This window comes from Symphalangus syndactylus, chromosome 10 (assembly GCF_028878055.3).
Source record: "Symphalangus syndactylus isolate Jambi chromosome 10, NHGRI_mSymSyn1-v2.1_pri, whole genome shotgun sequence".
Classification (NCBI taxonomy): Eukaryota; Metazoa; Chordata; class Mammalia; order Primates; family Hylobatidae; genus Symphalangus; species Symphalangus syndactylus.
In genome coordinates, this window is record NC_072432.2 from 115,213,996 (window position 1) to 115,701,582 (window position 487,587).

At 47.0% G+C, this 487,587-nt stretch overlaps 12 protein-coding genes, 3 long non-coding RNA genes, 1 other non-coding gene and 1 pseudogene across 60 annotated transcripts in view; 11 read left to right on the forward strand and 6 right to left on the reverse strand.

Annotated features, from left to right (window-relative positions):
- The window catches only part of BMP1 (bone morphogenetic protein 1), a 47,985-nt gene extending 38,734 nt beyond the window's left edge, over window positions 1-9,251 (forward strand). For 3 of the 5 annotated variants that reach the window (XM_055295615.2, XM_063611429.1, XM_055295616.2), the window contains 4 exons: window positions 3,790-3,917; window positions 4,238-4,451; window positions 6,378-6,628; window positions 8,518-9,251. In XM_055295615.2, the coding sequence (XP_055151590.2) occupies window positions 3,790-3,917; window positions 4,238-4,451; window positions 6,378-6,628; window positions 8,518-8,652 (728 nt within the window). In that variant the 3' untranslated portion in view covers window positions 8,653-9,251. Of the gene's footprint in view, window positions 1-3,789; window positions 3,918-4,237; window positions 4,452-6,377; window positions 6,629-8,517 lie in introns of those variants that run through there. The other 2 variants (XM_063611430.1, XM_055295617.2) reach the window with 2 other exon arrangements.
- A 7,485-nt stretch (window positions 9,252-16,736) lies between these two features.
- Window positions 16,737-30,905, reverse strand: PHYHIP (phytanoyl-CoA 2-hydroxylase interacting protein). 3 transcript variants are annotated; one of them, XM_055295619.2, is made up of 5 exons: window positions 28,871-30,905; window positions 25,276-25,469; window positions 23,945-24,119; window positions 21,264-21,381; window positions 16,737-18,914 (listed from the first exon to the last, which is right to left on the reverse strand). In XM_055295619.2, exons 2-5 carry the CDS (start codon window positions 25,438-25,440, stop codon window positions 18,380-18,382), a joined length of 993 nt encoding a protein of 330 aa, XP_055151594.1. In that variant the 5' UTR covers window positions 25,441-25,469; window positions 28,871-30,905; the 3' UTR covers window positions 16,737-18,379. The 3 variants fall into 3 exon arrangements, with proteins under 3 accessions (XP_055151594.1, XP_055151596.1, XP_055151595.1); XM_055295621.2 differs by having other exon boundaries at window positions 25,276-25,460; window positions 28,871-29,341; XM_055295620.2 differs by lacking the exon at window positions 28,871-30,905 and adding an exon at window positions 25,871-25,993.
- Window positions 30,906-42,761: 11,856 nt separating this feature from the next.
- On the forward strand, window positions 42,762-48,838 carry POLR3D (RNA polymerase III subunit D). Of its 2 annotated transcripts, XM_055295623.2 has the most exons (9): window positions 42,762-42,902; window positions 43,129-43,298; window positions 44,898-44,941; window positions 45,529-45,680; window positions 45,825-45,949; window positions 46,154-46,322; window positions 46,717-46,982; window positions 47,746-47,898; window positions 48,067-48,838. In XM_055295623.2, exons 2-9 carry the CDS (start codon window positions 43,134-43,136, stop codon window positions 48,187-48,189), a joined length of 1,197 nt encoding a protein of 398 aa, XP_055151598.1. In that variant the 5' UTR covers window positions 42,762-42,902; window positions 43,129-43,133; the 3' UTR covers window positions 48,190-48,838. The 2 variants fall into 2 exon arrangements, with proteins under 2 accessions (XP_055151598.1, XP_063467516.1); XM_063611446.1 differs by lacking the exon at window positions 42,762-42,902 and having other exon boundaries at window positions 42,920-43,298.
- A 9,145-nt stretch (window positions 48,839-57,983) lies between these two features.
- PIWIL2 (piwi like RNA-mediated gene silencing 2) lies at window positions 57,984-158,253 on the forward strand. Of its 6 annotated transcripts, none has more exons than XM_055295625.2 (24): window positions 57,984-59,770; window positions 73,606-73,750; window positions 77,657-77,902; window positions 79,432-79,519; window positions 79,691-79,829; window positions 81,346-81,552; window positions 82,466-82,576; window positions 85,867-85,984; window positions 86,876-87,000; window positions 88,162-88,242; window positions 88,548-88,661; window positions 102,558-102,746; window positions 103,331-103,415; window positions 104,478-104,567; window positions 106,474-106,614; window positions 108,805-108,918; window positions 109,962-110,150; window positions 113,170-113,271; window positions 113,892-114,008; window positions 115,103-115,191; window positions 117,048-117,153; window positions 153,667-153,920; window positions 154,976-155,083; window positions 156,031-158,253. In XM_055295625.2, exons 3-24 carry the CDS (start codon window positions 77,705-77,707, stop codon window positions 156,185-156,187), a joined length of 2,922 nt encoding a protein of 973 aa, XP_055151600.2. In that variant the 5' UTR covers window positions 57,984-59,770; window positions 73,606-73,750; window positions 77,657-77,704; the 3' UTR covers window positions 156,188-158,253. The 6 variants fall into 6 exon arrangements, with proteins under 6 accessions (XP_055151600.2, XP_055151604.2, XP_055151599.2 ...); XM_055295624.2 differs by lacking the exon at window positions 57,984-59,770 and adding an exon at window positions 68,772-69,906 and having other exon boundaries at window positions 73,504-73,750; XM_055295629.2 differs by lacking the exons at window positions 57,984-59,770; window positions 154,976-155,083 and adding an exon at window positions 68,770-69,906 and having other exon boundaries at window positions 73,504-73,750.
- Window positions 158,254-167,981: 9,728 nt separating this feature from the next.
- On the forward strand, window positions 167,982-224,175 carry SLC39A14 (solute carrier family 39 member 14). Of its 4 annotated transcripts, none has more exons than XM_063611444.1 (9): window positions 167,982-168,036; window positions 206,085-206,363; window positions 209,692-209,878; window positions 213,410-213,579; window positions 216,160-216,282; window positions 217,259-217,447; window positions 217,566-217,773; window positions 219,167-219,351; window positions 221,063-224,175. In XM_063611444.1, the coding sequence occupies exons 2-9, from the start codon at window positions 206,100-206,102 to the stop codon at window positions 221,207-221,209; spliced, it is 1,473 nt and encodes a 490-aa protein (XP_063467514.1). In that variant the 5' UTR covers window positions 167,982-168,036; window positions 206,085-206,099; the 3' UTR covers window positions 221,210-224,175. The 4 variants fall into 4 exon arrangements, with proteins under 4 accessions (XP_063467514.1, XP_055151620.2, XP_055151622.2 ...); XM_055295645.2 differs by lacking the exon at window positions 167,982-168,036 and adding an exon at window positions 168,151-168,340; XM_055295647.2 differs by lacking the exons at window positions 167,982-168,036; window positions 213,410-213,579 and adding exons at window positions 168,188-168,340; window positions 211,319-211,488.
- Window positions 224,176-237,087: 12,912 nt separating this feature from the next.
- On the forward strand, window positions 237,088-237,194 carry LOC129492345 (U6 spliceosomal RNA). The gene has a single exon (XR_008660807.1). It is a non-coding gene; the product is annotated as a U6 spliceosomal RNA (small nuclear RNA).
- A 5,863-nt stretch (window positions 237,195-243,057) lies between these two features.
- Window positions 243,058-351,537, forward strand: PPP3CC (protein phosphatase 3 catalytic subunit gamma). Of its 4 annotated transcripts, XM_055295640.2 has the most exons (15): window positions 243,058-243,874; window positions 279,838-280,035; window positions 280,385-280,509; window positions 305,798-305,909; window positions 318,804-318,949; window positions 322,908-323,047; window positions 332,163-332,240; window positions 332,327-332,421; window positions 337,178-337,303; window positions 338,283-338,354; window positions 341,383-341,409; window positions 342,305-342,386; window positions 343,008-343,105; window positions 349,883-349,912; window positions 351,028-351,537. In XM_055295640.2, the coding sequence occupies exons 1-15, from the start codon at window positions 243,826-243,828 to the stop codon at window positions 351,210-351,212; spliced, it is 1,563 nt and encodes a 520-aa protein (XP_055151615.1). In that variant the 5' UTR covers window positions 243,058-243,825; the 3' UTR covers window positions 351,213-351,537. The 4 variants fall into 4 exon arrangements, with proteins under 4 accessions (XP_055151615.1, XP_055151614.1, XP_055151616.1 ...); XM_055295639.2 differs by lacking the exon at window positions 341,383-341,409; XM_055295641.2 differs by lacking the exons at window positions 341,383-341,409; window positions 349,883-349,912.
- On the forward strand, window positions 301,121-301,898 carry LOC129491387 (transcription factor BTF3-like; annotated as a pseudogene).
- On the reverse strand, window positions 308,797-331,290 carry LOC134731663 (uncharacterized). The gene is made up of 2 exons (XR_010114129.1): window positions 331,223-331,290; window positions 308,797-309,157 (listed from the first exon to the last, which is right to left on the reverse strand). It is a non-coding gene; the product is annotated as an uncharacterized lncRNA (long non-coding RNA).
- A 1,156-nt stretch (window positions 351,538-352,693) lies between the features above and the next one.
- Window positions 352,694-385,903, forward strand: SORBS3 (sorbin and SH3 domain containing 3). Of its 8 annotated transcripts, none has more exons than XM_063611433.1 (23): window positions 360,286-360,427; window positions 360,916-360,998; window positions 362,301-362,383; window positions 364,856-365,012; window positions 365,312-365,384; window positions 367,114-367,252; window positions 368,533-368,596; window positions 371,729-371,767; window positions 372,190-372,326; window positions 374,385-374,475; window positions 374,681-374,767; window positions 374,866-374,919; window positions 375,668-375,754; window positions 376,226-376,272; window positions 376,744-376,883; window positions 377,071-377,123; window positions 377,232-377,278; window positions 377,471-377,585; window positions 379,555-379,680; window positions 381,318-381,629; window positions 382,125-382,228; window positions 382,747-382,853; window positions 385,075-385,903. In XM_063611433.1, exons 1-23 carry the CDS (start codon window positions 360,394-360,396, stop codon window positions 385,134-385,136), a joined length of 2,241 nt encoding a protein of 746 aa, XP_063467503.1. In that variant the 5' UTR covers window positions 360,286-360,393; the 3' UTR covers window positions 385,137-385,903. The 8 variants fall into 8 exon arrangements, with proteins under 8 accessions (XP_063467504.1, XP_063467503.1, XP_055151606.1 ...); XM_055295631.2 differs by having other exon boundaries at window positions 360,287-360,427; window positions 365,267-365,384; window positions 367,114-367,307; window positions 372,260-372,326; XM_063611432.1 differs by having other exon boundaries at window positions 360,287-360,427; window positions 365,267-365,384.
- Window positions 385,904-389,118: 3,215 nt separating this feature from the next.
- On the forward strand, window positions 389,119-404,668 carry PDLIM2 (PDZ and LIM domain 2). Of its 7 annotated transcripts, none has more exons than XM_055295652.2 (10): window positions 389,119-389,906; window positions 390,991-391,085; window positions 391,766-391,917; window positions 395,218-395,287; window positions 395,414-395,559; window positions 395,720-395,798; window positions 399,695-399,771; window positions 399,997-400,142; window positions 401,938-402,055; window positions 404,102-404,668. In XM_055295652.2, the coding sequence occupies exons 1-10, from the start codon at window positions 389,159-389,161 to the stop codon at window positions 404,277-404,279; spliced, it is 1,809 nt and encodes a 602-aa protein (XP_055151627.1). In that variant the 5' UTR covers window positions 389,119-389,158; the 3' UTR covers window positions 404,280-404,668. The 7 variants fall into 7 exon arrangements, with proteins under 7 accessions (XP_055151627.1, XP_063467509.1, XP_063467510.1 ...); XM_063611439.1 differs by having other exon boundaries at window positions 389,144-389,603; XM_063611440.1 differs by having other exon boundaries at window positions 389,144-389,588.
- A 973-nt stretch (window positions 404,669-405,641) lies between these two features.
- On the reverse strand, window positions 405,642-411,175 carry LOC134731662 (uncharacterized). The gene is made up of 2 exons (XR_010114128.1): window positions 411,091-411,175; window positions 405,642-406,819 (listed from the first exon to the last, which is right to left on the reverse strand). It is a non-coding gene; the product is annotated as an uncharacterized lncRNA (long non-coding RNA).
- On the forward strand, window positions 410,108-414,828 carry C10H8orf58 (chromosome 10 C8orf58 homolog). Of its 7 annotated transcripts, none has more exons than XM_055295661.2 (7): window positions 410,113-410,441; window positions 411,558-412,036; window positions 412,391-412,531; window positions 412,651-412,759; window positions 412,879-412,991; window positions 413,215-413,321; window positions 413,873-414,828. In XM_055295661.2, the coding sequence occupies exons 1-7, from the start codon at window positions 410,402-410,404 to the stop codon at window positions 413,982-413,984; spliced, it is 1,101 nt and encodes a 366-aa protein (XP_055151636.2). In that variant the 5' UTR covers window positions 410,113-410,401; the 3' UTR covers window positions 413,985-414,828. The 7 variants fall into 7 exon arrangements, with proteins under 7 accessions (XP_063467515.1, XP_055151635.2, XP_055151634.2 ...); XM_055295662.2 differs by having other exon boundaries at window positions 410,114-410,441; window positions 413,239-413,321; XM_055295658.2 differs by having other exon boundaries at window positions 410,111-412,036; window positions 413,239-413,321.
- Window positions 414,829-414,869: 41 nt separating this feature from the next.
- On the reverse strand, window positions 414,870-416,005 carry LOC129491663 (uncharacterized). Its single transcript, XM_055296172.2, has 2 exons — window positions 415,760-416,005; window positions 414,870-415,680 (listed from the first exon to the last, which is right to left on the reverse strand). The coding sequence occupies exons 1-2, from the start codon at window positions 416,003-416,005 to the stop codon at window positions 415,093-415,095; spliced, it is 834 nt and encodes a 277-aa protein (XP_055152147.2). The 3' UTR covers window positions 414,870-415,092.
- Window positions 415,382-431,132, forward strand: CCAR2 (cell cycle and apoptosis regulator 2). Of its 6 annotated transcripts, none has more exons than XM_063611427.1 (21): window positions 415,382-415,519; window positions 416,413-416,508; window positions 416,764-416,855; window positions 417,286-417,377; window positions 417,589-417,703; window positions 417,873-418,002; window positions 418,644-418,740; window positions 423,285-423,404; window positions 424,708-424,930; window positions 425,036-425,149; window positions 425,492-425,655; window positions 426,098-426,269; window positions 426,355-426,585; window positions 426,684-426,920; window positions 428,073-428,217; window positions 428,349-428,431; window positions 429,003-429,149; window positions 429,281-429,392; window positions 429,491-429,679; window positions 429,814-430,019; window positions 430,156-431,132. In XM_063611427.1, exons 2-21 carry the CDS (start codon window positions 416,451-416,453, stop codon window positions 430,525-430,527), a joined length of 3,099 nt encoding a protein of 1,032 aa, XP_063467497.1. In that variant the 5' UTR covers window positions 415,382-415,519; window positions 416,413-416,450; the 3' UTR covers window positions 430,528-431,132. The 6 variants fall into 6 exon arrangements, with proteins under 6 accessions (XP_063467497.1, XP_055151623.1, XP_055151625.1 ...); XM_055295648.2 differs by having other exon boundaries at window positions 430,293-431,132; XM_055295650.2 differs by having other exon boundaries at window positions 428,352-428,431; window positions 430,293-431,132.
- LOC134731661 (uncharacterized) lies at window positions 420,991-424,708 on the reverse strand. Its single transcript, XR_010114127.1, has 2 exons — window positions 424,396-424,708; window positions 420,991-424,330 (listed from the first exon to the last, which is right to left on the reverse strand). It is a non-coding gene; the product is annotated as an uncharacterized lncRNA (long non-coding RNA).
- A 241-nt stretch (window positions 431,133-431,373) lies between the features above and the next one.
- On the reverse strand, window positions 431,374-479,727 carry BIN3 (bridging integrator 3). Of its 3 annotated transcripts, XM_055295665.2 has the most exons (10): window positions 479,618-479,682; window positions 455,405-455,453; window positions 448,855-448,924; window positions 447,516-447,556; window positions 447,103-447,164; window positions 441,078-441,214; window positions 440,598-440,638; window positions 434,894-435,035; window positions 434,581-434,715; window positions 431,374-432,246 (listed from the first exon to the last, which is right to left on the reverse strand). In XM_055295665.2, the coding sequence occupies exons 3-10, from the start codon at window positions 448,876-448,878 to the stop codon at window positions 432,100-432,102; spliced, it is 729 nt and encodes a 242-aa protein (XP_055151640.1). In that variant the 5' UTR covers window positions 448,879-448,924; window positions 455,405-455,453; window positions 479,618-479,682; the 3' UTR covers window positions 431,374-432,099. The 3 variants fall into 3 exon arrangements, with proteins under 3 accessions (XP_055151640.1, XP_055151639.1, XP_063467517.1); XM_055295664.2 differs by lacking the exon at window positions 448,855-448,924 and having other exon boundaries at window positions 479,618-479,727; XM_063611447.1 differs by lacking the exons at window positions 448,855-448,924; window positions 479,618-479,682 and adding an exon at window positions 455,859-456,010.
- Between the last annotated feature and the right edge of the window lie 7,860 nt (window positions 479,728-487,587).

Here is a 487,587-nt window from a genome sequence, read left to right on the forward strand (position 1 = left end):
ATAAAAACAGCTCTCATGGCATCACCAGTATCCCCTAATACCTCCTGGGACTTGATACCTCACAGGCCCGCTCGAAGTCAGGGATTCCACTGTGGCCCTTGCCTGCTGGGTGTGTCCAATCCCAGCAGCACAACACAGACTTGCCTCTAGCATTGAACATCTGTGTGACTTTGGGTGAGTCACTCAACTTCTCTGTGTTTCAGTTTCCTCATCCATGAAATGATAAAAAATGATAGACCAGGTGCAGTGGCTCACGCCTGTAATCCCAGTACTTTGGGAGGCCAAGGCAATCAGATCACTTGAGGTCAGGAATTCAAGACCAGCTTGGCCAACATTATGAAACCCCATCTCTACTAAAAATACAGAAATTTAGCCAGGCGTGGTAGCACGCACCTGTAATCCCAGATACTCAGGAGGCTGAGGCAGGAGAATTGCTTGAACCTGGAAAGCAGAGGTTGCAGTGAGCTGAGATCATGCCATTGCGCTCCAGCCTGGGCAACAGTGCAAGACTCCGTTTCAAAAAATAAAAAATAGTAAAAATGATACCTACCTTGCAAGGTACTAAGCTTTATAGACATGGCTCTGAGCCCTTAGCACCATGCTTGGCAAGTGACTCTTCCCACCCTGGTTAGGTTGACAACCCAGGTATAAACAGATGAGCTGCTCAAAAGTAGAAACAGAACTGAAGCCCTCAACAGTGAACCAGTGGACAGTCGAGGGCTTCCAACCCCATGACCTCAGGCTTCCCAAATACACAGTTCCCGAGTCATGGAACTAGCTAGAGGGGACCTTATACTGATATTGTCTAAACTGCATTCTGTCTCTGTACTCCCCTGTGTGAAAAGATGGTTTGATAAAGAACAGAATCCACAAGATAGCCAGGACTGGGGTGAAGCTCCTGGAGAAGATGGCCTGTTTACCTTTCCATCTGCTGATTCACCTTAGAAGCATGTGTGGTTTCTTACTCAGGTGATAGGTTAATTACAGATCTGTAAGCATTTCCTGATTCCTACGGAGGACCCAGCACTATGCAAAGATCTGTAGGGAATTCAAGACAGGAACCCCTCTGTTCCCATGGAGATTGCAGCCTAGCTGGGGAGAGACATGGGCGTGCAAGGAACACAGGGGGCATGGAAGGCCAGAGCGCAAAGAGGGAGGGCAGGGAGCTGTGTGAACCCACCGATGGGTAATGGTGACAGCTCACGGTTCAAGTGTGGGTAGACGGGAGCTTCACCTGCCTCCACCAGGGACTTGAGAGGCCCTGTTTTCCGGGCCCTCGTGCTGTATCTTGCCCATCCTTTTCCCCACCAGTCATAGTGCCTGGCTGCCTGTTTCCCCCAGTGAAACCTGTCCAATAACGTGATCATGAATCATCATCAGCTTTTAAATTTGAGTTGGGGCCAGGCGTGGTGGCTCATGCCCATAATCCCAGCACTTTGGGAAGCTGATGGGGGCAGACTGCCTGAGCTCAGGAGCTCGAGACCAGCCTGGGCAACGTGGCAAAACCCGTCTCCACTAAAAATACAAAAAATTAGCCAGGCGTGGTGGCGCAAGCCTATAGTCCCAGCTGCTTGGGAGGCTGAGGCACAAGAATCGCTTGAACCTGGGAGGCGGAGGTTGCAGTGAGCCAGGATCATGCCACTTCACTCCAGCCTGGGTGACAGAGCAAGACCTTGTCCCCCCACCCCCCCAAAAAAAATTGAGTCGGGGAAGCCATGCTTTTCAGAGGCAGAAGTCAGATTGCCGTGGATTGAGAACACCTGCAGTGAGAGTGTGGCCATAGCGAGTGTTCTCGAAGGCGAGCTGGAAAGAAAAGGAGAGAGATGGGCTGTAGCTAGAGGGGCCTGGGAGAGCTCTTTCAGGATGTGTGAAGGTTCCGAGGCTGCAGAGCTGAGGGAGAGCGTGAGGCTGGATCATTTGTGGTGTGAGGGTTCCCAGGCGTGGGCAGCAATGAGCTGCACCTCCCAGAAGGGCAGTCCATCCTGATGGCGAGGAGGGACACTTGCTCTGAGGCTGCAGGGCAGCAGGGCAGGTGGGTTTGCAGGTCGGAGTCTAGAGGTTGAAGCCATTCATAGCAGAAGGCCCTGGCTTTCTCAGGAGATAAGAGAGAGGTGGTCTGCCACTGGGAGCTGACACAGTGGCTTGAGGAGCGGGCTGGATGTTTGCAGCAGTTACTAAGGAGGTGAGAGATGGAGCTGGTAAAGGCCAAATCCAAAGAGTATCAAGTGGTCTGGGGGCCCAGGTGAGGCTGGAGCCACAGGTGGGGTTTTCTAAGATGGTGCTGTGCAGAGCCAGGGATGCAGGGCCACGCAGTGTCAGAGGAGCAGGCTGGGTGGTCAGCCCTGCAGTCAGTTAAGTCAATCGAGGAGGAAATACTGGGAGAGAATAGAAAGATCAAGACCCTGGAAGTCTCTCTAAAATTAGGAGGCCAGCCAGGCACAGTGGCTTATGCCTGTGACCCTAGCAATTTGGGAAGCTGAGGCAGGAGGATCGCTTGAAACCAGGAGTTTGAGATCAGCCTGGGCAACATAGTGAGACCCCATCTCTACAAAAAGTAAAAACGAAAAAAATTACCCAGGTGGCATGCCTGTAGTCCCAGCCACTTGGGAGGCTGAGGCAGGAGGATCACTTGAGCCTGGGAGCGCAGGCTATAGTGAGCTATGATCACACTACTGTACTCCAGCCTGGGTAGCAAAGTGAGAACCCGTTTTTGTTTTTGTTTTTTAATTTTAATAAAGCCGAATGGCCATGGTCAGGAAGGTGAGGTCCTGAGCACCCTGAAGGAACAGGAGGTAGCCACAGAGGGGTGATGTGTTGTGATGTGGAGAAACAGTGGATGATGACAAAGCCCTCAGGGAACTGAGAGGCTGTCTTGGGTGGACCATTTTATGTCTGTTGACTTCACCTGGGAGTGTAGCAGGAGTGGGGGTGTGGAGAACTGAGTCAGGTGTCAAAGTCCCCTGTGACTGTCCAGGCTGCTGGAGATCAGTGGATGACAGCTTCAAGAAGGGGCACAGGTCAGCCGGGTGGGGTGGCTCATGCCTGTAATCCCAGCACTTTGGAAGGCCTAGGCAGGCAGATCACTTGGGGCCAGGAGTTCGAGACCAGCCTGGCCAACATGGTGAAACCCTGTCTCTACTAAAAACACAAAAATTAGCTGGGCATAGTGGCTCACGCCTGTAATCCCAGCACTTTGGGAGGCCAAGGTAGGCAGATTACCTGAGGTCGGGAGTTTGAGACCAGCCTTGCCAACATGGCAAAACCCTGTCTCAACTAAAAATACAAAAATTAGCCAGACATGGTGGCGCATGCCTGTAATCCAAGATACTGAGGAGGCTAAGGCAGGAGAATCACTTAAACATGGAGGTGGAGGTTGCAGTGAGCCGAGATCACACCACTGCACTCCAGCCTAGGCAGCAGAGCGAGACTCCATCTCAAAAAAAAAAAAAGAAAAGAAAAGAAAAGAAAAATGGAGAGGCACAGGTGATGTGACCCCTGTGGCCCAACACCTACAAAGGTCAGGGGGTTGTCCAGGGGAGCCTGCGATGGCTGCTTCATAAGTGCTGCCATGTGAGGCGTCACTCAAGGCTTTTGTAGGAATCGGGCAGCTAGATTTTCCCCAGACACAGTAACCTCATGAAAAAGAAATGATGCCTGCCTGTCATCCAGTTCGTAAGTGGGACAAGAGATGGAAGAAAGGAGGGGGGCAGGAGGGAAGGGCCTTCCCCACAGGAGGCATCGGAGCTTGGGGTCCCTCTCTATCCCCTTCCGTCACTTGCTTCCCTGCAGCCGGCTGTGACCACAAGGTGACATCCACCAGTGGTACCATCACCAGCCCCAACTGGCCTGACAAGTATCCCAGCAAGAAGGAGTGCACGTGGGCCATCTCCAGCACCCCCGGGCACCGGGTCAAGCTGGTAAGGGGTCCCCTCCCCACTCCTCATGCGGTGTGGCCGCCCCCAGTCAGAGGCACTGCCCAGAGCCACACAGGCTGCAGGCTGAGCCCAGAGGCCTGCCACCCTCAGGAGACCCCAAGTCTGGCCTGGACAGAGGCCCCTTTCCCAGTATAAATTAGGGGCGTCCCTGCCTTCGCCCTATTCCTGGGCCCTCCTTCACTGTCATCCCCAGCTGTGGCCGCTCCCATGGGTGTCTGTGAGGCCTAGGTTTGGGGCCCCCATCCTCACCCCACCTGCCCTCCAGCCAAATTTTTAATCTGTGCTCCTTCCTCATCCCCCAGACCTTCATGGAGATGGACATCGAGTCCCAGCCTGAGTGTGCCTACGACCACCTGGAGGTGTTCGATGGGCGAGACGCCAAGGCCTCCGTCCTCGGCCGCTTCTGTGGGAGCAAGAAGCCCGAGCCCGTCCTGGCCACAGGCAGCCGCATGTTCCTGCGCTTCTACTCAGATAACTCGGTCCAGCGAAAGGGCTTCCAGGCCTCCCACGCCACAGGTACTGTCACTGGTTGTGGGAGTGTTCACTGAGCCTGGTCTCCAAGACTGGGGTAGAGTCGGGGGGTTCAAAGCGGATATGAAGGTATAGAGGGACTGAACCCTGTGACCCAGGGCCAGGCTTGTGGGTGATGCAAACATTGTGTCCTGAGAACCAGGCCTGGGGGGCAGGGATAGGAGGGTGTGGTTAGGGGTTAGGATGGCAGTGATGATGATGGGCAGGAGAGGTTAGGGAACTCAGGGACAGAGAGGAAAGCCCCCAGAGGTCCTCCTGAGTGCACACTGGCCACCGCAGCAGCCCAGCCACCCACCAACCCTGAAATATATTCTATTCATTCTCTGATATTGATTTATTTATTTTTATTTTTATTTATTTTTTATTTTTTGAGATGGAGTCTTGCTCTGTCGCCCAGGCGGGAGTGCAGTGGTTCGATCTCGGTTCACTGCAACCTCTGCTTCCTGGGTTCAAGTGATTCTCCTGCCTCAGCCTCCCATGTAGCTGGGATTACAGGAGCCTGCCACCACGCCCAGCTGATTTTTGTATTTTTAATAGGGACAGGGTTTCACCATGCTGGCCAGGCCAGTCTCAAACTCCTGACCTCAGGTGATCCGCCCGCCTTGGCCTCCCAAAGTGCTGAGATTACAGGCATGAGCCACCGTGCCCAGCCCATTCTCCTGATACTTATTGACATGTAGCATGGATGAGGCTGCATCCTAAATGCAGGTCCCAGAAACAGACCAAGCAAAGATCCCAGCCCTCGAGGGGCTTGCTCGGCTTTCACTTGCTTGTTTATTTAGCAGCCATGAACTGAGCTCCGCTCTGCGAGAGGACTAACGGGCACGTGGCCTGAATCAGGCATGAGCCCTTCACCCCTGCCCCCCACCCCATACTAGGAACTCACAGTCCAGGAGAGAGACAAGGCAGGCACCACCTGTGACAGCATGAGCCCAAGCGGGAGCCAGGCAGGAAGAAAGGCACCCCGGCCTAACTGGGCATGAGTTGGTAGAGGCATTCGAGGCAGGGGGAGGTGCCCAGGCAGAGACACAACCCCAGCCCAGCCCAGAGTGTGCCCAGGTGACAGCAGGTCCTTTAGTTTGGCCGAAGCAACGGGTGTGTGAGGACAGCAGGTTGTGGGAATGATGTGGCTGCAGAGAAAGGCTGGAGTCCAGGGGGATGCCTTGAGTGCTAGACCAAGGATGCCACGAGGGAGCTTTGCAGTCTCCTCCTGGGTCCTGAGCCACCTGTCAGGGCATCCCCAGAGCTGATGGTCCACAGCCTCTCCTCTTCCCCTTCAACTCAGTCCCTGACCCAGCCCCACCCGGCCCTCTCCCCACCTCCTCTAGGGAGACCTGAGTACCAGGTGCACAAAGGCCAGAGGGCCTGGGGAGGAGGGTGGCCCCATGCACTGTCCTCTGCCCCTCCCAGCACAGGGTCACAAACCGGAGGCCTGGAACTCCATCTGGCCCTCAGACCTGCTATGTTTGGCCCACGCCATGTTTTTTTTTAAAATGTGAGCCAACACTTAAAAGTTAGGAGTTTTCACATAAAACCCAGCTGTACAGCTTCTCTCTTGAAAATGGAAGCTGTGGCGACACTGGGCCCACATTCTTCCATGACAGCCATCAGCTGGAGAAAATGAGCAATGCCCTCTTTAGACAAAGTGTGTGGTGCCTCGTGCCACCGCTCCACGCTGCCTTCCTCTCAGTGAGCCTCACCCCCTGTCCCCCTCAACCTAGGGCCAAGTTCCTTTATTTAGAGATGGGGCAGCACAGCAATGTTCTGGGCCAGGCCCGCACCCACCCATCACTGGCCACGTGGCCTTCGTCCAGGCCTCCATCCTGCCATGAGGGTGCACCATGGCATGGTGCACCATGGGGCCTGGCACCTGTAGTACTCAGGGCTGGTGGCCAATCTTGTCCCCTACAGAGTGCGGGGGCCAGGTAAGGGCAGACGTGAAGACAAAGGACCTTTACTCCCACGCCCAGTTTGGCGACAACAACTACCCTGGGGGTGTGGACTGTGAGTGGGTCATTGTGGCCGAGGAAGGCTACGGCGTGGAGCTCGTGTTCCAGACCTTTGAGGTGGAGGAGGAGACCGACTGCGGCTACGACTACATGGAGCTCTTCGACGGCTACGACAGCACAGCCCCCAGGCTGGGGCGCTACTGTGGCTCAGGGGTGAGGCCCCCACCCCTCGCCCTCCTGGCCCCATGCCCCACACTGTCCTCCACCCTTCTCATCGCAGTCTCCAAGACCTAGCACCCACACAGGCCCCGGAAGTTGAGTGCAGCATGCATGTGGCCCTCTGTGGGAGCCCAGAGGCCCAGCCTGGTTGGGGCTACTCAGAGACACTGCCCCATCCCCGACCTAGGAAACCGAGTCCTTTCTGGGCAACCTAGGAGTTCCTATGGCCTCTGACCCAGGCCTGCCTCAGAACCAGTTGGCCAGGGCCTGCAGGGGATGGAGCTTCCCCTGTCCCTCCTTTCCTTACCCCTCCTCCAAGGCAGCCCACCAGGGCCTGGAATAGGGGGCAGAGATTGGCACCAGAGCCGGGGACAGCGGGCCTGAGCGGGACAGGGGGCCTGAGCAGAGTGGCCCTCACCAGTCCTTTTGCCAGAGCCATAAACACCCTTGTCATTTCCTCTGCCAGTTTCTCCTCCTGATGAAAGGCCAGCTTGTCCCAAAGCTCTTGCTGCTGCTGTCCCAGTGGCCCCTGGGCACTGCTTCTTGGTCCATAAAATGGCACATTCAGAGGCAATGAGCAAAAGTCAGCTTGATGGGCTTTTCCCTAAGGACATAGGCTAGCTTTATGGGGAGGATTTATTTTCCTCCCTGTAAGAGCTTGCAGCTTCTTCTTTTTTTTTTTTTTTTTTTTTTTGTCCTTTCCTGAGGACTTCAAAGAGACAGACTTCTCTTCCTACCCATCTCTCTCTCTCCCTCTCACACACACACACACACACACTGGCACACCCACTTGCATGCACTTTCAAACACACTGTCCCTCCTGTCACCTCGCTGGTCCCCTGCCTATCTCATGGCTGTGTCCCAGCCAGCCTGGGTGCCCCAGGAAGGGTTAAAGCTCCTGGAAGCTGCAGCAGCTGCTGGACCCAGCATTGGCTGAACCTCCCCCAGGAGCAGAGCTTCAGCCCTTGTGTGGCTGGCAGGGCTGGGACAAGGTAGAGCCTGAAGCAGCTTGGCTGCCCTGGTGTCCCCTGGCTGCCAGGCTAGTGTCCCCTCCCCTCTTTGCTCTTTCTTCGGAATCACACACCAAATTGGATGTCCCCAGGTGTCTTCTTCCAGAGACCTCCCCCAGACTGAGTTGACTGGAAGGGACTTGGGGAAGGATCAGGGCCTCCTGACACAACTACTGGGAATGTCCTCAACGTTCTCAGAAATGATTTCTTCTGTGCCTGGAAGGCCAGGGCGTTGACGTCTGATGCTCTGCAGGCTGACCTCACTCAGTAGGCTTGCAGGACGCACCTAAGAAGGGCCCGGGAGCAGACCTTGGCCAGGTGCCAGAGGAGAGGCGGGGCAAGGGGTAGGGATGGCATAGTCCAGGTCTGGGGGACACTGTGCTTCTCTCCAAAACTTCCTCCACACTCCAGCAGAGAAGTGGCCGTGCCGTCTTCCCTAAGAGTCCACTGGGACAGCAGGAAGTCATGCCATTCAAAGAACTCCCTCCCTTTGCAAAATACTTTGATATCAGTGCAGTCCTTTGTTTTTCCCCAGCACCCCTCCTAGGCATGGAGAGCAGAGACCTTTTGCTCCTGTTTGTGGCTGAGGGAAGTAAGGCCCAGAGATGGGAGGTGGCTTGCCTGAGACTACACAACTCAGTTAGTAGTTATAGCAGAGCTGGGTTTACTGGAACTTAGTTCTCTTGGGCCCATGCCTCCTCCCCTCCCCAGGTTCCTCATTAAACTAGCAAGAAGCCCCATGCTTCAAGCAGCGGGGAGAATCTGGTGGCTGCCTGGGAGCCTCCTGCCCCTCAAAGCTGGGGATCTTGGGGAGGCAGGAGAGCAGCCCCAGCCCCTCTTCCTCCACCTTACCCTATCTCTTTTCTCTGCCAGCCTCCTGAGGAGGTGTACTCGGCGGGAGATTCTGTCCTGGTGAAGTTCCACTCGGATGACACCATCACCAAAAAAGGTTTCCACCTGCGATACACCAGCACCAAGTTCCAGGACACACTCCACAGCAGGAAGTGACCACTGCCTGAGCAGGGGCCGGGACCGGAGCCTGCTGCCCTTGGTTGCCTAGACTGCACAGTGGGGGTAAGCGGAAGGCGACGCACCATCCCTCTCCCCCAGGCCCCAGGACCTGCAGGGCCAATGGCCCGGTGAGACTGTCCATAGGAGGTGGGGGAACTGGACTCCGGCATAAGCCACTTCCCCACAACCCCCCCACCAGCATGGGGCTGGGGCCAGGGAGCAGAGCTTCCACAAGACATTTCGAAGTCACCATTCCTCTCTTGGGGGGCCCTGCCTGGTGGCAAGAGGGAATGTCAGCAGGACCCCATCGCCATCCCTGTGTCTCTACACGCTGTATTGTGTATCGCCAGGGGCATTATTTTCATTGTAATGTTCATTTCCCACCCCTGCTCCAGCCTCGATTTGGTTTTATTTTGAGTCCCCACTCCACCACCCCAGTTTCCTGGGGCACAAGTGTCTGTGCGTGTCCCCCAGGAGCAGCTGTGGGGAGCCGATGGGGAGGGGATGGAGAAACAAGACAGGGCTTCTCTCAGGCCCAGTGGCCGGTCAGCCACACCAGGGCACCGCAGCCAATAAACCGAAAGTGTTACAGCCAATATCCTGTGCCAGATGTTGTCTGGGCCATGGGGGCAGAACCGTCATGTTCCAGATGTACGGGCTTGCTGTGGAGGCCGGCACGCAGCCAGGGCACCTGGCATCACGGGCTGCCCTTCCCTCCCCTGATCCCAGGCTGCCGAGGGTGTAATTTCACACTCAGGCACACATACTCACAGGCACCCATCGCAGCACGCACACACACCACACGCACTGCTTGCGGTCCTCCCACATGAGGGGAGGGGTGGAACATTCCATAAAGTGGCTGTTTGGTGGGGAGGGAAGAAGGATGTGAAAGGGGTCAGGGGTGTCTGTCCGTCTGGGTTTTCTGTCTCTGCATCTGGGGAAGGAGCAGGTGGGCTTGTGCAAGGGTGTCCACCTAGGTGAGCACACGGGGGCCAGAAAACCCACATCGGCTAGGACAGGTCCACTTGGCCCCTGGTGCCTGCCTTCCTGCTGGTCAGATGCTGAGTGCTGGTCCCCATGGATCCTCCTGTCTTCGTGGAGACAAGAGCCAGAGCTCAGTGGCCACTGAGCAAACATCCCAGCTCTGGCCCCTCTTCCCAGGCGACCCAAATCTATGTCTTATCTGGCCTCCTCCTTCCTGCCATTGCCCACCCCGCTTCCCCATCCCAGACCTGTACCTCCCAGAGGCCAGGAGGAGAAACCACATGTCAGTTCCCTCTCTCCCCTCTCTCTACACGGATCTCAAAAGGAAAGAAAGCCCAGAGCAGCCCCGGCTCTTATGCCCGGGGTTGGCAGCTCCCAGGGTCCGGAGAGAGCTGGGCGGCCTGCTGCAAGCCCCAGGGTTTCCTAGAGCCTTCAGTGGACTGGGCAGGCTTTTCCCGGCTCCTTCCTGAGGCCGTGCCAGACGCTGTCTGGACCTGCAGGGGCCCCCACCCCCAGGAAGCAGCCTGGCATGGGGGACTCCATCTTGGCCTTCTAAGCAGAAGGTATCAGTGGAAACCAGGCACACTGCGAGTGTTGGATGTGTATGCAGGGCCCTCTTCTTCCAGGAAGCCCGCCTGCTCTACTGCTCAGGCTGCAGTTGTCTCCTCGAGGCCTGACCACCAGTGTGACCCCGGGGCCCTGAGAGAGAGCTAGAGGTGCCCAGAGATGTTACTGCTTGTTGCGCCAGTAGAGTCACAGGCTGTGATGTCACAGCCACTCCTCCCTGCTGCTGCTTCCTCTGAAAGGGAGGCTCAGGACAGCCTGGAGGGCCATGGCAGAATGGAAAAACCCCTACACTGGTGGAGCTGCCTGGGCATCTCACCCAGACACTGCCCACCCACTTGGCATGAGCTCTACCACGGAGTTGGTGGTCAGTGGCCATAGCTCTCCTTACCAGCCCTCTGGGTCCTTCGGAAGCTCAAAGGACCACAGTCCCAGCTCATAGGCCAGGGTCATAACCCTGTCCAGGCAGGGGGTCCAGCCCACGAAGATACATTGGGTCCCCCACCCCAAATAGGGTCCTTATGGACAGCAACCCCCAGCTAGAGGCAGGCTCAGGATAACCCATGCAGCCACCTGGGCACATGTCTCAACACTCCATCACCCACAAACACGGGTTCCTCCAGCAACTCAAGAACCCACGCCAGCGAGCCCTCCAGACGTTCCGTAGGCCCCTCTTCAGAGGTAGGCAAGGGGCTGTAGTGCCCTAGGTCCAGGGTAGGCCCAGCCAGGGGAACTTCAGCACAGAGTATCTTGGAGAGCACCCACACCCAAACTGAAGCAGTGCAGGAGCCCCAGCCACAGTGGGCGCTCCCAACCCACCCCATGGAGTGAAAAAAGATCTTGGCCGAGGAGGTCCACATGGCAGTTCCGGATCTTCTGCCCTAGTCAGCCAAGAAGCAGGGGTACAGGCCTTTCTGGATGCCCAGATGTCCACCCCCAAGTGCTTGCAATCGAGCAGGAGGCAGCCCAAAGCATGGATAAGGGCGTCCATTTGATAGAGAGGGAGGAGAGGGGAGGACGAAGAGGAAGAGGACAGGGAGGAAGAGGAGGAACACTCAGAGGGTGGAGGCTAAAGAGTGCTGAGGAAAACAAGATGGTGGCTGGAGAGGAGGAGGAGGGGAGGAAGGAAGGAGAGGAGGGAGAGGAAGGGGAGGAAGGGGAGGAGGAGCAAGGATCTGCCTCCTCAGGTGATGGAAGCCCCTCAGGAGCTGGCTGCAGGCCACGATGTGTATTTCAGAATTTGATAAATTGATGCATTCTGCAGGCCCAGCCTACCCTTACCTTCTAGCTGCCCAGGGTTCTAGGTGAGCCCCCCACCCCCACCCAGTGCAGCTGTCCCTCTGCGCAAGTGATTCCATGGTAGAGGAAGGTACACTTGCTCCTCCTCCTGTGTCCCAGCACCTGAGGTCCCCTGGGGGCTTAGCTGAGGTCCCCTGGGGTCCTGAGCTCATGATAAGCATTCTCATGGGAAAAGCTGGGATGCAGCTGCCCCGACCCTACGCTCCAAGCCCCAGTAGCCAGGTCAAGGTGAGCACATCCCTGGGAGCTTCGAACTTTCTGGAGCCCTCGGCCAAGAGGGCAGCATGAGCCTGGCAGTCAGGAGACCTGGCCCTGCTATGCTTAGCTCTGTGACACTGGCCCACTGCCCCCTCCTTGGTCCTCTGCTCCCCAAACCTATCACCTGTCCCCAGCACTCCTCCTGCCACGTCCTGAGAGACAGATTTGAAAATCCAACGTCTTGTCTCCGAAGCAGTCAGAGAGCAGGGCACCAGGCAATTGAAGTGACTGGGACCCTCAGCAGAGATGTGGCAGCTTCCAGGGACAAGTGTTGGCTCAGTGGTAAAATAAGGAAAGTTGAATGCCTGGCTCTGTCCCTCACTCCCTTTTTCTCTTTTTCCCTGCCCCTCCCTCTAACCCCACAGGATCCCCAGTAGTAAAAAGGTGACAAGCTTGAGAGCAAACAAAACCCATTTTGAACACCAGCTCCACCATTTGGTGGCTGTGTGACCCTGGAAGAGTCACTTCTTTGAACTTCAGGTTCTTCATGGATAAGCGTGGGATGATATGGTTGTGAAGGAATGAGGCCAGGCACGGTGGCTCATGCCTGTAATCCCAGTGCTTTGGGAGTCTGAGGTGAGAGGATCACTTGAGCCCAGGAGTTTGAGACTAGCCTGAGCAACATAGTGAGACACTGTCTCTACAAAAAATGTTTAAAAAGTTAGCCGGGAGTGGTGGTGCATGCCTGTAGTCCTAGCTATGTGGGAGGCTGACGTGGGAGGACTGCTTGAGCTGGGAGGTTGAGGCTGCAGTGGGCCAAGATCACACCACTGCACTCCAGTCTGAGTGACAGGAAAAAAAGACGGAATGAGTTAACCTTTGAAGAGAGCTGGTCACAGTGCCTGGCAAAGAGGGGGCTCTTAATAAATGGGCCTGCTTTTCCTTTCCTCTGCTAGCTCCCAGACAACTATACTCCTGTGTTAGAAGGAAACTTTCAGGTACAAAAGTAGTTACCAGGCAGGCACTAGGAGCTTAGTGTAGAACTTCCCCTGCGGAGGGGCAACGCTGAGCCCACAGCAAGGAGGGGGCTGCAGGGCAGCAAGGGACATATTTCTGGTGAGCTGGTGGCCTCCCAAGTCACACCCTGTACTCGCCTGTCCCTACGCACAAGGCTGATTCTAGAATCTGAAAAGATTTGTTGCTCCAGTTTGCAAAAATAGTAATGCCTGACTTGGAGAGTGGGGGACAGGGCAGCCAGATGTCTTCCCCAGAGAACCCTGAGCCCCCAGCGCAGCCTCCCGCCAACCAGAGCTGCTGCCTCTGCTGCCCCAGCCCCCTCCATCCCACACCCTCCCTTCCCCCATCCCTTGAACATCTGGTTCCAATCTCCTCCAGATGTTGTGGCCAAGCTGTTTTATGGCCAATCACCTCAGCTCCGCTTCCTGAAGGCCTCCCTCTACTTTGGGGAATGGACCCTCCTCGTCCCTTTCCTTGGGACCCCAGCCACCTCTTTCCTAACATGGAGAAGAGACACATACCAAAGCCGAATGAAACTGCTAGCATCCTCAGAGTGGGCGCCTCCCCTCCCTCCACTTTGTGGGATGCCCAGCTTAAAAGGAAAGATGCTGGTCCAGGGGCAGAGGAACGGCAGGGAAGTGTGGGTGCGTGCCCAAGCAGAGGAGTTTCAGTTGTGAGTTGTGTGTGTGTCAGGGACCAAGTGTGTGCCACCACGTGTTTGTGTCAGGTATGTCTGTGGGTTTGTGCCTGCACAGCAGAACCCCTCACCTGGAATCTGAAGCTTCCCCTTGTGGCCGCCACCTCGTTTTCCCTGGCTGTCTGCACTGCCAGAAAGAGCTAACTCGGGGCCCCTCAGCTGGACAGTGGCAGCTGTGGGTTCAGGGTTGTCCCTCACCTTGCAGCTGTCTGTGGCCTTCTAGGCTCCTCTAAATCCAGCCTAGGATGGGGGGTGTGTGTGTAGGCGTGTGTGTGTGCATATGTGTGTGCACTCCCACGTGGACCTCTCTCCTTCCACCAACTCAGAATAGGCCAGAAAGGACCCCAGGGCAGACTCCAGTGGACGCTCTGACCCAGCTCTGTCTGACTGGTGCTTCGAGCGAGTATGGCAGGGCTGGCTGTGCGCCGGGACTCACCATCCGGACAGAGGAAGGAGAAGCAGAAGGCTCTCCAAAGGAACCTGCCTGGGGCTTCCCACAATCCTACCTCCATTCTGCCTTCGTGCTCCACTATGAGGGCTCTGGGAGCCAATCTCTCCTCTCCTCCCAAGAAACCCAAAAGGGTTCATAACAGGAAGACTGGAGCCTGACCCTCTGGAGGACTGAAACCCTCTCAGCTGGGAGCAGAGAATCGTGTGCAGGCCCGCCCAGAGGCAGAAGGGTTGATCCCGAATCACTCCATTCTCAGAATGCTGGATTTGAGGTACTGCCCACTACTCCCTTTGTTTTTCAAAAGTTGGGATCTCACTCTGTGACCCAAGCTGGACTGCAGTGGCACGCTCATAGCTTACTGTAGCCTTGAACTCCTGGGCTCAAGTGATCCTCCCACGTCAGCTTCCCAAGTAGCTAGGACTACAGGCTCGTGACACCATGTCCGGCTCTGCTCCACTATGCCTTTAAAATGAGCTTCCATGCCCTCTGTGACTCCATAGCCTCCCCCTGCGCACCCCAGTGATATTCTGGGACTAGGCGCAGACGTGCTTAACTGGCGTTGCGGAGGAGACTCCTGGGGGTGTCACTGCGTCTGAAACAGGACTGTCCCAGGTAGCCCCTGACATACAGTAGAGGAGACAGGCATAGGGCAGAAAATGGGAAGATTCTGGTATCTCAATCAATGCCTGGGCACTGTCACTTACAGGCTATAAGACATGGGCAAGGCTTTGTGCCTCAGTTTCTACTTCTGTTAAGTGGGAATAATACTCCCCAGGACCATCGTGAAGACTAAAGAAGCTGATGTGTGTGACAGCTCCCAGGTGCTTGGTGCATAGTGGGCCCTCAGGAGCTATCATCTGCCCTTCCGCTTTCCTTTCTACCCCAAAAAGGCTGTGCCCTGAGCTCTGGATGACACACATGAACATGGCCTTGAGTCAGACAGTGTTGGTGAGGACTTTGACTTCTCTAGAGCTTTTCTACTCCAGCAGAGGACCGTATCAATAAGTCCATAATAATAGATGCAGGCCAGGTGCAGTAGTGACTCAAGCCTGTAATCCCAGCACTTTGGGAGGCAGGAGGATCACTTAAGCCCAGGAGTTTGAGACCAGCCTGGGCAACACAGGGAAACTCCATCTCTACAAAATAAAAAATGTTAAAAAACCTAGCTGGGCATGGTGGTGTACACCTGTGGTCCCAGCTACTCTGGAGGCTGAGGTGGGAGGATCACTTGGGCCCCAGAGGTTGAGGCTGCAGTGAACCATGATCGTGCCACTGCAATCCAGTCTGGACAACAGAGGAAGACCCTGTCTCAAGAAATAAAAATAATGGCAAGGCACAGTGGCTCGCTCATGCCTATAATCCCAGCACTTTGGGAGGCTGAGGTGGGTGGATTGCTTGAGGTCAGGAGTTTGAGACCAGCCTGGCCAACATGGTGAAAGCTCACCTCTATTAAAAATACAAAAATTATCCAGGCGTGGTGGCATGTACCTGTAGTCCCAGCTTCTTGGGAGGCTGAGGCTGGAGAATTGCTTGAACCTGGGAGGCAGAGGTTACACTGAGCCAAGATCGTGCCACTGCACTCCAGCCTGGGTGACAGAGCGAGGCTCCATCTCAAAAATAATAATGATAATGATAATGATAATGATAAAATGATCGATGCAGAGGTGACTCGGATCTGTAAACGGGAGCTCTGTCGGGGAGCGGGCACACTCAGGCACTTGGGACAGGGACATTTGGTGGCATCTGGGTCTGGAGCAATGGCAAGCTGCTGTAGTAGGAAGGCTTCAAAAGCTCCAAACGGGGCCTCCAGATGCTGTGGGTCCTCTCCTAGGAGGCCCCATGTGGGAGGCCCCATATGGGAAACACCGGGTGGCACCAAAAGACTCCAAAGTCCCTTCCAAGCTGGAGACTCAGCTCTACATCCTGAGCCCCGCCTCCCACAATGGACCGGGTGCTCCCTTGGAGCTGATTTCAGGTGGCCTGTCCTGGGGGCATTCCCACCTGAGCTCCTCTGTGGTTTGCAGAACTCACCCACACCATCACCGGCCCAAAGAGATGGGGTGCTATGGTCTGAATGTTTGTGTCCCCCCTAAATCCTAGGTTGACTTTTTTTTTTTTTGAGATGGAGTCTCACTCTGTCAACCAGGCTGGAGTGCAATGGCGCAATCTCAGCTCACTGCAACCTCCACCTCCTGGGTTCAAGCAATTCTCCTGCCTCAGGCTCCTGAGTAGCTGGGATTACAGGCATGCACCACCACGCCCAGCTAATTTTGTATTTTTAGTAGAGACAGGGTTTCACCATATTGGCCAGGCTGGTCTTGAATCCCTGACCTCCAGTGATCCACCTGCCTCAGCCTCCCAAAATGCTGGGATTGCAGGCGTGAGCCACCTTGCCCAGCTCTAGGTGGAAATTCTAACCCCAAGGTGATGGTTTTAGGAAGCGGGGCCTTGGAAGGCAATGAGGTCATGAGGGTGGGGCCACATGAATGGGATTAGTGCCTTTCTGAAAGGGGCCCAAGATGGCCCGGAGCAGTGGCTCATGCCTGTAATCCCAAGCACTTTGGGAGGCCTAGGTGGGACGATCAGTTGAGGCCAGGAGTTTGAGGCCAGCCTGGGCAACAAGGTGAAACCCTCTATGTCTACAAAAAAAAAAAAAAAAAAAAAAAAAAGGAGGGGCAAGAGATCTTGCTAGTCCCTTTCACCCTGTGAGGACACAGTGAAAAGAGCCATCTGTGAAGCAGGCCCTCACCAGACACCACTTCTGCCACCACCTTGATCTCGACCTCCTGAGTCTCCAGAACTATGAGAAATGAATCTGCGGTTTCTGAGCCACCCGATGTGTGGTATTTTGTTACAGCAGCTCAAATGGACTGAGACGAGCAGGGCCCTCAGGCCATGGTGGTTTATTGATGCACGTCGCAAGCACAGCACAGGCAGGCGGACCCCAGCCCCGGGGGGACATGAGGGCCAGGGGAGGGCAGTGGGCCACCCCCACAGCAATGCTGTCAGCACAGGGGGAAGGAAAGGGCCTGGGCCATGTTCTCTCCTTCTCCACACCTCTCCCCAAGCCTCCAGGCCTCCTGACTCATCCCAGAGAGACAGCTGGCCACACAACTGCCCCTGGCTACAGAGAGGTGACCATTGTCCACCTGCCCCTCACCGAGGTATGGCCTTGCCAGCCCGCTGCTGCTTCCGTCCTTCACAGAAATCCAGCCGCTCATCCATCATCTCTGTCACCTCTGAGAAAGTCACTGTGAGGCTGCACTCTCCTCCGCCTGATGTCACCTCCATCATCCCCCAAACAGCCGGCTGCTGCTGTCAGCCCCTCCCACAGGCTCTCTGTTTGCTTTGTTGATCGTAGGGAGTCCACCCTCGTGACCTGTGCGACAGTAGGAATGAGGCAAAAACACAAGGAGGCCCGGGAAGGACTTCACCAAGAACTCCCCGGGGAGGGGCTCCCGGCCAGCAGGGTGGCAGGAGAGCAGACAGAGCCAGTGGGCAGGGGAGAGGTGGAGCAGCAGAGGGTCCACAGTCCAGGTCACGCACGGGCACAGTACAGCCATGGCACCGTGGCAGAGCGAGTGAGCAAAGTGCACAGCTGGGCGGGGTGCTGGGGCCCCGCGGGACAGCTTACAGGTCTCACGTTCCATGCCAGGCCCCAGCAGAGCATGACGTGGCCCACTCCCAGCTAAGGAAGGGGCACCTCTGGGTCTCAGGGGTCTCCTCCCCCTCCTCAACCCCAGTGGCTGCTGTCTCAGACCCCTGCACTCTAAGCAAGGAGAAGGTATGCTGGGGTATGGAAGGAAGGAACATCTGACAGCCTGACGCCTCCATTGCCAAGAGAAGAAAGAGAGTTCCTTTCTAGAGAGCAGGGGGAGTGTCCCGGTGGGCAGGTGGAGAAGGAGGGACAGCTCTCCCATGCAGGAAGAGGGTTCTTTGGGGCAAGGAGCAGCCAGGGAGTCACGGTGGTGCAGGAGACTATTTATAGAAGGAAGGGATCCGGGCCTGGAGTGGGAAGCCCCAGAGACCCAGCTCAGCAGGGAGGGGGCATTCTGTGGTTGGCCCTGAGTGGGGTGAGTGGGACTAAGAAAGATCGCCCCACAGCTCTCTGCATCTCTTCTGGAGGCAGCCAAGCTACACGTGGGCTTTGGCCCAGAGGGGCTTCCCTGGGAGATCCCAGGAGGTGGGCAGGTCTTTGGGAGATAGAGACCTGGATGAGGCAAAGAACAGTAGGGCAAGAAAACCAGAGGAAAGGGGAAGTTCTCCAGAAGTCCAGCCCAGCTGCCAACTACAGAGGCTGAGAAGCCTTTCCACGTCCACCAGGCCGGGGGTGGGCCACACTTACCAAGAGGACCACCATCTGTTGCCTCCAATGGCAAGGGGCGAGGGGAGGGCAGCTGGGCAGAGTGGAGGGAGCAGGGGGGCAGGAGAGAGAAAACCAGCTCCCTGAACCTGGGCTACCCACCTCCACCTTCCGCTCATCTCTCCCTCGCCCCCCAGCTCCCCAGGAGTCCCTAGCGGCCCACGCTGATGTTGCAGGTCTTGCAGCTGGGGTCCTTCTTGGCGTCGGCAGTAGACAGGCTCATGAGCTGGTGCCCACTGATCTCCCCGAGGGTGCCCAGGGACAGGTCGACGGGCTCGGTGTAGATGATCTCCAGGATGAGGTCCTGGGCATGGCGGAAGACCAGCTCCCCGTCCTCCACGCTGCAGGTCAGGAACTTGTTGCAAGCAATGTCCAGGAGGGGCAGGCGGTCGCGGCAGAAGCGGTCCCCCAGGGAGCCTTTGGGCGCCAGCACCAGGATAGCGTAGTGGTAGGCCGTGTACATGCAGTAGAAGTCCGCAAAGTAGAGGTTGGTGCTGGGATTGAAGAGGCGCTGAGCTGGGATCTGGAAGCGCCAGCGGCCGTAGGGGGAGTCCTGCGGGGGCTGGCCCGTGTTGAACTCCGTGTTGCAGCTGAAGAAGACCCCGTGGAGCATACCGCTGGTGGGGGAGCCGTGGCTGCCGCTGTTATCCTTCAGGTAAGGCTGCAGCATATTCCCGCAGTGGGTCCTGCCCACCCCAGGGAGACACGCCAAAAGGAAGAGAAGGTGCGGCTGGTGAGCCGGGCTGAGGCTTGGCTGCTGCGTGTGGTCAAGGAGGGAGGGAGCCAGCCCAGCTCCCAGCCCTCCCCCAGCCGCCTCCACTAGTCGCAAATAGAACATTCCAGAATGCAAGAGCAGGGAGGGCCCTGGAGAGGGATTCAACCAGCCCACTCTTTCTCAGAGAAGAGATATGAAGCTGTCACTCCCCAGCTTGAAACCCTTTGATGAGGTGTGTGTGAAAAGCACGGCGGCTCATGATCTGATCTCTGTGGTCTCCTTGCCACTCCCCATCTCCTGCCACCCCACCCACTTACCCAGCCCCTGGACACGCAGTCTCCTGCCTCTGTGACCCCTATGCAGGACTCTTCCCTCTGCTGCACTGACCGTCCTCTCCACCTTCCTCCGTCTGGCTTGGCAAACTTCTAATCAGCCTTCAAGCTTCAGTCAAGTGTCTGCCCCCCTCTAAAACCTCCCAGTAACAGCAGACACCTGCACTTGACAAATTTTTGGCTGCCTACTATGTGCAGGACACCCGATCTTCTCACTATGTTGCCTAGGCTGGACTTGAACTCCTGGCCTCAAGTGATCCTCCTGCTTTGGCGTCCCAAAGTGCTAGGATTGCAGGTGTGAGCCACTTCACCTGGCCAGGGCACTGAACTGTGCTCAACAATTACACGTACTTTTTACATGAAATCTTTCCATACTGTCTCTCTGACTGGATTCTGAGGTTCTCAAAACGGTGAACTGTGCCTTTATCTTTACATCCTGGCACCAAGTAAGGTGCCTGGCACCCATGAGTGCTCCCTATCTCTCCCATTCTCGCTGATAAAGGAGCCCAAACTGGGCCACTGACTTGCTTTCCAGGCTGGAGTGCAGTGATGCAATCCCAGCTCACTGCAAGCTTGAACTCCTGGGCTCAAGCGATCCATACCCGGCTAATTCTTTAAATTTTTTGTAGAGACCGGGGTCTCACTATGTTGCTCAGGCTAGTCTTGAACTCTTGGGCTCAAGAGATCCCATCTCAGCCTCCCAAAGTGGTGGGATTACAGGCTTGAGCCACCAAGCAGGCCTTGCTTCTTTAATACAAACCCCAAAGACTCCCAAGGTCCTCACTGCCCTGAGGTTAAAACTGCCCTGACTGTAAGGATAAAGACAGACAGAGGCCGGGCATGGTGGCTCATGCCTGTAATCCCAGCACCTTGGGAGGCCGAGGTGGGCCGATCACGTGAGGTCAGGAGTTTGAGACCAGCCTGGCCAACATGGTGAAACCCCACTTCATTAAAAATACAAAAATTAGCCGGGCATGGTGGCGCACACTCGTGGTCCCAGCTACTCAAGAGGCTGAGGCAGGAGAATCATTTTAACCCAGAAGGCAGAGGTTGCAATGAGTGGAGACTGCACCCCTGCACTCCAGCCTGAGTGACAGAGAAAGACTCTGTCTCAAAAAAAAAAAAAAAAAAAAAAAAAAAAAAGAGCAGCTGCTTGCCCTGGCTGAGCCTCAGAAGGATGTGGCCTTGGAGCACTTTCCAGCAGGGCCCGGGGAGGGTGGGTACTCCTGGTCCTGCCTCACTCTTGCCTGGTCCTGCCTGTCCTCAGTGACAAGTGACTCCCTGGCTCGAATGAACAAGCCGCCTCCCTCTGGGCCTCAGGCTCCTCTTCTGTAGGCCAAGGGTGTTGGATCAGATCACCATTTTTCAAACACTTTTGGACTGCAGCAACTCTCTCTTTTTTTCCCCAAAAGAAATTATAGGTGGAAGGGTCACAGGCAAATAAAACTGAGGCTCCTTTGGCTGGACATCAGGTGTGGGGCCCACCAAGCCTCATCCTCTGTTCCCCCCAACCGCATGGCAGCATTCTAAGGGGTTCACTGTCACGTCTCCCTGGAGGGAGCACCCAGTTTGAAAACCGATGAGCTGGGTGCTTCCTCGAACCCTTTGTGATCAGAACACTCATTTTGTGCACTCCCTGCCACCTTCCCTTTGGCCCCAGGGCCTGAATCAGAGAGACCTGTGGTGGTAGACCCCCGTGAAAGGAACTGTCCCAGAGCGGGAGCAAACCCAGACCTCATTCTCCCAGGCTCATTAGTACAACACTCTTGCAGAAGGCCCTGTCCCCAGAGCCCTTGATATTCCCTGAGCCCAATCCCCAAAGTAGCAGTCTCTTCAGAGCCAGCCTGGTGATGTCAGGACATGTCAACCCTAGAGGAGGGACTGGCAGCCACGAGGGTGGGGGTGACCTCAGACAGCCAGGACAGGAGCAGGAAGGGCTGGGAGGGAGGAGAGGCCTGGTGGGTCCAGCTGGGATCCCACGCTCATACCTGGCATGCTGGAAGTACTCCTTGTGATGGTTGCGGTAGAAGACGGAGAAGCGGAGCATGCGGCCTGCGATCTGCTCCGCTTTCTCCTGCAGCTGAGCCAGGTGCTCCTTGGCATAATCTGCAAGATCCCAGATGCGGTGGGTGAGCCGAGGGCCAGCTGAGGAGCACAAACACCTCCTGTCCCCACCCCACCCCATACTGTGCGTGCCAGCCAACCTCTGTCTGCCAGAGCAGCAGGGGCGACTAGACAGTCGCAGAACCTTAAACTCAGATAGGAACAGGCCAGCTGGCCTCTGCTGGAAACACAGAGCGCTGCATGCTGTCTGTCCTCATCACCTCTGCAACCACATTGCCAGAGGCTCGGGGCTTTCCGGGTCAGAAAAAGGCAGAGGGCTGCCCAGTTATCCTGCCAGGGTCCCCAGGGACTGTGATCCCAGGCCATCCTCATGTGAAAAGAGGACCCATGGGAAAAAGGAAGACTTGAGAGGGGAGGGCTTGAGGTCCTTTCGGGAAAGCCTCTCAAATCCAGTAGATAGGAGGCTGCCCACACCACCCCCATGGAAGCCAGCTGTAATTACAGGTGAGGGCTCGTGAGGGTCTAGGGAGAACTGAGCCCAGGCAATGTTTAGGCAGTCCTGGATCTGGAGCAATGGCTCTCAGCTTGAGCATCTCAGGAGAAACAGGGAAGGCTGGAAACAAGATAGCAACATTGAACCCTGGGGCCCCAGCAAGGCTGCTGCTGGCACATACGGCTCCTTGGTACAAATTAGAAGAAGCTGGCCTTCCCTCCTTGTGGCTGCATCCCTGGCCAGAGTGCTTGATTTGGAGAGAGGAGTGTGGATGGGATTGCAGCCAGATCTCCAATTTGAATTAAATGCCCACTGCACATGGAGGTCTCAGGGGTAAACCAAGAAGCTTTCCCCACCAGGAGCAAGAGGCCTCCAGGGAGTGGGGTTCTGCATCAGAACTAAGAAAAAACACCACTCAACCAGCAGCAGTGGCTCACGCCTGTGATCCCAGCACTTTGGGAGGCCGAAAAGATCACTTGGGAGGCAGAAGATCACTTGAGCCCAGGAGTTTGAGACTAGCCTGACCAACATGGAAAAACCCCATCTCTACAAAAAATATCAAAAATTAGCCAGGAGTGGTGGCATGTGCCTGTAGTTCCAGCTACTCAGGAGGCCAGGAAGCTGAGGAGGGAGGATGGCTTGGGCTCATGGGGAGGAGGCTGTTGAGGCTGCAGTGAGCCATGATCATGCCACTGCACTCCAACCTGGGCAACAGAGCAAGACCCTGTCTCAAAAAATACAAATAAAAAAGGCCAGGCATGGTGGCTCACGCCTGTAATCACAGCACTTTGGGAGGCCAAGGCAGACAGATCACTTGAGGTCAGGAGTTCAAGACCAGCCTGGCCAACATGGTGAAACCCCGTCTCTAATAAAATACAAAAAAAAAAAAATATATATATATATATATATATATATATAGCCAGGTGTGGTGGTGGGCATCTGCAATCCCAGCTACTCAGGAGGCTGAGGCAGGAGAATCACTTGAACCCAGGAGGCGGAGATTGCAGTGAGCTGAGATCACGCCACTGCACTCCAGCCAGGAGGTGACAAGAGCAAGACTCTATCTCAAAAAAAAAAAAAAAAAGGCAGAAGGAGAAAAAAAAGAAAAAGCACCACTCAAAAGACAACAGCAGCTCAAGGAGACTTGGGGCATAAATCTTGGCAAAGGATGGAGCCAGCAGCCTCAGAGGCCTGGGGCTGAGAATGTTCCGTGTCCCTTCCGTGTGACAGAGAGATCTGGAGCAGCTCTCACCGTGAACACCAAAAGATGCAATCTTGTGGGGGCAGACCCTGAGTCATGAGTGACCAAGCACACATAAGCCCACTGTTTGTTTGTGCTGGAGTCTACAAGTTAAGTTCTGCTAAGAGAGTTTGCAGGGCCATTGACCAGGGGCCATTTTCCCAGGCTACGTGAAGGCTCAGAACAAGTGAAATGTGATTGCCTCACCAAGTGCACATTGACGAATAATTCATTAAGCAAAATGCGATCTAGCCATACAATGAAATACTATCCAGTTTTAAAAAGGAAGGAAATTCTGGTATATTCCAGTCACAAAAAGACAAATCCTGTACAATTGTACTGATGTGAGATACCTAGAGGAGTCATATTCATAGAAACAGAAAGTAGAATGGTGGCTAGCAGAGGGAAATGGGGAGTGGTTATTTAATGGGTATAGAGTTTTGGTTTCCCAAGAAAAAATGTTCTGGAGATTGGCTGCACAACAATGTGAATATACTTAATACCATTGAACTGTACACTTCAAAATGGTCAAGATGGCAAATTTTACATCATGCACCTTTGACCACAATGTTTAAAAAGATGCCTGTGATCTGGTACCGAGCCAGAAAAGTAACTCCCTTTCTTAATGGAAGTGGTCTTGCCAACATGATTAGTGGGGTTCGCATTTGCCTCCAGTGAGAGAAGAGAAAGGGCGGGCTCCTGGAGGCAGGGAGGGTGTCATGCCCGTGCATCTCCCCTGTGGCCCAAGCATGCTGCCTGGTGGACAGAAGGTGTTCATCAGTGTTTGCTGGACTACGAGGAAGCCCCGCCTTGACCACAGCTAAGCCTGAGGTGCCAAGCAGCAGGACAGGGGTGTGACAGCAGGGCCTCACCCCCAGTGCAGAACTCCACCGTCTCACTCCAGCCGGACACCAGGTACTCCCCGTCGCTCTGCTTCACTGCCGTCTGCACGGCCACGCTGTACTCCGTGCGGGGGCTCAGGAACCAGTGGCCTCTCACCGTCATGGGCAGCGGCACTGCCTTGGCCACGAGCTTGGTGGGGACGTCCTGAGAAACAGGGTACAAACAGAGAGCCGGGCGTCAAACAGGGGTTCATGCCCGATCTGGGCATCACCCCAGAATCCCCACTCCCCAGATAGCCCTGTTTCTCCTGAGCAGGACCAATCTTGAGGATCCAATGGCTCCATACCCTGGCCACCATTTTCCTGGGAAGGCCACACAGACACTCCACAGCCTTGGCCCCTCCTCGAACCCCCCTGACACCCCGTTCTCTTGGGAACAGAGGGGAAAAGCCACAAAGTTGAGGGCGGCAAGGCCTTCATTTTTTAAGGAGACTTTGAGAGCTCTGCACACTGCAGTGCCGTCTCCACGGCAACGGCAAATGCTGAGAAGCCAGGGAGGAAGGGAAAATATGCCTTATTCTTTGGGGGGGAGGGTTAAGGGGGTGGTGTTGAACATTCACGTCACCGTGGCAACTGGCCTGCCAAAAGACACCCAGATCAGGAGAGCCGGTTCCAGAGAAAGAGAGCCGGTGAGTAACCCACGCCGGTGCCGTCGGCCTGGGAGCCAGCTGGCCGCCTCACTCCCCCTGCCTCTGCCAGCTTGAGAGGATGGGGGGCTTCCTCCCACCCACCCCCGCACTGGCTTTTAACCCCAGGAAAGGACACGCCCACAGAGGACTCTCTCCCATTCCTTTTCTAAGCCAAGCAAATGGCAGGCCAGCAGGTGAGGGGCCTGAGAGGGAGAACTGAGGCCACAGCAAAAGGGCCCCACCCCGACCGAGGCCCATGTGGCCCACCCAGCCAACAGTGAGGCTGTGCCCTGAGCCGGGGCTTGAGACGTCATCCCCATAGGCAATGCCTGCGGCCCCACCCCACCCGGGCTCTCTGCCCCTGCCTGAAGTCTCAGTTGTGGTGCTGATAACAACGCTCCCTCTGTGCTAGGCGCCGGGCCAAGCACCACGCAAACATGACTCACTGCATCCTCTCCACGACCCTGTGAGGCTTGGCATTGTTATTCCCTCTTCACCAGGGAAGGAGCTCAGGCCCAGAGAGGTCAAGTAACTTTCCCAAAATGACATAGGAAGAAAAGTGTGGATTTTAACCAGCCTCTGACTCCAAGCCATCACTTCCAGGTGTTCCCTTATCCGGCCTCTTTCAGGAACAGGAGCTGGGGAGGGGCTCCCGGGACACCTTCTACTCACCCGGTGCTTGAACTTATTGGAATTCTTATTCTCCTTCTTGTTAAGGTCAATGAAGTAATGAGTGACCCTCTCCAGGTCACTGTCCTCCATGGCCCAGGAGATGCGGAAGGAGTCGCAGGTGATGTTGTTGATCTCAATGCTGTGGGGCGTGGACAGCAGCTCCATGCTCCTGTCAGGGTTGCCTCCTGTGGGGACTGAGGAGGAGGGAAAGGGTCAGTACCTCCCTTGCCCCCAGCGAGCTTTCTGGAATGTCCTCCTCCCAATATCCCTTTCGAGGCGGAACCTCAAGGACCCCTGGAATCCACATGCCTCATGAACCAGATGGAAAAGATTACACAGGGGAGGCTGGAGAAGGATGATGGAGGGTGGAATGGGGTGCCTGCCCGGGGGGCTCTTTGCTCTCCTCGGCGGGGTCTGCAGAGCAGACGGCACCTGACAGGTGGCAGAGGCAGTGGGAACGCTGCAAAGCCGGGCGGGGACAGATTTGCAGCAGATGGAGCCGAGGAGGGAGGGGGCCCTCAGCCAGCAGGCGTGAAAAGAGAAAGGGGTGGGGGTGGAGAGGACGGGTGAGAGGCGGAGGAAACGCAGGAAGCACCTGCTGTGGAGCGGAGGTGCGAGGCTTGGGGCAGGTGACAGCCAAGAGCTCACAGGTGCCAGGGCCCTCGGATTCAGGCCTCTCTCCTCACTGGGGTCAGCAAGGGTTGCCGCGGTACATGGCTGGAAGGACAAGTGCCACGTTGGTGCATGTGGACACATTCGTGGTGGGAGGGGTACGCGGCACAGCCAGCTTCAAGCTCTTTTTCCACCCATAACTTTTTTTGACGATCCCTCTTTCTGTTTCGGCCAATCTTCTCTTGACTCCTTTCAATCATGACTTTTAACATTAACATCTATTAGGGGCCAGCCATGTGCTCATAATTTCACAGACATTTCATGCAATCTTGGAAGTAGGCACACACTGTCATTATCTCCATTTTACAGATGAGGCAACTGAGGTTGGGGAAGTACTAACATGCCCAAGGCCACACAGAGAGCAAATGATTTGAACTCCAGCACCCAAGCTCTCGATCACTAAGCTAAGATAGTGTCCCCTCATGTGTGGGGGTGGAGGGGCACACGTGTGGTGTGTGTGCATGCATGGGTGCCCATGGTGTTTCCACCCTGTATTTTTCCTCCTTCCATCATTTCCTTTCAAGCAACTGCATTTTCTCTCCCCTCCCTGTCTTACTCCTTTGGTTCTCCCCTGATGTCTGCTGCTCGCCCAGGTATGAGAGGACCTCATCACGGTCACTCTCATGTGTGCTTTAGCTGGGAAGAGCTGACTCTGGCCATGACTCTGGCCTGGCTGGCCTAGCTCCGGGATGGGGAAGAACGAAGGGAAGGGGAGTGACAGTGTCTGGGAGGGGACCACAGATGTGGGTGGGGCATTCTCCAGGGGCATTTGGTCTCCTGCTTTCCAATCCCTTCCTCCATCCCAGCTCCTGGCACCCCTCATTTTTCTAAATGTCACCTCCTTCTCTTCTTTCTCCCCTCTTTTTCTCCTCCCCTTGCCCAGGAGCTAGTGGTGAGGGCATCTTGTGTCTGCAAAAGCAGGTACTTTTATTTATAGCTTCTAGAGGATCCAGCCCACACCTTCCTGTCAATTAAGCTTGCTCCAGAGCCTGGCACCTCTGTATTAACCTGTGAGTTGCCTGGATGGCAAGTACAGAGTGAAGGCTAAAGGTGATGGTCCTTACCTGCCCCAGGTGTCACTCGAGTCCTGTTTCATCTTAGCCTCCCACCCCAGAGCCAAATGCCGGTGGCTTTGTGCATGGGGAATCCTATGGTAAATAAGCATGGGGGTGCTACCAGGCCCACCCCAAAATCAGGCAGATGGGATTGGGTGTCTGGAAACAACCCTACCATAATAAACCAGTTTGTAATTCATGGGGACAGGTGTGGAGCAGTGGGGAGTTACCAGCTCTTGGGATCCTGGTGAGAAGCTCCCAGGGAGACACACATGTGCCCCACACACACACACACACCCACGCACACGAACACAGACACAATCCTACCCAAGAGGCCCTGAGCGGCACCCACCCACATGCTCGGAGGCAGCCCACACTCGTCCCATGAGCAGGCACTATCCCTGCCTCTCCTTGGAGTCCTCCTAGAAATAGGGGCAGCTGTGTTCGGTGGTAGGGGTCTCCAGGACCTGGGTGTCTGCTTGTCCCTCCCTCCCTACGGTTCTGGGAAAGCTGAGATGACATCCCCACCCTAGCTTGGGAGGGCGGCAGTGAGTGAGCTGGGGTGGACAGAAGGGTGGGTGTGAACCCAAGTTCTCTACACCCAGAAGACTGGGGAAGGGCAGGGTGTGAGGGACAGGTTGAGGCAACAACCAAGAAACACCCACACTCCTGTGTGGATCCACCCCAAGACAGGCATGTACACACCCACACACAGGCAGGCAAGCACGCGCATACACACATGCGCCAAGAGTGCCCACTCACCCACGTCCCACACCTCCGCAGACGTCCTCACTCCCACACGCCCATCTCCACATTCAGGTGCCTCCTGCCACCTTCCACATTCTAAGAATGCCCCACAGTTTTCCCTCTTCAAGCTGTCACCTCCATGCACACCCAGACATGTTCATGTCCACAGGCTCACGCACACACACATCCACGCACACTTCCTCACAAGCCATATTTGGGGAAAAGAGGACGCCACAGGCACCAACATGCGTGCGTGCCACCTCCACAAGAAGGCACGCAACCCACACGCCTGCCTGCACACACATGTGTGTTCATACACACAGCAGCCCCCGCCCGAAGTCTGGTATTCTCTCTCGAATCATCTCCAGGCTCAAAGACAGACTTTGAAAATGTGTTTGCCTCTGGCCACACTCTGCCAGCCCCAAACCTTCATGCCAACAGGTTTGTGCACCTACATGGCTCTGCCCACAGACAATGGTTTCTGCCCCCTCTTCTCTTTACCCACCCCATCCTGCTCTGGGTCTCACCTCCCCATATAGAAAGCCCCTGTCTGCATACACTCCCACACGCATGAAAAGGGACATGGTTACCCCTAAATATACTGCCTCATAGTGTCCCCACCCACGCACACCCACAGGCTACTCAAATAAGTCCCCTACACACATGTACCTCACGTGTGCCAGAAAGATATGTTTCTAGACATGCCTCACACCATTAAAAACCCAGACATGAGCATGACTGCGGGCAGATGGACCTATCTGCGCCAGCAAGCTTCCAGCCAACTCGCAAGCACGCACACACACACGCCACGCACACCGGTGCCCCTTCCCCATGCCCACTCAGAACAGCCACCCTGCCACAGGGAATGCTTCCCCCACCCTGCTGTCCCTGTTGGCATCGCTGACTGCAGCAGAATGGTCACGGGGTGACTAACTGTGGTGCCCCAGAGACTGGATTCAGCCATTAACCACTTTGCCAAAGGCCTGGGGGAGAGGGGACAAGGTCGTCAGGCCTGGCAGTCCAGGTGGGCAGGACCCTGGGTGGTGGCAGGACCCTAGCGCCCCCAGCTCCCGGCTACTCAGGATCAACAGCAGCAGGTTCCAGGAAGGAAGGGTACTCACCTGGCTCCACTAGGCTCTGCAGAGGAAAAACTGGCAGGGAGGACAGGGAGAGACCTCTGTGTGGATGAGCTCCCAGGCAGGGGACAGCAGCCGGACGCCTGGGTCACAGGCAGTGGTGTGCGCTCGCTCCTCTCCCGGCTGCCAAGGAGGCTGCTTCCATGCCCCGCAGCCAGCTCCTGTCTGGCTGTGCAGCGCGTCGCTGCTGCCCCTGGTGAGACGATGTTCCCAGCTGAGCAGCGCAAGAAGAGAGGCAAGAGCGAAATCAAAGCAGCGTGGAGGAGAGAGAGGCAGAGAAGGGAGAAAGAACGAGAGAGCCAGACTGAATCTGGCTCCACCAATGGGATCAGTGGCTGCGCAGCGTCAGGTGATAATAAGCAGGCTTGGTCCCTGCTCGCCGGGCTGGTGGGAGGGGGAAAGGGCAGAGGGTCTCCCAGGGAGCTACACAGATGTCCTCAGGGACAGCAACACATGCCGCCTTTCCCCCATTCTTCCAGGACAAGCTGCCCTCAGAAGTCCCTCCAACACACCCCCTACTTGGAAATCTCTGACTTGAATGCAGCCCCCAAACTTTAGGATGCTGGGAGAGGGGTGGAGCTTAGCCAAGGGCTTGGGCCCCAAAGCAAAGACTCTGACTAGGGGAAGGGGAGGGAGGCTGTAGAGAGGAAAGGTCCAGATGGGGGGTGTGAACCTGGGGTCGCTGTCTTCAGTCCGGAGCCTCTCCTTGGGGCCTTTTGGTGAACTGTGGTTCCATTTTCTTACCAACTCTAGCGAGAGATGGCAGACCTGCAGCTCAGGGATCCCTGTGGGTCTGGCGAGAACCCTCTGGCAGCTTGGATGTCCGCAGGAAAAGGGGCTAGGAGAGAGGCTGTGGCACAGTGCTGGGTGCACAGGGGCAAGAAAGTAGAGGTGGGAGAACACACCAAGCTTTGAGTGTCCTCAGCCCACCCCACTCTCTGAGCACAAAGGAAGCTGGCCCTGGGCATCTTGGGGAGAGAATGTAGTATCTGCTCTCATGGCAGCAGGAGGCTGTTCTGCCATCAAGAAGCAGACTCAGTGGAGGCTATCGGGAAGAACATCCAAGGAAATGTGAGTCCAGCAACAAGCAGGGACAAAGGGTTGCGCAGTGGTGAAAAGCACAGGCTTATAGTCAGAGGGATGTGATGAGAATCCCTGCTCTACTGCTGCCCAGCTGGGTGACCTTGGACAAGCCACTCAACCCCTCTTCATCTGTCAAATGGGATCACACAGGTTTATTGTCATCATGGAATGAAATAATTAGGTAAATCATCCAACCCTGGGCCTGGCACATCAGAAGTGCCAGTCACCTGTAAGAACTGTTCTCGTTCCCATCATATCAACAGCATCTGCCTGCAAGGAGCCCACAGTCTTCTAGGGGAGAGAAGACGGCCATTTAGAGGTTGCCATTAGAGAATGAGGAGCATACAACTAAATCGTAGGGCACAGATACTGATTCAGAGAAAGAACAGTGGGCGGCTCCAGGGCACATGCAGGGTGCAGGCCAGAGGAGGCTGTGGAAGCAGGAGTGCAGCTGGGGTGGGGAGGATTGGCACGGGGGCAGCAGACACCAGGCAGGCCCAGGGTGAGGTCTTGGTGAGCAGGAGAAGGTGTGAGCTGAGCCTAAGAGACACTCACTAAGAGGGAGTTGAGGCAGCAGGCCTCAGTGAAAAATTTAGAGGAGGTAACAGCAGCAGAAAGTGAGAGTTCACAGAATGCAAAGACAAGCGGAAGCCAACCCTGCCTTAAACAGCTGTGAGAACCTCAGTGAGCCTGGCCAGGTCCTGAACGGCAGAATGTGGGGTGGTGCGTGGCACTGAGGCAGGACTAAGCACCCCCTTGGCCAAGCATGACTACGTTCTGCTCCGACATACCCACGCCAAGCTGGTGAGCTCAGAAGAGATGCAAAACATAACCTCCTGGTGATGGTCAGCACATGACATCTGGACTACAATTCTGTCCCAGGCCAGGTGCAGTGGCTCACGAGAATCCCAACACTTTGGGAGACTGAGGCAGGAAGATCACCTGAGATCAGGAGTTCGAGACCAGCCTAGCTAACATGGCGAAACCCCATCTCTACTAAAAATATAAAAATTAGCTGGGTGTGATGGTGGGCGCCTGTAATCCCAGCTACTTGGGAGGCTGAGGCACAAGAATCGCTTGAACCCGGGAGGTGGAGGTTGCAGTGAGCCGAGATTGCACACCACTGCGCTCCAGCCTGAGTGACAGAGTGAGACTGTGCCTCAAAAAATAAATAAATAAATAATAAAATCCTGTCCCTAGGACCACACCAAGGGGCAGTGCAAGGAAAAAGGCAGGTTCTCTGTGACTTGGTTTCCCCTTCTGCCAAAGGAAAACTAGTCCCAGCACCATCCCTGCCTCCCACCTTCTTGGGATGTCATGAGGAGACTGCACCAGGTCCTGTGGCCCAAGCATGAGCAATAGCCATCTGAGCGCCCCTTTGTGGAGCTGTGTGCTGGCGACAGGTGAAGGCACAGCCCTTTAGGAGCTTCTGCCTCTTCTTGCCTCAGAGGACTTCTCTACAGATCACGAGAGGAAACACGTGGTAAGAGCAAAGCATAGTGTGCCAAGTATAACTCACTCCCTGTGAAACCAAACAACCGCCAAGATGCACTTCTGCTGCATTTTTATTTTTAATAACTTTTTATGACACAAGTAGCACATGATCATTGTAGAGAGACGAGCACATTTCATTTTAAAATTTAAGAGGGAATTAAAATCTCTCATTTTCCCACCATGCAGAAATACACATTAAATACATATATAGAATTTTTTTAATTAATGTTTTTCGAGACAAGGTCTTGCTCTGTCACCCTGGCTGGAGTGCAGTGGCACAAACTCGGCTCACTGCAACCTCTGCCTCCCTGGCTTAAGTAATCCTCCTACCTCAGCCCCCTGAATAGCTGAGAGTATAGGCACACACCACCACACCTGGCTATTTTTTTTATTTTTTGTAGAGATGGGGTCTCACTGTGTTGCCCAGGCTGGTCCCAAACTCCTAAACACAAGCAATGCATCCACCGTGGCCTTCCAAAGTAGTTGAGATCACACAGGTGTGAGCCACCACACCCAGCCAATACGTGTATAGAATTTACTAACAAAAATAGAATGAAATAATGCTGTTTTGTAACCTGCTTTTTTCACTTACCAATATCTTTTCTGTTCATCACATAGCCTTTTTTTCTTTTTTTTTTTGAGACAGGGTCTCGCTCTGTTGTTCTGTCTCCCAGAACCTGGGAGGTGGAGGTTGCAATGAGCCAAGATCATGCCACTGTACTCCAGCCTGGGTGACAGGGTGAGACTCCATCTCAACAACAAATTTTTTTTTTTTTTGTAGACACTATGTTGGTCAGGCTGATCTCCAACTCCTGGCCTGAAGTGATCCTCCTGCCTCGGCCTCTCAAAGTGCTAGGATTACAGCTGTGAGCCACCATGCCCAGCTGATCAACTCCATTTTTAAAAGGTGGAGGGTGGGAAAGAGGACTCAGGCTGTAAGTAGTAAAACTAGTTAGTATTCAAATTCAGGTCTGTCTGAGCACCAAGGCCAGATTCCTCGTGGTAGAAAGATGCATAGCAAATATAGAGTCTGATGTAATAGAGAATGAGACTATAAGCAAAACATATTTACAGTCTTAATATTGCTTATGCACTTTATAGGTTTCAAATGTTTATGTGTATTTCCCTATGGCTGAACTCAGTGTGGGGATCCGGTGAGCCAATGAATGCACATACATCCAGGTAGTCCATGGAAACCACTTTTGTCATTTACATGTGTTTACAATGACAAGAGTGGGTCATGAGTATTTATAAGAACTACATGGATTTCTCAGTGCTTATTTCCTTTTCTTTTTGATATTATGATATATGTTTGATATTATGTTTAGATGACCTACAACCTTCACTGGTCATCTATTTTAATGAAGAGCATTAACCTAATTCTAAAAACATTTACTAAACTAAAGAATAAGTATTTTATGGCTGGGTGCGGTGCCTCATACCGGTAATCTCAGCTCTTTAGGAGTCTGAAGTGGGCAGATCACTTGAATCCAGGAGTTCGAGACCAGTCTGGGCAACATGGTGAAACCCCGTCTTCACAAAAAGTACAAAAATTAGCTGGGCATGGTGGCATGGACCTATAGTCCCAACTACTCTGGAGGCTGAGGCAGCAGGATTGCTTGAGCCCAGGATTTGGAGGCTGCAGTGAAGCATGATCACATCACTGCACTCCAGTCTGGGTGACAAAGTGAGAACCTGTCTCAAAGATATATATATTTTAGATTTTGTAGAAAACTTAAATATTTAACCACTTTAAGACGTGGGAAAATGCTGAATTATATTAAAGGACTCAGACAAACTACAGAAGAGACACTGAGAGAATGTTGGAGGGATAAAAGGAACTTCAAGATAAAAAGATCAAGAACCATGATGAAAGAGAATCGTAAGTAGAAGGACTCATATAGAACCGCAGTACTGGAATAGTCAGTAAGTTATACCCAAAGTGGAAGAACATGATGTAGGAAATACGGAACACCACTGCGCACTGCTTGGCAAGGTACCAGGACAAGGCCAAGCGCGGTGGCTCATGCCCGTAATCTCAGGACTTAGGGAGGCTGAGGCAGCCGAATCTTCTGAGATAGGAGTTCGAGACTAGCCTAGCCAACATGGCAAAACCCTGTCTCTACTAAAAATACAAAAAATAGCCAGGCATGGTGGCGCACGCCTGTAGTCACAGCTACTCAGGAGGCTGAGGCAGGAGAATCACTTGAGCCCGGGAGGTGGAGGTTGCAGTGAGCCAAGATCGTGCCACTGCACTCTAGCCTGAGCGACAGAGCAAGACTGCCAAAAGAAAAAAAAAGAAATATCAGAAGAGTATTGAATACAAGCGATTACCATGATGAAGGGCCTTCCCTCCATGCACCCCAAATTTGCCACACTTACTCTATTAAGAGTCACTTACAGAAGAACCTATAGAGAAGACATGAAAATACAACTCACAGATGGCTTTGACATCAATGGTGCCAAAATTCAATTACCTTCTGGAAACAAGCTACTCATTTTTCTAATGCACATCCAGATTTTCTAGTTGATCTCATCACAAATTGGAATTCAATCACCCGTTTAAAAAAATTCACTGAGTGCTTGTCTATGTGTCAGGCACTGTTTCAGGCAATGAGGATCCTGCAGTTGTAGGCAGGGAAAGGAGAACCAAAAAAAAAAAAAAAAAAAAAAATCCCTGCTCTCATGGTGGGGGAAGACAGATACATTCTGGTGGGGGAAGACAGATAATTAAATAGGTAAGTGAATAAATAAACAAACTTTATAGTCTGTTGAGTGGTGATAAATGCTCTAGAGAAAAATAAGTCGGTAAGTAGAGATAGGAAACGTCACGGAGAAGTCAGGAGTTATGATTTTAAATAGGGCCATCAGAGGAGGACTCTTTGAAAAGGTGACTTTGGTACAAAACAAAACAAAACAAAAAAAACAAAGCAAAGCAAAGCAAAACAAAACAAAAAACACCCGATTAAAGGATGGACGGGAACCATGCGGAATTTTGTGGAGGAAGGGCATTCCAGGTAACAGGTGCAGGGGCCCTGAAGCAGGATGTTGCCTGATATAGTCCAGAAACAGCAGGGGGAGCCAGTGTGCAAGGAGTTGAGACTGGAGAAATGGTGCACGGAGAGATTATGCAGGGCTGTGGCGCAGGCCATTCTGAGGCCTCTGATTTTAACTCTGTAATGGGAAGCCATTGGGAAGTTTAGAGCAGAGATGTGACCTAATGTGAAACATGTCAGTTGCACTATGTGGAGACTAGACTTAGAGGATTCAGGTGGAAGGAGGCCAGTTAGGAGTCAATTATAATAATCAGCAATAAATGATGGTGGCCTGGACCAAGAGGGTGAGAAGTGGGAAGATCCCGGATGTACCTCGAAAAGCTGATATATTAGACGTAGTGCATGGGAGAGAGGAGTCAAGAGTCGCAAGGCTGGGTGCAGTGGCTCAAGCCTGTAATCCCAGCACTTTGGGAGGCTGAGGTGGGCAGATCACTTGAGACTCAGGAGCTCAAGACCAGCCTGGGCAACATAGTGAAACTCCAACTCTACAAAAAATAAAAAAAAATTAGCCCGGCATGGTGCGGCGTGCCTATAGTCCCAGCTACCTGAGAGGCTGAGGTGGGAGGATCACTTGAGCCCGGGAGGTTGAAGCTGCAGTGAGCCGAGATCATACCACTGCACTCCAGCCTGGGTGACAGAATAAGAAAGATCCTGTCTCATAAAAAAAAAAAAAAAAAACTGCAAGATTTTTAATCTGAACAACTAGCAGGATGCAGTTACCATTTACTGAGATGGGGACCACTTTGGAGAAGTAGTTTGAGGAGAAAGATCAAAAAAGCGTGGATATGGCCAGGGGCAGTGGCTCACACCAGTAATCCCAAAACTTTGGGAGGTCGAGGCAGGTGGATCACTTGAGGTCAGGAGTTTGAGACCAGCCTGGCCAACATGGTGAAACCCAGTCTCTACTAAAAATACAAAAATTAGCTGGGTGTGGTGGCAGGTGCCTCTAATCCCAGCTACTCAGGAGGCAGAGGCAGGAGAATTGCTTGAACCTGAGAGGTGGAGGTTGCAGTGAGTGGAAATCACGTCACTGCACTCCAGGCTGGGCGACAGGCTGTCTCAAAAAAAAAAAAAAGTTTGGATGTACACATAGGTTTTGAGATGCCCAGCAGACATCCAGCTGGAGGTGTGGAATAGGCAGAGACACATCAGGAGTTCAGGGAGCACTGGACTGGAGGTGAGCCCTTAGGAGTGATCAGCATACAGTATACTTGAAGCTGAGAAACTGAACCATTATCATGGGAGTTAGTATAGAGAAAATAGGAAAGAATTCCAAGGACAGAATTCTTTTTTTTTTTTTTTGAGATGGAGTCTCGCTCTTGTTGCCCAGGCTGGAGTGCAACGGCAAAATCTTGGCTCACTGCAACCTCTGCCTCCCAGGTTCAAGCGATTTCCCTGCCTCAGCCTCCCAAGTAGCTGGGACTGTAAGTGCGCACCACCACACACGGCTAATTTTTTGTATTTTACTAGAGACGGGGTTTCACCATGTTGGCCAGGATGGTCTTGAGCTCCTGACCTCGTGATCCGCCCACCTCAGCCTCCCAAAGTGCTGGAATTACAGGCCTGAGCCACCGTGCCTGGCCCCAAGGACAGAATTCTGCAGCTCTCTAACATGTAAGGGTCAAGGCGATAAGGAGGAACCAGCAAATGAATGGCCTGCAAAATGATGCAAATAAACAAGGACAAATAACACAGAGAACATGTAATAGCTTGAACTTGGATAGCGTTCTCATACCTCACATTCCTTTTACTCTACCAATACATATGCAAAACAGTTTCTTATTCATTTTCAATGCCCATGAAGAATTCACAGGAGGCAGGGCGCCATGGCTCATGCCTGTAGTTCCAGCACTTTGGGATGCCTGCAGGGGGCAGATCGCTTGAACCCAGGAGTTTGAGACCAGCTTGAGCAACATAGTGAGATTCCATCTCTACAAAATAATTAAAAATTAGTTGGGTATGGTGGTGCACACCTGTAGTCCCAGCTACACGGGAGGCTGAGGCAGGAGGATCCCTTTAGCCCAGGAGTTGCAGGCTGCAGTGAGCTATGATTGTAGCTGTGAATAGCCACTGTACTCCAGCCTGGACAACAGGGCAAGGCCCTGTTTCAGAAAAAAAAAAAAAAGGCCGGACATGGTGGCTCATGCCTGTAATCCCAGCACTTTGGGAGGCTGAGGCGGGTGGATTGCCTGTGGTTGAGAGTTCAAGACCAGCCTGGCCAACATGGTGAAACCCCATCTCTACTAAAAATACAAAGATTAGCCAGGTGTAGTGGCACGCACCTGTAATCCCAGCTACTCAGGAGGCTGAGGCAGGAGAATCTCTTGAACCTGGGAGGCAGAGGTTGCAGTGTGTCGAGATCGTGCCATTGCACTACAGCCTGGGCAACAGAGCAAGACTCTGTCTCAAAAAAAAAAAAAAATTCACAAGAACAGATTTTTGACAATCTGTTACACCTTCTAAAACCTGCATTTTGACCCAGAAAACTGTATTTGTTCTCAAGAGTTTGATTATTAAATTACAATGAGATTATTGTCTTTATTATGATATTTGTGAAAATAAAATGTTATTAATAACAAACTAAGCTCAGCTGGGCACAGTGGCTCACGCCTGTAATCCCAGCACTTTGGGAGTTTGAGGTGGGCAGATCAATTGAGCCCAGGAGTTCAAGACCAGCCTGGGCAACATGGCAAAACCCCAACTCTACCAAAAATAGAAAAATTAGCCAGTCTCAAAACCCGGTCTCAAAATAAATGGATAGATAAAAATATTAAAAGAAACCTGTGTAAAATATCCTAATTTTAAAAAATCTAGATGCATAGAAAAATGACTTCAAGAATGTAAAACATTTGATGGGATAATAATGGATAGCTTTTTCTTCTCAGTGCTTTTTAAATTTTTCCAAATTTTCTAAAATGAATGAGTGTATTTTTAAAAATACAAAATAAGCCAGGCGTGGTGGCTCATGCCCGTAATCCCAGCACTTTGGGAGGCCAAGGCGGGCGGATCACAAGGTCAGGAGATCGAGACCACCCTGGCTAACACGGTGAAACCCCGTCTCTACTAAAAATACAAAAAATTAGCCGGGCATGGTGGCTCACGCCTGTAGTCCCAGCTACTCAGGAAGCTGAGGCGGGAGAATGGCGTGAACCCGGGAGGCGGAGCTTGCAGTGAGCCGAGATTACGCCACTGCACTCCAGCCTGGGTGACAGAGCGAGAGTCCGTCTCAAAAAAAAAAAAAAAAAAAAGCCACCACCTGGTGAACTTCAAAGCCCAACAGAATGAAATCAAAGCTATTTCATCCAGTGCTCTAATTAGAAGCTAAGGGCTGCTGCGTGTAGCTCTGTAGGGAACAGGAAAAGGGTATTGGTTTGGTTTGATTATTGTAAAATCAACATGAAGAAAGAAGTTGAAAAGGATCTGTTTAGAAAACAACGTAACAATATTAATATATTAGTAAATTGGCAAACAAAGTTTTAAATTTTAAAAGCCAATACTCAAAAGGATGTGGCCAAAAAATTATATATTCTCTTTTTTGTTTTTTTGAGACAAGGTCTCCTCTGTCTCCCAAGCTGGAGTGCAGTAGCACAATCAAGGCTCACTGCAGCCTTGAACTCCTGGGCTCAATCAATCCTCTCACCTCAGCCTCCCAAGTAGCTGGGACTACAGGTGGGTGCCACCAAGCTCTAAAATTATAGATTCTTATATACTACCTCTCTCTCTCTCTCTCTCTCTCTCTGTCTCTGTGTGTGTGTGTGTGCGTGTGTGTGTGTACACACACATTAATTTCGGAGTCAATAAAAGTTTTTTTTTTGTTTTTTGTTTTTTTTGAGACGGAATCTTGCTCTGTCTCCCAGGCTGGAATGTAGTGGCGTGATCTCAGCTCACTGCAACCTCCACCTCCCGGATTCAAGCTATTCTCCTGCCTCAGCCTCCCAAGTAGCTGGGACTACAGGCGCATGCCACCACGCCTGGCTAATTTTTGTATTTTTAGTAGAGACGGGTTTTCACCATGTTGGTCAGGCTAGTCCTGAACTCCTGACCTCGGGTTCCGCCCACCTTGGCCTCCCAAAGTGCCGGGATTACAGGCGTGAGCCACTGTGCCGGGCCTTTTTTTTTTTTTTTTTTTTTTTTTTTTTTGAGACGGAGTTTTGCTCTTGTTGCCCAGGCTGGAGTGCAATAGCACGATCTTGGCTCACTGCAACCTCCTTCTCCCAGGTTCAAGCAATTCTCCTGCCTCAACCTCCCGAGTAGCTGGGATACAGATGCCCGCCACCAGGCCTGGCTAATTTTTGTACTTTTAGTAGAGACAGGGTTTCACGTTGGCCAGGCTGGTCTTGAACTCCTGACCTCAGGTGATCCACCCACCTCGGCCTCCCAAAGTGCTGGGATTACAGGCGTGAGCTACCACACCTGGCCAATAAAAGTTACTTAAATTCCAACAGTAGAGCAAACTTGGTATTCAGATTCCTTCCAGGCTTTGACCAAAAGAGCACACGAGGGTCACTGCTGTGAGCCCAGGATGGGTGTGACTGGGCACCGGTTGATCCACCGTGGCTGTTCCAAGGCTGCCCACACAGCCTCACCCAGGAGTCCTTCAAAAGCCCACAATGTGTGTGTGTGTGTATATAGTGTGTGTGTGTATATATGTTTCATTATTGTATATACACACATTCTTAGTGTTGATGCATTTCAGCACAATCTTTTTTGTTTTTTTGTGGGGTTTGTTTGTTTTTGTTGTTCTGAGACAGAGTCTCCCTCTGTCGCCCAGGTTGGAGTGCAACGGCACGATCTCGGCTCACTGCAACATCTGCCTCCCGGATTCAAGCTATTCTCCTGCCTCAGCCTCCCAAGTAGCTGGGACTACAGGTGCATGCCACCACGCCCGGCTAATTTTTGTATTTTTAGTAGAGACGGGTTTTCACCATGTTGGTCAGGCTAGTCTTGAACTCCTGACTTCGTGTTCCACCCACCTTGGCCTCCCAAAGTGCTGGGATTACAGGCGTAAGCCACTGTGCCTGACCTTTTATTTATTTATTTATTTATTTTGAGACGGAGTTTTGCTCGTTGCCCAGGCTGGAGTGCAATGGCACGATCTAGGCTCACTGCAACCTCCTTCTCCCAGGTTCAAGCGATTCTCCTGCCTCAACCTCCCGAGTAGCTGGGATTACAGATGCCTGCCACCAGGCCTGGCTAATTTTTGTACTTTTAGTAGAGACAGGGTTTCACCATGTTGGCCAGGCTGGTCTTGAACTCCTGACTTCAGGTGATCCACCCACCTTGGACTCCCAAAGTGCTGGGATTACAGGTGTGAGCTACCACACCTGGCCAATAAAAGTTACTTAAATTCCAACAGTAGAGCAAACTTGGTATTCAGATTCCTTCCAGGCTTTGACCAAAAGTGCACATGAGGGTCACTGCTGTGAGCCCAGGACGGGTGTGACTGGGCACCGGTTGATCCACTGTGGCTGTTCCAAGGCTGCCCACACAGCCTCACCCAGGAGTCCTTCAAAAGCCCACAATGTGTGTGTGTATATAGTGTGCGTGTGTATATATGTTTCATTATTGTATATACACACATTCTTAGTGTTGATGCATTTCAGCACAATCTTTTTTGTTTTTTTGTGGGGTTTTTTTGTTTGTTTTTGTTGTTTTGAGACAGAATCTCCCTCTGTCGCCCAGGTTGGAGTGCAATGGCGCGATCTCAGCTCACTGCAACCTCTGCCTCCGTGGTTCAAGGGATTCTTGTGCCCCAGCCTCCCGAGTAGCTGGGATTATGGGCATGCGCCATCACGCCCAGCTAATTTTTGTATTTTTAGTAGAGACAGTGTTTCACCATGTTGGCAAGGCTGGTCTGGAACTCCTGACCTCAAGTGATCTGCCCACCTTGGCCTTCCAAAGTGCTGGCATTACCGGCGTGAGCCACCACGCCCGGCCACACAATCCTTTTTGAAAGCAATTTAGCAATATGAATGAAGTACCATAAAATGTGCATGTACAAAATGATACAGCCACTGTGGAAAGCAGCTTGGCAGTTTCTTATAAAACTAAGATACAACTACCATATGACCCAATGATTGCACTCATGGGCAATTATCCCAGAGAAATAAAAACTTACGTTCACACAAAATCTCATATATATTTTTCACAGCAGCTTTATCCATAATAACCCCAAACGGAAAACCACCCAGATGTCTTTCAAAGGGTGAATGGTTAAACAAACCATGAATACTCTGCAATAAAACGGAACAAACTATTGATACACACAACTTGGATGATCTCCGGGGAACAATGCCGAGTGAAAAAAGCAATCCCAAGAAGTCACATACTGTATGATTCCATTTATATAACACTTTTGAAATAACAAAATGGCAGAAATGGAGAACAGATTAGTGGTGGGAGGAGGTGGGGGGGGGAGGTGTGGCTATAAAAGGGCAACAAGAGGGATCCTTGTGGTGATGGGAACTTTTTGTATCTTGACTGTACCAATGTCAATATTCTGGTGGCAAGATGTTACTACTGGGGGAAAACGAGTAAACAGTACTTGGGATCTCTCTACGTTGTTTCTTACCACTCTACATGAACCTACAATGTTCTCAAAATAAAAAGTTTAATTTAAAAAATGTTTTTAGAGATAGGGTCTTGCTGTGTCACCCAGGCTGGAGTGCAAGGGCTGGATCATAGCTCACTGCAATCTTGAACTGCTGAGACTTTCAAGCGATCCTCCCACCTCCGCCTCCCAAAGCACCGGGATTACAAGCGTAAGCCACCATGCCCATCCCAAATATTTACTTAAAAAAAAAAAAAAATCTTCTTTTGGCCAGTTATCCCAGGACGGGAAATCTATCCCGGGAATATAACCCAAAAGAAAACAAAAACAAAAACATAATAAAAAAAAAGCAAGTCGAATGTACCAGAGATTCACTACAGCATTATTTAAAACAGGGAAAAAAGAAACAATCAGGGAAATACTTAAATCATGATACAGCCACTGGAGAACTACGCAGTCTTTGATGCCGCAACAGATAAATGTTATTTGAAAAAGGAGGATAAAGGCCAGGCGTGGTGGCTGATGCCTGTAATCCCAGCACATTGGGAGGCCGAGGCGGGTGGGATCACTTGACCTCAGGAGTTCAAGACCAGCCTGCGCAACATAGTGAAACCCCGTCTCTACCAAAAATACAAAAAAAAAAAAAGAAAGAAAGAAAAAATTAGCCGGGCGTGGTGGCATGCACTTGTAGTCCCAGCTACTAGGGAGGCTGAGGTGGAAGCATGGCTTGAGCCTGGGAGGCAGATGTTGCGGTGTGTTGATCGCACCACTGCACTCCTGTCTGGGCAACAGAGAGAAACCTCGTCTCAAAAAAAAAAAAAAAAAAAGAAAGAAAGAAAGAAAAGAAAAGAAAAAGGACACGAAATTGTGATACGACAACTCTGTGAAGACTACTAGATACATCACAAAATTTTTAATAGTAATACTGTACGTGGCATTCTGGTAGAAATGATTTCCATTCCTCAAACTCCCCGTAATATTGTTACATGGTTTTTATACGGTCTGGGGAATGGGGGATAACAATAAATGACACTTTTTATGTTAAATCACAAACGCTGGAGTCAATAAAAGTTCTTTAAATTCCTCCAGCAGTAGAGCAAACTTGGTATTCCAATTCCCTCCAGGCTTTGACCAAGAGCGCACACGAGGGCCACCGCCTTCGTGACCCCAAGCGGGTGTGACTGGGCACCGGTTGGTCCATTGCGGCTGTTCCAAGCTGCCCCCACAGCCTCACCCCAGGACTCCACCAGGAGCACAGGGAAGGGGTCCCCGAAAGTGGGCGAGGTCGCTGCCCGGAGGTAGTGACCACTCCAAGGTCACCATGGAGAACCCGCAGACAGGGCTCGGCGTGGCCCAGGACTTCCCGACTCTAAGTCCAGGTCTCACTCTCTGCGCCGCGCCCCTCGCCCCATCCCGAGCAGCTACCCCCAAGCTCCCAGGGGCTCCGCCGAGGCGAATCCTCACATTGCGGCGTGGTGGCCGACAAGACCCGAGACCCTGATCTCGGCGCCTCCAAGCCACCGCCCGGAGACCAAGACCCCCGAGCGCCGCACCAGAGCGTAGCCCAGACCAGTCACCTCATCCTTTTTCGCCCTCTCAACCCAGCTTTTCCCGACTCCGGGAAGAACCGGGAAGAGAAGGCGGAGGGGAGCGAAGCGCCGCCTGATAAATACTGTGGCCCAGTCCCGCCCCCGGAACGTCACTTCCGCCCCGCGCCAAGATGGCGGCGCGCAGGCCGTGCCACGCAGACTTCCGCCCGGCGCGGAGACCGAAGGCTGGCGGCGGTTCGCGTCGCAGGTGAAGTCGTGACGCGCAGTGTGGAGCCGCGGCCCGGGTGCGTCCCTGCCTGGTTCCTGGGCGGGGTTCCTGGAGAGAGGGCGTGTTGCGAGCCAAAGGCTCTCACCTGGGTGGTCCCGGGAGTCTCGCCACGTGGGAGGGGAGGAGCTGAGAGGCCACTGGAGGGACGCACCGACTGGGGGACCGGAAAGCAAGGGGGTGGGGTTCCGCCAGGGTCCGCGTGTCAGTCCCCTCTGGTGATCTCGTCGCCCCTTCTCTCCCAGGCAACATGTCGGAAGGAAACGCCGCCGGCGAGCCCAGCACTCCGGGAGGGCCCCGACCTCTCCTGACTGGGGCCCGGGGGCTCATCGGGCGGCGGCCGGCGCCCCCCCTCACCCCCGGCCGCCTTCCCTCCATCCGTTCCAGGGACCTCACCCTCGGGGGAGTCAAGAAGGTACCCAACGGCGCGTTTCTAAAGAAACTCAACTACCTTGAATTCCAAGCCCCGGGATTCAACTAATGTTTGTGTAGGGCCTACTGTGTGTCAGGACTGTCGTTGGGCCTCAAGCTTACCCCTCTTTAAATTCTAGGGAGCCTGTCCTACCTTCAGATCTAGGTACTGAGTACAAGATGTTGAAATGACTCCCAGAGGTGGTTGAAGGACAGAGAATCCTAATAAGTTAAAGTCGTTCAAAAGCAATTTGAACAGTGTTTATTTACTTTTATTGTGTGTTTGGACATCTTTAAGAAACCCATGAAAGCCAGACAGGCATAAACTTCGCAGTCTTAGAGGGTTCAGAATTCACCATCTCAGTGTGCAAACTTGTTATCTAGAGTATGATGAAGTCTAGGCATGGCATTCGAGGCTCTGTGGCCTCTCCCATGTGTATATGACTGTGGATGTCAAGAGTAGCCCAGAAAGGGGTGGGGTCAGGATGACAGAATAATAAAGCAGGTTTTTGTTTTTGTTTTTGTTTTTTTTGGGAGGAAGTCTCGCCCTTGTCCCCCAGGCTGGTGTGCAATGGCACGATCTCAGCTCACTGCAACCTCTGCCTCCCAGGTTTGAGCGATTCTCCTGCCTCAGCCTCCTGAGTAGCTGGGATTACAGGCGCCCGCCACCATGCCCAGCTGATTTTTGTATTTTTAGTAGACACAGGGTTTTGCCATGTTGGCCAGGCTGTTCTTGAACCCCTGACCTCGTGATCTGCCTGCCTGCCTTGGCCTCCCAAAGTGCTGGGATTACAGGTGTGAGCCACCGCTCCCGGCCGAATAAAGCAGTTTTTTTTTTCTTTTGTTTTTAACGGAATCTCTTTCTGTCGCCTAGGCTGGAGTGCAGAGGCACCATCTCAGCTCACTGCAACCTCCGCCTCCCGGGTTCAAGCGATTCTCCTGCCTCAGCCTCCCGAGTAGCTGGGATTACACGGGCCTGCTACCGCACCCAGCTAATTTTTGTAGTTTTTAGTAGAGACGGGGTTTCACCATCTTGGCCAGGCTGATCTTGAACTCCTGACCTCGTAATCCACCCGCCTTGGCCTCCCAAAGTGCTGGGATTACAGGCATGAGCCACAACGCTCAGCCATAAAGCAGTTTTTAAAAACCTAACTTTGCCTTGGAAAATTGTGGTGACAGTCCATAATCACCTGATTGAGAGTGTTGGCAGATCTATGGCCTCCCCTACTTAGGCCTTGCTGCTAGAGCTGTTCCCCCATGATACTGACTGGTCTCTATAGCAGTTTGAAGATAAGAGGTGAGACCAGAGAAATTCCTTTGCTTTTAGAAGTCCCAGAGGATCTTCTTTCAGAGGCAGAACCTAAGGCTGCTGGTTAAAAGTGGGTTTTGGTGCCCCTTCTATGTGTAACTCCACTGCCACCACACTATGATATTCCTCCTTTTCAGGCACGTGTATCTATAAAACTGACAGCACTGTGGAATGTGCCAAAGAGAGCCATGGTGGCCTTGGTCTGTAGAAGATGCCCTTTGGGAATTTTTATTTTCCTCTGTACTTTGGGGTCAGAACCTAACCACATCAGTGACTCCTGTATTTTGCTTTCAGAAAACCTTCACCCCAAATATCATCAGTCGGAAGATCAAGGAAGAGTAAGTATCTAGGCCTTCTGAATACTTGCCCCTTATTTACTTGCTCTGAATTTGGGGCTTTGGGGGAAATAACTAGGTTTGTAGCTCTGAAATTTAAATTTATATCTTTAGTTCTTTTCACTAGTGATTTTCAGCCCTGGTTCGTAGGTGATTCTGAAGCTTTAAAAAGTAAATAAATAAATAAATACTGGTGTCTAGGGTTCCATCTTTAGAAATTGTGATTTAACTTGCTGGCAGTAGAATGGAGTGATTCTCTTTGATGCCCGAGTTGAGAGCCAATAGTTTAAACAAAGATGTATCACACTTTCCCTGAAGTTCCTTTGCATTTCTGCCTTCCTGCTTTCAGTCCCAATGCAAACAAAAATCTACATTTTTGGACAAGAAGGTAAAGTAAAGCAAACTGAAAAAATCCTGCCTCATCAAGGAAGTGAGAAAAGTGCTAGAATTAGGATTGGATTCTGCTTCTCGTGGTGTAATTATTGGCTCAAACTCTCCACTGTCTTGGAGTGAAGTGGTATGGGAGAGTAAGGCCAGTTTTTGGAGACACCGTGAGTGAGTGGTTTCCCTTAATCCACTTTTTTTTCCAGGCCCAAGGAAGAAGTAACTGTCAAGAAGGAGAAGCGTGAAAGGGACAGAGACCGACAACGAGAGGGGCATGGACGAGGACGAGGCCGCCCAGAAGTGATCCAGTCTCACTCCATCTTTGAGCAGGGCCCAGCTGAAATGATGAAGAAAAAAGGTATAAGGAAGGAATCAGTGAATTTCAGTTCAGACTGCCCAAGAGAAGGGCGAGAGCAGTGGAATTTCCCCACTCCCATTGCAGTTTTCCTTGCTGTTGGCATCTTCCTTATCGATCCCTAGTGACCTGGGTGATTTCCCACAGGGAACTGGGATAAGACAGTGGATGTGTCAGACATGGGACCTTCTCATATCATCAACATCAAAAAAGAGAAGAGAGAGACAGACGAAGAAACTAAACAGATCTTGCGTATGCTGGAGAAGGACGATGTGGGTACCAGGAGGCTGGGGGGAAGGGGTTTCCTTGTGGCTGTAGAACAGGGCTTCTGGGAAGCCAGGTGAGGGGTAGAAGAGCTCACTGATGTCCTGGAATCCTGGGGAGCAGCAGGAATCTTTGGTTAGAAAGGGACTAAAGCAGACCTTGATCCAGGTGCATGTGCTAGCAGGCTGGATGACCCAGACTCTTTTTGGCAGTTCCTCGATGACCCTGGCCTGAGGAACGACACTCGAAATATGCCTGTGCAGCTGCCGCTGGCTCACTCAGGATGGCTTTTTAAGGAAGAAAATGACGAACCAAATGTTAAACCTTGGCTGGCTGGCCCCAAGGAAGAGGACATGGAGGTGGACATACCTGCTGTGAAAGGTACTCTGTCGGTTAACTTCTCATCTCCAATTCCATGGCTGCTCCCCAGGAATCCCTCGCATGAGGCATCCCTTGCATGTGCCCCTGACTGCTGCTCATGAGCAGGTCCTCCCATTCTGGCTGTAAGATACGTGAGCTGAACAAAGATGCTCCATTCTCCCTCGCAGAGGGTTCCTGTGTTGACAGGGAGCGGTGGGCCCAGCCTCAGATGTCCCTTTCTAGATAAGTCACGCGAGACTTGAACATGTAGTCTCTTGCTGCTCTCTATAACCGGTGCCTCCTTCCCACTCCCTGGCTGAGTGACAGTGGAGCAGACAGGGGCAAAGGGCTGCTAACAGTGAGCTGGTATGGAGGGTGGTCACGTCATAGCATTCCATGTCTATCACCCGGGCAGTGAAAGAGGAGCCACGAGATGAGGAGGAAGAGGCCAAGATGAAGGCTCCTCCCAAAGCAGCCAGGAAGACCCCAGGCCTCCCAAAGGATGTATCTGTGGCAGAGCTGCTGAGGGAGCTGAGCCTCACCAAGGAGGAGGAACTACTGTTTCTGCAGCTGCCAGACACCCTCCCTGGCCAGCCACCCACCCAGGAGATCAAGCCTATCAAGACAGAGGTGCAGGGCGAGGACGGACAGATGGTGCTCATCAAGCAGGAGAAAGACCGAGTATGCTCAGACAGAGGCCTGCAGGAATCGAGTCGGGGACTGGGAGGGGAAGTGGTGACCTGTAGTGGGAAGCAAAGCCGTGCCACCCTGGCTGAAATGGGACAATAATGGGCGGTTATTCTTGATGCCTGCAAGAGCCATGGGGCTTTGTACCTCCAACCCCAATTGTGTGTGTGTTGTGGGTGTGTGTTTTCACTTCTTAAAAGGGAATATTTCAAACACAAATGAGAGAACATATGACCAGCTGCGGTGGCTCATGCCTCTAATCCCAGCACTTTGGGATGCTGAGACGGGAGGATCAGTTGAGCCCAGGAGTTCGAGACTAGCCTGGACAACTGGTGACACCATGGCTAATACAAAAATTAGCCAGGCATGGTGGCGTGTGCCTATAGTCCCCGCTACTTGGGAGGCTGAGGTGGGGGAATGGCTTGAGCCCAGGAGGCAGAGGTTGCAGTAAGCCTAGAGCACGCCACTACACCCCAACCTTGGCGACAGAGTCAGACCTTGTCTTAAAAAAATAAGAGAATGTAAACCACCATGTACCAGAAGTCAGCTTCAGCAGTTACTGATGTTTTGTCATTTATGTATTTGTTTGCCGTAGGTTTTGTATTTTAACCATAGCAGACAGCCCTAGGAGAAGGCACTCTTCGGGGAGCTCATTTTGACCTTTGCTGTGCCTTTCTCTTGGGGAATAGAAGGGGGTTCATGAAAGATGGAGGAAAGAGCTCCTAGCCCAGTGTCCATCCTCTGGTTTTCTCCGCAGGAAGCAAAGCTGGCAGAGAATGCTTGTACCCTGGCTGACCTGACAGAGGGTCAGGTTGGCAAGCTACTCATCCGCAAGTCTGGAAGGGTGCAACTCCTCCTGGGCAAGGTGACTCTGGACGTGACCATGGGAACTGCCTGCTCCTTCCTGCAGGTTAGAGCCTCCTTAGGGCCAGGGAGGGACCCTTTCAGAAGTGAAGGAGGATTGAAGAGCCACTGCTAAATAAGGGAGGGGCTTTCTGGGAGTATCATGTCCCCATTCACAGCTATACACACTGGGCATGTGGTGGTGGTTCTCATCACTGTCTCTGTCAATTGGCAGGAGCTGGTGTCCGTGAGCCTTGGAGACAGTAGGACAGGGGAGATGACAGTCCTGGGACACGTGAAGCACAAACTTGTATGTTCCCCCGATTTTGAATCCCTCTTGGATCACAAACACCGGTAAAATGAGCAGATGGAGGAGGACGGCGCCTGTGCCCACGGCTGCTGCCTGCTCCAGACATTTTGTTCTTGAATCTGTGAGACCCAGAAGGGGCCCACTGGGCCCACTCACTCCAGCCTTTGGCAGCCATTGTTCCAGGTCCCCCAGGGCTTCCTCCCACAGCAGCTGTGAATGGTACAGTGACCTTCCTGCAGTGTGGAGATGGCACATCCTTGCTGCTGGGGACTTGGCCCTGCTATTTATTTTTGTATTTATGTCCTAATCTCTTCCACTGACGCATCCTCCAAGGGTAGATGGGGAGGGTCTGTGTGAAGGGGCTGGCTTCTCTTGGTGCCTGCTGGGTCACAGGGGCAGGAAGCGTGAGGACTGCAGCTTCTGCTGGTGCTCCCTCCTTCCTCCCGGAGGAAGCATAGGAGAGAGAGCAAGGATTGAGTCTGAGACTTAAGCACTCGGTCCCAGCTTGCCAGTTCCTGGTTCTGTGTCCTTGGACAAACTACCTAACCTTTCTGAGCCTCCTGTTCCTCATCTGACACAAATGGGGATGATACCTACCTCCAGGGTTGGCGTGAGGATTCATGGGCTATTATAGATAAAAACTGCACAAGGCCAGAACCAGCAGGCACTCAATAAACGTTCACGTCCTTTTTCTCTACCTGAGTCTATTTTCAAACAAAATAGAGATTCTAAGTCTCCCAGAAGCAGCGACTAGAGCTGCTCCCGTCCCCACTCTTGCCCCTTCCTGCTTTATATCCCGTCCTCACCCTGGGCCTGATGCCCTAAATTTATGGTGTCGGGCTGTTCTACGCCTTTTTCTCCTGGCTCCTCTTAGCCAGGTGCCTCCTGTGTGAGTTACTGTAATAGCTGCAGGTAATAGAAAGGAAGAAGTCAGAGACCCCTCCCAGCACCCTGCAAAAGTCTTTGGGGGACATGTTGGGCCCAGGACATGTTCCCTGCACTCTTTCCTTTGCAGTTATTACTCATGTATGAGCCGAAGTCATATATTGCTAACAAAAAACTAAATCCTTCGTAAGAGAAGTTAGGGATGTATTGAATAATGGCCTCTTTGACACTTGGCCAATGATGCCCACTTCAAAAACTTTGGGTTTCAGAGGCCTGCCTCTTCTCCTGTCCTAGCACTGCCAGAGCCACCTACTCAGTGTTACTTTTTTGGGTCTGTGATCCTGTTCCCTTTACCAGGTCATTGTACTGTGTTGTCCCTGGAGGAACAGCTTCTCCTCTTGTCTTGACAGTAGGGCTGGGGTTTTCCCTGGTTCAGGTGGGGAGACGTTTGCAGGTTAGAAAAAGGCCTCATGCGGCGGCGTGTGTGGCTGTTAGACACGGATGGCACAACTTCCCTTTGCTGGCATCGTGGCACATGACCTCTGGGACAGTATGAACCACAGGGGCTCAGGAAGAACCGCTTCTCCTCCACCCCCATCCCTGATTCCTAGTGGCCCCTTAGATTTTGGGTACATCTTCCTTCAGGCTCACCTTCCTTCTTTTCAAAGTTCCTCAAGCCTGTTACTCATTTGTCAAGGCTGGGCTTTTCCTACAAAGCCCTCAACCTGCCCAGCCAGTAGCTGTGAGGCTGACTGAATATTTGGTGACCATATCACCCTTTCTGGTGCTGAAGCTCATGTCAGCTCCATTGGATAATGTTGTTCTGGGCTCTTCTCACTGTAGAGGACTGGAGCAGAAAGGGTTCCTTGGAAACCTGTGCTGGGAAGCCCTGTTTGGTCTAAAGCTAAACTTTGGTTAACTCTGGGCTCCAGCCCTTTCTTCCTTTAAATAGCTGATGCACGGCCAGCAGGTCTCCATTCTCATCCTCTCTTTCTGTTCTGTTTCTTTGGTTCAGAAATACTCTTCTGCTTTTTTTTGGACGAACTCAATGGCCCGATGTTAGATATTGGGTATTTTTTAATCTTCAGTTTTCTGACCCTTCCAAGAAAGTTTGAGGAAGAGCATGTACTACTGCTTTCATGTTCATTTCGCCCATTCAGATATCTTGGCTTGAACCTTATGACTCTGTATCAAAGTCCGCACAACCTGTCTCTAGATCCCTGATGCACAAATTAGGTCTTATTAATAAGTGTGGGAAAAGAGAGGAGAGTCCACCTTCTTGGTCGGGCCCCTGAGGCATGCGTTTCTACCAAGGAATATAGACAAATGACAGAGAAGAGCCCAAAGCCAAATTTATACATGAGTGCAAGTGGATGCAAATTTGTTGCTCCCTGCATCTGTGTATATGCCTTCTGTTAAATACAGAAAGAAGGAACAATAGGCTTGCACACTTTTCTAACTACATGTTTAAGCGGCAGAGTCCGGGCTGTCGAGTCACGGTTGGGTTTGAATCTGACTCCACCAGTAACTTTGGTTGGAAAAAATCACTTACCCTCTTTAAGCTTGATTTTATTTAGTTTATTTTATCTGAGAGTGAGACAGTAGTAGCTTAATAGGGTTGCTTTTAAATTAGAGTGAACATGAGGCATTTACTCAGTGCCAGACAGATAATTGCCTATAACAGGACGTGATCCACACAAGTAACAGAAAGTTAGCCTGACGGTGGCTTAAGCACTGGGAATGTTTATCTCACATAGCAAAAAGTCTGTAAATAGATGGTTCTAGAGTTGGGTGGAAGCCAGAATGTCATCAGGATTTCCTTGGAACCGTTTGCTTTGCCATCCTCAGTATTGCAGAATGGCTGCTCCTGCGCCAAGCATCATTCTGCAAATGATGGTGTCCACAGCCAGAGTGGACATTAGTACAGGAGTGTTCTCATTCTGCCCTTATCCGGGAAGAACCATCAGCAGCTCCAGCAGCCTCGCCCGTCTCTTTATAGAGTGGGGCCGCGTGCCCACTCTTGGACCGGGCCCTGGCAAAGGGGGATGGGTCGATTAGTGTATCCCCTGGTACTGAGCACACTTGCCCTTGAGTTGGGATTTTGTTAGTAGGGAGGAAGCTGGACTGGCAGTTGGATAGACAATTCATAGTAGCTGCTGCCATGTTCAAAAAATGCTACGATGTAAAATCATTAAGAATTCATCTAGGCATAACTTTTTAAAATGTTCAGTCACCTTTTATTCTACTAAAATCAATTTTAACATTTTAGTGTATATTATTTTATTTTAGATTCAGCAGGTACATGGGCATGTTTTGTTTTGTTTTGTTTTGTTCTGTTTTGTTTTTTGAGATGGAGTCTCACTCTGTCACCCAGTGGTGTGATCTTGGCTCACTGCAACTCTGTCTCCCAGGTTCAAGTGATCCTCCCGCCTCAGCCCCCCAAATAGCTGGGATTACAGGCACGCGCCACCACACCCGGCTAATTTTTGTATTTTTAGTAGAGACGGCGGTTTCACCATGTTGGCCAGGCTGGTCTCAAACTCCTCACCTCAAGTGATCTACCTGCCTCAGCCTCCCAAGTGCTGGGATTACAGGCGTGAGCTACCACGCCCAGCCACATGTGCATGTTTGTGTATATTGCGTACTGGTGGGGATTGGGCTTCTGTCATACCTATCACCCAAATAGTGAACATTGTACTCAGGTAACTTTTCAACCCTTGCCCCCCCTCCCACTGCCCTTTTGGAGTGCCCAGTGTTTACTGTTTCCATCTTTATGTCCATAGGTACCCATTATTTAGCTCCCACTTATACATGAAAACATGTGCTATTTGATTTTCTGTTTCCGAGTACACTTAGGATAATAACCTCAAGCTCCATCCATGTTGCTCCAAAGCACATGATTTCATTATATTTTATGACTGCTCATGTATATTATTTCAGCCTCCAAAATTTTGTATGTTATTTGTAATGATATAAATTATGTGGTTTTATCGTGTACTCTATCTCACTCAGAAATACATACAATTCTTCATTCCCAGCTACTCTGGAGCTGAGGTGGGAGGATCACTTGAGCCCAGGAGTTCAAGACCAGCCTGGGCAACATGGTGAGACCTTGTCTCTGAAAAATAAATAATACACACCCACATGCACACACATCCAATTCTTCCATGTTAATGAGTATCTTGTGTTTCACATACTTCTGAATTAGCTGAAGGAATTAAAGGTAGCATCTTTTAATCCTCAGACTGCCCTGCGTGGTCTGATTGAATTGGGCACTCAGGCTCTTCAAAGGGAAACAGGCTTCTTTCTTAGGACGGTGCACAGTGAAAGAGTGGCACCCACGCTGTTCATCCAGTGCTCCAACCCCCAGTCCTGGTGTCAAGATCCTTCCACATTTGGGGCATTTCCCCTCGAGATGGCTGTGGCTAGCGACAAATGATGTGAACACCTCTCTTGGATTGTGGTTCGGCTGCACAAGGCCCCACCAGAGTTCTACAGGTGGAGTGTGGGGCCCAGAAGAGGCTCAGGTCTTAGGGATGTCATCTGAAAAAACAGAGATGGTGATGGGACGTCAGCTGTAGGAGCCCTCTGCATGGCCACTTTGTGCCTCAGCTCTTCTAAAGCATTTCTTCTGTTCCCTTCCATTGGGGTAACCACTGATCTGTCTCCCCAAAAACTGAGTCAGAAGTTGGACTTTGTTATTTGGCTCATCTACATTTAAGATATAGTGAGAAAAAAATGCAGTCTTTACATCTTAAGAAAGCTTACATGGGCCGGGCACGGTGGCTCACGCCTGTAATCCCAGCACTTTGGGAGGCCCAGGTGGGCGGATCACCTGAGGTCAGGAGTTCGAGACCAGCCTCAACATGGAGAAACCCCGTCTCTAGTACAAATACCCAATTAGCTGGGCGTGGTGGTGCATGCCTGTAATCCCAGCTACTTGGGAGGCTGAGGCAGGAGAATTGCTTGAACCTGGGAGGCGGAGGTTGCGGTGAGCCGAGATCACGCCATTGCACTCCAGCCTGGGCAACAAGAGTGAAACTCCATCTCAAAAAAAAAAAAAAAAAAAAGAAAGCTTACATGAAAGAAAAAGAAAAATGCAGTCTTGATCACTGTTGGCCTGGAGACTTTATCTTGTGTGTTTTCCAGGGCATGCATCAGGTTTCACTGGACAAGTAGAAACCATTCTAGGTATTCAGAAAGAGTTAATACAAGAAGAGAAGTTTATAGACTCATTGGAAGGCTGGAGGAGTGAGCTATAGGTTGAGCATCCAGGAATCAGAACCCCATAGAACAGATGGTGAGGGAGCTACACCCTCTGCCACAATCAGGAGGGTGGAGACTCAAGCTGGACTGAGTTCCGGAACACAACACACTGCCACAGCTGCCAGCCTGGGATGAGGGAATCCCACAGCCCCAGCTGCCTCTGGGGAACCATACAGCTGTAGCTGGACCCTGGCACACCTGAAGAAAGTGCCTGCTGTGTGCTAGGCACCCTGCAGGAGTTAGGAAAGCAGTGGTTAGGGGCTGTTTCCTGCTGGAGGATCCTGCCTAGTGAGGGAGACAGGATAAGCTTAAGGAAGGAGGTTAAAAGGTGACAAGAGTTTGGGAACTTGCAGGGAGCCGGGGATTCTGGGTGGTGGCAGGCATGTTGCATCAAGTAGGGTAGGCCTCCTTGAGAAGGTATCGTTTGAGGAAGTGAGCCAGCGGGATCACATGCAGGTGGGGAGAGTGCTCTGGGCTGATGAGAGTAAGACAGAGACTGGCTGGAGCTGAGGGAGTGAGGGGGTGGGACCTGGCACTGGAGGGCCTTTAGGCCACGGTAGGGACCTTGGCTTTATTCTTTTTTTTTTTTTTTTTTTTTTGAGACGGAGTCTCGGTATGTTGCCCAGGCTGGAGTGCAATGGCGTGATCTTGGCTGGTCTCAAATGCCTGACCTCAGGTGATCCACCTGCCTCGGCCTCCCAAAGTGTTGGGGTTATAGGCGTGAGCCACCACGCCCGGCCCGGCTTTATTCTTAAAGTGACCTGGTGAGCCGGCTGGTGTGGAGATGAGGCAGGAAGCAGGGCTGATGGAGTCCCTGGGCAGTGGATGGCAGTGGCTTGGCCAGGCCGCTAACAGCAGGGGCACTGGGAAATGATTGGATTCTAGATACTGATTTCAAGGGTAGCACACACATGATCTGCTGATAGATTCCATGTCAGGTATGAGAGAGAAGAGAGTCAAGCTCATCCCACAGCCCTGGCAGTGGAAAACGGCCAAAGTGAAGAAGGTGGCCTCAAGTTTACCTCCACCTTTCAAACCTCAACTGGTAAAACCTCATGCATGCCCATAACGCTAGGACAAGAGATTTAGGGAAATGTGGGTATTTCGCTTTCTGGCCCTGCAGTTCAGGTTCCACCTTATAAACTGGGAGTGGAGTGGGTGGTGGGCACCACCAGCCATATTCACGGGAGTTGGCATAAGGGTTCACAGTTTGAGTGAAGCTTCCTGAGACTGTGCCATGCTGCCAACAGAGTTCTGATTCATTCCCTCAAAACAGTATATTCCCAATGAAAGCACGACCAGAACTAGCCGTGTTCAGTGTGGCTCTCAGACCTTTCCCCAGGGCAAAATGATCACAAGAATTCCTTTAGGAACGTCTCTTACATTGTACAACTAAAGTTTAATGGTTATATTAGAATCCGTCTTCTTACTGTAAAAATTCACCCAAGTGATCTCCCATTTCTGGGATACTTAGTTTTTTTCTAGTTTTTCATCGTTTAAAAAATGATGCAGCCTGGGGTGGTGGCTCATGTCTGTAATCCTAGCAGTTTGGGAGGCCAAGGCTGGTGGATCACTTGAGCTCAGGAGTTTGAGACCAGCTTGGGCAACATGGTGAAACCCCATCTGTACCAAAAATATAAAACTTAGCCAGGCGTGGTGGCTTGCTTCTGTACTCCCAGCTACTTGGGGGGCTGAAGTGGGAGGATTGCATGAGCCCAGGACGGGGAGGCTGCAGTGAGCTGAGACGAGATCGCACCACTGCACTCCAGCCCGGGCGACAGAGCGAGACTCTGTCTCAAAAAAAAAAAAAAAAAAAGATAAACAATCCGTTAAATTGCCAGTATCTTCAATTATTTCCTTAGGAGTCTCTATTTAAAATGGTTTTCCCGACCAGACTGGGCAATGTAGCAAGACCTGGTCTCCAGAAAAAAAATTTTTTTTTAATTAACTGGGTGTGGTGGCATGAGCCTATAGTGCCAGCTACTCTGAAGGCTGACGTGCGAGGATCATTTGAGCCCAGGAGTTTGTTAAGTCCAATCCTATGAAATTTTTAAGGATTTTGATAGATTTTTCCCTCCAGAATGTTCGCATCTATTCACATGTGCATCAGCAGTGCATTTGTAGTTAAATGTGTAATCAACGTTCTGTTTTTAAAACTATACAAATGTTGGGCCCAGGCACCATGGTTCCTGCCTATAATCCCAGCACTTTGGGAGGCTGAGGTGGGTGGATCACTTGAGGCCAAGAGTTTGAGACCAGCCTGGCCAACATGGCGAAACCCTATCACTACAAAAAATAAAAAATTAGCTGGGCCCGTGGTGGCATGCGCCTGTAATCCCAGCTACTCAGGTAACTGAGGCCCGAGAATTGCCTGAACCAAGGAATTGCTTGAAGCCAGGAGGCGGAGGTTGCAGTGAGGTGAGATCACGCCACTACACTCCAGCCTGGGGGACTGAAACTCTGTCTCAAAAAAAAAAATTATACACACACACACACACACACACAGACACACACACAGTGTGTGTGTGCGTATGTGCAAATGTTGGGCCAGGCATGTGGTTCCTGCCTGTAATCCCAGCACTTTGGGAGGCCAAGGTGGGCGGATCACCTGAGGTCAGGAGTTCGAGACAAGCCTAACCAACATGGAGAAACCCCATCTCTACTAAAAATACAAAGTTAGCCGGGTGTGGTGGTGCATGCCTGTAATCCCAGCTACTGGGAGGCTGAGGCAGAAGAATTGCTTGAACCTGGGAGGTGGAGGTTGCAGTGAGCCGAGATCACACCATTGCATTCCAGCCTGGGCAACAAGAGTGAAACTTTGTCTCAAAAAAAAAAAAAAAGAAAATACGGTAAATGCATAATTTTTATTAAATATATAAACTGATAACAATGTGAGTGCTGAAGAAAAGGTTCTTATTTCTATGGAAACTAAAGTAAAGGCTTTGGCAAGATTAAAGATGAGGCTGAGCGCAGTGGCTCATGCCTGTAATCTCAGCACTTTGGGAGGCCGAGGCAGGTGGATCCCTTGAGGTCAGGAGTTCGAGACCAGCCTGACCAACATGGTGAAACCCTGTCTCTACTAAAAATAGAAAAATTAGCTAGGCATGGTGGCACAAGCCTGTAATCCCAGCTACTTGGAAGGCTGAGGCAGGAGAATCACATGAACCCAGGAAGTGGAGGGTGCAGTGAGCCGAGATCATTCCATTGCACTCCAGCCTGGGCGACAGAGGGAGACTCTCAAAAAAAAAAAAAAGTGATAGAGGCATAGAGGCTGTTGGTTGTTCCTCAATATCCAAATATCCACTCTTCTTCCATGATAATGAGCCTTAACTTTTAGGAGGGCACGTACTCATTCAATACAAAGACCACATTCTCAGCCTCTTTAGAGAGCAGAGGGGACTCTATCATTACTCTCTCTCTGGACAATGGTATGTAATCATAAACATGGGGCAGTGCTAAGGTTTGGATGTTTGTCACCTTCCAAAATTCATGTTGAAATTTAGTCCCCAATATAACAGTACTAAGAGGCGGGACCATTAGGAGGTGATCTGACCGTGAGTGCTCCCACCTCGTGGATGGGATTAGTGCCCTCAAAAGAGCTTGAGGGAATGTTTGTCCCTTTTCCACCTTCCACCATGTGAGGACACAGCAACAAGGCATCATGCTTGAAGCAGAGAGGGCAAGCCCTCAACAGCCACCAAATCTGCTGGCATCTTGATCTTGGACTTCCCAGCCTCCAGAACTGTGAGAAATAAATCTCTGTTTACAAATTACCCAGTCTGTGGTATTTGTAACAGCAGCCAGATGGACTAAGACAGGGAGCTCCCAGGAGCTTTCCTTAAAGGAGACATGATACATGCCTCTGTTACTGGCAGGGGTGGGGGAATTATGAATCTTTATTTAAAGATTTATTTTTAAAAGTAAAGTAAATAAAACATAAACTACCATTCTCCTTGTCTGTTTACTCTCCCATTCCCCTTTTCCTAAGTCCTCAAGCCTCCAACGCCTCTCCCCAGTTCTCACTCTCAGCTGAAGACACTGCTTCTTAATGCATTAAGAAAATAGAAGCAATCGGCCAGGCGCAGTGGCTCACACCTGTAATCCCAGCACTTTGGGAGGCCGAGGCAGGCGGATGACCTGAGGTCAGGAGTTCCAGAGCAGCCTGGCCAACATGGTGAAACCCCCGTCTCCACTAAAAATATAAAAATGAGCCAAGCATGGTGGCGGGTGCCTGTAATCTCAGCTACTCAAGAGGCTGAGGCACGAGAATCGCTTGAACCGGGGAGGCGGAGGTTGCAGTGAACCAAGATTGCGCCACTGCACTCCAGCCTGGGTGACAGAGCAAGGCTGTGTCAAAAAAAGAAAAAGAAAATAGAAGCAGCTGGAGAGGGTGTGGTTCCCACTACCACATCTTGAGTCTGTGTCTAGGTGCCTGTTCTTGCCTCCTATTCCTATGGATGAACTGTCTGGCCGGGCGCAGTGGCTCACGCCTGTAATCCCAGCACTTTGGGAGGCCGAGGCAGGCAGATCACCTGAGGTCGGGAGTTTGAGACCAGCCTGACCAACATGGAGAGACCCTGTCTTTATTAAAAATTCAAAATTAGCTGGGCGTGGTGGCACAAGTCTGTAATCCCAGCTACTTGGGAGGCTGAGGCAGGAGAATTGCTTGAACCTGGGAAGCGGAGGTTGCAGTGAGCCAAGATCGTGTCATTGCACTCCAGCCTGGGCAACTAGAGCGAAACTCCATCTAAAAAAAAAAAAGAAAAGAAACCTATGGATGAACTGTCTGCTCCTCCCTGAGACCAGCCCCTTCAGTGGGCCTTAGATCCCATTCCCTCTTGTCCACTCAAAGGATACGGCTCCAGCAAACACCTCCCTCACCCACTCACCCACACATTGATGCCCTTCACTCACATATAGACCAGTCCCATATTCACCCACTCCCCACACATATAGACCAGCCCCACAGGATACAAAGCAGTAGTCCCCTCCTATCTGCAGGGGACAAGTTCCAAGACCCCCAGTGGATATTTGAAATTGGAAAGCACTGAGCCCTAGATATACTATGTTTTTTCCTATTCATACATACCTATGATAAAGTTTAATTTATAATTTAGCACGTTAGGAGATTAACAGCAGTAAGAAAGAACAATTATAACAATATACTGTAATAAAAGTTATGTAAATGTGGTTCTCAACGTCTTATTGTACCCATCCTTGTGATGATGTGAGATGGTACAATGCCTTTGTGATGAGATGAAGTGAGGTGAGTGGCATGGGCATTGGGGCACAGTGTTAGGCTACTACAGACTTTTGAAGATACATCAGTAGGAGGATCATCTGCTTCAGGTGATCATGGACCACTGAGCCATGACAATGTAGATGGTTTATGTCAGGGGCTATGTGTGTGCCTCGCCTCCTTTCCTGGTACTTCCTCATCTCTCCAGCTCTAAACATGGAATGCCCAGGGCTCAGGCCTTTGAAGGTTTCTCTTGTCCGTCTACCCTCCTTCCCTCAGCAATCTCATCCAGAATCATGGCTTTAAACTTTCTTTTTTTCTTTTTTTTTTTTTTTTTTTGAGACAGAGTCTCGCTCTATTGCCCGGGCTGGAGTGCAGTAGTGCGATCTCGGCTCACTGCAAACTCCGCCTCCTGGGTTCACGCCATTCTCCCGCCTCAGCCTCGTAGCTGGGACTACAGGCGCCTGCCACCACACCCAGCCAATTTTTTTGTATTTTTAGTAGAGACGGGGTTTCACTACGTTGGCCAGGCTGGTCTTGAACTCCTGACCTCGTGATCTGCCCGCCTTGGCCTCCCAAAGTGCTGGGATTATAGGCATGAGCCACCGCGCTCGGCTGGCTTTAAACTTCCTATGTCTAGTGAGCTGTGATTGCACCACTGCACTCCAGCCTGGGTGACAAAGCAAGATCCTATCTCAAATAAAAGGAGAAAGAGAACGGGGAGGTGGACAGCTCACTGCAGCCTCGACCTCCCAGACTCAACAATCCTCCCATGTCAGCCCCCCGAGTAGCTGGGATTATGGCTAATTAAAAAAAAAAAAATTAGAGGCAAGGTCTCACTTTGTTCCCCAGACTGGCCTTGAACTCTTGGGATCAAGAGGTCCTCCCACCTCAGCCTCCCAAAGTGCTGAGATTATAGACATGAGCCACCACACCATGCATCTCTTTCTCCCTTTAAGAGGTCCAGTTACCTCTTTGAAAATTAGAATGGAACTCAGCTCTTTCCCCTACTGTTAGTAGTTACTAAATAAAATCTGTCTTCACTGCTTTAACTGGTGTCTGGCTTTTTAATTTTTAATTTTTTTTTTTTTTTAGAGATGGAGTCTAACTCTATCACCCTGTCTGCAATGCAGTGGTGTGGTTATTGCTCACTGCAACCTCGACCTCCCAAGTTCAAGTGATCCTCTTGCCTCAGCTTCCCGAGTAGCTGGGACTACAGGCACACACCACCATGTCCGGGTAATTTTTAAAATTTTCTGGTAGAGAGAGGGGCCTCACTATGTTGCCCAGGCTGATCTCAAACTCCAGGCCTCAAGTGGTTCTCCTCCCTCAGCCTCCCAAAGCACGGGGATTACGGGCATGAAAAACTGCCTGGCCTGGCTTTGTTTATCTTTGACAGTTCTAACAAACTTTAAAAAAAAAAAAAATCCTGAGGCCGGGCGCGGTGGCTCAAGCCTGTAATCCTAGCACTTTGGGAGGCCGAGGTGGGCGGATCACGAGGTCAGGAGTTCGAGACCATACTGGCCAACATAGTGAAACCCTGTCTCTACTAAAAATACAAAAAAAAATTAGCAGGGCGTGGTGGCGGGCGCCTGTAGTCCCAGCTACTCAGAGAGGCTGAGGCAGGAGAATGGCGTGAACCCGGGAGACGGAGATTGCAGTGAGCCAAGATGGTGCCACTGCACTCCAGCCTGGGGGACAGAGCCAGACTCTGTCTCAAAAAAAAAAAAAAATCCTGAGACAATTAGGGGCATTTGTATATTGGCTAGATATTTGATAATATTAAATGATTGTTGTTCATTCTTTTGAGCTGTGATAATGGTGTTGTGGTTATATTTTTCAAAATAATCCAAAGAAATTTATCCAGACTATTAGCATCTCTCCTCACTTCCAGCACTACCACTCTCAGCCAAACATCCTTTTATCAGATATCAGATTTTTACATTTGCCTCTTTTTTTCTTTAGACAGGCACACATCACCATGCCGATCTAATTTCTATATGTTTTGTAGAGATAGGGTTCAGCATGTTGCCCAGGCTGATATCAAAATCCTGGGCTCAATCAATCCTCCCGCCTTGGCCTCCCAAAGTGCTGGGATTACAGGGATGAGTTACTATGCCCGGCCCCATTTGCCTCTTCAATGATACATTACCCCCTCCTACCCACCGCCAGTCTGTTCAGTCTGTTACAGAAGTTAGCATGGGACCCTCCTGGGGCCCCTGAGGCCTCATGTCCCACTCTCCTCCCAGGCCATCCCACTCCAGTTGCACAGGCCTTGCTACTTTTGTCACACAGCAGGCCAGTTCCAGGTGCAGGGCTTTCCCATTACTTTCCCCCCTGCCTAAAACTTGCTTTCCCCAGATAGCTGCATGTCTTGTTTCCTCCATTTCTTCGGGTCTCTGAGACTTTCCTGACCACCCTACATAAATTAGTAAACTCCCATCCCTGACACTCTTTTTTTTTTTTTTTTTTAGATTTTTAAGTTGTTATTTTTGTGAGACAGAGTCTCACTCTATCACCCAGGCTGGAGTACAGTGGCACTATCTCCAGTGGCTCACTGCAACCTCCACCTCCTGGGTTCAAGCAATTCTCACGTCGCAGTCTCCCGAGTAGCTGGGACTACAGGCATGCGCCACCACCCGGCTAATTTTTGCTATTTTTTTTTTTTAGTAGAGACGGGGTTTCATCATGTTGGCCAGGCTGGTCTTGAACTCCTGGCCTCAAGTGATCCACCTCAGCCTCCCAAAGTGCTGAGATTACAGGAGTGAGCCGCGCCTGGCCTCTGACAGTCTTTACACCCCTTTTCTTGTTTTCTTTTTCTTTTGCTTTGTTTTCTTTTTCTCCATAGCACTGACATACCATGTATTTCCTTTTTCTGTCTGATATTCCCCCTAGAACACAAGCTATAGAGTAGAGATGGTTTTGTTCATGCCTGTATCCCCAGAACTTCTAATTTCTTGCCCATAATAGGCACCAAATAAGTGCTGGTTGAAAGAATAGAGGCATGACTATTATTGTGTGAATGCTGCAAGTATGCACTAAAGAATCCATAACCACATTTCTGAGCATATAGAGAAAGAAAACTGATAATGGCTGGAAAAGTCTCCTAGCTTCCTCCCAGTGGAAGAATGTCCCTCACTTTTCCAGGACACTGACCTTGTAGGGTAAGGCTTTGAGTCTATTCAACATACAGTCCTTGTGGCTCCCCAAGCTGCATGTACAACGGGCACTGGTGTTTTACATCAATGTCCTATGAATGCTCATAAAGGCTGAAGGGCATTCTACCCACCAGCGAATACTGCACATAGAGCAGTGCTAGGGTCTTTGGGACCCCACAACGCTAATGACCCCTTTGACCTAAAAGTCCTGCTGATTGATGATTTTGCTGATTGGGGCATGTGCCAAAGGGAGGCAACCATCACCTGGAGGTGCCTCTTGGGGGGTTTTGGATTTGTTGTCTTTCTGACATAAGAGATACACCCCTTTTGAAAAGCAGCTCTTAATGTGCTATTGGTTCTCGTCAAAACCGAGCACTCATGCCTGTAATCCCAGCCCTTTGGGAGGCCAAGGCAGGAGGATCACTTGAGGCCAGGATTTTGAGACCAGCCTGGACAACATAGCAAGACCCTCATCTCTACAAAAAAAAAAAAAAATTAACAATTATCCAGGAGTGGTGGCACTCACCTGTAGTCCCAGCTACTCGGGAGGCTGAGGCGAGAGGATTGCTTGAGCCCAGAAGTTCGAGGCTGCAGTGAGCCAGGATCACACCGCTGCACTCCAGCCTGGATGACAGAGCAAGACGCTGTCTCTTAAAAAAACCTTGAGCACGTGACAAAGTGTGCATAGCACATCCTCATAAAGGCCTTGTGACTGATGGTCCCATTTTGGGGTGGCATGATTCCAACTCAAAGCTAACAATGTGGGAAGGGCCTGACAAGCCTCTCTTGTCCGATGGAAATGGTGCATTCAGCATGCAGCTGGCCTGGCCCTAGTGGCATTTTGGCTTTACATGAAGAAAAAAAAAAAACACACACACACACACACAAAACGGCAGCTATCCTTTTAGGGGAAATTTTATCCTCCACCCCACAGCCTAAGCAAAGCCACTAGCTCAACGAGGCTCACAATCCACAGAGGTTCCCCTAAATGCCTATGCCTGGTTCACTGATGGCTTGGCTAAGCTGAAGCCAGTGCTGTCCACTGGGCTGCTATGTGGAATGGAAAACAGATATGGTCACTCCACTTGGTACGCAGAATTCAAAGCTGTCCTCATAGCCCAGGTCAGTACTCCTTGATGAACCTCTTTCTGTTATATTTTTACTGACTCAGGCTGCTGACAATGACCTAGCTCCTTAGTTGGGCCACTTAGAAAACTACAGACTGGCAGATTAAATATTTCTCTAGCCTGGCATGGTGGTGCATACCTGCAGTCCCAGCTACTTGGGAGGCTGAGGTGGGGGAATCGCTTGAGCGCAGGAGTTAGAGGCTGCAGTGAGCTATGACTGCACCTGCAAATAGTCACTGCACTCTAGCCTGGGCAATATAGTGAGACACATCTCTAAAAGTAATAATACTTTTTAAAAAAGATTTTTGTCAGCTTGGTACAGTGGCTCACGCCTGTCATCCCAGCACTTTGGGAGGCCAAGTCAGGCAGATCACCTGAGGTCAGGAGTTCGAGACCAGCCTGGCCAACATGGTGAAATCCCATCTCTACTAAAAATACAAAAATTAGCAGGGCGTGGTGGCAGGTGCCTGTAATCCTAGCCACTTCAGAGGCTGAGGCAGGAGAATCGCTTGAACCTGGGAGGCAGAGGTTGCAGTGAGCCAAGATCGCACCATTGCACTGCAGCCTGGACCATAAAGCAAGACTCTCTCAAATTAAAAAAAAAAAAGATTTTTGTTTTTATCTTGTTTTGTTTTGTCTTTGGCCATGAACTGTGGAAACAAATTGTAGCTGCTGATTGAACTGTCTTGGTCGATCTAGGTGCCCATGGTAAGGGTGTCTCTGATGAGACCAACTGGAATCAAGGTACAGATTGAGTCTGCACTGCCCAGACTAACACCTTTGCTTTCTGGATCGATCGTTGTACCAGACATGGCAGCATACCCACCACAGACTGGGCACCCAGTAGAGAACTCTGCTTCAGATGCACAAGCTATCACTGCATGCCAGACTTGCGACTCCTAATAAAAGGAATAACAGGTGAGCCGTTTGTCTCCAGGGAGGAGACCGCATTGCACAGGGTGTGGCAGTTGAGTCCATCCAACCTTTGAACCCCTTTTGGGGCTCCTGGCTTACTGCTGTTGACACTTTTTCAGGTTACAGTGCTGTTATCCTGGTCTAATCAACTGATTCTGGCACATGAAACTAGAACTCCTTGAATCTTGTCATTAAGTGAGCCTCTTTTTCTCTAATACTACTTTTTTGCTGTAAGGTTGTCTGTCTGATATTGACATGGCGACTCCAGCTTGCTTGCTTTTTTGGGGGGTTAGTGCTTGCTTGATTTTATTTATTTATTCTTATTTTTTATAGAGATGGGATCCCACTCTGTCACCCAGGCTGGAGTGCAATGGCAGGATCCTAGCTCACTGTAACTTCAAATTCTTCTGCTCAAGCAATCCTCTCACCTCAGCCTTCCAAGTAGCTAGGACTACAGGCGTGCACCACCACACCCAGCTAAATTTTTTTTTTTTTTTGGAAATGGAGTCTCACCAGGTTGCCCAGGCTAGTCTCAAACACCTGGCCTTAAGTCATCTCCCACCTCCCAAAGCACTGGGCCTATGTTTTCACCATCTGAATTTCAACCTTTCTCTATCATTGTATTTTATGTTTACTTATGTCTATCTCTATCTACTAAACACTATATAGCTGGATTTTGTTTTTAAAATCCAATCTGATAATCTCTGCTTTTTTTTTTTTTTTTGAGACAGAGGCTTGCTCTGTTGCTCACGCTGAAGTCAGTCGCATGATCTCAGCTCACTGTGACCTCCGTCTCCTGGGTTCAAGCGATTCTCCTGCCTCAGCCTTCTGAGTAGCTGGGACTGCAGGCACATGCCACCATGCCCAGCTAATTTTTTTTTTTTTTTTTTTTTTTTTTAGTAGAGACAAGGTTTCACCATGTTGGCCAGGCTGGTCTCAAACTCCTGAGCTCAAGCGATCCACCCGCCTCAGCCTCCCAAAGTACTGGAATTACAGAGTGAGCCACTGCGCCCGACCAATCTCTGCCTTTTGCCTGGAAAGTTCTACATATTTATATTGTAATTACTAACACAGTAGAATTTATTTCTGTCACTTATTTTATGTTTCCTTTTTGTCCAGATTTTTCTGTGATAAATTTTTATTCTTCTTTGCCTTTTTGTTTAATTTTATCTCATTTATTTTTCCTCCATTGATTGGAGATATATAGATTTTATTTCTTAAAAAAAAAAATTGAGACAGGGTCTTGATCTGTTGCGCAGGCAGTAGCATGATCACAGCTCACTGCAGCCTCAAACTCCCAGGCTCAAGGGATCTTCCCACTTCAGCCTCCCTAGTAGCTGGGGCTACAGGCGTGTGCCACCATGCCCAGCTAATTTTTTTTTTCTTTATGTTTTGCAGAGACAGGGTTTCGCCATGTTGCGTAGGCTCACTTTATTTCTTTAAAAAATTTTAATGTGCATACTTAGTGAGTGTAAAGTTAATTCTTTTTTTTTTTTTTTCTTTTGAGACGGAGTCTCGCTCTGTCGCCCAGGCTGGAGTGCAGTGGCGCAATCTCAGCTCACTGCAAGCTCCGCCTCCCAGGTTCACGCCATTCTCCTGCCTCAGCCTCTCCGAGTAGCTGGGACTACAGGCGCCCGCCACCACGCCCGGCTAATTTTTTGTGTTTTTAGTAGAGACGGGGTTTCACCGTGGTCTCGATCTCCTGACCTCATGATCCGCCCGCCTCGGCCTCCCAAAGTGCTGGGATTACAAGCGTGAGCCACCGCGCCCGGCCTAAGTTAATTTTTATTACCCTCCTCCAGAACCTTATAATGCTTTTATTATAATTATCTCTCTCCTGACTTATATGCCTATTTTTCTTTTTTTTTTTGAGACGGAGTCTTGCTCTGTCCCCCAGGCTGGAGTGCAGTGGCATGATCTCGGCTCACTGCAAGCTCCGCCTCCCGGGTTCACGCCATTCTCTTGCCTCAGCCTCTCCGAGTAGCTGGGACTACAGGCACCCGCCAACACGCCCGGCTAATTTTTTGTATTTTTAGTAGAGACGGGGTTTCACCGTGTTAGCCAGGATGGTCTCGATCTCCTGACCTCGTGATCCGCCCGCCTTGGCCTCCCAAAGTGCTGGGATTACAGGCTTGAGCCACTGCGCCCGGCCCGCTTATTTTTCTTAACTTCTTGGCTCTATCATTTTTTTTTTGGCTTTTTAAAAACTTCATTGTATTGGACATCTCTATGACCCTTTGCACATCTTCTCAGTCTTACCTCTCTCTTTATTTAGCCAGCACTGTGTTGACCAGTTCTCTGTGGGTACCCACTAGGTCTACACAGATTCAACCTGATAGTACTTAACCTCAGGCTTGCTCTGTGCATCTTCTTCCTTCTTCCCTGAGACTTTTGTGTTGATGACAAGGCATGGAACAGGATGGGAACACCATGGTGCAACTACAAAATACCGGGGTTTAACACTCCTTGAGGCGTGTCTTTGACCAAGGGAAAGGAGAGGGTCAATGGTACAAGCATCCTCCTCGCTCCTGTAGGATAGGTGGTCTTGACATGGACTTTATATGGCTTCTCAAATGGTCCTGACGGATAGAGCAACCAGATCATTGTAGCAGTGGCCAACTTCCTAATGCATCTTTGAGTAAGCTCTCCCTCCCTCCCTGCATCATTCCCTTGTCCCTCACTCCTAGTCCCTGGGATCACACTCTGCAGTAAAATACTTGCACTAAATCTTTGTCTTAGGCCCTGCCTTCTGAGGATCTAGGCTAAGTCATCCATCTATTGGACACTATTATTACCCCTTTATTCAGTCACTTACTACACTCATGATTCCCTTTTTCTTCCCAGACTTTCCTTCTGGGGGGCATTTTTTCTTTTTTTTTTTTTTTTTTTTTTTAACAGAGTCTTGTTCTATTGCCCAGGCTGGAACACAAAGGCATGATCTTGACTCACTGCAAACTCCACCTCCCGAGTTCAAGCGATTCTCATGCCTCAGCCTCCCAAGTAGCTGGGATTACAAGCATGCTCCACCATGCCTGGCTAATTTTTGTATTTTTAGTAGAGACGGGGGTTCATCATGTTGCCCAGGCTGGTCTCGTACTCCTGGCATCAACTGATCTGCCTTCCTGGGCCTCCCAAAGTGCTGGGATTACAGGGTGAGCCACCTCACCTGGCCCATTTTTGCTTTATCTTCATGTTTAGAAATTTCTTTAGAGAGGGTTTGTTGAAGGTAAATCTGTCAGTTTCTGTTTCTCTGAAAATGCTTTATTTTACCCTTGTTTTGGAAAGAAAATTTCACTGGCTATACGATTTCTAGGTTGACAGGTTTTTTTTCCCTTAACCTCTCAGGCCTGTGGATATATTATACCACTGTCTTCCAGGATTTTTCTATTAATATTACTGTTACTGAGTCCACTTTTCACTCATTTATAGATAATGTGTTTTTTTCTTTATGACTGCTTTTTTAGATCTTCTCTTTGCCTTTGGTATTCTCCATTACAATGATGATATGCTGAGTGTAGATTTCTTTTTACTTCTCTGTTTCAGAGTCACTGGTCTTCTTGAAGCTAAAGATTTGTATCTTTCATCAAATCTAAAAAGTTCATACCCATTAAATCGTTGAATATTGCCTTTCCTTTTTTTTCTGTGTTATCTCCATCTCAAACTTTATTGGGCCTTTTAACTCTGTTCTCTGTGTCTCTTAGCCTCTCATGTTTCCATCTCTTTGTCTCTGTGCTACATTCTAGGTAAATATTTCAGCTGAACTTCTAATTCATGATGTCTCTCTTTACTGTGTATATTCTCTTGTGTAATTTTCCTTTAAGTGTTTAATTTCTATTACTTTATTCATTTTTAGAAGTTGTATTTTGGTTCTTTTCCAAACTTGCCTCATCAATTTTGGTTACCTTTGCTTTTTTTTTTTTTTTTTTTTTTTTGAGACAGGATCTCATTCTGTTGCCCAGGCTAGAGTGCAGTGGTGCAATCAGAGCTCACTGCAGCCTCGACCTCCCAGGCTCAACTGATCCTCCTACCTCAGCCACCCAAGTAACTGGAAATACAGGCATGCACCACCATTCCTCGCCAATTTTTTTTTTATTACTATCTTTTGTAGAGACAGGGTTTTGCCATGTTGCCCAGGCTTGTCTCAAACTCCTGAGCTAAAGCGATCTGCCCACCTCAGCCTCCCAAAGTGCTGGGGTTACAGGTGTGAACCACTGCACCTGGCCTGCCTTTGCTCTTTACTCATTGTTGCAATTGCCACCTTTATTTCTTGAAACATATTGTTTCATATTTATGAAATGTGCTATTTATTTATATTCCGTGTTCAGTGACACTATTTTTTGAAATATTTCTGGATCTGGTTCTGTTCACTGTAGTTTCTGTATGTTATTTTGTGGTGTTGCTTTTCGTTTGTTGGTTTGGTTTTTTTGAGACAGAGTCTCATTCTGTCATGCAGGCTGGAGTACAGTGGCATGATGTCAGCTCACTACAACCTCTGCCTCCCAGGTTCAAGCGATTCTCTTGCCTCAGCCTCCCGAGTAGCTGGGATTACAGGCGTGTGCCACCGTGCCTGGCTAATTTTTGTATTTTTAGTAGAGATGGGGGTTTCACCATGTTGGCCAGGCTGGTCTCGAACTCCTGACCTCAAGAGATCTACCCACTGTGGCCTCCCAAAGTGCTCTGCTTGTTTTTTAATGTGCGTTTTTAAAAAAATGCCTCTATTAAGATATATTTTAGGATGGGCGTGGTGGCTCACGCTTTAATCCCAGCACTTTGGGAGGCCGAGGCGGGTGGATCATGAGGTCAGGAGTTCGAGACCAGCCTGGCCAACACAGTGAAACCCCGTCTCTACTAAAAATACAAAAATTAGCTGGGCGTCGTGGTGGGAGCCTGTAATCCCAGGTACTCAGGAGGTTGAGGCAGGAGAATTGCTTGAACCCAGGAGGCAGAGGTTGCAGTGAGCCAAGATCACACCATTGTACTCCAGCCTGGGTGATGGAACTAGACTCCGTCTCAAAAAAAAAAAAAAGATATATTTTACGTATCATATAATTTATCCTATTCAATAATTTTTGGTAAATTTAATGAGTGGTGCAAACATTGCCATAAATCAGTTTTTGAACATTTTTGTCACCCTAATAAAAGCCCTCATGCACATTTACAGTTCATCCTAATTCCCACCCCCTGCCCCAGGCAACCATTAGTTTACATTCTGTCTCTATAGATTTATCTTTTCTAGACATTTCACATAAATGGAATCATACAATATGTGGTGTCTTATGTCTGGTTTCTTTCATTTAACGTATTTTTTTGGGTTCATCCATGCCATAGCAGTTTGTTCCTTCTTATTGATGAATCCATCCATTGTGTGAATATATACCACATCTTTATTCCTTTTTTTTTTTTTTTTGAGACAGAGTTTTGCTCTTGTTGTCCAGGCTGGAGTGCAGTGGCGCAATCTTGGCTCACTGCAACCTCTGCCCCCCGGGTTCAAGCGATTCTCCTACCTCAGCCTCCTGAGTAGCTGGGATTACAGGCGCCTGCCACCACACCCAGCTAATTTTTTGTATTTTTAGTAGAGATGGGGTTTCATCATGTTGGCCAGGCTGGTTTCAAACTCCTGACCTCAGGTGATCCACCTGCCTGGGCCTCCCAAAGTGCAGGGATTACAGGCATGAGCCACCGCACCTGGCCGGGATTACAGGTATGAGCCACCGCGCCCGGCCTCCTTTTTTTTTTTTAACGCATCCGCATTGTTAAGCATACAAATTTCTGTTTATTCATTTACCAGTTGATGGACATTTAGGTGAAGTTTTTGGCAATTATCAATAATGCTGCTATGAACATTTGCATGAAAGTTTTGTGTGGACATGTTTTCATTTTTCTTAGGTAGCTACCAAGAAGTGAAATTTTGGTTCCTACAGTAATTTTTTTGCTTAACTTTTTGAGAAACTGCCAAATGTTTCCCAAAGAGGCTGCATCATTTTACATTCCCACTGGCAATGTATGAGGGTTCCTGTTCCACCACATCCTTGCTGACATCTGTTATTCTACTAGTTAGACAGGCCTGCCATAACAAATTACCACAGACTGGGTGGCCTCAGCAACACACATTTGTTTTCTCACAGCTCTGGAGGCTACGATTCTATGATCAAGGTGCTGGCAAATTTGATTTCTGGTGAGTACCGTCTCCCTAGCTTATAGATGGCCACCATCTTGCTGTGTCCTCACATGGCCTTGTCTCTGTGCTTCCATGAAGAGAGAGGGATAGAGATAGAGATCTCATGTCTCTTTCTCTTCTGATAAGGACACAAATCCTATCAGATTAGAGCTCCTCCTTACCTCATTTATGTTAATTATCTCCCTACATACTCTATCTCCAAATACAGGGGATTAGGGCTTCAACATAGGTTTTGCAAGGAGGACAAAATTCACTCCCTAACATTCCTCCCTCTGTCCCCCCCAAATTCATGTTCTTCAGACATGCAACACATTCGCCCCATCCTAACAGCCCCCAAAGTCTTATACCATTTCAGTATCAATTGCAAGTCTAAGGTCTCATCTAAATACAATAGGCCCTCCCTATCCACGGGTTCTGCATCCATGGATTAAACCAACCACAGATCAAAAATATTTGGAAAAAACAAAAAGGACGGTTGCATCAGTACTGAACAGGTGCAGACTTTTTTCTTGTAATTATTCCCTAAACAATACAGTGTAACAACTATTTATGTAGCATTTACACTGTATTTGGTATTATAATTCATCTAGAGATGATTTAAAGTATACAGGGAAATGTGCATAGGTTATATGGAAATATAAAATACACCATTTTATATAAGAGACTTGAGCATCTGTGAATTTTGGTATCCATGGAGGGAGGTCCTAAAAACCAATACTCAGCAGATACTGAAGGACAAATTCCATTAAATTTTATGGCTCCAGTCAGGGGTGGTGGCTCACACCCATAAGCCACTGAGTTCAAGACCAACCTGGGCAATATGGTGAAACCCTGTCTCTACTAAAGGACTTATTAGTTCCAACAAGAGCTGGTTGTTAAAAAGAACCTAGCGCCTCCCTCCCCTCTCTTTCTTGCTTCCTCTCTCTCCATGTAATCTCTGCACAGGCCGGGTCTCTTTGCCTTCTGCCATGAGTGGAAGCACCCTGAGGTCCTCACCAGGTGTCCAGTCTTGAACCTTCCAGCCATCATAACCATGAGCTCAATAAACCTCTTTTCTTTATAAATTAGCCAGCCTCAGGTATTCCTTTATAGTAACACTAAAGGGACTAATGGATTGACACAGGTCCACTCACGTATTTTGCTCCCCCTCCCTCGCCATTTTTTTTTTTTTTTTTTGAGACAGAGTTTTGCACTCGTTGCCCAGGCTGGAGTGCAGTGGTGTGATCTCGGCTCACTGCAACCTCTGCCCCCCGGGTTCAAGCGATTCTCCTGCCTCAGCCTCCCAAGTAGCTGGGATTACAGGCATGCACCAGCATGCCTGGCTAATTTTTGTGTTTTTAGTAGAGACAGGGTTTCACCACGTTGGCCAGGCTGGTCTCGAACTCCTGACCTCAGGCCATCTGCCCACCTCATTCTCCTAAAGTACTGGGATTACAGGTGTGAGCCACCATGCCTTTTGCCCATTTTTTAAATTAGATTGTGTGTCCTCCTGTTATTCAGCCTGATGTGTTTTGTGAGCTCATATTTATTGATACCTTTTACACGGGAGTTTTGGGAGCCTGGTGTATTTCTCCTGAAAGGATTTCTAGTTATCTCTGCCAGGAACCCAGACATACTACATAGGTCTACTTTAAATGAAATCCTTCCTATAGGTTTTAGGCCCCACTAGTAATGTAATTTTCTGCCCTTAATCTTGCTGTGACTCTGGTGATCTTACTTTCTGAACAGCAGCAAAAACAACGACAACAACAACAACAACAAACCAGAATACATGGTTGGAACAGAAATATTTATGGGCACCAAGTGCCCAGGGTATTTGGAGTCATGACTGCCTAGGAAAATTCAGATTATGTATAGTTATGGGGCCATTTTCACTCTGAATTTGAGAGACTGGCAGGGCCAGGTGGACAGAATTTGGTGTTATGACTTTTTTCAGTTAAAAAAAAAATCTGTGATTTATCTCAAAATACTATCTCTTAGAGTGATATATGTGCTCTTTTTGCCCCTTTCATTTTTAATTAACAAATAGCAATTACATATGGTTATGTGGTATGGTATGATATTCTGATATTTATTTACATTGTGGAATGATTAAACCAAATTAACAGATCCATCACCTCACATACTCATCTTTTTGTGATGAGATTATGTGTGTCCTTTTTTATCAATACCCTAGGGATGGCTAATTAACAATTACAGTACTCTGTTAGGGAATAGAAACTCCAAGAGAGGTTGATTAGCTTTTGAAATATCCTAAATAGATGTCCACGTTTCAGAAAGCTTCAACCATTTTTATGTCCAATCAACAGCAAGACTATATGGATTTTCCTTTGGTTAAATAAGTAGTGTTAATGATGTCTGGATTAGCTAGAAATACTGTACAAAGGCCACCTACCCTTGCATGGATGGACAGGATATAGAAATCTAGGAAACTCAATGTGCATACCCTTTGTAATAGTGCTTTTGGTTTAGGTTCCCAAATAGAAGACGTGTTCAAGAAATTATCTGAGGATTATTATTCCCTTACTTCAACTAGAAGATTTGCTGAATCCTGCCCCCAAAATAGTTTCATGTATATAGAATAAGTGTGTCATGCAAAGTTTGGTCGGAGTTCCTAAAAGAACAGGGAGTTGGATCTTCACATGAAGGTTACAAAACAGTTTGTATAACTGTTTTTGACTGCACTTGCTACCATTAAGTATTTGCACAGGCAGGAGAATTGCTTACAACATAACATTGCAACAGCTGCAAGTTAAGAAGGTTGTGTGGTAAAGGAAGTGAAAATGTTAGATCATGGTAAGCAAATACTATCTAGGAACAGTGAAGGGGCATCGTGCCAACTGGATTCCTGAGTTGAAAATCATCCTGCTCCAATAATTTTCAGACTATCCTCATTCGGGAAGGATAGAGAGGGCCCTTGTATGTGTGGATTAAAATAAGTCATGGGATATCTGAGGCCTGGAAAAGATAAGGTTAACCCTTCTCTAGGCGTATTCCATGCAGAGCCTTTGGATGTCTCTATAGCATCCGCCAAAGCCTTCAGAAGCTTGACCTCAACCACCCTGTAAAACCTGGGTGTGGGAGATGGATGCAGTTATTTGACAAAATGGTTGGGAGAGGGGCAGAAATCTTTCTTTGGGTAAAATCATTCTGTAGTTGCTGAAGTAACCACTAATAATTTAATCTGCTTCCTAGAAATCTCTTCTTGGCTCACAGATTTAGGCATCAATAAAAATAGGCAACATTTATCGAGGGTCGTCTTCTCCTTGTGCTAAGTATTTTACATACGTTATGTCATTATGTGTGTACATTTCCATTCAACCCTATGAATGGATGTTTTTAGTTTTTATCTCTGTTTTACGTATAAGGAAAGTGATGTGCAGAAATCATATGAAGTAGGTGTTTGCGCACTCGAGCTTACCGTTTATTTTTCACCACCTGTATCGCTAATCCTCTTAAATGGCAGGAATGGGGCAAGTCAATTTCAACACTCGAGTCTTACGCTAAATCTGTTTATAGGAGTTGCCCCCAGAAAGGGAGTCAGGATCTCCAAACCGTAACACATTTTAACGCTGAGGTTCGCATAACTTCCAGCGCTCCTTCCGCACGAACCTCCCGTGCACAGCGAACCTGCTGGAAAGGACGAGCCTCTCTTGCAGATGGGCCAATGAGATAGCTTGCTCTTGTGAACGACAGGTCAAGTGGCCAATGGGCTCATCCCCGGAGGCCTCGAAGAGCGGAAATTGGCCCTGGAGCATGTGGGTCCTGGGGCGTGGATTGAGCCCCGTCTTCTCCGGCGGCCCCGTGGAGCTGGGCCAGTGGGGCGAGGACTCGCGCCCAGGTGAGGACTGGCACCGGTTGCGGCAGGCCAAGGTCGCTCGGGGGCGGGCAGGGTGGGCTTTTGCTCAAGCATGTGGGGTGAGCCGCCCTCCGGGGCCTCTCCCCTCCCCCTTCGGGGAGGTGCTGAGGGTTGCGGGTCGGGCGGGGGCGGGAAGTCGTTATTCGAGGCCCGGCGCCACGGCCCCAGAGAAGGTGCTCAGGTGGGGGCGGCAGGGGAGGCCCGCGGGAGGCCCAAGTGGACCTCTTATTTGGCCTGAGAGAGGAGATAGAACCCCTGGCAGGGCTGTGGCTTTGGGGAAAGGTGCTTTTCTCGGGGTGGAAAGGGGTTGGGACTCGCCTTCGGGGGCCTTGCTTCTGGTTAGGCCCGAGTCGCGAGGCCTCAGCGCGGAGCACGCACTCAGGGATGCGAGGGAGGCAGGCCCAGACTGTCCTGGGTTCCCTCCCCATTGAACCTTTCGGTCAGCCAAGTATCTGCTACCCTATCCCAGGGGAAAACCCACACTGGGAGAGGGCCCTGTGGGGAGCTACCTGAATCTGTAGAAGTGATGCCGGAGGTTGAGGGAAGCGTGGACAAAGAGGAAGATTCCAGATGTCCCTTAAGGGAGGTTGTCCAGCGCTTCTGAGTATGTAGCTGTTAGCATACTGATTGCTTGGGATTCTTTGGGTGGGGTTGGGGAGGTGTGAGCAGAGTCCTGGCTCACCGAAAAGGGGTGTTAGCAGTTAAATATAGCCTTCAAGAAAGGGAGTCATATCCTGCATTTTAGAGTGTGAAAAAGGATAGTTTAGTTCAATAAATTTTGCAAGTTCTTGAACTGTGTGCACTTATGCTGTGGACTTATGAATTGTGTGTTAATCTTTTCTTGAAATGTATGATTTCTCTGTAGCTAATACTTAAGACAGCTTTTTTATTTTTGTTTGTTTTGAGACGGAATCTCGCTCTGTTGCCCAGGCTGGAGTGCAGTGGCGTGATCTCTGCCCACTGCAACCTCCGCCTCCCAGGTTCAAGCGGTTCTCCTGCCTCTGCTTCCCGAGTAGCTGGGATTACAGGTGCACGCCACCATGCCTGGCTAATTTTTGTATTTCTAGTAGAGATGGGGTTTCACCATTTTGGTCAGGCTGGTCTCAAACCCCTGACCTTGTGATGTACCCACCTCGGCCTCCCAAAGTGCTGGGATTACAGGCATGAGCCACCATGCCCAGTCAAGACAGCTTTTTGAAAGTTAAGAATAGGCTTCTCCCAGCATTTGGGGAGGCTGAGGTGGGAGGATCACTTGAGGTCAGCAGTTTGAGACCAGCCTGGGCAACATGGCAAGATCCCGTCTCTACAAATTTTTTTTTAAAATTAGCTGGGTATGGTGGCAGGTGCCTGAAGTCCTAGCTACTTGGGAGGCTGAGACAAGAGGACTGCTTGAGCACAGGAGGTTGAGACTGCAGTGAGCTAAGATGCCACCGCTTCCCTGTAGCCTGGATGACAGAACAAGACCCTGTCTCTTAAAAAAAAAATTCTTTTCCTTTAAGAAATATTTTTCAGGAATCAGGGGCAAGTCAGGACAATGAGAGGAGCCCCTTAAAGAGGGAGTCTTGAAATCTCTAGGTTATAAAGTGATTTTTTAATTTTTTTGAGACAGAATCTTGCTCTGTCACCCAGGCTGGAGTGCCACGATCTTGACTTACGGCAACCTCTACCTCCTGGGTTCAAGCCATTCTTGTGCCTCAGACTCCCGAGAAGGGGGGATTACAGGCATGCACCACCACGCCTGACTAATTTTTGTATTTTTAGTAAAGACAGGGTTTCACCATGTTGGCCACACTTGTCTTGAGCTCCTGACCTCAAGTGATGCATCCGCCTCGGCCCCCTAAAGTGCTGTGATTACAGGCATGGGCCAGCACGCCCAACCTACAGGTTATGAAGTGATTTTGAAGAGACCTGATGGGCTTTAGATTTGGTAGGGAAGCCAGGGAGAGCCTCACCCCTGGTAACCTGGGAGAGAGAAGGGTGTTAAATGCAACCTGTGAGACTGAGCAAGTATTGTAGGCTCAAAGCAGAAAGACTGTGTACTCTGGAGACTTCTGATGGAGTTTGAAAGAAGAGTTTTTTAGAATTTTTTTTTTTTCTATTTTTTAATTCTTTGTAGAGACAGGGTCTCGTTGTGTTCCTAAGGCTGGCCTCAAACTCCTGGCCTCAAGCGGTCCTCCCACCTAGGCCTCCCAGAGTGCTAGGATTACAGGCATGAACCACTGTGTGTGTGTGTGCTCAGCCTGAAGGAAGAATTTTGTAAAAAAGAATTGGATAGAGATTCGGAGAAGCAACTAAACAGATAAAGGAAGAGAGTTTAGTGCAATCATAGACTGGAAAAATGTTAGGACTCTCATGTAGGAAAGAGAGGCCAAAAACAAAGCAAAAACCCATAAATATTTATTGACAATAATTTTATGATATGGCTATGTTAACTATGAAATTGTTTATAGGCCAGGCGCATAATCCCAGCACTTTGGGAGGCCCAGGTGGGCTGATCGCCTGAGGTCGGGAGTTTGAGACCAGCCTGACCAACATAGAGAAACCCGGTCTCTACTAAAAATACAAAATTAGCCGAGCATAGTGCTGCATGCCTGTAATCCCAGCTACTCAGGAGGCTGAGGCAGGAGAATCACTTGAACCCAGGAGGCACAGGTTGCGGTGAGCCAAGATTACGCCATTGCACTCCAGCCTGGGTAACAAGAGTGAAACTCCGTCTCAAAAAAAAAAAAAGGAAAAGAAAGAAATTGTTTATAAACCAAAGTCATCCTCATACATAAAAACTGCCTTAGCCAGGTGCAGTGGCTCACGCCTGTTATCCCAGCATTTTGGGATGCTGAGACAGCAGATCACTTGAGCCCAGGTGTTTGAGACCAGCCTTGGCAACATGGCAAGACCCCATCTCTACAAAAATATACAAATTAGCTGGGTGTTGTGGTGCATGCCTGTAGTCCCAGCTACTCAGGAAACTGAGATGTGAGGGTCACTTGAGCCCAGGAGGTCGAGGCTGCAGTGGGCAATGATCATACCACTGCACTCCAGCCTGGGCGACAGAGGGAGACCCTCCTAAAAAACTGCTTCCTTATACAACAGCTAGTTAACTTACAGGACTGAATTTTGTGAGAGGCTATTTGGGTAGAAAATATAAGTAAGTTCAAGGAGGACATGGGCCTCTAAGGGAGGGGTTCCCAACCTCCAGGCCACAGACTGGTTGGGGGGCCTGTTAAGAACTGGGCTGCACAGCAGGAGGTGAGAGGTTGGCGAATGAGCAAAGCTTCATCTGTATTGACAGCTGCTCCCCATGGCTTGTAGTATCACCTGAGCTCTGCCTCATGTCGGATCACTGGTGCCATTAGATGCTCATTGTGCAAACCCTCTTGTGAACTTCGCATTCGAGGGATCTAGGTTGCATGCTCCTTATGAGAATCTAATGCCTGATGATCTGTCACTGTCTCCCATGACCCACAGATGAGAACATCTAGTTGCAGGAAAACAAGATCAAGGCTCCCACTGATTCTACATTATGGTGAATTGTATAATTATTATATTTTATTATCTATTATAATGTAATAATAGAAATAAAGTGCACAATAAATGTAGTGCATTTGAGTCACTCTGAAACCATCCCCCCACCCCTGGGTCCATGGAAAAATTATCTTCCAGGAAACCAGTCTCTGGTGCCAAAAAGCTGGGGGACCACTGCTCTAAGGGATTGTTAATGAAGGGTGTTTAGGATATTACAGATCAAATAGAAGCCTTTGAAGTGAATATGTTGTAGAAGGCTAGGTGTGTTACTGCACTGGGTCAAAATACTATTTTAATGCTTTGTGAGTGTGTCTTGAAGGAAAAGGAAAACAATTGGGAACCTTAATCTTTTGAAAATGCTGGCAGGTAATTAACCAGAACAGGATCGACACACGTGTTCTCTACAGCCTTTCCATGGATACTTTCCGACCATCGTTCAGGGGCCAGTCTCCTGTCCACCCATCCCAATGCCAGGCTGTACGGATGCCAGGCTGTTGGCCACAAGCTTCTAAACCTTTGGACCCAGCTCTGGGCAGGGGAGCACCTGCAGGCAGAGGCCATGTATTTGGAAAGCCAGAGGAACCAAGCACACAGAGGGGGCCAGCACAAAGGGTAAGACCACTTCTGGATGCATAGGAGTGGCATACAGCTTACCTGTGTGCCATCAGAGGAAGTAATGGATTTCAAAGTGCTTGCAGGGCTGGGCATGGTGGCTCATGCCTGTAATCCCAGCACTTTGGGAGGCCGAGGCAGGTGGATCATCTGAGGTCAGGAGTTCAAGACCAGCCTGGCCAAGATGGTGAAACCCCGTCTCTACTGAAAATACAAAAATTAGCCAGGCATGGTGGTGGGCGCCTATAATCCCAGCTACTCGGGAAGCTAAAGCAGGATAATTGCTTGAACCGTGGAGGCAGAGGTTGCAGTGAGCTGAGATCTCGCCACTGCACTCCAACCTGGGCGACACAGCGAGACTCCATCTCAAACAACAACAAAGTGCTTGCAAAACTGGGAAGCCCTAAACAGAAACAAGGTTGTCTTTTTTTTTCTTTAACAAGTAGATACATCTGGGCAAATATTTCAAATCTAGAGTTTCTAGAGGTATGAAAAAGTACCTCATAATGAACGCTAGATGGACTTGGTAAGTACCATAGGTCCTCTAGCTTGCAATCATCCCTCCATCCCTCAATCTGTAATTGTTAGGTCTAAAGGTACAACCTCTTGTTTTCTAAATATTTAGATTTTCACCCTGGTTTTGGCTGTATGATACTAGCAGCAATTTCTGCCTCTGAGGTAATAATACTTTTGTTCATTTTGGAAGGCTCATTGCCCAAATCTTAAAGGATCTTCAATTATTGCTGCTGCTGTGTGAACACTTAACGTGTATGTTCTTAAACTTTTAATTATAAAGTAATTTTAAGAATAATGTTTGTCTATAATTAATATGTCAAAGAGAGTCAGCAAATATAGGAAGAACCTAATAATGAAGTTATGATTATTTTAAGTAGAGTTTACATTTGTCAAATGTATTATTTTTGTAGGGAGAAAAGTTTATGAAAGTAATCTTAACGTGTTGACTCAAATGAATTGCTTGAGTCTATATGTAGCTTTTATTCATGTCAGATCCAACTGGTATAACAGTAGTAGACATTCAAGACTGCCACAGGAAAACAGTAGCAGGTTACCCAAACCTCTGATACTCATAAATGATCCAGCTTTTTTGAAATTTATTAACCAGTACACTTGTTCTCTCTTGCCTTTAATATGCAGAAAATAGAAAAATGGAAAAGTTAATTCTGTTCTGTTGCATTTTGTTATACTGTTTATCAAATCAAAATGGAAAAATTAACTGTTCTGTTGCATTTTTTATACTGTTTATCAAATCAAAATGGAAAAGTCAATTCTATTCTGTTGCATTTTGTTACACTGTACACATCAAATCATGGGCCATAACTGTAACTGTGCTTTAAAACCTAATATCATGTAGTTACAAGTATTTTTTAAAGTTTATAAAATGTTTCCCTTTATTCTTATAACATGTATAGAATTTGAAGATGATTTTTATTATATACCAAGACTAAGAAAGCCCTTGTTTCTGGGGTTTTAAACTACCTCTTAGAACTTTATTCTCTGACTTTCCACAGGAGTCTGTGGGTTTGGTCTCCATGTTCCGAGGCCTGGGCATTGAAACAGTTTCTAAGACCCCTCTGAAACGGGAAATGCTTCCATCAGGTATGTGGAAAACTAACTCGAGAAATTCAGTGGTATGTAGGATTGGTTTCTTCTAAAATCCAAATGGTTTATTTTCAGAAACATAACTGTGCTTTTTTTTAAAAAAAAAAAACTATACTTTAAAACACGTTTAACTCATAGTCGTTGCTGGGGTTTGGTTCTTTCTTTCAGGTAGAGGCATTTTAGGTCGAGGCTTGTCTGCTAATCTGGTACGCAAGGACAGGGAGGAACTCTCTCCCACTTTTTGGGATCCAAAAGTGTTGGCAGCTGGGGACAGCAAGATGGCAGACGCCTCCGTTGGTTGGAGTAGGTGGGTAAAGTTACTCTCTCAGGTAACTATCAAATTCAGATGGAATATCTCTATAAGTTCAGAGAGCAACTCTAAGAAGGGTTATGTCATCTCATAATCAATGTCTGGTTTTATATTAAAGAATGCGCATTTCCCAAGAGTAGTCAGCAGCTGTTAACACAGCTAGGCATTGGAAAAGGGTAAGAAGTAGTTCTCCACTGGGCTGTTCAGAAATTCATTTGTGCTCTTAAAAAATTACCCTGATCGTGGTGATTTTTTTTTTTTTTTTGAGATGGAGTTTTGCTCTGTCGTCTGAGCTGGAGTGCAGTGCCTTGATCTTGGCTCACTGCAACCTCTGCCTCCCAGGTTCAAGCAATTCTCCTGCCTCAGCCTCCCAAGTATCTGGGACTACAGGCATGTGCCACCATACCCAGCTAATTTTTTGTATTTTTAGTACAGACAAGGTTTCACCATGTTAGCCAAGCTGGTCTCGAACTCCTGACCTCAGGCAGTCCACCCACCTCGGCCTCCCAAAGTGCTGAGATTACAGGCATGAGCCACTGTGCCTGGACATTTTTTTTTTTTTTTTTTTTTTTTTTGAGATGGAGTCTCACTGTGTTGCCTGGGCTGGAATGCAGTGGGGCAATCTTGGCTCACTGCAACCTCCACCTCCCAGGTTCAAGTGATTCTCCTGCCTCAGCGTGCCAAGTAGCTGGGACTACAGGTGTGCGCCACCACACCCAGCTATTTTTTTTTTTTTTTTTTTTGATACAGTCTCGCTCTGTCGCCAGGCTGGGGTGCAGTGGTGCAATCTTGGCTCACTGCAACCTCCGCCTCATACCCAGCTAATTTTTGTATTTTTAGTAGAGACGGGGTTTCACTATATTAGCCAGGTTGGTCTCAAACTCCTGACGTCAGGCAGTCCTCCTGCCTTGGCTTCCCAAAGTGCTGGGATTACAGGCATGAGCCCCTGCACACAGCCATGGTGATTCTTTAATAATGTTGAGTCAAACTTTCTCCTCTATTCTGCTATGGAAGATGGCTTTGACAGTCAATATTAATAGCAGTTGGTGAATGAGTCATGGTGGCATATGTTGTATTTTTTTTTTTTTGAAATTGGTTCTGTCTCTGTTGCCCAGGCTTTAGTGCAGTGGTGTGATCTCAGCTCACTGCAGCCTCGACCTCCCACGCTGAAGTGATCCTCCCACCTCAGCCACCCGAGTAGCTGGGACTACAGTTATGAGCCACCATACCTGGCTAATTTTTGTATTTTTTATAGTTCGGGGTCTCACTGTATTGTTTAGGCTGGTCTTAAACTCTTGGGCTCAAGCAGTCTGCCCACCTCGGCTTCCCAAAGTGCTAGGATTACAGGCGTGAGCCACTGTGCCTGGCCTTGGCATATGTAGCTTGAGAGAATTTGAAACTTGGATCCCTTTTGCTGACTCCTCCAGGAAGAGATTGTGAAGTTGGGGGAATAATCTGGATAGGACATAGCTATTACAAAAAGCCCTAATTTGCCTCTCTCTCCGCATTTCAGGATGCTTGGAAGAGGGATTTCGGATGCTTCTTTATTACCAGTGGGAAGAGCAGCAGGTGGTATCGGCAGAGGAGTGGACAAGCCTCCCTGTGCCTTCAGCACACCTTCCCGGGGTCCCCCGCAGCTGTCATCACCACCGGCTCTGCCCCAGTCTCCCCTGCACTCTCCAGATCGCCCTTTGGTTCTGACTGTGGAACACAAGGAAAAGTAAGTCAGGAGCACTGCCTTATCTACTAATGATCGTGAAAATTCTCCATTTTGGCTCGTGCGTAGTATTGTAAAATCTATTTTTGTTGGGTCCTCCCTGTGCAATAATACTGCGGGGTGTTTTGTTTTTTGCCAGTGGGAGATTGACAAAGAGATGGGACAATTTTTTTTTTATTTTTGAGACGGAGTCTCATTCTGTCACCCAGGCTGCAGTGCAGTGGTGCATTCTCGGCTCATTGTGACCTCCACCTTGTGGGTCAAGCAATTCCCTGCCTCAACCTCCCAAGTAGTTGGGATTATAGGTGCCCGCCATCACCCCCACCTAATTTTTTTGTATTTTTAGTGGAGATGGGGTCTCACCATCTTGGCCAGGCTGGTCTTGAACTCCTGACCTCGTGATCCACCCGCCTCGGCCTCCCAAGGTGCTGGGATTACAGGTGTGAGCCACCGTGTCCGGCCAAGGTGGGACAATTTCTGAAGTTAAATGTGGTTGACAGTGGACATATAGCATGCAACAAAAGAGTGGACTCACGGCCTTTTGTTTCCTTCCCAATTGAGACAATTCTTTGTTATGTTGAAGATAAGGAAATAATTTAGGAAGAATATCGTGACACTTAATCTTTCTCCATAGAACTCATTCTTGTGTTTTTAGTTAATGGGCCTAGTTTATTTGGTAATGTTACTAGGAAAGGTAGGGTGACCTTGCTTATCTAATTAGGGCTTGCTAATGATTTGCCTTCTAGCCTTCAGAGCTTGCTTTTGTAAGTGTTGCCTCTTGATTTGTGTACCTCTAGCAAAATGTGAGAAAATGTTACCTCCCGCAATCTTTTTGTTGTTGGTTGTGTGGGTTGGTTAGTTATTTTGTTTTTTTTGTTTTTGATATATACAGTTGCTTTTTGTTTTTATTTTCTAGAGAGTTTATTGTGAAGCAAGGATCAAAAGGAACACCTCAGTCTTTGGGACTGAACCTTGTCAAAATACAATGTCATAATGAAGCAGTTTATCAATATCATGTGACTTTCAGGTATTCACAGCTTTCATTTGTATTGTTCACTTCTTAAAGGTCAGTAAAAAAATAGTTCCCCTGGAATAACTGAATATTGTCCTGGACAGTTCCTGGTGGACATCTTAGTGTGATAATGCATTTACTCACATCCTTACAGGAAGTTTAAGGTTAATCTTAAACTTTGTGTATGATTTGGCTATATTACCAATCTCGATTTTAACTTCATAGGGTGTAGATTTATACATGAGGCTAGAAGTTAATGTGAAATTAATGAAGCTTAAGTTCAGGGCCTTTTAAAACTTGTATTAGGTGTCTTCCATGATCTTTTAACTTAATTTTGTATGTGTAATTTTGTATTCTTTTTCTTAAAGAACCCTCCCCCCTCCCCCATCAGTGGTGTGAAATCCATGCCCTATGAAACCTGGATCCTTCCCTGCGTGAGCCATTATACCAACATCTGACATCTCTCTAGTGACAGTCTAGGGTTAAATTTAGGGGTGAGAAAAATGAAAGAAGATAACTTCAGTTTTATATCAATAATTTTAGGATTACTATTTAAAAATAGTTTATATTAGTTTGTGTTCTCTTTTAATATCTTAGAGGAGTCATTAGCTGGAAGTTCTTAGCTGGAATTGTGAAAATGAGTGTTTTGAAATACCTGTGAAGAAAATGAGACGATGAAGTCTCAGGTTTTTTTAATTGAAAAATAATTGTGTATATGTATAAGTACAAGATGATGTTTTGGTATATGTATACATTGTAGAAAGATTAAGTCAGGCTAATTGACATATGTGTCACCTCACCTACTTACTGTTTTTTTTGTGGTGAAAACATTTAGAATCTCTTTTAGGAATTTTGAAATACACGCTATTGTTAACTATGGTTACCATAGATCACTAAAACTTACTCTACCTGTCTATCTGAAACTTTGTACCTTTTAACCAACATCTGCCATTTCTCCATACCCCTCAACCCTCAGCCTCTGGTAGCCACCTTCCTACTCTCTGTTCACAATGAGTTCTACCTTTTTAGATTCCATATATGAGTGAGATCAGATGGTATTTGTCTTTCTGTGCGTATCTTATTTCACTTAGCATAATACTCTCCAGATCCTTTCATACTGTCACAAATGACAGGATGTACTTCTTTTTAAAGGCTATATAGTATTCCATTGTGTATGTATACCACTTTATCCATTCAGTGGACACTTAGATTGATTCCACGTCTTGCTTGTTGTGAATAGTGCTGCAGTGAACATGGGAGTGCACATATGTCTCTTTGACACACTGATTTCAATTCCTTTGGATAAAATACCAAGAAGTGGGATTGTTAGATCATATTAGTACTATTTTTAGTTTTTTTAGGAAACTTCCATACTATTTCTTGTCTTTTTTTTTTTTTTTTTTTTTTTTTTTTTTTTTTTTTTTGAGACAGGGTCTCAATCTGTCACCCATGCTGGAGTGCAGTGATGCAATCTCAGCTCACTGCAACCTCTGCCTCCTAGGTTCAAGCAATTCTCTTGCCTCAGCCTCCCTAGTTGCTGGGATTATAGGCAAGCGCCCCATGCCTGGCTAATTTTTGTATTTTTTTTAGTAGAGTCAGGGTTTTGCCATGTCGACCAGGCTGGTCTCAAACTCCTGACCTCAAGTAATCCACCTGCCTTGGCCTCCCAAAGTGCTGAGATTACCGGCATGAGCCACCATGCCTGGCCAGAAACTTCCATACTATTTCTAAAGGTGGCTATACTAGGAAGGCTGAATTTGTGAAGGGCAGCTGCTAGTTGATGACACAAGAGGAAGAAGTGGAGTGAAAGAGAGAAGAAAGGAACAGTTAAGGAGAAAATATTCTGAAGGTATGTTATAAAGACCAAAGGAAGGACTCATTTGAATGAAGGTAATGAGAAGGTGGTTGACTTGGCCACAGGAAAAAAAGCAACTGAATTTGCTTGTTGAGGGTGTTGTGATCTTCTACTAGTTTTGTTACAGTTGTAGGGAAAAAAAAAAGGAAAGATGAAAAGCACAAAGGAGGGCATAGGCCATAAGTAGCCAGTGACTTGGCCACTCATTTAAAAAGTTTGTAAGAGGAATGAGAAATGGAATAATTATAGAAGGCAACAGGATTGCTGTTAATAGTTTCTATGAGGTAAGAAAGCAGAGCTTAGCACATACAACAGGTAGAGGGAAGTAGCCAGAAAAGGGGGGGAAATTGGATCCCAGGAAGCAGGCTTGTTGTGAAACATACAGCAAAGAGGTGAGCATTAAAGAGAGGGGAGAGGGCTGCATGCAGTGGCTCTCGTCTGTAATCTCAGCACTTAGGGAGGCCGAGGAGGGAGAGTTATTTGAGGCTAGGAGTTCAAGACTATCTTAGGTAACAACAACAAAAAATTTTATTTATTTATTTTTTGAGACAGAGTCTCACTCTGTTGCCCAGGCTGGAGTGCAGTGGCACAGTCTCGCCTCAGTGCTACCTCCATCTCCCAGGCTGAAATGATTCTCATGCCTCAGCCTCCCGAGTAGCTGGATTACAACCACATGCCACCACACACCACTAATTTTTTTTGGATTTTTTGTAGAACAGGGTTTCACCATGATGTCCAGAGTGATCTTGAACTCCTGGCCTCAAGTGATCACCCACCTCGGCGTCCCAAAGTGCTGGGATTACAGGCATAAACCACCGAGCCAGAGCAAAAAAAAATTTTTTTTTAATTAGCCAGGTGTGGTGGTACCCTTATAGTCCCAGTTACTTGGGGGACCGAGGCAGAAGGATCACTTGAGCCCAGGAGTTTGAGACGGCAGTGAGCTATGATCATGCCACTGTACTTCAGCCTGGGTGACAGAGCAAGACCCTATCTCAAAAAAAAAAAAAAAAAAAAAAAAGGGAGGTGGGGAGAACCCTTCCTCTTAAAATGGATTGAAAAATGTTAAAGAAACAAAGGGAGAGTGACTTGAACCTGGGAGGTTGGAGATTGCAGTGAGCCGAGATTGCGCCACTGCACTCCAGCCTGGGCGGCAGAGTGAGACTCTGTCTCAAAAACAAATACGTATATATGAAAGAATATACACTGACATGCTAAGGCAGGTGTCCTTTGGTGGTAGAATTTGGTGGTTTTTATTTTTTTTTTAACCTATGGTTTCTGATGTTTCAGCTGTGAGCAGGTCTTCTTGAGTCAGTTCTAGTCAGATAGATAATTTTTAATATGGCCGCTAGATGGAGCAGTAGTTGCTGGGTAACTAGCACCTGTTGCGCAGCTGTGATAAAGATTGCTGTTTGAGTCAAGTTGAAGGAAAATCCTCTTCATTATTTTCCAGCCCCAGTGTGGAGTGCAAAAGCATGAGGTTCAGCATGTTGAAGGACCATCAAGCTGTCACCGGCAACGTCACTGCGTTTGATGGATCTATTCTCTATCTCCCTGTTAAGCTTCAACAAGTGAGACCAAACAGGAAATGGACTTTCAGATGAACCCTAAGAGTGCTCTGGTGTTTTTTGTTTGGTTTTGCTTTTAAGAGATTGGGTCTTGCTATGTTGCCCAGACTGGTCTCGAATTTCCAAAGCCCTGGGACTACAGGCGTGAGCCACTTCACCTGGCCCAGGACTGGTGTTTTGAGGGGTAGGAAACCATAGAATTCCTGTACGTTTGAGTTGTACTTTTCTGTTCATAGAGGGGAAGACAGATTTCTGCAGGACATAACAGCACATTTCAGGTTTGAATTCCTCAAGAAGCACCTTCTCACATGAAAGGAATGGTTGGAAGTCTGTGACCTCAGTGATAAAGAGTAACTTAAAATTGCAAATGTAGGCCGGGTGTGGTGGCTCATGCCTGTAATCCTAGTACTTTGGGAGGCCGAGTCAGGTGGATCACGAGGTCAGGAGATCAAGACCATCCTGGCTAACACGGTGAAACCCCGTCTCAACTAAAAATAAAAAAAATTAGCCGGGCATGGTGGCAGGCGCCTGTAGTCCCAGCTACTCAGGAGGCTGAGGCAGGAGAATGGCGTCAACCCGGGAGGCGGAGCTTGCAGTGAGCTGAGATCACACCACTGCACTCCAGCCTGGGTGACAGAGCGAGACTCTGTCTCAAAAAAAAAAAAAAAAAATTGCAAATGTAAACTTGTTTGGAAATCTCTTACCAAATCATTTTTCTGAATCGTAGTCGTCACACTGTGCTTTTGCCAGTGTGGGCAACAAAGTGAGGGGAAAAGTAGAAAAATGTTTTAAGATACTTTAGTGTTCTTAAGATCACAGTTGAATTAGATTAGAACTTGGTCATTAGTTCTTAGTTTTGTCATTTTGTTTTACCTGTGTGTATTTATTTGTTAGGTTCTTGAGTTAAAAAGTCAAAGGAAAACAGACAGTGCTGAAATCAGCATTAAGATTCAGATGACAAAAATCTTGGAGCCCTGCTCTGACCTGTGCATTCCCTTCTACAATGTTGTTTTCCGTCGGTAAGAAAACAGCTGAAGTTCTATTGTCCTTTAACTTCAGTCTTGTATTTACAGTAATGTTCTTCAAGATACTTGGATGGAAATACGTGACAGTATATTCTAGATGGGTTTGGAAGCATTTAATGAATAAATGGATGGTATCGAGGCTAACTTACTCAAAAATTATCTCACAAGCGGTAGACCGGATTTGAATATATGAAATTAGGTTTGGAGGTAGCTGGATAGGGGAATGGGTTCCTCCAGGTGTGTTCAGGAACTTTGAAAGCGGCTGTTTATAGTGTATATTTGATGGTGATGGTAACAAGGGGGCTACTTAAAGAGGTTGTGTGTAAAAATATTTGCTGGAAGGATTTTTTTTCAGGGTCTTGAGTTTTTGGATTACAGACAGCTCATAATTGTTTAACTTCTTTTGAAACGTCCTAATTTTCATACAGCCGCTATTCTCTTATTTAATGAAACACAGAACCTAATTTCTTTTCTTTTTTTTTTTTGAGACAGTCTCGCTCTATCGCCAGGCTGTAGTGCAGTGGCGCAATCTCAGCTCACTGCAACCTCAGACTCCCTGGTTCAAGCAATTTTCCTGCCTCAGTCTCCTGAGTAGCTGAGATTACAGGCATGTGCCGCCACGCCTGGCTAATTTTTGTATTTTTAATAGAGATGATGTTTCATCTTGTTGGCCAGGATGGTCTCAATCTCCTGACCTTGTGATCTGCCTACCTCAGCCTCCCAAAGTGCTGGGATTAGAGGCGTAAGCCACCGCGCCCGGCCCATAGAACCTAATTTCTACGTAGTAAGTCGAACTGCCAGGAATAAACGTAACTCCCTTTGCCACGCTGTTATTCACACACTTAGCAATGGGCTCTCGCATTCTTCGTAGTTAATGGTGAAAAGTAATGTAATCAAACCTGGGAAATCAACTCAGTGTTTGGTCAGCTAGTAGTGGAAAAGACTACTGTCGTTTTGCTTTGCTTTTTCAGTCAAATGCTTTGGCAGTTTTTGGTTTTCTTTTAACAAGATTGTTCTCAATATAAAAGCTGTCTTCTGCAAAGAGCACAAACATTTCTAACCGTTCAGACTTCCAAAGGCAAATGTAGCTAAGAATAATGGAACATAATTTTTTTACTCTTCTATTAGAAAACTCATACTTGCTTTTTATTTCAGGGTAATGAAACTTTTAGATATGAAGCTTGTGGGGAGAAACTTTTATGACCCTACAAGTGCTATGGTACTACAGCAACACAGGTTGGTACTTTTTTCCCTTTCCTCACTTTTGAATGTTCTGGAAAGAAATTTTCCATTACAACCGTTGTATTTAGTAGTATAATCTCAGCAGTAGTTTATGGTAGTGAATACAGTTTATCAATTAAATCTCTTCCTTAGTTTGGTTTTTCAGTAAGTTTGCAATAATGTCAATTAACTTAGTTTCCTGAGGCTTTCTCATTACTATTGGGGAAGGGCAGTATCACCTCAAAGTATTGTTCACGTGAGGGCATGGAAGTATATGTGTTCTTTGAAAATCCTACAATTAAGACCACCTCTCTCTCCAGATTGCAGATCTGGCCGGGCTATGCAGCTAGCATCCGAAGGACAGATGGAGGGCTCTTCCTGCTAGCTGATGTCTCCCATAAGGTCATTCGGAATGACTCTGTGCTGGATGTCATGTGAGTGAATGGTGGGGTCTATCTTCAACATGCTGATGATTTTCTGAAAAGTTCAGTAACACCTGGTAGTAATACACATTAGACATTGTTCTGTTTGTTTGTTTTTTCCCCCAGAGACAGGGTCTTGTTTTGTCACCCTGGCTGGAGTACAGTGGTTTGATCATAGCTCACCGTAACCCTGAACTCCTGGGTTCAAGTGATACTACCACCTCAGCCTTCTGAGTAACCAGGGCTACGGGTGTGCTACCATGCCCAGCTAATTTTTAATTTTTTTTTTTTTTTTTGTAGAGACAGGGTCTTGCTATGTTTCCCAGGCTGCTGTGTTTCCTGGCTTCAAGGGATCCTCCTACCTCAGCCTCTCAAAGTGGCACCCAGCCCTGTTTAGATTTTTAGTTGTAGAATAACTGAACTGAATATATGTGCCCTTGTCCCTGGTCCTCCTGAGATAAGCATCTGAATAGACATCTGCTGTGCTTTGAGAAGGAGTTTTATTTAAATTTGTGGTTAGGAGAACTTGGTTTGATATATGCACATGCTGAGTTTGCATATAATAATATACAATGTATGTGTTACTGTAGTAAATACAGATGTGTATATATATATATATATATATATATTTTTTTTTTTTTTTTTTTAATTGACACAGAGTCTCACTCTATCACCCAGGCTGGAGTGCAGTGGTGCAATCTTGGCTCACTGTACCTTCCACCTCTTGGGTTCAAGTGATTCTCCTGCCTCAGCCTCCCGAGTAGCTGGAGTTATAGGCGCCTGCCACCATGCCCGACTGATTTTTTTTCTTTTCTTTTCTTTTCTTTTTTTTTTTTTTTTTGGAGACAGAGTCTCTGTCTGTTGCTTAGGCTGAAGTGCAGTAGTGCGATCTCAACTCACTGCAACCTCTGCCTCCTGTGTTGAAACAATTCTCTTGCTTCAGCCTCCCAAGTAGCTAGGACTACAGTTGCATGCTGCCATGTCTGGCTAATTTTTTGTATTTTAGTAGAGACAGGGTTTCACCATGTTTCCCAGGCTTGTCTTAAACTCCCGAGCTCAGGAGATCTGCCCGCCTCAGCCTCCCAAACTGCTGGGATTACAGGCATAAGCCATCGTGCCCAGCCAGATGTGTATAATTTTTAGTGGTTGCATGAAATCTCATCTTACACATAAGTCTCTGTACATCTGATTTTTTTAGGCTGTGTACTCAGAAGTAGAATTACTTAATGGAAGGGCTGAACATTCTAAAGCCTTTTAATATATATCTATAATAATACAATAGTTAACTATGTCTTGACAAATTACCCTGTAGAAGATTTATTCAGTTTCTTTTCCCACCAGCTATGTACAACCACTGGGTGTTATCGGGCTTGTAAATCTTTGCTTCTCTGACCATTTCATTCTTGCTTCAGTGTATACTTACTGAGCTCCAGTTATGAACCAGAGTCTTAGGACCTATCAGATAGCAAAACAAAGATCCCTCCCCTCACGGAGCCTCTGTTGTTGGCAGGGGAGATGAACAGTAAATAATAAATATAATAAATTGTATAGTGCATTAAAAGTGAAAAGAGCCATGGAAAAAAGGAAAAAGAGCACACGGTCAGGGCGATCAGAAGTAGTGGGGCAGGGGGTGGAGAATTGCAGTTTTAAGTGCAGTGGTCAAGCTCATTTGAGCAAATGCTTGAAAGAGGTAAGAGGTTAGCCAGGTGAAGGGAGAAGAAGCTTTTGGCATGTGGACAGCTCAGGCACAGACCTTAAGACAGAAACAGGCCTGGTGCAGGCGCATGCGGGGTGGCTAGAGCCGAGTGAGCAAGCAGGATGGTGGAGGGGCAGAGCAAATGGAGGAGCTGATTACATAGGGCTTTGTAGGGCTTTTGTGAGGGTTTTAACTTTCACTCTGAGTGAAATGCAGGACTTTGAGCAGTGCACTGGCAAGATCCAACTTGGATTGTGAAAGGATCCCTGTTGTTGTTGTGTGGAGAATAGACTTGGTTGACTGAGGATGGAAGTGGGAACACCAGTCAAGAGGCTGTGGTAATCCAGTGGAGCCATGAGGATGGTAGCGATGGAGGTGGTAAGGAGTCAGATTCTGGACATCTGTATTTTGAAAGTAGCACTTAAGTGGATTTCCTGAGTGCATGTGGGATAAGAGAAAGAGAAGCTGAAGATGTCTTGAACTTTTTTATAATTATTCTTTATCTCCTAGACTGTCAGCTCCTCTGTCAGAGGCCGTGTCTTTTTTGCTCACCCTGTACACTTAGACCTAATATAGGGCTTAGCACTGTCAAAAGTTGCAATTACTGGCTTTTATTTGAAGTTCATGAATTGGGTAACACCTTGAGGGTTCTGATGAGCTGAGCAGCGGAGGTTGGCTTTATAGACAGAAAAGGGCCAGAGAATCAGAAACAGAACAAAAAGGAGATTGGTCGTTTGTTACTTTCCTTGTAAAGGTTAAAGCAGAGGGGACATCTTTATCATACTAAAACTGGCCTGTTTGGGGATTTGGCTATTATCTCTCTCTCCTGATTTCTCAGAAAGTCAGATAAAGATCTTAGTTTCTATTTGGTGGCATGGAACTTCAGAATGAGTAACTCCATTTTGGTTTGCTCTGTTGGGCCTAGTGCAGGAGCCCAGTCCAAGCCAATAGCCTCCTGTAAGTTTGATTTAATTGTACACAGTAAATGTTCAAGAATATTTATTAAATAAAAGTATATGTCTTCAAATCAGCTATTTCTTTTTTTGCAGTTTCTGCCTTTGCTTTTATGTATTTATTTTTCTTGCATGTACTTTCAGTGAATGCCTTTGCTTTTCTGCTTAGAAAGGTCTACTTGGCCAGGGATGGTCTGGTTCATGCCTATAATCCCAGCACTTTGGGAGGCCAAGGTGGGAAGATTGCTTGAGGCCAGGGGTTCAAGGCTGCAATGTGCTATGATAGTGCTACTGTACTCCAGCCTAGGCAAGTGAGACTCTGTCTTCCAAAAAACAGAACTAGCTTTTATTTTCCATTTTTTTTTCTTTTTTGAGATGGAGTTTCACTCCTGTTGCCCAGGCTGGAGTGCAATGGCATGATGTTGGCTCACTGCAACCTCCACCTCCCGGGTTCAAGCGATTCTTCTGCCTCAGGCCTTCTGAGTAGTTGCCACCACACCTGGCTAATTTTTGTATTTTTAGTAGAGACAGAGTTTCGCCATGTTGGCCAGGGTGGTCTTGAACTCCTGACCTCAGGTAATCCACCTGCCTCAGCTTCCCAAAGTGCTGGGATTACAGGCATGAACCACCACGCCAGGCCTATTTTCAGTGTTTCAAACCCTATGGATTTACCTTGATATGAAGTTGGGATTATCATGGTTGTCTCTGTACTATTATACAATTTATTGAAAAACATTCTTTTTTTCCACAGATTCAAATCACTGCCTTATATGCTAAAATACCTGGATTTATTTCTGAACTTTCAATTTGAGCTATTGGTCCAAACTAATGTGATTCTGTCTAAAATACTGTACTTTTTTGGTTTTTTATATTTGTCAGAATTTTATTTTCAGAATTTTCATGGTGATTGTCACCCACATACTCTTTGATTTGATCCTTTGAACAATTTAGTGAAAATAAGAAAAAAGTTGTTTAGCATTTTGATGGGCATTGACTAGGGAGAATGTTCACTTAGTCTTCCTATTGAAAAATATGGCATGTCTTTCCATTTATTGAAATTTGTTTTGGCCAGACGTGGTGGCTCACCTCTGTAATCCTGACATTTTGGGAGGCTGAGGCAGGCGGATCAGTTGAGGTCAGCAGTTCAAGACCAGCCTGGCCAACATGGTGAAACCGTGTCTCTGCTAAAAATACAAAAATTAGCCAGGCGAGGTGGCACACGCCTGTAATTCCAGCTACTTGGGAGGCTGAGGCACGAGAATCGCTTGAACCCAGGAACCTGGGAGGCAGAGGTTGCAGTGAGCCAAGATCATGCCATTGCACTCCAGCCTGGGTGACGGAGTGAGACTGTCTTAAAAAAAAAAATCCAGGCGCGGTGGCTCACGCCTGTAATCCCAGCACTTTGGGAGGCCGAGGCGGGCAGATCACGAAGTCAGGTGATCGAGACCATCCTGGCCAATACGGTGAAACCCTGTCTCTACTAAAAATACAAAAAATTAGCCGGGCATGGTGGCGGGCGCCTGTAGTCCCAGCTACTCAGGCGGATGAGGCAGGAGATTGGCTTGAACCTGGGAGGCGGAGCTTGCAGTGAGCCGAGATTGTGCCAGTGCACTCCAGCCTGGGCAACAGAGCGAGCAAGACTCTGTCTCAAAAAAAAAAAAGAAAAAGAAAAATGTCAGTTGGCATTTTGATGGTCATTGACTAGGGAGACTGTTCACTGAGTCCTATTGAAAAATATGCATGTCTTTCCATATTTATTGAAATTTATTTTGTTTTGGCCAGGCACAGTGGCTCATGCCTGTCATCCCAGGACTTTGGGAGGCCGAGGCAGATGGATCACTTGAGGTCGGGAGGTTGAGACCAGTCTAGCCAACATGGTGAAATCCCATCTCTACTAAAAAAAAAAAAAAAAAAATTAGCGGGGCGTGGTGGTGCAGGGCTGTAGTCCCAGCTACTCCGGAGGCTGAGGCAGGAGAATCGCTTGAACCTGGGAGGTGGAGGTTGCAGTGAGCCGAGATTGTGCCAGTGCACTCTAGCCTGGGCAACAGAGCAAGACTTCATCTGGGGAAAAAAAAATTATTTTTATTTTCTCCACAGTTATTTATCTTGGATTTTTTTTGCTAAAAAAATTCATTCCTTTCTTTCCTTCCTTTCCTTCTTTCCTCCTTTCTTCGAGACAAGGTCTCATTTCATGGCCCAGACTGAAGTGCAGTGGCTATTCACAGGCATGATCATAGCTCACTGCAGCCTTGAATTTTTGGGCTCAAGTGATCTTTCTGCCTCAGCTTCCTGAGTAACTGGGGCTACAGGCTTGTGCCACTATGCTCAGCTTTTTTTTTCTAAGTACATAATTTTATATGTACTTACCACTAATTTAAGCTCAAATTCACACCCAGTTGTGTAATCCCTTTACTATACATTGAAACACTAGGTATTTTGTCAGTTTCATTCCCCTCCTGTCCAAATACCACATTTTTGGGGTGATCTAGACCACTTTAGATCTAGCTTTGAGAACCTCTTCTCCAAGATAGTGAGAAGGCCTGTGTCAGGCATTACCCCGTTATGTCACACATGGACCCTCTCAGTGTAGCTGCTCAGCCCCGAGAGCATGTCCATGTCTGTCAGGGAGCTCTGCAGGCTGTCCTCCCTTGTCCCCTGCAGCTGTTACTGGCTTGGTGTTCTACCACCTTCGTTCCCGGTTCTTATGGATCACTGGAAACCACAGAAGAGCATTTATTTTCCTGGAGGTGAGAAGAGCTCGGTGTTTAAAAATGTAGCAGCTTTTCTTCTCATCACCCAGGAATGGTTTGCATACTTCTAAAAGGTAGTAAGTCAACTAAGGTTTACAAAATAAGGTTACTTTCTTATGTCACTGGTAAGTTCTCAATTCATTTAATGACCCATTCCTACTGAATTCAATACCATCTTAGAAATGTCTGTTAGAACCTGATCGGCTTCAGTTCAGCCGGTTGCTCTCCAGGCTGGCTGAACCATCACTGTCTTGGGGTTCCTCTTCCCTTCTTTTTTTTTTTTTTTTTTTTTTTGTTGAGATGGAGTCTTGCTCTGTTGCCCAGGCTGGAGTGCAGTGGTGCGATCTCGGCTCACTGCAACTTCCGCCTCCCAGGTTCAAGTGATTCTCCTGCCTCAGTCTCCTGAGTAGCTGGGACTACAGGCGCGCACCACCACACCCAGCTAATTTTTGTATTTTTAGTAGAGACGGGGTCTCACCATGTTGATCAGGATGGTCTCGATCTCTTCACCTTGTGATCCACGTACCTCAGTCTCCCAAAGTGCTGGGATTACAGGCGTGGGCCACTGCGCCTGGCCCCCTCTTCCCTTCTTATGGGGAATCTCCTGTATGTCAGATTTCATAACTGCTGCTTTCTTGATTTATTTCCTTGTTTTGGTGTAGCATATATACTCCAGTATTATCCAGAAGAAGTGTGCATTGGAGGAAATTATTTTGAGACCTTACATGTTTGAAAAATATCTTTAGCTTACAAAGTAGTTGTCTAGTTTGATTGGGTATATAACTCTAGGTTATAAATCTAGTTTGGAGATACTTTACTCTGAGAATTTTGAAGGCACTACTCCATCGTCCTTGCTTTTAGATTTATTGTTGAAAGATCTAAAGCCGTTTTAATTTCTGATTCCAGAATCTTTGTATGTCTCTCCTCAGCCTGTCCTGCCCATTTGGGAGCTTTGGGAGTTTTTCTTTACTGTTGTCTTCTGAAATTTTATTTGTTCTTTATTCCTTCCTGCATCTCTCAGGATTCTATATGGGATTACTTTCCCTTTGCCTGAAGAACTGCTTGTAATATGTCCTTTAGTGTGGACTCTGCTGGTGACAAATTCTTTTAATTTTTATCTAAAAATGTTTTCCATCTTGCCTTTAACTTAAAATTCTGGGTTTGGCAGTTGCTTTCTTTTCGCCCTTTGAGAAATATTATCTGGCTTACATTCTTCGCTTTTTTTTTTTGATGGAATCTCACTTGGTTACCCCAGTTGGAGTACAGTAGCACGATCACACCTCACTGCAGCCTCAAACTCCTGGGCTCAAGCAATCCTCCCACCTCAGTCTCCGAAGTAGCTGGGGCTGCAGGGATGCACCATCACACCTGGCTAATGTTTTCATTTTTTCATAGAGGCAGGGTCTCACTGTGTTGCCAAGGCTGGTCTCGAACTCTTGGGCTCAAGTGATTCTCCTACCTCAGCGTCCCAAAGTGCTGGTGTGAGGCACTGTGCCCAGCCTATTTTATTTTTATTTTTGTAGAGATGCAGTTTGACTGTGTTGCCAAGGCTGACCTCGAAATCCTGGCCTCAAGTTATCCTCCCTTCTACCGCGGCCCCCTAAAGTGCTAGGATTACAGGTGTAAGCTATTGCACCTGGCCCGTGGTTTGTCAACATTGTTCCTGTTGACAAATCAATCACCAATAATACTGTTATCTTTTTAATTTTTTTTTTATTTTTGTCTTTGGCTTTCAAAGTTTTACTGTAATGCATCTAGTTGTGATTTCTGTTAAAAGAAAAAAATATTCGTGGCACTTGTTAAAGAATGATAAGGCAGACTTTATTCAGAACCAGTGCAATGGGCACAAGGACCCCTGCAATGGGGATTTACAGTATGGGAGAGAGATTGGGCTCAACTCAGAATACAGCAAGGAAAAGTGGGAATTTATAGTCTAGGAGAAGGATCGGGATCAGTGGATGAAAAATTGCTGATAGGAACCATTTGGAGTCGGGGTTTCACCAAATTTTTACAGTTGGGTTGCTGGTCTAATGGGCTTCCAACCATAAGCTCTCAGGAATGGCCTGAATTGGTATGAAGCCTCATCTAGCTTCTTCTAAAGAGTACTCTTCTTTATGTTGAGCAGAAAAGACAGTCCAGAACAAATAAAAATGCCTTATATGTATAGACAATAGTAAAAGCAAAGCAAGCAAATGAAAAACAGAACTGACTGGGTGCAGTGACTCATGCCAGTAATCCCAGCATTTTGGAGGGCTGAGGAGGGTGGATTGGTTGAGCCCAAGAGTTCGAAACCAGCCTGGGCAACATGGCAAAATCCTGTCTCTACAAAAAATACAAAAATTAGCTGGGCATGGCGGCACGCATCTGTCATCCCAGCTACTCGGAAGGCTGAGATGGGAGAATCACCTGAGCTGGAATGTCCAGGCTGCAGTGAGTGTGAGCCATAATCGCACCACAGCACCCCAACCTGGCCAATGGAGTGAGACCCTATTTAAAAAAAAAAAGCTAATGGCAAAAATATTTTCAAATGATATACTTTCAAAACAAAAAGGCTAATGACCTCACACAAAGATCTAGGTCTGATTATATGCTGGAGGCTGTACTTCTAAACCAAAAGGTCTATTTATGTAAGGAAGTAAGGCTAATTGGCTTACATAAAGACCTAAGGCTAATGACAAAGGCCTGTTTGGTTATAAATATTGGGATTCAGCAACTAGAGCTTAATGAAACTAGTCACACCTCAGATGGTTGTTGGGATTGACTCACTTGACAGCAGATCTGAAGAACAAAGAGTTAAACACAAGGGCCCAGTGAGTGGATTGTTGGTCTGAGAATCTCTGGAATGTTGCCTGGGAAGTTTTCAAAATTATCTTGGTTGGACCTCCAGAATTGTCAGAGGATGGTGAGACCTCTGTTCTATCGGAAATAAAAAGAAAGCTGAATTTCTTGCTTACTGCAGTTAGAGACTATTGGTCTTCTATAGAATATTGGAGAAGAGTATAGTTCAGGCAGGCGAGACTCTTGTGGATTGATTTGCCCTCACAGGTATGCGTATTGGATTAAGTCATCCGTGATTGGCTGGCTTATAGAAACAAGGGGATTACATTGATTAGTTGGCTTGCAAAAGTGTGTTTGCTGAAGTAAATTGATGTAGATTGATTCAACAGGCTTAAAACCCATTCTTGCCGGGCGCGGTGGCTCACGCCTGTAATCCCAGTACTTTGGGAGGCCGAGGCAGGCGGATCACGAGGTCAGGAGATCGAGACCATCCTGGCTAACACGGTGAAACCCCATCTCTACTAAAAATACAAAAAATTAGCCGGGCGAGGTGGCAGGCGCCTGTAGTCCCAGCTACTCGGGAGGCTGAGGCAGGAGAATGGCGTGAACCCTGGGGGGCGGAGCCTGCAGTGAGCCGAGATCGCGCCACTGCACTCCAGCCTGGGCGACAGCGAGACTCTGTCTCAAAAACAAAACAAAAAAAAAAAAACCCATTCTTATGGCTACTTGTTACTATGATGACAGAGTAATCCATCTTTTCCAGTTTGTGGGAATTTTATTTTATTCTCAGGAGTATATGAATATTTGTTTTCATTTAGTTTTATTGTTTAGTTTCTTAGATATTAATCTTAACTTCATAAAGAATTTTCTAAAGTTGGCTAGCAAGCTAACTTGTTTTTTTTAATGATCTTTTTTCTTTTTTTTTTTTGAGATGGAATTTCGCTCTTGTTGCCCAGGCTAGAGTGCAATGGCGTGATCTCGGCTCACTGCAACCTCCGCCTCCTGGGTTCAAGGGATTCTCCTGCCTCAGCCTCCCGAGTAGCTGGGATTACAGGCATGTGCCACCACACCCAGCTAACTTTGTATTTTCAGTAGAGACAGGGTTTCTCCATGTTGGTCAGACTGGTCTTGAACTCCTGACCTCAGGTGATCCACCTGCCTCGGCTTCCCAAAGTGCTGGGATTGCAGGCGTGAGCCACCGCACCCGGTCAATGATCTTTTTTCTTACAAATTTGAAATACCACTTTATTCTACACTCAGTATTAATCTGTTTGAGTCTATTTCCGTATCTTTTATTCTGTTCCGTTAATTTCTTTTTTCAGATGTGTAAAGGTACAATTGACATCCATAAAAAACCCACACACGTTTAAAGTATACAGTTTGATGAGTTTTCATATATGTATATATATTTGATATATTTCACCTGTGAAATGTTACAGTGAAGAAAATAGACATGGCCATTGCCCCAAAATGTACTCAGGTCTCTCTGAAGCCTCTTCCCACTTCTGTTCCTCCTCTGCACGCCATGGGCAGCAAATGCTGGTCAGCTTTCTGTCACTAGAGATTATTCTGCATTTTCTAGAATTTTATATAAATGGAATCACTATGTTCTTGTTCTTTTTTATTGTATTTATTTTATTTTATTTTTTATTTTATTTTTTTTTTTTTTGAGACAGAATCTCTCCCTGTCACCCAGGCTGGAGTGCAATGGTGCGATCTCAGCTCACTGCAACCTCCACCTCCTGGGTTCAGGCGATTCTCCCGTGTAGCTGGGATTATAGGTGCCTGCCAAAACGCCCAGCTATATAAAAACATTTTTTTAATAGAGGTGGGGCCTCACTATGTTGCCCAAGCCGGTCTCGAACTCCTGGGCCCAAGCAGTTCTCCTACCTAGCCTCAGCCTCCCAAAGTGCTGGGATTATAGGCATAAGTGGGGCGAGGAAGAAGACCCACCCAACAGCCCACCCACCCACCTGCCTGCCTTCTGTTGTTTTTCGGTTGGCTTCTTTCACTCAGCGTTATTTTGAAATCATTCACATTGTTGTATGTTGCAAATGTTCATTCCTTTTAATTGCTGGGTAGTGTTCTATCTTGTGGCTCTACCACAATTTATTCACCCACTGTTTCCAGATTCTTTCCAGCTTTTGGCTGTTACAAATAAGTTGCTATAAATATTAGTGTACAAGTCTTTGTGTGGACATATACTTTCATTTCTTTGGGTTAGTAGATACCTGGGAGTGGAATGGCAAGTCATATGGTAGGTGTGTGTTTAATTTTGTAGGAAAGTCTTTCCCAAAGTGTCTGTACTGTTTTACATTCCCACTAGCAGTGCCTGAGAATTCAGGTTGTTCCACATTCTCACCAATACTTGGTTTAGTCAGTCTTAATTTTAGAAATTTTAACCAGCATACAGTGGTATCCAATTGTGGTTTTGATTTACACTTTCCTAGTGAATAATGATGTAGAGCATCTTTTCCTGTGTGTACTTCCCATTCATTTGTCTGCTTTGGTGAAGTATCCGTTCATATCTTTTGCCTATTTTTAAATATTTGGGTTGTTGTTTTTACTGAGTTGTGCAGTAATTCATTACATATAAGAAGTACAAATCCTTTATCAGGTGAATGATATGCACGTATCACATGATTTACGCATATTTTCTTCCATTTTGTAGCTTGTCTTTGCATTTTTCTTAAAGATGACTTTTTTTTGAGACAGAGTCTTGCTCTGTTGGCTGGAGTGCAGTGGTGCAATCACAGCTCACTGCAGCCTTGGCCTCTAGGGCTCAAGCAATCCTCCCACCTCACCCTCCTGAGTAGCTGTGACTACAGGCATGCACCACCATGCCCAGCTAATTAAAAAAAAATTTTTTTGTAGAGATAGAGTTTCACCACATTGCCCAGGCTGTTCTTGAACACTTGGGCTCAAGTGATCCTCCTAAAGTGCTGGGATTACAGGTGTGAGCCATCACACCCGGCCAGTGGTCCCTTTTGTTTGTTTTTTATTCTTTTTTATTTATTTTATTTTTTTGAGACAGGGTATTGCTCTTTCACCCAGGAGGGAGTGCAGTGGCACCATCTCAGCTCACTGCAGCCTCTGCCCTCCGGGCCGATTCTCATGCCTTGGCCTCCTGAGTAGCTGGGACTACAGGCATGCGCCACCACACCTGGCTGCTTTGTACTTTTAGTAGAGATGGGGTTTCATCATGTTGCCTAGGCTTGTCTCGAAATCCTGAGTTCAAGTGATCCACCCACCTCAGCCTCCCAAAGTGCTGGGATTACAGGCATGAGCCACCATGCCCGGCCCAGTGGTCCCTTTTAAGGAGTAGATATTTTTAATTCTGATGAAGTCGAATTTATACTTTTTCTTTCGTAGGTTTTGGTATTGGTGTCATATCCAAGAAATCATTGCCTAACTCGAGGTTACAAAGATTTTCTGTTTTTTTTTAGGTTTATGGTTTTAACTCATATTTAGATCTGCGATCCATTTTGAGTTAACTTTTACAGGTGATGTCAGGTAACGGTCTGAGTTCCTTTTGTTACATGTTTAATTATCACAGCACTATTTCTTGAAAAGATTGTCCTTCTCTGCTGATTTACCTTGACACCTTTGTCAGTTATTATTTGATCATAAATGTGTAGGTTCTGTGTTTCATTCTCATGTAATTTAAGGCACAAATGTCCCTCTGAGCACTGCATTAGCTACAGCCCCTGATTTTTTTATTGTCTGATTTTTCATTTTCCTTCAGTTCAAGATATTTTCTCATTTCTCTTGTGCTTTCTTCTTTGATCTATGGGTTATTTAGAGTGTATTATAATTTTCAAATATTTGGAGATTTCTTATTTTTCTTTCTGTTTAATATATTTTGGCAAGTCTGGATCGTTTATTTTTCTGATTTTTTTTTTTTTTTTTTGAGACGGGGTCTTGCTCTGTCGCCAGGCTAGAGTGCAGTGGCATGATCTTGGCTCACGGCAATCACTGCCTCCCGGGTTCAAGTGATTCTCCTGTCTCAGCCTTCTGAGTAGCTGGGACTACAGGCGTGCACCCCCACGCCCAGCTAATTTTTGTATTTTTAGTAGAGACGGGTTTCATCATGTTGTCCAGGATGGTCTCGATCTCTTGACATTCTGATCCGCCCACCTCGGCCTCTCAAAGTGCTGGGATTACAGGTGTGAGCCACTGCACCCAGCCTATTTTTCTGATTTCTTTTTTTAAATTAACCTATCCATATTGAGACTAAAGACTCTGTTATTTCTGTGGCGTTCAGCTGCTGATGTCTTTGCTCAGTTTTTCCTTATTATCATATTTTAACCTGGCTTCCTAGTGATCACCCCCTTGTCTGTAGAGCGTAGTCATTCGGGTAATGATTTGGAGAGCAGTTATACTCAAACCCCGTGACCCCATAAGGCTTCCATCTCTACTAATGGATTTGTGTGTAGATTGAATAATGCATTCAAAATTACAGGTAGTTCTCCCATGTTTTTTGGCTTTTAACTTTCAGCTGAGATTTCTTGGCTCTCTTCTAAGCATAGATGGTTTCCCAGTCAGCCAAGGATGTGTGGCCTTCTGTGGCTTTCTGATTGCCAGTATTTAGCCCTTAAATTTCTGGTTGATGCACTGCTCACCCCAACTTAGACGACAAATCTAGGCTAACAGAACTTTGCTTTTCTCCTTTGCCACTTGTAGTTGGCTTGCCGTGGGTTCCTATCCCTACCCCTAGATTAAGTTTTCTCTATCTCAAAAGATTGTACACTTTTTGGTTCTATTTCTATAGCAGTCTCAAAATGACAAAGCTAGAGAATAGACTGGTAGTTACCAGATCTAGGGAAGGAGGGGGAGTGTGAATATAAAGGGCAGCAGGAAATAGTCCCTTGGTGGTGACATGCAACAGTTTGGTATCTGATTGTGGTAACCTATAAATGAGAGAAAACTGTATACACATACAAACACACCAGTGTATGTAAATAACAATGAAAATGGAGTAAGATCTGTAGTCTAGTTAATGATACTATAGCAATGGCAGTTTTGTACATGAGACTCTATGTCCAGATTTTGCAACTTTCTGTGATTTGATGAGTATTTCAAAGTACGAAATTTTAAACAATTAATTTTAATTAATTTAGGGACAGGGCCTTACTTTGTCACCCAGGATGGAGTGCAGTGATGCTGTCATAGCTCACTGTAGCCTCAAACTCCTGGGTTCAAGCCATCTTCCCATCTCACTCAGTCTCTGGAGTATCTGGGACTACAAGGTATGCCACTACACCTGGCTAATTTTTTAAATATTTTTAGAGATGGGGTCTTGCCATGTTGCCCAGGCTGATCTCAATATCCTGGGCTCAAGCAATCCTCCCACCTTAGCCTCTCAAATAGCTGGGACTACAACTGTGAGCCATCATCCCTGGTAGGCCTATATTCTCTATTTCCTGCAGTTCAGGCCCTCTTAAGCTTTTTCCTTTTTTTCCCCCCCACCAAGGAAATAAGGTATCACTGTGTTGCCCAGGCTGGTCTCCCAACTTCTGGGTTCAAGCAGTCCTCCTGCCTCTGCCTCCTAAAATGCCGGGATTACAAGCGTGAGCCACTGCATCTGGCCAAGAGTCCCATCTTTTAACAGAACTGGAGCCTTCTGGTGCTATATAGCTGTGATTAGATTCCCAATTACTTGATCCCCTATCCCTTTCATACTGTTCTGGATATACACTGTGATCCAAAAGTCTTTTGTCTCTTTCCAAAGGCATGCCATTTATCAGCAGAATAAAGAACACTTCCAGGATGAGTGTACTAAGCTTCTGGTTGGCAATATTGTTATCACCCGATATAACAATCGTACCTATCGTATTGATGATGTGGATTGGAATAAGACTCCAAAGGATAGCTTCACGATGTCTGATGGGAAAGAGATCACATTCTTGGAATACTACAGGTAGCGAGAAGAGACTGGGTTTGGGCCTCAGGGTGGGGGTTGGATGTAGTCCACGTTCTCCAGCAGATATTGAGTTCTGCAATAGCATACCACTTGACACTCTCAAAATAATTGAATTGGTAATGTGTCTAAGACTGAATGAGCTTGTTTGTGGGATTTGACCTGAGTATGCTACCATTATGGCTTCAATTATTTTAGTAATTTGGAAGTTACTATATAAATTAATCTCAGGGCTTTGAATTGTATTTCTTTTTCTGATTTTATTAGAAGTCTGGAGAGATTAAATTCAAGTCATTAATCATTTGACTGTCATTTCATGTTTCTATTGCCTGAGCCCTTTAACCTCATGTTTTGAACAAAGTCTTTCTTGAACTTTTAGCCTTATTTCTCCTATATTTAATTGCAACATAATTTGAGCCTGCTTTTTCTGGTTATAAATATATTATGATCGGTTTCCAGTGGCTCCTTGACAAGAGTATTATGCAAATTATGTACCTCAGTCCTGGTTAAGAGACTCAGACTGTGGTGCTCTAAGAGTATTGATGCCGCTTCTGAAATTTTTTCCTGCCTGTACTCTGTTCTAGCAAAAATTACGGGATCACAATTAAGGAAGAGGACCAGCCACTGCTGATTCACAGGCCCAGTGAGAGACAGAATAATCATGGGATGGTGAGTAGGGCTGTCAGGCTTACAATTCCAGCTTAAGTTCTTCATCTTGTCAGCTGCTTTTAGCCGTCCTCATGGCTTTGTGGGAGCTATGGAGTAGCGATCCTAGTGTGGTTGCAGAAAGCTGTGCAAGTGTTTGTCTGTCTCATCCAGCCAGAGGCACCACTCATACTGGTAAGATCTGCTTTGGAAGTCCCCACGAGGCGGAGCTAAATATCCACATAAGCTATTAGGTTAAAGAGTTAAGGAGAATTTCCAGTGAAGGAAGATTAAAACTCTGAATCCATGAGGAAAGGTGTAGACATTGATTGATTGATTGATTGATTGATTTAGTTAATTAGTTAGTTAGTTAGTTGACGGAGTCTGGCTCTGTCACCCAGGCTGGAGTGCAGCGGCACAATCTCGGCTCACTGCAAGCTCCGCCTCCCGGGTCACGTCATTCTCCTGCCTCAGCCTCCTGAGTAGCTGGGACTACAGGAGCCTGCCACCACGCCCAGCTAATTTTTTGTATTTTTAATAGAGATGGGGTTTCACCATGTTAGCCAGGATGGTCTCGATCTCCTGACCTTGTGATTTGCCCACTTCGGCCTCCTAAAGTGCTGGGATTACAGGCGTGAGCCACTGCGCCTGGCCTAGATATTTATTTTAACAGGGCCAGAGGCTTAAGGAAGGTGCCTTGTTACCTGACTCCTCTGTCTTAAATGTGAAGACTGAAGACCAGTAGGTTACGGTGAGACTGAGGCACACTGCTTAGTGATGGGATGCGTTGTCTTACCATTGTCTTGAGGCCCAAGAGGGACAGATTTTTTTTTCTAATTTTTACTCTCCTTTGACAGTTTCAATATTTTTCCTTTGACCTAATACAACAGGCTGTATGTATAGTGACTGAGGGAGAAAGGATAAAATACTTCTAGCATTTCACTGCTCTCTCCTCCAGGATTTTGTACTCCTTAGTGTGCAAGGTATATCACTGCGGGAGCAGCCCTGGCCATGGCATGTCCTGTATGGTCAGGAACATGAGCCTCTTGTACTGCCTTATTTTCCCTCTTCGTTCTCTCTTCAAAGCTGCTAAAAGGGGAAATCCTGCTGCTGCCCGAGCTTTCTTTTATGACCGGAATCCCAGAGAAGATGAAGAAGGACTTCAGAGCCATGAAGGTTGGAGTCCTGTGTTTTCAGCCAGAAATGCCCACTTTGTGAGGCAGGCTTTTGGTTAACAGTTTGAGTTAGAACCGAGTCACGTTCCAACTCTGATGTTGGCTTGCATTGTAACCTGGGCCTGTCCATTCTTCCAGGCTCCAGTTTTCTCCTCTGTAAAACATGATCCTTGTCCCTTCCCACACACGCTGTGAAAAAGCATATCAGAACTTCCTTTTGAAGGTCATTAGAACAGTAGAGGGACTGGATTATAAAATAAGAAGCAAACAACTCTGTCTTCATCCTCACCATTCAGGTGGATAATTGTAAACTGGTCATATGACCATGGGTGAGGTTCTTTGAGAGCACTGAGTTATTGTAACATTTCTAAAGCCTTCAGTTTATTTGAAGGCATGGAGAAGATAATGAGGCAAAAAGCAAATAAGTCGGGAGATGAGGATAGAAGTTTATCTTGTGGGGCCCTGAGTGTCCTGGGGATGTTGGGCTCAGCTCCTGTGGGCAGGGCTGAGTAGCAGAGATGGGTACAGCACCTAGCACCTAGGTGACATGAGTCCAGACCCCGAGAGCCGGCCTGCCACACTCTGTCTGGGGCTGTCCGTGCTTGAACTCCTCTCTGCTGCCTCACTTTCCGGTCCTTGTCTGTCTTAGACCCATATGCCACATACAGTTTTTATGTGGCATCATAAAGAGCTTGAAGTGAAGCTCCAAATTCCTGTGAGAGATTTCTTTTATGTTTACCTTCCAGTTCTTCTACTTTCACCTACCTTGTAGGTCAGGGCCTTTTCCTTACAACTCCCGGTTACCTGATGACTTTATGATCACCGAGCTGTATCTATATACCCCTGTAGACTTACTGACCCTAATGACTACCTCAGAGGGAATAACAGCTGTGCAATTCATTCATCTCAGAAGAATAAAGATCACTTATGTGATTCAGAATCTTCCTGCCTACCTGTTAGATTTTACTTAACAGTATTTAGCAAGCACCTATAAATGAGTCAAACACCATGACAAGTTCTGGGCAAAAAAGTGACTTATGGTAACGTCAAATGCCTAGTATACTATGGCATATAGTGTTAGACTGAATATGGTTTTCTATTTTGTTTGGCTGGATGCCTCGCACGTGGCATTTTTTCCACATTTTTTCCCAAATTTTATTTCTTTTTTAATATTTGTTTTATTATACAGATGGGGTCTAGCTATGTTGCCCAGGCTGGTCTCAAATTCCTGGGCTCAAGTGATCTGCCTGTCTTGGCCTCCCAGAGTGCTGGGATTACAGACATGAGCCACTGTGCCAGGCCCCACATTTTAAGTAGGTGTAATCAAGCCCCTTTGTTCCTGTTTCATAGGCTCTTATAGGAATTTTAAAGTCAAAACATGCTTTGAGAAAGAAATAAGATCCATACATCATGAAAGAGAAAGAGTCAATGACATTTAAAATTCTTTTATTATTCAATTTTTTTTTTTTTTTTTTGGAGACAATATCTTGCTCTGTTGCCCAGGCTGGAGCGCAGTGGCACAATCATGGCTCACTGCAGCCTCAATCCCTTGGGCTCAAGTGATCCTCTGCCTCAGCCTCCTGAGTAGCTAGGAGTACAGGGCACGCACCACCTTACCTGGCTAATTTTTTAAAGTTTTTTATAGAGACAGAGTCTTGACCATGTTGCCCATGTTGGTCTCAAACACCTGGGCTCAAGCAATCCACCCACCTCATCCTCCCAATCAATTGTTAACCTTATATCACATTCACATTCCTAAGAGATATATTTAATAAGTCCTTGAAGGTATTTGAAAATTTCTGCTGATTTCAATGGGAAAGAGAAACATTTTAGACCTACTGGGGTTTATTTAACTTCATACTGGTGAAGTTATCTTTATAAGTTATCTTTATGTTAATTCTGTTTAGGATTTGGCCCAGCAAATCAATCTGAGCCCCAAGCAACACCATAGTGCTTTGGAATGCTTGCTGCAGAGAATTGCAAAGAACGAGGCAGCCACCAATGAACTGATGCGTTGGGGGCTTCGTCTGCAAAAGGATGTACATAAGGTAAACCAGAAAATGTGATGGTGTATGCACATGTACAGACACACGTGTGCAATAGTTATGTGACTTTCCTTTTGTTGTCAGTATATTTTGAATGTCCATGTCATTTAATATTTTTCTAAGTTTTTTTTTTTTTTTTGAGACAGAGTCTTACTGGGATTACAGGTGTGAACCTTTGTGCCTGGTCATATTTTTCTAAGTATTTCTAATGGCTGTCTGATACTTTTTATTAACGGTTTTCTATCCTTTTACATTCAAATTGAATTTAGTATTTTTCTATTATAAACAGTGATGCAGGGCAGGCGTGGTGGCTCACGCCTATAATCCCAGCACTTTGGGAGGCTGAGGCAGGTGGATCATCTTAGGTCAGGAGTTTGAGAAGAGCCTGGCCAACATGGTAAAACCCCATCTCTACTAAAAATACAAAAATTAGCTGGGTGTGGAGGCACGAGCCTGTAATACCAGCTACTTGGGAGGCTGAGGTAGGAGAATCACTTGAACCCGGGAGGTGGAGGTTGCAGTGAGCCAAGATGGGGCCACTGCACTCTAGCCTGGGAGACAGAGGGAGAATCCATCTCAAAAAAAATTAACTAATTTAAAAAAATAACGACGCAGTGTACATCCTTATAACTGAATCTTCGTATGTGTTATTTTTTTTTTGAAACGGATTCCAAGTGATTCTCCTGTCTCAGCCTCCCGAGTAGCTGGATTTACAGGCGCACACCACCATGCCTGGCTAATTTTTGTATTTTTAGTAGAGACGGAGTTTCACCATGTTACCATGGCTCGTCTCTCGAGCTCCTGACCTCAAGTGATCTGCCTACCTCAGCCTCCCAAAGTGTTAGGATTACAGGTGTGAGCCACCATGCTAGCCCTTGTTTATTTTCTTTTTTCTGTTTTTTTAAGACAGAGTTTCATTCTTGTTGGCCAGGCTGGAGTGTAATGGCGCAGTCTTGGCTCACTGCAACCTCCACCTCCCAGGTTCAAGTGATTCTCCTGCCTCAGCTTCCCAAGTAGCTGGGATTACAAGCACATGCCACCATGTCCGGCTAATTTTTGTATTTTTAGTAGAGACGGGGTTTCACCATCTTGGCCAGGCTGGTCTTGAACTCCTGACCTCGTGATCCACCTGCCTCGGCCTCCCAAAGTGCTGTGATTACAGGCATTGGCCACCGCACCCGGCCCCCTTGTTTATTTTCTTTTTTTTTTTTGAGACGGAGTCTTGCTCTGTTACCCAGGCTGGAGTGCAGTGGCACAATCTTGGCTCACTGCAAGTTCCGCCTCCCGGGTTCACGCCATTCTCCTGCCTCAGCCTCCCGAGTAGCTGGGACTACAGGCACCTGCCACCACGCCCGGCTAATTTTTTATATTTTTAGTAGAGGCGGGGTTTCACCATATTAGCCAGGATGGTCTCGATCTGCTGAGCTTGTGATCCACCCGCCTTGGACTCCCAAAGTGCTGGGATTACAGGCGTGAGCCACCGCACCCGGCCTCCCCTTGTTTATTTTCTTAAGTCCAATTTGTGAAGGTAAAATAATTTAGGGACATTTATGTTTTTAATACTTTTATTTATTTATTTAAAAAATTTTTTTTGAGACAGTGTTGCCCTGTCACCCAGGCTGGAGTGCAGTGGCGTGATCTCAACTCACTGCAACCTCCTCCCGGATTCAAGTAAATCTCCTGCCTCAGCCTCCCAAGTAGCTGGGGACTACAGGCATGTGCCACCACACCCAGCTAATTTTTGTATTTTTAGTAGAGACAGGGTTTCACCATGTTGGCCAGGCTGATGTCAAACTCCTGACCTCAAGTAATCTGCCCTCCTCGGCCTCCCTAAGTGCTGGGATTACACGCGTGAGCCATGATGCCCGGCCCCTTTAAAATATTTTTTAAAGATTGTTTTCCTTTATTCAGTGGTTCTAAATAGACAGTGTTTTCAAATCCCTTTCTTAGGATACCATGTGGAAGCTTCAATAATGAAAGACTAGTACCTATAATAATTTTACCCATATAAATGTAGGTTTTTATTGACAGGGACTTTAACTGCTAGAAGCTTTATTATTCTGCTAGTCTCAAAAGTTCTAACAGGGACAAGTGTCTATGGTGGGGCTGAGCAGGCCTCATAGAGCAGTAGCAATGTTTTTCTAAATAGTGTTTGAAAAGACTCATGTCATAGATGGTTTATTTTCTGTTTAGATTGAAGGACGTGTTCTACCAATGGAAAGAATTAACTTAAAAAATACTTCGTTTATCACATCTCAGGAACTAAACTGGGTTAAGGAAGTAACCAGAGACCCGTCCATCTTGACTGTAAGTGATTTTTGAAGTGATAGAGGACCAGTATTCCCCAAAGTGTGGAAATTAGGAAGCAGGAATGATCTAGAGTCCTCTTTTTTGAGGGAAAGTACCAATTGAATCCCCATTCTGAATTACCTACTAACCAGGGATCCTTCAAACAGAGCAGTTGATGAGTTGTTAGTGGTAAGCCCTTTGCCTGACCATAGACTTAGGAAAAGGAAATAAATTGCTATGGTAATTCACATAGTGCCAACCTGTTACCCACTCTCCCTTCTTTCTTTCTCTTTTCCCCCTCTTTTTCCCTGGGAGTATCTAGAGGGTATTTGTATTCGTGAAAGAAGTTAAATTAGATTAAAACAGTACCTCACCTAGGGAACTAATAATACACTAGCTATTTGTATCAAAGTACAAAATGGTGTATAATTTCTTCTCAGTGTTTTTGACCAACATGGACTTCATGGCCAGATATATAAAAACAGATATATAAAATGCATGTTTTTAAATGTTTTATTGAAATATAAATGAAAAGCACACTTACAAAGGTATAACTTGTTGAGTTTTCTTTTTTAATTAAATAGACCTGTGTAATCCACACCAAGGGTTAAGACGCAGAACTTTACCAGCACTCCAGAAGCCCCCTCCATTCTCCCAGTTACTGCCTATCCCTTACCCCTCACACACCCAGTATAACCACTGTCCTGACTTCTCACAGCACAGATTGGTTTTACCAGTTTCTGTACTTTATGTATACATGGAATCATAGATTATATATTCTTCTGTGTCTGGCTTCTTTTCTTAAATTTGTGTTGGTGAGTTTCATCCTGTTGTTAGGTGTGGTTGTTGCTCTTCCATTCTCATTACTGTATAACATTCCATTTTGAGACTATACCACAGTTTTCTTATCATGTACATTCATGTTAATACAGGAGTCAGATAAGACAGGATTCAAGCAATGAGAGTGAAAAGTAATTTATTCTCTAGAATGAAATCTTAAGTATGAATTTGGGATATTTAAATTGTGAGAAATACTAAAAGTAGCTTGTGGTTGTTCCTAGATCCCCATGCATTTCTGGGCACTTTTTTACCCAAAGAGAGCAATGGATCAGGCACGAGAACTGGTCAACATGTTGGAGAAGATATCTGGCCCTATTGGCATGCGTATGAGCCCACCGGCCTGGGTTGAACTAAAGGATGACCGAATAGAGACCTATGTCAGAACCATTCAATCCACGTTAGGAGCTGAGGTAAAAATGTAATTCAGATAAATTTATAGGATATCCATTTTAAATTACTTAAATAATTTTTCATGGTTATCAGTCTGCTGTTGATGATGCCCCAGAACTTGTCTTACCCATGTGCGCATGAAATACTGATTGAAAAGTGTTCTTTATGCCCTTTGGTTAATTTTGCTTCTCTCACTCTGTGTTGGCACCCTCACTTACTCTAGTCTTCTTTTTCTCATGTAGCTGGCTGAGAGAATAGCTGACTTTACTGTGGTTCATTATCTATAGAATATGTTGTGCTCAGAAAGCAGCAGCTTGGGTTAGGTGCCGTCTTGCACGATTCATTACTGAGCTGCCTCAGTCCGGCCTGGTTCAAGATTAAAATTACTCTGGTGATGAACTTGGCAGATGGCCCATTGATTGGGTCCTGATGGACTGATCAGGAACACTAGAGCTGGCCAGGTCATAGCACTCACAACTTAGTTATTCAGGCTTTTCAGTTCTTATCTGTTTGTAAATAAAATAGAACAAGAGGAACAGGGAGAGAAAAAAGCAAGGGGAAGGCTTTTGGAAGTAATTAGCCCTTGAATTGAAGATTCTGGTAAATTGTTCTGGTGAGTTCAGTCCTAGAATTCAATCATCTTGGTATCATAGAGTTCTTTTTTTAAATTTTTTTTTAAGAAATTAGGTCAGCTGGGCACACAGTGGCTCATGCCTGGAATTCCAGCATGTTGGGATGCTGAGGTGGGCGGGTTGCTTAAGCCTAGGAGTTTGAGACCAGCCTGGGCAACATGGTGAAACCCTGTCTCTACAAAAAATCTAAAAATTAGCTGGGTGTGGTGGCATGCATCTATAGTAGCAGCTACTCAGGAGGCTGAGGTGGGAGAATCACCTGAGTCTGGGGAGGTTGAGGCTGCAGTGAGGTATGATCATGCCACTTTACTCCAACTTGGGCAACAGAGTGAGACCTTTTCTCCAAAAAAAAAAAAAAATTAGAGAGATAGGATTTTACTCTGTCACCCATGCTGGAGTACACTGGTGCAATCTTAGCTCATTGTTGCCTCAAACTCCTGGGCTCAAGCAATCCTCCCGCCTCAGCCTTCCAAGAGGCGTGGGCCATCACACCTGGCTAATTAAAAAAAAAAAAAAAATTACAGAGACAGGGTTTCACTATGTTGCCCAGGCTGGTCTCGAACTTCTGGCCCCAGATGATTCTGCTGCCTCAACCTCCCAAAGCAGTGAGATTACAAACGTGAGTCACCATGCCCAGCAGCATTCTGTTTTTGATCCGGCACTCTTGGTGTATCATTCACAACAGCACACTGGTGTTCTTTCTTTGGTGTGTTTCTCTCTCTCTTTTTTTAGACACAAGGTCTTGGCTCTGTTGCTCAGGCTAAAGTACAGCGGCATGATCATAGCTGACTGTAACCTCAAACTTGAGGGCTCAAGGGATCCTCCTGCCTCAGCCTTCTGAGTAGCTGCAGCTGTACACGTGCGTCACCACTCCTGGCTAATTTTTAAATTTTTTGTAGAGATGGGGTCTCCTTCTGTTGCCCAGGCTGATCTCAAACTCCCAACCTCAATCAGTCCTCCCACCTCCACCTCCCAAAGTGCTGGGATTACAGGTGTGAGCCACTGCACCCAGCCTGTGCATTCTCTTTGTAATTCCATCCTGATCTACCATGCCTGTCATACTCTACCATGGCCTCCCTCAGACCTGATTGTAGATAAGTTCTGCTCTGCTTTCAAAAGAATAACCCAGCCCAGTACATCAGCTCCCCCATTTCACAACTTCTTGTGTTCCCTTTTTGAGAGGGTACAACTGACAGTTTTCATGTGGCATGGATGTGAATTTCATTCATATCGCTAACCAACTTATAGCAGCCTTGCTCTCTCTCTGTTCGTCTTTAAGGCATTCCATTATCATCTCTATGAGGAATCACAAACTCATATGTCTCCAGGAGCCTGATAAGGAGTATAAATGAGTGAAGTGGGCCAGGAGGGGAGTGAAATGAACTAAAGAGGGTAACTCCTGTGACTGGAGATACAAACCCAGGATTGCCAAAATGATTCTTAATGTGCTTGTTTGTTGATAAAGGCCAAAAACCTGGAATTGCAAATGTGTGTATCTTCCTATGTTTAAATGTTAATTTAAACAAACAAAAACTTTTAAGTCATTGTAGGGCCTGAGAAAAATGCACCTGTTTGCCATGTCCAGTCCATAGGCTTCCAGTGCACAGCTCTGTTCTCATGCCCTTGGAAATGCTTTGGTGTCATTGCTGAATGTGTGCTCTGAACAGTCTTAACATTACACCAATCTTAATTTGGAGCAGGGTACCACTGATTTACCATTTGTAGCAGTTTCTGGTGTAAAGCGTTGGCAACCTTCATTCACTTGAATGCTGCTTTTCTTTATTCAGCCTTTGAAAGGTCCTCTTTTTTCAATATTGGATCCCTTCAGCAGTGAGGAATAGATGATACCGACATGTGCTGTGCTGCGGGCAATATCATTCTGTCTCTTCACCAGAGAGTTAGGAGTGGCTGCTTATGGATTTGGCAGTAGCTTCATTCCAGTTTGCATTTAGTTCTGAATGCTTTCTTGTAGTATTGCATTCCCCGTTTCCTTGGTTAAAGTTCTGTGGTATGAGTGTAATAAGTTGTTTAGTAAACCAAAGAGAGTAGTAAAAAACGTTATACTGAATTGGAAGCAGCAAGTAATGTAAACCTTGCCTGCATTCAAACCTGGTCGTTTTCCAGCCATCTGAGTCTCCTAATAGATAAATCTTTTGGTAATCAGGGCCAGCTCTGGGTAATTAATAGTAACATATTACCTATCTATACAGAACAGCCCTGAGCCAAAGAATGCTAATTCAGCTCCAAGGACCTTGTTCTGGTTGGAATGTCCACCCTCTTTATTTCAGTTCCCTGTCTTCCTTAAAGGTCCTATGGCTTTGCATACTCAGAATACTGCAAACTAGAGTCCTGTAAAAGTCCCCAGAGAGTTCCACAGCCTGACTTATATATACCTTATCTCCTCAAGGGGAAGATACAGATGGTTGTTTGCATCATCATGGGCACACGTGATGATCTCTATGGGGCCATCAAGAAGCTGTGCTGTGTGCAGTCCCCAGTGCCCTCCCAGGTGAGTGGGTGTTGGGGCAGGAGGCACAGATGGCACCTCTCGCCTCCCCTGAGGCTTGAAAAGAGGGATATGTGTGTTCACAAAGACTAAAGTAGATGTTAGAAGCCAGTATGTGCAGAGCCTTCTGGTGAAAGGTTCTCCTGATTAGAGCAACCTGGCAAAGAGTAGATTGCTCTTCATAAGCTGCCCTCGTGCTTCCAAATGAACAATTTCGCTTGTTCCGAGGTTGAGTCACCAGGTGGTTTCATATGACTGAGTTCTGAGAGTGAATATAGGCTTCATTCTGAAAGGGGAAAGCTGTTTTTCCCATGGGAGTTAAAAAAGCATTCCACTCTGTGTGAGATCCTTTTGAAAGTTTTCATTTGTTGGTTTTATTTTGTTTTGGGTTTGTGTTTTGTGTGTGGGTGTGGGTGTGGGTGCGCGCACGCATGCACGCACGTTGTATTTTGCCCATGTGCATGCATGCCTAGAAACCCTAGAATTAGAATTATTAATGCGAAATGTGTTATCTTCTAACTTGAGTTTCTTAAACAAATGTAGTGTTTACTTCAGAGTTCAGATTTTCTGAGAGGTTGATAGTGACCTGCTTCTCCTGACACCTTTTGGTCTCTTCATTATAGGTTATCAATGTTCGAACCATTGGTCAGCCCACCAGGCTTCGGAGTGTGGCCCAGAAGATTTTACTTCAGATTAACTGTAAATTGGGTGGTGAGCTCTGGGGAGTGGATATTCCTCTGGTGAGTGATGCCAAGATGGTTCAGTTTGCCTCTCCAGAGAATCCTCCAAGCCGTTTTCCTGTTTTTCCTTATTCGTTATACTTCTTCTCAACACTTACTCAATAGTCTAAATGGCTCCCTGCCTCTTCAGCCCATTATCTAAGAATGGGTTTTATGTTTGTTTTTTGTGTTTTGTGTTTTTGAGAAGGATTCTTGTTCTTGTCGCCCAGGCTGGAGTGCAATGGCACGATCTCGGCTCACTGCAACCTCCGCCTCCCAGGTTCAAGCAATTCTCCTGCCTCAGCCTCCTGAGTAGCTGGGATTACAGGCGCCCGCCACCATACCCAGCTAATTTTTGTATTTTTAGTACAGATGGGATTTCACCATGTGGCCAGGCTGGTCTCAAACTCCTGACCTGGTGATCTGCCCACCTCAGCCTTCCAAAATGCTGGGATTACAGGTGTGAGCCACCATGACCAGCCTGGTTTTTATGTTTTTAAATGGCGAAAAAAATAAAACTAAGATGATTATTCCATGACACATGAAAATTATATGAAGTGAGTTTTCAGTGTCTTTAAATAAAATTTCACTGGAATACAGCCATACTCCTTTTCATACTGTCCATGACTACTTTTGTGTTAAGCAGACAGAATTAAATAAAGGTCAAGTATGCTTTTTCTGAAATACTTGGGACCAGAAGCATTTTGTATTTTAGATTTCTGGGGGTTTGGGGACATTTGCTTGCATCCCAAATTCAAAAATCTACAATCTGAAACACTCCAAAATCTGAAACTCTTTGAGTGTCATGTCGGTGCTCAAAAGCTTTTCAGATTTGGGAATGCTCAACCTGTGGTTTCTTACAGAAATCATAAGTCTCACAAAGTCTAAGTTATTTACCCTTTAGTCCTTTGCTGATCCCTGATCTAGATCTTAACTGTGCTTATTGTGTTTAAAAAATGTCAAGTTGGTTGCTATCTTTTTTTTTCTTTCCCAGAACTTACTTTCACATATAAACAGTAAGGGGAGGTTGCTTTGGGATTCATACAGTAATTAAAAATGGAGCAATGCATTGCTCAGGTCTGGGGTTTGGTTTTTGTTTTTATTTTCTAAACTAGAAACAGTTAATGGTGATCGGGATGGATGTTTACCATGACCCCAGTAGAGGCATGCGCTCCGTGGTTGGCTTCGTGGCAAGCATCAATCTGTAAGTACTGCTCACAGTCCCATCTTGTTTGATTATTTCATTTTAGTGCCTAATCTTGTTATAAATCCAGCAAATCTTTTTAGCATTATGTATTACAGTATAAAGATTTCTAAACATTTTCTTCCTCTATCTTCATGTGAAAATTTTTTTTTTTTTTGGAAATGGAGTCTCCCTCTGTCACCCACGCTGGAGTGCAGTGGTGCTATCTCAGCTCACTGCAACCTCCATCTTCTGGGTTCCAGTAATTCTCCTGCCTCAGCCTCCCCAGTAGCTGGGATTACAGGTGCGCATCACCATGCCAGGCTAATTTTTGTATTTTTTTTTTTTTTTTTTTTTTTTGAGGCGGAGTCTCGCTCTGCCGCCCAGGCTGGAGTGCAGTGGCGCAATCTCAGCTCACTGCAAGCTCCGCCTCCCGGGTTCACGCCATTCTCCTGCCTCAGCCTCTCCGAGTAGCTGGGACTACAGGCACCCGCCACCACGCCCGGCTGATTTTTTTATATTTTTAGTAGAGACAGGGTTTCACCGTGGTCTCGATCTCCTGACCTCGTGATCCGCCCGCCTCGGCCTCCCAAAGTGCTGGGATTACAAGCGTGAGCCACCGCGCCCAGCCTTGTATTTTTAGTAGAGACAGCGTTTCACCATATTGGCCAGGCTGGTCTTGAACTCCTAACCTCAAGTGATCCACCTGCCTCAGTCTCCCAAAGTGCTGGGATTACAGGCATGAGCGCTGCACCTGGCTTTGCAGCTTATTTAACAAACTTGGCACGGATGTGAATGTGCTTCCCAGCTGAAGAGTGGCCTCCTCCAAGGCTGGGGCTGTGCTGCCTTGTTGTTGGCATTTTTCCCCCAGAAATGAGGTTTTTTTGATTGTTTGTTCCAACTGTAAAAATAAGGCATGCTCATCCCAAATATCTGCAGAAATTTAGAAAGTGAGAATTCCTTAGGGTCCCGCTTTTATTCATATTAACAGCTGCCAAAGGTTTGATGTATATATACTTTCAGATTCTCTTCTATGCGTATATTAACACATACATCTGATATATATCTCTGAAACACACACACACACATATATATATATATATATATCTGTACAAATGGGATATTGCTAGGCATACTATTCCTTAGCTTAATATGCACTTAAACTGTACATTTTCCTGTATCATTACAAATAAATCTCGACCAACTCAACTGCTGCACAGAATTTATTCTGTGTATCATTATTTAACCAATCCTCTCTTGGTGGGTATCTTAAGTTGTTAAATTTTTTCTATTGGAGCAGTTTTTGTAGGAAATATCCACAATTACACTTTATTTATTTATTTATTTATTTATTTTTTTATTTTTTTTATTTTTTTTTTTTGAGACAGAGTCTCACTCTGTCTCCCAGGCTAGAATGCAATGGCACAATCTCAGCTCGCTGCAAGCTCTGCCTCCCGGGTTCACACCATTCTCCTGCCTCAGCCTCCCGAGTAGCTGGGACTACAGGTGCCTGCCACCATGCCTGGCTAATTTTTTTGTATTTTTAGTAGAGACGGGGTTTTACCATGTTAGCCAGGATGGTCTCGATCTCCTGACCTTGTGATCTGTCCGCCTTGGCCTCCGAAAGTGGTGAGATTACAGGCATGAGCCACCACGCTCAGCCACAATTACACATTTTTATGTTCTGCATATGACTTAAATATATCTTTTCCCCATGTCAGTACTTGTTCTTACATATAACATAGATGCATTTTCTAGGTATTTGTTTTTGGATTGATTCATAGAGAAACCTGTGTTACTGACACAAGCCATAGGCTGTCCCCTTCAAGCATTTGTTCATCTTCCTTTCTCTGTCTCTGTGCTCACCCTGACCCTAGCACCCTCACAAAATGGTATTCCCGGGTGGTGTTCCAGATGCCGCATCAGGAGATTGTGGACAGCCTGAAGCTATGCCTCGTGGGCTCCTTAAAAAAGTTTTATGAGGTGAGGAGAACAGAAATTCTCAGGCTTCTGGGGATTTTTGTTGTTTTATTTTTATTTTTTGAGACAGAGTCTCACTCTTGTCGCCCAGGCTGGAGTGCAGTGGTGCGATCTCTGTTCACTGCAACCTCTGCCTCCTGGGTTCAAGCGGTTCTCCTGCCTCAGCCTCCCAAGTACCTGGGATTACAGGCACACACCAGCACGCCCAGCTAATTTCTGTATTTTTAGTAGAGTTGGGGTTTCAGCATGTTGGCCAGGCTGGTTTCGAACTTCTGACCTCAGGTGATCTGCCTGCCTGGGCCTCCCAAAGTGTTGGGATTACAGCTGTGAGTCACCACTCCTGGCTAAGTTTCTGGGTTTTTAAGGATTACCTATGTGAACACTTTACAGGAAGTCTGATGTGGTGAGAGGGATCTCAAATCAAAGGTGAGTCTCCTAAACAGCTGCTGCTGAGCAGGCAGCTCAGAGCTCCTCCTTTCAGGCTTCAGCTTGTACAGATCAGCTTAAAGAGCTAAATGCTTTCATTTGGTTTAGTAAGTAATAATTATTTCTCAGGTTGTCAGCCTGATGTCACTAGACATAATCTTCATGCCTTTATTGGGGAAGTTGGGGATAAGTTTCAGCAATTAAAGCAGCTTATGAGTGTACTCAGCTTTTTATAACTTATTAGGCGCTGGCTCTTTTCATTTTGGTTCAAGACAAATGTCTCCTTATAAATCATCCCTCGAACTCTAAAGAATGCTAACCATGGAGGATTGCTATAATTAAGCTGATACTGGATCTAGAACAGTGAGCAAGCAAGGTACTGATTTCTGCCTTGGCCAGTACATCAAAGGAAGCACTGATAAGTGCCTTTCATTTCTTAGGGTCAGGGTTAGACCTTAACCTTTGCATAGAGGCTAAGTAGCAAGAAATGTAATAATTTCATATGATTGAACTCAGTCTAAGGCTCCACCTTGTCTCTTTATAGAATAATGTTTCCTACAGCATCCTGCAAATACTTTAATACTGTTCAGTTATGAGAGGTTATTTTTTTTAAAGTCTGTCTCCAGCAAGATCCATATGTTATGCTACTGAGTCACCAAGTTCTACCAGACTTTCCTTTTTGTTGTTGTTGTAATTGTTTTCCTTTGAAGTTTGATCTGTCTTCTAAGACCTATCTGTGAAGCCTTTTCCCTTCTTCCCTCACTGCTCCATCCCTAAGCTGCCTTATATTTGTTATTTATCCATCCCACTGGGTTGTATCCTTATTTTTCCATCCCACTGGGTTGTAAATTATGTGAACACAGGTTATGGATGGCTATGTAACAAATTACCCTGAAACTTAGTGGCATGAAATGAGCAAGTTTGATGTTCACAATCAGGAACTGGACAAGGCACAGCAGCGGGCTCCAGTTCTCCATGTGGGCCTTGTTGTATGGTCTTTTCACATGGGCTCTTTGGGCCTCCTCCTTGCATGCTGGCTGGATTCAAAGCCTGAACGTTCCATAAGACAGAGTGCCGGTGGAAGTCATGCTGCATTTTATGCCTTAACTGTGGAAGTAATGCAGTATAACTTCTGCTGCATTCTAATTGTCCGAGGAGTCACAAAGTCCCACCCAGCTTTGCGGGGAGGGCAGCTGATTCCACCTTCTAATCCAAGGGTGGCAAGGGTCTGAAAGAACATGTGGCACCAGAGATATTGCTGTGGCTATTTTCTTTTTTTGAGACAGGGTCTCACTCTGGTTGCCCAGGCTGGAGTGCAGTGGCATGATCTTGGCTAACTGCAACCTCTGCCTCCCAGGCTCAAGCGATCCTCCTGCCTCAGCCTTCTGAATAGCTGGGATTATAGGCATGTGACACCACACCTGGCTAATTTTTGTGTTTTTAGTAGAGACAGGGTTTCAGCATCTTGGCCAGGCTGTTCTTGAACTCCTGACCTCATGATCTACCCTTCTCAGCCTCCCAAAGTGCTAGGATTACAGGTGTGAGCCGCTGTGCCCGGCTTTTTTTTTTTTTTTTTTTTTTTGAGACAGAGTCTCACTCTGTAACCCAGGCTGGAGTACAGTGGCGCGATCTCAGCTCACCACAACCTCTATCTGCTTCCTGGATTCAAGCCAATTCACCTGCCTCAGCCTCCCGAGTAGCTGGGATTACCTGCATGTGCCACAAGATCCAGCTAATTTTTTTTTTGCATTTTTAGTAGAGACGGGGTTTTGTCATGTTGGCCAGGCTGGGCTGGTCTCGAACTCTTAATCTCAAGTGATCCGCCCGCCTCAGCCTCTCACAGTGCTGAGATTATAGGCGTGAGCCACTGTGCCTGGCCTGCTGTGGCTATTTTCTTTTCTTCTTTTTTTGAGATGGAATTTCACTCTTGTTGCCCAGGCTGGAGTGCAATGGCACAATCTGGGCTCACTGCAGCCTCCGCCTCCCAGGTTCAAGCAATTCTCCTGCCTCAGCCTCCCAAGTAGCTGGGATTACAGGTGCCCGCCACCACACCTGGCTAATTTTTTTGTATTTTTAGTAGAGATGGGGTTTTGCCACGTTGGCCAGGCTGGTCTCAAACTCCTGACCTCAGGTGATCCACGCCCCCTCAGCCTCTCAGAGTGCTGGGATTACTGGTGTGAGCCACCGTGCCTGGCCACTGTGGCTATTTTGTAAAAGTGCAGTCTGCTACAAGCACAGGGGCTGTCTTGATTCCTTTTCCATCTCTTACACTACTAAGCTGACACTCCTCCTGGTGATTTACATTGAATTTCTAGTATCAGAACCCTATTCTAAGTCAAATAACAGTTTGTTTTGGTCTCTGTTTCTTTATCTGAACTATGAACTTAAGTAGTATTTATTAAATTCCATAGAACCAGGTCAAATTAAAAATAAATCTGTTTTTAAATCTAGAATAAAACTGGCTTATCTAAATATAAATGTTTTCTGAATCAAAATAATTTTTTTTTTTTTTTGAGACATGTTCTTGCTCTGCCTCAGCCTCCAGAGTAGCAGGGACTACAGGCATGTGCCACTACGCCTGGCTAATTGTTAAAAATTTTTAGTAGAAATGAGGTCTTACTATTTTGCCCAGGCTGGTCTTGAACTCCTGGGCTCAAGCGATCCTCCCACCTCAGCCTCCCAAAGTGCTGGGATTACGGGCATGAGCCACTGTGCCTGGCCAAAAGATTTCATTTGATTCAGGTCCTCATTATTGGCTTAGTCCTATGCCAGCTTTTGCCATTTCCCCAATTGTTCTGCACCTAGTGGAAGGAATCTTTGTATTGGAACTGTTTTGCAAAATGAAGACCTCATCTCTACAAAAAAATTGAAAAAATAAGCCAGGCTTGGTGGCATGCACCTGTAGTCCCAGTTCTTCAGGAGGCTGAGGTGGGAGGATCCCTTAAGCCTAGGAGTCCAGTGCTCCAGTGAGCTATGATCATGCCAGCCCGGTTGACAGAGCCTGTCTCTAAAACAAATAAAATAAAAAAAAAAAACGATTTTGATCATGCCTCTCCCAGAGCTTATCCTGACTCAGCAGCCTCAACAAATTTGCTTCGGGGTTCTAAGATTCTGACTACCTCTGGACTCCCCAGTTTTATTAATATCTTCCCCTAGGAATGGCAGTAACCACCGGAAGTTCCAACACCTCCAAACAGTTGCAACCTTACACATTTTCAGCCCCATTTTGCATCAGGGCTTGCTAATCCAAAGCCCATTTTCTCTATTCTAAATCTCTCACTTGTCCTCTGGACTCACATGCAATAATAAAATGCTTCCAAATATTGTTTTTTTTTTGTAAATAAACTTTTTATTTTGGAATAAAAGTTGGAAAATAGGATAGAGGATAGAGTTCCCATACATCCTTCATCCAGTTTTCCCTCATTGTTAACATCTTGCCTTGCTAGCTGTGTTACATAAATGTTTCCAAATATTCTTATCCTTTTCCTTGAATAGTTGATTTTGCTCTTCTCCTTTTTCTGTAAGCAGGCTTTTCCTTGATGAATACACGCCCCCCTCCCTTTTTTTTTTTTTGAGACAGGGTTGCTCTGTTGCCTGGGCTGGAGTGTAGAGTCACAATCTCGGCTCACTGCAGCCTCAACCTCCTGGGCTCAAGGGATCCTCCCACCTCAGCCTCCCAAGTAGCTGGGACTACAGGCACATACCACCACACCCAGCTAATTTTTGTATTTTTTGTAGAGACAGAGGGTCACCATATTGCTCAGACTGGTCTCAACTCAGGCTGATCTCAAACTCCTGGCCTCAAGCTATCCGCCTACCTCAGCCTCCCAGAGTGCTGGGATTATAGCTGTGAGTCACTGCGCCCAGCTGAATACCCCATCCTGTCCTGTCCTGTCCCGTCCCATCCCATCCCATCTTGTCCTGTCCTGTCCTTTCCTTTCCTTTCCTTTACTTGTCCTGTCCTTTTTTGTCCTGTCCTGTACAGGCACATGCCACCACACCCAGCTCAGTTTTGTATTTTTAGTAGAGGCGGGATTTCACCATGTTGGCCAGGCTTGTCTCGAACTCCTGACCTTAAGTGATCCACCTGCCTTGGCCTCCCAAAGTGCTGGGATTACAGACGTGAGCCACCATGCCCAGCTGAATACCGTTTTCTTAGAATTATCTCAGATTGTGATTACTGTCATATCTCAAGAGCCAGACACCTTCCCCAGGCCAGTTTTTTGTTGTTGTTGTTTTTTGAGGCGGAGTCTTGCAGTGTTGCCAGGCTGGAGTGCAGTGGCATGATCTCGGCTCACTGCAACTTCCGCCTCCCGCGTTCAGGCAGTTCTCCTGCCTCAGCCTTCCCAGTAGCTGGGACCACAGGCACACACCACCACGCCCAGCTAATTTTTGTATATTCAGTAGAGACAGGGTTTCGCTATGTGGGCCAGGATAGTCTTGATCTCTTGACCTCGTGATCCACCCGCTTCAGCCTCCCAAAGTGCTGGGATTATAGGCATGAGCCACAGCGCCCAGCCCAGTCATTTTTTTTTAAATCAGTATTACATCTTGGAATGTCTTTAACCTAATTTCCCAATACAATTGATTATTGATATCAGCATCATAAGACTTGTTTACAATGAGTTAGTTGAATCTTCCCAACAATGTTAGTGTTATTTCATCTCATAGTACAATAGTAGATATAACCTGAAATGTAAGAGTCAAAGATACTGACACATTACTAGAGTCCTACTCAGTTATAAATAATTAGTCCAGATTATCATCATACTGCATGATTAAAGTATCTCCCAGATATGTGCCACTTAGGTTTGCAGGCTTCCATTTGACATTGTCAGGTTTCAAAAGCAGGAGTCCTCTCAGTAACATGGCTTTACCCCTTTAGGCATCCCGTTTAGTTGAGCTAACAAACAATATCACATCTTGCTCTAAGCCTCTCCCAAGGCACCAGTAGAATATTGGATTTTGGGCTGGGCTTGGTGGCTCATGCCTATAATCCCAGCACTTTGGGAGTCTGAGGGGGGTGGATGGCTTGAGGTTAGGAGTTCAAGACCAGCCTGACCAACATGATGAAACCCCGTCTTTACTAAAAATACAAAAATTAGCTGGGCGTGGTGGCAGGCACCTGTAATCTCAGCTACTTGGGAGGCTGAGGCGGGAGAATCACTTGAACCTGGGAGGTGAAGGTTGTAGTGTGCTGAGATCACGCCACTGCGCTCCAGTCTGGGTGACAAAACGAGACTTCGTCTCAGAAAAAAGGAATATTGGATTTTGCTCACTATATAACCATTTGTTCTTTCCCTAATCCTCAGATACCATTCTTCTCTCCATTTATACCCCCACCTTTCCACTTTTGAAAGGGACATTAAGTTTGGCCACTGTGCTGATCTAGACTGCCGGCAGCAACGCTAGCCTAGCAAACGTCTCCCACTCAGTCCACTCCCATTCATATAGGGCAGTGTTACACAGGTACAGAGCTAGTGGGTTTTCTCTACTACTAGGCAACATAACTGCATTCCTGTGAACCCCCGTTTTGCCAGATGGAATGAAGGTACAGTTCACCCTCATCAGGTCTTTAGGAACTCTAACATGAAGGTTTAAAAGTATAGTTTTCTTGCTTAGAGCTTGTTATGAGTTTGTGCTCCCAAGAAGATGAAGTCCCAATCCCCAGTACCTGTGAATGTAACCTTATTTGGAAATAAAGTCTTTGCATATGATTAAATTAAAATGAGGTCATTAGAATGGGCCCTGCTTCAGTATGACTATGTTTTTATGAAGAGAGGAAATTTAGACACGAGGCAGACACACATAGATGGAAGATAATCTGAAGACACAGGGAGAACAGCTGTCTGTAAGCCAGCAGACACTCGAGAATCCCAGAAGCTAGGAGAGGGGCATGAACAGATCCTTTTCTTTACAACCCTCAGAAGGGCTGTAAACACCTTGATTTTGAACTTCCAGCCTCCAGAACTGTGAGACAATAAGTTTCTGTTGTTTAAGCCAGCTTGTTTTGTATGATAGCCCTAGCAGACTAATACAGAAGTCATCCCAGCTTCTGTCACAGTGTAGGAGTACTACGTCAGGTAGGAAAAAAAGACTGTTGAGGTCATGTGGGAAAGAAAGAAAAAAGTATAGTTGTATCACATCCTGGCCCCAGGGAAGAATTATAAAGTCACAACAGCATCCTGCCCACTCTGCTTCCTTCAATTCAGCAGAAAAAGGGGAGAAATCTACCTAGTGGAGGTGTTTCCTAGGCCCTGGCCCTGTTGAGTGTGAGCACACACTCATGAAAGTGTGTAAGCCAGCCCTTCAGGTTTTTCTTTCTTCCACTTTAGACAACAGATGTTTCAGTTGCCCATTCTAATTCTCTACCAAACCATTACTGTGAGGATGAAAATGTGTTCTTTGGTTTGAAGAAATGTGACTTCATGGTCCAAATTGATGCATTATCTTTTGATTTTTTTTTTTTTTTTTTTTTTTTTTGAGACAGTCTCATTCTGTCACCCAGGCTGGAGTGCAGAGATGTGATCTCCATTCACTGCAACCTCCACCTCCCAGGTTCAAGTGATTCTCCTGTCTCAGCCTGCCAAGTAGCTGGGATTACAAGTGTGCGCCACCACACCCAGCTAATTTTTGTATTTTTAGTAGAGATGGGATTTCACCATGTTGACCAGGCTGGTCTCAAACTCCTGACCTCAAGTGATCTCCCCGCCTCAGCCTCCCAAAGTGCTGGGATTATAGGTGTGATCCACCGCACCCAGCCTTGTTTTAGTCCTTTCATAGTATTTTGGGTGTTTGCATCTACCAGCAGGTATGCAAAATCCAGTGTATAGTAAGTGTCTGCTCATGTCAGGCACTGTCACAGCCTCTTGGGACTACCAGAGTAAGTCCAACTTGCCAACCAAGTGCAAAGCCTTAACTGCTGGGGAATCTGCCCCATAGCCATCTGCACTCTCTTGTTCAGAAAGAACAGTTGTTGTTGACAGTGCTTTTCAGGGTTCAAGAGGAACATGTAGAATAGATTCAGCCTATCTCTGCACTGCTGTATTTCTCCAGTGTCTACTCATTTCATGGAGCCAGATGGACTGCCTCAAGCAAGGACACTGGGATATCCACTCCCAGAGTTCCACTCACCTTCCTAGCCTGGAAGGTTTTACTGTTGGCCATCAACATGTCTTGCTTGCTTGCTTTAAAAAAATAAAAAATTGAGGTGAAATAGGTGAGGTGCAGTGGCTCGTGCCTGTAATCGCAGCTCTTCGGGAGGCTAAGGCAAGTGGATTGCTTGAGCCCAGGAATATGAGACCAGCCTGGGCAACATGGTGAAACCCCCATCTCTGTAAAAAACAGAAAAATTAGCTGGGCGTGGTGGTACATGCCTGTAGTCCCAGGTACTTGGGGGGCTGAGGTAAGAGGATCTCTAGTTTAAAAACATTTTCATCACCCCATAAAAACACCCCATGCCCATTAAGTAATTATTCCTTATTCACACCTTCTCTTAATTTCTGGTAATATCTAATTTGCTTTTTGTCTCTACTGATTTGTCTATTTTACCTATATTGTAGAGTAATTTTAAAATGTGTGACCTTTTGTGTTTAGCTTACTTCACTGAACATGTTTTCAAGGTTTATCTATATTGTAGCATATATTAATACTTTTTTCCTTTTTGTGGCTTTATAATATTCCGTTGTATTTATTCCATGATTTGTTGATCCTTTCACCTGTTGGTAAACATTTGGGCTGTTCTCACATTTTGACTATTGTGAATAATGCTGCTGTAAATATTCTTGAACAAGTATTTGTTTAAGTTCCCATTTTCAGTTCTTTTTGGATGTATACCTAGGAGTGAAATTGCTGGGTCATATAGTAGTTCTGTTTAACTTTTAGAGGAACCACCAAGCTGTTTTGCACAGTGGCCAAGCATCATTTTACATTCCTACCAGTAATGTAGAAGTTTTCAGTTTCTCCAAACCATTGCCAACAATCGCTATTTTCTGTTTTTTTACTTTTTTTTTTTTTTTTTTTTGAGATGGAGTCTTGCTCTGTCACCCAGGCTGGCGTGCAGTGGCACGATCTTCGCTCACTGCAACCTCCACCTCCTAAGTTCAAGAGATTCTCCTGTCTCAGCGTCCTGAGTAGCTGGGGATTCCAGGTGCACGCCACCATGCCTAGCTAATTTTTGTTGTTTTGGTTTTTTTTTTAGTAGAGATGGGGTTTCACCATGTTGGCCAGGCTGGTATCGAACTCCTGACCTCAGGTGATCCGCCCAGCTCAGCCACCCAGAGTGCTGGCCGCCCAAAGTGAGGCACCACACGCCTGGCCTTTTCTGTTTTTTTAAATCATCACTGTTTTTTGTGGGGGTTTTTTTGTTTTGTTTTGTTTTTTTGTTTTTTGAGACGGAGTTTTGCTCTTGTTGCCCAGGCTGGAGTGCAATGGCGTGATCTTGACTCACCACAACCTTCACCTCCCGGGTTGAAGCGATTCTCCTGCGTCAGCCTCCTGAGTAGCTGGGATTACAGGCATGCACCACCACGCCCAGCTAATTTTGTATTTTTAGTAGAGACAGGGTTTCTCCATGTTGGTCAGGCTGGTCTCAAACTCCTGACCTCAGGTGATCCGCCTGCCTTGGCCTCCCAAAGTGCTAGGATTACAGGCATGCATCACCATACCCTGCTTGAATCATCACTGTTGTGAAGTATCTCATTGTGGTTTTGACTTGCGTTTCTTAATGACCAGTGATGTTGAACATCCTTCATGTGCTTGTTGCTCGTTTGTGTCATTCAAATCCTTTGCCCATTTAAATTGGGCTATTTGTCTTTTTGTTGTTGAGTTGTAGGGAGTTTTAAAAATATTCTGGAAACTATATTCTTATCTGATGTGTGATTTACAAATATCTCCCCCCATTCTGTAGATTTTCACTTGCTTGATAATGGTCTCTGCTGTATGAAAATTTTAAATTTTGGGCCGGGCGTGGTGCCTCAGGCTTGTAATCCCAGCACTTTGGGAGGCCGAGGCGGGCGGATCACAAGGTCAGGAGATCAAGGCCACGGTGAAACCCTGTCTCTACTAAAAATACAAAAAAATTAGCCAGGCGTAGTGGCGGGCGCCTGTAGTCCCAGCTACTCGGAGACGCTGAGGCAGGAGAATGGCGTGAACCCGGGAGGCAGAGCTTGCAGTGAGCCGAGATTGTGCCACTGCACTCCAGCCTGGGCGACAGAGCGAGACTCCGTCTCAAAAAAAAAAAAAAGAAAATTTTGATAACATGCAATTTATCTATTGTATCTTTTGTTCCTTATGGTTTTGGTGCTCAATCTAAGAATTCATTGCCAAATCCAAGGTCATAAAGGCTTGTCCCCTGTATTTTTTTCTAACAATTTTACACTTTTTAACTCTTACATGTAAGTCACTGATTTGAGTTACACAAAGTGAGATAAGGGTCCAGTTTTATTCTTTCGCATCTGGATATCTACCTGTCATAGCACCATTCGTTGAGAGAATTCCTCATTAAGAAATCTTCGGCCGGGCGCGGTGGCTCACGCTTGTAATCCCAGCACTTTGGGAGGCCGAGGCGGGCGGATCACGAGGTCAGGAGATCGAGACCACGGTGAAACCCCGTCTCTACTAAAAATACAAAAAATTAGCCGGGCGCGGTGGCGGGCGCCTGTAGTCCCAGCTACTCGGAGAGGCTGAGGCAGGAGAATGGCGTGAACCCGGGAGGCGGAGCTTGCAGTGAGCCAAGATCGCGCCACTGCACTCTAGCCTGGGCGACAGAGCGAGACTCCGTCTCAAAAAAAAAAAAAAAAAAAAAAGAAATCTTCGCACCCTACTCAAAAATCAGTTGTCATAGATGTTTGGGTTTATTTCTGGACTCTTAATTCTATTTCATTGGTCTGTGCATCTCATTTTATGCCAGTAACACACTGTTTTGATTATTGTTGCTTTGTAATAAGTTTTGAAATTGGAGAGTGTGAGTCTTCCAACTTTATTTTTCTTTTTTAGTATTGTTTTTGCTATTCAGTGCCCTCTTGGAATTGTATATGAACTTGAGAGAAGGCTTTTTTGTTTCTGCAAAAAAAGGCCATTGAAACTTTCATAGGGATTGTATTGAATATCTAGATTACTTTGAAGAATATTATCATCTTAATAATACTGTCTTCCAGCATATGGACACAGGATGTCTTTCTATTTATTTAGATCTTTTTAAATTTCTTTCAGCAGTGTTTTGTAGTTTCCATGTATAAGTCTTTTACCTGTTTGGTTGAAGTTTATTCCTAGCTATTTTATTCTTTTGGATGCTATTGTAAATGGAATAGTTTTAATTTCATTTTTGGATTGTTCATTGCTGGCATATAGAAACACAACTGTTTTTATGTGTTGATCATGTACCCTGTAACTTTGCTGAATGTGGTTATGAGCTCTAGTAGTTTGTTTTTTTTTTTAATTCTTTGGGATTTTCTAGATACAGAATAATGTCATTTGCTTATGGGAATGGAGTCTTCTTTCTTTTCAGTTTGAATTCTTTTTATTTCCTTTTCTTTCTTAATTTGCTTAGTTTATTTCCTTTTCTTCCTTAATTGTTATGGCTAGGATTTCTATTATGGTATTGAATAGCAGTGCTAAAATCAGGCATCTTTGTCTTTTTCCTGATAGTAGAGGCAAAGATTTCAGTTTTTCACCATTGTATATGATGTTAGCTGTGAGTTTTTAATAAATTTCCTTTATCATGTTAAGAAAGTTTCTTTCTGCTCCTAATTTGCCGAGTATTTTTATAATGATAGTATGTTGGATTTTATCAGATGATTTTTCTGCATATTAACTTTTAACAGTCTTGTTCAGATTAATACCAAATTAATTTTAATAGTTGTGTCAGGCCATTCTTGCATTGCTGTAACAAGATGCCTGAGACTGGGTAATTTATAAAGAAAAGAGGTTTAATTGGCTCATGGTTCTGCAGGCTTTACACGAAGCATAATGCTGGCATCCACTCAGCTGCTAGGGAGGCCTCAGGAAGCTTACAGTCATGGTGGAAGGTGAAGCAGAAGCAGGCACTTCACATGGTGAAAGCAGGAATAAATGAGAGAGAGAGAGTGAGAGAGAAGAAGAGGTGGTACACATTTTAAATGACCAAATCTTGTGTAAACTCAGAGCAAGAGCTCATTTATCACCAGGGGATGGCCCAAGCCATTCCTGAGGGATCTGCTCCTATAATCCAAACACCTCCCACCATGCCCCACCTCCGATATTGGGAATTACATGTCAACAGGAGATTTGGCAGGGACACACATTCAGACTGTAGCAATAGTATATAGAAACTTTGTTTCTGTATAGTTCTGTTCTCTCCCACTTTCTTGGTGCTAATTCTGTATTAGCATTCCCCAGAGAAACTGGACTGATAGGGTGTGAGCATGTGTATAGATTTATTTTAACAAATAAGGCTCACACAGTTATGGAGGCTGGCAAGTTCAAAATCTTCAGGATGAACCAATAGGCTGGAGACCCAGGGGATAGCTGAAGTTGCAGGTCACCTTTGAGTTTATGCTGCTTGGTGTCCCTTAGGCTTTGGGGATGTGTCCGTTAATGTTTTTCCTCAAATTTGGGAAATTTTTGTGTTAGTTATTTACTCAGATATTCTTTTTGCCCCCTCCTCTTGTTCTTCTCCTTTTGAGACAGCAAATATTTATATGATGGTGTCTTTGATGGTGTCTCCCAGGTTTCAGAGGCTGTCTTCATTTTTCATTCTTATTTCTTTTTCTTATACTGGATATAATCTCAACTGACATGGCTTCTGGTTTGCTGATTATTTCTTCTGCTTGCTCAAATCTGCTGTTAAGCACCTCTAGTAAATTTTTCATTGCAATCACCATAGTTTCTCACTCCTGAATTTCTATTTGGTTCTTTCTTGTAATTTCTGTGCCTTTATTGATAGTCTTTATTTGGTGAAACACATTCTCATACTTTCCTTAAGGTCTTAAGACATGGTTTCCTTTAGTTCTTTGAACAATATTTAAAATAGTTGATACAGCCGGGCGTGGTGGCTCACGCCTGTAATCCCAGCACTTTGGGAGGCTGAGGTGGGTGGATTACGAGGTCAGGGGTTCGAGACCAGCCTGACCAACATGGAGAAACCTCATCTCTACTAAAAATGCAAAAATTAGCTGGGTGTGGTGGCGGACATCTGTAATCCCAGCTACTCAGGAGGCTGAAGCAGGAGAATTGCTTGAACCTGGGAGGCGGAGGTTGCAGTGAGCCGAGATCACGCCACTGCCTTCCAGCCTGGGCAACAGAGCGAGACTCTGTCTCAAAATAAATAAATATGAAATAGTTGATATAAAGACTGTCTATAGGACCAACGTCTGGGCTTCCTCCAGGACAGTTTCTGTTGACTTTTTTTTCCCATGCATACGTGTCCTACTTTTCTATTTCTTGGCAAGCATCGTAATTCTTTGTTGAAAACTGGAAATTTAAGCTGGGCACAAGGTGGCTCATGCCTGTAATCCCAGCACTTTGGGAGGCTGAGGCGGGTGGATCACCTGAGGTCAGGAGTTTGAGGCCAGCCTGGCCAACATGGTGAAACCCCATCTCTACCAAAAATAGAAAAAATTAGCCTGGTGTGGTGGCGGACTCCTGTAATCCCAGCTACTAAGGAGGCTGAGGGAGGAGAATCGCTTGAACCCAGGAGGCAGAGGTTGCAGTGAGCCAAGATTGTGCCAGTGCAATCCAGCCTAAGCTACAGAGTGAGACTCTGTCTCAAAAAAATAAAAATAAAAAATAAAAAATTCTGACCTACAGAGGATTCAGGTAATTGATCAGACATATTTAAAAGTATCTTTTAGCTAAGGTAGAAGGATAGCTTGAGTCCAGGAGTCTGCAACCAGCCTGCTCAACATAGTGAGATCTCGTTTCTACAAAAAAGAAATTAAAATTTTTAATTTTAATTTCTTTTTTTTATTTTCTAATTTATTTTCTTTAATTTCTAAAGCCCAAGGAGTTCAAGGTTGCAGTGAGCCGTGATTGCATTACTGCACTCCCTCTTTCAACAGAGCGAGACCCTGTTGCAAATAAAAATAAAAACGACTTTTACTTAAATTCTTCAAAGAGATGAAATACAACATTAAGAATTTTAACAAAGAATTAGAAAGCATGAAAAAAATAATTGGAATTTTTAGAAATGAAAACTACAGTAACTGAAATTAAACTCAGTAGATGGGTGTATTAGTTTGCTACAAATGACATAACAAAGTACCACCAACTGGCTTACACAACAGAAATTTATTTCCTCACAGTTTCGGAGGTCAGAAATCCAAGCTCAAAGACTTGGCGGTATCGGTTTCTTTTGGGGGCCTTGGTCTTCCTTGTGTCTGTGTCCTCATCTCCTCTTCTTATGAGGACATCAGTCACATTGGATTAGGGCCCACCCCTATGACCTCATTTAAACTTAAGTACCTCTTTTAAGATCTTATGTTTAAAAAACAGTCATATTCTGAGGTACTGGGGGTTAGGACTTCAACATATGAATGTTGTGGAGGGCATAATTCATCCCCTAACAATGGGTAACAGTAGCTTAGATACAGCTGAGGCTGGAAAGAGTCAACCGAAAGATAGGTGAGCAGAAAATAATCAAACTAGCCTATAATCCCAGCATTTTGGGAGGCTAAGGCAGGTGGATCACATGAAGTCAGGTGTTCAAGACTGGCCAACATGGTGAAACCCCATCTCTACTAAAAATACAAAAATTAGCCAGGTGTGGTGCTGTGCCCCTGTAATCCCAGCTTCTCGGGAGGCTGAGTCACGAGAATGGCTTGAACCTGGGAGGCAGGCAGAGATTATAGTGAGCTGAGATTGTGCCACTGCACTCCAGCCTGGGCTTACAGAGTGAGACTCTGTCTCTCAAAAACAAAAATAAAAATAATCAAACTGTAACAGGCCAATAGATAGGGGGTTAAAATATAATATGTACATAAGAAGTGGCTCAGGAGGTTAAAGAAGGCAGAAACAACATCTGAAAAGACGATGGTAAGGAATGTTCCAAAACTGTTAGAATTCTGACCCCAAGCCATAGATTCAGAAAGCCCAACACATCTCAAGCAGGATTTGTAAAAAGAAAAGCACATCTAGGCACATTATAACACTGTTGAGGGTAAAGATAAATATATATATAGTAAGAACAGTCAAGGAAAAATTAAAAAGAGATTCCTTCAAAGGATCAATATGGACTAATAGCTAACTTATCAAAATAAACAGTGTAAGCCACAAGATAATAATATAGTAGCTGCAAAGCACTAAAAGAAAGTAACTGCCAGCATAGCTTCAATCTCATAGCCACTGAAAATAACTTTCACTAGAAGTGAAGGTGAAAAAAGACATTGCATGGCAAATAAAAAATAGACTGTCACCAGCTGACTTACACTGAAGGAAAATATAAAAAGCATTATTCAGCTAGAAGGAACATGACCCCAGATAGAAGTTTAGAAATGGTTAAAGGAATAAGTAACAATGTAAGTGACCGTTACGAAGGTAAATTTAAATCTATTCCATCTAAAACAAGAAAAAAATGTCATGTGGCTATATATTTGTCTGTGCATATAATTTGAAATTTATGACAACAGCGCATATATCAGGAAGAAGTAAATGATGTCCTGATATTCATAGGTCTTTAGATTGCTGAGGAAAAGGTAAAAGTACTCATTTACATTACACTTTGATATGCTATAGGTGTTGTACTCTCTAGGTAGCTACTAAAGGAAAAATATAAGAGTTATAACTATCAAGATATGAGAGGAAAAAGCAAAATAAATTTAATGTAAGAAGAATACAGGTAAATAAACAGGATCAACAGCAAGCAATACCTAAGTCTTGAAAACATGCTGTGTGAATGAAGCCAGTCACAAAAGATCACATAGAAAAAATGTTTCTGGGCCGGGCGCAGTGGCTCACGCCTGTAATTCCAGCACTTTGTGGTGCCGAGGCAGGCGGATCACCTGAGGTTGAGAGTTCAAGACCAGCCTGACCAACATGGAGAAACCCCGTCTCTACTAAAAGTAACAAAATTAGCCGGGCATGGTGGCACATGCCTGTAATCCTAGCTAGTCGGGAGGCTGAGGCAGGAGAATCGCTTGAACCCGGGAGGCAGAGGTTGCGGTGAGCCAATATCACGCCATTCAACTCCAGCCTGGGCAACAAGAGCGAGACTCTGTCTCAAAAAACAAACAAAAAAAATGTTTCTGAATGTCTATAAGAAATGTTCAGAACACGAACATCTATAGAAACCAGAAGGTTAGTGGTTGCCTGGGGCTGGGGTCGAGGAGGGAACTGGAGTATGGATAGGGTGATGATTACTCAAAAGTATGAGGTTTCTTTGTGAGGTGATGAAAATGTTATAAAATTGACTATGGTGGTGGTTACACATGTGGGAATATAATAAACTTTAATTCAGTGAATTGTAGCATATGAATTATAGCTCAGATTCATAGAGGCAGATGATTAGTGGTTTCCAGGGAATAAGGAGGAAGGGCAAGAATGAGGAGGAACTACTAATGGGTACAGAGTTTTTTTTGTTGTTTTTTTTTTTTTTTTGGAGACAGTTTTCACTCGTTGCCCAGGCTGGATGGAGTGCAGTGGTAGGATCTCAGCTCACCGCAACCTCCGCCTTGTGGGTTCAAGCAATTCTCGTGCCTCAGCCTCCTGAGTAGCTTGGATTACAGGCACCCACCACCATGCCTGGGTAATTTTTTGTATTTTTAGTATAGATGGGGTTTCATCATGTTGGCCAGGCTGGTCTCGAACTCCTGACCTTAGGTGATCCACCTTCCTTGGACTCCCAAAGTGCTGGAATTACAGGCGTGAGCCACCGCGCCTGGCCCTGGGTACAAGGTTCTTTTTGGCGTGATGAAATACAAAATTTGGGGCTGGGTGCGGTGGCTCACACCTGTAGTGAAATCCCATCTCTACTAAAAATACAAAAATTAGCTGGGCGTCGTGGCGGGCGCCTATAGCCCCAGCTACTCGGGAGGCTGAGGCAGGAGAATCGCTTGAACATAGGAGGCAGAGGTTGCAGTGAGCCAAGATCGTGCCACTGCACTCCAGCCTGGATGATAGAGTGAGATTCCGTCTCAAAAAAAAAAAAAAGAAAAGAAAATACAAAATTTGGTAATTATCATAGGTACATGACTTTGTGAATACACTGAAAACTACTGAATTGTACACTTCAAAATGATGAATTATGTGAAAATGTGAATTATATCTTTTTTTAAAAAAAGTAATTAAGATATTCCCAAATAAACAAAAACCAGGAGAATTTGTCACTAGCAGACCTGTCCTACAAGAAGTGCTAAAGGGAGTCCTTTACACTGAAATAGAGTGACACCTAGACAGTAACTTGGATTCACATGAAGAAATAAGTACCGCCAGAATAAATAACTACATAGATAAATATAAAGGACAGCCAAAATGTATTTATGCTAGTAATTTTTCTTCTCCCTGATTGAGACCAACAAATAAAGCAATAATTGTAAATGTAGCTGGATGTGAATGCAGTGTGTAAAGATGTAATTTGTACAACAATAAAGACACACAGGAGATGGGAGGGAATGGAGCCACATGAGAGCAAAGTGTTTGTATATTACCAAAATAACTGTGTGTCAACCAAACAAATGAGATTGTTGTAAATTTTATTTTTTTATGTTTTTGAGACAGGGTCTTGCTCTGTCACCCAGGCTGGAGTGCAGTGGCCTGATCATGGCTCACTGCAGCCTTGACCTCCCTGTGCTCAGGTGAATCTCCCACCTCAGCCTCCTAAGTATGTAGGACTACAGGCACACACCATTGTGCCTGATAACTTAAAAAAATTTTTTTTCTTTTTTTTTCTTTTTTTTTTTTTTTTTTTGAGACGGAGTTTCACTCTTGTTGCCCAGGCTGGAGTGCAATGGCGCGATCTCGGTTAACTGCAACCTCCGCCTCTCAGGTTCAAGTGATTTTCCTGCCTCAGCCTCCTAAGTAGCTGGGATTACAGGCAAGCGCCACCACACTCAGCTAATGTTGTATTTTTAGTAGAGACGGGGTTTCTCCATGTTGGTCAGGCTGGTCTTGAACTCCTGGGCTTAGGTGATTCTCTCACCTCAGCCTCCCAATGCACCGGGATTACAGGTATAAGCTACTGTGCCTGGCAAGATTATTGTAAATTAAGATGTTAATTTTAGCCAGGTGCGGTGGCTCACACCTGTAATCCCAGCACTTTGGGAGGTCGAGGCAGGCAGATCATGAGGTCAGGAGTTTGAGACCAGCCTGGCCAACATAGTGAAACCTCATCTCTGCTAAAAATACAAAAATTAGCTGGGCGTGCTGGCGGGCACCTGTAATCCCAGCTACTCAGGAGGCTGAGGCAGGAGAATTGCTTGAACCCGGGAGGTGGAGGTTGCCAGTGAGCGAACATTGTGCCACTGCACTCTAGCCTGGGTGACAGAGTGAGACTCTGTCTCCAAAAAAAAAGAAGTCAATTTTAATCCTCAAAAAGACCCCTAAGAAAATAACTCCAAAATATATAGTAAAAAAGAGAATTATAATAGTAACTGGAAAATAGCTATTTAATACAAAATAAGGAGTAACGGAAAAATGGAAGAATGACAAAGATATAAGGGATAGAAGAACAAATAGCAAAAAGGTAGATGTACATCTCCCCTTATTAATAATTGCATTAAGTGTAAATGGACTCAACACTCAAAAGATAGTGGTTGACAGTACAAATTAAAAGAAAAATGTGGCTAGATGTGGTGGTCATGTCTGTAGTCCTATTTATTTTTTCTTGAGACAAGGTCTCTGTTGCTCATGCTAGAGTGCAGCGATGTGATCATAGCTCACTGCAGCCTCAAGCTCCTGGTCTCAAGCAATCTTTCTGCCTAGTATAGCTATACTGTAACCAAAAGAAATGAAATAGCTATATTAATATCAGACAAAATAGACTTTTTTTTTTTTTTTGAGACGGAGTCTTGCTCTGTCGCTCAGGCTGGAGTGCAGTGGCATGATCTCGGCTCACTGCAGCCTCTGCCTCCTGGGTTCAAGCAATTCTGCTGCCTCAGCCTCCCAAGTAGCTAGGATTACAGGTATACACCACCACACCCAGCTAATTTTTTTTTTTTTTTTGTATTTTTAGTAGAGACAGTGTTTCACCATGTTGGCCAGGCTAGTCTGGAACTCCTGGCCTCAAGTGATCCACCTGCTTCTGCCTCCCAAAGTGTTGGGATTACAGGCGTGAGCCACTGTGCCCAGCCTCAGACAAAACAGACTTTTAGATAACACTTGTAAGTAGAGACAAAGAATGACATATTATAATAGCAAAAGAGTCAATCCATGAGAAAGACACAACAATTATAGTATACGTGCACCTAACAGTAGAGACCCAAAAATAGAGGAAACAAAAACTAATATAATTAAAGGGACAAATAGGCAATTCAGCAATAGTTTGAGACTTCAAAACTTTATTTTCAGTCTTAGATATAATAATTAGACATAAGATCAACAAGGAAATGGAGGATTTGCACAACACTGTAGTCTGACTATACCTGACATCTATAAAACACTCCACCCAGCAACCAAATACACATTCTTCTTAATGTACGTGGCACTCTTCTCCATGATAGGCTATCGATACATTTAAAAATGACTTTAATCTTTCAAAATATATTCTCAACCCACAATAGAATGAAATTTGAAATCAATAAAGGAAATTTGGGAGATTCACAAATACATGGAGATTAAACAAGACTGGCTCCAAAATAACCAGTGGCTCAAAGAAGAAATTAAAAAGGAAATTAGGAAATACTTGGGAGATGACTGAAAACAAAAACACAACATAATCAAAATTTATGGATGTAAGTAAAGCAGTACTTAGAGGAAAATTTATTATAAATGTATTTTAAAATAAGAAGAATCTAAAAACAAACTAGCTTCCACCTTAAGAAACCAGAAAAGAACAACAAACTAAACCCAAAACAAGGAGAAGGAAGGAAATAATAGACATTAGAGAGCTGGATGCAGTGGCTCATGCTTGTAGTTACAGGTACTCCGGAGGCTGCGGTGGGAGATCACTTGAGCCCAGGAGTTCAAGACCAGCTTGGGTAACATAGTGAGACCCTGTCTCTAAAAATAATATTAGTAGAGATTAGAGCATAAATAAATGAAATGGAGACTAGAAAAACAATAGAATCAATGAAGCCAAAAGTTGGTTCTTTGAGGAAATAAAGTTGACAACCTTTAGCTTAGACCATTTATGGAAAATAGAAGAATCTGATAACTAAGATCAGGAATGAGCGCGGTAACATTGCCACTGACCTAACAGAAATACAGGGATTATAAGAGAATAATGTGAACAACTATATACCAACAAATTAGGTGCCCTAAATGGACACATCCCTGGAAATACAGAAAATACTGAAATTTCGGAATTAGACCATATATTTAAATAAGAAACCAGTTTTGTTTTGCTTTGTTTTTACAAACTTCCCCCCAAATAGGAGGAACCCTTGCCTGCTTATACTATGAGGTCAATATTACTCTGATACTAAAGCCAAACAAAGCCATCACAAGAAAACTGCAGAAGGATCCAGACTGGAAAAGAAGTAGAACAATGAAAAGAATTTATATTAGAAAATCCTAAAGAGTACACACACACACACAATTAGAGCTAATAAATGAGGGCAGCAAGGTTGAAGATACAAGATCAGTATATAATAATCAGTTGTATTTCTGTACACTAGAATGATCAATCCAAAAATGGAATTCAGAAAACAATGTATGATAGCATAAAAATAAGCTATGTAGGAAAAATTTTTAACAAAAATGATACTAGGCCAGGCACAGTGGCACACAGCTGTAATCCCAGCACTTTGGGAGGCTGAGGCGGGTGGATCACCTGAGGTCAGGAGTTTGGACCAGCCTGACTAACGTGGTAAAACCCTGTCTCTACTAAATTAAAAAAAAAATAGCTGGGCGTGGTGGTGCATGCCTGTAATCAGAGGTACTTGGGAGGTGAGACAGGAGAATAGCTTGTACCTGGGAGGCAGAGGTTGCAGTAAGCCGAGATCGTGCCATTGCACTCCAGCCTGGGCAATAAGAGCAAAACTCTGTCTCAAAAAAAAATAAATAAAATAAATAAGTAATAATAATAGACACAGTGGAAACGACAGAGCATTGTTAAAGAAATTGAAGATCTAGGCCAGGCGCAGTGACTCACGCCTGTAATCCTAGCACTTTGGGAGGCTGAGGCGGGTGGATCACCTGAGGCTGGAGTTCAAGACCAGCCTCGCCAACATGGCAAAACCCCGTCTCTACTAAAAGTACAAGAATTAGCAGGGTGTGGTGGTGCATGCCTGTAATCCCAGCTACTCGGGAGGCTGAGGAAGGAGAATTGTTTGAACCCAGGAGATGGAGGTTGCAGTGAGCCAAGATCATGCCACTGCTACAGCCTGTGTGACGAGAGCGAGACTCCATCTCAAAAAAAAAGAAATTGAAGATCTAAATAAAAGGAAAGACATCTCATATTTATGGATTGGAAGACAATATTGTTAAGATGCAATATTAGGCCGGGCGCGGTGGCTCAAGCCTGTAATCCCAGCACTTTGGGAGGCCGAGGCGGGCGGATCACGACGTCAGGAGATCGAGACCATCCTGGCTAACACAGCGAAACCCCGTCTCTACTAAAAATACAAAAAATTAGCCGAGCGTGTTGGCGGGCGCCTGTAGTCCCAGCTACTCAGGAGGCTGAGGCAGGAGAATGGCGTGAACCCGGGAGGCGGAGTTTGCAGTGAGCCGAGATTGCGCCACTGCACTCCAGCCTGGGCGGCAGAGCGAGACTCCGTCTCAAAAAAAAAAAAAAAAAGATGCAATATTGAGAAGATTGGGAAGGAGAAAAGAAAACTATCTGTGCAGTTTGCGTGATTATGTAGAAAATCCCAGGGAACCAACAACAACGACTGCTAGAACTAGTAAGCAAGAATTGCAAGGTTGCAGGTTACACAGTTATTACACAAAAGTCAATCGCTTAAAAGTCAGTTCCTTTCCTGTGTGCCAGCAATGAACAATTGGAATTTGAAATTAAAAACATTAATGGCCAGGTGCGGTGGCTCACGCCTGTAATCTCAGCACTTTAGAAGACCGAGGTGGGCGGATCACCTGAGGTCAAGAGTTTGAGACCAGCCTGGCCAACATGGCAAAACCCCATCTACTAAAAACGCAAAAAAACAGCTGGGTGTGGTGGTGCGTGCCTGTAATCCCAGCTAATAGGGAGGCTGAGACAGGAGAATCGCTTGAACCCAAGAGGCAGAGGTTGCCGTGAGCCAAGATCACATCACTGCACTCCAGCCTGGGTGATGGCGAGACTCCATCTCAAAAATAAATAAATAAAAACAACATTTATATATTAGCAGAAAACAATGGAGTACTTTGGGTTTAACTCTCCAAATGTGAATCTACAAATGCAACAAGATCCATTGCAAAAGTAACATTTTTTTTTGCAGGAGTGGATAAGCAGATACTCAAATTCATATGGAAATGCAAAAACACAGAATAGTCAAGAACATCTTTAAAAAGAAGAACAAAGTAGACTCACAGTTTCTGATTTCCGAACTTGTTACAGAGATAAACAAGACAGTGTGGTCAGTAGCATTGAGATAGACTCAAATCAGTGAAGTAAAAATGAGAGTCCAAAAATAAACCCATGTGCCTATGGCCGGTTAACTGATTTTCAGTAAGTTTGCCATTCAGTGGGGGAAAGAGTAACGTTTTCAAGAAATGGTACTGAGACTACTGGATATCCACATACACAGGAATGACATTGAAGCTGTTCTTTACACAATATACAAAAAGTAACTTTAAATGGATCAAAGACCTAAATGTAGGAATTAAAACTATAAAACTGGCCAAGCGTGGTGGCTCATGCCTGTAATCCCAGCACTTTGGGAGGCCGAGGCGGGCGGATCACGAGGTAAGGAGATTGAGACCATCCTGGCCAACATGGTGAAACCCCATCTCTACTAAAAATACAAAATAATTAGCTGGGCGTGGTGGCGCATGCCTGTAATCCCAGCTACTCAGGAGGCTGAGGCGGGAGAATCACTTGAACCAGGGAATCGGAGGTCGTGGTGAGCCGAGATCACACCACTGTACTCCAGCCTGGCGACAGAGTGAGACTCCATCTCAAAAAAAAAAAAAACTATGAAACTGTAGACGGCAACATAGATGTAAATCTTTGTGACCATCTCTATTAATATTAGGCAACAGTTTATTAGATAGGACACTGGAAGCAAAAGCAACCGAAGAAAAAATAGATTTGATCAAAATTAAAATCTTTTGTGCTTCAAAAGACACTATTAAGAAAGTTAAAAGACAACGCATAGAATGGGAGAAGTCATTCATCCAATACATATGGAAAGGCTCTAGTATCCAGAATATGTAAAGAAGTCTTACAACTCAAGAAAAGCACAACCCAGTTTTAAAATGGGCAAACATTTTGACTAGACATTTCTTCAAAGAGTATATACAAATAGTAAGCACATGAAAAGAAGCTAAATACCATTTGTCATTAGGGAATTGGAAATCAAAACCGTGAGATGCCACTTCACAGCAAAACCAGATAAAGACATTGCAAGAAAGGAAAACTACAGACCAATGTTTGTCATGCACATATCTGCAAAAATCCTCAACAAAACATTAGCAGAGTGAACCTAACTGTATAAAAAGATTTTTTTTTTTTTTTTTTTTGAGATGGAGTTTCACTCTTGTTGCCCAGGCTGGAGTGCAATGGCGCAACCTCGGCTCACCGCAACCTCCGCCTCCCGGGATCAAGTGATTCTCCTGCCTCAGCCTCCCAAGTAGCTGGGATTACAGACATGCACCACCATGCCTGGCTAATTTTTTTTTTGTATTTTTAGTAGAGATGGGGTTTCTCCACGATGGTCAGGCTGGTCTTGAACTCCCGACCTCCCAAAGTGCTGGAATTACAGGCGTGAGCCACCACACCTGGCCTATAAAAAGAATTCTGCATTGAGACCATACTACGTTAAATAAAGCTTCTCCAGATTTATGTCCACCTGGAACCTGTGAATGTGACCGTATTTGGAAGCAGGGTCTTTGTAGATGTAATCAAATTAAGATGAGGTAAGACCAGATTAGAGTGGGCCCTAAGCCAGTGACGGGTATTACCGTAAGAAGACAGGGATAGGACACAGAGACATAGGGAGAACACCATATGAAGATGCAGACACAGACGGGAGAAGGCAACAGGAAGAAGGAGGCAGAGATTGGAAGAATGTATCTGTAAGCCAGAAACACCAAGGATTGAACCACCAGAAGCTTGAACAGACAAGGAAATATTTTTTATTTTCTTTTTATTTCCTTTTTTTCTGGGACAGAGTCTCTGTGTCGCCCAGGCTGGAGTGCAGTGGCATGATTATAGCTCACTACCTCCCAGGCTAAAGCAATTCTCCCACCTCAGCCTCCTGAGTAGCTGGGTCTACAGGAATGCACCACCATTTCTGGCTAATTTTTTAATTTTTTTGTAAAGACAGGGTCTCACAATGTTGCTCAAGCTGGTCTGGAACTCCCGGATTCAAGCATTTCTCCTGCCTTGCCCTCCCAAAGTGCTGGGATTGTAGGCATGAACCACTGCACCCTAGCAAAGATTTGTTCATAGAGCCTTTAGAGGAAGCGTGGCTCTGCTGATACCTTGGGAACCATCAGAGAATAAATCTTTGTTGTTTTGAGCCACCCAGTTCGTAGTACTTTGTTACAGCAGCCCTAGGAAACTAGTGAAACAACCAAGTGGGTTTTATTCCAGTTATGCAAGGCTGGTTCAACAGTCAAAAATCAGTTAATGCAATCCATCCATCAACAGGCTAAAGAAGAAAAACCATATGACTACTTTAGTAGATGAAGAAAAATCGTTTGACACTTATTCATGATTTAAAAAAAAAAAAAGCCTGGTGCGGTGGCTCATGCCTGTAATTCCAGCACTTTGGGAGGCTGAGGTGGGCGGATCACCTGAGGTCAGGAGTTCGAGACCAGCCTGACCAACATGGAGAAACCCCGTCTCTACTGAAAATACAAAATTAGCTGGACATGGTGGTGCATGCCTGTAATCCCAGCTACTCAGGAGGCTGAGGCAGGAGAATCGCTTAAACCTGGGAGGCAGAGGTCACGGTGAGCTGGGATTGTGCCATTGCACTCTAGCCTGGGCAACAAGAGCGAAACTCCATCTCAAAAAAAAAAAAAAAAAAAAAAAGATTCCCAGCAGATTAGGAATAGAGGGGAACTTCATCAATTTGATTTTTAAAATCTACAAAAAAGCTACAGCTAACATCATACTTCTGAAAAACTAGATGCTTTCCCCCTAAGATAGATGCTATAAAGATACTCTTTATCACTACTATTAATCAGCTTCCTCCTGGAAGTCCTAGCTAAAGCAGTAAGAAAAGGAAATTAAAGCCTTGCAGATTGGGAAGGAGAAAACAAAACTATCTTTGTTTGCAGATATCATGATTGTCTATGTAGAAAATCCCAAGAAACCAACAACAAAAAACCCTGCCAGAACTAGTAAGTGAGAATTGCAAGGTTGTAGGATACACAGTTATACAAAAGTCTATTGCTGTAAAAAAAAAAAAAAAGTCAATTTTGTCCCTGTGTACCAGCAATGAACAATCGGAATTTGAAATTTTAGACAATAAATATTTGTGTCAGCAGAAAAAAATGGAGTACTTTGGTTTCAGCCTAACAAATTACATACAAGATGTACACGTGGAAAACTACAAAACTGGTGAAAAAAATCAAAGAATATCTAAAAAATGGAGAGAGATTCTGTGTTCATTGATAGAAAGACTCAATATCGTTAGGATATCAATTCTTCCCAACTTTGGTTGCTAGATTCAATGCAGTCTTACTCAAAATCCCAGCAAGTTATTTTGTAGATATCAACAAACTTGATTTTAAGGTTTATAAGAGGTAAAGACACAGGATAGCCAACGCAGTACTGCAGAGGTCTGATACTGCCCAGCCTAAAGACTTACTGTAAAAACTATGGTAATTGGCCGGGCGCGGTGGCTCACACTTGTAATCCCAGCACTTTGGGAGGCCCAGGCGGGCGGATCACGAGGTCAGGAGATTGAGACCACAGTGAAACCCTGTCTCTACTAAAAATACAAAAAAAAAATTAGCCGGGTGTGGTGGCAGGCGCCTGTAGTCCCAGGTACTCGGAGAGGCTGAGGCAGGAGAATGGCGTGAGCCCAGGAGGCGGAGCTTGCAGTGAGCTGAGATCGCGCCACTGCACTCCAGCCTGGGCGACAGAGCCAGACTCCATCTCAAAAAAAAGAAAAACTACGGTAATCAAGATTGTGTGGTATTGATGAAAAGACAGCCAGATAGATAAGTGGAGCAGAATAGAAAGCTCAGAAATAGACCCACACAAATATAGTCAAGTGATTTTTGATAAAGGAACAAAGGCAAGTCAGTGGAAAAACAATAATCTTTTCAAAAAATGGTGCTGGAACAAGTGGCTACCTGCATGCAAAAAACTATGCATAGACCATACACCTTTTGCAAAAATTAAATTATAGACCTATGTTTAAAATGCAAAACTCTAAAACTTATAGAAGATAACATAGAAAATCTAGGTGGCTTTGGGTTTGGTGATTACTTTTTAGATATGATGCCAAAAGCCCATGAAAGGAAAAATTGATAAATTTTTCATTGAAAATTCGTCGAATTTAAAAACTTCTGGGAAACACTGATAAGAGAATGAAACGACAAGCCATGATTAGGAGGAAATATTTGCAAAACACGTATCTGATAAAGGACTGTTATAAAGTATACAAAGAACTCTTAAAACTCAACAGTAAGAAAATGAACAACCCAAATAGAAAATGAGCAAAATACCTCAACAGACATCTCACCAAAGAGTATAGGTAGATAAGGCCGGGTGTGGTGGCTCACGTCTGTAATCCCAGCACTCTGGGAGGCCAAAGCAGGCAGATCATGAGGCCAGGAGTTTGAGACCAGCCTGACCAACGTGGTGAAACCCCGTATCTACTAAAAATACAAAAATTAGGCCGGGCGCAGTGGCTCACACCTGTAATCCCAGCACTTTGGGAGGGGCCGAGGTGGGCTGATCACCTGAGGTAGAGAGTTCAAGACCAACCTGACCAACATGGAGAAACCCCGTCTCTACTAAAAATACAAAATTAGTCGGGTGTGGTGGTGCATGCCTGTAATCACAGCTACTTGGGAAGGCTGAGGCAGGAGAATCACTTGAACCTGGGAGGCAGAGGCTGCGGTGAGCCAAGATTGTGCCATTGCACTCCAGCCTGGGCAACAAGAGCGAAACTCCATCTCAAAAAAAAAAAAAAAAAATTAGCTGGGCATGGTGGCACACGCCTGTAATCCCAGCTACTCAGGAGGCTGAGGCAGGAGAACCGCTTGAACCAAGGAGGCAGAGGTTGCAGTGAGCCGAGATTGTACCACTGCACTCCAGCCCGGGTGACAGAGCGAGACTCCGTCTCAAAAACAGGTAGATAGATAGATGGTAAATTAACATACAAGCAGGTGTTCAATATCACTTGCTGTTAGGGAACTGCAAATTAAAACAATGAGATAGCACTACACACCTATAAATGATCAGAATTCAAAAACTGATAATGCCAAATGCTGGTGAGGGTGTAGAGCCATAGGAACGCTCATTCACTGCTGGTTAGAATGGAAATGGTACAACCACTTTGCAAAACAGTTTGGCAGCTAATTACTAAACTAAATATGCACTTACATACACATACCAACAATGACGCTCCTTGGTATTTTCCCAAATAAGTTGAAAACTTACGACCACACAAAAAGTTGCACATGAATGTTTATAGCAACTTTATTCATTATTGCCAGAACTTGGAAACAGAGATGTCCTTCAGTAGGTGAGTGGATAAACTGTCATGCATCCAGACAATGGAATATTGTGTTAAAAGAAATAAGCCATTAAGCCATGAAAAGACATGGAGGAATCTTAAATACATCTTGCTCAGTGAAAGATGGTAATCTGAAAAGACTTTATATGATTCCAGCTGTATGATAAATGGCATTCTAGAGAATGCATAAATGTGGTGACAGTAAAAAGTGGCTGTCAAGGGTTTGGAAAGGGGAGAAAGGAATAGGTGGCACACAGGATTTTTAGGGCAGTGAAACTAGATAACATTATGCGTTTGTCAAAACCCATAGAACTGTACAACACAAATATGTAAACTGTGGACTATAGTTAATGTATCAACATTTGGTCATCAGTTGTAACAAATGTACCATAATGCAGTATGGTAACAAAAGGGGAAACTGTTTATGGGTGGGGATAGGAGGTGGGAGGAGGGCATATGGGAACTCTGTACTATTGCCTCAGGTTTTTTTGTAAACTTGAAAATTCCTCTAAAAAATAGTCTCTTGATTTAAAAACATACAGACACACAATGAGGTACCATATCATATGCCCGAGGATGTCTAAAATTTAAAAGAGGCCAAGTATGATGACTCATGCCTGTAATCCCAGCTCTTTGTGAGGTCAAGATGGGAGGATTGCTTGAGCCCAGGAGTTTGAGACTGCCTGGGCCACATAGGGAGACCCCTATCTCTACAAAAATAAAAAATGAAAATAAATTATCTGGTCATGATGGTGCACATCTGTGGTCCCAGCTACTCAGAAGGCTGAAGTGGGAAGATGGCTTGAGCCAGGGAGGTCAAGGCTGCAGTGAGCTGTGATTGTGCTGCTGCACTCCAGCCTTGGTGACAGAGTAAGACCCTTTTAAAGAAAAGATTAAAATAAAATTTAAAAGACAAGTAATAAAAGTGTTGTCCAGGACATGGAGAAGTTGGAAACTTCATAGATTGCTAATGGGATTGTAAAATAAAATAATGCAGCTACTTTGGAAAACAGTTGGGCAGTTCCTTAAAAAGTTAAACATGCCAGGCCTGGAGATGCAAGCCTGTGGTCCCAGTTACTCTTAAAGATAAGGTGGAAGGGTCACTTGAACCCAGGAGTTTAAGGCTGTAGTGTCTGATGATCACACCTGTGAACAGCCACAGTACACCAGCCAGGGCAACATAGACTCCATATGTAAAATAAAATAAAAATCAAAGTTAAACAGATTTACCACATGACCCAAGAATTCTAGTCCTAGGTATATACCCAAGAAAATTGAAAACATTATGTACCCAAGAAAATTGAAAACATAAGTCCACACAAAAACTTGTACACAAATGTTCATAGCAACATTATTCATAATGGCTAGAAATTGAAATAATACAAATGGGCCAGGCGCAGTGGCTCACACCTATAATCCCAGCACTTTGGGAGGCTGAGGCAGGCGGATCACTTGAGGCCAGGGGTTTGAGACCAGCCTGGGCAACATGGTGAAACTGCATCTCTAGTAAAAATACAAAAACAATTAGCCGGGCATGGTGGCGTGCACCTGTAATCCCAGCTACTAGGGAGGCTGAGGCAGGAGAATCGCTTGAACCTGGGAGGCAGAGGTTGCAGTGAGCTGAGATCGCATCCCTGTACTCCAGCCTGGGTGACAGAGCAAGACTCTGTCTCAAAAATAAAATGAAATAATTTCAAAAACCCACAAATGTCCACAAATTGATGAATGGACAAACAAAATATGACATATGCATACAATGGAATACTATTCTGTAATAAGGAATGAAGGACTGAGACATACTGCAACATGGATGAACTGTGAAAACCTTATGTTTAGTGAAATTATCTAAACATAAAAAAGTTCATGATTTTATTTGTCTAGTATAGTGCAACCCATGGAGACAAAGCGCATTAGTAGGTTCTAGGAGTCGAAGGAAGGAGGCACTGGGGGACTGACTGCCAATGGGTATGGGATTACCTTTTGGGGTGATCAATATGTTTTAAAATTAGCAGTGATGATTTCAAAATTCTGAAAGTATAAAAAAAAATTGAATTGTACAGTTTAAGTGGTTGAGTCTGGCCAGGCGTGCTGGCTCACATCTGTAATCCCAGAGCTTTGGGAGGCCAAAGTGGGAGTATTGCTTGAGGCCAGGAGTTCAAGGCTGCAGTGAGCTATGATCACACCACTGCACTCAGGCCTGTGCAACACAGTGAGACCTTGTCTCTAAAAATAATAATAGTAAAGTAAATAAGAGGATGAGTTTTATGGTATTTCGAACTATATTTCAATAAAGCTGTTCAAAATAAAAAGCACTCCTCCACCTCACAGCTTTTTAGTTCCCATGGTGGAATCAGCAGCCCTGCCAGGGAAGAATGCCTTCACTTGCTTGGCTGATTCCCCTGGGCCCCATCCTTCCTCCTCTGATGCTGGGATGCATCTAAGGCCTTCACAAACTACATGTTTTCATATTTTGCCGAGCTTTTCCAGTTGTCCTGAGTTGTAGGGCTTCTCAGAATTCATGGTTCACCACCTGAAGCCTCCCAGACAATCATAAGCTCACATGTGATTTATTTAATATCTGTATTTAGATTTGTATCTAAATTTTTGATACTAGGGCCCCTTTATATTCTTAAATATTATTGAAGGCCCCAAAGAGTTTTTATTTATGTGGATACATATCTGTCAATAATTAGCATATTAGAAGGTAAAAATTTCAATGTTTATAATTTACTTAGAGATAATAAGCCAAGCATAGTGGTGCATGCCTGTAGTCCCAGCTACTCAGGAGGCTGAAGTGGCAGGATCTTTTGAGTTCAGGGGTTTGAGACCAGCTTGGGCAACATAGCAAGATCCATCTCTAAGGAAAATTTTTAGTTGGGCTTACTGGCTCGTGGCTGTAATCCCAACACTGGGAGGCCGAGGTAGGAGGAGCACTTGAGCCCAGGAGTTCAAGACCAGCCTGGACAACATAGTGAGACCTCATATGTATAAAAAAATTTTTAAGTCAGCTGGATATGGTAGCATATGCCTGTAGTCTCAGCTACTCAGGAGGCTGAGGTAAGAGGATTGCTTGAGTTGAGGAAGTTCAGACTGTGTGAGTCATCATCACACCATTTTACTCCAGCCTGGGCAACAGAGCAAGACTTTGTCTCAAAAAAAAAAAAAAAAATTAGCAAATTCAGCACATTAACATAAACAAAATTTTCTTTTCTTTTTTTTTTTTTTTTTTTTGAGATGGAGTCTCACTCTGTCGCCCAGGCTGGAGTGCAGTGGTGTGCTCTCGGCTCACTGTGCAAGCTCCCCCTCCCGGGTTCATGCCATTCTCCTGCTTCAGCCTCCCGAGTAGCTGGGACTACAGGCGCCTGCCACCACACCCAGCTAATATTTTTGTATTTTTTTAGTAGAGACGGGGCTTCACCGTGTTAGCCAGGGCGGTCTCGATCTCCTGACCTCGTGATCCGCCCGCCTCAGCCTCCCAAAGTGCTGGGATTACAGGCGTGAGCCATTGCGCCTGGCCTTTTTTTTTTTTTTTAGACGGAGTCCTGCTCTGTTGCCTAGGCTGGAGTACAGTGGCATGATCTTGGCTCACTGCAGCCTCTGCCTCTCGGGTTCAAGCGATTCTCCTACCTCAGCCTCCTGAGTAGCTGGGATTATAGGCGCCTGCCAGCACGCCTGGCTAATTTTTGTATTTTTAGTAGAGACGGGGTTTCACTGTGTTGGCCAGGCTGGTCTCGAACTTCTGACCTCAGATGATCCACCCACCTCGGCCTCCCAAAGTGCTGGGATTACAGGTGTGAGTCACCACTCCTGGCCAACTCATTCTTTATGCCTTTTCCTGACACATCTCTCCCTCCAGGGAGCAAATCTCTTACACTCATCTGTTGTCATAGCATTTATATCTTTATTATGTTATTTATAATATATTGAGGGCATTTATGCGTCTGCCTCCCCTTTTTAATTTGAGTTCCATGAGGATCTGGATAGTATTAAAATAATGTTTTAGCTGAGCACAGTGGTCCACGCCTGTAATCCCAGCACTTTTGGAGGCCGAGACAGTGAGGCACGTCACTTGCGGTCAGGAGTTCGAGACCAGCCTGGGCAACATGGCGAAACCCCATCTCTACTAAAAATACAAAAATTAGCCAGGCATGATGGCGGGTGTCTGTAATCCCAGCTACTCGGGGGCTGAGGCAGGAGAATCGCTTGAACCCGGGAGGCGGAGGTTGCAGTGAGCCAAGATCACACCATTGCACTCTAGCCTGGGTGAGTGAGCGAGACTCCATCTCAAAAATAATAATAATATTTTAATTTTCTGAGATAAACGCAGTGGCTCATACATAGTGGACGTGAAGTATTTGTTCCATGAATGAATGGAGCACACATAAAAACATGTCAAACACTCAGCAGATATTTTTTGCCTAACTGACCCTTACCCCTCTGTGCAGTGCTAAGGGATACCAAGATTAATAAACACAGTCTTGCTTTCAAGAACACTCATTACTTACTGTTTCATGTATCTACTGAGTACTGAAGTGGTTTTTATAACATACATTTAGGAGTTCCAACCTGGGCAACATATTGAGACTTCGTCTCTACTATAAATAAAAAAATTAGCCGGGCTTGATGGCACATCCCTGTAGTCCCAGCTATGCTTATAGTCCCAGCTGCTCAGGAGGCTGAGGCAGGAGGATCGCTTGAGCCCAGGAGGTTGAGTGACGGAGCAGACCTGTCTCAAAAAAAAGAAAAAAAAAACACATTTAAGAGTTATGTTTCGGCCGGGCGCGGTGGCTCACGCTTGTAATCCCAGCGCTTTGGGAGGCCGAGGCGGGCGGATCACGAGGTCAGGAGATCGAGACCACAGTGAAACCCCATCTACTAAAAATACAAAAAATTAGCCGGGCGTGGTGGCAGGCGCCTGTAGTCCCAGCTACTCGGAGAGGCTGAGGCAGGAGAATGGCGTGAACCTGGGACGTGGAGCTTGCAGTGAGCCGAGACTGTGCCACTGCACTCCAGCCTGGGCAACAGAGCAAGACTCCGTCTCAAAAAAAAAAAAAAAAGAGTTATGTTTCAGCCTTGTGATTTGTCCTATATTCTGACTCCTCCCTCAGCCATAGTTTTATAACTTACAAAATGAAGAAAAAAGACTAGATGACCTAGACAGCTTAACATTGTTGATTATTTTTAGATTTTTCAGCTCCTTGATTCCTTTCAGTTCTGTTGGAGGCCTACATAGGGCTGAGTGTGCTGCCTTGAACTCAGTGGTTAGTTGGCAAATGTTAAAGGAGGAGGTGATGCCAGTAATGACCAAAGTCAAATTTGATTTCTATTTTTCTTTTTTTTTTTTTTTTTGAGATGGAATCTCATTCTGTCACCCAGGCTGGAGTGCAGAGGCACAAACTCCTCTCACTGCAACCTCCGCCCCCCGGGTTCAATGCACGCCACCATGCCTGGCTTATTTTTGTAGTTTTAGTAGAGACGGGGTTTCACCATGTTGCCCAGGCTGGTCTCAACCTCCTGACCTCAACTAATCCGCCTGCCTCAGTCTCCCAAAGTTCTGGGATTACAGGCATGAGCCACACTGCACCCGGCCTTCTATTTTTCACTCTGTTGATTTATTAAGTCCCTTCTTTGTGCTTCGGAATATCTGTATATCCTTGATCTAGCTTGGTCTCAACTTTTGTGTTTTATATATATATATATAATATATAAATGTTACTTTATCCCTTTTAACAACCCTAAGAAGAAGGTGAGGTGATCATTTTTCTTCACTTTTCAACTGAAGAAATTGAGTCCTGAAGGTCACAGCTAAAGGAGCAGCAGAGTCAGACTCAGTCCCAGGTCTCCTGACCCCAAATCCAGTGTACTCTCTGTTTCCTTGTCTGTCAAATGATGGTTTCTTCCAGATCTGAGCTCCTGGGTTACCTACCTTTTAACACAGTGAGTTAGTTAGGAGTCTTTGGGAATTAACAGGAACTGGTAACTTGAGCAGAATAGAAATTGGCAAGATCCTGCAGAGGCTCAGAGGATTGGTGAGAAGGTGGAGCCCCAGGCTGGGAAATGGGCATGATTCAGGCTAACTCCTGGGGTTTCAGAAGCAGGGGCCTGAATGCCACTGAAGGGCCAAACTCCACTGTTCTGCATTCTCTACCAAAGACGGAGAGCAAGGGAGGAGCAGTCTGTTGGTGTGGCTTGAGTCATCTACACATCCTTTGGTTAGTAAAGTGGTTCTCAACTGGGAGCAATTTTGTCCTCCCCGTGGGTGCTATATAAAGGCGTTTTTAGTCATAAGGGTGAGAGGTTGCTCCTGGCATTTAGTGAATAGAGGCCAGGGATGATGCTAAATGTAGATTCTACAGTGCACAGGACAGCCCTCTAGGATGAAGAATTACCCACCCACAAATGTCAGTAGTGCTGACAGGTTGGGAAACCTTGGGTTGGGTTAGGGCACGTTGACTAATAGTCCCACCAGACTATATCTTGTTGGGGGCAGGAGGAAACTCAAGTGCTATTACTGAGAAAAGATGGAGTAGATGCTGGAAAGCCAAAAAAAAATTTTTTTTAAAGGTACTACAGGCCAGATGGTGGTATCTCACACCTGTGATCTGAGCACTTTGGGAGTCCAAGACAGGCAGATCACTGAGTCCAGGAGTTCGAGACTAGCCCAGGCAAGATGGTGAAACCTCTGTCTCTACAAAAAATACAAAAGTTAGCTAGGCATGGTGGCACAAACTTGTAGTCCCAGCTACTCAGGAGGCTGAGTCAGGAGGGATGGCTTGAGCCTGGGAGGTGGAGGTTGCAGTAAGCAGAGATGGTGCCACTGTACTCCAGCCTGGGCAAGAGAATGAGACCCCATCTCAAAAAAAATAAATAAGAAGTACCACAAACTGGTGCAATCTGAGACCGTGAAGATGAGTTACATACTTGTAAATGTAGTGCTTGAGGCTTCTTAGGAAAAGGGGTCATTAATATTTGAAATTCTGGGCCAGAAGTGGTGGCTCATTCCTGTAACCTCAGCACTTTGGGAGGCTGAGGGAGGAGGATTACTTGAGGCTGGGAGTTTGACCAGCCTGGGCAACATAGTGAGACCTTGTCTCTAAAAAATGTTTTTAAATAAAATTAGGCCAGGCGCAGTGGCTAATGCTTGTAATCCCAGTACTTTGGGAGGCCAAGGTAGGCAGATAACCTGAGGTCAGGAGTTTGAGACCAGCCTTCCCTACGTGGCAAAACCCCGTCTCTACTAAGAATACAAAAATTAGCCAGGCATGGTGGTGCACACCTGTAGTCCCAGCTAGTCCCGGCTACTTGAGAGGCTGAGGACCAAGAATTGCATGAGCCTGGGAGGCAGAGATTTCAGTAAGTCAAGATTGCATCACTGCACTCCAGCCTGGGCAACAGAGCAAGATTCTGTTTCAAAAAAATTAATTAATTTAGTTTAATTAACTGGCATAGTGACAAGCACCTGTAGTTCCAGCTACTTGACAGGCTGAGGCAGGAGGATCTCTTGAGCTTAGGAGTTTGAAGCTGCAGTGGCTATGATTACACCACTGCAGTCTAACCTGAGCCACAGAGTGAGACCTCAATTCTTTAAAAAAAAAAAAACAAAAAACAAATTGAAACTCAGAACTTTTTAAAGGAATTCTAAGTGCTTAATTTTTAAAGTGTTCTTGGAAATCACATTTTCAGGTAGAGTAACCTGTAAGGAACAGTGCATACATATATATAATTTATATCTAAACCTAATTCATAATTTAGGTTTTTTTGGTGTGTGTGTTTTTTTTTTTTTTTTAGACGGAATCTCGCTCTGTCACCCAGGCTGGAGTGCAGCGGTGCAATCTCAGCTCACTGCAACCTCCACCTCCCAGGTTCAAGCAATTCTCCTGCCTCAGCCTCCTGAGTAGCTGGAACTACAGGTGCACACCACCACAGCTGTCTAATTTTTGTATTTTTAGTAGAGACGAGGGTTTCACCATGTTGGCCAGGGTGGTCTCGAACATCTGACCTCGGGTGATCCACCCACCTCGTCCTCCGAGAGTGCTGGGATTACAGGCGTGACCCACCGCGCCCAGCCCATAATTTAGGTTTTTGAGGGTAAGTATGAACACAAACTTAGAATGAACCACACTCCACTAGAATCAAAACCGAATTAAACTAAACACTTTTAAAGGGAACTTCCATTTTAAGTTGAACTGAACTTAACCCTCTTGAATTTTGTTGCCCAGGCTGGAGTGTAGTGGCACAATCTCAGCTTGCTACAACCTCTACCCTTTGGGTTCAAGTGATTCTCTTGCCTCAGCCTCCCAAGTAGCTGGGATTACAGGCATGTGCCACCATGCCTGCCTAATTTTTGTATCTTTAGTAGAGACAGGGTTTCAGCATGTTGGCCAGGCTGGTCTTGAACTCCTGACTTCAGGTGATCCACCCGCCTTGGCCTCCCAACGTGCTGGGATTACAGGCGTGAGCCACCGTGCCTGGCCCTTCTTGAATTATTGAAGTTGAACACAACTAGAACACAATTATATTCTCTAAATGGGGAAAAATTATTCTTCAAATTGCTTCAAGCAAGCATTTAATTTAATTTGGACCCATGGACAATTCACATAGCTAGCTCTTTGCTAATTACTTAGTTACGGTAAAAATGTTTCACACCATACCGGACTGTAGGGTAATATTTAGTAAAGGGACGTTTCACTTGTCAGCAACTTGGGATGTTTCCAGTAGGTAAAAATCTGATGGCAGCGAATCTGTGGCATATGTGGTCGTATGTGAGAATTTCTCTAACACTTTACCTTATTCTTTGCCCCGACAGTTATTAGTGTTAAATCCAAGTAGAAGGAAAATTGATTCAGCCTGCAGTTTTCCCAGCATTCCTTTGAACTTTGTTTGCATTGTTTGTGGATAAGCCGTATGCATGTGACTCATAACTTGCGTGTTTTGCTTTCATGTTTTATAACACCTTTGCTGCACCAGGCGTGTTTTACTACCCCAAGGAAGTCTAGAAATGATTAGAAGCTTTTTTCCCTGCCCTCTAGGCACAGGACCTTTGGGACTAACTGCAAAAGGCTCTGCCATGATTCCAGGTTACGCAATGTGAGTGGGCCTCTCACTGACTGTGGTCCATAGCCTGAGGGCCCTGTGAGTCACCACATCCCGGCTGTCATTTCAGGTGAACCACTGTCTGCCAGAGAAGATTGTGGTGTACCGTGATGGAGTGTCTGATGGCCAACTGAAGACAGTTGCCAACTATGAGATTCCTCAACTACAGAAGTGTTTTGAAGCTTTTGAGAATTATCAGCCCAAGATGGTGGTGTTTGTAGTTCAGAAGAAAATCAGTACTAATCTATATCTGGCTGCTCCTCAGAACTTTGTGACTCCCACTCCTGGAACTGTGGTAGATCATACAATAACAAGCTGTGAGTGGTAAGTGAGCAAAATACGTAGTATTGGAGGAAGAATAAGTTGGAGACGTTATCACTTTCCTGAGTATTGGAATGGGGAGGTTTCCTGGAGAGGTGTGGACTAGAATCTCAGAGATGCTACCGTTAAATGAATGAAGCTTTAAAAAATATTTAAGGGCCTGGCACGGTAGCTCACGCCTGTAATCCCAACACTTTGGGAGGCCGAGGCAGTTAGATCACCTGAGGTCAGGAGTTCAGTACCAGCCTGGCCAACATGGTGAAACCCTGTCTACTGAAAATACAAAAATTAACCAGGTGTGATGGTGTGTGCCTGTAATCCCAGCTACTCAGGAGGCTGAGACAGGAGAATCACTTGAACCTAGGAGGCGGAGGTTGCAGTAAGTCCACTGAAATCCAGCCTGGGCAACAGTAGTGAGAGACTGCCTCAAAACAAAACAAAAAAGATTTAAAAACAAGAAAGCTTTTACCTCTTAAGTGAGAAGTTGAACGTACATTGTTTAGCTAAGATAGTGTATGCTTAACTTCTACAGGTAGATAAGGGAGTTTCTACCACTTTTTTTTTTTTTTTTTTTTTTTTTGAGGCAGGGTCTCACTTTGTTGTCCAGGGTGGAGTGCAATGATGTGATCTCAGCTCACTGAAGCCTCAACCTACCTAGGCCCAGGTGATCCTTCCACCTCAGCCTCCAGAGTAGCTGGGACAATAGGCATATGCCACCAAGCCCAACTAATTTTTGTATTTTTTGTAGAGACAGGGTCTTGCCATGTTGCCCAGACTGGTCTCCAACTCCTGGGCTCAAGCAATCTGCCTGCCTCAGCCTTCCAAAGTGCTAGGATTACAGGCGTGAGTCACTGCACCCAGCCTGCTACCACCATTCTTCAGTAGCCTCTTGAGTCAGGAGACCTGGGTTCTAATCCTGGTCTGGCCTCTGTGTCCTTGGTCCAGTCGTTTGACCTCTCTGAGCTTTAGTTGAAGGAGCGAGAACGATCTCCAGGATCTTTGCCAGCTCTGTCTGGCCGAATCCGACCATATCACTGATTTGTGGTTTTCCTTCCTAGGGTGGATTTCTATCTTCTTGCCCATCACGTACGGCAGGGCTGTGGCATTCCTACGCATTATGTCTGTGTTCTCAACACCGCAAATCTGAGCCCTGATCATATGCAGAGGTGGGCCCATCAGTAACTTACTCTTTCTCTTTCTTAAATAATTCCGGCCTGCTAGCTAAGATGGGTTCACTGTTCACCCTCAAATATATTTACCTCTTGACTTTCTTCATATCTTTGACAATTATGATGTCTTTTTGGGGAGAGATTGGAAATCCTGGTTTTATATTAAAATTACTTTTACTTAAAGAGCTTTAAAAAATATTGATGCCAGGCTTCCCCCCAAATATTCTGAGGCATCTGTATTTTTTAAATCTGTTCCAGGCGATTATGACATACAGCCAGACTTGAGACCCAGTGCCAGTGAGTTCAGATTATATAAATACTCCACTAGGGTACTTACCTTTCTCCAGCCTTTTCTTATAAACAAGAAATATTTTCTCTTTGTGTTGTTTTCATATAAAAACAGGAGGCCGGGTGCGGTGGCTTACGCCTATAATCCCAGCACTTTGGGAGGCTGAGGCAGGCGGATCACCTGAGGCCAGGAGTTTGAGACCAGCCTGACCAACATGGCAAAACCCTGTCTCTACTAGAAATAGAAAAATTAGCTGGCTGTGGTGGTGCATGCCTATAATCCCAGCTACTCGGGAGGCTGAGGTGGGAGAATCACTTGAACCCAGGAGGCGGAGGTTGCAGTGAGCAGAGATTGTGCCATTGCACTCCAGCCTGGGCAACAGAGCAAGACTCCATCAAAAACAAAACAAACCAACAAAAAAAAAACGGAAATGCCTAAATTGAGAAGATTTACCCATGTCGTCTGACTTATGAATAGTGGGAATAAAAACAAGTCCACGTAAAAATAATGATTCTAAAAAGCTGCATCATGTATTCCTCTGCTCCCCAGTTTTCGGGAAGGTGTGCTCTGTGTCATATCCCCATGACTATTGTATTGCATGCCACAAATTGAAGGTGGGGGATGATGAGAATTATATTTTCTTCTTGGCCTACAGGCTGACTTTCAAACTGTGCCACATGTACTGGAATTGGCCTGGCACCATCAGAGTTCCAGCTCCTTGCAAGTATGCCCACAAGCTAGCTTTCCTGTCAGGACACATCTTGCACCATGAACCAGCCATCCAGCTGTGCGAGAACCTGTTCTTCCTGTGACTGCACAGTTTGGAGGTGAGCTGGTGAGAAGAAAGGTAGCCTCTGAACTCAGCTGTGACTCTTGCAGAATCAACAGAGACTGAAGTGGGCTTTTGTGTTACCATTTTCCCTTTCTCTAACCCTGTAGAATAAGATTTCTTTTTTGTCTTTTAAACCTAATATCACCAAGAAGCAAGTTTCTGAATAACAGCTGAAAATGGCCTTGTTGCCTGTGTAGAGCGAGTTACGGTGGTACTGCCACTCTGCAGGTGGAGCGGGTGACTCTGGGGGACCATTAAGCCCTCCAGGCCGGGTGTGGTGGTTCACGCCTGTAATCCAAGCACTTTGGGAGGCCGAGGCGGGTGGATCATGAGGTCAGGAGATCAAGACCATCCTGGCCAACATGGTGAAAACCCATCTCTACTAAAATACAAAAAAATTAGCCAGGCATGGTGGTGCATGCCTGTAGTCCCAGCTACTCAGGAGGCTGAGGCAGGAGAATTGCTTGAACCCGGGAGGTGGAGGTTGCAGTGAACCGAGATCGCGCCACTGCACTCCAGCCTGGTGACAAAGCAAGACTCTGTCTCAAAAAAAAAAAAAAAAAAAGCCAACATGAGCTGCAGAAACCAGCAGAAGCAGCCATTATACTTCTAAGCTGTGCCAACTAAGTGGTTCCCATTTCTGGAGCCAGAGATGATAATTAAGTCATTGCAAGTTTCCTGAAGAGAATTACTCAGGCAACTGGGAAAGGCAGTGGAAGGTCTGTGAAGCAAAGTTTTCAAGTAGATATTGCTATTACTGACAGGTGTGCAAGGCATGTAGTAAAATCAGTTTGTGGCATAGGTAGGCCCTTGTTGACTAAATCCTCTCAGGGGATTGAATTGATGACGCCTGTGACTTGAGTTGGATTCGAAAATGGCTTCCCTTGGCCTCTTGAAAGAGTGCAGATGAAGCCTTTTCCGTGGCTTTCAGTAACTTTCCAGCACACCATGTCGATTTCTTCCCCAAATATACACATGCTCTTTTGCTCTTTGTGCCTGATCTTCAGTAATTTTTAGTTTTTTAGCAGGCGGAAAAAATTTAGCAGCTAGGAAAGTTCAAGTTGGGGTGGGAGTTTTTAGTGAGCTTTTCTCCCAGGTGTGTGGCCTTTATTTCTATTTATATATGTTTGTAAATGGAATTACCCCCTTTCTCTTGCAAAATAACCTCTTCCTGGCTGTTGGCTCACTTTGCTGGAATTTTTCTGAATCCAGGTTAAGATTTCCAGAAGTCAGCTTTGGAAAACGTGACACTCCTACCAAAGTCCAGACGGTTTAGAAAGTTATCACATACCATGGGTTTCAGTGTTTTTGGAAACCCGTTTTTTTCTGGTTTTTTTTCCCCCCCTCTCCATTTTAGAATCTTCTCTCAGTCCCTTGGGGCTAGTTCTGTCTCATCTTGCTTTATTGGGTTTTAAAAGCCGGTCTTATTTAAGCTTTTCTAATTTGTATTTATGTACTTATTTATTTTTTGGTATGATGGCAGGGAGGGGACAAAGCAGAAATACCGCTTTTATATGACAATGTGTGAGAAAAGAAACTTTAGCTTAAAACTCCTTAAAATGTGCTCACTTCAGCAGCACATGTACTAAAATTGAAATGATACAGAGAAGATTAGCATATAGAAAAAAAGAAAAAAGATTTCCTTAAAACAAGAAAACCAAGAATGTTTTTGGTTTGTTGTGGTGCCCAGCAGAGGCTGAGGAGGGATGGGTATTGTTGGTGCACTTCTGGTTTCATTTGGAGTGTGGGACATTAGGGTGAGACAAGGACCTGGAATTTAAAAACCACAGAATCAAACACTGTGAACCACTGGTCTCTGGCTAAACAGATCAGTTTTCTGATTTTCTTTGGAAGCGTTTTGAATTTTTCTGTTGATGTTGGATTTCCTAATACTCTTTTTCTCTTAGATAATCAGAACAAATGGTTGAATATATTATAATACAAAAATTTCTTCACTTTTTGTTCTTGGTTTGCTTGCCTCGTTTTTCGGTTTTAATGCCAAATGATTGGGTCATGGGGTGGGAAATAAAAACAACTTTGTATAAATGTGTAGTTGTGTTTGAAATAATGTTTATTTATGATTATATTGATGTAACTCTTTTTATTCAGAGAGCTGCAGCACTTCCTAGAAACACTCATTACTCTGCTTGTAAGGTGCAACTCCAGTGTTAGTAGCCAGGTAATTTCATCATCAGCTGGGTAAGAAGACTTATTGAAAAAGACAGTAGCCACCTCACTTCTCAGACAGATGAGGCACTGTGTGTGTGTGTGTGGGGCGGGCGGGGGGGGTTAGCTCTCTTTCTCCTATCAGACAATTTCTGTTACCCTAAGTGACAGCAAGAGTGTGTCCACTTGCAAGGGCAGCCTCCCCACCACTCCAGTCTTTTAACGCTTGCCCTTTTTTACATATACCTCGCGGTGTGTCTGTCACCATTGAAATACCTTCCCTGGATACAAAAATCCCATTAGAAGGAATAAGATCTAGTGTTCAGTGGCACAGTAGAGCAACTATAGTTAACAAAAATTTATTGTACATTTCAAAATAGAGGAGTAGAATTGGAATGTTCCTAACACAAAGAAATGATAAATGAGCCGGGTGCCGTGGCTCACACCTATAATCCCAGCACTTTGGGAGGCTGAGGTGGGTGGATCATTTGAGCTCAGGACTTCAAGACCAGCCTGGGCAACATGGCAAGACCTTGACTCTACAAAATACAAAAATTGGCCAGACTTGGTGGTCTGTGCCTATAGTCCCAGCTACTCAGGAGACTAAAGCAGGAGGATTGCTTGAACCCAGGAGGCAGAGGTTGCAGTGAGCCGAGATTGTGCCACCTCACTCCAGCCTGGGTGACAGAGCAAAATTCTGTCTCAAAAAAAAAAAAAAAAAAGTTAAATGTTTGAACTGATAGCCCAGTTACCCTGATTTGATTCTTACACATCATATGCTTGTATCAGAATATCACATGTATGCCATAAATATGTACCACTACTATGTATCCAAAAAATTAAAAATAAAATTTTAAGCACCTTCCCAAAGCACCTAGCTGCTCACTTAAGCACTGCGTTTCTTTAGAATACTACAGTTTCCCTATTTACTTAGAAACTCTGTGCTTCCTAAACTCATTCGAGAAAGAACCACATTTCTGTGCAGTAGTCTCTTATCCATGGGGAATACATTTGCATACCCCTACTGGTTGCCTGAAACCTCAGATAGTACTGAATCCTATATATACGGTACTATGTTATTTGAATCTGAAACTCAGGATGTCTATTAAGTGACTAATGTGTAGCATCACCGGTGTGGATACTCTGGACAGACATGATTCATGTTCCCGGGGGATGGAGTGGGACAACGTGAAGTTTCATCACACTGCTCAGAACAGTTTGCAATTTATAACATGAATTTCTGGAATTTTCCATTTAATAGTTTTGGACTTTGGCTGACCAAAAGGGCAACTGAAACCTCAGAAAATGAAACCATGGAAAGGAGGGACTGCTGTACGGTGTGACAGGGTCCTTTTTACTTGGGCAGCATTTTGTTGAATGGTGTGAAAAAGGAATTTTAGAAATGACTATATATTTTAAAACCTTAAAATTTGGGCCTGAAATTAATTTCTCTAGAGGTTTGGGATTATTAGAGAAGACCCTGTTTTTTCTTTCTGGCTCTATGGCTAGCTGAGTTACTTAGTAACTTTTCCTGCCTAGAGTTTTCTTTTTTTCAAAAAATGAGGAACATCAAGAGCATGAGAAGAAAAGCCACAGACTGAAAGAAAATATTTGCAGAATACACATCTGATCAAGGATTGTTATCCAAAATATACAAAGAATTCTTTAAACTTAATAAGGAAACTAGTCAGTTTTTTAAAAAATCGGCAGTAGACCTGTACAGATATCACCAAAGATGCACAGATGGTAAATAAGCGTATGAAAAGATGCTCCACATCATATCTCCTTAGGGAACCACAAATTAAAACAAGGTACCCATTCCATGCCTGGTAGAATAGCCAAAATCCAAAACACTTAGCAACGCCATATGCTGGTGAGGTTGCAGAGCCACAGGAACTGGTACAGCCACTTGAGAGTTTTTAATAAAAGTAAACAGGATTACAAAACAACATACATAATCTTATCATATGGAGCAGCAGTCATACTCCTTGGTGTTTATTTACCCAAAGGGGATGAAAACTCATGTCCACACAAAAGCCTGCACACGGACATTCATAGCAGCCGTATTCATCGTTTCCAAAACTTGGAAGCATCCAAGATGTGCTTCAGTAGGTGAATGGACAAACTGCACCTGGACAGTGTGATATTATTCAGCACTGAAAGGAAATGAGCTATCAAGTCACGGAAAGACACAGAGGAACTTAAATGTATATTACTAAATTGGAAAAAGCCAATCTGGAAAGGCTATATATGACTCCAATATGTGACATTCTGGAAAAGGCAAAACTGTGGAGATAGTAAAAGGATCAGCAGTTTGGTCGGGCGCAGTGGCTCACACCTGCAATCCCAGCACTTTGGGAGGCCGAGGTGGGCGGATCATGAGGTCAGGAGTTCGAGACCAGCCTGGCCAACATGGTAAAATCCCGTCTTTACTAAAAGTACAAAAATTAGCTGGGTGTGGTGGCGGGCACCTGTAATCCCAGCTACTCGGGAAGCTGAGGCAGGAGAATCGCTTGAGGCAGGAGGCAGAGGTTGCAGTGAGCTGAGATCACGCCATTGCACTCCAGCCTGGGCGACAAGAGCAAAACTGCATCTCAGAAAAAAAAAGGATCAGCAGTTGTGGAGAGAGAGATGAGAGATGAATGGGCAGAAACAAAGGATTTTTAGGGCAGCGAAACTATTGACTGTGATGCTGTAATGGTGAATACATGTCATTATGAATCTGTCTGATCCCACGGAATGTACACCAAGAGTGAACCCTGATGTAAACTATGGACTCTGGGTAATATGTCAGTGTAGGTTTATCAGCTATAACAAACTTACCAGGGAAGAAAGGAGAGGGGAGTGGGGGAGGGAGGAAGGTTAATATTTGTTACAAGAAGGAAAGGGAAGCTGAGTGGTACTAGCACAGCTCCCAGGATTCTGGTTTCATTCCAGGTAGGGCCAGGACATACGCAGCCTGAGCCCCTGCGAAGTGCAGGATTGCTACAGCTGAGTCTCCTGCATGAAGAGAGCTGGAAGCTGGAAGGGGACTAGAGAACCCCTGCCAATCATGCTGGGGTAGCCCAGGGAAATGTGGTGTTTGACCAGGGAAATGGATAGGGCGAAAAAGACATCCATGAAAAATCCCCAAGCCTGGGCCACATACAGATGTGTGTAGCCTGAATTTTTGTTACCAGCATGCTGAAGGGCCACAAGCTGAAAAATTAACATAAAGATTGGCCCAGACTGGTGAAAGCTCCAGAGCCCTGTGGAAACCAATGCAGTCCATTAGATTGCAGCACAAAGAGGCATAAATAGGGCCTATGGAAGAGAAGAGACCAGAGAGAATGAGCAGGTCCAATGTGTCTGAGAGAAGTTCCTGCAGGTTAAAACAGAAGGAATGGGTGGCACACAATATGGAAGATGCAAAGACTGAGAATTTTCCAGAATGAAAGATATGTGCCAGTGTGGTGGCTTATACCTGTAATCCCAGCACTTTGGGAGGCCAAGTTGGGTGGATCACTTGAGCTCAGGAGTTTTAGACCAGCATGGGCAACATGGTGAAACCCTGTCTCTACAAAAGAAATGAAAAATTAGCCAGGCATCGTGGCACATGCCTGTATCCCAGGTACTCAGGAGGCTGAGCTGGGAGGATCACTTGAGGCCAGGAGGTTGGGGATGCAGTGAGCTGTGATAGCACCACGGCACCCCAGCCTGGGTGACAGAATGAGACCTTATCTCAAAAAAAAAAAAAAAAAAAAAAAAAGAATCATCTAACTGAAGAAACGTACTGGGGATAAAGAAAACATATCTGGCTGGGCGCGGTGGCTCACGCCTGTAATGCCAGCACTTTGGGAGGCTGTGGCGGGCAGATCACCTGAGGTCAGGAGTTTGAGACCAGCCTGACCAACATGGAGAAACCCCATCTCTACTAAAAATACAAAATCAGCCAGACGTGGTGGCGCATGCCTGTAATCCCAGCTACTCGGGAGGCTGAGGCAGGATAATTGCTTGAACCCGGGAGGCGGAGGTTATGGTGAGCCAAGATTGTGCCATTGCACTCCAGCCTGGGCAACAAGAGCGAAAATCCATCTCAAAAAAATAAAGAAAAGCATATCCGTTGCTAGATAAACTACAGTGAAACTATAGAACATGAAAGACAGAATCATGAAAACAAAACAGCCAGATATGATCCAGCAATTCCACTACTGGATATATACCCAAAGAAATTGAAATCAGTATGCTGGGCGGGGCATGGTGGCTCACACCTGCAATCCCAGCACTTTGGGAGGCCGAGGAGGGTGGATCACTGGAGGCCAGGAGTTCCAAACCAGCCTGGCAAACCTGGTGAAAACCAGTCTCTACTAAAAATACAAAAATTAGCTGGGCACGGTGTTGCACGCCTGTAATCCCAGCTACTCGGCTGGCTGAGGCATGAAAATCGCTTGAACCCTGGAGGCAGAGGTTGCAATGAGCCAAGATGGTGTCACTGCACTTCAGCCTGGGCGACAGAGCAAGTCTCTGTCTCCAAAAAGAAGAAAGAAATCAGTATGCCGAAGAGATATGTGCACTCACATGTTCATTGCAGCACTGTTCACAATAGCCAAGATATGGAAACAACCTAAGTGCCCATCAACGGATGAATGGATTTTTAAAATGTGGTACATTTACACAATGGAATACTATTCAGGTTTAAATCAAAAACAGGACATTCTGTCACTCATGACAACCTGAATGAACTTAGAGAACATTATGTTAAGTGAAATAAGCCAGGCATAGAGAGACAAACACCATATGATCCCACTTATATGTAGAATCTAAAAAAGTCAAACTTATAGAAGCAGAGAGTAGAAAGGGAGTTACCAGATACTCGGTGGGGGTAGAGGGAGGTTGACAGGGAAAAAGGGGAGACATTGGTCAATGGGTATAAATTTACAGTTAGGAAGAATAAGTTCTAGTGTTCCGTTGCACAGCATGGTGACTATAGTTAATACTGTATATATATATTTTTTTTTTCTGAGACGGAGTCTCGCTCTGTCACCCAGGCTGGAGTGCAGTGGCGCAATCTCGGCTCACTGCAAGCTCCGTCTCCTGGGTTCACGCCATTCTCCTGCCTCAGCCTCTCCGAGTAGCTGGGATTACAGGCGCCCACCACCACGCCTGGCTAATTTTTTTGTATTTTTAGTAGAGACGAGGTTTCACCGTGGTCTCGATCTCCTGACCTCGTGATCCACCCGCCTCGGCCTCCCAAAGTGCTGGGATTACAAGCGTGAGCCACCGCGCCCGGCCAATACTGTATATTTTAAAATAGTGAAAATAATTTTAAATGTTCCCACTACAAAGGAATGATTTTTTTTTTTTAAAAAAAGGAATAGCCTGACAAAGACAAGGCAAAGAAGAATATATATATATTTGAGATGATAGATATGCTGATTACCCAAATCTGATCATTCCACAATGTGTACAGGTATCCAGACATCACACTGTACCCCATAAATAGGTACAATTATTATTTGTCAGTTAAACAAAACCAACCAGAAGTTGAAGAGATGGCTTACAAAGAAAGTTAGTCAAACCACCAGCATACACTTCCTGAACCACAATAGATGCCTTAAGACAAGAGGAATAGAAATTTTAAAATGCAACCATAGGCTGGGCGCAGTGGCACATGCCTGTAATCCCAGCACTTTGGGAGGCCAAGGTGGGCAGATCACCTGAGGTCAGGAGTTTGAGACCAGCCCGGCCAACATGGTGAAACCCCGTCTCTACTAAAAATACAAAAATTAGCCATTCATGGTGGCGTGCACCTGTAATCCCAGCTGTTCAGGAGGCTGAGGCAGAAGAATCACTTGAACCCAGGAGGCAGAGGTCGCAGTGAGCCGAGATTGCGCCACTGCACTCCAGCCTGGGTAACAGAGCGAGATTCCGTCTCAAAAAAAAACAAAAAAAAATGCAACTGTAAAGTTGGAATTGTATTCCCAACTAAACATTCATTCACAGGTGAGGGCAAAAATAATTTTTTAAAAATAAAGATCAGGACAGAAATTAATGAAATGAAGAACAGAAAACCAATAGAGAAAATCAACAAAACAAGTTGGTTCTTTGAAAATATTAGCAAAATGGGCAAACCTTTAGCTAGAATGACAGAGAAAAAAGACACAAATTACTACAATCAGGAATGAAAGAGGGCACATTACTACCAAACTTACAGGGAATAAAAAAAAGATACTGTAAGGGAATACTATGAACAGTTGTTTGCCAAAAAATTAGACAACTTAGCTAAAATGCAGATTTCTATAGCTTACTAAACCAAGTGTTTTTCCCAGTTGTCTTTTTTTGTGTGTCAAAACCAGATGACAACAGAAATGAACAATTGAGGCCTCTAAAGCTGTTCTCTTTCAATGTAGGGAGCTAGTACTTGAGTCCTCTGACATGATTTTGGGTTGAATAGAACCTTCGCATTCCTTCCAGTCCTCTTAAATTTGTTAAGCCATCCCAAAACAGAAAATTCATTTTGCCCCAAGAACGTACCAGAGAAATCTGGTCACTGACCTCCAGACAGACTGTACAAAAAGTGGGCCTAAGGCTGGCATGGTGGCTCACGCCTATAATCCCAGCCCTTTGGGAGGCCGAGGTGGGCGGATTGCCTGAGGTCAGGAGTTTGAGACCAGCCTGGTCAACATGGCGAAACCCCCTCTCTACTAAAAATACAAAAATTAGCCAGGCGTGGTGGCATGCACCTGTAATCACAGCTACTCGGGAGGTTGAAGCAGGAGAATCATTTGAACCCGGGAGGTGGAGGTTGCAGTGAGCCGAGATCATGCCATTGCACTCCAGCCTGGGCAACAAGAGTGAAACTCCATCTCAAAAAAAAAAGAAAAACGAAAAGCTGGCCTAAGACCTGGGATGCAGAGGGATTTTACCTCATCCATCTGATCAAGTTGCTTACCTTGTCACCACAAACCGCACAGAGGGCTTTCATCTGGAGTCCCCAGCCCGCTGTCTGCACAATCAGGGCTGGAATCTCATTTCTCTGGCTTATTTCCCAAGGCTGTTCTATTCACCTCAGCTACGGAAAATCTGGCTATGTATCTTTTGGCAGGTAGCTGTGGTGTCTTGTCAGAAGGAAAACAGTAGCAATGAAAATGTCAGATTTTTGTGCTAAGTTCGCTTAAATATTGCCCAACACCAAACTTTTAGTGAGCCAGCCCGTTCATTCATCCAGCAAATATTTATTGAGACTCTGTTATATGCAAGATGTTACATTAGGAGATACAGGTATATAGGGAAATCTCGTGTAATGAAGGCAGATTAAGGTCTAATAAGGTTGGAGATTAAAGTGATAATTTTAAGGGAAAAAATATAAGTACCATAAACCATATAAGTTTTAATTCTGATCACAACCTAATAATGGTCATGAAGTCAACTTAGTGGGTTATCACTTTTTTTAAAAAAAGATTATTGAACAACAAAATATCATTGCAATGCCTATCTTTATGGATATTTTGTGAAATTTTTGTTTGCTATATTGTTATTTATGTTGCAGTTGCAGTGTTAAATGTTTTTAATGTGGGTTACAGTCAAAAAATATGAAAGGGTAGTTCAAACATGCTTCAGAAAAATCCAGAAGCTTGCAGACGAGAGGTGACTTTGGAGAGTTAGAATTTTGACAAGTGAAAATGGGTAATGAGAGGAAAAAGTGGAGAGCGGAGGCCGGGCGCAGTGGCTCATGCCTGTAATCTCAGCACTTTGGGAGGCCGAGGTGGGCAGATCATTTGAGCTTGGAGTTGGAGATCAGCCTGGCCTACGTGGTGAAACCTTGTCTCTAGTAAAAATACAAATATTAGCCAGGCAGGGTGGCGGGCGCCTGTAATCCCAGCTACTCAGGAGGCTGTGGCAGGAGAACCACTTGAACCTGGGAGGGGGAGGTTACAGTGAGCCGAGATTGCACCACTGCACTCCAGCCTGGGCTACAGAGTGAGACTCTGTCCCAAAAAAAAAAAAAAAAAAGTGGAGAGCAGAGAGAAGTGGGCCTCCAAGCCTGGCACCAGGAATGAGAAACAGAACTACCCAGCAACAAGGAAGGATTTAGGAGATGCCTAAAGAATTTTGTGTGTGGGTAGATATGGAGAGTTAAGACCTTTTGTTAATAATTAATTGTATTCCCTAATGGATTACTGATAGCTTATCAGCTCTGCTTGCCTATGTGGACTTTGACAGCTCCACCTTTAGTGTGGTTGAAAACAAGTGAGAACGCCATGATAGGCCCGGTGGTGGGGTGTCTGGTCCTGCCCCCTCTCTGCCGAGCAATCTCCTTGAAGGCTGCCTAGTTCTGTGGACGGTATTGACAACTTGCCTGGAAAAGCCATGGGATTGCTCTCCAACTTTGGGTTTAAGAGATTAACACTCCATTAGGATATGTGTTTCCGGGCTTCATACTCTTCAGAGCTCAGTGTTGGAAGCACGCTTATTTCACTTTATCTCTGGGTGGGCTGCTCACTCCTTTTCCAGTGCTTCAACAAAAGGTGTGGTGGGGACTGGCCCCTTTCTGACAGCCCACTACAGTGGGATGAGAGTCCCAAACGGATGACATAATGTCTGGAAAGCACTGAGTTTAACCAAGAGAGAAATAGGGTTATTACAAAGATGAAGGGGCTCTGAGGGAAATTCTGCAAGAGATATCATTACTTTGAAATCACTTGGAAAATAAATGAGAGGACTATCACCCTGCCCCCATACCCACTGCAGCACTGTAATTACGGGGTGAGGATAATTGAATTTTAGAAATGCCCGGGGCCCAGCTAGACTCTTCAAAAGTAATATGAAGAATCTGACCCCCTCTGGTCTAGCGAAGAGCAAGCTGCTGAGTTCTTGCCACCAGCTCCAGCGACTGTCTGCTTTCCTTTTCTCCTTAGCGCCGCCATCACGGGGGTCCTCCCCGCAAGACCTGCAGAGAGTGGGATGTTGCCCCCTTCCCTGCGCAAATTCAGAGACAGCTAGTGCCGTCTGGGGACCAGTCACTGTGCTAGGAGCAGCTCGAGTACTAAGCCGCGACAGTTGGGCTAGAAAGCCCTTCCTCCGAGCCCCCCCAAGGCCCAGGTGGCAGCGGGCTCAGCTCATAAAGGAAATAGTCCTGATGTCCTGCAGAACAGAACAATGGGAGTCGAAAGGGTGGTTTATTTTCTCAAGAAATCTGCATTTCCCAGGCCTGATATACATCTCAATGGGACTGTCCCACAGAGGAAGAGTCTCCTCGGACCTTCTTCACCCCCAAATTAACATTTCTCCCAACTTTGTGTTAGTAGGGTTCTTTAGGCGTCTGATCATTGTGGAAGCGGTGCGGCATCAAGTCTGAAAAGTGAATATAATATGGTTTATTTGGAACTCGACCAGGAAATTTTGGTTCTTTTGGCTGGTGGAAATATGCAGAAGAAACACCATCTAAGGGCGCGTCCCCTTCTGAAGTACCTTTCCGAACTGGGGAGGGAAGAGAAAAGCTTTTTGGGTGAACCAGAAGTGGTAAAATCATATTCAAATAGAGTGGGTAGGACTCTCCTCCAGGGGGTGTGGGGTGGAGGCTAGGCGGTGAGAGCTTCCCGCGCCCGGGGAGCAGGTCTTCACGGGAGGTTTCCGGAGGCAGGAGGAGCCTGCGGGTCCTCGGGAGTCACGGCCGGATGAAGGGTGGGAGCGGACGCCGACCACAGCCAGGGCCGCGAGGCGCAGGAGGGCGCAGGCTGGCCAGGTCCCCAGCCTGCCGGCCCCACGTGGCAGCCCCGGGGCGAGCGGGGCGGGCCGGGGGCGGGCCCGGCCGCTGACGCGCCGGGTATATAGCCGGGCATGCGCGCGGTGCCGGGGCCCAGAGGCAGTGAGGGGGGTCGGCGCGCGTGTCTACGCGGACGCACCGGCTGAGCTGCTTCTGCTGCCGCCGGTCGCCTGCGACCTTGCGGTGAGGCTGCGCGGGGCCGGGGCCGCCTCCGAGCGCCAGGTGAGGGCGGGGACGCCAAGGGCCGCGGGATGGGCAGCGGCGGAGGAGCCGCGCACCCCAGGCTGGGGCAGCGGGTGGGGGCGGGGACAGCCCTGCGCCGAGGACCGGGCACCGCTCCCGGGCACCGGCGCACGCCCGGACGGCTGGGTGGAGGCTGCACCTGGCCGCGGTGCCGCGCTGGCGAGGGGAGAGGTCAAGGCGCGGCCCGTCCGCCTGGAGGGTGCGGGATGCTAGAGCCGCAGAAGGGTGTCCAGAGCGTGGGTCGCCGCGCCGAAGGCTGAGCCAGGCTCCCGGAGCCCCCGCGCGGACACGGACGCAGAACGCAGACAGTAGGTGGCCAATCCGAGGGGCGGCTCTTGGGGCGGCTCTATGGGGCTCTGGGGTCTGGACTTTGCTTTTAAGGAGCTGCGTCCCCGTGCCCCGCCGGTCCATCTCCCCTCTGAAGATACATGTACCCAATCTTCCGGCTGAGCGAATCTCCAAGCTGGCTTGCCCACGAGGATGGCTTTCTGGCTATTTTTGGTCCTTAATGACCAGGTTAGGTGGTCGGGTTCAGGCTGCCCCCTCTTGGTGGGTGAGGGCAGTGGGACAAAGTCGCCATCCGAGCAGTTTCATCATCTGATCCTGAGGTCCAGTTGAGCCGGGAAAATGTCCTCAGCTCTGGACTGGGGGTTCACTTTTGAGGATCCGGTGCTTGCCACGGCCTGGGTTCCAAAGACAGGCTTCTCTACACAGTTAAAGGGCTCGGCTGTACAGGAGGACTCCGGACACAATTTGGGGAGTGGCTAAGTGCTCTCTTGTGACCCGAATGGAAGCGTGGGGGTAGGAGCAGCTTTGACCTGACCCTTCTTCCTGGAGCAAGCCTGGTTTGGCTTTATGTCTTTAGTGGCCCTCACCTAGGATCCCGAGGCCATTGGGACGGCTGTGCTCCTGCCAAGGAGTGGCCTGGGAGTTAGCCCTGGCCTCTGTCCCTGCTCTGCTCTTAACCGGCCCTGTGACCTTGGGAGGGTCAGGTCAGTACCATGGTCAGACTAGATCTCCTTATCCACAGCATATACAATTCCGTAATCCTTACCTCTTTTTTTTTTTTTTTTTTTTTTTTGAGACGGAGTCTCGCTCTGTTGCCCAGGCTAGAGTGCAGTGGCGTGATCTCGGCTCACTGCAACCTCCGCCTCCCGGGTTCAAGCGACTCTCCCACCTTAGCCTCCCGAGTAGCTGGGACTACAGGCGCCTGCCACCATGCCCGGCTAATTTTTTGTATTTTTAGTAGAGACGGGGTTTCACCGTGTTAGCCAGGATGGTCTCGATCTCCTGACCTTGCGATCCGCCCGCCTCAGCCTCCCAGAGTGCTGGGATTACAGGCGTGAGCCACCGTGCCCGGCCTATCCTTACCTCTTAAAACACAAGTCCTAAATATCGACAAGAACTTGTCCATATACATCCTTGGATGCATATCCCCCGGGACGCAGCTCCTGAAAAGGGAAGTCCTGACCCCAGAGCCCCATGGAGCTACCCCAAGGATATGCATCCTTGGTAAAGCAAGAGAAGGGATATCCAGAATCATAACTTAGCAGCTGGAATTAAAAGCCACATGTTCTTTTTCCTGGTAGAGGCTCAGAGAGGTGAGTTTCCCATCACCTGTGTGGTAGCCGGGAGATAGGCTAGTGGTCCTCTTGCTGGGGTTGGTTTGCAGGTAAGACTAGAGGGCACCAGACAGTGGAAGGGGGTCCTCTGGATAATGTCTCTTCCCAAAGGGCCAGGCCAAAAGCAAGTTCTTGCTTAATTTATCATTTGTTACTCATCTGGCCTCTGGGGCCTTGGGGGAGGGCAGTGCTGAGCGGGAGATAACGATCCAGGTGTTGACTGACAGCTGGCCAGCCAGTGCAGAGGCTAGAGGAACTCACTGACCTGAGGACTTGGGGGCTGGGGCAGCTGCATCACTGGCCTTGTAATTTAGGCCAGAGTAAGAATTTTGGGCTCTGAGACTCTTAGCCTGTGGATGTACATTGCCTGGTCTGTGCTGGGCTCTGCAGTGGCCACCATGGCGGGTGCACGCAGAAGGCCTGGCCCCCACCCTTCCAATGCAGACTCTTGGGGAGAAACAGCATCCATGGATGAAGAACGAGATAGCAACACAAGAGAAGCCTCCGTGCTGTGCACAATTCAGTTCAGAGAGCGGGCATCCTTGAAAGGCTGGAATAATTCTAGCCTTTTGAGATAGGTGGGTCTCTGTTCAAATCCTGGTCCCGTCACTCTCCAGCAGTGAGAAATTCTTAACTTCTGTTCTCGCCGGCTTGCAGGATGTCGTGATTTTGCCTGGAACATAGTAGAGGGCTTGTTGTCATCATTCTCATCGTCACAATTTTTGTGGGGTGGAGTGGGTTATTTAGGGGTCCCAGAGGCTGATAGTTGGGTTGGGTTGTAGGAATGGTGTGAGCCCAGGCATAGGGTTGATTCATCTCTTCCTTGGCAACATGGATGCAATTTCCCTGCCCTTCTGGGAAGGCCACTTTTCTGTGGCCTGCCAGGGATTGTCCCACAGATCAATTGGGCAATCTTAGGGAAAACAAACTTTTTTCTACCTTTAGTTCTGGGAGCTACTCTGATTTCTTCAGAGAAGAAATGCTCCTTCTCTGGGCTGATGGTAGCCAGGAAGGAGTAACAATGCCTGTGTGTGCCTGGGTGGTGCGTGTGTGCTTGTGTGTGTGTGCATGTGTGTGCACATGTGTGTGTGCGTGTGTGTAGGGTATATATCACTCACAGGACTGGTTCTGTTTTTAAACCCTGCTTACCTTCTTCCTCCTTCCTTACCTGCTCACACCCTGCACTATTCCAAGAGGAAACTCAATCCCTGTCCAATATTTGCAGAATTGTGGGGTTTACACAGTAGTGTTGTGAATAGATTGTGCGTGCCTGGGAACCAGGACCTCCCTCTCCCCACTATGTCAGGATAATAGCCTGCCTGCACCTGACCTGGCCAAGGTAATGCTCCGCCATGTTGTTGAGCCCCAGAACCATGGAATGTTGACCAGGGGACTTTGGTGATCTTGGAGTCCAGCCCCTTTATTTTACAGTGAAAGAAACTGGATCCAGGGAGGTGAATTGGTGTTCCCGAGTCACATGGTTGCCAGTGGCCAAGAGACTTGATGGAGAAGACCAAAGAAGGGTTCTATTTTTGATCCTAAATGTGATTATGAAATTGGTGACACCTCCAGTCTTTGCTTGGAAACTAGAAGAGGAAGGGGCCATTTGTCCCTGTGCTTATTGAGGGAGGGGGTGTTAGTTTCTTCTGGAGGAGTCTCTTTCTCTTTCTAGATTCCCTGGAGACATGGGAGGCTGGGGAGTGAGCAGGGAAGGAGCCTGCTGCTCAGCTCAGCTGGAACTCACCGGGTGTCTGCAGTGGGGCTTCTCTGACCTCCAGGCTGGCGGGCTGAGCTGGTGGAATGCAAGGAGATAAGGAGTCCAGAGTCCGCCCATCGACTGTCGCCAGCCAGGGCCTCATGCCCACCTAGGGGACAGGAGGGCAGGCCCTAGAACACAGGGTCACGAAGCCCCACTATCTTGTTCCCCTCCTGCACTACCATGGGCATTAAACCTCTCAGGGGGCCCCTAGTTGGGCCTGGCAGAGGCAGAGACGCAGAGGCTGGGCCCTCTGACCTGCACAAGGAAAAGAGGCCGGGGAAGCCACAGAATTGGCCTGCCCAAGGGAGCCCAGAGTGCCCGGCCATGGGAAACCGAATTCTCCGCCTTGGCAACTGGAGATCGGACTGTTGTTAGAACTCCTAACCTCCCTTCAAGGGCAGGCCCCAGAGAATCTTGGGGCTTGGTGGAATGAGAAGGTGACTGCCCTACATTTATTACCACCGAGTTCCTAATGGCCCTCTTTGGCAGCGCACTCAGTATTAGTAGTTAATAAAAAAAATCAGATAAAAGTTGGAAATCTAAAAAAAAAATACATGTCTTAAATAATTTTTATTTATTTATTTATTTTCGAAATGGAGTCTCACTCTGTCTCCCAGGCTGGAGTGCAGTGGCGCGATCTCGGCTCACTGCAACCTCTGCCTCCTGGGTTCAAGCAGTTCTCTGCCTCAGCCTCCCGAGTAGCTGGGATCACAGGCGCCTGCCATCACGCCTGGCTAATTTTTGTATTTTTAGTAGAGACGGGGTTTCACCATGTTGGCCAGGCTGGTCTGGAACTCCTGACCTCGTGATCCACCCGCCTCGGCCTCCCAAAGTGCTGGGATTACAGGCGTGAGCCACTTGCACCCGGCCCCTTTATTTTATCTTTAAAACATGTATATATTTTTATTCACCAAAACTTTGATTTAGGGCCAAGCCCTTTCCTTTGAGTCTTTAGATCCCTTATTTAGACTACTTAGAAATTGTTTATATATAAAAATCATACTTAAATGTATTACCTGTAATTTCTCATTTCCTTCATTTTATTAATTTTTTTTCCAACTAGGCTCTGTATTCACATAGTTGAAAAATCAAAACGGTAAAAAGCAGCAAAACCTTGTCTTCCCCAGCTTTTCAATAAATGCTCCAAGGTAGCATTTTAAACATCATTCAGCACCTTGCTTTTTTCACCTAGCAACTATATTAAGATCTTTTCCATATCAGCACATAGAATGCTTTTAGTATTCTCTGTCATAGCTGTGTAGTATTCCATAGTATGGAAGTATCATCTTTTTTAACCAACACACATATCACCCTGTCCGCACTTATGTTTGCAGAATATATCTGTGAAGTGGGATCGCTGGGTAAAAGGTTAAATCTGTTAATTAGCTTTCACTAAATAAAAAAATGAAGCGAAGACAAGAGATATTTGCAAAACAGCCATGTTCGGAATCCAGTTACTGCTTTTATGTACATACCTAGTTTAATTTCAACTTTTTATTTTCCATTTGCAACAAGTCTTTCTAGATGAGTAATTCTCAAACTTTTTGATGCTAGGACCCCTTACATTGTCTTTTGTATATGTGGCTATCTGTATTGATAGTATATTAAAAATTAAAACTAAGTAAAATTTTTTTTTGAGACATGGTCTCACTATGTTACCCAAGCTAGTCTTAAACCCTGGCTTCAAGTGATCCTTCTGCCTCAGCCTCAAAACTGAGAAATTTTAAAATAGTTATTTATTCATTTAAAAAGCAAAAATAAGGCGATTACACGTTAACATTAAAAAAAAAATGTTTTGAATGGGCGCAGTGACTCACACCTGTAATCACAGCACGTTGGGAGGCCCAGGCAGGCGGATCACAAGGTCAAGAGATCCCGACCATCCTGGCCAACATGGTGAAACCCCGTCTCTACTAAAATACAAAAAATTAGCTGGGTGTGGTGGCGCACACCTGTAGTCCCAGCTACTCTAGAGGCTGAGGCAGGAGAATCGCTTGAACCTGGGAGGCAGAGGTTGCAGTGAGCCAAGATCACGCCACTGCACTCTAGCCTGGTGACAGAGCGAGACTCCGTCTCAAAAAAAAAAAAAAAAGTTTCATGAAAAATATATTTTCCAAAATAAAGTAGTCAAAAGAATGGCCTTGTTAGCATATTTTTAGAAATTTCAGGATTTTAAAATAATTCTTTATTGGATGATAATGAGATCACAGATTATAATAGGTGTAACTTAAATTTGCTGTTAAGAAGTCAGTTAAAAGTTGAGAACAAATTGAGCTAATCTCTGAGACCACCTATATATATATATATTTTTTTTTTTTTTTTTTTTTTTTTTTTTTTTGAGACAGAGTCTCGCTCTGTCGCCCGGGCTGGAGTGCAGTGGCACAATCTCGGCTCACTGCAAGCTCCGCCTCCCGGGTTCACGCCATTCTCCTGCCTCAGCCTCCGAGTAGCTGGGACTACAGGCGCCCGCCACCGCGCCCGGCTAATTTTTTGTATTTTTTAGTAGAGACGGGGTTTCACCGTGGTCTCGATCTCCTGACCTCGTGATCTGTCCGCCTCGGCCTCCCAAAGTGCTGGGATTACAAGCGTGAGCCACCGCGCCCGGCCGAGACCACCTATATATTATACCCTAAACTTCTACCTTAGAAATTTCTCAAAAACTCAAGATGACACAGGTACATGTCACATTTCATGTAGCTTCTGAAAAGTAAGAGTGAAAAGCTTTTAATTTTTGTATATTAGAATAAAAATAGTGTTTTACTTCAGGGATCCCAGGTGTCATATGACAGTAATTTCAGAATTAGTGTTCGAGATCACTTAGCTTAAATTTCTCAGAAATCAGACATTTTTCTTTGCATTTATTCTTCAGGGTTTTCTGTTTTTGTTTTTGTTTTCTCGTTTGTTTGTTTTTTTTCCGAGGCAGAGTCTCTCTCTGTCACCCAGGCTGTAGTGCAGTGGCGCAATCTCACTGCAACCTATACCTCCCAGGTTCAAGTGATTCTTCTGCCTCAGCCTCTCAAGTAGCTGGGATACAGGCACGCACCACTGCGCCCAGCTAATTTTTTGTATTTTTAGTGGAGATGGGGTTTCACCATGGTGGCCAGGCTGGTCTCGAACTCCTGAGCTCAAGTGATCCACCGGTCTTGGCCTCCCGAAGTGCTGGGATTAAAGGCGTGAGCCACCGTGCCCAGCCCTCAGTTGTTATTTAAATAAATCATAACCATTTAAATAAATAGAACCTGCATAAAGAGGTTTGGGAATAGGCACAGCTGTTGGCATGGGAACCCTCAATGGTGACAGCAGGTGGTGGGGTAGGGGGGGAGGTTGGCCACCTGGCGAGGGGCCTATTGGCTGCAGGGAGGGACTGGAGACCTGGGGGCCTTGAGCAGTCCAGTGGCGGTCAGCTAAGAGAGCTGCTGAGTACCATCTCCATTCCCGAGATGCCTGTGAAATGTGTGAGGAGCTGTGCATGTGTGGAAAGTCAGATGCGGGATGGCTTTCCTGAAGCTGCAGCAGGTGGAACAGAGGAGAGGTACTTGGTGAGGCCAGCGGAGGGAGTGGCAGGAGGTGACAGAGCAGGCTTCCTGGGGAGGGACTGAGCCACCGTCTTGAAAGCTAGGAAGGGGGAGAGAGAGCAGGGTCCTGGTCAGGAGAGCCGTGTGAGAGCCGTGTGAATGCCGGTGGGATGGTGCACATGGCCCGGAGGGAGTGGCCGATTAGAGGGAGCAGCAAGTGAGGTGGCTGGAAATGTATGTTGGTTCTAGGAGTCTTGAATGGCTTGGGGGTCTAAGGTATGAGTGTTCTTTTGGAACTCAGAGCTGTTTCCATATCAGAGACTTGCCAGCAGCCCTCTGTCCTGGGGTGCAGCCTGCCAGGCTGCTCTTTTTTTTTTTTTTTTTGAGACAGGGTCTCACTCTGTTGCCCAGGCTAGAGTGCAGTGGGTATGATCTCAGCTCACTGAAACCTCCCCTCCTGAGCTCAAGCAATTTTCCCATCTCAGCCTCCCAGGTAGCTGGGACTCCATCCAGGTGCACACCATCACGCCTGGCTAATTTTTGTGTTTTTAGTAGAGATGGGATTCCACCGTGTTCGTCAGGCTGGTCTCGAACTCCTGACCTCAAGTGATCCACCCACCTTGGCCTCTCAGAGTGCTGGGATTACAGGCATGAGCCACCGCGCCGGGCCAGCCTGCTCTTATCTGGAGCAACTCCATGGCCCCACGTCCATGTCCTCTGTACCAGTCCACTTCCTCCAGCCTCCTGCCGCCTTCCTTAGCCCTCAGAAGCATCTAGCAGTCTCCTTTCCAGTCTGAACACAGCCCTTAAAAGTCTCTCCCAGAAACTGTAATAGATGTGATTAACTATACACAGAATTCCCCCAAACAATTGTTTGGTATTTTTGTCAACTTTATTTCCTTCTGATTATCAAAAGTAATGCATGCATATTGTAAAGTGCAAAAAAGTATTTGGGGGAAAATGGATAATCCTGCTGCAGTCTCTGTTTACATATTGGCATATTTCCTTCCAGTTGTTTTTTTTGTGGGGGAGGGGATACAATTGGCTATCTACACCCATCTTACCTTGACATCAAAATTTCTCCCTAAGCATTTATTCTGTCTTATGGCTGTATCTTTTTTTTTCTTTTTCTTTTTTTTTTTTTGAGATGGAGTCTCACTCTGTTGCCCAGGCTGGAGTGCAGTGGCACAATCTCGGCTCACTGCAACCTCCGCCTCCCAGGTTCAAGCAATTCTCCTGCCTCAGCGCCCCCTAATAATAGCTGGGATTACAGGCATGCACCACCATGCCCGGCTAATTTTTGTGTTTTCAGTAGAGGCGGGGTTTCGCCATGTTGGCCAGACTGGTCCCAAACTCGACCTCAGGTGATCTACCCGCCTTGGCTTCCCAAAGTGCTGGGATTACAGGCATGAGCCACTGCGCCCGGCCATGGCTGTATCTTAGTTTGCTTAACCATTTCCTTTTATTTTAAACTTTTATTTTGAACTAATTTTAGATGTACAGAAGAGTTGCAAAAATATAGCAGAATTCCTTTATATTCCTCACCCCAGAGTATAATTATGTAATCAGGAGCAGGAAATCAACATTGGCATAACACTGTTAACTAAACTGCAGGCCTTGTTTAAATGTCACAAATATTTTCACTAATGTCCATTTGCTGTTTCCAGGATCTGATCTGGGATCCCACACTAGTTATTTCTCCTTAGTCTGCTGCAATCTGTGGCAGTCTCTCTCTCTTTTCTTGCTAGAAAGTTGGAACGCAAAGTAATGTTGCATCCTTTAGAGGTATTCATCATGTCATGGTTTTTTGTTTTTTTGTTTTTTTTTTGAAACAGGGTCTCACTCTGTGCCCAGGCTGGAGGGCAGTGGTGTGATCTCGGCTCACTGCAGCCTCCACCTCCCAGTTTCAAGCGATTCTCCTGCCTCAGCCTCCCAAGTAGCTGGGATTACAGACATGTGCCACCATGCCCGGCTAATTTTTTTTTGTTTTTGTTTTTTTGTTTTTTTGTATTTTCAGTAGAGATGGGGGTTTCACCATGTTGTCCAGGCTGGTCTTGAACTCCTGAGCTCAAGTAATCCACTCACCTCAGCCCCCCAAAGTGTTGGGATTATAGGCGTGAGCCACTGCACTTGGCCATGTCGGAGTATTTTTTTACTGGTGATATTTATCTAGATTACTTGGTTGGTGTCTGCTTGATTTCCACACTGAAAAACGGTGGGTTTTTTGTTGTTGTTGTTGTTGTTGTTGTTGTTGTTTTACAAAAACTGAATGGGGCCAGGCACGGTGGCTCACACCTATAATCCTAGCATTTTGGGAGGCCGAGGCAGGCAAAGGCCGACGTCGGGAGTTCAAGACCAGCCTAGCCAACATGGTGAAATCCCATCTCTACTAAAAATACAAAAATTAGCCAGGCATGGTGACATGCACCTGTAATTGCAGCTACTCAGGAGGCTGAGACAGGAAAATCGCTTGAACCTGGGAGGCGGAGGCTGCAGTGAGCTGAGATGGAGCCACTGCACTCCAGCCTGGGCGACAGAGTGAGACAATGTCTCAAAAAAAAAAAAAAAAAAAAAACTGAATGGATAAACTGAAAAAGTTATCTTTCTTTCCCTTTGTAGTTTCAGGAGATACTTTGAGACTATGCAAATCCTATTTCTCCTTGTACTTTCATCCCCTAATTTTAGCATCCATCTGTAGACCCTGCTTGCAACAATGATGACTGTGATGTTTGCCTAATGATTCTCTATTTCCCTCTTGTACATTTATTTATTGGAATTCTTTGTAAGCAAGAGCTGGCCTTGCTTCCCCATTTATTTATGCATTTGGTTATTCATAATCAGATTTTGTTCTATGGGTTAAAGTTGAATAATATTTTTTGAGGCTCAAATTGTTCTAGCTTTGACCATTTTGGGAGCTCCTTCCGGTTGTCTCCTGTGTTCTTCTGGTAAGCCACTGTCTTTTTTTTTTTTTTTTTTTTTTCAGTGTTTCCTTAATTTCCTTTACTACAAAATATTCCAGGCTCATCTTGTAACTTCGCTGCCCCAGCCCTAGAGTCAGGCACTTCTCCACAGAGTGCTGGTTTCCTTTATTGGAGAATGCTGTTTAGAAACCAAGGTCTGGTTGCTAGGTATGTTCATTGCTACAGGAGTTATCATTGCTTCTAGGTCCTCTCAGCAGACAAAGCTAGGAAACAGATAATTCAGCACCTATCTGTATATATGTATGCTAAAAAATGTGAGTTTGTACTGATACCTCTTATTCTGATCTAACCTCACAAAGTTCGTTTTATTTTAGTCTTCCCCTTTTTATTATGACTTCTTTCTCCAACAGTGAAAAACCCTCTTAGTCATTTTCTTAGTTAGGGTGAAGGTTATTTTCCACTGGTTTTGCTCCTGTTATCGTGGCCCTGATTAACACCATTTCCACATGTGGACTATAGATTATTTGACTCAACTCACCTTTCAGATGATAACATCTGGAGGCAGAGGTGAGTGTTTCTGATTTTAAATACTCTGTGATTCTGCACCCAGAGCTGCACTAGGATGTACTGAATGCTTGATGAGCATCTTACCTGCTGAATACCCCATGTGGATCTGTACCTACTCGGCTACACTCTCCCTCTCTACAGTTCATCACTCTCCTGCCAATTGTATTTGTCTTGAACAATACTCCTATCCAGTTCCTAGCTTTAGAATTCTTTGTGAGATGAGAACTGTAGCCTAATGTTAGAAGCTCTAAAGCCTGCCCGGTCCAAGACCAGAAACCACTACCACTCATTTCCATACCACCTGCTCTTGGTAGGCATGTGTCAGTAGAACGGATTAATTGGAAGTAAACTGGAATAGGACTGAGTGCAGAGACCCATACTGCCTGGCCCTGCCACCTGTGACCAGAACTTGTCACTTGACTGCTCTGGGGAGTGGAGGTCTATCAGAGCAGGCAGGTGTATTAGTATGACACACTTAGTGGCTTAAAACAACACCCATTTATCATTTCACAATCCTGTACGCCAGAAGGCTGAGCACTGCATGACTGGCTTCATTGCTGGGGGTCCTAGAAGACTAAACTTAGGGTGTCAGCTGGGTTTTCAGGGCCTCTGCCAGGCTCAGATGGTTGTGGAAAATTCAGCTCCTTGTGGCTATAGGACTGAGGTCCCCTGCCCCCTCGCCCCTATTTTCCATTGCTGGCTGCCAGCCAGGGGCCACTCTCAGTTCCTAGAGGCCCCCGTATTTCCTTTCCACGTGGTCTCCTCCATCCCCCGTGATACAGTCTCCCTCCCACATTGAGTCCTGCTCATGCTTCAGCTCTTTTTGCCAAGAGGAGCCATCCTTGTAAGGGCTCACCAGCTTCGTTCTGGCCCACTCAGGGTAATTTCCCTGTCTCAGGTCAACTGATGTGGTCGGCAAATACCTGCAGGCTCACTTTTGCCACATAATGTGCCATAATCCCAGGAGTGACGTCTCATATTCATGGGTCCCGCCCACACACAGCAGTGAGGGCCACTGGAGTCATCTTAGCGTTCTGCCAGCTGCAGCTCAACATGATCAGGTCTTAATTCTGGCACCAAAGTATTTACCCGTGGATCTGTGTCCCATGGTTCCCCTGATAAGTTACCAGAAACTTGGTGGCTTAAAAATGACAGAAATATATTCTTATAGGTCTGGAGGCCAGCAGTGTGAAATGCAGGTGTCACCAGGACCATACTCCTTCTGACAGCTCTAGGGGAGAATGCTTCCTTCTTTTCCCAGCTTTTGGTGGCTCCTGGCATTCCTTGGCTTGTGGCTGCAGCACTCCCATCTCTGCCTCTATTTTCACGCGGCCTTCCCCTGTTGGTGTGTGTCTGCATGTCCAAATCTCCCTGTCCTTTCTCTTATAAAGACATAGGTCATTGGATTTAGGGCCCATCCTAAATCCAGGACAATTTCATCATGACATCCTTAACTGACTTTATCTGCAAAATCTCTATTTCCAAATAAAGTCACTTTCTGAGATTTCAGGTGGACAGTTATTTGCGGGGATGGTATTCACCCCACTAGATTCAGGGTTGTGGGAAGTGTTGCTTACTAAACTCTGGTTCACGGAGCTGCCAAAGAAAAGAGGTTTATTTTTAGACCTAGGAGAGAAGGCAGGCTTGGCTGCTGTGGAGGCTGGGGCCCATCCTCAGACCGTCTGCTCCCCTCATGGGTGACACAGATCTGAAAACCAGGTGGGTCGAAGGCTGGCCTAGAGGCCCTGTGTCCTTAAGATCCAGACACTTTGCAGTACAGTCAGCTCGCAGTCTCTGTCTCTGTGGATTCAATCAACCATGGATGGAAAATATTTGAGAAAAGAAACAAAACTGGCTGGGCGTAGTGGCTTACGCCTGTAATCCCAGCACTTTGGGAGGCCGAGGCGGGTGGATCACGAGGTCAAGAGATCGAGACCATCCCGGCCAACATGGTGAAGCCCCATCTGTGCTAAAAATACAAAAATTAGCTGGGGGTGGTGAGGTGCACCTGTAATCCCAGCTACTCAGGAGGCTGAGGCAGGAGAATCGCTTGAACCCGGGAGGCAGAGGTTGCAGTGAGCCAAGGTTGTGCCACTGCACTGCAGCCTGGCGACAGAGCGAGACTCCATCTCAAAAAAAAAGAAAAGAAAAGAAAAAAAAAGAAAAGAAAAGAGAAGAAACAACACTAACAATATAATGGTTAAAAAGAATACAAATAAAAAAACACAGTGTGAAAATTATTACATGCCATTTACATTATATTCGATACTATAAGTAACCTAGAGATGGATTAAAGTCTATAGGGAGGAAGTGCGTAGGTTATATGCAAATACTATGCTATTTTATATCAGGGACTTGAGCAATTGTAGATTTTGGTATCCTGGAGGCGGAGAGAGTGTCTTGGAACCAATCCCCTGCTGACGGCAAGGGATGACTGTACCAGCAACTTGCCTCTGTACAGAGAGCTCTGGTTGAGTGTGACACTGTCCTGTAGGATGGGCAGGGGACAGATTGTGGTACCCCTGTGGCAAAGAGGGAAAACTGAGGTCAGAGAGCTTAAGTAATTGCAGAGTGTCATACTTAGAAGGGACAGCAGTGTTTGGTCCAGCAGTCTTGAAGTGTCAGGCCAGTTCCTGGGGCTAGAGAGGGGCTGATCCATCAGCCCCTCTCTAGCCCGAGGTGGCCTGGGCCTCACCCAGAAAGTTCTGATTCAGGACCGAGATGAGGCCTCAGTGGTGCCACTGGGTTAGGGACCCACGCACAGATGCAGTCCAAGACTGGAATCTGTTTAATACCTCCGAGTGAAGATCCTTAAAAAGGGAGCAAAAAGCACCATCCCTCCCTGCAGCACCCTACCCCCCACCCAACTTATCAGTAAGCCTTTCCATTCCTGTTTTTTTTTTAACCCCCTGGGATGGGGTCTCACTGTGTCACCCAGGCTGGAGTGCAGTGGCTCCATAATGGCTCACTACTGACTTGACCTCCCGGGTTCAAGTGATCCTTCCACTTCAGCCTTCCAAGTAGCTGGGACTATAGGCATGTACCACCATGCCCAGTTAATTATTGTATTTTTAGTAGAGACAGGGTTTTGCCATGTTGCCCACGCTTGTCTCAAACTCCTGGGCTCACACAATCCACCCCCTTGGCCTCCCAAAGTGCTGGAATTACGGGAGTGAGCCACCATGCCTGGCCTCTAAATTTTTTTTTTTTTTTTTTTTTTTTTTTTTTTTTTTTTTTTTGAGACGGAGTCTCGCTCTGTCGCCCAGGCTGGAGTGCAGTGGCGCAGTCTCGGCTCACTGCAAGCTCCGCCTCCCAGGTTCACGCCATTCTCCTGCCTCAGCCTCTCCGAGTAGCTGGGACTACAGGCGCCCGCCACCACGCCCGGCTAATTTTTTGTATTTTTAGTAGAGACGGGGTTTCACCGTGGTCTCGATCTCCTGACCTCGTGATCCGCCCGCCTCGGCCTCCCAAAGTGCTGGGATTACAAGCGTGAGCCACCGCGCCCGGCCAATTTTTTTTTTTTTTATACAGAGTCTTGCTCTGTTGCCCAGGCTAGAGTGCAGTGGCGCAGTCTTGGCTCACCACAACTTCCGTCTCCTGGGTTCAAGCGATTTTCCTGCCTCAGCCTCCCAAGTAGCTGGGACTACAGGCGAGTGCCACCATGCCCAGCTAATTTTTGTGTTTTTAGTAGAGACGGGGTTTCGCCATGCTGGCCAGGTTGAGTTCGAACTCCTAACCTTGTGATCCACCCGCCTCGGCCTCCCAACGTGCTGGGATTACAGGCATGAGCCACCGCACCTGGCCCTACACTTTTTTTTTTCTCCCCTAGACAGAGTCTCGCTCTGTCACCCAGATTGGAGTGCAGTGGGGCTAGGCTCACTGCAAGCTCCGCCTCCCAGGTTCACACCATTCTCCTGCCTCAGCCTCCCAAGTAGCTGGGATTATAGGCGCCCGCCACCAGGCCCGGCTAATGTTTTGTATTTTTAGTAGAGACGGGGTTTCACTGAGTTAGACAGGATGGTCTCGATCTCCTGACCTTGTGATCCGCCCGCCTCAGCCTCCCAAAGTGCTGGGATTACAGGTGTGAGCCACAGCGCCCGGCCCCTACATTTTTTTAAATGCAAGAAAACACGCCGTGCGCGGTGGCTTACGCTTGTAATCCCAGCACTTTGGGAGGCCGAGGCGGGCGGATCATGAGGTCAGGAGATCGAGACCACGGTGAAACCCCGTCTCTACTAAAAAAATTCAAAAAATTAGCCGGGCGTGGTGGCGGGCGCCTGTAGTCCCAGCTACTTGGAGAGGCTGAGGCAGGAGAATGGCATGAACCCGGGAGGCGGAGCTTGCAGTGAGCCGAGATTTCGCCACTGCACTCCAGCCTGGGCGACAGAGCGAGACTCCGTCTCAAAAAAAAAAAAAAAAAAAAAACGAAAACATGGCTGTATATGCCTATACTTTCAGGGCAGGAGAGGATTTTCCAAGCATGTTACTAAAAGCAGAAACTTTAAAAAGGAAAAGTATGATATATTTGACTTTACCTCTTTAAAAATTGTGTCAATAATACCAGTTAACAAAATTAAAAGGCAAACAACCAATTAGGAAGAATATTTGTAACACGTGACAAAAGGTTAATATCTTGCCATATAATAAACCAATTAAAAAAAACGAATATATCAGCAAAAATGGGCAAGGAAGGCTGGGCGCAGTGGCTCATGTCTGTAATCCCCCCACTTTGGGAAACCGAGGCAGGTGGATCACCTGAGATCAGGAGTTCGAGACCAGCCTGGCTGATATGGTGAAACCCCGACTCTATTAAAAATACAAAAATTAGCTGATCGTGGTGACACGGGCCTGTAATCCCAGCTACTTGGGAGGCTGAGGCAGGAGAATCGCATAAACCCGGGAGGGGGAGGTTGCAGTGAGCCACGATCATGCCACTGCACTCCAGCCTGGGCAACAGAGTGAGACTGTCTCAAAAAAAACGGGCAAAGAAGAGTAACAGGCAATTTGTAAAAGGGAGTAGAAATATAAAAGTAAACCTAAAACATTGATAAAGAAATGCAGATTAAAATAATTAGAAAAATAAGTAATTTTTAACCTATCAAATTATAAAGATGGAATAATTTAATACTCAGTGTTGGTGAGAATCCTATGAAATAGGCACTCATACACAGGTAGTGGGAGTATGGAACTAGTTAAATCTTGATCAGGCACAGTGGTATGTGCCTGTGGTCCCAGCTACTTGGACAGATGAGACTGGGGAGGATTGCTTGAGTTTTGGAGTTCGAGGCTAGCTCGGGCAATGCAGCAAGACCCATCTCTACAAAAAAAAGTTAAAAATTAGCCCATCAGGCTTGGTGGCATGTGCCTATAGTCCTAGCTACTTGTGAGGTGGAAGGATCCCTTGAGCCCAGGAGTTGAAGGCTGTAGGGAGCTATGATCCGGGCACTGCACTACAGCCTGTGCCACAGAAGTGAGACCCTGACTCTATTTAAAAAAAAAAAAAAAAAAAAAAAAAAAGAATAAAACTTACAACCTTGAGGATTTCGTTTTGTTCCTTTTTGAGACAGAGGCTTACTCTGCCACCCATGTTGGAGTGCAGTGTCGTGATCTCACCTCACCATAGCCTCTGCCTCCCAGGCTCAAGCAATCCTCCTGCCTCAGCCTCCTTAATAGTTGGAACCACAGAGGCATGCTACCGTGCCCGGCTAATTTTTTTTTTTTTGGTAGAGGCAGGGTTTCACTATGTTGGCCAGGCTAGTCTCAAACTCCTGGGCTCAAGCCATCCACCCGCATCGGCCTCCCAAAATGTTGGGATTACAGGCGTGAGTCACTGCAGCCGGTGGCGGGTGTTTTTCTTTTAGCCTGAGGATAGGGATCCTTGTCCATGCAGGTCTTCTGCTGGCTTTGGTGGAAAGCTGGGTGTGGTATGGTGTGAGCCAGAAAGGGCCACTGCCTCTGCTCAGGAGGGTAGCTTCAGCAAATCATATAGTAAGTTCCTAATAAATATTTGTTGACTGTAACCCCTGAGGGCAGGGACTGCCTCCCAGACAATTTTGTCCTTGCATCTCAGGATTCCTTTCATTCTTGGAAGATCCCTTCTGATCCTTTGTTCCCTCCTGGGGAACAAGGAACGAGGAGAGGAGGAGGCAGCCAGCTCACCAGAAGCGCCTCATCCACCCGCACAGGGATAACTGGGCTGCTGTCCTGGAGGGACAGACCTGGACCAGCTATATTGTTTCACTTATTTTACTGGAAGCCCTAAAAGTTGTATTTGTGTGGGAGCAAGTGGGGTGGGGTGTGGGGTGTGTATCTTGTTATTTGAAAGAGCCCTGTAAGATTGAACAGTCTGCACTCTCTGTCCTTTCCTGGAAGCAGAGGTCCCCGGCCAGGCCCCAGGGACTGGGCGCTTGTTTTCTTAGAGCACAACGTACTTGAGGCTTGGGGCCAGGTGGAGCCGTGCTGGCCTGCAGGGAGGCTGGCCCTGCTTTCCCTATCAGGAAACAGAGAGGACAAGGCTTTGAGCCCTGGAATTCCTCCCTGCCTCCGCCCTTCTCTGCTGCTCACTGAGAGCGCGTCCTGTGCCCTGTCATCCCATGCCCATGTGACTCCGATTGGCGTATCTGTATTCCAATTCCAATGCTGACCGTTTCTCCAGGGCTGGCTATTTTCCATCTGATGGGCTGCGTAATTCTCAGGATACCAGGTCCCTGGGCAGCAAGCCACGCTGTTCCCATCTCCCTTCCCAGAAAGATGCAAAAAGTACAAAGTCACCCACTCCCCCAGGCCCAGGCTGCTGACCAAGTGCCAGCTCTCAGAACAGAAATTCCACGTCTCAGTTCCTGTTCCCAGCTCCTTGGCCACCCCCTAACACCCAGCAGACGCTCTGTGGTGCCTCCCACGGCAGAAGCCTTGGCCGTGGGTAAACTGGTGTGGGCAGTGGCTCTGCTGGCCAGCTCCCGGCTGTGGCCATGGTGACTCTGGCATCACTCCCTCTTGGCAGCACTGGGCCCCCTCCCCCAGCGTTTCAGGATGTGTGTGATGGCAGAGAAACTCAAAATTTCCATGAGCCACTGAGAAATTCTAGAAACAGCCTGTACTTGTGGACTTTCCTTTTTCTTCCTCTGCCACAGGGAAGAGTGGAAATGTTATTTTTGGTGGGATTATCAGCTGGTTGACCTTCTCAGAGATGTGGAAATGGAGGCTGCCTGCCCAGGCCTCTCTCTCACTGCCTACCTTTGTGTCCCCCACCCCACCTCACTTTATGTTTAAAAAAAAAAAAAAACTCTGGCGGGCGCAGTGGCTGACACCTGTAATCCCAGCACTTTGAGAGGCCAAGGTCGACAGATCACTTGAGGTCAGGAGTTCGAGGCCAGGTGGCCAACATGGCTAAACCCTGTCTCTACAAAAAATACAAAAATTAGCCAGGCGTGGTGGTGGGCGCCTGTAATCCAGCTGCTCGCCAGGCTGAAGTGGAAGGATCGCTTGAACCTGGGAGGCGGAGGTTGCAGTGAGCCGAGATTGTACCACTGCACTCTAGCCTGGGCAACAGAGTGAGACTGTCTTAAAAATAAAAAATAAAAAAAATCTTGGCTGGGCACGGTAGCTCATGCCTGTAATCCCAGCACTTTGGGAGGCCAAGGCGGGTGGATCACCTGAGGTCGGGAGTTTGAGACCAGCCTCGCCAACAAGGTGAAACCCCGTCTCTACTAAAAATACAAAAATTAGCCCGGCATGGTAGCAGGCGCCTGTACTCCCAGCTATTCGGGAGGCTAAGACAGGAGAATTGCTTGAACCCGGGAGGCAGAGGTTGCAGTGAGCTGAGATCGCACCACTGCACTGTAGCCTGGGCAACAGAGTGAGACTCTTGTCTCAAAAAAAAAAGCAAAAAAAAACTCCACCTTATGTTTTACGTCTGCATTCCAGGCCGGCTTCTCTGGCTCTCCAGGGTCTTCAGTTCTGTTGAAACAACTGCGGGAGAGGGGGGTCCCTGCCCTCTCCCCAAGGTTGCTTGTAGTTCACCCAAGCATAAAGACCAAAGAACAGTAAAACTGAAATGTGTGGCGCCTCATGAATGGGCAGTGGGAAAGTAACATGCTTTCAGTGGGTGTTGTTTGGGGATGGACACCAGGTACTACCCGGCCCTCCAGTCTCTGCCCTCCTGGAGCTGACAGTCTAGTTAGAAGGAGATGGATAATGAAAAAAGACTAATAGGGCATTAGGGTTCTCAATGCCTGGGAGTGGGCTTTTTTGTCCACATTGAAGAGGTGACGCTTGAACTGAGACCTGTTAGGAAGATCTAGGGGAAGAGCATTCTAGGCAGAGGGAACAGCAGGTTCAAAGGCTCTGAGGTCAGAATGAGCTTGATGTGCTAAAGGGATGGGAAGAAGGGCCTGGGTGGCTGGAGCCCAGTGAGTGAGATGAGCCAGTTATATGGTCAGCAGGATGGGCAAAGGCCAGTTGACACAGTGGTTTATAGACCAGGAAGAGGAGCTTAGATTTTATTCCATGTGGCTGGGTGTGGTGGCTCACACCCATAATCCTAGCACTTTGGGAGGATGAGGTGGGGGGATTGTTTGAGGCCAGGAGTTCAGGAGCAGCCTGGGCAACATAGCAAGACCCCTGTCTTGAAAAAAGTTAAAAAAGAAATTAGAATGAAAAAGATTTTATTCTTCATATACTAGGAAGACATTGGAGGGATTGAAGCAAGGAAAGTGATGTGATCTATTTGTACTTTATTTTATTTTTTTGAGAGACAGAGCCTCACTCTCGCCTAGGCTGGAGTGCAGTGGCTCAATCGTGGCTGACTGCAACCTCTGCCTCCTGGATTAATGTGATTCTCCTGCCTCAGCTTCCCAAGTAGTTGGAACTACAGGTGTGCATCACTACACCCGGCTAATTTTTTGTATTTTTTTTGGTAGAGACGGGGTTTCACTATATGTTGGCCAGGCTGGTCCCGAACTCCTGATCTCAGGTGATCCACTTGCCTCAGCCTCCCAAAGTGCTGGGATTACAGGCATGAGCCACTGCACCTGACCAATTTGTACTTTAGAAGGATGACTTTTTTTTTTTTTTGAAATGGAGTTTTGCTCTGTTGCCCAGGCTGGAGTGCAATGGCACGATCTCGGCTCACTGCAACCTCCGCCTCCTGGGTTCAAGGGATTTTCCTGCCTCAGCCTTCCGAGTACCTGGCATTACAGGCATGTGCCACCACGCCTGGCTAATTTTTGTATTTTTAGTAGAGACGGGGTTTTGCCATGTTAGCCAGGCTGGTCTCGAACTTCTGACCTCAGGTGATCCACCTGCCTCGGCCTCCCAAAGTGCTAGGATTATAGGTGTGAGCCACCGTGCCCAGCCCAGGTGACTCTTTCAGTAAGCTGTAAACTTAAGATTTAGGCACTAGATATGTGCATATATTAAACTTAAAAGAGGGGAGTAGAGGACTCTGACAGAACAGAGCTAGGTACTGAGAGGAAGCTGGAAGCCCAGGTAAGAGATTTTATTTTATTTCAACATTTCCTCCACTCAAATTCCTTGTACTCCATCCACTTTGCAAGGAAGACTTGGATGATCTCTTGTCCTCAGGGAGTTTACAATGCAGTGTCTTCAGATTCAGAGAGTCCTTCCAAATTTTCCTGGAGGAGGCCCTGAAGAACGAGCAGCATTCAAAAGGCTATTGTTGGCCGATTGCGGTGGCTTATTCTTGTAATCCCAGCACTTTGGGAGGCTGGGGTGGGAGGATCTCTGAGCCAAGGAGTTCAAGACCAGGCAGGGCAATAGGGTGAGACCCTGTCTCTACAAAACAATTAAAAAAGTAGCCAGGCATGGTGGTGTGAACGTCTGGTCCTAGCTGCTCATGAGGCTGAGGTGGGAGGATCGCTTGGGTCCGGGAGGTCAAGGCTGCAATGAGCTGTGATCATGCCACTGCCCTCCAGCTTAGGTAACAGAGCGAGACCCTGTCTTAAAAAAAAAAAAAAAGGCAGTAGTTATTAAAAACTTGGAATGTCCAGTTGGTGTTAAAGTCGTGTTGCAGTTCACTCATCCACTCTCTTGCTGATGGGCTTTTGGGTTGGCCCTGGTTTTTTGTTACTGTGAATAGTGCTGCCATAAGACGTCCTCGGGGTTGAAAGTCACCCAGACAGGAGCCTGTCCGAGTTGCAAGCTAAAAGCAGAAACACTTTGTGGCAATCGACTGCTCCCTGGGGTTGGTGTTAGCTGGAAAGTGTAAGCCTTTAAGTCTGGTTAGAATTTTGATCCCTTGTTAACAGGCAGGCAGGCAGTTTGCAGGACGTGGAGGAGTGAAAGGGCAAGTGGAAATACGTAAGTGGTTATGTTGTCAGGGAAATCACTTCTTTTGTGCCATATTATCTGGAAAGTGCCACCATACCCCCTGCCTTGAAGTTTTTAAACCTGAGGATAGGGGGCCTTGTGTGAGCGGGTATTGGATCGTCTGGCCCTGAGTGAGAGCTGGGTGTGATATGAGCCAGAAGCCTCTGTCCTGGAACCCATCTGTGCACGTGCCCTAGGCAGCCTCTCTGCAGAACCCTGGGCCAGGCTCCTCCTGCTTCCTTTGTGTCTCTGACAGGGAGCTTTAAGAAGACACCTGTAGCTGGGAGCATTGGCTCATGCCTGTAATCCCAGCACTTTGGGAGGCCAAGGTGGGCAGATCACCTGAGGTCGGGAGTTTGAGACCAGCTTGACCAACATGGAGAAACCCCGTCTCTACTAAAAATAAAAAATTTAGCCGGGTGTGGTGGCGCATGCCTGTTCATGTCTGGGGGCGGGGGTGAGGATATGTCTGTCTGTTTATATATGCGTTTGCACGGTGAGTGTGTGCATGTACACATTTAAGCAGCAGGTGCTTACTAAGATCCTACCAACCCCTCAGGACTGTTAGGAAACAACCAAAAAAGCCTAAAATATAAGGCCTGTCCTTCTAGGACCGTACGACATTGAAACTAAGCAGGAGGTGAGAATGTTTCCTAGATGGGGATGGGATTGGTGCTGGAGGATTGGGGTGGATCTGAGGTGGTGCTGTGTCCTGCAGTACACCCTGTTTTCTTCATCCAGGCCCTTCACACCTCGTGGAGAGAGTGCATGGGGTGCGTGCAAACCACTGACATGGATGGGACTTCCTAGTCCTGTGGTGGGGAGGGGTGTGGGGATAGAAACGTGTAGGGATGGAGGGGTAGAACATTTCAGATGCAGCCCAGGGCAAGAGAGCAATGGCAGGTGAGGGTGACAGTGGGTAGGACCCCAGTTGGAGAGACCCCTGACTCCCAGGCAGAAGGGCCATAGCACATTGCTAGAGGGACGGGAGTGTTGGGAGATTGTGCTTTGGGTGGGGAGGGGCGGTGATGAAGTGGGGGCAGGAGGTTCTGGAGGGGAGGGGCTGCGTGGCCAGGAGGGAACAGCAGGGGCTGGAGTGTTTCTTTCTGTTCAGGAGCCTGGAATCTTAGGGAGATGCTCTGGGTTCGTGGTGAGCCCCACAGGGAGAAAGCAGAGGATGTGGGAAGGCCTTAACTTCAGTAATGGGATGGTGGCTGCCAGTGACCTTGAGCCAGAAGAATGTGCTGTGTGGGAGGTTTGGACAACCCGAGGGAAAATGGAGGAATTATGATTCACTCGTCTACCTTTCTCACCCAATTTGGAAATATGGGCTTTTCCTTTCTTTCTTTCAGTAACCCTCTCTCTCATGAGAATGAGGCTTTTTTATTAATCTGTTGATAAGTATTTACAGTTACTGAGAAATCAAAAGTTCAAGATGCAGCCCCTGCCTTTCTTGCTGGCGCCCTGGTTGTGCCCTCTTGAGCAGGGATGACACAGGGGCTGGGCTGGAAGGGGCCAGCGCTGAGCAGCGACCCTTCTTACCTGCTTTGGTTAAGAGATCTGGAGATGGAATGAAAAAGCGCTGGCTCTGCCTGTGAGACTGGTGGCCCTCCGACTTCAGTGCATTGTGATCACCTGAGCACTTAGTCAGACCCAAGTTGCTGGTCCAACCCCAGTGTCTGATTTAGTGGGTTGTGGGGGGAAGTGCTAAGAGTCTGCACTTCCAGCAAGTTCCCAGGTGTCAGTGATGCTGCTGTTCCAGCAACCGCACTTTGAGAACCCCTTTCCTGGAAAAATTACCACACAAGACTCCGCATCTCAGCTGCAGACTGGCATGGGCGGGGTCTTTGAGGAGGAGTCGGGCATGAGCGGGCTTGAGGGCTAGGAGATCGCGCAGGGGGAGGTAGTGGTACAGGAAGACCCAGGGGAGGTGGGGTAGGCTGGGAGCAGGTGGTCTTGGCTGCAGGCCCAGCAGTGGGGTCGCCACTGGGGCTTGGCTTCTGGGGTCCACTTGCTGCCCATCCAAGCATGCCTCGCTACTGCTGCACAAGTGCTTGTCATGGGCCAGCAGATAGACGTGAGCAGAACACAAAGGCTAAAGGTCTGCCAAGGGCCCACCTCCCCTCCCTGGGGTGGCGAGGTGAGAGGCTTAGGAGGGCTGTCAGTCATTTTGAGAGGTAGGGCGTGCACGGGCTTCTTGTGAGAGGCCCTTGGAGGCACATTTTGCCCAGGGTATTGCTGCCAGAGAGTTGGAGTTAGCATTTATTAGTATTTATTTTACTATTTTGCTTTATTTTTACAGTCTAGAGGTCTTTTGGTTTTTATACCTGTTATGCCGTGAATTCACAGGGAAGAGGTTCCAGCAGCTCAGGTCCCTACCCTTGGTCCTCACAGTGCCCTCCTCTGGGTGGGGCAGGCTGGCCCTGCAGTTGAACCCAGGTACCTTTCTCTTGGGCTTCCTTCTTTTTCTGGTCATTTTCCTGCACGCGTTCCAGGAAGCAGTCTTGGCTCTTAGAGCGCTCACTGTGCTCAATACGCACATTAATTCTCTTGGCCAGAATCTTGCCCTTGTTTGTTTACAGCTCTGCAGCATGTTTACAGCATGGTGGGGAACACTGCAGACGCCTCCGGTTTTGCCATGGTAACATTTGTGGGTTATTCCTTTTTTGAACAGTACCCATTCCCTTGAGGTCTAATGTCTACAGTATCACCTTATAGATTCCCTTGTATGTGGTCAAAGGAACAACTCCATGTTTCCTTTCTTTTTGACACTAGAGCATACTTTTTTTTTTTTTTTTTTGAGACAGAGTCTTGCTCTGTCGCCCAGGCTGGAGTGCAGTGGTGCAATCTTGGCCCACTGCAACCTCCGCCTCCTGAGTTCAAGTGAATCTCCTGCCTTAGCCACCCGAATAGCTGGGACTACAGGCATGCACCACCATGCCTGGCTAATTTTTGAACTTTTAGTAGAGATGGGGTTTTTCCATGTTGGCTGGTCTTAAGCTCCTAGCCTCAAGTGATCTGCTCACCTTGGCCTCCCAAAGTGCTGGGATTACAGGCGTGAGCCACCGTGCCTGGCCTACAACTCCATGTTTTCTAGAAGGCACCTCTCCTCTTCCCCTTTGTGTTCGTCATTTGGTCAAATTGCTGGAAGATGGTGGTTCCAGCTGAAAGGCTTTTTAAAATTTTTAACTTTTTTTTTTTTTTTTTTTTTTTAACAGGGTCTCGCTCTTGTGCAGGCTGGAGTGCAGTGGTGCAATCATAGCTTGTTGCAGCCTCAAACTCCTGGGTTCAAGCAATCCTCCCACCTCAGCCTCTCACACTGCTGGGATTACAGGGGTGAGCCACCACATCCAGCCCTTGAACCAGTCTTAAGTGTGTAACAGTCCTGCGGGGAGAGCCTGGACACCTTCCGGAGGGTGGATCCTGAGACATGCATTTCCCTGGTGTGGCTCATGGCAAGGACAGTGTGGTTCTGGAACAGGCGGCTTCTTGTGCCTTAGCTACCTGGTGGGAGCACAGGCAGCAGCTCCATGGCATCCCAGCTCTGCAACATGATCTTTGCAAATAGGTAGCTCCTGGGAGCTTAGCCTAGAGTCTTGTTAATTCAGCTCTTCGAAGGAGCCTCTAGGCCATTTAATATCCTGTACAAAACCCCTTTCTGCCGAAATAGCCTAACTGCACCCTGATCTATACATTCTCCCTTGTCATCATCATTCAGGTTAGGTTCCTTGTTGAATTGTTTGCTTTCCCTACTTTATTGAGGGCAGGTGCTAGGTCCTTTGCATCCCCAATATCTAGCATGACTTCTGGCACATAATTGGTAAGCAGTGAGTATTTGTTGAATGGATAAACTCTTGGAGTGAGTTTTCAAAGCCAGTAGGTAATACGCTAGCTTTTAGTTCAATTAATGTAAATGAAATTCAAGGTCAGGGACTTGTTTACTCTAGAGAAGTGCATAATAGGTGGTCCTGACACCTGACTTCAGATGATCTGGGTTAAAGTTGGTCTGTGGGCCGAGGAGGATAGAATGTCTTTGAAAAGTGGTTCTGAGCTCCCTGTTCTTTTTTTTTTTTTTTCTTTTGAGATGGAGTCTTGCTCTGTCACCCAGGCTGGAGTGCAGTGGCGCGATCTCGGCTCACTGCAACTTCTGCCTCCCGGGTTCAAGCAATTCTCTGCCTCAGCCTTCCGAGTAGCTGGGATTACAGGTACCCGCCACCATGCCCCGCTAATTTTTGTATTTTTAGTAGAGATGGGGTTTCACCACTTTGGCCAGGGTGGTCTTGAACTCCTGACCTCGTGATCTGCCCGCCTCGGCTTCCCAAAGTGCTGGAATTACGGGCATGAGCCACCGCTCCCGGCCAGAGCTCCCTGTTTTTATCAGGCTGCAGGGGTGATGCAGGCAGACTTCAGTTAGAAGGGAGGCAAAACTTCTCTGCCTCTAGCCCATTATGTGCCCAGCACTGTCCCAGGCACTGTGTTGCAGGCAGGGAGGAGAGGAGGACATAGAAGAAATAGGAGGGAAGGATGCATTTCAGGAAGTTATCTTCAAGGAATACAAACCTAGCTGGGGAGGCTCCCTGGGAGACAAGGTAATGAGGAGTCCATAACAGCCAGAGAAAAATGCTGGAAAAGTGATCCATGACGGCTTCCTGGACAGGGAGGTAATTGAACAGAACCAGAATTCAGGACTAAGTAAAGGGGTTGTCCTGAGAACCCAGAAGATAGGGAACTAGTAAGGTGCTGGCCTCAGTGCTGTGCTGTGCAGCCTTTAAGCTCTGTCTTGATCAGAGTGCCTCTGCGAGCTCGGTGCTTTCACAGTTTAATTGTGCCGGACACACTTGGGAAGTTCCTGGCAGGCCCCAAAGTTGAACCCAGGGCGTGTGGCACATCGTTTTGTCCAGTGATTTGGCCACTAGATCATGCTTTCTATTTATTTATCGGATTCTGAATAACAAGCCGGGAAGTTCTGCTTCATGGGGGTGACGTAAGTGATGGATGTGAGTACCGCGTTTCCTAAGCCACATGCCCGGCCTCATGGTCTGACAAATGGGAGTGAACTTGGATGACAGGGAGAATTTTGCAACTGTCTGGGAAGTGTTGATGGGTGAATGATGAGAAGTGAGGTGACTCTGGCCCTGGCCTCGGGTGGGGAAAACACCGGCTGGCCACTGTGGGCCCCTCCCGGGTCCCTGCCCACCTGACTCAGTCGCTTTGGGAAGTCCCCTTTGCTCCGGCTCCAGCTGGGCTGGAGCAAGCCTGGCAAATGTGCTCCCTCCCTCCCTCCCTCCTCCTGGCTCCAGCGCCTGGGCCTGGCTGTCATTACACTCACTCCATGCTCAGCGTGGGGCTAAATAAGCCATTCCCTGTTTGTCTGTGCCGGCTGCCTGGGGCCCTGACCACCCGTCTCTGCCTCATAACCTCCTCCCGCAGGCGCTGGCACACACAATGGGGGCTCAGTAAATATTAGTTGGTGAACAGCAGGCTCAAGGTTCTAATTTTGTTCCCTGCTTCTGGGTCACCAGAGTTTTTATTACTATTTTTCTTAGTTTTCCCATCCTGCCCCTCCTAGCAGCGCGAGGTTTCACAATTAGAGTGAGTGGGCTCTGCTGGCCACCCTCCTGCACTGTCTGGAAATTTCCCACCCTGGGTGGGCTTTGACTGTGCCAAGGCTTGAGGCAAAGGTCCTGGGAGCAGGAGCTGGAAGAAGATAATGCATCCTTTTAGGGTATGGAGGAGAGCAGTAGGTGGGAGGGCAAGAGGAGGCAGGGGGAGAATGGGCCGATTAAGCTCCTGGGCAGGGCCAAGCGAGGGTTGGTTTTCCAACTGTGAGATTTGCTGTTTGCTTGAGTGAAGGTGTCAGCCTAGGTCAGCTTGTCTGAGGGGAGAGTGGCTTCTCACGCAGTGTTCCTTGGGTGAGTGGGGTGGGCCATGGGCTGGATGGTTTTTCTCAAAGCTCTTTCTACCCCCAGAGAAGCCTGTAGGGCAGTATTCACTTGATGACCAAGCTGGCAGAGGATTGGTTTTCGGATTTCGTAAACTGGGACTTACACAGATGACTATATCGTTGTTAGTTTGACCATGAATATCCAGAGTGTATTAATCAAGCATTTGTAAAATGTGGCAGTTTCTGTAGCCAAATGTATTTTTTTAATTGATTTATGTTATTTTGATGATTTTTTGAGACAAGGTCTTTCTCTGTCACCCAGGCTGGAGTGCAGTGGCACAGTCATAGCTCACTGCAGCCTCAAACTCCTGGGCTCAAGCAGTCCTCCCACCTCAGGCCTCCTCAGTAGCGGGGACTACAGGCATGCATCACCACACCTGACTAATTTTTGCGGAGACAGGGTTTCACCTTGTTGCCTTGGCTGGTCTTGAACTCCTGAGCTCAAGCAATCTACCTGCCTTGGCCTCCCAGAGTTCTGGGATTACAGACATGGGCCACCGCCCCCAGCCCTGTAATGATTTTTTATTATTTCTTATCTGAAGGGGTGCTTTGTTTTTTTTTTTTTTTTTGAGACAGAGTCTCGCTCTGTTGCCAGGCTGAAGTATACTGGCGTGATCTTGGCTCACTGCAACCTCTGCCTCCGGGGTTCAAGTGATTCTCCTGCCTCAGCCTCCCGAGCAGCTGGGACTACAGGCGTGCACCACCGCACCCAGCTAATTTTTGTATTTTTAGTAGAAGCGGGGTTTCACCATGTTGGCCAGGATCATCTCTATCTCTTGACCTCGTGATCCACCTGCCTCAGCCTCCCAAAGTGCTGGGATTATAGGTGTGAGCCACCGTGCCCAGCCCTGTAATGATTTTTTATTATGTCTTTTTTTTTTTTTTTTGAGATGGAATCTTGCTCTGTCACCCAGGCTGGAATGCGGTGATCTCGGCTCACTGCAAGCTCCACCTCCCGAGTTCACGCCATTCTCCTGCCTCAACCTCCCAAGTAGCTGGTACTACAGGTGCCCACCACCACGCCCGGCTAATTTTTTGTATTTTTAGGAGAGACGGGGTTTCACCGTGTTAGCCAGGATGGTCTCGATCTCCTGACCTTGTGATCCGCCCGCCTCGGCTGCCCAAAGTGCTGGGATTGCAGGCGTGAGCCACCGCGCCCGGCCGATTTTTTATTATTTCTTATAGGAAGGGTTTTAATGCTCACCATCAGTCCTCTTACCATGTGTTCTGCATTCCTGAGCTCTCCGTATTTCCATTTCTGTATTAATTACATGCATTTCATTGTTAAGTCATATTTCCCCCCTAGGAAGGGGACTATATTTTCTGACTTCTTTTATGCCCAAGAATTTCTGCCTACTGTCTTTACCAAATTGTGTGATGTGTTGGCTGGGGATCATATTCTTGGCTCATAGTTTCTTTTGTTCTGAATTGTGGAGACTTTCTGACATTCTTGCATTTTCTTCTGACACTGAATGGTGCTATGGGAAGGAAGAAGGCAGTTTGAATTTTTTCCCATTTAAAAGAAGTTTTAGTATGTTTCTCAATTTTCTTTTCTTTTCTTTTCTTTTTTTTTTTTTTTTTTTTTTTTTGAGACAGGGTCTCACTCTGTCGCCAGCCTGGAGTGCAGTGGTGCAATATTGGCTCACTGCAACCTTCGCCTCCCAGGTTCAAGCGATTCCCCTGCCCCAGCCTCCCGAGTAGCTGAGACTACAGGTGTGCGCCACCACACCTGACTAATTTTTATATTTTTAGTAGAGTTGGGGTTTCGCCATATTGACCAGGTTGGTCTTGAACTCCTGACCTCAGGTGAGCCACTGCGCCCAGCCAGGAAAATCTTGTGTTTTATCTTAGAACACATCTTCCATTTCATTCTTGGGTTCCCCTCTCTGGGAACACCAGTTATCCTTTTGTTAGTCTCTTTGTCTTCTCACTGTTTTTGGTTTAAGTTGTCTTGTCCATCTGCATTCACTGTGATTATCTCAAACTTTCCTTGAGTCGTTTATGCCTAGTGTTCCATTTTTTGAACACCAAGCATATTGGAGTTAATTTATATCCTGCTCAAGGTCATCGCCAAGGTCTGATTGCAAAAATTCAAAAAATTGCAACCTCAGGCATAAATGGGTTAAATGACCGGCAGAATTTTCTTCTGTATTTGTCATAATGTATTGGTTCTTCAGTGAGGTTTTATTCCTCTTTTTTAGTAAGCCTGCATCCTCTTTTGGTCTCATGTTGGTTATAATCTCATCTTTGAGCTCTCGTCTCGTGGAACTGGTATTTTAATGAGGTTATTCCTCGGTGTGGAGCAGTGGTGAGGAACAGCTTTCTCTGGAGTTGTGGTTTACCTGTCTGTGGCTTGCTTTGCCTGCTGTTTCTTTTCCTTTTCCTCATGTGAGTGCAGTTCTGCTCACATGTTCTCTTGGCTCTAAAATAAGAAAGGAACTTTCCTCTCCAGGTTTGTCCCCGCCTCTCAGCTCCAGGAGTGCTATGGGGCTGGGTATTTATGACCTGTTTTCTGTAGCCTGAAGGAATGCTAACTGTGTGGTGAGATGGGTCTGTCCTCTATTCAGGGATGTAGTCCCTGCAGTGTGGCTCAGCTCACTTCCTTGGGAGTTGTATTCCTTTTCTGTTAGAAGAGAAGGCACACTTGGCCAGGCATGGTGGTTTCCGCCTGTAATCCCAGCACTTTGGGAGGCCGAGACAGGTGTGTCACCTGAGGTCAGGAGTTTGAGACCAGCTTAGCCAACATGGTGAAACACTGTCTCTACTAAAAATACAAAAATTAGCTGAGTGTGGTGGTGCATGCATGTAATTCCAGCCACTCAGGAGGCTGAGGCAGGAGAATCGCTTGAACCCGGGAGGCAGAGGTTACGGTGAGCCGAGATCACGCCACTGCACTCCAGCCTGGGCAACAGAGCAAGACACCATCTTAAAAAATAAATAAATAAATAAAGAGAGAGAGAGAAGGACTACTAACTGGAATTTGGAATTGGATCATGTCCTCAATTCAGAAAGTGGCCTGGGAGCCCTTATTTCCTTCCAAGGGAGTCGGCCCATTGTTTTTGGTCCAGGTGCACCGTTTTTTTTTGCTCTTCCCCAGTAGCTTTTCCTCCTACTACTCAACTGAAGAGGAAAAAGACTTCCTCTTGCCACATTTGGGGATGTGAGTGAGAATTCTGGTTCTGCCCTTGTCATTCATTTGGTTTGTCAGGGTTGGGCCAGGAATAGAACATGAGCCATGCATGGTGCCTCCTTCATTTTTTCCTTGCCTCTGGTTTTGAAGTTAATATATCTCTGATTAGATCTGTTTTCTTGTTTGGTTGCATTGGTGAATTTTATTTTTATTTTTATTTTTTTTTGCTTTTAAAAGTTTTACTCATTTTGTTAATTATCAGGTGTAGGAAAATTACGTTCCCATTTCATTTTTTCATCTTAAGTCTTTAGTGTTTCAATATGCTTGCTTTTATAATACTCATTAAACTCTGCAAGTTTTTTCTCTTCTTTTCAAACTAAGGATATGGGTTCATTGTAATAATATGTTGCTTGTAGTCCTACCGAAAATTGGGCTTCAGATTCATGTCCGTGGCCCTTCCATTGCCAGACAGCGCTTCCCAGGCCACTAGCACCCGCAGTCCTCAAGACAAGTAGCCCTTGATTTTTTTTATTCCTTAAGACCTCCTCCTTCCACCCTGAGGCCTGGCTTTGTCCTTTGTCTGCAACTTGTCAGGGTTTTTCCCTACGCCTGGGCTCCAGATGGCTCTTGGCTCACCCAGGGCCTTTTGCTATTGTGTGACTCACGGAGAGCTAACCTTGAGCCATGGTTATCTGCTAGCTGGAGATACATTCCTATCAGGCTCAGCGGTCACAGCCCTAGAGTGGGGCAGGGATCGAAGAGTGGAGAAAGCGCAGTTTGCTTGAAGGGCTGATGCAGAAATGAGCTGTTTTCCTGGGAGAGAACCCCAAGGGAGTGGTGGGAGCTGCCTTTGTAGTTACTGTCTTGTGGATGGTCATAAGCCTGGGTGATGTGCCAGGACCACGGGTCCCTCGGAGACCCCTTTCTCTGTCCCTGAGGAATATGTGAGAACCAGACGGCTCATTTTACATCCTTTGAGAAGACAGCTGGGGGGAAGTCTTAGGATGATTCACTGAGGCCAGTCCGTGGTGGAACCAAGAGCTCTGGGGAACATAATTTCTATCAGCCTGGCTTCTACTTGGCCACTCCCTCCACTCCCTCACCCACCCCTGCAACCTTGTGGTCTTTCTTTTTTTTTTTTTTTTTTTGAGACGGAGTCTCGCTCTGTCGCCCAGGCTGGAGTGCAGTGGTGCAGTCTCGGCTCACTGCAAGCTCCGCCTCCCGGGTTCATGCCATTCTCCTGCCTCAGCCTCTCCGAGTAGCTGGGACTACAGGCGCCCGCCACCACGCCCGGCTAATTTTTTGTATTTTTTTAGTAGAGTCGGGGTTTCACCATGGTCTCGATCTCCTGACCTCGTGATCCGCCCGCCTCGGCCTCCCAAAGTGCTGGGATTACAAGCGTGAGCCACCGCGCCCAGCCAACCTTGTGGTCTTTCTTTGTGTGGACCATCAGCCTTCTCATAATTTTAAGTAAAGTGCTTAATAAAACCCCAGTTTAGACTGCCTTCAAACCGACCGCCACCCCAGAGCCTGCAGCTGACTCTGACCCCATGTAAGAGCCCCACCCTGGTGATGTCCTGTGTACCCACACAGCCTGTGCTTGGCGGGGCACAGTGGGCACGAGGGGTCGGGGGCAGACACACAGCTTCTTGGCGTCGGAAATCGTCTGAGTTGGGCAAGTTTTTCTCTGGAGCATTTGAGCTTAGTTTTCATGTTTTGTTTCTGCACCCAAAATCTGAGAGTGGGAGTGGTGGGTTCCCTGGCCAGCAGAGTCGGGGTGCGGTGGGGGGTTGTCAGGAAAGGGAAGGGACAAGTGGATGCCCGGCTGCTCCGAGGCCTTGTTGGTTTCTGTTGCCTGTTCTCATATCTATGCCCAGCCTCTAGACCCAGTGTCACAGAAGTGAGTGTTTGCTCCTCTCTGAGAAGGGAGGTGGGCTAAAAAAAAATGCAGCATGCTGAACATCACAGGAGCGTCTGTGCAGGACAGAAGTGCGGCTTCTAGGCAGACCTACTTCCGGACCAAGTGAAGGGTGACGGTAGGTGGAATTCCAATTATGGGCCTCCGGATGGTAAGGCAACTTCTGAGCTTCCATAGAGGGTTCCAGAACAGGTGTCTTGCTTTTTCCTGTGTCTCCCTCCCACCTCCCCAAGGGTTGGGTCTGGCGCCTTAGACACAGAAGGAGGGCACTAAAATAATTTTATTTATTTGACCCTGAGGCAAGTGCACCCTGGGGCAGAGAGACTCCAGCCTCTCTCCAGCAGGAAGAGATGGCCTGGGGGCGCTCCCAGGCCACAGCACACTTCATTTTGTCTCCTTCCCACTTGTCTTTCTGCCCCTGAAAGGTGTCCATCCTTACTTGAGGGCAGCTGGCCCGACACCCTGGGGGGACTGGAGTGGCTCTCCAGGGGCCACACATGGAATGGAACCTGGCGTGGGGCTTCCTTCTGCAGCTGGGGCCACGCGCGCGGACCCCTGCCCGGCCTCCCCATCCCAGCAGTGTCAACAGCTGTGTGTGTTTCCCTCTTCTTTCTTTCCTCTCTAATACCTTTTACAAACCTTTTCCCCGCTAAGAATAACTTGTAGTTAAGAAGAAAACAACTCCACTGGAGCAGAAAACTCTCCTTTCATGCCTGCCAAAAGGCCGGGGTCACTTGGACTTGAGTGTCACTCGCAGCTCCTAGATCCTCCCCAACCCTTGTGGGTGAGTGCATGTCTCAAGCGCTGGCCAGGCAGGAGGGCTGTGCTCGCTGAATCTGCACACCTCATGGAGACAGGTCTAGACCTGAGCCTGGATGCTGTCTTGTGGGCGTCAATGCCCAGTGCAGCACGTCCTGGAGGAAAGAGCAGCTGTGCCGCGGGGGAGAAAAGGTCACCTGGGAGAAGCAAAGGTGGTCCTGTGGGCTCATTCTTCTGATGGTACAACCTGAAGGTGCCTCTTCCCTAGCACTCCAGGCTGTCATAGCAGCCACCTGAGGGGGCGAGGGGCCACTGGGTCTGGGAAAAGTAAATGCTTCGTAAATGCTCACCTCTAGGTGAATGCCAGCCAGACAAAGCTGCTAAAATCACCCTGAGTTTCCCACACCTGAAGTCTTTTGGGGTTTGTTTGCTCAGTGGTTTGAAGTTACAGCGGATAAGTTTGAGAAATGCAGCTGAGGGGGGAACATCTGTTGGTTTATCTTGTTGAAGTGGCCCCAGAGCACGAGCACTGTGACACAGTGTGTCGTCTAAAGGCTACCTGGGGCTGTCCCCTCATAGCATTGCAGGGCGTTGTAAGCCAAGATTTGGATGCTTGTTGGGGCTGTTAGACGTCGGGAAAGATCCGCACAGAGACACGCAGGACTTTGTGGATCTCCCTGGGTTCCAGGACGTGTGTTTTTATGTCTTTGTGCAGAGGGCACGGTGTAGTTAAGAAAGCACTGAATTTAATGTCATTCAGACCAGGCTTTGATTTACAAAGCAGTTCAGCTTCTGGCTTTGTTGCTTGCTTCTGTGGGTCATGTTTCCTAATCTCTGAACCCCAGTGTCCTTGTCTGTTACATGGAGTGAGTTTCCCAGCTTCTGTTAAAGGAACTGGGGAATGCCAAGTGCTTAGCAAGGTCTGCACTCGGTAAATGCTAGCTGCTGTCCATCATCTCTTTGCCTTTTCTTTTCTAAATGCAGGCAGACCTCCCCCTTGTTTTGACAGCACAACTCCTGCCATCGACAGTTCACAGTCTGCTCCGATGGATAACCGCTTTCTTTGTACAACAGGTTTTTAGTCATTTTTGCCTAAGATCCACCCTGCTCGCCAAAATTTAACATTTGTCTCTTGGAGATTTGAGAGTTGTGAATCTCAAAGTAGCACTTTTACAAACCGTCATTGTGGCTGATGCTGAATCCATCCATGTGGACTCAAAGTATATATTCCACTGAAGAGTGATATTTTATGTCCCCAGATTCTGTGCGTGCCCCATACTTGGATCCTAAAGCATGTAATGTCTCTGGGTATATCACAGTAGGGGACTTAAGTGATGTGTGTGCCCCAGGGCCTGGAGTTAAGATACTTTAGTTGGCCACAGGATATTCCTGACAGTTTCATTAGCAGCCTGATGTTTGGGCTGAGAGAGTCAGAGTTGGGAACCCTGCTGATTTTAAGTCTTATAATTATTATAGCTAAATTTTATTGAGTGCTTTCTATATGGTTCAGGTACTTGGCAAGGGCCTTGCCATAGCTTATGCTGTTAGATCCTCAAAGTAATCTAATGAGGTGGATACCAATTTTATAGATGAGAAAACTGAGGGTAGAGGGAGACCGGGTTGCTTGTCTGTAGTTACTTATAAGCAGCTGTGCAGAAATTCAAGGTAGGTTTGTCTGACACTGAAGGCCATGATAAGCTGCGTCGCTGCTTTGAATGATTCTAGAATGTTGACTCGAGTTAAATAATTTATCCAAGATCACACTGCTGGTAAGTGGCAGAGCCAGGATTCAGGCAAGCCTGCTCTCAGCCACTCTGCCGCTGTTCCTCTGTCATAAGCAAAGCCCCAGGGCATGTGATGTACTGAGATTAGTGCCCGAGCCCTGGGTGCCTGGGTAAGAAATGGCTGCAGTGATTGGCTGCTTCTTGGTCTGGAGCAAGGAGACTCATTTTCCCCTCTTGATAATTTGTTTAGATCACTAATTAAATTATAACCATACTCAGGGAGATGGTTAACAAAAGAAAAATCGTCATTAATCTTACTTTAAGCTTTCATTTATCTGTGTTCTTTCTTTCTGTCTTTCTCTTTCTCTTCTTTCTTTTCTTTTTTTTTTTTTTTTTTGAGATGGAATCTTGCTGTGTGACCCAGGCTGGAGTGCAGTGGCACTGTCTCGGCTCACCGCAAGCTCTGCCTCCTGGGTTCAAGCGACTCTCCTGCCTCACCCTCCCAAGTAGCTGGGATTGTGTGTGCCTGGCTAATTTTTGTATTTTTACTACAGACGGGGTTTCACCATGTTGGCCAGGCTGGTCTCGAACTCCTGAGCTCAAGTGATCTGCTGGCCTCGGTCTCCCGAAGTGCTGGGATTACAGGCGTGAGCCACTGTGCCCGGCCTCATTTGTCTGTGTTCTTTCTCAGTTCTAAACTCTGCCACATAATTGCCCTGCTTTTTAACTTGCCATTATGCCATGACTCATTTATAGCTGCATAATATTCCATGAAACTGATATGATTTACTTGACCCATAACACATCTTTCTGCATATAGCCTTTTTACTTTTGGATTACTTCTATTAAAGCAAATTAATTATTTAATTATTAATTGTTAATTGAGGGATTTATATATTTTCCTTATCACATAACTTTTCAAAAGTCCCATTATAGGCTGGGCGCGGTGGCTCACGCCTGTAATCCCAGCACTTTGGGAGGCAGAGGCGCGTGGGTCATGAGGTCAGGAGATCGAGACCATCCTGGCTAACACAGTGAAACCCTGTCTCTACTAAAAATACGAAAACAAAATTAGCCAGGCATGGTGGTGGCTGCCTGTAGTCCCAGCTGCTAGGGAAGCTGAGGCAGGAAAATGGTGCAAACCCAGGAGGTGGAGCTTGCAGTGAGCCGAGATCGTGCCACTGCACTCCAGCCTGGGCAACAGAGCGAGACTCCGTCTCTAAAAAAAAAAAAAAAGTCCCATTATTTATGCAGTCAGTGGTATCTTATTCTATTGCTTAGCCTCACTAACATGAAATGTTTTATCTTAAAAAAAATCTGGCCGGGTGCCCATTACACCCATAATCCCAGCACTTTGGGAGCCCGAGGCAGGCGGATCATCTGAGGTCAGCAGTTCGAGACCAGCCTGACCAACATGGTAAAACCCTGTCTCTACTAAAAATACAAAATTAGCCGGGTATGGTGGCCAGCACCTATAATCCCAGCTACTTGGGAGGCTGAGGCAGGAGAATTGCTTGAACCCGGGAGGTGGAGGTTGCAGTGAGCCGAGATGGCGCCACTGCACTCCAGCCTGGGCAACAGAGTGAGACTCCATCTCAAAAAAAAAAAAAAAAAAAAAACTATGTTGCTATTTTAATAAGTAGCAAAATGGAACCAGCCAAGTTTTAAATTTATATTCTCAATACTATAGAGAGGCTAAGTGTTTTTTATGTTTGTTTACTAATTTGTACAGTATAGAAATAAACCTATGTCATGTCAAATGGTATATATTTTTGCCAGTCTGTAATTTTTCTCTTTTAATTATGGTGTTTGTTTATTTATTTATTTATTTATTTATTTATTTATTTATTGAGACAGAGTCTTGCTCTGTCGCCCAGGCTGGAGGGCAGTGGCATGATCTCGGCTCACTGCAGGCTCCGCCTACAGGGTTCACGCCATTCTCCTGCCTCAGCCTCCCGAATAGCTGGGACTACAGGCACCCGCCACCACACCCGGCTAATTTTTTGTATTTTTAGTAGAGACGGGGTTTCACTCTGTTAGCCAGGATGGTCTCGATCTCCTGACCTCGTGACCCGCCTGCCTCGGCCTCCCAAAGTGCTGGGATTACAGGCGTGAGCCACTGCGCCCGGCCTATTTATTTATTTATTTTGAGACGGAGTCTTGCTGTGTTGCCCAGGTTGGAGTGCAATAGTGCGATCTTGGCTCACTGCAACCTCCGCCTCCCAGGTTCAAGCGATTCTCCTGCCTCAGCCTCCTGAGTAGCTGGGATTACAGATGTGCACCACCATGCCTGGCTAATTTTTTGTATTTTTAGTAGAGATGGGATTTCACCATGTTGGCTAAACTGGTCTCGAACTCCTGACCTTGTGATCCACCCACCTCAGCCTCCCAAAGTGCTGGGATTACAGGTATGAGCCACAGTGCCCAGCCGATGTTTATTTTTTAATAGCTTTATTTCAGAGCATTTCAAACATATATAAAAGTAGACAGGGCCAGGCACAGTGGCTGACACCTATAATCCCAGCAGTTTGGGAGGCCGAGGTGGGTGGATCACTTGAGCCCAGGAGTTTGAGACGAGCGGGCCAACATGGTGAAACCCCATCTCTACTAAAAATACAAAAATTAGCCAGGCGTGATGGCACATTCCTGTAATCCCAGCTCCTCAGGAGGCTGAGGCAGGAGAATTGCTTGAACCCGGGAGGTGGAGGTTGCAGTGAGCCGAGATCACGCCACTGCACTTCAGCCTGGGAGACAAAAAGACTGCCTCAAAAAAAAAAAAAAAACTAGACAGAAAGTCTGATGAATTCCTATCTACCTGTCACTTAGTTCCAATGAATATCAGCTCATGCCTGATCATGTCTCATCCGCACCCCTGTGCTCATACCGCCTTCTTTATTATTTTGAAGCAGACCCCAGATATAAGATGTCAAATCCATGGTTATTTCAGTACCTCTAAAAGGACTTCTAAAAAATCATAACTGGCCAGGTGCAGTGGCTCACGCCTGTAATTCCAGCACTTTGGGGGGCTGAGGTGGGTGGATCACCTGAGGTCACGAGTTCGAGACCAGCCTGGCCAACATGATGAAACCCTATCTCTACTAAATATAGAAAAAAATTAGTTGGGTGTGGTGGCGGGCACCTGTAATCCCAGCTACTCGGGAGGCCTGAGGCAGGAGAATCACTTGAACCCAGGAGGCAGAGGTTGCAGTGAGCTGAGATTGCGCCACTGCACTCCAGCCTGGGCAACAAGTGAACCTCCGTCTCAAAAAAAAAAAAAAAAAATCATAACCGCATTGCTGTTTTTTTTTTTTTTTTTTAATTTTTCAATCTAATCAAAACTGTTGAATTTGTCCTTTTTATTTGTTTTTATTCTGTCCTTTCAAAAGAAGAGTTTTTCTCAAAGCCTAATTCAAGAAGGAGCAGAGAGGCAGAGACTGAGGGATAGTCTCACCGTGTTTAGTGTGTGGCGGACGGGCCTGGTACAGTTGCCGGCACACAGGGAGAGGCCTCAGCTTCATCTGCCCTTTTTCTCTCACAGGCTTATTCAGTCACCATGAAGCTGCTGCACCCGGCCTTCCAGAGCTGCCTCCTGCTGACCCTGCTTGGCTTATGGAGAACCACCCCTGAGGCTCACGCTTCATCCCCCGGCGCACCGGCTATCAGCGCTGCCTCCTTCCTGCAGGATCTAATACATCGCTATGGCGAGGGTGACAGCCTTACTCTGCAGCAGCTGAAGGCCCTGCTCAACCACCTGGATGTGGGAGTGGGCCGGGGTAATGTCACCCAGCACGTGCAGGGACACAGGAACCTCTCCACGGTAAGGCTCCCCTGCGAGCCAGCAGCTCTGCTCAGTCCCGTCTCTGGCCTCTCAGGGTTCCCTGTCTAGTTGGGCCCACGACAGCCTAGCAGCTTGGCAGAGGTAGGATGAGGCAGACAAGTCTCAATGATAGAGTGGACAGGCTGATTCTTTCTCCCTCCTTGTCTGAATCAGCAAATTCTGAGTCTTCTGCAGCACCTTCTGACCCCCTGCATAGGTGTTCTGAAGCCCTTAACAAAAGGCAGGCTGGGGCCGGGCACAGTGGCTCACGCCTGTAATCCCAGCACTTTGGGAGGCCAAGGCAGGTGGATTATCTGAGGTCAGGGGTTCGAGACCAGCCTGGCCAACATAGTGAAACCCCGTCTCTACTAGAAATACAAGAATTAGCCAGGCATGGTGGCGGGTGCCTGTGATCCCAGCCACTTGGGAGGCTGAGGCAGGAGAATCGCTTGAACCCAGGAGGTGGAGGTTGCAGTGAGCCGAGATCGAGCCATCACACTCCAGCCTGGGCGACAGAGCGAGACTCTGTCTCAAAACAAAACAAAAGGTAGCCTGGAAGTGGGGTTCTCAGCCCCCAGAGTCTTCCTCAGGGCCGCACTTGAGTGACTCAGAAATGCTGAGAAAACACAGCTCCCAGGACAGTATTTCTCATAGAGTTTACCATTGACAGAGCCCATTACACACCATCCCGGGTGAGCCCGCAGTCCCTCCAGGTGCAGGTGAGATTCTCTGCATTTTACAGGAGAGGACACTGAGGGTCCCGCAGTGAGTCCCTGCAGAGACCAGGGCTGGAACGCCAGGTCTTTGGATTCTGTGTTCTTTCTTCCATATCATCTCTGCTAATCAGACTCTGGGGCTGTTTGTGGCAGCCAAATATAAGTCAGCCAGCAAAATCTTTATATATCGACTTTGTTCCCTGTGCTGGTGTTGTGAGAAATAGAGAAAAATGAGTCATATTTAGGGAGTTGACTGTCACGATGGGAGTTCAACCAACAGAGGACAAAGTCAGCAGGCACTGAAATGAAGCATTGCATTTTGTGGGTTGGACAGTAATTGTGGGATGCAGAAATGAGAGGGGGAGATGAGTGTGCTGCAGTCATCAGGGAAGGCTCGAGCATGGGGTGTCCTCCAGCTGCCCGTTGAAAGATGAGTGCAGCATGGAGATAAAATGGACGGGGGTGCTGGGCACGGTGGCTCATGCCTGTAATCCCAGCACTTTGGGAGGCCTAGGCAGGCAGATCACTTGAGATCAGGAGTTTGAGACTAGCCTGGCCAACAGAGTGAAACCCCATCTCTACTAAAAATACAAAAATTAGCCCGGTGTGGTAGTAGGTGCCTCTAATCCCAGCTAATCCGGAGGCTGAGGTGAGAGAATCACTTGAACCCCGGAGGTGAAGGCCTCAAAAGTTGGGGGGTGGGCGGGGCTGGGCATGGTGGCTGACGCCTGTAACCCCAGCACTTTGGGAGACCGAGGCAGGTGGATCACGAGATCAGGAGATCGAGACCATCCTGGCTAACACGGTGAAACTCCGTCTCTGCTAAAAATACAAAAATTATCTGGGTATGGCGGTAGATACCTGTAGTCCCAGCTACTCGAGAGGCTGAGGCAGGAGAATTGCTTGAACCCAGGAGGCAGAGGTCGCAGTGAGCGGAGATTATGCCACTGCACTCCAGCCTGGAGACAGAGCGAGACTCCATCTCAAAAAATAAAAATTTAAAAAAGGGATGGGGGAACCACGTGGCGTGGATGCAGAACACCTGAGCACATCAGACGCTGAGCCAGAGAGGAGCACGCCCCCGTGCCCCTGCGGAGTGATGCAGCTGCATGAGCCTCAGGACCCGCCAGGATAGCAGCAGCATCTCGGGGTGGCGGGAGTCCAGCCTTCAGCCTTAGAAGCCCAGGCACTTATTTTGGCAGCACACCGAGAGGGCTGACTCTCAGAGATAAGCCCATGTGAGACCGAACTCAGAAAAGGCCTGGCATGTAGGTGTAGACAGTATAATTAGAAGTGGAGCTGCAGATTTCACAGGAACGGTTCATGAGAAGCGCTTACCTGCCACCTCCCAAGGTGACTGTGCGGCGGCTGCTGGCCGGCCACGGCCCACTTTCCTGAATCTTCAGGTTTTCCTCCCCTAACCTCTGTGAACACATAAGTCTTTCAGGCTGAGGGCAGTCCTATGGTTGAGGATGTGTGGGGCTGATCAGGCAGCACCACAGTTTTGGCAGAGCCCCAGCCTTAGACATTTCAGCTTCAGAGAAGTAGCTGGAACCCACATTTTAACATAATAGCTCCCTGGGCTATTGTGATGTGCAGCCAGATTTGGTACGAAGCTTGTATCTTCAGGCACACACACAGAATGGTGTTTTCTTTCTCTTTTGTTTTGTGGAGGATGGAGTCTCGTTCTGCTGCCCAGGCTGGAGTGCAGTGGCGTGATCTCGGCTCACTGCAACCTCCGCCTCCTGGGTTCAAGTGATTCTCCTGCCTCAGCCTCCCGAGTAGCTGGGATTACGGGCGTGAGCTACCACGCCCGGCTAATTTTTGTATTTTTAGTAGAGATGGGGCTTCACCATGTTGGCCAGGCTGGTTTTGAACTCCTGACCTCAAGTGATCTGCCCATCTGAGTCTCCCAAAGTGCTGGGATTACAGGCGAGAGCCACCGCACCTGGCCCCAGAATGGTGTTTTCTAGAAACTATACCCTAGTGACAATATTTTGCTTTTTTTTTTTTTTTTTTTTTTTAAGAGACAGGGCATTGCTCTGTCACCCAGGCTGGAGTGCAGTGGTGTGATCATAGCTCATTCACTGTAGCCTCCAACTCCTGGGCTCTAGCAGTCCCCCTGCCTCAGCCTCCTCAGTAGTTGAGAATACAGGTATGTGCCGCCACACCTCACTAATTTTTCAACTTTTTGTAAAGAAGGGGTCTCATGTTGCCCAGGCTGGTCTCCAATTTCTGTCCTCAAGTTATCCTCCAGCCTTGGCCTTCCAAAGTGCTGGGATTACAGTGTTAGCCACCATGCCCGGCCACTTTGGTGACAATGATTGGAATCTTGTCATTCCGAAAGTTTCTCAGGCACTCATTTACCGACGGTTGTGCTTATGATGTGTAACTTTCCTGGCTGGCTGAGCCATAAGGATTAGTTACTAGTTTTTTAAGTTTAGGGAACACCTTGCCCTCAACCCTAGACTAGATGAATCTACAAATTCCCTGAAATTTGGACATTTCTGTCTTCTTTTTTTCCTCTGGGAAGGCTGAGTAGGTTGCTGTTTTAGCAGGGCAAGGCCTGACCTTTGGGGTCTGAGCAGCTTCCTGCCCTTCCTGTGTTTCAGTGCTTTAGTTCTGGAGACCTCTTCGCTGCCCACAATTTCAGCGAACAGTCGCGGATTGGGAGCAGCGAGCTCCAGGAGTTCTGCCCCACCATCCTCCAGCAGCTGGATTCCCGGGCCTGCACCTCGGAGAACCAGGAAAACGAGGAGAATGAGCAGACGGAGGAGGGGCGGCCGAGCGCTGTTGAAGGTGAGCCAGGCCAGGAAGGCAGGAGCCCGTCTCCCATCTCGCCTTCGTCTCACAAGGACCCCTGGGCTGAGCTGCTGCTGCTCCTCACTGAATGCCTTACCCTTGATGACCAGGATGAGGTTGTCAGTGTCAGGAGCGGGAGCGATGATTGGATGGATAATTTTTGTATTTCGCAAGGATGGCCTAGCATATTGTCAGACTCCTGGGCTGTAGCTCGCGAATGTTCAGAGCGTTGGACTTTTTGAGCAGCCTATGGATCCTTTTTGGTCCGCTTTTTGTTTTATGTTGAACCACGGGGGCCCAACCCTTTGGTTTTTTTAATCTTTTTTTTTTTTTGAGATAGGATGTCGCTCTGTCTCCGGGGCTGGAGTCTAGTGGTGCAATCATAGCTCACTGCAGCCTTGACCTTTTGGCCTGAAGTGACCCTCCTGCCTCAGCCTCCTGAGTAGCTGGGACTACAGGTGTGCACTGCCATGCCCAGCTAATTTTTAAATTTTTTTGTAGAGACATGGTCTCACTATGTTACCCAGGCTGGTCTCAAACTTCTGGGCTCGAGTGATCCTCCTGCCTCGGCCTCCCAAAATGCTGGGATCACAGGCATGAGCCACCATACTTGGCCTACTTTGGTTTTATAGTTTTTCCTTTAAGACCTCCCAGAGGCTGCACTTGGCCCCTGAATCCTTCTTCCCCTCCCTATCCTGGTATCCCTGCTACAGCCACAGTGGACTTGCCACGAGCTGTGAGTGTACACCCTGATAGCCCTAAGCCCCATAGGGCCGGCGTGTGCTGCCTGAGTGTCGGCACCCGGAATATACTGTCTGTGTTATTACAAGTCCCTGTTTTCAATGCTGTCATTATTTACTTGTATGGCTTTTTTTGTTGTTTTTTGTTTGTTTTGAGACAGACTTTCGCTCTTGTTGCCCAGGCTGGAGTACGGTGGTGCAATCTCAGCTCACTGCAACTACCGCCTCCTGGGTTCAAGCGATTCTCCTGCCTCAACCTCCTGAGTAGCTGGGATTTCAGGCATGCGCCACCACGCCCAGCTAATTTTTTGTATTTAGTAGAGATGGGGTTTCACCATGTTAGGCTGGTCTCAAACTCCTGACCTCAGGTGATTCACCTACCTCAGCCTCCCAAGGTGCTGGGATTACAGGCGTGCGCCACCGCACCTGGCCTACTTGTATGGTTTTTAGGCTTCCATGCTGTTTGCATCCGTCTCTCCATGGAAAAGGTGTTTCTTTTGGATAGCAATTTTGATAGAGTTTCCCTAGGCTTCTCTGCAGCATCTGGCGAGAGATGGACTCAGTGAATGTTTACTAATGGGTTGGTGGATCTCGGTCTGCCCCATCACACCTGAATTCAGAACGGGCCCGCCCCGGGCAGCAGGAGTGTCCCCACCCTCAGTAATAGAGGCCCTCGTCTGTTCTTGTTCCTCCACAGTATGGGGCTTTGGTTTTCTCAGTGTGTCACTGATTAACCTGGCCTCTCTCCTGGGAGTCCTCGTCCTGCCCTGCACGGAGAAAGCGTTTTTCAGCCGTGTGCTCACTTACTTCATCGCCCTGTCCATTGGAACGCTGCTGTCTAACGCGTTATTCCAGCTCATCCCAGAGGTGCAGTAGAACAGAAACGTGCGCGTCCTGTTTCCCTGGGGCGGCGCAGCTGAGCCAATCCCCTCCTCCCCTACCCTGGGCTCCAAGGCACCCAATGACTGCCACCTGAGAAATGAACCTGTCGCTCGTATCAAAGCCACAAACGACTTCTAACTCTGGATCTCAGGGCCCACCTCTCCCTCCTCTGGCCTCTGCAGATGCTGTCAGATGCAAGGTTCTTCCAATTTCCCTCCTCCTGGGGACCTGACAGTGTCCCCTCCCTTCTTAAGCCCGATACATAGGGCATCAAAGGAAAGCTGCAGCTACCGACTGCCATCCATGCCTTTGGTGCTAAGTACTCGCTGTATTCTAAGGAGAAATGCTGGCAGTACTCAGGTCTGGGCACCAAGAGCTTATCCATCTGGAATGAGATGGAAGGAAAAGAGGTTACCAAGTGATATGCAGAATTGGCCTAAAAAGCGAGTGTTCTTTAATTTTGAGCAGGCCATCATTTCTAGCATAGAGAGCCAAACATAGAACAAATACTAAGACCAAACAAAATTAAAATGACAAGAGAAATGGAAGGGGCACTCAGCCCTTTGTACCTTGCATCTTGACTTTTTCCTGATGGGACTGACTTCCTGGTACCTTGACTTGACTGTTTTGAAATGTTAATTTTGTTGTTTAATTGTTATCACAGAGGAGCTATAAAAATAAGACCCAAGTTGACAGTCTGCCCACTTTTTTAGCTCAGGCAGGGATGCTGCTGTGGGGGGTGAGGATACACAGACGTGTGGTTGACCCCATTAGGGAGTCGTGGATGCTGCCCTTCACAAAGATCCCATGTCAGCTGCTTCTCAGGCTTTACCAGTCAAAAGACTCACCCAGAAAAGACAGCAGATGGGATGCCATGCCTTGCCTGTTCTTCCTGGTTGAATGTGAACCATCTTGGTGCCATCTCAAAATTCTGCATGGATCTGACAAACACTTTGCAGGGGAGGCCTCAACTTGGGCTATTTTTTCAGCTCCAGCAATGGAATATATTAATTTTTTAAAGATTTGAAATGAAATGCCTTGTGACCTGCTGGAATGGAAATACTGTATTTGTGTGTGCTCCGCCCCTGTGGCCTGCCAGGGAGTGTCTCATCCTGGTCTGGTTCTGTCTTGCCCTCTTTTGGGCCTGGACGGAGTGTCACAACTGGGAAATGTTCAAGGAAATATTTTTGTGACAGGGTGTTCCTGGAACTCTGTTCTCTATGCTTGAGCCCCTCTCAGAGCACATGGAAATGAGCAAAGAAGTTGAGAGGTTAAGACACTGAATTTTATGGGCATTGGGTATTAATTAATCGTTCTTCATCCCTTCTGCCCTGCACATCTGGCTTGGTTGTATCTTGCAAAAGCAAACCAAGTGGTCATGGTGTCACCCGAGCCTGTGCTGTATAAATTGGACATGCAGAATCAAACACAGCCCCAGAGTGATCAGCCTCTTTCCACATGCTTGCATGTCCTATAAAGAGAGCCCTCGAGTCCAAAGTGTGTCCTGGACAGCATCTGTGATAGGTCTGGGCAGACCGAAAGGTGTGTGACGAGGCAGCACCCTGCCCTGCCAGTCACACCACTGGCAGGAATGATTTGGGGCCACCAGTGGCCACAGGGGCAGAAGTCACAGGGTTCCAAGGCCACCTTGAATTCCTCTTTCTTCTGAACTGATTGAAGGAAATTTCATCAGATGTGAATCACTAACAAATTTTCTATTTCTCTCTCCCTCCCTACTTGTCTCTCTCTGATTTTTCTTTTTTGTTCCGTTAATATCCACCAAACTTTTCCTTGCGACCTCCCTATCTGCTCCACCTTCTTCCCCCTAAATGGTGGTTGCTGTGCAATGGGGCGTGTGCCTTCTCTCCCTGTCCTGGGTGGGGCTGGCCCTCCCTCCGCATGGCAGTGTGGGGATACGGTCTCCTCTGTGTGACCGTCATCTCCCTCTGCTCCCTCCTGGGGGCCAGCGTGGTGCCCTTCATGAAGAAGACCTTTTACAAGAGGCTGCTGCTCTACTTCATAGCTCTGGCGATTGGAACCCTCTACTCCAACGCCCTCTTCCAGCTCATCCCGGAGGTATGGCAAGCCAGGGCCTTCACCCCGGAGCACGCCGGCGGGCACAGTGGGAGGACCTCCGTTTGGATAGAAGGCATAGAGAGGGCACCTGGAGGCCCTTTCCTTTTGGAAAGTGAAGCTAGAACTTAGGCGTGAACTAGGAGAGGCAGCCTAGCATAGGCTGAAGAGCTGGGTTCAAATCTCAGCTCTGCTATCAGTAGGCTCTGTAACCCTAGGCACACCACTGACCTCGCACTGCCTCTGTTTCTTCAGATGTGAAATGGGGAAAGCAATAGACCGGCCTCAGGACAATGTTGTGAGGGTGGAATGAGCGAGTCTTCGGCAGCACTGAGTGCCTGGTGCAGAAAGTCTGTCTGACGTGGGGTGAAAAGATGCAGTGTAGCGAGCTCACTCTGGCTCAGTTGTGGTGCTCAGATTGAGGCTTTAGGTGCAGAGAAGTTTAAAACACATCATCAGCCAGGTGAAGTGGCTCACGCCTGTATTCCCAGCACTTTGGGAGGCTGAGGCAGGTGGATCGTTTGAGGTCAGGAGTTCAAGACCAGCCTGGCCAACATGGTGAAACCCTGTCTGTACTAAAAATACAAAAATTAGCCAGACGTGGTAGCACATGCCTGTAATCTCAGCTATTGGGGAGGCACAAGAATCACCTGAACCCAGGAGATGGAGGTTGCAGTGAGCCGAGATTGCACCACTGCACTCCAGCCTGGGTGACGGAGTGAGACTCCGTCTCAAAACAAACAGACAAACAAACAAACCCCCACATCATCAGAACCCATAGGTCTCAGTAAAAAGATTGTCCATAGGGAGTTTTGGGGCAAAGGCAATGCAAGTCAAACACTGTCTGGTTTTATATACCTTGACGGTACCTTTGCCTAATAAGTTCATGAGAAAACTTGCCACAAAAGAAGGAACTGATGGTTCATCTAATTTGGTGTAATCCCCTCAGCAGACCCATTAATTACAATAAGCACAGGACGTCTCCCTGTGGGTGGTCTCGCAGGCCTGGACAGAGCCGCAGTTGAAGCAGAGATGACTGCATGTGCCTCTTACAACACTTGGTGTTTTCTGAAATGTCAGTTGGCTCCCTCCTAGTGGATCCTTAGGTTAACTCCAATGCATCGATAGAACAAGTAACGTTTTACCACATCGGAATCTGACCTGCACAAAAGCGCATATCCCTGAGCCGAGAACCCAGCTTTTGGGATTTCTGAAGCTCAACCCGTGATTTTGTATTCACCATCCTTTGTGGCTTTTTGCAGAGAAGTGTTAGTTGCCTATTTTCACTTCACTTTTCCCCCAAGATGATTTGACTCCCCTGGAAAGTCAACATGAAAGTGTTATTTCCCTGGAAGGTGGTGATTCAACTTGGCCCCTTTAAAACAGAAAGGCAACAAACAGCCCAGAGTTGCTTGAAATTGGGATCAACTTTGATTTTGGACTAATTCATGAGAGGGCTGAAGTTTATTCAAGGCCCATTTCCCATCAGAAAATGGAGGAACAACCCCGTAAATATATATACCTCCTATGTACCCACAAAAAATTTTAAAAATAAAATAGGAGCAAGTCTTTAGATACTTTTTTTTTGTTTTTGAGACAGTCTCACTGTCACCCAGACTGGAGTGCAGTGGTGTGATCTCGGCTCACTGCAATCTCTGCCTCCTGGGTTCAAGCCATTCTCCTGGCTCATACTCCCGAGTAGCTGGGATTACAGGTGTGCCACCAGGCCCAGATAATTTTTGTATTTTTTTTTTTTTTTTTTAGTAGAGTTGGGGTTTCGCCATGTTGGCCAGGCTGGTCTCAAAACTCCTGGCCTCAAGTGATCCACCCACCTCGGTCCTCTAAAGTGCATGAGCCACCATGCCCGGCCAGGTCATTAGACGCGTTCACAAGAACCCACCATAAATCAGGAGCTTAACCTAGGACAGAATTCTCTTGATTTCTACTCCTGTCCTCTTCCCAGTGGGTTCTCCCCTCCCTCTTTGGTAAGTGACAATTTCAGAAAGCACTCAAAACAAAACCCAAAAATTGATGCTCGCAATAACACAGTCCACTTTCTTGGTTCTGTGGTCACTGGGAGGTCTGCGGTCAGGAAGATGCTGCAATTCTTATTATTTAACTAGGAAATGGATTTCCCGTTTTAGAAAGTATAATTACGCCATCTCCCTTTGTGTTTACAGGCAGGTCAGCCAGGAACACTAGATAAGATGAAAATAAATACAAGTGTCTACTCCTTCAATATGAAATCTGCTGGCAGAGAATGCGTTCATAGCAAAGCACCAAGAGAAATCAAAAGTGGAAAACCATATCGGAGGTTTTTCTTTCTGGGATTAAAACTCTACAGATGATCAGTCTTTTGCAACAGCAAATAAGCTTGAGAAGAACCTGGCAGGTTTAGTGATGTCACATCAGGGAAACACCAAGCACTAGATTTTTGCTGGAAAGAGGATGGGTGGACGGCAGAGTTACTCCAGTATGCCTCTCTCTTTTCCTAGAGTCAAGGAACTAGTTAAGAGATAAGAGGGGGACCAGTAAAGATGCTTTATTTTCTTTAAAACTCATTTTCTTTTCCTGGGTCCACAGGCTTTTGGTTTCAACCCTCTGGAAGATTATTATGTCTCCAAGTCTGCAGTGGTGTTTGGGGGCTTTTATCTTTTCTTTTTCACAGAGAAGATCTTGAAGATTCTTCTTAAGCAGAAAAATGAGGTGAGGCCCATTTGTTGCTGAAGAAAGCTCTTCTAGGGAAAGCACCCATCTAAAAAAATGTCAATGTATTATGGTGGTGGTGGTGGTGGTGGTGATGGTGGTGGTGGTGGTGGTGGTGGTGGTGGTGGTGGTGGTGGTGGTGATGGTGGTGGTGGTGGTGATGGTGGTGGTGGTGATGGTGGTGGTGGTGGTGGTGGTGGTCTTAGCCCAATATCACAATTTCCATGAAACTCTAATTTCTTGAGGAGACAATCCCATTTCACCTCCTGAGGATATTTGGCCAGAAGTGAGGCCAGACCAGAAACTAGATCTGGCCAGAGTGCCTTCTACTAAGCAGTAGTTTATCCCCTTTGTTTTGTTCTGGATTATTTCCTTAATATATTTGTATCTTTACAGGATGGGGAGAAGAGCATGACAACATGCATTCATTCTGTATGAAGTATGAGGCTGCAGAGAAACAGGCCTATTATAGTACAGTTTCAAAAAGATATCTTTAGTGGCTGGCACGCAGTTATTCCCTAAATAGCTGCTGAATTGAGTGAGATTAGCCATTGCAAAAGAGGAGCTCTAAATATTTGAGCAGTGGCTGCCTTGCTGGAATAAGCATGTACCCCGAGGAGACAGCTTTGATATCTGTCTGACACCAGGTCCTTCACACTTGGTGCAGATTTATATATATAGATATTAGAAACAGGGTCTCGCTTCGTTGCCCAGGCTGCTCTCAAACTCCTCAGCTCAAGCAGTCCTCCCACCTCGGCCTCCCACAGTGCTGGGATTACAGGTGTGAGCCACCGTGCCCGACCATGGCTTTATATAATAGCTTTTGCTACGTTTCTTGGCACGTGACCTGCTTGTGTCATCTTCGATGGTAAGGCTGAGGTCTTCCAGTGTGTGAAGCGCTTCCTCGGAGCAGGTGCTCAATCAGGTTTGTGGTTTTGGTGAATGTCATGCTGATCCCTCCCTGTCACCCCTCCAGCATCATCATGGACACAGCCATTATGCCTCTGAGACGCTTCCCTCCAAGAAAGACCAGGAGGAGGGGGTGATGGAGAAGCTGCAGAATGGGGACCTGGACCACATGATTCCTCAGCACTGCAACAGCGAGCTGGACGGCAAGGCGCCCATGGTGGACGAGAAGGTCATTGTGGGCTCGCTCTCTGTTCAGGTCAGTGGGCCACCAGCTGCTTGCTGGTGGAGCCTCTGAGAGGTTGACTCAGGCTTACCTTGAGGGCACATGGTCCAGCCTTTGACTCTGCGGGCCCCGGGGGTGTGCTTTCTCCTAGGACCTGCAGGCTTCCCAGAGTGCTTGCTACTGGCTGAAGGGTGTCCGCTACTCTGACATCGGCACTCTGGCCTGGATGATCACTCTGAGCGATGGCCTCCACAATTTCATCGACGGCCTGGCCATCGGTGCTTCCTTCACTGTGTCGGTTTTCCAAGGCATCAGCACCTCGGTGGCCATCCTCTGTGAGGAGTTCCCACATGAGCTGGGTGAGCGTGCGTCCCCCGTTCCACTGGTGCTCCCTTGGGTGGTGGTGCAGGCCCCCTTCCCGTGGCTAGTTCCTTGCTCCCGTCTCCCTGTCTTCACAGTGCTTGTTGTAAGTGATTTAACACACTCCTAAAGCTCCATGGACCCTAATCACTTTTTTTTTTTTTTTTTTTTTTTTGGAGACGGAGTCTCGCACTGTTGCCCAGGCCGGAGTACAGTGGTGTGATCTTGGCTCACTGCAACCTCCACCTCCTGGGTTCAAGCGATTCTCCTGCCTCAGTCTCCCAAGTAGCTGGGATTACAGGCGCCTGCCACCACACCCGGCTAAATTTTTTTTTTTTTTTTTTGTATTTTTAGTAGAGACAGGGTTTCACTACATTGGCCAGGCTGGTCTTGAACTCCTGACCTCGTGATCCGCCCGCCTCAGCCTCCCAAAGTGCTGGGATTACAGGCATGAGCCACTGAACCCGGCCTAATCACCATTTCTTAACGATTAAATAGATAATTCAAAATGATGGGGTTTTTACAGGGGTGTTTGTTTCCTTTTAGCCCCATATGCACTGGCTCAGTTCTCACCTATACAGTGGGGTTAATAAGAGCACCTCCTTTTAGAATTATAGTGAGGATTAAAGGAAAACAAAGGGTGAGAGGGACTTCCCATGTGCCAGGTGCTATTCTGAGCACTCAGTAAAGGCTCTCTCTTCTAACCTGTTAATCTTCCAAAGGCTCAGGTGCCTGGCAGGTGCATGGCAGGTGGATGAACCAGGGGGTAGGAGGGACTTAGTTTGACCAGAGGGAGAGTGTAAAAAGCCAGTAATTACTCCAGAGGCTTTAGGGAAGACTTAGGGTCAAGTTCGGGCTTTGCCATATATTGACTTGTGACTTTGGGCAAATCACTTAACTTCTCACGGTCTCGACACTTAACTTCTTGCAGTCTTGATTTTGTTTCCATGGTAGTTGTGAGGAAGGGGGTTCCTTCTGTTTCACTATGAATCCAGAGAGAAATGAGGAGGCCAGTGCCAGCTGGTCATCTATTTTTAAAATCCTGAGAAAGATTTTCAGCCTCTAGGCTGGGTATACGGCCAGTTTGGCAAATGGAGACGGGTCCTGAACAGGAAGTTCAAGGGCCTGTCTTGTCACTTCTGTCTTGAGTCTAGGGCTGTCTTGATTTTTTTTCACCCACACTTTTAGCAGTCTGATGTCATCAGTGCTCTCTGTCTCCCACGACCTTGTATGACTGGCTCTTACTTTGTCGCCAGGTTGGATTCAAACTCCTGAGCTCAAACAGTCCTCCCAGCTGAGCCTCCCGAGTAGCTGGGATGACAGGTGTGCGTTCACCATGCCCATCTTACTCTTCCTTCCTTGTCCCTCCCCTTTTCATTCTCCCTGCTGTAGGAGACTTTGTCATCCTGCTCAACGCTGGGATGAGCATCCAGCAGGCTCTCTTCTTCAACTTCCTTTCTGCCTGCTGCTGCTACCTGGGTCTGGCCTTTGGCATCCTGGCCGGCAGCCACTTCTCTGCCAACTGGATTTTTGCGCTGGCTGGAGGAATGTTCTTGTATATTTCTCTGGCTGATATGGTAAGTGTTCCACAGTTCACTGGATGGGAGGGTGGCTAAGGGGATGTTAGGTAGATAGTTTTTCTTATTTTTATTTTTTTGAGATGGAGTCTCACTCTGTCTCCCAGGCTGGAGTGCAGTGGCATGATCTCAGCTCACTGCAACCTCCGCCTCCCAGGTTCAAGTGATTTGCCTGCCTCAGCCTCCTGAGTAGCTGGGATTACAGACGTGCGCCACCACGCCTGGCTAATTTTTGTATTTTTAGTAGAGGTGGGATTTCCCCATATTGGCCAGGCTAGTCTCGAACTCCCGGCCTCAGGTGATCCACCCGCCTTGGCATCCCAAAGTGCTGGGATTACAGGCATGAACTACCGCACATGGCCGGTAGTTTGTTTTTAATAACAGCTTTCTTAGCTTTCTTTCACATACCACAGAGTTCATCTGTTTAAGGTGTACCTACCATTCAGCAGTTTTTAAGGGGACATTAGATTTTAAAGGAGGAAAAGTTTATGTTTTTGTTAGCATATGTCATTAAAGAAAATGATTATAATTGATCTATGGTCTTTATTAATTATTATGGAATGGCTGTATATAGATAAGAGACAGAAGGAAGGAAAGAAAATTACGCATAATCATATTACCCCGAAAACAATAATAGCAATACTTTGGTTTGTTTCTTTTTTTATCTCAATGCATTGGATGTGTCTTTTTCTTTAATTTTTTTTTTAGACAGAGCCTCACTCACCTAGCCTGGAGTGCAGTGTATGATCATAGGTCACTGCAACCTTGAACTCCAGAGCTTAAGTGATCTTCCTCCCTCAGTCTCCCAAGCAGCTAGGACTACAAGCTCCAGCCACCATGCCCAGCTAATTTTTTGAATTTTTATAGAATGGGGTCTCTATGTTGCCTAGGCTGGTCTTGAACTTGTGGTCTCAAGGGATCCTCCCATCTCAACCTCTCAAAGTGCTGGGATTATAGGTGTGAGCCACTGCATCTAGCTTGTTAATAACATCTTGGTAACAAAAAGACCGCTTCAAGTGTTTAAAGTCCACAATAAGGCCAGGCATGGTGGCAGGCACCTGTGGAGCTACTCAGGAGGCTGAAGTGGGACAATTGCTCGAGCCCAGGAGTTTGAGGCTGCAGTGAGCTATGTTCGCACCACTGCACTCGAGCCTGGGCAAGAGCGAGACCCTGTCTCAGAAAAGGGGGAAAAACCAGTCTATAATATAAAGTTTATTTTTTATCAGAGTACGTGTATTTTTAGCCAGCCTCTAAACTCATCCAGAGCCACATACATGTTGAGTACTTTGTTTTACCTAGACAGTTGTAAAGACATGCTACCTGCTGTTGTTAATTTTCTTTTTTTGTTTTGTTTTGTTTTGGAGATGGAGACTCGCTCTGTTGCCCAGGCAGGAGTGCAGTGACGTAATCTTCATTCACTGCAGCCTTGCCTTCCAGGTTCAAGCAATTCTCCTGCCTCAGCCTCCCAAGTAGCTGGGACTACAGGCCTGCACCACCACGCCCAGCTAATTTTTATATTTTTAGTAGAGACAGGGTTTCACCATGTTGGTCAGGCTGGTCTCGAACTCCTGACCGCTAGTGAGCCGCTGCACCTGGCCCTGTTAATTTTCTTTGTCAACCAACCTGATCTTTATCTCCATCACTGAATTGCCCTGGGCTTACAAGATTAAGCAAGGAATTGCAGCTGTGTTGTTTCTTGCTTCTTTCCCAGTTCCCTGAGATGAATGAGGTCTGTCAAGAGGATGAAAGGAAGGGCAGCATCTTGATTCCGTTTGTCATCCAGAACCTGGGCCTCCTGACTGGATTCACCATCATGGTGGTCCTCACCATGTATTCAGGACAGATCCAGATTGGGTAGGGCCCTGCCAAGAGCCTGTGGGACTGGAAGTCGGGCCCTGGGCTGCCCGATCGCCAGCCCGAGGACTCACCATCCACAATGCACCACGGAAGAGGCCGTTCTATGAAAAACTGACACAGACTGTATTCCTGCATTCAAATGTCAGCCATTTGTAAAATGCTCTATCCTAGGAATAAGCTGCCCTGGTAACCAGTCACTAGCTAGTGCCTCTTGCCCTCTCCTCACCTCCTTTTCTCTCAGTGACTCTGGAATCTGAATGCAGCTTACAAGACAAGCCTGACTTTTTTCTCTGATTACCTTGGCCTCCTCTTGGAACCAGTGCTGAAAGGTTTTGAATCCTTTACCCAACGATGCAAAAATAGAGCCAGTGGTTATAACTTGGCTAGAAATATCAAGAGTTGAATCCATAGTGTGGGGCCCATGACTCTAGCTGGGCACCTTGGACCTCCAGCTGGCCAGTAGAAGAGACAGGAGACAGGAAGCCTTCCCATTTTTTCAAAGTCTGTTTAATTGCCTATTACTTCTCTCAAAGAGAACCTGAAGTCAGAACACATGAGCAGGGTGAGAGGCGAGGCAAGGTTCATCCTGAATAGGAGAGGAGGTAGAACCACTGCTGTGTGTCTCGTCAGGATGCTCACTTGTTCCTACTGAGATGCTGGGTATTGATTTTGTAACAGCACCTGGTGTTTCGTGGCTGTCCAAGTGAGCTAACGTGGCGGTGTGGCTGCCTGGACCTCCTCTTTCAGGTTAACACTGACAGAATGGAGGCTCAGGCTGTCTGCAAGAAAACAGTTGGTTTGGCTGTGATTTTGACCTCCTCTTCCCCACTGCCATCTTCTAAGAGACTTTGTAGCTGCCTCCTAGAAGCACATTCTGAGCACATCTGAGACCTCTGTGTTAGAGGGGAGACTGCACAAACTATCCTCCCCCGGGTTGAGACATCTGCAGAGTGGCAAGCTGACTTGTAGAAATGGGGTGCCATTTATGCTGTACTTAGACAAGGGTAATCAGAAATGGAATCAGTGCAGGCAAAATTTAGGATTTGCCGCTTCCATAAATCAAAGCATGACTAATAGGGGGTCTCTGAAATGTAAGGGCACAAACTTCACTTAGGGCATCGCAGATGTTTGCAGAATGGCGGGCCTAATGATTACGCTACAGATGGGTTTTAAATGACCCGTCTAGGTTACTGCTTCCTTGCAAAAAAGTTGAATCCTGCATTGAACTGAATATGAATTGCTCTAACTCTCTCCAGAAAATGGATGGAGATAACTTGTCTGCAAAACCGTAGGCCAGCCTCAGGCACTGTGGAGCCCTTGCCTCCGAGCTCTAGCTTCAAGGGGAGCTCTTCTCCAGGTTCACTAGGTGAATTGATTTATTATTATCATATTGATAATGTGAGATTCTTTAGCCACTTTGGGGAGCCTGTCTCTCCAGAAGCCTTTCTTAGTGGTGCCCACAGCTGGAGCCCAGGGGCCATGTTTGCAAACCGATTCATGTGCATGGCTGACAGGAGTACTGGTTCACTACCAATGCCTGAGCTTTTCTCTTAACATAGAAAAACTGTCCACTCTCAGTAATCACAAGCAGCATCCATTTTGTTTTCTCTTCTTGGGAGACATCTGTCAAACCAGGAATATTCTTGAAAAGAACATGAGCAGGAAAACTGCTGGTGATACTTTAAGTTTTGTTTTTATCTTGCCTGTTGGCCTCAATACATTTGAGAATACGCTGAAGAGGGAAAATTTCAGTGATGGAGATTCTAGATTAAATATCGGGATGGATTTCCTGGTAGGATTATGGTCCAGTTTTACCAAAGAACCAATTCCTTGAATGTTGGAATCTAACTTTTTATATTGTCATTATTATTGCTGTTTTTAAACGGTTCTTTGTCTTTTCTGTTTTATTTTTCTCAAGCTGCTTTCAGGAGCTAGCAGAAAATAACTCAAAGTTGAAGACTCTGGAAGATTTTGCTTTAACCTAACTCGCATTGATGTATTAAATTTATAATTTTAGCATTCCCAATAGATCCTATCTTTCCTTAAACATAATACCCTTTGTCTTGGAGTAGAATACTAAGTTAGAGTTAGTGGATTTCTAGTTTAGGAGAGGAGCTCAAAACTATAATCTTTAACAAATTGAAAAATGAAATAGGGTGTTTTCCCTTTTTGTGCACACCTATATTACCTTAAGTAATTTCCTTCCATAGACAGCTGCCACAAAGGGAAATCCTCTTTAAACTGTAATTGGAGGTCAGTCCTAGTCGGAGCTTAGGAGGGGTGGAGACGCTCACGTCGTCTGACTTGAGTCGCCACTGATTGTGGCAACAGCTTTGCCTCATGAGTCGAAAATTGGCAATGTCTTTTGATTTTTAGGTGTTGAATTTGCTGTTTCAAGCATTTGTACATATTAGAAGTCTAAGGAGTAGCGAGTCAGTGGGAGGACTTTTTCACCCCTGGCATTAGCAGCTTCAACCTCGTTTTCCAGATGCACCAGCTCCTATTAATAAGTTAGCAAGGAAAGTGTATGTCACGTGCAGGAACAGTGAGACAGAGACAGGGGTTCCGCTCCTTCTCACCTCACCACCGGCACGCAGCTTGCCCCGTCTTTGCCCCCAAAGGTATTTTGTGTCTAGTGTCAAACTGGAGCTATTCTTCACTGGTCCTTAACCTTGGGTTTTAAAAAGAAGGCTTCTCTGTTTGGGTAGCGTAAGAGCTGAGTATAGTAAGTCCTCTTCCAAAGAGATGACAATATGCTGGGCATCTGCTTTAAAACAAAGTTGTCTGATTTTTGCAAGAGAGGTTAGGATTTTACTGTTCATATTTCCCTTTACAGTTCTGCAGTTCCATCACAGTGTTTTTTTAAATAACTCAGGTGTATGAGAAGAAATTAGAAAAGAAAATTAACTTATGTGGACTGTAAATGTTTTATTTGTAAGATTCTATAAATAAAGCTATATTCTGTAATTGTTGAGAATTCCACATGTGATCATTTGCAATAAATGTGGATGTAATGAAGGCTATTGAACACAAGGTGGCGATGGTGTCTCACTGACGTACAAAGTTTTGTTTTACCAGGTCTGGTTTAACATTTGACTGGGATTTTAGAAGGAGGTGTTGTTGTTGTTGTTGTTGTTGTTGTTGTTGTTGTTTGAGACAGAGTCTCGCTCTGTCACCCAGGCTGGAGTGCAGTGGCGCGATCTCGGCTCACTGCAAGCTCCACCTCCCCGGTTCATGCCATTCTCCTGCCTCAGCCTCTCCGAGTAGCTGGGACTACAGGCGCCCGCCACCATGCCCGGCTAATTTTTTTTTTTTTATATTTTTAGCAGAGACGGGGTTTCACCGTGTTAGCCAGGATGGTCTCGATCTCCTGACCTCGTGATCCGCCTGCCTCGGCCTCCCAAAGTGCTGGGATTACAAGCGTGAGCCACCCTGCCCAGCCGGTTGTTGTTGTTATTGAGACAGAGTTTTGCTCTTGTTGCCCAGGCTAGAGTGCAGTGGTGCCATCTCAGCTCAGTGCAACCTCCGCCTCCCAGGTTCAAGAGATTCTCCTGCCTCAGCCTCCCGAGTAGCTGGGATTACAGGTGCCCACCACCACGCCCGGCTAAATTTTGTATTTTTAGTAGAGATGGGGTTTCCCCATGTTGTCCAGGCTGGTCTCGAACTCCTGACCTCAGGTGATCTGCCCACCTTGGTCTCCCAAAGTCTTGGGATTACAGGCTTGAGTCATTGTGCCAGGCCAAGAAGCAAACTTTTGTACTCTCTTTTCTTTCTTTGAGACAGTCTCACTCTGTCACCCAGGCTGGAATGCAGTGGCACGATCTCGGTTCACTGCAGCCTCTGCTTCCTGGGTTCAAGCGATTCTCATGCCTCAGCTTCCTGAGTAGCTGGGACTACAGGCATGCTGTACCATGCCCAGCTAATTTTTGAATTTTTTTTTTTTGAGATGGAGTATCGCTCTATCACCCAGGCTGGAGTGCAGTGGCGCCATCTTGGCTCACTGCAAACTCCGCCTCCCGGGTTCACGCCATTCTCCTGCCTCAGCCTCCTGAGTAGCTGGGACTACAGGTGCCTGCCACCGTGCCCGGCTAATTTTTTGTATTTTTAGTAGAGACAGGGTTTCACCGGTTAGCCAGGATGGTCTCGATCTCCTGACCTCGTGACCCCCCCGCCTTGGCCTCCCAAAGTGCTGGGATTACAGGCGTGAGCCACCAGCCATGATTTTTGAAGTTTTAATAGAGATGGGGTTGTGCCATGTTGGCCAGGCTGGTCTCAGAACTCCTGACCTCAGGTGATCAGCCTGCCTCAGCCTCCCAAAATGCTGGGATTATAGGCATGAGCCACCGCGCCTGGCCTATACTCACTTTAAAACTAATTGGTTTCTCTCTCTCTCTCTCTCTCTCTCTAGATATATCTATCTTCCTACATAGATAGATAACTGTATCTATAGATACAGTTTTATATCTATCTCGAGAGAGACAGTGAGCTTGAACTCCCGGGCTCAAGCCATCTTCCTGCCTTAACCTTTTGAGTAGCTGGGACTAGAGGCGAGCACTACCATGCCTGATTAATTTTTTAATTTTTTTTTTTATAGAAACATCTTGCTACATTGCCCAAGCTAGCCTTGAACTCTTGGTCTCCCAAAGTGCTGGGATTATAGGCGCAGATCACCAAGTCTGGCCAAAATTGATTAGTTTATCTCTTTCGGAGGCTGTGATCTCACTGTGTTGCATGATAAAAGAATTGTGGTGTTTCCAAGAAGACTTTTCTATCACTCTGTTTTCTCTTATATAAACTTGAAACTGGATCTGTTTTTCTTTGACAACAGAAATGACCAGTAAGATAAAAAGTTGGTTCAATCTTATGACTACCTCCATTAGAGATTTTCAAATGCCTGTTAGTCCTTCCTTTGTTAAAACAAGAATAATATATGAAGTGGCTCGTGTTGGTCGTTTAATTTGCGTTCCCTCACTACTACGCCATTTGCTGTTGAAAATGACATTCACACTGCCCTTCAGCTCCTGACACCTCGATGTCCTTTTCTGCCTACAGCCCCTCCTGCCTTTCCAGGAGTCTGTCTCTGCATACCTCAGTTACAGGACTTGCATTGTAATTGCTGTTCTTTGCATACCAAATTCCTTCTGGGTGGAGGCCGTATCTGGTTTCTTTCTGTCATGTCAGCACTGACCATATGGAAAGAATGAATGAAAAGACTAAATGAGCCAGGTGCAATGGCTCACACCTGTAATCCCAGCACTTTGGGAGGCCAAGGCAGGTGGATCACTTGAGGTCAGGAGTTTGAGGCCAGCCTGGCCAACATGGTGTGAAACCCTATCTCTACTAAAAATGGAAAATTTAGCTGGGCATGGTGGTGTGCCCCTGTAATCCCAGTTACTCAAGAGGCTGACGCAGGAGAATCGCTTGAACCCAGGGCAGAGACTGCAGTGAGCCGAGATTGTGCTACTGCACTCCAGCCTGGGCAACAGAGTGAGACTCCGTCTCAAAAAAAAAAAAGACTAAATGAAATGTCTTTAAGTTCTGTGTTGGTGGAGATGCTCCCTTTCTATGGCAAGCAGTTCCTGTTGTGTCTTCCAGTCATCGGTGATGGTTTCGCTTATGCTTTATTACTCGGTCCACCTTTATTTAGAAATGTAAGTTTGAGAGAGGTGTACTTGTGGCCTGCATGGAACAGAGCTAAGCAAAGTAAACAGGCCATTAAGTAGATTAAAACCTTGACCTTAGCCATCTCTTTGTAATACTCTTAATCAGCTAAGCCATCTAGGACATTTTTGGTAGAAGGTGAAATAACTGAAGTTCAAAAAATGCTATAATGAGTGTTCTCTCCTACTTTGTTCCTTCTGTGCACTTTACCATTCAGTGATGCTTGGATCGGATTTGGGCAAAACTCACTTCAAGAAATAGCAAACACACTAAATGTGGACATAGTGTTTTTGATGCGTGGAAAAACATTTCATTCGTGATTGGTGGCTTTCAACTGACTTTTTTTTTTTTTTTTTTTTTTTGAGACAGAGTCTCGCTGTTGCCCAGGCTGGAGTGCAGTGGCGCGATCTTGGCTCACTGCAGGCTCCGCCCCCCCGGGGTTTACGCCATTCTCCTGCCTCAGCCTCCTGAGTAGCTGGGACTACAGGTGCCCGCCAACTCGCCCGGCTAATTTTTTGTATTTTTAGTAGAGATGGGGTTTCACCGTGTTAGCCAGGATGGTCTGGATCTCCTGACCTCGTGATCCGCCCGCCTCGGCCTCCCAAAGTGCTGGGATTACAGGCGTGAGCCACCATGCTTGGCCTTTTTTTTTTTTTTTTTTTTTCGATAGTGGAAAAAAAATCAGTGGTTGGGAGTGATCCACAGGTCCTTTATCAGCCTTCAGCTAAGTATGCTAAGAACTGCCAGCCAAAAAACAGTTGTATTTCTTTTCAGCAGATGTCTATTCTTGCCAGATGTCTTTTCAGGGTTTTTTGTTTTTGTTTTTGTTTTTTAATGAAGGAAGGGAGTTAACAGAGTATCCTTTATAACAGCAATCCTTGATCCAGCAGTGGGTCAGATTCCAAGATGGTAGCATCAATTATGGTTAAGGAATAACCCCAAAGTGTTCTGACCCTGGCAATCATAAGCCAAGAAGTTCTGCTAGGCTCTAGATGGTTTTTTTTTGTTGTTTTTTTTTTTGAGACAGAGTTTTGCTCTTGTTGCCCAGCCTGGAGTGCAATGGTGTGATCTCGGCTCACCGCAACGTCCACCTCCCAGGTTCAAGCAATTCTCCTGTCTCAGCCTTCCCAAGTAGCTGGGATTATAGGCATGCGTCACCAAGCCCGGCTAATTTTGTACTTTTAGTAGAGATGAGGTTTCTCCATGTGGGTCAGGCTGGTCTCGAACTCCCGACCTCAGGTGATCCGCCCACCCTGGCCTCCCAAAGTGCTGGGATTACAAGCATGAGCCACCGCACCCGGCTTGTTTTTTTCTGTTGTTGTTTTTTTTAATTTTATTTTGAGACAGGGTCTTGCTCTGTCACTCAGGCTAGAGTGCAGTTTCTCAACCACGGCTGGCTGCAGCCTCAATCTCCTGGGCTCAAGTGATTCTCCCACCTCAGCTCCCAATTAGCTGGGGGTACAGGCATGCGCCACCACACCTGGCTAATTTTTTTTATTTTTAGTGGAAAGGAGGTCTCACTAAGTTGCCCAGGCTGATCTCGAACTCCAGGGCTCAAGCAATCCTCCTGACTAGGCCTCCGAAAGTGCTGGGATGACAGGCGTGAGCCATTGCACCCGGACTCTAGATGTTTTTCTACAACCAGTTTACTTATAGATGTGTGGAACCCTGAGGTTCCCTAAGAATAAACTCAGGCAATAATCCATACAGGTTTTCATGAATCCATTCGTGTGACACAAAGCCATCAGGAATCTCCCAGAGGAGGCTCCTGAACAAGGAGTATTTTTGATGAAGTAATTCTAAATGAGATGCTCTTTTTTTTTCTTTTTTTTTTTTTTTTGAGATGGAGTCTCACTCTGTTGCCCAGGCTGGAGTGCAGTGGTGTGATCTCAGCTCACTGCAACCTCCGCCTCCCAGCTTCAAGCAATTCTCTTGCCTCAGCCTCCGAAGTAGCTGGGATTTCAGGCATGTGCCGCCATGCACAGCTAATTTTTGTGTTTTTAATAGAGATGGGATTTCGCCATGTTGGCCAGGCTGGTCTTGAATTCCTGACCTCAGGTGATCCACCCACTATGGCCTCCCAAAGTGCTGGGATTACAGGCGTGAGCCACCACGATCAATGTGCTCTCTTAGAATATGGTTTGTCGGGGCCAGGTGCAGTGGCTCATGCCTGTAATCCCAGCACTTTGGGAGGCCAAGACAGGTGGATCACCTGAGGTTGGGAGTTCGAGACCAGTCTGACCAACATGGAGAAACCCTGTCTATACCAAAAATACAAAATTAGCCAGGTGTGGTGGCACACACCTGTAATCCCAGCTACTCGGGAGGGTGAGGCAGGAGAATCGCTTGAACCCGGGAGGCGGAGGTTGCGGTGAGCTGAGATCACGCCATTGCACTCCAGCCTGGGCAACAAGAGAACAAGAGCGAAACTCCATCTCGAAAAGAAAAAAATAGGGTTTGTCTTCCTGCATTTGGCTAACATTTTAAATGCATCAAAATCAAAGAATGACCCAAGCTAATTAATAGGACATTCGCCCCAAAATTTGATGTCAACCTTTGGGTTTTAAGAAGGAAAACAACTAATTCAATAAAGGGAATCATTTTCTTGCTTAAAATAAAGGATTAGGTCTTTAATTATAAATGCTAGTAAAGAAAAAAAAAAAACTCTTTGATCTTGAGTATCCTCCCAGAATAGGCGATTCTTTCAAGTGGCATCTTCTCTATAACTTCTTGAAGTTTATAAAAACAAGCTCTTTTGAAGCCATTGTCTGGTTGTATTCTATAGATGTGGCCCTTGAAGTGAAATATCTTACGCTGCCAAATTCACACAATTTAAGCATTTAGTGATTCTGCAAATATTGTAGGATTCTTTCCCCCTCTTGAAAATCAAGAGAACAGGAGAGAGAGATGGAATTTACATTTTTCTTTTCTGGGAAAGCTGATTTAAAAAAAGGGATCATACTGATTTTTCAGTATGCATGATTCAGTGAAATAGTCTAACTAAAAGGGCAGGTAAAATCTAAATAGACTGGGTGTGGTGGCTCACACCTGCAATCCCAGTGCTTTGGGAGGTTGAGACAGGAGGATTGCTTGAGGCCAGTATTTGAGACCAGCCTGGGCAACAGTGAGACCTGTATCTATAAAAAATAAAAATCTGGCCTGGTACGGTGGCTCACGCCTATAATCCTAACATTTTGGGAGACTGAGGTGGGTGGATCACCTGAGGTCAGGAGTTGGACATCAGCCTGGCAAACAAAACACAACCCCGTCTCTACTAAAATCATAAAAATTAGCCAGTCGTGGTGGCAGGCACCTATAATCCCAGCTATTCAGGAGGCTGAGGCAGAATCACTTGAACAGGGGCACAGAGGTTGCCGTGAGCCGAGATCACACCACTGCACTGCAGCCTGGGCAAAAGAGTAAAACTCCGTCTCTAAATAAATAAATAAGGCCAGGCACGGTGGCTCAAGCCTGTAATCCCAGCACTTTGGGAGGCCGAGACAGGCGGATCACCTGAGGTCAGGAGTTCGAGACCAGCCTGACCAACATGGGGAAACCCCTGTCTCTACGAAAAATACAAAATTAGCTGGGTGTGGTGGTGCATGCCTGTAATCCCAGTTACTTGAGAGGCTGAGGCAGGAGAATCACTTGAACCCGGGAGGCAAAGGTTGCAGTGAGCTGAAATTGCACCATTGCACTCCAGCCTGAGCAACAAGAGCGAAACTCTGTCTCTAAAATAAAATAAAATAAAAATCTAAACAGATCTCAATATCATCTTTACTTGGCTTTAAGGTATATTCCTACAAATCTGTTTTTCTAATTATGCTGAACTTAGCTTAGTGGAAAATAATTTTGTGTTCCTTGGTTTGTATGTTCTTTTTTTTTTTTGAGACTGAGTCTCACTCCGTTGCCCAGGCTGTAGTGCAGTGGTGCGATCTCGGCTCACTGCAACCTCCGCCTCCCGGGTTCAAGCGATTCTCCTGCCTCACCCTCCTGAGTAGCTGGGACTACAGGCGCGTGACACCACACCCAGCTAATTTTTGTATTTTTAGTAGAGACGGAGTTTCACCATGTTGGCCAGGCTGGTCTCGATGTCTTGACCTTGTGATCTGCCCGCCTCGGCCTCCCAAAGTGCTGGGATTACAGGCATGAGCCACTGCGCTTGGCCGGTTCATATGTTCTTTTAACATTTTGTTTGAAATGGAGGCTGACTGCATGGAAGACTGCCTTGATCCAACTGATGATTTTGTTTTTTCACTGAAAAACTTAAAGCAGCCTTGCAAACTAGTTTAAATGGGAGAATCCTTGGAAAAGTGTTGATGTTTGGAAATTTTTGAGCAAACGAAGGTAAGAATCAATGCAAACCTACTTCCCCAGAGTTCTGCATTGTGTCTTTGTCTTCAAAAAGAACACAGAATGGCCGGGCGTGGTGGCTCACGCCTGTAATCCCAGCACTTTGGGAGGCCGAGGCTGGTGGATCGTGAGGTCAGGAGATCGAGACCATCCTGGCTAAGACGGTTAAACCCCGTCTCCACAAAAAATACAAAAAATTGGCTGGGCATGGTGGCGGGCACCTGTGGTCCCAGCTACTCAGGAGGCTGAGGCAGGGGAATGGCGTGAACCCAGGAGGCAGAGCTTGCAGTAAGCCGAGATCAAACCACTGCACTCCAGCCTGGGCGACAGAGCCAGACTCCATCTAAAAAAAAAAAAAAAAAACAGGATTTTGCATCCATAAGAATGGATTTGTGTCAATTCCATCATTGACTATCTGTGTGATCCCTAACATGTTTAACCTCTCTGCACCTCAATATTTTTATGAAGTAGAAATTATAATTTTATACTGCCTACCTTATAAGGTAGGTATAAGCATAATGAGAACTAAATATGCAAAAGTGTTTTATAAATTAAAGCTCTGTACTAGTAGCAATTAACATTTTGTTCTTTGGATTCCTTTGAGAATCTGAAAAATACATGATTGCTCATACACACTCATAGCATGTGTGAATATACTCAAACCTTTAATTTCATTTATAATGGGGAGCAGCATGGGGACGGGAGGTAGACGAGAAGGGAATAATCTCTTGAAAACCCTGTGCCCCAGGTGAAAAACTTTTGCTGCAGACAAGAGTAAGATGAAATCCATTCATTCAACAAATTGTTGAGCTCCAACTTTGCCAGCTATGGCATGACATAGCAGTGAACAAGACAAAGATCCTTCCCTTAAGGAGTGAGGGGAAATAAACAAAAACGAAGTCCTACAGATAAATTAACACAGGGGAGTGAGGTAGAGAAAAGGCAGACAGGGATAGAGGTGATCAGGAAAGGGTTCTAACCAGATGACATTTGAGTTGAGCTTTGTGACTGTAGAAGAATGTTCTAAGCCAAAGGGCCAGCCAACGCAAGAATGCTGAGACAGAAATAAGCTTCATCTATTTGAGGCCAGTATGTGTAAACAGCAGAAACAAGGCCAGTCTGTCTGGACTGCAGCAGACATGGGGGAAGAAGTTTGGTAGGAGCTCAAAGTTGACAGGAGTTAGACCACTTCAGGAAAGGAGAAGACATTTGTTTTTGTTTGTTTGTTTTAGAGATGGGGTCATAGGTCACTGTAGCTTCAAACTCCTGGACTCAAGAGTTCCTCCCACCTCAACCAGCCTGGCTATTTTAATTTTTTTTTTTAGAGACAGGGTCTCATTAAGTTGCCCAGTCTGGTCTCCAACTCCTGGGCTCAAGTAATCCTGCTGCCTCAGCCTCCCAGAGTGCTGGGATTATAGGCGTGGGCCACCGCCCTTAGACCACACGAGGGTTTTAACCAGAAGAATGACAAATCAGTTTTATGCTTTAAGTTTAGAAAGATCTGCTGTATAGGAAAATAGACGGTAGGGGGAGGAAGTTGACAGGATACAGTGTGTGGAAAGGCGTTCCTGATTCTAAATTTTTGGCCCAAGCAACTTGAATGCCAGTGCTGTTTACCTTGGTATCTTACCTGTGGAACCATCAACTGTGTTATGTAGTGGTTGCCACCATTTTCTCCTGTTCTGCAATGATGCAAACAACAACAGTCACAAGCAGGAAGTGATGGCAGCTTTGGGACTCCCAACTCTTTTTTTTCTTTTCTTTTTGGAGACAAGGTCTTGCTCTGTCGTCCAGGCTGGAGTGCAGTGGCATGATCTCAGCTCGCTGCAAACTTCACCTCCTGGGTTCAAGCCATTCTCTTGTCTCGGCCTCCTGAGTAGTTGGGATTACAAGCCTGTGCCATCACGCCCAGCTAATTGTTGTATTTTTGGTAGAAATAAGGTTTCACGATGTTGGCCAGGCTGGTCTTTAGCTCCTGGCCTCAAGTGATCCGCCCATCTTGGCCTCCCAAATTGCTCGGATTATAGGGGCGAGCTGCCCGCAGCCGGTCTGGGACTCCCAATTCCATTTTTTTTTTTTTTTTGATGGAGTCTCGCTCTTGCCCAGGCTGGAGTGCAGTGGTGCGATCTCGGCTCACTGCAACCTCCGTCTCCTGTGTTCAAACAATTCTCCTGCCTCAGCCTCCTGAGTAGCTGGGACTACAGGCGCGTGCCACCACACCTGGCTAATTTTTTGTATTTTTAGTAGAGACAGGGTTTCACTGTGTTAGCCAGGATAGTCTCGATCGCCTGACCTCATGATCCACCCGCCTCAGCCTCCCAAAGTGCTAGGAGTACAGGCGTGAGCCACCGCGCCCAGCCGACTTGGTCATCTTTTTAGATCATAAGACTGTGGGAGGGACAGGTCATTCCAAAGTAATTTAATCAAAACTAAATGCACTCATAGAAAGATATGAATTAAAATACATGATAAAATATAAATATGATATAGTACATGTTATAAATGATTTACGTAGTGCTTTTTTTTTTGAGACGGAGTTTCGCTCTTTGTTGCCCAGGCTGGAGTACAATGGTGCGATCTTGGCTCACCGCAACCTCCGCCTCCCAAGTTCAAGCGATTCTCCTGCCTCAGCCTCCCCAGTAGCTGGAATTACAGGCATGCACCACCATCGCACGGCTAATTTTGTATTTTTAGTAGAGATGGGGTTTCTCCATGTTGGTCAGTCTGGTCTCAAACTCCCGACCTCAGGTGATCCGCCCGCCTCAGCCTCCCAAAGTGCTGGGATTACAGGCATGAGCCACCGTGCCTGGCCTATGTAGTGCTTTTCATATAAAATTGCAAATTATACATTATAAAATACCTTCTGTTTTGTGTAGCTATTTTAGAAATGCTCATTTTACTCGTTTTTAAAACATTCTACAGTTCTCTTAACTGCATTTAACACAGAAGTTTAACATTTAATGGCTTCATATAAATAGAAACTGACGCCAGATTACTTTCACAGAAACAGTGGAAACAAGGAATCCCTGTGCTTTTGTTAAATTAAAAGTGTTCATAATTATGTCTCAGAGGAGCTGGTCATTAATTAAGGTTTAGGAAGTGCTTAGGGAGTTTCATGAGGAAATACACCAAAGCTCACAAGCCCTATAAGAAGGAAACCCAGATTTGAAGAAATGTGTAGAAATGATAGTTAAACATGAATCTTGGTTATTCAAATATTTATGTCTTCTGACCAATGCAGAAAGTAAAAAAAAAGTGGGGGGATATAAAATTCACCAAGTGGACATCTGGCCAGGTGGAGAGGTCCACCAGCTGAATGAAATTGGGCTCTCCAATGATTGCTGAGAATTGTTAATGTTTAAAAACACCGCCACACCAGCAATGAACTTAAATCTAATTTGTTATGGAAAACAATTGTTTGGGAAGGGAGCTCAATTAGAGCTTTCTTCTTTTTAAATTTTCATGGAGTGGCTCTAGATGTTTTGTTTCTTTTTGTTTTAATCAGAAAAGACATTGAGAAAGCAATGAATGTTTAACTCTATTGGAACTAGGCCATTAAAAGAAAAGAGCAGCCGGCACAGTAGCTCATGCCTCTAATCCCAACACTTTGTGAGGCCAAGGTGGGAGGATCGCTTTAGTCCAGGAGTTCCAGACCAGAGTGGGCAACATAGGAAGACCCCCATCTCTAAAAAAAGAAAAAAATAGCTGGACATGGCAGGGGCATGCCTGTGGTCCCAGCTACTTGGGAGGCTGAGGTTGGAGGATCACTTGATCCCGGGGAGATAGAGGCTGCAGTGAGCTATGATCATGCCACTGCACTCCAACTTGGGCGACAGAGCAAGACCCTGTCTCAATAAATAAACATATAAATAAATAGGTGAAGATAAAGAAAATTGCTTCCTTCTTTCTTTTTCTCTCTCTCTCTTTCTCTCTGCTCCCTCCTTCCCTTCTCTCTCTCTCTCTTTTTCTCTCTTTCTTTCTTTTAGAACAGGGTCTTGCTCTGCCACCCAGGCTGTAGTGTGGTGGTGTGATCATGGTTCACTTCAGCCTCAACTCCCTTTGTCCAAGTGATCCTCCTACCTCGGCCTCCCGAGTAGCTGGGACCACAGGTGTTCACCACCGTGCCCAGCTAATTTTGTTTTTTTTTTGAGATGGAGTCCTGCTCTTGTTGCCCAGGCTGGAGTGCAATGGCATGATCTCAGCTCATTGCAACCTCCGGCTCCCGGGTTCAAGCGATTCTTCTGTCTCAGCCTCCCAAGTAGCTGGGATTACAGGCACCCGCCACAACGGCCGGCTAATTTTTTTTTTTTTTTTTTTGGTAGAGACAGGGTTTTACCATGTTCGAGACAAGTTGGTCTCGAACTCCTGACCTCAGGTGATCCACCCACCTCAGCCTTCCAAAGTGCTGGGATTACAGGCATGAGCCATCGTGCTCGGCCACCTGGCTAATTTTTTTAAAAAATTTTTGGTAAAGGCAGGGTCTCCCTATGTTATTGCCCAGGCCAGTCTGGAATTCCTGGGCGCAAGCAATCCTTGTGCCTCAGCCTCCCAAAGTGCTGAGATTACAGTCATGAGCCACTGCACCTGGCCTTATTTTCACCTATTTATATAGCAATACTTTCTTCACCACAGAAAATTGGAAAGATAAAGAAAATTTTTTTTATTACACCACCAAGTGATGGCTACTGTTCACATTTTTTTCCTTGATAGATTATGCTCAGTGAGGGTATGAATTATGTCAGTTTTGGTTTGTTTCTATATCCTTAACACAGTGCCTGGCACATAGTCCAGACCTAATTCATACTTGTTAATGAGTATATTAATATTTTCTTTAGGTCTTTTATTTTTAAAGAAATGAAGTCTTGCTATGTTGTCCAGGCTGGAGTGCAGTGGCTATTCACAGGCAAGAAAATAGTGTAATATGACCTCAAACTCCTGGGCTCAATAGATCCTCCTGCCTCAGCCTCCCAAGCAGCTGGGACTACAGGTGAATACCACTATGCCTGGCTTAAGGCTTTTATTTTATGCTTTTTTTTTTTTTCTGAGACAGGGTCTCACTCTGTCACCAAGGCTGGAGTGCAGTGATGCGATCTTGGCTCACTGCAGCCTCGACCTTAGAGACCGCCCACCTCAGCCTCCCAAGCGATCTGCCCATCTCAGCCTCCCTAGTAGCTGGGACCACAGGCCCATGCCACCACACCCAGCTGATTTTTCTGTATTTTTTATAAAGACGGGGTTTCACCATATTGCCCAAGCTGGTCTCGACCTCCTGAGCTCAAGTGATCTTCCCGCCTTGGCCTCCAAAGTGCTGAGATTACAGGCGTGAGCCACTGCACCCAGCCATGTTTATGTTTTTGTTTTTGTTTTTTTAGATGCAATTTCGCTCTGTTGCCCAGGCTGGAGTGCAACGGTGCCATCTTGGCTCACTGCAACCTCTGCCTAATGGGTTGAAGCGATTCTCCTCAGCCTCCTGAGTAACTGAGCCAGCCATGTTTGTTAATAAAAATGGGGACAATACTGTATATATATGGTTATATTTTAGCTTTTTCACTTTTCAGTATCTCCTGAGGCTTTTCTCATGTCATCAAATATTTTTCTAATTTAAAAGATGATATTTCCTAACTGCATGATGTTCCATTCAATCATATTTCATGTAACCATTTTTCCTATACAGATGAAATCACATAGTAGATATCATTTTGTGGCTTGCTTCTTTTGCTCAATGTAATGTATTTTAGAAGTTCATTCATGTTGTTGCCTGTAGCAGTAATTATTTCTCTTTTATTAGCTGAATAGTATTCCATTCTATGGAATTTTACAATTAATGTCTAAAAAAAAATGAACTGCTTATAGGAAGGAAGCTGGGTGCTCTTTTCCACAGCACACATACTAAAATAGGAATGATACAGAGAAGATTAGCATGGCTCCTGTGCAAGGATGACACACACATTTGTGAAGCATTAAAAGAAAAAAAAAGAAGGAAACTGAGGGTCCAGGAAAGAAGTGAGAATTTACTTTTCTTGTACACGCTTTTGCAGTATTTAATTTTTTTTTTTTCTTTTCTTTTCTTTTTTTTGGATACAGAGTCTCACTCGCCCAGGCTGGAGTGCAGTGGTGCAATCTTGGCTCACTGCAACCTCCACCTCCTGGGTTCAAGCAATTCTCCTGCCTCAGCCTCCTGAGTAGCTGGGACTACAGGTATGCGCCACGACGCCTGGCTAATTTTTTGTATTTTTAGCAGAGATGGGGGGGGGTTCTCACCATGTTGGCCAGGCTGGCCTCGAACTCCTGACCTCAGGTGATCCACCCACCTCGGCCTCCCAAAGTGCTGGGATTACAGGCATGAGCATCATGCCCAGCCTTTAATTTTGTTAAACCATGGGCATGTGTTACTTTTAAAAAATGTATTTAAAGAATTTAAAAAATCCTGAGAGCAGAGTTGGGTTCAAGCTGTACTTTCAACTACCTGTGTGACAGTGGGTAAGTGGCTGGATGCCTCTGGACTCATTTCCCTCACCTGTAATATAATAATGTTGGTCCATATGAATCCTTGGTCTTTGGCCTCTTAGATACTCCAATTGGCCAGTTATCTTTTGAATCAAACTTTATCTACTGAGGCATACTAAATTACTACATATAAGAAATGGAGGTGATCAGTGATTCATTATATCCACAAACAGCTACTGGGCCATGCTAGAAACTGGAAATATAGGCTGGGTGCAGTGGCTCATGCCTGTAAATCCCGGCACTTTAGGAGGCAGGCCGATGTGGGAGGACTGCTTGAGGCCAGGAGTTCCAGACAGCCTGGGCAACATAGCAAGGCCCCATCTCAACAAAAAAGAAATTAAAAAATTACCTGGGCATAGTGGTGTGTGTCTGTAGTCCCAGCTACTCAGGAGGCTGAGGTGGGAGGATTGCTAGAGGCCAGGAGTTGGAGGCTGCAGTGAGCTATGACGGTGCCACTGCACTCTAGCCTGGGCAACAGAGAAGATCCTGTCTCAAAATACATAAATAAATGACAATTTTTTAAAAAGAAGAAACTGGATATAGTCTCTGCCTTAATAGTCTAGGTGGGGAAAACAGCCACATGTGAATAAATAATATCCACCATGCATTAGGTGGTTGATTTGTTTACAAAACACTCTTGGTTCACAGAGGAAGGCTTTACCTCTACCTGGATGGATTAAGAAAGGCTTCAGAGAGGTGATTATAACAGGGCTGGATCTTAAGGCCATGGCTGAACTTGTGAGTCAAAGTAGAGAGGGAAGGGTGTTTCCAGGCTATAAGGATCAAATATCCAAAGGAGTGGAGCCCTGAACATATCCACTATATTCCAACCCCATGCCTCTGTACAGCTTTGCCCAACCTAGGACACCTTCCTTCTTCCTTGCTCTTCACATCCCATCCTTCCTTAGAGGGCTGCAGCCCTGAAAAAACATAGCAAGTGGTTTCAAGTGGCCGGCCTGAAAGGTCTCATGGGGCTATGGACAGAGAGAAGCTGTAGAGGTGAGTCAGGGTCAGGCTGGGAAGCAGCTGTTGGGCCAAGTTAAAGGGTTTGAACCCGATCCCAAGGGCGCCAGGGAGCCACTGAAGGGAGATGAGGAGCAGAGTCAATAGTCAGATTTTCTGTACAAAGTTGACTCTGGGCTGGGCATGGTGGCTCATACCTGTAATCCCAGTACTTTGGGAGGCTGAGGCAGGAGCATTGCTTGAGGCCAGGAGTTGGAGCCCAGCCTGGGCAACATTGCAAGACCGAGTCTCTACAAAAAATTAAAAAAAATAGCTGGGGGAAAAATGTCAGGGGGAAAAAAATAGCTGAGACCTGTAGTCTCAGCTACTCAGGAGGCTAAGGTGGAAGGATTGCTTGAGCCTGGGAGGTTGAGGCTGCAGTGAGCTGTAATCATGCCACTGTACTCCAGCCTGGGGGACAGAGTGAGACCTTGTCTCAAAAAAAAAAAAAAAAAAAAAAAAAAAAAAAAGAGTTGATTCTGGGGTCAGTGTGGACAATGGATTAAGATAAGAGGTCAAGACCAAAGACTCAGGGACCAGTTAAGAAGCTGATGCAGCGGAGGGTTAGCCCCTATTCACTCCCAGCCTTTATGCCCTGAGAATAGCTGATTCTATTATAGAATCAGTTGAGATGGATTCCCGTAGAGAGCAAGACAAGTTCCCTGTGTCTGCCCCAAACAACCCAAAGTCTTTTGAAACCTCTACTAAGATGGGAAAGCACCAATGCGATGAGTGAAGGTTTCTGTGGTCTCAGCTTATACAGATCAAAGCCTTTCCAACCTGGTTTCCTCCCGGAGAAATCCATGGATCTAACGCCCTCTTCCAAACACAGAGATAGAAAGTGAGGAGAACTATTAGGAGCAGTGCTGGACACAAGGGCTGCAATCCCAGCTATTGGGAGGCTGAGGCAGGGAGAATTGCTTGAACCTGGGAGGTGGAGGTTGCAGTGAACCTAGATTGTGCCACTGTACTCCAGCCTGGGCAGCCTGGGCGACAGAGTGAGACTCCGTCTCAATTAAAAAAAAAAAAAAGAAAAGAAAAAGAAAAGAAAAGAAAACATTGCAAACCAATGGGAAGGGATGTATTATTCAATAATAGTAATGGAAAAATTAACCGACTACTGTATTTAGATCTCAAGTTGGGGCCATCTCATAACATCCAAATAAAATGAATCTCATTTAATGTGTTCCTATAGTTCAGTCTGTTCTCACAGCAAGCTCCGGAGCCTGAGTTGTACCACAAAGATATTCTTACCTTGAGGCAAACTTAGTCTGACCTGGAGGCCCTGATAGCCATTGCCCCTAGGACTGGGGTAGGGATGGTCATAACTCTTTAGAGGAGGGGGCACCCATTCAACCTAAGGCAATTCTCTGGAGAAGGGGCAGCAATGAACTGTCAGCCACCAGCCCTCAAGAAACAGGCAGAGTACGGTAGCTCATGCCTATAATCCCAGTACTTTGAGAGGCCGACGCAGGAGGATCACTTGAGCCCAGCAGTTCAAGGCTTCAGTGAGCTATGATGGCACCACTTCACTCCAGCCTGGGCAACAGAGCAAGACCTCATCTCTCTCTAAAAAAAAAAAAAAAAAAACCAGCAGCAACCAGAAGATGGTTATTCCTCACGGTGAAGGGGATCTGGGCAGGGTATCCTCACCTGTGCTACAGGGAGAGCCTATTAATATTATCATCCCCACATTACAAAAGATGAAAGCAAGGCCCGAGAAGTGAAGGAACTTACCCATGCCCACAGCTGGAAGTGATGGTATCAAGGTCTGTTGGGTGTCACTGGTTGTTGCTGGAAGACTAAGCAGCTATTGAAACAGAGGACCAGCAAGGAACTTGGAGAAAGGCAGAGCTATTGAGTGAACCTCCTTAGAAAGGGGTGGGGAAGGCCGAGGCGGGCATTTCACGAGGTCAGGAAATCGAGACCACCCTGGCCAACATGGTGAAACCCCATCTCTACCAAAAATACTAAAAATACAAAAAAATTAGCTGGGTGTGGTGGCACGCGACTGTAGTCCCAGCTACTTGGGAGGCTGAGGAAGGAGAATCACTTGAACCCGGAAGGTGGAGGTTGCAGTGAGCTGAGATCACGCCACTGCTCTCCAGCCTGGTGACAGCGAGACTCCGTCTCAAAAAAAAAAAAAAAAAAAAAGTGGGGGTGGGGACGTAAAGGGACAGGGCTGCAAGTTGCTTACAATTACTTTGCTAAAGCCAAGCTACAGAATGACATCTGGATTCTGTAAATTAATGTATACCATGCTTGAGGACTCATGCCGCATATTCTACGTGGTGCTATAGAAAAAGTTCAGGTACTGCATGTCTCTTGACGATGATGATGTTCACTAAGCCTCCTACCAGCTGTGTGACTTTGGGCAAGTTTCTTCACATCTCTGTGCCTCAGTTTCCTTATCTGTAAAATGGGGATAATCATATAAATATGGTTGGTGTGAGGATTGAATGAGTTAGTATTTGTGGGGTTTTTTGGTTTTGTTTTTGAGATAGAAGGAGTCTGTTTCTGTGCCCAGGCTGGAATGCAGTGGCACCATCTTGGCTCACCGCAACCTCCGCCTTCTGGGTTCGAGCGATTCTCCTGCCTCAGCGTCCCGAGTAGCTGGGGCTGCAGGCACCCACCACCACGCCCAGCTAATTTTTGTATTTTTAGCAGAGATGGGTTTTCGCCACGTTGGCCAGGCTGGTCTCAAACTCCTGACCTCAGGTGATTCGTCCACCTCAGCCTTCCAAAGTGCTGGGATTACAGGCATTAGCCACTGTGCCCGGCCTGCAACGTTTTTTCTTTTTTTTTTTTTTTCTTTTTTTTGGAGACAGTCTCGCTCTGTCACCCAGGCTGGAGTGCCGGGGCGTAATCTTGGCTCACTGGAACCTCCGCCTCCCGGATTCAAGCAATTCTCCTGCCTCAGCCTCTCGAGTAGCTGGGATTACAGGCGTGTGCCACCACGCTCGGCCAGTTTTTGTATTTTTAGTAGAGATGGGGTTGCACCGTGTTAGCCGGGATGGTCTCGATCTCCTGACCTCGTGATCCGCCCACCTCGGCCTCCCAAAGTGCTGGGATTACAGGCGTGAGCCACCGCACCTGGCCTTTTTTTTTTTTTTTTTTTTTTTTTGCCTGCTCGCAATGTTTTCTTAAACTTTTTATTTTAGCTATCCTGTTGAGGTTCTTCCAGACGAATTTTAGCCTCTAACCCAGGGGTATGATTTGATAGGCGTGGAGTTCTGGTTACTTCTTAAATGAAGAGCTTCCCTAGGATATCTGAACAATTCTCTTGGGTGGAAGCCTCAAGGATCATGAAAACGAAAACCAAATTCTATTCGGCCCCTAAAGTCCTCTTGCCTCCTGCGGTTACCATCAAAGAGCTATGGTCAAAATTCCAAGGGATAATTCAGGGTCTGATTCCACTATATATCCCCAGACCGCCTATACATAAATCTGTATTATTGGAGATTTACGCTTAATCCTATAATCTTTTAGCTAGAAGCTGTCCAGTAGACTTTTCTGGATGTCCAATAAGGTAGCCACATGTAGCTCTTGAATACTTGAAATGTGGCTAGTCCCCTAGAGGAACGGGATTAATTTAAATTTACATAGCTACATGTAACTAACTACTCATTGGTCACTGCGGTAATTGTTGAGACCGGTTTTGCCTGTAACTTGCATATGTTTTATTGGACGTCAGTTTCAATATTTCATTTACACTGCTAAAAGTCAAAATCCTTTTGACTTTGCCAGTTACTCAGTGAGAGGACAGTTGGAGCCAGTTTCTGTTCTAGGCTTACAGTTTTAAGGACAGATAAAGGTTAGTTTTTAACCTCGAGATGAACAGACTGTTAACTTTCTACGGACTTGCCCATGGGGTTCCACAGTGAGCCTGGGCCGGGGAGGCAGGTACTGTGTCAGGGGGAAGAAAAAGGGGGCTTCTAGCTGGGCAGGTGACACACCGAGCATAGGAGAAGGTCAGTTCCTGTGGCCGAGGAGGTCCGGCCCAGGGGTCCTAGGAGCAGAGATCTCCCTTCTCTTCGATGTGGAAAGTGAGGAGCGAGCAGGACCTTGCTCAGAAACGGAGTTCCCCCAAACCCCCACCGCCCTAACTACTGGACTGGAACTAGGATGGACACGAATGTCGTTCTCACTGTGCTAACTGCACTCAACACGCGGGAAAGATGACGCGAGGGGGTTTAAATGTGTGGGTTTGCTGAATGACCCACAAAAGCTGAAGGAGCGCGGCCGGACTGTTCACACTCCTTGAGACAAAGCGGGTGGGAGACCCAGAGGTCAGGAGGGAGGTCGCCTGTGGGGTAGGACTGGCAGGTCAGGGATTCTCGGCGAGGCGGTCCCAGGAGGCGGCGCGGAGCGGCTGCGAGGCCGCAGGGCCGGGTCGCAAGATGGCCGCGGCCGGGCCAGCCTCCCGCGCAGGTCGCGCGGGCCACGCAGGCGGGTTTCAGATGTTCCGGGCCCGGGTAGGGGCTAGCAGGAAAGAAAGGGCCGGCTGCGGGGAGGGATGGCTGAGAAGAAGCGAAAATGGGCGGCTAGCACCAGGGACCTGGAGCCGGAGGAGCCGAGAACAGCGCGTGCGCCGAGCCCTACAGCCTCCCGGGAAGGCGGAAGCGTGGGGAGGGCGGTGCTCGGGGCGGGAGGCCGGGCCGGGTCCGCTTGGACAGCGGAGCCGCGCGTTGGGCCTCAGCGCGCCGACGGCGGCGCGCGGGACCGCTGGGAAGTTGTGAGAGCGGCGCGCGGGAGCGCGCTTGCGCGCACGAGGGCACGGGCCGCGAGCAGCTGCGGCCGCCCCGGTCGCCACCCTTAGCAGCGGTCGCGGTTGCTGTCGAAGCGGTGTTCCCTGCCTTAGCCGCTGGCGCCTCCCAAGAGAGCGGCCGGTGGGCCCGCGTCCTGTCAGTGGCGTCGGAGGTCGGCGCTGCGGCGGCCGCGCCCTTCTGGTACTCGGACACCGCTGAGGAGCCGGGGCTGGGCACGGCTGGCTGACGGCTCCGGACAGCTGAGGCTGCCAGAGGAGAAGGCGGCCGCCGCGGCGTAGGCGCACGTCGGGCGGGCTCCTGGAGCCTGGAGGAGGCCGAGGGGACCATGTCCGGGAGGCGCTTCCACCTCTCCACCACCGACCGCGTCATCAAAGGTGCCTGGCGGGCCGGGCCTTCCTGTGGGACCGGCGGGAAACGGCCCTCGGCTGGGCGGCGGCTCAGGGCGGAGGGAGGCTGGGGCCGGGCTGCGCCCACCCTAAGAGGGCTCGGAGGGGTGTAGGCAGGGCCGGGCGGCAGCCTCCGAGAGCAGCCCCTGGACCTGGCGTTTTCTGCTGCACCTGGTCAGGTGCCTGGCCGTCAGTGCCAGGTTCTCTCCCGAAGGGTTCAGGGTGCAGTGGGGACTTCTTTTCCTACCACCCCCGAAGGGCCCAGATCCCCGTCTTTTTTTCTGTTTAAGAAACGACTCGGGGGAAGCCATCAGGGGTGGTGTGAGCAGGGAGTCGACTCTTCCAAGTAAGATATTTAAGATTAGATCTTTCTTGACATCCGCCCCCCACTCTTTTTTAGGACGTATACCATGGGCCTTTTGACCCACTTTCTCTAGATCATTGCAAGTCACTGCTATTACTGAAATAAACTTAGTATGAGGAAGTCAGATAAATCCATTATATGATGTTTAAAATAAGTTTACGGAGCTTTTGACAGGGTAATGGTATTTTATTTTCCCTTTGGTTATAAAGACTTGGAGAATGATGTTTTCTGATTCATATGTGTACCTGCGTTAGATTTCTGTTGTTGTTATAAGAACAAAATGTAAGGGGCTCCTTGCTTTCTAAATCTTGTAGGGTTTTAGGTTATAGTTGTTTCTTCTAAACTAAGAAGATGGATTACACATAACCACTAATTTATGTGCTGCTTTTATTCAGCCGTAAGACTCAGGCACCACCCTTCTCTCTGAGATTAACAATCGGTTTGAAAGCGCTATCTTGTAAGAAGGGAATAGACTTAGGCCAGCTGTGTTAGTGGCCTCTGGATGCAGGGGTTAGCGTGACAGTGGGGAAAATTATGAAGATACTTTTCTTCTTTTTCATTTTGGTATTAGAATGAGAAAGGCAACTAATATTAATGACAGGAATACATTTTTAAAAGGTGAAACGCCTTATTGCATGTTCAGGGAGGGGGAAGAATTTTAGCGTATAATTTAGGTTTTCCCCCCATCTCCCCAAATCAGCTTCATAAATGTTAATTATCTATACTACATAATTATAATGGGATTTTTGAGATTCATCTGCTTAGCATTTGTATGCTATCGTTAGAGATTTAACTGAATTGTTCATCTAACTGACATTATCCCCTGAACAGCTAAATTATTGTGACCATTTAAATGTGTCTTCATATTATTAGTGTATAGCCTATAAGAAGTATATAACCCTCTCTTAAGATTCAGAGTGTGCTAAACATAACCTTTTTTGAGGAATCAAGGTCATTATGTACATTAATTTCTGTACTGTGCTGTTAATATGGCCGGTGCATTCTGCTGTATAAAGTTGTTAGCAGTTTCGTCCTGTACTAAAATGACTCCACAATGCTATACCAGTTCGGTGTTTTGTCTGCTTTTAGTTTCTCTCTCCAGTACCGTTTTCTGTCAAAATATGCCCTTACTGCTTTCTAATCTGCTACGTCTAAGCTGAAGTAGGCAGGGAAACCAGATAAGCCAGAACTGTGGGTCAAGTCAGAATAAATAGGATCTTAGTGAAGCTTAGTGCAGCCCTCAGGAATTTCACAGTCAAATCACCATTGCACCGTGTAATTTCCACCATAACATGCCATAAGATCAAAAGAAGACTAAAAATCTTAAATGACCCTTAAATATAGTAATAAATATTGTAAAATAAAATATAATAAAATAAAACAGTTAAAATGCAGGGGCTGGGGGCAGGCATGCTGGCTCATGCCTGTAACCCGAGCACTTTGGGAGGCCCATACAGGCAGATCACTGAGGTCAGGAGTTCGAAACCAGCCTGGTCAACATGGTGAAACTCCATCTCTACTAAACATACAAAAATTAGCTGGGCATGGTGGCGGGCACCTGTAATCCCAGCTACTTGGGAGTCTGAGGCATGAGAATTGCTTGAACCCAGGAGGCGGAGGTTGCAGTGAGCCAGAATGGTGCCACTGCATTCCAGTCTGGGCAACAGAGTGAAACTCTTTCTAAAAAAAATAAAAAATAAAAAAAGCAGGGGCTGGTTTATTGCTAGGCATGCTTATTATTAAATAAACACTGTCATCATATCCTGCAGGATGCAAATTTGTTCTTTACCAAAATTAATTACCAAATATTGTGTACTTTTAAGACGACTTTTAAATAAATGAAATAGAAATAATTTCAGGTCCTTAGAATGTATGGATTTCTCTCCTATATAAAAACTGTAGCGTAAGAGCTTGACCACAGCATTTGTGGCTTCATGGTGACTTATGTTGCTTTTTTCAAGGTTTTCCAGAGTTTGAAATAGTTGAAGAAAATGAGGTGTCACGTGTGCATAGCTAAGGTCCATTGTAATGGGTACTAAACCCTGGTCTGATGCTATCTTGTTTAGTCAGAGCTGTCTGCATTTATTCACAGCTTGAAAGCTTTTTCAGAGGTGATACCACACCCCAGTTATTTTTGTTTCTGTCATTTCCTGTTAACTTTAAGGTGTACCTAATTGTTCTGTTTGAGCAAATTTTGGAGAATAGTGGGTATGTGGGAGTGGTTTGTATTTTAGGCGTCCTTTAAATAGCAGCTTTCTTAAATTGAAGGATGTGGCTGGGTGCGGTGGCTCACACCTGTAATGCCAGCTACTTGGGAGGCTGAGGCAGGAGAATCTCTTGAACCCGGGAGGCAGAGGTTATAGTGAGCCAAGATTGTGCCACTGTAGTGTAGCCTGGGCGACAAGAGTGAAACTCAGTCTCAAGCCAAAAAAAAAAAAAAAAAAAAACTCATCTGTAAAATAGGGTTAATAATACCTTCCCTGTCAAGCCTGGGTCCTGCAAGTGACATAAAGGATGTGAAAAGGTCAAGTTAAGGTAGTACTTTGAGACATAATAGGTTGGTAATCGATTGCTTACTACAGAAGTGGTTAGTAGAAATATCATTAACATTTGAAAATATCAGAATTAGAAAGTATATGAAATTATAAGCTACAAAACTGTTCCTAGTCAGGAGAATACCTGTTCTACAGCATAGTGGATATGTGAGTGAAATCTCATCGGTAACAATGTGAAGAGATCAGCACAGTTCTGTCTGGTACTTCCCAGGCAGCAGATTTCTTCTCTATTTGTTGAAGGTGTTTATTTTATGTTTAAACCTTCTTATGATTTTACTCATTCATTAAATGTTTATTGAGTGCCATCTGCAATGTACCCTAGTAGGTTGCTCATTCATTTCTTCTTTGCTTTAAAAGTAGCATTTCTGTGAGCCTTTAGAGCAGTTTATGTGCACTGGGGCACCATTACTGGTATCTGAGCCAGAGAACTAGGAACCCAAATGATTAAATTGTGATATTCTTTCTGCTTTATTTTTTTTTCTAGTTTCCAAGTTCCTTTTCCTGTTTAAGGACATGTTTTTTATTTGACAGTGGTTTTTATAAAAGTAGTTTATTTCCCTGGAATGAATCTTTTCAGAAGCAACAAGGAAATTTCAGTAGCAATTACATGACGAATACAGAGAATCCATTGTCTTATTTTGTTATTTGATGGCCAGATGGGGTTTAACAGAAAAGTCAGATTTCTTTTCAGTAAGGTGCTGATACATTTCTCCCGTTCTCTTAGAATTCAAATATATTGTGTATTCACAGAGTACTGTACCATTTTTACCACACATGGGAGGCTACTGTTTCTTTAATATCATGGCACTGGGAATATTGTGCTTATGGCTTTCTTAAAATATTTTAATATTAGCGTGGACAAATATTGCTATTTCCACAAATATACCCTAAACCCGATTTCAGTCTCTGGTACTTATACTTCATTTCTTTCCACAGCTCTCCCCCCACTCTCCCTTTTTTATATCGATAATGAATTTAACGAGGGTTTAAAATTTTTTCTCTTAAATATAAGCCTAATCCTGCTACTTATACAATTTGAAAATCAGAAAGGGAAGAAAAGAAAGACTTCATATTCCTTCCCAGCAGAAATAACTCCTTTTAATACTTTTGTGTGTTTCCATCTGCAGGTATATTTTGAATTCAAAGGAAAATGGATCACACATATTAAAGCTTTTGTTATGCAAATATTTCATATTATTTTAACATAAATATTGTAATTTTACCTAAATATTTCCATAGTGGTTTCAATCAGCATGGAAATGGTTTCAAAGTGCTTATATTAATATTTTGGTTCTTTATATTTTCAGTGGGGACACATTAGTCACTTGATACAATACCAACCCAGAAGAAACATTTTCAAGTATAAATTTTCAATGTGAATACGTTTAAAAGTTGATATCTCCTGGATTTGTCAACAGTATTTAATTTATGCTTCGTTTACCATTGTGATTAACAAGCTGCCAAACTTTTGAAACATTCAAAATCAGTGCTAATTGAGATTCATACATCTGAGTAGAAATCTGGAACCTCTGAAAGGGCATCTTAATTTAAACACTTTTTTTTTTTTTTTTGGAGCAAGGATAAAGTATTCTTTCTTACCTATATGTTATTGGTTGTGATCAAAGCTTTATTTATGGTCTGACATTTGATAATTAAGCTTTCTCTCTTTTATTGCATTTTACAATGGGATTAAAAATTTTTTTTGCCTTACGTAATTTTTAGTGTACTGTAACTTTTACTGGAGTATATATGGGAAAATGTACAAATTATAAATGTACAGCTTAGTGAGTTTTTACAAATTTAGCACCCACATACCCATGTAACCGCTCAACTAAAATAGATAGATTACCAAAACCCCCAAAACAAGCATGAGTTCATGTTCAGTCACTGCTTTCCATCCCTAAATGGGCAATAGTGGGGAAAATATGACACTTGTAACCATTATTCTGGCTTCTAACGTCATATTTGTAAAGTAACATACTAATCACATCTTACTGTAAAGTGAAAAAAACAAGGGACTCTGAGAGAAAAATGCTAAGGACTCATTACTTAAAGTGAGGTAATTAATAAAGACCTTTTCCTAAACAGTGTTTGATACTAGGAATTGAATATCTTTCTATTAAGGTAACTTTTGGAAAAAGCTAATTTTTAGGCCAGGAGTGGTGGCTCACGCCTATAATCCCAGCACTTTGGGAAGCCGAGGTGGGTGGATCACCTGAGGTCCGGCCAACATGGTGAAACCCAGTCCCTATTAACAATACAAAAATTAGCTAGACATGGTGGTGCACACCTGTAGTCCCAGCTACTTAGGAGGCTGAGGCAGCAGAATCGCTTGAATCTGGGAGGCAGAAGTTGCAGTGAGCTGAGATTGCACCCCTGCACTCTAGTCTGGGTGACAGAGCAAGACTCTGTCTCAAAAAAAAAAAAAAAAACTGATTTTTAGACATATCTCTATTAGAGACAAAATTATTCATTTAATTCTGGGATTTGTAGTCATTTTGGAGCTTTGCTGCTACTTAATTGCTAAATGACTAATGGGAATAAAGGGATGTCTTAGAATCATTACTATCCTTTGGTGCAATCATTACTAGACTATAATGCTCCTTTATAGTTTTTTTTGGTGAGGGACAGGGTCTTGCTCTGTTGCCCAGGCTGGAGTACAGTGGCACGATCATGGCTCACTGCAGCTTCAGCTTCCTGGGCTCAGGTGATCCACCTCAGCCTCCCGAGTAGTTGGAACCACAGGCATAGCATACACCACCGTGGCCAACTAATTTTTTTTTTTTTTTGGGACAGAGTCTCTCTCTGTCGTTCAGGCTGGAGTGCAGTGGCGTGATCTCGGCTCACTGCAAGCTCTGCCTCCCGGGTTCATGCCATTCTCCTGCCTCAGCCTCCCGAGTAGCTGGAACTACAGACACCCGCCACCATGCCCGGCTAATTTCTTTTTGTATTTTTAGTAGAGACAGGGTTTCTCGATCTCCTGACCTCATGATCTGCCTGTCTCGGCCTCCCAAAGTGCTGGGATTACAGACGTGAGCCACCACACCTGGCCTAATTTTTGTATTTTTTATAGAGACAGAGTTTCGCCATGTTGTTGAGGCTGGTCTTGAACTCCTGGGCTCAAGCGATCTTCTTGCCTTTGTCTCCCAAAGTGCTGGGATTACGGTGTGAGCCACTGCGCCCTGCCTTTTATAGTTTTAATGTTAAAATTCAGCAGCATTTTAAATTTCAAAACTGAGGCCTAAAACTTTCAACCTAACCTAAGTGGTATCTTTCTTAGTTATCTTTATATTCTATCTGGTTGTCCAGATGAATGTAGACAGAACTTTTAGTTCCCCATATTCAATTTTGTTTTGTTGGCACTTTAGATTATCCTGAAATCTTTTAGTTTCTTGAGTCTTTGTTTGTTGTTAGAAGAGGGTTTAACTTGGTAACCAGGATCTTTAAATTGGGCACAGAAAGATATACTGGATGGCTGGACAAGATAATGTATTTCTTTGATGATCGTTATTAGATTTACTAATTGCTAACAGTTCATGAAGATTTTTTTGCAGCATCTAGACAATGTCAGCCCAAGAGACTGAAATTCTAAATGAGCAAACACTGAGAAATATTTGAAGAATTCATTCAGTAATTACCTGTGTAACATTCTTGCTAAAAGTGTTAAATTTAAGCTGAGCCTAGTTATAGTAGACAATCAGACAAATCCAGTTTGTGGGACTTTCTACAAGACAGTCGTCCTGAACTCTAAAAATTTCAAAGTGATGAAAAACAAAACAGAACAAAAAGGGCAGGAAAACTGTTCTAGATGAAAGAAGCTGAAAGAGAAATGACAGTCAAGTACAGTGTCAAGCCTGGATTAAGAAAACAAAAAACCATAGAGGACATTTTGGGGATAACTGGGAAAATTTGAATATGGTGTATATATTAGACGGTATTATATCTCTCTCTCTCTCTCTCTTTTTTTTTTTTTTTTTTTGAGATGGAGTTTCGCTGTTGTTGCCCAGGCTGGAATGCAATAGTGTGATCTTGGCTCACCGCAACCTCTGCCTCCCGGGTTCAAGCGATTCTCCTGCCTCAGCCTCCTGAGTAGCTGGGATTACAGGCATGCACCACCATGCCTGGCCAATTTTTTATTTTTAGTAGAGACGACGTTTCTCCATATTGGTCAGGCTGGTCTCGAGCTCCCGACCTCAGGTGATCTGCCCATCTCGGCCTCCCAAAGTACTGGGATTACAGGTGTGAGCCACCGTGCCTGGCCGATATCATTGTTAAATATCTTGAATGTGACGATATGGTATTATGGTTATATAGGAAAATGATCTTATTTTTAGGCAATACCTGATGAAGTATTTATGTTGAAATGTCGTGATGTTTGCAATTTGCTTTTATTTATTTTTTATTTTTTTTGAGATGGAGTCTCACCCTGTCACCCAGGCTGGAGTGCAGTGGCGCGATCTGGGCTCACTGCAAGCTCTGCCTCCCGGGTTCACGCCATTCTCCTGCTTCAGTCTCCCGAGTAGCTGGGAATACAGGCGCCTGCCACTACGCCCGGCTAATTTTTTGTATATTTAGTAGAGACGGGGTTTCACCGTGTTAGCCAGGATGGTTTTGATCTCCTGACCTTGTGATCCACCCGCCTCGGCCTCCCTAAGTGCTGGGATTACAGGCGTGAGCCACTGGCGCCCGGCCTGCAATTTGCTTTTAAATTGTTCAAAAAAAATCATTTGTAAAGAAAACAAAAGTGGCTAAACATTTACTATGGTGAATCTAGGTAAGAGCATATGGGTGTTCATTTTATGATTCTTTCACTTTTTAAATAGATTTCAGTTTTTCAAAATGTAAAGTTGGGGACAGCCAGGCATGGTGGCTCTCGCCTGTAGTTCCAGCTGCTTGGGACGCTGAAGCGGGAGGATTGCTTGAGGCGAGGAGTTCCAAGGCTTCGGTGAACTATGATTGCACCACTGTGTTCCATCTTGGGTGACACAGCGAGCACCCATCTCTATCTGAAAAAGAAAAAAGGGAGAAAACAAGTACAATTAAGAAATGGCTTGGCTGGGTGCAGTGGCTCATGCCTGTAATCCTAGTACTTTGGGAGGCCAAGGCGGCTGGATCACTTGAGCTCAGAAATTCAAGACTAGCCTGGCAACATGGTGAAACCCCGTGTCTACAAAAAGTACAAAAAATTAGCCAGGTGTGGTGGCCTGCACCTGTGGACCCAGCTACTCAGGAGGCTGAGGTGGGAGGATCACCTGAGCCGGGAGGTGGAGGTTGCAGTGGGCCAAGATAGTGCCACACTCCAGCCTGGGTGACTGAGACCCCATCTCAAAAAAAAAAAAAAGAAATGCCTCAAAACAGCTACAGCAAGGTTTAGGAAAGGCTGTCATCGTATTTGAGGATTCAGTAGTGTCTTAATGGGGGAAAGCTGAAAAGAAGAAAATGAGCCTTAAAGAATATTATAGCGGATGTGAAGTGGAGGCAACTTGTTTAGCAGAAAAAGTAGTTGTTTCAGCTACATAATGGGCATTAGAAAAACATACAGAAGTCAGTATGGAGAAAGAAAAGGTACTTAATTAACTAAGTAGAGAGAAGATGGGCAAACTAGAAGGGTCAGAGAACTGAAAGACGTAAAATGAAGAAAAAGAAGAGGGATAGTTGAAAACTGCTGTAGCAGTTGACATCAATTTCATTAAGGGGACGGCAAGACAATTTTGATGACTGGTTTTTTTTCTTTTTTTTTTGAGACAGAGTCTCACTGTCGCCTGGGCTGGAATGCAGTGGCACAATCTCGGCTCACAGCAACCTCTGTCTCCTGGGTTCAAGCAGTTATCCTGCCTCAGCCTCCTGAGTAGCTGGGATTACAGGTGCGCGCGACCACACCCAGCTAATTTTTTTTTTGTATTTTTAGTAGAGACGGGGTTTCACCATGTTGGTCAGGCTGGCCTCCAACTCCTGACCTTGTGATCTGCCTGCCTTGGCCTCCCAAAGTGCTGGGATTACAGGCGTGAGCCACCACGCCCGGCTGTGATAACCATGTTTTAAAAACCCAAAACAAATAGGCTTATAAACCTATTCTGAAATCATAGAAAATCCAAATATTACCCAGATAGATGATGTGGAAAGTGGAATGGCCATGTTTTTTATTTTATTGAAGAGATTGCAATGAAAAAAAGGGTGGTAGTGGGATAAAATAAATATTAACACTAATGAGTAGAGGAGAAAAAAAGGATTTTCTAAGTGTATTTTTCATCCCTGTTAATTGCACCACTCACCCATTTAGTCACTGGTTCAGATGACCAGCCTGGGAATCAGGCCAGACTCTTCTCCATTTTACTGCATGTCCAGTCCCACCAGACTGAATGCTGTGAACCTTTGGTTTGTACGTATCCTCTACTTCATCCTATTCTCACACCTTTTGCTTGTGCCATTGCAGGAGCCTCTTGCTGGGACTCTGTAGTTTGTCCACCTGTCATCATGATCTGTGAACAATGTCAAGGGTCATTCTTGTGCTCAAAATCCTTCATGAGCGCTTCCTGCCTGTGGGATAAACTCTAACTTTGTTGATGGGCAGTACCCTGCATGCTAAACCTCTCTAGGCTTGTCTTCCATTTCTTCCTCCTCATTTCACAACCCTCATCCCCAACCTACTTTATTTTATGTATGTATGTATGTATGTATGTATGTATTTATTTATTTTTTGAGACGAAGTCTCGCTGTGTCACCCAGGCTAGAGTGCAGTGGCGCCACCTCGGTTCACTGAAAGCTCCGCCTCCGGGTTCACACCATTCCCCTGCCTCAGCCTCCTGAGTAGCTGGGACTACTGCCACCTGCCACCCGCCACCACGCCCGGCTAATTTTTTTTTTTTTTTTTAAATAGAGATGGGGTTTCACTGTGTTAGCCAGGATGGTCTTGATTTCCTGAGCTCATGATCTGCCCACCACGGCCTCCCAAAGTGCTGGGATTACAGGCGTGAGCTACCACACCCGGCCCATTTATTTATTTTTGAGACAGAGTCTCACTCTGTCGCCCAGGCTGGAGTGCAGTGGCGCCATCTTGGCTCACTGCAACCTCCACCTCCTGGATTCAAGTGATTCTCCTTCCCCAGCCTCCTAGGTAGCTGGGATTACAGGTGCATGCCACCACGCCCAGCTAGTTTTTGTATTTTTAGTAGAGATGGGGTTTCACCATGTTGGCCAGGCTGGTCTCAAACTCCTGACCTCAGGTGATCTGCCCTCCTCGTCCTCCCAAAGTGCTGGGATTACAGGCATGAGCCACTGTGTCCGACCCCCAGCCTACTTTAATGCTACAGGTTGAGTGTTCCTAATCCAAAATCTGAAATTCTCCAAAATCTGAAGCTTTTTGAGTGCCAGATGACACCACAAGTGGACACTTTCTTTCCTGACCTCATGTGATGGGTTGTAATCAAAACCTGGGGATATAACCCAAAGTTTTTTCAGTGTCCCCAAGGGAAAAAGACCCTCCCAGCCCCCTTCGGTTGTGATATATCTTTTCCATGCACAGCATGATGGTGATGTCCAGGCAACCACAGATTGACCACGTAGGTGGCTGGGGTAGTGACATATTTGCTTTCTAATTCAGTGTCACAAATTTGTTTTGTGCACAAAATTATTAAAAATATAAAATTACCTTCACATTCTGTGTATAAGGTGTACATGAAACATAAATGAATTTTGTGTTTGGACTTGGGTTCCATTCCCAAGACGTCTCATTATGTATATGCAAATATTCCCAAATCTGAAACAATCTGAAATCTGAAATGCTTCTGGTCCTAAGCACTTTGAATAAGAAGTCATACTTGTCGTCCCTAGAATGTTTTATATCTGTGAATAGGCTCTTTGCTTCTGTGCGTAACGGTTTTTTTTTTTTTTTTTTTTTTTAACATTTTTGGAGATAAGGTCTCACTCTGTTGTCTAGGCTGGAGTGCAGTAATGCGATCAATGCTCACTGCGGCCTCAAACAAACTCCTGGCCTCAATTGATCGTCCTGCCTCATCCCTCCAAGTAGCTGGGACTACAGGCGTGTGCTGCTATGTCTGGCTAAATGTTTTATTTTTATTACTTTTTTGTAGTGACAGGGTCTTGCTATGTTGCCCAGCCTGGCCTCAAACTCCTGGCCTCAAGTGTTCGTCCCACCTCCCAGAGAGCTGGGATTACAGGCATGAGCCACTGTGCCTGGCCCTGCGTAGAATCCTGTCCCTTAGTTTGACCAGCTCCTGTTTGTCTTTCAAGATTTAGCCAAGGGGACTTCCGAGAAGCTTTTTCTCCTCTGCTAAGAAGCTGTGGAGAGTAATGGTTTGAGAACATGGGCTTCAGTCAGACATACCTGGATTCAAATTTCTGTTTTTTTTTTTTTTTTTTCAAGGAGATGGGGTCTTGCTGTGTTAGCCAGCTGAAGTGCAGTGGCACCATCATAGCTCACTGCAGCCTCAAACTCCTGGGCTCAAGTGATTCTCTTGCCTCATCCTCATGCCTGGGACTACAGGCATGTGCCACTATGCCCAGCTCAAATTCTTTTAGTGATGCATGACCTTGGATAAATCACTTACACTTGTTTTACCTGCATTTCTTTATCTGTAGAAGAGGGATAATGAAACTTGCAGTGGCAAGCACATAGTGAGTGCTCCATACGTGTTATGTTAGGTGCTGCTGCCGCCATCACTATCATCATCATCATCATAAGAATTACTGTCGCCTATGAGCTCCCATAAACAATCTCATTGCTTTGCAAATCGCTTTAAATGTTTTCTTGTCCTTTCTTCACAATAAACTGCACTCTTTAAGGGCAACCACTGTATCCTTAATGCTGAATGCAGTGCCTAACACATGCTTAGGTGCTTAGTAAATATTTAAGTATGTGCAAACATAAGAAGCTTATTTTATGGATGACAGTGTAAGAAAGAGTACAGACTCTGCTGATTACCAGCCGTGTGGCCTTTGAACTTTGTTATTTATTTTCCTTGCCACAGGTGTAAAATGGGAGATAGTGCCTACCTCAGAATTTAAAGATTACATCTCATATTGTATGTAAAGTGCTTAGCATAGTGCCCATAGCGGGTGGTTAATAAATGTTAGCTATTATTTAAAAAATAAATCAATCTTGGATCTTGACGAGATTTGACAGCAGATCTATTTTACTTTAAGTGACATGCGAAATTAAGATTTAAGAGTATTGTATTTTATATAGTCACGCTTACATAGTTGCTTAATGATTCAGAGTTCTGACAAATGCATCCTTAGGCAATTTCATCATTTTGCAAACATCGTACAGTATACAGTTATCCCTTGGTATATGTGAGAGCTTAGTTCCAGGACCCCTGCATATACCAAAATCCCTGAATACTCAAGTCCAGAAGCTGGCCTTGTGGAACCTGAGTATTCAAAAAGTTGGCCCTCTGTATTTGCAGGATTGGGTTTTGCAGCCTGTGTTTGGCTGAAAACATTTGCAAGTAAGTGAACCAGTGCGGTTCAAACCCATGTTGAGTTAACCATACTTACACAAACCTAGATGTTACATATATATATCTACAAACCTAGATGTTACATACCTAGGCTGTATGGTATAGCCTATTTCTCCTAAGCTACAAACCTGTGCAGCATGTTACTGTACTAAATACTGTAGGCAACTGTAACACAACAGTAAGTCTTTGGGTATCTAAACATATCTAAACCTAGAAAAGGTACAGTAAAAATACAGTATTAAAGATAAAAAATGGTCCACCTGTAGAGGGCACTTAACATGAATAGTGCTTGCAGGACTGGAAATTGCTCTGGATGAGTCAGGGAGTGCGTGGTGAGTGAATGTGAAGGCCTAGGACATTACTGTGCAACACTATAGGCTTTATAAACACTGCACACTTAGGCTATGCTAAATTTATAAAATATCTCTCTTCAATAGTAAATTAGCTTTAGCTTACTGTAACTTTTCCTTTATAAACTTAAAAAATTTTACACTTAACTCTTTTGTAATCATACTTAGCTTAAAATACAAACATATATAGCTGTACATATTTTCTTACATATCCTTATAAGCTTTTACGATTTCAAACATTTCTTATTTTTAAAACTTTTTTGTTAAAAATGAACACAAACCACACACATTAGCTGAGGCCTCCAGAGAGTCAGGATGATCAATGTCACTGTCTTCTACCTCCACCTCCTGTCCCACTGGAAGGTCTTCAGGGGAATTAACAGGCATGGAGCTGTCATCTCCTATGACAACAATGCCTTCTCATGGAATACCTCCTGAAGGACCTGTCTGGGGCTGTTTGACAGTTACCTTTTTTTGTTGTTTTTGTTTTTTGTTTTTTGAATAAGTAGAAGGAGTATACTCTAAAGTAATGATAAAAAGGGTGGTATAGTAAATGTATAAGCCAGTAACATGTTTGTTATCATTATATGACTGGCAGTGCAGTAGGTTTGTTTACACCAGCAGTACCACAAATGTGAGTAGTAGTGCCTTATGCCGTGATGTTAAGACAGGCGAAAACATCACTAGGTGATAGAAATTTTTCAGCTCCATTATGATCTTACAGGATCTCTGTCATATATATAGTCTTGTAGACTGAAATATTGCTATGTGGCACATGACTATTTTTTAACTTTAGTCTTAGATATTGAAAGGATTTAAGGCCGGGCACGGTGGCTCAAGCCTGTAATCCCAACACTTTGGGAGGCCGAGGTGGGTAGATCACGAGGTCAGGAGATCGAGACCACGGTGAAACCCCATCTCTACTAAAAATACAAAAAATTAGCTGGGCTCGGTGGTGGACACCTGTAGTCCCAGCTACTTGGGAGGCTGAGGCAGGAGAATGGCGTGAATCCGGGAGGCGGAGCTTGCAGTGAGCCGAGATTGCGCCACTGCACTCCAGCCTGGGCGACAGAGCGACACTCCATCTCAAAAAAAAAAAAAAAGGATTTAAACCTAAAATGCTTCAGAAGAAAAATGATGAAATTTTCCTTTTCTGTAGTATAGATAGAATTTTGGAAGTGATGTATTCATAAATATTTGATGAGTTCCTATTACATGGAGCACATTTCTGGTTATGCTTAGAAGGTTAAATACTGCTTGAAAAGTGCTCACGTGGTGTAGCATATAATAGCCTCTCAAAAATGTCACAGAAATTTAGAAGTATGTAGTGACCTATGACTAATCCCACTGCAAAAGGAGCAGGTGACTAAATTGTAGACAATACCTGGTGTGAAATGTTTGTTCCCTTGATCTATAAATTGATAATCCTTTAATGTTTAATCTGACTGTGACTAGTGGCCTGAAGAGATAAGACTTCTGTGTTTTTTTTATGTGTGCCTATGTATGTTTTTTTCTTGTGACCTAAGGCTTTGTGGAAGTTTAAAATAGAATGATTTTAATGAATGGCTGTAGTAATAAAGATAGTTGGTGGGTTTCTCCATGGAAGCAAGTTGGTTGGTTATTTTTAACAACTTTGCACTGCTTTATGGAAAACATATGCCACTATAGAAGTTATTGTTTCTGTTGACTATCACTGGTGGTGGTTATTACTTAGTTGGTTCTAGGAGGGCCAGTTTTTAGCTAATACTTTGAAAGTGAGTTCTGTGACTATTATTACTTAGTTGGTTCTAGGAGGGCCAGTTTTTAGCTAATACTTTGAAAGTGAGTTCTGTGACTATCAAAGACCAGAGGAATAATCTCAAAGAACCTGATCAGATCATTGAACTAAAATCACTTGTTCTGGTGAGGAACAGTTGAAAAGGCACATAATACTTTTGGTAATAATATTTAATGTAACTTATTTAGCAGTACTTAACTTGTTCATGATTAGCAAGGTAGGTGAGTAGATTAGGAAATGAGTCTGAAAAAGTAGGGCAGGACTGCTGGCTTAAAATAGGAATGAAAGCAGTGAACAGAGATAGCTATTTCGGCAAATCCTAGTGTCCCATGAGGATAAGACTACCACAATAATCTAAACATAATAGCTTATAGGCCAGTAATCTTTAAGGTTTATGTTTCATAATTACCTCAGGTCATCACCCATGTGGCTGTTTCTCATTTATGCAGATCTACATCAGATTTTACTTTATTTTATTTTATTTTTTTTTTGCACACAAAACAATAAACATTTTCTAAAAGTACATACGAACAAAAAGATGCATATCAAACATATTAGGAAGGTTGCACATGGGAAGACGGGGAATAGAAATGGGGGGTGGGAATTAAAGAAAATAAATGAGAGAGGGACTTTGTATGGATCAATGATAATAACTCAATCCTCTATTTGATAAAGAAGAAGGAGAAGGAAGAGGAAGAAAAAGAAAGTGGAATAAAGGATCAGAAAGGGAGGAAAATAGAAAAAATTAGAGTACGACTCTAGGGTAGACCTGTTTTGTTGTCGCTTGGTTGGTTGGTTGGTTTGACAGTTGTATTTTTCATATGTTTCGCCATGTTGGCCAGGCTGGTCTCGAGCTCCTAGCCTCAAGCGATCAACCCGCCTCAGCCTCCCAGAGTACTGGGACTACAGGCGTGAGCCACCACATCCAGCCCCCACATTGCTTCTGGCCTCTGTGGTAGACCTCCCAGACGGGGCGGCCGGGCAGAGGCACTCCCCACATCCCAGACGGGGCGGCCAGGCAGAGGTGCTCCTCACTTTCCAGACGAGGCGGCCGGGCAGAGATGCTCCTCACTTCCTAGACGGGGTGGCGGCCAGGCAGAGGCGCTCCTCACTTCCCAGAAGGGGCGGCCGGGCAGAGGCGCTCCTCACTTCCCAGATGGGGCGGCCGGACAGAGGCGCTCCTCACATCCCAGAAGGGGCGGCCGGGCAGAGGCGCTCCTCACTTCCCAGACGGGGCGGCCGCGCAGAGGCGCTCCTCACTTCCCAGACGGGGCGGCCGGGCAGAGGCGCTCCTCACTTCCCAGACGGGGCGGCCGGGCAGAGGCGCTACTCACTTCCCAGACGGGGCGGCCGGGCAGAGGCCCTCCTCACTTCCCAGACGGGGCGACTGGGCAGAGGCTCCCCTCACTTCCCAGACGGGGCGGCCGGGCAGAGGCGCCCCTCACTTCCCAGAAGGGGCGGCTGCGCAGAGGCGCCCCTCACATCCCAGAAGGGGCGGCCGTGCAGAGGCGCCCCTCACTTCCCAGACGGGGCGGCTGGGCCGAGGCGCTCCTCACTTCCCATACGGGGCGGCCGGGCAGAGGCGCTCCTCACATCTTAGAAGGGGCGGCCGGGCAGAGGCGCTCCTCACTTCCCAGACGGGGCGGCCGCGCAGAGGCGCTCCTCACTTCCCAGACGGGGCGGCTGCGCAGAGGCGCTCCTCACTTCCCAGACGGGGCGGCCGGGCCGAGGTGCTCCTCACTTCCCAGACGGGGCGGCCGGGCCGAGGCGCTCCTCACTTCCCAGACGGGGCGGCCGGGCAGAGGCGCTCCTCACTTCCCAGATGGGGCGGCCGGACAGAGGCGCTCCTCACATCCCAGAAGGGGCGGCCGGGCAGAGGCGCTCCTCACTTCCCAGACGGGGCGGCCGCGCAGAGGCGCTCCTCACTTCCCGGACGGGGCGGCCGAGTAGAGGCGCTCCTCACATCCCAGACGATGGGTGGCCGGGCAGAGGCGCTCCTCACATCCCAGAAGGGGCGGCCGGGCAGAGGCGCTCCTCACATCCCAGAAGGGGCGGCCGGGCAGAGGCGCTCCTCACTTCCCAGACGGGGCGGCCGGGCAGAGGCGCTCCTCACTTCCCAGATGGGGCAGCCCTACATCAGATTTTACTTTTGTTTACCTGAAAATACATATTGTTTGTGTAGTCATTGTATATTGTAGTAGCATACAGAATCTGATCTTGAAAGGGCTGCAGAATTTCTTGAGTGTACTTTAGGAACTTAGTTTTTCAAAATTTATTTAATTTTTATTTTGATAATTATAGATTCACAGGAGGTTGTAAATAAAGAAATGTAAAGGGAAGTCCCAAACACCTCTCCCCTAACTCCCTTCCCTCTCTTTGCCAGTGTCAGTATCCCACACCACCACACGCAGTACTATACCAAAACCAGGAAATTGACATTGGTACAGTCCATAGAGCTTGTTCAGATTTCACCAGTTATACATGCATTCCTGTCTGTGTATGTGTGTTTAGCTTTATGCAATTTCACGTATAGGTAGCATAACTACCAGCACAGTAAGGGTACTCAACAGTACCATAACCACAAGATTTAGTTACTTCCCCTGTATAGCTACACAAGTCCCCCTTCTCCACGGGAAACTCAGTTTTATAGTTTGGCTATTGTTTTTAATCATGTGGAAACCTGGTTTGATTAAGGTTTTTGCTTCTAATTTGGAAGCATTGTTAAATAATTTTTAATGAAATACAGGTAATCTGAAAGCAGCTGACACATGGTAAAAAGCTAGATTTGGGAACACTGAAAGACTTCTTGGATGCATAGGCTTAGAATGATTCTCAGCTGTGATTTATTTCCTCCCTCCCTCCCTCCCTCCTTCCCTCCCTCCTTCCTTCCCTCCTTCCCCCTCTGTCCCTTCCCCTCCCTCAATATTCTGTAATATTGAAATATTTCATTAAAGAATATACAGCATATTACATATATATCTGAAATTTTCTCCTTTCTTCCTTTTAGTATACCTTCTATTTATTTTGGTACCAAGAATAGAGTGCTGCTGTAACAAACACCTAAAAGTGTGGAAGTGGCTTTGGAACTTCTGAAAGACCCAGCCCAAGTCCCATCTTCATTTATTTATTTATTTATTTTTAAGAATTTTTTTTCCCGGGCTGGATCTCGGCTCACTGCAACCTGCACCTCCTGGGTTCAAGTGATTCTCCTCCCTCAGCCTCTGGAGTAGCTGGGACTACAGGTGCACACCACCATGCCCGACTAATTTTTGTGTTTTTTAGTAGAGATAGGGTTTCACTATGTTGACCAGGCTGCTCTTGAACTCCAGGCCTCAAGCGATCCATCTGCTTCAGCCTCCCAAAGTTCTGGAATTATAGGCATGAGCCACTGCACCCGGCCTCAAGTCTCAACTTTCTCATACCCTTAATTGATTTCTGTAACTATTATTGATTTCCCCCTTTAAAATCTTCCATACTTACAGTCTGAACCATACAATGTACTACTTAACTATTCTGTGTTTATATCTTGTTCTTTGCGAATTCTACTCAACTAGGTAGAATAAATGTATTAAACTTGTATATTTCGGCCGGGCGCAGTGGCTTACGCCTGTAATCCCAGCACTTTGGGAGGACAAGGCAGGCGGATCACCTGAGGTCAGGAGTTTGAGATCAGCCTGACCAAAATGGTGAAACCCCGTCTCTGCTAAGAATACAAAAATTAGCTGGCCGTGGTGGTTCTCAACTGTAATCTCAGCTACTTGGGAGGCTGAGACAGGAGAATTGCTTGAACCCGAGAGGCAGAGGTTGCAGTGAGCCGAGATCATGCCACTGCATTCCAGCCTGGGCAACAGAGCGAGACACCATCTCAAAAAAATTAAAAAAATAAAAAAATATATATATATATATCACTGTTACCTAGGATTTTAGGAAGGCTACCTATAGAAACTTAGATATATTCAGTTACTGAATGTTTTGTTTTTCAGTTGGTAATGTACACTCTTTCAGTGTTTGAAAGGATGACACTGGATAATTAGATTTGAATTGTAAATCTCCGCTACTGGTGTTGGAGAAACCAGAGGAGTTGATGATTTTATACACAGTCTTTCGAAACTACCTCTTATTATTGAGAAAAGAGTGTTAATTGCGGTCAGTGAATTTCTTCAAAGTTTGCTGCTTTTAAATCAAATTAAGGAAGTCAGCAACCGTAAGTAGAATGATATGAATAAAATGTTTCATTGTTATGAAGAAGAGTTAGTAGCACGTGGCATTATATGTATTACATATTCAAGTTGACACCAGAAAGATACATTTGTAATTTTTTTTTTTTTTTTCTGAGACAGAGTCTAGCACTGTTGCCCAGGCTGGAGTATAGTGGTGCAATCATAGCTCACTGCAGCCTGGAACTCCTGGGCCCAAGTGATCTTTCCGCCTCCACCTTCACCTCCCAAGTAGCTGGAATTGCAGGCACATGCCACTGTGCCCAGACCCCTTTAGTAATTTGTTATTTTTTTATCTCTATTCTCTTTTTAATATGGAGCTGTAGATTTCTTACTTTTCTTTAGTGCAATCCATGTGTGAAATATGTGTTATAATTTGTAACTAACAATATTTGAAGTCCTGAAGTTTTTGAATGATTTTGTATGTAAGATTAGAGTGGATTCATGGTTTCCACTAATAACTACTTCATTATTATCACTTTGTTACGTGTGTGTGTGTTTAAAGAGATAAACTTATAGGTGGTTTATCTAGAATTGTGTAAAATCCTTTCGTTTTCATGAGAGAGTATCTTGCATGTGAATATTATTTGTCACATGTTATGCCTACATTGTTGGTTGGACTTAAACTTTAGTGACCTCTCAGAGACTATTTTCATTCTAGTTCATGTCACATTACTTTGATATATGTATTAAGAAGAAGTACCAGAGATTATTTAATGCTATTGTCTGAATGTTTGTGACCCCCCGGAATTTATATGTTGAAATCCTAATCCCCAATGTAATAGTATTAGGAGATATGGTCTTGGGGAGGTGAGGTTTTTATAAATTTCTAAAAGAAAATATAGGAAAAATCTTTGTGACTTTGGCGTAGACTATTTTCTTAGATAGGTCATAAAAGGCATGAACCATAAACGCTGATAATTGGACTTTTAAAAAATCAAAATCTTTTGTTCTTCTAAAGATGTTTAAGAAAATGAAAAGGCTAGCATTAGGAGATATACCTAATGGTAAATGATGAGTTAATGGGTGCAGCACACCAACATGGCACATGTATACATATATGACAAACCTGCACGGTGTGTACATGTACCCTAAAACTTAAAGTATAATAATAATAAAATTAAAAAAAAAAAGAAAATGAAAAGGCAAGCGACAGAATGGGAGAAAATATCTATACTGCATTAGTGGAGTTTACTACTAAATTAAGAAAACATTAGAAGATTGTCTATATAGTATAACTGATTATACAATAATGTATTTACATATTTAAAATATTAAGATACATATTGACATCTTAACAGTAGTTGTCTTTGGCTGGTGAGATTCTAAGAGTTTTGTTTTTGTGGTGGTTATTGTTTTTTGTTTTGTGCTCTTTATCTTTTAAAAAATTGTTTTGCCTCAAGTATGTAGTACCTTTGATTTAGAAAAATCTTTAAATAAAGATAGGATAGTTTGAAAGACTAGCAGAATGTTTACAACCAATACTTGATACTACATGGATAATGCTTTGCTATTCTATTTTTGTAAATTCTGTGCTTGAAAATTTCAAAGAATTTTTTGTGTGTGAGTGTGTGTTTTGAGGTGGAGTCTCGCTGTGTTGCCCAGGCTGGTCTCAAACTCCTGGCCTCAAGTGATTTTCCCACCTTGGCCCCCTGCAGCATTGAGATTACAAGCATGAGCCACCATTCCCAGGCCGAAACTTTCAAAACTTTAAAAAATAGCATGAAAACCTTTGTTTTAGTCCAGGTGCAATGGCTCACATCTGTAAACCTGGCACTTTGGGAGGCTGAGGTGGGAGAACTGCTTGAAGCCAGGAGTTTGAGACCAGCCTGGGCAACATCATGACACCTGTCTACAGAAAATTTAAAAATTAGTCAGGTGTCACAGTGCATGCATGTCTGAAGTCCCAGCTACTCTGGAAGCTGAGGTGAGAGGATTGCTTGAGGAGTTTGAGGCTACTGTGAGGCATGATCAAGCCACTGCATGCCATCCATCCTGAGTGACAGAGTGAGAGACCCTGTCTCTAAAAATGAAAAAAGAAAATCTTTACTTTATTTATTTATTTTTTGAGATAGAGTCTCGCTCAGTTGCCCAGGCTGGAGTGCAGTGGTGTGATCTCGATTCACTGCAACCTCCACCTCCCAGGTTCAAGTGATTCTCCTGCCTTAGCCTCCCGAGTAGCTGGAACTACAGGCGTCTACCACCATGCCTGGCTAATTTTTGTATTTTTAATAGAAACAGGATTTCACCATATTGGCCAGGCTGGTCTCCAACTCCTGACCTTGTGATCCGCCCACCTTGGCCTCCCAAAGTGCTAGGATTACAGGCGTGAGCCACCACGCCCGGCTGAAAATCTTTACTTTATTTACAGCACTTTATGAGCCATATTTAGCAAACGTAGTTCCACGTATGAAGTTTGTTTTTAATGATAAGGGGTTTTTAAACTTGATTTTTAGTATAAATACACAGTATAATAAAAGTTTGTTTACATTAGATATGAAGCTAATTATCACCCCTAACTGCTGGCTGGTTTTCTAGAATTGTAGAAGCAGGTGGTGAATTTTCCTGTCTGCTGATATCCAAAACACTGATTCCTGGGTGAGTTCCAGCAATACTGGATGTTGGTAATATTACTGTTAGTCGATTAATTTATGATAGTATTATATACATCTCTAAAGTCTAATTCTATGTATTTTTTGAGTAAATAGTACAATAACATGGCATAACATTTTAAAAGGTATGTGGTAAAAAGTCTTCCTATCCCTGTCAGCCACCGGTTTCCTGCCATGGGACTGTTAAATCTCACCACCAAAGACCACCAAGAAAACATCTGTAGTCAAAAATAAGTTACACTGATTTAGCTTGCTGCAGGAAGGAATAACATACATCAGAAGAGCTGTGGGACCTCTCAAAAGGATAGAGTTAGGAAAGAGGACATACAGGATTTTAGGAGCTGTTAGTCACAGAGTGATGTTAGGATAAAGGTAGTAGTCTGGGCAGGGATTGGCTAGAATATGTAATTTGAGTGAGTTGCTGGAACAGCCAGTAGTTTTGCCTCTAGGACACATAAGTCCCTGAGGATTTACTGTTAGATCAGTTTGTGGTACTAGAACATATGGGTATGAGTGAGCTGATATTAATAAAGGTTTGAGGCTGGGCACAGTGGCTCACACCTCTAATCCCAGTGCATTGGGAGGCTAGGACGGGAGGATCGCTTGAGGCCAGGAGTTTGAGACTAGCCTGTTTAACTTAGTGAGACCTCAGTCTTTAAAAAAAATTTTTTTAAATTAAAATTAACTGGGTGTGGTGACACATACCTGTAGTCTTAGCTACTTGGGAGGCTGAGGGGGAGGATCACTTGGACCCAAGAGTTGGAGACTGCAGTGAGCTATGATCATGCCACTGCACCCCAGCCTAGGTGACAAAGGGAGACTCTGTCTCTTAAAAAGAAAAAAAAAGGTTTGAGCTTAGATGGCCTGTGATGCACAGTACATTGTGGTTTGGTTTGGTTCAGTTTATCTGTTTTGCAAGTACTAGTGCTTTTCTGCGCATCTGCAAGCAATTTGTAGTGTAATTTCAGTTTTGTTTCGATTTTTAATCTCTGTTTCTGATCATTCGTCAGCTAAACTGGAACATTTACCATTTAGACGAGGTGATCAATCAAGATTTCAAACTGTTGTTTGATGGGTTGTGAATGTTTATGAAGCTTTGATGGTAGACATTTTGGCCTCTACAGGCACCAGGCCATTTTGTTCTTTTTTTTTTTTTTTTTTTTTTGAGACAGAGTCTTGCTCTGTCGCCCAGGCTGGAGTGCAGTGGCGCGATCTCGGCTCACTGCAAGCTCCGCCTCCTGAGTTCACACCATTCTCCTGCCTCAGCCTCCTGAGTAGCTGGGACTACAGGCACCTGCCACCACGCCAGGCTAATTTTTTGTATTTTTAGTAGAGACGGGGTTTCACTATGTTAGCCAGGATGGCCTCGATGTTCTTTTTCTTAGATGATAATTTGTTGAATCAGCTGGTGTAACAGTGACTGCACAGCAGCATTTAAGACTCTAAAGATCACACACTTGGCATCTGCAACACACTGAAACTCAGACAATTATGATGAAAGTTTAAAATAATGTCCCATATATCCCATAATCTATTTGGATTTTCCTTTGGGCAACCAAATATTTTTTTTCCTTTAATTTGGATATGGGTCATTCACCTTTGCAACTGTCCTATATTTGGTTTATATTTTGCCAAGGATAAGGGTCTTGACAGTGCTAACAGTAAGGAAAAGTTATCTGTTAAAGCCTAAAATCTTACAACAGTGGAGAGAGAAGAAAATGCCAAGAGAATAAAGGACAAAATCATGCAAGTCTGTAGTCATCAGTGGCTTCTGGCATCTGGGAGGTTGTGTTCTGATTATCTTGGACATAAATAGTCTATTCATTTTATCTTCTGCTTCTGGACCGTAGCAGTTCTGGAAATCTTGACTCAGCCACTGTTTGTCCATGGCAATAATGTCAGCAGTATGCATCATTAATTTATTCTCTGTAGTGTCAGTAATGGGTGCATGATACAAACATTTACAAACGTTCTTTTGATAAGTCTTCCACAAGGCTCAATTCCTATCTTTAGCTTATAGCCAGAAACTTTAGATGAATGTAAGGAAGAAGTGGAAACCACCTGTGGATCATGGGACTATAGGCTTTAGTTGATTTATTATATTAACCAGCATTATCAGAATGGAAGGGAGTGGAATCTTCTATTGCAGAAAGTACATAATGAATTTTATGAGTAGTCACTGGTTATCCTAGAAGTAAGACTATCTCACAAACAGGGAGGACGTTGACAGTCTCTAGGACTTTCTTTCATTTATCCTATAAAGTGTATTATGAGTTTCACCAATCCAAGTTTACTGAAACCTAGGAATAAAATCCTTTTTTAGATAGCTATTGTGGCAGTCTTTGTACTTGAATGTATGTTTTCTTTTTTTTTTTTTTTTTTTTTTAAGACAAAGTTTCTCTCGTTTCCCAGGCTGGAGTGCAATGGCGTGATCTCGGCTCACTGCAACCTCCGCCTCCTGGATTCAAGCAATTCTCCTGCCTCAGCCTCCCAAGTAGCTGGGATTACAGGTGTCCACCACCACACCCAGCTAATTTTTTGTATTTTTAGTAGAGACAGAGTTTCACCATGTTGGTCAGGCTGGTCTCGAACTCCTGACCTCAGGTGATCTGCCCACCTCGGCCTCCTAATATTTCCTTTAAACTGAAAGATACTTAAATGGTGACGTATATTTATTTTTACCACATTTTATTATACATGATTAAATTGGGAAGGCTTAACTTTCCTTAGGATTTGTGAGGTGTTTTTTTCCTTTTAACCCAAATTTAATAAAGCAAAGAGTTCTCACAAAAGTTTTGAGTTAATTAGGATTCAGAGTATGCCAAACAAAGCTAATAATTTTTATAATCCTTTAAAAAATTTTTAATAAAGTAAAGGACTAAAGCTTTATTTTACCTAATGGCCATTTAGTATAAACCCAAAGATGTTGTAGGTGTAAAAGACATACTAACAATTTCTTATTATTTACTTATTTCTTAGAGACAGGGTCTCACTCAGTTGTCTAGGCTGGAGTGCAGTGGCTCTGTCATAGCTCACTGCAGCCCCAATCTCCTGGGCTCAAGTGATTTTCCTGCCTCAGCCTCCTGAGCAGCTGGGACTGTAGGTGTGCGCCACCACACCCAACTAATTTTTGTGTTTTTTTGGTAGAGACAGAGTTTCGCCATGTTGTGCAGGCTGGTCTCGAACTCCTGAGCTCAAGCAATCCACCCACCTCAGCCTCCCAGAGTGATGAGATTCTTTTCATAGGTGTGAGCCATCATACCTGGCCTACTTTTTGCTTTTTGACTGGTGATTCCAAGGGCCTTTTCAGTGTTTAGCACATAGATGTAGATAGTTGTAGTCTTTACTTAAGTTTGAATGAAGTGAGTTATGTGTGGGCTGAGTTCGCTCAAAGCTTGCCTCAGCTGGGATTATTGACCATATACCCACTTCACTGGAGAATGAGTATGCCAAGAGACCGAGGCAGAATCTGCAAAATCACTTCTGCTGCAATGTATTTGTTAAAGCAGGTCACTAAGGCCATTTCAGATTCTAGGGGAGAGACATTAGGCGCTCCCTTTTTTTTTTTTTGAGAAAAGGTCTCACTTTGTCACCTAGGCTGGAATGCAGTGGTGCTATCTTGGCTCACTGCAGCCTCGACTTCCTGGGCTCAAGTGGTCTTCCCACCTCAGCCACCCAAGTTGCTGGGACTACAGGCATGTGACACCACATTCGGCTAATTTTTGTTGTATTTTTAGTCGAGACGGGGTTTCACCATGTTGCCCAGGCTGGACTCAAACTCCTGAGCTCAAACAGTCTGCCCACCTCAGCCTGCCAAAGTGCTAGGATTACAGGCATGAGCCACTGGGCCTGGCCTTAGACTCTACTTCTTGATAGGATAGAGTCAGGTCACTGCTATGCTTTAAATATGATCCCCAGAAAGCATATGTTGGCTGCTTGGGTGATGGGTATACTAGAAGCCCAAACCTTACCATTATGCAGTATATCCATGTAAAAAACGTACACATATACCCCTTGAATCTGAAATTTAAAAATGAAATAAGTATGTGTTAGAAAATTTATCCCAAATGCAGTAGTGTTGGGAGGTAGGGCCTAATGAGAGGTGTTCAGGTCATGAAGGCCACCTCTCATGATGCATTAATGTGATTATAAAAGGGCTTAAGGCTGCAAGTTCTATCTCTTGCTCTCTCTTATCCCTCTTTGCCCTTCCACTGTGGGATGATGCAGCAAGAAGACCCATGCCAGATGCCTGGCCCCTCAGTCTTAAACTTCTTAGCCTCCAGAACTATGAATGAATAAATTTCTATTCATTATAAATTATCCAGTCTATGATATTTTGTCATAGCAACACAAAACAGACCAAGACAGTGAGATTACAGAAGAGTATGTAGAGTGAGAAATATTATTGTAGCCATTTTTTTTGTTTTTGCTTTTTTAAAAAAATTATTCTTTAACTTCTAGGGTGCATGTGCACAACGTGCAGGTTTGTTACATAGGTATACATGTACCATGTCAGTTTGCTGCACCCACCAACTCATCATTTACATTAGGTATTTCTCCTAATGCTCTCCCTCCCCCAGCCCCCCATCCTTCGACCAGCCCCAGTGTGTGATGTTCCCCACCCTGTGTCCATGTGATCTCATTGTTCAATTCCCACCTATGAGTGAGAACATGTGGTGTTTGGTTTTCTGTCCTTGTGATAGTTTGCTTAGAATGATGGTTTCCAGCTTCATCCATGTCCCTGCAAAGGACATGAACTCATCCTTTTTTATGGCTGCATAGTATTCCATGGTGTATATGTGCCACATTTTCTTTATCCAGTCTATCATTGATGAACATTTGGGTTGGTTCCAAGTCTTTGCTATTGTGAACAGTGCCACAATAAACATACGTGCACATGTGTCTTTACAGTAGAATGATTTATAATCCTTTGAGTATATACCCAGTAATGGGATTGCTGGGTCATATGGTATTTCTAGTTCTAGATCCTTGAGGAATCGCCACACTGTCTTCCACAATGGTTGAACTAATTTACAAACCCACCAACAGTGTAAAAGCGTTCCTATTTCTCCATATACTCTCCAGCATCTGTCGTTTCCTGACTTTTTAATGATCGCCATTCTAACTGGCGTGAGATGGTATCTCATTGTGGTTTTGATTTGCATTTCTCTGATGACCAGTGATGATGAGCATTTTTTCATGTGTCTGTTGGCTGCATAAATGTCTTCTTTTGAGAAGTGTCTGTTCGTATCCTTTGCCCACTTTTTGATGGGGTTGTTTTTTTCTTGTAAATTTGTTTGAGTTCTTTGTAGATGCTGGATATTAGCCCTTTGTCAGATGGGTAGATTGCAAAAATTTTCTCTGTTTTTGCTTTTTGAGATGGCGTCTCACTCTGTTGTCCAGGCTGACAATTGTAGTTGACTGCAGCCTCAACCTACTGGGTTCCAGAGATCCTTCTGTGTCAGCCTCCTGAGTAGCTGGGACTACAGGCAGATGCCACCACACCTGGCTAATTAAAAAAAAAAAAATTTTGTAGAGATGGTGTCTCACCATGCTGCCCAGGCTGGTTTCGAACTCTTGGCTTCAAGCAATCTCCCCAACTTGGATTCCCAAAGTGCTGGGATTACAGGAGTGAGTCACCATGCCTGGCTGGTTGCAGCCATTTTTGGAAAATAAAATGTGCTACAGACATGGTAAGGGCAAAATATTTAACAATAACTGAGATTTCTAAAAATTGCAGATTGGCTAAATATTAATACATTATGATGTAAGTAAATTATATCTACCTAGGAGAAAATAAAAAAATATTTTATGGTATTTTAAGGTATTTATTTATGTACTTATGCATTGAGATATTTGTCATCAAAATTTTTTACTAGTGCATATAAGTACCTAACACATAGTAGCAATTCAGTAAAATTATTTGAATGAATTAATTGAGGATACTTTTTGATCATTCATAGTTTTTATGGTGAGAGTTTTCATTTTGTTCTGTCTTATTATGTGTATTTTAGTTAGATGTTCGCTTAGTCTATTCAACATGTATTTTTTTGTTTGTTTGTTTGTTTGTTTGTTTTGAGACAGAGCATTGCTCTGTCACCCAGGTTGGAGTTCAGTGGTGTGATCTCAGCTCACTGCAACCTCCACTTCTTGGGTTCAAGTGATTCCCCTGCCTCAGCCTCCTGAGGCAAGCACGCGCCACCACGCCCGGCTAATTTTTGTATTTTTAGTAGAGATAGGGTTTCAGGTTTCACCGTGTTGGTCAGGCTGGTTTTGAACTCGACCTTATGATCCACCTGCCTCGGCCTCCCAATATTCTGGGATTACAGGTGGGAGCCACCGCCCCTGGCCTGTTCAAGATGTTATAACAAAATGCCTTAGACTGGGTAATTTGTGAACAACAGAAATTTATTTCTTACAGTCCTAGAGGCTGGGAAGTCTAAGAGTCAGGTTGCCAGCAGATTCTGTGTCTGGTGAGGGCCTGTTCCTTATAGGTGGCACCTTCTATGTGTCATCACGTGGCAGAAGGGACAAACAAGCTCCTTTGGACCTCTTTTAATGGCACAAATCCCATTCATGAGGGCAGAGTCCGTATGACCTAATAATTTCCCAGATACTCCACTTCTTAATACCACCATGTTGGAGATTAGGTTATACCTATGAATTTTTGGAGCATTCATATCATAGCAGCTGTTAAGAAACGTTGAATCAGAAGTTTCTAGTCATTCTTTTTTTTGTTTTGAGGCAGAGTCTTGCTCTGTCGCCCAGGCTGGAGTGCAGTGGCACGATCTCGGCTCACTGCAACCTCTGCCTCCCGGGTTCAAGTGATTCCCCTGTCTCAGCCTCCCGAGTAACTGGGATTACAGGCACCCGCTACCACGCCCTGCTAACTTTTGTATTTTTGGTAGAGGAAGAGTGTCACCATGTTGGCCAGGCTGGTCTCAAACTCCTGACCTCAGGTGATCTGCCCACCTTGGCCTCCCAAAGTGCTGGGATTACGGGATTACAGGCGTGAGCCACTGTGCCTGGCCAGAAGTTGCTAGTCATTCTAAACTGGAAGCTTGACATAATATTTTGAATCAAGCATTTAAAAAATGTCTGCTTTTCATAAATAGTTTATTTTTACGTTTTTATCCCTTTCATTTAGGAAAGAAGATTCATGAGTTTTTTTTTTTTAAACAGCTGGCAAATTAGAGAAAATATGTATACAGCTTCTAATAGGCATCTCAAATTATTTTGAAACATTTGGGAATATATCTTCTGTAATGTTTTGCTTGTAATAATTGAATAGATATTCTCATTTGGTAATAACTTGGAAAATACAAAGTGGCTCATTTAAAATGGACTCTGATTTAAAGGTACTGTTGAAGGCATTGGTGACCGGCCATTTTTCCTTTTAAATAGAGAAAGTATGACAGAATCTATTTTCAAGAAACAGCCATAGCAATATTTTTAGTCTTACATGCTCGCACAGAATTTTGTCACTCCCCACCAGTAGGTGGAATCTATTTCCACTCTTCTTGAACCTGGGCAGGCTTGTGACTGTTCAACCAATTGAATATGGTGGAAATAATGTGATGTGATTTCTGAGGCCATGATATAAATAGTATACAACTGATCCAGCAATTGCACTACTGAGTATCTACCCAAAGGAAAATAAATCAACATGTTTATTGCAGTACTATTTACAACAGCAAAGATACGGAATCAGCGTTGAGTATCTATTAGTGGATGAATGGATAAAGAAAATATGGTATATATACACAATAGAATATTGTTCAGCCATAAAAAAAAAAAACCAAAATAATGTCACTTGCAGCAACATGGGTGGAACTGGAGGTCATTATCTTAAGTTAAATAAGCTAGGCACAAAAAGACAAATATCATATATTCTCACTTATATGTGGGAGCTAAAAATTTGAACACATGGAGGTAGAGAATGGAAAATAGATAATAGAGACTGGGAAGGGTGAGTGGGGGAAAGGGGAAAGATGAAGAGAAGTGAGTTAAAGGGTACAAACATACATTAAGATAGGAGTAGATTCAATGTTTGATAGCAGAGCAGGATGACTATACCTAACAAAAAATGTATTGTACCCGGTGATGAACATCCTGAAGACCCTGGCTTGATACTATGCATAATATACATGTAACATAATTCCTCATTAATCTGTAAATTTGCACAAATAAAAAAGGGGAAAAAAAAGATACAGCTTCTTCCTGGCTCTCTCTTTGTCTTGAGATGCTTGTCATTGGAACTAAGTCATTCGAAGAGGACACATATGGATATTCTCTTCAAAAACCTGAGCTAAGCTGCAGCCAACAGCCAGTATTAACCACGGTATGAGTGATAAAGCTTTCAGGTAATTCCAGCCCCAGGCTGTCGAGTGTCCTGCTGAGGCCCCAGAAGTTGCGGAGCAGAGACGAGCCAGCCCCGCTATGCCCTGTCTGAATTTATGGTCCACAGAACCTGTGATAGATAATAAATGATTATTGCCTTAGGCCACTAAGTTTTGGGGTAATTTGTTACATGGCAGTAGATAATTAATACATATAATTTCTAGAAACTTATAGGGAAATAAAGATTTGCTCAAAGACATATATATATATATATAAATGATATATAAATGATCCATGTATATCCATATATGATATGGGTGATATATATAAAATATGGGTGATATAGATATATACGCATATATATATATGTGTAGATGTTCTCTGCTGTATCATTTATTTATGTTTTCTTTTTTTTAGAGACAGAGTCTCACTCTGTCACCCAGGCTGGAGTACAGTGGCTCAGTCATAGGTCACTGCAGCCTTGAACTCCTGGGCTCAAGCCATCCTCCTGCCTCAGCCTCCCAAAGCACTGGGATTACAGGTGTGAGCTACGATGCCTGGCCCTGCAGTATAATTTACAATTTTTTGAAATAGTCTAGCTATCCAACAATAAGAAAATGTTTAAATAAATTATCATAAGAGGCCGGGTGCGGTGGCTCACGCCTGTAATCCCAGCACTTTGGGAGGCCGAGGCGGGCAGATCACAAGGTCAGGAGATCGAGACCATCTTGGCTAACATGGTGAAACCCCGTCTCTACTAAAAATACAAAAAATTAGCCGGGCGCGGTGGCAGGCGCCTGTAATCCCAGCTACTCAGGAGGCTGAGGCAGGAGAATGGCGTGAACCCAGGAGGCGGAGCTTGCAGTGAGCCGAGATAGTGCCACTGCAGTCCAGCCTGGGCGAAAGAGCGAGACACCGTCTCAAAAAAAAAAAAAAAAAAAAAAAAAAAAAAAAAAAAAAAAAAAAAATTAACATAAGCACACTATTTTCCTAAGTTAAATTTCTACATTTTCTATATTCAAAAACAAAGTTTAAAGAATTGGTATATAGTCAATTATGTTATAATGATAAACCTAATTGAATTATATATTTACATAAATAAAGATGATTAAGAACAAAAAAGGCTTTACATCTGATAAAGGACATGTGCCCAGAACATACAAGAACTTTCGTCAGTCAATAAGAAAAGATACTAAATGTTTTAAATGAACAAAAGAATTGAACAAGCATGTCCCCAGAGAAGATATTGAAATGGCCATTAAGCAAGTAGAAAGGTCCTCAACATCACTACTCATCAGGGAAATGCAAAGTAGAAAACAGAGATTAGACGTTCACTGTAATGGAATAAAATTTAGCAGATGAGCAATGTCGAGTGTTGACAAGGATATGAAGTAACTGGAACCCTTATACCTCGATGGTGTGAGGGTAAAATGGTATCACTTTGTGAACTGTTGGGTAAAACCAATGTTGACCCCATAAACTTTCAGTCCCGTTCCTGGGTGTATACCTAAGAGAAAAGAGTGCTTATGTCCACCAAAGCACACATAGAATTATATTCATAGCAACTGTATTCATAATGGCTCAAATTGGAAAGCTGCTCTAGTCATACATTGTGCTGCCCTTACCTTTATTAACGCAGTAGTGCTTAGCATGTAGCTACCTGTGTTTAGTTTAATATGTGTTGTTAATGAAAATTTATTTAGGGGATATCACCCCCCAATTTTTTAACTTTAAAACTGTGGTTTCAAATTTCTTAAAACCTTTCTCTTTACATCAGTTTGGTTTCGGAAGACTGAAAGAAAGAGCTTGTTGCACAGATGGCCCAAAGCACAAATTATTAAAATGCTAACTTTTATCTACATCCAGCTCCAAATATTCCCTTACTCCTTGATCATTCTTTTTTTTTTTTTTTTTTTTTTTTTTGAGACCGAGTCTCTGTCACCTAGGCTGGAGTGATACATGTATATATGGTCCCCTATTCTAAGGTAATACAGTCATGCATCCGAGAAATGTGTCATGAGATGACTTTGTCATTGTGAGAACACCATGGAGTGTACTTAAAAAACCTAGGTGGTGTAACTACTATACACCTAGATGGTATAACTACTACTATACATAGCCTATATGATATAGCCTGTTACTTCTAGGCCACAAATCTGTACGGCAGGTTACTGTACTGAGTACTGTAGGCAGTTATAACACAGTGCTAAGTATTTGAGTATCTAAACATATCTAAACAGAGAAGGTACAATAAAAACACAGTATAAAAGGTAAAAACTGGTACACCTGTACAGGGCACTTAACCATGAATGGGGCTTACAGGACCGGAAGTTGCTCTGGGTGAGTCGGAGGTGAGTGATGAGTGAATGTGAGGGCCTAGGACATTATTGTACACTACTGGAGACTTTATAAACTTTATGAACACTGAACACTTAGGCTACACTAAATTAAAAAAAAATTTTTCTTGGCTGGGCATGGTGGCTCACACCTGTAATCCCAGCACTTTGGGAGGCTGAGGTCGGCAGATCACTTGAGTCCAGGAGTTCCAGACCAGCCTGGGGAGCATGGCAAAACCCCATCTCTACAAAAAATACAAAAATTTGCCAGGCATGGTGGCGCACACCTGTAGTCCCAGCTGAGGACTGGGAGGCTGAGGTGAGAGGATCATTTGAGCCAGGAGGTTGAAGGTGCAGTGAGCCATGGTAGTGCCATTGCACTCCCGCCTAGGCAATAGAGCGAGATCCTATCTCAAAAACAAACAAATTTTCTTTCTTCAATAATAAATTAAACTTAGCTTACTGTTAAGTTTTTACTTTATAAATGTTTCAATTTTTAAAAACTTTTGGACTTTTTTGTAATAACACCTAGCTTAAAACACAAGTACACTGTATAGCTATAGAAAATAATTTTTCATTATATCTTTACAGGCTTTTTCTATTTAAAAAGTTTAAAATTTTTTTAACTTTTAGGATATTTTGGTAAAAATGAACACACACACACACACACACACACACTGAGCCTAGGTCTACACAGGGTCAGGATCATGAATATCCCTGGCTTGCCCCTCTACATCTTGATCCACTGGAACACCTTCAGGAGCAGTAACAGGCATGGAGCTGTCATCTCCTAGGATAACAATACCTTCTTCTGAAAGTCCTCCTGAAGGACCTGCCTGAGGCTCTTCTTGAGGAGATGTCACTATTTTCAGAAATTTGCCCATGGTGTTTTGCTTGGTTTATTTCTATTTTTCATTGTAGATTTGTTTGTAAGCAGTTAATGCAGCATGAACATTCCTGTGTATTAATGAAAACCTTTCTGTTTTGGGGTCCATGTTTTCACACTTCTTAAGGAGTTTGTTGAGGTCTGCAAAAGCTTCTCCCAAACCCTTCACTGTGAATTTTGTTGGGGGTTCTTTTTCTTTCTCCAGCAAACTTCCATCTCTCTTGCTGCTGCTTCAGCTGTGCATTCCTATTCCAGTTCCAACTCATTAGTCAATTCCTGCGATGTTATTGTGGCTATAACGTTACTAGATGACAGGAGTTTTTCAGCTCCATTTAACTACAGTCCATTGTTGACCAAAACATCATTTTGTGGCACACAACTGTATTTAGTTATTTTACTGGTTGGGTAGCTGCTACCGCTTTTTCAGTGAAATTTAAGTAGTTAAAATGAGTCAAGTAGTAGCTGAAAGCATGACGAAACTTACAATAGGACTTTCTTTGCTTGTAAATGATACAATATGGTATGGCTAGATTAAGTCTTAAAAATACCCATAGATTTCAACTTGGTTCTTAAACTTGGTTCCATAAAGCTGGAAGTGGAACCATTGGACATATATCAGAAATTCAATTGAACGCCTCCTTTTAAATTTATGGTTAAGAGACTTGTGGCTGTTAGATCCCAGGGTATCTAAAGTAGACTTATAAAGTAGGCACATAACAAGACAACAACCAATTTAAAAATATTAAATGAAGTTGCTAATTCTCCATGATATTATATATATAAACTTTGTACCTAATGTAAACTGAAGGTAGTTATTAGCATTTCCAGATTAGAAAACATAACTGGACTTCCCTTATCCGCTTTTTTTTTTTTTTTTTTTTGAAATGGAGTCTTGCTCTGTCGCCTAGGCTGAAGTACAGTGTCACAATCTCAGCTCACTGCAACCTCCATCTCTCAGATTCAAGCAATTCTTCTGCCTCAGCCTCCCAAGTAGCTGGGATTACAGGTGTGTGCCATCACACCCAGCTAATTTTTGTATTTTTAGTAAAGACAAGGTTTCACCATGTTGGCCAGGCTGGTTTTGAACTCCTGACCTCAGGTTATCCACCTGCCTCGGCCTCCCAAGGTGCTGGGATTACAAGCGTGAGCCACACCGCACTCGGCCCCTTATCCATTCTTTTATGCTCTGTTACTACAGCAAATTATTCTCAGACATAGCTCCATCTTGGTAGTAGTGTTCTTGTTATTATCAGTAACAAAGTACATTAAGCTACTGCCTTTTGTTTTATTCTGTTTTGAGACGGTGTCTTGCTCTTTTGCCCAGGCTGGAGTTCAGTGGCACGATCTCAGCTCACTGCAACCTCTGCCTCCCACGTTCAGGTGATTCTTCTGCCTCAGCTTCCCGAGTAGCTGGGATTATGGGCACTTGTCACTACACCTGGCTAATTTTTGTATTTTTAGTAGAGTTGGAGTTTTGCCATGTTGCCCAGTCTGGTCTTGAACTCCTGACCTGAAGTGATCTGCCTGCCTCAGCCTCCCAAAGTGCTGGGATTACAGGCGTGAGCCACTGTGCCCAGCCTAAGCTACTGCCTTTTAAGAATAAAGTATAAGGCCGGGCGCGGTGGCTCACGCTTGTAATCCCAGCACTTTGGGAGGCCGAGGTGGGCGGATCACGAGGTCAGGAGATCGAGACCACGGTGAAACCCCGTCTCTACCAAAAATACAAAAAATTAGCCGGGCGTGGTGGCGGGCACCTGTAGTCCCAGCTACTCGGAGAGGCTGAGGCAGGAGAATGGCGTGAACCCGGGAGGCGGAGCTTGCAGTGAGCCGAGATCGCGCCACTGCACTCCAGCCTGGGTGACAGAGCAAGACTCCGTCTCAAAAAAAAAAAAAAAAAAAAAAAAAAAAAAAAAAAAAAAAAAGAATAAAGTATATATACACAATTCCCCTGATGAGGAACTACAGTGAGACTTCTATTTTATTTTATTTGTTTTTTACTTTTTTTGGAGATGGAGTTTCGCTCGTCGCCCAGGCTGAAGTGCAGTGGCGTGATCTCGGTTTACTACAGTCTCCACCTCCCGGGTTCAAGTGAGTCTCCTGTCTCAGCCTCCTGAGTAGCTGGGATTACAGGTGTGCGCCACCACACCCAGCTAATTTTTGTATTTTTAGTAGAGACGGGGTTTCACCCATGTTGGCCAGGCTGGTCTTCAACTCCTGACCTCAGGTGATTTATTCACCTCAGCCTCCCAAAGTGCTGGGATTACAGGCGTGAGCCATGGTGCCCGGCCAAGACTTCTAAAATGTAGGTGTCATTAGGTCAGTTCTATAGGAGAAATAAATGCCATTTTAGTATTGTGACTACTTTTCTTTAACCATAGTTTCATTTTTAACACCTTTTGTATAGATGGAAAAACAAAGATACTCATATCATCTAGTGTCTTGTCTCATTTATAACTTGTTCCCTGAATCAGCTTCAAGTCTTTCATGTTTATGTGTAAAACACAGGGCTGGGCTCGGTGGCTCACGCCTGTAATCCCAGCACTTTGGGAGGCCGAGGCAGGTGGATCACCTGAGGTCAGGAGTTCGAGAGCAGCCTGGCCAACATGGTAAAACCCTGTGTCTGCTAAAAATGCAAAAATTAGCCAGGTGTGGTGACATGCGCCTGTAATCCCAGCTTCTCAGGAGGCTGAGACAGAAGAATTGCTTGAACCCAGGAGGCGGAGGTTGCAGTGAGCCGAGATCGTGTCACTGCATTCCAGCCTGGGTTGAAAGAGCAAGCCTCCATTTCAAAAAAAAAAAAACAACAAAAACCATTATAATTTATGCACACACAAATATTTAAAATGACTGTGACCTTTTTATACTTAGAATTGATCATTTATGATACATAGTATCTTAGAATTTTTTTACAACGTACTGGTGCCGTGGATGTGAAATCATGGTGATTTATTAGGTTTAATTTGTCACGTAAAAGAATTGTGTTCTGTTCTCTATACATTTAAATATTTTAAATTATTATTATTTTTTTTTTGTAGCTGTCCCCTTTCCTCCAACCCAACGGCTTACTTTTAAGGAAGTATTTGAGAATGGGAAACCTAAAGTTGATGTTTTAAAAAACCATTTGGTAAAGGAAGGACGACTGGAAGAGGAAGTAGCCTTAAAGATAATCAATGATGGGGCTGCCATCCTGAGGCAAGAGAAGACTATGATAGAAGTAGATGCTCCAATCACAGGTATAAAAAGTCTTTGCATGATACTTTTTACGGTATAGATTTGCATGAGCAGTTTTGAGAAATAATTATAAATAACCAGCTAAAAAGTGGTGTGATAATTTTTCTAGAAATTATGAGACAGTCAGGATTGGTTAGGATATTTGTTGTTAATTGAAGAAATACAATTTTAACTGTCTCATATTTCCAGTAGAACTATTTAGTATGAATAGATTGACTACAGTTATATAGCAGTCCTGTCAAAAGCTAGAGTGATTTAAGTTAGAAGTTAAACTGTGATCCCTTTTGGTGTAATGCCCTTTGTCTTCTAAGATATAATTTCTCACCTCACTTTATACCTTTTTTTTCCTAGTATGTGGTGATATTCATGGACAATTCTTTGACCTAATGAAGTTATTTGAAGTTGGAGGATCACCTAGTAACACACGCTACCTCTTTCTGGGTGACTATGTGGACAGAGGCTATTTCAGTATAGAGGTAAAAATTAAACTGGATATGTTGGGACTATTATATTGTCTTTTAAAAAAGATGATTTCCCATCATTCTCAGTAAACTATCGCAAGGTCAAAAAACCAAACACCGCATGTTCTCACTCATAGGTGGGAATTGAACAATGAGAACACATGGACACAGGAAGGGGAACATCACACTCCGGGGACTGTTGTGGGGTAGGGGGAGGGGAGAGGGACAGCATTAGGAGATACACCTAATGCTAAATGACGAGTTAATGGGTGCAGCACACCAACGTGGCACATGGATACATATGTAACAAACCTGCACATTGTGCACATGTACCCTAAAACTTAAAGTACAATAATAGAAAGAAAAAAAAAAGATGATTTCCATTCTTCAGCAGAAGAAATTAAAATGAGAACTCTGGCAGAATTTATAAACTTTGTTACTTTCAAAATTAAAGTAGTAGAAATGTTTTCATTGATAGAACAGTTATTCCTTTTTTTTTTGAGACAGAGTCTCGCTCTGTCGCCCAGGCTGGAGTGCAGTGGCGCAATCTCGGCTCACTGCAAGCTCCGCCTCCTGGGTTCACGGCATTCTCCTGCCTCAGCCTCTCCGAGTAGCTGGGACTACAGGCGCCCGCCACCACGCCCGGCTAATTTTTTTTGTATTTTTAGTAGAGACGGGGTTTCACCGTGGTCTTGATCTCCTGACCTCGTGATCCGCCTGCCTCGGCCTCCCAAAGTGCTGGGATTACAAGCGTGAGCCACCGCGCCCGGCCCAGTTATTCCTTTTTTAAAACCAGTAGAAAATCTGACAAATAGGCTATATATTAATATTAACCCAATTTTACAAATAGTTAAATATTCACTAACTTTTCCTCTTGAAGATAGTATACAGGATTGTATAAAAATGACATAAATTGCTGTTCACCCTAAATGGGGTTTAGATTAGTTGACCTTAATTATAAGACCATAAGCTCCTGAGCTACAATTAACACTTAGATTAACTGCCAGTGCTAAATAAGCACTAAGCTTTTTGTAGGAATAATGTCTGGTACTGGTACACATAGTGAGCACTTAATAAATGTTTACCGAAGGGGAAAAATGAGATGTAGTTAATGAAAACTTATACTTTCCTTTTATATATTTTGAAAATGGCAAGATAGGAACATGGTTAGAATTAAATAGAAGCTTTTATGTGTAAAAGATAAAACTACTTTAGAACTTTACGCAAGGACTTGAGTACAGTGGAACCACAGCACATTTGTACTTAATGTTTATTGATTCAACTCTACATGCTGGCAAATAAAAGAGAAAAAAACTTTTGAAATAGTGTGGGTAATAGGATTTGTAATGTGACCAAGAATAACCATGAGCTGAGAAACTGAGTCTGCTTTCTGTCTTTGCTGTCTATAGTCCTGCCTGCCCTCTTTGTGTGAGAATCTCACTCTACTAAGTGTGTTTCTGGTGGTTAAAGGTTTGTTGTCATGCAGCCTGATTCCTAAATGCAAGTCAGCTCTCTCACCTGATGCCCAAGCAAAGGAGCAGCAGTTGCTCTATTGCTATAGAAAAAATAAGCAACAAAATGGATTTTTAGTTTTCAGTTAGATAGGCAATCTAAATTCATCAATCAGAAAAGTTCAATGTTGGCCGGGTGTGGTGGCTCATGCCTGTAATCCCAGCACTTTGGGAGGCCGAGGCAGGCAGATTACGAAGTTAGGAGATGGAGACCATCCTTGATAACACGGTGAAACCCCGTCTCTACTAAAAATACAAAAAATTAGCCGGGCGTGTTGGCAGGCACCTGTAGTCCCAGCTACTTGAGAGGCTGAGGCAGGAGAATGGCATGAACCTGGGAGGCGGAGCTTGCAGTGAGCCGAGATCGCGCCACTGCACTGCAGCCTGGGTGACAGAGCGAAACTGTGTCTTAAAAAAAAAAAAAAAAGTTCAATGTTAGTTGCCAGTGCACAAAATTCATTTAGTGTCAAATCTGAGGACAAAAGTTAAAGGTATAAACTGAGAAAATGGTAAAGCCCATTTTTCCTGCTGCTCAGTAAATGTCCAAGGTCTTTAAATAGGTACAGGGAATAGGTGGAGATCATCCTTGCGGACTGCATCATTGAAGAGCTTCCCTGTTACCATTCATATCATGCATGTTTCAGTAGACAGTAAGTCAAATGTATGGATGTGGGGCCGTGCGCAATGGTTCATGCCTGTAATCCCAGCACTTTGGCAGGCCGAGGTGGGTGGATCACCTGAGGTCAGGAGTTTGAGACCAGCCTGGCCAACATGGTGAAACCCCATCTCTACTAAAAATACAAAAATTTGCCAGGCATGGTGGTGGGCGCCTGTAATCCCAGCTACTTGGGGGGCTGAGGCAGGATAATTGTTTGAACCTGGGAGGCAGAGGTTGGAGTGGACTATTGTGCCACTGCACTCCAGCCTGGGTGACAGGGCAAGACGCTGTCTCAAAAAAAAAAAAAAAGAAAGTATGGATGTTAGAAAGACACATTGAGTTCAGTTTATTTCTTTCTGTTTTTGCTAGCATGAGAAGGTTTTAGACAGTAAAGATTAGAAGAATACAAAACTTACTGAATTTCTAATTAGCCATTTTGTCTGATTTTATTTTTTTAGAGATGGGGTCTTGCCATGTTGCCTAGGCTGGAGTGCAGTGGCTATACACAGGTGCGATCATTTCGTACCTCAGCCTTCAACTCCTGGATTCAAGCCATCCTCCCGCCTCAGCTTCCTGGGTATCTGGAACTATAGATGCACACCACTGTGCCTGGCTAGTCATTGTATTTAATAAAACAGCTTTTTAAAAATTTATTTATTTATTTATTTATTTATTTTTTTGAGACAGAGTTTCACTCTTGTTGCCCAGGCTAGAGTACAATGGCACGATCTCAGCTCACCGCAACCTCCACCTCCCAGGTTCAAGTGATTCTCCTGCCTCAGCCTCCCGAGTAGTTGGGATTACAGGCGCCTGCCACCACATCCGGCTAATTTTTTGTATTTTTAGTAGAGATGGGGTTTCACCATCTTGACCAGGCTGGTCTTGAACTGCTGACCTCGTGGTCCACCCACCTTGGCCTCCCAGAGTGCTAGGATTACAGGTGTGAGCCACTGCACCTGGCAATAAAACAACTTTTTTTTTTGAGACGGAGTCTTGCTCTGTTGCCCCGGCTAGAGTGCAGTAGTGCAATCTCGGCTCACTGCAACCTCTGTCTCCTGGGTTTTAAGCAATCCTCTGCCTCTGCCTCCCGAGTAGCTGGGATTACAGGTGCTTGCCACCACACCTGGCTAATTTTTTTGTATTTTTAGTAGAGATGGGGTTTCACCATCTTGGCCAGGCTGGTCTTGAACTCCTGAACTCGTGATCCACCCACCTTGGCCTTCCAAAGTGTTGGGATTACAGGCATGAGCCACCAAACAACTTTTTAATGATAAATTATTATGCCAAATTATCTTCTGATTAACACATATAACTTAAAATAGCTTTAAAATAGTTTTAATTCATTAATACATTCAATAAAGCACATAGAAAATATCACCAATGATTTTGTGCACATACATCATGTTCAGAATATTTTGTGTTATGCATTTTTTTCCTCACTCATCAATAAAGTTTCCTGAGTGCCAACTTTATGGCAGGCTATGAGAATAAAATAAATAATAAAATTTATGCTCTGTAAGAGCTTCCAGTCTAATAGAAAAAAATACACTTATGAATAGACTTTTGGTATAATATAAAATGTGCTTCTTGAATTAACAGTGTTTTTCATATTAGGACTTAGCACAGTGCCTAACACATAGTAGGCACACAGTTAATATATGTTGAATGAATGAATGTTAATAAATCATAGTTTGTATTTAGCTTTATCCTGTTAATTAGATGTTTGCTAACTTAAAGGGTTTTTTCTGCAATAACTTCAGAGATAAATGAATCAAAACTTTAAGGTGACAATGACATTTTATACCAGTGTTAAAACTGAAGTATGAGATCTATTGAGTGTTCATTGGAAGTCACTTATTTATAAACCACTCAGATTATAAGCCTCTATAGGCTATAGCTTGAAAAATAATTTTTTAATAAATATTCTTGATAGCCATGAGTGTGATGTTTTTGTTTAATAGATGAAAATAAGGTCATGGAATTCTTATTAAAATGTTTTGTTATAAATAATTTATTTTTTAATAGAAAAATTGGGAAATGCAGAATCTAGAAAACAAAAAACTTTCTACACATCAGAGATAATCACTGTTAATGCTTTATTTTACTTTCTTGCAGCCTTTTTTCTTCTTTTACATTTGTATATATTTTGTTTATAAGAAAATTGAGAGCATTTTGTATGCTCCTTGTCTGATCTTCTTTTTCCACTCAAGATTGTATGGAAAGCATTTTTCTGTATTGTTTTCTCCAGAAGTGTAGTGTCAAAGTCAAATAAAATAGAGACAAATCTCTGAAATTAAAACACTTTATCTGGGAAGAAAAAAGACCAGCCTGGCCAACATGGTGAAACCTCGTCTCTACTAAAAATACAAAAATTAGCCAGGTGTGGTGGTGGGCGCCTGTAATCCCAGCTACTTGGGAGGCTGAGGCAGGAGAATGGCTTGAGCCTGGGAGGTGGAGGTTGCAGTGAGCCCAGATCGCCCCACTGCACTCCAGCCTGGGTGACTGAGCGAGACTCTGTCTCAAAAAAAAAAAAAGAAAAGAAAAAGAAAAAAATGCAGTTTGGGGCATACACACAGACTGAGCGGTCTTTGGTATGTCTGAAGAAAAGAGAAGGTTAGATTTTATGAGAAAGAAAAATGTTATGTATTGCTGTTTGAGAAAGTTCATTGACACTAGTAAGGTTCTGGAGAGCTAACAAGTTTTACTTAATCTCATGTAATCAATTTATATTCTGCTTGATCTCCATTAGTAGTTTCATGAGTCCGTCAGTTTCTTTATTAGAGTTGTGGAAATTTTTATTTAGCCTATTGCACTTAATGTTATCAGCAACCTATATTTAAGAGTACTTGTTGAAGTCTTTTCCATGAATCTGATTGTGCATGTTTTTAGAGACAAAACAGTAACTGTGGATGACAAAAGCTTAGAACAGCCATGGTTAAAAATCTGATGAAAGTTTATGATTGATAAGGAATTTTGTTATTTCTATTATAGATAGCATTTTAGGATACAATAATCGAATTAAGACTGAAAACGTATTAGATTTTTATGAGTTATACAATTTTTGAAACATTTATATTAACAACATACCCATAAATGCAACTGAAAGAAGATCTAGTATCACCATTTAACAGTTTCTTACATAATTTACTAAACGAGCCTGATCATTTCATATTTCTGTAAGATGAGAGATATAGATCTTTTGAGCCTTTCCAGGAGCTGAACTGGAAAATCCCAAAGTTAATTTAATTTAATTTTATTTTTTTGAGACAGAGTCTCACTCTGTCACCCAGGCTGGAGTGCAGTAGTGCAATCTCAGCTCACTGCATCCTCTGCCTTCCAGGTTCACGTGATTCTCCTGCCTCAGCCTCCCAAGTAGCTGGGATTACAGCCCCCCACCACCATGCCCAGCTAATATTTGTATTTTTGATAGAGATGGAGTTTCACCATATTGGCCAGGCTGGTCTCGAACTCCTGATCTCAGGTGATCCACCTGCCTCACCTCCCAAAGTGCCAGGATTACAGGTGTGAGCCACTGCAGCCAGCCCCAAAGTTAATTTTAGGTCAAAAGTACTTAATTGAGGCTGGTCACAGTGGCTTAAGCCTGTAATCCCACTGCTTTGGGAGGCCTAGATGGGAGGCTCACCTGTGTCCAGGAGTTCAAGACCAGCCTGAGCAAGACCTTGTTTCTATAAAAATAAAAAACAAAAAAAGACTTAATTGAGGATTTGATTTTGGGGATGTTTGTCAAAGATGTCAAAGGGCTCAGAACATCTGATCGAAACAGAATCACACAGGTCACTATAAAATAATGGTCATTTGGCTGTGCGCAGTGGGCTCATGCCTGTAATCCCACACTTGGGGAGGCCGAGGCGGGTGGATCACCTGAGGTCAGGTGTTTGAGTCCAGCTTGGCCAACATGGTGAAACCTCGTCTGTACTAAAAATACAAAAAATTAGCCGGGCGTGGTGGCGGGTGCCTGTAATTCCAGCTACTCGGGAGGCTGAGGCAGGAGAATCACTTGAACCTGGGAGGCAGAGGTTGCAGTGAGCCAAGATCGTGCCACTGCACTGCAGCCTGGGCGACAAGAGCCAAACTCCGTCTCAAGAAAAATAAATAATAATAATAATAATAATAATAATAATATTCTTTCAGCCAGTGATAATCAAAAGATTTCCAAAGTAATACAGAAAGTTACATGGATGTGAAAACGTTAGCTTCCTTAAAGCTTAGTTTTCCTAAGTAATAAAATACCTAATAAGGGCAACACAGAAATTATCTTGATGAAATGTGAAAGTTTTGTTTCCTTTTTTTTTTAAAAAATACTTTAAATTCTGATATACATGTACAGAACATGCAGGTTTGTTACATAGGTATACATGTGCCATGGTGGTTTGCTGCATCCATCAACCTGTCATCTACATGAGGTACTTCTCCTAATGCTATCGCTCCCCTAGCCCCCCACCTGCCGACAGGCCCCAGTGTATGATGTTCCCCTCCCTGTGTTCTCATTGTTCAACTCCCATTTATGAGTGAGAACATGTGGTGTTTGGTTTTCTGTTCCTGTGTTAGTTTGTTGAGAATGATGGTTTCCAGCTTCATCCATGTCCCTGTAAAGACATGAACTCATCCTTTTTTATGGCTGCATAGTATTCCATGGTGTATATATGCCACACTTTCTCTATCCAGTCTATCAGTGATGGACATTTGGGCTGGTTCCAAGTCTTTACTATTGTGAATAGTGCTGCAGTAGACATACGTGTGCATGTGTCTTCATAGTAGAATGATTTATAATCCTTTGGGTATATACCCGGTAATGGGATTGCTGGGTCGAATGGTATTTCTGGTTCTAATCCTTGAGGAATTGCCCCACTGTCTTCCACAGTGGTTGAACTAATTTACACTCCCACCAACAGTGTAAAAGCGTTCCTATTTCTCCACATCATCTCCAGCATCTGTTGTTTCCTGACTTTTTAATGATTGCCATTCTAACTGGCATGAGATGGTATCGCATTGTGGTTTTGATTTGCATTTCTCTAATGAGCAGTGATGATGAGCTTTTTTTCATATATTTGTTGGCCACATAAATGTCTTCTTTTGAGAAGTATCTGTTTATATCCTTTGCCCACTTTTTGATGGGATTGTTTGTTTTTTCTTGTAAGTTTGGTTAAGTTCCTTATAGATTCTGGATATTAGCCTTAAGTTCCTTATAGATTCTGGATATTAGCCCTTTGTCAGATGGATAGATTGCAAAAATTTTCTCACATTCTGTAGGTTACCTGTTCACTCTGATGATAGTTTCTTTTGCAGTGCAGAAGCTCTTTAGCTTAATTAGATTCCATTTGTCAATATTGGCTTTTGTTGCCATTGCTTTTGGTGTTTTAGTCTTGAAGTCTTTGCCCATTCCTATGTCCTGAATGAAGCATATAAAAGTTTTGTTTCTTAAACAAGCTACCAAAAAGGTGAAGAAAAACCTTCTGTGGTATGGTCATTTCTTCTTATGTGATGTTCACTTACATAACCTGGAAATCAAACCTGATGAAAAGAGTACTTGAATTAATCAGACAGAGGAAGAATGTGCCCAAGATTATGAGTGTTGCAATTCAGCTACATCAAGAAAAGCCAAGATACATTAGAGGAAAACATTGCTTTTTTAGGCTTTTGAGATAAACCTCTTAGTGTCAGATCATAACAGTAGAGTTAGAATAGGAGAAAAAAAGTTATAGGAGCAGATGAAAAAGTTGGAGAGAGTCACCTTCTAGCCAAGCAAAAAAATATACTTTTTCAAGTGGAGAAAGAACAGAAGGCAATAATATATGACTTGCAATCATGTGCAGTGAAGGACAGCAGAATTTGAACTTCTGAGGTATACATCTGAAAAGTTTCGAAAAGAAACAGATTTCAGAATTAAGTATCAAAACCTCTTGCAGTTTTACTAAGAGAAATTCAATACTTTAAGAAAAGCCCTGTTCTACCATAGGAGACCAAATTTTTTAGTTTTTTATTAGTGTCTTTTTACTATCAAAGCTCAATCTTTAGCAAGACCATATGTCATTTTATTTTTTATTTTTTTATTTTTATTTATGTATTTATTTTGAGACGGAGTCTCGCTGTGTTGCCCAGGCTAGAGTGCAGTGGCGCAGTCTCGACTCACTGCAGTCTCCGCCTCCAGGGTTCACGCCGTTCTCCTGCCTCAGCCTCCTGAGTAGCTGGGACTACAGGCATGTGCCACCAAGCCTGGCTAATTTTTTGTATGTTTAGTAGAGACAAGGTTTTGCAGTGTTAGTCAGGATGGTCTCGATCTCCTGACCTTGTGATCTGCTTGCCTCGGCCTCCCAAAGTGCTGGGATTACAGGCGTGAGCCACTGCGTCCAGCCCCATATGTCATTTTATTTTAATTATAGCCAGCTTGATCACATACAAAATTCCATTTATAAATTCCATTTTCAGAAACCCTATTACAATTTCACTCAGACCATTAATGACATGCTTGGACTTTCTGCTTTGTCCTGTATCTCCTTTCTTAAATAGCCATTTTATTTTAGGATGAAAATTTGCCACATAAGATTCTTTGTCATACAAAATTATTCTATTTCTCAATAAAAAACACATTTTTATGCCTATCTTATAATTAAAAAAAAATTTTAAGAGATAGGGTCTTGCTCTGTCACCCAGACTGGAGTGCAGTGGTGCAATCATAGCTCACTATAACCCTGAACTCCTGGGCTCAAGCAATCCTCCTGCCTCAGCCACTCCAATTAGCTAGGACTACAGGTGTGTGCTACCACACTTGGGTAATTTTTTATTATTTTTTATTTTTTTAGAGATGGGTCTCACTGTGTTGTTCAGGCTGGCCTCGAACTTCTGGCCTCAGGATACTCTCCAACCTCAGCCTCCCAAAGTGCTAGGATTACAGGCATGTGCTACCACAGCCAGCTTTTATCAACAATTTTAAAAGCAATTAATTTATCAAAGATTTACTTAAGTCACGAGAACTGAAAAATCATTTGGGTTAATTACTACATATTTTATATGAGCACTCATTTACTTAAACCAATCAGAATAATTTTTTTTAGGGATTTCTGGCTGACTACATGACATTTGATTATGTAGACACAGCATACAACGTAGTATATATATATATATATAATATAAGCATATCTACACAGATATACATACTTATAAATAAATTCTTATGGCTTTTGTTTTAGAGTTTTGGTCATGAGATAGTAAAACACTCACCAATTTATAAAAAACACTTGGATCCAGATTATCTTTCTGACAAAATGGAATAAGGCCAAACTTAATGTTCTGTTTTAAAACAGGCAGTATTATAAGGGTTGTGAACTAAATTTTGAGTAAAGTAGTTTGAGTCAGTTACCAATAAACTGGATTCGACACAGAATAGTTAATTGTGGAAATATGACTGAATTATCTTCTAACAAGGTCTGTTCAGTATTTTATTGGTCTCAATTCTTTATCCTTGAAGCTAAAAGTGTTGCCATTCCTTTTACTATGGGCAGGCTATCTTTACATGGGAATTTCATTTTTGCAAAGGAAACAGCATGGAGATCAAAATGATTTTCTTTAATATCTGCTGGTTTTAAGTGTTTTACTTAAATGGTCAGTATGCCAGAATAGCTGAAGAGTTTTGAAAAAAGAGAGTTTAGTTTAGAAAAAGATAAGAGGAGGCAGAGGGGGAGGGGAAAGCTCGAGAGAGGAAAGTGTTTCAGCTAGCTTTGAGGCAATATTTTGTAGTGAGTCGTTCTTTGAGTCCTGAATCCTTTTTTTTAGCCTCAAAATATCAATGAGATATGCATATCTTATTTGGAGTATATTATTTTATAACTGTGGTCTTTTAGTTTAAAGAACAACAGACTGTTTGAATGATCCTTACGATGTTTGAACATGTTACCGGCTGGAATCCCAGAAAATATCTTGGCATGTCTTTGAATTTTGAGAGCCCATTTTATTGTGGGTGCTCTGGTTTAATCCCAAATACACAAAAACCGATTAAATGTAAGCACTGAATTTGCAAAGGCCAAATAAACGCAAGCACAGATGGGAAAATAAAGTACCCACTTACCAAGAAGGACAATAAGAAGCCTTCTCCAACTGAAAGAAAAGAGATCCTAAGGCCTCAACCCAAAGTGAAAAATCCCTTCCCTGAGACCCCACAGCCAGGGTCTACAAGGAGGAAAAGAGTCTTCGTTAATAGGAGATCTCTCAGCCAGATCAGATGGGAAGGGGAAAGACACCGTCCCATCCAAATCCCAAATAAAACAGAACTCAACCAAAATCGGGAGTTCAGACCAAGAATGACTCACTAAGGAAAAAGAGGCAACTTGCAGAAGCTGGTAGGGGAGGGGGTGGATTTCAGAGGTCCCCAGTGTGGCTACCTCATACTGTAGTTCCAGTGGCTGCTGATCTTCTCTGAGATGAGTCAGCCTTAGACTCATACTTGACCAAGTATGTCAAAGTCAAATGAAACATAGAGATGAATCTCTGAAATTAAGATGTTTTATTTGTGAAGAAAGAATTGCAATTTAGAGCATGCACGCAGACAGAATGGTATGTCCGAAGAACAAAGAGAAGGTTAGAGGTTTTATGAAAAAGAGAAATGTTACGTGTTGCTCTTTGAGAAAGTTCATTGGCACTAGTAAGGTTCTGGAGAGCTTGCCAGTTTTGATTGGTGAGTGATGGCAGTGGGTAAAATTAGCCTTAGAATTTCAGCAGATCATTTCAGTAGCCATTAGATAAAACTGGTTTCCAGTAATAGCAGGCAGTTTCGGCAGACGTGCTTGCAGAGAATTACATTTTTGGGGCAATGTTATATGTCCTGAGTGCTTCCCCCCCTGCCCTCTTGACTCTGTTTTAGTTGGGTATGACAGGAATAACCCAGTTCATATGATCAACTTTCACAGTAGTTAATGATATAAATACCTTAATTTATTTCACCATTCCTCTACTGTTGGAAAAATAGGTTTATAGCAGGTCATGCTACTGTGTACATTTTCCCTCTGTCTTCTTTACAAAAAAATCTCTATTTTATTCAGATAGATGGGATTGGGGTTGCAGGGAGAAGCTTTGATCTCAGGGAAGGAAGGCCCTTATCCCAGCCCCAGGGAATGAATTCTGAGTGGTCTGAACTAGTCAAGAGGGTCAATTTCCTGTCACTAATGATTGGTCTAGGGGTAAACACTGGATTTTCTTTTAACCAGTAATATATAAAGGGAACTCTGCTGGGTTTTTGTTTGTTTGCTTTTGGAAACACACTTTCTTGATGAAAAGACTATTGCAAGGTTGAAGCTTTTGGACCCCCATTCTACCATTTCATTTCATATGTGGATGTGTGTACTGTAGCAGCCATACTGTGACTATGAAGAGATGACATGACTAAGGAGGAAAAGCAGACCTGTGAATCGCAGATCACGGAGTTACGGAGGGCTTGGTTTCTTGGTGAAGATGTTGAGCTAGTACACCAAACCTGGACATCTCATCTCCAGATTTGATGTGTTTTTTTTTTTTTTTTTTTTTTTGAGACGGAGTCTCACTCTGTTGCCCAGGCTGGAGTACAGTGGCACCATCTTGGCTCACTGCAACCTCCACCTCCCAGGTTCAAGTGATCCTCCTACCTCAGCCTCCCGAGTAGCTGGGATTACAGGCATCACCATGCCTGGCTAATTTTTGTATTTTTAGTAGAGACTGGGTTTCACCGTTTTGGCCAGGCTAGTCTCAAACTCCTGACCTCAGGAGATCTGCCTGCCTCAGCCACCCAAAGTTCTGAGATTACAGGCATGAGCCACCGTGCCCGGCCCAGACTTTGTGCTTTACGAGGTATTTAAATATCTTACACAACAGCAAATTGGGTTCGATATCACTTGTATTTAAATGGTACAAACCCCAGAAAACGTTCAGCATGATAAGAACAGAAGACAACACTTCCAACCCCTTAAGGGCAGATTTGAAAAACCCACAGGTAACATTATATTAAATGGCATAAGATTGAATGCTTTTCTATTAAATCAGAGAAAAAAGTAGAATACCTGTTGTTACTCTTTTAATTCAGCTCTAAGTCAATGCAGGAAAGTAAGAAAAATAAATAAAGTATTGAAAAGATTGAAAAGAAAGAATTGAAGCTGTCTTTATTCACAGATAATGACTGTGTATGGTAACAATCCTAGAAATCTACAAAAATCTACCAGAACTAATCAGTGAGTGGTAGTGTTGCAGAATGTAAGCTCTCAACATAAGTGGTCTTTTGTATTTCTGTATATTAGCAATGAGCATTTGGAAAATGAAATAATATAAGTTCATTTAAAGTAACATCTAAATACATGTTGTGCTTATAAGTAAATTCAACAGACTGGGCACCATGGCTCACACCTGTAATCTCAGCACTTTGGGAGGCCAAGGTGGGCAGATCATGAGGTCAGGAGATTGAGACCATCATGCCTAACACAGTGAAACCCCATCTCTACTAAAAATACAAAAAAATTAGCTGGGTGTGGTGGCATGTGCCTGTAGTCCCAGGTACCTGGGAGGCTGAGGCAGGAGGATCACTTGAACCTGGGAGGCAGAGGTTACAGTGAGCTGAGATCGCATCACTGCACTCCAGCTTGGGTAACCGAGCAAGACTCTGTCTCAAAAAAAAAAAAAAAAAGGAAAGTCAACAAAATTTATGTAAGGCCAGTACACCAAAAACTACAAAAAATTGCTTTGAGAAATTATGAAAGAACTAAATTAGTGGGGAGATAAACCTTGTCATGGATCAGAAGAGTTTTTATGTTTAAAAAGTCAGTTCTTCGTAAATTGATCTCCAGATCCAATGCAATTCTAATAAAAATTCCAACCGGCATTTTGGTAGAAATTTACAAGCTGATTCTACCATTTATATGGTAATGTCAATGACCAAGAATAATCAAAGAGCAATATTATAAAAGAATAATGGTGAATGAATTCACTACCTATTTCCAGAATTACTCTATAGCTATGAAAATCAAGATCATGCGTTTTGGTGAAAAAAAAAAAAAGAATATATATCGGTGGAAGAGAAGACAGAATCCAGAAATAGATACTCACATATATGTCTAATGATTCTTAGGACATATATATATGTATACACACCCACACACACACACACAAACACATACATGTATGTGTGTGTATATATGTGTATATATATATATATTCACCGTTTTGAAGATTGTCATCTCCAAATAGGGAACATACACACACACACACATATATATATATATATAAATATTGCAGTCTGATAAGATAAACAGCACAATGAAACAATTTCTCAAAAGACTTGAATAGATACTTCAGAAAAGAAGATACATGAATGGTCAATTAGCATAGGAAAAGATGCTCCACTGTTTGGTCATCAGGGAGATCAGTGCAACAATGAGATACCAGTACATATCCATGAGAATGGCTAAAATTAAAAAGGTTAAAAATAGCACATGTTGGTGAGGATATAAAGCACTTGGAAGTCTTATACTTGTAGGAATGAAAAATGGTATGGCTTCTTTGAAAATCTAACAGTTTCTTAAAGGTTAAACATACACAAATCAGATAGACAGTCATTCCATTCCTAGGAATTTACAGACTATGTCTGCACAATAATCTGTATGTGTGTTTCCAGACCAAACTGAGGGGCGGGCTGCTATTTCTCGTGGCTCAGTAACAAGACCCAGATGAACTCGGGAGGAAGAGAGTTTTTACTTCTGCAACTGGTTACAGGGAAATGGCCTGGAAATTATCACCAGATCAACTCAAAATTACAAAGTTTTCCTGAGCTTATGTACCTTCTAAGCTGTATGTGTATGTGGAAGTGTGCATTCATCTAAATACATAAGTGATTAACTTCTTTTAATCTATAACTAAGTCTGAGTCCTGAAGACCTTCCTCTGGAACCTCAGTAAATTCACTCAATCTAAAGGGGTCTAGGTGCTGGGGGCCCTTTTCTTGTCTCCTGCTAAATCACAGAGGTTTGGGGAGTTCCTTCAGACCTGCAATAAACTTGTTTGTGGAGGCCTGGGGAGTTTCTTCAGACCACTAATAAAACTCGTTTAATACTAAATTAAAAAAATAATAATAAAAATAAAATGGTACAAGGTTGTTTTCCAATTATTTCCATTCTGCACATTGCTAAAGTTAACATCTTTTTGAATATATCCGTGATGGCGTTTCAGATACTTAGATCAGTTTCTCACACATGAAGTAACTGATCAAAGAGTAGAACATTTTTAATACTTCTGCCACTGATAAAACAGAATAGTAAAGTTTTATTTTTCTTTGAGCCTTTTGATGTTCCCTCTTTATTTGTACCTATTACAAAGTGCTGGCTGGGCGCCGTGGCTCACCCCAGTAATCCTAGCACTTTGGGAGGCCAAGGAGGGAGGGTCACCTGAGGTCAGGAGTTCGAGACCAGCCTGGACGACATGGTGAAACCCTGTCTCTACTAAAAATACAACAAATTAACCAGGCTTGGTGGCGTGTGCTTGTAGTCCCAGCTACTCAGGAGGCTGAGGCAGGAGAATCGCGTGAACCCTGGTGGCAGAGATTGCAGTGAGCCTAGATCATGCCACTGCATTCTGGCCTAGGTGACTGAGTGAGACTCCGTCTAAAGAGAATAAAAATAAAAACAAAGTGCTTCCTCTTCCTCTGTGAGAGAGGAAGCTAAATTTTAGTTTTCTTTAATTGATTTTGTGAGAAAAGAAAAGATTAACGGGAACATTTTCAGCAAAGATATAGTGTATTAAATGCACAGAAGCCGCCAAAGAGAAAAATGTTATCAGATGAGCAGGTGATATAAATGTTATTAGATGACCAATTGATGAACAGGTATTGACACATAGAAATGATTCTGGAGGCAGAGTAAAAATTCTGTTCACATAGAAGGAAAAAGTAATTGAGTGGTTGAACAGATCTCTTGATAATCATGACCTTGCAATTGAATTATACAAGACAATTGTACAGTTGCATCCTGATATATAAAATAAGGAAATAAAACTTGAAATTGGAGGCCAAGAAGCACATCACCAAATGACATTGTACTATGGGTGGATTGTGCCTTTATATATCTCATTACCTCAAAAAGATGAGTTAGACGGCACAAATATATACCCAGATAAATCAAAAGATATATTGTGTTCTTGGTTGGGAAAGGTAGGTATAGAAAAGAGAAGTGCATTCTAAATTTATATAGTGATGTAATATAATTTTTCCTTGGAATATTTTGTGAAAATTGGTATCTTGGTAATGAAATTTAACCCCTCAAAAGACTAAAGCCACATAAGATTATTTATTTATATGTGTCTACATGTTTAAGCTTTATGATTATTTTGCAATGTCTGTTTCAAAATGTGTATATGCTTTAATGCAACAATTCTATTTTTCAGAACCTATGCTTTAGATGCACTCATAATTACGTACAATGGTGTTTGAATTGTTTGTCACAATGACTGAAAGTTTCTTTTGGCATTTGATAAACAGGTTTCAGGGATACAAAATACCTTGCAATGTGTAGGAGATTCCTAAACAACGAAGAATGAATGATTCTCAGATTGTCAACAATGCCTGTGTTAGATTCTGGGGATCTAACATGGAGACGCACAAGCAAAGTCCTTTACTGTATTTTCTAGTGAGAGGGACGGCATCATATATTTGTTTACCATCCATGGGAACCAAATCAGAGGAAGGAGCTAAAGCGGGACAGAAGCAGCTAACTTAGATGGAGTGATCAGGGCAGGTTCTTTTGAAGAGGCAATTGTTGAACAGAATGACCTGCAGGAACAAGCTGTGCATAGATCAGGGGAACTACATTCCAGGCAGAGGTACAACCAGTGTAAAAGCTTACAGGCAGAAGCAAGTCTAGGGCAGTCCATGTATAGTAATGAGGCTATCGAGGCTAGACAGAATAATGAGTAAGGGAGAGATGGAAGAGGTGCAGAGAGTGGGGCAGGTAGATGACGTCAGGCCTAGTAAACCATGTCAGTGCATTTGGCTTTTATTCTGAATGTGCTAGGAAGTTATTGGAGGAATTTTTTTTTTTTTGAGCAGGGGAGTGACGTATTCACATTTATGTTTTAAAACAATTACTTTGACTGTTAGAAGGTCAATTGACTTTTGGAGCCCAAAAGCAGGTGCAGGGAGACCAGTGAGGATTTAATCTAGTAATATAGGTAAGAGATGTCAGTAATTAGATTAGGCATACTGAGAAACATTTGGATTCAGGATTTTGAAGTCTTTCCTTTTTGAGGAGGTGGGAAAGTCTCAGTTGAATTGATTGAGCTCCTCAGGTCATGGCACATTTCTCACCAGTCTTTGCAAAGTCCCTCTTTTTTGTTTTATTCTTTTTGTCCTTATCTGTGATCTCTGAGTTCCTTACTCCCTCTCCCCAGTATACACATGCTTCTACTGTATTTAATATATGATTCAGAATACATCTAATATATATGAATGAATGATTCTCAGATTGTCAACAGTGCCTGTGTTAGATTCTGGGGATCTAACATGGAGATGCACAAGCAAAGTCCTTTACTGTATTTTCTAGTGAGAGGGACAGCATATATATATATAAAATAAGTATATATTATATATTATATATAATAAGTATATAGTATATATTATATATAATAAGTATATAGTATATATCATATATAATAAGTATATAGTATATATCATATATAATAAGTATATAGTATATATCATATATAATAAGTATATAGTATATATTATATATAAGTATATAGTATATATTATATATAAGTATATAGTATATATTATATATAAGTATATAGTATATATTATATATAAGTATATAGTATATATTATATATAATAAGTATATAGTATGTATTATATATAATAAGTATATAGTATGTATTATATATAAGTATATAGTATATATTATATATAATATGTATATAGTATATATAATAAGTATATATTATATATTATATATAAGTATATATTATATATAGTAAGTATATGTTATATATTATATATAATAAGTATATATTATATATTATATATATAATAAATAAATAAATATATATATTCACTAATTTGAGATGGAGTCTTGCTCTGTCTCCCAGGCTGGAGTGCAGTGGCACGATCTCGGCTCACTGCAACCTCCGCCTCCCAGGTTCAAGCAATTCTCCTGCCTCAGCCTCACTAGTAACTGGGATTACAGGCACATGCTACCACGCCCAGCAATTTTTTTTTGTATTTTTAGTAGAGACGGGGTTTCACCATGTTAGCCAGGGTGGTCTGGATCTCCTGACCTCGTGATCCACCCACCTCAGCCTCCCGAAGTGCTGGGATTACAGGCGTGAGCTGCCATGCCGAGCCAATACATCTAATATATTAATTTTTTAATATATAGAGCTTTTATGGATAAAATATTTTAGTTTTGCATAAATGATATGGTGCTGTCCAGTGGTCCTGAAATGTTAGCGTACATCATTATTACCTGGAAAGCTTGTGCAAACACAGGTTGCAGGGCCCTGACCCTGTTTCTGACTCATCAGGCGTGGGGTGGAACCTGGCAATCTATATTCTGTCGGGTTCCCAGGTGATGCTGTTTACCACACTTTGAGATGAATGTGACTATACTTTGAGAACCACTGTTGTAGTGCTATTTATACTGTTGACTTTTTTCACTTACCACTGTTTTTATATATATATATATATATATATTTTTTTTTTATTATACTTTAAGTTATAGGGTACATGTGCACAACGTGCAGGTTTGTTACATATGTATACATGTGCCATGTTGGTGTGCTGCACCCATTAACTCATCATTTACCATTAGGTATATCTCCTAATGCTATCCCTCCTGCCTCCCTCCACCCCACATCCCGGTGTGTGATGTTCCCCTAACTGTGTCCAAGTGTTCTCATTGTTCAGTTCCCACCTATGAGTGAGAACATGCGGTGGCTGGTCTTTTTGTCCTTGCGATAGTTTGCTGAGAATGATGGTTTCCAGCTTCATTCATGTCCCTACAAAGGACATGAACTCATCATTTTTTATGGCTACGTATTATTCCATGGTGTATATGTGCCACATTTTCTTAATCCAGTCTATCATTGATGGACATTTGGGTTGGTTCCAAGTCTTTGCTATTGTGAATAGTGCCACCATAAACATACATGTGCATGTGTCTTTATAGCAGCATGACTTATAATCCTTTGGGTATATTAATGGGATGAGATGTATCCAGGTTACTACTATACTTGCCTCTAGTTGATTGCTTTCTGCCTGCTGTATAGAATTTCACAGTATTTATCTATGACACTTTAGTTCTCCCTTCTGCTTGGTGGACACCTAGTTTACCTCCAATTTCTTTCTAAAATGAACACTGCTATGATGAACACCCTCATATAAATCTACCATGATTTAATGTCTCTAGGGTTTATGAACAAAATGGGATTGCCAGGAGAAAGGGTGTATGCATTCATACTTGAACTGAGCATTGATTGCCAGATGGCTCTTCAGAATGGCTGTGCAAGTCTCTATTCCTACCAGCAGCACTGAAGAATTCCTATTTCCTCACATCCCTCCTTCCAGAATATGATTTTATCTCGTATTATAATACTTGCCAATATAATGGGTATAAAGTAGTATTCTACTGTTTTAATTAATGTTTCTGTGATTACTAATGAAATTAAGCATCTCATATGCCAGCCATTCAGCTCTTGCACTCACTCTTAGGAGTTTCTTATATGACCTTTCAGAGATAAGTTAAACATATACAATCATATTTGCAAATCTAATGAAAAAATAGTGTAATTGTCACTATACATTGCCCTTTAAGTGCTGCTTTATCTGAGTCCCACAGATTTGGACATGTGTTGCTTTCATTATCATTCAGTATTTTATATTTTAAGAATTCTTGGCTGGGCGCGGTGGCTCACGCCTGTAATCCCAGCACTTTGGGAGGCCGAGGCGGGTGGATCACAAGGTCAGGAGATCGAGACCATCCTGGCTAACACGGTGAAACCCCGTCTGTACTAAAAAACAAAAAATTAGCTGGGCGTGGTGGCGGGCGCCTGTAGTCCCAGCTACTCGGGAAGCTGAGGCAGGAGAATGGTGTAAACCCGGGAGGCGGAGCTTGCAGTGAGCCGAGATCACGCCATTGCACTCCAGCCTGGGCAACAGAGCGAGACTCTGTCTCAAAAAAAAAAAAAAAAAAAAAAAGAATTCTCTTTAACCCTAAAATAATGAAGTAGTATGTTTTTTCTTTCCAGTCGTATGGGATTTTTTTAGAGCTAGTATTTTGTTATTATTGATTTAATGTAATTTGATTAAATAAAATTATTGGAATAATACTCATTCTTTGAAATTTATTGAGACTCCTTGTGGTATAATACAGAGTAGATTTTTGTGATTTTCCCATATATACTTAGAAAGAATGTGTATTCTCTACTTGTTGAGCTGTTCTTTATAACTTTGACTATTTTTGTCTCCTTGAACTATCAGTTACTTTCAGCAGTGTGTCAAAATTTCCAACTACCATTACAGTGTCATGCATCATTTAATAAGGAGGGTACATTCTGAGAAATGAGTGCCGATTTTGCTGTTGTGAAATCATCATAAAGTGTACTTACATAAACCTAGATGGTATAGCCTGCTACACACCTAGGCTATATGGTATAGCCTGTTGCTCCCAGGCTACAAACCTGTACAGCATGTTATTGTGCTGAATACTGTAGGCAATTGTAACACAAGGGTAATTCTATTGTGTGTCTAAACATATCTAGACGTAGAAAAGATACAGTAAAAAAAAAAAAAAGATAAAAAATGGGATACCGTGAGCCGGGCGCGGTGGCTCAAGCCTGTAATCCCAGCACTTTGGGAGGCCGAGGCGGGCGGATCACGAGGTCAGGAGATCGAGACCATCCTGGCTAACATGGTGAAACCCCGTCTCTACTAAAAATACAAAAAATTAGCCGGGCGTGTTGGCGGGCGCCTGTAGTCCCAGCTACTCGGGAGGCTGAGGCAGGAGAATGGCGTGAACCCGGGAGGCGGAGCTTGCAGTGAGCCGAGATCGCGCCACTGCACTCCAGCCTGGGGGACAAAGAAAGACTCCGTCTCAAAAAAAAAAAAAAAAAAAAAAAAATGGGATACCGGTATAAAGTACTTATCATGAATGGATTGTACAAGACTGGAAGTTGCTGTGGGTGAATCAGTGAATGATGAGTGAATGTGAAGGCCTAAGACATTGCTGTATACTACCAGATACTTTATAAACACTGTACACTTGTGCTATACTAAATTTATTAAAAAATATTTTTCCTTCTTCAATAATAAATTAACCTTAGCTTACTGTAACTTTTTACTTTATAAGACTTTTAATTTTGAGCTGCCATCTTGCATCCCCATGTGTGTCCACCTAATCTCAGCTGGTGGTCCACCCAAGACCCCCGAGCACCAACCCTAGCCCCCCACGTGGCCCCTTATCCACTCCAAGAAGATGAAACAAACAATTATGAGCCAGGAAAAACTTGCCAAACTGCAGGCACAAGTGTGCATTGGTGGGAAAGGAATGGCTCGCAGAAAGAAGAAGGTGGTTCATAGAACAGCCACAGCAGATGATAAAAAAACTTCAGTTCTCCTTAAAGAAGTTAGAGGTAAACAATATCTCTGGTATTGAAGAGGTGAATATGTTTACAAACCAGGGAACAGTGATCCACTTTAACAACAGAGATGGCAGCAAACACTTTCACCATTACAGGCCATGCTGAGACAAAGCAGCTGATGGAAATGCTACCCAGCATCTTAAACCAGCTTGGTGCAGACTGACTAGTTTAAGGAGACTGGCTGAAGCTCTGCCCAAACAGTCTGTGAATAGAAAAGCACCACTTGCTACTGGAGAGGATGACGATGAAGTTCCAGATCTTGTGGAGAATTTTGATGAGGCTTCCAAGAATGAGGCAAACTGAATTGAGTCAACTTCTGAAGATAAAACTTGAAGAAGTTACTGGGAGCTGCTATTTTATATTATGACTGCTTTTTAAGAAATTTTTGTTTATGGATCTGATAAAATCTAGATCTGTAATATTTTTAAGCCCAAGCTCCTTGGACACTGCAGCTCTTTTCAGTTTTTGCTTATACACAATTCATTCTTTGCAGCTAATTAAGCTGAAGAATCCTGGGAATCAAGTTTGAAACAAAGGTTAATAAAGTTCTTTGCCTAGTATACAAAAAAAAAAGAAAGATTTTTAATTTTTTTAACTTTTTGACTCTTGTAATACCACTTAGCTTACAAGTGGTATTATGAGTGTATGTGAAGGCCTAAGACTTATGCAGCTGTACAAAAATATTTTTTCCTTATATTCTTATTCTATAAGCTTTATTAAAACTTTTTTTACTTTTAAAATTTTTTGGTAAGAATGAAGACACACACACGTGCGCATGCGCACGCATCTAGGCCTACAGAGGGTCAGGATCATCAATATCGCTGTCTTTCACCTCCACATCTTGTCCCACTGGAAGGCCTTCGGGGCAGTAACAGTCATGGAGCTGTCATGTCGTATAACAGTGCCTTCTGCTAGAATCCCTCCTGAAGGACCTGCCTGAGGATGTTTTACAATGAGCCTTTTTCTTTTGTAAATAGAAGGAACAAACTTGAAAATAATTATTAAAAGCATAGTATAGTAAATACACAAACCAGTACCATTTATTATGATCAGGTATTATGTACTGTACATAATTGTATGTGCTATACTTTTATACGACTGGCAGTGCAGTAGGTTTTTTACATCAGTATCACCACAAATATGTAAGTAATGCCTGCATGTAGACATTATGATGGCTACATCACTAGGATGTAGGAATTTTTCAGTTCCATTTTAATTTTATGGGACCATTGTCCTGTATGTGGTGTGTTGTTGACTATAACAGCATTACGTGGTGCATGACTATATTGATTTATCTGTTTCTCAACATAGGCCTCTGTATTAGTTCTTTTTCATGCTGCTGATAAAGACATACCCAAAATTGGGAACAAAAAGAGGTTTAATTGGACTTAACAGATCCGCATGGCTGGGGAGGCCTCAGAATCATGGCGGGAGACAAAAGGCAAAAGGTACTTCTTACATGGTGGTGGCAAGAATGAGGAAGAAGCAGAAGGGGAAACCCCTGATAAACCCATCAGATCTCATGAGACTTTTTCACTGTTACAAGAATAGCACAGGAAAGACCAGCCCCCATGATTCAGTTACTGTCCCCTGGGTGTGGGAATTCTGGTAGCTACAATTCAATTTGAGATTTGGCTGGGGAAACTGCCAAACCATATCAGCTTCTTAATTTTTGCTTGTGTTTTGAGGCCATGAAATATATACAGAATATTTCGTAATTGGTGATACAATTGATTATCATCATTCATGGGTTCTGTATTTACGGATTTGCCTATGTCTCCTTACTAAAATTGATTTGTAACCTCAAAATCAATACAGTGCTTTTGTGGTCACTAGTAGACATGTGGAGAGTGATCTACTACTTTTGAGTCTCCCAACGCACATGTTGCCACCTCAGACCAAATAAGGCCACACTCTCCCTTCTTGTTTTAAACAAGTATTCTTTTCATAGTCTATTTGGTGCTTGAATGCCTGCTGTAGGTAACCAATCTCTTTAGTTTCTGGTTTATCTTTCCTGCATTTTTTATGTACAAAGTAGATACATACGTATGAATTTCATATATCTTCTTCTTTATTATATAGAGGGTGGCATACTACAGCTACTCTTGCACTTTTTATTTTTTTTAAGAGACAGAGTCTCACTCTGTCACCAAAGTTGGAGTGCAGTGGCACGATCATGATCATAGCTCACTACAGCCTCAAACTCCTCGCCTCAAGGGATCCTCCTGCCTCAGCCTCCTGAATAGCTGGGACTACAGGCTACCACCATATCTGGCTAATTTTTAAATGTTTTGTAGAGATAGGGTCTTGCTGTATTGCACAGGTTGTTCTTACTCCTGGTCTCAAGCGATCCTCCTGCCTTAGCCTCCTAAAGCACTGGGATTGCATTTGTGAGCCATTGTGCCCAGCCATACTTTGCTTTTTTCATCTAAAAATATATCCTGGAAATAACTCTAAATCAGTTTATAGAGATCTTTCTCATCCTTGTGCTTTATTGTATGAGCACATCATAGCTTAGCCTCTCTCCTGTGTATGGTCATTTAGGTTGTTCCTAATATTTTACTATTACACACATGCTACAGCCTTGTGCATATTTATTTTCATATTGTTGGAAGTGTATCTTCAGGGTAGATTCCTAGAAGTGGGTCAAAAGTTAAATGAATGTGTAGTTTTGTCAGTTTGGCCAAATTTTTTTTTACTATGCAAATTATTATTATTATTATTATTATTATTATTATTGTTATTATTTTTGGGATGAGTTTCACTGTCACCCAGGCTGGAGTGCAGTGGCGTGATCTCGGCTTACTGCAACCTCTACCTCCCAGGTTAAAGCGAGTCTCCTGCCTCAGCCTCCCGAGTAGCTGGGATTACAGGCACCTGCCACCACGCCTAGCAAATGTTTGTATTTTTAATAGAGAAGAGGTTTTACCATGTTGGCCAGGCTGGTCCCAAGCTCCTGACTTCAGGTGATCTGCCTGCCTCAGCCTCCCAAAGTGCTGGGATTGCAAGCGTGAGCCACCGTGCCTGGCCTATTTTCATTTTTGTGTGGTCAGATTTACCCATCTTTTATTTTATTGCCTCTGGATTTTTAGTCATTATTTACACAGTTCTTACCTACACCAATTTTGACCTATACACCAGGCTTAAGAAGAACTCACTCATGTTTTCTTCTAGAACTTGTGTGGTTCTTCCTTTTTACATTTAGATTGCTCATCCTTTTGTTGCTTATTGTACCTTGTGTGAGATGTGGATCTAACTTTTATCTTTTTTTTTTTAAATGGCAACTACTTGTCCCAGAGCCATTTATTTAAAAGTTCATCATTATTACTGTGATTTGAGATGCCACCTTTATTATTTACCAAATTTTTATAGGTACTTTTGCACATTTCTTGTTAAATTTATTCCTATGTCTTTAGGCCTCTTTGTTGCTGTTACAAATGGGGATTTCTCCACCATGATGTTCTGTTGATTGTTTCTGTATAAAAGGTCTATTTTTTTTGTTTGTTTTGAGACAGAGTTTTGCTCTTGTTGCCCAGACTGGAGTGCAGTGGCGTGATCTCGGCTATGGCAACCTCCGCTTCCCGGGTTCAAGCGATTCTCATGCCTCAGCCTCCTGAGTAGCTGGGGTTACAGGCATGTGCCACCACGCCCAGCTGATTTTGTATTTTTAGTAGAGACGGGGTTTCTCCATGTTGGTCAGGGTAGTCTCGAACTCCCGACCTCCGGTGATCTGCCTGCCTCAGCCTCCCAAAGTGCTGAGATTACAGATATGAGCCACTGCACCTGGCCCTTTTTTTTTTTTTTTTTTTTTAAGATGGAGTCCCCCTATGTTACTCAGGTTGGCCTTGAACTCCTGGGCTCAAGTGAGCCCCCCTGCCTTAGCCTCCTGAGTAGCTGGAACCATATGTGTGCCACTGTGCCGTAGGGCTATTGATTTTGTATATTAATTTTATATCCTGCTAGTTTACTGAATTATTTTATTATTTGAGTTAATTTTATCATTGATTTTGGGGGGGTTATATCTGCAAATAGAGATAGTTTTATTTTTTCTTTACCCATTCTTAACCCTCTAATTGAGGTATAATCCCATTGGCTAATACCCTTACACCAGTTTTGAACGGTAGCAGAGATAGTAAATATTCTTGCCTTGTTCCTGGTCTTAGTGAAAATGCCTTTAGTGTTTTGGAATTAAATAAAATACAGGTTTTAGGACTAATATATATGTGTGAGTGGCTTTCTGAGAGAGTTCTAGATATTTAGATAGAACATGAGAACAGAGATTAGAGAGAGATTTCTATGAAGGCTACTCTATACTCTGTCAAATTCTAGGACAGTAAGTATATCACGTTCAGAAGGTTTCATTTTTCAATTTGGGAGTAACAATGAGATATGCCATTACAGCAAGTCATTTGAATTATATAAATTGTGTTTATGCATTATAATGGTCACAAAGAAAATTTTATGCTTGAATTTGTCTTGTAGTGTGTGCTGTATTTATGGAGTTTAAAGATTAATCATCCCAAAACATTGTTTCTGCTTCGGGGAAATCATGAATGCAGGCATCTTACAGACTATTTCACCTTCAAACAGGAATGTAAGTATAATCACTCCTCTAGAACCTTTTTAGTTACCCTTTAACCTGTCCTAAGTAAATCAAACATAAAGAAAAAAGAAACTAATGGAATTCAAATGCTTCCTGTCCTGTTGTTATTTTTTTTCACCTGCAAAGAACTAAGACTCTATCTTCTAAGACATTTATTTTGAATATAACTTTTGGGTTCCCCCTTGTGTATAAAATAAATAATTTGGGATATTTGGAAAGCATAGAGAAGTCTAAAGAAGATAAAAATGTCCATAATCAGGTTGCAGTGAGCTGAGATCACACCACTCTACTCCAGCCTGGGCGTCAAAGCAATATTCCGTCTCAAAAAATAAAATAAAATAAAAGTGTCCATAATCATGCCACTTAGAGGTAATCACTGTTATCACACTATTTGAAATGTGGTCTTCCATTCTTTTTTATTATTATGAAATAGTTCAGGTATATATATATCTGTATATATTTTAAAAATAAAATTGGGCTCATATGTACTGTTTAATACATTTCTGTTTCACCTACTATAGTAGCATTTTTTCCATATCATTAAGTATTTTTGACAACATGGTCTGTAAGCGTTATTTTAATTTTTTAAAAGTATTCCATCTTACGAACACGCAATCATATATGTAGCTAATTTAGTAACAATCATAGGATATTTAGGTTGTTTCTAACTGTAACTACTACTGTAATAGTAAAAATAAGTTTAATATAAAAGTAGAATTATTGGCCGGGCACAGTGGCTCACGCCTGTAATCCCAGCACTTTGGGAGGCCGAGGCAGGTGGATCACAAGGTCAGGAGTTCAAGACCAGCCTGGCCAACATGGTAAAACCCCTGTCTCTACTCAAAATACAAAAATTAGCCGGGTGTGGTCATGCGTGCCTGTAATCCCAGCTACTCAAGAGGCTGAGGCAGGAGAATGGCTTGAACCCGGAAGACGGAGGTTGTGGTGAGATCCTGCCACTGTACTCCAGCCTGGGCAACAGAGTGAGACTCCGACTCAAAAAAAAGAATAGAATTATTTTGAAAGTCAAAACGTTACTAGCTGATTTAAAAAAACAGATAACAGTGGGAGGCTGAGGCTAGACGATCCCTTCAGCCCAGGAGTTCTACACCAACCTTGGCAATACAGCGAGACTCCATCTCAAAAAAAAAAAACTCATAGATTTCCTTGACTAGCATCTAGTACTCATAATTGGCTGCTCACTAACAAACAGTATGATGCTGACTATGTTGGGGATGTTTGGGAGATCCTGCCCCAGGGCATTTGCCTTTTTAGTTCTTTTCCCAGATCTCTATCTGCTTATAAGACATACATTCTATTTCATTCATGTCATTTATTCCGAGATTTTCTCCTCTGGTTGCTTTTCTAAATCATAATCTCATCATTTTACCCTCATACCCTGTTTCTTTTCATAGTGTTTATCAACACCTGAGATTTATCTATATTTATTTGTTGACTGTCTTTCTCTGCCACCAGAATGTAAGCTCCATGCTAGCAGGGGTATGTTTTGTTCACTGTTGTTTTCCCCAACACCCACAGCAGTATTAATTGCTCATAGAAGTTGCTTATTAAATACTGGTTGAGTTCATTTGAATGAATGAGCATCTGTGATTTGTATCTTTAGAACAAACTCTCGAAAAAGAATTTCTGGGTTAGAGGGCACGCACATTTTAAAGACTTTTGGCATACTCTAAAGTAGTCTTCCAGAAAATATGTATATTGGGTTATATGCCAAAAAAATTTTTTATTTTTGTGATGAAAGTACTGAAATAAAAGCAAAATTTTACCTGTTTTGACTTCTAAAATGTTAGCATATTCTCTATAAAATAAGGAAGCTAAACTAAGTATCTTGGGTCCCATCTGGCTCTAAAATCTACCCCTTTTAACGAAACCTGAATATATAAATATACTTTAGTGTTCATATGGTTGATATTTTGATCATGGATTTCATTTTGTATCTTATTCAGATTTTTCTGCAGATTATTATCTTAGAAGAATATATTATAAAATATTTAAACTTTTATTCCAAAAATAATTTTCAAAGTTAAAAAAACTTTTACATTTGTTTTCAGAGACTCAAAGTTTATTAATCTGCCACAGATCCCTTTACTGATAGGTAGATTGCTATTTATAGTGTTTCATATGCTCATGTGAATTCTTGCTACCAGTATCTTCTTACATTGGAGATGGTAGTTGTAATGACAACCTCCCTCCTAGTAGAGCCTCGAAGAAAAGGTCTTTGTTATGAAAAGAAATTTTAGAGGATAATCACTTCTTAAAAAGTCCCTCTGTCAAAAGTCAGCTACAAGAGGGCAAGACACAAATCCTTCCAGCCCTTGGTGACTTACTGGAGTAAACACTTTAAATCAGCAGCTAATTACCAGGAAGTTTTAAATCTACTGTTGGTGGATGTTTAAATTGGTGTAGGTTGAGCATGGTGGCTCATGCCTGTAATCCCAGTACTTCTGGAGGCTGAGGTGAGTGGATCACTTGAGCCCAAGAGTTCAAGACCAGCCTGGTCAACATGTTGAAATCCCATCTCTACAAAAAAAAACACAAAAAATTAGCTGTGGATAGAGGCACTTACCTATAGTTCCAGCTACTCGGGAGGCTGATTGAGGTGGGAGGATCACCTGAGCTCAGGAGTTTACGGCTATAGTGAGCTGTGATCACCACTACACTCCAGCCTGGGAGACAGAGTGAGACCCTGTTCTCAACAACAACAACAACAACAAAGATGTGAGGTATTTGAAGAGCAATTTTGTAATATATTTATAAATTTTAAGTGCATATCCCCTTGATCTAGCAATTTCATTTGTAGGAATTTATTATGCAGATTGTATTACTTTTTAAATGCTGCATAAAAACTTATCACAAATTTAGTGGCTTAAAAGAACACATTTATTATCTCATAGTTATTGTAGGTCAGAAGTCCAGGCCACAGTGTGGCTAGATTCTCTGTATAGGATCTCACTGAAATCAAGGTGTTGCCAGAGTTTCAGTTCTCATCTGGGGCTTAGGGTCTTTATCCAAGGTCACTTGTTGGCAGTCCTTGTAACTGTAGGATTAAGGTCCCTGTTGTCCTGTTAGTTGTTGACCAGGGATGACTCTTAGCTTCTGGATACTGCTTGCAGTTTGGTAACATGTCGCCTCCAGTGGTAGTTCCCAATAGGAATGTTTGCTTTTTTCCAGGCCTGCCTGAATGCATCTCTCTGACCTTCTCTTCTGTGATCAGCTAGCTGGAAAAAAAACCCTCATCAGTTTTTGAAAGGCTCACCTTAGGTCAGGCATGATGGCTCATGCCTATAATTTCAGCACTTTGGATGCCAAAGGGGAGAGGATCACTTGAGGCCAGGAGTTCAAGACCAGCCTGGGCAACATAGTGAGACCTCCTCTCTACCAAAAAGAAAATTAAAAAATTAGAATTCAGTCAGCCTGCATGGTGGCACAAGCCTGTAGTCCCGGCCACTTAAGAAGCTGAGACTGAAGGATAGATTGAGCCCGGGTGTTTGCGATTACAGTGGGCTATGATTGTGCCACTGCACTCTAGCCTGGGTGACAGAGTGAGACCCTGTCCCTAAAAATAAATAAATAAGTAAATAAATGTTCACCTGATTAGATCAGGCCCTCCCAAGATAATCTTTCTTTTGCCATATAATGGGACAAAATAATGGGAGTCTCATCATACTTACAGTTTTCATCCACTGAAAGAAGAGTGGATTATACAAAGATGTAGGTCAATGTGGGTCGTTTTAGAATTCGTCTACCACACAGATATATTCACAAAAAGATAGTAAAATATGGATGCTTAAGGATGTTCACTGCAGTGTTAATTATAACAACAACAACAACAACAACAAAAAGGTAATCAATATGTCAACAAGACAGTGATGAAATAAGTGATAATATGCTTTTGAACAATGGAATGCTAGGCAGCTATTGAAAGACCAAGGTGGCCAGGTGCAGTGGCTCATGCCCATAATCCTGCACTTTGGGAGGCCAAGATGGGGGCATTGCTTGAGCCCAGAAGTTCAAGACTAACTTGGGCAACACAGTAAGACTCTTTCTCTACAAAAAAATTTAAAAATTAGCTGAGTGTGGTGGCATGTGCCTATAGTTGCAGCTACTTGGGAGGCTGAGGCAGGAGGATTGCATGAGCCCAGGAATTCAACGCTGCAGTCAGCTATGATCACCACACTCCAGCCTGGGTGACAGAGCAAGACTCTGTCTCCAAAAACAAAAGACAGACAGACCAAGGTAGACCCATAATATGCACTGATATGGAGAGATGCTAAGATATTTTATAAGCCATTTGCAGAGCATGTAAATGGTCATCTCCTTTGTAAATTAAAAATATATAATGTACAGAAGAAATCATTAACAGTGGGAGGTTGGGTTAGGAGGACTTAAGAGTTTTTTGTTTTTTTTTTGTTTTTGTTTTTTTTTTTTTAGATGCGGTGTTGGCATGTTGCCCAGGCTAGTCTCAAACTCATGCAATCCTCCAGCCTTAGCCTCCTAAATAGCTGGGACTATAAGTGCATACCATTGCGTATGGCTTACTTTTAATTTTATATACTCTCTAGTATTGTTTGAATTATTTTTTACCACCACTATGTACTACTTTTGTAATTATTATTATTTTTCAAATTGGTAATTTAAAAATTACCCAGTTGGGGCCCAAGCATTTGAAAAGCTTTGTAAACACCCAGGGTAGTTCAGCTGTGTGCTGCTGGTTAAGAATGACGGCTCTGGAGTCTTTAGGAAGCTTCTACCATCCGTCATTTGGGAACCACTTCACCAAATACAAAAATTGGAAATATTTTATATTATTTTTCTAAACCAAACTTTGGGGTATTCCTTAACACCTTCATTTCTTAGCTGGGAAAATTAAATAATGTGTATCGGTTAACAAATGCCCTGGAATGTAATACTCAATAAAAGCTAATTTTATGAATTAGGAGTAGATACGTAGTGAAGAAAGCTGCCTATGGCTGCCTTTGTTTTGAATTAAGTTTCAGAGGTTTTTTTAGGTGACATTTTTCTTAATTATTCTTCTGTCTTATCAGAATTTTTTTAATTTTTGATTTCTATGGGTATATAGTAGGTGTATGTATTTATGGGATACTTGAGATATTTTGATACAGGAATGCAACGTGTAATAATAACATCAGGGATTTTTTTGACAGACTATTTTTAGAAGATGGAACAATAGGTCCTGGAAACATTTTAAGTATCTCCTTTTGCCCAGAATTTCTTACCCCAGGTTTTTATTTGCTTTTCACATGATTTAACTGTAGTTAAACTTGATGGCTTTCTTTTTCTCCTATCTACCAAGATAGTCCTTTTTTTTTATTATAATGCTGCATCTGAAATGTAAATAAATCTTGGAACAAGCACACAAATTCACGTATAAGTTTAAAATTTTATTCCTGTATAAGAAGAGAGCATGTGTGTGGCTCTGCATGGGTGTTTTTACTGATAAGCTGATCTCTCTTCAGTGGCCACTGTGGCTTCTAGAATTAGCGTCTTATCATTAGTAAGGGAGGCTTAGTTCCAGATTGTGCAGCTGTAATCTTGTTCATGTTTTCAAGAGGGAGGTGGGTGAAGGCTTTTCTTGTATCAATCTTAAATTGCTTTATAATGCAGAGATTTTTTAAAAAATATTCCTTTCTTTATGGAAAAGTATAATTTTTTTTCCTTTTTAAAAAAATTGATGTATAATAGTTGTACGTATTTTTGAGGTACATGTGATATTTTTACTATATGTATACAATGTATAATTATTATCAAGTCAGGGTAACTGCAGTATCCATCGCCTCAAACATTTATTTTTTCTTTGTCTAACAGTTAAACAAAATTTATTTTTTTAAGAGACAGGGTTTCATTCTGTTGTCCAGGCTTGAGTGCAATTGTGTAATCATAGCTCGCTGCAACTTTGAACTCCTGGGCTTAAGTGATTCTCTTGCCTCAGCCTCCCGAGTAGCTGGGACTGTAGGTGTGTGCCACCATGCCTGGCTAATTTTTAAATTTTTTGTAGAGACTGAGTCTCACTTACGTTGCCAAGGCTGATCTTGAACTCCCCAAACGATCCTCCCGCCGTAGCCTCCTAGAGTGCTGAGATTACAGGTGTGAGCTAAATTAACTAACAGTTAATTTTTGACATATCATTTGTTTTTGCAAAAATATTTCTTCATTGTTACGTACTTAGAAAGCAAGAAACATGGTGCTTGCCTGCCTGCCTGCCTGCCTGCCTGTCTTCCTTCCCTCCCTCCCTCCCTTCCTTCCTATATAGCTGGGACTATATAGCTGGGACTCCCTCCCTTCCCTCCTTCCCTCCTTCCCTCCTTCCTTCCTTCCCTCCTTCCTTCCTTCCTTCCTTCCTTCCTTCCTTCCTTCCTTCCTTCCTTCCTTCCTTCCCTCCCTCCCTCCCTCCCTCCTTCCCTCCTGTCTTGCTCTGTTCTCCAGGTTGGAACACACTGGTAAAATCATAGCTTACTACAGCCTCAACCTCCCAGGCTCAAGTGGTCCCTACACCTCAGCCTCTTGAGTAGCTGGGACTACAGGCACGAGCTCTCATGCCCAGCCTATTTTTATGTTTTTATGTATTTATTTATTTATTTTCTTTGAAGGAACCTCATGTTTATATTATTCCACAAATACTCTGGGTCCAAGCTCATAGCTCTGGGTCAGAGATTCTAAAGTGAATGAATTTCTTATGTCCACGAACCTTTTTTTTTTTTTTTTTTTTTTTTTGACACAGAGTCTCGCTCTGTCGTCACCCAGGCTGGAGTGCAGTGGCACAATCTCGGCTCACTGTAACCTCCGTCTCCCAAGTTCAAGCGATTCTCCTGCCTCAGCCTCCTGAGTAGCTGGGATTACAGGTGCGCACCACCACGCCTGGCTAATTTTTATATTTTTAGTAGAGACAGTTTCACTATGTTGGTCAGGCTAGTCTCGAACGCCTAACCTCGTGATCCACCTGCCTCGGCCTCCCAAAGTGCTAGGATTACACCGTAAGCCACCGTGCCCGGCCCTTCCACGAACCATTTTTTAAAATGTATAGTTAAATAGCTTACTGACAAGTTCCAGAAACTCCTGTAATTTTACTAATGAAAGCAGTATTGTTATGACAACTGGATTTTTAAAAAAAATAAACAAATATTGTTTGTCATTGCTCATTGCAGCATTTTTTAGAGTAGCAAAAGATGGATCTAATTAGATTGTGGTATATCCATAAAGCGAAATACTAGGTAGATGTTAAAAAATTACAAAGCTCTCCTGTAGGGGAGGCAAAATTTTACCTTCACTCTCAGGGTTTTTTAGCTGGGCCTGAGAATTAAATTGACATAAATTAATAAGAGAACATATAAATTTATTTAATATAAGTTCTACATGACATAGGAGCCGCTATAAGAAAATGAAGATCCAGAGACTCAGAGCTGAACACTTATATGCTGAATCGGACAAAAAGTAGTAAGTTGTGAAAAAGTAACTAAATGATGTGAGGAGGCTAGAAGATAAGAGTTATTTGAATTCAGTCTCAACTATTAATCCTTGGTGATAACAATGTTATTTTCCTTCTAGTACAGGGAGGGCATCTTTCTTTTCTTTTTTTTTTTTTTAACTTTTATTTTAGGTTCAGGGGTACATGTGCAGGTTTGTTATACAGGCAAACTTGTGTCATAGGGGTTTGCTATACAGATTATTTTGTCACCCAGGCACTAAGCCTAGTACCCAGTAGTTATTTTTTCTGATCCTCTCCCTCCTCCTACCCTCCATTTTTAAGTAAGTCTCAGTGTCTGTTGTTCTGGGAGGGCATCTTTCAAATAGGAATTTCGTCTCCTGCTTTTAAAAAGCAGCATGAGCCGGGCACTATAGCATGTGCCTGTAATCACAGCTACTTTGGAGGCTAAAGTGGGAAGATCGCTTGAGCCCAGGAGTTTGAGACCATCCTGGGCATGTAACAAGACCCCGTTTCAAAAAAAAAGAAGAAGAAACAGCATGAAGGCCAGAGTGATCTTCTTGTACCTGTGGTTTTTCATGTGCCTTTAACTCGAAGTTGTCAGTGTGCCAGAGTGGTGTATTTTGGGGTGGCATATTCTTAACTCCATTCTTCATCTGAAGAGGTGGCATGATAGCCAAAATATGTTCTTACATACAAAAAGCAAGTAAAGAACAGGACATATATGCTATCATTTATGTAAAAACCAAAAGGATGTTTTGGAAAGAGAAGAAACATATATATCTGCATGTGTTTGCATAGAACATCTTTGTAAAGACACCCAGGAAACTGGTAATATTGGTTACCTGCAGAGAGAGAGCAGGAGGCACATTATACACTTTTGTGGCTTTTAAAATTTGAGCTATGTTGGGGCCAGGCACAGTGGCTCACGCCTGTAATCGCAGCACTTTGGTAGGCCGAGGTGGGCAGATCACCAGGCCAGGAGATTGAGACCATCCTGGCTAACATGGTGAAACCCTGTCTCTACTAAAAATACAAAAAATTAGCCGGGCGTGGTGGTGGGCGCCTGTAGTCCCAGCTACTCGGGAGGCTGAGGTGGGAGGATGGTGTGAACCCGGGAGGCGGAGCTTGCAGTGAGCTGAGATTGTGCCACTGCACTCCAGTCTCTCAAAATAAATAAATAAATAAATAAATAAATAAATAAATAAATAAATAAAGGCGGAGCTTGCAGTGAGCCGAGATTGCGCCACTGCACTCCAGTCTCTCAAAATAAATAAATAAATAAATAAAATAAATAAAAAATAAAAAATTTGAGCTATATCTCACGCCTGTAATCCCAGCACGTTGGGAGGCTGAGGTGGGAGGATCTCTTGAGGCCAGGAGTTCTAGGTTGTAGTAAGCTATGATAATGCCACTGCATTCCAGCCTGGGTGAAAGAATGAGATCGTGTCTCAAACAATAATAATAATAAATAAATAAATAAAGCAAATAAAAATTGAAACAAATATATCATCAGTGACTAGACCAGATTGTGATTTTTTGTAAGTAGTGCTGACTCTCAAAATTGCTTTCAAATAATTTTGTTGAAAATTTTGTTTTGTTAATGTTGTATTATTGATACTAGTTAGAACTTGTATCAGTGTCATCCTATGGCTGTAGTGCATTTTCCCTTCACTATAGAAATAACTGTTTTATGGGATATATCTTAAAATTTGTCTTGAAAATAAAGCACTTGAATCAGCTAATTTAACCTCTGGGAATTATGTATTTGGCTATTTAGATTCTCTTATTCAAAATCTTATTTAAAAATAATGATTAGGAGGAATATTAGAGGGTCATTAAGAGCATGAACAGGTTTAAGTCCCAGTTCTGCCAGTTACTAGCTTGCAGCTTTGGGCAGGTAAGCCTAATTTCCTCAGTTTTTAAATGAAGACAGTAATAATACCTACTTCCTAGGGTTTCTGTGAGTATTAAATACTTTCATCAGTTAACACTTAACATAGTATGTACTAAGTGCCAGCATTATTCTGCATGTTTTACATAAATAAATTCATTTAATCCTCACGGCAACCCTGAATCTACAATTTAGGGTGTTATTATTATTATGGCCATAGATGAGGAAACCAAGGCACAGAGAGTTAAAATTTTTATCCAAGGTCCCATAGCTAGTACGTGGAGGGGGCTGAGGTTCTTCAAATCGGGCAACAAGTTCCAGACTCCATTCTCTTCCACTACCATGCCATGCTAAATGCTTAACTCACTGACAGACACATCATGAGCCTTCAATACATTTAAATAATAAAGGTAATATAGGCCAGGTGCAGGTGCAGTACCTCATGCCTGTAATCCCAGCACTTTGGGAGGCCGAGGCAGGAGGATTGCTTGAGGCCAGGAATTGAAGACCAACCTGGGCAGCATATCGAGACCCTGTCTCTACAAGTAATTTTTAAAAATTAGCTGGATGTGGTGATGTGCGCCTGTAGTCCCAGCTACTTAGAAGATTAGGCAGGAGGACCACTTGAACCTAGGAGCTTGAGGTTACAGTGAGCTACAATTGTACTACTGCACTCCAGCCTAGGCAACAGTAAGATCCTGCCTCTAAAAAAATTTTTTTAAAAGGTAGTATAATAATAAATGTTATTATATAAAGATTACATATTCATCATAAAAAGGAAAGAACAGCTAAACTAAGAAAAATATAGATACCGTTGTCAATCTAACCCCTCAGAAAATTAAATGTTGGTAATTATATATGCAATTCATATACTTCGAAAAAATAAAGATGGTAACCTTTCATAGCCTATTTTATTCACATATTAATATAACATGAACTTCTTTTTGCTTAATTTTTGACCTCCTGTATTAATTTACAAAATGACAATACACTTCATTACTTGCCCAGACTTGGCATTCTTTTTTGGAAGTAGGCTAAGGAATTATTTTGAGTCATTTTTGGGATTGAAAGGCATTTATCAATGTAAGATGTTATGGAGCATAAATTAATAAGTAATTGAAATTCCTACCTATATTCAAGTGTAGAACTCCCATGGAGGAGTTCCTTACTGACACTGGCAACAGAGGGAACTCTGGTTCCTAGGATTTTCAGGAGAAAAAGTCAATCACTGACCATAAATTAAAGAGTTTTCTGTTTGTTTTTTACTTCCAACAGACTTTATGGCCAATGCTGGATCTACTTTGAAATGAGCAAAATTTAAAACAAAGCAGAGTATAAGGACATAACTGTAAGGAGAGGCAATGATGCATAACACATGGTTCTTATTAACTTTGAGCTCCTAATAAAGTTAGCATATGTTGTGGAATAGATTATGCTGACTGCTGTAACAGCAATACAAAATGTTCTGAAAACCTCAAAGAAACCCACAGGCTCCCTTAATGAACTCAAACCCTGATCACCCAGTATTGGCGTTAAAGAGAAATCTTCACACTTAGGGATGGAAGGCCTTACAACCTCAAGCGTGGTCTGCTCATTTACACCTTCCTTAGGGATCTCTCTCAATCATTCCTGCCACCCATATAGTACTGCAGTCTGGCCCAAATCTGGACCCATCATTCTTCACTTTATTCCCCAAAGCCTTGCCAGGACCAGGCTCTGATCCTTAAATATGTCTTTCTAAAGGCTTGGAGATCACAAAAAGGAAATAAACACAGAAATAATTACCAACTAGATAGTCTGACTCACTCGATACAGCTTTGTTTTCTGGGTCCTGTAGGCCACCTCATCTTCCAGAATCCTAGAAGAGAAGGAGCTCACGGTTCTGCAGGGCTGCCTGACTATACTTCTGGTCTTCTCTACCCACACACATCCCTGAGCACAGCTTGACTTTTTGAAACCAAGGCCAAGGAAGAAGAAAATGTTCCTTTTTCTCTTTAAATGCCCTTTTCCAGTTTCCGACCTATTATTTCATGACTTTTCCTTTCCAGAGATTTGTAGAGACTCCTCCTTCCACCCACTGATGTATTTCCTTATTCTGCAGCCCCAAGTTGACAACCACATCAAAATATAATTTATTAAGCCAAACATTTATTTTTTATTGTTTAGAGACAGAGTATCACTCTGTTGCTCAGGCTGGAGTGCAGTGGCACTATCTTAGCTCACTGCAGCCTCAAACTCCTGGGCTCAATCTATCCTCCCACCTCAGCCTCCCAAGTAGCTTGGACAGCAGGTGTGTGCCACCACAGCCAGCTAATTTTGTTTTTTAATTTTCTGTAAAAACGAGGCCTTGGCCGGGCGCAGTGCCTCACGCCTGTAATCCCAGCACTTTGGGAGGCCAAGGCAGGCAGATCACGAGGTCAGGAGTTCGAGACCAGCCTGGCCAACATGGTGAAACCCCGTCTCTACTAAAAATACAAAAATTAGTCGGGCATGGTGGCTTATGCCTGCAGTCCCAGCTACTCGGGAGGCTGAGGCAGAAGAATCGCAAGAACCCGGGAGGCGGAGGTGCAGTGAGCTAAGATCCCACTACTGCACTCCAGCCTGGGGGACAGAACAAGACTCCGTCTCAAAAAAAAAAAAAAAAAAAAAAATGAGGCATCACTGTGTTGCCCAGGCTGGTCTCAAACTCCTGACCTCAAACGATCCCCCCACCTCAGCCTTCCAAAACATTGGGATTACAGGCATAAGCCACCACACCAGCTTAAGCCAAATGTTTTTAGAGAAAATAGAATCAAGACATTTGTTTACAGACCTTAAAAATCATGAGCAAAAACATTATTGACATTTTATTGATGTCTCTTAAGACTCCAGTTTCCACTTATATATCTTCAACACCCTAAGAGATCTTTAAGACCCAATAAAATATTCAGACTCACAAGACTACCATGGACCCTAGTTGTCATCCATATACTTAGAAGGATATAGGTCAGGAAGGGCAGCACTGGGCGTTCCTTTTCAGTGGAGTGGTCCTCACAGGAGTGCATACCGCAGTCCAGCAGCTTTCCATCTCTCTTGCCCCATCCCATCTTCTCACCATCTCAGGTACAAGGAAATATCCACAGTGGGAAGATTAGGGAGCCATCCTGGTAGAGAAGCCTCGTGCATCAAAAGTGTCAATGTGTGTTGTAAAACTATCTTCAGAGGAGCCCAAAGCTATAGCTTCCCACCAGGTAACTGGGTAATTTTTACCACAAGCCAGTTGCCTAATAACAGTGGACAGTCACCTTATCACGTTTCCAAGCAACAGAGCTGGAAAGTTAATCCAAGATCACACTTGTCTTTAAGAGGAGAGAGGTATTGTTAACCTATTATCCACAACTTTTCAAAAGTATCTTTACAAAGATAATTGTGCTTTCAAATTATATAAAATAAATGGCTCTAAAGTAGCTTCATATTCTCCTGGCCTATATCCTTTTTCAAATGTGATACATTTTAGTTCTTCCATTGACTGGTTTTCCTTTTTTGTTAGGTCGAATCAAATATTCGGAACAGGTATATGATGCCTGTATGGAGACATTTGACTGTCTTCCTCTTGCTGCCCTCTTAAACCAGCAGTTTCTCTGTGTACATGGAGGAATGTCACCTGAAATTACTTCTTTAGATGACATTAGGAAAGTAAGTAATCTTTTATTATTCTCATAGGGTATATTTTTAAAATGTGTTGGGTTTTTTTTGTTGTTGTTTGCTTTGAGATGGAGTCTCTCTCTTTCACCCAGACTGAAGTACAGTGGTGCTATCTCAGCTCACTGCAACCTCCGCCTCCCTGGTTCAGCTTCCTGAGTAGCTAGATACAGGTGCGCACCACCACACTTGGCTAATTTTTGTATTTTTAGTAGAGACGGGGTTTCACCCTGTTGGCCAGGCTGGTCTTGAACTCCTGACCTCAACTATCTGCCCACTTTGGCCTCCCAAAGTGCTGAGATTACAGGTGTGAGCCACCGTGCACGGCCTAAAATTTGTTTCTTATTGCAGTCAACCAATATATTTTTAGCTGAAATCTTTCAAATATAGATAATGAAAAGTAAGAAAATGGAAGTTACCTCTGATTTCATCACTATAACTACTGTTAACATTTTGATATGTATCTACCACAAATTATAATTTTTTTTTTGTTTTGCTTTTTGCATAGATATGTTTTTATTTCTCTTGGAATAGATAGCTAGGAGTAGAATTTTACAGTCATATGATACTTCTTTTTTTTTTATTTTTTTGCACACAAAACAATAAACATTTTCTAAAAGTACATACAAACAAAAAGATGCATATCAAACATATTAGGAAGGTTGCACATGGGAAGACGGAGAATAGAAATGGGGGGTGGGAATTAAAGAAAATAAATGAGAGAGGGACTTTGTATGGATCAATGAGTAACTCAATCCTCTATTTGACAAAGAAGAAGGAGAAGGAAGAGGAAGAAAAAGAAAGTGGGACAAAGGATCAGAAAGGGAGGAAAATAGAAAAAATTAGAGTATGACTCCAGGGTAGACCTGTTTTGTTGTCGCTTGGTTGGTTGGTTGGTTTGTCAGTGGTATTTTTCATATGTTTCGCCATGTTGGCCAGGCTGGTCTCGAACTCCTAGCCTCAAGTGATCAACCCGCCTTGGCCTCCCAGAGTACTGGGACTACAGGCGTGAGCCACCACGTCCAGCCCCCACATTGCTTCTGGCCTCTGCGGTAGACCTCCCAGAGGGGGCAGCCGGGCAGAGGCGCTCCGCACTTCCCAGATGGGGCGGCCGGGCAGAGACGCTCCTCACTTCCTAGACTGGGTGGCGGCCGGGCAGAGGGGCTCCTCACTTCCCGGACAGGGCGGCCGGGCAGAGGCGCTCCTCACATCCCAGACAATGGGTGGCCTGGCAGAGGCGCTCCTCACTTCCACACGGGGCGGCTGGGCAGAGGCGCTCCTCACTTCCCAGACGGGGCGGCCGGGCAGAGGCGCTCCTCACTTCTTCCCAGACGGAGCGGCCGGGCAGAGACGTTCCTCACTTCCCGGATGGGGTGGCGGCCGGGCAGAGGGGCTCCTCACTTCCCGGATGGGGCAGCCGGGCAGAGGCACTCCTCACTTCCCAGACAGGGTGGCCGGGCAGAGGCGCTCGTCACATCCCAGACGATGGGTGGCCGGTCAGATGCGCTCCTCACTTCCCAGACAGGGTGGCGGCCGGGCAGAGTCGCTCCTCACATCCTAGACGATGGGCGGCCAGGCAGAGGCGCTCCTCACATCCCACACGATGGGCGGCCAGGCAGAGACGTTCCTCACTTCCTAGACGGGGTGGCGGCTGGGCAGAGGCGCTCCTCACCTCCCAGATGGGGCGGCCGGGCAGAGGAGCTCCTCATAACCCAGATGATGGGCGGCCGGGCAGAGACGCTCCCCACCTCCCAGACGGTGGGGGGCGGCCGGGCAGAGGTTGCAATTCCAGCACCCTGAGAGGCCAAGGCAGGCAGCTGGGAGGCGGAGGCTGCAGCGAGCCAAGACCATGCCACCGCACTGCAGCCCGGGCAACACCGAGCACCGAGTGAGCTAGCCTCCGTCTGCAGTCCCAGCACCTCTAGAGGCCGAGGCGGGCAGACCACCGGAGGTCAGGAGCTGGAGACCAGCCTGGCCGACATGGCGAAACCGCGCCTCCAGCCAAAGGGGAAAAACCAGGGAGGGGTGGTGGCACGCGCTGGCAATCCCAGGTAGGCCTTAGGCCAGGGGAGGAGAATCACGGGAGTCGGACGCAGGGAGTCTGCAGCGAGCCGAGTGTACTCCAGCGTGGGGCACAGAGGGAAGAAAAGAAAGAAGGAAGGAAAGAAAGAAAGGAAAGAAAGGAAAGGAAGGAAGGAAGGAAAGAAAGAGAGAGAGAGAGAGAAAGAAAGAAAGAAAGAAAGAAAGAAAGAAAGAAAGAAAGAAAGAAAGAAAGAAAGAAAGAAAGAAAGAAAGAAAGAAAGAGGGAGGGCGGGCAGGGAGGGAGGGAAGGAAGGAAGGAAGGAGAAGGAAAAAGAAGGAAGGAAGGAAGGAATTAAAATTTTTAATGAGCTGTATGTTTTTACCAACGAGAAAGCTAACATTCTTATAGTATAGTCCTGAAATTTTGAATTATATCACAGTGCAAAAGGAAGGAAACCAGGGTTCTAATCACAGTCCTGCCATTAATTGTGTAACCTTGACCAAGTTATTGAACCTCTTAGTCACATTTCTTCTCTATGAAATGAGGAAGTTGGAAGGGATGGTCTGAGGACACTGCCAGCTCCAAAATGCATTGGCTTTGACATTTTAGATGATACAGTTTCATTGTTTTCCTTGCCTTCCTTGGTGATTATTATTTCCAAGATTCTGTATCTTCATTATGGAAAAAGATGGCCAATTTTTAATTGTACATGGTCCTCTTATCTTCTCTACCTTTGAATTCTTCTACCTGTCTCTCTCTTTTTTAATCAAAGTGGTGGATACTCATCCTCTCTTATAGGTACTGAGACTAAAGATTTTTCTGTTTATAAAACTATTTTCTCTGAAGAAAGTCTCCTCAGGGTGAGAGGGTGTAGCTATACGTACTGGCTTTTCTCTTGCCTTACTGTCTTTTAAATAACCAGCATTTCTCTTTTACATAGTAAAATATGAATTTTATAATTCTGAATCAATTGTATCAATAAAAAGCTCTTTCACACAGTAGAAATTCTCTTCTTGGCATTCAGCTATTCTATTACTTGTTTTCTCTTGGTTTTTATGCTTTGAACTAAAGCAGCAGTGACTAAAGGCTTAAGTTAATAACTCATATTGAAATACCTCAACTGCATAGACTGAAAAGGATAAACACCCTTACAAAATTAGCATTCTTTAAAATAAAGAAATCTCCACTGGAATGAGGTTTGCAATGAACAGAACCATTGTGAAACATTTCTGCTCTCATGGTAACATTGGCTCACCTAGACAATTAAAATTAATTTTATATAGTCATAGTCTTTCTAAAATAGTATATCTCTATAGTGGTTGATTTCACATTTGAATTAAATTAGTGCTGCTTTACGATTAGGATGTAAGAGGGTCCTTTACTACAGTATGGTTAGATGACAGGGATGTTTATAAAAATTTATTGCAGGCCTGGCGTGGTGGCTCATGCCTGTAATCCCAGCACTTTGGGAGGCTGAGGAGGGCGGATCACCTGAGGTCAGGAGTTGGAGACCAGCCTGACCAACATGGAGAAACCCTGTCTCTACTAAAAATACAAAATTAGCCAGGTGTGGTGGCACATGCCTGTAATCCCAGGTACTAGGGAGGGTGAGGCAGGAGAATCGCTTGAACCTGGGAGGCAGAGTTTGCAGTGAGCCGAGATCGTGCCATTGCACTCCAGCCTGGGCAATAAGAGCGAAACTCCGTCTCAAAAAAAAAAGAAAATGTATTGCAGAAAAATAATAAAAATTATGTGTCTAAAATTGTTAAGTGTTCCTTTTCTTGCAGGAAAATCCTTTAGGGGCACACTGGCTTCTCTCCTAATACATTCTTGTGGGTGAAAGGGGTTTTTCTTTGACACATACTAGTTTCCAAGAAGCCTTTTGCTCTCCTCCTGATTTTTTTCTTTTGGCTTTTGTGTGTCTTCTAGTTAGACAGGTTTACGGAACCTCCCGCCTTTGGACCTGTGTGTGACCTGCTTTGGTCTGATCCCTCAGAGGATTATGGCAATGAGAAGACCTTGGAGCACTATACCCACAACACTGTCCGAGGGTGCTCTTATTTCTACAGGTAAGCTAGTCCTTGAGGTCGAAAATTATGAAAGGAAACTGTAATTCATTTCATCAGTATTTTTCAGCATTTTATATTTCAGATCTGTGTAGTATAAGCACTCCTGTTTAATTTTTCGATTAATAGGAGGCAAGAAACTTGTTTGTTTGTTTGGCTTTTTATATTTTCTTAGGTATTATGCCTTAAGAAGTGTAATACACCAAACAAGATTGGACATCCTGCAGTGCTCTGATATTTTTGTCTGACTCTAAGTGATCTAGACTATTTGTTCCTAAACATTATCTATACACTTTTTTTAAAAAATTAAAGCTTTCTTGGCTCTTTCCCCAGAGATTCTGATATACTAGGTCTGAGAGGAATCCTATTGTATTTTCAAAAGCTCTCCAACTTTTGTAACCACTAGTATAGACTAAGATATAAAAAGAACAGGACATTGTGAACTAAGCCTAGTACATTTCCTGGAAGTTGGCTGTTGTTTTAAATTTCACAGGAGCTTTCATTATGATTAGACACTCAAAAATAGGAAGACAGGCAGGGCGTGGTGGCTCACGCCTATAATCCCAGCTCTTTGGGGTGCCTAGGCGGGCAGATCACTTGAGGCCAGGAGTTCGAGACCAGCCTGGCCAACATGTCAAAACCCCATCTCTACTAAAAATACAAAAATGAGCCAGATGTGGTGGCAACACGCCTGTAATCCCAGCTAATTGGGAGACTGAGGCAAGAGAATCACTTGAACCTGGGAGGTGTAGGTTGCGGTGAGCCAAGATTGTGCCACTACACTCCAGCCTGTGCAACAGAGCAAGACTCTGTCTCAAAAAAAAAAAAAAAAGGAAGACATAGAGAAGTTGGAAATCTAAATTATTTTTAATCCCAGTATTTTATTGTGGCAAATAATACATGTATTTATTTCCCTAAAAATCTCTGTTAATTGGCTAAGATAATGTGTTCATTAGAATACACACATGCACACACACATGAAACTTTGATTTTGCCATTACTTTTAGCATTCTTCTAAACAACCTTTTTTCTTTAAAAAAATATTTTTTTAAATTTTTGTGGGTGCATAGTAGGTATATATATTTATGGGTTATATGAGATATTTTGATACAGTCATACAACGTATAATAATCACATCAAGGTAAATGCGGTATCCATCACCTCAAGCATTTATCCTTTGTGTTACAAACAATCCTGTTATATACTCTTTTAGTTATTTTATTTTTTGTTGTTTTTTTTTTCCACCTTTTTTTTTTTCTTTTTTGAGATGGAGTCTTGCTCGATCGCCCAGGCTGGTGTGATCTCAGCTCACCACATCCTCCACTTCCCAGGTTCAAGCAGTTCTCCTGCCTCAGCCTCCCGAGTACTGGGATTACAGGCACCCACCACCATGCCTGGCTAATTTTTGTGTTTTTTAGAGATGGGGTTTCACCATGTTGGCCAGGCTAGTTTGGAACTCCTAACCTCAAGTGATCCACCCACATCAGCCTCCCAAAGTGCTGGGATTACAGGCGTGAGCCACTGTGGCCGGCCTCTTCTAGTTATTTTAAAATGTACAATTAAATTATTATTCACCATAGTCACCCCATTGTTTAAATCTCACAGTATCAAATACTAGGTCCTATTCATTCTTTCTGACTGTTTTTTTCTACCTATTAACTATTCCATTTCCCCTCTTACTACCCTTCCCAGCCTCTGGTAACCATCATTCTACTCTCATCTCCATGAGTTCAATTGTTTTAATTTTTAGCTCCTACAAATAAGTGAGAACATGTAAAGTTTGTCTTCCTGTGCCTGGCCTATTTCACTTAACATAATAACCTCCAGTTCCATTCATGTTGTTGCAAATGACAGGATCTCATTCTTTTCTATGGCTGAATAATATTCTATTGTGTATATGTACCACATTTTCTTTGTCCTTTCATCTGTTAATAGACACTCAGGTTGCTTCCAAATCTTGGCTATTGTGAACAGTGCTGCAATAAGCATGGAAGTGCAGATGTCTCTTCGATATACTGATTTCCTTTCTTTTATATACATACATAGTAGTGTGATTGCTGAATTACATGGTACTTCTGTTTTTAGTTTTTTGAGGAACCTCCAAACTGTTCTCCATAGTAGTGTACTAAACATTCCCACCAATAGGGTATGAGGGTTCCCTTTTCTCTACATCCTCACCAGCATTTATCATTGCCTGTCTTTTGGATGAAAGTCATTTTAACTGGGTGAGATGATATCTCATTGTAGTTTTGATTTGCATTTCTCTGATGATCAGTGATATTGAATACCTTTTCATATACCTGTTTGCCATTTTATGTCTCCTTTTAAGAAATGTCTATTCAGATATTTTGCTCATTTTTAAATTGGATTATTGGATTTTTCCTATTGAATTGTTTGAGCTCCTTACATATTCTGGTTATTAATCCCTTGTCAGGTGGATAGTAAAGAGTCTTTTTTTCTTTCTTCTTCTTTTTTTTTTTTAATTTTTTTTTTTTTGAGACAAGGTCTCTCTCTGTTACCCGGGCTGGAGTGTAGTGGCACCATCACAGCTCACTACAGCCTCAACCTTCTGGACTCAAGCAGTCCTCTTGCCTCAGCCTCCTGAGTAGCTGGAACTATGGGCATGTGCCACCATGCCCAGCTGCTTTTTTTATTTTCTGTAGAGACAAGGTCTTGGCTGTTTTGCCCAGGCTGGTCTTGAAGTCCTAGACTCAAGTGACCCTCCCTACTTGGCCTCCCAAAGTGCTGGGATTACAGGCCCCACCCAGCCAACAACCATTTTTCATTCCTCCATGCCAACTTTTCCAGTGACTAATGTGATGAAATCATTTAACTTTTATTTCTTTTTACATTGCTTAAAATAAACAGCATAATACATACTCATTGTTGTCAGAATAGAAATTGGTATAATTTCTGTGGACATCAACTTGGCAATATCTCTCAAAGGCATTTGTACATGGCCTTTGATCCAGAAATTCTACTTCTAAAACTTAATCCTGTGGATATATAGTTGATTCTCATCACTTGTGGATTTCATATTTGTGAATTCCCCCACTTACTAAGATATATTTGTAACACCCAAATCAGTACTTACAGAGGTTTCATAATCATTCATGGGAATGCAGTGTGCAGTGCAACAAAAAGTTTGAGCCACCTCACTCACATGTTCCTAGCTGAGGTTGAACAAAATGACGCCCTACCTTCTTTTTGCAGCCCTCATATTGTAAACAGGCATTCTTTTGAGTTCTATTTAGTGAAACATGTTTTATGTTTTTGTGCTTTTCATGAGTGATTTCACTGTTTAGAATGGCCACCAAGTGTAGTGCTGAAGTGCTGCTGTCTAGGGTCCCTAAGCACAAGAAGGCTGTGGTGTGTCTTACAGAGAAAATATGCGAGTGTTAGATATAAGCTTTGTTTAGGCATAAGTTATGGTGGTTTTGGCCATGAGTTCAATGTTAATGAATCAACAGTGTAAATGACCTAAAGTATTGTTACACAGAAACACATCTGAAACAAGGTTATATATTAATTGGTGGGTGAAAATGTTATGACCGGAGGCTCACAGGAACTTTACCCTGTATTCCCCTTAGCAGTAGTGTTTCATTATTTGCTAATTCTGTTTTTGCAGCAACATTATAGAATGTAGCTACTGGGAATAATGAGATAAAAAATTGGACTCACCCAGGACAGATGTTCCCAGCTGAGGCTGAACAAAGTGATACTCTGCCTTCTTTTATCCCAGGGATAAATCCCATTTAGCCACAGTATATAATCCTTTTAGTGTGTTGTTGAGTTTGGCTTTCTAGTGTTTTATTGAGGATTTTAAAATCTATGTTCATCAGAGATACTCACCTGTACTTTTCTTTCTTCTGGTGTCTTTGGCTTTGGTATCAGAGTGATGCTGGCCTCATAATGTGAGTTTGGAAGAATTCTTCTATTTTTTGGAAGGTTTAAGAAAGATTGGTATTAATTCTTTTTTTAATGATTAATAGAATTCACCCATGAAACCATCTGGTCCTGTGCTTTTCTTTGTTGAGAACTGTTTGATTACTGATTCAATCTCCATATTCGCTATTGATCTGTTTGGGCTTTCTGTTTCTTCTTGATTCAGTTTTGGCAGGTTGTATATTTCCAGGACTCTATCCATTTCTTCTAGGTTTTCCAGTGTTTTGGTGTGTGATTATTTGTAATAGTCCCTTATGATCCCTTTTATTTCTGAGGCATCTGTTGTAATGTCTCCTCTTTCATTTTTTGTTTTATTTATTTGAGTATCTCTTTTTTTCTTAGTCTTGCTAAGGGTTTGTCAATTTTTTTTTTTTGAGACGGAGTCTTGCTCTGTCGCCCAGGCTGGAGTGCAGTGGCGCAATCTCGGCTCACTGCAAGCTCCGCCTCCCGGATTCACGCCATTCTCCTGCCTCAGCCTCTCTGAGTAGCTGGGACTACAGGCGCCTGCCACCACGCCCAGCTAATTTTTTGTATTTTTAGTAGAGACAGGGTTTCACAGTGGTCTCGATCTCCTGACCTCATGATCCGCCCGCCTTGGCCTCCCAAAGTGCTGGGATTACAAGCGTGAGCCACCGCGCCCAGCCTGTCAATTTTGTTTAGTTTTTCAAAAACCAACTCTTAGTTTTGTTGACTTTTTTCTGTTGTTTTTCTATTCTCTGTTTGATTCATTTCTGCCCTAAACTTTCCTTTCTTCTGCTAACTTTGGGCTTACTTGATTCTCCTTTTTCTAGTTTCTTGAAGTGTAAAATAAGGTTGTTTAATTCAGATCTTTTTTGTTTTTTAAATCGGCATTTATTACTATAAACTTTCCTGTAAGTACTGCTTTTGCTGCATCTCATATATTTTGATATGTATATTTTTGTTTTCATTTGTCTTGAGGTTTTTTTTTTGTTTTTTTTTTTTTTTTTTTTTTTTTATAGGATGTTTTGCTCTGTCACCCAGGCTCAATGCAGTGGCACAATGATACCTCAGTGCAACCTTGAACTCCTGGGCTCAAGCAATCCTGCCTCAGCCTCCTGAGTAGCTGGGACTACAGGATGTACCACCATGCCCAGCTAATTGTTTTTAAAATTTTTAGAGGAGACGAGGTCTTGTGGTATTGCTTAGGCTGGTCTCGAAATCCTGATCTATCTAGAGATAATTTTAAAATTCCTTTTTGATTTCCTCTTTGACACAATAGTTGTTCAAAAGTGTGGTGTGTAGTTTCTACGTATTTGTGAATTTTCCTGTTTTCTTAAGTTACTGATTTCTAGTTTCATTCCATTGTGGTGGGAAAAGATACTCAGGACGATTTACATCTTCTTAAGTTTGTTGATACTTCTTTGTGATCATATAGCCTAAAAAATATTCTGTCTACACTTGGGAAGAATTCTATTCTTCTGTTATTTGGCAAAAGGTTTTGTATATGTGTATTAGGTCCATTGGGTCCATAGTGTTGTTCAGTTCTGTTTTTTGCTTATTGATTTCTGACTGGATGATTTATCCATTACAGAGAATGATGTATTGAAGTTACTTGCTATTATTATTATTATTTTGAGATGGAGTCTCGCTCTGTCGCCCAGGCTGGAGTATAGTGGCTTGACCTCGGCTCACTGCAACCTCCGCTTCCTGGGTTCAAGCAATTCTCCTGCCTCAGCCTCCCAAGTAGCTGGGATTACAGGCATGCAACATCATGCCCAGCTAATTTTTGTGTTTTTAGTAGAGACAGAGTTTCACCATGTTGACCAGGCTGGTCTTGAACTCCTGACCTCAGGTGATCCACCCATCTCGGCCTCCCAAAGTGCTGGGATTACAGGTGTGAGCCACCGTGCCCATCCTACTTGCTATTATTTTATTACTGTCAATGTTTGCCTTCAGATCTGTTGTTGCTTTATATATTTAGGTGCTTTGATGTTGGGTACATATATATTTATAATTGTTATATCTTTCTGTTGTATTGACCCTTTTATCATTATATAATGACTTTTGTTCCCTCTTGTGATGATTTCTGACTTAAAGTCTATTTTGTCTGATAAAAGTTTAGCCACTCATGTTCTCTTTTGGTTACTATTTGCATGGAATACCTTTCTCTACCCTTTTACTTTTAGCTTATGTGTGTCTTTAAATCTAAAGTGAGTCTTTTGTAGACAGCATGTAGTTGGGTCTTGTTTTCATCCATTCACTCGTACTATATCTTTTGATTTGGGAGTTAAAGTAATGATTGATAGGTAAGGACTTACTATTACCATTTTGTTGGTTGCTTTCTGTTTTATGGTTCTACTATTCCTCTCTTTTTCTCTTTGTGATTTGATTTTTATTTTTGTAGTGGGGTATTTTGGTTCTTTTTATCTTTTGTGTATCTATTGTGCTTTTTTATTCATAGGGTTTGCATCAAACATTTTATAGTTATAGCAGTCTGTCTTACGCTCAGAAGAAATTACCTTCAATGACTTATACAAACTCTACACTTTACTCCCCGTTCACGCACCTAATGTAATTAATCTCAGGTTTTACTCTATTTTTGAGACAGGGTCTTGCTCTGTCACCTAGGCTGGAGTGCAGTGGTGTGATCTTGGCTCACTGCAGCCTCTGCCTCCCGGGTTCAAGTGATTCTCCTACCTCAGCCTCCTGACTAGCTGGGACTACAGGCACACACCACCACACCTGGCTAATTTTTTATATTTTTAGTAGAGATGGGGTTTCACCATGTTGGCCAGGCTGGTCTCTAACTCCTGGCATCAAGTGATCTGCCTTCCTCAGCCTCCCAGAGTGCTGGGATTACAGGCACGAGCCACCGCGGCCAGGTGCATCTTTGAATATATTATCTCCCGCTTTCCTGGCCTGCAAGGTTTCAGCTGAGAAATTCACTGATAGTCTTATAGAAGCTTCCTTGTATGTTACGTGACAAGCAGATTTTCTCTTGCTGCTTTCAGATTTTTTCTTTTTGAGTTTTAACAACTTAATTATAATGCGTCTCGGTGTTTAACTTATTTGGAGACCTTTGGGCTTCATGAATTGAAATGTCGATTTTCCTCCCCAGATTTGTTAAACTGTTAGCCTTTAGTTTTTAAAAATAAGCTTTCTGCCCCTTTTTCTTCTCCTTAACTCCCATATGCCTGTATTATTTTCACTTGATGTTGTCCCATAAGTCCTGTATACTTCCCACATTCCTTTTTATTCTTTTTTCTTTTTGTCCCTCTAATGGTATCATTTCAAATGACCTATCTTTTAAGTTTGCCAGTTCTTTTCTTCTGCCTGAGTCTGCTGTTGAAGCTGTCTCTTGAGCTTTTCAGTTGAGTCATTGTATTCTTCAGCTCCAGGATTTCTATTTGCTTCTTTTTTATGGTTTCTGTTTCTTTATTAAACATCTCTCTTTATTCATTTATTGCTTTCCTGATTTTGTTTAGTTGTAGTTCACTGAGCTTCTTTAAGATGATTATTTTGGATTCTTTGTCATGCAATTCATACATCTCTATTTATTTAGGGCCAATTACTAGAGCTTTATTAGTTTCCTTTGGTGGTGTCATTTTTACCTGGTTCTTTATAATTCATATAGCCTTGCAATGGAGTCTGTGCATTTGAAGGAGCAGGGGCCTTCCAGTATGGACTAGTTCGTCAAGTAAATATTCTCCTGTAGAGTCCCTGGGTTGATGAGATTGCCTGTGGTATTGTGATTAAGCAGGGCTGAAGCTAGATTATGGAGCTACACTAGGGTTCACAGTCAGTGGGCCTACCACTAGGGGCATGGATAAGTATGTCCCATGGATGGGGAGAGCTGTCTCTGGAACTCAATAGGGTGGGACCCAAGCCGGGTCACAGGCTGGTTTGGGTTTATGTTTGGGTCCAATCAGCAGCCCTTTTACCAGAGAAATGGACAGGCATGATTTCCACAAGGTCCCTGTTAAGGCAGGACTTCCTCTTGGCCACATTAGAGCAGGGCTGGAGCCAGGTCAGAGTGCTGCTTTGAGTCTGCAGTTGGGTCTGGTTGGTGGATCTGTTACTAGGGACATCAACAGACATGGTTCCTTCCCAGGATAGATGAGGCTGGTGGTAGGACTGCAGACAGGTGGGACTGGAGCCAGGTTTACAAGGGACGGGCTGATTCTGGGTCTGTAGCTGAAAGGTCAGTGGGCCTACCTTCTCAAAGCAGCCCTTCCTAGTCTTGGGCTCCACCAAGGTTTCATAACCACCTACCTCAATCCGAAGGTTCTCACAATGGCACTTATGGCCATGGATGGCTTCCAAACTATTGTTTCTGTAGGAGGACCAGGGCTGGAGACGTTCTCTTTTGCTATCTTGCCGACGTCACCTACAACCTACTTTAAAAGTAAATTTTTTCTAATGAGCATAATGAGAAACAAAGATTTTAAAAATAAACTAAATAATTAATGTCTAAGTAATTCCAGGTTAATTTTGTATACTCCAGTTCTTCCTATCAGGTATTTGTCATTCAGAGAGGTAATAGTATGAAAAGAATATTTTAGGAGTATATGAGGATATTATATCTTTTTTTAGAATATGGTTGGCTAAAATATTTACATCTACTCCTAAAATATTCCTGCATAAGCTTGCAGTGAGCCGATATTGCGCCACTGCACTCCAGCCTGGGCAACAGAGCAAGACTCTGTCTCAAAAATAAATATATATATATATGTATATATATTCCTGCATAATATTATCTTGGTGTTGATATTACCTGTGAAGCTGTAAGGATATTCTTTTATTTCTCTAACAATTTGACAATTGAAGAAAAGTATGTGTTGAATTTTTAGCACCTACTATACACACACACACACACACACACACACACTACTGTTGTACTTTGTAATATCAAGACACTGATAAAAGTTTTGGTGTTGTATTATGGATCAAGACAAAAAAATTAAAAGATGGGATGGAGGAGCTCTTTCTATTGTAGGATTATCTATTGTTTTCATGTTTGATCTGTAGTGAGGTATATTAGTGAAATAGAGAAACAGAATGATGAGTACTAAGCTATTCATAAAATTTCAGTAGTGTGTAATACTTGTAATTTTGAAACAAAATCAGCTAATATCATGTTGACTTTTCCCCATCTTCCTGTTAAAAAAATTGTTTTAATTCTGGATTTATGTTTTCTAATTTTCTTTTCCAGTTACCCTGCAGTTTGTGAATTTTTGCAGAACAATAATTTACTATCAATTATCAGAGCCCATGAAGCCCAAGATGCTGGGTAAGTTACATTAAAATTGTACCAAATATCACTGCAGAGCCTTTGCATTTAATATGAAGACAGATGGACTTTCATCTCTTTTTCAGGTATCGAATGTACAGGAAGAGTCAAGCAACAGGCTTTCCATCACTTATTACAATTTTCTCTGCCCCCAATTACCTAGATGTCTATAACAATAAAGGTAAAGGAGCCCAGCAATATTTGAGTTTGAATTTATGAGTAAACGTGAGCTCTGGTTTAATTGTATGTATGTATGTGTGTTTGTGTCATTTTAAAATATAAATTTTAAATAAGAAAAAAAGGGGTCTTAGTTGAAACAAAGGCCAAGAAATTCAGAATTTATGCTGCTGCTTGGTCTTTATCTCCTAAGTATTACTGGCTTCTTTGTGAGTATAAATAATGATCATAATAGGTCAGATTGATACTACAGAATCAAAGTATAAGAAGAATAAATTGCTTCAGGCTCATGTCGGAATAGTTAGCATAAATTATTGGTTTTGGTGAATTTAATGTGTTTATAACAGTATCTCAAAGTCACCATTGGTATTTTAATCTTTGTGAATTATTAAACTATTTTTGTTTTTCTTGAGATATGGTCTAGGTAGAGTGACCTAGTGTACAAAGTCAAAAAAAAAAAAACTTCATTTTTAGTTTAAGCCCTGCCAGAAACGAATACTGTGACTTTGGGTGAGTCACATTATCTTTCTAATCTTCAGTTTCCCATATGAAAAAAGGAGAATGGGTATATACATGCCTTTTGTTCCAGAAATTTTACTTCTAAGACTTTATCCTGTTAAAGTCTTTTTTTAAATTTAAAACTTTTATGATTAATAGTTTATGTTTTCTATCAAGGCAGAGGTCCTACTAAAAACTTCTTATTTCTGTAACTATTTTGTTGTTTATAAAGTATGACTATAAATTAATAGGACTTTGAAAATAAACATGCCAGAACAAACATATCCAAATGAGTATTGTCCGTTCAAAGTAGTTACCTTGGGAGGCTACACACCTGTTCCAACAATGCTGTCCTTGTTCAAAAACATTTTTGGAACTCCTCTTTTGGCATTGCCTTCAGAGTCTGCGACACATTCTTTTGATTATCCTCAATGATGGGAAATCTTCGTCCTTTGAGGGTGGATTTGATTTTTGGACAGCCAAAAGTCATTCGGAGTCAAGACTGATAAATAAGGTGAGTGATCAAGCTAGATGATACCATTTGGGGTCAGAAACAAGGTATGATTATAAGGTAATGAGACTGGTTTTTCTCGTGTTGCTGATACAATGGCTCTGGAGGCACTTCCAAAAGAGGAGTTCCAAAAACGTTTTGAGTAATGGCAGCATCTCTGGATTAATTATATGGTAAGGCAACAAGTTGTGCTGAAAAGAACACAAAGCAAGGAGTCAGTCTAGTCCTGCTTCACTTTTAAGTGTGTCACATTTAACAAGGTACTTCTCTGAGCCTCATCTTTAAAATATCTGTTATATAGGGTTGTTGAAGATAAGTTGGAATAAGGAAAATGGATATTAAAGTGTTGTTCAAAATATAAATTACTATAATAATACAGATTTTACTGTTATTGTACCTGATGTGATAATATCAAAGGACCACACTCATCTGATGCAAAGGTCTGGTGTGTTTGTAGCTGGTGGTTTCTTAAGTCTCATTACTTTATAGTTATACCTTGTATATGCAGTTGGGGAGATAAGTTTCAAAGATGGCCAAATATAATTCATATTTACTCTATTTAAAAGTAAACTATGGAATGGCACATCTCATTTAAATCCGATTTGGGTCAGTCATTTTAGTTTGTCCTCCAGTGACTTGTCTATTTTAAAAAGCATGTCTTTGACTTAAGTTCTGTCCTTGTCTTATGTTTTCATTTAACTTAACATTCTTCTCTGAGCCTTATCAGTCCTACAGTGCTCTGCTTCTCCCTAAGTTCATTTGTTATTTCCTTTTTCCTGATATTTCCAGTATATTAGCAACTTAGGTTTTATTCATATTTATTCTCTTATCAATGGTGTGGTCTGTTGGTGTTGTTAAACGTCTTCAGGGACTCTTGTGGCCCTAGATCTCCTATTTGTAATGAAGGTGTTCCTTTCTCACTTTCTTTTTTAACTTCATCAAAAAGAGTATCTATTGATTGCTCAATGGATTTATCAGTGTGCCAAGCTGAAACATGCCACCTAAGTCAGCAGGCACTATACAGCTCACTCACTGCTAGCTTGTTTTTTGTGTCAATCTAACCTGGTTTTGTTCTTGATTATTTCTTTAGCAAACTTTTAACGTCACAGTCCTGGCCAGGCACAGTGGCTCATGCCTGTAATCTCAGCACTTTGGGATGCCAAGGGCAGGATCACTTGAGGCCTAGAATTCAAGACCAGCCTGGGCAACAAAATGTGACCCCATCTTTACAAAGAAAAATTTAAAAGTTAGCCAGGCAAGGTGGAGCATGCCTATAGTCCTAGCTACTCAGGAGGCTGAGGTAGTAGGATCCTTTGAGTCCAGTAGTTCAAGGCTGCAGTGAGCTGTGATCACACCACTGCATTCCAGCTGGGCAACAGAGCAAGACCCTGTCTCTAAAAAATAAAAAAAAAAGTAAAAGCCACAGTTCATTCTACCTGAGTTTTCTGTCAGCTTTGACATAATTAGTAACTTTTATCTCAAAACAGTCTTATTTTCATTGGTTGTTTCTTAAGCATTTTAGAAGGAAAAAGGCAGAAAATGTGGCATTTGAAACAGTCCCTGGGGGTACTCAATTACTCCCCATACAAGTGCCTTCTTTTCTGAAAAAGGGAACTCTATTATTCTTTTTCTTCTTCCTTCTACTGTTGCTTTTCTCTTTCTCTTTTCTTTTTTCTTTTTTCTTTTCTTTTTCTTTCTCTGTCCTTCTCTTTCTTTCCTTCTTTCTTTCTTTCTTTCTCCTTCCTTCCTTCCTTCCTTCCTTCCTTCCTTCCTTCCTTCCTTCCTTCCTTCCTTCCTTCCTTCCCTCTCTCTCTCTCTCTTTCTTTCTTTCTTTCTTTCTTTCTTTCTTTCTTTCTTTCTTTCTCTCTTTCTCTCTCTCTCTTTCTTTTCTTTCCCTCCCTTCCTCCCTCTCTCTCTCTCTTTCTTTCTCTCTCTCTCTCTTTCTCTTGGTCTCTGTCACTTAGGTTGGAGCGCAGTGGCACCAACTTGATTCACTGCAGCCTCGACTTCTGGGCTCAAGTGATCCTCCCACCTCAGCCTCCCAACTAGCTGGGACCACAGGTGCATGCCACCACACCTGGCTAATTTTTAAATATTTTTTTATAGAGATAGGGTCTCGTTATGTTGCCCAGGCTGGTCTCAAACTCCTGAGCTTAAGCAATCCTCCTGCCTTGGCCTCCCAAAGTGCTGGTATTACAAGTGTGTGCCACCACACCTGGCCTCTTTCATATATTTTTTCTTTTTTCAGAGACAGAGTCTCACTGTGTTGCCCAGGCTGGAGTGCAGTGGTGCGGTCTTGGCTCACTACAACCTCTGCCTCCCGGGTTCAAGCAATTCTCCCGCCTCAGCCTCCTGAGTAGCTGGGACTACAGGTACACATCGCCACGCCTGGCTAATTTTTTGTATTTTAGTAGAGACGGGGTTTTACCATGTTGCCCAGGCTGGTCTCGATCTCCTGAGCTCAGGCAATCCGCCCGCCTCGGCCTCCCAAAGTGCTAGGAGTGCTCTTTCATATTCTTTAGACTTATTGGTATCTACAGGTATTTCTTAGTTCCACTGGTTACATGAAAGACCTTTAATCATGATTTTTAAAGATTCTTATTCTTGTTTTCTTCTGTCCACTGGGAACACACCCAAAAGCAGTTTTATAAGCTCTTGTTTCCAGTCATTCACTATTGAGACTCACCTCCCACTTCTTTTTCCTGGGTAGAAATTAAGGGAGTTGTTGAATAATGGTATATGACATATTTACCTAAACTAAATAAAATACGTACATGTGAAAATAATGGAACATGTACATCATAGCCAGTGTTAGGCTTTTTAAGAGCTAGAAACTATAATTTATTTTCTTAATAATGTATGGTGTACATTTTAGACATTCAATAACTTAAATTTTAAGAACACTAGATTATCCTATAGCAAAGAAACAGGAATGAGGACGTGACCTATATCTATCATTTCTAGAGAACTGTTACACCCTGTTTTATTGTATGACCACAGAATAATTAAGAGAATAGTGCAAACAACATTGCTGGTGATAAAGGCTAACGAATTGGATTTTAAGACTTTCAAAATATAAAGAAAATCAGTTTGGCATCAAAGTATGTGTGCGAGTATCTGAACGGTTAATATTAAACATTTATAGCATGCTGGCAATATACTGCTGTGTATTGGAGAAATCGGCAATTTTAAAATCCACTATATTGAATACAGAGATTATTAATCTAATTTTGAACATTTAATTGTAAATTGCTCCAAGTTTGCCATTTGTATCTTCCAGTATGAGTTGATAACTGCAATATATAAACTCCCAGAGAGTGTATACAATCTTTGACTCTGGCTAATGACTAGCGAAACAGGCTGTGTCCATTTAATGAGTGATATTTGCCTTCAAAGGAGAGTTGTAATTATAACCATTTGGCCTATAAAAGGAAATTATGGGGAAATTTTCCTCATGTGGATCTTGAGGTTTATAGAGATAGTTACTGTGCAGTGACTCCAAAGTTTCAGTTTCTTTTGTAGTTTTATTATATGAGCTGTTCAGGTAACTTTGTTCCTTGGAATAACTCTTAAGAGAATGAACTAAATAAAAGGCTTTAAAATTTTCCGTCTGCCCTTTACCTAGTCAAGTCCTGACTTTACAAATGGAAAGTTCTCGAATTCTGCGTAGCAGGTACACAGCTGTACAAAGCATACCACTTGCCATGCCATGTTCCTCTGTGCCAGATTTTCTTGCTTTTTTCCTTTTTAGCTGCTGTGTTGAAATACGAAAACAATGTCATGAATATCAGGCAGTTTAACTGTTCTCCACACCCCTACTGGCTTCCAAACTTTATGGATGTTTTCACATGGTCTTTGCCTTTTGTTGGGGAAAAAGGTAAGAGAATTAAAGCACATGTCTCATCAGTTGTTTGGTGACTGAGCACACCTTATATTTGCATGAGCCCCTCCATGGTTCAGAAATGTTTTCTAACTTTGTTTGTTCTCTAAATAGATTTTTTTTTTTTTTTCTGAGATGGAGTCTCGCTCTGTCACCCAGCCTGGAGTGCAGTGGCATGATCTCGGCTAACTACAACCTCCACCTCCCGGATTCAAGCAATTCTCCTGCCTCAGCCTTCTAAGGAGCTGGGATTATAGGCACGTGCCACTGCACCTGGCTAATTTTTGTATTTTAGTAGAGACAGGGTTTCACCATATTGGCCAGGCTGGTCTCAAACTCCTGACCTCAAGTGATCCGCCCTCCTCAGCCTCCCAAAGTGCTGGGATTACAGGTGTGAGCCACAGTGCCCAGCCTCTACATAGATTTGTAAATGGCATGTAATTGGTTCTTAAATTTTAATATATTATGGTTTTCTTATTGTAAATATCAATTTAAAGTAGCTGACCTACTATGATCAAGATGTTAAAGTAACAGTTACTTGTCATTCCCTCAGATTTCTTCAGTACTGAAGAGATTTAAACAGAATTTATTGTCCTTACAATTTTATTTGTACAACTACTCAAATTAGCTAAGCCTGTTGGACATAGGCCTGTTGGCTTAACTTTGTAAAATGGGAAAAAAATTTTCTCACGTGTGTATCAGTGTGGGAAGAAGCTCTGAACAGCAATCCAGTAAAATCAAGTAATTATGCAATAGATCTTCAAAGACTCCAGACTTTTACTGGAGCAAGTAATCTACCCAAATTCTTTTTAAACCTGAAAGTTTACATTTATGCTACTTTTTATAGCTATTCTTACTAACATAATGATAAATAATTTTTGTTTATGCTTACTTAACATGTGTTTATTTAGATATCCACATTATTTTAGAGAAAGTACCTCATTAATTGCGTAAATTTTGGATTATTTTATCTTAGTCACAGAGATGCTGGTAAATGTGCTCAACATATGCTCCGATGACGAACTGATTTCTGATGACGAAGCAGAAGGTAAACTTTTCCTCCTTTGAACTAAAACTAGGAAGAGGTTTGGTTTTGGTTTTAGTTTATTTTGAATGATTTTCTTTGTCTTATTAAAAATAAAGTTGGTTCATTGTAGAAAAATAAAATTTGAAAAATATGAGAAACCATAAATAAGGAAAAAAAGTCACCCATAATTCCATCATCTTATAGATATCCACAGTTAACATCTTAATGTATACTGTGTTAATTGTCTTTTATCTTTGCACATAGCTTTCCTCTGTTTTTTTTTCTTTTTAATGAGAATGAGGTCATGTAATAAGATCTAGTACACTATTTTTGTGGAGTTTCTTTGTAGACTAGTTTCTTTTTTTTTTTTTTGAGACGGAGTCTCGCTCTGTTGCCCAGGTTGGAGTGCAATGGCACGATCTCGGCTCACTGCAAGCTCCGCCTCCCAGGCTCACGCCATTCTCCTGCCTCAGCCTCCCGAGTAGCTGGGACTGCAGGCGCCTGCCACGACGCCCGGCTAATTTTTTGTATTTTTTAGTAGAGACGGGGTTTCACCATGTTAGCCAGGATGGTCTCGATCTCCCGACCTTGTGATCCGCCCACCTTGGCCTCCCAAACTGCTGGGATTACAGGCGTGAGCCACCGCACCCGGCCGACTAGTTTCTAATGGATCTGTAGTTGTCCATGTTGATCAGTGTTTTAACTAATCCTGGTGGTGTTGGAAATTGGAGTTTTTCCCAAGTTTTTGCTGACAAAACCCATATAGTTTTGAACATTTGTTTAGATAAAAATGTGCACATTCTTTTAACCAATGTTTATTACATGCTTGATATATACCAAGTACTGTATTGTTTAGGTCCTTGCTCTCAATAAACTTATTTGCTAGTGTAGGGAGGAAAAACAGTAAATAAATATGTCAGATGAAAGGAAGTAAAGCAATATTAGAAAATCAAGAATAACACTTCTTGATTATTTCCATAGGATGAATTTCTAGAAATTGAAAATCTGTGTCAATTGGTACTTAAAATTTCAATTCTGATACAGATAGAAATTTCTGATACAGCCTCTAGAAAGGCTGTACCAGTTTACATTTTGCAGGATGCATAGTCACAGTGCTGTCTCCAATACTGTTTATGATACTTGTTATAGTCTGGTGTTATTAAGTTTTTAATTAAATTTTTAGTTTATATTTTTATGAGACTAATGGACAATTTTTTCTTGTGTTTGTTGGCCATGTTTATCTCACTTTTGTGACTTGTCAATTCATATCTCCTATCCTTTTTTTTTGAGACAGAGTGTTGTTCTGTCACCCAGGCTGGAGTGCAGTGGCGCTATCTCTGCTCACTGCAACCTTCACCTCCCGGGTTCAAGCGATTCTCCTGCCTTAGCCTTGCTAGTAGCTGGGATTATAGGCGTGTGCCACCGTGACCAGCTAATTTTTGCATTTTTAGTATAGATGGGGTTTCGCCATGTTGCCCAGGCTAGTCTCGAACTCCTGAGCTCAAAGTGGTCTGCCTGCCTCGGTCTCCCAAAGTGCTGGGATTACAAGCATGAGCCACCACGCCCAGCCCCATTTTGGTTTTTGTTATTGGTGTGTGAGGGATCTTTTTATACAGTAACATTTTATTATATATGTAGCCAAGTATTTTTTTTCCTAGTGTGCTGTGGGAGGTTTGATTATACAAGTAGGTCCTGACTTGTCTGACAATGCAAGAGATTCTGGAAAAGTGGTGGTCACCCAAGCACAAACCAGCCTCATCCTATCCAGGCTCTGTGCTAATGTGGTCCCCTTAACTGTGAGGATAAACCATCTCCATTGTGGAGAAAACACAACTCCCTTTGGGAATCTAGAGGAAATTACCATACACTCTCATGCTTCAAGTTCCGCACTGAAGATCAACAGCATATGAAAGATAGCTTGTGAGTGTTTTTATTTATGGTATAGGAGATCACTAGAAGGAACCAGTTCTTCTTGAGAAAATAGTGCAGCCAAGTGAAAAACAAAAGAAAAACCGAATATCCCCCTGGGCAACATGGCGAAACCCCATCTCTACTAAAAATGCAGAAATCAACCAAATGTGGTGGCGAGTGCCTCTGGTCCCAGCTACTTGGGGGCCTGAGGTGGGAGGATTACTTGAACCTGGGAGGCGGAGGTTGCAGTGAGCAGAGATCTTGCCACTACACTCTAGCCTGGCCAACAGAGGGAGACCCTGTCTCAGACAAACAAACAAACAAAAACACATATATTTCCTATTATTTCCCACCACACACATAAAAATAAATAAATGCTTAAAAAGGAAGAATGGACCGGGCACAGTGGCTCACGCCTGTAATCTTAGCACTTTGGGAGCCCAAGGCGGGCAGATCATGAGGTCAGGAGATCGAGACCATCCTGGCCAACATGGTGAAACCCCATCTCTACTAAAAATACAAAAATTAGCTGGGGCGTGGTGGCACGCACCTGTAGTCCCAGCTACTCGGGAGGCTGAGGCAGGAGAATTGCTTGAACCTGAGAGGCGGAGGTTGCAGTGAGCCAAGATCAGACTACTGCACTCCAGCTGGTGACAGAGCGAGAATCCATCTCAAAAAAAAAAAAAAAAAAAAGGAAGAACGATTATATCCCCTGAAAGAGAAGCTATAGAATCCATTAAACAAAAAAACATACTATTCCTATGAAGAGATTTGTAAACTGTTCTGTCCTCCGTTTTTGTTCCTTGTTTTTGGCATCATTTATTCTGCAAATAATATCTTTGTTTAATGTTATTTTCATGATCTGTGGGGGTAGAAAATGTTGGATGCTCATAGATGTGAATTAATGTAAAACCATAAACTTTTAAGAAATGGAAGAAACTACTGACAAAATAAATGTGTAATTTAATGTTGTATCATGATTCCAAGGATATCTCTTATGAGCTGGTAAGGGTAATAGCCTGTTTCTCCTATTGCATTTCACTTTGATTTTTTTTTCTCTTTTCCATGTAAACATAAATTTCTCTTCTCATATTTCTGTCTTCATCTCCTTGTTTCTTGGTGTTTCTTCTCCCTGAAGATCACTACATTCCAAGCTATCAGAAAGGTATCCGACTAAACCGTGCTAAGAGCTTAATGCTTACTCTCTGTCCCACCATAGTCTATTGGTTAGACTTTTAAAATTGGTAGTTAAATAATTTCAGAAAGGCTCTCCATCCTCCCCTTCGGTTTTAATGTATATGTTTTCTCTGGACCTGTTGCATGATCCGGCAGGGTGTTGAGGGTTGGATGTGAGGAAGGAGAGGCCATGTTTCTTTTTCTGACTTTTGACTGTAGTCACCTGGTGCATGCTGGACCTTGGCTTCTCATGTGTGGGCTATTTTCAGAATCTTAGATAAGAAAAACCCATAAAGTCTTGCGTTAACTTTTTCTGTTGTTGCTTTTTAAAATAGTGCACAGTTGTAGGTAGTATTGTGAGGCAATAACTCGCTAATGTAAGTGAAGATTATAGAATGAAAGCAGCCCTAAGTTCGGGAGAGCTAGCTGGGTATTGTGTTTACATACAGAAGACAGCTACTGGAATGATCACTTGCCATTTGGCAGGCCAAACCCTGCACCCTAAGGTGGCCCACAGCATTATCAAAAGACATCTTTGCTGTAGCAGCTTTCTTTGTGAGGTTTGTTTATGTATGTGTGTGTTTTATTCTTTGCTGTGTTCTACGTTTCACAACCACAAATAAGTTCCTACCTCTCATAGATTCACCCAGTCTGTCTTTTTTGTGGCCTCTCATTTTTTACTTCATCTTTTTATCTTCTGGGTCATTTTTTCTCTTGCTCCTTAGAACTTCCTGATTTTTTTGTTTGTTTAAACAAACTTAAGCCTTCATTTCTGTTTTTTTAAAAACAATTGTTTCTTTAACTTAAGACACTTCATCCTGAATTTTTTAAAGGCAGCCTATTAACACATCCCTTTAACTTACTTATTCTTTGTATTTTCTAAGGAAGCACTACAGTTCGTAAGGAGATCATCAGGAATAAGATCAGAGCCATTGGGAAGATGGCACGGGTCTTTTCAATTCTTCGGTAAGGATATCTGTCATTACAGTGTGGATTAAAGGCATTTTGAGAGTAAATTAAATGTCGAATTCAGAACAGTTTTTTTAGAATTGGAATTTAGTATTGAAACTGCAGGTCTTTAGGTTGAGTGCAGATTCAGTGAACATGTTAAAGGGACTAAAAATGTTCCAGCAAACATTGATTTGTTAGTAGCTTAGATGTAGTGAATGTAGTGGTTTAGTGTGGACTTTCCAAACCGATTGCCTGTGTTCAGATTCTGGGTCTACCTCTTCTTACCTGTGTGATCTTGGGTTTCATCTCTGTGCCTTAGTTTCCTTGCCTGTAAAGTAGAAATAATAATAGGCCCTAGCGCACAGGTTGTTAGGTGTATTAAATGGGATAAAATATGGGAAATGTTAGAACAGTGCCTGGCTGTTAAGCGCTTCTAATTGAAAAACAAGAACTGGCTGATTGTTTAAAATGAAAATATTTGTAGAAAACATCCCTTTCTTTGAGTCAGGGAAGGCGTAGGAGGTAGGAGAACCTATCTTCCATCTCTGCTCTCTTTCTTCACTTCTTTCAATATCTTTAAGTTGCTGAACAGAGGGTTCCCTGGCATTAACCCAGGGCTTTGGTCTTCCTTTGCAGGCAAGAAAGTGAGAGTGTGCTGACTCTCAAGGGCCTGACTCCCACAGGCACGCTCCCTCTGGGCGTCCTCTCAGGAGGCAAGCAGACTATCGAGACAGGTGAGTATGAGAGTGCTCCTCCATGGAAGGTGTGCTCCCATTACCTAACAGTCAGCACACACTTACAAATGGGGGCTTTCCTCAGAAAATGCCACGAGAGCAGTTGGTTATACCACAAGCGGGGAAATGAGTCTTCACCCCTACTTCCCTCCATACAGAAAACCTAAATCAGAATGGCTTATTATAACTTCAATATAAAAAGCAAAACAGTAAAACAAGAAGAAAGTATGGAGAGTAGACACTGGGATAGGCAGAGTCCTTAAGTAGGACACAAAAAGTACTAACCTTAAAACAAAAAGCCAGTTGAATTTCATTAAAATAAAGAACTTCTTAAAAATACATGATTAAGAGAGGAAAAAGTCAAGACACAAAATGGAAGAAAATTTTTGCAATACACGTCTCACAAAGCCCTTGTATCCAGAATATATAAAGAACTATAAATCAATAAGAAAAAAACAAATTTCAAAAATAGTCAAAAGATTTAAACAGGCACTTCACAAAAGAGGATATCAAAGTGGCCAATAGGCCTGGCACAGTGGCTCACGCCTGTAATCCCAGCACTTTGGGAGGCTGAGGCGGGCGAATCACCTGAGGTCAGGAGTTCAAGACCAGCCTGGCCAACATGGTGAAACCCCATCTCTACTAAAAATAGAAAAATTAGCCAGGTGTGGTGGTGGGCACCTTTGATCCCAGCTACTCGGATGGCTGAGGCAGGAGACTTGCTTGAACCCGGGAGGCGGAGCTTGCAGTGAACTGAGATCGCACCACTGCACTCCAGCCTGGGCGACAGAGTGAGACTCCATCTCAAAAAAAAACCAAAGTGACCAATAAAGATATGAAAAGATCTTAATATTATTATAGTTTTTCATCTAGGAAATAGATATTAAAACCACAGTGAGGGCCGGGAGCAGTGGCTCACGCCTGTAATCCCAGCACTTTGGGAGGCTGAGGCAGGCAGATCTCTTGAGGCCAGGAGTTCAAGAACAGCCTGGCCAATACAGCAAAACCCCACCTCTACTAAAAATACAAAAATTAGCTGAGCGTGGTGGCATACTCCTGTAATCCTAGCTACTCAGGTGGCTGAGGCACTAGAATCACAGGAACCCGGGAGGTGGAGGTTGCAGCGAGCCAAGATCACGCCACTGCACTCCATCCTGGGTCACAGACCGAGACTCTGTTTCAAAAAACAAAAAACAAAACAAAAAAAAAACCACAATGAGGTACCATTACATACCCACTAGAATGGCTAAAAATTAAAAGTTTGGGCCTGGGCGTGGTGACTCACACTTGTTATCCCAGCACTTTGGGAGGCTGAGGTGGGAGGATCACTTGAGGCCAGGAGTTCAAGGCTGTAGTAAGCTATGATTGTGCCACTGCACTCCAGTCTGGGCAACAGGGCGAGACCCTGTTTCCAAAAAAAAAAAAAAGTCTGACAATACCAAGTATTGGTGTGTTTGTGGAGAACTAGAACTAGGTATGTTGCTGAAGGGCTTGTAAATTGATTCAAGCACTTTAGAAAACTATTGGGCAGTAAAGGTAAACATATGTCTACCCTGTAACCCAGCATTTCCACACCTGGTATATATCCAAGAGAAACTAGATGTGTTCACCAAAGGTTATGCATGGGAATGTTCACTGTAGCTTTATTCATAATAGCTCAAAGCTGGAAACAACCCAAATGTCCATCAATAGTAGACTACATAAATAAATTGTATTCCGAAATATAAATAAATAAACTGTATTCTATTTATACAATGGAATAATACTCAGCAATAAAAAATAACACATTATGGACACATGCTACAACATGGTTGAATCTCATAGACGTTATGGTAAACTTCAAAAGCCAGACAAAAAAGAGCACAGACTGTCTGATTTATATAACATTTAAGCATCGTTGGACTAACCAGTGATAATAAAGTCAGAATGTCACTTCCTCTGGTGGGAAAATATTGTTCCAGAAGGGCACAGGGAACATCTAGAGTAGTAGGAATGTTCTGTATCATTATCATGGTGGTAGTTAGACGTGTATACATATGTAAGAATGTATTGGGCTGTACACTTCAGATTTGTGCACCTGCTGTGCCTTGTGTATATTTTGTACCTTAAAGAAAAACAGTTTGAGGGGGTTGCAGTTTCTCATTCAGAGAGGGAGTTTGCCTCTTTCCCTGCAGCCATATTCTATTCCAGTGCCAAAATCACCTCTTCAATCAGAGTACCAATTCTGAAATTTACCCGGGAGCTGACTTCTTAGGAAAGGGCTTTCTGGAATCCTGGAATGAAAAGATTGATGTTTGTGAGAATAAACATACAAGGGGAAGAGACAGGAGATCGTATTACTGGGTGACTAACACTAGGTATGAAAATTGGTATTGAAGCATTAATATCTTAAACTAAAGTTTCACTGCTTTTTTTGCTCCCCTTGTTTTTTGAATTGTTTCTACTTAGTTTTTTTCCCACCTCATCCTTCATCTGGCCTTTTTTCTTTTTTTTTTCCCAAGAGACAGAGTTGCCCAGGCTAGAATGTAATGGCTGTTTACAGGTACTGTCATAGCTCACGGCAGGGCTCAAGCAATCCCCCTACCTCAGCTACTCGAGTGGCTGGGACTACAGGCATGTGCCACTGTGCCTGACCATCCTGCCATTTATAGGAGACCTTTTTCTTTTGTAGAAATTTCATTGCTATTGACTAACAGGGACAAACCCATTTTTTTTCTTTTCTTGGAGACAGGGTCTTGGTCTGTTGCCCAGGCTGGAGTGCAGTGGCACAATCTCACCTCACTGCAACCTCCGCCTCCCAGGTTCAAGCAATTCTCTTGCCTCAGCCTCCCAAGTAGTTGGAACTACAGGCGCACACCGCCATGCCCGGATAATTTTTTGTATTTTTTATTTATTTATTTATTTATTTATTTATTTATTTATTTATTTATTTATTTTGAGACAGAGTCTTGCTCTGTCACCCAGGCTGGAGTGCAGTGGCCAATCTCGGCTCACTGCAATCCCTACCTCCCAGGTTCACACCATTCTCCTGCCTCAGCCTCCCGAGTAGCTGGGACTACAGGCGCCCACCACCATGCCCGGCTAATTTTTTGTATTTTTTTTAGTAGAGACAGGGTTTCACAGTGTTAGCCAGGATGGTCTCGATCTCCTGACCTCGTGATCCGCCCGCCTCGGCCTCCGAAAGTGCTGGGATTACAGGCGTGAGCCACTGCGCCTGGCCAATTTTTTGTATTTTATTAGAGACGGGGTTTCACCATGTTGCCCAGGCTGGTCTCGAACTCCTGAGGTCAGGCAGTCCGCCCGCCTCAGCCTCCCAAAGTGCTAGGATTACAGGCTAGGATTACTTTTTTGCTTTTTATAAGATTGAATTCCTCCTTCTCTTTCAAATAGAATACTGAGATATTAGAGTTCAGCTATTTAGAAGGAAGTCTGAACATTTTCTCTTTGGAAGTATAGTTTATTTTCCTAGTTCCTTTAGTTTCACAGAAAGTATCAGTAAACTATTTCCGATTGAATATTTTTCTCAAATAAATGTGCAGTTTTTTGTGAGCAGAGTATGTTCCCACCATTGCTTTGCTTGGTAATTAGTCATCTGAGATATTCCGAGAGCAACTCTGACAACAAAGATAGAGTAATAGGCAGTAACATGAGTTAAGAGAAAAAAAGGAATGTCCTATAGCATCCTTATGTGAACATTATGAAAATTTCTTGATCCACAAAATTGTTTTAATTAAAACCAACTTTGTCTAAACCTTGAGAAAGCAAATCTGCAAATCAGGGCTGAGCAACAGAATTATATAGCTATGTTATTTGGAAATTTGTTTCTAATTCTTGGTCACCTTTTGAGCTCAACCCTAATGTATGAGTTGAATATGAGTGTTTCAATCAAGATAGGACCATTTATTGATACTTCCAAAATTGATAGAAATCTTCAGTAATGTGTGAGAACAAAGGTAAAGTTGGAGCCAACTTTTTAGAGTTTCATACTGATTCACGGGAAGTGAGTTTATTTTGTTATTTTTGCATTGGAGTCTCAGTTCCACCAGCTCATCGGCAAACTGGAGCATTAACTAAAAAAGACCTTTTATTGTTCATATAACTTAACTTGGAGAGCTTTCAACCAACAGTATCCCATATGGCCATGTAACATACATTCATGTATGTCTCACCTTGATCTAAGAGGGATTGGCATGAGTTACAGTATACATGAAACACAGTGGAGTAAAATAAATATGCTTGGAAATTGAAGCACAAAGGTAAACAAAAATAAAGCCAATAGCCACAAATTTGACTCTAAGCATCCCAGTAGCCAAAATAGTGGGGAAAGCCAAGGACAGGACAAGATTCACAAAGACCATCAGATTAAAACAGATCAGTTATAAATTGGACTACATCAAAATTAAAAACTCTTGTACTGCAAATGGTACTATCAAGAAAATGACAAGACAACCCACAGAATGGTTGAAAATGTTTTCAAATCATATATCTCCTAAGAGATTGGTATCTAAAAAATATACTCTTACAACTGAATAATAAGACAACCCAGTTAAAAATGTGTAAAGAATTGAATTGATATTTTTCCCATGAAGACATACAAATGGCACATGAAATGATGTTTGACATCATTAGACATTCAGAAAATGCTAATCAAAACCACAATGGGATACCACTTCACAGTCAGTAGGATGGCTGTGAAAAGACAGCAGTTAATAAGAAGTGTTGATGAGAATGTGGAGAAATTGGGACCTTCTTAACACTGCTGGTGGGAATGTGAAATGGTACAGCTGCTTTGGAAAACATTCTGAGAGTTCTTCAAATGATTAAACATAGAGTTGACTTATTACTCAGCAATTCCAGTCATAGCTACATACCCCACAAAGAAATGAAAATATGTCCTCGCAAAACCTTGTACACAAATGTTCATAAATGGCATTCAACATAATAGCCAAAAAGTGGAAAAAAGCAATTGTCCATAAACTGGATAAACAAAATGTGGTAAACACAATGGAATACTATTCAGCCATAAAAAGGAATGAAATGCAGGTATACATGTCAACATGACTGAACCTTGAAAACATTATGCTAAGTGAAAGAAGTCAGTCACTACAGACCACATATTATATGACGCCACTCATTTGAAATGTCCAGAACAGACCAATCTATAGAGAAAGTAGATTCGTGTTCAGCTAGGATTAAGGGGAGGAGGTGAGGGAAGGAAATGGGAAGTGACTGCTAATAAGTGAGGGGTTTCTCATTGGGGCGATGAAAATATTCTAAGCACAGATTGTGGTGATGGTTGCACAACTCTACTATATTAAAACCATTGACTTGTATACTTTAAACAAGTGAATTTTGTGGTATATGAATTCTATTTCAGTTAAGATGTTAAAAAGGAAAACAAAAGTTCAGGTAGTTTGATATGACTGTTTCTTATAATGGCCCTTACTGCAGGCTGCTATCTTTATACCCAATGCGAATAGCAATTCAGGGAGGGCCCCCAAACAAGGTAATATCATACACATTTTACCATGTAGCTTTTAAGCTCTAATTAGACCAACACTCAGTATACAGTTTCAGCAATGCTTTGTTCTCCCACTTCCTAACAGTTACATCAGTGATGTGCTGTTAGAAGGCACTGTAGCTTTCTTGTCAAGGTTATTTGTTCTACTTAAGGAGATTAGAGAGGGTGTGACAGTGATTTAATACATGCCTGCCTATGGTTGACAAATGAAAGCACTTCATAAGTAGATTCCAATTATCCATTTTTCACATTGCATTAGGTAGTTAATGTTGTAGTTCTTTCAGTTTCTCTTCTCATATTGATATATAAAGCCTTGGGAATAGCAGCAAACTATTACTGCTCATTCTTCACTGCCTTCTTTTGGCAAATTGGTACTGGAGTAACTGACAGGGTTCTCCTAATAGGATCTTTCTTGTGGTACCCTGTACCTTTTCATATATTAGCGTTTTTACTGTCTGAGAAAGGAGATGCAAGGAAGTTTACCTATTGGTACTAATTTTTAAGTCGCTTCCATTTCCATTGCTAAGAAAGAAGAGGGCTTTCTTAGTTATTGGTCTACTCTCTTGAACACTGTATGGAAGCCATATGGATTGGAAACATCAGCCTCTGCTATATTTTTAAGCCCAGATGGGTACACACATTTGCATTAGGAATTCAGTAGTTCTATGCTTTTGTTAGCTTTGTACTCCACTCCTGGACAAGAAATAACCCTTCACGTGGAACCTATTTTTCTCCCCTTCCAAATGCCAGTCTACTGTTCAAAGGCCACTCTTTTTTTTTTTAATGAAGTAATTAATAGGACAGTTGGACTCCAAATAAGTCACTTGAGAGCAATAAGATGTAGTTGTAAATAAGCTTTTTGAATAGGACCCAGCAGTAGCTCATTTAATATCACCTGAGATATTTTACAAACTAAGGATTATTGTGATGTCAAACTATTTGATTCTACATGTTGTTTTGATACGTGGATATCAAGATATAAAGTAGCAGTTGGCTACTTAAAATGAAAAGAGCAATGTTCCGTGGCACCCGAAATGTTAAAAATATTGGAAACTCTCCCCACCCCATATTCCTCCCACCCCAATTGAGTCTCTCGCAATAATCTTCTTGCTTCTCTAACTAGTTGACTTTCATTATGGATGGGGATAGGCTAAAAAACGGGCCCCTGGGATGGCTGTGCTGCCATCAGTGCTGTTGGTTTACTCACTCTTTTTCTGTCTTCATTTTTGCATGCTACTGCTCCTGCCCTCTTACAGCCACAGTAGAAGCGGTAGAGGCCCGGGAAGGTATGGCCATATTACTCTGATAGATGTGATCCATGTGTCTGTGTACTGGTTTTTCGAAGCTTTATCAACATTTCAAATATTTTATTATTGCATCACCAGAACTATAACAGTGAGAAAAGGAATAGTTGTTTCTAGGCATGTTAATGAAGCAGGTGTTTCCTTTGTGTCCTATCTTTGCATTAATTTTAAATAACCTTCACCACAGCTACAGTTTTTTTTCTGGGCTCTATCAGCCTTAATGCAATGGCAGAAGCTTAAGCAACTGGTCATGAGAGGTCAAGTGGTTTACTTCTGTATCCCTTCCATGTACAAGAGACATCCATTTGGTTCTAAAGAGAGCCAAATAGGTCAGCCTTTTCAGCGATTCTAAAAGATTTCAAGAGCAGAGGCAGAAGTAGACTGGAATTTAGTTCAATTCATTTCTGTGGTTGCCCTAAGGTAGGCAAGTTAAATTAACTTTGTTTCTATGAAAACCATTGGAATTGATAAACTTGTATTATACTTGTAATTATTTTATTAGGTAAGATGGTTCAAAATGGGAATGCCTTTCCTTGGTGTTACAAAAGTTGAATCAGAAGGAAAATATCTAGAAGCTATTTTTAAGTTTTTAACTTATGTACAGGTCCTGGTTGTGCAAGATAAAAAACTGTCCTAAACGAAAAGATTAGCTCTTTTGTTACTTTTTTTTGTGGTCTATGTGGTCTTTGTGCTAAAAGCAACTACCCTGGGTTTAACTTGTTCAATTATTCTAGTGTTGCCATTGTTCTAGCATTGAGTATGTTTCTGGTGCATAAGACACTCTTTCTTAAAGGTATTGGGGCCCAGTAAGTACTTGTTAGCTTTTTGTTAGATATATGTCTACCATGATTATCATATAGAGCTTTTATGAAAATTACTTTCACAATTTCAGCTGCCCTTTGGGCTTTAAGGAAGCAGTAGCTGCAGACAAGACTGATTCAGTCAAACATTGCCCATGACTTTCACTAGACGTGTGCACCATAGCCACCTTTCTGTGTGTTTCTCTAGGAGATTGCTGTGTGCTAAGAAACTTTTTTTAAGCCTGTTGCTTTGCTGCCTAATTGAGCTTTCTCCACCTGCTTCCTGTTTTTCTGTAGCCATCAGAGGGTTCTCGCTTCAGCACAAGATCCGGAGTTTTGAAGAAGCGCGAGGTCTGGACCGAATTAATGAGCGAATGCCACCCCGAAAGGATAGCATACACGCTGATGGGCCAATGAAATCCGTAACCTCAGCACACTCACATGCTGCACACAGGAGCAACCAAGGGAAGAAAGCCCAGTAATGACTTAGAGTCGTGCCATGGCTCAGGTGGATCTAAAACTCAAGAACAAATTTTATTTATTTATTATTGGAAAATGAAAAGCAACTCAAACAACTTCAACCTGGAGGTGCATTTATAATTCAATCTGCATTTACTCTGTAAAAAGGTGACAGTTTTATAAATTCTTTTAATTTATGTTCAATATATATAAAAAGTGCATCTGTTTTGTTTTTCCCTTTTTTCTCCATAATTTTAAGAAATGAATCTGATTGTTGGCAACACATTTGTGAAGTCTTGTGCTATAAAGGGGAACTTCCCCTAATAAAAGGGCCTTGGAAACCGCAAACCTGGGTTTCTGACTTGAACTAGTCAGTCTTCATTATTGTTTTTTGGAAGGTAATGTCTTTCATGTAAGACTAATAACTTTTCAAATGCAAGAAGATTTTTTTCCTTTTCATTTTTTCCTTTCTGCTGGGTGTCATTGAAGAAAGTCCTCTTAGATTTCAGTGGCTAAAAGTGCTTCTCTTCTGATGGGAAACTGGATCATGGTAGAACTTCAAAGTGAATAACCCAAATCCAGTGATTTTAAGGGCGAAGGGAAATGTTTTCCATAATAACCTACTTTCTCTGGACTCTCAGTTCCTTTAAATATGTTCTAGTAAATAAAATAAAAAATAATAAGGGATGTTCTTAGAGTTACTTAAAATCTGTTCATCTGACCATGGGCATGATTGGTTTAAATTTCCTTAGGACTTTGGAGGAGAAAGATTTTCAGAAAGCTTTCACAATAGCCAGATTATTTTACTTTCATTTTTGAACCCCAGGTGACTTCTGTAAAGGAAGTCACTTTCTAAATATTTGATAAATGCCCTCAGCAGCACCTTCTACAGCAAGATGTATATATGCCCTTCTAGGCTGTTGGCATCAGCTCTCGCATCTGCCTTCCCATCATCCTCCTGTTGTTCTCTGTCAGTATTACTGAAACCAGCTGGGGTAGTAGAAACTGACAAGAGTTCAATGGTCCCCTTGCGAATTGAAGGTCTTGCTAAAGAACATTGGATAATTGAGGATTTCCTGTCTTCTGTATCAGTTACTCTTTAGGTTGAATGGTATTTCAGCCTCCATTAGCATATTTTGGAATGCAAAAAACAAGTGTTCAGATGTAGTATGTGAATTATCTTCCCTTAGTTTGATTTTCAAGTCACAACCAACTAGTGAAGGAAATTTTGGGGCTCCCATTTTGACCAGCCTCATCGCAGGAGCCGTGTCATAATAGTCATTGGTCAGCTCTGCAGTGAATGTACATGCCTGGGAACATTACATCAGAGCATGGAACATGCACATTTATGGCATTCCTTAGTGTCATTTGTGATGCGGCAGTCTAGCACTAAAGCAAGTATTTCAGACAGTAATATTTCGTATTGGGAGTTTCCAGGAAACCAGAAAAACAAAGAACAACATAATTTTGGTGGTGTTTTGTTTTTTTTTTTCTTTTTCCCAAAAAACCATACTTCTCTTTAGAAGAATGAAGACTCAGCCCATCTATCTCTGTTTTCCTATACCTTTTTTTCTAACAGTTCCTGATTTGTTTATGGCAGAAATCAAGGCACTCTTAGGGACTGGAATCTGCCTGCATAGATTGCTCTGTTAATAAAAAGATAGGAAGGAGATAAAGGATCTCTGAATGAGTTGTGAGTAAAACCTGTGAAAGAAAGAGGAAAAAAGTCTCTAGTAACTGTCTTTTCCTGATTGTCATTGAACTTAAATCGGGTATTAAGCACCTAGATATCCTTTTGCTCCTTTCTCTTCCAATCCCAGGATTAGAAAAGATCCTGTCTTTGGAAATTTCACTGATGAAAGTCATTCCACGTGACAGACTGCAGAGCTGCTAGTACCTTATCCCTTTCTCCTTTTCATTAAGGCTGTTACACATATACAATCCACAGGTAGAAACCACTCTTACGGGGCCTCCATAAGCAGGCAGTAGTAGAAATAGTTACTGTAAATCCTTATAAGCAAAAAATAATATTTTGTTAGGGATGATTATTTAGGAATGGCTTCACTATTGTCTCAAAAAGCAGAATGATAAAGCAAGCTTCCTTGACAGAAGCATCACAAAATTATATACAGTATTTCACTGGTTCCCTCTGAGCTGTCAAGGAATCAGCTAGAGTAGAGCGGTAAGTGGTCCTGGTTCAAGAAAACCTGAGTAAGTTTTAGAGCAGCACTAACTCTTAGAAGAGGTTAGGTTTGAAAATTCGATTGAATTCTAAAGATAAAATTATCCCTTCCGTTCTGTAGCTGTTTTAATGTAAACAGCAGCTTCCAAGGTGGCTGGATCCCTGCCCTGGGTTTGCTCAAAGACTACTTTTCCTGTCTAGGGCCATGATTAAACAGACGTTTTAATTGCTGTCAAAGTTCTGCAGTTTTGGTGTTTTCAAAGTCTCTTCTGTTTTATTGAATGCTTCCCCCTGTGTGTGCTAAAGATACTGGAAACAGTTTTATTGTGTTCTCCTTCACAGGACCTTCCTTGTGGAAGGCCCACTGAGACCTTCTTTTTCTGCAACTTCTCCCATTTAGGAAAACAAAAACAAAACAATTCCCCAGGCATGTCAGGACTCCTTTGTAAACTTTTCTGAAATGCCATTTTGAAAATGATGCTTCACATGGACCAGGTTTCTCACTTTTGGTGACATACATATCACAGGACATTTAAATCGATCAGATGATTATTTCTTTTAAAAATTTGAAAACTCATCTAATGTAAGTTCAAAACATATATCCCTTTTTTATTTCTGTGTTCTGAATGTTTAGAGCAAAAGCAAAACAACAAGCCAAAGGTGTGTGTGTGTGTATGTGTTCTGTGTGTGTGTGTGTCTTTAATAGAATGATAAAACAAAAATAGCCTCCGTTTTCCTTAAACTCTCAAGGTGACACTTTGGTTACAAGTAGAGACATTGCTGATTTGCTGGTGTTTTTTGACTGGATATTGATTGGCAAGGTAGGAATTGCTTATCACACTCTGATGAGCTTGATACTGCTCCTTGCCTAGGAGTAAAAGACTCAGCCTCTCCAGGAACATCAGTATTTTTCACGTCTTTCATTGCCTTTTTTGGTTCTTCCATGTACAATTCAATGAAGCAAGTTTCTCTCAATAGCAAAGATTTGCCTTCTTAAGATTAGCTTTCTTTGCCATCCTGATAACTTAGGGATGATTTCCTGACTGACATTGTTCAAAATAGGAAGAGAGAAACCCTTATTTGTTTTGTCAATAGACTATTATTGAATGTCATTAAGGAGCAAGGGTAAGATTTTTAAAAATTGGATAACTTCGGGGCCTTTTTAGCCTTTTTGGCATTGTCCCTTAGATCTTCTTCTCTCTGAGTGCTTTAAAAACACACGGTTTGAGGCACAGCTGATCTCTATAGGAAAATATTATAAGCCATGCCTGCATGAGACACAGCTGGGCTTTGCTGTTCATGATCATTACTCGAGTCTCTCCAGCCTCAGAATGAGTAAGGCTGAAATCTGTTCCCTCTACCCTGCCCTATTTTATGTAAATATGGTAGCTGATCTCCAAAATTTTCGACTGTACCATATATATAAAGTTTAACCTCTTAAGAATGTTCATCCAAGCTGGGCACGGTGGCTCACGCCTATAATCCCAGCACTTTGGGAGGCTGAAGCTGGCAGATCACGACGTCAGGAGATCGAGACCATCCTGGCCAACATGGTGAAACCCCATCTCTACTAAAAATACAAAAATTAGCTGGGTGTGGTGGCGCATGCGTGTAATCCCAGCTACTGGGGAGGCTGAGGCAGGAGAATCGCTTGAACCAGGGAGTTGGAGGTTGCAGTGAGCTGAGATTGTGCCATTGCACTCCATCCTGGAAGACAGAGCAAGACTCCGTCTCAAAAAAAAGAATTTTCATCCTGACCAATCTGGGTGACCAATCAGTTAAATTGGTTTAGGAAGAGCTTGCCCTAGATTGGTTGATTCATAATTTTTCTTTTTATTAATTATCGGGTTTTTCTCTCTGATCTCTGCATTGAAAATTATTTCCTAAACCATAAAGATTTGTTGAGGTACCATTCTAGAATCCCCAATATTTATTCTAGTTGTTATAGTAACAGTGGAACCCAAGTTTCTCCTAAAGCATTACCCAGCTTTCCTTGCCCAGGCAGAAAAGATGGCAGAGGGAGGGTGAACCCAGGGCCCATCTGTGGGTATGGGCTCCAATTTCCTAAATTGTTTGTGGTTATAACCATGGCTTCCACCTTGTCTGGCACCGGGTCCACATCTTTTCTGAGATCTGCTAGAAGGTGAGTAAAGGACAGCCTAGGAAGGCCCAGCAGTGGATTGAGGAGGGTCGGGTTACCTGGAGGACGGGTCCCAAAACTGGCTTGCCACAGTCCCTTTCGGTATTGCTGTGATGAGACGCCTGGAGGAAAGCTGTCAGAAAGAGCAGATGTGTGTAGAGGAAGAAAGTTGTGTAGTCGAAGGACAGTGTTGTTTACTCTTATCTTGAGTGTGAGCAGAGAACTGTATTAACAATAGGGCTTTGTACCATTGACAGAGTGTGAAAGAGGGAGCCTATATTACATTAGGGCTTGGGACCTGATCTGCCTATATCTAGCCAGCGAGAGTGAATGGGGTCAGTGTTAGCTGCCTTCATCTATGCAGTCACAAAGGTAAAGATGATACTGGAGAGTATATTCCCTCCCGGGAGGCCTTGGCCTCATGCCTCTGCCACCTTGGCAAGACCTGCTAAATAACACCTTTGTCTGAGACAGGGTTATGCATCATCTCCTCTTCTATGCCCTCATGACAAGTCTAGGTGGCTTAAGATCAAGAAGTGAGGACATGGAGGCGGACTGTCCCTCTGAGCAGCTCTAAAGTAGGGCCAAGCACACTGCCTTCCAGTAAGTTCTTGCCCACATTCCTTCACTCCCTTGACCTAGATGTCTCCAAATACTCTTAACATGAAATGCATGTAATGAGGAGCAGGCCTATCATAGATCTTGATTTGGGGCAATAAAGATGTGCTTTTGTCACAGAACTTTTTGAGGATGACATTGTAAATCCCTAACTTTTCTTTTCTCAGTGCATGGTGACCCCAATAGCTGTTTTTCCCGGTAGATCTGTCAGCAGGCATTTTCCAAGAAGGAGCCCCAGTATTCCTTCCTAAATGGCGAGGTGGTCAAGACGTCAGACCAGTTGGTGGTGTGATATTTTTTCAAGGTTCTTCTGAATGATGGATTATTTGCTCGTGCTTAGAGATTGCCTACTTTGTCTTGCTTTCAGTTATGTTAAAGAAAGCGAGGGAAATGTTACTTATTGGCCGAAATCATCTAATGTCTTTTTTGTGAACAAGAAATTAATTTTTTAGGACTTTTGTACTGTAAATTAGAGGTCATCTTAAGATTTAAAAAAAGAAAACACCCCTAAATGATAACTTTATTGGCTCCCTGTGTCTTTATTTCCTGTATTTCCTGGTGGAGGTACTTATATTTGGCTTTTACTCATTTAATAATTCCAGAGCCCAGGAGAAAGCCTGGCTTTTGATGTCTGGTCTGGTCTCTGATGATACCAAGGAACTCCCCTCCCAAGGGAGGGAATCCCATCACAATAAAAAGGACCTCTTTCTTTCGTCTTTCCAGCCCTTTCGTTTTAAAGCAGCTATGGTGGCCGCAACGTGTTTCTGTTTCTCCCAACTCAGAATCCACTCCCCAACCCTGGCCCCCTTCTTACTCAAGTCCCAGCCCCCTCTGCGGCTTCTCCAGTAGAGGCCACTACTTGAAGAAAAGGAAGAAAGACATCCCAGAAAACATACATTCTTTACCAAGGATAAAAATAATTTTGTATTCTTGTAATTTAATGACTGTGCACGTGATCCTAATAATAGACACGATGAATTCCATCTTGGAGAAGTCAAGGCAGCCAAAGAGGATTTGAATGTGGAGTTGGCCTACCAAGAACAGGGAGTGTCAGACTAGCCTTTTCATGCCTCTGAAAAGTAGAAATACCATGAGGTGCTGTGGATTCACAAGGAAAAACAAGCTCCCCTGGGCAAGTGGGGAATTGGGGATAGGGAAAGAGCCGGGGCCCTGGAGAGGAAAGTGTGTCAGTGAGGGGACTCTACTGAGGTAGAAAAACTAAATCCAGCACTGCCAGGCTCAAGTGAGGTGACTTTTACACTAAATACAATCACATTAAGGGCCACAGTGCAGTTTACAGGCCAGAAAACGGGCCCAGGTTTCTAATTTCCAATAAGCTGAGTAGCACTGGGTTCTTTGTTATCCCAGTGGCATCCTGATGTAGCAATGTCCCTACACCTTAGCTAAACCTTCAGTAAAATTCGGTAAGATTTGCCCATATTTCTGGAATTGTGGAAGGATTTTTAATAGCCTGGAAATGAAGGACTTCAATGCAAATTCCTATTAACCTGTTGCTCCATCTAGATCTGCTCCTCACTTTGTTGCCTGCTGCATGTAATTGCATGGTCTTGCTTTTTTTTCTTTTTATCACAACTTTCAGGCTTTAGAAAGAAAATATAATTTTGATACAGTAGATGAATAATTTAATGGTAAATGAAGCAGACTTTTTAATGTTGATGCTATTAAGGAGAAGGTTCATCAGAGAATTCAAGGAGATGAGAAGACAAGGTTCTTCTTTGTTTGGAGGCCAGAGCCGTACCTTATGGTATCCACTGGGCCAACAGATCAGCCCTCTTATCCTACCCATCGCAGTCTACCTGAGCTGGGAAAGAAGGCTGATGCAGACCTAATTTCCCAGCTCCTGGGTCCGTGCCCTCCTTTGTGGCTGAGTTGACTTGGCTTGGTTTTCCCTCTGAGATCATCACTTATTTATCCTTCCCTTATAAAATCTACTTTCTAGAGCTGACAGCCACTTGTTTGTTTCATCTTTCCTGAGAACTAAGAGAGGTTCACCCAGCTCATTTCTTCTCAAAGACACCCCATCTGTGCATTGTGCTTGTTTGCTCATCCATGAAAAGAGGAAGAGAGAACAGCTGTGGATGTGATGTCAGTATCAGAACTTCCTTGAGGACAGGCGGGATAAATTGGGCAAATGGCTGAGTTCTCCCGCAGCCTTTGGGAGATTGGCCCTGAGAACCCAGAATAGATGCCCATTACATCACGCGTGTGCTATGGGAAAGGTCTGTGCCAGGCAAGCCTGAGAGCCTCATTCTCTATTCCTATGGGGTTCCATGCATCCATCCTGGCTGCCAGGCCCCAATACCCACCATACTTGACCTGTACTGGGTATTTTTTCACTCAGATCCCTCACTCTACAGTGACTCTACCAGAAATCTTGAATTCCAGATGAGCCACATCATGCCATTGTCAGCATAGGAGGCCCTTTAAGCCCCAAAATGGGTCATTTGCACTCCCTTCTTCTGCCTGCTCCTGTTCCCATGAGTGGTTGGCATGGAAAGGGCCATCAGTAGAATTTGGCTGGCAACATTTTCAGGAGCAGGAATCAAGAGAGGACCCAGGAGAAAGGGATGGAGCCCAGGGGATGAAACATAGTCCAGATTCTTGCTGGTATGTCCATGTGACTTGGTTTCAATTCCTCACTATTGTGTCACTGTGGCCTTCTAGAGAAGTCCAAACTGCTGGAAACGGGCAGTGCTTTCTGCGCTAACCCCTTCTGGTCTGACTGCTCAGCTTAGAGGAAGGAAGAAAACACTCAGAATTCTGAGAGCAAAACCCCCCGAAAAATCTACTCAAAGCACCTGAAGTTCATCCCTGGGGAGAAGAAGAAAGGAAGAGCAGATGCCCTGTATCTCCATGGGGGTACTGAGGCACAGAGCTAGGGCCCCCTAGCTGCCCAGGGTAGATCTCAAAGGGTGACTCATCTGAATTGCCGATTCCCAGCACCAGAGCAAGGCGCTCTCAAGAACTGAGTCCGGGTTCATGTCTTCTGGGACCCCTGGCTTCCCTTTTCCCACTTGAGAACTAAAACTGGGTGCTCTGCCCACCCCACTCACCCCGCCTTCACTTCAGTGCTCTTTCCCCTCATTTGTCATCCTTGGTGACAGAGGTTGCTTTTCAGAGTGACCCGCATTCCACCGCCTTCTCCCCCACCCTGTGAAGAGCCACATTTACTGGTAGTCCCATGGCTAATCCTCCCCTGTGGTGGGGGCAGGGGCTGTGGACAGACCCCTATTGATGGTGATGTTGGGGACTACCCACAGAACAAAAGGTGCAGCCTCAAGGGCTTGAGCGGGGGATACTGGTGCCTGGGATCAGGTAGCTGGGAAAACAGGGCAGTTATGTAACTGTGTTTACTGTGGCTCAGGTGGCTCTGAGAAGGCAGAGGCAGCCCCTTACAAAGGGCAGTGCCAGAGGTGGGGGAGCGGCGACTTGCAGGGAAGGAGGCCCCTCTTAGACAGGGGAATCGTGTGTGCAAAGGAGAGAGTGCAGTGGGATTTGGAAAGGAATCTGTTCTGTTGTTGACAGCCAGCCGGCCAGCCGCCTTATCTAGGACAATCTTCCCAGCCTCAGCCTCTCCCTAACCGTGCCAGCTGTGGAGGCAGCAAGGGGAGCTGATGCTAGAGGGAGGCGTCGGGAAATCAGACACCTGGTTCCTGGCTCAGTCTCCAAACCCTGCTACTTTTCCCCCCTTAATCTACTTTTCAAAGAGAAGGAATTCTTCTCTTTAGATAAGGGCAGAAAGGGAGGAATCAGTCAAATTTCCTTATGTTTTCCCTGCCCTGTGGCCCACTGTCTCCCATCCTCTCGGCTGTGAGGCCAGATGGGCACCACAGAACACGGTGGATTCTGACCTGAGAGAGGTGATAAACCCGGCAGAGCCCAGGCCAAAGTAGACAGGCAGAAGTCAAAGCGGCTCAGGAAGAAAGCTCAGGTCTCCCGTAGACCTACCCCGCCTCCTCCTACAAAGCTGTTTACTCAATGTCCGATTCCCATAGAGATGAAACTGGTAGCCAGTCCCCAGCTCCTTGCCCATGGCTGCCACCTCCCTTTGTGAGAAACAGGAAGTGGGGAACTTTGTCAGCTCAGCTGCACCCTCTACACTAAATATTTATCTTGGAGTCCAGGTCAGAGCCCTAGAGAATAAGAGAAGCTTGCTGCTGGTGAGGGGGTATGGCCAGGATTCCTGGAGTCCTTGGAAGAGCTTCAGCTTCACCATCTTGGGAGAAGGAAGAAAGTGAAAGCGATGTGGTCCTTCTTAGTCCCAAGGACCCTGACAGGTGGGAAAAATGTGTGTCTAAGAAAATGGGCACCTATTTTATCCCTGAGGGAGGGAAGAGGCTACCTGGGGTGGGTAAGCAGGTTTCTAAGCTTCAGGGGAGGGGCAGTGCACTGCTGCCTCCCTCAAGAAGTGTCCCAGGGTTCCTCCACTGCTTAGCTGTCCTCCACAGCAGTGCCCCTGCCATCCCCATCTCTCCGCCTTCCTGGAGAGTCAGAGGTTCTTGGAAGGAGTCTTCAAGGTCATCTTGTTCAGCTTCCCGCTCAGTGCAACAGTTGCCTTTACATAGATGCCCCACGATTGGCAGACTCAGAACCTTGGAATCATGTAAAAATTTTTCCTGGGAAGCCTTGGACCTGCTTCCCTATGATGTGTCCCCCAGTGGTCCCACTGCTGCTGGTGCAGCTGTCTGTGTCCACATAGCAGCCCCACAGGCCCTAGAGGCCAGCAGGCCTATCTGAAGCTTCTCAACCCAAATATCTCCTCCAGCTTTCACATGTAATGTTTCAAGGCAATGGGGAGAGCTCCTTTACCAGAATGAGGAAGAAGATAAGACTAAAGCAGTAATGGTGGTAGGTGAAAATCACTTAGTCTTTTCTCCACTTTCTCTCCAAACTTTGAGTTGAGTGGTGAGCTTGGAAAACACTCCAAAGTTCCTCGTGGCCTCTGGCACCAGTCTGACACCCAGTAGGAATGCAGGAGATGACATTAGTTTTCATAATTTAGCATTGATCACTCCCAGCTCATATCTAAAGTTGATCAGTAACTATTGGTTGGTTGGTTGGTTTGGGGCTTGGGGATCCCTGAGCCAACTCAAGGGCTAGAAAGGATTCCAGAGTGTTTCCACGGCCCTTCAATGTTCCTTAAGCATTCCCACTTTCTGAAGTGCCATACAGAGGCTTGGGGCAGAGACAGGGAGAGGGGATGGCCAGAATGGATGGGGAGCCAGAGGGCGGGGGCTCTGGGGGCCTAGCTCAGAGCAGCGAGAACAGCGGAAAAGCAGGCAGATCAAAGCAAACACAGTGTCTGGGAACACCAAGACCCTCCTAATCCCATCCCCGCCAAAGGGACCCCACCCTTATCCTCTTCAGGGGCGCGGCACGCCCAGGGGGGCCGCTCCCTTGGGCTGATTTCCTCCCTGTGCTTGCACGTGTGTGAGCGTCCCCACGTTTGCAGTGCACGCGCGCGTGTTTGTTTGCACACTCCCGGCCGCGCGCCGCCGCAGGCACACCCTCTCCCCCAGCGCGGAGGGGCGGCGGGGCCTTCCCCTGGTCCGCTCCGCCACTCTACCTGCGGTGCGCCCTCATCTCGCTCCCGGCCTGTCCGCCTCTCCCGGCTTGCCCAGTTCACCACTCCTGCCCCTTTGTCCTGGCTCCGCCCGGTTCACCACTCCTGCCCCTGTCCTGGCTCCGCTGCGAGGCCGCTCGCTTCCCACACTCTGGAAATGTCGCTGGAAACTCTGAGTGGCCCGCGTCGGGCCGCCCGACCCCTCCCCGACGCCAGCCCTGCGGTAGGGGCCGGAATGGCAGCTGGGAAACCAGAGAGGGCTCCCCGGGGACCCTCGGCGGCCCCTCCCGGCGCCGCCTCCCCGCCGGCCCGGCCTCCTCGGCAGGGGGCCACCAATGTCCCCGCGCGCGCCCCGACGGACGGAGAGCACTCGCACGCCCCTCCTCTCCGGCCCAGCCCCGGCCCGCCGTCCAGATCCGAGACCCAAACTCCGCCTGCCCCGCCGCGCGACTCTCACGGTGCGGCCTCCAGCGCGCGCCCCTTCGGCCTCCCTCTTCCTCCTCGGGCGCCCGGCCCTGCCCGGCCCGTCCTGACCCGGTCACGAGGACCGCGACGGCCCGCACTTCTCCTTGCCCTTCCTCCTCGAGCGCCCGCGCCAGGCAGCAGCCGGGCAGGGATGCTCCTGCGCTCCCGGGCGGCCTCGGGCCCAGCCACCTGCTCGCCGGGGAAGGTAGGTCCGGGGAAGGAGGGACGGGGAGTAGGCGAGGACGGCGGGAGGGATCCGTGCCCAACCCCAGGGGACCGCACCGAGCCCCTCCCCGGGGTCTGGGTCCCAAACTCTGGGAAGAGGTGGGAAGTACCACCCACCAGCCCTCATACCAGAAAAAGCGAAATTCAAGAAAAGCTGTCCTTGTCCACGTGGCCTTGTCGCTGAGAAATACCTGGGAAAGCGCTTAGGGCCGGGCCCCGAAGGCCAGGGCAGTGTTCAGAGCAGGAAGGCCGGTGCCCACCCCAGCAGAGCCCCCTCCCCTCTCCCGCTCCCGGGACCTCTCCCCGCTCCCGGGGCTGGCTGCCTGCCTGGGGGGCGGCCTGAATTCTGGGAGGACCCCTCCGCTCTCTGCTACATGGGGGACCAGTCCCCAGATGCTGCCCTCTTCCTTGGAAGTCCTCCCTAAGTCTCCTGACCTGGCTGCCAAGAGAAGAACTCGGACCACCCTTCCCTGGAGGTTCCTGGGAGGGCGTCGCAGGGAGCAGGGTTGAGAAGGGGCAGATGGGGGCACCAAGGGTCAGCAACCTCTGACTACAGGTCGTGGGGGACCTCCTGCCCTGCCCATCCTCCAAGAGAGCAGTTCTCACTGAGCACGAGGTGGGCGGGGAGGTCAGGGAAGGAAGGTGCTGTCAGCTGATGGCCCAGGCGGCAGCTGCTGAGCGGCAACTTGGCCCCTTGGCCGGAAGCAGTCAGCTGGGCAGGGAGGGGCGCTGCGAGGAGCTGGCCTGCTCCAGGCCTCCTGACCTTCCACCCCACCCTGCCTCAACTTCCCCCCGAAAGGGGAGGTGGAGTGTGGGGACTGGGGTGTGTCTGCCTGTTTTGCTTTGGTGGGAGTCCTAATTGGACCCAGCTGGGGATCTGTTCCTCCTCCAGCCTCAGCCCTCCACTCACCCCAGTCAGGCATGGGCACAGAAGAGCTGTGTCGCAGCAACTCGAATGTCAGGAGTCCCCACAGACTCAAACCAGAGACAGGGAGCTGCCCCCAGCCTTGGCTGCACCCTCGCCAGCCCTGGGCAGGAGCTGGGTCCGGGGGCTGAGTCATCCCAGCCTTATTCTACCTTCATCCCCTCCGGGGCCCCCAACTTTTCCACTGCTCATATGACTGCACCTCCCACCACTGTTCAGCTGACACCCCTCTGTACCCACAACCCCCGTGCAGCTCATGTGGTCCCCCCGGTGGCCCCCCCAGAAGTCATTCACAGCTCTGCACCCAGATTCCAACACACACATACACAGCTCCTCCCGATGCATTTGCAGCCCTCCCTGAGAGCCCCCAAGGACCCCACAGGCACAGGCAAACCTGATTCCATCCAGTCCTGGGCAGTGGCAGAGCTTGGTTGTTTCTGGTCCAGTCCAGCAGCCAAGACGCAGAGGGATGGATGCCATAGCACAGTGCTCTGGGCCAAAAAGCCACCTTGGACACCCCAAACTGGGAGCCCCTTTTTGTCCTCTTGCACGCCCCGCCCCGGGCTCCCCTCTTGCTCCTCCATTCCCTGGGTGCCTAGGGCTCCCTTCCCCTTCCCCAGCCTTGGGATGAGGCAGAAGAAGCTGGCTGCGGGCAGGCATGGTGCTGCCAGGGAAGACCCTCCACTCACAAAACAGCCAGGAGGGGCGGGAGAAAGTGGAGCCAGGGTGCGCGTGTATGTGCGTGCACACTTGCCCACATGCAGAACACCCCAGGGCACCCAGCACCACCTCTCCATGGGCATGAGCAGCTTCAGCTTTGCCTTCACCCACCGATTCTGTCTCCACCCACCCGGAGCCCTCTGAGTCCTCATTCTGTGAAGGAGGCCAAAGAAGGGCCCAATGCTCCCTGTGAGCGCGCAAGAGTGGGTCTTGCTGCCTGGAAATGCCCCCGACGCTCCCCTTGGCCCTACTGGGCTTAAGGCCCTGCTGGCTGCTTCCTGGAGGGCAGTGGGCGGGTGGCTGAGTAATCCCTTGTGCCCGCAGGCAAGAGATGCCCACACGGCCTGGGCATCTCTTGCAGAGATGGAAGCAGCCAGAGGGAAGAGGCAGAGGGAACTAAAACAAAGTCCTGTGTGCCCAGGCCCCCTCTCTGCCAGCTGCCCCACTTCCCCTGCACCTTCCTTCTTGGGGAGTGGGGAAGCCGGCTGCACCGTGCACGGAGAGCCCCATCGGCTCCTGGCCAGCCCCTCCCCTCCTCCTCACCCAAGCTCCCCCTCCCCCACTCCCACCCGGAGCTCCTGCCCTGGGCCTAACAAGTGGCCCATTGTGCCCCTGGGAGCCGGCAGGCACGGGCAGCCTGCAGGCGGGTGCCTGGCATGACCTGTTTCCTGGGTCCTTGAGCTCGTACCCAGCTGGTCCTGACCCCCTCCCACAGCCGGACCCTCCTCCCCTACCCCAGGGTCGAGCCAAGAGGGCATGGGCAGCCCAGCCTAGCAGGGCTTTCCCTTCCTTCCTCCTTCCCCACAGAGGACACGCAGAGGAGCAGCTGGCTTGCCCGGAGTCCTCCGACCCTGACCCAAGCATGCAGGGCCCACCCCGCAGCCTCCCCACTGGGCTCAGCCTGGACGACTTCATCCCTGGCCACCTCCAGTCCCACATAGGGTCTTCCTCCGGGGGGACACGGGTGAGTGGGTCAGTAGGGAGGAGAGTGTCCCGTGGGCCCGGAGTTGGTTGGGACTCTAGCAGGTCAGGTGGGGGCAAGAGGATGAAAGGGATGGAGGGAGGGCTGAAGAGAGCTCTGGGGGGCCTCGCTGGTTTCCCACAAAATCGTCAGGTGGGACTGGGACCGTCACCGAGGGGTGTGGGCTGTGCCTAGTAGCCATCCCTCCCTCCCGCCCTGCTGGGCCCTGAGCTGCCGCTCCTGGCCCCTCCCCGCAGGTGCCCGTGATCCGGAATGGTGGCTCCAACACCCTTAATTTCCAGTTCCACGACCCAGCGCCCAGGACTGTGTGCAATGGGGGCTACACACCAAGACGAGATGCTTCCTGGCACCCGGGTAGGTCTGCTCAGGAGCCTCATGCCAGAGATGGAGGGTCAGGGCCCTGCCATCTGGCACTGCCCTGTGTCAAGCGGGAGGGGCAGCAGCTGGAGATGGGGTTCTCAAGGCCATGAGGAGATTCCTCAGGGGCCTCTGGGCTCACTACGAGCCCCTCCCTGCGGAGCCTGCTGACTCTGCAAGAGACACCCGCTTGGGGAGAGCAGGCTGATGCATCCCTTCCCCTGCCCTCCAGCCTGGTGCCAGGGAAAGGAAGCGTGCAGGAGCCCTGGGCACCGGAGGACCTCCTGCAGGGACTGGGGATGGAAGGGTGGAGGTGATGTGGGTATCTGTTGGCTTGGGAAGGGGTGGAGACTGTCCCATTCAGGCCCAATAGGCTGCCCAGCAGGAGGTTAGAGAGGCAGTTCTAGATCCCAGTCCAGAGGTCCTGGGAACTCCTGGGTGCAGGCCAGCCCTGAATATGTCTCTCCTAAAGTGACATCCTTTATCGAGCATTCCCCTAAGACAGGTGCCATGTAAAGGAATTTATTCATTTAGCAATTATCCAGCCTGGGCAACATAGCAAGACCCTGTCTCTATCAGCCTGGATGACACAGCAAGACTCTGTCACTTAAAACACACACACACCGAGAGGCCGAGGTGGGTGGATCACCTGAGGTCAGGAGTTCAAGACCAGCCTGGCCAACATGGTGAAACCCCGTCTCTAATAAAAATACAAAAATTAGCTTGGCGTGGTGGCGGGTGCCTGAAATCCCAGCTACTTGGGAGGTTGAGGCAGGAGAATCACTTGCACCTGGGAGGTGGAGGTTGCAGTGAGCTGAGATCGTGCCACTGTACTCCAGCCTGGGCAACAAGAGCAAAACTCTGTCCCAAAACAAAAACAAAAACAAAACAAAACCAAAAAAACCACCCACACAATTATGGAACACCCAGAGCATGCTGGACACTGTAAAAACACTTTACGAGGCTCACCTCCTTTAACCCCTCGATATCCTGACAAAGTAGGGGTGATGATGACTGACAGCTTCCCAATAAGGAACCCCATTTGCAGAGATGTTCAGCCACAGAGGCTGAGCTGCAATTCACACCCTTGTCCATCTGGCCTCAAAGCCCTTATTCTGCTGCCCTGGCTACTTAGAGGCTAACAGTTATGGGTAAGTTGAGGACTCAGTCACAACCATATCTGGGGAATGGGTTTCTGACCTTAATTGAGAGCCTCTCGACTCAGGCACTGTGCTGGGTCAGTCACACACACTAGATGTCACTGAATCCTTGTCACAATGACCCTTGTTTTACAGAAGTGGAAACTGAGACACTGAGAGGGTGACTGATGTACCCCAGGCCATAGCAGCCAATAGGTAGTAGAGCTGGGGTCTGAATTCAAGTCTGTCCCCTCCAAGCCCAGCATCTTTACTGCCACACCCCAGCTGGGATGTCCCCTGCATTCTCTACAAGTAATGATTTCCAGACCTTATTCTGAAAGCACTTAGGATAGTCCCAGGAAAGAAGGATGGGGGTAGGGCCAGGCACGGCATTCTCAAGATCAAATCCATTTAAATTCACTTAAACAAACAGAGGCCCATGGTGCTCTGAGTCATCCACTCAAACAAACAAGGCGATGTTGAAACTTTGAACCCACAGAGATCCATGCTCTGAGGAGCTAAGGGACACACAGGTTCAGGTGGAGACCCCTGCCTTTCACTAATGCTCTCCTGCACGCACCCGACAGACCCTGAGTGGTATCAGACCTGGCCAGGCCCCGGGAGCAAGCCCTCTGCAAGCACAAAGATCCCTGCCTCCCAGCACACCCAGAACTGGTCAGCCACATGGACCAAGGACAGCAAGCGTCGGGACAAGCGCTGGGTCAAGTACGAGGGAATCGGGCCCGTGGATGAGAGCGGCATGCCCATTGCCCCCCGATCTGTGAGTCCAGGGCTGGGGGCCACGGAGAGATGGGGCCCAGAGATCTACAGGGAGCTCCACTTCTGTGCATTAAAGTGGGCGTGGGATAATAAAGGCCACGCCCAAACCATCCCAGATTAAGCAGGGGTTCAACCGTGGTGGGGTTCAGGGGCCGTAAACCTCATAAAGCTGCAGACACCCTCGTGTGCCTGAGTTGCTCAAGTGGTTTGTGCGGGGTACAGATCTAGAACTCCCATCAGCGTCTCAAAGGTAGAGAACCGCTGCTGTAAGGGCTGAGCCTGCAGGGGACCCTCTCTCAGTTTCATACCCCCAGGGCCTGTCACCACGCTCACGAAATGGTTGCCGAATGAATGGCCGAATGAGTGAGTGAGTCTTGTGTGAGAAGGTCTCTCACTGTGGCAAGCGTGGAAGGATCCGGGGGTCCAGTTAGGACTGGGGATATCTTGCCCTTTTCCATCCACCTTCGTGTCTTGAGCCAGCTCCATTTTCTCTTCTGGAAATTGGAGCTGGTAACATACCCTTCCTGCCTCCCAGGGCTGTTTTGAGGCTTGGATGAAGCAGGTGATGTGAAACACGCATCTCACTCCTACATTATTGCTGTCATTTTTGGCCCAGGTGCAGTGATTCATGCCTGTAATCCCAGCACTTTGGGAGATCAAGGCGGGAGGATCACTTGAAACCAAGAGTTCCAGACCAGCCTGGGCAACATAGTGAGACCCTGTCTCTATAAAAAAAAAAAAAAAAAAAAAAAAAAAAAAAAAATTAGCTAGGCAAGGTGGTGCTCGCCTATAGTTCCAGCTACTCAGAAGGCTGAGGCAGGACGATTGCTTGAGCCCAGGAATTGGAGGCTGCAGTGAGCTATGATCATGCCACTGCACTCCAGCCTGTGTGACACAGTGAGACCCTGTCTCCCCCAAAAAGAAAAATGTTCTTTGTAGAAACACTAGACATAAAGAAAAGCAAAGAGAAAAAATGTAAATTGCCCCAAATCTCATAACATTATTGCGTACACTTCGATGGAGATCTTGCCATATATCTTATTTATATAGGACGTGTTACATGAAGCTATTGTTATTAAAGAGATCACAAGAGAAGCATTCCCCAGCCCACCTATGGGGGGTTCAGGGATGGCCAGAGAAAGGACTCACTAGGGAAAAATTTTTGTGGCTTGATATTGGGAAGGTGAATAAGCAGGGAGGACTGACTTTGCATTTGCTGATCCCAGAGTGTTGACAGACCCAGAGACTGGTACCGGAGAATGTTCCAGCAGATTCACCGGAAAATGCCAGGTAAGATACCCTTCCAGGGCCCTCTCCCTGCCAAAGTGGATTCTGGCCCCTGGGGCTTGGAGAGACAGGGAAAGAAAAGGGGACTTAGCTGCTCAAGGCGTTCTTCTCCACCTCCTCCCCGGCTCTAATGAGTAGTCCTGAAAACAGGCTATCCCCTCCCTGTACTCGGGGCCAGCAGCGGTCTCTAGAGCATTCCCAAGAAGGACACTGACCAGCCACTGTCCCCCAGTGTCCTCTGAGGGGACTAAGAAGCCATTCCTTTCCTGAAGTCCCTCTCTGATTTCCCTGCCAGGCTGGAATGCCACTGTTAGCGGTCATTCCCTTACTGGAGGCATTGCTTTCTTCCACAACTCAAAATGCAGCCAACCCTGGGGGTGCCTATGAGCTGGCTCCGAGGTCACCCATCCATTCAGTGAGTCCTTGACCATCTATTGAGCATGTACCACGTGCTGAGCACTATCCTAGGTGCCAAAGATCAAAGGAAGTCACACAATAAACAGACACACCTTTGACATGGCAGATGGTGGAAAGGGCTAGGGAAAAATAAAGCCAGACTAGAAGAGTACCCCATGCAGGGAGGCTGCTACTTCACCCAGGAGGGGCCAGGAAGGTCATTTGTAAGCGGCATTTGATCAGACCGTGGAGGGAGTGAAGGAGTCGGCCTGGCAGAGCTGGGGGAATTATTCCAGCAAAGGGAGCTCCGAAGACCCAGAGGCAGAAGCATGTTCTGGACGGGCAAGGAGAGCCTGGCCTGGAGCGAGGAGCATGTGGTGGGAGATGGAGTCAGAGAGGTGGTGGTGTCAGGGCATGTGGGGCCTTGTGGGCCATTATAAGGACCTCAGCTTTTACGGTGCAAATAAGGAGGAGCCACTGAGAGGAAGAGTGCCATGCTCTGACAAGTAATGGCTGAAAAGATTGTGCCTGGCTGCGGGGTGGGGAAGGAATGGTGGAACCAGTTCCCTTGCCTGGTAAGGGCTAGGGAGAAAAGGCCACCTTTACAGCTTTGCTTCAATCCAGGGGAGAGATAATCGTGTGTTAGACCAGGGCGGTAGCAGTGGCCCTGGTGGGACAGGGTGAGACTCTGAATACATTGCAGTCATTGGAATTTGCTGATGGATTGGACGTGGCTTGGAAGAGAGAGTCCAGGATGGTTTTAAACCTCAGCAAGTTGAAGATTGGAGTTGCCATTTGTCAAAACGGAAAAGACTGTAGGAGTAGCATTCACAGGCCGGGTGCAGTGGCTCACGCCTGTAATCCCAGCACTTTGGGAGGCCGAGGTGGGGGGATTGCCTGAGCTCAGGAGTTCGAGACCAGCCTGGGCAACATGGTGAAACCCCATCTCTACTAAAAATACAAAAATTAGCTGGGTGTGGTGGCATGCACCTGTAATCCCAGCTACTCAGGAAGCTGAGGCAGGAGAATTGCTTGAACCTGGGAGGCAGAGGTTGCAGTGAGCTGAGACCATGCCACTGCACTCCAGCCTGGGCAACAAGAGCAAGACTCTGTCTCCTAAAAAAAAAAGAAAAATAAAAGAGATGTTCAGTTTTAGACACATGTTCCCTCTGAGTGAAGAGGTTGAGTAAGCAGATGAATATCCAAGTCTGTAGTTCACGGGACAAGGTCTAAAACTGCAGATGGAAATACCTGGGACTCATTCAAAAGAGATTTTGGGACCAGCCTGGCCGACATGGCGAAACCCTGTCTCTATCAAAAATACCAAAATTAGCTGGGCGTGACGGTGTGCACCTATAATCCTAGCTACTCCGGAGGCTGAGGCAGGAGAATTGTTTGAACCTGGGAGGCAGAGGTTGCAGTGAGCTGAGATCACTCCACTGCACTCCAGCCTGGGCGACTCAGTCTCAAAAAAAAAAAAAAAAAAAAAAAAAAGAGATTTTGATTTAAAGTTTCCCCAGTAATTCTAGCGGGGAAACTTTAAACTTTTAACTAGCAGCCAAGATTGTGAATCATGGGAATAGATGGCGTCTTAAAAGACTTAAGACTAGCTGGGTGTGGTGGCACACACCTGCAGTCTCAGCTATTTGGGAGGCTGAGGAGTTCAATTCAATTCCTGGGAGCCCAGGAATTCAAGTCCAGCTTGGGCAACATAGCATGATCCCGTCTCTGAAAAACAACAATCCATAAGACTAGACAAGATCACCTAGGGAGATAGTGAGACAAACAGACCCCAGGACTGAGCCCCCACACACCTGGATGCTTAGAAGTTTGAGAGATGAGATGGAACCAAAAAGGCAACTGAGAAGGTAGAGCCAGGGAGGTAGGAGGAAAACGGAGAGATCTCCCTGGGGCCAAGTGGAAAGGGAATTCCAAAAAAAGAATGGGACCAGCAGTGACAAATGCAGCTGATGGGTTGAGTAAGATGAAGACTTAGAATTGACAGTCAGATTTGGCAACGTAGAGGTCACCAGCATCATTGATAAGAGTGAATGGATGGGCAGTGGTGAGCAAAAGCCTGTTTAGGGAGACGGGGAGGAGGGGGATTGGAGATGGTGAGGTCTTTATGGTTACTGGTTACAGTTTACTACGGGGGAAAGCAGACAAATCCAGGAGTTGGAGGAGGGTGTGGGGTCCAGTGAGGGCTGATGTGGCTGGCGTTTAGGCAGGCGCCGTTGTAGCGCATCCGTGTGTGTGTGTGTGTGTGTGTGTGTGTGTGTGTGTGCGCGTGCGCCGTGGGGAGCAGTGGGTCAGTAGCTCTTCCCAGGAAGTCCCAGAAATTCCCAGGCACCTTGAGGAGCTAGGAGTGGGTCTGGGCAAATCGGGAAGGAAAGCGTTTGGAAGAGGGTGCAAGTCGAGTTTCCCCAGCCTGAGTGGTGAGGGCAAGTCCACGAAGGTCAGGAGAGGGTGTGTGTGGGAACGGGGAGGGAGGAGCAGGAGGGCTTGGGCAAGGCGGCTGCCCGCTTGGCTCGTTTAGGCCCCAAGCCTGCCAGAGGCATTTCAAGCCCTCCAGAGAGCTGCCCTCCTAATTCCTTCCCTCCCTTGGGACATTCTTCAGGCCCTGACTCAGCCCTCAGCCCCCTGCTCTAGGGATGTTGGGAGCGGCTGAGGTTGCCTCCCAGGGCACCCTGCCCTTGCTTTCTGCCCCATCCCATGACCTGGTCCCTTCTGCTCCTGCAGACCTGCAGCTGGACTGGACCTTCGAGGAGCCACCCAGAGGTGAGGGGGATGCGGGCCCACCTGCCTGCCATAGCCCTGCGCCTGCGTCCGTCCCTCCCTGGGGCTGGCACCTGCAGCCCCGCCTGGCTTTGGGGCTCTCCAGTTGGCTCAGTTCAACCTGAGAGGTTTTTATAGCTCATTTCCAGAGCACTTCAAATCCCCCGGTAGGTGGTAATTAACAGCCTCAGCTTGCACGGGGAATGCGCGCTCTGCCACTCCCTGGCCGGGATTTCTCTGGGCCTCCCTTTCCTCATCTATAAGATGAGATCATCACCTACTCGGAGTTGTTTTGAAGATTTAGTAAACGTCGTAAAGCTCTGGGGGCAATGCCCACGTTCAGTGTCCCTGAGCACCAACCACCCTGTCCCCACCATCCACCCAGGAGCAAGGGGGTGGTGCTGAAACTCTAAATAATCACCCAGGCACCCTCAGCCCCAGTCACGGCCTGTCTCCTCCCACCTTCAATGGTTTCCTCATGTACCTCCTCTGCAGACCCCAGGCATCTAGGAGCCCAGCAAAGACCTGCCCACAGGCCCGGCCTGGCAGCATCTTCCAGCGGGTGAGCACAGTGGGGCGGGGCCGAGGGCTGCGGAGGGGCGCGGCCCGCGAGACACCATGGGACGGGCGCCCCCTCGTGACCACAGCCGGCACAGCCTCGGAGCCCAGCCAGGAGTGGGATCTGACTTCCCTGTCCCTCTGGGCTCTGTCCCATCTCTGGGTCTCCACCACCCCCATAGACTCTCTTCCCTACAGGGTCAAAGGGGAAGGGTGGGCAGGAGTGGACTTGGCACCCGCTCCTGGCCAGTAACGCCTGTGATGCGTTTGTGGTCAGCAGTAGAAACTCTGCCCCAAAGATCCCACCGGTCTTGTGAGACCGGGAGTGGGGCGGCCAGACAGCTGTGGACAGAACTGTTGAGGGGAACTTGGACCTGGCACTGTCTACTTTGAAACCTGACAGAAAACAAGGGATTTGGAAGAACCCAAGTTCCCGCCTGATAGCACGGAGAGAGGAGCCCCTTGGAGGGATAAGGATGACATTCCTTTCCTCTGTGCAAACCACAGGCCCCGCCCGGCTGCTGGGGCCCTGGCGGGGTCAGCACCACCGTGGGAATCAGGATCTTTGCTCTCAGAGTTAAATCCTTGAGTTTCTTATTCCCTTGCAGGGAAGGACTTGTCTCATTAGCATGGCTGAAACTGGCCTGTAGCTCTGGGCATCACCGATAAGGTTCAGAGGCAAAGGGCTCAAGATTTGGACGCTGAGTTCTTGGTTTAAGCCTGTGCACTGCCTCTAGCCATGTGACCATGGGTACCTCACCCAGTCTGAGCCTCTGTGTCCCCATCTTTTAAGTGGTGATGCCCAGAGGGTTCAGTGTGATCATGTGTGTATCATGCATCATGTTTTGCACATAGCAAGCCTGCACAAACATTAGTAATATACAGGCTTAATTATGATTACAAGGCCGGGCGTGGTGGCTCACGCCTGTAATCCCAGCAGTTTGGGAGGCCGAGGCGGGCAGATCACGAGGTCAGGAGATCGAGACCATCCTGGCTAATATGGTGAAACCCCATCTCTACTAAAAACAATACAAAAAATTAGCCGGGCGTGGTGGCGGGTGCCTGTAGTCCCAGCTGCTTGGGAGGCTGAGGCAGGAGAATGGCGTGAACCCAGGAGGCGGAGCTTGCAGTGAGCTGAGATCGTGCCACTGCACTCCAGCCTGGGCAACAGAGCAAGACTCTGTCTCAAAAAAAAAAAAAAAAAAAAAAAAAACTCCTTTAGGTTAGGAATGACATATTCCATTCTCACAGTCACTTTTATTATTACCAAAATCAGAATGGGGTCATTATTACAGCCAACAAATCCCAACCCTTGGTCAGACATTGTATTATTTGATAAGCCCAATGCAGCGGTTCCTCTCGGTGGAAACTTTCAAAGAGAGGCTGGAACATTCCATGTAAGCCAGCCAGGAAGGGGCCCTGGAGGGGAGCTAAGGCAGATGTGACCATGCTGTACTGCAGTGGTTGGGGTGGTCCCACAGATGGAGTCACTGAATCCAGCACCCTCATGGAACTAGGCCCAGGGAGCAGAAATAACTTGGCCAGAGCTGCAGGGCAGGGCTGCCTCTGGCTTTCCTCACCCATGGGTGTATGATCACTCAGCCACAGCACCCAGAAAGACCAGCTTCTTCAAAGCTGCACAGATGCACATAGCCACAGTCATGGGGCCAGACCAAACACACATATAGGACACTTTAGCAAAAAGGCCCGCAGGAGAGGGTTGGGCCACACCTGGAGCAAATATATGTGTGAGGCCTTCTCCCGGGCACCTCACATGTGTTCTCTCACCAAATCATTTCTATATTACAGGTTCTGAGCCTGAGGCTCTGAGGGATCAGTAACTTGTTCAAAGGTCACACATCCACTAAACAGTGGAGCTAGAATTTAAGCTTGGAGCTCACACACTTCCACAGTTTAACCTTGCTTCCAGAGTAAGGGCAGGGCAGTCAGAGGCAGAGTAGACCCCACAGCAAGGACAAGGGCAGGGCGAGAGGGCTGTGTGCTGGCTTCTGCCTCAGTCTCCCTAAAAGGAAGCTGAAGAGATGTCCTTCCCTTTCTTCAGAAGAAGCTGGGACCACTCTGAAGGGTTACCTAGAAGCACCTTCAGCTACAGACCTGGAGCATTCTCCACTGTGCTGCAGCCACCAAATCAGGTAGCCCACCCAGCATATTCCCTGGTCAGCCCCAGCTGTATGCTGTATGGCCAAGACCCTGTGCCACGATGTCCTTTCAGCTTGAATCCCTTGGAGGACACCGTGGGCCCAGGGGAAGGGCAGGGGCCTGCAAGCCTGCATTTTGAGCCTGGCCAGTGTCCCAGTAGCCCTCTTCACAAGCTGACACCCACCCACCTCCACGCAGGTGCTCAGACGCCGAGAAAAAGTAGACAATGTCTGGACGGAAGAGTCCTGGAACCAGTTTCTGCAGGAACTAGAGACTGGGCAGAGGGTGAGTGCTGGCTGGCTCTCAGGGTGTGCATGCACCCTCAGCTGATGTATTTTGGAAAGTGAGTTCAACCGCTCTGACACACCCTTCCTACCCTTCAGCCCAAGAAACCACTGGTGGACGACCCTGGTGAGAAGCCCTCCCAGCCCATTGAGGTGAGTGCTGCAGGGTGCTGGGGACAGCAGCCTGATAAACCAGGGATATTAGGGTTTGGGGGGGCCCAGTGACCATGGGCATAGGCCACGAACTAAGAGGTCTCTCTCCAGTCCCACATGGCTTATTTCTGTAATGCCAGCACTCAGGACAGTGCCTGGCATACAGGAGGCGCTCAGTAAACATGTGTTAAATAAATATGTGTTGGCCAAAGCAGGAGCAGAAAAGGGAGTGGTCTCAGTGTGCACTGGGCTTATCAGGAAATATTCTTGGAGGTGGAGCTGGACCCTTGAGAAGCTCCGAGGGCCTGATCCGGCGGAGACCCATAGCAGAGGCTGGCAAGAAGCAGCGTGGGGGTGGGGGCTCCGGCCCCTGGGGTGGCGGGGGGACCTGGATGGACACAGTGAAGCCAGGCCTTGGAGGGCGGGAGAAGATGGGAGAGGAAATGGGGAGCCCCATTGGTGCTGGAACAGAGACATAACTTGGCAGAAACTGGTAGGACTGCGGAATCGCGGGATCAGGAAGCGTGTAGGCACTCCCGGGGCGTGCAGGGCAGGTGAGAGGCCGTGGCGGGAATGCCCTCTTGGCACCCTGGGCCACACCTCCCGGCAGGAGCCCGGCCCGTGCGCTGAGGCCTGCCCTTAAGCCGGCCCGGTGCGCTGGCCTTGCTTTTCACAGTCGATCTTTGACCGCTGCCTCCCACCCCCACCGTGCGCTGCCCCTCACTGCTCAGCCTCTCCCCGCCCCCAGGTGCTGCTGGAGAGAGAGCTGGCCAAGCTGAGCGCCGAGCTGGACAAGGACCTGCGGGCAATTGAGACCCGACTGCCGTCCCCCAAGGTACCAGCTCCCAGGGTTCACCCGCGGGGCACGCCGGCGACCGCAGGGTCGGGGCGAGCCGGGAGCCTCGGCGGCTGGGCTGGGCGGAGGACAGGCAGCCGTGGTCCGGCCTCCAGCGGCGCGCACCGGCCTCAGGCCCTCCCGGGCGCTGGCGGGCTCGCTCCTCCATAAATAAAATACAGGGCGTCGACTTTCGCAAGTGACCCCGAGGAGCCTTCCTAAGCGGACTCCACGTCAGCTCGACGCCCGGGCGCCCGCCCCGTCCCGCCCCCGGGCCGCAGCCTCGGGGACCCCCGCCCCTTCCCCTAGTTCCCGCCCCGCTCCCGGGATCGGCCGCGCGGGCGCCTCTAGGACCCCGCGTCCCGCCCGCTCTCCTCCCCTCCCGAGCCGCGAACTTTTCCGGAGGCGGCGGCCTCGGCTGCCGCTGGGTCCCGGGGTCGCGGGCCCTGATTGCGCCGTTTCCCCGCGCAGAGCTCGCTGGCGCCCCGACGGGCCCCGGAGCAGCGGCCCCCGGCCGGGTGAGTGGGAGACGCGGGAGGAGGAAGGGGGCTGTCCCAGGCCGGGCGGGAGGGAACGTGGCGAGGCCGGGCGGGGCGGACAGGGGCGATCGCGGGGCCCAGCCGGGGAAGGAGGGAACCGCAGAGCCCAGTGTCCGGGAGGGACCGCAGCGCCACTCTGCGGGGCGCCGTTCCCGCGCCACCGAGGGCAGCTAACTCCGAGCAGAGGACGGGGGTCGCGGCCGCCGGGGGCGCAGCGCGGTCAGGGCGGCCCCGCCACGGCCCAGGCACTCCCGCTGGGCCCTGCCGGGCCTCACCCTTCCCGGCGCAGCGACTTGGGAAGTAGGACATCCTGTGGAGAGCCCAGGACCCGGGAGACGCCCTGGGAGGAGGTGGCAGGGATGGGGGCGATGGGGGTCAGAGCGGTCTAGAGGTGACCAGGGTGGGGCGCGGAGCCCCAGGCTGGAGGCTCAGTCTCTGTGCCCCGTGCAGCCCGGCCTCAGCCTGGAGCTCCAGCTCCCCGCATGCACCTTACCTGGGTTCCGCCCGGTCCCTGAGCCCCCACAGAATGGCTGATGGAGGAAGCCCCTTCCTAGGTCGGAGGGACTTTGTCTACCCTTCCTCAACCCGAGGTAAGGACCCAGCCCTGCTCTCTTTCTCACGGAGATGCCCACCCACCAGGCATGCTGGTGCCCCAGGGGTGGCAGGTCACAGAGCCCCTTGCTTCTGCCAGTGCCTGCCCTAGGTGGGGGTGCAACCTCATCCCAACCCCATCCCCCAGGTATGGCTTCCCCAAGCTGAGGTTGTGCTTCTCCACAGACCCTAGTGCCTCTAACGGAGGGCGCAGCCCAGCCAGGAGGGAAGAGAAGAAGGTAAGGAGGGGACCAGGTGTGGGGGACCTGGAGTGGTCCCAAGGCTGCCATCCTGGATCTGCCACCCACCCAACTGAGATAGCCCACTCTGTCCTTTCCCCTGCCTAGAGGAAGGCCGCCAGGCTCAAGTTTGACTTCCAGGCACAGTCCCCCAAGTAAGCGCCCTCCTCCCCCTCCCCTTCCATCCAAGGCAATCTCTGCCATCCCAGAGGGGGATGGGGAGGGGGACTGGGCTGCAGTGGGCATCCCCAAGGGGTGAGAGGACTGGGGTGTATTGGGCAGGGTCTGAAGGGAAGGAGGCTTGGGAAGGCTTCAGCTTACCCTGCGGTCCTCGTCCTCGCCTGCAGGGAGCTGACTCTGCAGAAGGGTGACATTGTTTACATCCACAAGGAGGTGGACAAGAACTGGCTGGAGGGAGAGCACCACGGCCGCCTGGGCATCTTCCCTGCTAATTATGTGGAGGTGAGCAGGAGAGACAAGAGCAGGTGGGGCTAGGCTGGGAGGGCGCAGGGATTGGGAGAGACTTAGTGCAAACCTTGGGTTTCCTAAGGCAAAAAACTGTGAGGGGCTGGGGCGTGTCTCAGAATTGTCCTTGGCCCCCACAGGGCCTGGCTCAATGCTGTGCATGACCCCAGGAAATGTTTGCTAAAGAGGGTGGAGCCCAGCCCAGGGGAGGATCCAGCAGCCAGCTCCTCAACCATTCGTGTCCCAGACTTTCACCATTCAGATCCATCTTTCTAAAGCTGTCTTTGGGAATCATCCTAATGGCAACTACCAAGAGTGGGAAGTGCAACAGTTTATAAATCACATATACACACATAACCTCTTTCAGGTGTATTACCGCCCTGGTTGCTCTCACTGCCCAGAGAGTGATAGATTGTCTCTGTTTTACACATGGGGATGCCAAGGTTCAGTGAAAAGTTATTAAGTAAAAGATCCAGAATCTGAATCCAGGTCTTTTAATTCCAGAGACAGGTTCTGGGCTTGACAGATAAAGGGCGATAGGTTATCTTTGCTATTTGTGACTGTTAAGATATGTCAAGTTATCCAAATTACTGGCATAAAGGTGTTCATTATAGTCTCTTACTATCCTTTTAATGTCAGTAAAATATGTAGTGATGTCGTCTCTCTTTTTTTTTTTTTTTTTTTGAGAGACAGAGTCTTGCTCTGTCACCCAGGCTGGAGTACAGTGGCGGGATCTTGGTGCACTGCAACCTCCACCTCCTGGGTTCAAGCGATTCTCCTGCCTCAGCTTCCTAAGTAGCTGGGACTACAGGCGTGCGCCACCACGCCCAGATAATTTTTGTAATTTTTTAGTAGAGATGAGGTTTCACTACATGTTAGCCAGGCTGGTCTCGAACTCCTGACCTCAGGTGATCCACCCGCCTCAGCCTCCCAAAGTGCTGGGATTACAGGCGTGAGCCATCATGTCCGGCTGGTATGTTCTCTTTCATTCCTGATGTTGGCAATTTGTGTCTTCTCTTATTCTGGCTAGAGCTTTATTAATTTACTTGATCTTTGGATTTTATTAATATTTTTCTCTCGTTTTTGTTTTTGATTTCATTGATTTCTGCTTTATTATTTCCTTGTTGTTGTTTGCTTTAGGTTTAATTTGTTATATTTCTAAGTTTCTTAGGGTGAAAGTTTAGACTATTCATTTGAAACTTATTTTTCCCTGGAATGCTTCTTTATCTGCATCTCACACGTTTTGATTTTTCATCAACTCTGTTTTCTCATCTCCTTTGTGACTTCCTCCTTGACCCATGGGTTGGGTTGTTGTTTAATTCAGGCTCTTGATTTGATAGGTATCATTAGGCCTTCCTTGCTTGCACGATGATCCACTTGGTCCTGAAATTTCACAAAGTATATACAGTATTTCACTCCGCCAGTCGTTTCTATCTTTGTGTGAAATAGTTTATTGGCTGCTTGATTTTTATGGGCAGAGTGAAGCAAAGAGAACATGAGGATTCTGGGCTCCGGCTGGGGTGGATGGGGAGGAGGAACCAAGACATTGGAACCCAGGGACACCCAGTTCTCGGCAGTGAGAAAAGGGTGAATCCTCAGTTTTGGAACAGTTCTCCAAGTTCCCCTTGCTGCTTGGAACGCCTCATTTTCTTTTGTGGTCCAACTTAAACTCTCCAATCAGACTGGCTTCCATCTTTTCTCTTGGAGTTTTTCATTTCAGTAATGCCCGCTCCACATACCCCTATGGAAAATTCTTCTTCCAGGGAGCCTTCCCAGACTCCTCCCTATCCTCCAGCTCCCCTTGGCTGTGCTCATGCCTGGCTGCGCCCAGGCCTTGTGTCTGGGGTTTATATCTTTTCTCTGCCTAAGGGCAGGCCCACCTTCTCTTTGCTGTCTCACAGGAAGTCCCAGTCTGTGCTATGTTGATGCGCAGACCAAATCTTTCTCATGACCTTTCTTCATGCAGGTGCTGCCCGCAGATGAGATCCCTAAGCCTATCAAGCCCCCCACCTACCAGGTGCTGGAGTATGGAGAGGCTGTGGCCCAGTACACCTTCAAGGGTGACCTGGAGGTGGAGCTGTCCTTCCGCAAGGTGGGCCAGGCAGGAGATGGAGGGGTGGGTGGGGGCAGGCAAAGATGTAGGTAAATATGTGCACTAAAAACACTTTTTTTTTTTTTTTTGAGACAGAGTCTCACTCTATCGCCAGGCTGTAGTGCAGTGCTGCCATCTCGGCTCACTGCAACCTCTGCCTCCCGGGTTCAAGCAATTCTCCCGCCTCAGCTTCCCGAGTAGCTGGGACTACAGGCGCGTGCCACCACACCCAGCTAATTTTTGTATTTCTAGTAGAGACGGGGTTTCATGGTGTTGGCCAGGATGGTCTCAATTTCTTGGCCTCATAATCCACCCGCCTCGGCCTCCTAAAGTGTTGGGATTACAGGCGTGAGCCACCGCGCCCGGCCTAAAAAAACTTCTTTAAAAAAGAGTCCGATGTACCTAGCTTCACCCAGAATTTCAAAGTTTTCCCCAGTCTCTTTCATTATGCTTCCTTTAGTGTAGTCTTTTTTTTTTTTTTTTTTGCTTTTTTTTGAGACAGCATCTCACTATGTTGCCTGGGCTGGCCTTGAACTCCTGGGCTCAAGAGATCCCCCTGTCCCTGCCCCAGCCTCCCAAGTAATTTTGGTCCATTTTTAAAAGATCATCATAAACTTCTAGAGTTATATATATATTTTTTCAACTGCAGGTTGCAGGGGATCATACTCAGCATTTTTAAAGGTATAGACAGAAATGTTAGCAAGCGTTGCAGACAGAAAGTGCTTTATCATACTGCAGGCAGTTCTGTGTATGCACATATATATGTATTCTGGGCTGTTATTAAAACATTTTTAACTGTAGATTGTGGTGAGACAAGTTTGAAAAATGCTGTTCTAGAAAGCAGGGAAGTGGTCTGCCTTTGGTTGATTTTGGGAGCAGTGATCATGCTCCCAAAATCAGCCAAAGACAGACCATAGTGAATGCCTCTCAGCCAGGGACAGAGGGGGAAGAAGGTGGCTGGATGGAGAGAGATGGGGGCAGGAGAGGGCAGGGGAAGGCAAGGGCTGGAGGCCACCTTCCCAGGGGGTGGTTCTACCTAATGTCAGCCAGCCTGTGGCCTTGAGGACTCCCTGCCTGTCCTGGGGAGTGTGTTTTTGACACACTCATGACAGGGTCCCCCAGCGCGAGGCAGGAACAGGACCCAGGCAGGGCAGTAGTGGTAGCGCCTGTCCAGCGTGTCTAAGGAGTGGACTGTTGATCTCGTTCACACCTCATAGTGACAGTATGGTTATTCTCTTAACATAGGAGAAAACAAGGCTCAGGGAGACAGAGCAGCCTGCCTGAGGCCACACAGCTTGGCCTGGTGGAGCTGGGTTTGGATCTGCATTATTAGCCACGGGCTCACCTGTGATCGGAGCTCTGGGGAGGGACCCTGCTATGAACACTGAGGGGGGATGCACCCCTGTTGAGCTTCCCAAGAGGCAGGACCCAGTATCAGCCTCAGCCTCACCCGGGAAGCCTGGGCTTGGCTCCTGGCTCATGCTCTTACCGTGTGACTCGGGTAACCTGCTGGCCCCCTGCGATTCCGATCCCTCGTATGTCCAAGGCATTAGGGTTGAATGAGACAGCCCAGATGAGGCACCCGTGGGTCCACGGCACCAGGAAGGCCCCACAGACACTGACTTTTCCCCCCTCAGGGAGAGCACATCTGCCTGATCCGCAAGGTGAACGAGAACTGGTACGAGGGGCGCATCACGGGCACGGGGCGCCAAGGCATATTCCCTGCCAGCTACGTGCAGGTGTCTCGTGAACCCCGGCTCCGGCTCTGTGACGACAGCCCCCAGCTCCCCACGTCTCCCCGCCTGACTGCTGCCACCCATTCAGCCCGTCACCCCAGCTCCCCCTCAGCCCCGCGCAGCCCAGCTGACCCCACCGACTGGCGGGGGCAGACCTCCCTCCGTCGCACTGGCTTCTCCTTCCCCACCCAGGAGTCTAGACCCCAGACCCAGGTGAGGTAGCCTGCCTCCATCAGAGAGCCGACCTCCTCCCCACCCCCATCCCCCACCCCCGTGACTTGTCCACACTTGGGAATCCTTCCCAGACAGCCCTGGGACAGAGGAGTGGGGTGACAGGGCAGAAGCTAGTATGGCAGCCCCACCCTGGCCTGGGGGACCTCAACCTACCGAGCTCTAGCCTCGGGAGCTCTAGATGGAATCCCAAAGCCGGCCCAGGCTCCTGACCCTGGGTGTTCTTGGTTCATCCATGCTGGCATCCAGAAACCCAGGCACTCACCTTACTTGGGCCTCAGTTTTCTGGCCCCCGTGAAATGAAACAGTCACAGCAGGTGTCCCTGTGCCCTGGGGGTTTGGAGGCTAAGATGAAGCCGTGTGTAAGGCGCCCTGGCAGGTGGACTGGGAATGCCCATTTTGGGCCTCCTCCCTCAGGCTTACATGTACCCATCATCTTCCTCCCTCTGACATCCCTTTCTTCCTGTCAATCTCCAGAATCTTGGCACCGCTGGTCCAGCTCTATCCCACCCTCGAGGTCCCAGCCACCCCTTGGACCTGGGGACCTCCTCTCCTAACACCTCTCAGATACACTGGACCCCGTGAGTACCATCTGAGGGTGCTTGGTCAGACATTGGGGGGTCACTGGCAGGCAATGCCGCATATTCTACCCTCCCCCAAGTCCCCACCTGTGGATTCGGGAAACTTCTACCAGGTAGCCGTTGTCCTCGAAGAGCTTATGGTGATTTGGGGCAGGGAGGAGGCACTGGTCTGTGATGTTCCCAATCCCTCCTGGCAGCTACGTAGCCTTGTGGCCTTGGTCTCCTCATTGGGTTTCTAGCCCTGAGGTCGGTGCATGTAAAATTGAAGTGTGGAACTGGTAGAATGGACAGGAAGGCACCAGGTGCTCAGAGGAGGCGAGGGTTCAGTACTTAGGGCCCAGAGGGTAGGAGGCAGGCCTGGGAAAGACCGCACTGAGCACAGGCAGAGTTGCTCTGAGGAGCTGGATCAGGGGATAGTGAGAGCATGAAGGGACCCTGGGGCATTCACAGGAAGTGGCAACACTTGGGTTAGAGCCTCTGGGCCCATTCTCTGGTTGCCATGACGACGCTTCTCGCAGGTACCGGGCGATGTACCAGTACAGGCCCCAGAACGAAGACGAGCTGGAGCTGCGCGAGGGGGACAGGGTGGACGTCATGCAGCAGTGTGACGATGGCTGGTTTGTGGGTATGTGGGCAGGCCGGGAGGGGGCATCTCAGGGCCCCAGGGGATGTGGGTGGGGTGCTGCTGCCTGCCAGTGCTGCTTCAGCAAAGATTCATGGTCAACCACCCCCCACTCAGCTTCCGACGGGGCTACTGGAGGGGCCTGGCACCCGATGCTTCCCCAAAGCCAGCACTTCTGTTGGCTGCCTTCCTTCATTCCCTGAAGAGGCCAATGCCCAGGAGGAAACTGGCACCAGTCCAGGGTCACTGATGGAGTCACTGGGGACCCAGGCCAGGGTTCCCGACCTCCAGAGCTCTGCCTATTCCTCCTGCACACCCCTGCCTCTGGAGCAGCCCTCGGGGAGAGCTCCTGGTGGAAAGGACCGGGCTCACACTTGACCTAGCTGACTCCTCCAGCCTGGGAGGAAGAGGGGATGGAGAAAGGTCCCAGCCCCTCAGGGCTGGCCCAAGGGCAGCTCTGACCAAGGACAAATGCAGGAAGCCTCAGGCTGGCCTCAGCCTGAATCAAGGTGACTAACCTACCAGGCTTCACATGGCCTCTTTCCCCAGAGTGGGCGGGCCCTGTGCAGGTCTCATCTTCAAAGGATGGGCCGTCCTCAGAGAAAAGAGAGTGGCCAGAAGCCCCTGCCCCACCCCAAGCAGGCTTTGAAGCCTGAGGAGTTGGGTGGCTGTTTGGGCAGCCCCTTGACCTGGCAGCCCACCCTCCCTGATCTGATCCCAGTACAGCTGCCAGCCAATCTCCTGACCCACCCAGGACCATTAAGCGCTAGCCTGTGAATGGCCCCTACCTTCTGGTGGGGGAGGGAGGGAGGCAGTGCTTGGAGATGCATTCAAATGTACTGGATACACTTTTGCTTTGGAATTTTTTTACAACTACTAATAAAGTTTTGCAAACCTATGCAGACAAGAAGAAAAAGTACCACTTTTGTGTTAGGAGCCACAAGTGCTTTAAGAGGAATGGGCGAGACCTGTGCCCTCTCCAGTATGGCAGCCACCAGCTGCCTTCAGCTGTTGAAATGTAGCTCAAATGAAATAAATTAAAAATCCAGTTCCTCAGTTGCACAGGCACATCTCAAGTGCCCAACAGCCACATGTGGCGAGTGGTGACCATTTTAGTTAGTGCAGGTCAGGGAAGGCTTCCTGGAGGAAATGAGGGAGCTGGGCCTGGAAGGGCAGAGGAAGGATTTGGGGAGGCCAAGAGGAAAGGGAGGTACTCGGGGCAGAGGATGAGGGTGGGGGTGGGATGAGCACGGGCTGCCCCCAAGGAAGTCAGGGTGCCAGCCTGGAAGGGGAGGCCCAGGATCATCCATTCACCCAAGGTCAGGAGTGATGTTCATTTCAGTTTATATTCCTATTTTTCTATATATAGGAATATAATACTATTTGTGACATTTCTGTATTTCTATATTTCTCCATTCCCTCTTCCTCCCAGGCTGGAGGAACCAGCTGGGGGGTGTGGGGATACACAGGTGTGAGCCTGGTCCTTTCCACCAGGAGCTCTCCCCAAGGGCTGCTCCAGAGGCAGGGGTGTGCAGGGGAAAGGGGCAGGGCTCTGAATGTCGGCAACCCTGGTCTGGGTCCCCAGTGACTCCATCAGTGACCCTGGGCTGGTGCCAGTTTCCTCTAGGGCGTCGTTCTCTTCAGGGCACAAGGGAAAGCAGCCAACAGAAGTGCTGGCTTTGGGGAAGCATCGGGTGCCAGGCCCCCCAGATGCTTTGCCCGCTGGGGTTCCCCCTCCTCCTCTTCAAGACACGAGTTTCTGTGGGGCTGACAGGCCTGGATCGGAGTCCCAAGCTTACTCCTAAGCGTTGGGGTGCTCTCGGGCAATGCATTCAGCCTTCCCTTAGGCCTTCCCACCCATGTCTAAGTGAGGGTGCCCTATTAGACCAGGGACGTTTCTCCCGATTTCAGTTCTGTGATTCCTCCTCCTGCGTCCCCACTTTGCGGAGGAAGGGGGGAGTGACTCCGTGCTGTGTACAGTGTGATGCACATTTGTTGCTTGCTCAGATTCTTTGGTGGTTGAGTGTGGGAAGTGTAGCTTTGCCCATCTAAGCTTCTGCCGCTAGGGGGCAGGAAGGAGGAGAGCAAATCCAATTCCCTCCCTGGGCTCCCCTACAGAACTCCCCTACAGTTCTGGGCACTGCCGGCAGGGGGCAGGCCCTCACCCCTGCATCCCTGTTAAAGAAGGGAGTGGGGAACGCTCTTCCTGCCTTTCCTCTTTCAGGTGTCTCCCGGAGGACCCAGAAATTCGGAACGTTCCCTGGAAATTACGTTGCCCCGGTGTGAGTGGTCTCCATGGCAACTTGGAGCCAGCCAGGATGGGGTGGGGAGCGGTGGCACTTGTGGGAGGGAGAGGACCCCCGCCCACATTCTCCTTCCCCAGGACCTGAGCTCCCAGCATCTGCAGACGACCCCGGCAGCCTTTCCCTCGGAACCCCCTCGAAGCCCCCTGGACTGATTCCCACCCACGACTCACAGGCATTCCTCCCACAGCCCTTTCATTTCCTCCCCACCCCACTCCCCAAATACAGAGGTCTGCTTTGAAGTGGAGACCATTTCCAGGCCTTATTGAGACCAGACCCCAAGTCCCCCACCCCCATCCTGCTCCAGCGTTTCCTCTAACAGGGACCAGCTCTCCGCTTTGCCCCCACGGGGTTCCTCTAACCAGAACCAGCTTCCTAGCCTCGTAGAGACCAAAGGCTGCCCCCGCCTGCTGGGGTTCCTCCCACCACCCAAGCTTGCCGGCTGCCCTCTTTGCCTTCTGGCCTCCAGCTGGGTGTGGGGGAGTGGAGCAAGGCGGGGGACAGACGCAGCACCTTCTTAGCGATCTAGGCCTGGCAAGAGCTCTGGACCCAAGGCCACCTCTTCCCAGGGGCTGCCGAGTCCTGGGCCTGGCCCTGGCATATCACCCTGTACTGTGGGGCCGGGCATCACTAGCCTGGCTCAGATATTCCCCAGGGAGACTGCTGTGTGCTGCCCACCTGCCTGCTGGCTCTCCCCCAGCCCCACACCCCCTCTGGAAGAGAATGTAAAATAAACCTGGACACAAGGGACCTTGTCTCTGCGGCCTTTTCCTTGGGGTAGGGGATGCCTCCTCCTGTCTAGGAGATGGGAATTCCTTCTGTGGAGGGCTGTGCTGGGAGACAGGTGGGACAGGTGTGTGCATAAGAGGAGGATGGAAAAACACCATTATTACCTCCAAAGATCTCTGCCCTTGGGTGTCAGGCAGGCTGGGGCAGCCCCCACAATTGGGCAGCTGTGTGGCAAGAAGTGCTGGGAGAATGAACAGTGCCAGGCCCTGGTAGCAGGGAGACACCAGAGATGGGGGACTGAATGTGGCCTTGTTTGCAGACTGTTTTGATTGTGGAGCTGCCACCGTGGGGTTGCTGGGCTAGATGACATTTCTAACTATTCTGCTGTTTTCCTTCTGTGTGCTCTGTTTCCACACCAAAGCCCTTGTGTGTGTATGTTTATTCTCCTCTTTGGGCTCAGGTTTTTGAGCAATCCTTTACGGGAAGCTGGGAGTGGTGAGGCATAGCCAGCCAAAACTCCTCTTGAACAATGGGTGTTTTTTTTGTTGTTGTTGTTGTTGTTGTTGTTTTTTTGTGAGATGGGGTCTCATTCTTTCACCCAATTTGGAGTGCAGTGGCCCGATCTCGGCTCACTGCAGTCTCTGCCTCCCGGCTTCAAGCAATTTTCCCGCCTCAGCCTCCTGAGTAGCTAGGATTACAGGGTTGCGGCACCATGCCCAGCTAATTTTTGTATTTTTAGTAGAGACAGGGTTTCGCCATGTTGGCCAGGCTGGTCTCGAACTCCTGACCTCAGGTGTTCCACCCACCTCGGCCTCCCAAAGTGCTGGGATTACAAGCGTGAGCCACCACGCCCAACCTTGAACAAGGTTTTATAGTCCTGGAGCTTGCAGGTCCCTGTGGGGTGGCAGTGGTGGCACAGTCCAGGCATGGCCACTCTGCCAAGAAAAGAATCTCCATTTCTTGGCTGCTGCTGAGAGGTGAGCAGGGCACCAGGGCCTCTCCGTGTGTTACCTAACGTGAGCCTCACGATAGCAGGTTATGATTCCATTTTACAGAGGGAGAGACTCAGGCTCTGAGAAATTAAGTTGTCTAGGTCACATCATTATTAAATGTTGAAGTCAGGTCCACCTCACTTCCTGAAATCTACCAAATGCCCAGGCAGCCCTGGTCCAGGGGCCCTTGGAGAAGGAAGGTCATGTGTGAGGTCAGGGACTTTTCTAGGGCGGCCCAGGTTGGGCTGCTTTTATGTTCTTCCTGGCAATCCTGTCTTCTAGGCCTGTCACCTAAGACAGGTGTGAAGAGGTGGTGGCTGGAGTGAAAGATGGTGGTGCCCAGTTCTGTCAGGACAGAGGGGAGGGGCTCGTGGTTGACAGGGCAGTGGCCTAGCCCTGGCTGGTTTCTTGAACCTGGGTGCGGCCTGACCCCACAGGGGTTAAACAGCAGCTGGAAGAACGAGTCCTCCATCCACCTCCATCCTCAACCCTGGTCTGGTTCTAAATGGGCAGGTCCAGCCCATCCTGGCCTGGAAACGACCATTCCTCAGAACCCACTGGCCTGGTTGCCATTCCCCCATCCCAGCTCTTTTTTCATGAACTCCCTGATTCCCTCATAAAACATATCAGGGCTGAGGCCTTCCCTCCCTGGGACAGAGACCAACTCCACGCCCTCTCTTTGATGGAGCGCTGGCACTTCCCGCAGCTAACAAACCCTCCGACCCTGGGCTGCCTGCACCACGGTCCTGCCTGAATGATGCTTCTGTGCCTCGACCTGGCCTGAGTGGGGAGGTGAAAGGAGGATCAGAGGCTGCTGGGGATGGCTCACCCATGAGGGAGGGGAGGGCAGTGACGTGGCTTACCTAGGGCCACAGAGAGGCTATGAGCAGGACATGTCCCCTTCTATGCCATAGAGTCGTGCCCTGCCTGGGTCCACTGACTTGTCTTTGTGGTGGGTTTTGTGAATTCACAACCCACCCATCAGAAAGCCCTGCCAGATGAACCTGGGGCTATTTGTATAGTCTGTCCAAGGCATGCAGGAGGGGCTCTCTGAGGAAATGATGGGCTTTTGTTTGATTCACTCTCCATTCCCAGAGGCAAGCATGGTGCCTGGCGCTCAGTATTCACTGAATGAATGTTGTTGGAATGATTGCGTGGAAGAATTGAATGGATGAACTTCCCTTCCTTTGGGTCCCTTCCCAGGAGTCCCCACCCCATTTGAGGCAGGGACTCTGTTTGACACCTCTGTGCCACCCTTGGCTTTTGCCTGTGGCCAAGCAATTTTTACAACAAGAGGGTAAGTGGCACATTTTCCCCATTTTCCACATGGGGAAACTGAGGCCCGGAGGAACAGAGGAAGTTGCTGAAGGTCACACAGCCGGTGAGATGCAGCTGTGCACTTGGGGCTAGGTCTCTGTGCCCCCGGGGCTGTGCTCACCCTGTCTGTAGTTGCCTCTCCCCTCACGGGGCTTCCAGTCTAGTTAGGGAGGCAAGGCAGGTGCATCAGGCCAGGTGGTCATGCCAGGAGGCCGGAGACCAGCCAGTGGGAGAGGAGTTTACACACACCCAGGACAGAGGCTGTGGGAGGAGGGGGGCTGGAGTGTGAACGCAAGGAGGCTGAGACTCGGGAACAGGCAGGTGAGGGGCGTGGGGAGGGCACTCTTCACAGAGCGAGCGTGGAAGGAATGACTCACACCTGAGGCAGGCGAGGCACAGCTGCGCCCACAGGTGTGATCCCCTGAAAACACAGCAGCCTGGCAGCCAGAGGCCAAGTGGAGACCCAACGAGAGGCGGCTCTGTGGCCCTGAGGTCCCCAGGGAGAGGGTTGCCAGGTACGGCTTCTCCACCCTTAGCTGGCACCTGGGTCCCCTCCTTGGCTGCCCTCTCCTCATCCTTACAGCCTGGGCTCCAGGTGCTTGAAAGAGGACAAGGGAGGGGGCAGGAAGGGGGGTGAAGGCCTGCAGAGAGGGTGAGGTGAGAGTCCACGGGAACGCGAAGGTACCAGCCCAGGGGTGGGGGTGCCCAGTGAACCCCCAGCCAGGAGGCTTTCTCCATCTCCTAGGGCCCCTGCGGGTCCCCCTTTGCGGGCATTCCAGGCAGAGAAGTTCTGCGCTGCCGAGAAGCCAGCGTTCAGGAAGGGAGTTGGCGGGGAGGAGGGTGGCCTTGATTTGGGATTTGTGGGTGTCAAGGCCGCATCTGCGCCAGCCTCCGAGCCTGGAGTGGGTGGAAGAGCCAGGCGGACCACAGGCGCACCCAGGCAGCCCACCCTGCCCAGGACCTGGGGATGCGGAGCGGGAGAGCGCGGCCGGCGTGGGAGAGCTTTATGGGGCTGCCCCCTCGGCCGTCTGCGAAGTGGGGCGCGGGGCCGTCCCTGGACCGGCTCTGCTGTGCTCCGGGCGGTCGGGGGCTTGCGGGCGCTCCAGGGAGGATGCGGGCACCACCGGCTGGACGGCCTCAGCCTGCAGGGAGCCCTGGGGACAGCCTGCCTCATCCCCCCGGCGGGCTCGGGCCAGGTGGCAGCTCCTGGGCTCGCCGCGCGGAGGCGGCGGCTTCCCGGGCTAGGGGCGGCGGCAGGGGCGGCCCCGGGATCACATGGGCGGAGGCAGGTCCGGGAGCCCCGGGCGGGCTCTCCCCAGAGTCGGGTAGACGGCAGCGGGAGCGGTGGCGTCTCCTCGCCTTCCCTCCCTCCCGGGCCTGGGCGCCCAGCCCGACAGGTGAGCGGCAGCCAGGTGAGCGCGCCCACCTGCGCCCCTCCGCGCGGCCCGCCCTGCCCGGCGCCGGGCTCCTCTCCGCGCCCCTCTCTGCGCGGAACCCTGGCCTCATCCGCGGCCCAGCTCCCTGCAGCCTCGCGTCAGCCGGGGCGCCCCCGCGGGCTGCGCTCTCTCCGGCCGGAGCGCTCCTCCTCCAGCCCCCGGCCCGCAGGGTACTTTGCCCTCGGAGTGAAGGAGGCTTCAGAACTGGTAGAGCCGGGCCATCGGGCTGGGCACCTCCCCGCGGCGCCCGCAGCGCGGAGTCCACTGACCGGCTCAAAGGTCTGGGAATCTCAGGGTGGCCGTGAGCCGCCAGCGCCGGCCTCGGGGACTGGGGTGGGGGTGGTGCTGGGGACAGAGGCTACGCCTGGGCCCAAGGGGAAGGCAGCCGAGGATGGAGCGGACAGACCGCTGGTGCTCTTGATAGATTCTCACAGCACTTGCGTCCCCCGGGCAGCCCCAGGATGGGTGCTGGGCAGGGTGGTGCCCAGCCTGGCACCGCGGCTTCCTGCCTGGGTTGGCTCCTGGCTCCAGAGCTAGAGGCTCAGGAAATCCCACAAGGGTCTGTCTGCAAGGGCACTTCCTTGCCCAGCAGAGGGGCTGTGGATGGGAGGCCTGTCACCCAGGCTGTCTGTTGGGCAGCATCAGGAATCTGGGGGTGGGTGTGCCCAGCTTGACAGATGAACCCTGGCCTCCTTGCCCTGCCAGCAGGCCCCTGGGGGAGGCGGGGAGCCTGGTCTTGCCCGTGTGATCCACTTTGCCAAGAACGAGGTGGGCAGCTAGGAGGCCCATGTGAAGACCCGGCCTCACCCCACCAGTCCCTCACCTGGCCAATGACTTACACATTCTGTACTGGTGCCAGCCTGTTCCTTGACCCGTCACTCCTGCTTCCTGAGCCCTGCTCTCCCTAGGCCACTCACCAGCCCTCCCCTAGAGTGGAGAGGAAGTACCGTGTGCTGTGGGTTTTGGGGACAGGAAGCAAGCACTAGTGGGACTGAGCCCTGATGGTAGAGGAGGGGAGACCGAGGGGGTGCTGGCTTCCCCTCCACTTGCCAGCCCCTGCCCCCCGTGCTCCAGCAAGCCCCCCGCCTGGCAGCCTGGGCAGCCCCCTCCTGGGAGTTGCTCCCTGGGCTGAAGACTAAGGAAGGGAGAACCCAGAAGCATGGCTTCCCGGGGAGGGGGGAAGTGAAACGGGGGTGAGGGAGGGAGTTAGCCACTTCCTCTACCCACCCCAAAGCCCCTGAGTAGCTGCTCCGGGAGCTGTCGTGCCGTCTCCTTCTCCCTTTCGCTCCTCTCCTGCTGCCTTACAGTGCCCCCAGGGACGGGTAGGGGCATGGACTTCACCTCCTGGTCCTCTCTTCCTCAGGTATGGCGCTGACAGTGGATGTGGCCGGGCCGGCGCCCTGGGGCTTCCGTATCACAGGGGGCAGGGATTTCCACACGCCCATCATGGTGACCAAGGTAAGGATGGTGGCTCAAAGAGATGAGGAGGTCCCGCCAGAAGCGAGGTCAACCCTGTTCACCCCACTCTGCACAGATGGCTTGCTTTTTCTGTTCTAGAGCCAGGGATCTGCTGCTGCCTGGTGTGCCGGCTGCAAGGGAGCCGTGGCCCTTTGCCACGGGGATGTGGTGGCCACTTCAGGAACAGACCTTGGGAGTGAAAAGGAGCTGGGCCAAGGGCAGGGCCTGCTCTTGCCTCCCCAGTTGCTATCCCCACACCTGCAGGCAGCCATTTTGGGTGATTACTAGAACAAGAGCCCCGGAGTTCTTGGCAGTCTCCTCTTGACCTGGGCCCGGGCTGGGAACGTTCACAGGAGGGCTGTGCAGGCAGCCACCTGCAAGGTGTGATTTGCACGGGCAAGGCTCTCTATCAAAAGTATTTCCAAGCACAGTTCCTGAAATTCTGCCACTGCACATTCTTTGGGAGGCCCATTAGAATGCCAGTATGGGGCGGGGGCTGCCACCTGCGCTCCTGGAGGGGACGGCTGATCAGCTGGGTGTCTTGAGCAGGCAGAGGGACGTGCAGGAGGGTGCAGGCCAGTCTAGGTCAAGCCAGCCTCTGTGTTTCTTGGGGACCAGAGTGGGAAGTCCCTTCCCCAGGTGGGCCACGGTCTGAGCATGCCAGCTCCTCATCCCTACAGGTGGCTGAGCGGGGCAAAGCCAAGGACGCTGACCTCCGGCCTGGAGACATAATCGTGGCCATCAACGGGGAAAGCGCGGAGGGCATGCTGCATGCCGAGGCCCAGAGCAAGATCCGCCAGAGCCCCTCACCCCTGCGGCTGCAGCTGGACCGGTAGGGCCTCCCACTCTGCAGAGCCTGTGGTGTTCCCCCTGCCCCGCCACCCCACGCACGGAGCAGCCCTTGCTCCTGCCCAAGGGCTAGAGCTCAGCACTAAAACGGTCTTCTTGGGCCCTCTCCATACATCGGTGAGAAGGTCCTGGGCTCTGCTTCCTGCAGCAGGGTGGGCTGAGGGGTGTTCCCATGGCTGGTTGGGTAAAGGTGGGCGTCAGGCTGGGCGTGTAGTCACAGGCTGGGCAGGGTGAGCTGGCACCAGCCACCTTGAAGCCCGGGTTTGACTGGTTCCCAAGAGTGTGCAGGGCACAGGGCGTGGGCATGAAGTGGGTTGAAGAGGGGAAACTTCTGGGAAAGGTATCCCCGAGGCTGCATCCCCAGGACTCCTGCCTCCAACAGGGCATGGCCTTTGTTTAGTTCCCAGCTGGAAGTGAGGACTTGGGGGGCTCATTCCTCATAAAGCCTGTCTGTTCCTCCCCATCATGGCTCTGGGCCCTGCTGATGAAGGCAGATGCCCCATCCTGGGCCTTACTCCTAGGGTTCTGAGCCTGTAAGCCAAGGTGAGGCCAGGGTGGGGCCTGGAGGCCAAGCTATAGGGGGAACAGGTGGCTCCCTGGGGTGGGGCATCGCAGTGAGTCACAGACCGGGAATGCCAGGAGATCCCCGAGTCAGGAGAGCCCTCTGCATGGGCCTGGAACCTGAGTCAGACATCTCTTGCATCCTGGCCACCCCCACATTGTCCTGCTCTCTTCAGCCCTATCAAGCCCCCTCCTTCTCCAACTGCCCTGCCCTGTGGTGTGGCAGAAGCTGGCCCCCTTCATGTCGCTCAGGTCCCTGGGTGTTTGCAGGAGTGGGACCCCAAGAAGGAGGGTGGACAGCACCTCATGGCATCTGGGAATGGGGCAGAAAGCTACAGGAGGCTGAGGGTCTGGCAGCGGAAGGGCGGGAGCTTCGGACTGTCTCTTCCTCTGGGGTTCTCTGGAGGGACCAGGGCTCAGGGGAGGTAGGCCTGGGCTGTAAGTCAGGCCTCTGGTTCTGCACCAGGCAAGCCCAGACTCCAGTCTCTTAATTTTTTTTTTTTTTTTGAGACAGAGTCTTGCTCTGTTGCCAGGCTGGAGTGCAGTGGTGTGATCTCGGCTCACTGCTACCTCCGCCTCCCGGGTTCAAGAGATTCTCCTGCCTCAGCCTCCTGAATACCTGGGACTACAGGCACCCATGCCCAGCTAATTTTTTTATTTTTAGTAGAGATGGGGTTTCACCACGTTGGTCAGGATGGTCTCGATCTCCTGACCTCGTGATCCACCTGCCTCGGCCTCCCAAAGTGCTGGGATTACAGGTATTATACCGCACCCAGCCCAGTCTCCTAACTTTTGCTGACGCGCCGCCCCCGCCCCCCGCCCCCATCTCCCGCCTCCTACCCTCCCAGGTGATCTCTCTGGCATTCAGAAGCCCTGGGGCAGGAAGCAGGGATCCAGGCTGGAGCCAGAGCCTGAGCTCCCCTCACCCTGATCCCATGGCTCTCCCAGGAAGCTGAGGGTCCTATTGTCCTATGTCTCTAGAAGCAGCCTCACGGCCAGGAATGCGTGGCAGGATGGGATGAGGCAGGCTGTCCCTCAGCCCAGACTTCAGTTACCTCCCATCCAGGGCTCCAGCTGGGTTCCACTTTGGAAGAGGGTACCCAGGGAGCTGGGAGGGGGAGCCCCTCTTGCTGGTGGGGAGCTGGGCCTACTTGTCTGGAAGGAGGCAGGTGGGTCTCGCCCTTTGTTTAACTGGGGTGAGTTAACTTTGTTAACTGAGAAAGGGATCAGGAGTGACGCACTCAAAGGCACCCTGGCCTCCAGCGGGCAGAGTGCGCAGCCGGCCCAGTCACCACGGGCTCTAGAACTTGAGGCAGCTCACTTTCCCTCTCTGGGCTTCAGTTTCTCCATCGGTTAAAATATAAAGGATTATTTCTATGAAATCAGTAATCAGGCTGGGCGCAGTGGCTCACACCTGTAATTTCAGCATTTTGGGAGGCCAAGGAGGGCGGATCACCTGCGGTCAGGAGTTCAAGACCAGCCTGGCCAATACGGTGAAACCCCATCTCTACTAAAAATACAAAAATTAGCTGGGCATGCTAGCGGGCACCTGTAATCCCAGCTACTTGGGGGGCTGAGGCAGGGAGAATTGCTTGAACCCGGGAGGTGGAGGTTGAAGTGAGCCGAGATCGCGCCACTGCGCTCCAGCCTAGGTGACAGAGCGAGACTCCATCTCAAAAAAAAAAAAGAAAAAAAATCAGTAGTCTTCCCCCAAATCAATCTACAAACCCGAGCCTGAGTGACATCAGTGACAAAGTCCAGGCAAAATAGAAAAAAAAAGTAAGAAAAGGGCAGGGTAATGTGAGGACTCTCTAATAAAACTGAATGTTTGAACTTTCTGATGAAGTTATATACATTCTACTTTTTAGAACCAAACTATCCTTTCTTTTTTCGGGGTGGGTTTTGTTGCTGTTGTTGTTGTTTGAGATGGAGTCTCACTCTGTCGCCCAGCCTGGAGTGCAGTGGTACAATTTTGGCTCACTGTAACCTCCGCCTCCCAAGGTCAAGCAGTTCTCCTGCCTCAGCCTCCCAAGTAGCTGGGATTATAGGCATGCGTCACTATGGCCCGGCTAAATTTTTTTTTTTTTTTTTTTAATTACAGATGGGGTTTCACCTTATTGATGACCAGGCTGGTCTTGAACTCCTGACTTCAAGAGATCCACCCTCCTTGGCCTCCCAAAGTGCTGGGATTATAGGCGTGAGCCACCGTGCCCGGCCTTGGTGTTTTTTTGAGACAGTCTCGCTGTGTCGCCCAGGCTGGAGTGCAGTGGCGCAATCATGGCTCACTACAACGTCCGCCTCCTGGGCTCAAGTGATCCTCTCACTTCAACCTCCCAAGTAGCTGGGACTACAGGCATGCACCACCAGGTGCAGCTACTTAAAAAATAATTTTAGTAGTGATGAGGTCTTCCTATATTCCCCAGGCTGGTCTTGAACTCCTGGGCTCAAGTGATCCTCCTGCCTTGGCTTCCCAAAGCATTGGGATGATAGGCGTGGGCCACTGTGCCTGGCCAACTGTCCTTTCTTTTAAGGAACCATGGTTGTGGTTGATCATAGTTGTTTGTCTTGAGTTTGACAAAGTTAAAAGTTGACAACCGGATGTCCAAATTTTCTGTAGCTTTTACTGGTGTTGAGAACTAGATCTGGGAACAGTTTTGGCCTCTTTTGGGGGTTGTGGGGTGCAGGGCCCCTGTGACATTCCCTCCCTCTGTTGCCTCCTCAGGTCTCAGGCTGCGTCTCCAGGGCAGACCAATGGGGACAGCTCCTTGGAAGTGCTGGCGACTCGCTTCCAGGTAGGCTGGTGCCCTCCCCTGACAGCCTCGGCACCCTGATCACTGGTGCATGAAAGTGAGGCCTGAGGGCAGGGCGGCCTCGGCAGGGCAGCCCTGCCTTTCCTGACACGGCCACTCTCTCCACAGGGCTCCGTGAGGACGTACACTAAGAGTCAGTCCTCCCTAAGGTCCTCCTACTCCAGCCCAACCTCCCTCAGCCCGAGGGCCGGCAGCCCCTTCTCACCACCACCCTCCAGCAGCCCCCTCACTGGAGAAGCGGCCATCAGCCGCAGGTGAGCGTGCCTCTGAGTGGGTATCCTGGTCGTCTGGGCTGCCAGCTCCAGGCTGGCTCCTCTGAGTCTCAGGAGCTCTGCTCAGGGGAGCCTGGGGCAGCATCCTCCCTGGGCAGGCTGGGGGTGGCCCCGGCACACACTGTCCCTTTCCCACTTTCAGTTTCCAGAGTCTGGCATGTTCCCCGGGCCTCCCTGCTGCTGACCACCTGTCCTACTCGGGCCGTCCCGGAAGCCGACAGGTGAGGCTCCCTGGGGGAGGACAGGCTGGAGGAACAGAAGCACCTCCCGTTCCTGTGGGTTGCCAGTGCCCCGGGACTGCAGGTGGCCAGGCCCACCTGGGCAGCCAGGGCCTCCTTCTCCTGGCCATAGGCATGCTCTGCTCCTGAGCCAGGGAGGCCACGCTTCTGGTCATGGGCCACCTGTGCTGTGCCCAAGACCTGCCCAGCAGTGGCCAGTGGCCCATCCATCTCCTGCACCCCTCCCCTCATCCCCCTCCCCTCCCATCCTGCTGACTTCCTCCCTGCCCAGTGTGTTTCTCTTGGGCTGCGGCTGAAATAGTTTTGCTGCTGTTGTTGGGATGATTCCCTTTCGGCTCTGGCTGCATCTCTCGAACACATTCCTCCCCATTCCAAGACCCGGGCCTGTCTGACTCCCACCCACACCCTCCCTTCCTCCTCTGACTCAGCCCAGAAATGCCCCAGTGGGACTGCGGTTCTGCCTTGAGCTGCTCTTGGCTTGTTCTGTCTCCTCCTCCCCCCACTCCCCCCAGCTCCCCTGGACTCTCAGCCAGGTCCCAGTGGCCCCTGGTGACAGCCTAACCCCCTTCCTGGGTGGTATTTCTCCTCTTCAATGGTGGGGGATGGTGAGGGAGTGAGGCAGCCAACAGCCCTGGGCCACAGCTGCTGGGGACGGCGTGGGGGGCACGTCCAGCCTTTGGGGTGATGGGGATACGGCCCAGCTGCTGAGGCCTACCTTTGGGTTGATTCTGCATTCCAGAAAGCAGAGCCTTTGGGGGTGGCCAGGGAGGGTACTAGAACCCGGAGGCTCTGGAGGAGGAAAGAGCAGGATCTTTCTGGGGGCCTTCCGAAGAGAGGCTCCCTAGTGACCTGCTGCGTGCCCACCCAGGGGCCAGCCTGGCATTGTGGCCATAGACATATATTCCATGGGTCCCCCTGTTAAGGAACTGAAGATGTAATTGTGGAGATAAGGCAAACTTGCAAAACAATTTTGGAACAATTAGGCACTCAGCAGTGTGGTATTAACTACAAAAGCAGGAGGCGTTCTGGGAGGGGAGAGGGGGAAGGAAGGCAGTGTGAGGAGTATTGCTGGACATTAGACAGGGTGGTGAGAGGGTTTAGGGAAGGATGAGCAGGAGGCCCAACACTCTGAGAGATGGAGAAACAGTGGTCTAGGCGAGGGCTGGTGTACTGGGGCTGGGGGATTTTTTAGGGGGAAGCTTTGTTCTGAGATAAGCCAGGAATGAGCTTGTCTCAAGAGGGCTGGTCAGTGTGAGTCCTAGCTCTGTTCCGCGATGCCTCTGGTGGGCTGTGGTTTCAGCAGGACCACATGCTCAAGGGCAAGCCTTCCTGAGCTTCCCCGTCATGTTGCCCCCTGTCCAGGAAAATGAAGGGTGTGGGAGGTACAGAGGCATGGCTCCCAAACCAGCGGCAACACCTGAGAACTTGTTGAAAATGCAACTTCCCAGGCTCTAGCCTACACCCGCTGAGTTGGGCATGGGGCTTGCGGGTCACGAGCCCAGAGCTGGGTGTGGGGAGACCCACCTGGGTCAGTCTCACCTCTGCCGTGACGACTTGGACCAGCCCCCCTTCCTCTCCCTGGGCCTCAGGTCAGACTAGACGCTCTGAGTTCCCTTCTCTGACCTTGATGACTCTGCTCATTCCTTCGGCAAATATTTGTCAAGCAGCTGCTTCATGTCAGACACTCATCTGGGCTCCGGGGATGCATTCGTGGAAAAACAGAGTGACACCTCTGACCCTATGGAGCTGACGTTCTAGTCTACAAATGAGGCTGTGGTCCCACGAGTGCAGAAGTCCCAGGGTCCCACAGCTGCCTTTTGAGAATCACTGTGTAGCTGGGTGCTGTGACACGGGCCTGGAGTCCCAGCTACTTGGGAGGCTGGGGCGGGAGGATTGCTTCAGCCCAGGAGTCCAGACCAGTTTGGGCAACATAGTGAAACCCCCATCTCTTTAAAAAAAAAAAAGTCGCTTAAACTCGAGAGTCTTAAAGGCTCTAGGTAGTCCCATGAGAAAGAAATCCACTTAATTTTTCTTTATATCCTAAACTTGTTGAACAGCAGAATTTCTCCTGGATTTCTACCCCTGACCCCCTGCCCTGCCCCACCCCCAGGAACATCCTTGCGTTCCCCAGCACACATTTTGAGAGGTGCTGGCTACAGACAAGCTCGTGATGGGCAGATGAAGGGGGAGCAGCTTTCCTGGATTTGGAGATAAAAGGTCTCTTCTGTGAAGGCAAGGGTTCCTAACCCCTAACTGCCTGGGAGGAAGGGAGGGAGAGAAAGGCATTATCTCTCCCAGTCGGGGAGCTGGTCTCCTTTTCTGGGCCGGGCAGTCTGGTGGGAGTGTGTGAGAGGAATACTGTGAGCTGCAGAGGCAGGGGTGCTGTGTCCTTGTGGCCTCCTGACATGGCCAAGGCTGCAGAGAGCTGGAGGCTCAGGACTCCCTTATGGTGCCTCTGGAAATTACAGGTACCCCTGCTGGTAGGCACATGCCTTGGTGAGCAGAGGCCAAGTGAAAAAAGCCCCTCTCCCTCTGGCTGGGAATGAGGACTTGCCTCATGAAGGGATCCCAGGCCGGTGCCCTAGGCAGGGCCCATGGTGGTTTGTCTGGAGATGTGATGTGGCTCTTGAATTCCTGCGGAAACTATCTTTAGGTCCTTCAGGTGACCGCACAGCCCCAGGCAGTTGCCCTGCAGCCCAGTTGTGGAGTCCCAGCCCTGCCTCTGATGCTTCAGGTGGCTTGGACCAGCCACTTTGCCCTTCTGACCTGCAGTCTCCTTACCTATAGAATGTTTTACCGGAGAACCCTGAGAGCAGAGAGATGCGAGGCGAACTGCTGGTAGCAGCCTGGTGGGGTGAGGGTCTAGGGCTGTTTTGTTAAGATCCAGAAGTTTTTGCTTTAGCTTAAGGATTTGTGCAATTTTCCATCTGGCTTCATAATTCATCCATGACTTTGAATTTTAAAATGGAGAGAAGTTGGCTTCCCAGGAAATGGTGCCCCTGGCCCTGGGCATCGGTCCACCTAGCTGTCTCCAAGGCTCTCCTTCCCAGTGGCTGGTGCGGGCTCCTGGAGCTCAGCTGAGTCCCATTGGAGTGGCTAATGGGAAGGGAGCAGGGGAGTGGGGAGTACAGAGATGCAGGCTGGAAATTGGCCTCCAGGAACAACTGTGAGGTTGAAGGCGAGATTTCCATGTTGGGAGCAAATTTAAGAGCCCCAGATGGACAAGGCACACCTGGAGATGGGCACTGCTGCCTAAGTGTGGCCCAGGGAGGGCTCGGCTCCCCAAAGCTGCATGGGGCAGGCCCAGACCTCCCAGCAGAGCAGGGACACGCTGGTCAGCCCAGACTCCCGCCTCTGAGGAGAGGAACCAGCTCTCCTTGGGAAGAGGGCCTCTGCCCGGCTGGCCCTGGCTCCCAGGGGATCTCGACCCCTTGCTTCATCCCTTTATGTTTCCATCTCCTCAGTGCAAAAGTGCAGCGTGCTTCCCCTCTGCTGGTTCCGTGGGATCGGAGCCAGGCCCCAGTGTGCAATGTCTTTACACACAGATAATAGCGTGCGTGACAGAGGACTCTCTGCTTAGCTGTCACCTGCTGCCTTCCTGCTGCCCGGTCCCCAGCAGAACCCGCATGTCTTCCTCCCCCTCTGGACCCTGGCAGTCTCTGCGCCCTGGCTCCGAGGGAAGGGGCAGGGGGCCCGCTGGTCGGCGAGGGCTGGGAGCCCGGACACCTTGGCTCCAAGGGAAGGGGCAGGGGTCCACTGGTCGGCGAGGGCCGGGGGCCCCCTGGTGTCAGGCCTGGGAACAGCCGGGCTAGGCCCTCCTGGGTGTGTTGGCCCAAGGCTCTGGCCCTGACTCCTCCCCGGCTGCCTCCTCCCCACAGGCCGGCCTCGGCCGCGCTGGCGACTCGGCGGTGCTGGTGCTGCCGCCTTCCCCGGGCCCTCGTTCCTCCAGGCCCAGGTACCAGCAGGCCCCGGAGGGTCGGGTGGGGTCTTGGAAGGCTGGGAGGGACAAGAGGGAGATGGGCTTCCCCGAGAGGGATGGGGTCCCCCAAGCCCAGTTGGCTCCTCCACCTCCCAGATTCCTCCCCCTCCCCCACGCTCTTCTCCTGCCCCCCACCTCCTTGCTTGCCTAAGCTCCGGCACGGCACGGGACCCTCATTCCTGGCTGCCTCCCACCCTACAGCGTGGACTCGGAAGGGGGAAGCCTCCTCCTGGACGAGGACTCGGAAGTCTTCAAGATGCTGCAGGAAAATCGCGAGGGACGGGCAGCCCCCCGACAGTCCAGCTCCTTTCGGCTCTTGCAGGAAGCCCTGGAGGCTGAGGAGAGAGGTGAGGGCCTGGGGGGCTGGGGAGGGGAAGGAGGTTCCCTCCCGTACCCCGGGACCCCGGGCCCTGACTGGATGGGTCAGTGAACCAGCGTTCTTAAGTGCCTGTGAGGTGCTCACCCCGGGACTGGGCACGGAGCCGAGTAGGGCGCGAAGCCCCAGTCCCTGTCCATAAGGAGCTGACGGTCTGGGAGGGTCACCAGCGTGCTCCCAGACAGTAGTGGGCAGTAGCCGGCTGGGATGGGAAAGTGTCATTCGAGTGATAAAAGCGGTGGTGGGGCCTGGGGCTGGGCCTCCAGGGAGGGCTTCTTGGAGGAAGAGGGATTTGACTTGGCCTCTTGGCCTCAGAAAAAACATCAAGACTTAAACAGCATTAAGAGGGTGGCAGGAAGCACTGTGGAAGGTGGAGGCTGGTGGCCAGAGGGCTTTGGGGTGTGGGAGTGAGAGAATGGGGGCCTGATAGCATGGAAGGGCGCCAGTGGAGGCCAAGCCCCTGCAGTGAGGGCCCTCGGGAACCAGGCTGAGGAGTGCCCTAACCCAGGAAAGCCATTAAATACCGATGCCAGGCGAGCAAGACATACGGAGGCTTGCCAGAGTTCCATTGTTCATGTGACAGACACTGACTGTGCCCATCTGAGAGACCAGATGTGTGAAGAGTTTAGGGATAGAAGGCGGCCATGACACCACTCCTGCCCTTGGGAAGCTCCGTTCATTGGGGCAGATGGGCCTGGCCAGCTCCCATGGAAGTGAGCACTGCTGTGGGAGTAGGCAGGCGCTCAGCACCAATGCCCTTTAGAACAGTGGGGAGAAGGGGAGGGAGATGACAGGACAGGTAGGAGAGTGACCAGAGAGGCTTCATAATTCAACTATGACTTTGAGTTTTAAAATGGAGAGAAGTTGGTTTCCCAGGAAATGGTGCCCCTGGCCCTGGGCACTGGCCCGCCTGGCTGTCTCCAAGGCTCTCCTTCCCAGTGGCTGGTGTGGGCTCCTGGAGCTCAGCTGAGTCCCATTGGGGTGGCGATGGAAAGCGAGCAGGGGAGTGGGGAGTACAGAGATGCAGGCTGGAAATCGGCCTCCAGGAACAACTGTGAAGGTTGAAGGTGAGATTTCCATGTTGGGAGCAAATGTAAGAGCCCATATGGACAGGGCACACCTGGAGATGGGCAGGTAGCTGGTTCTAATGCTGATGTTTAGCTCCAAGGGGCATTTGCAGAGGCATAGGGGTTGGGGTGAGAAGGTTTGGAGCAAATCTTGTCTGTTTTGACCCTGAGGCCTCAGAAGGTCCCAGGAGGCAGCACAGGGAGAGGGCAGTGACTTTGCCAAGGGAGCCTCAGTGTCCTTAGCTGCAGACAGGGGCGACAGCTGCCCCATAGCCCTGGGCTTCATCTTCGTGTGGCTTGAGAGCTCAGATGCGACAATGCGTGGAAAAGCACTTTGAAAGCCGCACTGAGACATTGTGCTCCTGTTGCCGTCTCCAGTTATTATCTAATCACACTGTCATTACCCGGTCATTAGAGAGGGAGCACCTGCTTCACCTGACACGTCACACACTGAGCACAGACGGCCCCAGGTGGCCTTAGATGGGCAAACTAGGCCTTATACCTGCCTCCTTCATGCCCTTGCCCAGCCTCAGCCATGGATCTGGCAAGATCACCTTCCTTCTTACCTGGTGCCACTGTCAGTGTGACTTTAGGGGTCCTCTTATAAGGGTGCTTTCCGAGACCACCTCCTCAGAGCGTCTTTGGGAGGATGCTGTGGTTGGTGGGCTCTCACCATGTGTCTGTCTGCCCTGCCCCCAGGTGGCACGCCAGCCTTCTTGCCCAGCTCACTGAGCCCCCAGTCCTCCCTGCCCGCCTCCAGGGCCCTGGCCACCCCTCCCAAGCTCCACACTTGTGAGAAGTGCAGTACCAGCATCGCGTGAGTGTGGAGGGGGTGTGGGGGACCTGAGCCTTGGCAGGGGAGTGGGGAGGGGGACAGGGCACTAGATGCTTTCAGGAAGGGCCGGGCCCATCAGGGGCTAGCACTGGGCACCCAGTCGGGGACCCTAGGGGAAACAGTGTCACACAGCTTTGGGGGCATTAGTTACAGGCTTAGGAGCCTGGGCTAGCTGCTTCCGGCTGCATCTCCTCTCCTCCTCCTCCTTTTCCCATCCCTTTTGATTTCTCTTTGATAATTTCAAAGCCTCTGGAGATCTGCCCGGAGGTACAGCACGTTCTCCTGGAAAATCTTGCTCTTTCCCCTTCCTCCCCCTTTGGAGCAGGCTGCATTTTTCCCAATGTGGGCTCATTTTTCTTATTTTTCTTATTTTTCTTTTCTTTTCTTTTCTTTTTTTGTTTTTTGAGACGGAGTCTCATTCTGTTGCCCAGGCAGGAGTGCAGTGGCGCAATTTCAGCTCACTGCAAGCTCTGCCTCCCACGTTCATGCTATTCTCATGTCTTAGCCTCCCGAGTAGCTGGGACTACAGGCGCCCGCCACCACTCCCAGCTAATTTTTGTATTTTTAGTAGAGACGGGTTTTCCCCATGTTGGCCAGGCTGGTCTCAAATTCTTGACCTCAGGTGATCCGCCTGCCTCGGCCTCCCAAAGTGCTGGGATTACAGCGTGAGCCACTGTGCCCTGTGGAGATGGGCTCATTTTTCTCATTGGGTGGCATTTATAAGGCAACCACATTCTCTGGAAGGTTGATGAAACCCCCCCCTCAGGTAAATTTCTGAAGTGTGCAGCGTGGGAGGGGCAGGTGATTGACTTTAGGCAAATCCCTTAACCTCTCTGGGCTTTAGCGTTTTCATCTGCAGAGTGGGAGAATATCCAGTCCCCCTGCTGTGCAGAGATAGGGACCATGTGTTGAAAAAGCATGTTTTCCATCCTGGTTCTCAAAGGTGTGTGCGTTGGGTCCCTTGGAGGGTTTGTTAAATGCCGATGGCTGGGCCCCACCCCAGAGCCTCCTCTCCAGGAGGCCAGCAGGCCTGAGGATGTGCATTTCTCACAAATTCCCCAGTGATGCGGATGCTGCTGGCTGTGGGACCCAGGATCACACTGAGAATCACTGCTCTGTTAAAAATCCAGGCAATGTGGGACGGACTCATAATCTTTGTGTGAGAGGAACAACTTTTTAAAAAAAATTTTTAATATTTTTAATAGAGTTGCACTCTGTTGCTCAGGCTGGAGCGCAGTGGTGCCGTCATGGCTCACTGCAGCCCCGAACTCCTGGGCTCAAGTGATCCTCCCATCTCAGCCTCCTGAGTAGCTGGGACTACAGGCGTGTGCCACCATACCTGGCTAATTTTTAAATTTTTTTTAGTGATGGGGTCTTGCTATGTTGCCCAGTTTGGTTTCAAACTCCTGGCCTTAAGTGATCTGCCCACCTGGGATCCCAGGCATGGATTACAGGCATAAGCTACTATGCCTGGCTGACTTATTTATTATTATTATTTTTAATTAGGGGTCCCAGCAGTGGCAGCGGTGGTGGGGGTATGTGTGTGTTAGGGGGTTTGTCAAAGTGAGATTCCTAAGTGCAGCTTCAAGAGTCAAGTCTCGGGCCAGGTGCGGTGGCTCACGCCTGTAATCCCAGCACTCTGGGAAGCCAAGGATGGTGGATTACCTGAGGTCAGAGGGCAAGACCATCCTGGCTAACACGGTGAAACCCGTCTCTACTAAAAATACAAAAAAGTATCCAGGTGTGGTGGCACATGCCTGTAATCCCAGCTACTCAGGAGGCTGATGCAGGAGAATCACTTGAACCCGGGAGGTAGAGGTTGCTGTGAGCTGAGATCACGCCATTACACTCCAGCCTGGGCAACAAGAGTAAAACTCCATCTCAAAAAAAAAAAAAAAAGTCTAGTCTCTGAGGCAGCTTTGGGCTCTACCCAGGTCCTGACGCTACAGTGGGGACCAGGCCTCCTGGGCGTGGTGGCCTCCTGCTTGGTACTGCGGCTCTGAGCTAAAGCCTCTCCCTCCCCTGCAGGAACCAGGCTGTGCGCATCCAGGAGGGCCGGTACCGCCACCCCGGCTGCTACACCTGTGCCGACTGTGGGCTGAACCTGAAGATGCGTGGGCACTTCTGGGTGGGTGACGAGCTGTACTGTGAGAAGCATGCCCGCCAGCGCTACTCCGCACCTGCCACCCTCAGCTCTCAGGCTTGAGCCCCGCCATGCCCTCAGCCTGCCTCACTGCTGGGCCAGGGTCATGCCTATATAAGTTGGCATGGCAGGGACAATGGTGGGCAGTTGCTCTTACATGAACTAAGTTTGGAGACCTGAGGCCCCTTTGTCCTCGCTGGGTGGGCCAAGGTCTGGGACCTGTCTTGGACTGTGGGAGACTCACCCTCACCTTGCCAGGCCTCTCCCCTGCAGGACTGGCATTGCACTAGTCTGAGGTGGCCACTGCCTTTGATCAACCTTTGTGTGCCAGGGTCTAAGTAGGGTCGAACACAGAAGTGGGAAGGAGAGGGGTGGGCCAGGGGCTAATGGTGTCACTGTGTAAAGTTTTTGACATATTAGCTCTATAAATGTATGAATATGGACAAAATAAAGTAGATGTCCCTTCTTTCTTTTTCCTACTGCCAGCCCTGGGTATGACCTGCTCCCACCACTGGGTGGAGGGTCTTTATTTATGAAACATACATTTCTTCTTATTTTCCCTCCCTCAAATCCCACCCCTGCCAGTTGCCTGCACCTGACATTTCCCATGGGAGGGCCTTGCCTCTTTTAGGTTGGGAGTCGTGTCATTCCTTAACCTTTTTGTAAAGGTGCCCATTTTACAGGAGGACCCTTGTGCTATAGAGGGAATGAGGTTGTCACTGGAAGCTTTGGAGGGGATGGTGGAGGGCGCCAAGCAGAGGGACAGGAGGAAGACCAGGAGGCCCATCCAGCCAAGCTGGTGAGACAAGCTCTGACCCTGAGGACTGGCCGCCCACCAAGGGTTGGGCCCCCGGGGCCAGGTCGATCTACCGACACCTTCCACTTCTTTTCTGGGAGACTCTGCTGGCTTCACTGGTGATTGATTTGGAGGAGGGAAAAGGGCAGGGTGGCTCAGGCTGTAGCCCCAGGTACTGGGGAGGCCTGAGGAGCCCTGAGCTCAGGAGGTCGAGGCTGCCTTAAGCTATGATCATGCCACTGCATTCCGGCCTGGGAGAGAGAGAGAGGGCTTGTCTCTTGAAAAAACAAAAACACAAAAACAAATGAATGCCTGTGGCCAGTGCCAGGTGAGCTGCCCTGGGGGGTGCACTTGAGTTGAGTCAGGGGACAGTGGTCCCCCCTGCCAGCCTAGGATTTTGGGCCTGATTCACCCACTACCCCTAGTGCTAGTCCCAGAGGATGCTGTGGAGGGGCAGCCTCAGCTCTCTTTTCAGAGAAGATCAAAGCTGGCCTTCCCAGGGTGCCTGGCTGGTCCCTGCTGGCAGCTTTGTGCTCTCCGGCTCTTTGTGGAAGGAATCTTGGCGCAGATGTTTTTGTTGCCTCCTCAGGCACCTGTAGATATAATTTACACCATATCATTGTCTCACCTTTTGCCTGGGTGGCTGCCTGAGAAAGGTCTTTATTTTTATAGAAAAGATCAAGGCTGTCTGGCTCGGGAATCCATGAGCCCGGGGCGCTGGTCAGAAACGGGGTGGCCTCTTTGGCGCCACCTAGTGTCCAGTGCAGCCCATGGCGGGGCCCATTCACGGGGCAACACTGGGCTTCTGGGCACAGCGGGAATACGGAAGGATACAGCACTCCTCATGCCTTCCTGGAGGCAGAAGGCCAGTGGCAGCGACTGAGCTGGCATGAATGAATAAGGGGATGTGGCATTGAGCGCCAAGGGTTACCTTGGAACGCACGGAGGAGCGTCCCATGAGTTCAAAGCAGTGGCCGTGATGCAAAAGGAGGGCTGGGTCTTGGAGAGGTGGAGAAGAGGAATGCTGAGTGATGGGGTGGCTGCTGGGGGGATGCTTAGCTCAGAGCAGTGGCTGATGGGGACACTGAGATAAGATCGGAGGGGAGCTGTCGATGCCAGAAGCGGTTTGAACTTTCCCTTGAGGCTCTAGGGACATTTCGTTTTGAGACAGGGTCTTGCTCTATTTGCCCAGGCTGGAGTGCAGTGGTGCAATCTTACCTCACTGCAGCCTCCACCTCCCGGGCTCAAGAGATCCTCCTACAGCCTCCCAAGTAGCTGGGACTATAGGCGCACACCACCACACCCAGCTAATTTTTAAGTTTTTTTTTTTGTTTGTTTGTTTTTTTTTAGAGATGGGGTCTTGCTATGTTGCCCAGGCTGGTCTCGAACTTTCGGCCCCAAGCCATCCTCCCACCTTGGCCTTCCAAAGTGTTGGGATTACAGGCGTGAGCTATCCTTGCCCGGCCTCTGGGAACACTTGGAAGGTTTTAAGCAGAGAAGTGACAGGTTGGAAAAGAGGTTTGGATTATTGCTATGGACAGATTCCTACCTGTATGTAGCATGCCATGCTGGGCCAGCAGTGTCATAGGAGTGGAGGGGGAGAAGTGGGGAGTGGGGACATGTGAAATGATGGGTATTCCAGTGAGGCGTCGAATGCCTTCTGAAGGCTTTGTAGGTTCCAGCTCACATCCCCCTCTGGCCCTTGTTCTTTGGTGTGGCAGCCGGCTCTCCTCCCAGGAGTCCTGAGGGTTTCAGCTCCAGGGTTCTCTGCAGCCACACAATCAGCCCGGCTCGGGAGCAAACTCCCCTGGAAGAACGGAGTTATGAGTTGGTCAGCAGAGGAGGCTGGGGACAGGCAGTCTTTGGTCTTTTACCTCTGATCTTGTCTGCACCCTAAGCCAGCTAGCTGCGTGCTCCCACTCCCTGTGCCGCACACTGCCCGTCTGTGTTCCTGGACTTTGTCCAGTGCAGTGCCCTCTTCCCTTCCTGCACTGCAGAGATTAACTGAAGTGACAGATTAGAGTTAGAAGTGGCCCAAAGGAGCATCTGATACAACCCCCTTTGGTTAGAGAAGGGAAAGTGACTTTTTCAAAGCTGCACAGCTAGACAGTCATAATGGCTAAGCTCTGGGAGTGCTTTTGATGTGCTAGGGATATTTCCAATGCTTTAACTCACTTAGTCTTCACAACCCGAGATAGGTAATGTTACCATCCTCTCTGCAGATGAAGAAACCGAGGACCAGGAGGTTCGGTAAATGGTCCAAGTACTCCTAGCTAGTAAGGAATGGATCTACAGCCTGCCTCCCAGGTTTCTGGCTTGTGGGGGGCAGAGTTTGTCCCTCTGTCATCAGAGGCAGCCTTCCAGGCACAGCTCTGGTCACCTCTGGTCACAACTGGAGGTCACCACAGCCCTTTCCAGCACTCTCTAGGCTCTCAGCTTTGTGCTTCCTCCCAAGGGTACTAGCTCCAGCTGAGCTTGCAGGAAACCCACTTCCTGAAGCCAGGACTTCCCCATGGGAAGTGCAGGGGGCCGCTGGGCACCGGTGGCCTCTGCCTGAAGGCTGACTGCTCTGGACGCTGTCTGTCTCAGGAACTCATGGCAGTGGTTTACCTTGTCAGGAGCGCGTGGAGGGGCTGCCCCTCCCATTCTTTCAAGCATCACTCAGAGAGCCGTGGCCTGGCTCTAGGCTTGGGGCTGCGGCTGCCACAGGAAGGGGGCACCCCCCTACTTTGGGTGTTGGGTCAGATCCTGCCCCTGTGTCCCCCAGGGCTTAGGTTCCTCTGAGCTGGTCCTGGGCCAGGACGCATCAGCATGGCAGTGGGGGGGGAGGGGTGGGCCATGGCCTGGAGGGGAGTGTGTGTTGGGGTGTGTGTGTGGAGGTTCTTTTGAGTCACACACAAAGCATTGTGCTGAGACACTGCATTCCTGCTGGCTGGGCTTCCTGTTTCCAGATGCATTCCTGTCCCAGAGTCACCACAGAGACTGTTTGGAATGCCGCCCCACATTCTCCAAATTCAGGGCACGATCTGGCAAAGGCTCCCTCCCCCACCCTCTTACTTTGGAGGGAGTCTGGGCTCCCTCCTACCCAGGGAGGGCTGGCAGGGCTCTGGCACGGCAGGGGGTGTGATGCCACACATCTTGGGCTTGCATAAGGCAGTTCCTGGAGACCCAGCACTCTGGTTCTCTCTCTCTGCCTGTGAGAAGCAGAATGGGTACTGTCTAGGAGGACTGGGCAGGGAGGGGACAACCCAGAGGACCCATGGCTAGCAGGGAAGGGCCTGGGCTTGAACGTGACTCTGTTGAGACATGGCCAGCAATTCTGGCACTTGGCTGTCATTCGGCTGGCCTGCCCAGGGATTGGCTGTGGGCCTCAGTTTCCCCATTTTATAAAGTTTTAAAATCTGATAGTTTGTGGCTCTCTGATAAAGGCTCGTGCAGTGGGTGTTTGGGGACTTGTTCCAGAAAGGAGCAAAGGGAAGGGGATGCACAGACTGTCTTACCCCTCCTGGTAAACAGCCACTTCCTTCCAGTGGCTCTGGCTCCAGCCTCTCCCCTCCCCTAGAGGTCCAGGTGCTAGTCTGCACGTCCGCCAGCTCCCTTATCTGCCTCCGGGGGATTTGGGTCTTGCTAGGATTTTTCCAGCCCTGCCCCCTCCGTCTGGAGGAGGCGCCTTCCTTAGAGGCCACCAGCCCCAGTCTGGTCACCAGGCTCGCTCTCATCTTCAGTAGCTTCTTGGGCTCCTTTTAGGTTGGGGACTGAGGGGTGGAATCCTACGGGCCAAAGGCAAGGTGGGAACAGGGGGACATTTACACTTTGGCCCATCTCCAGGAGGCTCCCCGCTGGCTCGCATCTTTCCAGACCTCGAGACCTACCCAGTCCCCAATTTTAGGGAGCCCGGGATGAGAAAGAGGCATGGGACCAGGAGGGGGTTCAGATCTAGCCGAGGACACACGCCCGTTCTGCAGTTATAAAAGATTTCCCGGTGGGCAGGAATCGTTTCTCCTCCCATCGCCCAGGTTTCCGAGCGGCCAAAAGACTGGCTGCAAGCCACACAGCTAGGGAGCGCCAGGTGCCCGCGTCCTGGTCAGCGCTCTTCCCACCGCCAGCAATGGGGCTCCCATTTCCTTCCTGGCTCTTGTTCGGTCCTCCAGCCAGCCCCGGCTCTAAGTCCGCGGCAGGAAAACGGACCCTGCGTGTGAACCCGCGGGGCGGGGCGGGGCGGCCCGGCGCCCCAAGCCAGACGGCGTCCCCAGGCAGGGGCCGGGTCCTCGCAGAACAGTGGATCAGGACCCTTATTTTGGCCACAGCCAACAGTTAGGGGGCGCCACCCAGTCCGTGCCTTCGAGGTGCTGGCCGAGTTTGCCCGTTCTTGGCAACCCGGCCACCTGCACCCCCCACCTGGCACCCCTGCCTTCCCTCGCCTCGCCCCTCCCCTCCCTCGCCTTGCCCCTCCCCTTCCTCCTCTCGCCCCTCCCCCCTCTCCGCTCCCCTTTCCCTCGCCCCTCCCCTCTCCTCTGCCCCTTCCGTCGCCTCTCTCCCCTCCCCTCCCTCTCCTCCCCTCCCCCTCCCTCTCCCCTCCCCCCTTGCCCCCTCTCTCCTCGCCCCTCCCCTCTCCTCACCCCCTTCCGTCGCCTCTCTCCCCTCCCCTCCCTCTCCTCTCTCCTCCCTCTCCCCTCCCCCTCCTCGCCCCTCCCCTCCCTCGCCTCGCCCCTCCCCTCCCTCGCCTCGCCCCTCCCCTCCCTCGCCTCGCCCCTCCCCTCCCTCTCCTCTCCCCTCCCTCGCCTCGCCCCTCCCCTCCCTCGCCTCGCCCCTCCCCTCCCTCTCCTCCCTCGTCTTGCCCCGCCCTTCTCGCCTCGCCCCTCCCCTCCCTCTCCTCGCCCCTCCCCCCTCGCCCTTCCCCTCCCTCGTCTTGCCCCGCCCTTCTCGCCTCGCCCCCGCCTCGCCCCTCCCCCTCGCCTCGCCCCTCCCCCTCGCCTCGCCCCTCCCCTCCCTCCTCCTCGCCCCTCCCCTCCCCCCTCCTCGCCCCTTCCTCTCCTCTCCCCTCCCTCGCCTCGTCCCTCCCATCCCTCGTCTTGCCCCGCCCCTCTCCTCGCCCCTCCCCTCGTCTCGCCGCTCCCCTCCCTTGCCTCGCCCCTCCCCTCTCCTCGCTCCTCCCCTCTCTCTCCTCGCCCCTCCCTTCCTCGTCTCGCTCTTCCTCTCCTTCCTCTCTCCTCCCCCCAGGCCACGCCCCCCTCCGCCCCGCCCTCCGCCCCCCAGCCCCGCTGGGAGTGTCCGGGGGCCGCGCCCAGCTGGGTCGGGACGCGCGCCCTGAGCTGCCCGAGCTCCGCGGGGACTCGGGCCGGGATCCTCGGGCGGCTGCAGCGGCCGGGGCCGGGGCCGGGAGCGGGCCATGATGGGCCGGCGGCGCGCCTTCGCCGTGGACGGCCGGGGTGAGTCGCCCACCCCCAGGCTGGCCGGGCCCCACCCGCCCCGGAGCCGCTTCCCGCCCCCAAGCCGGGCAGCCTCAGCTCCCTGCCCAGCCCCGCGCACCCCGCGGGCGGCCCCCTCCCCGCTGCGCCTCCCTCGCCGCCTCCCTGGAGGGGCGGTCATCAGGGGACGCCATGCAGGCTGGAGCCCCTCTGGGTTCAGGCGTTAAACCAGCCACTGCCTCCGCCCCACTTCCTCCGGCTACGCTTCCCTCGCCTTCCCGCTCCGTCTGAGGATGTGGGGATCCGCCCGCACCCCAGCCCCTTCCGTGGCTGCGGACCCCTCTCCCACCCAGTGACCTCCTGGCCCACTTCCTTGCCCAGAGGGGCCTGGGTTGGCATCCGGCTCCCGCGTGCCCCGCAGCTCGTCCCCGCCCCCCTAGCCTGTTTCCCGTACCGTTCATTCCGCCAGGACGCCCCGTAGCGAGAGGGCCTGGCGGAGGTGACAGTGAGGGGGTGCTAATGCTGCCCCTTCGTCCCTTTCTTTCACTTCAGTTCTTTCATTTTAAACTTTTCATAAAATCTTCACTATTGCTCACTTACAACAAAAGCCCAAATCGGTTATAGCGGTGATTTTTATCACTCGCCCCGTGAGCTGCAGGAGAGACTTCACCTGGCATCCTGATGCCGCAGGGGCTCCCGGAGAGCAGGTTGGATCCCAGGCTTTCCTGTCTGTACCCTCTCCCCTCTCCCTGAAGCTAGATACTGTCCTACTCCCGCTTGGGGAGCAGCAGAAGAGCCTGTGGCTCCCCACTTCTGACTCGGGAGATCGTGGGCTGATCCTAGGTGGAAAGCGCAGGCGCAGGATATCTAAGGGATTGATGGACGTGGCCTGCCAAGGCTTTGCCTACCACACAGCTCAGAGCACGGGTTCCCTGTCGCTAACAACTGTTGTGAAGGGAATCCCATCCACACGTCTCCCAGACAGCTGGGGCCATATCCGGGCTGCCCGTGGCTGTCCAGTGCCCGCCCTTCCTCACTGCTCCAGGACACTCCTCCCTGGGGCAGTGCTGCCAGCCATCAGGAATGCTGCGGGTGTTGGGGGTGGCCTGCCCAGCCTGACACTGACTCTCCGTGCAGATGGGGCTGGCGAGGGCCTGGCACGGGGCTGCATAGTGCCTGGAGTCACCAGCACCTACAGACGGATCCCCGACGCTGCCCACGGGAGCTCATCCTGGGAGAGAGGTGACAAGCTCGGAGGTGTCAGCAGGGAGGCACTGTTTCTCAAACTGTCCTCCCGGGACTCAGGAGTGGAGATGGCAGTTGGGGACAGCCCCCTGGCCGCCTTACCGGGCCTTTCTCAGGACTCCCTGGACTTTGAATCCTCAGGGAGTCCTGAGCCCCCGCGCCAGGTGGGCCGGCTCCTGGCCAGCCAGAAGCTGGGGCGGGTGCTGGAGCGGTCCCTCCGGCTCCCAACAGCTCCCGCCAGCTTGTCAGGACAACACGACTCCCAGCGGCCGGCAAGCAAGCCTGAGCATGAAGTGCCCCTTTTTGGAGCAGGAGAACAGGAGACCATGGAGGCAGACACAGACCTAGAGGCAGGCCTGGAAGAAGAGGCGGTGAGTGCTCACTCTCAGGCTGGGTTTAAGAGTGGAATGGACAGCCTAGTTCCTCTGGTTCTCCCTGGAGCTCTCTCGGGTTGGGGCACTCCCTGCCCCTAATTGATGGGTTGTGTCATAAGTTCTTGCTGCACCCCACTTCCATTTGTGCGCGGCCACCTCCACAGAGGAGCTGGGCAGCTACGGGGGCCCTGCCTGGCACCATGCCCCGCTGGGCGGTGGGGAAGCCGGCCGCATGTGTTCCTCCTCGGGGCCCACTCTGCTCCCATCTGCTGGCTAAGCCCAGCCTGGCTGCTTGGGGTAGGGCAGGAGCCCTACTGGCTGAAATCTCCCCTATCTCACAATGTCCCACAGGTGGGGGGCCTGGGGCCTGGAGCCTGGGCCTGCCTCCCCGGGCAGGGTCTTCGCTATCTGGAACACCTGTGCCTGGTGCTGGAGCAGATGGCAAGGCTCCAGCAGCTCTACCTGCAGCTGCGGATCCAGAGGCCCCCAGGGGTAAGTGAGATTCCAGTGGGGGAGGGAGACGACAGATGGGACCCTGGGAACCATGGCTGCCCTCAGAACAGCCTCAGCCCTCTAGCCAGGCCCTGATCACCTGTCTCTCCTGTGCATAGGATCCCAGCGAGGAGGAGTCGACCCGAGCCCCTTTACCATCCCCCTTACAAGCCCCAGGCAATGGGGGGCAGCGGCCATGGGAGCTGCTAAGCCAGACAGAGCAGACAGGTGAGGGGCCATCGTGTCTCCCTTTGTCCTGCCTGCCTGGGGTCCCACCAGCAGGTCCTCTGAGCCAAACCTTGATGTGGTGACTTCTGGCCCTGGCCAACCTGACTGTCTTTCTGAAGGGGCAAAGGCTGCTTCACTCCCAAAGGTGGAGGTGCCCAGTGCCAACCTTCCCAGGCTGCCAGAAACCCCAGTGGAGCCAACATACCACTTGCCATCCTCCCAAGGACACAAGGTAGGGGAAGGGTGTATGTGGGGCAGGTGGTGGGCTGGGGTGGGGGGAGGGGAGGTGGGGATGCATGGGCACCCTGGGGGCCAGCAACTCTGCGGAAATGACAGGATTGATTCCTGTTTGGAGCAGGCGACTCATCCTGGCTGTGTTGACAGCTGTCTCTGGGAGCTTGGTCGTGGGTCTGAGTGTGGGGAGGGCTCTGGGTGACCCCTCATCCTCTGCTCAGCGGGATATCTCCCACTGGGACAAGGTCAAGGTCCTGCTCAACCGGATCTGCCGGAGAAGCCACCACCACCCTGAGCCCCCTGCCCCTCCTGCTGGCTCTGACCCCAGGTGAGCCCCGTGCCCAGCCCAGGTTAGGGCACGGAGAAGAGACTGATGAGCCAGGATGCTGAGATTGTCATGCCAGTTGTCATTATTGTCCCCGCAAAACTTGAGATACAGTCTGGGAGGGGCTGCCAGAAGAAACAGTAGTTAAAACACCCCATTTACAGATAAGGAGGCTGGGTTCTGGGTGGGGTTGGGGGTAGTTGCTTTTCCAAAGGCGCATGGTGAGTCAGTGACAGCTAGGACCAGAATGTGGGAAATCTGCCTATCCTAGCTCAGCAGCCCCTCACCCTCAATGCTGACATTTAGGCCACCTTCCAGGTTTGTGGGGAGAGCAAGGTGGAGCACAAAGGATTTCACAGTGGGTGAAGGCCATCGTGCCTCGGGGCTTATACTGAATAGTTCTCCAGGAGGAAGAAATACCAAGTCATTTAACAGCCCCAGGCCACATCCCCACCTGGCTACCCGCCAGTAGATAAATCATGTTCTCTCAACTCTAGGGCCATTGTTAGTTTTATTTCTTCCTTCTAGCCTAATGTCTTCTTTTCGCTCCACAGGATCGAGTCCAGGGACCTCCCTGAAAGGCCTCAGTGCCGCCCCCACCGGAAGACCTTTATGCCGTCATTAGTGATTAAGAAGCAACGAGCAAAAAGCCTTTCTGTAGGCTGAGACCTCTCGGTGCACCTGGTGACCCTGGGTGGAGGGGACTTGCTGTGAAGTCTTCCTCGCCCTTTGCCCGCTTGCTGCTTCTCCACATTGCCAGGAAAAGCTGCTGACGCCTGCCCTCCTCTCTTGAGTTGAGGGCTGAATCTTTCTCCTCTAAGCAGTCTGGTCAGGAGCCCTGGTTTGCTGAGAGGTCCCCAAGATGCGGCAGCTCCAGGGCTCTTCCTCCTCACCAGAAATCCCTGGGCTTCCACAATGTGAACTCACTCATTATCAGGTGTCCGTGGAGTGTTTTTGGCACAGTGACCTGTCTGGGCCCAGCATGTTGCAGATGTGTATTTATGCACAATGGTATGCATATCTCTGTGTGACTGTCAGTGTTGCAAGCTGGCTGGATCCAACCATCTCTTCTGAAATAATGCATCCAAAGGGTTGATATTCTGGGGGAGGTCACTGCAGAAGGATGGAACTGACCTTTATTCCCCAGTGGGCAGTGACTGAGCTTTCCTCCTCAGAGCCATGCTGGCAGCCCTGGGACAGAGAACGGTGTGGCTTTGGCTGTCTCTGCATGGAATCTTGCCCCAGACTCCTGAAAACTGCACCAGGAATGAGGAAGATCAGGGACAACCTGGGAACTGAATAACTTTCAAAGCCAGTGCTCAGCTTCTCTGCTCTGTACTAGCGTTTACAGGTCCTAACTCAAACCAGATGCCTGTACTAGTTTTTAGACCCTAAGTCAAACTTTCTGAGCCACAGCTTCCTGCTGGGAATAATGATGCCTGCCCTACCTACCTCACAGACTTGTTATGAGGATAAAGTGAGATTAAACTGCCTCAAAGTGCTTTGTAAACGTCAAGTGAATAGGAAAGGGGAAAGTAAGGCTGGAGGGATGATGGGGAGGTCGGAGGATAAGGGGGTGCTGGGATTGCTAATGGGGACTAAAATGGCCAGTCTCCTGGCAAGATTTTGAGCGGGTCATTTCATTGAGGCCTCTTAGATTTCGTATTTGAGAATTAGGGCACTGATTCCTGACTAGGCATGGGGGTCACTGGCTTGAGTCAGACAAACGAATGTCTCTTAGAAATGGCCACTGATAGGCATCCTTCTCTTCCAGTCAGGACGGGGCTGGTTTCCTTATCTGTTGCAGTCTCGACTGCCAGAGGGAGGCGGGCGTAGTAGGCAGTCGGGGGGGGTCTCGTGTTTGGGGGGCCTGGCTCCCGCTTTCTTTGAGCTCGGAACCAATGATCCGAAGCCTTCTTTTCTGATGGGATTCTTTAGCGAGGACACTACCAAGGCGCGACTTCCTGACGCGCATCCGATCCGGGAAGGCGCACTTCCTCTCCCCAGTTGCCGCGGGATGGCAGGCCGGCGTGGGGGAAGGGAGAGGTCGGCGGAGACGAGGGAGGGACCATATCCGGGAGAGTGGCAGCTTCCGACCAGTGGTCGCGCTTCCGGAGAGGCGCTTCCGGTGGCGGCGGCAGCAGCGGCTGTGGTGGTTCCGGGTGTCTTTGTCCCCCCGGTGTCGCTGCCCTGGCCCGCAGGTGGGTTGGAGGGCCCCCCGCAGCCCCTCTGCCCCTTCGCCCCTCTGTCCCTCCGCTGGCCGAAGGGCTGCGAGGGCCGGGCGGCGAAGATGCGTGGGGCGCGGAAGGGGCCGAGCCCCTCTTTGGACTGCAAGTCCCGTCTCCCTGGCAACGGCCTCGGCCTTGGGGGCGGGCGGGAGGAGGAGAAACCGCGCGCCTCAGTCCTCCCTCGGTGGCCTCGTCGCGGCTCTGCCGGGAGACCCGACGCTGGCGGCTGCTGAGGCCGGAGCGGAGGGCCCGGGAGCGTGGGAGCAGGAGGGTGGCGCGCAGCCGGTTTCGCGTTCTGTCGGCCAGGGAGCTGCCTTCCCACCAGCGGGTCGAGGAAACAACGGGTCGGGCTTCCGGGGAGAGGGCCCACACCATCTCCTCGCCGGCACCGGCCTCCTCCATTTTTCCGGGCCCTGCGTGGAGGGTTTTGGCGGATGTTTTTGAATGCAGGAATGTCATCGGGGCTCTCTCGAGCCCCTCACCCCGCCAACTACTCTGGGGGTGGCGTGGCATAGTGAGAGGAGCGCTAAGTTGTTGGGAGGCCTGGGTGTGAGTACCAGTTTTGTCACTACCTGGTTATGTGGCCCCGGGCAAGTCTCTTGATCTCTCTGAGCATCAGTTTCCTTGTCTGTAAGACAGCATGACAATATCATCCACCACTAGGTTATTGTGAGGGCAAACTGGAACAATGTAATTTCTTGTTTCATTTCTTACTTCTCTATATTCTCTCCATCCATTGCCTTCATTCATTCTTATTACCCACCTCCCCGTTTTCCTAAATATCCTTAATTAAGATTCTCCACTTTTCCGTGTATAGATGGAAATTTCCCCTATTAGCTGTTAATTTCTTTCTTTTTGGATTGAAGGCTTTTCCCCACGACTCTGAAAGAGGACAGCGTTTCCAATGTCCCAGTTTAAGCGCCAGCGGATCAACCCGCTTCCAGGGGGACGCAACTTCTCAGGTGATCACTTTTCTCCCTACCTGGCCTCATCCTGGGAAGTATGTGCTCTGGAGTTAGTTTGGGGTTTCCCTGGTGGAGAGCAATTTGCTGCTGATGTTCCTCTGGAAAACAGGAGATGCCCACAGTGGTTGCCAGTGAAGCCCTGTGGAGGAGCTGGCTGGAGCTGTAGCCTTTGGATTTACCACATCCTTTGGTTGACTCTAGTGCTTAAGGTGGTAGGGGCGGTTCCTGGAGATTGCTTCTCTTTCCCCATAGGCACAGCTTCAACGTCTCTTCTGGGCCCTCCTCCTGGTTTGCTCACTCCTCCTGTGGCCACAGAACTGTCCCAGAATGCCAGGCACCTTCAGGTAGGTTGGGCATCCCTTATAATAAGTTTCAGCCCTTGGGACTGAATGCATGGAGGCCTGGTACTCTTTTTCTCTTACATAATAGTGTTTATCATTCCTGATCCCTCTCCTGGTAGTGGGCTAGTATGGGGTTGCCCAGATAGCCTTCACACTGGAGCATCTTCATTTCTCGCTCCAGGGAAATCTTTAGCGTACGTCTTGGAATTAATGAACTGGAAATCCTAGAAGCAGCTTGTGGGTCAAGAACCAGCTCAAACATGCCCCAACCCCTAATGATGGAGTATGCCCACCACACCTGTACTTCACTCTGTGTGAACTCTTGATGCAGTACGCTGAGCCGGGGCGTGGGTTGAGATGAGACCTTCATGGCAGAGTGCGATTTTGTCCGGTTTCCTCCCTTTTACTTTTCAGCTGTCTCCTTCTCTTACAGGGTGGGGAGAAACAGCGGGTCTTCACTGGTATTGTTACCAGCTTGCATGACTACTTTGGGGTTGTGGATGAAGAGGTCTTTTTTCAGCTAAGGTAGGCTTGAGGTTGGTCCCCTACTGGAAATGCTTATTGGATTCAGTTCTGTCACCATGCTGGTATTGCCCCCACCCCCCTCAGAGCCATTGCTTTGCTGTTTTTGTGCAAGGTGTGGGAAATCTTGATGGGAAAGGCCTCATAGGGGCAGTCAGGGTGGCCTGGCCAGGGTTCCTCTCCTGATGGGGCCTCCTGGCTTGTGTGCTGGCAGTGTGGTGAAGGGCCGTCTGCCCCAGCTGGGTGAGAAGGTGCTGGTGAAGGCTGCATACAACCCAGGCCAGGCAGTGCCCTGGAATGCTGTCAAGGTGCAAACGCTCTCCAACCAGGTATTCATCTCCTTAGCATGTGCATTGGAAAGGGGAGGGATGGAAGCCCCTGTGCCCTGACAGCAGGGCAAAACCCTGACTTTTGTTAGGGGGGTGGGACTGCATCTTTCCAAGGTAGTGAGTGCCTCAACCATGGGGTCCCCTGAATTTCCTGGCTCCTGTTCTGCAGCCCCTACTGAAGTCCCCAGCACCTCCCCTTCTGCATGTAGCAGCCCTGGGCCAGAAGCAAGGGATCCTGGGAGCTCAGCCTCAGTTGATCTTCCAGCCTCACCGGATTCCCCCACTGTTTCCTCAGAAGCGTGAGTACGAGTGGCACTATTGTTGGGTGTGGCTTTATGGGGTAGTCTGGATCAATGGACTTTCAGGTTGTTGCTCTTAGCATAGAGGTGGGTACTTCTGTGTACTGGAAGAAAGGTGGGCAATCTGGATAGGTGTTTAGGGTTTTTTTTTTTTTTTTTGATGGAGTCTCGCTCTGTTGCCCAGGCTGGAGTGCAATGACACCATCTCGGCTCATTGCAACCTCTGCCTCCTGGGTTCAAGCAATTCTCCTGCCTCAGCTTCCCCATAGCTGGGATTACAGGCGCCTGCCACCATGCCCGGCTAATTTTTTTTTTGAGACAGAGTCTCGCTCTGTCACCCAGGCTGGAGTGCAGTGGCGTGATCTCGGCTCACTGCAAGTTCCGCCTCCCGGGTTCACACCATTCTCCTGCCTCAGCCTCCTGAGTAGCTGGGACTACAGGCACCCACCACCACGCCCGGCTAATTTTTTGTATTTTTAGTAGAGATGGGGTTTCACCATGTTCGCCAGGCTAGTCTTGAACTCCTGACGTCAAGTGATCCATCCGCATTGTCCTCTCAAAGTGCTGGGATTACAGGTGTGAGCTACCGCGCCCGGCTGGTTTTTAGGGTTTTTGAGTCACCAGTCATTTCCTTTCTGCAGCTCTGAGTCTCTTCCAAACATCCCACACACTTCACCTGAGCCACCTGAACAGATTTCCTGCCCGGGGCCCTCATGGACGGTTGGATCAGGGCCGAAGGTAAGAGGATGATGTCCCTTTTTTTGGCCACTTGTTGACACTAACATTCTCTTTATTTTATTATTATTTTTTTGTGTTGGCCAGGAAGTGAACCCAGGTCAACTGCTTGGAAGGTGGCTGTGCTTACCACTAACATTCTCTGCCTGCAGCTAGATGCTAGTCCCTTTTCTCTGAAGTATGTAGACACACTGGAATGTATATAAAAATACTGGAATTTTATACAGTGGTTAAGTAAGCAGGGAGTTGATACAGTTCATCTTTCAAAATGTCATGTTGAGATACTTCTTATTCTTTGTTTCTAGTCCCTAAGTTGAGATGACAGGAATGGAAACTCTCAATAGTAACATGTCAAAACTAACACTGCAGTATCTGTTCTAGTTGTTTAAAACGTTTCTTTATAGACCCCGTACTCATAAGTATGCTGTTAGAAGGTGTATATTGCACTGTGCCTGGGAGTTCAGGCCTCTGTGCCTTGGACACACAGGCAGCTTTCTCAGCCATGTATGGAGCAAGCATGGCTGATTTGGGCCTTTAGGGTGTCCTCGTGATCCTATCTCATCTGTAGTATTGGGGACCACCAGGAGCATGCTGTCCCATCTTCTCTCCAGTTCACATGTTCCTTCCTCAGTCTCACTCTCCCTGAGTGTTTTGCTTGTACCTCTAAAAGTTAAGCTCTAGACTGGTTTGTTTAAGACTCGTTCTAGTTCTGTGTTCATTTTAAACTTGTTATAATGGAGAATTTCACTATATGCAAGGTAAACAGAAAGGTATGAGGAACCTTATTATACCCATTACCCAGCTTCTTCAAGTATCAGCTACCGTTCTTTTTCATCTCTACCTCCATCTACTCAGTGCTCCCACTTGATTTTGTTAAGGTAAAAAATTTTAACGTGGAACTTAGATTGAAATGCACACATCTTGACAATTTTGACAAATGGGAAATCTCATGTAACCCTTAACCCTTTTTTTTTTTTTTTTTTTGAGACAAGGGCTTGCTCTGTCACTCAGGCTGGAGTGTGGTGGTGTGATCACGGCTCATTGCAGCCTTGATCTCCCTGGCACAAGCCATCCTTCTGCCTCGGCCTTGGGAGTAGCTGGGACTGCAGGTGTGCACCACCATGCTTGAGTAATTTTTTAAAACGTTTTTTGTAAGGCTGGGTGTGGTGGTTCATGCCTATAAATCTCAGTGCTTTGGGAGCCTGTCTCTACAAAAAGTAAGTAAATATTTATTTTTGTTGGGGGCAGAGAAAGGGTTTTACCACGTTGCCCAGGCTGGTCTCAAACTCCTGGGCTCAAGTGATCCTCCCACTTCAGCCTCCCAAAGCGCTGGGAGCTTTATTTTGAATTCCTGGCTTTGGGATGCAGAGAACAATGTCTCCATTGAGCAGCTACTGCTGAGCTGTGGTTTTTAGACAGGTGTACCCAGCTGGGCTCTGCTGCTGTGGGTCCAGAGAGGTCAGCCCCTGGTGCTGCCTTACGACCTCCTCACAATGTACACGAAGCGGAGGAAAGTGTCCACACAGTGTACAGCGTTGAGTGGATCATAACAGTTTGGCTAGAGGCCGACAGCGTCTTGTCCTGTGCATCTTCCTGGTCCTCAGTTTCCAGGGACCTTCTACCTTTCACATTGTGTGAGTTTATTAAAGGCTTCATTACAAAATCACAGCAGGTGCTTTCTGAGACAGTGTAGCCTGGGTGAAGCTCTGTGACTGCTGTGGACTTTCTGCTTTAGGGTTAATTTCAGGCTTTCTCTAGTCAGTTGCATTTGATTGTCCTGGATGTGCTGAGGCTCATGCAAAGTCTGTTGTATTACTTTGGCCATTATGCTTCAGCATCACAGCTTCTACAGAAAGGACGTACAGGCTGAGCATCCTAAATCCTAAAAACCAAAATACTCTCAAATCCAGAACTTTTTGAGTGCCGACACATGGTGCTCAAAGGAAATGTTTATTGAGCATTTCAGATTTGGATTTTTGGATTTGGGATGCTCAGCCAGAAGGTATAATGCAAATATTGCAAAATCTGAAAAAAATTCCAAACCCAGGACGCTTCTGGTCCCAAGCATTTCAGATAAGGGATACTCAACCTATACTACCATTGGGAGGGAGATACTATATTACCGTCGGTTAGTAGAGAGAATGTGCAGAGTGGGGCCAGGGGTAGTAGGAAGTAGGTCATTCTGGGGCAGCAACTTTTATTTATTTATTTAGTTTCTCAACTTTTAATTTATGAAGGACTCAGCCACATTAATGTTTTGCACGGAAGCCAAGCTTTATTTTGAATTCCTGGCTTTGGGATGCAGAGAACAATATCTCCATTGAGCAGCTACTGCTGAGCTGTGGTTTTTAGACAGGTGTACCCAGCTGGGCTCTGCTGCTGTGGGTCCTGAGAGGTCAGCCCCTGGTGCTGCCTTATGACCTCCTGACAATGTACAGGAAGCGGAGGAAAGTGGCCACACAGTGTACAGCGTTGAGTGGATCATAAGTTTAGCTAGAGGCTGACAGCATTACTGTGAGCTGGAGAGTTGTCAAAGTGGCTTTGGCATGGGTCTTCTATTAGAAATATGGGCTACTGACATCCCACTGGGGCTAGGGAAGAAGGCCACTTTTGGATGGAGATGCTCATGCACATGGAAGTGACCAAGGCCGACAGAAAAGAACAGGAGTCATGATAAATCTGTTCAGCTTAGTCACTGGGGTGTGAATAGGGAAATCACCCAGGCAGGTCTAAAAGGCAGAACAAAAACCTTCTGGTGAATACAATCAACTCAGTTACCCAGGCACAGAGAAGCAACAGTGGATTTTATTTCTCTCATGTGACATGGGGGGTTTTCCCCTTATCAGTCTGGCACTTTATAATGAATGGTCTAAAGGTTTTTTCTTCTTAAGTATTTTTATTTATTGTACCCATATCTGTTGCACTTATAGTGTAATACTGTAGTGACATTATAAAAATGTGTAAAGCAGTACATGCTATTATATAAAATTAATATAAATACGTAGGCTGGGCGCGGTGGCTCATGCCTGTAATCCTAGTACTTTGGGTGGCTGAGGTGGGCGGATCACTTGAGGTCAGGAGTTCAAAACCAGCCTGGCCAAGATGGTGAAACCCCGACTCTACTAAAAATACAAAAATTAGCTGGGCATGGTGGTGGGTACCTGTAATCCCAGCTACTTGGGAGGCTGAGGCAGGAGAATTGCTTGAACCCGGGAGGCAGAAGTTGCAGTGAGCCGAGATCACGCCAGTGCACTCCTGGCCTGAGCAACACAGCAAGACTCTGTCGCAAAAAAAAAAAAAGTGTGTGTGTATGTAAAAATATGTATGGTTTCTACCTTCTTTCTCTTTAAAGGTAACTTATTAACAGGTAGGTATTAAAGAATTTTAGAAAATAATTTTGAAAAGGAAAATCTCTTGCCACTCTTTTCTCCTGTGTTCTAGTTTTTATCCATACATGTGCATACTTAGAGTTCAAATTATTTTTGTGTATGTATAAACAGTTTTCCATATTGTAGCATAATCCTGAGTGTTTTAATGGCTGTGGGATTGTTTTTATTTACTATGAACATTTGGGTATTGCTGAGTATGTATTTGGTTTTTTACTCTCAGTTTATGCTGCTTCATATTTTTCCACACTATGTGTAGCCTTTCTTCTTCTTTGGAATTAACTTTCTTGGGACAAATTTTCAAGAGTGTAATTATTGGAGCAAATGGTTTGAGTGTTTTTATGACTTTAATGTGTATTATTAAGGATTTGTAACTGTCTCTTTTTTTTTTTTTTTTTTTTTTTGGTGAGACAGAGTCTCGCTCTGTCGCCCAGGCTGGAGTGCAATGGTGCGATCTCGGCTCACTGCCACCTCCGCCTCCCGGGTTCAAGCGATTCTCCTACCTCAGCCTCCCGAGTAGCTGGGGTTACAGACGTGTGCAACCACACCTGGCTACTTTTTTGTATTTTTAGTAGAGACGGGGTTTCACCATGTTGGCCAGGCTGGTCTCAAACTCCCGATCTCAAGTGATCCCCCCACTTCGGCCTAAGTGCTGGGATTACAGGCGTGAGCCACTGCGCCCGGCCTTGTAACTGTCTCTTCTAATAAAATTTACTTTATAGAACGCATAGCATGGATCCATATATGTGCCTCTTATTTTTAAAAGAAAAATCAGTTTTTTTCTCATTTCAAAAAGATCATGTTAACTATAATTAATGAAGTGCAGAAAAACAGAAAGTTATTCGTAAGCTTTCCAGAGGCTTCCACCATTAGTATTTTATTTCCTTTCAGTCTTCTAAAGTTGTTTTTGCAGTAGCTGAGGCCTACTGTGTATACAGTGTTGCAGAGTGTGCTTTTTGCTTAACAGGAATGTTTATTAAAAGAGTGTAAATGTCCATTTTAATATCTTTGTAACATTCTGTCATATGGCTGTTAGCATGGCTTCTTTTTCCATTTATTGAATATGAGGGATTTCGATTGTTTCCAGTTCTTTTAGTTCAGTATGTATTGAATACATATAACAATGTGGTTTCTTACTGTTGGTGATGGGTCAACCTCTAGTGATGACTATGACTCCAAGAAGCGCAAACAGCGGGCTGGTGGAGAGCCCTGGGGTGCTAAGAAGCCAAGGCATGACCTGCCTCCTTACCGGGTCCACCTCACTCCCTACACTGTGGACAGGTGAGTGGCGAGGCTGAGGTGGGCTGAGACTTGGCTGCTGGTAATAGTTTATGTAAATGAGATGGGCTCTATGCAAGTGCACGTGTGTGTTCTTACAGCCTTTTCTTACAGAACGTGTTGTACATACTGTTTACTGGTTTGCCTTTTCTTTTTTTTTTTTTTTTTTTTTTTTGAGACGGAGTCTCGCTCTGTCACCCAGGCTGGAGTGCAGTGGCGCAATCTCGGCTCACTGCAAGCTCCGCCTCCCGGGTTCACGCCATTCTCCTGCCTCAGCCTCTCCGAGTAGCTGGGACTACAGGCGCCCGCCACCACGCCCGGCTAATTTTTTGTATTTTTAGTAGAGACGGGGTTTCACCGTGGTCTCGATCTCCTGACCTTGTGATCCGCCCGCCTCGGCCTCCCAAAGTGCTGGGATTACAAGCGTGAGCCACCGCGCCCGGCCATGGTTTGCCTTTTCATTGAATGTACTTTAGATTTTATTTCATATGAACATTTATTAGATCCAGTTTATTTTGTTGTTTTTTTTAAGCAACTACACAGTATTCATTGAATGGATGAAAATGGTTTATTTAACCAGTTCTCCATTTGCACTCTATCCTAAATTTTCTTAGAATGAACATCCTTCTACCTACACCTGTGTGTTCGTTGAGATCAATTCCTAGAAATGGGGCATCTGGCTCAAAGGCTTTACTTTAAGCTTCCATAGCTATTGCCAGTTCTCCCGAAGAGGCTGTGCCCATTCTGCTCTAACCAGTGGGGTGTGGAGTCCTTATTTCCCCACGCCTTTGCCAACACTGTTAGCCGACTTTTTCGTCTTTGTCTGTCTAGTTGGTGACACGTGATAATGTGATTTGCATTTCTTTAATTGTAAGTGAGATTGAGCATATTTTCCTGGCTTTTAATTCTTACATATTTCTCTTAAGAACCTATTGATGTCTCCAGCCTGGGCAACAGAGCGAGACTCCGTCTCAAAAAAAAAAAAAAAAAGAACCTATTGATGTCAATTTTCTGTTTTTAGGCTTTTGAAGTTTTTGTTACTGATTTGTGAGTTCCTTTATATTAAGGCAATGACACATTTCTCTGTCATGTATTGTGTTTTCTTTTTTCCTTTCCCAGTTTGACTTTTGCCATCTAGAGGTTGTAAATTAAGTGGTCAGATCTGATCTAGCTTCCTTGAGGGGTGCCTTACTTCAAAAGTTCTCAGACTAAAAAAAAATTCGCCCATTTTTTCAAATCTTTGATGGTTTCATTTCTAATGTTTTAGTCTTTGCTCAGTCTGGATTCCCTTGCTGTCTTCCTGTAGCCCCATCTGTGACTTCCTAGAACTCCAGCGCCGTTACCGCAGCCTCCTGGTCCCCTCAGATTTTCTGTCCGTGCATCTGAGTTGGCTGTCAGCCTTCCCTCTGAGCCAACCCTTTTCCCTCCATCATCCGAGCCGGATCCAGGTCTCTTCTGAAAAGGAGGCAGCTCCAGACGCTGGTGCTAAGCCCATCCCTGCAGACGGTGACCCCACTTATAGTTCCAAGGTAAGCTGACAGGCGTCTGTCACTTATCTGATTTCTGGAGGCTGAAGGCAGCTCTATCTGATTTCTGGAGGCTGAAGGCAGCTCTGAGTGTCTCCTCCTGCACAGGTACTGCTGCTCTCTTCCCCGGGGTTGGAGGAATTGTATCGTTGTTGCATGCTCTTTGTGGATGACATGGCTGAGCCAAGGGAGACACCAGAGCATCCTCTGAAGCAGATAAAGGTAAGAGCTGGAGAGCAGGAGGAGATGCATTCACTGGTAATGTCCAGAACCTGTCACGTCTTGAGTGCTCGGCTCCTGTCCCTGAATGCATAAAACAAGGCATCTCGGAGCCGAATGCCCCTCATTTCACCCAGGAGGAAGGTGCAGCTCAGAGCTGTTCGGACTAGTCAGAGAGAGCTAGGTGGCTGGTTCATGTTCACAGATAGATAGATAGAGACCTCACTGTGTGGTGGACTTCCCCACTTCCTGCTGCCTTCATCCTGATGGGTGGCAGCCTTGCCCTGCAGTGGGAGACCCAGGTAATGTAGTTTTTTGTTCTGTATCCCTGATCTCTTTTTGCAGTTTTTGCTGGGCAGGAAAGAAGAGGAGGCAGTGCTGGTTGGGGGTGAATGGTCTCCTTCCCTGGATGGCCTCGACCCCCAGGCTGACCCACAGGTGCTGGTGCGTACCGCCATCCGCTGTGCGCAGGCCCAGACCGGCATTGACTTGAGCGGCTGTACCAAGTGGTGAGTGGGCTTCCTGAGCCTCAGCTGTACCAACGCACCAGGTTGGGGAGGTTTTGTTGGGGAGGCCCGGTCCCTGCCCCTTTCTGCCGGTTAGCTCTCTGCCCCCTAGTCCCGTCCCTGCCCCCTAGTCCCGTCCCTGCCCTCTCTGCTGCCTCAGGGTAGGGTGGGGTGTATGCCAAAAGCTGGCTGAGCCCACAGGCTGCACTTGAGACTCCCTGGAGTTGTCCTTGCACCTTGTAGGGTGCTTGTGTGATTGCGACTTCCCCACTGACTGATCATTTCTTGAGGACTTGGTCTGTAGCTTTCCTGTTGTGTTTTCAAAGCTAGGCTCGCAGTGTGTGCTCATTGAATGCTGACTGGAAACTGAAGCCCTTGCCTGCGAACGTGGTGTCTGCATGGAGTTGTCACTAAGGAAGTTAGTACCTCCTTTTGCCATGTGCAGGTGGCGCTTTGCTGAGTTTCAGTACCTGCAGCTGGGATCCCCCCGGCGGCTCCAGACAGTGGTGGTGTACCTGCCGGACGTCTGGACCATCATGCCTACTCTGGAGGAGTGGGAGGCCCTGTGCCAGCAGAAAGCTGCAGAGGCAGCTCCCCCGACCCAGGAGGCACCAGGGGTAAGGGTGTGTTTTAGCCCGCAGCGGGGGATATAGGTGGCCTAATCCCGGGACCCAGAGGGTCTCATCTCGGCTATTGTCACAGGAAACGGAGCCTGCCGAACAGGCACCTGACGCCTTGGAGCAAGCAGCAGACACCCCTAGACGGAACGCAGAAACTCCAGAGGCCACCACACAGCAGGAAACGGACACTGATCTCCCAGAGGCCCCTCCACCCCCGCTAGAACCTGCTGTCATCGCACGCCCTGGCTGTGTAAACCTGTCCCTCCATGGGATTGTGGAGGATCGGAGGCCAAAAGAAAGGATCTCTTTTGAGGCAGGTGTCAGAGTCTTGGGGAGGCTGTGGGCTGGGATCTGTGGGCCTGAAGCAGTCTTTCTTCCTGATGCTCATGGACCCTCCCACCTCCCCATCAGGTGATGGTGCTGGCCGAGCTGTTTCTGGAGATGCTCCAGAGGGATTTTGGCTATAGGGTTTATAAGATGCTGCTGAGCCTTCCTGAAAAGGTCGTGTCCCCACCTGAACCTGAGAAGGAGGAGGCGGCCAAGGAGGAAGCCACCAAGGAGGAAGAAGCCATCAAAGAGGAGGTGGTCAAGGAGCCCAAGGATGAGGCACAGAATGAGGGTCCGGCTACCGAGTCAGAGCCCCCACTGGTGAGTACCCTGTCACCTCGGGCTGTCACAGTGCTTACCGTGACCGCGGATCTTCACCCCGGGCTCTGTTCCGAGCGCTTCCTGTGCTCTAGCTCATTCCCTGCTCCCTTGCTCAGCATGGACTGAGGCCGCACAGCTAGTAAGTAGCACACTTAGTGCAAGGGAAGGTGGCGCAGAGGAGTGCAGGGAGCATGGCTGAGCAGCCTGACAGCACAGAAACCCCCGTCACTGAGAATGCTTGGCAGAGTGGGGTGCTTTGATTGCCTGATGGTTAACTAGAAAATTTTGTAGTCCGGGCGCGGTAGCTCACGCCTGTAATACCAGCACTTTGGGAGGCCAAGGTGGGCAGATCATGAGGTCAGGAGTTTGAGATCAGCCTGGCCAATATGGTGAAACCCCGTCTCTACTAAAAATACAAAAATTAGCCGGGTGTGGTGGTGCGTGCCTGTACTCTCAGCTACTCGGGAGGCTGAGGCAGGAGAATCGCTTAAACCCGGGAGCCAGAGGTTGCAATGAGTCGAGGTCGCGCCACTGCACTCTAGCCTGGGCAAGACAGCAAGACTCTGTCTCAAAAAAAAAAAAATTGTAAACCTTTTCTAAAATACCAGTCTGCTTTTTTTTTTTTTTTTGGAGATGGAGTCTTGCTCTGTCACCCAGTTTGAAGTGCAGTGGCGTGACCTCAGCTCACTGCAAAACCTCTGCCTCCCAGGTTCAAACGATTCTCCTGCGTCAGCCTCTCCAGTAGGTGGGATTACAGGCACCCCACCACGCCCGGCTAATTTTTGTATTTTTGCAGAGGTGGGGTTTCACCATGTTGGACTGGCTGGTCTTGAACTCCTGACCTCAGGAGTGCTGGGATTACAGGTGTGAGCCACCATGCCCAGCTGCTGCTTGTTTACATACTATCAAATGAATGTAATTTCTTCTGGGACCAAGATCAGCTCCTGAGGAAAAAAGCCCAGGTGTCTGGTGATGCCTTGGCATGCTCTGAATCCCACTTAATGAAATTAAATACATGAAATGAGACAGTGTCTGTACAGCCCTCCATACAGTGCCTGGGGCATAGTTGATACTGAGGTGTCAGCCATGATTACTATTGGTAATTATGGTAACTGCCTTTGTTTTCCCTATCACCTTCATCTGCCTCTGCAGAAGGAGGATGGGCTTTTGCCCAAACCACCCTCTTCTGGGGGAGAGGAAGAAGAAAAACCCCGGGGCGAGGCTTCTGAGGACCTGTGTGAGATGGCCCTGGACCCAGAACTGTTGCTTCTGAGGGATGATGGAGAGGAGGAGTTTGGTACGTTGAGTGGTGAGAGGGGAGCTTGCAGGCTTGGGATGTAGCTTTCCACCTGTGGCCAAGCTGGTTTTCAATTTTGGGCTGTGGAGTTGGGTGGGCCCTGCTCTCCATTTATCTTGGGCTTTCTGTAGCAGGAGCAAAGCTGGAGGATTCGGAGGTCCGGTCCGTTGCCTCAAACCAGTCAGAGATGGAGTTCTCTTCACTTCAGGACATGGTGAGGCATCTTCTCAACCTCTCTGGGCCTCAGTGGTGGTGAGATTTGGCAAGGCCTCTGGCCCACTCCTAGGAGAAGGATGCTTACCAGTGACTTCCTTTCTTGATGGACCCAACGCACAGTGTGGTCCTTGGCTCATGGAAGGGCAGGTTCATAGGCTCCAGGAGAACATTTCAGTGTCTGTCGGGGTGAATGGGAGAGGGGTATTTGATCCTCTCCTGAGAGGAGCACAGGAGCTTTTGTGAAAGTGGCCCAGAGAGGAAGGCTGGCTTGGGCGTGATGAACATCAGGCAAGGTGCTTGATGTTTTGTTTTTTAGAGACGGGGTTTCGCTATGTTGCCCAGGCTGGAGCACAGTGGTTATTCACAGGCATGAACATAGTGCACTGCAGCCTCAAACTCTTGGGTTTAAGTGATTCTCCTGCCTTAGCCTCCCCAGTAGCTGGGACTTCTTCAGGCATGCATCACTGCATGCGGCCCGAACCACTGATTTCTGAACAGGCTGAATCCGGGGCGATAGAGCCACTGAGGGAACTATTTGCAAATCCTGCTCATCTTTGTTTTCGTTGCAGCCCAAGGAGCTAGATCCCTCTGCTGTGCTCCCCTTGGACTGTCTGCTTGCTTTTGTGTTCTTTGATGCCAACTGGTGTGGCTACTTGCACCGGCGAGACTTGGAGAGGATCCTCCTTACCCTTGGGATCCGGCTCAGTGCAGAACAGGTACCTTCTTTCTTCTGCACCAGCACATGGGCACAGGCCTGCACTAGCTCCTGCTCTAGGTTCCCGCCCATGGCCAGGGTCGGGGACTGGGCTTTCTGATCAGCAGGTGTCTGGGGGTGTGTTTTCTGCAGGCCAAGCAGCTGGTCAGCAGGGTGGTGACCCAGAACATCTGCCAGTACCGGAGCCTTCAGTATAGCCGCCAGGAGGGCCTGGATGGTGGCCTTCCTGAGGAGGTGCTCTTTGGTATGTCCTGGGGCCCTGCAGCCTTCCTGGGGTACGGGTAGGGCAGGCTGTCCTCTCCGGAGACTCCATTCTGAATTCTTTTTCATGGTTCTCTCTAGGAAACCTGGACCTGCTGCCCCCTTCTGGGAAAAGCACGAAGCCAGGTGCTGCCCCCACAGAACACAAAGCCTTGGTGTCCCACAATGGCAGCCTGATCAATGTGGGGAGCCTGCTGCAGCGCGCGGAGCAGCAGGACAGCGGCCGGCTCTACTTAGAGAACAAGATCCACACACTGGAGCTGAAGCTGGGTGAGGGCCTGAGGCTGCGGCCACCATGCGGGCACGTGCAGGCCAGTAGGGAACCCGCTGCTTAGGCTCAGGCCCTGCCCTGTGCTCGGGGCCTTGATGGAGCAGCCATCCTTGTTTCCTTCTCCACCTTGCAGAGGAGAGCCATAACCGTTTCTCAGCCACTGAAGTAACGAATAAGACGCTGGCGGCAGAGATGCAGGAGCTGCGAGCCCGGCTGGCGGAGGCCGAGGAGACCGCCCGGACAGCGGAGCGACAGAAGAGCCAGCTCCAGCGGCTGCTGCAGGAGCTCCGCAGGCGCCTGACCCCCCTGCAGCTGGAGATCCAGCGGGTGGTAGAAAAGGTAAGGTGGGGGTGGACCAGGAGGCAGCACAGCTCCTTTCCCTGAGCTCCAAAAGTCCCCCTAGGGCACTTGCTCCTGTGTCAGGAGTGACCAGAGGGCCAGCAGGCACCGGCTTCTTCCTTCCGTTGCTTGCCAGGCGGTGTGCCCCTGGTTGCAGGTTCTCTGGAAATTGAGCAGTCAGCAGCGTGCAGCGGGAGCTTCCCAGCAGGAGGCAGTCCGCAGTCCTCAGATCACCTTGCCAGGCCCGATTCTGGGTACATCTGTTTCAAACAGGCTGACAGCTGGGTGGAGAAGGAGGAGCCGGCACCTAGCAACTGACGGCCTCGCACAGAACTGCCATCCTGTGAGGGCAGCGGTGGCGCCTGGCAAAGTTGGAGCCCTTGTGGTACCAGAAAGCAGCAGGAGCAAGACCTGGGAGCCAGGGCAGGGGTGGCTGACCCCATGCTCAGCCTCTAGGGGACGGCAGGCCATTAGGCTGGGGGCTGTGCTACGTGGGATGGATGTGTGAGGAACCCTGGTTCCACTTAACAACTAAATACAACATCTTTTGCACCCCTAGAATGTCATTTTGCCCTCAACCTTGGTATTTCTCCTGGGGCCCTTTTAGTCTTGTGCTGACTTTCTCCTGTCCTCTTCCAGTTTAGAATAAGACAGACAGGGGGAGAAAAAGGCTTTTCGAGTGTGGGACAAGGTCTGATGTCAGTGAACTGAACTGAAGAGACAGATGTGGAGCCTGGTTGGGCTAAGCAGCCCCCTCCCCCGGATGGCACAGGCTCTGCTAGGTTCCGGACACAGGCTCCTGGGGGAAGGGTCTCCCTTGGCCATCACGGGAATGGAGGTCATGCTAGAAAGTGCTCAGTGTTGGGCTGGGTTTGCCAATAGAACAATGTGTTCCAGTCACCCCAGACTCGCCAGAAGAAACCAGCACCTCTTTCCCGTGGCTCCTGTGTTCAGAATGTGGTATTGGCTCTGGCCCAGCCTTCTCCCCTGTTACCCATAATTCTTGCCTCTTTCCATAATCCGTGGTTTCAGTTTGACTTTGTATATAAAGTTGGGGTTTTTTTTTTTTTTTTTTTTGGCTTGTTTTTTAAATAAACCAAAGTCAAAAACAAACTGAGTGTGTCCTCCACAGCTCTTCCTACTCCTCTCCTAGGCTTGCCTGCATGCCCTCCTGCCCAGCGTCTCTGCTGGACCACGGTGCAGTTCGCTCTAGAAGGTGGGGCAGGGCCGGGGAGGTGTACACAGACCCCTGCATGCTGGGCTGCCTGCTGGAGGGTGCTGCTGCTCCGCGGAGGGCAGCAGGCCCTGGAAGGGGTTTCCCCTGCTTGCCTAAGTTACAGCACAATACCATGTGGACGTTTCACTGAAAATTTTACTTGAAAAAATAGAATTCCAAATACTCAGGTGAGACACAAACCCACTGTTCGTGCTTTGAGACCTGTGAATTCTTGTGGGACATCCTGTGTGGTGGGACAGTTCCACTGACAGTTCGGGTTCCCGAGGTACCAGTTCTCAGTGACCTCGGGAACCCCAACCACTTGGGTCCCAAAGCCACGAGAGTGGCTTTTGTCTTGCTGGGAAGCTGGCTGAGGGCCTGCCAGGGCTGGAGGACCAGCTCTCCCGTGCAGGGTTCAGGGCCTCTCCCAGAAAAAAGAGGTTTTGAAGTGAAAAGGCAACGAGGGGCCAGAGGGCTCCCCAAGATGGGTCTTTTGGAGGTAGATTTGATGCCCACGACGCGTACAAGGCTATGACCCCCAACTTAGCCAACAAAGCCCATGGCCTCAGAAGGGCTGCAGCTTGCTCAGGCCATGGGCCAGGATGCATGCTGGACGGTTCTCCAAATAAAAAAGCCCCAAGGGTTTGTCTACACTGCTTACCTGCTGGGGCTGTGAGTGGGGAGACGGCGGCCTGCCTAGGGCTCCTGGTGCCAGGCTCAGGAAGAGTCATTCATTGCAAAGGGCCGGCAAGTGAACCAGGGCCACCTCTGTCCCCGGCCTGTGAGAGGAGCAGCTAGCCCTGAGAAGGGCAAGGATGAGTGAGGCTGACCACGTCACAGGAGTCCTCCAAGAGTGATGGGGATTCAGTCATCGGCCACAATGGAGAGGGCCCGGAGCTCACTGAGTTTGGCCTCGTTCTCCCGCTCCCGCTGCTCGTCGGAGTGGCCTGGCTGGTCAAGCTGATGGGACAGGTCTCCAAAGATCTTGTGCATTTCCGAGTAGTACACAACCTGGGGGAGGCGACGGGTTGGCACATGCTGGCTCCAGGGAACTGTGTGCTTCAGGGGGCCAGAGGCTCACACTTCTCTGCTACCCCCTGCCCTTACCCATCTGGAGCTGTGCTGCAGCGTGCCTTTGGGGATGTGCAGGGCATGGAAGGGCTCTAGCTGAGACTGAACCAAAAGGAGCCGGGGAGCAACAGGGCCTCAGTGGCTGGAGGTGGAGGCGCCCCTGCTTCGGGCTCCTGGTTCCCCCAGCAGCAGGTGCAGGAAGGCATAGGCCTCCTAGGGTGACTGTGGAATGATGGGCACCATGACTGGAGTTTTACTGCTTTTTGTAAGCTAGGGGAGAACCCAAGGCTTTTGTCCATGGCAGAAAGACAGCATGGTAGGCTGGTGGCTCCCAAAGCCCTAAGCCAGCTTTAGAGGCACAGGCGAGAAAGGGGATGCCCGTCTAGCCTTCCGTTCCCTCCCAACTTGCATGCCACCCTTGCTCATGGCCCAAGCTGCGTGGCCAGGGGGACAGCTCAGAGGCCAGGTTCACTGCCAGGGTCCCTCTAGGGAGGCACCAGAAACGGGGTGGGAGGGGACATAGGGTTGAGGGTGGGGCAGGTGGAGGAATGGGGAAGCCCGCCGATTCTCCCAGATGGCTGAGGACCAGGGGCTTTTCCACAAACAGGAGCCACTTCTGCCTCAGTTTCTACCTCATGACCCAGCGAAAGCATGCAGTTTCCTGAAAGCTTCCACGTTTCACTCTAGACATGAGGAGGAGCTCTAGACACTAAGGGGACCTTGTGGGAAATGCCAGGTGGGGCAGGGACCCACGGCTGATATTCCTGAGGCGAGATTTCCGCCAGCTGATGGGGACCTAAAGTGAGCTGGTCTCAACACACTGCTGTCACCTCTGGGCTGGGGGCGGGCCACCCTGCCCCCACTCCCTGCCCAAGCCACTGTGCGCTGAGTCACTGGGAATGCTCACTTCTCCATGACTAATGGCAGCCGGGCGGGCGAGGGGGAGGCTGGGGCCCAGGAGGCAGTCAGCCCCCAGCAATGCTGCCTGGTTAAAGGGCATCCCTGGCCTCCCATCTGCTCCAACCTGGACATGCGGGAGCCTGGCACCCTGTGGCTTCCTCCTGTGAGAAACAGGAGGGAGGGTGCAGGGCAGCACCCAGGTGACAGTGACGAAGAGGCAGGCCCAGGTCTCCTGTGAACCCAATGGGGCGGCTGGAGGGAGCCCTCGCTGCAGGAGCAAGCGTCAGAAGTCCCCACCCCCTCCTGCAGGAGGCTCTAGGTCTCACTGCCCCCTAAAGATGGCAAGGACCAAGTACGTGGGTCACTGACAAGGACCAGCCCTGGCATGAACCCTGCTCAGGTGTCCTGACTGGGGCAGGTGGCCACCCTGACTTTGGCCCGGCAGGGTGGGTGTGCACTGGCCAGGCTTCACGGCTGCGACTACGGGGCCTGCAGGGAACGGCCACTGGAGGGCGCCAGACGCCCAGCCACGCTCAGACCACCCGGGCCAGGAGGGGCAGAGCCTCAGGGACCTGGCAGGGTGCCACGGGTGTTGGGGTACTAAGGCTGTCGCTGAGCGCGAGCCATCAGCAGGGTCCTGTGTGGAAGGGACCCGCTTCTGGCATGGGTGCCCAACCTTTTCTATTTTGCCAGCTGGGGGTAACAATCCTTCCTAAAGGCTTGAAGATGGAGGAGGGTGAGGAGCATGCCACGCCGTGTCCTCCCGTCCCCGAGTGGAAAGGGACGCTGGGGCCTGGCCCGTGTCTGACTCCCAGTGGTGCTCCCATGCCTCCAGGCCTGCCTTTCCACCCCAGGGCCCCAGCAGCAGCCCTGATTGTGGCTCTCCCCAGGGCTCTGGAACCCCTTCCTTAGTGGTTCCTAGGCAGGACTCCCGCCGTTTCCTGCTAAAAAGACTGGCTTGGGGTGGGCAGGGGAGGGGAGCTGAGTCCTCAGAAAAGGCCTCCACTCTCTAGATCCCTTTCTCCTCGGCACCATCCTGGGCCAAGAACCTGCCCACTTGAGGGTGCGGGGCAGAGGAGCTACTTATAGTGAAATGCAGAGAGATCCATGGAGGAACTGCTGGACAAAAGGGAACCTCGGCCATTCCTGGTCTGGGATTCACCAGAAGGCAATGTGAGGACTCTAACAGCAGGCAGGGCCCCCAATTCGCTGAGCCCGGGACTCTGATACTGGAATGAATTCCTTCAGGGCCGTGCCTGGGGTGGGTGCCCTGTCTTTATGGAGAATGGCTAAGCCACCCTTCCAGCGTGGGTGACAGAGAGTGGCATGAGCTATGTATACCAAGCCCAGGGAAAGAGCACCTGACGGCCTCACCTGAGCTCGGATGAGGGACTCGAAGCTGGGCTGGAAGTAGTCGAGGCGGCTGCCATAGAAGCGCGGCATCTCCTCCAGCAGCTGCCTGTTCTTGGTTTCAAAGTCCTCCCGCACAGGCCGCAGCTCCTCTCGTGCCTAGGGAACGAGACCTGGGTGTCAAAACACTCTCACTGCTGGGTGCAGGATATGAGATGGGAGGGGTGGGGACATCTTGTGTCTTGGTCTTGGTGCCCCCAGGTGAGGGGAGGGACTTACCATAGGTGAGCATGATGGCCCACCTGTCTAGCCCCTGCCCGCCTGCCTCCCCTGGTACCTGGTGGAGCTTGGCCAGCACTGGCCCCGTCTTCTCCTTTTCCTCATACTTCTCCACCTTGGCCTGCAGCCTCCTGTAGTCCTGCAAGGCCTGTTCCCGCCGCTTCACTGCCATGTTGAGGCTCGGGAAGACGCTGCCGAACCTGAGGGACAAGCTGGCTGGAGATGGGTCCGCTCTTGGAGGGGCGTCCTGGCCAGCACTCACTTATCCAAAAATGTGCCCTGAGAACCTACCAGGCGCCAGACCCTGCTCTGGGTCTTGGGGAGTTCACCGTGAACAAGACAGATGAGGCCCTGTCCTCTGGAGCTTGTGCGAACGTGGACAATGTCATGGGGTGCGGGCAGATGAGAGGAGGTGGGGTTGTGGGCCAGGTCCAGGGAGCTGGGTAGCATAGGGTGGCCCAGGAATAAAGGGTGCCCTGACCCCCACCTCCTGTGAGCTTTATCACACAACGGACTAGGGGATGGTGGGGAAGGTGCCTTGAAGTCATCTGGCCAACACCTCACTTTTAAAAAGGAGAGAAACTGAGGACAGAGAGATGACCTATGACTCATCCAAAGTCACGATGAGGCAGAGAAGGTCTAGAACATAGGTGTCCACGTTCTCTGTCTGGCACCCTTTCCAGCCATCACAGTGCCAGTGGCAGGTGGCAGAACTGAAATCTGAACTCACTCCTGCCCCAGGGCACCTTCTCCTTCAAGGGCTCCTTGGCAACATGAAAGCAGCAGAAATCCTATGGCTCTGCCACTGGAACTGCCAAACTTCCAACCAGCTGCTTCAGGAAAATGCCCTGAGGACCTCCTACTACCCCACTGTGACTAGAAGGGACCGCGTGGGAGACTCAGAGGAGTGGCCCTCAGAGAGAGCAGCAGTGGACGATGCGGCACTGCAGGTCCACACGGGCCTCTTCGTGACTCATGTGGCCTCTAGTGACCAGGAGCAATGCTCTCCTGAGGCTCTCGCTGCTGCTGCTGGAGGGCCAGCCCTCGGCGCGATGGCAGGGGGCGTCTACCAGGCAAGCCAGAGCCCTGGAGTGTCCAGCATCTGGCTGTGCAGCCCAGGGAGCTCGTGACTCTGTGGCCATTAGGAGGTGACCCAGGACCAGAAGAGTTGGTTCCTCCTGGAGGTTTTTATGAGGAACCCAGAGAGGAGGAAAGACGAGGGCAGGAAGCAGTTACTGAGATTGGGATCAGCCTCTCACAGGCACTCAGAGTCGAGAGGATGCTGGCAGACTCACTGTCAAGTTCCAGGAGCTCAGACACCACGCAGAGCAGCACTTCCCAGATGTGCCTCTCAAAGGACATGACCAGGAATTTGGTTTTGAGACAGAGTCTTGCTCTCTCACCCAGGCTGGAGTGCAGTGGTGTGATCTCTGCTCACTGCAGCCTCCACCTCTTGGGTTCCAGCGATTCTCATGCCTCAGCCTCCTGAGGAGCTAGGATTACAGGCATGTGCCACTACGCCCAGCTAATTTTTGTATTTTTAGTGGAGACGGGGTTTCACCATGTTGGCCAGGCTGGTCTTGAACTCCTGACCTTGAGTAATCCACCCGCCTCGCCTCCCAAAGTGCTGGGATTACAGGCGTAAGCCACCGTGGCCGGCCTGGTTTTAAAAAGCCTCAGCAAATCAAGTGTCCATTTGGGGTAAGAGTAATGAACAGTTTTGCCACGGAGTAAGAGGATATTAACTTTACCAAAGCATTAAATGCCCCAAACTAAATCACAGACCCAGGGAGTAGATTTTGATGAAACAAAGGGCTTATCCCCAAGACAGGCTACTAACACGAATCCTCTACCTCAACAGTGTCCATAAGGGGCTCCCTGTCTAACAAGGTGCTAAGTGGGTGAAGCCACCAAAGCACCCTGAACCCTCACCCATGCCCTTAGACATAGTAATCAAACCAGCATCTGACCGACTTGCTGGGCAGAAGCCATGGGCTCTCTGCACTGTGCACAGAGAACGCAGGCCCCTCAGCACTACGGAACTGAGGATGGGAAGCAGACACCACCAGGACGCACAGTCGCCCATGGCGTGGGCTGGAGTGAGACCGCTAGGAGGAGCTAGGCTTGATGCTTTCGCCCAGGGCAGCTGCGTGGTGGAGCTGCAGCTGCTGGGGAGCCCTGCCCCCTTCCTGGGCAGCTGAGAGGCACGTGCTCAGGCAGCAGGTGCAGCTGGGCCTGAGAGGCTACCAGGCCACCTCTCCCTCTGCCCCAAGTGGCCAAGGGACCACCGGCAGCCACCCCGGTCCTCGCCCTGATCCTTGTGTTAGAAGACACCTGCTGCTTGGATGGTCCCAGTGCCTGGGCCTTGTGGGTGCCTGGGAGCTGTTGGGTGGGTGCAGGCGCTGGGACAGGGCAAGGATGAGAGGCAGGCAGGAGGCAGCAGGTGGAGAGCTCTCTGGCCCTGGCCCCAATCCCACCACCCTGAGCTCACATCCTCAGGAAGGAGGGCATCACAGCGTGAAGCCATGTGTGCCCAAGGCGCCTTCCACGGCGCAGGATGGGAGGAGCCGCACGCTCGTTGCTCCAGCAGCCTGACCCCCCACATCCCCTGTGGCACTCTCATAGCCCACTTCCCACAGCTGTCGGGTGGGGCTTATTATTTCCTGGGCCAGAGTCAGAGCCACCAGGAGCACTGACTACAGCAGAGTGCCGAGCAGGGGTGAGGGAGGCTGGGTTACAGAGCTCCTCTGGGGATGGGGTGGTGGTGTCTCCAGGTGGCCACCTGGCTGCATTGGCCCCTAGCAGCCCCCTGGAACCAAGACCACTTGCCTCTGCAGGAGACATGGCTGCAGGCCGCCTGCTCCTGTGGGAAGAGCATGTCTTCACCATGAAAACCTCCGTTTCCCATGACAGCACCCCTTAGTCACCAAGAGGCTCTGCCTGCTCAGGCCACTGGAGGCGATTGCTGATAAATTACAACCACGGTGGGGGGAGGTTGGGTCCTGGGATTGGGATTCCCTAGGGGTAAGGACAAGTGTCACACCCTTCTACATTCAGGGGGAACTCACATCAGTCAGGGCAGGGCGCAGCTTGTGCCGAGGTGGCTGAAGAGTAGGGGACCAGGACTCTGTCACATCTGCCCTGGTCACTGACCCACTGAGGCCCCATCTCCCTGTTTTCTACTTCTTAGCAACAGAACAGACTTTGCCAAAGCCCCAGGGTGGACAGTGGACGTGCCATGGTGCTGTGTGGGATCTCAGGTCAGGGCTCAGGCTGCTGGCAGGGGGGGAGGTGGAGACATGCACAGGCTGGGCGCCTGTGCCAGCCCCTCCCAGATATGTCTCTGGGACCCCATAGAGGCCCTGCTGACTCTACCCAACCACACTAGGGGAGCCTCACCCCAGGCGTGAAGCCAGGATCCAGGCTCCACTCTGCTGTTCCAGCGCACTTCACCCCTCCTCTCTCCCTGCCCACCTCAGCCCACCAAAACCTCCTCTCCCGCTCCTAGGTGCTGACTGTCCCACTATGAGAAGTCAGTTTGGCTCTCTATTTCCACATGTGAGGAAACAGCCTCCAAGGCCTGGTGGGGGCAGGTCAGACAGCCCACCGAGCACGCCCCGCTTCATGGTCCTGCACCACGCTGGCAGCTGCCACACCTGGCCGCTGACCCGAGAACACGCCGTGGCTTTCCACTAGACTGTAAGCTCCTGAAGTCTGTTTTACATTTATCCTCAAAGAAGGGGGCCGGGCTGGGCCCAGGCCAGTGATCAAAGCATTACCCATGATCACTGCCCAATTCTTGTCTGCCCTAAGGCTCAATATCAAACTCACTCCCCTGGGGATGGGAGGGGCGAAGAGGAGCAGGAGAGGGAAGGGGAGCAAGGCCGGCTGGGAGGTGGGCTAGGCACAGACAGCACTGGTGGGGAATGCCTGCCATGCCTTGGTCTATGCCCACACAGCCGGGAGCTTCCACCCACCAGGAAAGGGAAATTGAAAGCATCCCCATCCGACATGTGAATGCGGCCCAGAGACTGGGGATTAGAGGTTGAGCCCCTGCAGGGAGGCTGGGGGCGGTGGGGTGGCCATGTGGCCATGATCTTCATCAGAGGACAGGAAAGCTGGAGTTTCCTGTTTCCGGTGCTGGGGTCCCTGGGAGCTTCTCTTCTGGCAAGAGGAAGCCAATGGGAGGAGGCTGTAGGCTGCGCGGTTTTACGTGGTTGGGGGAGATCGTATGTCAGCTGTGGGGACGCAGGGAGAAGCTAGCCAGGCAGGCCTGAGGGCTCATGCAGAGGTCAGCGGATCCGCTGCGGAGATGTGCGCCCCCTCTGCCACGCCCCCACCTTCCTGGCAGGTGGTGGGCCACCAGGGTGGTGGGAAGTGGCCGGGGTTTCTCTCTATTTGGGCTTCAGAAGCCAGGGATCAGATTTCAAGGGTGCCTTGCTGATACTGAAATTGAGGTGGGAGTCAGTGCCCCAGTTCTCTGAGTCCCTGCCTCATTCTGCCAGCCATGGGTGCCTGTGGCAGCCTCTGTGTCCGTCTCTGGGACCCCTGTGGCCCTGGCACAGAAGAGCCTTCTGTGGACAGGGTCTGCTCAGTCTGCGTCCTTCCCAATCAGCCCTGAACAGTCTGTCCTGAAGCCCAGGACCAAAACCCACAGCCACGGAGCTCTTTCTGCACCCCAGCTCCCTATGCAACCCTGTGGCATGGGGCTGCACAGTCACCAGCAGGCAGGGGGTGGTGGATGCCCACTCTGGGGAGGCTGGGGGGCCAGGGCCGAAGTGGGAGGTACAGTCCCTTCCCTCCCTGCCTTCGCTGGGCCTCCACGGTCCTGGCTTAGAAACAAGAGCTTGCTAGGGTGAGGCGGGCCTTTTCCTAATCCCATACTTCAGGCCTGCACAGTCAATGAACAGCTCAGCTATCCCAAATACCAAGGGCTGCAGGATCAAAAACTGCTCCCCTCATTGCCCTGTGGGCCCTGGGCCAGGCCAGTGATAATTAGGCAGAGCCTCATTACCCGGCCCTGGCAAGGCACTGCCTGGGACCACCGCAGAAGAGGCAAGGAAGTGCAGCTGGGTGAACAGGAGCTTTCTAGGTCACAGCCTGCTCGAGAGAGGCCAGGGAAGATGAAGTGATTTGGGGCTTCAAGGCACGGCTCTGCCTGTTCCCCGCCCTGGGGACCGAGGGAATAGGCCTGTCTGATCACTGACCAGGGCCTGCCCAACAGAAGATGAGTCTCACAGAAGCATTCCTGACCCCAACAGGTCACGAGCTAGGCGACCTTCCCGGGCCAGACCCCGCTGCCGCGCCCCTCCCTGTGTGCGGCCACCCCCACATTTCCAAAGCTGAGTGCTGCAGGCAGCTGCTCTCCCAATCCGGCGGGGCAAGATGAAAGGCCTTGCTCATGTCCGCTGAGGGCTGGCCAAGATCTCTGCTAGCTCCATTCAGCAAGCCCTGGCCCCAGTGGCTCTCAATCAGGAGGAAGCGGTCAAATGACCACCAGAACAGCGGCGGTTGCTGGGTGGGGTGGGAAGGGGGTGGTGGCAGGGGCACCCTGAGCTCGCCTGGGCCATGCGGGTGCTCTGGAGCCCCCAGGAGCATGTACGCTTAGGCCACAGGTCACAGAGCTGACGTCCCCACTGAGTTTCCCGTCAGGCCCCATGGGAATCTGGGGACAGGCAGCTAGAAATCCTGTTCAGTCCCCAAGGGGCCGCTGACCTGCCTCTCCCTAAGTGCCCCGAAGCCCCCAGGTGACATTTACTCACTTTTTTAAGGGTTCGATCACAGTCTTCTGGATCTGGTTCACCTGTCAAAGAAAAACCCAAAGACATTAAAACTGGTGGGGAGGGGAGGGCGACATGCAAGGCAGGGCCCCTAACTACCACTGAGCTAGGAAGTCTGAAGGGCCACAGGGTGCTGTCCTTGTCCTGGGCCTGGCTTTGCTCAGGGTGGAGGCCACGTGGGTGGCCACAGAAGGCTCACGGGCTGGGGTGAACAGGACTGCTGCCGGCGACCCTCACAGTAAGTAACATGAGCTCGTGGAGCCTCAGGAAGCAGGTAGAGCCAAGGCAGAACAGTCTGGAAAGACCCCCGTGGGCTTGCAGCACCTTGCAGCACACGAGGCCAGAGGGCTTAGAGCCCCGAGAGCAGAGGGAGCCCACTCGGGCCTCCCTGCACAGTCCACCCAGAGGCCCAGGTGGGGGGCAGAAGTCATGCTTGCCCACCCCAGACCAAGACCTAGTCACCTTTTCCTGATTGAAGGCATCCATCCGCTTCATGGCCATGTCCAGGGCCGTCACCATGTTCAGAAGGTCCTGGTCTTGCTCACAGAGGGGATTGGAGAGTAAGTCCAAGGATATCTTCACGGCAGATTTTGACATGGCTGTGGGAAGCCAAAGCTCAGTGAGCCTTCTATGAAGGGGCAGGTTTCACGGCCTTCTCTCCAGGACCCTGTCCTCCTATGCCAGGGGCCTGCACCCACAGCCACGGCCGTCAAGAATGGCGAAGTACCACACAACCACAAGCTGCTGATCCCTATGGTTTTTCATTCCTGACCCTAACACTGCTCCGGACAATTCTTTTGAACGGCTTTACCTGTTCTCCAAACCCTGGGTTAGAAAAGGACCATCTGGGTGGGAGGCTATAAAATATGTTTCTGGCTCCAAAGATTCTAATTCAGTAAACCTGGTACCCAAAAATATGCATTTAAAACCACCTCTCCAGGTGGTTTGGACATGATGCGTGGTTTGGGACTCCCGGATGGACAAGAATAACAGTACTTCAGTTTACACACGCTTTTACTACAAAAGGCCCAAAAGTAAATATTTCAGGCTTTGTGGGCCGTACGATTTCTGTTGCAACTTCTCATCTCTGCCTTGTGCTGTGAAAACTGCACATAAAAAATGGATGTGGCTGTTTCAATAAAACTTTATTGACAAAACTAGGTCAGATTAGGCCAGCAGCTGTAGCCTGCCAACTCCTGGTTTCCTCGACATCCAGTAGGAAAAGATACACTGGAAAATTATTCCCCCCCCGAGACTCGCCCAGACACATTCTGCAACTGGTACGGGCGGCACTGGGACAGCAAGGCCCTCCTCCAGGGTCTCTTCCTGCTCCCCCAGAATTTTGTTTGTAAATAATGGAAACCTGGGGACTTGTACGGGACAAAGAGCTCCAAAGCTGCCAGCAGGTCCCCATCTTGGGGTGCTGCCGAGGTTCCCATGCACTCTCATTTAGGGCTCAAGCAACCCAGGGGATGTCTACTGGAAATGTATTTTGGTTCCATTTTAGAGAGGAGGGAGATCAGGTGCAAAAGGGTTCGTAATGCCTCCAAGGTCAAATGGCTGAGTGCGCCAGCCGGGCCCCGACCCTTGACCCTGGGCAGCTACTTCCCTGTTCACTGCTCTCCTTCTGATCTGGCCTAGAGGAAGCCAGTGGACAGGTCCATCAGGCGTCCGCTGACGTTTTTCAAGGCACCCTGGTACCCGATCCCCACAAATGTGCCACCCACCCCTCTGTGCTCCTCCCTCCTGCGTTGACATTCCCTGCTGGGCAGATGGGAAGCCTGGGAGTCACAGGCGGCTCAGAGGCGGGCTGGAGACCTGCTGGCAGCTTTGGAGCTCTTGGTCCCAAACATGTTTTCAGGCCTCTATTATTTCTAGATTCTAGAAACAAAACTCTGGAGGGGCAGGAAGCGGCCCTGGAGAAGGGTCATGCTGGCCTGATGCCGTCTGTACCAGTGTCAGAGTGCGTCTGAGGCAGGCCTCAGGAGAGCAGACACATTGTGAATGCATTTCTTACCATATGCATGTTACTGAATTTAAGATGCTCTTAATTGTAAGTCACTTATTGTATAAACCACTAAGAGAGAAAAAAATTGTTGTCAATCAAACCAGGCTACACTTTCAGTACTTTGATTTCAGAGATGTTAATTGTGGAAAAAATGTCTTAGGACCCATGACATAAGGTCTGCCTCCCAGTTAATTACAGATGTGGCCTTGCCTAGCACTCCATGGCATGAACCCGAACCCTGACCCTGTGTTCCCCGGGGAAGGGTCTGCCTCCCCCAGGCCCCTTCACCAGCCAGCAAAGCAGCACTGAGCAGACTAGCCGGCCCGGAGCACCCTCCTGGGGTTTTTCTGGAATCTGGGAGAGTGCTACAGTCACCCAGCAAAAGGGCAAACTGTGGGAGAAGGCTGGAAATGTAAACTTTCCAGAAATGTTGAAGTAACAGAGGGAAAAACACCTCTTAAATTCTGTGGAGTGACTCTGTAGGTTTAGGAACAAACGTTATGTGTAACTTGATTTGATTATGAAATGATCACATACAGCATAATAAAAATATAATAAAATTCTGGATAAAGCTAGAAATGTTTCTGAAAAATTTCTGCTATTTCTTAAAAAAACATCTGAGGAAAACAACCCAAAAAGCCAGAGTGAGGAGACGTTCTTCCCACATTCCATTTTTTTTTTTTTTCAGACGGAGTTTCGCTCTCGTTGCCCAGGCTGGAGTGCAATGGCATCATCTCCACTCACTGCATCCTCCACCTCCTGGCTTCAAGTGATTCTCCTGCCTCAGCCTCCCAAGTAGCTGGGATTATAGGCGCCTGCCATCACACCCACCTAATTTTTGTATTTTCAGTAGAGACAGGGTTTCACCATGTTGGCCATGCTGGTCTCGAACTCCCGACCTCAGGTGATCTACCTGCCTTCGCCTCCCAAAGTGCTGGGATTACAGGTGTGAACCATTGCGCCCGGCCCAGCCCCATTTTCCCCTTTCTTTCCTAAAGCTCTTGCATTGTCAGGAAGTCAAGGAACTGAGTGGGCTCAGTGGCCGGCCCTGGGCAGAACTGGGTCTGGAATCCCCACCCAGTGATGCCCTCGCTTCATGGGCACAGAGCAGAGCTGGGGTATATAACGCCAAGAACACCATGGTCTTGGCTGGGCATGGTGGCTCATGCCTGTTATCCCTGTGCTCTGGGAAGCTGAAGCAGGAGGATCCCTTGAGCCCAGGAGTTCGAGACCAGCCTGGATGACATAGTGCGACTCTGTTCCCCCTCAACAAAAATAAACAACAGCAGGTCTCCGTGCCCCTCTGGACCTGTGGTCCCTGCCCCAGCCCATACCCCTCATTGTTCCCTGCAGGGACTGGGAGAGGGGCATAGTCAGCCTGGCCCACACCAGGAGGCTGGTGATCTTTGAACCTTAGAGAAAGTGAGGGTCTTGGACCCCACCTGGGTCTCTGGAATCCTGATGCGGCCTCTGGTATGTAAGATTCAAAGATTCCCCAGAGCACTCTGAAAGTAATATGAGTTTCTGAAAGAAAGGTCATCTTTTTTAGAATAAGTGGGGATTTTCCACCTTGCTGGGGAACTCAGGAGATTCCACGCTCAGGAAAGGCATCCTTCCATTCCCCTCAACTGTCCAGATCAGTGGTGCTCACAGTGTGGGCCTCAGCGTCACCTGGGAACTCCAGGGACACACATTTTCAGGTCTCGCCCAGCCCATGAGTTGGTTGGAGGCTGGAGGTGGGGCCCGGTGGCCCGTGGCACAGCAAGCCCGCCTACAACGCTGATGCCCTGTATGTGAGACTGATGTGGCTGTCAAGCTCGCCTCAGCCCCATGACTAGCACCACAGCTCTTCAGAGGCACTCTCTGCCCACATCCATTCCTGACTGAGGACAGTAGTGTCAGGCTTCTGCAGTCACCCATCGAACTCTGGTTTCTCTGCTGGAAAACTAAGCTTTCCACAGCCACGGATGGTGCGTCACGGACCCCTGATGCCCTCCTTGGTTCTGCAGCAAGCCACTGTGAACACAGCACATCCTGGCTTCATTTATGCTCTGACAATGCAGCTGTCTGCAGAAGCAGGAAGGAAAGGAAGCAATGGGTCACAGCAGCTCCCGAACTGGAAAGGCAGTGTGGACTGATCAAGAAAAACGCAACCCAAGTAACTCAGACCTGAAATAACTATAAAACAAACAATTGCAGACAAACTCCCAAATCCAGTCCTTGGCTTGTGACACACATAGTTTGACAACGCTAGAAGCCAGGAGCAAGGTGCATGTTCAGACCAGCCCACAGCCCAGGAATTAGCACTGGCATGAGAATTTATGGCACAGACCAAGACAGCCACAGTCCCTGCACAGGCAGTCAGCGCTCACTCGGGCATGGTGGTGGTGGTGGTGGTGACGGTGGCTCCAAGGGAAGGAATGTTTTCCTTTTGTGATCATTGCTTTGTAGGAAAGGTGTGTTTACACATCAGTAACTGGCTGAGGCTTAGGAGCTGGCATAAAATGGGAACAAATTCAAATCACTGCCTCTATTAGGGACATTTCAAGGGTTTTCCTCTTAACTGCAGTACCAAGTAGGAGCACGCTGGTCCTCAAATCCCACCCTTAGGTGCCCACTGCCCTGTGGCTCTTTGAATGGTGTCAGCAGACAGTGATGCTGCCCCATTTACACTAGGCTCATAGCCAAGCCAAGAGTGGATGGGCCAGGGTTCCGGAGCGGGGGCTGTTTCAGTCGCCTTCTAGTTTGGTGGTGGGGGTGGGAAAAGGAATGAGTGGGGCATGGGCAGGCTTCGCTGTGGAGACAAGGCCCTGGACTTGGAGGAGCTGAACTCTTCTTCCTTTATCGAATGGACATGCCCATTTATAAAATGGGTGTGTCCTGTGCCCCGCCTACCTCAAGGTCAGAAGAGCTCAGGTAAGATGAAATTTCTTCACAGTCATAACACGGCATTATTCAGCAGCTGGAGTGGCCGAGGGGACTGAAAATGGCTTCTCCACCCTCCTGCTGCCTCTCCTGCATCTCTGGTCAGCATGCACGGCCTTTGGGCCTCCGTGCTTGCTGTCCACTGTGTTTCAGGCCCTCTTCCCTTGGCTCTACTTGTGTGGGTTACTCATTCCTTCAGGACTCTGCTCAGGGATCACGTCCCCTGGAAGGCCTCCCTTGACCCTGTCACTCTCCACTTCCTTATTTTTATTGACCTCGCATGCCACAACGTGTCATTATAATACCGATCCACTTGTGGACCTCTTGCAGGTCTTCCTCCTAGAACATAAGCTCCCATCTTGTCTTGCTGTTGAGTCTAGTGCTGAGAGTGCCTGGTGCACGTGGGTTCTCAGTCAGTATCTGCTGAGTGAGAGGAAGTGGGCAGTCCTGGCCATACCCAAGTCTCTTTCAGGTCCTCGTCCCAGTGTGGTATAGAGACACGGCTCTCCCACTGGACCCAGGGAAGGAGCCGCAGGAGTCCACCCAGTCAGGGAGCCTTGCTGCCGACCACGATGACGGTGACAACAGGAGCGGACACCCTGAGAGCTGACCCGTGCCAGGCCCTGTTCTCAGTGCTTTACATTGCTCATCCGACTTCATCTTCAACAACAGCCTATGCCACTTGGACTGGTGTTACCTGTGCTTCTCAGGTGAGGGAACTGAGGTAGAGCTAAGTCAGCTGTCCAGAGCTGTGCAGGGAGTGCTGAAGCTATTGAGCAACCTTTGGTCAAGTGCTTGCTGCTCTGGGGTGGGAAAGTCAAGGCCTTGGAGAAAGAACCTCAAGGAATGGTCTCCATCTCTCCCGGTTGCTCGTCGCCTCCTTCCTGGGACATGGCGTGAGGCAAGGGCTCTGGACGCTCCCTTATTCCCGACCTGCCTGTGTCTCTAGGCTCCCGGACCTGGTTCCTCCTTGTTTCAAATAAGAACTCTCCAGCCAAGAAACCTCCCCAAGGGCCCTGGCTGTTTCCCAGCACCTGCTGGCCCCCACTTCCCAAGGACCTCCCAGTGCCCTTTGTCATGACAGAATTATCTGGGGTATTTCTGGCCTTACACTTTAACCCAGCCTCCTGTTTAAACATACAACAGCTTCCATTCTTGTTGCCACTGGAGTGCCCATCCCAGCAGGCCAGGGAGTCTCATTTCTGCGGGAGGGAACGTGCTTCCCTTTCCCTCTGGACAGCCTGAGCCAGTGGCCAGGATTCTGAGGCAATGGAGGCATCTGCTACCAGAAGCTTCCACCAGCTGCAGTACTGCCCTGACTGGAGTCCCAGGAGAGCCTTGCCCCAGCACCCACATCCAGACTGGGGCAGTGCGAGTTCTGTGCAAAGCGGAATCTGACTGGTGAGGAGTAACTGTCCTCAGGCTGCTTCTCAGGACACTGGGTACACATCCTCTGAGTGCAGCAATGTCACAGCCCTTGGGGGGCTGAGGGAGGAGGATGCCCACCTCTGCCCCACCTGCCTAAGCCAGTGATGTGGGTGGAAAGTCACCTACCCAGGTCGGCGTCGGTGCTCTTCTTCATGTCTTTCTGCAGCCTCCGGGTCTGCTCTTCCAGCCTGCAAGGCAGGGGATGGGCTGCTTGGGGTCCTCTTCCTTCCCCCTACCTGAGCGAAGCCCAGGTGCTCTGGAGGGCCTGCCAGGGAGGAGAAGGGGATCTTCTCCATGGGGACTTTTCCCGCTGACTGAAGTGCCACTACACCCAAAGGCTACAAGTGAATAACTCTCACGTGGCCACTGCTGGGGAACAGTTCCAGCAGCCTGGTGACCCAAGCTGCCCTCAGCTTCAAGGGTGCTCATGGGGCACAGGGGCAGCCCAGGGAAGGGCACTGGGCAGACAGGTGAGACCTGGCAGGGGGCCCTTGTCCCTCCCTGCCTCCCCACCTCATCTTTTTGGGGTTGACACTCACTGCTGAAGTTTTCCATACTCCCTTTCAAAGTCTCTCTCCACCTGCAATGAGAGAGATAACTCAATTATCGGAGAAATGACAACACGGTGGAAAAAACCTCCTAGCCTCCTGAAACTCTCTCCACACCCTGCCCCAGTCCGCAGAAAACAGCACGGTCCAGTTCACACAAGCACCGACAGATTGCTCCTGACACGGTATTCCTGTGTTCCCAAGTTAATTAAGTGTTTGATTTACGGAGGAAGGCTCCTCTCCCAGAGGGGCCAGCCAGGCAGGTGCCAGCGGACTGTGGCTCTGCTCTTCCCAGCCGGGAGCAAGGCACTGGCTGCGTGCCCTCCTCACCCCAGGCTGGAGGCAGTCAGGGTGCTCAGAACGTGACTGGACCCCATCCAGGGAGGCAGCAGTGTGCAGAGGAGAGGGCGGGTCTGGAATTGGGGTCTGTCTCTGCCTTTTCCTAGTTTCCAGGTCCATGCAGGGCACCCCCCCCACCCACCCTGACCTCCGCTCAGGGCCACCTGCCCCTGCTGGGCTCAGGGTGGGTCAGGAACAATCGTGCACCTGTGCTTTGTGATTGGGATGCATCAAACACAGACACTGTGACTACTGACTCAGGTCAGGCTCTCTCCATTCCCGACCAGATATCAACTCTCTCGAGAGCCAGCAACACTGAAACCAAATGGGTGAGTCCTGAACCCGGGGCTGCACTTGTTGTGGAAGATGAAGTTAAGGAGTCTAGTACTTTCTTCTGGTGCCTTGACTTCACTATCTGTAAAACAGAGCCTCATGATTGGTCTCCTACGGGCATGCAATGGGAAGTAAATGACATCGAGAGGCAAAGAAGGAGACTAAGCTAGAGGCCTGCTCTCCCTGGCCAGAGCTGCAGCCGTCAGGGGCCAGCTTTGGGCTCTGTGCTCTGAGAAGTCAAAACCGCTAACTCATGTTCACAGAGCCCTCACTGTGTGCTTTACAAGAATGGAGTTCTCTACACTCATCTCCAAGGCAGGTGTGACTATCCGATGATAGTACTGAGGAGGCCACCAGGAACCAGGTTATGTACCCTGGCCAAGGTCACCCCATTGGTGAGGGGTAGAGTTGAGCACAGTGGGAATGGAACCCAGGCAGCCTGGCTCCACAGCCTGTGTTCGTAATCATCATTCTCCTGGAAGGCATTTGCTGACAAATGAAAGCCTTGACCTAAGAAACAAGTCTTCCTGGCTGCTCCCGGGAATCCTGTCCCCAAGAGCCCTAGATCCTGACTTCTGCTCTGAGGGTCAGGGAGTACATATCTGCAGAAACTGTCAAAGCCACGATATTCCCACCACTGCCTTCCAGCAATGCTGACCTGATGACAGCGTTCTAAGCCCATCAACCTTAGCACTCCAAGTTTGGATTTAGATTAATTCAACATAGCCCTGGAATGACAAAACAGCATTTATGTTACCAATGAGGAGCCCGAAGCCCAGAGACAGGAGTGACTTCCCTAAGGATGCAGGACATTCTGCTGGCAATGCAAGGCTAGAATCCAGAGTCCTGGTTCAGGTCTTTTTGTTTCAAATTTAAACAACATTCATTCCTACGAACATGTATTGAGCACCTATTAAGTATGATGCATTCTGCCAGGTTTTGGGGATACCCTGGTGATTCAAACAGACATGGGCCCTAGTGGTGGAGATAAACAACTGCCAGATACAAATTTACTTGCTGACTATGACGGGCCTTTTGGACAGCAGGAATGAGGCCACAGAGAGTTGAACACAGAGTCTGTTTAGCTCTGGCTCTCTGGGCATGACAACAGACTCATTGCATGGAGATAGCTTACCTTCCTCATTTCAACTGTAAAATCCAGAAGCAGGAAAAAATGCTCCTTTCCTTACTTTATGATCCTAGCATCTAGAACCTTCCACAAAACTGTGAAGTAAAACCCACCATTGGTGCCCCCGCCTCCCATCCTACAATCTTTCTTCCTCTTTTCAACAGACTCTTTCTCCATCCAGGAAGCCAATATTTTTATCATTACTTGCCTTAGGATCCAGCAAAAGCTACTTATAAGAAAAAAATTCAAAATTCACTCCCACTAAAGCACAAACGCTTGATGAGCATTTTAAGTGTTGCCTGTCCCAGGGGATTTGCAAGTTTGCAGGAACCACAGTCTTAGCTAAAGGAACGGAAAGGCTCTGGTGTGACTGCAGGTGGGAAATTTGCTTTGGTGTGAAGGAGCCTCGCCAGGGCCCTTGAAAGTCTGTATTTTGGTGTCTGCCTAGTTTTCTCCAGCAGGGCTGGAAGAATGCAGTTTAGAGGCATGAGCAGAGACAGGTAAGATATGAACTCTGATACTAGCTGTGGAGACTTGATAGTATTGAGCATTTTTTTTTTTTTTTGAGACAGGGTTTTGCTGTTGCCCAGGCTGGAATGTGGTGGTGGCATCATGGCTCACTGCAGCCTTGACCTTCAAGGCTCAAGCAATACTCCTGTCTCAGCCTCCTGCAGAGCTGGGACTATAGGCATATGCCATTATGCCTGGCTAATTTTTAAAATTTTTGTGGAGACAGGATTTTGCTATGTTGCCTAGGCTTGTCTTAAACTCCTGGCCTCAAGTGATCCTCTTGCATTGGCCTCCCAAAGTGCTGGGATTACAGGTTTAAGCCACCTTACCCAGCCAACTTTAGGTGGCTTGCAAGGAAATAGCTGATAATAACATCTACCCCAGTGGTTCCTTTTGAGGATTAAGAGGCAGTGCGTGTAGAGCAGATTGCAAGGTGCCTGGCCCATGGCAGTCCTCACTAAATGTTAGTTTCTGTGTTTTTCTCCTGCTGGCTGCGGTGCTGGGAAGACCAGAGCAATCTGGGGCTGCAGGCTGGGCTATAAACCTGGGCTATAAGCTGCCCCCCAAGCACATGGGAAACTGGCAGCCAGGGAAACCCTGATGTTGGCTAAGGGTGGAGTCCCTTGCCTGGGTGTTGTGACAGTGCCCTAGCTCCCTTTACTAGATACACTTTTTTTTTTTCTTTTGAGACAGAGTTTCGCTCTTGTCACCTAGGCTAGAGTGCAATGGTGTGATCTCGGCTCACTGCAACCTCCGCCTCCCGGGTTCAAGTGATTCTCCTGCCTCAGCCTCCCGAGTAGCTGGGATTACAGGCATGCGCCACCGTGCCTGGCTAATTTTTGTGTTTTTAGTAGAGACAGGGCTTCTCCATGTTGGTCAGGCTGGCCTCAAACTCCTGACCTCAGGTGATCCCCCCGCCGCCTCGGCCTCCCAAAGTGTTGGGATTACAGGCATGAGCCACTGTGCCTGGCCTGCTGGACATATCCTCCTTTTTTTTTTTTTCTGAGACAGAGTGTCACTCTGTCGCTCAGACTGGAGCACGGTGGCACAATCTCTGCTCACTGCAACCTCTGCCTCCCAGGCTCAAGCAATTCTCATGCCTCAGCCTCCCGAGTAGCTGGGACTACAGGAGTGAGTCACCACAGCCGGCTAATTTTTGAATTTTTTTTTTTTTTTGGTAGAGATGGGGTCACCATGTTGCCTGGGCTGGTCTTGAACTCCCGGCCTCAAGTGATCTGCCTGCCTTGGCCTCCCAAAGTGCTGGGATTACAGGCATGAGCCACCGTGCCTGGCCCACATCTTTCTTCTAACCTTGCAGGATATGACAGCTGAGCAGCATCTTTACTTATTAAAAGTATTTATTTCCAGAAAGAGAAAATTAAAACTAAGCACTACTTGGCCCAAACCAAACTCCTCTAGAGATCCAGAACACACAGGGGGCGCTCTTTGGCAGGGGTGCTGAGTGTTAGCTGAACCCCGGGGCCCCAGCCTTTGGCTCCCTTCCTCTCTTTTGCAATCCCCCAAGTGTGCCGATGTGTGTGGGATGTCAGAGAACACCTGGTCTCCCTGGCTGGGGACTGCTTGGACTTGTACCGGGAGGGACTTCAGGTTTTCAGCTAGGTTGGATCATCCTGGAAGGTGAGGAACTTGAGGTCTCCCATTGAAGCCGAGGAGCAGGTCCGGGGCGGGAGTGCGTTTTCTACTTGGTGCCGCTCAAGGCCATCTGACAGCCTGAGGAGTTCGGACACATTTCACCTCCCCTGCTTCCAGCGGCTGGGGTGGGTTGCTTCTCTAGCTCACTGGTCTGAGAGCTCTCTCCTCCACTGGGGAAAGATGCACGGGGACACTGCCAGAATTCTAGCCTCTCAGATAATGGCTAAGGGACTAAAGGGACACACTGGAGCCTCATTCCGAGGAATGGAGCCAGACAGAAAAGATCTGAACATCTTTGAATGCTTGATGCCTTTGCCAAAAAGGCAATTGGACCCCAGTCAACAATGCAAGTATAAACACATGTGCATGGACCGTCAGGGGATCAGGGCAAGCTGGGCCAGGCTGGTGAGGTTAGCGCAGGGAGAACCAAGCCCCAGACGACTACCCTTGGCCACTCCCTGCATTCATTCTCCAAGGCCCACGGTGGGAGGAAGGGGTTTTGCTGTTCCCTGCTCTATTGGCAGTGCACAGGTCAGGCCCTGGCATAGAGTGGGAACTCAGTATTAAGTGAATGAACAGGCTGAGTTCCCACCCAAACTTATGCTCACGGTGAAGTGAAAAAGGAAACTGGCAGGCAGGCAGGGCCGGGGCTCTGATTCCAGGGCTGAGGTGCATCTGATCGGAGTCTGAGAAGCCCAGAATCCTCAGCACTCTGGGAAGCCCCTCCTTCAAGGGATGCTCTGGGTGGGAAGTGGGCTCCCTGTAGGTATGTTCTAGCAGGATTAAGCAGGATTAATGAGGCTAAGGGTCCTGCCGCCTGGCAGGTGAAAATCCTTCTCCAGTGGAGAGGCTGCATGTGGCCAGACTCTCTTTGCCCTAACTTTGCAGAGCACACACCTGGCTAGGAACCTTGGAGTGCATGTTCCTTGTGTGCAAGACTCACAGTAACCCTTGTTTCAGGGGGACACGAAGAGCAAAGCTTCAAAGAGCTCTTCCCTCCTCCCAGGTTATGCAAGAAGGTGCAGCGGCTTCTTTCTGTGCTAAGATGCTCCAGCCACTTTATGGGACCTGGGGAGCACGAGGGGACTGGGTAGAAGGTTAGGATCGGGATCGGGGGAGCTTGTGTTCCTCCATCTCAGTTCTAATGGTCAGCCCCAGCAGGAACAAGCCATTCTAGCCAAAGCCTTGATAATAATGGAATTTGTGTTAATAACCTGGGCACAGGAGAACAGTGAGGGTAGGGACACAATGCTTTCTTTGTGCCTGACAGTTGGATGCCTTGAGCCAAAAACCTGAAACTCCCTGAAGATAACATGAGCATTTCTTCCCATGACAGGGGCTCCATGACTTCCAATAACCCAGGCAGCCACAGCTGCTCCCCTCCCTGAAAGTGCCTGGGCAAGAACAACAGAGTGCGTCACTGCTGTTCAAGGGCAGCTGCCAGAGATGCTGAGACAACTGCACAGCCCAGGCCTGTTTTGGGGGCCAGGAGGGGGTGGTGGGTGGGGAATAAGACTGAAGAGGCAGGGTCTTACTACTTCTACTTCAGTGCCTCTGGGGAGTGGAGGGGTATAGGCCAGGGAAGCAAATAACTACTCCAAGCTGTAGCTCAGCTGTGATTCCTTGCGAGAGATCAAAGGCCCAGCCGACTTTGTTGCATTGGGAAATCTAGCTGCCTGGGACAGGCTGAGTCCCTGATGGTTCATAAAGAGGGTCAAATCAACCAGCTTCCTGTGATGTAGTTAATATTAATTGGGGACTTACTTTGTGCCAGACACTGTGTTAGGTGCCTTCAATGTATTATCTTGTGTGAGCCTCAAAGTAACATCTGTGACACAGGTACTGTCATCATCCTCATTTTATAAATGAGAAAATGAAGGCTGCAGAGGTTAAGGAACTTGCCCAAGGTCAGAGACAGCATGTGGCAGAGCCAGGATGGGGACCCAGGCTGCCAGCCTCCCAAACCTGGCTTCTTAACCCCTACCTGACCCCCAGTCTATCAGAGAGCAGAAGCCATAATCAGAGGACCACAATTCCATCTCCAGCGAGACACATGCGAGGAAGGGAAGAGGGATGCCCTGTGTGCATCTGCCCGCACTGCGAGTCCTTGCCACTCCTTAGATCAACGGAGCCAGAGATCTTGCCACCAACCCACTGGCAAAGCAGCTGGTTTGCCTACACTTTCCGTAGAGAACAAAGTTCATTTTTATAAAGGTTGGGGTGCTGGGAGGGTTTTTGTTTGTAGCGAGCATTCAGAATAAAAGACCCCTCTTGAAACCACTTCCCTTTCAGAACTGTCATGGATTAAACTCTGGAGACTCAAAGCCACACCTTCCCACTTCCTGCAGCCGGCTAGAGACCAACATATGCACACCCAGATTCTTTGGACTTCAGCTGAGGGCCTCCACAGATGGTCAGCCTCTGCATGAGAGGTCAACGCTGAGTTGGTCAGCAATCTGCCTCTGCATGAAGCAGAGAGGCCCCACCCCCCAACTTTTTTTTTTTTAACAGACAGGGTATCAGTCTATCACCTAGGGTGGAGTGCAGTGGTGCAATCAGAGCTCACTGTGGCCTTGAACTCCTGCGCTCAAGCAATCCTCCTGCTTTAGCCTCCCAAGTAGCTGGGACTACAGGCGTGCATTTTTTTTTTTATAGAGCTGGGGTCTCTCTTTGTTGCCCAGGCTGGTCTCAAACTTCTTGCTTGAAATGATCCCCCCACCTCAGCCTTCCAAAGTGTTGGGATTACAGGCATAAGCCACTGTACCCTGTGAGGGTGCTTTTAACTTGGGCCTGTTTCCTTTCAAGTGACCTTACTTCGGATTTGCTAGAGATGGAGCCATTGGTCAGATGTGTGCCAAACTTCTCACCAGACTGAAGCAATCTCTTTCCTGTGCTTTTGAGAGCTCTGCCAAGGAGGGGAGAAGCTAGTAAGACAAGGAGAACTGTCAGGGGCTGGGATGACAGACGAGGGCCTCTGCCACCAGCACAGCACTGGACTTTCCGTAGCTGTCACATCAGAGAGGCCTTTACAGTTGTGGTCTCCCATGTTAAAACCAAGAGACCCACTCAGATTTGTGGGTTAGGAGGTTGAAAAGGCTATTTTGCACTGGGATTCCAAAACACTGGGAGGGCTTCACAGCCCAGGGAAGCATGAGGCAATGGAAAGAATATCGGCCAGGGGCTCACGCCTGAGTTCTAACTCCGGCTTTGCCAGTGTGGGGTTTTTATAACTTGAGAAAGTCACTGCAACTTTCCACGGGCCTCATTTTCTTCATCAGGAAAAATCAGGAGGTTGGACTAGATGGTCTCTATGAGCTTCCAGCTCTAACTTCCTAAGAATCTATGATTCTCTTCCTTTCCCATTCTGGAGATAAAAACATTCTAGGGATAAAAACTGTGGGCTTAAAGGGGGGTGGGATTCAATCTTCCCTTCCTGCTGAGTGACTCTGGGTCATGGCCAAGAATGCATTTGGAAGTTGACACAAACAGACCGAGGCCACTGGGAAAAGCTTCCTGGACTTTTCTGCAGCTGAGGTAACAGAAATAAACGCCTGGGCAGTATCTTTGGTGGGGGCCTCTGTTTCAGGAACACTCTTAGGAAAAGTGTAGACCACAAGCCAGTCCCTAGAGGTGGACTGTTCTAAAGCAATATCTTCCTCTACATTTTTGTAATCCACCCATTCCCCCTGCCCAAGGATGATAAAGAGCCCAGGCTAACTTTCCTAGGGGAAATGTCCCAGGACAGGAGGCCCCTCTAAGCCCCAGTCTATGTGAGGTTCTAGATCCGCATAAGCAGGAATAAGGCCCAGGTTGCTGTCTTCCCAGCCCCAAGATGTGTTGATTCAAAGCTTTGGTTCTATGCAAAGGCCATGTGATACAGAACTGAATCTCACAGCAAAACAATCGAGTTACTCACTGTTTTGGGCACAATCTGTTTCTTGGGCTGCCCAATCTTAAAAGGAATCCTGTAAGAGAAAGAGACAAACAGCGATATTGTGAGAAGTAGGGAAGGATGCAGCTCAAAGTATCAGTACAGTACAGGCCACTTTCCCCCAGGAAGGCGAGGAAGCGTGGCCATGGCTTGCTACTTGGTACTTGGACCATGTGCCCTGGTGGGCATACAACCATTGGCATCTGGGCTTGGTTCTAAGAGAGAGAGAGGTCCTCCCACCTACAGTGTCAGATGCAGGTTGTTCTGTCCCAGAACATCTTTGCTACTGATAGTCTGTCATTTAAAGACAATGAAAAGGTGTGGGCAAGGAGTTTGAGGCTGTAGTGAGCTATAACTGCACCACTGTACTCTAGCCTAAGCGACAGAGCAAGACCCTATCTCAAAAAAAAAAAAATCAGCTGGGTATGGCAGCTCATACCTGTAATCCCAGCACTTTGGGAGGCCCAGGTGGAGGACTGCTTGAGCCAGGAGTTCAAGACTAGACTGCGCAATATAGCAAGATCTTATCTCAAAAAAAAAAAAAAAAAAAAAAATTAGCCGGGTGTGGTGGCACATGCCTGTAGTCCCAGTCACTTGAGAGCTGAAGCAGGAGGATCACTTAAGCCCAGGAATTTGAGGCTGCAGTGAATTATGATCATACCACTGCACCCTAGCCTGGGCAACAGAGGGAGACTCTGTCTTTTAAAGAGATAAAGGAAGGGAACAGAAGGGAAGAAAGGGGAGGGGGAGGGGGAGGAAAGGAAAGGGGAGGAAAGGAAAAGGGAGGAAAGGAAAGGAAAGGCGAGGACGGCAGGAAAGGGGAGACACCCTGTGAATAACAATAAGACCTTGTGTCTTGAGGAGTTGCAAACTCAGAAATTACAGACTCACTGTAATAGCTATCATCCTTGCAATCACGAATCACTATGGTCTATATTAGTCGCTTCACTACTTCTCTATAGAGGGGCAAACTGTGGATCTGCAAATCTTCTTTGGAGGCTGGGGAGAGGTAATAAATAACAGAGGCATTAGTGATTGGCCGGGCTGGATTATTTCCCTGGGAAAACTCACAAAATCAAAAAGCTGCTAACTTGGAAAAGAATCTGAAATCCAGCCCAAGTCTGCCTTGGACTTGCTATGAAGAGCTGCACCTCAGATTGCCTACTTTACAGCATGGCACAGAGGAAGGAGGATCATGGGTCTAGGAGTCTCAACCTGAGCATTAGCCTGGCCTCCACTTCCACTGAGCAGGCTGCCCTTCGGCAGGTGACGGCTGCACTGGGACTCCATTTCCTGCTCCATAAAACGAGTAGATTCAACTAGGTAATTTAGGAGCTTCCTTGAGGCACTGAGCATTCTATGATTCTCCAATTCCAGGAAGAAAAGTGGCCAGGCTAGAAAGTGCATCCCAATGGCTACAGAAAGGGTAGGCTCCCGATCCCAGGTAGGAAGTAAGTCAAGAATCCCTGGGATCAGCTCCGGCAGAGGGCTCTCAGCCAGCCATGCTCATCCCTCTCCTTTTGACTCTTCCATTCAAACCTCCCGCTTCCACAATGCACCAGACCCGCTCCACCAGGCCCACATCCCACCCTTCCCTCCACACCCCCTTCTCCCTGAGCCTGCCTTCCTTTGGCCCAAACTGACCAACACACTGTTGCTAAACCCAAGGGTGTAATTAACCACCGATAATGACCCCAAACAGCGATCCAGTGGAGGGGATGGGCCAGCCTGAGTCACAGTGGTTTAAATTTAATTTCTGGAGGACATCCTGTTTATTGTTAACCCAGCCCCATAATTTGGGAGTGTTAACCCTTTGGGGGCTGGCTGATTTGCATCTTCTGTAAACAAATAAATTCTGGCTACACAATAACCAGGGAGGAAAGGTAAGGTCTGGAAATGAAAAGGAAAGAAAACATGAAATTGTTGTTTCCTTTCTCAGACCTAAAGAGAAAAGGTTCACGGGGAGATGGGTTCCTTCCCCACACCCTGGTTACTTTTCCCATTCTCAGGGATTAGAGCTAACAGACAGGATGGTTTTTGGACAGTGAGCAATTGCCCTCAAGGACCATTCTGGAGACAGTGCAAATGAGGTCCTGGTGGCAAGGACCACTCTGGAGACATTGCAGATGAGGTCCCGGTGGCATTGCAAACAGACAGCCTGTATTCTGTGGGAAGCATGCTGCAGCTGAAAGTGCTCTAGACCCAATATCAGAAAACCTGGCCTCTGCCTCCGACTCATTTTGTGATTTGAACAAATCTCAATCTCTCTGGAGCCCAGTTTCTTAAAGTATAAAACAAAGGAGTTGGAATCCCTTCAGCTTATCTAAAACTGGAATTCTAAACTGAATCTCCACTCCAAGAATATGGGGAGTAGGATGAGAATTCTAAAGAAGTCTCAGAGTGGTCTTCAAAACGATTCTTGGAGTTTCGTACTGTAGACAAGGGACCAAGAAATCAGAAACGTAGATTCCATTATTTGTGGTGCTACAGCCTCCCTCTAAACCTTAATTTAGTATCACGGTATTTTTAGAATTGTAAGTTACCATAGAAATTTTTTCCCCAGTTCAACCCTCTCCTTTTGTAGATGAGGAAGCAGATCCAGAGAGGTTCAGTGACAAGCCCAGGGTCACTCTGCTGGCTCACAAGAGAACCAGGAAGAAGCAACCAGGACCCCTGGTGTCCAGCCCAGTTTTCTCTCTGCTACCCACAGTTCAATACTCTTTTCACATGAATTTGTGATAAGTATGTGATGAAAATACCTAGTCTTAAAGTCCTATGGAATTCCAAGGGGCTCATTGTTCTTAAGGGTCTGGAAGTGAATGGACATTCATGCTGAACTGGGTGCTCTGGCACAATAAGAGGTTATGTACACCACGCAGACGGAACAGGTATCTCCTTGTATTTTCACCACAGTTACTGACGATCACAGAGACCTATCATACTGTTCTGATTATTTTTCAACTCACCTGCTCAAAAGCCCTATTAGAACACTTTTAAAAAATCCTTCACATTTAAAAAGTTTTAAAGAAAAACTGTGAGGCCGTGCGCGGTGGCTCACGCCTGTAATCCCAGCACTTTGGGAGGCCGAGGCGGGTGGATCATGAGGTCATGAGATCAAGACCATCCTGGCTAACGTGGTGAAACCCCGTCTCTACTAAAAAATACAAAAAAAATTAGCTGGGTGCGGTGGCGGGTGCCTGTAGTCCCAGTTACTCAGGAGGCTGAGGCAGGAGAAGGGCGTGAACCCGGGAGGCGGAACTTGCAGTGAGCCGAGATCGCGCCACTGCACTCCAGCCTGGGCGACAGAGCGAGACTCCGTCTCACAAAAAAAAAAAAAAAAAAAAAAAAAAAAAAAAATTGTGAAGGAAGTACGTAATTCCTATGTTGCCCACCCTCAGTTTCCCCTTTTATTAACATCTGATATTGGTGTGGTACATTGGTCACAATCAATGAACCAACAGTGACAGAGTCAAGACTATCCTTTCTTCAGACCTCCTCAGTCTTCCCCATGTCCTTTCTCAGTTCCAGCATCCCACCCAGGTCACCATGTCACCTTCAGTCGCTATGTGCCCTGAGGCTCTGCTTGGCTGTGACAGTTCCTAAATCTCTCCCTGCTTTTGATGACCATGCCAGTTTAAAGAAGTGCTGGTTACGCATTTTATAGAACGCCAACTTTGATTTGTCTGATGCTTTTCTCCTGACTAGACTGGAGTTATGGCTTTTGGGGTAGAAGATCACAAAGCAGAAGAGCCATCCTCGCCACATCATACCCAGGGTCCACGATGTCAACATGCCTTACCCTGCTGATGTGAACCCTGATCACCAGGCTGAGGTCATCTTTCTCAGCTTCCTACTGTGAAGTTACTCCCCCTTCTCCCTTTCCCTACTGCACTCCTTGGGAGGAGGCCATCATGCAGAGTCCTATTTCTTATTTATTCAACCATTCAGTATCAGTATGGACTCATAGATATTTATCTTATATTTTGGGTTATAATCCAATACATTATTTTGATGCTCAAACTGTTCCAGCTTTCGCCACTGGCAGCTCTTTCAGTTGGCCTCTGTGTCCCTCTGACATATCCACATCAACATATGTATATATGTATGTATGTGTGTGTGTGTGTATTTCCTCACTTTCCAGCACTACAACATGTACCAAGTGCATCATTTACATTTCCTGCCCCAGCCCTAGAATCAGTGGAGGAACTTACATTAGTATTCAATGTGCTTCTGTAATATGGTCTCAACCTTACTTTTCCTATTCACTCAGTACAACTGCCATGATGCAGCCAAGTGGCTGTTCATTAATCCCCCAAATCTGGACTCCTTATAATTTCCTGTCTCAAACTGGGACATTCTGGAGTACACGTCATCAGGACAACTTGGACTGTCCAGGGCAACCAGGACAAATGGCTACCCCACCTATATGGAATGCTTTCTCTGCTTCCAGGAAAACTTCTCACCTTCTTCTAAACGTCAAAGACTTATTTGGCATTTAAAAAATTCTACCCTTTACAGTTAATTACAGTTTATCTCCTTAAAAAGTAAAGTATCCACATGAGAAACAGTAACTTTAAAACAATTATTATAGAAAAACATGCTCATTGCAGAAAACTTGAAAAATAAAAGGGGATAGGGTGGGTGGGGGGTATAAGGGAGGAAAAGAAGGGTTTTGGAAAAAAAACCCAGTCATGATTTCATATCTAAAAGATGGCCAAGGTTAATGTTTTAGTGTTGTTATTTATATTTTTTAAATTTACAGAAAGAAAAACTGAAGCAAATATGCCAAATGTTGGTAGTGGCTAATTCCGGGTGGTAATATGATTACTGTTTTCTTCTTTGCACTTTCCACATTTTTTTTTTCAAATAAACTGAAAAAAAGAAAAAACAAAACCCGTTTTTTTTTTTTTTTGACTACAAAAATAGCACCTGATCAGTGTTAAAAACCTGGAAGAAACAGAAAAATGCAAAGGACAAAATACACACACACACATCCAAAGGAAAAAATTAACAGTAATATCCTGAATCACAGTGTGTACCTATGTGTGTGTGCATGTGTATATGTAAATATTTACATAACTTTTAAATTAAAAAGTAAAAGAAATATCATGAATGGTTTTATATGAGAATATATCATTTTCACTCTCCTGATTTTTAAGAGCTACAAAGTAAAATGAGTGGTTCAGGTATATAATGGAAATGTACCACTCGTTTAATTTCTGTAAACTCATCACTTACTGCTGGTCATTACAACTGTTTCAAATTTTTCTTCTATTATGAACAAAAACTCTAATAGCTAAATCTTGGTGTGCACCAAGAGTCATACAGGATCAATTCTATATACTGTGTTCAAGGCTTTGATACATTTTGACAAACTGCCCTAGAGACAGATTGAAACATTTAACATTTTTGAAAAGATTGAAACAGTTTACATTTTACTAACCACACTTTGGTTTGTATATCAGGATTTTTTTCTTGGATTAGTGTTTGCCTTTCACTTTTGTACATGCTTGTGTTTAATGTACAGAAGCTTTTGATTAGTGTGAAATCAAATCTACTAAATCCACCTTTTGTGAGTTCTTCTTTTGGTATCAAACTGAGGATGACCTGCTTCCTCCACTCCATCAACTTGCAATTACTTACCTATATTTACTTTATTACTTTTATGGCTTCCTTTTGTTAATCTAAATTCTATTATTAGTATCAAAGTTATAGTGTGCATAGTCTAATAAGGCAACAAGATTTCTTATGTAAAACGTTAGTTCCCAGGACTCCCTAATCTCATTTGCCAGAAACAACCACTTTCAACCCAACTGAGTTTCTAGTATTTATCTTTGCACATCTAAAGATAAATGCTTATACTGCTACCTCTAGATCGTTAGGTTTTTAGGCACTAAAAATCTACTTTAGCTATTGACTTTTTACTTTGGAAGATGAAGATTTAAGAATTGGGTACCCATCCCTATTTCATGAAGCCACACTTGCAGCTCTTCTTCTCAATATAGTTACAGTATAATAACTTGGTTAGCTCAATATTAAGTAAACTATTCGGAGGATATTGTGATTTTTCTTCCATCTGCCCTTGGGAGCCAGCAGATTGTTCAGCCTCAGTCAAAGCTTTAGGGCATGGCAGTTGCAGCCGATGTACTGAGTCACAAACTCATGAGAGTTTCCAAGTCAAAGCTCCAGCTACGCCACTCCCAAATTCCTGACCAACAGAAACTATTTATTGTTGTTTCCAGCCACTAAGTTGTGGGATAATGTGTCACGCAGCAGTAATACATAAATAACATGCACACTTTTTTTAACTTTTCCTAAAATTGACAATTGTCACTTTTCTTTCATTTGCTTAATTGTCTACATACTTATCCCCAATTCAATCTGTGGTCTAACTCTGGTTTCAACACATTCATCGTATCAGGTGTTCTCTCCTTTGCATCTTCCGGACAGTCTGCCCTGCAACTGCTGCCTCGCTCCAACCTGGACTGGCTGCCTGCTCCCCAGCCGTGAGGCTCTCAGCCCCAGCTCTCCCTTCACCAGTCTTTCTGGAATTCCTTTGACTTCTCTTTCATGATTTTTACCTGATCCTCCTCTTTCTTCGTTTACCCCTTATTTTGGTGGGAACAAAGTATGTGGGAGGTCATTTTTGAGACTTTGCACATCCTAAAACCTTTTTCTTCTACCTGCAGGCTAGCTTGGGCATAGAATTAAAGGCTGGACATAATTTCTGCCAGAATTTCATAGACATTGCTCCTCTGTCTTCTAATTTCCCAGTACTGCTGCTGTGGGAAAGTCTGAACCCACTCTGATTCCCATCCTTTGTATATAACCTGTTTTTTACTTTCTTACACAATCTTATAGGAATATATCTTTGTCACGGTGTTGTATAATTTTACAACAATGTGGGTCTATTTTCATCCACTGTGGTGGGTACTCATAGGACCGCTTCAATTTGGCAATTTATAATCTTCAGTTCTGAGGTTTAAACATTTTGTTGTTGATTTCTTCTGTTTTCTGTTTCTTACTTCTGAAACTTACAATTTCGATGCTGACCCTCTCCTTGGCTGGTCCTCTAATTTCTGTTTCTCAATGTTATCTTCTAACACTTCTAGGAAGTTTTTTTTTTTCCATTTCTGCTATCAGATTTTTAATTTCTAAGAGCTCTTTTAAATTTTCAGGATGTCCTTTTAAAATGGTATCTTATTTTTATTTCATGGTTGCCTTATCTCTCCGAGGATCTTAACAACAGCTTTAATTAAAAAGTTTCTTCTTCCCTTTATAGTTTCAGTTTTCCTCCAAGTTGCTTTTTTTCTTTTTGTTTAGTCTTTATTTTCCATACTAAGTGCTTTCCTTGGATGTGTGGTAATTCTTGGTTGCCTACTCTCATATATGACCAGCAGACAAAAAGAGCTGACAAGAAGCACTGAGCACACGAACCATGTTTATCTACTGGGTAATCTGCAAACTGGCTGAACAGTTTGGTGGGGAACTCCCTGATGTCACTTTCTAGTCTTTTCTCTTGGGCAGGTAAAATTCCTTAGAGAAGATTCTTCCAACCTCCTGCTATTCCGGGAACTCGGCAATGGAAGAGCCTGCGTGTGCATGTATGTGTGCATGTGTGCATGTGTGGTGGGGAGGGGAAGGGGTGTGCCTTGGCACTCTGAGGGCATGCGTTCACTTCATCCTCCTGACTTCACTAGGGCAGTCCCACCCTCAGCTGTGCTGGCTGCCCTCTCAGAGGCAGGTTTGAAGTTTATACAATTTTGAAAGCCCCATTTAAAGAAAATTACAAACATACAAATAGGCATGAAAGTGATTATTTAGGCAGAGAAAAGACCATAACAAACGCCAAGTTTTAAAAGCTAATAAGTGACATAAACATCACAAAATAATCCAGTATTTTTATGAATCATCTGCCTAACACACCTCTATCTTTGTCTCCCTACATTTTTGGGCTGCTTAGTGTTTGGTTGCCTCTTCATGTGACGCAGAGTTGGTAGCATCATTTTGTTAGAGTAAAAAAGATAATTCCCTCTTTCCTCTGGTATGGTTGTTTGAAATTTTTCTACTACTGATGGTTTAGAAAAGCCTTTTTCAGCTTACTGGTAATACCTAAATTTTAGGATTGTTGTAAAATGTAGAAAAATCTCATGTTTCCTCTGCAAATAAACTAAGATGTCAGGGCACATTTCAAGGTTTCTTGTACAGTGACTAATCTTAAATGTTGTTTGAATTAATGACAGTGACCAGTTTGTCATTAATGTCTTTGTAGGAGGGCATATTTTGAATTTTGTTATCTTCGTTATGCCTTTCATGTTAAATCCGCCAGAAATTTAAATGTTTTATCAATGTGTTCCTCTCATTTGCTCCTCCTCTTCGTTAACTGAGTTTTCTAACAACCATCACTCCTATTTAAAATAGATCTCGTTCTCTTAATAGATTACTCACTTTTGGTACAATTGGAAAATGTTTTGTTACGCTTTGCTTGATTTCAGAATGATTTCTATATATTTAAGCACTCACCTTATCATTTTTGTGTTCCATTATTTTTAAATCCAATTTTCTCTCTAGTTGTTAAGTAAACTTAAAATTGACCACAAAAGGTAACCTTTACACATTTCCAACTCAGGAGTCTGTGATTTCTTGTTTTATTAACATTTTCCAAAGATGTATTTACAAAGTACAATTAAAACGGTATACTCCCAATTCACCCTTCCCTAGTTCCATCCCCCCAAAAAGCCTGGGCTGCCCCAGGATTGCCTGACATGACGGGTAGTATGAAGAAGTAAAAGCAGAGAAAAAGACAGAGGTTTTCCTAACTCATTGCAATACAAATACTTTATGTTTCAGTTTACCACAACATAGGCATGCCTAGGGTTTCTTCCAGGGTCTTGGAAAAGGTCCATTTAAGTTGGGGCCCTGAGGTTTAAGCTTTATAAGCTTCACACCTTAAATCCACCTTTGTGTCTCCTGGTACAGAATTCTTTGGAGGTGGGGTTGGGGTGGAGGACTCTTCATTCTTCTGCCAGGGTTGGGTGGGGACAGTCTCCCAGTGATAAGCAGTTAGGAAGATGTTAGGGCTCTAAACTATTCATAGTTTTCAACCAATCACCCTGATCGCAGCCCTTGGCTTCACCCAACTTCTAGAGGTACTTAGTACCAACTCCCAAACCTTTGAGAATTCTGTGATGTAAGGTGGGATAGCTCCTGGTTTTCTCAAATGCCAGTTTGGGACTTGACTTTCTTGGCACTAAGTCAGTTACCTCATGTAACTGCACTCTAATTCCCGAATTTTGTCGTTGATGTCTCTTCTATTCTCCCTGAACTATGGATTTATGCCTTAAAAAAATTGCTTTACTGTGCTTTTTGTAGGATTTGTGAGGGAGATAAATTAGATGTATGTATTCAATCTGTCGTCTTTACTCAGAATCTGCTTTATTTTTAAATAACATACCATAACATTCACCCTTTTAAAGTGTACAATTTGGGGTTTTTAGTATATTCCCAGAATTGTGCAAAAATCACTGCTATCTAATTTCAGAACATTTTTATCACACCAAAAAGAAACTCCACACCTATTAGCAAGCAACTCCCCTCCCCCAGCCCTGGCAACCATTACTCTGCTTTCTCTATGGATTTGCCTTTTCTGGACATTGCACAGAAGTAGAATTATATTTGTATGTGGCCTTTTGTGTCAGCCTCCCTCACTCAGCAAAATGTTTTTGAAGGTCATCGATGTCATAGCATATATCAGTACTTCATCCTTTTTTTTTAAATCACTGAATACTACTAGTTCAGTGTATGGATTTACATTTTGTTTATCCACTTATCATGTGATGGACAACTGGGTTGTTTTCCCTTTTTGGGTATTAATGAATGCTGTGACAAACATTTATGTTCAAGATTTTGTGTGGATATGTTATTTCTCTTGGTCATATATCTAGGAGCAAAACTGCTGGGTCATATTGTCACTCTATGTTTAATCTTTTGAGGATGTGCCAGACTGTTTTCCAAAGTAATTGTATCATTTTACATTCCCACCAGTGGTATATAAGGGTTCCAATTTCTCCACATCCTTGCCAACACTGTCTTTTTCCTTTTAGCCATCCTAGTGGGTATGAGGTAGTATTTTCTGATGTGCATTTCTCTAACGACTAATGACATTAAGCATCTTTTCATGTGTTCATTTGTATATCTTTGGAGAAACATCTATTCAAATCCTTTGCTCATTCTAAAACTGTTTTATTATTATTGTTGTTGAGTTGTAAGAGTTCTTTGTATATTCTGGGTATTAGCCCATAATCAGAAATATTTTCTCTCATCCATGGGCTGGGTTTCCACTTTCTTAATGGTGTCCTTTGAAGCAGAAAGTTTTAAATTTTGATGAAGTCCAGTTTATGTTTTTTCTTTTGTCGTTCATGCTTTTGGTGTCATATGTAAGAATCCTTTGACAAATCCAAGGTCATAAAGATTTACTCTTGTCTTTTCTTCTAAGGGTTTTATAGTTTAGCTCTTACATTTAGGTCATTGATCCATTTTGAGTTAATTTTTAAATATGGTGTGAGGTAGAGGTCCAACTTCATTCCTTGGCAAGTGGCTATCCATTTGTCCCTGCACTGTTTGTTGAAGATTATTCTTTTTCCGCTGAACTGTTCTGGCATCTTTGTTACAAATCAATTGTCCATATATGTAAGGGTTTATTTCTAGACTCTCAGTTCTATTCCATTCATCTACATGTCTATCTTGATGACAGCACCACACAACCTTCATTACTGTAGCTTTGTAGTATTAAGACTGGGGAGTGTGAGTTCTCCAGCTTTGTTCTTTGTCAAGATCATTTTGACTATTGTGTGTCCCTTGCATTTCCATGTGAATTTTAGTGGTTTATTTTTTATATTTAAATCATTGCTGCATTTAGAGTTTGAGTGTATGACTAGTTAGGTGTTTTAACATAGTTTTAAAAAAATTCCATCTTTGAAAAATTATTTTATCAGCATTAAATGCATCTACTATTCCATACCACAGAGTAATCTACTCTTTTGCCAATAACACAGATTTATTTAGATGTATAAAAGTTCCTGATACTTAGCAAAGCAAATCCCTTCTCATTAAAATTTTTTTTTTCCAGGTAATTTCTTGGCTGTTTTAATTATTCAAGATAAATTTCACTAGCTGTGTGCTCTCACCCCCACACCTAAAAATCCCTGATAAGGATATTACCAGAAGTGCAATATACGTATAGATTAACTTTTGAAGATCCTATTTTTGGTTTGCTCATTCAGAGCCATATTTCTTTTCATTCATTCAAGCCTTTTTATCTCCCTTGGTCTTAAAGGTTTTTTTTTTCATATCCATCTCCTCTACATTAATTTTGTTAAATATTAAGATCCCAAAATAACACATGTGAAGTTTTAGCTCTATACATGTCTTAGGTTCACTCCATGGAATTTTATATTTTTGGTTATACTGTAAATGGGATTCTCTTTTTATCTTCCTGGCACATTTACTCTGAAACCAGTCACCATACCTACATACTTAATTTATATAGCCTAAGAAATTCAATTGGAAAAGAAGAAAAATAACTAATTAGGCTTTCCAGGTAGACAGTCTTAGGGTATGAAAATATGATAAAATTCATCTTTTTCCCCAACATTTATACCTATTTATTGCCTTATGTTATTGCATTAGCTTGAAGTTATAGAAAATGTTTCCGACTTTGGTAAGAATGCTTTACATCTGATCCCTCACTATCAAATATGAAAGCAGCTATTCTTGATTTCAGCCAGGAATGTTCCTAACAGCAAGAAAATATCTTTCTGTTCCTAGTTCACTAAAAGGTACAAATATTAGGTTTTTGAATTCCACCAATGCCTTTCACCATGCATTTAGATGACCAGTTTGTTCTCCTATGACCTATGATTGTGTTGAACTGTGTAAACATATTTCCTAATATTGAGCCATCCTTTCATTACTTAAGTAAACTCTGCTTGGTAAAGGGTACAGGATAATTAACTCTGATGTGTGAATGTCCTGCTTTCTGATTATGACACATAGCACCTCAAGGGCAAGGATTGAATGTCATGCTACTTGGCAACCCCTGTTAAGTACTGTACTAGGCACAGCGCTATTTTCAACTTTTCACTGAATGAGGAAACATTTGTTAAGGGCCACCTTTGTTTCAAATACTATGCTAGGTTCTAGGGATATCAGGATGAACAAGGCAGATTCCTTCTAAGATCTCATGCAGCTCATAGTCTAGTTCTGCGCACAGAGTAAGCACCGGATGAATAATTAAATGAATGACTAAAATAAGCGCATTGCCCAAGGGGCCTGTAAAATAACATGCTCTGATTTAAGGTTCCTGAAGAAAGCTACTCTTAGGTAATGCAACATAAAGAACAAAGAAAGGTAGTATCATTGTCTTTGGGCTCCCAATCCTTATGTAACCAAAAAACAAAACACAAACAAAAACCCCCAAAAACCTAAAAAGAATACCCACCAGCGCTGGGGTCCAGCAACAGTACATTTAGTGCAGACCAAGAAAATGGAGTGGGCCCTTGGCCTTGAAAGCAAAGCCTGACGAAGTTATTGGAGTGCGATGGGTCAAGGGAAAATACTTGACAGAGCCTAAGAGGATATATGAAAGAAGAAGAGACTGCTGGGTTTATTCCGAGGCTGCCAAATGGCAGAAGTGAACCCACTCTGCCAGAGAAGTGGGCAAAAAACTGGGCAGATGCCCTGATGGAAGGATCAGATTCTCCCTGTGCTGAAATGGAGCATTCCTGCAAGAAGTGGTGAAAGGTGGCAAGGAAGGGAGAGTGAGAGGAAAGGCAACACAACTGCACTTCAGCAGGCTCTTGTGCCTCTTCTCCCCTTGAGTCCCCATTTCATCCCCGTGGCTCTCCCACTGCAGGCACAGGGGACTTCCTTAGGAGAAGCAGCTGCTTTGGAGGGCATGGGGCAAGAGCGACAGTGTCACAGCCTGAGACCAGCAGCCTTGGTACTGCCAGGTCATAGCAGCCAGGGGTTGGCAGTGCTCCAGGGCAGGAGGCCCAACTGGGCTTCGGGACTCTCCTCCCTCCTCCTCACACTTGCCTCAGTGCTCCCCTTGGAATCAGGGGCATGGGCAGAGAGCCAGAGTGAAGACAGGGCTTGCTCCCCAGGGCGTCTCTGAGTTCTGGAAGAAATTAAGAGGGTTCTGAGCTCTGCCTCTGGAGTAGGAGTCCTAGCTTGGCTCTGCTTCCCATTCCATAAATATGAGCACCAGAGGGCAGGAGAAGAGATATTTTAGTCTCAGCAACAAAATGGAGAAAACATTTCAACCCTCCTCTTCTCCAACCCCCAACTGCCCCACCTCAAAAAAGAAAAAAAAGTTCTGTGTGTACGGAGGGCAAAGGGGGGAAAGATTCTATTTTCTTTCATAATAAAGAAAAAGTCAACAGGATGTTCTCCAAAGCTACAAATATACTTTTTCAAACAGTAAATATCTCTATTAGCAGCATGATGCCAGTTGGCTAATTCTGTCTGTCTCAGTAAAACCTTTCCAAAAAAGCCCCTGCTCTTGTGTAATGTCTATTTACAAAAACAGCTCTTTTGCATTTTCAATTTGCTAGGTTTCTCCATCTTTTGTTTCCTCACCCCCTCTGCAGAGGCAGAGATAAAAGGCAGGCCCAGATGGCAGTTGGGTGGGGATCCCCTGGTCACCCCAGCAGAGCTCTTGTCCCTGCTTTCTTTGGAGAGTCCCACTTTCACGACAAAGAGTGGAAAGAGGCTGAACCCTAAACCTGCTTCCTGGGTCTTTGCTTGGCCTCCAGAATCCTACTAAACGTGAATAAGCCTAGGCCTGGCTTGGGGGTGGAAAGAACCCTGGAGTGATTCAGTCTGCCCTACCCCGTATCTTTCTACTATCTCTAGCTGGGCAAGAGACCCACAGTTTTGGGGGCGGGGGAGGTAAGGGAGGTGAGAATGGAGGGAGGGCTGAGCAAAGAGTAGGCGGTGGTGGTTGATAGTGGCTGAAATCCTGGCTCCCCGGGGAGTGGTCTGGGCCTGAGTCACTGTCTCGGCAAGAGCAGGAAGGTGGGCGAGAGGCAGCAGCTCCAGCAGGCTGGAAGGACAAGCCCCTCCCCCCCAGGCCTTCTGTTACTCTACCCTTGGGTTGCTGCCTGCTCTGGCCTGAGGCCCCACAAGGCCACCACCACCTTAACGGTGGGAGAGAAACAACAGAGGGCCAGAGCCGGGGCAGGGCTTATCAAGAGCCATCTAGGTCCGGCAGAACAGCTGCTGGTTGGATGCCATCCTCTCTGTCTGTCGGGCCAGCTGGCTACAATGCTAAAGGCCAAGGAAAGTTCAGCCCGAGCAAGGCGGAGACCCCAGCAGAGAGGGACATGAACTGAGCTGGAAATCAGTCCTTTCCAGTGCCTATGACCACAGCCTCCAGTCCCACCTCAGTCCTTTCTCTAAATTAGCTTGAGCCAAAACCAGAACACACAGAACTTGACCCCGACCCGCCATCAGTCCAAGGAGGTATGTGTGTGTTTAAAAATAAAAGGGATGACTGTGACTTGGCGGTTTGTGACTTGGACCAGAGCAACCTTCCAGCTCAGCTGTGATCCCTCCTTCCCCACCACTCCACAGGCTGACCTCTGAAAAGTAAAGACAGAATGAAGCACACAACGTTAAGTCACATGAGAGCTGGGCGATCATCTCAACAAAGCAACCATTTATTGAGCATCTACTATTGCCGGACTCTGCATAGGCACTGCTGATACATCAGTTTATTTGAAGTGTCCACTCCTGCACTTCACAGGAGAAACAGCACACTAGATCAGGGGATGGACCCTGGAGCCAGACAGCTGGGGTTCAAAACCTCACTCTGCATATTACCAGCTGTGAGACTCTGGGCAAGTGACCTCACCTTCCTGTGTCTCCGTCTCTTTATCTATAAAATAGGATGGAAAATAATTTACTCATCTTCTAGGGTCGCTATGAAGGTTAAATGAGTTTAATGCTTAAAACAGATCTTGACACACAGTAAGCAGTCTGTTTTTTTTTTTTTTTGCGAAGGTAGTAGTGGTATTTTGATGACGACGACCAACCAGGTCCAAAAGGGGTGACTTGTAAGAAGTTACAGAGATAAGTATACTCACCCCCCAAGAATGGTTAGGAAACCTGAAATTATTTTTTTGTTTTGGGGGCAAGCAGCTGTCCCATACTGTGATGCACCACCACCAGGCCCAAGTGATAAGTTTGCCTAAATTTGAGTGGCGACTTCCCCCTAAATAGTGAAAGGATTTTGACAAAAGTGTGGAGGCTGATAGAGCACCTAAGAGAGGAAGGCAGGCAACTCAAGGAGGCAGTTTGGATTTTCTTTGCAGCCCCTTAAGAAGATCCTAATATCTGACAGACAAGTAATCACCTATTCTCATTCTGATCTGTAAGGTAAGCAGGGGTAGAAAATGGATTTGCATTTGGAGGTGAAAGGCTTGCCCTGAGGACTTCACAAGGAGAGAGAACCTCCACTGGCCTCATCTCCATTCCGATGGGCTGACAGTGGCTTAGACTCTGAGAGCACCAGACCGGCTGTTTAGCTTCTAAGGTACCATCTTTAATCTTACCTTTGCTCCTGTCTCTTACCAATTAGCAATTATAAAGAGCTCTCACACTACCTTTTTCCTCTTCTCTGCTGAAAGTTTGGCCCCTAGAAAGCAAGAGGTAGAAGGAAGACGGCTGGATGGAAACTGACTTATAGGCCCCCTCCCTAGATCATCCCCACCCTCTGGGGCCAGGGCCGGGGGAGGAGGCGCGGGCAAACATTCTCTTGCTATGGAAAGTGAGGTCTGCCCCAGCAATGATTTAAAAATTAAAAAAAATACGAAATATTGTAAATACACAAAAAATACAGGGAATATATAATAAATACTCATGTATCCACCACCTGGCTTTGTCAAATTCTAACGAAGCCACGCTTGGCTTTAGATATTATTATTTAAGAAACAAAACGGTACAGAAACTGTTGAGTCTCCCTGAGCATCACACCCTGAGATTGTATTTTTCTTTTCTTTTTTTAACTTAGTTTTTTTGAGACAGGGTCTCCCTCTGCATCCAGGTCGAGGTGCAGTGGTGTGATCATAGTTCGCTGCAACCTTGAATTCCTGGGCTCCAGCAATCCACCTGCCTCAGCCTGCTGAGTGCTGGGACTACAGGCTTGCACCACCACCCTTGGCTATTTTTAAATTTTTTTTCTGTAGAGACAGTCTCACTATGCTGCTCAGGTTAGTCTCCAACTCCTGGACTCAAGCGATCCTCCCGCCTTGGCCTCCCAAAGTGCTGGGATTATAGGTGTGAGCCACCTCGACCGGCCCCTGAGTTTCCATTTCCTTCTCTCCTTCCTTGTTATCCTAGAGTAACCACCATTCTAAATTTAGTACTATTCCCATACTTTTACTGTATAAGTCCATATGCAAAATACAGTATTGCCTTATAGGTCTAATGTTTATATAAATAGTACAATGTTGAATGTATCATTCTTTTTTTTTTTTTTTTTTTTTTTGAGATGGAGTCTCGCTCTATCACCGAGGCTGGAGTGCAGTGGCGTGATCTCGGCTCACGGCAACCTCCGCCTCCTGGGCTCAAGTGATTCTCCTGCCTCAGCCTCCCTAGTAGCTGGGATTACAGGCGTGCACCACCACGCCTGGCTAATCTTTGTATTTTTAGTAGAGATGGGGTTTCACCATGTTGGCCAGGCTGGTCTTGAACTCCTGACCTCAAGTGATCTGCTTGCCTTGGCCTCCCAAAGTGTTGGGATTACAGGCGTCACCCGCCGTGCCCATACTACAATGTTGAGTGTATCATTCTTATTTATTTGAATGTATCATTCTGGAGCTAGCTTTTTACATTCAGCATTACATTCTTGAGATTTGCCCACATTGGTACACACAGCTCTATTTTACCCATTTTAACTACTACATATATATATATATATATATATTTATTTATTTTTTTTTTTTTTTGAGACAAAGTCTCACTTTGTTGCCCAGGCTGGAGTGCAGTGGCATGATCTCAGCTCACTGCAATCTCCACCTCCCAGGTTCAAACGATTCTCCTGCCTCAGCCTCTTGAGTAGCAGGGATTACAGGTATGCACTACAATGCCCAGCTAATTTTTGTAGTTTTTAGTAGAGACGAGGTTTCACCATGTTGGTGAGGCTGGTCTCGAACTCCTGACCTCAACTGATCTGCCCGCCTGTCACCCAAAGCGCTGGCATTACAGGCATCAGCCACCACGCCCAGCCCATAATATATCATCATGTAAAGACATCACAATTTATTTCCCCGTTCTCCAGAAGCTGGGCATCTGCACATGACGATGCCCCTCACACTCCTGCATGTGTCCCCTGCTGCATGGAGGTATGGGATTTTCTCTGGGGTAGGGGACAGCTACTGTTCCAACTGCAAAATCTCCAATTTACACCCCCTCCTGCAGTGTATGTGAATCCTACTCTTCCTCACCCTCAGATACTTGGCATTGTCAGGCTTTAAAATTTCTGCCAGTCTGATGGCTGTGAAACGGCATCTCATTGTTGGTTTAATCTGTTTTTTCCTGATCACTAATAGGACCAAACATCTTTGTATGAGCTTTTGTTCACTTGCGTTTTCTTTTCTGGAAAGCAATTGACAGTTTTCAAATCTATGGAATAAGTTTTTATAAAGAACTCAGCCAGTGTTCTTTACAGCTGACCCTTATGTTATTTCTTATTAACCCAGTGAAACAACCAAATACACAAGCAACCCTATCTTTAGTTGCCGGAGTCAAAGGTGTTAGCTTATAGTCTGAGTATTTGTAATGATATTCTTAGATAGGTGGTTTTCAAACTTGAGGTCTTTGTAGAACATCTATCACTCAAAGGTCATTTAAACTGCTACACAGTCTTCCATTGCATACATAGATCAAAATCAGTCATGAAATTAAAAAATCATATGCACTCACCTCAGGAAGAAAAAAAGAAAAAAAAGTCAACTGAGGTGGGTCATTCTTCAAAAAAACAAGGCTGGCCGCGGTGGCTCATGCCTGTAATCCCAGCACTTTGGGAGGCCAAGACGGGTGGATTACTTGTACCAGAAGTTTGAAACCAGCCTCGCTAATAGCAAAACTCAGTCTCTACTAAAAAATGGTGGAGCATTCCTGTAATCCCAGCTATCTGGGAGGCAGAGGCATGAGAATCGCTTCAACCCGGCAAGTGGAGGTTGCAGTAAGCTGAGATGGCGCCACTGCACTCCAGCCTGGGCAATATGGCAAGAGCCTGTCTCAAAAAAACAAAAAACCATGAAAAAGAACATAATAGAAAATATCAGAGTGCACTGCACACATACTGTGTGAAACTTTTATTTCAAGTATAAGTGTGTGTGTGTGAGTTGTGATATCAAAGGTATTTCTAACTGTGAGTTGTGTTAAAAAAATTGTGGAAACTAGTCCAGGTGTGGTGGCTAACACTTATAGTCCCAGCCACTCAGGAGGCTAAGGCAGAAGGATCTCTCAGGCCCAGGAGTTTGAGACTGCGGTGAGCTGTAATTGCACCACTGCACTCCAGCATGGGCAATAGTGAGACCCCCCCATTTGTTTAAAAAGAAAAAAAAAAAGGAAACTATTGTCCAAGTTAGCATCCTTGGATCCATTCTTTCTCTTCCGAGTTATCCTGCAGGCCACTGCCAAAATAATCTGACTAAATCATTGCTTTGGCGATGCCACTTCCCTGCTTGAAAGCCTTCAATTTTCAAAAGCCTAGGCTCAATTTCAAGTCCTCAGCATGGCACTGAAAGCACTACATAACGTGGCCCTGAGGTGGAGTGCCAATTCTCCCCAATGCAGCCTCTACCCAAACCACTATTTACCACCTCCAAGCTGGCCTCCTGACAGTCTGCACAAACACTCTTGACGCATTCTGACTCCACACACCTTTTTCATGCCATGCTTCTAACCTGGATCCTTCTCTCCCTCCCATGAAACAGCACGTATTTGCTAAGTCAAGGTTCAGTTAAAATTACATCTCCTGCTTCAAGTCTTTCTGGATGATGCCACGCTGACATTTAGTGATTGGCTGTCCTTTTGAATCCCTAGCACTTTCCATACACTGGCTGAAGACAGAGATCGACTCATGTAAGTCTTTTAAATGTTCCTCAATGTTTAGCACAGACTTTTGCACATTATAAATGTTGAACAAGCATTAAATCAACAAATATTTGTTGAGCACCATGTATGTGCATCACACTATACTGGGCCCTATTTGATGGATTAGCCACCAAAATCATGAGTTTGGGAAAACAATTCTAATAGGTTAACAGCTGACTCTAATGATTACCCCGACAGATTTCCTTAAAGGGTATAATACATATAACACCTCTAAGTAGCTGTGGGACTCAAGACACTTGACTCTTTCTGACTGCTCCAAGATCTGGAAGAAATCCTTCTCCTCTCATTAAACACCTGAAATAAGAGCAAGCTCACATACAGAATCTCACAGACATTTTATAGGGCCCGTCTTCAAGGCATTACTATGCTCTCCAGAGAGGAAGAAAAGCTTGGTGTGTCCAAAGTCACAGAGGACATGAGTGATGAGGCTGCCCTAGGCAGGGGCCCCATAGGTGGAAGAAGCTGAGCCCGTTACAGAACACCTAGAGGTCTGCAGGGCACAAGGACTTCCTCTATCACTTGTGTGTGAAGACTGTCAACTCCCTGTGATTCACTACCAACCTGCTAGTGTCAACACACCCTAGCAAAGCGAAACTCCATGATCCAATCAGCTTGGGAATGGTCTGCTATTCTTCTAATATTCCTGATCATGGGGACAGAATACTCAAGAGACACATTTTAGTTCCAGTTCTTCCAGGTACTAGCTGAGCGAATTCTAGTAAGTTACCAAGGGGGATCATAAGACTGCACTGCTTGCGCAGACGTAAGCATGAAGTCAGACAAAGGATGGGAAAGCCATCTGAAAAGTTAGAAGCACTCTACACATGTGAGACAGCAATGATAATCATAGGGGAAAGGACTTCATTGAGAAAAAAAACTGAATAATGGTTTTGTTTGACCCAGAAGTTTACCTTCTTTATATTCCATTCATTTAACAATTACCTGTTAGATACCTACTATGTGCACGATACCCACTATGTGTACAAAAAGATGAAGAAGCTCTATGTCGCTCCTGTTCTCATGGGGTTGGTGTGGAAGGGAGGTGTATGTCTGTGATACCTAGAAGGATGCAGAAGTGCTACAAGAGAAGTACTATGGAAGTACAGAAGAAACCCAGCAAAGCAGTTTGGAGTGGAGGATCAGAGAGCAGTGGGGAGGAGAAATCACAGGCAGCCTGACCTGGAAGCCACTTGTCAGTCAACTTAACAATAGTACTTTCAGAGGCTCTTCATTTTAGGAAGTGGTTTGTAGGTTCTGCACGTTTTTATCTAAACATTTTTCCTGAGCTGAGGCAAGTCAGGAAAAGGGAAAAAAGGCCCCATTCATATATTTAATAAACACTTCCTGACTGCCAAGAACAGTGCTAGGGAAGAGCGATGACCACAAGACAGTCCCCCTACTCGAGAACTCACAGACAAGTAAACCAGCCAGCGGTTGATGAAGGTCAGAAGAGCGGCACCCAGTGCAGCATGGCAGGGTGTGAGGGGCCATTCAGGGAAGCCCCTCAGAGAAGGTGAAGCGTGGCCTGACGCTTGAAGGATGAGTGGATGCTGGCCTAGTGGACAGGGTGTGAGTGAAGGGGAAGCATTTCAGGCAGAAGGGACAGTTATCCAGAGGCACAGGGGCATGAGAGAGCAGGAGAAGCTTGGAGGATGGAACACACGGAGTGAAGAGGGACAGCCAGGCCCAGAGGGCCTCAGAAGCCCTGGCCCAGAGTTGGGCCTCTATCCTGAAGACGATGGCAAGGGAATACAGGGTGAAAACAGGAAAGAAATAAAAAGGATCAAGCATGAGGAACACCAAAGTGTGAAGGGCAGACAGAGGTAGAAGACCCCGGAAGAGTCAGAAAAATATCATCACTCCACTCATTTCACAGCAGGCTCAGGTGGCAAACTGTCAGCAGGAATGGCCGCTCCATGCTACAGATGGAGAAACCAAGACAGAGAACGGTTCAATGCTTGACCAGGCCACATTGTGAGTGGCTGAGCCAGAACCTGAATGCAGCACTCTAACTCCTACTCACACTTATCTGCTCTGCCTCTAATTTCCTTCCTTTTTGTCAAACTACTGGACCCCTAGGTATAGGGAGATTTCTTGCAGTACTCCCTTTTCCTCCTCATTTAAGCCTAAAATCATCAAGGTGTATGGTTCAACAGGAGGCTACAATTCCTGGAGCCAGCTTAGATTAAGGTCACTATTCTTAATTCTACTTATTCCTCTCTCCATACCGTAATAAAGCCACCTGAGTATACGCTGGAAGACGGGGGAGAGAGAGACAGGAAGGGGGAAAGGGAGACAAGAGGGAGACAGAAATAGGGAGGGAGGGGTGAGTGGGGAGGAGAGGAGAGAGAGAAAGTTGGGAGGGGGCAAACGGCGGGGGGAGGTGGGGTGGAGAGAGGGAGAGAAAAAGAGAGCAAGAGAGAGAGAAGCATTTGGCTTGAGGCCAAGAAGTGAATCTGTGATCTGAGATGTGAATATCAAATGCCTTCTTCCTAGTAGGACAGACCACTGGTTCACTTTGCTGAAAGGCAGATGGGTGTATGGGGAGTGGATGGGTAGATGGTGCAGGAAGGCCGCAGGTACCCACTAAACAAACAGGGGGTGGGCGGGTTTCCTGCACAGAGGAAGCAGAGAACAAAGGCCTCTCACTCTTCATGCAAAGTCCACAGTGTGCAAAGGGCATCAATATTGGACATTTCTCACTGTGACATTTTGAAAGCTCAGCCTAGCCCAGAACAATGGTTACCCTCTGGGGACCATGGGCCATGTGCCTTAATGATGGCTTGGCACAGCCCATGTACTTGGTGAACTTGACCTTGGGCATCAGCCTCCCATGATGGCTCTACGTCACTCTGGTCTCTTCTCCTAATGAGAATTCCAGTCTCACATGAATGGATGGATTCATTCCGGGGGCAGGAAAACCACTCAGGGAGTGAATCAGAAGGACCCACCCCCGGTCTCCTTGCCAGCCATTGAGCTAGGAACTGAGTGTGATTGTGTGCCCAGGCACCGGTGCTGTTCCCCTCTTTGAGAGAGAGGGTCAGGGTCCACGCAAGAGATGACGTAGAAGCCCTTTAAGGGGGAAGAGAAAGGAATCTCAGCTTTGAGGGACAAAGCCACCCTTCTGGTTGTGACTGTCAGTCCAAGGAGGTACCAAGATGTGCACGTACTGGTAAATTAAAGCTACTAGATGAAAATCTCAGCTCGTTAGACAGTTGTCAATTTCAATTCTCTCTAACCTGACAGGCTAACCTTTAAGGAATGGGCTATTTTTTTCAGAAGGGAAACTTTCTGTGAGACAGGTGGAAACAACCTGCTTCAGATCACCCAGAGAATCATTTACCTTTATTAGTTTCTGCTCTGCTCTTCTCCCAACTTGTGAAGGAAAGATTCGTTCAGTAAATGCCAATCTAGGCAATATAAAGCATCTGTACTGCCTCATTTCCACTTTGAAAAACTAGGCAAGAACACTCCAAAGATTCAAGACGCAGCAGCCAAGAGGATATCTATATCCCAAGACTGGGGGGCCCAGAATGACACTGAAAGGACGTAATTCCTCTGGGAAAGGGAACTGAAGAATTGCCGCTTTGCCCACCACTAACTAGGTTATAACAAGACAGGAAAGGTAGCTTTTTAAGGCTCCAGCCCCTTATTGGCCTCCTGGAGCAAATGGTGGAGGGAAAAGCAGCAGCTCCTGCCGGGGCTCATTAGGGCATTGCTTCGGGCTTCCCTCCCATGCTTGCGGTGATTGTCTGACATTTGTCCATCAATCTTGGTCTAAGAAACAGGTGGGGGAGGGGACAGATGGTTCGCATTTTACATTAGAGCGCTGTCCCTGACACTGACTGACATCAGCTGCTTGCGGTCTCCACTGATGGCCAAAATTAAGCTGCAAAAGCCTTCCTGAAGGATATTCTATTATCTTAATTCATTCATAACTGGTTATCATGCACTTTGCATAAACAAACACACTAGACTCTGAGGACAGAGTGGCAAAAATGTTCCCCATGTCCATGGGCTGATTAATCTTGTACATCTCTGGGGCTCAATTTATTCACACTATAGTTGAATCCCCTGAGGTCCAGGGTTGTGGCTATACAGGTCCTTGGGCCTGATGGTAAGGTAAGGTCCTGCATATGAGTATCCTCTAACCTCTAAGAAAGCCCCAGGAAGGCAGGCAAGTCACAATTCTCTCCTGTGAACATAAATAATCGAGAGAAACAAATGGGGATTGCCTTTTGGGCAAACTGAGTCTTACAAAATAAATACACCATTATGAAGTGTCTACTATGACCCAAGTATCACATCATTCTGCAGCAACTGGAATTGTGACTCTATTACTCTAAGACTCCCTGGCTTCTTTTCTCATGGCATGATAGTTCCTGTAAGTTTAAGCTTAACCATGCCTATTTAGAGAGCAGGCAGTGAGTAATAGTCCTGGAATGATTAAAACCAGTCCAATCCCACAGTGTGAGGGTGTGTGCGGAGTGTAACTCTGGCCCCTTTAAAAAGAGAAGCAAGTTTTCCTTGTCTTTTGAAGTCTGCTAAGTCGTGCAAAGGATAGTTACCAAAAGAGAGTGGGTTTTGATTAGTGAACTGGGTCCAGGCTGCCACAGCGAGGGCCACAGCTCTGGAGGGACTGGCGCGGGGCAGAGATGCCCACAGGAGAGAAAGACGACACTGACTCCACCTCAGTGGGTGTTTAAAAAAGGAGGGAACAAGGAAGTCCCTCACTTCAAGGAGCTAGGAGGACGCGAGTCCGGCAAAACAGGGGTCAGACGCGGAGTCCCAGGCTAAGAGGATCATTCGCCACTCTCCCCGGGAGTCCTGCTGAGAGATGGCGACTCCGGGAAAGCACCGAGGGAACGACCCTAGAGCAGGGGCTGTCGGGCCTTGCTCTGGGGCGGAGGGGTCGCGCGGGACCGGAGGGAGCCGGGACGCGGCACTGACACAGGGCCAGGGGCCTCGCGGGTCCGCGGGTCCAGCAGCTCCCGCCGCCTGGGCCTCACTCACCAGCTCATGGTCCCGAACCTGGGTCTGCCGCCGGGGTCCTCAGCCACAACTCCTTCCTCTGGGACCACTTCCGGATTCAGCCAGTCTCCAGGAAGTGACGTAGAGCCCGCCTCTCTGCCCGGAAGAGGCGGAGCCCGGCGCGTTAACCCTTATGCTGCAGCGTGCTCGCCGCGGAGTTTCCCTTGCCGGCGACCGTCTGGCTGTGGCCAAGCACTTAGAGAAACAGGCTGCAACGGGGGATGAGGGGGACCTCTGGGGGCGTTTTCTGCCTTCAACACTGACTCCTAAAGATCTCTTCACCCGACCACGCAGGGCCCTTAGCTGGCCTGTCCCCTCTGTCAAGTGGTTTCTAATCCAGAGACAGTGGCAGCAATTGTCTGTGGGAGGAGAAGCCATTCGGGATGGAGAAAGTGGAAAACTTACATTCTCTGAATGCTCTTTCCTATCTTTTACAGTTTGTACACCACACATGCATTACCTGTTACAAACAAACGGACGTTTACCCTCCAAGATGGCACAGGGCTCTGAATATCAATAGATAGGTGCTTTTCAGGTTGGAATGTTCTGTAGATTTATTCAACACAATAAGACACAGAGTATGGGTTGCTCCCTGCCTTTCAGCGCTTCCCTTTGGTCTCCTCTACAGGACTCAAATGATGTAAATTGCCCCATTCGTTCTGTTCCTTCATTTAACTAATACTAGTTGCACTAATATTAGTGTCAGGTACTGAGCCAATCTTAGGATACAGCCATCTCAAAGAAGTATCTGCCCTGCCCTTGTTCCTTCCCAGAGCTACTTTCCTGGAGGGAGAGACAAGCAGGCAATTACAATCATGCTATATGACAGGATAGAATGAGGTGTGGTGGCAGCCTGGAAGGGGACCCTGAAGCAGCACATGGGGTTTTGGGGAAGGCTTCCAGGAGGAGCCAGTGTGTAAGCCAAGCCCTGAAGGCAAAATTGCGGCTAGCCAGGTGAATCTGAGATGAGGGGTTAGGAGGCTCCAGGCAGAGGGAACTTACCATGGCTAAGACACAGACAGGTCCAAGCAAGTAGCTGACTTGCCTCGGGTCTCCTGAAATCAGAATTCAGGGCCTTAGTGGCTCACAAGTTGCCTGGGATTCTGGGCTGACTTGGTTTCCCCACCGCTAAGTACCTCCCTGCCTTAGAAGAGAGACAAGAAGGCAGTGAGGCCTGTGCAGGTGCTGCTGGGCCCCCAGTGACCTTCTCTCTAGGAATTCTCCTTTCTCAGATGGACTGGGATTGTTTCAGGGACTGCTTAGGGAGTTGCTAATCAAATGACCTAGCAGGAAAAATATGACCAATGACCTAGAGGAGAAGTAGCGTATGATTTGTTCTGACCTCCTAGGGTGGAGTAGAGGGCTTGAGCAGGAGGGGTAGGAGGTTGGGCCACAGGATGCAGTGTCTCATTTGTGTTTTCCATTTCCATTCTTGAGAGTCCATAGTTTGACTCAATTGAAGTTTCCAGTGGAGGTTGGGTCCCCAAGCACATCATGCAGATCAGCTTCATTACCATGTTGTTCCTCAAGAAACAGGCCAAAATGAGCACGAGAGCAGCCTTGAAGAGTAAAGAGGAAGAGCAGAAGTCACCAAAGGGCAGCCTGGGCAGAGAGTGTGGGTAAAGCGAGAGACAGAGTCCTTGCTGCTTTGCAGAGAGTGTGATGGATGGAAGGGCTGTTGTGAGTTTAGGAGCCTCCTGGCATTTAACACCTGTGAATAGTTTTCCCACCTGCTTCCTCCCGTCCCCATGTTCTGCCTCCCTCAGTTAGGCCCCACAGGGATAAATATTTCCAAACGTTTTAGCCTAGGTAACTGCCATATCCTAGGAGAAGTCTGTTTCAGGGCTGGAGGGCAGCAGACACATCCTAGAGGTCTAGAATGGATAAGTTCTGGACTACAAGTCTGGAGGAGTCTGGGGCTCTATTTCCAGTTCAACCTTTGACACTATAACTGACCTCAGATAAGTCACATCCCCTTTGTGGCCTTGGTCCCGTCATCTATATGATGGAGTGGGTAGATCACATCCCAAAGTCTCCAACATTGCAAGGTTCCAAGTCAGCTGTCTTGTTGACTCTAGAGGCCCTGGGGAAATAGGAGAATGGGAAAGGCAGGTGAACAGAGGGGCAAGCCCAGAGAAGTGGGCAGGTCTGAGGAACTGGCGATATCTTGGATAAAGCTAAATATGAATTTTTCTGGGGCTGTGCTGTTGACAGGTCACTTCAAATCTTTAATGCAGCCAGCAGTATCTTTGAGGTTACTAAAAAGAATGGTATCCTCCCAGGAGTCTGTCTGGAATGTGCCTGCTTGGTCTCCTTACCTGTGGCTCATTTGCTCAGCCACAGGGGCACTGGGCTGAGGAGGGACAGTCAGGCATCCTGCTGTCCTGTGTTCCTCCATGAGCCTGCTGTGCCATGAGGCATTGATCCCTGGGGAGCTGAACATGGAGACACACAAACACTTCCCACTGTTGTGAAAAACTCAGCCTGCAGGGTCGGGAGCTATGTCTTTCTTATTTATAACCAAAGGGACAGCATGATACAGATTGATCCTGCCCCTGCAGGGAAGGAATGGAAAAGAGAAAATTGGGTTTCTAAGTAGAAGCTGAGAGTGGAGGTGCTTTGGGTACAGGTGGATGCTCCTGGTTTCAAGCCTTGCAAATACTGATTCTTCCCCAGAAGTCTGAGCCTGAAGTTAAAAGAGTGTTCAGGTGGCAGAGGTCTACTTCTGGGACAAAGCTGTTTACGAGGGGAAAAGCAGCAGCAGAACCTGCTCCACCATCAGCCCCCAACTTTTCCTTGGAGTTTTTTACTCAGAAGTTGGTAAGCAGGTGCTTCCCACTGACTCTCATCTCTAGGATTGTCATGTCCTGTCGTTCCCCAGCCTTTCCCACACAGAAGTCTAGGGCTGGCCCCCGAGTCTTTCACAATGCCAACCTCTTATTAGTGAAGAGTGGGCATTCCCAGAACCTGGACCTGGGCTGTCAGGGACTTCATTACAGCACCGGGCTAAGGCTGAAAAACTGAATGTGATAGGGCCAAATTGGTGGGCTCAGCTCTCTTGGAGCCCTGAAGGTCTTGATTCCTCAGGGAGGCTCCTGTAGATATTCAGACGCAGGCCTCAGGTTTCTCTGTGGACTCACTGCCCCACTTCTCCCTGCTCTGCACCTGCTCAGTAGGACGTCTCAGAACAATAGCTTTCCTGGGGCCTTTGGGGGGCAAGGACATAGGAGGAGGAGCAAGGGTGGGAGAAGATGGAGGAGATCAGGGTGAGATTTCCAGTGGCAGGAGGCCCACACGGACTGCTCAAAGGTCAGGGTGAAGTGACACATCAGAAGCCAGGCCAGCAAGAAGCGAGCAGAACCAGGAACGCCTGTCTGACCCGTGGCTCTGCCTCCAAGTGGCTTGAGGGAGTCTTGTCCCTCCTCTGGGCCTCATTTTCCTTGACTGCAATGGAAAAGGTCCAGGTTAGATCTGGGAGGGCGAATGGATATCATCCCATGTGCCAACTCTGATTGTCTGCCTGGAATGCAGTGTTGAGGATTCTGGGGAATCTGCCATCAGTGGGGAAGTTCTGTGATTGATTAGTCATGTCTGCCGTGGACAAGAAAGGGCGATGATATGGTTTATATTCCACTTTATTGTTATTATTGTTATTATAAGTTAACAATAATTGAGCACTCATGACATGACAGGCACTATTCTCTGCAGTTCACGTTTAATCCTTGCCTCAACCCTGTGAGGTGGATACTACCATTATTATCATTTCACAGATGATGGAGCTGAAGTATAGCCATGAAGCGATAGTATAGCTTCATGAAGCAGTGAAGTGGGGTTTCTGACCTGAGCACCCTGGCTTCGATCCTTATGCTTTTGCCACTACAGTTTGCCATTTGACCTCCAACAACCTATGGTTCTGTCAAGGCACAGTGAGGTCAGAAGCCAGCAGACAGATGGAACCAGGAGAAGCACCGCTATTAAATGGCCAGGTTGTGGGTGGAGGGAGGGCCACCCTATGACCAGGGTGCCAAGCTCGGCCTCATCCTGGGAGCTTTTATATACTTCCTCCAGTACGGAGAGCGCCAGGCCAGCAGGTGGCAGCACCGGGCAGGGTGAGAGGAAAGGGCAGCCCCTCACATGGCATGGACGTCCTTCAGGGATCAGAAGGCCCAGATGTTGGGGAAAGCAAGAACAAATGCGGGTGTGGAGGAAGCATAGCCAAGGACCCAGAGGAGGAGGAGCCCTGGCCTCTGACCTGCAGGAGCTGCCAGGGCCAATGCTTTGGTTCCACCCAGCAGCGAAGGCCTCTCAGCTTGCGTCTCGTGGTGCCTGCTGTGGGCTTTTTTTTTTCCTCCACTCTGGGAGAATGACTAACTTTAAGGACTAAAAAAAAAGTGTTTTGATTACACTGCCTTTTTACCAACTGGGAGCATTAGTCACCGTGGATTGCTGCAGATAACGGGGAAGGCAAGCAGCACCCCCTCCTCCCCCTCCTTCTCTCTGATTAGCTCACAGAAACCAGGAGGAGACGCGAGTGAGGGAGAGTGCACCAGTAGGGAAAATAATCCCCCTGAGTTGATATGTTCCCTGGGCATCAGGCCAAGGGCTGTCCAGGCTGGGCAGCCCCCTGACAGGTAGGCTCTAAGATGGCCCCAGACCCACAATAGGAGGTGCCCACTGGAAAGAACTGGCAGTAGGACCACTGAGTCCAAGGATCCTGAGATTCTGAGTTGGGTCTGGATGGTCTGTTCCTCCAGGTAGCTCCAGGGCACACCCATAAGGGGAAGTCAGAGGAAGTCACTGAAGACACAGCTCCTGAGCTGGGGCTCAGGTTGTCTGTGATGTGGAGCTCATGCCTGGCTGTGGTATGGCTAAGGCTGCTGCCTTGAGCTAGGGCTCTCATGGCTCTACCTGGGGTTGAGACATTCCTGGCAGGTGAGGTTGGTGCTCATGCCCCACTCCCCACCCTTTGGCCCTCTCCCTTCTTCTCCATCTCCATGGGGCAGTATCTAGTACTTTTGGCTGATGTTCCTACCCAATGCGGCCCTCTTTGCTCCCACCTTGGTGCTGATGGGGCTGGAGAGCTGAGGTTCCAGTCTAGCCTGTTGGTGCAAGGTGTCAGAAGTGGGAGTTCTGGGCCCTGCTGGGGAAGGCATTGAAGCAGGGAGAAAATGGTGCTGGGTTGCCTGGTTGCTTTGAGGGCAGGCTGACCTTGTCAGTCCTGGTCTTTTGGCCCAGCCCTTCAGCCCATTCACAACCCACCCCCAAATGCTTCACTCTGGAAAGCAGACATTTATTTATCTGAATGGCCTTTCAAGTGATAGGGCCATGAATATTTATGTAAAGAACTTCAAGCATTAGGACAAATAACGTTTTTACTATAACAGGAAAGGAAGAGACGGAAACATAATTCGATTTCTGTATCTCTCAAGATCAGAGTATTTCATCTGGATGTTGCTGCTGCTGATTTTCTCTTTGGAAAATAAAGTAGTCACAGGTATTTGGTGTGCTCTGGCCTCAAAAAGCTTTCATGGTACCACCTTACAGGAAATGAGGTCAAAAGAGTGGGAGTGGGTGCTCCTAGATGGAGAAGGTCTGTGAGATGCCCCACCCCCAGCCTCCAGGATCTTACCTGCCATAGAGAGTGTCCAATCCTGGGATTGCTTGTGGTTTGTCCCCTCAGCCCTGCTTTGCTTTCCTGGGCATCCTAGAGCTGGCATATGGATGCTCCCAACCCCCGTTCTCTGCCCTTTGCAGTTCCCAGTAATAATATCCACCATTGTAGAGTCTCGTTGGCACTGGATGAAGCATTTTACATGTATTAGACAATGTATTCTGCAGTAACTTGGTGAGGCAGCTCCTCTGATCATCTCTTTTTTACAGATGAGGAAACCAAGGCTGAACTAATTGCCCAAGGTCACAGAGTTGGCTAAGTGAGAAGGACAGGCATTTAACCCAGGCTGTCTAAACCCAGGCTGCCTTGGAGCACAAAAGAATGTAGCAAAAAGGGAGGAAGCTAGCATTTATAGTAGACTCAATTTCACAGTCATTAGCCCTTGCTGCCTCCTTGAAGGAGGATGATGAGGCCTGGTGGACTGAAGGTCAAATCCAAGTCCCTCTTGATTTGGCTGTTGCTCTGTCCAGAGGTCAGCAGCCAGGGGGTATCCCCGACCTCGGAAGGTAGTATGGAAGAACAGGGTTTGGGCTGTGTGTGGGTGCATAGAGCAGCCTCAGGTCTTTTGTCCCCTGGCTGGGATAGCCATCCACCCCCAGCTGAAGCCACAGAGTATCCCAGGTGAGCATAGCTTCTAGGAACGCATGGCTTTCCTAGGGAATCCTTGCAAGTCCCACGCGTGAGCAGCAGACCTGGGGAGAGGGCAGGACTGCCCCAGCCTGACCTTGCTGCAGGCCTGGCTGCCCAGCGTCCACCCCCTGCTGCTGTGGTGGAGACAGCCCCCAGACACCGGCAGGGCAGGTGGCAATTATCCCCGGGCACTGATTACACCACAAGGCCGGCAGTGCCCCAAATAGCCCAGGAGCTCAGCCTGGGGGAGGAGAAGGGTCCCGCTGGGGAGGAAGAGGCAGAACCAAGGGATGCATAGTGTGGATGTGTCAGGAAGGACTACGGGGGGCTGGGGGATGATTTCATGCCAAAGCCTGCACCTTTGGGGCAAGCCAGGACCCTCAAAGAAAGGGATGAGGTTCCGCTGCAGCAGGCTGGCCTAGAGAGATGGGGCACATGCCAAATCTGGTCACAGTGAAAAGGTGGTAACCAGCATGAGGGGCATGTGGAGAAGGCCTCACTGATGGATAGGAGGAGACAGTGGTGCCACTGAGGCCAGGGCAGCTGCCACCCTCCAACCCTGGCCTGCTGTACCTCTGGACTGATCAGGAAGGAATCCCCAAAGAAGGCACATAGCAGGAGGGAAGAGAGGCCAAACAAGGGCAGGAAGGCTCCCAGGGGCACCAACTCCCTCTGCCAGGAAGATCAGGCCAAGCAACTTTAGTCCGTGGTCCCCTTTTCCAGCCTCAGCCATCCTTTTCTTTTCATGGAACTGCAACTGGCCAGGCCCCAGGGATGGCAGCACCAGCAGAGGGGCCCTCCCCTGGGGTCTTCTTCAACCAGAAACAAGTCAGGCAGCAGTGGGCTTCAGAGGTTGAAGGCCTGTGGCGGGGGCCTCATGAAAGAACCATCCTCAGAGCAGGGAGGCCTGAGTTGCTGCCCCCTTCATTTCTTTCTTTCTTTTGTTTTTCTTTTTATCTTTTTGAGACAGAGTCTTGCTCTTTGCCCAGGCTAGATAGAGTGCAGTGGCGTGATCGTAGCTTACTGCAACGTTGACCTCCTGGCCTCAAGAAATCCTCCCCGCTCGGACTCCCAAAGTGCTGGGGTTACAGAGAAGCTCAGTTTCTCAAGCAAGTGGTGGGGTTTGGTGGGCTGTGCCCTGTAGGCCCTTAGGTGGCATAAGAGGCAGGCTTCTTTGGGAGTCTGTCTGACTGTCCCCAACCCTGAAGGTGGATCCTTTTGAGGTTGCTTCTCAGCGAGCAGCATGAAGGCCCGGAACAGCTGCGTGGGAGGAGGCATTGGATACAAACAAAGGGAGAAGAGAGGCACCCTCTCTCACCATGCACCCCATTTTTCTTCTTGTATAAGCACCACTTCTTCTGTATTGGCCCCCTTCCCACATGGAGAGCCTGTATCTATTGCATCTTCCCCACCTGTCAGCCAAGGGAGGGGGCTGAGCTGCTGCCCCCCATTCCAGAAAAGCTACAAAAAGAAAGCCAGGCCTGAGGTTGTTCCCGATATTTACCAATGTGGGCACAAGACAGGCTCAAACCTGGTTTCCCAGGGGTCTCTAAGTGAGGAGGTCACAGTGACCCCATGGTGCCCAGTGCCTGCACTCCTTCTTGCCACCCCAGAGGACCCAGCACCCGTCTGGCAGCACCCGCTCCAAAGC

What these genes read in the sequence shown, in the direction of transcription:
- PPP3CC (XM_055295640.2), top strand. Translation starts at nt 243,826, where the DNA reads ATGTCCGGGAGGCGCTTCCACCTCTCCACCACCGACCGCGTCATCAAA. An exon ending in GCCTTTTGTTGGGGAAAAAG is followed by an intron (nt 337,304 to 338,282) that starts GTAAGAGAATTA and finishes ATTTTATCTTAG; the next exon opens with TCACAGAGATGCTGGTAAAT. An exon ending in CGGGTCTTTTCAATTCTTCG is followed by an intron (nt 342,387 to 343,007) that starts GTAAGGATATCT and finishes CTTCCTTTGCAG; the next exon opens with GCAAGAAAGTGAGAGTGTGC.
- CCAR2 (XM_063611427.1), top strand. Translation starts at nt 416,451, where the DNA reads ATGTCCCAGTTTAAGCGCCAGCGGATCAACCCGCTTCCAGGGGGACGC. An exon ending in TTGAGCGGCTGTACCAAGTG is followed by an intron (nt 425,656 to 426,097) that starts GTGAGTGGGCTT and finishes TGCCATGTGCAG; the next exon opens with GTGGCGCTTTGCTGAGTTTC. An exon ending in TCCGGCTCAGTGCAGAACAG is followed by an intron (nt 429,150 to 429,280) that starts GTACCTTCTTTC and finishes TGTTTTCTGCAG; the next exon opens with GCCAAGCAGCTGGTCAGCAG.
- SLC39A14 (XM_063611444.1), top strand. Translation starts at nt 206,100, where the DNA reads ATGAAGCTGCTGCACCCGGCCTTCCAGAGCTGCCTCCTGCTGACCCTG. An exon ending in GACACAGGAACCTCTCCACG is followed by an intron (nt 206,364 to 209,691) that starts GTAAGGCTCCCC and finishes CCTGTGTTTCAG; the next exon opens with TGCTTTAGTTCTGGAGACCT. An exon ending in ATATTTCTCTGGCTGATATG is followed by an intron (nt 219,352 to 221,062) that starts GTAAGTGTTCCA and finishes CTTCTTTCCCAG; the next exon opens with TTCCCTGAGATGAATGAGGT.
- BIN3 (XM_063611447.1), bottom strand. Translation starts at nt 455,995, where the DNA reads ATGTGCCACCACACCCGGCTAATTTTTTTTTTTTTTTTTTTTTTTGAG. An exon ending in AACAGATTGTGCCCAAAACA is followed by an intron (nt 447,557 to 455,404) that starts GTGAGTAACTCG and finishes CTCTCATTGCAG; the next exon opens with GTGGAGAGAGACTTTGAAAG. An exon ending in GAGTATGGAAAACTTCAGCA is followed by an intron (nt 447,165 to 447,515) that starts GTGAGTGTCAAC and finishes CCTGCCTTGCAG; the next exon opens with GCTGGAAGAGCAGACCCGGA.
- LOC129491663 (XM_055296172.2), bottom strand. Translation starts at nt 416,005, where the DNA reads ATGACATTCCTGCATTCAAAAACATCCGCCAAAACCCTCCACGCAGGG. An exon ending in TCAGCAGCCGCCAGCGTCGG is followed by an intron (nt 415,681 to 415,759) that starts GTCTCCCGGCAG and finishes CCCGCCCCCAAG; the next exon opens with GCCGAGGCCGTTGCCAGGGA.
- C10H8orf58 (XM_055295658.2), top strand. Translation starts at nt 411,299, where the DNA reads ATGGACGTGGCCTGCCAAGGCTTTGCCTACCACACAGCTCAGAGCACG. An exon ending in AAGCCAGACAGAGCAGACAG is followed by an intron (nt 412,760 to 412,878) that starts GTGAGGGGCCAT and finishes GTCTTTCTGAAG; the next exon opens with GGGCAAAGGCTGCTTCACTC. An exon ending in CATCCTCCCAAGGACACAAG is followed by an intron (nt 412,992 to 413,238) that starts GTAGGGGAAGGG and finishes CACTGGGACAAG; the next exon opens with GTCAAGGTCCTGCTCAACCG.
- POLR3D (XM_055295623.2), top strand. Translation starts at nt 43,134, where the DNA reads ATGTCGGAAGGAAACGCCGCCGGCGAGCCCAGCACTCCGGGAGGGCCC. An exon ending in CCCTCGGGGGAGTCAAGAAG is followed by an intron (nt 43,299 to 44,897) that starts GTACCCAACGGC and finishes TTTTGCTTTCAG; the next exon opens with AAAACCTTCACCCCAAATAT. An exon ending in CTGCCTGCTCCTTCCTGCAG is followed by an intron (nt 47,899 to 48,066) that starts GTTAGAGCCTCC and finishes GTCAATTGGCAG; the next exon opens with GAGCTGGTGTCCGTGAGCCT.
- SORBS3 (XM_063611432.1), top strand. Translation starts at nt 360,394, where the DNA reads ATGTGGTCCTTCTTAGTCCCAAGGACCCTGACAG. An exon ending in CTTCCTCCGGGGGGACACGG is followed by an intron (nt 365,013 to 365,266) that starts GTGAGTGGGTCA and finishes CCCTCCCCGCAG; the next exon opens with GTGCCCGTGATCCGGAATGG. An exon ending in AGATGCTTCCTGGCACCCGG is followed by an intron (nt 365,385 to 367,113) that starts GTAGGTCTGCTC and finishes CGCACCCGACAG; the next exon opens with ACCCTGAGTGGTATCAGACC.
- PHYHIP (XM_055295619.2), bottom strand. Translation starts at nt 25,440, where the DNA reads ATGGAGCTGCTGTCCACGCCCCACAGCATTGAGATCAACAACATCACC. An exon ending in CCAATAAGTTCAAGCACCGG is followed by an intron (nt 24,120 to 25,275) that starts GTGAGTAGAAGG and finishes CCTGTTTCTCAG; the next exon opens with GACGTCCCCACCAAGCTCGT. An exon ending in GAGTACTTCCAGCATGCCAG is followed by an intron (nt 18,915 to 21,263) that starts GTATGAGCGTGG and finishes TGGGGTGGGCAG; the next exon opens with GACCCACTGCGGGAATATGC.
- PIWIL2 (XM_055295625.2), top strand. Translation starts at nt 77,705, where the DNA reads ATGGATACTTTCCGACCATCGTTCAGGGGCCAGTCTCCTGTCCACCCA. An exon ending in GGGGAGTGGATATTCCTCTG is followed by an intron (nt 114,009 to 115,102) that starts GTGAGTGATGCC and finishes TTTCTAAACTAG; the next exon opens with AAACAGTTAATGGTGATCGG. An exon ending in ACAATAACAAGCTGTGAGTG is followed by an intron (nt 153,921 to 154,975) that starts GTAAGTGAGCAA and finishes TTTCCTTCCTAG; the next exon opens with GGTGGATTTCTATCTTCTTG.
- PDLIM2 (XM_055295652.2), top strand. Translation starts at nt 389,159, where the DNA reads ATGCGGAGCGGGAGAGCGCGGCCGGCGTGGGAGAGCTTTATGGGGCTG. An exon ending in GCCGTCCCGGAAGCCGACAG is followed by an intron (nt 395,799 to 399,694) that starts GTGAGGCTCCCT and finishes TCCTCCCCACAG; the next exon opens with GCCGGCCTCGGCCGCGCTGG. An exon ending in CCTCGTTCCTCCAGGCCCAG is followed by an intron (nt 399,772 to 399,996) that starts GTACCAGCAGGC and finishes CCCACCCTACAG; the next exon opens with CGTGGACTCGGAAGGGGGAA.